General features: G+C 35.1%; 86 protein-coding genes, 7 long non-coding RNA genes, 11 other non-coding genes and 2 pseudogenes across 153 annotated transcripts; 40 read left to right on the top strand and 66 right to left on the bottom strand.

Moving 5' to 3' along the window:
* The first annotated feature begins 2,539 nt into the window (after positions 1 to 2,539).
* Positions 2,540 to 6,663, top strand: LOC8289643 (acid phosphatase 1). The gene is made up of 3 exons (XM_002510950.4): positions 2,540 to 3,534; positions 3,813 to 4,022; positions 6,270 to 6,663. Exons 1-3 carry the CDS (start codon positions 3,092 to 3,094, stop codon positions 6,445 to 6,447), a joined length of 831 nt encoding a protein of 276 aa, XP_002510996.3. The 5' UTR covers positions 2,540 to 3,091; the 3' UTR covers positions 6,448 to 6,663.
* Positions 6,664 to 8,912: 2,249 nt separating this feature from the next.
* Positions 8,913 to 12,947, top strand: LOC8289644 (putative kinase-like protein TMKL1). 3 transcript variants are annotated; one of them, XM_015725422.3, is made up of 3 exons: positions 8,913 to 10,370; positions 11,313 to 11,947; positions 12,026 to 12,947. In XM_015725422.3, the coding sequence occupies exons 1-2, from the start codon at positions 9,896 to 9,898 to the stop codon at positions 11,903 to 11,905; spliced, it is 1,068 nt and encodes a 355-aa protein (XP_015580908.2). In that variant the 5' UTR covers positions 8,913 to 9,895; the 3' UTR covers positions 11,906 to 11,947; positions 12,026 to 12,947. The 3 variants fall into 3 exon arrangements, with proteins under 3 accessions (XP_015580908.2, XP_015580903.2, XP_002510997.2); XM_015725417.3 differs by having other exon boundaries at positions 12,023 to 12,947; XM_002510951.4 differs by having other exon boundaries at positions 11,313 to 12,947.
* A 41-nt stretch (positions 12,948 to 12,988) lies between these two features.
* On the bottom strand, positions 12,989 to 14,128 carry LOC112536363 (annotated as a pseudogene).
* A 2,421-nt stretch (positions 14,129 to 16,549) lies between these two features.
* On the bottom strand, positions 16,550 to 17,858 carry LOC125369920 (F-box protein At5g07610-like). Its single transcript, XM_048373332.1, is given in 2 exon segments — positions 16,550 to 17,132; positions 17,135 to 17,858. Coding segments are annotated over 2 exon segments (1,197 nt in total). The 5' UTR covers positions 17,850 to 17,858; the 3' UTR covers positions 16,550 to 16,650.
* A 6,723-nt stretch (positions 17,859 to 24,581) lies between these two features.
* On the bottom strand, positions 24,582 to 26,895 carry LOC8289648 (ankyrin repeat-containing protein NPR4). The gene is made up of 3 exons (XM_048372583.1): positions 26,783 to 26,895; positions 25,699 to 26,199; positions 24,582 to 25,576 (listed from the first exon to the last, which is right to left on the bottom strand). The coding sequence occupies exons 2-3, from the start codon at positions 26,194 to 26,196 to the stop codon at positions 24,884 to 24,886; spliced, it is 1,191 nt and encodes a 396-aa protein (XP_048228540.1). The 5' UTR covers positions 26,197 to 26,199; positions 26,783 to 26,895; the 3' UTR covers positions 24,582 to 24,883.
* Positions 26,896 to 29,742: 2,847 nt separating this feature from the next.
* On the top strand, positions 29,743 to 31,648 carry LOC8289649 (ankyrin repeat-containing protein BDA1). Its single transcript, XM_002510956.4, has 2 exons — positions 29,743 to 30,396; positions 30,488 to 31,648. Exons 1-2 carry the CDS (start codon positions 29,803 to 29,805, stop codon positions 31,184 to 31,186), a joined length of 1,293 nt encoding a protein of 430 aa, XP_002511002.2. The 5' UTR covers positions 29,743 to 29,802; the 3' UTR covers positions 31,187 to 31,648.
* A 65-nt stretch (positions 31,649 to 31,713) lies between these two features.
* On the bottom strand, positions 31,714 to 33,535 carry LOC8289650. Of its 3 annotated transcripts, none has more exons than XM_015722358.3 (2): positions 33,306 to 33,535; positions 31,714 to 32,582 (listed from the first exon to the last, which is right to left on the bottom strand). In XM_015722358.3, exon 2 carries the CDS (start codon positions 32,523 to 32,525, stop codon positions 31,869 to 31,871), a length of 657 nt encoding a protein of 218 aa, XP_015577844.2. In that variant the 5' UTR covers positions 32,526 to 32,582; positions 33,306 to 33,535; the 3' UTR covers positions 31,714 to 31,868. The 3 variants fall into 3 exon arrangements, with proteins under 3 accessions (XP_015577844.2, XP_015577851.2, XP_048229038.1); XM_015722365.3 differs by having other exon boundaries at positions 31,714 to 32,539; positions 33,306 to 33,441; XM_048373081.1 differs by lacking the exon at positions 33,306 to 33,535 and adding an exon at positions 32,915 to 33,068.
* LOC125369816 lies at positions 33,533 to 36,687 on the bottom strand. Its single transcript, XR_007215561.1, has 4 exons — positions 36,336 to 36,687; positions 34,589 to 34,985; positions 34,398 to 34,479; positions 33,533 to 33,575 (listed from the first exon to the last, which is right to left on the bottom strand). It is a non-coding gene; the product is annotated as an uncharacterized LOC125369816 (long non-coding RNA).
* A 6,399-nt stretch (positions 36,688 to 43,086) lies between these two features.
* Positions 43,087 to 46,661, bottom strand: LOC8289652 (ubiquinol-cytochrome-c reductase complex assembly factor 1). 2 transcript variants are annotated; one of them, XM_002510959.4, is made up of 7 exons: positions 46,211 to 46,654; positions 45,859 to 46,072; positions 45,574 to 45,740; positions 45,053 to 45,177; positions 44,362 to 44,422; positions 43,932 to 43,980; positions 43,087 to 43,531 (listed from the first exon to the last, which is right to left on the bottom strand). In XM_002510959.4, exons 1-7 carry the CDS (start codon positions 46,394 to 46,396, stop codon positions 43,455 to 43,457), a joined length of 879 nt encoding a protein of 292 aa, XP_002511005.2. In that variant the 5' UTR covers positions 46,397 to 46,654; the 3' UTR covers positions 43,087 to 43,454. The 2 variants fall into 2 exon arrangements, 1 of the variants encoding a protein (XP_002511005.2); XR_007215637.1 differs by lacking the exon at positions 43,087 to 43,531 and having other exon boundaries at positions 44,230 to 44,422; positions 46,211 to 46,661.
* A 509-nt stretch (positions 46,662 to 47,170) lies between these two features.
* LOC8289653 (uncharacterized protein At3g06530) lies at positions 47,171 to 65,175 on the bottom strand. Its single transcript, XM_015724850.3, has 39 exons — positions 64,877 to 65,175; positions 64,570 to 64,783; positions 64,354 to 64,449; positions 64,155 to 64,272; positions 63,890 to 64,063; positions 63,625 to 63,795; positions 63,143 to 63,198; positions 62,955 to 63,044; positions 62,719 to 62,867; positions 62,321 to 62,403; positions 62,103 to 62,225; positions 61,931 to 62,005; positions 60,923 to 61,091; positions 60,559 to 60,698; positions 60,334 to 60,426; positions 59,515 to 59,695; positions 58,604 to 58,701; positions 58,343 to 58,495; positions 58,090 to 58,249; positions 57,418 to 57,551; positions 57,202 to 57,283; positions 56,943 to 57,105; positions 56,459 to 56,534; positions 56,109 to 56,282; positions 55,938 to 56,006; positions 55,731 to 55,835; positions 55,315 to 55,404; positions 54,123 to 54,334; positions 53,821 to 54,022; positions 53,509 to 53,691; positions 53,150 to 53,245; positions 52,995 to 53,062; positions 52,572 to 52,920; positions 51,758 to 51,973; positions 50,513 to 51,181; positions 50,028 to 50,437; positions 49,328 to 49,589; positions 48,341 to 48,511; positions 47,171 to 47,691 (listed from the first exon to the last, which is right to left on the bottom strand). Exons 1-39 carry the CDS (start codon positions 65,034 to 65,036, stop codon positions 47,458 to 47,460), a joined length of 6,468 nt encoding a protein of 2,155 aa, XP_015580336.2. The 5' UTR covers positions 65,037 to 65,175; the 3' UTR covers positions 47,171 to 47,457.
* Positions 65,176 to 66,139: 964 nt separating this feature from the next.
* LOC8289654 (WD repeat-containing protein WRAP73) lies at positions 66,140 to 68,891 on the top strand. Of its 4 annotated transcripts, none has more exons than XM_015722060.3 (6): positions 66,140 to 66,542; positions 66,758 to 67,246; positions 67,486 to 67,707; positions 67,781 to 67,883; positions 67,980 to 68,119; positions 68,300 to 68,604. In XM_015722060.3, the coding sequence occupies exons 1-6, from the start codon at positions 66,426 to 66,428 to the stop codon at positions 68,462 to 68,464; spliced, it is 1,236 nt and encodes a 411-aa protein (XP_015577546.1). In that variant the 5' UTR covers positions 66,140 to 66,425; the 3' UTR covers positions 68,465 to 68,604. The 4 variants fall into 4 exon arrangements, with proteins under 4 accessions (XP_015577546.1, XP_015577553.1, XP_015577534.1 ...); XM_015722067.3 differs by having other exon boundaries at positions 66,141 to 66,542; positions 67,811 to 67,883; XM_015722048.3 differs by having other exon boundaries at positions 66,142 to 66,542; positions 68,012 to 68,119; positions 68,300 to 68,891.
* Positions 68,892 to 70,147: 1,256 nt separating this feature from the next.
* On the top strand, positions 70,148 to 78,803 carry LOC8289655 (protein ARABIDILLO 1). 2 transcript variants are annotated; one of them, XM_002510962.4, is made up of 13 exons: positions 70,148 to 70,304; positions 70,906 to 72,302; positions 72,541 to 72,699; positions 72,775 to 72,855; positions 72,944 to 73,075; positions 74,049 to 74,176; positions 74,391 to 74,478; positions 74,992 to 75,086; positions 75,630 to 75,693; positions 77,139 to 77,314; positions 77,505 to 77,732; positions 77,930 to 78,014; positions 78,158 to 78,803. In XM_002510962.4, exons 2-13 carry the CDS (start codon positions 70,947 to 70,949, stop codon positions 78,320 to 78,322), a joined length of 2,757 nt encoding a protein of 918 aa, XP_002511008.2. In that variant the 5' UTR covers positions 70,148 to 70,304; positions 70,906 to 70,946; the 3' UTR covers positions 78,323 to 78,803. The 2 variants fall into 2 exon arrangements, with proteins under 2 accessions (XP_002511008.2, XP_015581457.2); XM_015725971.3 differs by lacking the exon at positions 70,148 to 70,304 and adding an exon at positions 70,329 to 70,482.
* Positions 78,804 to 82,605: 3,802 nt separating this feature from the next.
* On the top strand, positions 82,606 to 85,935 carry LOC8289656 (putative lipase ROG1). The gene is made up of 10 exons (XM_015726952.3): positions 82,606 to 83,025; positions 83,306 to 83,373; positions 83,518 to 83,588; positions 83,731 to 83,967; positions 84,297 to 84,460; positions 84,572 to 84,627; positions 84,729 to 84,781; positions 84,865 to 84,982; positions 85,158 to 85,255; positions 85,603 to 85,935. Exons 1-10 carry the CDS (start codon positions 82,859 to 82,861, stop codon positions 85,672 to 85,674), a joined length of 1,104 nt encoding a protein of 367 aa, XP_015582438.1. The 5' UTR covers positions 82,606 to 82,858; the 3' UTR covers positions 85,675 to 85,935.
* Positions 85,936 to 86,652: 717 nt separating this feature from the next.
* On the top strand, positions 86,653 to 93,239 carry LOC8289657 (ATP-dependent 6-phosphofructokinase 4, chloroplastic). Its single transcript, XM_002510964.4, has 14 exons — positions 86,653 to 87,200; positions 87,295 to 87,341; positions 87,411 to 87,450; positions 87,547 to 87,609; positions 87,705 to 87,842; positions 87,934 to 88,092; positions 88,217 to 88,270; positions 88,400 to 88,468; positions 89,271 to 89,400; positions 89,486 to 89,526; positions 90,186 to 90,410; positions 91,365 to 91,413; positions 92,331 to 92,485; positions 92,624 to 93,239. The coding sequence occupies exons 1-14, from the start codon at positions 86,973 to 86,975 to the stop codon at positions 92,792 to 92,794; spliced, it is 1,569 nt and encodes a 522-aa protein (XP_002511010.1). The 5' UTR covers positions 86,653 to 86,972; the 3' UTR covers positions 92,795 to 93,239.
* Positions 93,240 to 95,860: 2,621 nt separating this feature from the next.
* Positions 95,861 to 97,215, bottom strand: LOC8289658 (ethylene-responsive transcription factor ERF106). The gene has a single exon (XM_025158961.2). It carries the CDS (start codon positions 96,730 to 96,732, stop codon positions 96,034 to 96,036), a length of 699 nt encoding a protein of 232 aa, XP_025014729.1. The 5' UTR covers positions 96,733 to 97,215; the 3' UTR covers positions 95,861 to 96,033.
* A 2,178-nt stretch (positions 97,216 to 99,393) lies between these two features.
* On the bottom strand, positions 99,394 to 100,596 carry LOC125369918 (ethylene-responsive transcription factor ERF105-like). Its single transcript, XM_048373327.1, has one exon. The coding sequence runs from the start codon at positions 100,452 to 100,454 to the stop codon at positions 99,654 to 99,656; it is 801 nt and encodes a 266-aa protein (XP_048229284.1). The 5' UTR covers positions 100,455 to 100,596; the 3' UTR covers positions 99,394 to 99,653.
* Positions 100,597 to 129,610: 29,014 nt separating this feature from the next.
* On the top strand, positions 129,611 to 130,722 carry LOC8289660 (ethylene-responsive transcription factor 2). Its single transcript, XM_025158602.2, has one exon. It carries the CDS (start codon positions 129,802 to 129,804, stop codon positions 130,570 to 130,572), a length of 771 nt encoding a protein of 256 aa, XP_025014370.2. The 5' UTR covers positions 129,611 to 129,801; the 3' UTR covers positions 130,573 to 130,722.
* A 4,324-nt stretch (positions 130,723 to 135,046) lies between these two features.
* Positions 135,047 to 135,824, top strand: LOC8289663 (oleosin L). Its single transcript, XM_002510968.3, has 2 exons — positions 135,047 to 135,426; positions 135,505 to 135,824. Exons 1-2 carry the CDS (start codon positions 135,146 to 135,148, stop codon positions 135,638 to 135,640), a joined length of 417 nt encoding a protein of 138 aa, XP_002511014.1. The 5' UTR covers positions 135,047 to 135,145; the 3' UTR covers positions 135,641 to 135,824.
* A 2,808-nt stretch (positions 135,825 to 138,632) lies between these two features.
* LOC8289664 (zinc finger CCCH domain-containing protein 54) lies at positions 138,633 to 140,080 on the bottom strand. Of its 3 annotated transcripts, none has more exons than XM_015726905.2 (2): positions 139,756 to 140,080; positions 138,633 to 139,465 (listed from the first exon to the last, which is right to left on the bottom strand). In XM_015726905.2, exons 1-2 carry the CDS (start codon positions 139,835 to 139,837, stop codon positions 138,798 to 138,800), a joined length of 750 nt encoding a protein of 249 aa, XP_015582391.1. In that variant the 5' UTR covers positions 139,838 to 140,080; the 3' UTR covers positions 138,633 to 138,797. The 3 variants fall into 3 exon arrangements, with proteins under 3 accessions (XP_015582391.1, XP_015582396.1, XP_015582386.1); XM_015726910.3 differs by having other exon boundaries at positions 138,633 to 139,535; positions 139,756 to 140,063; XM_015726900.2 differs by having other exon boundaries at positions 138,633 to 139,535; positions 139,700 to 140,061.
* A 10,597-nt stretch (positions 140,081 to 150,677) lies between these two features.
* Positions 150,678 to 161,116, bottom strand: LOC8289665 (polycomb group protein EMBRYONIC FLOWER 2). Of its 2 annotated transcripts, none has more exons than XM_015726019.3 (22): positions 160,957 to 161,116; positions 160,696 to 160,822; positions 160,448 to 160,595; positions 160,288 to 160,343; positions 159,799 to 159,913; positions 159,429 to 159,588; positions 159,281 to 159,331; positions 158,303 to 158,442; positions 157,163 to 157,225; positions 156,916 to 157,037; positions 156,512 to 156,576; positions 156,339 to 156,391; positions 156,096 to 156,149; positions 155,953 to 156,012; positions 154,976 to 155,022; positions 154,744 to 154,865; positions 153,843 to 154,047; positions 153,570 to 153,618; positions 152,688 to 152,771; positions 152,491 to 152,570; positions 151,621 to 151,710; positions 150,678 to 151,093 (listed from the first exon to the last, which is right to left on the bottom strand). In XM_015726019.3, exons 2-22 carry the CDS (start codon positions 160,731 to 160,733, stop codon positions 150,970 to 150,972), a joined length of 1,926 nt encoding a protein of 641 aa, XP_015581505.1. In that variant the 5' UTR covers positions 160,734 to 160,822; positions 160,957 to 161,116; the 3' UTR covers positions 150,678 to 150,969. The 2 variants fall into 2 exon arrangements, with proteins under 2 accessions (XP_015581505.1, XP_002511018.2); XM_002510972.4 differs by having other exon boundaries at positions 160,696 to 160,775; positions 160,957 to 161,115.
* Positions 161,117 to 162,608: 1,492 nt separating this feature from the next.
* Positions 162,609 to 164,732, top strand: LOC8289666 (probable transcription factor At5g61620). Its single transcript, XM_015723301.3, has 6 exons — positions 162,609 to 163,017; positions 163,280 to 163,491; positions 163,601 to 163,657; positions 163,745 to 163,798; positions 163,884 to 164,006; positions 164,118 to 164,732. Exons 1-6 carry the CDS (start codon positions 162,738 to 162,740, stop codon positions 164,352 to 164,354), a joined length of 963 nt encoding a protein of 320 aa, XP_015578787.2. The 5' UTR covers positions 162,609 to 162,737; the 3' UTR covers positions 164,355 to 164,732.
* A 536-nt stretch (positions 164,733 to 165,268) lies between these two features.
* LOC8289667 (GTP-binding protein YPTM2) lies at positions 165,269 to 168,004 on the bottom strand. The gene is made up of 8 exons (XM_002510974.4): positions 167,820 to 168,004; positions 167,459 to 167,531; positions 166,876 to 166,923; positions 166,742 to 166,789; positions 166,301 to 166,372; positions 166,049 to 166,204; positions 165,841 to 165,944; positions 165,269 to 165,570 (listed from the first exon to the last, which is right to left on the bottom strand). Exons 1-8 carry the CDS (start codon positions 167,831 to 167,833, stop codon positions 165,474 to 165,476), a joined length of 612 nt encoding a protein of 203 aa, XP_002511020.1. The 5' UTR covers positions 167,834 to 168,004; the 3' UTR covers positions 165,269 to 165,473.
* A 1,700-nt stretch (positions 168,005 to 169,704) lies between these two features.
* LOC8289668 lies at positions 169,705 to 170,743 on the bottom strand. Its single transcript, XM_002510975.3, has 2 exons — positions 170,256 to 170,743; positions 169,705 to 170,051 (listed from the first exon to the last, which is right to left on the bottom strand). The coding sequence occupies exons 1-2, from the start codon at positions 170,494 to 170,496 to the stop codon at positions 169,861 to 169,863; spliced, it is 432 nt and encodes a 143-aa protein (XP_002511021.2). The 5' UTR covers positions 170,497 to 170,743; the 3' UTR covers positions 169,705 to 169,860.
* An 864-nt stretch (positions 170,744 to 171,607) lies between these two features.
* Positions 171,608 to 173,761, bottom strand: LOC8289669 (flavanone 3-dioxygenase 3). The gene is made up of 3 exons (XM_002510976.4): positions 173,522 to 173,761; positions 172,997 to 173,244; positions 171,608 to 172,477 (listed from the first exon to the last, which is right to left on the bottom strand). Exons 1-3 carry the CDS (start codon positions 173,759 to 173,761, stop codon positions 171,898 to 171,900), a joined length of 1,068 nt encoding a protein of 355 aa, XP_002511022.1. The 3' UTR covers positions 171,608 to 171,897.
* LOC125369950 lies at positions 172,115 to 173,361 on the top strand. Its single transcript, XR_007215667.1, has 2 exons — positions 172,115 to 172,247; positions 173,007 to 173,361. It is a non-coding gene; the product is annotated as an uncharacterized LOC125369950 (long non-coding RNA).
* A 3,283-nt stretch (positions 173,762 to 177,044) lies between the features above and the next one.
* On the top strand, positions 177,045 to 178,524 carry LOC8289670 (mavicyanin). The gene is made up of 2 exons (XM_002510977.4): positions 177,045 to 177,267; positions 178,004 to 178,524. The coding sequence occupies exons 1-2, from the start codon at positions 177,105 to 177,107 to the stop codon at positions 178,387 to 178,389; spliced, it is 549 nt and encodes a 182-aa protein (XP_002511023.1). The 5' UTR covers positions 177,045 to 177,104; the 3' UTR covers positions 178,390 to 178,524.
* A 579-nt stretch (positions 178,525 to 179,103) lies between these two features.
* LOC8289671 (peptide methionine sulfoxide reductase A1) lies at positions 179,104 to 181,700 on the top strand. Its single transcript, XM_002510978.3, has 2 exons — positions 179,104 to 179,722; positions 181,226 to 181,700. The coding sequence occupies exons 1-2, from the start codon at positions 179,183 to 179,185 to the stop codon at positions 181,475 to 181,477; spliced, it is 792 nt and encodes a 263-aa protein (XP_002511024.2). The 5' UTR covers positions 179,104 to 179,182; the 3' UTR covers positions 181,478 to 181,700.
* On the bottom strand, positions 181,424 to 183,440 carry LOC8289672. Its single transcript, XR_007215506.1, has 2 exons — positions 182,214 to 183,440; positions 181,424 to 181,942 (listed from the first exon to the last, which is right to left on the bottom strand). It is a non-coding gene; the product is annotated as an uncharacterized LOC8289672 (transcript).
* Positions 183,441 to 186,948: 3,508 nt separating this feature from the next.
* Positions 186,949 to 188,939, top strand: LOC8289673 (cyclin-U4-1). The gene is made up of 2 exons (XM_002510980.4): positions 186,949 to 187,472; positions 188,406 to 188,939. The coding sequence occupies exons 1-2, from the start codon at positions 187,135 to 187,137 to the stop codon at positions 188,677 to 188,679; spliced, it is 612 nt and encodes a 203-aa protein (XP_002511026.1). The 5' UTR covers positions 186,949 to 187,134; the 3' UTR covers positions 188,680 to 188,939.
* A 1,286-nt stretch (positions 188,940 to 190,225) lies between these two features.
* On the top strand, positions 190,226 to 192,970 carry LOC8289675 (histone-lysine N-methyltransferase, H3 lysine-9 specific SUVH5). 3 transcript variants are annotated; one of them, XM_048372558.1, is made up of 3 exons: positions 190,226 to 190,671; positions 190,994 to 191,099; positions 191,207 to 192,970. In XM_048372558.1, the coding sequence occupies exons 2-3, from the start codon at positions 191,068 to 191,070 to the stop codon at positions 192,888 to 192,890; spliced, it is 1,716 nt and encodes a 571-aa protein (XP_048228515.1). In that variant the 5' UTR covers positions 190,226 to 190,671; positions 190,994 to 191,067; the 3' UTR covers positions 192,891 to 192,970. The 3 variants fall into 3 exon arrangements, with proteins under 3 accessions (XP_048228515.1, XP_002511028.2, XP_048228514.1); XM_002510982.4 differs by having other exon boundaries at positions 190,994 to 192,970; XM_048372557.1 differs by having other exon boundaries at positions 190,899 to 192,970.
* Positions 192,971 to 195,397: 2,427 nt separating this feature from the next.
* On the top strand, positions 195,398 to 197,242 carry LOC8289676 (histone-lysine N-methyltransferase, H3 lysine-9 specific SUVH5). The gene has a single exon (XM_002510983.3). It carries the CDS (start codon positions 195,398 to 195,400, stop codon positions 197,240 to 197,242), a length of 1,845 nt encoding a protein of 614 aa, XP_002511029.2.
* Positions 197,243 to 201,931: 4,689 nt separating this feature from the next.
* On the bottom strand, positions 201,932 to 202,752 carry LOC8289677 (putative glycine-rich cell wall structural protein 1). The gene has a single exon (XM_002510984.4). The coding sequence runs from the start codon at positions 202,741 to 202,743 to the stop codon at positions 202,189 to 202,191; it is 555 nt and encodes a 184-aa protein (XP_002511030.3). The 5' UTR covers positions 202,744 to 202,752; the 3' UTR covers positions 201,932 to 202,188.
* A 3,656-nt stretch (positions 202,753 to 206,408) lies between these two features.
* On the bottom strand, positions 206,409 to 209,994 carry LOC125369719. Its single transcript, XR_007215405.1, has 2 exons — positions 207,745 to 209,994; positions 206,409 to 207,229 (listed from the first exon to the last, which is right to left on the bottom strand). It is a non-coding gene; the product is annotated as an uncharacterized LOC125369719 (long non-coding RNA).
* On the bottom strand, positions 207,929 to 208,027 carry LOC112536598. The gene has a single exon (XR_003080589.1). It is a non-coding gene; the product is annotated as a small nucleolar RNA Z107/R87 (small nucleolar RNA).
* Positions 208,136 to 208,230, bottom strand: LOC112536596. The gene has a single exon (XR_003080587.1). It is a non-coding gene; the product is annotated as a small nucleolar RNA snoR31/Z110/Z27 (small nucleolar RNA).
* LOC112536599 lies at positions 208,769 to 208,860 on the bottom strand. The gene has a single exon (XR_003080590.1). It is a non-coding gene; the product is annotated as a small nucleolar RNA snoR31 (small nucleolar RNA).
* Positions 208,928 to 209,027, bottom strand: LOC112536603. The gene has a single exon (XR_003080591.1). It is a non-coding gene; the product is annotated as a small nucleolar RNA R30/Z108 (small nucleolar RNA).
* On the bottom strand, positions 209,092 to 209,191 carry LOC112536591. Its single transcript, XR_003080582.1, has one exon. It is a non-coding gene; the product is annotated as a small nucleolar RNA R30/Z108 (small nucleolar RNA).
* LOC112536597 lies at positions 209,272 to 209,377 on the bottom strand. Its single transcript, XR_003080588.1, has one exon. It is a non-coding gene; the product is annotated as a small nucleolar RNA Z107/R87 (small nucleolar RNA).
* Positions 209,995 to 210,189: 195 nt separating the features above from the next.
* On the top strand, positions 210,190 to 213,331 carry LOC8289678 (protein ORANGE, chloroplastic). The gene is made up of 8 exons (XM_002510985.4): positions 210,190 to 210,560; positions 210,677 to 210,791; positions 210,903 to 211,019; positions 211,151 to 211,237; positions 211,420 to 211,496; positions 211,692 to 211,819; positions 212,090 to 212,226; positions 212,814 to 213,331. The coding sequence occupies exons 1-8, from the start codon at positions 210,358 to 210,360 to the stop codon at positions 212,889 to 212,891; spliced, it is 942 nt and encodes a 313-aa protein (XP_002511031.1). The 5' UTR covers positions 210,190 to 210,357; the 3' UTR covers positions 212,892 to 213,331.
* A 683-nt stretch (positions 213,332 to 214,014) lies between these two features.
* LOC8289679 (ATP-dependent DNA helicase SRS2-like protein At4g25120) lies at positions 214,015 to 224,794 on the bottom strand. 2 transcript variants are annotated; one of them, XM_015726345.3, is made up of 29 exons: positions 224,527 to 224,794; positions 223,801 to 224,389; positions 223,628 to 223,669; positions 223,225 to 223,388; positions 222,744 to 222,945; positions 222,484 to 222,540; positions 222,294 to 222,399; positions 222,074 to 222,207; positions 221,879 to 221,953; positions 221,613 to 221,738; positions 221,379 to 221,510; positions 221,208 to 221,291; positions 220,223 to 220,336; positions 220,021 to 220,121; positions 219,620 to 219,686; positions 219,281 to 219,331; positions 218,983 to 219,060; positions 218,498 to 218,704; positions 218,356 to 218,394; positions 218,038 to 218,109; positions 217,875 to 217,961; positions 217,747 to 217,803; positions 216,793 to 216,998; positions 216,346 to 216,439; positions 216,142 to 216,192; positions 215,122 to 215,184; positions 214,861 to 214,920; positions 214,340 to 214,402; positions 214,015 to 214,235 (listed from the first exon to the last, which is right to left on the bottom strand). In XM_015726345.3, exons 1-29 carry the CDS (start codon positions 224,652 to 224,654, stop codon positions 214,146 to 214,148), a joined length of 3,339 nt encoding a protein of 1,112 aa, XP_015581831.2. In that variant the 5' UTR covers positions 224,655 to 224,794; the 3' UTR covers positions 214,015 to 214,145. The 2 variants fall into 2 exon arrangements, with proteins under 2 accessions (XP_015581831.2, XP_015581838.2); XM_015726352.3 differs by lacking the exon at positions 216,142 to 216,192.
* Positions 224,795 to 224,895: 101 nt separating this feature from the next.
* Positions 224,896 to 226,419, top strand: LOC8289680 (U6 snRNA phosphodiesterase 1). The gene is made up of 6 exons (XM_002510987.4): positions 224,896 to 225,093; positions 225,203 to 225,286; positions 225,360 to 225,609; positions 225,695 to 225,791; positions 225,882 to 225,947; positions 226,054 to 226,419. Exons 1-6 carry the CDS (start codon positions 224,925 to 224,927, stop codon positions 226,252 to 226,254), a joined length of 867 nt encoding a protein of 288 aa, XP_002511033.1. The 5' UTR covers positions 224,896 to 224,924; the 3' UTR covers positions 226,255 to 226,419.
* A 724-nt stretch (positions 226,420 to 227,143) lies between these two features.
* On the bottom strand, positions 227,144 to 229,941 carry LOC8289681 (ankyrin repeat-containing protein BDA1-like). The gene is made up of 2 exons (XM_048372552.1): positions 228,820 to 229,941; positions 227,144 to 228,273 (listed from the first exon to the last, which is right to left on the bottom strand). The coding sequence occupies exons 1-2, from the start codon at positions 229,390 to 229,392 to the stop codon at positions 227,428 to 227,430; spliced, it is 1,419 nt and encodes a 472-aa protein (XP_048228509.1). The 5' UTR covers positions 229,393 to 229,941; the 3' UTR covers positions 227,144 to 227,427.
* Positions 229,942 to 230,086: 145 nt separating this feature from the next.
* On the bottom strand, positions 230,087 to 234,219 carry LOC8289682. The gene is made up of 8 exons (XM_002510989.4): positions 233,614 to 234,219; positions 233,387 to 233,526; positions 233,152 to 233,251; positions 232,963 to 233,061; positions 232,413 to 232,760; positions 231,549 to 231,641; positions 231,261 to 231,467; positions 230,087 to 230,824 (listed from the first exon to the last, which is right to left on the bottom strand). Exons 1-8 carry the CDS (start codon positions 233,938 to 233,940, stop codon positions 230,561 to 230,563), a joined length of 1,578 nt encoding a protein of 525 aa, XP_002511035.1. The 5' UTR covers positions 233,941 to 234,219; the 3' UTR covers positions 230,087 to 230,560.
* A 501-nt stretch (positions 234,220 to 234,720) lies between these two features.
* LOC8289683 (light-harvesting complex-like protein 3 isotype 1, chloroplastic) lies at positions 234,721 to 236,249 on the bottom strand. Its single transcript, XM_015725825.3, has 3 exons — positions 235,463 to 236,249; positions 235,201 to 235,338; positions 234,721 to 235,112 (listed from the first exon to the last, which is right to left on the bottom strand). Exons 1-3 carry the CDS (start codon positions 235,812 to 235,814, stop codon positions 234,847 to 234,849), a joined length of 756 nt encoding a protein of 251 aa, XP_015581311.1. The 5' UTR covers positions 235,815 to 236,249; the 3' UTR covers positions 234,721 to 234,846.
* Positions 236,250 to 236,424: 175 nt separating this feature from the next.
* LOC8289684 (glutamate dehydrogenase 2) lies at positions 236,425 to 240,285 on the bottom strand. Of its 3 annotated transcripts, none has more exons than XM_048372553.1 (9): positions 239,822 to 240,285; positions 239,516 to 239,647; positions 238,684 to 238,905; positions 238,515 to 238,589; positions 238,276 to 238,392; positions 237,925 to 238,175; positions 237,434 to 237,509; positions 237,260 to 237,346; positions 236,425 to 236,851 (listed from the first exon to the last, which is right to left on the bottom strand). In XM_048372553.1, exons 1-9 carry the CDS (start codon positions 239,927 to 239,929, stop codon positions 236,666 to 236,668), a joined length of 1,254 nt encoding a protein of 417 aa, XP_048228510.1. In that variant the 5' UTR covers positions 239,930 to 240,285; the 3' UTR covers positions 236,425 to 236,665. The 3 variants fall into 3 exon arrangements, with proteins under 3 accessions (XP_048228510.1, XP_002511037.1, XP_015581305.1); XM_002510991.4 differs by having other exon boundaries at positions 239,534 to 239,647; positions 239,822 to 240,281; XM_015725819.3 differs by lacking the exons at positions 239,516 to 239,647; positions 239,822 to 240,285 and adding an exon at positions 239,174 to 239,404.
* Positions 240,286 to 243,950: 3,665 nt separating this feature from the next.
* Positions 243,951 to 247,211, bottom strand: LOC8289685 (polyadenylate-binding protein 1). 2 transcript variants are annotated; one of them, XM_015726915.3, is made up of 6 exons: positions 246,866 to 247,211; positions 246,683 to 246,785; positions 246,294 to 246,364; positions 245,743 to 245,934; positions 245,540 to 245,661; positions 243,951 to 244,469 (listed from the first exon to the last, which is right to left on the bottom strand). In XM_015726915.3, exons 1-6 carry the CDS (start codon positions 247,022 to 247,024, stop codon positions 244,424 to 244,426), a joined length of 693 nt encoding a protein of 230 aa, XP_015582401.1. In that variant the 5' UTR covers positions 247,025 to 247,211; the 3' UTR covers positions 243,951 to 244,423. The 2 variants fall into 2 exon arrangements, with proteins under 2 accessions (XP_015582401.1, XP_015582403.1); XM_015726917.3 differs by lacking the exon at positions 243,951 to 244,469 and having other exon boundaries at positions 245,530 to 245,661.
* A 2,693-nt stretch (positions 247,212 to 249,904) lies between these two features.
* Positions 249,905 to 256,466, bottom strand: LOC8275441 (mediator of RNA polymerase II transcription subunit 31). 3 transcript variants are annotated; one of them, XM_048372766.1, is made up of 11 exons: positions 256,100 to 256,466; positions 255,918 to 256,020; positions 255,529 to 255,599; positions 254,979 to 255,170; positions 254,770 to 254,897; positions 251,885 to 251,982; positions 251,667 to 251,763; positions 251,420 to 251,498; positions 250,655 to 250,932; positions 250,502 to 250,561; positions 249,905 to 250,274 (listed from the first exon to the last, which is right to left on the bottom strand). In XM_048372766.1, exons 1-10 carry the CDS (start codon positions 256,256 to 256,258, stop codon positions 250,549 to 250,551), a joined length of 1,218 nt encoding a protein of 405 aa, XP_048228723.1. In that variant the 5' UTR covers positions 256,259 to 256,466; the 3' UTR covers positions 249,905 to 250,274; positions 250,502 to 250,548. The 3 variants fall into 3 exon arrangements, with proteins under 3 accessions (XP_048228723.1, XP_025014094.2, XP_002511040.2); XM_025158326.2 differs by having other exon boundaries at positions 254,776 to 254,897; positions 256,100 to 256,465; XM_002510994.4 differs by lacking the exons at positions 254,979 to 255,170; positions 255,529 to 255,599; positions 255,918 to 256,020; positions 256,100 to 256,466 and adding an exon at positions 253,707 to 253,770 and having other exon boundaries at positions 254,776 to 254,897.
* A 980-nt stretch (positions 256,467 to 257,446) lies between these two features.
* On the bottom strand, positions 257,447 to 259,167 carry LOC8275443 (pectinesterase PPME1). Its single transcript, XM_002510996.3, has 4 exons — positions 258,627 to 259,167; positions 258,312 to 258,518; positions 257,918 to 258,156; positions 257,447 to 257,816 (listed from the first exon to the last, which is right to left on the bottom strand). The coding sequence occupies exons 1-4, from the start codon at positions 259,119 to 259,121 to the stop codon at positions 257,663 to 257,665; spliced, it is 1,095 nt and encodes a 364-aa protein (XP_002511042.1). The 5' UTR covers positions 259,122 to 259,167; the 3' UTR covers positions 257,447 to 257,662.
* A 2,517-nt stretch (positions 259,168 to 261,684) lies between these two features.
* Positions 261,685 to 263,386, bottom strand: LOC8275444 (pectinesterase PPME1). The gene is made up of 4 exons (XM_002510997.4): positions 262,841 to 263,386; positions 262,532 to 262,738; positions 262,151 to 262,389; positions 261,685 to 262,049 (listed from the first exon to the last, which is right to left on the bottom strand). The coding sequence occupies exons 1-4, from the start codon at positions 263,333 to 263,335 to the stop codon at positions 261,896 to 261,898; spliced, it is 1,095 nt and encodes a 364-aa protein (XP_002511043.2). The 5' UTR covers positions 263,336 to 263,386; the 3' UTR covers positions 261,685 to 261,895.
* Positions 263,387 to 265,328: 1,942 nt separating this feature from the next.
* On the bottom strand, positions 265,329 to 267,000 carry LOC8275445 (pectinesterase PPME1). The gene is made up of 4 exons (XM_002510998.3): positions 266,493 to 267,000; positions 266,150 to 266,353; positions 265,812 to 266,053; positions 265,329 to 265,676 (listed from the first exon to the last, which is right to left on the bottom strand). The coding sequence occupies exons 1-4, from the start codon at positions 266,988 to 266,990 to the stop codon at positions 265,520 to 265,522; spliced, it is 1,101 nt and encodes a 366-aa protein (XP_002511044.2). The 5' UTR covers positions 266,991 to 267,000; the 3' UTR covers positions 265,329 to 265,519.
* Positions 267,001 to 275,947: 8,947 nt separating this feature from the next.
* On the bottom strand, positions 275,948 to 277,614 carry LOC8275446 (pectinesterase PPME1). Its single transcript, XM_002510999.3, has 4 exons — positions 277,089 to 277,614; positions 276,747 to 276,950; positions 276,413 to 276,654; positions 275,948 to 276,299 (listed from the first exon to the last, which is right to left on the bottom strand). The coding sequence occupies exons 1-4, from the start codon at positions 277,584 to 277,586 to the stop codon at positions 276,143 to 276,145; spliced, it is 1,101 nt and encodes a 366-aa protein (XP_002511045.2). The 5' UTR covers positions 277,587 to 277,614; the 3' UTR covers positions 275,948 to 276,142.
* A 607-nt stretch (positions 277,615 to 278,221) lies between these two features.
* LOC8275447 (uncharacterized protein At1g28695) lies at positions 278,222 to 280,067 on the bottom strand. Its single transcript, XM_002511000.4, has 3 exons — positions 279,648 to 280,067; positions 279,152 to 279,547; positions 278,222 to 278,863 (listed from the first exon to the last, which is right to left on the bottom strand). Exons 1-3 carry the CDS (start codon positions 279,831 to 279,833, stop codon positions 278,363 to 278,365), a joined length of 1,083 nt encoding a protein of 360 aa, XP_002511046.3. The 5' UTR covers positions 279,834 to 280,067; the 3' UTR covers positions 278,222 to 278,362.
* Positions 280,068 to 283,237: 3,170 nt separating this feature from the next.
* Positions 283,238 to 286,269, top strand: LOC8275448 (metacaspase-1). The gene is made up of 5 exons (XM_002511001.4): positions 283,238 to 283,827; positions 284,358 to 284,688; positions 285,113 to 285,233; positions 285,369 to 285,575; positions 286,041 to 286,269. Exons 1-5 carry the CDS (start codon positions 283,443 to 283,445, stop codon positions 286,098 to 286,100), a joined length of 1,104 nt encoding a protein of 367 aa, XP_002511047.2. The 5' UTR covers positions 283,238 to 283,442; the 3' UTR covers positions 286,101 to 286,269.
* A 447-nt stretch (positions 286,270 to 286,716) lies between these two features.
* LOC125369776 lies at positions 286,717 to 287,286 on the bottom strand. Its single transcript, XR_007215473.1, has 2 exons — positions 286,868 to 287,286; positions 286,717 to 286,787 (listed from the first exon to the last, which is right to left on the bottom strand). It is a non-coding gene; the product is annotated as an uncharacterized LOC125369776 (long non-coding RNA).
* A 325-nt stretch (positions 287,287 to 287,611) lies between these two features.
* On the top strand, positions 287,612 to 290,089 carry LOC8275450 (probable pterin-4-alpha-carbinolamine dehydratase, chloroplastic). Its single transcript, XM_002511003.4, has 3 exons — positions 287,612 to 288,096; positions 289,464 to 289,656; positions 289,771 to 290,089. Exons 1-3 carry the CDS (start codon positions 287,755 to 287,757, stop codon positions 289,860 to 289,862), a joined length of 627 nt encoding a protein of 208 aa, XP_002511049.1. The 5' UTR covers positions 287,612 to 287,754; the 3' UTR covers positions 289,863 to 290,089.
* A 171-nt stretch (positions 290,090 to 290,260) lies between these two features.
* Positions 290,261 to 292,698, top strand: LOC8275451 (superoxide dismutase [Fe], chloroplastic). The gene is made up of 9 exons (XM_002511004.4): positions 290,261 to 290,560; positions 290,646 to 290,689; positions 290,851 to 290,925; positions 291,017 to 291,205; positions 291,490 to 291,661; positions 291,791 to 291,909; positions 292,012 to 292,038; positions 292,158 to 292,181; positions 292,273 to 292,698. The coding sequence occupies exons 1-9, from the start codon at positions 290,503 to 290,505 to the stop codon at positions 292,480 to 292,482; spliced, it is 918 nt and encodes a 305-aa protein (XP_002511050.2). The 5' UTR covers positions 290,261 to 290,502; the 3' UTR covers positions 292,483 to 292,698.
* A 133-nt stretch (positions 292,699 to 292,831) lies between these two features.
* Positions 292,832 to 295,623, bottom strand: LOC8275452 (cell division cycle 20.2, cofactor of APC complex). The gene is made up of 8 exons (XM_002511005.3): positions 295,310 to 295,623; positions 295,079 to 295,177; positions 294,740 to 294,934; positions 294,117 to 294,386; positions 293,923 to 294,025; positions 293,502 to 293,815; positions 293,198 to 293,359; positions 292,832 to 293,100 (listed from the first exon to the last, which is right to left on the bottom strand). The coding sequence occupies exons 1-8, from the start codon at positions 295,400 to 295,402 to the stop codon at positions 292,957 to 292,959; spliced, it is 1,380 nt and encodes a 459-aa protein (XP_002511051.2). The 5' UTR covers positions 295,403 to 295,623; the 3' UTR covers positions 292,832 to 292,956.
* On the top strand, positions 295,623 to 295,695 carry TRNAK-UUU. The gene has a single exon. It is a non-coding gene; the product is annotated as a tRNA-Lys (tRNA).
* Positions 295,696 to 295,924: 229 nt separating this feature from the next.
* LOC8277427 lies at positions 295,925 to 296,697 on the top strand. Its single transcript, XM_002511006.4, has one exon. The coding sequence runs from the start codon at positions 296,030 to 296,032 to the stop codon at positions 296,420 to 296,422; it is 393 nt and encodes a 130-aa protein (XP_002511052.2). The 5' UTR covers positions 295,925 to 296,029; the 3' UTR covers positions 296,423 to 296,697.
* Position 296,698: 1 nt separating this feature from the next.
* Positions 296,699 to 298,568, bottom strand: LOC8275454 (peroxidase 60). Its single transcript, XM_002511007.3, has 4 exons — positions 298,146 to 298,568; positions 297,587 to 297,766; positions 297,316 to 297,475; positions 296,699 to 297,213 (listed from the first exon to the last, which is right to left on the bottom strand). Exons 1-4 carry the CDS (start codon positions 298,371 to 298,373, stop codon positions 296,795 to 296,797), a joined length of 987 nt encoding a protein of 328 aa, XP_002511053.1. The 5' UTR covers positions 298,374 to 298,568; the 3' UTR covers positions 296,699 to 296,794.
* A 479-nt stretch (positions 298,569 to 299,047) lies between these two features.
* Positions 299,048 to 303,211, bottom strand: LOC8275455 (protein FRIGIDA). The gene is made up of 3 exons (XM_002511008.4): positions 302,178 to 303,211; positions 300,259 to 300,434; positions 299,048 to 300,177 (listed from the first exon to the last, which is right to left on the bottom strand). The coding sequence occupies exons 1-3, from the start codon at positions 303,100 to 303,102 to the stop codon at positions 299,455 to 299,457; spliced, it is 1,824 nt and encodes a 607-aa protein (XP_002511054.2). The 5' UTR covers positions 303,103 to 303,211; the 3' UTR covers positions 299,048 to 299,454.
* A 336-nt stretch (positions 303,212 to 303,547) lies between these two features.
* LOC8275456 (chaperone protein ClpD, chloroplastic) lies at positions 303,548 to 308,702 on the bottom strand. Its single transcript, XM_002511009.3, has 11 exons — positions 307,723 to 308,702; positions 307,438 to 307,598; positions 307,118 to 307,347; positions 306,745 to 306,984; positions 306,288 to 306,389; positions 305,919 to 306,200; positions 305,735 to 305,835; positions 305,335 to 305,629; positions 304,612 to 304,845; positions 304,278 to 304,511; positions 303,548 to 303,997 (listed from the first exon to the last, which is right to left on the bottom strand). The coding sequence occupies exons 1-11, from the start codon at positions 308,370 to 308,372 to the stop codon at positions 303,686 to 303,688; spliced, it is 2,841 nt and encodes a 946-aa protein (XP_002511055.2). The 5' UTR covers positions 308,373 to 308,702; the 3' UTR covers positions 303,548 to 303,685.
* Positions 308,703 to 309,471: 769 nt separating this feature from the next.
* Positions 309,472 to 312,141, bottom strand: LOC8275458 (pentatricopeptide repeat-containing protein At2g01510, mitochondrial). Its single transcript, XM_015724178.3, has one exon. It carries the CDS (start codon positions 312,138 to 312,140, stop codon positions 309,993 to 309,995), a length of 2,148 nt encoding a protein of 715 aa, XP_015579664.2. The 5' UTR covers position 312,141; the 3' UTR covers positions 309,472 to 309,992.
* A 152-nt stretch (positions 312,142 to 312,293) lies between these two features.
* LOC8275459 lies at positions 312,294 to 319,818 on the bottom strand. 2 transcript variants are annotated; one of them, XM_015724170.3, is made up of 13 exons: positions 318,082 to 319,818; positions 317,725 to 317,859; positions 317,492 to 317,636; positions 316,689 to 316,964; positions 316,224 to 316,482; positions 315,640 to 315,806; positions 315,440 to 315,550; positions 314,694 to 314,745; positions 314,490 to 314,599; positions 314,276 to 314,404; positions 313,442 to 313,531; positions 313,073 to 313,229; positions 312,294 to 312,943 (listed from the first exon to the last, which is right to left on the bottom strand). In XM_015724170.3, exons 1-13 carry the CDS (start codon positions 319,494 to 319,496, stop codon positions 312,699 to 312,701), a joined length of 3,291 nt encoding a protein of 1,096 aa, XP_015579656.2. In that variant the 5' UTR covers positions 319,497 to 319,818; the 3' UTR covers positions 312,294 to 312,698. The 2 variants fall into 2 exon arrangements, with proteins under 2 accessions (XP_015579656.2, XP_015579653.2); XM_015724167.3 differs by having other exon boundaries at positions 312,294 to 313,229; positions 318,082 to 319,817.
* Positions 319,819 to 324,693: 4,875 nt separating this feature from the next.
* Positions 324,694 to 330,071, top strand: LOC8275460 (respiratory burst oxidase homolog protein C). Its single transcript, XM_002511013.4, has 12 exons — positions 324,694 to 325,503; positions 325,604 to 325,763; positions 325,900 to 325,948; positions 326,124 to 326,237; positions 326,343 to 326,768; positions 326,861 to 327,244; positions 327,321 to 327,416; positions 327,525 to 327,640; positions 327,732 to 327,834; positions 327,972 to 328,045; positions 328,656 to 329,197; positions 329,484 to 330,071. Exons 1-12 carry the CDS (start codon positions 324,936 to 324,938, stop codon positions 329,591 to 329,593), a joined length of 2,742 nt encoding a protein of 913 aa, XP_002511059.2. The 5' UTR covers positions 324,694 to 324,935; the 3' UTR covers positions 329,594 to 330,071.
* A 643-nt stretch (positions 330,072 to 330,714) lies between these two features.
* LOC8275461 lies at positions 330,715 to 335,794 on the bottom strand. Its single transcript, XM_015724183.3, has 12 exons — positions 335,641 to 335,794; positions 335,431 to 335,556; positions 335,214 to 335,337; positions 334,998 to 335,131; positions 334,750 to 334,894; positions 334,206 to 334,384; positions 333,842 to 334,082; positions 333,324 to 333,422; positions 333,010 to 333,155; positions 332,689 to 332,796; positions 332,103 to 332,191; positions 330,715 to 331,536 (listed from the first exon to the last, which is right to left on the bottom strand). The coding sequence occupies exons 1-12, from the start codon at positions 335,707 to 335,709 to the stop codon at positions 331,044 to 331,046; spliced, it is 1,953 nt and encodes a 650-aa protein (XP_015579669.1). The 5' UTR covers positions 335,710 to 335,794; the 3' UTR covers positions 330,715 to 331,043.
* Positions 335,795 to 335,961: 167 nt separating this feature from the next.
* LOC8275462 (germin-like protein subfamily 3 member 4) lies at positions 335,962 to 337,158 on the bottom strand. Its single transcript, XM_002511015.3, has one exon. It carries the CDS (start codon positions 336,828 to 336,830, stop codon positions 336,174 to 336,176), a length of 657 nt encoding a protein of 218 aa, XP_002511061.1. The 5' UTR covers positions 336,831 to 337,158; the 3' UTR covers positions 335,962 to 336,173.
* Positions 337,159 to 337,479: 321 nt separating this feature from the next.
* LOC8275463 (inositol polyphosphate multikinase alpha) lies at positions 337,480 to 339,667 on the bottom strand. 2 transcript variants are annotated; one of them, XM_025158331.2, is made up of 3 exons: positions 339,473 to 339,667; positions 338,531 to 338,735; positions 337,480 to 338,395 (listed from the first exon to the last, which is right to left on the bottom strand). In XM_025158331.2, exons 2-3 carry the CDS (start codon positions 338,654 to 338,656, stop codon positions 337,739 to 337,741), a joined length of 783 nt encoding a protein of 260 aa, XP_025014099.1. In that variant the 5' UTR covers positions 338,657 to 338,735; positions 339,473 to 339,667; the 3' UTR covers positions 337,480 to 337,738. The 2 variants fall into 2 exon arrangements, with proteins under 2 accessions (XP_025014099.1, XP_002511062.1); XM_002511016.4 differs by having other exon boundaries at positions 337,480 to 338,735; positions 339,473 to 339,661.
* Positions 339,668 to 339,826: 159 nt separating this feature from the next.
* LOC8275464 (glutamyl-tRNA(Gln) amidotransferase subunit A) lies at positions 339,827 to 344,054 on the top strand. 3 transcript variants are annotated; one of them, XM_048372933.1, is made up of 12 exons: positions 339,827 to 340,208; positions 340,470 to 340,559; positions 340,637 to 340,864; positions 340,948 to 341,030; positions 341,127 to 341,227; positions 341,555 to 341,678; positions 341,766 to 341,920; positions 342,132 to 342,268; positions 342,354 to 342,524; positions 342,702 to 342,926; positions 343,251 to 343,484; positions 343,594 to 344,054. In XM_048372933.1, the coding sequence occupies exons 1-12, from the start codon at positions 340,038 to 340,040 to the stop codon at positions 343,729 to 343,731; spliced, it is 1,857 nt and encodes a 618-aa protein (XP_048228890.1). In that variant the 5' UTR covers positions 339,827 to 340,037; the 3' UTR covers positions 343,732 to 344,054. The 3 variants fall into 3 exon arrangements, with proteins under 3 accessions (XP_048228890.1, XP_048228892.1, XP_048228891.1); XM_048372934.1 differs by having other exon boundaries at positions 340,178 to 340,385; XM_048372935.1 differs by lacking the exons at positions 343,251 to 343,484; positions 343,594 to 344,054 and adding an exon at positions 343,117 to 343,250.
* Positions 344,055 to 346,461: 2,407 nt separating this feature from the next.
* Positions 346,462 to 353,470, top strand: LOC8275465 (ribonuclease TUDOR 1). Its single transcript, XM_002511018.4, has 17 exons — positions 346,462 to 346,795; positions 347,207 to 347,388; positions 347,774 to 347,848; positions 347,962 to 348,075; positions 348,159 to 348,263; positions 348,811 to 349,017; positions 349,144 to 349,350; positions 349,419 to 349,526; positions 350,229 to 350,399; positions 350,477 to 350,674; positions 350,757 to 351,119; positions 351,204 to 351,434; positions 351,518 to 351,706; positions 351,804 to 351,881; positions 351,968 to 352,162; positions 352,405 to 352,782; positions 352,955 to 353,470. Exons 2-17 carry the CDS (start codon positions 347,230 to 347,232, stop codon positions 353,141 to 353,143), a joined length of 2,967 nt encoding a protein of 988 aa, XP_002511064.2. The 5' UTR covers positions 346,462 to 346,795; positions 347,207 to 347,229; the 3' UTR covers positions 353,144 to 353,470.
* A 3,197-nt stretch (positions 353,471 to 356,667) lies between these two features.
* LOC8275467 (calnexin homolog) lies at positions 356,668 to 359,846 on the bottom strand. Its single transcript, XM_002511020.4, has 6 exons — positions 359,574 to 359,846; positions 359,416 to 359,485; positions 357,602 to 358,728; positions 357,447 to 357,518; positions 357,247 to 357,360; positions 356,668 to 357,129 (listed from the first exon to the last, which is right to left on the bottom strand). The coding sequence occupies exons 1-6, from the start codon at positions 359,670 to 359,672 to the stop codon at positions 356,983 to 356,985; spliced, it is 1,629 nt and encodes a 542-aa protein (XP_002511066.1). The 5' UTR covers positions 359,673 to 359,846; the 3' UTR covers positions 356,668 to 356,982.
* A 4,269-nt stretch (positions 359,847 to 364,115) lies between these two features.
* On the top strand, positions 364,116 to 364,187 carry TRNAD-GUC. Its single transcript has one exon. It is a non-coding gene; the product is annotated as a tRNA-Asp (tRNA).
* A 5-nt stretch (positions 364,188 to 364,192) lies between these two features.
* LOC8277422 (pentatricopeptide repeat-containing protein At1g08070, chloroplastic) lies at positions 364,193 to 367,123 on the top strand. The gene has a single exon (XM_015723315.3). It carries the CDS (start codon positions 364,324 to 364,326, stop codon positions 366,229 to 366,231), a length of 1,908 nt encoding a protein of 635 aa, XP_015578801.2. The 5' UTR covers positions 364,193 to 364,323; the 3' UTR covers positions 366,232 to 367,123.
* A 127-nt stretch (positions 367,124 to 367,250) lies between these two features.
* TRNAG-CCC lies at positions 367,251 to 367,321 on the top strand. Its single transcript has one exon. It is a non-coding gene; the product is annotated as a tRNA-Gly (tRNA).
* A 126-nt stretch (positions 367,322 to 367,447) lies between these two features.
* Positions 367,448 to 368,490, bottom strand: LOC8277423. Its single transcript, XM_002511022.4, has one exon. The coding sequence runs from the start codon at positions 368,151 to 368,153 to the stop codon at positions 367,674 to 367,676; it is 480 nt and encodes a 159-aa protein (XP_002511068.2). The 5' UTR covers positions 368,154 to 368,490; the 3' UTR covers positions 367,448 to 367,673.
* Positions 368,491 to 368,640: 150 nt separating this feature from the next.
* On the bottom strand, positions 368,641 to 369,626 carry LOC8275470. Its single transcript, XM_002511023.3, has 2 exons — positions 369,414 to 369,626; positions 368,641 to 369,316 (listed from the first exon to the last, which is right to left on the bottom strand). The coding sequence occupies exons 1-2, from the start codon at positions 369,429 to 369,431 to the stop codon at positions 368,849 to 368,851; spliced, it is 486 nt and encodes a 161-aa protein (XP_002511069.1). The 5' UTR covers positions 369,432 to 369,626; the 3' UTR covers positions 368,641 to 368,848.
* Positions 369,438 to 371,817, bottom strand: LOC8275471 (pentatricopeptide repeat-containing protein At5g61800). Of its 2 annotated transcripts, XM_015726185.2 has the most exons (2): positions 371,122 to 371,301; positions 369,438 to 371,042 (listed from the first exon to the last, which is right to left on the bottom strand). In XM_015726185.2, exons 1-2 carry the CDS (start codon positions 371,149 to 371,151, stop codon positions 369,966 to 369,968), a joined length of 1,107 nt encoding a protein of 368 aa, XP_015581671.2. In that variant the 5' UTR covers positions 371,152 to 371,301; the 3' UTR covers positions 369,438 to 369,965. The 2 variants fall into 2 exon arrangements, with proteins under 2 accessions (XP_015581671.2, XP_002511070.3); XM_002511024.3 differs by having other exon boundaries at positions 369,438 to 371,817.
* On the bottom strand, positions 371,706 to 371,787 carry TRNAS-AGA. Its single transcript has one exon. It is a non-coding gene; the product is annotated as a tRNA-Ser (tRNA).
* A 257-nt stretch (positions 371,818 to 372,074) lies between the features above and the next one.
* On the top strand, positions 372,075 to 373,296 carry LOC125369782. The gene is made up of 2 exons (XR_007215504.1): positions 372,075 to 372,687; positions 372,779 to 373,296. It is a non-coding gene; the product is annotated as an uncharacterized LOC125369782 (long non-coding RNA).
* A 905-nt stretch (positions 373,297 to 374,201) lies between these two features.
* Positions 374,202 to 379,847, bottom strand: LOC8275473 (calcium-dependent mitochondrial ATP-magnesium/phosphate carrier protein 2). Its single transcript, XM_002511026.4, has 4 exons — positions 378,446 to 379,847; positions 375,440 to 376,228; positions 375,246 to 375,336; positions 374,202 to 375,050 (listed from the first exon to the last, which is right to left on the bottom strand). The coding sequence occupies exons 1-4, from the start codon at positions 378,906 to 378,908 to the stop codon at positions 374,861 to 374,863; spliced, it is 1,533 nt and encodes a 510-aa protein (XP_002511072.1). The 5' UTR covers positions 378,909 to 379,847; the 3' UTR covers positions 374,202 to 374,860.
* Positions 379,848 to 380,051: 204 nt separating this feature from the next.
* On the bottom strand, positions 380,052 to 384,341 carry LOC8275474. 5 transcript variants are annotated; one of them, XM_048372937.1, is made up of 6 exons: positions 384,171 to 384,341; positions 384,005 to 384,091; positions 382,616 to 383,460; positions 381,773 to 381,931; positions 380,633 to 380,887; positions 380,052 to 380,305 (listed from the first exon to the last, which is right to left on the bottom strand). In XM_048372937.1, exons 3-6 carry the CDS (start codon positions 383,453 to 383,455, stop codon positions 380,168 to 380,170), a joined length of 1,392 nt encoding a protein of 463 aa, XP_048228894.1. In that variant the 5' UTR covers positions 383,456 to 383,460; positions 384,005 to 384,091; positions 384,171 to 384,341; the 3' UTR covers positions 380,052 to 380,167. The 5 variants fall into 5 exon arrangements, with proteins under 5 accessions (XP_048228894.1, XP_015580256.2, XP_048228893.1 ...); XM_015724770.3 differs by lacking the exon at positions 384,005 to 384,091; XM_048372936.1 differs by lacking the exons at positions 384,005 to 384,091; positions 384,171 to 384,341 and having other exon boundaries at positions 382,616 to 383,764.
* Positions 384,342 to 384,485: 144 nt separating this feature from the next.
* LOC8275475 lies at positions 384,486 to 387,409 on the bottom strand. 3 transcript variants are annotated; one of them, XM_015724786.3, is made up of 5 exons: positions 387,254 to 387,409; positions 386,025 to 386,869; positions 385,677 to 385,835; positions 385,104 to 385,361; positions 384,486 to 384,848 (listed from the first exon to the last, which is right to left on the bottom strand). In XM_015724786.3, exons 2-5 carry the CDS (start codon positions 386,862 to 386,864, stop codon positions 384,702 to 384,704), a joined length of 1,404 nt encoding a protein of 467 aa, XP_015580272.1. In that variant the 5' UTR covers positions 386,865 to 386,869; positions 387,254 to 387,409; the 3' UTR covers positions 384,486 to 384,701. The 3 variants fall into 3 exon arrangements, with proteins under 3 accessions (XP_015580272.1, XP_015580266.1, XP_015580275.1); XM_015724780.3 differs by having other exon boundaries at positions 387,199 to 387,328; XM_015724789.3 differs by having other exon boundaries at positions 387,007 to 387,264.
* Positions 387,410 to 390,787: 3,378 nt separating this feature from the next.
* LOC8275476 (carbonyl reductase [NADPH] 1) lies at positions 390,788 to 392,967 on the top strand. The gene is made up of 4 exons (XM_002511029.4): positions 390,788 to 391,076; positions 391,154 to 391,412; positions 391,494 to 391,688; positions 392,077 to 392,967. The coding sequence occupies exons 1-4, from the start codon at positions 390,979 to 390,981 to the stop codon at positions 392,470 to 392,472; spliced, it is 948 nt and encodes a 315-aa protein (XP_002511075.2). The 5' UTR covers positions 390,788 to 390,978; the 3' UTR covers positions 392,473 to 392,967.
* A 467-nt stretch (positions 392,968 to 393,434) lies between these two features.
* LOC8275477 (succinate dehydrogenase assembly factor 2, mitochondrial) lies at positions 393,435 to 395,475 on the top strand. The gene is made up of 5 exons (XM_002511030.4): positions 393,435 to 393,718; positions 393,799 to 393,906; positions 393,994 to 394,120; positions 394,948 to 395,016; positions 395,103 to 395,475. Exons 1-5 carry the CDS (start codon positions 393,603 to 393,605, stop codon positions 395,247 to 395,249), a joined length of 567 nt encoding a protein of 188 aa, XP_002511076.2. The 5' UTR covers positions 393,435 to 393,602; the 3' UTR covers positions 395,250 to 395,475.
* Positions 395,476 to 395,854: 379 nt separating this feature from the next.
* Positions 395,855 to 398,999, top strand: LOC8275478 (chromophore lyase CRL, chloroplastic). Of its 2 annotated transcripts, XM_002511031.4 has the most exons (9): positions 395,856 to 396,393; positions 396,480 to 396,529; positions 396,634 to 396,694; positions 396,784 to 396,819; positions 397,105 to 397,155; positions 397,773 to 397,865; positions 398,262 to 398,366; positions 398,581 to 398,673; positions 398,782 to 398,999. In XM_002511031.4, the coding sequence occupies exons 1-9, from the start codon at positions 396,226 to 396,228 to the stop codon at positions 398,920 to 398,922; spliced, it is 798 nt and encodes a 265-aa protein (XP_002511077.1). In that variant the 5' UTR covers positions 395,856 to 396,225; the 3' UTR covers positions 398,923 to 398,999. The 2 variants fall into 2 exon arrangements, with proteins under 2 accessions (XP_015580796.1, XP_002511077.1); XM_015725310.3 differs by lacking the exon at positions 397,105 to 397,155 and having other exon boundaries at positions 395,855 to 396,393.
* A 302-nt stretch (positions 399,000 to 399,301) lies between these two features.
* Positions 399,302 to 400,686, bottom strand: LOC8275479. The gene is made up of 4 exons (XM_002511032.4): positions 400,270 to 400,686; positions 400,102 to 400,160; positions 399,668 to 399,785; positions 399,302 to 399,587 (listed from the first exon to the last, which is right to left on the bottom strand). The coding sequence occupies exons 1-4, from the start codon at positions 400,518 to 400,520 to the stop codon at positions 399,503 to 399,505; spliced, it is 513 nt and encodes a 170-aa protein (XP_002511078.1). The 5' UTR covers positions 400,521 to 400,686; the 3' UTR covers positions 399,302 to 399,502.
* A 2,230-nt stretch (positions 400,687 to 402,916) lies between these two features.
* LOC8275480 (probable beta-1,4-xylosyltransferase IRX10L) lies at positions 402,917 to 407,094 on the bottom strand. The gene is made up of 4 exons (XM_002511033.4): positions 406,594 to 407,094; positions 404,507 to 404,895; positions 404,025 to 404,266; positions 402,917 to 403,713 (listed from the first exon to the last, which is right to left on the bottom strand). The coding sequence occupies exons 1-4, from the start codon at positions 406,700 to 406,702 to the stop codon at positions 403,200 to 403,202; spliced, it is 1,254 nt and encodes a 417-aa protein (XP_002511079.2). The 5' UTR covers positions 406,703 to 407,094; the 3' UTR covers positions 402,917 to 403,199.
* A 3,665-nt stretch (positions 407,095 to 410,759) lies between these two features.
* LOC8275482 (phosphatidylinositol transfer protein 3) lies at positions 410,760 to 418,836 on the top strand. 2 transcript variants are annotated; one of them, XM_025159370.2, is made up of 7 exons: positions 410,760 to 410,863; positions 410,996 to 411,207; positions 417,428 to 417,686; positions 417,913 to 417,949; positions 418,041 to 418,146; positions 418,324 to 418,434; positions 418,550 to 418,836. In XM_025159370.2, exons 2-7 carry the CDS (start codon positions 411,049 to 411,051, stop codon positions 418,658 to 418,660), a joined length of 783 nt encoding a protein of 260 aa, XP_025015138.1. In that variant the 5' UTR covers positions 410,760 to 410,863; positions 410,996 to 411,048; the 3' UTR covers positions 418,661 to 418,836. The 2 variants fall into 2 exon arrangements, with proteins under 2 accessions (XP_025015138.1, XP_002511081.2); XM_002511035.4 differs by lacking the exon at positions 410,760 to 410,863 and having other exon boundaries at positions 410,870 to 411,207.
* A 151-nt stretch (positions 418,837 to 418,987) lies between these two features.
* LOC107261687 (pentatricopeptide repeat-containing protein At5g50990) lies at positions 418,988 to 421,439 on the bottom strand. Its single transcript, XM_048373432.1, has 2 exons — positions 421,184 to 421,439; positions 418,988 to 420,982 (listed from the first exon to the last, which is right to left on the bottom strand). The coding sequence occupies exons 1-2, from the start codon at positions 421,320 to 421,322 to the stop codon at positions 419,466 to 419,468; spliced, it is 1,656 nt and encodes a 551-aa protein (XP_048229389.1). The 5' UTR covers positions 421,323 to 421,439; the 3' UTR covers positions 418,988 to 419,465.
* Positions 421,440 to 427,886: 6,447 nt separating this feature from the next.
* LOC8275484 (floricaula/leafy homolog) lies at positions 427,887 to 430,655 on the top strand. Of its 2 annotated transcripts, XR_007215412.1 has the most exons (4): positions 427,887 to 428,360; positions 428,851 to 429,209; positions 429,899 to 430,362; positions 430,476 to 430,655. XR_007215412.1 is itself a non-coding variant. In XM_002511037.3 (3 exons), the coding sequence occupies exons 1-3, from the start codon at positions 427,928 to 427,930 to the stop codon at positions 430,262 to 430,264; spliced, it is 1,158 nt and encodes a 385-aa protein (XP_002511083.1). In that variant the 5' UTR covers positions 427,887 to 427,927; the 3' UTR covers positions 430,265 to 430,440. The 2 variants fall into 2 exon arrangements, 1 of the variants encoding a protein (XP_002511083.1); XM_002511037.3 differs by lacking the exon at positions 430,476 to 430,655 and having other exon boundaries at positions 429,899 to 430,440.
* A 1,592-nt stretch (positions 430,656 to 432,247) lies between these two features.
* On the top strand, positions 432,248 to 435,609 carry LOC8275485. Of its 2 annotated transcripts, XM_048372620.1 has the most exons (6): positions 432,248 to 432,480; positions 432,558 to 432,677; positions 432,751 to 432,834; positions 433,472 to 434,089; positions 434,552 to 434,876; positions 435,209 to 435,609. In XM_048372620.1, exons 1-5 carry the CDS (start codon positions 432,298 to 432,300, stop codon positions 434,849 to 434,851), a joined length of 1,305 nt encoding a protein of 434 aa, XP_048228577.1. In that variant the 5' UTR covers positions 432,248 to 432,297; the 3' UTR covers positions 434,852 to 434,876; positions 435,209 to 435,609. The 2 variants fall into 2 exon arrangements, with proteins under 2 accessions (XP_048228577.1, XP_048228576.1); XM_048372619.1 differs by having other exon boundaries at positions 434,552 to 435,609.
* A 3,978-nt stretch (positions 435,610 to 439,587) lies between these two features.
* LOC8275486 (ethylene-responsive transcription factor ERF113) lies at positions 439,588 to 440,924 on the bottom strand. The gene is made up of 2 exons (XM_002511039.4): positions 440,786 to 440,924; positions 439,588 to 440,342 (listed from the first exon to the last, which is right to left on the bottom strand). The coding sequence occupies exons 1-2, from the start codon at positions 440,922 to 440,924 to the stop codon at positions 439,789 to 439,791; spliced, it is 693 nt and encodes a 230-aa protein (XP_002511085.1). The 3' UTR covers positions 439,588 to 439,788.
* Positions 439,809 to 441,323, top strand: LOC125369718. Its single transcript, XR_007215399.1, has 2 exons — positions 439,809 to 439,947; positions 440,047 to 441,323. It is a non-coding gene; the product is annotated as an uncharacterized LOC125369718 (long non-coding RNA).
* A 4,428-nt stretch (positions 441,324 to 445,751) lies between these two features.
* On the bottom strand, positions 445,752 to 453,371 carry LOC8275487 (protein BONZAI 1). 3 transcript variants are annotated; one of them, XM_002511040.4, is made up of 16 exons: positions 453,026 to 453,369; positions 452,465 to 452,512; positions 450,876 to 451,024; positions 450,736 to 450,784; positions 450,152 to 450,208; positions 449,583 to 449,768; positions 449,357 to 449,491; positions 448,796 to 448,857; positions 448,585 to 448,687; positions 448,390 to 448,504; positions 447,572 to 447,648; positions 447,348 to 447,485; positions 447,096 to 447,260; positions 446,753 to 446,866; positions 446,533 to 446,629; positions 445,752 to 446,448 (listed from the first exon to the last, which is right to left on the bottom strand). In XM_002511040.4, exons 1-16 carry the CDS (start codon positions 453,167 to 453,169, stop codon positions 446,354 to 446,356), a joined length of 1,734 nt encoding a protein of 577 aa, XP_002511086.1. In that variant the 5' UTR covers positions 453,170 to 453,369; the 3' UTR covers positions 445,752 to 446,353. The 3 variants fall into 3 exon arrangements, with proteins under 3 accessions (XP_002511086.1, XP_025014113.1, XP_048228503.1); XM_025158345.2 differs by lacking the exon at positions 450,152 to 450,208 and having other exon boundaries at positions 453,026 to 453,371; XM_048372546.1 differs by lacking the exon at positions 453,026 to 453,369 and having other exon boundaries at positions 450,876 to 450,993; positions 452,465 to 452,499.
* Positions 453,372 to 459,068: 5,697 nt separating this feature from the next.
* LOC112535683 lies at positions 459,069 to 460,797 on the bottom strand (annotated as a pseudogene).
* Positions 460,798 to 461,679: 882 nt separating this feature from the next.
* Positions 461,680 to 467,803, bottom strand: LOC8275490. Of its 3 annotated transcripts, XM_048372547.1 has the most exons (8): positions 467,662 to 467,803; positions 467,392 to 467,592; positions 466,454 to 466,832; positions 466,180 to 466,336; positions 465,345 to 465,389; positions 463,508 to 463,673; positions 462,935 to 463,305; positions 461,680 to 462,564 (listed from the first exon to the last, which is right to left on the bottom strand). In XM_048372547.1, exons 2-8 carry the CDS (start codon positions 467,578 to 467,580, stop codon positions 462,237 to 462,239), a joined length of 1,635 nt encoding a protein of 544 aa, XP_048228504.1. In that variant the 5' UTR covers positions 467,581 to 467,592; positions 467,662 to 467,803; the 3' UTR covers positions 461,680 to 462,236. The 3 variants fall into 3 exon arrangements, with proteins under 3 accessions (XP_048228504.1, XP_048228505.1, XP_048228506.1); XM_048372548.1 differs by having other exon boundaries at positions 461,680 to 462,555; positions 467,392 to 467,718; XM_048372549.1 differs by lacking the exon at positions 461,680 to 462,564 and adding an exon at positions 462,599 to 462,722 and having other exon boundaries at positions 467,392 to 467,718.
* On the bottom strand, positions 467,662 to 470,471 carry LOC8275491 (APO protein 3, mitochondrial). The gene is made up of 2 exons (XM_002511044.4): positions 469,598 to 470,471; positions 467,662 to 469,465 (listed from the first exon to the last, which is right to left on the bottom strand). Exons 1-2 carry the CDS (start codon positions 469,981 to 469,983, stop codon positions 468,607 to 468,609), a joined length of 1,245 nt encoding a protein of 414 aa, XP_002511090.1. The 5' UTR covers positions 469,984 to 470,471; the 3' UTR covers positions 467,662 to 468,606.
* Positions 470,472 to 470,615: 144 nt separating this feature from the next.
* LOC8275492 (protein MEI2-like 4) lies at positions 470,616 to 479,604 on the bottom strand. Of its 3 annotated transcripts, none has more exons than XM_002511045.4 (14): positions 479,016 to 479,604; positions 477,944 to 478,118; positions 477,673 to 477,718; positions 476,865 to 477,203; positions 476,119 to 476,552; positions 475,875 to 476,033; positions 475,605 to 475,721; positions 475,371 to 475,519; positions 474,981 to 475,063; positions 474,462 to 474,878; positions 472,567 to 473,282; positions 472,380 to 472,448; positions 472,072 to 472,251; positions 470,616 to 471,389 (listed from the first exon to the last, which is right to left on the bottom strand). In XM_002511045.4, the coding sequence occupies exons 2-14, from the start codon at positions 478,019 to 478,021 to the stop codon at positions 471,243 to 471,245; spliced, it is 2,934 nt and encodes a 977-aa protein (XP_002511091.2). In that variant the 5' UTR covers positions 478,022 to 478,118; positions 479,016 to 479,604; the 3' UTR covers positions 470,616 to 471,242. The 3 variants fall into 3 exon arrangements, with proteins under 3 accessions (XP_002511091.2, XP_015580065.1, XP_048228501.1); XM_015724579.3 differs by having other exon boundaries at positions 476,865 to 477,200; XM_048372544.1 differs by lacking the exons at positions 477,673 to 477,718; positions 479,016 to 479,604 and having other exon boundaries at positions 477,944 to 478,082.
* A 12,007-nt stretch (positions 479,605 to 491,611) lies between these two features.
* Positions 491,612 to 493,069, bottom strand: LOC8275493 (protein MHF1 homolog). Of its 4 annotated transcripts, none has more exons than XM_002511046.4 (4): positions 492,856 to 493,069; positions 492,697 to 492,768; positions 492,313 to 492,393; positions 491,612 to 491,983 (listed from the first exon to the last, which is right to left on the bottom strand). In XM_002511046.4, the coding sequence occupies exons 1-4, from the start codon at positions 492,962 to 492,964 to the stop codon at positions 491,838 to 491,840; spliced, it is 408 nt and encodes a 135-aa protein (XP_002511092.1). In that variant the 5' UTR covers positions 492,965 to 493,069; the 3' UTR covers positions 491,612 to 491,837. The 4 variants fall into 4 exon arrangements, with proteins under 4 accessions (XP_002511092.1, XP_015582087.1, XP_048228688.1 ...); XM_015726601.3 differs by having other exon boundaries at positions 492,313 to 492,390; XM_048372731.1 differs by having other exon boundaries at positions 492,313 to 492,390; positions 492,697 to 492,763; positions 492,856 to 493,006.
* A 1,585-nt stretch (positions 493,070 to 494,654) lies between these two features.
* Positions 494,655 to 495,971, bottom strand: LOC8275494 (magnesium protoporphyrin IX methyltransferase, chloroplastic). The gene is made up of 2 exons (XM_002511047.4): positions 495,296 to 495,971; positions 494,655 to 495,214 (listed from the first exon to the last, which is right to left on the bottom strand). Exons 1-2 carry the CDS (start codon positions 495,857 to 495,859, stop codon positions 494,831 to 494,833), a joined length of 948 nt encoding a protein of 315 aa, XP_002511093.2. The 5' UTR covers positions 495,860 to 495,971; the 3' UTR covers positions 494,655 to 494,830.
* Positions 495,972 to 496,125: 154 nt separating this feature from the next.
* On the top strand, positions 496,126 to 509,861 carry LOC8275495 (probable alpha-mannosidase At5g13980). 2 transcript variants are annotated; one of them, XR_001536071.3, is made up of 30 exons: positions 496,126 to 496,874; positions 496,963 to 497,046; positions 497,166 to 497,254; positions 497,486 to 497,660; positions 497,857 to 497,976; positions 498,156 to 498,242; positions 498,331 to 498,402; positions 498,548 to 498,661; positions 499,310 to 499,410; positions 499,503 to 499,596; positions 499,668 to 499,835; positions 499,924 to 500,013; positions 500,182 to 500,247; positions 500,325 to 500,381; positions 500,681 to 500,912; positions 501,013 to 501,152; positions 501,267 to 501,332; positions 501,421 to 501,480; positions 501,570 to 501,641; positions 501,805 to 501,852; positions 501,948 to 502,067; positions 502,157 to 502,222; positions 502,584 to 502,696; positions 502,814 to 502,898; positions 502,986 to 503,096; positions 503,176 to 503,271; positions 508,904 to 508,951; positions 509,198 to 509,266; positions 509,352 to 509,663; positions 509,747 to 509,861. XR_001536071.3 is itself a non-coding variant. In XM_002511048.4 (29 exons), the coding sequence occupies exons 1-29, from the start codon at positions 496,674 to 496,676 to the stop codon at positions 509,544 to 509,546; spliced, it is 3,039 nt and encodes a 1,012-aa protein (XP_002511094.1). In that variant the 5' UTR covers positions 496,126 to 496,673; the 3' UTR covers positions 509,547 to 509,861. The 2 variants fall into 2 exon arrangements, 1 of the variants encoding a protein (XP_002511094.1); XM_002511048.4 differs by having other exon boundaries at positions 509,352 to 509,861.
* A 695-nt stretch (positions 509,862 to 510,556) lies between these two features.
* LOC8275496 (signal recognition particle subunit SRP68) lies at positions 510,557 to 518,406 on the top strand. 3 transcript variants are annotated; one of them, XM_002511049.4, is made up of 14 exons: positions 510,557 to 510,716; positions 510,923 to 511,025; positions 511,189 to 511,255; positions 511,356 to 511,466; positions 511,983 to 512,178; positions 512,949 to 513,034; positions 513,962 to 514,157; positions 514,618 to 514,729; positions 515,407 to 515,534; positions 515,703 to 515,909; positions 515,992 to 516,101; positions 516,778 to 516,907; positions 517,152 to 517,301; positions 517,895 to 518,406. In XM_002511049.4, exons 2-14 carry the CDS (start codon positions 510,935 to 510,937, stop codon positions 518,114 to 518,116), a joined length of 1,806 nt encoding a protein of 601 aa, XP_002511095.3. In that variant the 5' UTR covers positions 510,557 to 510,716; positions 510,923 to 510,934; the 3' UTR covers positions 518,117 to 518,406. The 3 variants fall into 3 exon arrangements, with proteins under 3 accessions (XP_002511095.3, XP_015581644.2, XP_048228902.1); XM_015726158.3 differs by having other exon boundaries at positions 510,581 to 510,761; XM_048372945.1 differs by lacking the exons at positions 510,557 to 510,716; positions 510,923 to 511,025; positions 511,189 to 511,255 and having other exon boundaries at positions 511,350 to 511,466; positions 511,975 to 512,178.
* A 1,007-nt stretch (positions 518,407 to 519,413) lies between these two features.
* LOC112536146 lies at positions 519,414 to 521,448 on the bottom strand. The gene is made up of 2 exons (XR_007215507.1): positions 521,228 to 521,448; positions 519,414 to 520,827 (listed from the first exon to the last, which is right to left on the bottom strand). It is a non-coding gene; the product is annotated as an uncharacterized LOC112536146 (long non-coding RNA).
* A 1,548-nt stretch (positions 521,449 to 522,996) lies between these two features.
* Positions 522,997 to 530,991, top strand: LOC8275499 (ADP-ribosylation factor GTPase-activating protein AGD1). The gene is made up of 20 exons (XM_015726536.3): positions 522,997 to 523,671; positions 523,802 to 523,878; positions 523,993 to 524,093; positions 524,200 to 524,270; positions 524,348 to 524,410; positions 524,846 to 524,890; positions 525,397 to 525,462; positions 525,593 to 525,640; positions 525,726 to 525,821; positions 525,907 to 525,948; positions 527,084 to 527,299; positions 527,428 to 527,559; positions 527,662 to 527,889; positions 528,021 to 528,107; positions 528,191 to 528,529; positions 528,759 to 528,904; positions 528,996 to 529,089; positions 529,199 to 529,364; positions 529,442 to 529,691; positions 530,558 to 530,991. Exons 1-20 carry the CDS (start codon positions 523,627 to 523,629, stop codon positions 530,661 to 530,663), a joined length of 2,418 nt encoding a protein of 805 aa, XP_015582022.2. The 5' UTR covers positions 522,997 to 523,626; the 3' UTR covers positions 530,664 to 530,991.
* Positions 530,992 to 531,101: 110 nt separating this feature from the next.
* On the bottom strand, positions 531,102 to 536,444 carry LOC8275500 (pentatricopeptide repeat-containing protein At5g61990, mitochondrial). Of its 3 annotated transcripts, none has more exons than XR_007215460.1 (3): positions 532,848 to 536,444; positions 532,530 to 532,752; positions 531,102 to 531,992 (listed from the first exon to the last, which is right to left on the bottom strand). XR_007215460.1 is itself a non-coding variant. In XM_048372761.1 (2 exons), exon 1 carries the CDS (start codon positions 536,004 to 536,006, stop codon positions 532,893 to 532,895), a length of 3,114 nt encoding a protein of 1,037 aa, XP_048228718.1. In that variant the 5' UTR covers positions 536,007 to 536,444; the 3' UTR covers positions 532,309 to 532,752; positions 532,848 to 532,892. The 3 variants fall into 3 exon arrangements, 1 of the variants encoding a protein (XP_048228718.1); XR_007215461.1 differs by having other exon boundaries at positions 532,586 to 532,752; XM_048372761.1 differs by lacking the exon at positions 531,102 to 531,992 and having other exon boundaries at positions 532,309 to 532,752.
* Positions 536,445 to 536,888: the final 444 nt, after the last annotated feature.

Raw genomic sequence — 536,888 nt, 5'->3', positions numbered from 1 at the left:
TCCGTTAAAACTTCTGTTAGAAAATCGTTAATTTGGTTTTATATTATTTGTCTCCTAATTTTTTTTGTGTAAGATACAAATTGCCTCTTATATTTTATTTATTGCATTAAAATCTCTTTGCATTTTGAAAATTAATGTAAATAAGGGTCTAAATTAATAAAAGGAATATAATTTGATCTTCAAACTTCTTATCAAAGTTACAGTCTTACTGTAATAAAATTAATAATAATAATACTATCCATTTTATTGTAACAATTTAAAGTTAATTTATATGAATTTTTAATACTTTAATTAATATAGGTACTTCTAAGATATTTAAATTTTATTAGAATTTGATTATGCTAAAGATCATAGTAATTAAAGAATATTAATTAATTATTTTTGTATAAATACTAAAATTGATTTTTGCATAAAATTAGACAATAGTGTTTTAGTATAATAAATAAACTATAAGGGGTAATATATACATTATATCAAAGATCAATGCACAAATAGTAGAAAATCAAAACTAATTAACTGTTATTTAATGAAAATTTTGATGAAAGGAATTTTTAATATAAAATTACAAAATAGAATGATGAAAAAATATAATTCTTAAATATCAAAAGATAACTAGACAGAAAATAAAAAATAATTCTTTCTTTTCTTTTTGTGGTCTTTAAGTTGAATATATTGCATGAGTTTTTAAGTTTGATGCCTTCTATCTCTTTTCCCTCTCTTTTTTCTCTATATCCAAAGTGCTTTAGAATTGAGGATGGTATTCTAAAAGAAATAGTTTTTAAAAATTTTAATTCACTTTTTAATTTTTAATTTAGTAAACAATTGTCAAAAAATAAATTTTATTTATTAATATAGATATTATTGCATGCAATCAATTTTCTTATTTTATCTTTTTTTTTTTGAAATTACAGCTTTATAGATAATTTATTAAAAATATTTTTAAAAACTAGTCATATAATCAAAAAAATTTATTATATATAAATTAAAAGGTGCTTTCTAGAGTAATTTTGTTTAAGACAAAGTAACTTTATTTTAAACTCTATTAATTCTTAATTAGATTAAATCTTATCCTTTAAATTTTATAAATAAAGATGATTGGCAACCTGTTGAACTCTCTACAATTTTATAATTATGAAAATAATTAATATTTTACAAAAATTAATAATATTTTTTATATTTTTTCGAAAATTATATTAATTTTTCTTAAGTGTTACTAGTTGCGAAAAAATGAATAATATTACAAAAAATGATTACTTTTGTGAAATTTAATGATTTATGAAAAAATTAATAAATTTATAAAAATACTAAATTTTTTGTAATCACAAAATATATTGCTAAACTATGTGAGAAAAAAATAAATAAAATTATAAAAAAATGATTATTTTGTGAAATTTAATAATTTATGAAAAAAATTTATAAATTTATGAAAATACTAAATTTTTTGTAATCATGAAATATATTGCTAAATTATGAAAAATGAATTTTTTTTATATTCTTTTGTAAATTATATTAATTTTTAATAAGTGTTTCTAGTTGCAAAAAAAAATTGATATTATGAAAAAATAATTTTTTTACGAAATTTAACGATTTACGAAAAAATTAACAAATTTGCAAAAAATACTAAATTTTTCGTAATCATGAAATATATTGCTAAATCACGAAAAATGATAATATTTTTTATATTTTTCATAAGTGTTTCTAGTTGCGAAAGAATGAATGATATTAGAAAAAAAATGATAACTTTTATAAAAATTTAGTAATTTACAAAAGGATTAACAAATTTATGAAAAATATTGAATTTTCGTAATCACAAAATATATTGCCAAATTAGAAAAAATGACAATCATCTTTATATTTTTTTATAATTAAATTAATTCTTTATAAATAAAATTAGTTGTGAGAAAATGAATGATATTATCAAATAATGATAATTTTTACGAAATTTAATAATTTATAAAAAATTAATAAATTTATGAAAAATTAATTTTTTTATAATTATAAAATTTATTGTTGAATTATAAAAATGATAATCATTTTCATAAATTTTCATAAGTTAATCGTATATTTTAAAAGTTTATAAATTTTTAAAATTAGTTTATGTTATTTTAGTAAATTTTTTTTTTTTTGATAATCTCTAATTACAGGTTATTTATTTATGTTTATCAATATATTATTCTATTGGTGAATTAAAATAAAGTATTAAAATTACACTATCTTGTCAGGATTTTTTATTTTTTTGGGCAGCCTGACATAAAATGAAAAAATATGACTTTTATATAAAAATCGTGTTTGTTTGTTTTTATTTTTCGAAAAATAAAAACTGAAAGAAGGCAAATTGAATAAAGGTGGTCGGTAATGACCAAAAAAAAAAATAAATAAATAAAGGTGGTCGGTGGACAAACGTCAGCAACTATCTCTGACATTTATTTTTAATGATGAAATTAATTTAAATTATGATCCGCAAAGAATATTTTATTATTCCTTTTATACGATTTCGTTCTTTACACACGTAACCAGCAGCCTATCAGACAGAGTCACGTAAGCAATTTCCCGTCATCTGCCATAACCCACCCGATTCATTTGAGACTCTGCGTTTCCCTCCCGCTGTATTTTTGGTACCAACAATTAAGAATTGTTTTCTCCTACTTGCTGCATCAAAAACTAAATCACAAGCTTCTGATCCCCCCTCTCCATATCCGAAAACCCAAAAACTTGGCAGCAACCGCAAAATTAAAGAAAGCAAAAAAAACCGAATATTTTTAAATTCCATTGTTTCATTACTTCTCCTTCGCTTAGCTCAGACGTCACTTCTCTTCTCAAATTATCTCTCTCTGCAAAAAACCAGCAAATGTGAGGGATTACTGTTTCAAAGGGTTTCCCACTTTTCCTATCCTTCACCCGCAAAAACAACTCAAATTCCTTATCTATTCCATTACACCTTTTGGCCTTTTTTTGGTTCCCAAGAAAAAAAGCGAAAGATAAAGAAAAAAGAGAATTCTTCAGATTCACTTTTTCCATAGATTCCCTTTCTATAAATAAAACCCAGTCAAAATCCGATAATCCCCACCTTTTTGAAAAAAAATAAATCCAAATGCCCAAAATCATGATTTGTTTTCCTAGACTCTTCCTTTTCTTTTCTTTGTTTTCGCTTGTTTTCTGTAATGAACAATTCAACTCTCACATTTTACCCAGGCCTTTGATTCTTGAATACCCAGATAACATTATTGAAACTGAAACAGCCACCCAGTTCAAGGAATTTGACAATGAGATTCAATTACAGTGTACTAGCTGGAGATTTGCAGTGGAGGCTAATAATTTGAATCCATGGAAAACAATTCCACAAGAATGTGCAGGGTATGTGAGAGATTATGTGATGGGGAGGGGTTATCAAGTTGACCTTGAACGGGTTTCTAATGAGGCTGGAGTTTATGCTAAGAGTGTTCAGTTGAGTGAGGATGGAAAGGATGCTTGGGTTTTTGATGTTGATGAAACTTTGCTCTCTAATCTTCCTTATTATGCTGATCATGGCTATGGGTAAGGACTTTGAGTTTTGTTGAATTTTGAAGGAAGAAAAAAATTGGAACTTTAATTCGAGCAATGCAAATTTGGGGTTGTTGAATTTCAAGTATTATCGTTAGAAAACTGAAAATTGCAGACTACAATGCATGAGGTTCTTAATAATTTTTTATTAGTTTATTGCCACCTCAGCAACCAATAGAGGGCAGAAATGGAGTATTTCTTTTGTTGATTTTGATTCATTGAAATGGGCATCTAATTAATTACAATGTACGCATGTTTGTGTTTTATGTTAGATTGGAGGTTTTTGATCCAATGAAGTTTGATAAGTGGGTTGAGGAGGCTACGGCACCAGCTATAGAGTCCAGTTTGAAACTCTATAAGGAGGTTCGAGGTTTGGGCTTTAAGGTTTTCTTGCTGACAGGACGCAGTGAATATCAAAGGGGTGTCACTGAGGAGAACTTGATCAAGGCTGGTTTTCAGAGTTGGGATAAGCTAATTTTGAGGTGAGTGCTGTAGCTTTTTCTGTTGAGAAAATATGGGAATGTAAATTTATTTTGTTCGTTAAGCTGGACAGAGATAAAATTTTGCTTATACATACCCTATAGCAGTCTTGAGTACTGCACGGATGCTCACATATGCATACATTAGAGAGTTCAGAATGATAGGAAAATGTGTTGATGATTGAGTTTCTCGGGTGCAACTTCTTAAGAGAGAATTATATACATCCTTTTCGTTTCAGCATTTTTGTGCGTGTAACTGAAACCTATTAGCATTATAGTAGTGATATTGTGTTGTGATTGTTATCTTTAGGAGTAGATGATCTGTTGTTCTTTTCTCAACTATCTTGGCTATATCTTAGATCCTTTCTAATTTTCAATTCCCAGAAACTAATAGCTCCTCCGTAGGTGAGAGAATAATCCTAGACAGTCGCGCTAGTGAATCTTCATTCTTTGAACATGCTTCAGATGAGGAGATCTGACAAGGTCATTTTGTCATGTGGTCATATACTTGGTAGTTAATCTGTATAGCAGGCATGAGCAGTGCCTGCTAATAGTCATTTCTTCATATCTTGTTGAATGTCTTCTCTTCTAGCGTGCACCTTCTAGGTGGTTATGAAGGATAGAGTTCTAGATTGCCAAGTTAGCAATTTGGTGTATGTTGGAAGGGGGAGAAGCAGGAACTAGGAAGCACCAAAACTTCTGAAAGGCAGACACTTCTCCAACACGAACACATGTCCAGTACGTGTTCAACACATACCCTACACCAGTCCGTACGTGTCGGAATATTATTGTTTTTCTTTTTTCTATTTTTATTGACACGGTGCAGATACAGCGAGGCAATTTTGAAATTTACAAAATTAAAGTTAAAAGCTATTTAACCCTTTAAATTTTTAGACAATTTCATCTTTAGCCAAAAATTTAACATTTTAATCTAATTAGTCCATAATATTTCGATTAATTTTTGATAAAATTAAAAAAATATAAGACACATCTAAATTTCTTTTAAATATATAACAAAGACATTCTTAAAAATAATTAAGCACTATTTATGTGAGACATATTAGTATTATATTTTAAATATAATAAATATATTTATATTTTATTTACCGTGTCCCTCTCATGTCTTGTCCAAGTTTTTAGAAATAACCATATCTACCTGTCCTTGTCCCGTGTCCGTACTTCTTAGAGTAGGAACATATCTAAATTTAGGATACAAATGCTTTCTCTTGAGAATAGGGGTTGACATTTCATTTATCACTAAAGATTGCTAACTTGTATAGTTTTTGTTTGTATTTGATACTTTAGGAAGCATATGTGAACTTGAGAAAAAACAAAAGTTTATATTTGATGGAGGAGTATGAGGGATACTGGAGAATTTGAATTGGTGGAATTACAAGGGACCATTCAGGATGCTGATTTTGTTCCAGGGGTGGAAACAGCTATGAAACTGAACTTTTCCACTTTCAGTTAGTTGTAGAGATCTCCATAATCCTGATGGTTTTGGCAGTCTTTATATGATTAATCCTTCAGAAATGTGTTTTCTTTCGGGATTAAAAAAGAAAAGAGAGAGAGAGAGAGAGAGAGAGAGAGAATATATACAAAGAAGTTGTCATTATTGTAACAGTAGAAGCTGTGAGTAGAACCTTGAAAAATGGTTTGATGATCCTTGGAAAAGATGCTCTTTCTGGGATGTGTTGCCCAAAGAAATTTTTTAAGGTTTATAGATTAGTGCAAATCCACGAATAAGAATCTTCTTTTGAAACATTGTTAACTATACTTGAACTTTTGAGGCATTAATGAAGGCTAACCTTTTTCTGTCATCTCTTGGGCTAGAAATGATTTATGGGTAAAGGTGCCAAAATGCCATTGCTTAATATTTGGGTAAACAAACAGTGATTTGATAGAGCCAAGGGTCCACATAAGACAGACTCTCATTACAGTTGGTTTTCCATGTTATTTTCATAAGTGCTCCTTTCATGTTAGGGACTTGATTCGATAATTGCGTTCATGAATTTCATGCCGAATAAGTGAGGACAAATGCAAAAATTGATTTAACTTCAATAATTCTTCTATGAACTTTCATGATGGTATTTCTACCACCCTCATTATTTTCCTTTTCTTATATCTTCAATCATGATGTATGTTGAAATTTCTAGGATGTTAATTTGTTTTAACTGTTGAACTTGCAACTGATAATTGGGAGTTACTCGGCCTTCTTCTGACTGCTTACTGGTCTCTCATTCTGTGCAGAGCCTCTGGAGACCATGGGAAACTGGCTTCAATATACAAGTCAGAGAAGAGGAGTGAGATGGTGAGCGAAGGATATCGGATTCTTGGAAACTCTGGTGACCAATGGAGCGACTTACTAGGTATTTCAATGTCTACTCGCTCATTCAAGCTTCCAAATCCTATGTATTACATTCCTTGAATAATCCAAAACATTTTGGATCATTTAAAATAAGTGACGTGCAGTATCCTCAAAAATTGCCAATTCTTGGAGGCATCTAAAGTCTCAAATATTATTCTACTCTGTAACTTATGATGCTTTAGTATAATGAACAACTAATTGGTTTCTGGTGTTAAGAGTTGTGATAACAAGTTAGAGACAACATTGTGTATGAAAGTAAAGGTGTTTTCCTGATGAGTCTTGTCCATGTATTTACCCATCAGACGTGATTCTTCTTCTTATCCTTGTGTGATATCATATGAACTGGGCAGGCTACTAGGTTGTCCTCTTTATTTCAAGTGCCCTCCCTAGAGGGGCGATTTTCTGCAGAATCAGACCTTTTGGAGTGCATTATTAAAGAGGACCACTCTGTATTTCCTATCCCCACTTATACACTAAGAGCAGCATTTCTTGGTATGCGCCTTTCTTGTCTACATTGGTCCCTTGCTTCCTTTTTCTTTAGGCAGCTCCAATGCAAACGGATATATTTGCTGTCACTCGAGCAATGAGGTATTTTAGCTAAAATGTTGGGTAGGCAGCCTAAACTTCAATCTTATTTCTCTTCCCCTTTCATTCAATTGCATATGCGAGACAAATGGCAAGTCGGTAATAAGTTTGTAACACTTCCTCTGCCATCACAAATACTTTTGGCCCTGAATAATAACAAAATGCGGCACCATCTAATCACCATTTTATATTGGCTAAGTGGAAAATCTAAGCTCAGTAAAGAGGCTTCAATTGCAAAGTTATTGTAATTTGATCAATTTTAAAATCACTGGATCATGATTAGAGTCAGGAAACTCTTTCTTACTAATACGAAAAAAAAGTAATGTCCAACATCAATCTCTGTAAGTTAAGAAGCCAAGTGCCCTTTTGGATTGTGGCCTTGATAATGAGATGCTCATTGTACAACAATTAAAGAACACAAATTAGATAGCACATCAAAAGTAGATTGGTGAGTTTTTAATTTTGCTCACTTGGGTATATTTCAAGGGATACTTGAATTGAGTTGGATGGTATGTCCCAATAATGGTGCATGTGCTATTGTTTATTTTAGTGTTATTATTCCCATATATTTAATGATACCTCGTCACAAAGTTTATTGAAAAAATAGTTTGAGGATTACTGAGAGAAATTTCTGAATAGACTCTGTTTGCTTGTAGACATGACTAATTATATGTATCAATATTATTAATTATTCATAATTAAAAATTAGTAAATATAAATGGCAATGATGTAATAAAGGGAGTGCCTTTGATAATTTCTCTATATTTGATATAAATAATAATAATGATAATAATAACATTCTAGATTTATTATTCTTTAAAGATTTTTTTTTTTATTTCATGCTCTCGAGTCTCGACTCTTTTTCTTTATTACATAATTACTTTTAAAAGTGTGATATTAAAAGTTAGTAAGATAATCCTTTAACAAAAAAAAGAAGCTAGACAGTACAATTCAATATATTAGGCATTGCATTAAATGGAAACCTGTTAATATATCATAAAAATGAGTAAAACAAATTTCTCCATCTAAATCAAAACTTGATTACCTTTTATAGCATTATTAACAAAGTTATTAATTACATCATATTATGGAATTTAAATTTAAATGATTTTAAATTTACATCGTTAAGTTTATTATATATTCATATTGATAAGAGCTTATCAGTATAAAACAATGAGCTATTGCTGCTATGCAGTTCATAACTTTTAATGAATAAAAAAAAATTATAAAATGTGGTTTTATTAAGTTTGGGATATTTTTTTTCTAAATTTAGAATCTAATAAAATCCATTTTTGAAAAAAAAGAAGGAAAGATAGATAGGCTGGTCAAAAAAGAAAAATTAAAAGGAAAGATTGGAGAAGGAAAAGAAAGTAAAATAAGGTGGGACATATTTGTAGTTGATTTTTGGGGTATTGACATCTGACATGGTGGCAAGGGTCCCTCACGGTTGGGAAAGATGAGTGCTTTGAGTAATATGGGGTCTACATAACTAATATCTCATCAATCTCCGCCGTTAATTTACATTCCTGTCTTGAGTCTCTCAAGTCTCAAGTCTCAACCACCCGACCTCAGTCCCTCTTCCCTTCTTCCAACGTTTATCTCAGATCAGACGATTGTCACAAGGGTTATTAATGTCCCAGCACATGTCATTGCTGCATTCCTACTTTCAAACGTGTGCACAGATCTTATGTCTTAAACTTTAGATTTTGGATGGAAAATGAAAAACAGGCCATGTAGACCAAGCATTCTCTTGATTGTCTCTGTTTGAACTGAGTTTAAAGTGATTAAAGAGAAAATAAAGTTTAGAATTTGGATTTGATTGTGTTGAGAAATTATCTCTTAAATATTCTAGATTGAAGTTTTAATTTTCACATAGATTGATTATTTTAGTACAAGTCTTTAAATGGTAATGTCAGTTTTTCTTCCTTTTTTTTTCTCAGAGAATAATGATTTCAAGTGTAGAAGACATTCTCTCAGATGGCCCCCATGTGGTATACTAATCATCCCAGGAATCATTTCTTTGATGCACAACAGAGATTGGCTTTTCTTTTATTCTGTTAATAATCCTTTGCAATTGAAAGTTAAATTAATAAAACGTTAATCAAAGAATATCAGATTGAGAATATGCAGCAAGATTAGGAAAGGAACAATTATCAGAAGAGGCAGACAGGTTCTCATTACCATTTCATTCTAATTCCAACCCCAACAAGGGGATATAGCCCACTTTGACTTGGTGATAATCACTTCAATTTAGTGACTTTAGATAATTAATTTTAATACTACATATACAAATCAAGAATAAAGTATAAAAAATATGGTTCACATCAAGCAGATATACAAGTAGTTGAATAATGCCTAAAGATATAAAAATTTTGTACATGGAATTGGCAATCCCTGTCATTGTCAAAAAAAAAAAAAATACCTGCAATAAATCTAATGGCATGGCAGAACTTTCACACCTGCAACCCAAATATAACAGTCAAAACTAAATAGAACATCACATGCCTAGATCTGTCTTACTACATTGCATCATTCCTTCTCTTCTTTCTCTTCTCATTCTGCAAAATCCATCAACCTCAAAGCACTGTTAATGATCTATCTCCCTTGATCCAAAGCCCATTTTCATTCTACTGTATAACCTTTATTATTTACCCTTTTATTTAAATCTTCGGTCTCACAATCCCTACAAAGTTCAATTCTATCTCCATCTGCTTGTCCTCCCTCCCTCACACTTTTCCATACAAATCTTTAAACTAAGCTTTCACTAAACCCAACACTTTCTCTCTCTCTCTCTCTCTGTCTTACTGTACCCAGATCTTAATTCTTAGTTCTTTGTCTTTCTTTTTACACTTTTTAAGCCAGTCTTCAGTATTTTGTATTTTCTCACTAGTCTAACCTAAAAAAGAATCATAACTCACAAGAAATGAACAACCCCCATATGCTAAAACTGATTCTTGGATTAACTTCAGCAATTGTTTTGATCAGTCTTATACTTGTCATCTTTCGTTACTTCAGAAAAAGCCAAAATGACGTAGAAAGCCCTGAGCTGAAGCATGGAGATGATGAGACAGAAACAGAGGACTTGGTGACATTTCAAGGAGGGCAAGACCTAACTATAGATGACATTCTTGATGCTCCAGGAGAGGTGATAGGGAAATCCAACTATGGTACCTTGTACAGGGCTTTGTTGCACAGGAGTAACTCTGTCAGGTTGCTTAGATTCTTGAGGCCAATTTGTATTGCTAGGTTTAAAGATTTTGATGAGGTGATACAGTTGCTAGGCTACGTTAGACATCCTAATTTGGTGCCTCTGTTGGGGTTTTATGCTGGGCCAAGAGGTGAAAAGCTTCTTATTCATCCGTTTCTTGGGCGTGGCAATCTGGCTCAGTTCATTAAAGGTAAGTCGTTGAGTTTATGATTATTTTGGTTTCCTGTTTGTTTGCCTGCTGAGAAAGTTTGAGGAAGCCTTTCCTGTGTATGTTTTCCGTATAATTTTCAAAATGTTAAGAGCATAAAGTTAACTACTTTACTAAGTTCACTTGAGGAGAAAAATGAAAACATGGCTTTTTCTCTTTTTCTTTTTGGAAAGAAACTTCTTTGTTCTTTCTCTGTTTTGTTGATTTTTCTTTTTCCGATTAGTTTTGAGATTAATGTGATTTTATTTATTTTCTAATTTAATTTCATGCATTTTCCACTGCGTTTATTTCTAGTTTTCGTTTAGAACATACATGGATTAATCGGTAGTTTGCTCAATTTGAATTCTGAAAAATATTGATTTTCATCTTTCAGATTTTTTGCTGATTTTTCACCATCAAAATTTCTATTTGACTATGATATCTAACCGATGAATTCAGTTGGTAGATCTTAAACAGTCAGATCAGCTATAGATTTCTGAGCATTAACATTTAAGAGGTGCTTTACATTTTTAGCTTTTTACTTTATCTTCAAATTTTGTTCATTAATTTCATCTATTCTTTTATTGGGGTTGAGTGGTTGGAATGTGACTGTCATGGATGATTACTTGCCTGGATTGAGACTCAAAATCTTGTTTTGCCTGCATTATTTTAGATATCTTATTGGGCACATAGTCAACCTTTTCTGGTTTCCTCACTGCTTAATTTAAATCTGTCGGTACCAACCTTTTGTCATTTTCCCTTCCCATATCTCTTTGTAGAAGAATGATAATGTTGGTTTAACCTCGCGAATGTTTGATGTTAATGATGTTCAGTATTTCAACTTGCACACTAAATTTCTTGCTGTTTTAAGTAAATTCCTATTCTAGAAGTACTCTTTGAAGTTGCAGCAAGTCTTTATGGACCAACTTTGTTCTTTTCTGGCAGATGGAAATGCGGAGTCTCACAAATGGACCACCATGTATAAAATATCTATTGGTATAGCCAAAGGACTGGATCATCTTCACACAGGATTGCAGAGGCCTATAGTTCATGGGAATCTCAAGTCAAAAAACATACTGTTGGATCGCAATTACCAATCATACATATCAGACTTTGGCCTGCATCTCCTCTTGAATCCTACTGCTGGCCAAGAAATGCTTGAAGCTTCTGCAGCTGAGGGATACAAAGCTCCTGAGCTAATCAAAATGAAAGATGCAAGTGAGCGTACTGATATTTACAGCCTTGGCATAATCTTGCTTGAACTAATTTCTGGTAAGGAACCAATCAATGAGAATCCAACTCCTGATGAAGATTTTCATCTGCCGACTTTCATGAGAAATGCAGTTCTTGATCGAAGAATAACAGATTTATACCATCCGGACATACTCCTTAGCAATCACAGTGATAATGAAACCCCAGTTACTGAAGAATGCATACTTAAATATTTTCAGCTTGCTATGTCTTGCTGTTCTCCTTCGCCTTCTCTTAGACCGAACATCAAACAAGTCCTTTTGAAGCTTGAAGAAATTGGCATATGACACCTTATCCATGCTTGTGGAAAATTGAGCTTGGTTTTGGTGGTAAGTCACTGTGCAGTTAATCGCGGCTAAATTTCTTCACTTTGATTTTTTTGTATTGGTGTTTGTTGATGGCAGCAGGGACAACAATGACAACGTTATCATATATGGAGTGGGCACAAGTGCTTATTCTGAATTAGCAGAAAAGGTATAGAGTTTTGTCTACTAATCAGGAATCGTGAAAGTGGGAATGTATATGTTTATGGAGAAGCTTCCAACCAAGCCAGCATTTTGATTTTAAAGCGAAAGTTGCACGCTTTAACCATCCAACAAGAATTGAGCCATTGTGATTGACATTGTCGGATTTTTGGACTTCTTTATTGCCAAAAGTATCAAAATTTGTTGATCCTATATGGTCCCATTCCCAGCTTTGTTTTGTGAAGGCATATAAGTTAATTAGAAAGAGCCAATTATCCACGGCAAAAGTGCCCATGTTCCCTTCAGCTGCCTGAGCAAAGATACCTCTAAATAACATACTGGGTCATTGCTTGAGAAGAAAACAGGATACTTCAGCCATTTGGACTATTGTTTGTTCTCTGCTAAATGTCCAAACAGGTATGTTAACATACTCAATAGGGCCGCAGCATGCACCTTTAATCTCGCAGACAAATAGGACAATCTATCATGTGAGAGTAATGGCACATGTACCAGTCCTATCTAGTAATTTGTCCGGCCCTATCAAACTTGCATTAGCAATGAGGTGCGTTTGCAGTTATGGCAATTGGTCGTTAATATATTATCGTGATGCTTTTGGCAATGGATACCAAGACATGTACCTCAAATTTTCAAATGTATATTGAATCAAAACAGAGATGGAAAATTGTACAGAGTATTAAATATTCTATCATTGTCCGTTCTCTTTTATTCTGGGTTCTTTATTGGCTGGCAAGTGGTTGATGGGGGGTGGTTATGGATTGGCCAAGTCCAACTATAAGAAATCAATCGCCACCTAGATGCAGCACAGTGGCCCTTTTTGCTTTATAATAATATCACTTTTGGTCAATTGTTCTCTCTGCTTTTCACATCATCTTCCATAGCTATGCCACTTTGAGCCACTGGACCCATTCACATAATTTTATCGGCAACGTGTGACGCATTCTGAGCACCAAGATGGGACCACAACACAACCCATCAAATTATCACCATCCATATATGCGACTTAACAATCTTTCTCATAACTTCATAAGCTTAATATGGTGATATCAATAACCAATTGAGCGTAGTTCAGCGTTACATTATGTAGCTGCGGAAATGTAAGATCATTCTGAGACAAGACTGAAAACACATATCACTTATAAAATATGTAAATAAAACATGGGAATACGCTCGATTTAATTATTACATGTGTAATCACCTCTCACGATAGCAAACAAGATTCAAGCTTCAGCCTAAGTAAACCACAAGAACAAGACATGTCATCCGAATATGCCATACAGCTATGTCACCAAACACAGGCAACACTCTTAATATACGCATAAGCTCCATGATATGTAAAATTCGCTGCAGTGTTACCTGGATCATTATCAGAGAGCTTCTTAAAACTTCTATCTTTCAAATTATACCGTATGATTGTGCCAGATAATTGCAGCACCAAGCAGGAGTCTTCATCACTTTCTCCCCTAACAATACACAGAATTTGAACAATATAGTAATTCAATGCTGATGTTTCAATGTAGGATCTAGTCATTTCAGAAAATGCACTTGCAACTCCATCAAGATCAATGCGGTACTTTTAACAGACCAGCCTGAGTAGTCTTTCTCCATCTCAAATACATTAAATTGCGTAAGGAATGATAGATAGATTTCAACAAGATATAAATGGCCTCTAGACTCGCCAAAATATCTTACCCTTACCAATCTTCTGGCATTGCAGGCATTGGCATTTCTCTGATTTGTTCTTGATCAACATCAAAACACAAAGAAGGACCTGAATCAGTATACCAATGAATAGCACCGTTACAGAAGATTCCGCCATGGACTCCAATGTCCAAGTCCAAATTAAAATTCCCTGAGACCTGCACGAGCCGGCGGTTTTTGAAGAGTAAATCTCTATCCTGCATTCAAGTTCTGCAACATCTTCAATGTTGTCGCAGTGGCATACACAAACAATTTTGTAGTGCGATGATTTGGAAGGATCAATAACAATCACCATGGCGGAGTGCCAGTGGGAGGAATTACAGTATACTGCTTAGTAGTAAGATTGTAAATGTAATATTTTGCTTCAAATGGATACTTCTGAGTATAGCACATAATAGCAATCCATTACAAGACTGAATAATATTGATACCAGAAGGGTTATTATCAAAAGTCAGAGTTCGAAAAGGAGCATCAGAGTTCATGGGCCCAAGCTTGATGAAGTCAAACTCAGGAACGTTTGAACGTCTCCGTTTATTATGCACTAAGAGGGCACAAGGGGGCCCGGAGAGGTTAAGGCGACGAGTGAAGTGAGGACTGGAAATGAGAGAGAGCCAGTGCTTGGATACACACTTGAATTTGAGGAGAGACTTGATTGGCAGACAAAGCAGAATTCGGGTTAAGAGATCATCGTTGTTGGCAATGTTCTCTGCGCATAATGATCGTGATGAGGAAAAGACTATTTGGATTCTTTTGGCTGAGACCACGATGATGGGATTATTAATGTGACAAAATCGGAATCAGTGGCCTTGTTCTTGAGAGATTTAAAAAGAAAAAAAGAAAAAAAGGAGCTGGCGTATTATATAGGTTCTCTGCTGCCCTTGAAGATCGTTCTGTAAGCCATATTTTAGTTAATTGACTTGGCGAGCTTACATGATTTTGCTGGGAAATTATTCCTCCACCAGAATATTCCTAAAAGAAAACTGAGGAATTTATTTGTTGCCAAAACTTGTATCTCTTGGTGATAGGATAAAGAACGAAACAAATTATATTCGCGACGAATGAGAATATCTGGGCAGTTGCAAAATGATTTTGCAACACGATCACAAGCTGGTGGCGATATTCACTTTAATTTAGGCGACGAATTATTTAGCAACTAAGAGAGGTGCACTTGGTTGTACTCCATTATTTCAGCAGATAAGGTAAAATCCAGTAGAATGTGGCCTAAGCTGACATAAGCCATTATGGAAATGACGATACTCTTCTTCATTAAAATCCTTATATAATAATAGTGCTTGGTCCTTCTAATGCAATTTTACAATTTTTGTTCATTCTGTCAAGTATTTAGTTTTTTTTTTTTAACCAAAGATAGAAGTTTCATAAAAGTGAAGCTTGTTATTCCATGAGGATTTCTCTAAGCCATCTCACTTGTTCTTGAACATTTGAACAAAAATTTTAATTGCTCAAATGAAATGATACTGTGCTAAATTATTCGCCAAATGAAATGAAAACTGTTGAATTCATGTCTGTTCTGAAAGGATTTCAAAGTGGCTACAATATCTGATAGGACTGGAATTGTCAAACTAACGTCAGTTAAGAAAGCATGATAGTACTGAAAGTTCAAGTCCTAGGATCATTTGCACATTTGCATGTGTAAACAAAGTTCAGAAATCCAAAAGCGGCTTTGCCAAGACTTCTTTGAACACGAACTTGAAAATCATATCCTCATATCAATGGAACCGTAAGCTATAATTACAAATGGACTAAAAGAGATTGCTTGTATTAAAAAGGCTAAAGGCCAAGAAAATAGTATAAAATGAGTCGACGGTATAAATATTGGGCCTAGGATAATCTGAAAACAAAGGGTCAAAGATCTAATAACTGGGTCTAGAAACAGGGTTATGAAGCCCAATGAACTCAACAAACTGGACTTAAGGCCCAGAAGAAACTCGGTCATGAGGCCTGCAACATATGAAAAATAGCTGAATCAGTCCTTGCTTAAATCCCTCACCACCAAACAGATCCTTCTTCTCAATATCTGAATCAGCACAAGAAGGAGCAGGGACCTAACAATCCAAACCATCAGAAGTACCCAAATACAATCCGACGGCCAGAGCTCAGACCACATCTGATAAGAACAATTGACCAGAAGGACATAGCAACATCAGCGATGGAAAAGAATGCGTTCATTTTGTTGCAATTTACCAAGTCACCTGGTCAAGGCATTCTCATGTCTGCTAAATCAGATTTACAGTTGAAAGTTTATGTGGATCGTGATGACCAGGTTGTGCCGAACGAGATTGGAACTCTTCGATTACCTGGAGATCAAATAAACAAAGTACAGTATCTTGAAGTTCTGCAGAAGCTAAATGCAAGGCAATGGCCTAGATTACATATAAAACAACTTGGATTCTTCCATTTTGTAACCGAAAAATCGAAAGTAACTTGTAATTCTTTTATCTGCCTGAAGATTTCAGGGTTGACCTTCAACAAGCAGGGAAAAATGTTTTATGACAACGTAACTGCAATAATATTAAAATAACCCGGTCTTCCATGAAAGAAAAATCTATATAGAGCTTGATTGACACTTTGTTAGGGAGAAGATTAAAATATTAATCATGCTTAGTCAAAGCATTGCATTATTTAGTTTTAAGCTGCACACTTGTATATAAATATTATTCAACTATTGATTGAATTGCAAAGAAAAAGAACATGCAATATTACAATATTACAATATTACACAATCTGATTATTACTTCTGTAGTCATCCATCCTGAGAACAAAGACTCTAACAAACCACAAGAACAAGAAGACCAATCACCCAGACTAGACACCACCAACAAAATATGCCATCAAACAGGCGCAAGGCTTCTAATGTACGTATAAGCATTACCCCACCTGAAGTTCATAGCATCCTCGTGAAAACCAGTTGCACCGCTGTCTGGAGGAAAATCACAAAGCTTCTTGAAACTTTTACCCTTCAAGTTATACCGTATAATTTTTGCAGGCATATGCAGCACCATGTAGGAGTTCTCATCGCTTTCTCCTCTAACAATACACCAAATTTCATATGCATAATAATTCAACACTGTTGGTTCAAATTGGGTTTTAATCATCTCAGGAAATGCAATTATAACTTCTTCAAGCTCAATGCGATATTTGACAAACCATCCTGAGTAGTCTTTCGCCAATTCACACACATTAAATTGTGTAGCGGCATGATGATAGATCTCAATAAGATTTAAATGTCCTCCAGACTCCCCAAAATATATAACCCTCCTCCGATACCAATCATCTGGAATTGGAGGCATTGGCATTTCTCGTATTTGTTCTGATCAACATCAAAACAAAAGGAAGGACCGGAATCAGTATACCAATGGATAGCCCCGTTCCAGAAGACCCCACCATAGAATCCAAAATCCATGTTGTCCAAAGTGAAACTTGCAGCTGTGACCCTCCATAGGCCAGTTTTCGACGAGTAAACTGCTATATGATAATCAGGTTCTGAAATCTCGTATTGACATGTACATATAACTTTGTAGTGACGTGATCTGGCAGGATCAAAATCTAAATAATGATCAAAACATTCATAATCAATTGGCTTTGGTGGAGTGATTATAGTATATTGCCTCGTAGTTGGATTGCATATGTAATAGTTACTCATCTCATTACAATAACAGAGGAGCAATCCGTTACAAGACTGAATGATTTTGATATCTGAAGGGTCATTAACAAAAGTAAGATTTTTAGAAGGAGCATCAGAGTGACCAGAATCAAGCTTGATGAAGTCATATTCAAGGATGTCTGAACGCGGCCATTTTTGGACGAAGAGGGCACAAGGAGAGTCAGAGAGGTTAAGGCGGCGGTAGAAGTGAGGATTGGAGATGAGAGATAGCCAATGCTTTGATACACAATTGAATTTGAGGAGAGATTTGATGGGCAGACAAAGCAGGATATGGGTTAAGAGATCATAGTTGTTGGCAATTGTCTCTGCGGATGATAATGATGGTGATGAAGGGAACATTCTTTTGGTTCTTCTGGAGCAAGCCATGATGTTTGGATTTTACGATGTGAAAATCCGGAATCTGTGGGAGAAAAAGAAGTGTATTATATAGGTTCTCTGCCGCCCTTGAAACTGACCCTGCGACGAAGATTGTGCTGCAAGTTAGCTGTAATTCATAATTATCATTTTCAAGTAAGTTCGAGCCATATGATATATAATTTTATTTCGCTATCATTGTTGATGTTATTATTTTGGAGTTGGGGCACCAGAATGCGCATTGAATATGAGGAGATAGATTAGATTACCAAGGAACCATGCATAGCACTGAATAGGAATACACCAGTACATTGAAGTCTTTCGTTCTCTTCTCAGTCAAATGTCAACAGAACCCCTAGCTTGCCAAGAAATCCTCCAAACTGTATTTCCAGATTTACAAAGCAAAATGTCATAGGCAACCCGAAACAGGAAAAACTATATTATGAACTGACTACTATATGTCACCATCATAGATGGAGTGGCAATGTAAAAAAATGCCATATAAGAAAAAGTATAGTGAGAAAGAATAATTCTTTTTTATTGACGTTGGCATACTTCACCTTCTTATTCGTTTCTTATTCCATATATATAAATTGCTGATATTGAATTATCCTTTCATTATATAAATGCATCTAAATTTTTGAAGTTTGTTTAGTTGCATGCATTTACATTTGAGAAATTATATAATAAAGTGGTATTCTATGTCAGCTTATGACATAAAATAATAAAATAATATAATATTAAAGTGAATTAAAAAATAAGAAAAAAAATCTGTCCACTGCGTAAGAAAAGAAAAAATTATTTCCCCTATTTCAGGTGCCAGATTCACATTAATTACGACTTCATATATTAATAAATATAATTCTGATATTTTTTTTTATTCTATCATCAGTTCAGTTAAATAAGAAATTTTTATTTATATTTAATATATACTATGAAAAATATAACAGTGAAGAATGTATATTTTGCATATATGAATTCTGAGTTCTTTACAGGAAGATGATTGATATATATACATGATTTGTTTGATTGAGAAATCTATTTTAACGGTTGCCTAACGATTCTTTCTGCTAAGGGTATGGGTTGAAAGGACCTTTGCAGGAAAGGTTGCTCCTTTTACCCTGAGGTCTGTGATAATAGGTCTACACAGGCAACCTAGCTTGTGCAACCTCTGAGACCTCTTTTGCTTCTGATTTTCTTCCTTTTCCAACACTCCCCCTCAAGGTGGGTTCGAATAAGTTTATTGAATTCATCTTGCTAAGGATTGAATGGTGATTCTGCCTGTCCAGGGCCTTTGTGAATATGTCTGCAAGTTGATCTTGACTTCTGACATAAGGAGTCTCAATTTCTCCTTTTTGAACCTTTTCCCTGACGAAGTGACAATCAACTTTAATATGTTTGGTACGTTCGTGGAATACCGGATTTGATGCTATGTGTCGAGCAGCTTGGTTATCGCAATGCATTTGCATTGGTTCTTTACTTTCAATTTTTATATCTCTGAGGACTTGTTTGATCCAAATAAGTTCGCTTGCAGTGGATGCTATTGCACGATATTCAGCTTTAGTGCTTGATCTGGCCACTACGCTTTGTTTTTTACTTTTCCAAGTCACCAACTTGCCTCCTATAAAGACACAGTAACCTGTTGTAGACTTCCTGTCACAGCTTCCAGCCCAATCTACATCAGAAAAACTAACTATATTAGAAGTATTGTTCTTCTTCATCCAGATTTCTTGTCCGGGAGTTCTTTTGAGTATCTGAGAATCCGGTCTATAGCTTCTAGGTGACTGGTGCGAGGAGCATGCATGAACTGGCTCACCATACTAACTGCAAATAAAATGTCAGGCCTAGTGATAGTAAGATAAATCAGTTTTCTTACTAAGCGCTGATAATGCCCTATGTTTGTTAAGGGTTCTCCATCTTCTAAGTTAAGTTTAATTTTGATTTCCATAGGAGTGATAGCAGGTTTAGCACCTATTTTTTCAGTTTCTTTTAAAAGATCAAGGGTATATTTCCTTTGAGATAGGAATAATCATTTGCTGGATTTTGCCATTTCTATGCCTAAGAAGTATGACAGCTGACCAAGATCTTTGACGTCGAACTCTCTTTTTAGACTTTGTTTGACATTCTCTATCCCTTGATTATCATTCCCTATTATTATGATATCATCAACATACACCAAAATAACAATAATGTGATTGTGAGTGTTTTTCACGAATATAAATGAATCAGATTCATACTTACTGAAATTACTGCTTAATAAAAAATGAGTGAGTTTGGCATACCATACTCTCGGGGACTGTTTTAGGCCATAGATATCCTTCTTTAGCTTACATACCCGGGAAGTGTCTGAGGTTGACTTGTGTCTAGGAGGAAGACTCATGTAAACTTCCTCGTCTAAATTGCCTTGTAGGAAGGTGTTCTTGACATCCATTTGGAATAAATTCCACCCATGATTGATTGCTATTGAGAGAAGAATTCTGACGGTATTTATTTTAGCCACTGGAGCAAATGTCTCTTGATAGTCAACTCCATAGGTTTGAGTGAAGTCCCGGGCTACAAGTCTAGCCTTGTATTTCTCAATGTTTTCATCACTATTGTATTTGATCTTGTATATCTATTTGCATCCCACGGGTTTTTTATTTTGAGGAAGAGGAACAATACTACATGTATCATTTTTCTCTAGGGCAAAAAGTTCTTCTTCCATAGCCTTACACCATTTAGGGTCGGTGTTGGCTTCATAGAAATCTCTGGGTTCAGTGTGATTTGAGATCTGACAAAGATAGTTGTGATATTGGTTAGATAAGACATTATAGGAAATGAACTTCTGAATTGGGTATGTTACCGTATGAAACACATAGTCTCTAAATTTTGCAGGTGGTATGGATTGACGAGTGGATCTTCTCGAGGCAATTTCTTCTTCTTCTTGAGGTTGAGTTTCTCCCCCTGAAGGAAGCGTCCATGAGACAGAGGGTGACTCCCCCTGACACTGATGATCCTGATCAGAACTGCTAAGAGGTAAATCAGAGTTAAGCAGAAATAATGACTGACATGGTTCGTAAGTGAAGTCAACACTGGTAGGACTGGTGAAGTAGGGATGAATCTCGACGAAAGTGACATCACGAGAGACATAGATTTTGTGAGTCAAGGGATCATTAACATTTGTACCCTTTTTGAGTGGAGGAATATCCTATGAAGAGAGTTTTGATAGAACTTTTATCGAGTTTATGTTGGCATTTGACATGTACATAGCAGGTACAGCCAAACACCCTAAGGTGGTCAATTTCTATTTTTCGACCTTTGAGGATCTCTAGGGGGCTCATATTTCTTAAAATGATAGAGGGTAAACGATTGATGAGATAGGCAGCGGTTAAAAGGGCATCCAACCAAAAAACAAAGGGAACATTATTTTGGAAAAGAAAAGTGCGAGTGACATTGAGAAGATGTCTATTTTTGCATTCAGAAACACCATTTTGCTCGGGAGTATTAACACATGTGGTTTGATGCAGAATTCCATGCTGTTTAAAAAATGTTTAGAAATTTTGATTTATGTATTCGTACCATTGTCGGAGCAAAAGATTTTTAATGTTGCATTATATTGAATTTTGATAAAATTAAAAAATTCTTAAAAATGTGAAAAAATTTCATTTTTTTCTTTTAATAAATAGATCCAGGTGGTGCAAGAGTAATCATCGATAAAAGTAACAAAGTATCTAAAATGATTGTATGCAGTAACGGGGGCAGGTCCCTAAACATCAGAATGTATTAGATCAAAAAGGTTTTCAGACATGCTAGATAATAATGAAAAGGGTAATCGAGAGTGTTTAGAAAATTTACATAAATCACAATTACCAGAGTTCAAATTGTAATAAAATAATTTATTTAAAATATTGTCGAAAGGATGACCAAATATTTGATGCATTAGCATGCCTTGGGTGGGAGTGGTTGAAACAAAACATTTCTTGGGAGGACTATGAAGATAATAAAGGCCATTTTCTAGGTGTCCTTCACCAATCGTCGTCCCGGAAACTCGATCCTGAAATATAACTGAAGATGGTAAGAAAATAACGTTACAGTTTAAATCATGAGTTATTTTGCCAACAGATAAAAGGTTAGATTTAAAATCAGGCAAAAATAAAATATTTGTAAGATTGGAATTAAATAGATTAGTGGTGCCATATCCTTGAATTTTGACTTTATTTCCATTGGCAACTGTCACATGTTAGGGATCCCTTATAGAATTAATTTTGTGTAATTTTGTGGGATCCCAAGTCATATGATCTGTTGTTCCAGAGTCAATAATCTAGGCTTGATGAAAAGATTTAATATTTTTCTGAACTGAATTTAAAATAGTTTGAACCAAACCTGTCCCATTAGGCTGAGAGGGCCCGAACCCATGGGGTTGTTGAACCAAGGCCTGAAGCTGGGCCAGAATTTCTATTATGTGGACCTGGTTGAGTTGTTGGGCCTGAGCTGTTGTGTGGACCTGACTGTGCTGTTGGGCCTGTCGGGCTGATGGAGTCGTATGGGCCTATTGGCCGGACCTAGTGGAGTAGGCTTGGAATCCAGTTGGGCCGGTCTCCATCTGGGTCGGGTCAACATGTCACCGGGTCATCAACTCGGGTTGGATGTCGAGTCGGGTCGAGAGCCATTCAGATCCAGTATAAGTTTCTCTTTTCCTTAACCCTAGCCCCTCATTTTCTACATGTAAGTTTTGGCTCCCTAACCCCTCATTTTTGACATGTAGGCTTCGGTTACCTTTCTTTTCTTCTCTTCCCCCTCGCCTCATGTTGCCAGTGCCGACGCCTTCTTCTCCCCCCCGAGACGGTCTCAAGTGCGGGTAGAGGAACTAGCATCCATCGCGGGAGTGACCCTGCCTTTGGCAGTGGTCACAGCGAGCGATGATGCCTGGTCCTCCTCGCTGTCGGGACATGTTTCTTCGGGAGATGTAGACGTGGTTGTTGTTGTGATTCGAAGGAGGGTTCATAGTGTTTCTCCGTGTTTCTTCGCGTTGAACACTAGCAATCACTTCGTCGATTTTTGGAAGGTCGGTTGCAAGGAGGATCTATGATCTCAAGCTTTCATAGCTTGAGTCCAGACCTCCAAGGTAAGTGTACACAAGATCCTGTTCTGATCTTTTTTGAATTTCATTTGGGTCGTTTGATGGCGGAAGATAATTCTGCAACTCTTCCCACCTTGTAAGTATCTCTGTTGCGTATTGAGATGAGCTTTTTGTTCCTTGATTGATTTGGGATAACTCTTGTTTTAATCTGAATATGTGCGCAAAATTGTGTTGATAACCATAAAGACTCTGCATTTTTTTCCAAATTAATTTTGATGATTCCATTAAGATGCAGAGACGAGAAATTTGAGGTTCCATAGTGTTTGTGAGCATTGACATGACCAAATGGTCAGTTGTCTGCTACTCCTCTAATTTTTCAATCTCTTCTTCTGTTGGTTCTTCTGATCTTTGAGGCTTCGGCTTTTGCTTTGTCCCTGTGATGTATCTCAGTTTTTTCCTACCACTGAGGGCAATAAACACTGTTTTTGGCCATTCGAAGTAATTTGAGTTTCCCTTGAGTGTGATGTTGGTTAATCTGTCATTTTGAGACATGGCTGAGTGAGTAGGGATTTTTAGATAAGTGATGAGCACAGGTTAAACCAGCTCTTATACCATATGAAAAATAGAACAGTAAAGAATGTGTATTTTGCATATATGAATTCTGAGTTCTTTACAGGAAGATGATTGATATATATACATGATTTGTTTGATTGAGAAATTTATTTTAACGGTTGTCTAACGACTCTTTCTGCTAAGGGTATGTGTTGAAGTGATCTTTCTTGCTTTGCAGGAAATGTTGCTCTTTTTACTTTGAGGTCTGTGATGATAGGTCTGCACATGCAACCTAGCTTGTGCAACTTTTGAGACCTCTTTTGCTTCTGATTTTCTTTCTTTTCCAATATATACATCACATTAAATAAAAAATATATATATGTAAAACGTCTTATATTTTAAAATATTATATATTAATTTATTATATATATATATATATATATATATAGATGTTGATAATTTATTCAGAGACATACACCGACCATAACTAAAATTTGCTTCAAACTAAATCAAATAAAAGAGTATATTTTTGTGATGATAAATCAAAGATTTCGCATCTTTTCCACGAAGAGGCACAAAGGAAGTCGGAGAGGTCAAGGTGACGACAAAGCGGGAGATTTGAATGGCAGATAAAGTATCGGGTTTAGAGATCATCGTTTTTCGCAAATTTCACCGCCAATAATGATGGTGATTAATAGAAAATTCTTTTGATTCTTTTTCTGACTGTAATGTGAAATTTGGAATCTGTGGCCTTATTCTTGACTACAAAAAAAAAAAAAAAAAGGAAAAGTTAAGGTGCATTTTATAGGTTCTCTGCTCCTGAAACCGATACCCGGCAAGAAGATTGTGCTGGAAGCTAGTTCTAGTTAATTTTAATTTCTCAAATAAGTTCAAGTTATACGAGTTTTTTTTTTTTTTTTTTCTTTTATGATATGATAATTTATATTATTTGTTGGAGGTTGTATCATTGAAGATACGGAGATGGCCAAACAACAGATGTAAGATCTATAAAAATGAAGTCTTTAATGGGTCAAATTCATAAAATAGACTTAGCTTGCCAGAAACAGAAAAAATTCCCAGATTCACAAAGCATAATGCCGCAGGCAGGCAGGAAGGAAAACACACAAAAAAGATTAAAAAAAAAAGAAGAGCGTGTATGTTATTTACTAAATTGGAGATATAATTGGCAGTGGCCAAACTTCCTCTGCAATTTCACCATATCGCTTAAAAGCTTCAAATAAAGCAATCCACAATACTAACAATTTATAGTTTGTTTACATCCATTTGGCTATGCCTTTGGGTAACAGGATTAACAATACTTAAATATGTTACAATATGATGAATTATTGAGTTCTGGCATTAGATAATATCAATTGAAAACTTTAACAAGCTAGCGCTCATTTTAAGTTGTAAGAAACAGCAGCAGAAGATGCTTTTATATAACTTGAATTCTACTGCAAATTAATTGCAGACAATCAAGCAGAATCTTGTCCAAAGCCAGACATCTGATGAAGGTTGCTAACAAGATGGAACTTCCTATGATGGACACACTGACAACTTCATGAGGTGATGTAGCCTTTATTAAACACATGTAAGCTCCAGTTGTTGAAAATAACAGAATTAGTAGCCATGGCTTGATAGGAAGTTCATGTGTGAGGATGGTAATTAATGCCAACGACGTAAAGAAGGCAATTGAATTAAACAAGATGAATAGATGGTTGGTTTCTGCATCTTGTTTTTCTATAGAGGTGGTGTTGCTGGGAGCTCTTAATGCAGCATGGAAGGTCATTGTTGCTAACAGAGTTGCTGTGAGCAATAGTTCGTGATACTTAGCGGTAAGAAATTCAGACCTGATAATTACCTGTTGATGTGGAGGTAATGGCTGATGGTGCCACTGGTTACCAAGATCAATATGAACCTCATGGTTGCTACTGTCAAGCTTCTGTTCGACCATGTCCCTGCCTCTTGAAGCTCCTGCTCTTCGAAGAATTTTTTCAATTTCAACGTCAACCTCCCTATCTTCTGGTAGGACATCTAATATGTCCAAAGCTGTAAAACCACCATGGTTTCTTGCATTTACCTCAACCATGCCAGTGTGAGTAGGGCTTTCCAGTAACAATTTTAAAGTCTGCATCATAAAAAACCAGAAGACAGATTCCATGGTCCATGATAATAAATTCTAAGAATTAAAATAAAGAGATAAAAGGAACTAAATTTTAAACAAAGTAGAACAAGATTATTGCGTGTTACTTGAAGTTGTTTGCTGGAGGTTGCAAGATGCAGAACTGTATCGCCACTGCAATCCTTCCCGTTAATGACATCTCCATAACAAGCAGTCCTTTTAAGTGTTTCGACCAACCACCTGACCACATCACAGTGACCATGCTTGACCGCAAGGTGAAGCAGTGTCTCTCTTGTTGTTGGTGTGATATCCATCGCTGTCTCAGGATAACGATCCAGAAGCTCCCTCATGCAGCTGATCCTCCCTTCCTTGACTGCCTTGCTCCATATCATACATGGTGGAGAAGTGTTTCTTGGCCAGTTATGCGACACATCCAAAACTTTTAAGGCTGGCTGGCGCAACTCCGGAACCTCATTCTCATTCCTATCATTTTCTGATCTTGCAAGTGGACAAGCAGGGCATTCACTGTCTTCTACCATCTCATGAAACTCTGTGGCACCACCATCTTCAACAGCCTTAGAATTGAGACTCCTTATGGCATCAAATAATGCTCTGCAAAAGGCCATTTTCTGTAGAAAGAATTTTTTTTTTTTTTTTTAAACTCCTGATCAAAGAAAAACTAATGAACGTAAATGAGATGACAAGGCAGTCTAAGTTTTCTTCGATACAGATGTTCAGAATCCACTTTCGCAGGAAAGTTCCCAGGTAAGTTATCTCCCTATTCCTAATTTCTTTCTTTAAGAAAAAAGATAAGGTTGTGTTTGGCTGTCAGATATATTGTTGCTCCTTAACGACAAAGGAAATTTAGTGATTCCTTTTTGCTTTTTCTTTAAAAGAAATAAAATGAATTAAACACATTTCTTTATGGTCAGCTGGAGAGAAACCAAGTCAAAGTGCCTTGTTTATTCCAAGTAAAATAAATTAAGCATATCCATGTCTAATACAAAGAGTATATGCAGACATCATTATAATTTAGCTGTATGAAAAGTGCAAGAAAGGGAGTTGCCTGGTCAAGCCATATGACCACGAACTTATGTCTGAACATGAAACTCCCAGGACATTGCCAGTAGCTATACGATTTTCTCAACGTTTACATGGAGATTTACTGTAAGTTTTTCTTGTCTACAAAGAGATAAGAGTTTAGACAGAAACCAGTATGGTGATTCCACGATCCTTCCTGTCTTCTAGAGCCTGCCATACATATTCCTTTTGATTTGCAATTCTATACGTTACGCGGTTACGCAGTGTCCTCCTCTCATTTTCTTCTTCTTTTTTTTTTTTTTTTTTTTTTTTTTTTTTTATCAAGGTTCCGATACAAGTTCGGAGCTCAGAGGTTTACAGTAAGAGAAATTACCACATGAAAAATAAATAATAAGAACAGAGAAATTTATTTTTTCCCCTGACTACAAATTAATTTTATAATTTTTAATAATTTTATCTGATAATTTTAAAATTTTAAAATAAATATTTATTTTTTTAATTTATTTTTAAGAATATTTTTCAATGATAACTTTTAAAATGTTAAAATAAAAAGGAATAATCATAAAAATAATTTTTAAATTTGTTAAGATTTGATAATTAAATGTTTAAGTTTTTTAAAAATTATAATTTAATGTATGAACCTATTAAAAATTTATGATTGAGTTTATATAGTAAATTATAGACAAACTACAAGTTATCCATATCAGCGTATTACAAAATAGTGTGTTAACTTGTTAAAATTTAATAATTAAGTATTTAAACTTTTAAAAATCACAATTTAGTGTATAAATTTAAAAATATTAATATTTGATTGTGTGAAATCAGCCATTAATATATATATATATATAATTAATGTAGACAAATGAAAACTCCATTATATTTTTATAATGAAAGATAATATTTGCATGAAAAATAGTAAATCTGTCATGTAACAATAAAAATATATAAAAATAAATACTATACATATGATAAAAAGATATATTAGTAATTAATATTATAGTTAAATTATCATCATCAATAATGATCGATTTTGTTTTAGATGTTTATAATGATGGGTTGAAAAAGATAAAGTGTCGCTCAAAATTGAATAAATATTTAATTAAAAAAATTAATGAAAATATAATGAGAATAGTGCAATGATGGTGGTAGTAAAAATAATATATTAGTCTATTAAAAGTAAATATTTTTTTAATATATTAAACAGATAATACGTGTTTTAAGATTACAAATATGTAATTATTATTGATTTGTTACGTACATTCAATTGTAAATATTTATTAAATTCACAGGCCAAGTTGTAACTTTTAAATTTTTAAATATTTAATTATCAAATTTTAACAAGTTTACATATTATTTTTATAATTATTTTTTTATATAGATTACTGGTTCTATATACTTAAATGTTAATAATTTTCGGTTTAATACATTAAATTATAATTTTTAAAAGTTTAAACACTAATTATCAGATCTTAATAAATTTACATACTATTTTTGCAATTATTCAAATAAAAAAGATGATATGAGAAATCGATTATACTTACTAAGAAATTAAGAAATAAGAATAAGTAAAAATAATTAATCGTAGATTTAATACTATGACTATTAGAAATGTCACATGTATATATTCTTTCATATATTTTATATCTAAATGTAATATATCTTTTATTGACTCACTAATTTTTATGTCAGTAAGCATAACTAACTTGTAACGTTATTTTTCTTATCATAAAATTTCAAATATTATTTATTGAAAAGAGTTTTTTAAAAATAAATTGAAAGCATAGATATTTATTTTATAATTTTGAAATAATTAAATAAAATTATTAAAAAATATTTCTTAGGTAATCGGATGTTTTATATAAGAAAAGTTGCTCTTTCTTTTAGAACTCATCCCAATCTAACAAAATCTAAAATTTCCTATCGAGAATTTCATGCTTGTATGTGCATTGTGCAAGCAGACTCTAATTCTTTTTTCCTGAGCGCCTATATTAACCAATTAAGATTTTTTAATAGTGCATCTTCTCATTTTTAAAATATTAACAGATTAAATATATATTTATATTTTTACTTTGTATTAATTAATCTATTTAATTTTTTATTTAATTTAATAAACACTTGAATTTTTATATTAAAACATCTTTAATTTTTAATTTAATATCCGTCTAAATATTATTTATCATTTTGAATAAAAGAATATGTTAACGATATTTTAGAATACGATAAAAAAATAAATTTAAATATCTATTAAATTATATTAAAAATTAAAATATTAAACTGATTAAATGACTAAAAATTAAAATATAAATATACATTTCACATGTGGAGGTGAAGTTTAGGCATTCATTCATATTTACATTCATTATTAACTTTTAGTAGAGTAAACAACTGAAGTTTTCCTGGTTTTTAAAATAGTTAACTTAATTTATTAATTGAAATACTGAAATAAATTTGATCAAATACTTATTTTCCTATTAACGACTGTAATAAAATAACAGAGAATAATACAAAAATTAAGTTTATAGGAAGGATTACAGTGCTTAAAGAAACAGATAATAAGTATAATATGTACTTTTTATTTTAATTTTTTTCTGTAATACTAATCATATATTTATGATTTCTGATACTGAGACTATCATATCTTTTATATATTTATATCCCTTATAGATTTCAACATTAATTTATTTTTCTTGCAATAACATTGTATTCCTTACACAGAATACCAATGTTACTACATGGGGATAATTGCTTCAAATTATCAGATAATAGTTAGAAATTATTTAGAACTCAGCTTGTATTTATGACTATAGTCGATACTTTTATATATAATATTTAATGAATTAATCATTCTATTAATTAATAAATTTATAAAAAAGATTAATTTCATTCCACATTTGATAATTAGTAGTTTTATTATTTAATAATTAATAAGTTATTTCAAGAAAGAAAATTATTGAACAATAATAATAATAATAATAATAACTATGAGGAGAAGAGCAGCAAGAGCAATATCTGCGCAAATTTGTTGAAATATCCATGAGGCTTTCGTATCTTTCTAGGAAACATGTGGGAAGTTTCTCAAAAAGAAAAATGCTGAAAGAAACAAATGATCAGCTAGGAACGCGTATAAAATGCTAGTCGATTGAATAAGAAGGAACCCAAAACAGAGGAACAAAAATCTATATGCAGCTCAAATGTCCGAGTCTAACTTGAATTCGTTGTTGGAAGCAGTTAGAAACGACGATGTTAATTTGGTCAGCATGTACCTGCCAACCTGTCAAGAATTTTTTGAAGCTACTGCAGCTCCTTCGACGTATAGAGATGAAAATCCTTTTCTAGTTGCCTGCAAGCATGGCAGCCTTCGTTCTGCCGAGCAAATTGCAAGAAATTATCGACAGTTTCTTAGGGTCAGATATCAGGAAGGGTATACTGCCTTGCACTTGGCTTGTTCAAGAGGTGATCTTCCACTTGTAGAGCTCTTGCTGAAGCTTGATTCTGAGCTTTGCTTTGAGAAGGACAAGTTCTCCATGATTCCTCTCCAAACAGCTATTTCGTTTGGTTATACAGAAGTGATAAGTACATTGATAGCTGCTCGTCCAGAATCTGTTCGGAAGTTGACGCCGCAGCGAGAGACATTGTTTCACCTGGCTGCAAAGCATCATCAGTCCAGTGCTTTCGAGGCCTTGCTTGAAGAGGTTAAGAAGCTGAAACAAGAGCATCTGCTCCACCGAAAAGACCGACAAGGAAATAACGTTTTGCATATTGCTGCCTCCAACAAACTTATTGGGGTAACCTTTCATTTCTGCAAGCAACAAATCGATTTATTTGCTTTCTGCATAACCTTATCTCAAGTAATTTTTCCTAGGGATATATCTACAGATTGTCAAGCTGTTACTCCCTGCCGATAGAGCTATGGTGCGAGTGAACACCTTGAACAAGAAGAGATTAACAGCCCTGGATGTTTACTACCAAAATTCTAAGGATATATCCACCCGGGACATCGGCCGCATCCTGTGTGAAGCAGGTGGCCTTGAAGGACGGTCATTGCCAATGAGAGCTTACATCAGGTGGACTTTAGAAACCAAGAATGTCATATTGGTAGTCCTGGGTATCATTACTGGGGCGGCATTCACCACGGTTTGCAATCTGCCCAAGTCTTTTGTGGAAGGCAGCAACAGCATAGAAGGTGCAGAATATCATGTTACAGATGTACTATTTGGTGGACTGCCGCACATTTTCTACCTTATGGTTTTCAATACGGCCATTCTTATAGTTTGTGTGGGGGCAATTGTAGTACTTTTGTGGTCTCTACCGTTTAGACCAGTTGTGCTGTTTGTGACCATCAGTGTTGGTATTGTTTATTGTCTGTTGGTGAATGATATTATGCCAAAATTCTCGTTCACAATTGGCAATCACAGAATTTTCAGTTTTCCTTTGGTGGCACTGTTTGCCGTGGCTTTCATTTGCTTTGGAGCCATAGCATACTATGCCTTTTCCTGTCTCTGCCGATTGACCAAGTGGGGGATCAGGAAAACAAGGGATGGAATGTACGCTGTCCCAGTTCCGATGATCCAATAAATCTTCTCTGGGACCTAAAGAATGTGCGAATGCTACGTTTAGTTACTTGTATATATATGTTAGTGGACGCCAGGGAAGTGCGAGTGAATGACGAACTGAATAGACCAAACATAGCCCAAAATAACACATACATAGACTGATGGACGGCGTCAAGTTGGTTGCTCCATGGCCTAGCGTTTCCGCAAGTTTAATAACACAGATGAGATTTTGTTAATACGGTGTAGACTAAAAATCAAAAAAGGATTAAAGAAATCCCCAGGTTTAAACTCCAATGATGCACCGAGACTTCAGCTAGGTTGATGCCCTGATTTGCTTTTGTTTAAGCAACATATAGAGTTCATATATATGTACATGTATATGGGTCTTTCATCTGCGTTGGTGCAATGATTTCTTGAGCAATTTGCGAAGTCCATATGTATATGTGTATATTTGATTTTGAACTATTAAGTTAGGCATTTGATAGACACTCTTTGAACCCAATTCCACATTAGAAAAAAATCAATAGATAACAGATTATTAGAGAGATGGCAGAAATGATGGCCGTACTATTAGCATATGCACTGAAAATGGATATGCTTACAGTGTAGACTACTTATAACCCATGAATAGTAGGTAATAGTTTATCCTAGTGTACAAGTTGCAAAAAGACAATCTGCGGCTTCAACATTCTAATTTACATGAGTTAAGCGGGGCATACCCGGTGCAAATACTTGAGCATCATCTGGTGCAAAGCAAGACGTTTCAAGGAAGCTGTTAACAGAAAGAGACTTCCTAGCATTAGCAGAGTCCTGTTCATGGCTCCATATGGCGATACAGCCATTAAGATGCACATATAAGAACCAATCATACAAGATAATAAAATGAAAAGCCAACGCTTCAGAGGGAAGTCCTGCGTGATGATTACAACGAGGGCTATCGATGTGAAAAAGGTGATTGAATTGAGCATTATGAACAAATGGCACAGATAGATATTTTCTTTTTCAATTTGCAGGATACTATTTATACTGGACTTGTATCTGCAGCCTTCTTCACCTCCAGGAGGGTTTAATGCTGCGTGGAAGTTAATTGTTGCTAACAGTGTAGCAACTAACAGCAACGCATGATACGCATCACTTGAACATCCATTCTTGATTTTCTTGTGTCTAGTGGCAAGTAGAGGAGATGATGGGCACCAATGGTTTCCAAGCTCAATGGGCAGTTCAAGATTGCTATTTTTAAGTACCTCTTTGGCTCTCAATGCTCCTGCTCTTCGTATAAGTTTTTCTATATCCATATCTATCTTTCCTTGTTCTGGTAAGACATCTAAGATATCCAAAGCTGTAAAACCACCACTGTTCATTGTATTTACCTCCCCTGTATTGTTACTAGGATTATTTCCCAACAAAATCCTTAAGGTCTGCAGCATCCAAAATTAAAAAAACAAATAACTGATGCTGCTATAAGCAAAAAGAAAATTACCACTCCTAGCAAAAGAAAAGTAAGATATATACCAAAAATATTTAAAAGAAAAGAAGAAGAAGAAGAAGAAGAAGAAGAAGAAAGAAAGAAAGAAAGAAAAAAAAATTTCCCAAAATTAGGCCAGCAGAGACTGCCTGGACTTCTCAATTTTTCTGATATTAGCAATTATTCTTCTTTGTGGTCAAGCACAACCTAGTTGATAGCCAATTAGCCACTTAAGTCCACTATAAGACAAAATATTGACTTTTGTTTTCAGTTCACATTTAATACCTTCTATATTATCATTCACGAGAAATAGAAAAAGAGCATCATGGCCTTCTCCCTAGAATTTCCTGCCTATAGTATACAAAGACACAGATAAGCCAACCCAAAGAAAACACAGGTCTGGAAGCCAGAGCACCAACAAATCTTTCAATCTTTCATCACCGGAAGCAAAAACCCACCAAAAGCACAAGAAAGAAGCTCAGTTTATTACTTCTGCAATCAAGCAATGATAACTTCTGATTTAGGCCATAGTTGTTTAGAGAAGTGTTCGATTGATTACTTACTTAAAAGCCACAAAGAACAAAAGATATAAAACTGAAAATTCAAAAAAAAAAAAAAAACATAAAAACGGACATAATTATGAATAACCAAACAAGAAGTTGAAGAGAGAGATTACTTGAATCTGTTTTCGTGAAGTAGTAAGGTGCAAGACAGTACTGCAACTGCAATCCTTTCTATTAACGAGATCCCTGTAATAACTTGTCCTTTCAGCCACTCCATCAAGCACCTTACAGCTTTAACCTGATCACGCCTCACTGCAACATGAAGTACAGTCTCGCTTGTTTCTGCAACCTCTTTCACACATTCAGGGCAAGCCGCCAGCAAATCCTTCATTATCCCAAGTCTCCCTCTCACAGCAGCCGTCTACAGAGCTGTTCTTCCATTCCTGTCTTTAACAAGCAACGATTTGGGTTGAATTGCACAATATGTGAAACACTTTGTTGGTGACCTGATCAACAAACCAAGTGCAGGGGACTAAACCCATCTTTGTTTAACTCTAAAGAAAATGCTGGATGATTGGTCAGTAGCTCTGTTACAATATGTTGGTGACCCAGTTTAGCTGCTATGTGAAGTGGATTCTCTGCTGGTTTTTAGAAATGGGATTGAAGGCTATTGTTAGCAACTGGAGGGAAAGGAGCATTTAGAACATCAACTGAAGAATTTGAAGGATACATATTTTGTGTAGAAAGAAAAATAAACTAAGAAACAAAACCAGGATCAAATCCCAAGCCATAGCAAGTAGCAATAATTGCTCAGTTTCTTCAAGTTCCCTCTTTCTGCTGCCTTTCAGGAAACTTCCTTTTTTCAGAAATTTCAAAAGATCCCTAATTTTTGTCTAATTTATATTTTGACCCTTGTTTTCTCTTTTAGAAATTCTGGTAGTAATAAGCAATTTCACAACTTTTACGAAATTAGTACGTCACAAATAACTTTTTTAAAATGAAAAAGAAAAAAACTAATTTTATTATATACTCCAAAAATTGATTAAAGCATTCCAAATCTTCATACCCACAATCTAATAGTATGAAACATCTATGAAAATGAAGTCATCAAGGACGAAAGCACATCAGCATTTCCCCTAAACTTAAACTGAGCTCTTTTTACTTTTGAGTTTTGACACTTTAAAAGTAAAATATGTAGCTTTCAACATGATCAAACCAGTTTTCTCCAGGATAAGCACTAAACTAGCAGAAGAGGTTCTACTGACCATTTGAAATTTGATAACTTGTAGTAAAGGGAAACAAGAGCATTAAAGAGTCCATGGAGCTAAGCTTTTCATGCTGTTCACACTTCACATCCAAAGACATTAAAATATTATCATCTAGACATATCAAATTAGAATAATTTTCTTTGGAGAAAATTAATTCAATGAAAATGAGAACAGCCAACAAGTCTCACCAGTGCAAATGATCCATTGCCCTAATGGCAAGACGCCCAAGGTCCCAGATTTAATTCCTACTATAAATAGGTGTGTTCCTATTATGATATTATTCCTTCCCTCTTTCACTGACACTAACAACTAACAGTGGCAGCTCTTCTGGGGGCAAGTTAACCCTGCGACGGAAAAGAAAGAACCAAGTGTCACCAGTCACCCCAAAACTCCATTTGCTATAATCCTCCTAGAGGCAGCTTATAGTAGATAGACACCCCTGTATATTGACTGTAATAGTAGGCAATTACAGTATGGAAACTGACTTGGTCTCAGTCTCTCTTCTTTCCGTGTCAAAGAATCCATCTTTGACATAGTCCTTTTGGGTCCCATCTAGAAAGTAACCAGATATGCAAAATCTCTTACCTGCTCAAGTATCATTAAAGGACTTGTTATTCATGTAGCTTGAAAACTAAATATAAAGATAAAACTAAAAGACTTCAAGGTCAACTCTGCATAATCCTCCACATTTCAAACCTTTAAACAAAGACTAAGAGATAAAATGGTCTGCCTTTCTTACACTCAGAGTCACAGCACACAGTCTTCTGCCCAAGAACTTTTCTAAGATGTTGGCTACCAATGATTTTTTCACTACGTTGGAGGATGCAATCAAAAGAAATAACATGGAAGAAGTGAAGCTGTCAGTAACAAACAATCCGGAATTACTGGACAGTGCTCTACAGTTTGCCTGGAAGCACAACTTTCAGGCGCAGCTGTGATAATGACAGTACAAAATCCTGAAATCGCTAGCCTAAAGTTTCAAAATGGTTATACAACCTTGCATGTTGCTTCCGTGAAGGGAGATGCTTCCTTGGTTAAGATGCTAGTTGTTGAAGACATGAGTCTGGAAAAAAATTATTAGACCAGAGGATAAAGAAGGTCTCAGATTAGTACAGCTAAAAGCATTACTGACTCCTCATTACAGACCTAAATTCAGGCCAAGAAAGCAACCTTTCTTCCCTAAGGAAGAAAGGTCACTTCTGCCTTACCCAAATCAAGAAAAGAACGTTGGGCATCAGATCAAGTGACCGTTATCTTTCTCATATATATATTAGCAACAAAGTGTAACAATAATCTCATAATATAAAAACTGTAATCTTCATCACAGATTAATAAACATAAATTCAATCTTTTTCACATGGTATCAGAGCAGAATTGATCTTGTCATCACCTACCCAACAAATCGGAAATTTCTTCTTCATCATGTCACACAGTGATCTCACCAAACTCACAAACATTGTGTTAAAGGGAAATCAGAACTATTTCGAATGGTCAAGAGCTATTTATATTGGCTTAAGTGGTAGAAAGAAGTTAGGGTTCATCACAGGAACTTTAACCAAGCCAACAGTAAAAAATCCTAACCAACCAACAAAAGAGGAAATCGAAACCATCGTAGAATGGCAGATAAATGACCATTTGGTCATGTCCCTCATTACCAATACGATGGAGCCTCAGATTGCCAGATTATGTATGCTTCTGGCATCATTACAGGCGGTGTGGGAGAAGATGAAAAACCTGTACGGACAAGAGCACAACTTCGCACACATTTTCAATTTGAAACAAGAGTTAGCACACATCAAGCAAGGGTCTAGGTCTAGCGCAAGTTACGCGACCGAAGTGCTAACCCGGTGGGAGGAACTTCAGAGTTACCTCCCACCCACAGTAGATCTAGATCAAGCAAGAAAGCGACAGGAACAAGATTTAGTCTATACCTACCTCAGCGGACTCGATGTGAGCTACGAAGCCCTTCGGTCCCAAATTCTTCTTTCTAGTAGCTTACCTCGGCTTGATGCTGTCATAGCTCTTCTTCAGCAAGAAGAAACTCGATGCATCACCATGGGAGCATCAAGCAATCACGAAAATGAAGGCAGAGCCTTTGCCACGCTCTCGGGAGAGCCAGCCCGAGGCAGGGGGGACGCCTGCCAACGTCGAGCGGTGTCACCACTGCAAAAAGCAGGGTCACACCCTCGAACGCTACTGGCATCCACACCCAAACCTCCGGCCAGCACAGCACAGAGGCGAGCGAGGGAGAGGGCGACAAAAAAGAGAAGAAAGAAGGGGAGAAAATGGAGTAGGCGGCGTCGGGATGAGTGTGTCTAACCCTAAAGGTTATGACACACTCGTCGGGTCCGTCGGGTCGGGGGCACCTAACGGGTCGGATTTCTTTAATTCAACCCAACCCGACATTCGGCCTAGTTACACAAGCTCATGGGCTGGGCCCAATCACACATTCAAAGAAGAATAGCTTTGGGCTAACTGACGACACATCACGGGCCAATCCTACCACACCGGCAGATCCATTGGGTTGACTCAAGAAAATTCCCAAATCTCACACATAATTTCTCAGCTTCAATCCATGTTATGATTTCTTTTACCTGCGTGTTCTGATTGGATTATTGATTCTGGTGCAACCGACCACATGACTTGGGATTCAACTAAGTTGCACAATTTTGCTCATGTCAATTCCCAACATGTGATCGTTGCCAATGGGGATCGAGCCGAAATTTCTGGTTTTGGCTCCTCCAACTTGTTTAATCACACCATACCAAATATCCTTCTCTTACCTAATTTTAAATCACATTTATTATTTGTTGGTAAAATAACTCAGACTTTAAATTGCAATGTTATTTGCTCACCATTTGCAGTGATTTTTTAGGATCGAATTACCGGGAAGACGATTGGTGAAGGATACCTCAAAAATGGCCTATATTACCTCACCCCCACTAGTCAGTGTCTCACCACCACTAGCACTTTTCACCATGGCCTGTTGATGCATAGGCAGTTTGGGCATTTGTCTGACAAAGTCTTAAATCAGCTTTTTTGTCCCAACATAAATTCAAGCAGTTGTGATATTTGCAAATTTTCAAAACATACTAGGTTACCCTTTCCTTTGTCTTCTACTAAATCCGAATCAATGTTTGACTTAATCCACTCTGATGTTTGGAGACCTGCCCCCGTCACCTTATATAGTCACTTCCGATATTTTGTAACTTTTATCGACGATTATTCTCGTCTTACCTGGATTTATTTACTCAAGGGCAAAAATGATGTTTTCATATGCTTGCGCAACTTTTTTAACTTTGTTCAAAATCAGTATAATGCCAAAATTAAAACCTTTCGCTCCGATAATGATACTGAATATGTTAACAAATATTTTTTTGAATTCTTTTCACAAGAAGGAATTTTATATCAAACTACTTGTATTTATACCCCTGAACAAAATGGGGTCTCCGAAAGGAAAAATAGACATTTTCTGGAAGTCACTCATACTCTCCTTTTTCAAAACAATGTTCCCTATATTTTTTGGTCGGATGCCCTCCTCACTGCAGCCTATCTCATCAACCGGCTCCCCAGTTCCATCCTTAACAACTTAAGCCCTCTAGAAATTCTCAAACAAAGAAAAATCGAACTAGGTCATATTAGAGTCTTTGGTTACACAGCCTTCGTCCATGTTCGTAGACTTCATAAACTTGACCCGAGTTCTGTCAAAATCATATTTCTAGGGTACTCCTCTGAAAAAAAGGGGTACAAATGCTATGACCCTATCACTTACAAAACCTATATTTCCCGGGATGTCACATTTGATGAATCTACTCCCTACTTTCCTGGTGATTCCACTCTTCCCAAGACACCGTCTGTCGAATTATTCCCTTCTAATTCTCTCTTTTTTTACAGCCTTTTTCCGGATAGCCTTTCTGATAGGGAGCCGAGTTCCGTGACAGTTTCTTCACCTCACTCTTCAGGGGAAGAATCTTTCCCTCCTGTGGCAACTTCTTCAGGGGGAGATGAGTCACAACCAGAAGTAATTCCAGAAGAAATTGCCCTACAGAGATCATCTAGATCAACCAGACCTCCTGCTAAGCTAAAGGACTATGTGTCACATTCGGTATCGTATCTCATCCATCATTTCATTGATTATAATACTGTGTCAAAATCATACAAGGCATATCTAGACACTCTTACTTCTCACATCGAGCCCACTTCTTTCTATGACACTGACACCCACCCTAATTAGTGTAAGGCTATGAAAGAAGAGCTCCAGGCCCTGGAAAAAAATGAAACTTGGGATCTCATCACCCTGCCACCGAGTAAAAAACCAGTTGGCTGTAAGTGGGTATATAAAATTAAATATAAGCATGATGGTACAATTGAAAGGTATAAGGCTAGGCTAGTAGCAAAAGGTTTCACCTAGACCTATAGTGTAGACTACCAGGAAACCTTTGCTCCGGTAACTAAAATGAGCACGGTTCGTATTTTACTGTATGTTGCTACTAACTCAGGATGGAGCTTGTTTCAGATGGATGTTAAGAATGTCTTTCTTCAGGGATCTCTGGTAGAAGAGGTGTATATGACTCTCCCTCCAGGTCACAAATCAGCCTCTGATCCTTCCCTAGTATGTAAGTGTCAAAAGGCAATCTATGGGCTTAAACAGTCATCCAGAGCATGGTATGCCAAGCTAAGCCTTTTTCTCTTAAATATTAAATTCAGCAAGTGTACTTCTGATTCCTCTATGTTCATTAAACACACTCTTACATGCACAATTATTATCCTAGTATATGTGGATGATATTATTATAATAGGCGATAATAATGAAGAAATTAAAAAAGTAAAATAAATACTAAAAGAGGAATTTGACATTAAGGATCTTGGTCAATTAACTTACTTCCTTGGAATAGAAATAGCCAAATCACGTAAAGGGCTATTTCTATCTCAAAGAAAGTACGTTCTTGACCTTCTAAAGGAAACAGAAAAAATAGGGGCCAAGCCCATAAATACCCCAATGGAGACCAAAATTCGGCTTAACCTAGAGGACGGCGACCCCTTAGATAACATAGGATACTATCAGCGTCTAGTAGGAAAATTAATTTACTTAACCGTCACTAGACCTGATATTAGCTATGCTGTGAGCATGATTAGCCAATTTATGCATGCTCCCCATACCTCTCGCTTAGATGCTATTGATAGGATCCTAAGATACCTCAAGGGTACCCCAGGCCAAGGCATTTGGATGAAGAACAATAATAATGCTAACATTATTACTAGCTTTTCTGATGCAGATTGGGCAGACAGTTGTGATAGAAAGTCTACTTCAGGGTTCTGCACCTTTGTAGGAGGAAACCTAGTTACTTGGAAAAGTAAAAAACAATCTGTAACTGCAAGATCCAGTGCCGAAGCTAAGTATCGAGCCATGGCATCAACAACTAGCGAGCTTATTTGGATTAAACAAGTGCTCACTGACATGGGAATAAAATGCAAAGGTCCGATGGAAATGTACTGTGATAACCAAGCAGCCAGACATATCGTCTCGAATCCCGTCTTCCACGAAAGGACAAAGCATATCGAGGTTGACTGTCACTTCATAAGAGAAAAGGTCCAATCATAGCAACTCCATTTGTCAGAAGCCACGATCAACTAGCAGATATATTTACAAAAGCTTTGGATAGAGCAAGTCACCAAAGGCTCCTTAGTAAGATGGGTTCCATTAACTTATTCGAACCCACCTTGAGGGGGAGTGTTGAAGACATGAGTCTGGAAAACAAATAATCAGACCAGAGGGTAAAGACCACTGGCCAAGGTCTCAGATCAATACAGCTAAAAGCTGTACTGACTGCTCATCACAGACCTAAATTCAGGCCAAGAGAGCAACCTTTCTTCCCTAAGGAAGAAAGGTCACTTCTACCTCACCCAAATCAAGAAAAGAACGTTGGGCATCGGATCGAGTGACCGTTATCTTTCTCATGTATATATTAGTAACAAAGTGTATCAATAATCTCAGAATACAAAAACTGTAATCTTCATTACAGATTAATAAACATAAATTCAATCTTTTTCACACTAGTCAAGGTTAATCCTCACCTTTGCCTTGTTGCGGATTTTTCTTTCAGGATTCCTCTCAACATAACTGCAGTGAATGGCAATGAGGATGTTGTCAGGATTTTAGTCTCTTCTTGTAAATAGTCTATTGCAAAGGAAAACTTGCAGAATGAGACAGCCCTACATGTTGCGTTGAAATCTCACCAATGCAGGGTTTTTGAAGTCTTGGTGGAAGAGATTAAGAAACTCAAGCAAGAGGAAATCCTTAACCGCAAGGACGATGAAGGCAACACGGTTTTGCACATTGCAGCCAAGTACAAACTAACTGAGGTTATTTCACTTTCTTCTCTCATTTTATTTTGGATCCACTCTGAATTATTAAAGGATGATAAATACTTAAGTTGTTGTGCAGATCGTGAAGTTGCTGCTGCCATCAGATTGCTCTACGTCAACCTTTACAAGCCGCGCAGTGATGAGAATAAACACACTGAACAGGAAAGGGGAAATAGCCTTGGATGTCTATCATCAGAATGGTCGCGACATAACTAGTCGTGGAATTGGCCTAATTCTTTATGAGGCTGGTGCTGTAGAGGGACGGTTGGTTAGACAGATAGAAACACAGGAGTCGCTGCAATCTCCTCTTCAGGATCGTGACGGGATAGGTCGTCCAGGATGGTCATTGGAAACCAGGAATGTCCTGTTAGTAGTCCTAGTAATGATTGCAGGAGCAGCTTTCGGCATGACTTGTAATATTCCTGCTGTCTTTCTGAAAGAGAAGCCTAGTGCTATATTTTCTGCGAGCGACGTAATTTCTGGTCGATTGCCTGGTGTCTTCTACTTGCTGGTGTTGAACACTGCAGGTTTTGTAATGAGCATGTTCACCATTATAGTTCTGGTATCGTCTCTTCCTTTCTGGACGGTTCTGCTGTTTTTGGTGATTACAGTATTCATTGTGTACTTTCTGGTTGTTGAGCAAAACTATGCCCAGAGTCTCAATTAGAATTGGATCAAGGAACATCCAGAGCTCCTATTTTGTGTGGTTATTCGCTATGGCATTTTATTTCGTTGGAGTTACTGTAACAGCTGTTCTAAAATTCCTCTTTCTGTTTCTTCACAGATTAATCCATTGGCCAAAACAGAAAATGATGTAATTACTTCTGCATAGGGAAGTATTGAGCAGTTGTATTTGTAATTTGTTACTTTGGAGAAGTTCTGATTCATACTTCACATATGTGTTTAGACATTCAAAGGTCAAAGGTTGACGCAAAATTAACTTTCTAAACCATTCATTATCAGCGAGCTAATAGCTGTTGGTTGTAGTATTAATAATATATTCAATGATTAAAATGTACATTAATTATATGGTTGAAATCAATGCATTTTTTTTTATTTTGGAAAATATCAATGCATTTATAATAATAATAATAATAATAATAATAATAGTAGCAACTCTTGTTTATATACAAATGTAAAAGAAGTAATATTAATTGTTTGTAATATAAAAAAAATAAAAATTGTAAGTGAAAAATTAGTTATATAAACCTTTTTTTTTTTAATATGTTAATGTTATACATTATATTACCGGTTATAAATGTTTGAAAAATAATTAATTCAATACATTTTTAAAATATAACCGGCTGACAGTAACTGTATAAGTTTGCCTAATGTAAAAAGTTAATAGAAATTCTTATTTTGATTTAAGCTATTTTTCTTTTCATGATTGCTAATGTACTAAAAGAATTGGGCAAGTTATGATACTATGGTATTTTTTATGGCTCCAAATTGTGTACCATTTTTTCTTTGTTAATTAAAACATTGTCTTTTTTATTCATTAATTAAATATGTATTCTTTATTCAGTTTTCATCTAGGATAAAAATCTATTTCTCTTTATTAAATATATAATATATGCTAATGACTTAAATATAAAAATTTTAAATGGTACATTTAAGATTTAAGAGCAGTTGCTTTGGAAATCTTGAGTTCAAGTCCCACATTCTCACTAGGTGAAATTTTACGTTTTATGGCGAATATAAAATGATGGTTATTCCTGTTGTTGTGTAGCTCATGTCTTATTAGACTTTTTATAGATTAAAAAAAAAAAATAATTCAAATGATGAGATCATCTCAACTTCTAAATATCAAAAAATGACTGGTTTTGTATACTTTCGTTGTCTGATAAACCATCTGATTACAGGAACAAAAACACTTCTAATGCTTGCTTTCATTAGCACACAAGCCGAAAGAGCCACTTTGTATTTTTGGATTTTGAGTATAATATTATAAAGTTATATTTAAAATTTATAAAATTCATTTTCATATTTAAAATTTATATGCTTTAAATAATTTAAAATTTTATCTAATTAAAATTAAATAAAATTAATTATAGCCAAATTAAATTCTATCATATAATAAATAAAATCTCCATTAATTTATCTTATATTATATCTCTTTTAAACTATATTATTTTTAATTTATTTTCTTTAACATATTTTATTTTCAAATAAAATAAAATTTTCAATAAATTTTAACATCCCGAAGAACTAAGACAAGGATGAGAAATATAATCAAGTCTTCACACTTTGATTATAGAGGTTTACAAATATAGTAATGAAAGGAGCCCAATTTACCAAAAAAGAAAAAAACAAGAGAAAGTTATTGTAACAGAATTAAAGGAAGATAGTTGCATCAAAGCAACAAACAAGTGAATAATGCTTCCAAACATTCCAGCTTGCAACCATTATATTACGCACATCTTGCTTCTGCACCTAAAGCCATTGCTAGAATCTTTTACCAAATAAAAAAAAAAAAAGAAAGGCATTATACAGCAGTATCTACTTGCTCGTCACTTTTATTTTAACAATCAAGGGTAAGAAAAAATAAAAAGAATTTAATAAGATTCTAATTTGGCTTATGCATCTTGTATAACACATGAGAAGAGCATTATTTTTCTCCACAGAATGTTCTTCTAATCTCAGAGTCTTTGATGGGACTCGACCAATACCTTCCTTAGTCTCTTCCATTTACCTCCTTGTTGCATCAGGTGTTGTGTTTTCCAAGGAGGTGAACGTGAAATTCCCTGATAATATGGCTTCTTTGTCTGCACATCCAAGTCCATAACTTTGTCAAATTTCTTCTAACCAGCAATCGACAGATATGAACAAAATAATTATTATCTGAAACTTTTCTTTTTAAATCTCCAAATATAACACTACGACTAAGGAACCAATGAATAATAGCTAAAAGTTGAAGATATCCAGAATCAAATGAGCTATTTAAGCCAGTGAAATGCATCATGGCGGATCCTCTCCAGAAGACATAAAACCATGCCAACTTGATGGTTCAACAGTGAATCTAGGAAAGATTCAAAGAACCTTAGATAACTCTCTCTCTCTCTCTCTCTCTCTCTCTCAGCAAAGAACCTTCAGTTAACTTGATGATAAAATTAGCAATCAAGAAAGCAACTTAAATTGCGCACTGTCATCTTGCAGCGAATATACCTGTTAGTGAAAAACAATGGACTTCCCGGCGTACATATCTCGCCATTGCCTGCAGAGATGAGTAGTCAATTAACATTCAGTTGTGTTATGCATTTGATATTGAAAGTTGAAACAAGTCACAGAAAAATTTGGAAATTTTGAAAAAGAAACAGATACATAAAGAATTTAATAAAAATTGTTTTCTTTCTTATGCTTCATGATACATACCATACTATATTTTACCAAGAAAGAAAGTAGCTATGGAGGACAAGAAAGCCTCCTTTATAACTTAACAAACCGCAAGGAACAAAAAGACAACCTAATAAGGTAAATTTCAGATAGGTGATCAATGACATGGCTCCTTAACTTCAATGTCACATGAAAAGTTCAATCTATTTCGGGCTGACAGCACCATATATCAATAGTGACGAAAGCAAAGATGAGAACATGCCTGGACAGCGTGTAATGCAGTAGCATCTGGCTCCGAACTACCATCATCAGAAAAGACATTCCTAAAAAGCACACAAAGTCAATGAGAATAAGAACAAATATGGACCAATTTAAATTCTTTTAATTACTCTTAGCAACTACTAGATAGGAAAAGATCTCTTTTTTTATCACACTAGCACCACGGTTAACCATTTATTTCTCTCAAATCCAACATAAGCTAGAACTATAAGCCTTGAAAGATCATCTAGTGGTATGCCAAGTTTTAAAGACAGTCCCAGAGAATAGCTTCCTTAGTGTTCTTAATCTCAAAATGATAAAAATATAACATGTGGTCATTCTTTAGAAGACACTTTAATCTGTTGAAGAATCCAAAACAAGACCAATAGAATAGTAATTATGAGATTGAAAATACTTAAAAAATCCAGATAAGAAGTGCCATCTCAAAATCTATAAGGGCTCGCTTTTGTAAGTTAAAACAAAATAATCCTGACCCATCCCTCCCCTTCCTTTAAACAGAGTATCAAAAATAAGGTGGACAGCATTGCAGGTCACACAAGATTTCAAAGTTGAAGGGATAAGACCAAATCAGTTAGTGACAATATGAGACTAATAAAATAACAATTCCATTCAACACTAAAATGCAGGAGTCATATCAAAGATATTCCTAAACACGATGTTGATGATCATCTTACCTCCAAATCACCTTCACTAGCTCATCAGATTTAGCCTCTGGAAGCAGGGCAGCATCATAAGCAACAATATTTCCATAAAATATTTTCTCCAATTCTTTCATCCATTTTGTCAACAGTAAGTTAACCTGCTATTGTAGAAGCACAGATAGCACAACAAGTTTAGATCATTCTTGCAATTACATGGACTGAATTGCTGTCTATAATCCAAAAAGCTCATATGAATATAGGGCATCTCATGCTATAGTAGCTTCAGCTATACTATCCATAAGGCTTTGAAGGAAGCAATAGAATTAATTAGTATATACTAACTGTAAACTTTGCAAATAAATATGTTAGACGGTCAAAAGAAGCTTCATGTTATGGTGGAAAAAATAGAAGTTGAAACTAAATGAGAAGGGCACTGTAACAGTTGTAGAGATTGTTCAAATAACACAATGACTATTAACAAAAGTATGGACCCAGAAACCTAGAAATGCAAATTCAATTTTCAATAAAACAGAAGAAAAAAGTAAACATATTACCCCTGCTTTAGAGACTCTGAGCTCAACGTCATGATTATAAATCTCATACAAATACTGCCCAAATTCAACCCCTTCCTGTCCCTCCTGCTTCAAACGGCGCAAGACAAGCCACATATGGAGTACAAGCAACGAGAATGTCATTTTAAACGTCTTCTCCAAATTGAATACTGCAATAAAAAGGAGAATAAGCTAACTAAAAAGATGTAAAGACCATACAACACAAAAAAAGCTAGTAGCTTGTTTTCAATAAAAACTTCCTTCTGTACGTAAGAAAGGACTAATCACCTTCATAAATTGTTGGCTTATTCACTCGTGAAATGATGCGGCGATATACCACATTTGCCCGTCTAATAGATTTGCTTTGTTTACTATAGAAAAGCATTAACTTTAGCATAAAACGCCTAATGCCTTGAAATTCTGGCTCATAAACCCTGATTGGAGAGTCTAAGGCTAAAGCCAAAGAGCAGGGCTTTGACCAAAACATTTTATCCAACTTTACCTGTTAAAAGAAAAATTAATAAAATTAATCAATTATTTGATTGATTGTTAGCAAATAATAATAAAAACAATAAAGACACATTTTTCAATTCCAAATTAATACAGATTCCGTTGGAATTGAAAAATAAGGGTTTGGTACCGGTGAGTTGGAAGGGAAAGTGTTGTGTGTAGAATCATTAGGAGCGGGTGATACAACTGCAGCAGAAGCCTTGGCATAGGTTAGGCGTGGAATAAAAAGATGATCTTTGCGGAGCTTGGTGGCGTTTGTTAGAGAGCGAAGGTTCGATACTTGAGAGGCAGCAGCTCTGCTCCATCTTGACAACATATTTTAGCACTGTGACACTAGCGGTCTTCTCTTTCTTTCTGACAATCCCAAACTCGATAAACCCTCAAGGGGGGATACAGAGGTTAGAGAAGAGAGGAGTTTTGACTGTTTTGTAGTAAGCAGATCTAACGGTAATTATGAGGTCTCGCCCTTGATGCGAGTAAGCGTAACCGTCTATCCATATAACAACTTTCTTTTTTTCACGTTGGTATTTTGTGGTTTAAGTTGGACGCTTCGATGGTGGTTTTTGTAAATGAATTCTGAAACATTAGTCTTTTGCGAATGATAATTGAACAATTCTAATGAAGAAAATCTAAATACTGATATTAAAAGAATGTTGATGATTTGAGATCATTTGACAATAATTATCTTTTTGAAATATTATCGTAATTAATTGAAAATTAGTAAAGTTCAACGGCGGTTTTGATGGAAATTTCATAATTTCAACAACTCTAGACCTTACGATCAATTATTTTTTAAAATCGACATGCAATGAATCTCAACATATTAAAAGTTAATTTAATTGAACATTATAATGGAAGCATTAAATTGACACAAAATAATGGTCTATCCATATTAACCAAAGAAAAATTGACACTATAAATAGCTAGATTAATTAAATTATAATTGACAAAGATCAAAATTGCCCACGCAAGAAATTAGATGGCCGGATTGAGCCGAATGGCCAAATTAAATTCAATAGGGCGCACATTTAATGGCACTTTTTAGATGATCGCAGCACATTTCAGTCCCGACTTTGCGGAAGCGAGAAAGGAAACAAAATTGATCTATTAGAAACTGCTGAATGTATTACAAAACTAAGAGAAGCTTGTAAGCCATTGCTTGATACAGAACATAGTTTTATCACATGCTTAAAGCCATAGCTTTTCCCCACATCCTAACCTTTCAAAAACCGACTAATAAGCTTCAGCTTGTTGGTTGTGACCTAACTCTAATAAATATAACATTACAATTACATACATTAGCTTGGCATTGACTATCTCTGTTTAACCCACACAAGTGCCCCAATCTAAAAAAATGGACACACCACGCATTCAGAATCACTGGAGGTATTGACGAAGACTTTCACCACTCATTGATTCCATCTCTTTGAGAATATCCTGTGCTAGAGATTTAACAGGCAGCTCCATGTCCTCGAGTAGTTCACCCAGGAAGGGGATGGTTTCAGGCAAAAATACTAGGTACTCTTCTTTCAGATTATCCAGAAGATATTTAACAATTCTCAATCCTAAAATCCGAGACCGCAACTTCTCGCTTCGAGTTTGCAATAATACCTGAAGAAGTTGAAAAAGAGATGGAATTATATAACTTGAGCAGACTATTAATCTTTGCTGACTGTGAGCCAAAAGCTCTATAACTTGAATGACCAAATGCATCTAGAATACAGTAGAAGCTTGGAGAAACAGAGTACCTAAGACATCTCAGGTGGGCCCAAGTACATCCATCTATTTGGGAACGTGAAGTAAGTTAAAAGTACCAAATTTAGGCATTGGTTTGGCAAGTCTTGAAACACAACAAGACAAAACAGGCACTAAATAACTGATATCCAGCCAGAGTTTCAAGGAAATAAAAGAATGCATAGAATTTTATCAAGTTAACCAACTAGTTGATCACCTGGTAAAAGACTCAAGATCCATAATTATTAAAGTTTGTAGCCATAATATTTTGTCAAGTTTGTTAAATGATTCAATACTCGAACAAGAAGGATATGATGTGACAATCAAGGTTAGAAAAGGTGTCATAGGTTTCTCAAAAAAAAAAAAAAAAAAGTGTCATAGGCAAACTTCTGGATAGTTATCTTCCCATTTTATTAGCAAGCAAGGTGCAAACTCAAGCACTCTTGAGAATCGTTCAAACTTAAAAGATCCAACCTTTACAATCAGAATGTGGAACAGGGAAGAAATAGAGATTCAAAAAGATCACCTCATGGTTCAGGGGCTTCCACAGAAGGTCAGTTCCTGCAGTAACAGCCATTTGACCAATACAAACAACCAATAAGTCATCAACTTCCTCAATAGATGGTCTGCCTGGATGCTCTCCTAGAGAAGTTGGTGGCTCCACAACTAGCTGTGAGACTATGGGTTTCAACAGAACCTGCAATCAGAATTCAAATGACAAACGATGTAAGAGAGGATAACAAAATAAAAGTTGGCTTGAAAAATAGAATTTCATGGATAGATGGAGGTATCATATCTCAGTCGGCGTTCAAATATTAACTTCCATAATTTTCAGTAGAATATTCAGCAAGCAACAATTCTGAGTTCACAAGAAGTACAAGATTTGAATGGTGAAGTCACAAACAAAGATTGTGTAATTGTTTAAGTAGCAATACCATCCTAATAAAACAAACCTGTTAATCAATTATAGAATCAAGAAATAAAGATGATATACAAGTCCAAACAGAGAGAGAGAGAGGTGGCCATACAGCAGTCTGTGTGCTAACTAATGCTGCTAGTACCCGGTGTAAGTTTTTCAATATTGTTGATAACATTAGTTCCACCAAGCATATAGATACTAAAATGAAGTGAAAAGCAGAACCATGTAGTTACTCAAACCCCACATGAGCAGTTATTGATTTCTAGATAGCAAAAATGGCTCTTATCCATGAAAGCCTGTCACTAGTAAATCCAACTAACAGATATATGTGTCATTAATAATAATTCTAGAATGCAAAGGGAGTACTAAAGTTGATATGCCCAATTGAAAAACAGTTCAATTATCATGATTTGTAAACTGCAATTTGTGACTATTTACAGCAAGAGCTAATGAAGTACTGACCTAAAACATAAATTACAACAATTATAAACTTATCATCAAGATTCTATTATTCCCGCTAAACAACTTCACCTGTAAACCTGTTGATAGCTACATATCACATAAAGTTGGAGTGTGGAGGTAGAGATTACTAGCCTGAAAATTTGACGAGTCCAGAAATTTCAGACTTCCAGTATCATACAGAAAACATTTATGTAAAGCTGATATAACTGACGCCCTTAGATGCCAAGTTTTAAGTGATAACAGACTGGTTTTTCCGTTTACATCCATTCCTGCTTCCTGAATTTTGGCTTTCTTTTTCTTTTGAGTTAAACCAGCATTTTTTGCATCGACAGCATCCAAGAGATGTTGTACACAACCCTCAAGCAAATACTTGAAGTAAGGGACAAAAAGGGACCTGCAGTAATCAATGATGAAATTTTAATGGCCAAGCTTCTTAGAGATAGAGCACATTAAATAAACAAAAATAAAAAATGAAAAGAATTTTAAAGCCCCTTTCAACGGCAGTGTCAATCAAATCCCCTAAAGACAGATGAACCGCTGCTATAAGGCAACTTGTGATCATAACTTAATAAGATCAATTATATTATGCCTATGGGTGTTTAATTAAAAGATATTCAACTACTGTTGTAACTAGATAGTTAAGTGCATAAATCAGGATAAGGCATCATACTACTTGCACTTGAATATTATCTTAACTAGAATCACAGCCTAATGAACAATTAGATAAATGACATGGATGGCCAAGAAACAGCTACCAAGAAGCAAAAAGTATGAAATTGTTGGCGAGGTTGTTTAAACAATGAAAAACTAAGTACCCATGACATTAACTCACCTATGATTCTCAGCAAGCTTGTTCACCAGACCATATAAGGCAATGGATCTATCCACAGATGCACCACCCTCATTATCAATTTCTTCAACATGCGACTCTGCCCAATCAACACTACTAATAAAAAGAGGCTTGAACATAGATTCGGTGAGTTTCATAGTCAATGAAATCATAGCATCAATGACACTTTTTTCAACAATATCAATGTTCTGAATTGAAACAGGATGTTGACGACGAAGATCAAGAGCACGCAAGCAGAGGTCAAAAATCTTTTCATGGTGACCACCAACAGATGATCTATCCATCTGACCAATTATGCCCACTAGCATTTTAAAAGTAATTGACACACTTGAATCCCCAGACTTCACTGCATCAGAATATATCGCCAGCAAAGGCGGCAGAGCAAGTCGAACCTGGACAAACAAAAATAAAGGTTGGCGATCTTCAAACCATGATAAATAAGAACAAGCAGATTAATAAGAACTTACAGGGATTTTCTCAGTAAGGAGCCTTCGTACTACATCAGCTTTCAGTTTTAGCTTTGGCTTGGATTCTGTTGTATACTCGACACCAAGCACTACTAGTCCTATAACCTCTTCAAGATATGGATGTAAGAAACCACCAAGCTTGTCCACAACCGCCTCCAGGGTGACAAGAACAGACTGCATAAATGATTCTTTTGAAGTTGATAGTGCAGGAGAGGTGTCATCATTGCCACTCCGAGAAGGGATTTCATGAGATATCTTAATCAAATTTTTCATAATTCTAGGAAGCTCGGATAATGCTCTTGGTCCAAGCACATTAACTAAAGCACCAGCAGTGCGAAGGCAGCTAGAAGAAATGGCCAAATTGGGCGAGCTAATGCCTCTTGTAATAGATGGAAAGCACATACTGAGGATAGAATAATCAGAAGAAAAGCTGTGCGCTAAAACTTCCAGGGTAGAAATTGCTGAAAGTTTCAACGAAGTATCTACTTCATTCTTCACATCATCAACTAACCCAACAATTTCCAAACACATCTTATGAAAAGACTCGAGTAAATTCTCATCCATATGGAGCCAACCAGTACTTGAATTTGCATTCAGTTCTTTTCTTCCCTTGTGCTTTGTTTTATTTGACTCATGATCCCTTAATGTCTCACAAAGAAGCCCAAGAGCCTAATAGCATGCAAAGCTACAAATCGTTAGAATTATTTTTTTTAGCACAGACAACATTAAGGATTTGAACCAACTGAAACCAAAAACCCCTTAGATGTATTAATAACGCACAACACATGTATTAAGAGTAATGATGCGCACAGCAAAACTTGGAAATTTGCACATGTGAATTTTGCTTCTGGCAACAATAAAGACATTTTTATGCAAATTACTGTCAAGAATTCATTTGTTTGGCTTCAGCTCTGTATATTTGCAATCATATAATAAGAAGTAGAAAAAGAGGGAGTCAAATAAAGAAGCCTAAATTTTTAATGAAAAATGGGAACTACATGAACTCAGTAATTTTTCATCCAAACCACATTTAGAATTAATTTTTACATGTATACTGATAAATCCTGAAAGAAATAAAAGAAAAAAAAGAAAGGCAATAACAAATAAAGATGCCATGGTTTCTAAAAGTTATGCTTTATGAAAACAATATCTTTACAGGACCTATTATCCCTAGCCATAAGAGTGTTAAGCCACAGGCTTTAAACCCTTGCTCCTAACAAGACATTGCATTACATAACCAGGTACCTTCTTTTGCACATCTCCATCTGAATGTCCAAGCAAACTGATTATCCCTCTGAAGTATGCTGCAGGGTTCATAACTGCTGTGACAGTTCTCAAGACAGCATGTATAGAGACTCTTAGTTCTTTTCTCATTATAACAGGAATACTTATTTGCTTTCTTCTCTTGTCGATAAGATGTAAAAGAGAAACAGCATGCTCCATGAGTTCTTGAAGAGCTGCCTGTAAAAACGAACGCTGGTCATTCCATAATCATGCAAGCCATTGCAGGAACATAATCAGAGAGAAAACATATGGCAGAACAAGTAGTGAGGTACTGCTATTTATTCTTCCCCTATCACTCAAAACATATTACCTATGTAATTGGAAACATAGCAGAATGACAATTAGTGCTACCAACAAAATTAAAACATGATCAGCACCATTTAGGAGGAAAAGGTACTGTAAACCAAACTCACAAAATGACTAAAACCAATTTACAGAGGCCCCTCAAAAGTTGCATACAATCCCCGTGAATGACACATAGAAGGTTCATGAACATGCTACAAATGATATGGTATTAGGAAATTTATATTTTCTTTAATTTGAAGGAAACAAAAATTGTGTCTAACTCTTCAGTTATGACATAATTTTTTTAAAATTTTTCTTTTTGAATTTTACAAGTCCAACATTTCCAAGACTCAAAAGATGAGGGAAGTTGCTGAATGATAATAACAATACAACGTAATTTATAAGTTCTTGAAAGTGCATTTTGAAAATCACAACAAACAATTGTTAGGGTACTATGATCGTCAAATTGTTAAGAGAAATGTATCAGAACCTGGATGCTATCAGAACTTTCGCCTGATTCAAGCTTGAACGTTAACTCTGGATCTTGCAATTTATGTAAAATGAAATCCAATGCAAATAGCAATTCCATAAACAGTTCTCGGCACACATGGCCATTTCCTATAAGTTGAAGCAGCAAAACAGCAGATGGAAGCCATATCATGCACGAGTATTGCTCGCATATCTGCACAGCAAAGGCATACTCCCACTCTCTCTTTACAGAAGACATAAGACTGTCTAAAATCTGTGTATCATCAAGGTAAGACGATCCTTTTCTTGAAATTAAGGACCGGAGAAGGAGGACAAGCAATGAAGCCAAGCTGTTACGTTCTCCCAATGTCCTGAAAAGAAGCGTGTGAATTAAGCAGAATATAAAAAAAAACTGCAGAAGTCATAAAAGTCCAGTAAATGATACCTTAACAGGTATACCATAATTGACAGCCTCCTATGTTCAGCAACGGCGGGCAATAAATTCACAAAAATCTGTAGATAGATCTGGCTTACTCAAAAAGGTAGTTTCAAAGCAAGCAAACCGAAATCAATTTTTTTCAGAGAAGACTAATCCGATACCTGGAGCAATTTCTCTGTGTTGTTCCTCTTAGCCAGCCAACAGGGAACAACTGTAGATATAAGCTCCTCAGACACATGCTGTGAGTAGCTGTCAATCTAAAGCATTAATAGAAAAAGAAGGAATGAGAGCTGTGATTGGCATGCTGCTAAATATTGAGTAAATATAGTCTCCAGTTTTAAATTATTATGTAAGGGTTTTTTAATCTTTCAATTGGTCTGAAAAATCTTCCAAAACCCATAATTTGAAAATTCTCTCTTCAAGCACAAAACCAATGCTTAAGGTTGCAAGTGTGTGCACACACTCCACATCAAAACTGGTGAATTACAGATCAAAACAAGGTAAATAGATTTGTCCAAACCTGAATGACAGTTGATTCTCCAATAACCATAAGTATATCCAATATATGCTCCATTATCTTGTCTGGAATGACCTTTGCAATTGAAGATAACAGTGAAAAAACATGGTTGCGTGTGACTCCATCCTTCGCAGAATGTGCACACTCCACCAACATTTTGATGTCAATTTTATTTGTTATCTCATCCTGCAATGAAAATGAGATACCTCAAAAGAGAAAAGGAAAGAGAAAAGAAAAGAAACCCAGACTGAGGAGGAAAAAGCCATGTAAGCATTACCCAGCTAAATTTTTCAACTTCAAAAAGGGTGGGTGTACCTTTAGCGGAACTGCATTTATAGATGAAGCAATAATATGTTCGAGTATTGATAAAATTTCCTGTTGAATATAAAACATTGTAGTAGAAATGCTCTCGGAAGTGCCAGATGAAGCTTGGATTCCCTTTTCATCTTGGGCAACTACCCACTCATTCTGAGATATTTTACCAAGAAGCTCAAACAAGGGCCCAATAAGAGATTCCCTACAACATCAAAGTCCATCCAATGAGAAGGTCAGCACACTAATGGTAGGGTCAAATTACAAACTAATCATCCAGAGTTGGAGACATCACTGAAACAAACCTGTTAGCCATATCTTTCTTCAGCATCAATATGTCAAGCAGGGAGCTCAGCATATGTACTGCAGTTTCTCCTTTACAAACAACATCAATATCCAATTTTGATGTTTGATAAGCTATTGATTTCTTTTTCTTCTTCCCGTATGCTGAACCATTTTTTAGACTATCCTGATTGAGTATAAATTCAAGTGCCTGAACTACTGTATAGCAAGTAATCTGCATCAGCCAAAGTTGCCAATCAAATCTACTGCTTTTCAGATGATCACACATCTTAGAGCTCAAGTCACAAAAACTGTATCACACTTATTGGAGCAGGAGAATGAAACAAGATATTGAGGTGAAGCAAACCCTTAAATAAGCCAAGAAGCACGAGGGCCAGCATATATTTACACCATCTCATTTTTACTTGTTTTTTCTGTTTTTCCATGTTTGGCTTATGGCCAAAGTCATTTCGATGTCTACTAATTGGAATATATGCAATCAAGTTATATAGAGCCCACCATAAATGTTCCTTAAAGAGTAGTATAAGGCGTCGCCATCGCCTTTTATAAGAAATGTCTACGTGTGATGCATCTTAAATGTCACACATCCTGCGGCACATGGTCTATGTAGTTATCACTCATCAACAAGTTCAGGTACTTAATAAACAACACTGGAGCTGAAACCTGTCCAACTTTTTTGAAATGCAAACACTTTTAGTGACTCAACTATTTGATATATTTGTAAAAGATACAGTCAATCAAATCAAAATAATTATACCACTTGCTTGCAGTTACAAACATATAGGCTAGTGACTATAATAGCGCTTCAAACACAACATCGCGTGCATGCAATCTTTTGCAATGTTATGTGAAGTACAAACACCTTTTTATCAAGTTATCAAAATATTGGCATGAGTGATCCATCTAGTCCACTCTCATAGAGCTCAAAAGATTTTGATATAAGAGAATAGGCCAAACTGCAATCAAGGAAGAAACAATTCAAAGAAAGATACAGTGTGGGTGGCCATAAAAGTATACAGCTTCCTTTTTCACACCATAAGGATCAAGATTAAATGTTGTCACACAATGTGGTCAACAAACTCCATAACCAGTCTAATCAAAGAAATTCCAAGGAAAGTGCTAATAAGCAATTGCATAAAAATATAAAAGAAAAAGAATTAAGGTGGAAACAAGCTGAAAAGAAAATCAACAAACATTAAAGCGCAGCAAGGCCTCTCTAGTTGCATTTTGTATATCACCATTAGCATTCCGGAATAAAACCACAAGCTCGCGAAAAAGAAGCCCCTGCTCAAAGCAAGAAAAGAACATACAATGAAAAATTTCTTGTCTATTAAGCAAGAAATATTAGGCAAGGGATACATATCAAAGCCAAATGAAAAGCGAAGCATATCAGCATTTATTGTTCTACTCAACTGAACATTTTTTTTAAGCAATATGCAGATGTATCTATAATTAATATATCTGTTATGTAACAAACATACATTCTATATTAAGAACCATTATTTCTGGACATCATAGTATGAGCTTTTGTTTTTTCATTCTACATGCCTATGTAAGAGAGTTAGACAAAAATTGCTGCATAAGACAATCAGTACAAAAATAAAGCTAACCTGTTTCTCAGTTGACAAACCACTATAAAATTGCCCACTTAACTTCTGCAGGACAGTTACACAAGGTTCTGCAACAGCAGATTCTTCGGAAGATAGCCCATCCAACTGGATAGAAAACAAAGCCAAAGCAAATAAATCAACAAACAGGGTACAAAGAACACCATAGACCATTAGAACCATTCAAACAAATTGCAATTAACTTCTTACTTGCAAAGCCCTTAATAAATAATCTTCAACAGCACGTCCATTAAATGATGAAGGAAGCATATCACAGAACTGACGCAAACCAGAGGATGCAGTTACAATTAAGCAAAAGAATGCCAAGAACAGTGCAGAAATGTAAGTTTAAGATATGTATATTTTTATATTTCTGTTTACCTCCAGTAAAAGACACAAGATCTTGACTTCAGTTTCAGACAGTTTCTGGAATGACTTATCTCCTTCAAAATAAAATTGTCCTCGTCTTTTCAAAAGTTGAGCCAAAAACGTTTCAACATCTTTAACACACATTATTGCATTCCCCAGTCCTTTGAGCAAAGACATAATCATTAGCTGCAATTGAAATCCATCAGTCAGTTTTCATCCTATAAAGAAAAATCCTATCCACGAGCATAGTAGAAAACAATTCAGAGAGAAGGCAGAAACATTCCTCTTCTGTATAGGCAGATAAATGTTCTGCTACTAAAAAAGAAAAGAAAAGAAAATAGATCAGATCAAAGAGAACAAACCTTCGCAAATGCAGAAAGTTGAAGAGCATGACCTAAGATGAAAGCAAGAGTCTTTTCCTTCGTAGATTGATCAAATCTGAAAAAGAAAAATTAGCATCTTACTTTCAAGACAAATTGTGATAATGGTCTTAGTGACAATTGACATAATACCAAATATAATCTAGAGAATCTTTTACTAGTTCATATTTATTACACAACTCAATTAATCTTTAACCCAAACGACTTAGGGTTGACTATAAGCATAATTTTCCTCCATTCCACCCAATTTAGGGCTAAAATCAAGTCCATAATTTAGTATTATCAATGACAATTCTAGGAAAAGGTAACATGATAATCAGATGGTAGTGAGACAAAACTAAGCATGAGTTATAAGCTTATATAGCTGGGTAAAGAGTCATTGAACCACTGAATCAACATAGATGCAGATTTAACATTTTCAAATTAAAACAAATAATAATAACAATAACTAATGCACAAAAAATACCTCTGTTCAACATTTCTTGGCACTAGAAGACTAACACAAGATGAACCAAGCAAGGAAGTCATTAATGAAGGTAGAAAGTTCTTGTCCGATAATATCACCCTCTTTTGTTGGACAATTAGGCCTAAAAGTTCATCGAGAAAATGACTCCAACTTGCATTGTTGCCTGTCAAATTTCCCATTCACATTATAGTTATGAAAAAGTTCAAACATAGAGAGAACCATAATTTTGGGACATCATGTTTAATGTAGAGTAATATACCATTCTTCTTGCTTAAGTAGTCAACGCGGCGCGATAGCGCATAGAGTCCTTCAATGCAGCCCATGGTAGCAATTCTTATATCCTGAAAAGAGTGCACAGACTTGAGGGAATCAGAGAAACTATATACTAAAACCATAAGCAAGACATTGAAGTAGTTGCAGATTAAAAGAAAAACAAGAGCATGCACAAAGTAATTGAAGTGTCCCACGGTTGAACCTGGCTATCACAGGCAAGTGGAACAAGAAGAGAAGGGAAATTGGCTAGAAGTTGAAACAGCAATCTATCATCAGGCTCCACACAAAGATACGCAAGACAGTGAAGACTTTCCACTTGGACAGCAACAGGAACACCTGCAGAATAATAGAGAATATAAACACATGAAACTATGATCTAAGCCTTCAGCTTATGGATGCAGATCAGATTAAAGTTTCTTGTACAGTAGTTCCAAAATTAACAAAGCCAGAAAAGTTAAATTATCAACAAGCATACTAGAAGAAAAAGATAAACCAGTGCAAAAATGAAACCTTGGACCATTAAGGATATGCACTGTACAGACTGGATACTTGTTATGCTAGACTTATAATGATTGTAGCAAACAGCCAACAAGAAAACATATCATCAGAGTACCAGATCAATCATAATTCTCAGTACTTTTGGTTTTCATAAGCCATTACTTAGATACCATTTAGAATGATACCATTAAAATGTATTTATATAGTACTTGTATGGTGTATATACTCATCATCTTAAGCGAAATGCTTTCCTAAAAGGAAAAAAATAAAATTATTTATATAATTATTTTATTTTAACATGTCTTTTAGAAAGGGAAAAGGTAAGAGGGTATAATAATCCACAAATACAATGTTAACAAGACAAGCAATTAATCACCTTCATTTGTGAAAAAACCAGATAGAAAATCAACAGGAGAGATGTTGCATTTTGTTACAAGGTAGTGAAGATGTTCCTTGAAAACATGTTTCAACTGTGAGGTTGCGAAGAAGGAAAATAAATCCCTAAGTCTGCAGGTTACCCACTGCCCATTATCATCCTGAAAGAGACACAAAAATCCAATTTCCAAAAGCTATGATCCCAGCGGGAGGAAGATCATGGAATCAAAAACTAGCCACACAACATCACAAACCAGCAAGATATCTGCAGCTGCTACTGAAACAACTGCCTCCAGTAACCTCCAAAAGGCGCAAATTAGAATGTCTCTGTTTAACGCATTGACATCATTATCAGCTAGCTGATCTAGGAATTTTCGACAATCCCAGTGTATCATCTCCTTATTGAACTGTTAACCATTAGCATAGGCATACATTCAAAAATTGAGAAAAGAAAGGGCAAAATCAACAGCATGAAAATAAAATTAGGAATGCAATAACAAACCAGGCCAACCAACCTCGTTCTCAGAAACATCAGCGGCAGACTCAAGAACTTGCCACTCAGCTTTTAAAACAGGGAAGCAAGCTTCAAAAAGTGCCAAAAATTGCCCACTGTCTGTCATGCAAGAAAATGCATAAGTCCCTTGTCACAGTTAGTTTGAAACATAGCAGCACAAGCTCTATAAAAGCAGTTACCCTAAAGTAAAATAAAACTTGCATAATATACAAATTTGATGGCTATAATAAAGAAACACAAACCCGTTATGCAATGAATAAATACAGCACCATAATAATAACAATTGAGAGACTGTCAAAACAAGCCATATGCAAAATACTGTGCATATGATTTCGTCCAGCTGATGTTGGCAGCTTATAAGGAGCACCTCGAGCCATGCACCACACAGCAGGTGCATGCCTAGGCAACAAAGCAAGCTCCTCGGGCTTTATCATAGTAGAGGCGTTGGGCTCTAGGAATGAGAGTTGCACCTCAGGTGCACATTAACTCTGTTTGGTCTGGAAAAATATGCAAGGGAGGAAAGAAAATGAAGAGGGAAAATAAAGGGAGATTTTACTGATTATCTCCTTTACTCTTGTTTGGATAAGAGGATAAGAGGAAAATATGAGGGGAAAGACTTCTAGTTTCTATCTTTCCTTTTTCTCCCCCTGTCTTCTCTTCATATTGGACCAATTGTTATTGGGGGAAAATAACCTTTACATTCCTTCCTTTATTTTTCTCCTTCCCAAAAGAGGGAATAACATTTCCCACTCCAATTTTCCTCTCCTATATCCCTTCTTCCCAAACAAAGTGTTACAATGGGCTTAACAACTCTCAACAATAACCTGCCCTAGAATGGGCTGCAAAGAACACTTTTCTACTATAACAATGCCAAGGACAAAACATAAACTTAATAAAGAGTAGAAAACATACCATTCTCCCGATTTAGAATTGACTGCATCACAACCAAGAAGAAAAGAGTCTTTGACAGACTAAAGTTATTGCAGCTCTTGGTAAACCAAGAAGTATATTCATCAGGGTGCACTGTGAATGTTTCTGCCAGGCTGCTAATAATTTTCATATTGACTGCAGATACTTCTTCACGTGGTAATTCCTGCATTATTTTCCAGATCATACTTTAAATTATTTACTGGTATAGAAGCAAATATCAAAAGCAGAACATTGTAGAAACAATAAACCGAAAAAAAACCGAGGAAAAAAGAATGGAAAAATGTAAAGTAGAACATCAGCTGAACCAAGTCAACAATTAATAAAATTTCCCCCAATGTATCAAGCTGGTAGACATCATGAAGATACATGCAGGGAATAAAAGATTCATCAAGTCAGATGAGGCTGTACCATAAAATGGTTAAACTTTCCATATCATTAAAGCCTGATGCGCATTCTTTTTACCAAAAACAAAAGTTTCTTAATTATGATTGGATATAAAAGGTTAAGCTAGTACATCAGATGGAAAATAACAAAGAATGAAAAACACTGTATATACATTTGAAACAATTTTGATCCCTGTATTTGAACTTGATACACGGTGAGAAATAATCTTATCAGCATAAAGACACTAAATAAAAAAATGTGGTTTCCATAAGTCTAGCCTTCTACAAAGTCCAACAGTAATATAGAGTCCAGAGTCCAAAACAGACTTATATGGTTCCAATATAAGGCTTCAAAAATATATATGCTACAGAAAATAAAAGTTTTGTTTGAAAATGAAATATAAGTGAAAGAATATACCATTTCTTCAGTGGAGATATAATTGAGATTGTGGTACAATGGCCAGTTCATTTTCTTTGCTAACTCCAAAACCTTCCAATTCAGCTTCCGTGTCTGCATGCAGCAAGACAGAACACTTGCAAATCAAGAGCAGGACAATACATCTGCCATTTTGCATTTTCTCCATTTACACCACAATGGTGTAACTTAGAGACCATAAACAAAATACAAGCATAAAAGCTAGACCTTATGCAACATGAGGAGTAAAGGAAACATCCTGGCAGCAAGTTCTTTTGAATAGTCAGCCTGGCCTTGGAAGCTTGAGATGGCAATCTTCAGGACTGAGACCGCCACATCACCAGCCAGAGTAGATTTTTCTGAAGAGTCTGCAAACAGAAAAGACAAATTACATATGAAATTGTAGCAAAATATAAACAGCACTGGACGCTCATACATAAAAGATTATTCAACGCTTGAGCTAAAATGAAGAGCCAATTTTTCAACCAATAAAGTGAAAACCCAATGTTACTAAGTGCAACAGCAGGGCTAGGAAGAAAGTCTACAATAAAAAGTGTACAAGGAAAAAGCATTTAAAACTAGTCATACTCACTTGATTTTTGGGTGGTAGCCCATCTATTAAGTAAATTATCCAACATTTCAAGAAGATCAGAAGCTCTTATTATTTCCGATAATCCCTCAAGAGCTAAAACTGCTTGAACAACCGTTAAATCATTATCATGAAGCTGGCACAAAATCGCATCTCGAATAGTTCCAAACCTCTGGATCACAGATCAATCGAAATACAGAGATTACAAAATTTTCATGGACGGATATAATTCTAAATGATGAGACACAAAAATCTAATTACTCCCGACAGTTTCATATTGAAAATTATTCACACTATTCAGACCCTTCACAGCACAAATTAAACACTAAACACACATTACAACAGCCAACCACTGAGATGAAGTTCTGACAACAGCTGGAGAATGTAACAGAAGGTGATTAGACCAAAAGGAGCAAACATACTTTATCCTAAGGCAAGCAATTTTGTTATAAATAAATAAAACAAGGACAAGAAGCCCTTCCGGGTAAGAGAACAAGGGAAAAATCAAAAAGGGAGCAAACAACACTTACAAACTTTTGGAATATAATCTAAAAATTGCTTCAACTCCATTAATATGAGTTATGTCACAACAAACCAAACTTCACTATACTCTTCCTCATCCTGATATAATTTTCAAGCAAAAACAATATCATGAACCTTAATGGCCACAAATTGCAGGATGTGATGCCAATCGAAAAACAAAACTAAATCATGGCATTGTGATGGGCAGGCTATCCTCAGATGTAGTAAGGATGCAACATGAAAAGGCAATAAAATGTCATATATAGTATAATACTTTAGCTTATAGTCTAATAAAAAGCAAAACGATTCAATACCATCTTAAATATAGAAATAAAATATCAAACCACAAATAAAAACCAATTACAAGAGCAGGAACCCAAAAATGTTGGTAGCTACATTAGTATATAGGAACACTTTAAACCATCCAATTCACCACATACCTAATAGCAGTAATGACAAAGAAATATAACAAAATGCACTAAATACTACCTCAGAAACAACATCCGAGGTAATCAGAAAGCCAGATGCCTTTAAACCAGACAGCGCAGCACGCCGAACTTCAGCCTATTTGACATTATAAAAGCATTAGATGACTTGACAAAATAGTAACTCAAACAGTTGACAATAACTCATTAGTCAAGGGAATGACAGTCGATGATACCCTTGGATGATGCAGAGAAAACCAAATTTTTGAATCTGATGTAGCCAAGTCCAAGTTCCCATCCAACATCTTATATAAAGTTTCAAATACAGCACCCTTTTTCTTGGATTGGGTTTCGGAGTCCTATCATAAAAAGAGGAAGGATCAACAAAACCAGAATGCTTGTGTGTGTGTGAGAGAGAGAGAGAGAGAGGGGAAAGAGCAGTCAGCTAACGGACCTCCAAGAACTTGCGAACTGCTTGATGAAGTTCAGAAGAATAATTCTTATTAATAACCATTAAAATCTTCTTTGCCCAGTTTCCTACAAAGTCCAACCGTAAGAAGCGTATAAAATACAAAACTCATAACCTCGGTAAAGAAGCCCTCAAATTATATAGCTCTATAATAAGGAAATTAGGGAATTTTATAGATGACAGCTACCTAGAAGCCCAAACTTGCAGTAATATGATGAACAGACAGTTTTAAAAGTTACCAGACAATATACATAAGCATACTAAATGGTAGGATAAATATACATAAGCATGTGAAATTACCAGACAATCATGCTATTTTCTTTTTTTTTTTTTTTGGAAAAAAAAGATGCGAATAGAAAGACAATGCCCGTTCTAAAAGTTACCTGATTCAGATGGTGTTGAGTGGTCATTTCTCTGTGTCAATTTTATGCAAGACAAGAGGACCCTCGAGACCACATGTTCAACATAATTCTTTATTGGAACAGTCTCGATTACGGATATCAAAGCACAACAACTTGCATCATCAGAACAACTGCCAACAAACAACAATCAGTCTAGAGCAATGCCTAAGGGAAGAAAGCGCCAACATGTTGATCAGAAACAATAATTTAATTCACACCTGTAGTCAACGAGAGATTCCAAAAGCACAGAAAGGAATTTGTCAATATTGAACTCCTTAGAGAGTTCTAAAAGAACCCCAGCAATATCCCTATAGGAGATAAAAAGATAATCACAAAATGATAGCCAGCATATACAATATTCATGATGCAGTAAATGTTCGATCATGTAAGCCAATTGAAGTCTTACCTAGTATCCTTCAAAAACTCCAAAGCTTTCTTTGGAAACGCATCAATGGATTGCAACTAACAAAATTTTTACAAAGTGAAGTGAGAGGTACATCATAAATGAAACTACAAATAATTCACATCTACATGATCTCAGTTCAAAAGTCAGAATAGGACTTTAACAGGGTACAAGGTCAGCCCAATTGTATGTAGGAGGTTCCTTGTTGATGCCAAGAGGTTTACGCTAAGATAAACTAATTGCAATTGGCAATCAGGATTTCACTTTACTTCACTACATTGTACTCTATGCATACAGACAGCAAATCAGAACAATGATAAAAAGAGAAAAGAGAATGCAATCAGACTTATTTCTCCATAAAGACAAACACAGCAATAAAATCAAATGACAATGGCAACAAAATTAAGGACGCATAATTCACATACGAATAAAAAAAATTGACCATAAATGATAAACCAAATGCATATAGATTTACAAAGTAGTACCTGAACAAGGTTAACTAAAGCCATGACTGATAAACGAAGCCATTGCAGATCAGTCAGCTCTTTTGCATCTTCTCGAGCCAACTCAGAAATTGACCGAATCAAACTTTTGACAAGCTTAGGAGCCAGTGAAACTTTATTTGCTAACAAAGCAACAATCATTAAAGCACCAGCCTACATAGAGAAATAAACATTTCCCACTTCAGAAATTGAAAAGCAAATAAACAAGTTAAGAAACAAAAGATAATGATTTCCCATCCAAGCTAACCTTGTGATCTAAGCCCCCTTTGGGGGTAGGCTGAAGTCCAGAAACTACAAACGGAAGGATTCTTTTTACAATATCACTATTAACAACAGGTATAGAACCCAAAATTTCAATAACAACTGCCGTGCAAAAGCTGATTACAGGTCTTGATGGTTGAAGCTTCTTTATCGGAGATGCCTGCGGTAAAAGACCTCGCTATTTTTGTATGCAATCACGATAGCAAAGTAACCCATAAAACAAAAAACTATGAAATAAAACGAACACTCACATAATTGCACAGAGCCTCCAAAACTCCCATATCACGAATACACTGCTGCACAACAACACTTCTGGGAGGTGGCGCACCAGAGTTTTTAACACCCTCCAAAAATGTCCATTTACTATTTCTACAAACCATAAGTAAATAAATATTAATTTAAACTTGTGAGAGAAAACAACATAGAATACCAAGAACCCGCATTCATTACCTTGTGTCAATTATTTGAACTATCCGAACAAAAGCATGTGTATCATGATAAGGCAAGGCACATAGAATCAAATCCTCAACATTGTAAACATGTATTCTGCATTAGTTTCAAAACCATCACCACATTATCACATTACACCGATAAGGAAATAAATAACAAGTTCCAAAAAATCTCCTAAAGATAAAACTAGTAGGGCCAGCTCAAGGTAGTGCTTACTTGTATCTGCGAATCAAATACTCAAGTGTTCTGTGAGCAGCAGGTAACTGAAGATGACCAGATAGTAACCTTAAGTAAGAACCAATGGTTGCATTGATACGGCTGTTCTCCTCTTGAGTCATTAATTCTCTATTCAATTCTTTACTTTTATCACTAAACAGATCGTTTCTATAGTTTCTAAAGCGTTCATCAAGAGCTATAAGAACTTCTATACCTGACAAAAAAAAAAATGCACATATTTTATAAAAACGTCTTTAAACTTTGCCTAATCACTGTAATTACATGTAAAGAAAAATTTAGAGCCAACCTGAAATGGCAATGTTGAAAATAGTATCAATATCAATATCGGCAGCTTCTTTAGGATCAAACAGAATGGAAGGACGAACGATAGGTCGTTTTTGGGACTCGGTATCGGTTTGTATTGCAGACCTAATTGCTGCTAACTGAGAAGCTAAATTTGTCGCCATGGTTTTTTGTGTAAAAGTACAGAAGCAAAAACAAGGTTTTATTAGAGAAAGAGAGAAGTCTATAAGGTGCAAAATTGAAAGAACAGGGCTTAAACCCTAATAAAAACTATTGGGTTGAGCATGCGTCAGGTTTCAAATAACCAACGTGTATGTTTAGGGTTTTGGAAATAAGAGATCAAATAGGGGTACTTTCGTCTTCTCGTTATCTTTCAGGGCTATTTATGAAAACACTCTCCAGGTTTACTCAATATACATATTAATCCCTAAAATTAAATGTTAGTAACCACTGCGCACTTTATTCCTCTGTCATCTTCATGGTATTAAATTCTTATACCATGTTCGGTTAAAATTTATAAAATTTATTTATAAATCTAAAATTTGTATTATTTGCATGAAGTAAAATCAGTTTATAATTTTATATAATCAATTTTTGTATAAAATTAATTATAATTAAATTATATTCTAATAAAATAGATAGAATTTTAAATAAATTAATAAATTAATATATTACATAATATTAAAATATCTCTTTCAAATTTATTATTTTAAATGTATTTTTTTATGCTCATTCTCGATAAAATAATATTTCAACCGATAATTAAATGGTTGAAATAAAAAGAAATTAAATCATGCCAGGTAAATTTTTCATTTTCTTTAACTAATAATATAGTTATATTAGCCTTCAATACTCATATATTAACTTCTCCCAAATCATCTAATTTCATCACAATTATATTATATGTTTTTTTATAAACTTTTCTATTATTTTTGCAAATAAAATAATTTTTTATTTTCATCTTTTAACACCTAACAATAATTCTAAATAAATATTAGATTTCTTTAAAAATATAATATTCTGTTATAAAAATAAAATAAATAAATAATTTAAACATTTGTGCTTCTCCTACATATTAGATTATACCAATGTGTTTATTCAGTTATTATTGTAAAATTATTATTTCATAATAATAGGGATTTAAGTGGATCAGACGACAAGCAGAAGGGACTATTCAAAACTATTTTGTATTTCAAACAGCAGGACGAAGTATATAATGGGGAAATCTAACGGGTGCTATTAATTTGCCATTTTTTGAAACTATCAATACGGCGGCGTTTCTTCACTGGCTCGCCATTTGAGGCAAAAGAAAGAAAAGAAAAATATACAACAGTAGCGGCAGTCAAAAATGGGTCTCGCTCCAAATCCACTTGAAAGAGAAAAATTTGAACTGCTCTCATTACTTACAGGCCCCTTCTCCTCTTTTATTAGATCCAAACCAACCGGTCATTATTAGATCTCTTTATCAACCATTTTTTTTTTAAAAAAAAAATGCAAAGCATTTTAAATCTATATATTGCTGCCTATGATTTCTTAGAATTCTGTTAAAGGAAATGGAGTTCACCGAAGCTTATAAACAGACCGGTCCCTGTTGTTTCTCTCCCAATGCCAGATATATCGCCGTCGCCGTCGATTACCGTTTAGTCATTCGTGATACGCTGTCGTTTAAGGTACTTTTCAATCTTGTTCATGTTCCATCTCCCAAATTTGGAAATATTCTTTTTTGGTTTTGCGTAATGCTGTGATTTATGTTCGTGATACTTTGTCGTTTAAAGAGATTTTTCAATTGAGTTTATGAAAGTTATAAGATTTAATAAAATGTGGGCAAAATTTTGATTCATTAGTTTAAAATGGTGATTTACGAGTGTTTGTTTTGTGTACGCAGGTTGTGCAGTTGTTTTCATGTTTGGATAAAATAAGCTATATAGAATGGGCAGTTGATTCTGAATACATTCTATGTGGACTTCATAAAAGACCAATGATACAAGCATGGTCCTTAACACAACCTGAATGGACTTGTAAAATAGATGAAGGTCCAGCCGGCATTGCTTATGCTAGATGGAGTCCAGATAGTCGTCATATACTTACTACCTCCGATTTTCAATTGCGTTTAACTGTTTGGTCACTTGTTAATACAGCTTGTGTTCATGTTCAATGGCCAAAACATGCTTCTAAAGGCCTTTCTTTTACTAAAGATGGGAAATTTGCTGCCATTTGTACTAGGCGTGATTGTAAGGATTATATTAATCTGCTTTCATGCTATACGTGGGAGATAATGGGTACTTTTGCTGTTGATACATTGGATTTAGCTGATATTGAATGGTCCCCGGATGATAGTGCTGTAGTCGTTTGGGATTCACCTCTTGAATATAAGGTACTTCTCATTGCCTTTATCTTACATACAGTGTTAAGGCCAGAAGTTAAATGCTCACTGTCCTAGTTATCTTGGAGGTCATTTGATGTTTTATGATGGTTATCGTGACAATGCCTTGTTTTATATGTAATAGTTAAGTTTTTAATAAGAATGTTAATTTTGCATGTCCTACGTTTTTATCTTTTACTATGTCCTTAGCAGGAAACTTAAGAGCTTATGGCTGGGGTAATTTGATTCAGGTTTTGATTTATTCACCAGATGGAAGGTGTCTGTTCAAGTACCAAGCATATGAAAGTGGACTTGGTGTAAAATGTGTTTCATGGTCTCCTTGTGGCCACTTTCTAGCTGTGGGTAGTTATGATCAGATGTTTCGGGTTCTCAACCACCTAACCTGGAAAACCTTTGCTGAATTTATGCACCTATCGACAGTTCGTGCTCCTTGTTGTGCTGCTGTCTTCAAGGTAAATTGTTTTCTCTGCTTTCTTTTTTATATTCTTGCATTTGTAATGATTTCATTAGTTATAAGCATTTCAGTGCTTTCCTTTTTCTCTCTCGAATTGCCAGGAGGTGGATGAGCCATTGCACCTTGATATGTCTGAACTTAGTTTAAGTGATGAACTTCTCCAAGGCAATTCTGGTAACTATTGTTTATTGTGTGGATCTATGATGTCGATTTGTAATTATTTTGACATATAAATTAGCTGCTTTCTTATTTTAAATTATTTTTTTACAGTAAGCTTTAACATTTTTTTTCTCCCAAAAAAGATGCTGCAGAAGGACACTTCAGAGTTAGGTATGACATCACAGAAGTGCCTATTGCGCTGCCTTTCCAGAAGCCTCCTGCTGACAAACCAAACCCTAAACAAGGAATTGGTTAGCCCATCTTTCTCATGTAGTACAATGTGGCATTGAGAAAACACATATATTCCCCAAAAATGCAGCATTATTAGTTTTTCTTCTTCTCAGAAGCATCAACCTGATTAATTTTGTCATGTCAATTCTCTCTTTCTATTCCTTGTTTTCATAATTGATGAGTTTAGCCTTTGTTGACAGGCCTCATGTCATGGAGCAGGGACAGCCAGTACATCTGTACTCGTAATGACAGCATGCCAACCGCTCTCTGGATATGGGACATGCATCACCTTGAGCTTGCTGCCATCTTGGTGCAGAAGGATCCTATCCGAGCAGCCACTTGGGATCCAACATGCACAAGACTAGTTCTGTGCACAGGCAGCTGCCACTTGTACATGTGGACTCCTTCAGGGGCTTACTGCGTTAGTAATCCGCTTCCACAGTTTTGCATAAATGATCTCAAGTGGAATTCAGACGGAAGCTGTCTTCTCCTCAAAGACAAGGAATTATTCTGCTGTGCTGCTGTGCCCCTATTGCCAGAATCTAGTGACTATAGCTCTGATGATTGAGACATATCTACTCTCCTAGGCGAGACGACAGTCAATTAGTAAAAAGATGTAAAAAGGCACCCACGGTCAACCAAGCAGTCGTGACTCTCTGTTTCTTGCTGTACTATGTTGTATCTGAGAGACCTCTGTTAGTTGTAGTTCAGAGTTCAGCCTGTAGTGACAGTTCTGCTGTGATGTACAATTACTTAATAGTGGCATATTTTATCTTTAGGTTTCCATCTGTATCCTACAATTACATTTAAATCAGTTCCCAACCAAGTAGATGGTAACTAGCATGCATGTTTGGCATGAATCTCAAAGGAATTAAAAGCTCTATGGAAATGCTAACTTCTCAAAAGTATGGACCAGTTAAGTTTTCCACAGGCGATGTGCTTGCCTTGTGGAGTTGAAAGGTGATGACAGTATTACTATAATGCATTTTGTCTGTTAAGTTCGGCTAAATTGTGAATGAAACAAAAACAAGAGTGGAAGTCAAAACCGAAAACCCATTAAAAAAAAAAAAAAACATACATTACATGGAAGCAATCCATTAAATGGGCTGTTGCTCTTCTTGTTTGTAACGATATTTGGGCATATATAGAGAGTGGAATGGAGATGCCATTGCAAATAAGCATGCAAGCAAAGATGAGCAGCTGACTTTACAAGCTCAAACAATAAGAGACATGGGGTCATATCATATGTTAGTTTGGTTATTTTACAAGTGCGACTAATCGGGAGTATAACTAAGGAGATGCTTTCGGCTCGATGCTAAGTATTTTCGATTAGTAATAAATTTATTAGAGGAATCCATTTGCCTCATGCAAACTGCTTAACATGAATGCTCCCATAGATTCTTCTTTTAACACAAAACAAAACAATGGGTTACAGAAAATGAATTAAATTTATTTTGTTGATGATACCATGTCAGTCAATTTCATTTTCTCATATCCAAATACAATCTGAGTCTCTGTTGTTATCTAAAGAACCGCATACTCAGCAAGGAAGACAGAAGCTTTCTGGTCAATGCACATTTTGTCTCTCAAGTCCGCCTATCTTAATCTTTTAGAAATCTATTTACTAAATGTGTAGGTAGCAAGTTGCTAAAGATTTTGAATTGACCGACTTGGTTTGAGTTTTCTACCATTAGCAATGATTAAAATACTAAAAGTTTAACTTATTTCTGCAGGCCAAATTTTAAAAGGAAAGTTTCTTATTATTAAACGATACTTGGTGACTGAATTATATGAAATTTAACAGAAAAATATCATTTGCGTTACACTATATATGCATGAAAAATAACTTACAATTATTGTTGTTCAAAATAAATTTTACAACATTAATTTTTAATTTTTCTAAAATGTTAATGCTAGGTAATAAGTTAGTTTAAGAAACAGAAAGGTAAATAAACTAAAGAGTAAATAAATAATAATCAGGTGGTAATTAATAGGTAAACATCCCATAAATATATATTAAACAAATGAGGAAGTGAATGACAACACTTATTATGAGATATCTAAAATAATATTTCAGCCTTACAAGTTACAAACACAACACAAGCAAATCCACCGCTCTTATTCTTCTTCTTCAACCTTTTTCTTTCATTGTCTGCTCAAACACCCTTTTGTTTCTATCTCTGTATATATGTAAACGATCCAAAGGTAAATAATTGGCTTCAAGTTCACGCCTCTGTTTTCTTATTTTTACACTTTAACCGCCATTGCACTCTAGCAAAACGCTCTTGTTGATATTCAACAGGATATGGAAATTTAGCAAACACTAATCTTGTATTGTAATGATCAACTCAGCAGACTCAAATAACTATTGGAGACTATATATGTAATACCCATTACTTTTTTTGGCTTAAGATTTTGGTCGTGGCCTGTGATGCTTGGTTTCTTTTATATACAATTTTTCCTTCTTTATGCTTTGAGCATTGGTGTTTGATTGAATTGTATAGTTTCGAGTTCTGGGTTTCTGTTGATTGTTTAATTGGAGCTTGTTGTTGGATATTTGCTTATTTTAACTTTAGATTCTGAACAATGTTAGGTATTTAGTATCTGAACATTTTCCTGCTTGTTGTTGCATGTTTGAATTCTATATCAATGGATTTAAGGGTGTTTATTAGAGGGTCTGAAAACGTTTGAATTCTTTGGTTGTGCTTGGTCTTTTCATGGACATGTTGTATGTTTGTTATTGGTCTGCATTGTTTGAAAAAATTGAGCTTGTTTGATTGATGAATTGTACACATCTTAATTGAAGGATTGTAGCGCTCACAAACTCAGACCTTGTTTGATTGAGATATGACTCGAAAGGTGAGGAGAAAGTTGTCACATTTGGAAAAAAATAAGGATATTGTGGACAGCAATTCAGAGACTTCAGATGGTGGATGTTTGAATTTGAAAACTATCAGTGACCTTGATTGGACAGCCTTGCCTGATGACACAGCTATTCAACTCTTTTCTTATTTGAATTATCGAGACCAAGCTAGCCTGTCATCAACATGTCGAACATTTAGATTAATAGGTTCCTCTCCTTGCTTATGGGAATCACTCGACTTGCGGTCCCACAAGTTTGATATTGAGGCAGCAGCGTCACTTTCTTCTCGATCCAAAAATCTCCGGAAGCTTAGGTTTCGTGGGGCAGAGTCTGCTGATGCAGTAATCCAACTTCAAGCAAGGGGGCTTCGTGAAATCAGTGGTGACTTCTGTAGGGATATCACAGATGCTACAGTTTCAGTCATAGCAGCACGGCATGAGATGCTTGAGAGTCTCCAACTCGGGCCAAATGCATGTGAACGAATCAGCAGTGATGCCATCAAAGCAGTAGCCCTCTGCTGCCCCAACTTGAAAAGGCTTCAGCTTTCAGGTGTTAGAGAAGTTAGAATAGATGCTATAAATGCTCTGGCTAGGCACTGTGGGCAGCTATTGGAGGTTGCATTCATGGAATCAGATTTTGTTGATGAAGTGGCATTGGGGAACCTGGCTTCTGTTCAATTTCTATCCATTGCTGGAACAAGAAATGTGAAATGGGGTTTGGCCTCGCAAGTTTGGAGTAACCTACCCAAGTTGGTGGGATTAGATGTGTCGAGAACAGATATAAGTTTGAGTTCTGTCAGGAAATTTTTGTCATTGTCCAAAAACTTAAAAGTTTTATTTGCCTTCAACTGCCCGGTTTTTGAAGCTGAAGTTGATAATGACATGGTATATGTTTGTAAGGGTAAAATATTACTGACTGTTTTTAATGATATTTTCAAGGCAGTAGCCTCGCTATTTGTCGATACTACTAAAAATGGGAGTAATGCGGTTGCTTGTTGGAGAAAATTAAAGATCAGGGGTAGGAGCTTGGATGAGAAGGTCGTATGGATTGAATGGGTACTCTCGCATTCACTTTTACGTATTGCAGAGAACAATCCAAAGGAGCTTGATGTTTTCTGGCTCAAGCAAGGGGCAAAATTATTGCTTCATTTATTGCAAAGTTCAGAAGAAGATGTGCAAGAAAGAGCAGCTACTGCAATTGCAACTTTTGTTGTCATTGATGATGAAAATGCCACCATTGATTCTCGAAGGGCCGAGGCAATTGTTCAGAATGGTGGCATACAGTTGCTTTTGGACCATGCAAGATCTTGTCAAGAGGGACTTCAGTCTGAAGCAGCAAAGGTGAGGATCATTTATTTGAGAATCGGTGTTTAATCATTCTGGCATTTTTATGCAATCTCTTACAATTCTTGATAATAATTTGAAAACAATGTTGGAAATGACTTGAAACCAAATGAGAAAGATGTTTTATGTTTTTACCATGTTGTTCTTGATTCTCATTTGGTCCTCACCATGTGAATTTGATTTCTTAGTGATTGGAAACGGACATCACCCTGTTTCTGTTCTGCTGAGCTTTCAGGCTATAGCAAATTTATCTGTTGATTCAAAAGTAGCAAAGGCTGTTGCCGAAATTGGAGGAATTAAGATCCTTGCCAATTTAGCCAGGTCAATGAACAGATTGGTTGCTGAAGAGGCTGCTGGGGGCTTATGGAATCTTTCTGTTGGAGAAGAGCACAAGGTAGTGGATGCTTGAGCAGTGTTTTATTTGTTGACCCCAAAGTCCCTGGCTGATTTAATTCATTATTGTTTTCAGGGTGCCATCGCTGAAGCTGGTGGTATAAAAGCTTTGGTTGACCTTATTTTCAAATGGCCGTCTAGCAGTGATGGAGTTGTTGTATGTATCTTGCATATTTAGATTATGCTTATGACTCCCTACATTCAGTATTTCAAGGGAAAATCGTGTATTGTATGATTCTTCTCAGGAGCGTGCAGCTGGGGCGCTGGCAAATTTGGCGGCTGATGACAAATGCAGCATGGAAGTCGCAGTGGCAGGTGGTGTCCATGCTCTGGTGATGCTTGCTAGATCCTGCAAGTTTGAAGGAGTTCAAGAGCAGGTGGTATTAGTTGAGCTTTTAATGTACATGTGCTGACAGTCATCCTTATTGGTTATACTTATTAGTTACCCATGTTTGTATGTCTTTTAAATGTTGTTCATTGAGATTTCTCATCGCTTTGCACTTGCAATAATGAAATAGGATTTTTAAAGTCTTGTTTGAGGGATTATGCATTCACATTATCTAAAAGCAAGGTTGGAAACTTGGAAGAGGACATGTGGGATCATGACATGAATGCAAACTTTGACATAAACCCTGGCCTTTAAAATAATGCTTATCCATTATGTGACTTGAAAACTCCAAGCCCACATGCATCTTACCAACTCTTCTCAACTCAAGGAAGCGAACATTTATGCCTTTCCACCTTGACTGTGCTGGTTCATTAGTGACATTGACAATCTTATTCATCATCATTGGCGATGCAAGAAAAGACATAGGAGCCTTGGAACCTTCGCTTTGCTTAGATGAAAAATGGAATGTATATTCTTACAGAGAACTCAAATCCTGTACCAAAAGAACACTCTGAAATCAATGGATAGGGTCAGAATCAAGCCCCTTTCTATTTTGAGATGCTTCTACAGTTAGACTGCACCTTTGAGGTTTAGATTACCTACTGGCTATATTCCCTGAATAGAATATGAACTTATCTTCTTCTAGAGGTTCTTGTCCTTCTAACTCTAGTAGAAGCAATAACCTTTATTGAGTTTATCGTTTGAGTCATGCCAATATTGCCCTAGAACATCCTTTCTGATATTCAATGGTTCTTTCGAGATCCATCATCCCCTCATTTCTCTCCCCCCGTCCCCTAAATCATGCTAAGATGGGAACTTCTTTAGGACTTGTAAAATTCTCACGCCCTAGAAATTTCAAGTGTGCATAAACAGTCTTTTCTTATCAATAGCATGCGATGTATGTACCAGATTGAAAGTGAATCCTAACTATATTATGTGATGCTGTTGCTCTTCTTCACTAGGCTGCCCGTGCATTGGCAAATTTGGCTGCTCATGGAGATAGCAATAGCAATAACGCTGCTGTTGGGCAAGAGGCTGGTGCACTAGAAGCATTGGTCCAACTTACTTGTTCTCAACATGAAGGTGTAAGGTAAGACATGTTCCTTTTTGTTACCAACAGTATGAATATATGCTAATCTTGTCTATTTGACAGTTATTTGGATAATATTCAAATTCATTTTCTTCTTTAGCTGTCTTGTTTCATTTATCTTTTTCTTTGTAAATTTTTCATTGAATTCAATACCATTTAATGTTAGTAGTTTTTGCTTACTGTTGCAATTATTCCTGGAATTTCATGTAATTAGGCATGAGGCTGCTGGTGCTCTGTGGAATTTATCATTTGATGACAAAAATCGGGAAGCAATAGCAGCAGCTGGTGGCATTGTGGCCTTGGTAGGCGTTGCTATGACATGGAAAACCTTATTCTAGCTGTTTAGTCATTTTTATTTTTCATTCTTCCCTTATATGCATCAAATCCTAACTATCGGCGTGTTATCCCTTTTTTGTTTGCATAATTGGCATCCAATGTTCACATTATTGCATAGGAGGATTCTCGAATATTATTTTGTAGGAATGGATATTAGTAACAGGAAAATTTGAGTCCTACAAGCTTTCTATCCTTAAAACATAGAGTTTTTCTTCTTTTTTCTTTTCCAATGATCCAAAGCTCATCTCTTTTCTTTTTTCTTTCCTGTTTTTCTTTTCAGTTGCATTAAAATGCTTTTGAATGCATGTGAAAAATGGGCATATTCTGGTCTCATTGAGGTTCTCAATATTGCACTTTGTTCTACCAGGACTTGACTTCCAAATTATAATGCATGCTTCTTTCAGAAGAATTTTAATAGTTTGGAGTGTTGTTTACGATCACAAGTAGCAGCTGATGTTCACTTTGATAATGCCATCTAGGTCTCTCTTGCGCAATCTTGCTCAAATTCCTCCCAAGGTCTTCAAGAAAGGGCTGCAGGTGCTCTCTGGGGACTGTCAGTGTCTGAGGCTAACAGGTAGCAACTTCTTGTTAATTATGCTGTTTCCATCTTATGCACTGGTATGCGCAAGGATGATTATCAGTTTTGTTTTCATTGCTTTGAACATAGAGATTCTCACCTTCAAATATTTTGCATTGAACATACAGATCCTCGCCTTCCAGTTTTTTCCGTTCTAATAAGTGTGCTGTCGGTTTCATCCTGGTATTAGGTTGAATTTGAAATGTTATGCCTCCTTTCTTGCAATTGTAAATATGTAGATTGTGCCTCTCTATTTTATAGACTCTATCAACTTCCCCATACCAGTAAATTTTGAGAGATTTCAGCACTGAAGATGATCAACTTCAAGACATCAAGACTCAAAAAGAAAAATTAAAAATGTCTGAATGTTGTAATACAAGAGCTGGCCTTATATGCCTTTTTTCTTTTTCTTTTGTTTCCTTTAGTATTTGTATAGTACATTTGATGATAATCCCTAGCGACAGTCCTGGTTGGCAAAAGTTGCATGTTGACAATTTGTTCTACTTTTACTGATGTGTTATCTGTTTCCTATTTGCTTAGTGTTGCTATTGGACAAGTAGGCGGTGTAGCTCCACTTATTGTATTAGCACGTTCAGATGTTACAGTAAGTATCTCTTCTTGTTGAACACAGATGAAACAGAATCATCATTTCCAATTCAGGAATTTTTACTTTAATGTTTATAATGTTTGTCAGAGTCATTAAAACTTGGAATTTACCTGTGTTAAAATGTTCATGAATAATATTTTAAGTTTTTTTGATACTATAATCCAAATAGTCATAACATGTATAAAAATGCGAAAAGGGGGGGAACAAATATATTTACTAAAAGGGCCTTATTGATTGTTCAATTAAATCGAGTTAAGTTGGTCATTTGAATTATTTTAATTTATCAATATATTATTAAATTGATAAATTTAATCCCCATTAGACTGCCTAATGTTTTAGAATTTCTATTTTACAGCTATTATATATTGAAGTGTATTAAAAATATAAGATAATATGATCGAATTAAAATAAAAGTCATCCAATTAAATAAAGTTAGACGTAATTATTAGTTTATGTTTAAATCAAGTAATGGTTTGCTTGCATTTTAAAATTAAGTAAACTTTGTCTTACGTATCAATTAGCATTTATTACTTCGTTTCTTTTGGTATTGTATTTGTTTGATATGGTCTTTTGCACGAGGTCTAACAAAGTAAAGCCAGCACAACAAATAAAGTTTAAAATAAAAAACGCTTAAAAAATAAGGATTCTAACTAGACTACATAAGAATACAAGAGTTGATTGATTATTTTTATATTTTAATCAACTAAAATATAATTTATTTTAAATATATTATTCCTAATATAACAATAATTAATTTGATTTTTATATGACTTTTTTATTAAGTTGATTGTGATAAATTAGAATAGTTGTTATTATGTGAAATTAGATTTAAATAAATACATTGTAGTAATTATAAAACAAACACAAGCATGTAGACATATTAACATGGAAAGTAACTTAGAATTTAATTTATTATAATAATATTTTTTTGCGATAAGGGATAGTTATATATAAAGAGAAAAGTAAGGTAAAACAAAATATAGATTAAAAATAAAATTTAGAATATTGAACAGTATAATTAAAATTTTTATTATAACATTCAAAATAATAAAAATATAATTTATTAAATTAAATAATCATATTAATTATTATTTTTAAATTATTTATTTTTTTATAATGTAAATAATAACAAGTGAAATTATTATAATTCACATACAACAAATGTGAATAAAAGAAAACTAGTTATTTTAAAAGAGGATGAGAAAAACCAAAAGGATCTTCAGTTTTAATTTTGAGTTTTAATTTTGGGTTTTAGAGACGACCAAACAAGTTATCAACTTTTAGTTGTCTTTTCTTTGTCCAATATTTGTTCTTACAATTTTATGAGTAAGTTTTAGGTGAACGTGTTCTCCACATTGGTAGGATTGTGGACTTTCCACTAATTTTCACAATTACTATGGAACTTGAACATGAATTAGATAAGGAAAATCTCAATTTTCCAGGATGTCCATGAGACTGCTGCTGGTGCTCTTTGGAATCTGGCTTTTAATCCTGGTAATGCACTTCGCATAGTGGAGGATGGAGGAGTTCCTGCCCTTGTATGTCTGTGTACTTCATCACTATCAAAAATGGCACGTTTTATGGCTGCATTGGCATTGGCATACGTGTTTGATGGAAGGTAAAGATGTACAATATGTTTTTTTTATTATGATCATCATACACTATCTGAAACATGCATGTTAGTTAATTAACATGACCTGGAGATCATCACTGGTAAACCTGCTGTTTCCTAGGGAATTGGCTTAGTTACACAAGTATGATGATCCATGTCTGCTTTTTCCAACGTTTTGAGAATTTGTTATATGCAGAATGGATGAAATTGCACCAGTGGGTCCTGGGCCTTCATTAGAGGGTGTTTTGAAGAGTGTGAACTTAGCTACAGTTAAAAGGATAGCCCTGAAGCATGTTGAAGCATTTGTGCGTTCGTTTTCTGCTTCACAAACTTTTGCCACGGTGCTAGCATCTTCATCCCCAACTACTATTACGCGAGTAGCAGAAGCAGCACGCATACCAGAAGCTGGCCTTCTGAGATGCAGGTTTACTTTTTGTTCCCGTTCCTCCATACATACAAATTTTGAAGTTTAACTTGCAATGAATGCACATGTATAAAATATGCTACACTTTAATTCATAGTCAATTTATATCACTGTCCTTCTTCGTAAGTTCTGTCTTTTAGGCTATTCACTGCTGGCCTCACCCTTATATCTTTGTTCCTTTTTCGGTATCTTTTCAGTGCGGCAGAAATCAAAAGATTTGTTGCCATGTTACGGAATCATTCTTCTATACTTAAGGCCTGTTCTGCTTTTGCTCTTCTCCAGGTAAACCTATCTTTAACTCTTATCCTTTTCTTTCCCCTTTTTCTTGTTGTGCATGTTACAATGGGCATCATAAAGTGATTTCTTTCTGGACTTGATGAAAAGGGCAACTATCACAGCAAATAACATATTTTTCATCAATGCAGTTTACCATGCCTGGAGGACGGCATGCAGTTCACCACACAAGTCTGTTGCAAGATGCAGGAGCCTCAAGGACCTTACGAGCTTTGGCAGCGGCGGCATCAGCCCCTATTGAAACTAAAGTTTTTGCAAAGATCGTGCTTCGGAACCTTGAACACAAGCATTTGTGACTAGCTCTGGAAATAGTTTTATGATTTCGAATCGCATCGCCACCACAGTTGATAGCATTTTCAAACTTTTGCTTGCATGTTATAGATTTCCATTGAGGTATTCTCGGATGTAGCACAAAATGAAATGAAAGTTTTGTGGAAAAGCACTTTGGTTGAATCTTGGGGAGTCGTGGAGGTGCAGATACAGAGCATTGCTCTAGCTGATTGAGTGTTGGAAGCACTCAGAGATTGGGAGACGGCTTGTGATCACTCCACAGCCTGCCTGCATTCAGCTCCATTCAGGGTTATCCTTACATCACATGTGGTCTATTTCGCTCGCATTGGATGTAAAGGTTCAGGGAAAGTCGAGAAAAACTCTGTACATGTTCAGTTTTGAGTTCCTCTTATTGTATTTCCAGTACCCTATCTTTAGCATCTACTTTTCTCTAACATTATTGACTCGCATAAATCAAAATTATATTTGAACATGCATTATAGAACATTTCATTTTCTTCTTGGTAGATTTTTTTTTATCCGCTTCCTGAATAATTTCAAGGTACCACCAGGCGAAGCGACTTTATTACTTTTGAAATCACTTACCAGTAAGGCACAAATTCTATATTGTGATATTCTAATTGTATTTGCTTATGTAACTTTTAATTTTTTTAGGCTATTATGTACATATTTGTTATGTCCCGAGACGAAAAAAAGAGATAAAAGATTAAAAGAGTTTGGGAGAGAACAGAAACCGCTATTGTATTATGATATTTGATAATTTTCTTTTACAGTCTGAAGTTGATTTATATGCAAGATTTCATTAACAAGTGATCTCAATTTACTAATTCTATTGGCTAATATATAAACCAATTCAGAACTAACATATTAATTTCAGCCCTTATCATTACAATATCTCACTATATTTAAATTATACATATTATAAGACAATAATTAAAAGATCAAATACAAATTTATGCTTTTGAACTTTGGTCATTTAGTCAATTTAACGCTCTAATTTTCGATCTAATCTAATAAACGCATGAACTTGCTTTTTTTTTTTGTTGATATTGTAACACTTTTTGACATGTGTCTTCATTCAATACATCCACATTGCACAAAATTATTTAAATACTAGTCGTTTATTCGTGCATTGCACGGCCGTTATTATTATTTTGATTATAAAATCCAGTTGATAAATATAATTTAATGAAATTTTAATATTTAATATTGCTTTGTAAAATTTTAAAAATTAACAACAAATTAACTATTTTTAAATGTCCTTAACCTTTTTAGAATTCTAAATCTTGTTAATCCAATAATATAAAAATTATTTATTAATAAATTTTAATATTATAAATGAACATATCAATATAATTGATATTACTGTTTTTTAGGATTAAAAATTTAAATTATTATTAAATATAATATAAAAATATAGTTTAAGATGTTAATATCTATATTAGAATTATTATCTAATTACAAAAGTAGTTTATTAATTAATATAATATTAAAATATAATTAATATGTTATTTCTTGAGAAATAATTAATATTATTATTTGATTAGGAAACTATTGATTAGTTAATATAATATTAAAATATAATTAATGTGCTGCTATTTTCTAGAATAAAATTAGTATTATTATCTAATTAAGAAATTATTTATTAGTTAATATAATACTAAAATATAATTAATATTCTATCTTTTAAGATTAGAATTGGTGTTTAATTAGAAATGTAATTTATTAGTCAATAAATTAATAAAAAAATTATAAAATTACACATAAGTTTGAATCGCATGTGTCAAAAGTAGTATATATATCAAACTAAAAATTATATGTATAAAAAATTAAGCTACATGTCAAAAAAATTTGAAGTCATAAATTAATATATATATATATATAGATTAGTAGAAAACTATGTTAGGTTATTATACAAATTAGGGGCATAAATATGTATTTAGCCAGTTCAAAATAATTTTATTGCATAAACAAAATTGATTATAGTAAATGTTAATTTTCTTAGGCTTAGTTGCTTATAGGAGTTAAGCTTACTGATATTTCAAAACAGCCAATCGCACGTTACTTCATCTTCAAAGCTAAAGAAACTATGGGGCCGGGGACAGAGGTGATGAGTTCTTCTCTCTTCAAGTTTTGTAGTTGGACCCTTGTGTGGATAATACCATATGCAAGTGACAACAAATTAGGTTAAAATAATTAAAGATTTATTTGTGCCTAGCCTAGTGGACCGTCTTTATTCCTTTGTATCAGGACATTTATCTGCATTGCAATTTTCAGATTGATGATATATGTATTATTGATCCCTCCCACATCGGCCCCCCCCAAAAAAGAAAAAAAAAGAAAAAAACATTGATGGACCTATTAATATTGATTTCATGACGTTGGAAAGCTTCGTAGATTTGAAACTTGGCATGTGCCTGCCAACTTGGCTCCCTTCTATTTGTTTATTATATAAGGGCAAACTGTTAGGCTGGGTCAAGCTTCTCATCTATCGGCTCGGATTCATTTCATAGTAGTAATTAAATCGTACGGTCCATTAACGATCATAAGATAGATGAAAAAATAAATAAATAAATAGGAGGGAGCATGTAGATTATATCTTAGCGTGAGTGAATCTTTTGCTTGTAGAAAAGCTAATTGCAACGAATGGATGGCATTGGCAAGCAAGTTACTATAGTTCTAATTTCCGTTGCTTAGAATTAATCATGTGATTACTTCTGAGGGACTTTTTCTTTCTCTTCCAAGTAATTCTTGCCGGTCTAAAAGAAGCAAATCTTCACCCAACTACTTCTTTAGTTAGTTATTTTACTACATAATCAAATCTTTCCACATTTAATGATCATATCCACATGTCACTGGCTGATATCGTGGGGTAGATTTTGTCACTTAAATTCTTGAATTGCTATACCCACTTGAATTTTAGGTTTTTTTTTTTTTTAAATATATTTGAGTTGAATCATATATCAATTATTTTATGATATACAAAAAAATCCTTTAGGAAAATATTAGTTTCGACCCAAATAAAAATGTATCAAGATATAAACACACACATTATTTATATGCCTTATATACTGACACATTTTTATCTATAAATATGAAAAATAAAAGATTTCTAATAACATGTAGAATTTTATAAGTCTAATTTTAAAGTTAGGCTCACATGACTGAAAAAGAGTGAAAAAACTAAAAAACCATTTCTAAGGAGTAAGATGCAATTTATTTGAATACTAGACATTCAGCTTTATTAAATATTATAATTCATCTGGCAGTTGACATAAATGGGATAATTACCTCATAAATAAATTTAAAATTAGTTTTATTTATTATAATTTTGAAGGTTTCATATTTTCTAATAGAAAAATGTAAAATCTAATAATGGAAAGCTCCACTAATAATAATATATCACATTTGGATTTCGTTAGAGTCATCAACATATTTATAAAATTAATCGCCATTAAATTGCATTATTAATAAAATAATATGTTTCAAAAATAAAATAAAAATGAAATTAATTTGTGAAAAACATGGACAGGGAGGTTACTGTCTAAGAGCTGACTAGTTACATGTCATAGTTCAAAACCAATAATTTGCCTCATATTTGATTTAAAAAAAAAAAATTAAAATAAGCTGAAAAAATTATGTCTGATTTTAAATTATTGATAGCAGTAATTTTCAGTTAGTTTGAGAAAAAAAGAAAAAAAGCAACGTGGACAGGTGAAGGTCAAAAAAGAGCGAATATTATAATATTTTTGTACAGATCAGCCAAACGCCATCATAATGCAACGCGCCATGACCGACGCGCTTGCTTTTTCTTTTTGCATTACTGGGTAACTCGAAATTGTCTATTTACTTACAAAATCATAATTGGCTGTTTATATAAGCAATTGAACTGCAGAGATTTCATATTTTAGATAATATGATATATCAATGTTATTATATTTATAATTGTTAAATTTTTAAATTTTCTTATTTAATAAATAACTAATTGTTATTTAAAATTAGATTTAATTATTTTGATAAAATTTCAACCATTTAATCAAAATAAATTATGATTTATTGAACATATTTATTTTGTTTGGAAAGATTATTGCACATATCTCATTCCTTGGTTTTAAATTTTAGGGACATTCTTTTAAAAGAAAATATAAATTTAGGGACATGATTCCTAAATGTTAACAAACAACAACTTGAAACGATTATCATCATATTTCCATTTTAAAAATATAATAAAATTTTGTTGTGTCTTGCTTACGTGGAGAAATGTAACCGCATTAAAAGCAGGAAATAATCTGCAGTTATTCAGTTCATAGGCCTTTCGCTCCGCTTTTAGCTTTCCTTCGCTCTCACATCTCTTCTTTTCTCCTCTATTTTCCCAACTAATCCGATTACCCCTCCCTTTCTCGGCTTCTCTCTTCGACTTTCCCGATAATTCACCGACAAAGCCAAACGGACCTCTTATAGTTCTCTCTCGAAACATCAATTCCTCAAATTCAAATGCATGTTATCTGACCCGTGAATAATTAAGTGGAAATCGAAGCAACTATGGAGAACGGAAACTTAGAAAATGGAAGTGTTAAGAAGGAAATTACCGATAACGGAATTTGCTCTTCGGAGTCGGTTAATGGAAGTTGCGATGTTTGGAGTTGTAAAGACTCTGACTCTTCTTCTGCCGATCATCTCGTTATCATGGTCCACGGTATTCTCGGAAGGTCAGATTTTAAGATTTGATTTAACAATTTGACTTTCAATTTTCTTTTAGGTCTTTTATTTTTGTTTTTTAATTTGCAAGAATTGCATCGCCTTAATTTTGTTATATTACGAAGGAGAATCTGAAGCCTCAAGATGTTATTTATTTTAATCTATTGAAAGTTCAACTTGTACACATCATGTAAAATTATGGAATTTCCAATAGGCTCTACCTTAGCGGCAAGCATGTCCGGTGTTTAGTTATGTTGTTTACTGATTATAATTGTTTGTAATTTTGCGCAGTGCATCCGATTGGAAGTTTGCAGCTGAGCAGTTTGTCAGAATGCTTCCAGATAAAGTATTTGTTCATTGTAAGGGGCATTTCCTTTTTTTGAATAATTATTAAAAAATCAATAACAAACTGAAGTCATTTAGTTGGCAATAATGCAAAAAAAAAAAAAAAACAAAGATTTTTCTTGGAATAGAATACTTATGCTGGTCTACATATCTTGTAGGTAGTGAGCGGAATATGTTTAGGCTGACTCTTGACGGTGTGGATGTGATGGGCGAGCGGTTGGCTGAGGAGGTTGGTATTTTTGCTAGTGTTAAGGGATGTGCTTTTAGCTTCATGCTTCTACCTGTTGCTATTTACCAAATTTGTCTGCTTTAAAAGCAAATTGCTTCATCTGCTGTTTTATCGTATTTCTAACTGAAGATATAATTTTCAGGTCCTTGAAGTGATTCAAAGAAAGCCCAATTTACGAAAGATTTCCTTCATTGCACATTCTGTGGGAGGATTGGTGGCAAGATATGCAATTGGGAGATTGTATAGACCGTCCCAAAATGTAGGGGATTCACCAAATAGTAAACGTGAAGAGGACTCAAGGGCTACAATTGGTGGGTTGGAAGCTATGAACTTCATCACTGTTGCTACGCCTCACCTTGGTTCAAGGGGAAATAAGCAGGTGTCATGTTTTATCTGTTTTTGTTCATTTAGTGTTTCAAACATTATCAAAATCCACTTTTAGTACTTTTGAAAACAACAAAATTCTTAACTATTTGAAAGGGAGGGAGAGATTTTAAGTTTGTTGCATGCAGGCATTGGGCATACAAAAAGAGATATCTGATAATTATAATTTCTAGAATTGGTTATCAAAGAGTGTATTGTGATCTCAGTTGTTTCACAGTATTGCCTTTGAGAGAATCAATTGCTATTGGTTTAGTGCTTGAATTCACGCCACAATTATACTGCAATTCTGTTATCTGATTCTTAAAAGTTTTTCTTCAATTGCAGGTACCTTTTCTTTTTGGTGTACCTGCTTTTGAGAAAGCTGCAGGCCTTGTTATACATTGGATATTTAAGAGAACAGGTCGGCATCTTTTTCTCACTGATGATGATGAGGGGACACCTCCATTGCTTCAACGTATGATAGAAGACTATGGTGATTGTTTTTTCATGTATATCTCTTGAATTCCAATCTTTACATGAATTGCTTTATTGATATTAAGGTGTCAGCTCTGTTATATCCAGATGTTTAATTTAACAGATGCATCCAACTTGTCATACAGGTCTGCTTTGCGCACATTCAGACGTCGTGTTGTCTATTCAAATGTGGGCTATGACCGTATCCTTGCAATGTTTTTCTTTAGGTGGACATCTTTCGTTCATGGATTTATATAATTCTTAGTCTTCATTTCTGTGTTTCCTTAATGACAAATCATATAGATATTGTGGGCTGGAGAACATCATGTATTAGGCGCAACAATGAATTGCCAAAAGTAGATCTGCTTGAGCCTTTCAATTTTTTCTTTTAATTTTTATGACCTACTGCTCGGACTTTAATGACTTTCTTGTACATCAGTGGGAGGATTATGTGAACGAAAAGTATCCTCATATAGTATATGAAGAACACTGCAAGGCCTATGATGCTGAAGAAAGCGTTCTCATCTCAACAGAAGATAATACTGATAAACTTGAAGGTATCTACCAATGACTTTTTAATAAACAGGTTCAGTAGTTACAATAATTTTTGGTTGATCCAATTTATTCTGGTTATTCTAGTTAAGATATTTTTTGTAAACATATATTGCCTTCGGTACTTTCCTAATGGCTTCCTCTTCTAAACATTTTTCTAATTGGAGATTATTGGTGCAGAGGAACTAGTGACAGGTCTATCCCGAGTGTCGTGGGAAAAAGTAGATGTTAGTTTTCATACCTGCAGACAGAGGTTTGCTGCTCACAGTGTCATTCAGGTTGTTCCCGTGTCATCTCTGTATCTCTTTCTTTGCCACGTCTACACACACAAACCTTTGGACATGCATACAGACGCAAGTGCAAATAAGCACATGCTTGAGCAGTGCTGCATGTTACACATGCCATCATGGACACATTTCTGCTGTTGGTTTTATCTGCATTGAGCCCGTGGTTTCTTTTGGTGACATGACTTTTGGTGACATGTCTTGACATGGAAATCTTTTTTTTTTTTTTGAATGATACTGGTTTCTCTAGTGCTTAGTTGCAAGAAAAACACCTGGGAATTGAACTACATAATGTGCTTGATAATTTCTGATGGAGCAAACTGATTCTGGGTACTTGGCAGGTTAAAGATCATACCATGCATAAAGAAGGTGCAGACGTCATACAACACATGATTGATCATTTTCTTCTTTAGAAGCCAATGACTTTTAGAAGTAAAACCTTCACCGCCAGATGCAAGATCTTATCCAGTAAAGCTACAATGGGTCCTGCGGTGAAATCCTTCGGTTCTGGATTACCAAGCTGTATCGAAAACCGTGTTTGTCGCAGGCTGAAGCTTGTCTACTCCAACAAAAACTGTGACTGTGCCCAGAATTAAGGGAAATTTTGTTTATTCATCACTTGTTGTAATTGACATTTACCCGATAACATCAATAAATAAGATTAAATGCTAGTATGTGTATTGCCTTAACGCTAGTATAGTCTCTGATATTTTTTCTGTTTTCAACATTCAAGCAAGGAATCTTGATGGACATTAATTTATATTCAGTTTGGTTTGTTGGTTCTATAGAAAGTAATAGATAAATAAATTTTAAAAAAATTGATGGTTTCATAAAAATGAACAAACATATAAATAACAAAATTTAAAATCTAAAATCTAAAATCGTAGGCAGTTAGATGCTTTGTAGTCTAAATGGAAGTATTAAAGTTATACTGAATATACAAAAAGATATCATAGTTTTATTATATTATTGAATTGGTTTTGATTTACAACCGAAACTGTGGTTGTTGGTGCAATTCGGTTTAAATTTCATGGAGCCCTAGGCAAAAGTGTGCCTTTTGGAAACTCATGTGGGCTAAATAGCCGGAGACAAGCTATGGCAATGTTTGTGCTTTTTCACCTTGGGCCTCTGGAAATTAAACTTTTTCTTAAGTGCTTCTTTACAATAATATCCTTTAACAAGGCACTCTGTTAAGGCAATTATTTAAATTAACACAATCATAATGTTGCGATTACGAGACGAAAATAGACACAAACAAAACTAAATTAAACTATTTTATTTGAATATAATACCAAAAAAATTATTATATAAAACGCTACAGAAATCAATACACATATATATAATAATTATTTCAAAAAAATGGAATGTCAATAATTGGCTACCAGCCCAATGCTGAAACCTGTTTGAGGAGAATTCCTTATATTGTTCTCACCGTAAAATCCGAGCAAATCTAATATAATTTTTTGTTGTTTGTAATTTGACTGTTGACTGAACACAACAGTTTAGTAGCAGTGCTCATTGTCGGTGTGTTTTGATCTGACTGGTGGAGAACTGATATCGTGATCTCCTCTAGCAAAGCTAAAACGATCACGCGCCCTGAATCAGTGAGAGTCATCTAATTCGTCTTACTTCCACTGTTGGAACACTCCCATTTCTCAACAGTGAGCGAGCGAGCGACTGATCTCTTTCGTTCACTGTAAAAGAAGGAAAAATGAAAATGGACATTTCAATCCCTTCCTCTTTCTCTCAGAAAACCTGCTTTCTGCCTGAACCTTGTTTCCGGTTTCCAGTAACTCGCTACTTCAATCTGAAATCCAGAAATCAATCCGTATTTTGGCGCCAAAATCGTCACTCCTTCTCTCTCAGAGCTCAAACTTCTAACGATGGCTTTATCCTCGAAGATGTCCCTCACTTGACAGATTTCCTCCCTGATTCACCTGTATTTATTTTCTTTCCTCCTTTTTCTTCTATATTAACTTATGATTATGAGTTTAATCTTATAATCTTACTTTCATTTCCTCCTCTATTTTCAGTCTTACCCTAACCCATTGCACAACAGCCAAGCATACGCTATTGTCAAGTATGTGTTGCTCCGTTTCGCTCAACTTTAATTTGCTGTTGTACACTCTTAATATTTTTGTTTGACCAGGCAAACTTTCGTGAAACCAGAAGATTCAGTCGCCGAAACAGTAAGTATATAAACTGCTTTTTCATCTGAATTGGACTGCTTACTTACTAATTAATTACTATTTTCTATCTGAACTCTGTGTATTATCTGCATTCAGATTGTTGTACGGAAAGATAGTCCTAGAGGGGTTCATTTTAGGCGTGCAGGACCCCGAGAAAAGGTAAATTGAACTACTTACTAATTCTTTTTCTTTATTAATGTTTTCCCGAAAGTCACAACAGTTAACCGGCGTGATTGTAATGGTATTATTAATAGGTCTATTTTACGTCTGAACAAGTGCGTGCTTGCATTGTGACTTGTGGAGGTTTATGTCCCGGGATCAATACAGTTATTCGAGAGATAGTTTGTGGATTGAACAATATGTACGGTGTCACTAATATTCTTGGCATTGAAGTGAGTTTTTCTTTGCCTATACTTGGCTATTTTGTTGAGGATTATTCTCTCTTGATTGTTTGATTTCTTTTTTATTTGGTGAAATTTCCAGGGAGGTTATAGAGGGTTCTACTCCAGAAACACCATGAACTTGACTCCTAAACTTGTGAATGATATCCATAAACGTGGTGGTACCTTTCTTCAAACCTCTCGAGGCGGTCATGATACTCAGAAGATAGTTGATAGTATCCAGGACAGGAGAATAAATCAGGTGGATTTTTGTTTTCTTTTGCATTTTGTTTTTGGGTATTTAAAGTATTTTACACGAAATAGCAAGAGAGAGAAGCAAAGAAATAAGAAATAAGAAAAGATGAACGGACTTTTATGGATTTCAGGTGTATATTATTGGAGGTGACGGCACCCAGAAAGGAGCAGCTCTAATCTACAAGGTGATTAAGTCCTCTTGCTCCTTTGGTTTCTTCAATTTATTAGTTATGCTGCATTTCTGTAGGATGCAGCATTATCATGCTTTTATTTGTTTCCCAAGATTTTGTTTTAATGATGCATTTTTCGTCAAGGAAGTTGAGAAACGTGGTCTTCCAGTGGCAGTTGCTGGAATCCCTAAGACGATTGATAATGATATTGCTGTAAGTTATATCAACTATGCTCTTATTTATAGTTAAAATGATGTACAACATTTGGTAAGTGCATGTAAGCTGTACGCCGTTATGTCTATCAATGATGAATGGTAAGTGCATGCAAGTAGAAGTTAGAAAAAGGCCTAAAGAGAGACTGTAGATATTATGGTTTCGAGTTACAAGAAGCGTCTTAATATCTGAACATTTCATAAAGAATAAGACTTAAAGGTAGGATGGAATAAAAGGGCTTGTGTAACTGATCCTTATTATGTGTAACAAAGGCTGGGTTGAGCTTTCCAGCAAGCAAAAATATGAGTTAATCATGTGAACTCCATTTATTCCACATTAATTCCATCCATTTTCAGTTTGATGTTGGACAGCTCTATAACATTAGCTTTTCATGTATAGAGTCAATCTCTAGAATCCCTTGTAGATGGGAAACATGCTGCTCATATGAGATAGGTAAAGCTATAAATAGTATGAAATTGAATCACTAAACCTAGGACTCTAATAGGATTGGTCTTGGATAAGATGAAGCAAGAGAGTTCGCTGCTACCTAGACTTTTGAATAATAGTTGATGTTTAGAAACCAACCAAGTTTAGTTGGTTGTTAAAGTGCTAACGTGCACTTCTAACTCTTACTTGTGTGTGAACTGTAAATTTTTTTCCATTTTGATCTGTAAAATAAAGTATGATATTGGTGAGTGAATTGCCAACAATTTATGTTTATTTAGCAAGCCTTGTTAATGCACGGTTGAGTTGGCTTATGTTTTATCTTGTATGTGATATATGTTCTATATATGTGTTTTAGGTGATAGACAAATCTTTTGGATTTGATACTGCTGTTGAGGAAGCTCAGAGAGCAATTAATGCTGCACATGTGGAGGTTGAAAGTGTGGAAAATGGAGTTGGAATAGTTAAACTGATGGGTAGATACAGTGGTAGGTTATTTGATGATAAGCTATTTTAAGTTCTCATAATACTATAGATATATGTTCACGTTGCCTTGCCTTATGATTTCTGCAGGTTTCATTGCTATGTTTGCAACTTTGGCAAGTAGAGATGTGGTAAGACCTTACTTCCTTGTGACAATTATCTGTTTATTATTTTACACTTTTGGGTGTCAATAAAGTGTCAAAGACTAATGCTTATAAAATGAAGGCACCAACTAGAAAAGATAAGAGCTTATATTTCGATAGTGGAGTTGGTGTTTAGACAAGTTTGAGACTGCAAGTTATGCTTATTAAAAATGTATAGGTTGATTCTTTCTTTATGACCATCAATATGGGTTTTCATAATGGTTTTAAAGATTTTGCAAACAAGTCTTTCATCATTTCCATCTCAAATTGCATGTCCAATTTGCTTGTAGTCCTTATAGATGATTAGTGTATGGAAATGGTGAAAAAGACTTGCTTAAAAAAAAAAAAAAACCATAGTGAATGTCTTGTTTTTTCGAATTTGATTTGCAGTCTTCAAGTGAGGATTAATATGAGAATCATAAATTTTGGTATGCCATTGTTTACTCTCTGCAGATGAGGTTGTGGGTCCCTTTTCCATTCAACCATCTTTCCGTGATATTTTCTGCTTTATTCCACTTGTTCATGTTTAATCTCCACTTTCTTCATTATAAGTAGGAAAAGGGACATGTCGCTTCGGAGTGTGTTTCCTTGATGTGATTTAAACACATGTATAAATCATAATGTTAACAGTATATGGGATGTGACAGGATTGTTGCTTGATTCCAGAATCTCCATTCTATCTGGAAGGCCCAGGCGGGCTCTTTGAATATATTGAACAGCGGCTTAAGGAAAATGGGCATTTGGTCATTGTGATAGCTGAAGGAGCAGGACAGGAATATGTTGCTCAGAGCACACAGGCAAGTGAGGAGAGAGATGCATCAGGAAACAGGCTTCTTCTTGATGTTGGCCTGTGGTTGTCTCAGAACATTAAGGTGGAAATCAAAAGTTTGCCTCTTTTTCTTGCCTCATTGTCTTCATTTTCTGCTGAATATACCTCCTGCCACAAGGTCATAAGGCTTCTGGGCTTTGAAACTAGACATCATTATACATTGTGGGTCATAGATATAGCTGAATGTCTTTCTTTCCACCTATTCCTCGACTTTAAGCACATTTGAAATTGATACCATAAAGGAAAGTCGAGCAAAATTGTCTTTATATCAAATTTAAATTGGCTAACTAAAATGCATGATTAGTTAATTCTTTCCCGCTGTCAGCTAAGCCTTTATCAAGAGTTCAGGCTGAGACTGTATTTAACTGGTAGGATAGTACACTTCTGATAATTATTTAAGCATCTGAATGTGAATTTTGGAGGTAAAAGAAATATTATGAAATTCATATGATTTTATCAAATTCTTAGTGGTTTCTATTGAAAGCATGAAATGGACCCAGTTATATACATTTACAATTGATCATGGTTAACTCTGTTAAAGTTGATTTGGCCCATATCTTGGCTGATTTCAACATAAATAGCTGAGAAAATATATAAAATATGACGTACCATTCATTGTGGAGATTACAATGTGATGTACATTCATTGTGGAGGTTATGATGTATCATAATGATCAACCCTCTAGCCATGCTCCTCATTTGAGGGTCTAGACGGATACTATTTTAAAATACAAATATATGCCCACATTATGCCCTGTGGCCCTGCCAGGTTCAGTCAAGTGAAAAGCAGGGGAGAACTCATGGATCAAACATGGTGCCACTATGCAGTGGGCTTGCTAGTGACTTGGCATTTTGAACGCACCTGAGAAAAAAATCTAATGCAATTTTAACTTGCTCCATCTTTCATTTTAACACTTCTGTCTGTGGATCGACGTTCCTTTTTCCCTTTCCATTAGCTATCGTCTCATTTGGTCATATTTGAATTTACAATATCACAGGAGCATTTTACAAACATTCAGAAGATGGCGGTAAATATGAAGTATATAGGTACCTTCTTTCATACTCACTGTTTTTTCTATTTCGCTTTCTGTAGTGCCTTTCATAAGTTCTACTTTAATAAAATTGCTCCCTATATTAAGGATGATCTTTTCCATACGAATTAGCTCCCAAATATTGTTTTAAGGATATGCTTTGAAGAAAAAGTAATGATGCAATCAAGAAATGGCTTAAGAAAACAAAGTTCAAAGGATTTAGAAATTTACAATTTTCGTCTAGTGTTTACCCTTTTAATACGCATGGGTATTTTAGTGTTTTTGTCTTTGCTGGACAGCAGTTTAGATTTCTTTAGGAGAGTTTATTTTATTTTAAAGTCTTATTTATGAGTTCTTGTTAGGATAGTTTACTTTCTTCTAGTTTTGATAGGCATCTAAAGAGCATTATGTTTTGAAGTCTGGAATGGTTTAGGTTAGTTTAGCTATAGAAATATCCATGTTTGTTATGTACTCATGTTCTTACTCCAGTTTGTGTTGAATAAAATGCCTTAGGGACTTAGATCCTTAGGTGGATCTCCTAAGCACTTTTAAGTGCGACCCTCAAGCTTTTAACCTTTTTCTTGTTTCCTACATATTCAGATCTGAAAATCTGCAATTAATTTCAGATTTTATCATTTATTTTCTGCAAAATTAAGTGTAGAACAGTTTAACCAAAGCTGTCCTGCATCAGGTATATATAATTTGGACAAGCATAATTTTGCAGCTAGCAAAAAGTTCTGCCAGCAATTTTCTTACTGCAAAAAGCCTATACTCGTAAAATCACTGATTATTTTTAGGCCATATCATGAAAGACAAATAGATGAAAAATAAGCTGCACTCAGTGGGATGTTCTATGAACAAGTATCAAGAATTTATGTACTCAAGAATTAGAATGACTAGAATGGTTTAATTTATTAATTTTTTTCTTTGCAGATCCAACATACATGATACGAGCTGTTCCTAGTAATGCATCGGACAACATATATTGCACTCTTCTTGCACAAAGTGCTGTTCATGGAGCCATGGCTGGATACACAGGCTTCACGGTTGGACCAGTGAACAGCCGGCATGCTTATATTCCCATTGCAGTAAGCACTTCTCCTCAGTTTGTCTCATGGTTGTTAAGTATCAAGGACTAAATAACTCAAGTTTTGCCAAGTGCAAAGGAGCTTTTGTAATTTACTCTTTGCTTTGATATTACATAATAGCATGATGCTGTATTGCAGCGTGTGACAGAGGCAACAAACACAGTGAAGGTGACAGATAGGATGTGGGCTAGACTACTTGCATCTACCAATCAGCCTAGTTTCTTGATTTCAAAGGAAGTGTTACAAGGAAGAATTGATGGAAATAAAGTTGAAGTGCCAAATGACAACATCGAGATGACTTCTAATTAAATTTTGTGGATCTGAATTGAAAGCCAAACAGGACAGGTCAGCACCATCATGGTGAAATTCTCTGTTCTTAATTTGGTATTCAGAGTAGCACATACAAATTTTCACGCATACAAGTCAAGAAACATCATTAGGTGGCTGAGTTCTATAATGCTTTGTGCTTTTGCTGCTTTAGGACACACGGTAATAAGTTAGTCAATGGCTTCTGCAACATTACTGAATCAAAATATATAGCATGTGTAGAAAGTTAAAAGTTATTTTATGCTTTACCTAATTGAATTTGCTCGAGTTTATGAAACTTGCATATGCTTTCTAAACTAAGGTGTCTAGTGTTTGAGCTCAGAGTTTCATCCTGTAATCGACTGAACAGGTTCTCTTTACCTTAGTTTAAGCACCTACTCGGTCGACATTTTGACTAGGTGAAACTTCTAAGAAGAGAGTTCCTATATGTTTGAATTTATTCCCACTAGGCAAAATCATATATGTTAATGTGATGTGATAAACAAAGCTGGACAGTACCATGTGACGTCCTCCTAATGTTTGTTTGTATATTGGTCGAAAAGAGATAATGCCGTGATGTGGTGCGCATTACAGAGATGATACAAAGACCAGGTTGTCGGTGGTGAGAAAAGGTCTGCTTTGTCTTTTCGCAAGTAAATGTATAGCTGCATTATTACATAATGATAAAAACCGGAATAGGAGCATTCTTGGCGTACGTTAGATAATATTCAGAAATATTGTTTCCTAAATATCAAAAACAGAGTCCGTGGGTAGTCCTCGTGAAGTTGGTTTTGACCAGGAATTTCCCATTTTCCTGGAGATCTGCCGTTTGTTTTGCCTGAATCAGAGTCTGTAATCTGTATGCTTGAAATGCGCATAATGTGATAAAAAGGAAATTTTATAAGAAATTACCCTTATTGTGGTTTAACCATCAACTGGTCGGGAGAGCAGATTTATCGCTAATCTAAATTGCATGGAAATGGAAAACGCAATATGACACACGATATGAGAATACGAAAATTTTTTAAAATAAAAAATAAAACATTGGAGAAATATTTACATATACATATATCATTTGTAAATCAAATGCTTATAAGAAAAGTTAATATTCTATTTATGAAAATTAAAATATAAAAATAATAAATGACTATTTTTTAATTTTCTACTGCATTATCAAAGAATCAATTAATATAATTAATTATGTCGGTATAATAATAAAATATTATATTGCGTGATTTGTCCATTAAAATACTAGATATTTTCTAAATTTTAAAAAATAGCTATTTATTATAGACTAAGAGAAGAATAATGAATAAAAAAACCATATGTATATATAGAGATTTTAAATGTAAAATAATTAAAATTTAAGAATATTATATAATAAGAAAAAAAATGAAAATTAAATAAATTAAAAATCTTTTTCGAAGTAGAAAATTCAATTAAATGGAAAAAAATTCTTTAAAAAGTTATTTAAGTTTTTAAAAATAAATAAATAAATGAGAAATAGCAAAAAGACATTTTCTAAAGTTTTTAAAAAAGTGTGAAGATTTCTGGAAAATGTAATCCATTTTAGATTGCATATCAGTGGCTAACACAGCTCAAAAACTGAAACTAAATCTTTAATGTCAGGATATCATAGATTTGTCCTTAGCTTAATGCTGTTATAAAAAAAAATAAAAAATAAACACATTAGAAACGTTAATTTAATAACTATGAGATAATATGGATGAAAGTATTCTTTTATCGCAATCATATAGATAAAGATCCCGTCATTCTCCTAATAGTTGCAAGTTGTTTCCCATGCCTATCGTTTGCGATTGGTTTTTGGCCGTACCAGTTTCACAGCACATCGTATATGGACATACTTGTACGAAATTGGGAGACAAAGCTTCTGCAACTGGATCAATTAGGGGACCCCCTTTTGCAATGCAACTTGTTCATTCCTTCTATCACAGTCCTCATTATTTTCGTCAAGTGGATGGCTAAAATACAATCTTGTTGTGATGGCTAACTTCCCAAGATTTGGCTACAGGCTATGCATCTATATATTATTTTGCCCCACCTTTCTCGTTGCATGAACCTGCGTGCATAACTTCTGGCCCTAGACTTCCAACATCAAATTGGTGGAACTTGTTAGAATTAGCTGAGCTTAATAGCTACTTGCAGTTTATTAGGAATGAGATCTTAAAGTTCAAGAAGGCAATTCAAGGGTTGTAACCCTAGGATGACGTGTCATGGGTTCTTTCTACAATATTCTTACTTTTCACCATCTTTCTGATGAGACTGCACAATAAATGCCTTCAATTATTAGAAGTCAAATCCTCCGTCCCTCATCCTTGCGGAAGTTGAGACTTCAATGTTGAATAGAACATAATGGGTCCATGAAGTCAGCTGTTTCAGTTTCTAAAATTGCCCTGCCCATAACATCTTTTTTCTGCTCATGCAAGTGAGAATTAATCTCCCTTTCATTATTATAGCAAAAAGAGATTTGGAATGATTAGACTTTGATCAATTATGTTGTTGGGAGTACTATGTCTAATTGTTTCATTGAAATCAATATTAAAGAGAAGATTGACTGTATTAAAACATATTAAAAATTAATCAATACTACTAATTTAGATGTAGACGTTTCTTCATTATAAAAAATATCCAAACCTCAATTATGATTCTATAGGAGTAGATACAAAAGCTTTTTTCTTTTCTTTTTTTCTCTCTGTCTCCAAGCATAGAGAGACATGTTCAAGTCAACGGAGCATCAAGCACTGTAGTTTCTCTTTCCATGTTCACCTCTTGACTTTTCCAGGCAGCGCCGTTCCTCTCTTCTATTTTGCTTTCACAGCGGACTTCGTCATTAATTCTTTTGCTAAAATCAGTTTAAACATTACAGTTTGATCGGCTTATCAATTATTATGATATACTTTAATTAAATTAAAAAAAGATTCTTACTGTCTCCTTGTTTAATTTCAATAAAGTTTTAGCTCTAATAAATTCTACCCTGTTTTATATTTAAATAATAAAATATATTATGATTAGTCTGTATGTATAATTCATTCGACCAACCAAAAAATCTAAACATTAAACTCTTCTTTGATCCATAAATGGAGTATTACTGTACATTAGACACAGAATTTTTCTTTTCTAGAATTTATTATGGACACAAGTTTTCTTGGCACTAAAACACATAGAAGGTGGTAATGTCGTTTGATTGTGGGGCCATTACTAAATTCTCAAGCAATCATCTACTAGCAAGTAAGCAAAGCTGGTTTTGTGGATAAATGACATAGTTCATCCCCATAAGAAACTCCCTCCTCTCCCGGACTCCATATCTCCGGCGATTCCTCACCAGATTCCGGCATCTCTTCCACGTCCGCTCTCTTCACTCTCCTCCTCTTACGGCCGGTGTTCTTGGGCGGATCAGCCAGTCCAGCCTCCAAAGGAAAATTCAAGATAGCCTTCCTACCCCTCATTCTGAATGCAGCACAATCATAAGCTTTAGCAGCATCAACATCTCTATCGAAAGTTCCTAACCAAACCCTACTTCCCTTTCGGTTTGGATCGCGAATCTCAGCCGCGAACTTTCCCCACGGTCTTCTTCTCACCCCTCGGTAATGCCTCTTCTCTTCTTCATCATCCCTCGCGTTGGAGTCTGGCGGTGGAGACTGCCGATTAATCGGCCGCGAAGCCAAACCTAAAGGTTGTGGAGGTGTTGGCTCGACGACTTCAGGTTTCGCGTCATGTGCATACTGAATCAAGTCAGATACAGGGGATTTTGGTTCGGGGCTTGATGCTGGACAGTTGTCACTTTCGAGCTTGACAGGTCGGAGATTAGGATGAGCAAGAGTGGAATCAAGATTGCAAAAGAAGATATCAGCAGAAGGGAAGTCTCCAAGAAGATACTGGCTAATAAGTTCAAGAACTGAAGATTCTTGAGATGTTGCCATTATAGGTTGAAGGAGAAAACTTTCGAGGGAAAAGAAAGGTTATAGAAAAGAACAATCTGATACTTTGTAATTTATTTGGGAATACAGCTCATGCAAAATCTAAATAAATATCGACATAGCAACAACTGGAGTGTACTGTTTTAGTGGGGGGGTGGGACAAGTGAATAGACCTGATCGAAATTGTTTGCCAGATTACAGTGTTTCTCGGACACGGATTTAACCATGAGTATTGCAGCTGGGATTTGGATGATCTTATCCAATCTCTAATAAATACAGTAAGAGAGAGATGCATGTCAAATTTGAGACGTACCGTTACCAAGTTGTTATATATACAAACACTGAAATGACCATCGACCATTATTATGCCACGATCGATGTGTTAACGAGCCAAGGTTCCTTGTAGTTTTAGCTGTTTCTATGGAGAGGGCTCCACTTGCAAGTTGCACCTGCCTCATAAAAGTTTATGTATGTGTTCTTTTCTTTTTTCTTATCTCATCATAATGACGATTCCATCGATGTTCATGCACCTGTCTTACAAATCCAAGTAAGTAAACCTTTACTGTATAAGATACATCATTCATTTAGATTTTAGAGCACTTTTAGAGTACTTAATAAGGACAGTAAAACAGGATGATGATTTTTCAATGTCCATGATTCTTCTTCTGCCTGCCTGCCTGCCTGATCCCACTTTACAAGCATTTTAGATATTCTTTGTTACAGTGTGAAAGGACCCTGATGCCTGAATGTTGCCCAGTTTCGTGCTTTATTTTTTTGCCCACTCTCTGAAATGATCTTTGGTGTTCCAAAAAGATAATACATTCTCATTTTATACACAAATTTAAACTCCAAGGTCTTTCTACTTAATATCATTATTTTTATTATCTTTTTAAAATAAATTATAATTGTAAAGTATAAAATATTAATATCATAATTATCTATTGCAATATCTATATTAATTAATAAAGGTTATTTCCCTCAAAATGGTTAATCAAAAGGACTTTTGATGAGTACTAATTAAATTAATAATTAAAAATAAGAAAAGGTCTATAACTTGAGACAGATGGAAAAGACAACTGTTTTCTTAAGGAGGAAATAATTCTTTTTTTTCCTTTATTAGAAAAGGCAAATCTCAAAGTTGGCTATTTAACGAATAAAGGGTTAAATATCCTTTTAAATTTGTAGCTCAGACTAAATAAATTTAAAATTTGAATAAATATTAATTTTTAATATTAAAAATAAATTTTTTAATTATTATATATTAAAAATCATTTTATACTTTATTGAAAGAATCAAAACTAAAAATTATTACTACTGTTTTATTACGATTGCCGACTTTATTAAACCATCAACAACACTGTTGTTATTAATTTTATCAAATTTAATAAAATTTAAAATTCATTTAGTCTTTAAAAAAGAATTATAGTAAAATAATTGATATTGGATTTATTTATTGTGGAGGTATAAATTTAAGTACCGTTATTTAACCCAAGCAAAATTATAACATGTGTTGTATAAATAGATTAATTAAAAGGGATTTTGTTTAAGAAAAAAAGAAAAGAGGTCAATTGAAGTGAGAAAACAACAAAGTTAATACATTATTTTCTTACCACGTCAATCCATCTATTAATTAATAATGGCACATCGATGCATAGATTTAGTCCCGATTGCCGCATAAATCAGTCCAAATAATATTTGTATTGTTTCAAAGAAAAACTATATTTTTAAAAGAGGATCTTCATACATTCAAATTTGTTTTAAAATTTAACTTTTAAAAATAAAAGTTTATTTTTTTTAATCTTATATTGAAATGGTCGAATTTTAGTGAAAATTTATATATAAATCTCTTCAGTTATTTTTCAAAATAAATGATTAGGTGAACCATATTCATCATCTAAAATTATACATAATGGGACATATAATATAGTTAATAATAAATTGTTTTAAATGATTAGTCTTAATGACGTTGAATTGATATTAAAAATATATAAATCAATATAAAAGCAACACAACCATTAATTACATTTCAAAATTATGATACGAAATTTTATATGATGAATAAAGCTTACCTAACTATAAGTTTTTATTTGAATTATACTGCCGCCCTCTCTGGCAATTTGTGAATATATAATTAATTGTCGGCTGCTAACTTCTGTTTTCTTTTTTCTTATATAAATAAACCTACCCTGTTCGAGAGAGAGAGCTGTTAGCTACGGCTTTAACAATTTCTATATTCGCGTTTTCTACGTTATCTTTTCATTTCCTTTGTCGTTTTAAGTGTTAGTAAAAGATGTTCTTCCCTTATCTACTCTTCTTTTCTAACTGATCTTATAATAATAAGAACAAATGTTATAATTAATTAGTTTATGTAATTTGAATTTATATATGTTAAATTCTTAAGTTTTTAAATTACTAAATAAAAAAAATATTAATACTGCTTTTCTATAAACCATCCACAATTCAAACCCTCTCTAATTCTTCCCTAATTGTTGAAACGACAGCATATAATATATAGTTTTCTTGAATATTTCACTTTTTTCTTCTTAATAATCTTTTTTATTATTATTTTTAAACAAGTTCAAATTAAATAATGATTTATTCCATGAGAATGACCAATTAAATATGTTTTCTTCCTTTACTGAACTAAATGATCATTCAGAAGCATACGATTGAATAGAGAAATTTTCATATAATAACATGAATGAAATCAAAGAACAAATCCAATCTTAATTTTCAACCAAAAAGCAATCGACGTTGCTGGTTGCCCCTACTTCCCTTATTTATGCGCACATGTCAAAAAAAGAAACACGTCACTTCTCTAACTTGTTTTAATGTCTATTTTATCTGAGACTTCTTTTTGCCATCAGATTTGCCCATTCCTAATTCAGTAATTAACTTTATCCAAACAAACCCTTAACATGATCTCACACGACCATCAGCTGAGAATATCCCATCGAAGGATAGGGGGATAACGGCGGCACATTAAATATCCCCATAACTTCACCGTCCCAAAACCCCTTCCAACTCGACGGCGTTAATGGATCCGTCGCCGATGGTACTGCCTTCTCCTCGCTTTCCGGCGAAAGTTTCTCTGTCTTTACAAGCTTATTATTCTTATAATCGTTACTCTCAATCTCCTCGAGTTTTCTTTTGTTGGGAGGTTTGTAATTGTTATTATTATCATTATTATTATGATGATTGTTCTCAGAAATTGATGAATTACCAATTTCAAGAGGGAAATTGAGTATAGCTTTACTACCGCGTAATCTAAAAGCAGCGTTATCATAAGCTTTAGCAGCTTCGATAGCAGTATCAAATGTTCCAAGCCATACACGAGCACCTTTCTTATTAGGATCGCGAATCTCCGCTGCGTATTTTCCCCATGGCCTACGCCTGACTCCTCTGTAATGCTTATTATTTTCAGCAGCAACCTCAGCTTGCTGAACCGGCGGTTGGATCACCGCCGCCTTCAAAGTTGCCGGAGGCGGTATAGCTATGTTACTCATAGCTGGCTTTCGCTGACTGAGAGTGGAAGATCTTGGAGACGGCTTGGTTTCCATCTTGAATTCTTGATGCTGCTGCGGTTGCAAGAAATCAAAGTCTTCTTGTCTTTCGGGTTTAATGAAATTATCGAGATCGGAGATGAAGCTATCCATGGAAGCGAAGTCAGTAAGGAGATGCTGTCTAATTGACTCTAGGGTTGAGCGTTCATCCTGAAACGCCATTAATGCTTTCGATACTTTCTCGAAAGGAAATCAAGAAATACAAGGCAAAGGCTGGCAGGCTGGTGTGCCAAGAAAGTGAAGAGAAATGAAGGTTTTTGGTTTGAGTGGAATGGAAGAGTGAGGCGTGCGTATATATATAAGGAAGAAAAAAAGAAAAAAGATAGGTGGTGTTTCGTGGGAGGTTCTTGGGTGGTGATGGGGAAGCATCGCAGTGGAAATTCTTCAGTAGAGGTTCGCTTTTCTTGTATTCTAGTGGGTTTGCATTGCTTACTTTTTAAAAAAAAATTTTAATTTCCTGGAGGGTCCATTTTCCACACTTTTTTTTAACTTATACCATGCTTCCAGGGCACTTCCAGCTAAATTGACAATTTAACAATGACTGACAATAATTTTGCTCTTATCATAAAAGTGAACAATTAAGAATGCTAACAAATAGTTAGCATGATTGATTGTGGTAATCTCTTAAGTTATTTGCAAAGTTTTTAAGTACAATTTTTTATTTAAAATAAAGAAAGAAAGAAAAATTGATGGTGGTAAATCAATATCTTTTATATATATATATATATATAGATTAAGGGTTGAAAATTGTCTTGCATTAGTTATTTTCAATTAAGTGTTGAAAATTTAAGTTGGACTATGAATAAGGGCTACTGTTAATTAATATATAATGATTAAAAAAAGGGATAAAAATCGCACGTGAGAAAAATTGCAGCATGTCAATTGGTACCCAAATTAAATATATTTATATATATAAAAAAAAAAGATAATAAGAAAGAAAACTTTTTTAGCTACCCTAAAGTTTGAATAGAATAATTTGCACGAAATGCTGGTTCAAAACTACGAAAGAATTGGGGTTATAATAGTCAATATCAGATAATTTGTCATTTGACTAAAAATTATAAATAAATAAAAAAAAAGTGATCATTGAATTGTATGAACGATGGTGACTTCAAAAAATGTGTACTTGACGCAACAAATATAAATTTGATAATATATTTATTTATATATTCACTGAATTTCAAAGGGTAAAGTCATCTCTCAGCCGTAAAATTAGCACATTTTCGCCTTCCTGAAATGCATCTAATTGCATATTCGGTTTTTGTTAGTACAATTTTCCAGGCTATACCAAGTTCCACATATTGACTCTTTGACCACATTGTTTCTCTCTTCCATTTCCCTTTCTTTTTTGTTCTGATTGAGGCTATTTATTTAGTCATCAACACAATCCACCTAAAAATGTCTACTTAGTGCAGAGTTAAACGGAAAGATAGATGGCCTTCTATCATTTTCATATGGGTCATGCAATGGATGGTTAATGACATGGCCAAACTTAAAGATGGACTCGATGGAGAAGACAACAAGAAAATCAAAGATAAAGCTACGGATCTATTGAGCATGCTACAAGGCCCAATTACAAGGTAAAGGTCCAAAAAGCTACAAGAAGCCTTAATTGGCTATATGCAAGATCGGACTAGCCCAAGTAAAGACACATCCGAATGGGCTTTATTCAATGTTTGCAAGTCCAAATACATGAAGACTAATGTGGCTAATATTTGGTCAAATCTCTTATTTAAGTTCGAACAATGTTATTGCCTATTTTTCTTATGTGGCAGCTAGGGTTAATAGTTTTACTAGGGTTTCTTATGTTAGGTGGCTATAAAACGCCCTTAAGTTGTGTTTTGAGGCATTCGAATTTTGATAAAATTATAGTAGTTGTTTCCTTTGCATATTTGCTTGAATTCTTGAATTCTTGTTGAATGCATAAACTACTTATCAAGGAATTGATCTATCATTGTGGCGTGTTAAGGGTTAGAATTTAAAGAACTTAGTTTTCTTTAGGTTCTGATCTTGATCAACCATACCTTGCAATCTGTTTTAAGCGGTTCTTGGGTTTTGAAACTCAATTTGTTCTTGGGTTTCTAAGATAGTAATTCACGGGTTCATAATCATTAGGGTTCGTGGTTCTAATCCTTGGAGGTTCTTAACAAAGGGAGCCGAGAGCTGTTCATGGCATAATCCTCATGCTGTAAACTCAAAGCATGGACAGATCCTCAAGTTAAGACACAAGCGGCCTCTTGCCATGGGGGTCTTTCTACTCTTTTGGATCTTTAAATTAGCTGAGTTAGCTCTTTTGGATTACACCAGAAACAGATCGTAGCAACTATTAGAACATTGCCATTGGATCAAGAGAAGAGAAATGAGGAAGTTAGAAAGCCATAAGAGAGTGTAGAGAGAGAGTTTTCTTAGAGAAACTTGCTTAGAGGAAAAACTTGCTTCTCTTATTATCAAAGACTTCTCCTTATATAGAGTGGAGAGTCGGAAGAAAACATCCCAAGGTTAGTGGGTATCCCACTAAGACTAATAATACAGCACTAAAGGTTAGTGGATATCCCACTAAGACTAATAATACAGCACTATCAAACAAAAGTTAGTGGATATCCCACTAAGACTAATAATACAACACTATTAAACAAAAGTTTAGTGGATATCCCACTAAGCCTAATAATACACTCCACTTACATAATAAGGACAAACAATAAGAGTGGCCGACAGTTGTATGTGGTCAGAAGACGTCATCATATGAGTCATCATCCATTGGCTGGGAGTCTTGCATGAGGGCTTCTTACTATGCCCTAGTTAAGGTAGGGTCATCCAGAGGAGTTGGAAGATCAGAGAAACAGAAATGTTCAAGGGATTGTTCAGTTGATTGATGTCCATTGAAGGTGCAGACTAATGGTGCAGACACATTAGCTGTCCTTAATTCATTCCCTGCATCGCAGGGCCCGCTTTTAGTTCTTCCGTGATCACGGAGGAGCAAGATGTAAAGGACTATCAAGTGTTCTCCAATAGTGACAGATATTTTGAGTTGCATAGGTGTCTTCTGATAGTCGGAGATAGGGCCTGTGTAATATGAAAATAGCATGGTATTCCGAGGCTCTGGAATTATTGTCTGAGAATAACTGGTGCCCATGAATAAGTTTAAGGAGATCTCCTGTCCATTGGTATGGAGTTTTGAACCAGGTAAGGAATCTCCATGGATAAGACCCCGAGTTAGCTTCATTATTGAAGAAGTGTAAGAGATTCATAATAGGCACTTCTATAGCATGATGACAGACTGTAGATAGGCACCATAGAAACCATAACTCACTTTCATGCTTTGGATGTTCAGGGGATAAGTGGTAAATCAAACACCAAGGGTAGTCTGGAAAGAAGAAGTTGGGTTGGATTGGGAGTGAGAAGATTTGTTGAAAAGTTGCCAAATAATGGAACATCATGTTTCGCAAAGTCCGTGACTTGTTTGGTTGTAAGGTTGTTGGGAAGGTCCGGTGGTGAAGGAGGTTGCAGGTTGGATCTGGAGGATGAGGAGGCCATAAAGATTATGGGAAGATTTATTGTAGAGGTGAGAAGAACTATAGGCTGATTCTGAGGCTTGGAAAGTCCGGATAAGAAATCCGGGATTAGGTTTCTTATCCCTTTTATTTGCTCAACCTTAAAGTCATACACCACGAACCATGATTTTAATCGCAATAGTTGGGGCTCGTGCAAGGTCTTCCGGTTGGATTCAAGAATCTTGGGAAGGAAGAGTTGTCCATCCGAACCAGGGAAGTGTCATTCAATCGGGAAGAATTCAAACTTTTTATCCCGCATTGACCGCCAGGGATTTCCCTTGTATGTCGCGTGATAATGTTTTTCTGAAGAGGAAAACTGACCCGATGCATATCCACACAGTTGTTCTTTGTCGTGGAGCTTTTCTAGGAGGATGGCCCCCCATGCATAGTCAGATGCATCTGTTTGGAGAATAAGTTCTCCTGCTGACGGGATTGTAAGAGGTGGCGGATTGTGGGCCAGCTCTTTTAATTTTTTGACAGCTGTTGTTTGTTCCGCTCCCCATGGAGAAGGGTTCTTCTTGAGCATCTTTGAGAGGTGGCACGTGTAACTAGACAGGTGTGGAATGGCCTCTCGAACATAATTCAGGATTCCAAGGAACTGTTGAATTTGTTTTGTTGATAAATTTTCTTCCGGAAAATTATCAAGTTCCTTTGTCAGGTGGGGACCATATGTGTATTGGCCATTCTTGAAATGCATTCCGAGAAATTCAATTTCTCGTTGGCCAATAAAGCTCTTCTTTTCAGATAGCATAATGCCATATTTTTGGATGATGGCAAGGAACTGTTGTAACAGTAGGTGATGGTTCTCCGCTGTTTCTGAGAATAGAAGGATGTCGTCGATATAGATCAAAGAAGAGTAAAGGATAGGCCCAAAAATCTCAATCATTGTCTTCTGGAATTGAGATGGGGCCGTCTTGAGCCCAAAAGGCATAACAGTCCACTGGTATTGGGCATTAGGGATACAAAATGCAGTTTTGTATCTCTCTGTGGGCTGGATACCGAGTTGCCAAAAGCCCGTTTTTAAGTCAAATTTGGAATAGTACTGGGCCTTTTGGATGTGGACCTTGAGATTTGAGATTCGAGGGAGAGGGAATTTGTTGTCTTCAAGGAAATGGTTTAAGGGTTTGTAGTCTATGACAAGCCTCTTCTTTCCTCGGATTCTTTCGGACCTTTCTCCACATAAAAGGCTTGGCAAGCCCATTGTGAAGTAGTGGGCTCAATTAGACCTCACTGTAATAAAGGTCGCATTCCGACGGCAAGGGCTAGGTCATGGGAGACATTCCCATGTGTGTGGCTTTAGTAGGGTTAATGTCTTCATTAAGTTCAAGGGGAGACTGATATAGAATTGTGGATTTTTCCACAGGAGGAAGAGGATGTTGGAAATGTGAATGGGATTCTGGACAGAATCAAGGAATTTTTCCCGTATGAAAGGAATGGAGGAATAGTATTCGTCACGTAAAATGATTTGAAGTTTCAAAGTATGACCTAAACTGTCTCTTGAACTTTATACCAGTTTGGAAGGATTTGGAGCTTTTGAGCTTGGTGATAAATATCAAATCCTATCGAATATCCTTGCTTGGAAGATCTGAACCAATAATGTGCGTCCACACAACGCAATCGGGGAAAGAACCGAATTCCGATCTTCCGGCTCTTGTGATCGAGTGGTTTTGAAGGTTGACCGCTGGTTGCCTGAAGAACTGATCATGGGGCTTCCAATACTCGATGGGAGAACCATTGGGTTCATCATGCTTCTTTCGAGCTCCGGTGTCAAAGAAAGCTATAACTCGACAGGCTTGGAGTATTTTGAGATGATCTCGTATGGGAATATATGGACCTGAGGAGGTTTTGTAGTAAATTGAAAAATTTCGGAGGTGGAGGAGAAACAAAGAAGGAAGATAATAGGGTTGGAGAGAGGATATTGTATTGCATCTTCCGAATATCCTTCCGACTTTCTTCATGCACCAATCATCAAGATTGGTATTTCACTATCATCCGAATCAAGAAGATTCTTGTGAAGACTCATGGAGTCCGAGAACTCCATTCTAACCCAAATAAGCTTTCCGGGGTTAGATCTTCTTGCCTCCGAAAGTAGGGATTCTATTTCCTCTTCAAAAGAGTCCTGCAAGAGATAAGGACATGCTAACTTGTTGTATCATCTTTCTACGACTTTTCGGATTTCTGGACAATTTTTGCATAATGTCCTTTCTTTCGCAGATGAAACATCCGCCGGACTTGTACCGGGTTCCGCTTTTTTACGGAAGTATTTGAATTTCTTTGGGTTCTTTTCCTCGAACTTTTGTTGCTTGCGTGTATTTCGGAAATGATGTCCAGATTTCTTCGCGGATTTGTATGCAGATTAGCGTACTTTGCACTTGATTTTTAGGTGGTTTTGTTACAAGCCTTTTGGACAATCAAGTCCCTTTCGAGACAACCTTTTGAATAATTCCCGCTGATCACACAGTCTCTTAATGGAAGAGTGTGAATTGCCGATTTCTCCAAGTGTAATAGAGGTGTTGGTCTCTTTGTAGCCGCGAATCATATTGTTAACCTCAGGTTGTATCTCATCCCGGCAGAGAGGTGATGAAGGTATACTTTAGTGTATCATCACCATCATGTCCTCCAATGACATAGTAGAGCTTGGACATAGCCGAATAGTGCTTTTCCGGATCCTTCATCTTGAATGAACAGCATTTCGATCAAAGAACTCTTATTTCACAATGCCTTATGACAAGGTCATAACTTCCAAGGAAACTGGTTATGGAGGATCGTTATCACTGCTGGGATGGAGTCGGCAGCAGTGACAAATTGAAGCCTAGTGTATTCAGGCTGAGACTGAAACCAATCTCTTAAGCTTCCGGTAAACCTTGTGACAAATTTGGCAAGGACTTTTTTGAGTGTGGCCCCTTCAAGGGTCATCTGAAGATCAATCCATGCCAAGAATTCAGAAAGCTTATCCTTCCATTTTGATGGTGGCAAGTCATCAAAAGTGAACCAAGGTCCCGCGTTGGTTTTGACCTTGGGTTTGGAGCTCGGGGAGCAAAGAATGACCGAGCATCTTCATCTTCAGGTTCTACTACTCGGACCGGGATCGTGAGCGAAGTGTTCATGAGAATTTCGTTGATGTCCGCCATCTCCGAATTATCCAAGAAGATTCCGAATCATACGGACTGATGAGAGATTGCTCCGGAAATTTGTCTTGTACAGAGGAGGAGAGGTTTTCTTTTACTGGGTTTCCGAGTTTTTTGGGTAAAGGTGAGAGAATGTGCCAAAGGGGTCGATAAAGGGTTTCTTGTGGTTGTTCGGTTATGAAAGAAAAGGGAAAGAAGAAAAGTATGAAGGAGTAATAGCCGACGAGGTTGAAGTCTGATATGAATGTTGGAATTGCAGTGACCGGTCTTCCGGAGATCATTTTCAATTTGATCTATTTGCTTCTTCAAATGGGAAAATCTCCTTTGCTTTTGCATGAAAGAGGGGGTAATCGAGGTATCCGGAGTTCTTTGTCCAGAGCTTGATACTTTGTTGTCAGGGATGAGTACAGTTGTAGGACTTCTTGTGAAAAAGTATCCAAACAGGATCTATGTTTTGAACCAAGTGCGGTGCTTGATCCAGTTTGCCATCTATCTTCTTCAAGTAAGTGTTTTGGACAATAGAATTAGATGTCCCCGATTGAGAACTTCTTCGAGGGGTGTCCGGTTCTAAGTTTCCAAGGTGAAATCCGGTAGAAGGATTTGATCTTTGTTCTCTGTTTTTCCCAAGGGAGGGAAATCCTCCGGTTGTAACATGAAACATTCTTGAACCAAGGGTTGTATCATTGACATCTGACAGGAGATGAAGTAGGTCCAAAAGTTCATGGCGTTGTTATACTGGCCCAACGCTTTGTACCTCTATAAAATCGGACGGTGCCAGTTTCCACCTATAAACCTTCGGATCCGACTCAATCTCCATTCGCAAGTTGCGGAAGGGGTTTGCCATATTCAATGTTGAGTTGTGCCATAATTTCTTTGAACTCATCATAAGAAACGTCAATGACCGTTTTTCCTTCTTTGGCAAGAAACTCAATTGCCTCGTCGAACATTGGCAGTGGCTTTTTATTCTTTTTCTGGGAACCATCTGGATCCCGATCATCTGGCTTAGGATGAATCTCTGAACAAGAAGTATCCAGAGACATCTTCCTTGGATTCTTCTGTTGATGCTGAAAACAGGGTTCAGCATAATCTATATCATCATGACATAGGCATTCTGGCATGCACATTTCTGGGGCTACATCCCAGACAAAGTGTCCTCTGACTTGTGCAGCATAAATCTGGTTGCCAGATGCTTGAAAGGAGTGAATAGGGACCTTCTCCCTAGGTTGTGATACTGGTTGTATCATTGATGCTTGGAAAATTGATGGTGCCGAGGAAGATTCCTCAGTTCTTGTAAAGATCGTCTTAACAGTCCCATCCTTTTGTTGAATAAAGAGGGGATCTGTGGCTTGAACTGGTTTTGATTGAGATGCCTGGAGCTTCTCATAATTTGTTACCCACTCAATAGGAATTAGTTTCTGTAGATCTTCTTTTTCAAGCTGTCGATGAGCTTGAACTATTGTAGGGGTTTGACCAGAATCAGCCATGATGTACAAAGCATCCGATGAGGCTTGGAAGCCTGGGATCTGCAAGTTAAGTGCATGATCCTGCAATCGATAAACGATCTGATGGTGAAGAGTCGCTGAGAGAGCATTTTCAACTTGACTAGCTCCCGTGATTTGGACTTGTACTTTCAAGGCAGTGGATAGATAAGGATCACTTAGAGAGAGGTTAAAGTTTGGGAAGAAAGTCAAAACAATACTACCAGTGTTGAGTGTTGTGACTATTGTTCCAATCACTGCATGCTCGTACTTGAGGTAACGAGTGTCCAAAAGCGACATCCGTCTTTGTAGCAATCCCATCCTTCCATGATAGGAAAGGACAAGTCTCATACCCGAGATGGAGATGAGAATAGCCTTGTTTCCGCCATTGTTCTATGAAAGAGGTGGGAATTTCTAAAGTAACATACTGCTCTTGAGAAGTAGCAGTAAGTGAACACTGAGAAAGTGAGGAGGATTGAAATCAGGTTATTTATCCCTTTTCTTTAAGTTATTGTTTGTTTTCCTTGAGTTCTTGATATTGTTCTTGAAGTATTCTTGGTATTCTTGAGATCTACATAGTTTAGTTCTTGATTCTTGTAGTTTTTGATTCTGATTCAAAAAAAAGAAAACGAAACAAGAAAAGAAAAATATCAGATCCGAATTAGCAAAAAAAAAAAGGAATAGGTCTGATTGGTTTGATTGTCTTTGTTAGTGGAAAAAAAAACATATTTGGTGTTGAAATCATTGTTCTTGGGGTGATTACATAGATATTAGGGTTGTTAAAAGGTTTAGGGAGATTTTCATAATCCTACATAAATAAGGATTTGGTGGCTGTTTGGGAAGATTCAAAGGGACATTAAATTCCAATGACCTGAGCCCTATACATACCATCTTATTTGAATTGATTCAGCTCTAAATTCGTTTTTGTCCTTCATTTATTCTCCTCTTTGTGTGTCTTTTGAGTTTGGGCAGATTTGACACATTTAAAGCATAAAGAGGTAACCTTCTTTCTTGATCAACCTTCTTTGTGATTTTTGCTTCCTAAACTGCTCCTTCTTTCCTATTTCCGTCGAACTGCATCTTTCTTGTTTCTTACATCTAGATTGTTTCTTCATATGTCATTTGCATCCGTTTGAAGTTTTCGCTTGTTTGTAGTCCTAATTTTTATTGAAAGCGTGACTAATTGTTTAATTTTCTTGACTTTTGCGTTTTGCCTCAACTAAGCTTTTTAGATCATAATTCTTGGTGCATTGCAAGCATAGTGAAATAACTTGATGTGTGGTTATTGATTCACATAAGAATCTTTGAAAACAAGCTGAGTGGTGTGAGTTTTCAGCCTTGTGTGATCATTCTTGATTGTGCGAAACACGAGTGACCATCCCCATTAATTGAGAGTAAACACGTGAGGGAGTGTTGGTGAGGTCCTTAATTTCCTTCGATTTTTTTTTATTGCACACTAACTCTTATTGCAGCATGTCAAGTGGTTCTAGTGGAGGTAATAATGTGCCAACTACCGGCATACCCACAGCACAAATGCATGAAAATGAGAGGGTGCAACGAAGCATAAGAAATATGAATGAGCAAATGGAGAGGTTGCAACTTGACATGGCAGCCCAACGAAGGGAAATGGCAACCAATCAACAAGCCATTATGGACCATATTAATGCACTTGCCCGAGGTCTGGGAAATAGGCTTGATGAAGGGGGGAATGTGCAAGGTAATCATGGGCAGCCAATTGAGGTGAATGAGGATGACTTTGATGAGGGTTTTGAAGAGTATGATAATGCAGCCTATGGTGGGGTTGGTAGAGGCCTGGGTAGAGGAGCTAGGAGATACCAAAATCTTGGTAGAGGTAGAGGACACTTTGGTGGTGAGTTTGGTGGTTATGGGAACTATGATGATGTTGATAGAAACTTAGGTAGTATCAAACTTAGTATTCCTACCTTCTTGGGAAAAACTGATCCGGAGGCATATTTGGAGTGGAAAAAGCGAGTTGACCTTATCTTTGATTGCCATAACTTTTCAGAGGAGAAAAAGGTGAAATTGGTGGTTACCCAATTTAGTGACTATGCTATAGTTTGGTGGGATCAGTTGGTGGTTAGTAGGAGGAGGAACATGGAAGAGCCTATTGGTAGTTGGATTGCACTCAAAACTATCATGAGAAGGCGTTTTGTACCCAGACATTACCATATGGAGTTACATCAAAGACTCCAATCTTTGAGGCAAGGTACAAGGAGTGTTGAGGATTTTTATAAGGAGATGGAAATGCTCATGACTAGGGCTGATTTGGATGAGGATAGAGAAGCTACCATGGCACGATTCATTGGTGGGCTTAATAAGGAGATTGCTGATAGGGTAGAGTTGCAACATTATGTGGAGCTTGAGGAGTTAGTTCACCTTGCAATTAAGGTGGAAAAGCAACTAAAACCTAGAGGGACAGCAAGGTTTGAATATAAGGGCACTTCGAGTGGGAGGCCACATTGGTCTAATTCTTGGAAAGGAGGTAAGAAAGGTGATGATAAGGTTATTCCCAATGACAACAAAGGAAAAAATATTTCAGGCAACAAAGACACATCTAAACCCGAAATTAACAAAGAAAAGAATAGAGACATCAAGTGTTTCAAATGCTTGGGGCGTGGCCATATTGCTTCACAATGTCCAAACAAGCGAGCAATGATGGCTAGAGACCATGGGGAGATTGAAACAGCAAGTGAAGAGAGTGATAATGATGATGAGATACCACAATTGGAAGACGGCAGCGATGATTGCATTGAGGGTCCTATGGGAGGTGAGCTCTTGGTGGCTAAAGCATACTAAGTGTTCAAATGAAAGAAGATGATACCTTGGAGCAGCAAAGAGACAACATTTTCCACACAAGATGCCATGTACAAGGTAAGACTTGTCTTGTTATTATTGATGGTGGTAGTTGTACAAATGTTGCTAGCACTTTAATGGTTGAAAAATTGGGCTTAAATCTAATTCCATATTCTAGACCTTATAAATTGTTATGGTTAAATAATTGTGGTGAGATCAAAGTGAATAAGCAAGTTGTTGTACCTTTCACAATTGGTAGATATTCAGATGAGGCGCTATGTGATGTAGTGCCAATGCATGCTGGCCATATCTTGTTAGGTAGGCCATGGGAATTTGATACGAGGGCCTTCCATAATGGCTTTCTAAATAGGTACTCATTTGTGAAGAATGGGAGAAAAGTTACTTTGACACCTCTTTCTCCTAAGGAAGTGTATGATGACCAATGTAAGTTGGAAAGAGAGAGGCGTGAGGCTGAAAATAACAAAAAGGAGCATGAAAACCCAAAGGGTAGGATTCGACCCTAAAGAGAAAACAAAGGCAAAGGGTAGTTTTTTGGCTAGGGAAAGTGAAGTTAGGCATGCATTTCATTCAAGTCGGATGTTATTTGTTGTTACTTATAAAGATGTATATTTGAACACTCTGAACTTGATCTTTCATTCGCCGAGTGTGTTTGCTAATCTTTTGCGAGGAATTTGTTGATGTCTTTCCAGGAAATGCCAAGTGGATTACCTCCTCAAAGAGGGATAGAACATCAAATAGACTTCATACCCGGGGCTTCCATACCAAATAGACCAGCCTATGAAGTAATCCGGAGGAGACAAAGGAGCTTCAAAGGCAAGTGGAAGAACTGATGTCAAAGGGGTATGTGCGTGAGAGCTTAAGTCCTTGTGCGGTTCTAGTGATTTTGGTTCCAAAGAAGGATGGCACATGGAGAATGTGTGTGGATCACGTGCAATCAATAAAATAACGATTGTTAGTGTTGAAGGTTCTTCAAGGCGGATTTGGTTAAAAAGCTACACAAACAAGTTAAAGAGAGAATTGAGAAGCAAAATGCAAAAGTGGCCGAGAGGGTTAATAAAGGACGAATTCCAATGATATTCCAACCTGGAGATTGGGTTTGGGTGCATTTTCGCAAAGAAAGGTTCCCAAATCAAAGAAAGTCTAAACTAAGTCCGAGGGGTGATGGTCCATTTCAAGTCCTTGAGAGGATCAATGACAATACCTACAAGATTGATTTGAAAGGTGAGTATAATGTGAGTGGTACATTTAATGTAGCTGATTTGAGTCCTTTTAATGTAGGTGATGAACTTGATTCGAGGACGAATCATCCTAAAGAATGAGGGAATGATATGGACATGGCCAAGCTTAAAGATGGACTCGATGGAGAAGACAACAAGAAAACCAAAGATAAAGCTAAGGATTTATTGAGCATGCTACAAGGCCCAATTACAAGGTCAAGGTCCAAGAAGCTACAAGAAGCCTTAATTGGCTATATGCAAGATTGGGCTAGTCAAGGAAGCTCAATTGGTCATGCTAGGATAGGCCCAAGTAAAGACACATCTGAATGGGCTTTATTCAATGTTTTGCAAGTCCAAATACATGAAGACCAATGTGGGCTAATATTTGGGCTGAAATCTCTTATTTAAGTTCAGAACAATGTTATTGCCTATTTTTCTTATGTGGCAGCTAGGGTTAATAGTTTTACTAGGGTTTCTTATGTTAGGTGGCTATAAAACGCCCCTTAAGTTGTGTTTTGAGGCATTCGAATTTTGATAAAATTATAGTAGTTGTTTCCTTTGCATATTTGCTTGAATTCTTGAATTCTTGTTGAATGCATAAACTACTTATCAAGGAATTGATCTATCCTTGTGGTGTGTTAAGGGTTAGAATTTAAAGAACTTAGTTTTCTTTAGGTTCTGATCTTGATCAACCATACCTTGCAATCTGTTTTAAGCGGTTCTTGGGTTTTGAAACTCAATTTGTTCTTGGGTTTCTAAGATAGTAATTTACGGGTTCATAATCATTAGGGTTCGTGGTTCTAATCCTTGGAGGTTCTTAACATAGACAAAATAGTAAAGCTATCTACACTTTAATCACATCATAATGAACATTATCTTTCATTTTATATATAATTTATTATATTATTATACCTATAAAAATTTATAAATTTTATTTAAATCCATAAATTCTAAAATGTTTAATCGATACCTAAGAGTAAAAGTAACAAACTAGCACAGGATTTACTACCAAGAGTTCTTTGCAGGTCAGTATTTCCTAACAAGACATTGGGATTCTAGGACATTAGTAACTCCCTAATAAGTCTAGCCTTACCATACTAATTTATGGGTTTAATTGATATTAATACTTTAATTTTTTATTTGTATACTAAATTTTAATTTTCATTATAAATTATTGAAAAATTATTTTATTTAATTTTTAGTTATATGGAGAGTGGAGATCCATTTCAACACCTCACTCATCCTTCCCTTCACATTTTGGTAAATTATTTTGTTGAAATCAAAATTTTACCATTTATATCTAAATGGTACCAAATCTTCAATTTATTTCATTTTACTACCACATTCATTATTTCTATTTCAATTGACGGTATTTTTTCGGATTATAGTAATTTTTTGTTGATGTGTTAATTAGTGTCAAACTTAGGTTAATTTTCGGCTACCACATCAGTAAATAATTACTGAAATTTCAATAAATACTAATATCACAAAAAATGTAAGGTAGCAACAATTTGATTCGTTTTAAATAGGAATTTAAAAAATAGTGATTAAGGTTATTTAATATTATTTTATTGGTGTTTTAGATGGATATTTATAGAAAAAGTGATAGTTAAATTTACATTTAGCATGGTCTTAAAGATCAAGAGGATCATGAATTTTGATTTTTCAAAAATAGTGCTTTGTGGTTGTATATAATAGTTGTTCGCCAAGCGAGTATGTCAGTGGTCTAAACGTATTATCGAATAGTGACGAGTTCTTAATACGCTTTTAAGCGAGTTTCCATCGGATACTATCAATTAAAATAAAAAATAATAAAAGTACTAACAGAATAATTTACTTAAAAGTCAAGTATGACATAAACAATGAGTGAAATGTTGATGTGAAGCTTCAACCATCACGTCATAAAAAATTAGACAAATTTATAATATATAATTGTCGCTTGTAATATAAATTAATTAATATTAATTAAAAATAGTATTAGTTAAAATTATAAATTAACATTATGATACCAATAGAAATATTAAGTCGCTGGCTATATTAAATATAAATTAGCATTAAAGATATAATAAATGTGTCAAAAATTAGAATAAAGCATATATTGTTTAATTAAGAAATAAGTCATTTACTATTTTAAGTGTGAATGTATAATAAATTAATAATAATTGAAATATGTAATTCTTTTAGAATAAAAAGTAATATATAGAATTCATATCTAATTACAATGTATAATTTGAATGGAATACGGAAGGATAAAGTATAAATCTTAATATTTTAAATAATAAGAAATATATTAAGTATTGTGAAATGAAAACATATACTTTGTTAATTGATAGGGTTTGAAAAGTTGCCGTGAATTGCGACTGCCCACGCATACCGTTGGTTGAACTATATTAGCATATGATAATGAAAGGTTAAAAAGGGAAAAAGAAAATTGATAATGCAGGGGATAATATATAGATGTGATTATTCATGCATTTTATTTGTCGTGTTGGAACAACCTTCTTTTTAGTACCAACAATAAACAATTAAATTAAATCATGCTTAAGTCTATGAGTGAATATTTAACGAGATAATATAAAAAATAAAATAGATGAGTCATGTATAAAGTTTAATAAATACAATTAGTATTAAAATAATTAAAATTAATTACTTGGTTGGTTAAAAATCTTTAATTTTTATAAATTATTTATATTGTTTATCTTTTAGTGAGTAAAATCTCTAACGCTCGTCCTATTAAAATTGTAACATTGGAAAAAAGAGCTGCAGTAAAATTTTACAACTATTCAATATTAAATAGTATATATTTATGTCAACTTTCTATTAATTATATTATATATATTTTTTTTCAATTTAATAAAGAAAATCCCCATGTGAAGTCTTTACTATTTTTTATTTTTATGGCCAATTTGAAGATGATAACATATTTGTTGTTAATATTGTTTAAAAGAAATGAAACAAATATATTAATATTTTATAATGATTTGGGTGCATTATACTAAAAATGGCGAAGTATTGTTCCTAAATTTATCCATAAAACCATGCATCCGGTCTTTTTAGAATAAATTAAATATTTATCTTTTATAAGTAAGTTTAATATTTTAATTTTATTTTATTTAAATATTTAAATATTTTTAATTTTTAATTTTAACTCAACGTACATTTAAAATTAATTTTAATAATATTTAAATAATTTTATATAATATACGTAAATATATTGAATGAAATATATATTAAAAATTTAAAATATTACAAAATAAAATAAAAAATTATGAGTCTATTAAATTATATAAAAAATTAAAATATTAAACCGACTAAAATACTAAAATTCAAAAGATATAAATATACACTTGACATGTAAGACGTGTGCGGGTGTTTGATGTAGAAGTGGCAGTAGAGTTGTAGCCTAAGTAATATTGTAGCTATAGGATATGACCTCAACTTCAACACACTGCCTGCAATAAGTCGTTGTCCTCGCCGATCTAATATCATCTCAATAATACGTTACTACACTTGCATGTCTAAAAGTTTGAAAACCATGTCTGAGATATTTTTAAATGAAAAATCGATCACGCTTCTAATAATGCACTCATTTGGTGCCACCTGCTGCTGCTCTGTTGAAAAATCAATCATTATATGTTAAATATATATTTTCTTTTTTTAATTTTTAAACACAGTTAATGAATCGACTTATTAATTTTATTTTTTATTTATTAAAAAATTATACTAAACTAAAGATATTAATATTCATTCGACACTCACACTGAACCTTATAAAAACTATCAACTTGTATTTATAAATATAAATCAAAATTTTTATAGAACTATTTAAGAGGAAGTAATATGCTTAATGGAATAGACATGAAATACACATTTTTAATTAAAGGAACCTTAAAAGTAAAACTCAAAAATCACTAATTTTATATGTACAAATACATTTAAATGAGATTTTAATTACTAGTCAGTCGAATCTTCATCGAGGGAGGTCTCATTCATTTGCAGGCCTAAAGTAATCCCTGAAAAATAAACATCCATAATGATAGCCACAATATTTAAACTAGAAACAGAGAGCTGAAGTAGATTGGGTGTGAAGGAAACAAGAGTTGGAAACAGCGATCAGATCAAAATCTGTGACTGTAAAGACCATGTGGGTTTGAATCTTGACCTTTTGCCGACCATTTCAAAAGAGAGAAAAATACTTTTCAAACAAGAGTACCTATTAATATTACAAGTATAAAAAGTTTGCTTTTATAGATTGTTATAAAACGTAAAAAAATATCGATTTATAAATTCATTCATTTTTATTTCAATCAATTTTATTAACATGTTGTCTAAAAATAATAATATAAATTTAGAACTTAATAATTTAAAAATATCGTTATTTATCTGTTAAATTAATTTTATAATATTAATAATTTTTAAATCGTTATCAAATTAAAATTATTAAATTTTAAATTTATATTATTATATACGGATAAAATTATTACAGTGACCGATCAAAATAACAATGATGACTAAATTCATATAAATTAAATATTTGAACTGCTAAATATTTTTTTATTACTATTTAATACTACAAATTTTTTAGTTGGAAAAAATAAATATTAAAAATAGTAAAATCAAACTTGTAAAGAATACAGGGGTGATGGAGGTGCATTAATTAATTAACCCACTTGCCAGTACGAGAAGAAACGAAACGACCCCCCCTGTGAAGTGTGATTGATCAAGTTGGCCAAGAGGTCGCAAGCCTCCAAAGTCAGCTATGAACGGATTGGAGGGTGTGAGTTAGAGGGAATGAATGTGGTCCCTTCCTGGTTATGGTGTTTTAATTGTATGTTGCTTTCATTGCCTTTGATTCGTCATCATTCAGGTCTCTTTTTCCCCTTCTTTTATTCGTCGACAGTGACTGCTTTTATTATTATTAAATTATTTTCATTAATAAACTAATTCTCATTTGCTTAACCAAATTATTAAAGTAAACTAATTTGACAAGGATGGCGTCAACTAAAATAGTTATTTCTTATTTTGTTTTTTTAAAAGAAAAGAAGAAGGAAGGAAGCAAGTAGCTTCTTCCACATATATCTTTATCAAGATACGCACGTACACACGTGCAAAAGACTTCCGAATCACTACAAGTCTTTCTTTCTTTTCTCAAAACAAAATTTCCAAACTCTTTATCCTAAAATACAAAATAGATATTTTAGGTTTACTTTTTCAGTTTCCAATTCTCAGTTATCTCCCAAAGATATGTACGCAAAACATATTATTAGAGATTTGATAGTAGTGTAAGTGTAGAACATTAAGGATTTCAATCCAAGTTTTCTTGGTGCTAATCTTAAGACGAAATTGTATAAAATGGCTGTTGAATCTACAACTTTCACTTTGCTCTTGATTAACAACTATAAGCTTACCGTAGTTGGTAGAAAACTAATCATGCCATAATTAATTACTTGTTCACATATTATTGTATGACTATTATTATTTTTAATTGATTCTGTAATTATCCTTAATCTAAATACTTAACTTAAGATTTTATTAAAAAAATTTATATATAACAATGTTAACTGATATTAAATTGGATATACAAGAATATTATCGATGATAAATTGATTATATGACATGCAAGATAAAATGCTTTTATTAGCTTATTAATTATATTTATATAACTTAATACTATAAATACAATTACAAATTTTTTAGAATTATAAATCATTGTTTATTTAGAATAATAATGCACTAGCTAATATATAAATAATATGGTATTCTTAAGAATTAAAAGCACTATTTAATTAAAAAAAAGTAGCATTTTAATTTTTCTTATGAAAAAAGAGTAGCATTCTAAATTAACATCTTAATTATAGAATAATATTATTAATATAATAAACATAAAAAAAAAAAAAGTATACATCGTTATCATGTGTCAAACATTGAGTTTATGTGCCAAATATTCTTTTAATATCTTTGGCTATTATATATACAAGTGATGTCTAAAATTAAAATTAATTAGATAATCAAATAAAGTCAATTAGTTATTTAAAGTAAAAATCACAAACTCTCTTGTTTTATTTTATTTATGGAGATATGGTCGCTATGTAACTAGAGAAGAAAAAGAAATCCAAAAGGGTACATAGTTGTATAAAGATTTCAAAGACATGTTTTGAACTTAAGGCAAATTAGGTAAGACCTTATTTATTATCTTTTAAAACAAGACAGTAGTAATAATAATAATAATATTATTATTATAATTCAACTTTTAACTTTAATTTTGGTTTGGGTCGAAGGACAAGCTTAAAGGAAAACCCAACACTAGAAAGAGGAGGCCCGACGATGCACTCATTTCATGCCTAAGAGTGAGCCCACTTATCTAGCTACACTAATGGAGGATGGACGTCCAATTTTTAATTTATTATTTTTTAAATTTTCTAATTCTATGTATTAATAGGAGCATAGTGATTGGCCATTCCTTAGCTGTTATAGTCCGAAACGAAACGGAGAAAAAAGTGAGAAGTAGTTAGTCAAAGTTGAAACTTTTGCTCTTCCTTCCAGTCCAACTTCAACCTTTTGAAATTTTGACCATTCTTTTTGGGTTAAATTTGTATCATTGAGCTCGTGACAAGTCAATGGGTCAATACCTCACGTCAATACGGTTGCGCAGCTTATAGGGAGAGTTTCACCATATAATTTTGCTAAAACTCTAAATTAATATTTATTTAAAGATTAAATACTATTTATCTCTTACAATTTAGTTTAATTCTATATTTTCCTAATATATTAAAATTTATTTAAATTTTCTTTCGTGTTAGTCAAAGAATTAAAATAGTAGTCTAATATTATAATTTAATACTTAAACTTATTATCAAATATTAAACTCATCTAAAATTAATTTCATTATCAAATTAGAGTAAAATTTTATTTTTAACACAAATTAGTTGTAGTGTCTGACTAAAATAATAAATTTAACTCTTTGTCTTGCTTTAATCTTTTTATTTTTAATATAATTTAATTTAAACATTTTAAAACTACTTATATTTACAATAATATTATTATATTACTATATAACTTAATTTTAGTTATTAATATAAGATAAATATTTTTAGTTAAATTATTATATATTATAGTCAAATTATATAAAAAGAAAAATTAAATTAAATAATCATGTCTTAATTTAGTGAAACAACCTAGCCACAAAGTTGACAAATTCACTATCAATGAAGAGATCATGTTAATCTTGTTTGTTACAAATGAAATTTTTTATCAACTATTCAAATGAGATTAATACAAGAAATTTTTTTATTTTTAATATAGTTTAATTTTGGTGTCTAGTAAAAATAATATTTGTAACTATTTATTTTATTTAAAATTCTAAAAGTAAAAAATATAATAATTTAATAGTATTAAACGAAAATAAATATTTTTAATACATTTAAATTTTCTTATAATTAGATTATACTAAAATAAATAAGAGATATAAACAAGTAAAACTTATTATTTTGATTAGACATTAAAGTCAACTTATGCTAAAAATAAGACTTTATTCTAATTTGATAATAAAATTAATTTTGAACGAATTTGATACTTGATAATAAGTTTAAAAATCAAATTGTAATCTTAAATTACCAGTTTAGTCATTTAACCGACACAAAATGTGATAATAGTCAATGTTATTAGAATTTAAAGAAATTTTAATGTAATAGAAAAAATATAAAAACTGAATTATATAATAAACCAAATCACAGAAAGTAAATATTATTTAATCTTTTATTTAATTTCACGAGATTGTTAGTTTTTCTCTCCTCTCATTCTTTTATGTTTGGTTCTTCAGTTCTCCTTTTGTTTTAATTAATTTATTGTTTCTTTTCTTGCACGATGAGTGTAATAAGTGATGCATAGTTGCTATCCATTTAAGAAACTCACTATACGCTAACTAATAATTCGATAATAGAGTTTTGACTTAACAATTTTTACTTGACTCAATAATAATCCATAAGCTATCTCTATAAATATATTTCAATTACTTCTCTTGAACATTTTATTGACTCAAACATTATAGCAGTCACATAGAACTTGAATTTTTATTTTAATTATTTTCTAATTCTTTTATGTATTAGTCGTAATTCATTTAAAATTTAATTCAAATTAAAAAATATATATATATAGAGTCGAATTAAAACTCGATATTTTACAAAATATCAAATATAATATTGGAAGGAACGAAGCTATATTTTCTGCATTTGGAGAGGCACTGTATTATTTTTCATGTGCGTTTACCTTATAAAAAACATTTTTCAGGAGAAAGAAATTATGGGCATGCATTTATTTTGTATTTAAATTGTTTATGGTGGATGCCTTAAAAAGAAGGTTGTTAAGGCATTTCTTCTAGAAACATTTACTAGGCATTCATGTGGAAGATTTTGTTTGTTACTTCCATTGTCTATTCACATTTCACAAACAAAAAAGTTTTTAAATAATAACGAATTCTCCTTTCTTCCATTCATATATATTACTTGTTTAACTTGAAAAAGGTAAAAGAAGTACATTTTGAACTCAATGTAAAGATCTCCCAATCCCAATCCCAATCCCAATCCCAATCCTTCTAAACACCAAAACTGAAAAATAATTAAATTTGATTTGAGAATGTTTAACAAGTTTGCTTATTTTCAGATTAAGTATCATCTCCCAAAATGATTCTACTTTATCATTATATCAAGGTATCAATTGAATTTTACCTTATTTTAGTCTAACATTTAATTTAAAATAAAATTTTGTTAAAAATATCTAAATAAAATACAGTAATTGACTCATTGGTCGCCCTCAAATCTGAAAGCGAATTTTCATTTTATTTCAATTAAAATATGTAATCGACTTTCTATCTTCTTTAGATGATTCAAAAAAAATATCAACATATATGCGGTGAACTAGAATTAATGCTGACATTAATTATATAATAAGAAATATATAAATTTATTAATTATAATTAATTAAATACGTATCAATTATTTAATATATTTATATTAAATATCATATTAAAATGTATATAGGTAATGTAAGTAGGAATTTATTTGAATAAATGGATGGGTTAATTTGACATCTACTATGAAAGAAAGTGAGGGCAACTGGCGAGGGTCAATGTATTCATGAAATGTCCCTATAAATGCATCTATTGCTTTCTATAAGGCGCACGCTCTTTAATAAAGTTACATTTAAATGAATGAAAGGCAATATGAAAGAGACTGTAATATAATCAAGTTGTGTATTATTAACCTCTCTTCCTTTATTATAAGGATTAGACTTCTGGTTCTATTTATTTTATGGTATTAACGATATTTAAATTTTGGACTGACAGAAACTAATTATAAAACATTATCTAGCCTAATAATAAAAAACAATGCCATTTTAAAATGGAAAAATAACAAATATATCTATTTTTTTTATCAACTTTTGTAATATTTTTTTTTTATTTTTATTTTTACTGTTTTAAAGTATTTAAATATGGTTTTTTTTTTTTTTTCAAAATTATTGAAGTACTAAAGCAAATCATGTTGCTCACTCTCTGGCAAAGTTTGAATTCTCTTTAGAGTCGGCTGCAGATTTCAATAAGGATGAAGTCATCAGTTCGCTTCATTACATTGTTTTATTCAATTGACAAACTAAGAATCTGACTAAAAAAAGCTCTGGTTTACTATTGCTTTCATTCATTAATTTGTTGGGTTTTCTCTCTAAGGGTATTTCTAATTTATAGAGCTCCAAAAATTGGGTGTTCAAATTTTCATTGTACTTCACCACATTTTTTGTTTCAACTTTTGTCTATTTTTTTATTCAACCAACTAAACATTTTCAACAATCTCCCAACTCCTTTTCACTTATAGTTATTACAAATCAAATTTTACAATACATTTTAATAATAAATTGAGGATTCGGATCATCGAGTAAGATTCACACCACAACCAATGTTCAAATAATGGCTTGAGGACTCAAATATTAAACTTTTGCAAATTTTATATAAAAATTATTATGCTTAAGTAAAAGTTAAATTTGAATGTGTTTTATGTATTTCTTTACCTTGCACTCTATTTTTTAGTTAAAGTTTTGTCCTATTAAGTTGAAATTTTTTTAATTGAAGAAATCTTTAGTTTAAGCCTTCTCTTGTTTTCATTTCCTTTTCTAATGAAGTGGTTTGGGTTAATTATATTTATAATCACTAAACTTTATATTTTATAATAACAAGATACTAAATTTTTAATTTATAACTAAAAAATTACTGAATTTTATTTTTAATAACATCAGTAAATTTTTCGGTAATTATAAAAAAAATACATAGTTAGTGACTAAATTTTATATTTTATAATAAAAAAGTATTAAATGATGATACCCACATTTTATATTTGAAAAATTTGCTAAGTGATAAATGGGCGTATGGCTCGACTGAAATGTTAATATAATTACTTAACAAAATGTAGCTTTCCAAAAGTTGATTTTAATTAAAAATTATTTAAGTTAATTTCTAAACAAATATGTAATTTTCTTTTTTGAAATATTCTTTTTTGAAGGAAATCAAATCACTGAAACGTGCTTGAACTTAAATTAAACGGAAAAGCGGAATCAAGCTTAGCAAATAATGGAATTCGTGATGTACCAACCAAATTAGTTGTTAGCCAATTATCACAATTAATTCAAGAACAAATTCCAAAAATCATTTTTTCTGTGTTACTTATTCATAATCTCTTATTGAATTAATTTGCCCATGGAACTATGCAAATAAGTATATCATAATATGAGTAAAATAGAGCCTTTAACAATCTATTGAAATCATAAATATAAAAATAATAATTAATTAAATTATCAATTTTATTTATGAGTTAAGATTTTTCATATTTCAAATTGAAGATAATAAAAAAATAGCTAAACGTGATCAAAACTAGTTTTTGTTGATATTTGATGAGCATTTTCTCCCACATTGCTAAGTTAATAATATGGAGGTACTTTCCAAGCCTATATAATAGAGGCTTCACCTTGTTATTAAAGCATCCCAAAATAAGAGAAAAATATTAGAGAGTTAAGCAATTATTTTTCTTCTATTATAAAGAGAGAATTTTAATATTTTCTCCTTTATAAATAGAGAGTTTGTAACTCCTATTATTTTTTCTTATAGTAAAATTCTTCTATCATTGCCCGTGGTTTTTACCCTAATTTGTTTAGGGGTTTTCCACATATATCTGTGTGTTCTATTGTATATTTTGTCTTTTTTTATCTTTATTTTCTCAAATTATTAGCTGTGATTTTGATCTATCAGGTTCATATTTTTCTACAATTGGTATCAGAGCCTGGTTGGTAAGAAATTCCTTAAAATTCTGTGATTGCAGCTCAGCCTGATCTTTCACAAGAGTTTGAGGTTTTCTTTGGTGCAAAAGAGCTTGTGTGGAGTAGTAAGAATACTTACAATCTAGGGAAGGTTCTGTCTAAGGAGATTGGTATTTAAGAGGTCCGCTTGTGACCCTCCAGTCTTTCCTGGGAACTTACCTAGTGAATTGTGTTCATTACTGCGGTTCATTTTACAAGCTAAAACGCACCGTTTGTGATAGAAGTAATGGCGGCAAAATTTGATATTGAAAAGTTCAACGGAAGTAATTTCTCACTGTGGAAATTAAAGATAAATGCTGTATTGAGAAAAGACAATTGTCTTGCGGCTATCAGTGAACGACCGACAACACTCACAGATGATAATAAGTGGAACGAGATGGATGGGAATGCTATTGCAAACCTTCATCTAGCACTTGCAGATGGGATCTTGTCCAACATAGAAGAAAAGAAAACGGCAAAGGAGATTTAGGACCACCTCACTAGACTGTACGAGGCCAAGTCATTACACAACAAAATTTTCCTTAAGAGGAAACTTTACACCTTAAGAATGTCAGAATCTACTTCAGTGATGGAGCATCTTAATGTCTTGAATACTCTATTTTCTCAACTCACATCGTTGGGCTATAAAATAGAGTCACGAGAACGTGCAGAACTTCTACTCCAAAGTCTACCTGATTCGTATAATCAACTCATCATCAGTTTGACAAATAATGCTGTTACCGAAATTCTAGTCTTTAATGATATAGCAGCCGCTATTCTTGAAGAAGAAAATCGGCGAAGAAACAAGGAAGACAAGCAGGCAAGTTCACAACAAGTGGAAGCCTTGATGGTGATGAGAGGGAGATCAACAGAACGTGGGAGTCACAATCATGGTAGATCAAAATCAAAGAGTAAGAAGAATTATAAATGCTACAATTGTGGTAAGAAAGGTCACCTGAAGAAGGATTGTTGGAGTTTAAAGAATTCCAATCCTCAAGGGAATGTGGCATGCACTTCGGATGATGGAAATGTATTATGCTGTGAAGCAGCAATATCAACTGAAAGCAGGAAGAGATTTGCTGATGTATGGCTTCTTGACTCAAGAGCAACTTATCACATGACCTCTCGAAGAGAGTGGTTCCATCATTATGAACCTATCTTAGGAGGATCTGTGTATAGTTGTGAAGATAATGCCTTAAAGATTATAGGCATTGGAACTATCAGTTGAAGATGCATAGTGCGATTCGCACTATTCAAGGAGTACGACATGTGGAAGGTCTGAAGAAGAATTTGTTATCTTTGGGACAGTTGGATGATCTTAATTGCATTATCAAAGTTCAGAAAGGAATAATGAAGATTAGCCGAGGAGCGCTTGTAATTATGAAAGGAGAAAAAATCACGCTAATTTGTATATGTTTTTGGGAGAGACTATGCATGAAGCGGGAAGCATCTGTTGCTTCAAGTAGTTCAAGCAGAGATCTGCAATGGTGTGGCATCGGAAGCTTGGACATATGTCCGAACAAGGCATGAAGATTCTTACTGAGAAAAATCTACTTCCCCGGTCTCACAAAGGTGTCATTACCCTTTTGTGAGCATTGCATAACAAGCAAGCAGCATCGACTACAGTTCAATACATCCAATTCTAGAAGCAAGGACGTTCTAGAATTAGTTCACTCTGATGTATGGCAAGCACCGATTTTATCACTAGGAGGAGCTAAGTACTTTGTGTCCTTCATCGATGATTACTCAAGGAGATGTTGGGTGTATCCAATCAAGAGCAAGGGAGATGTATTTGTAATTTTCAAAACTTAAAAGCGCGGGTTGAACTTGATTCAGGCAATAAGATCAAGTGTTTAAGGATAGATAATGGAGGAGAATACACAAGTCATGAATTTAATAGCTTTTGCAAGCAAGAAGGCATCAAGAGATAGTTCACTACGGCATACACTCCTCAACAAAATGGAGTGGCAGAGCGGATGAACAGAACTCTGTTAGAAAGAACTAGAGCATTGTTGGGAGCTGCAGGCCTAAATAAGGCATTTCAATGAGGCGATTAACACACTTTGTTATGTGATTATGGTCTCCATCTACAGCAATTGATCAAAAGACACCGATGGAGATGTGGACTGGGAAGCCAGTTGATTATTCAAACCTCCATATATTTGGAAGTCCTGTGTATGTGATGTATAATATCCAAGAAACTACAAAGCTGGATCCAAAATCCAGAAAGTGTTTGTTCTTGGGATATGCTGATGGTGTGAAGGGGTATTGCCTGTGGGATCCCACTGCCCACAAGGTTATAATCAGCAGGGATGTAATCTTCCTAGAAGATAAATTGAAGGGAGAAGATGATAGCACTTCAAAAGAAAATTCAGAGACTACAACTATAGAGGTGGAAAGAAAGTCTACAGGAAGAAGATTCTTCCCAAGTAGCACCGAGCACGAAGAGGAAGAACCAAATTGAGTTTGAAGAGTCGGTACCAAGTTGAAGAGTCGAACTTGGAAAGGAAAAACGTATAAAATTTACACCAACTGGCATAAAGATTATGATATAGGCAGAATGTCGCATACATCGCCTTCTAATCGAGGGAAGGAGAGCCATCAACTCTCCAAGAAGCAATGAGCAGTTCAGATGCATCTCAGTGGATGACAGCAATGCAAGAAGAGATGGAAGCTCTACATAAGAACAAGACTTGGGAGCTTGTGCCACTACCACAAGGAAGAAAGGCCATTGGCAACAAATGGGTCTTTAAGATCAAAAGAAATAGTGATGATCAAGTGGAGCATTTTCGTGCAAGAATGGTGGTGAAAGGATATGCTCAGAAGGAGGGGATTGACTTCAACGAAATATTTTCCCCTGTGGTTCGATTAACAACTGTTCGAGTAGTCTTGGCGAAGTGTGCTACATTTGACTTACATCTAGAGCAGCTAGATGTGAAAACAGCTTTTCTCCATGGAGATCTTAAGGAAGAAATTTATATGCTCAAACCAGAAGGTTTTGAAGAAAAAGGAAAGCGGAACTTGGTTTGTAGGTTGAACAAATCTCTATACGGTTTAAAGCAGGTGCCGAGGTGTTGGTATAAGAGATTTGATTCCATCATCACGAGCCTTGGATACAACAGACTTAATGCAGACCCTTGTGCATATTTCAAGAGGTTTGGTAAAAGTGATTTTGTTATCTTACTGTTGTATGTAGATGACATGTTGGTAGCAGGCCCCAACAAAGATCATATTGAAGAAATAAAGGCACAGTTGGCTAGGGAATTTGAAATGAAGGATTTGGGACCAGCAAACAAGATTCTAGGGATGCAAATTCACCGAGACAGAAACAATAGGAAGATTTGGCTTTCTCAGAAAAATTATTTGAAGAAGGTCTTCATGACGCTTCAATATGCAAGATTGTAAGTCAATTTCTACCCCACTTCCTGTTAGTTTCAAATTATCCTCCAAAGTATGAGTCCTAGCGTTGAAAAGGAAGGATGGAAATGTCTCGAGTACCGTATGCATCGATAGTGGGGATTTTAATGTTCGCGATGATTTGTACACGACCGGACATTGCACATGCGATGGGAGTAGTAAGTCGGTACATGGCGAATCCCGGTAGAGAGCATTGGAATGTCATAAAGAGGATCCTAAGATATGTTAAGGGAACCTCGGATGTTGCATTGTGTTATGGAGGATCGGACTTTATTATCGGGAGGATATGTTGACTCGGATTATGCAGGTGATCTTGATAAAAGCAAATCTACTACAGGGTATGTGTTCACACTTCTTGAGTCGTATCAAAACTACACAACAGGGCGACATCAACAATGTATGAATATGTAGCAGCCTACACAAGCTAGTAAGGAAGCGGTATGGTTGAAAATGATGATGGGGAACTCGGGCACGAACAAGAGCATATTCCTCCTGCCCATGGATGATCGGTGAAGTGCCTTGCATCTCGCGAAGGAATCCAAACTTTTCATTCAAAGTCAAAGCACATATGAGTCCAATATCACTTCGTTCGTGAAAAAGTGGAAGAGGGCACTGTGGATATGTAGAAAATTCATACTAAAGACAACCTAGCAGATTTTTTGACGAAGGCAGTTAACACTGACAAATTTATTTGGTGTCAATCCTCTAGTGGCCTGATAAAAATATAAGCAGCATGGAAAGGCAATGAAGAAAGAACGGTGTGAAGATCTGATTGATCCTCAATCAAATCTTCAAGTGGGAGATTGTTGATATTTGAGGAGCATTTTCTCCCACATTGCTAAGTTAACAATGTGGAGGTACTTTCCAAGCCTATATAATAGAGGCCTCACCTTGTTATTAAAGCATCCCAAAATAAGAGAAAAATATTAGAGAGTTAAACAATTATTTTTCTCCTATTATAAAGAGAGAATTTTAATGTTTTCTCCTTTATAAATAGAGAGTTTGTAACTCCTATTATTTTTTCTTATAGTAAAATTCTTCTATCATTGCCCGTGGTTTTTACCCTAATTTGTTTAGGGGTTTTCCACATATATATGTGTGTTCTATTGTGTATTTTGTCTTTCTTTATCTTTATTTTCTCAAATTATTAGCTGTGATTTTGATCTATCAGGTTCATATTTTTCTACAGTTTTGACACAGCGTTAAGCACACAAAGGGGAAGTTATAATTAAAACACTAACCTAACTAATAAAACAAAGAAAATGAAATACCAAGAAGGTGGACATATATATATATATATATATATATATATATATAGAGAGAGAGAGAGAGATTATGGGGCATATGGATTTAAGAATAAATGGATTGAGAGCTTATTTAGTTGAGATGATCGGTGTGAACTCATAATCGGTAGTTGATGGTTGATAAATTAAACCGTTTGATATAATTTTATTAACGGTTGTTGTTAGTATGTCAAATGACCATTGAATGTATAATTTATCGTTAAATATATTTATTTTATTTTTATTATATTATTTAATGATACAAATTAATAAAAATAACTTAGAATAATTAAAAATATTATAGTTAATCTTTTATAGTTCAGTTATATTTATTATTAAAAATTTATAAACATTATTTTAAAAATAAAAATTTAAATTTAACCTCTACTAATAAAAATTTCTAATTTCAAATATTATAAATTTAAATATTATAATTATATAACTATTAAAAATAATAAAAATTTAATTATATGAGATCAATTTAAAGTAAGTTACTATTAATAAGTTTTAATAAGAATAATAGTATCTAAATAAATAAAAAAATTAAATCAGCTATCAGTTGATAAGAAAAAACTCTAAAATAGAGCCGATATAGGAGATTAAGATTAAATCAGCTATCAGCAGCGACTGTTTCTTAAATATTGGTAACTTTTAAATATTTATCAAATATTTTAATATAATTATTCAGTAACAAACAGCTACCGGCTGGATTAAATCTCCAAACCAAACACCTCCTAAAAGTCATTTTGTTTGATCAAGTGAGGGATAAAACCTAATTAAATAATCCTTTAAAGGACCTCCTAAATATATTGTATGTACCCGTTCTCACAAGATCATGGCGCTCGGCTTACACAAGCTGATAACGTCACCCATTTCTTGAGCAAATTAATATCTGTCCATACCATGTACCAATTAGCACTATGCCACAGGCCCCAGGCCAAGTTGACAGCCCCGTCTTCAATTCGCCCCACTTGCGGTTTGAAGTTGCACACGCTAAACTCCTATTCCATTCCCATTAAAATCCATATAATATTACCACCACCACCACATATTACTTCATTTTCACCTCTTTTCCTCTCTATGCCATCTCTCTCTCTTTCTCTCTCTCTCTCTCTCTCTATATATATATATATATAAGCCCACCACCCTTCATCTCGTTCTCCTCTAGTTTCGATCATATCTATTCTCTTCCAATATCTGTCCCTCTATCTTTTAAACGCACTTGCTACTTCATTCTCTTGCAACAATAATTTAATTCAATTCAAATATGAAAGAAGCAACCTTGTATCAGGACCCGAATTTTTGTCATCATCAATATCCTCGAACTTCAAGCTATACAAGTCTCTTCCCTTGCTTAACAGAAAACTGGGGTGACCTACCTTTAAAGGTAGACGATTCTGAAGATATGGTCATCTACAACTTCCTCCGCGACGCCGTTTCTTCTGGCTGGTCACCGTTAGATTTCATCACCACCACCACAACAGCAGCAGCCGTCAAAGCTGAGCCAACGGAGGACCTGGAACTGCCTACTACTCCGGCTAGGTTCTTGACACAAGAAACTACTGCATCGAATATATTACTTCTTCAAACTACGTCTCCTGAAAATAAAGAAACTGTAAGCATCGATTTGGTACAAAAACAAAACAACAAAGTAGCAAAAGGAAGGCATTATAGGGGAGTGAGGCAACGGCCGTGGGGAAAGTTCGCGGCTGAGATTCGTGATCCGGCTAAAAATGGCGCCAGGGTATGGCTTGGCACCTACGAGACAGCCGAGGAAGCTGCTTTAGCTTATGATATAGCGGCCTTTAGGATGCGTGGCTCGAGAGCTCTGCTGAATTTTCCACATAGGGTTGGGTCGCCTGAGCCAGTTAGAGTCACCGCTAAGCGTCGCGAGTCGGAAATGGCTCCAGGTAGTGGCTCGGCGAAAAGAAGGAAAAGCTTGGCGGCTAATGAAGGATACGAGACGGGTACTGTTGCGCTTCAGGTCGGGCACAAGATAGAGATGATGCCAGTTGGCGAGCAATTATTGGTTAGTTAGATTTTAGTTTTGGGCGTTGACTTGTGCCAATGACGGGAGTGTTCGGTTGTTATTGTGTATGAATTAATACAGTGAGATTTTAGTAATCTTTCAATGGACAAGTTTATCTTAAAAGTTTTTACTGACATCATCAGTAATTATTTCTACTAATATCTGATCATATAGCACGTAATGAGTTCATTAGTTTGAGATAATTTATTTCTTCAGTCGAGAATGAAAAATTATATATATACTGGATGTTTTATTTAATTTAAATAAATGTTTCGATTTATATATCAAATTAATAAATAATTAATTAATTTTTATTAATTTTAAATAATTATCAACGTCTTACTGTGATAAGCATGAAAAATGAGAATGGAGGTTTGAGGTTTGAGTGATGAAAAGTGTCAGTTATAATGTTGTTATATTATACTAATCGAATCAAATATGAGGGAATAAATTGGTGATGGGTTCTTTTATGTAGAAATATGCAAACAAAAAATGAGTAGTGTATAGCTGGAGGCTCTTGAGGGCTTACTCTCCGAATCTGCTTAACAGCAGTGAAAATGGTAAAGATAAATGATGAATGAAGCTTGGATCAGAAGGTGCTAGTTTACCTATACTCACTCCCACTTTTTCTTTACCTATCGGAACCCAAACATCTCTAATGTTGTTATGTCTCCTGTCTTGTCTTCCCTTTTTTCTTTTTTAACTATTACAATGGAGGGAGATGTGGGTTTCTGATCCGAGACTCACCCGGGTGGGGTATGTTGTCTCTTGTCTTGATGGACCATTAATTGCATGTTTCACATTTAAATATAATTTATCACATGGATATGATATGCCTTCCCTTTCAAACCAATTCACCCACCTTAATTAACATAAGTCCTCCACTCCAACAATAATAACAATAGTAATAATCAAATTATCCAATTACCCTTCTCCCTCTCTTTCTCTCAGTTGTAATACATTTGAAATACATGTGCCTACCTTTTTGAAAATCAAAGATTTGTGTGCATGTTATTCCAACCACAAAGTCGTTATAAAATCTTGACTTGGTTTTTCTTTTTTCTTAAATAAACTCAGCTCATGAAAGAAAAGAATGAAGATGAATCCATATGAAAGGAATAATAATAATAATTAATCCATATAGTCTTCGTCCCTCAATTTAATCAAGTAAACTCAATGTTGTAACTTATAAGGTTTGAACAAAACTTTGAAATGAATTTGGTATATTGTGGACAAAAGGGCACTACCTTCAAAGACAAAACTTATGCAATTAACCTTTTTTCTTTTCTTTTCTCTTTTCAGTGACACTAACGTATGAAGATCACTAACATTTTTAAAAGAAATTTAAGCATCAAGCATCAAATTGGATGTGCTGAAATCCAAATGGCAATGTCAAACAAAAGGAATTCTTGTTTCTGGTGATCTATGCATGATCATAATATATAAAATCGACAAGGAAAGAATTATTAACTGAGTAATAATATAATACCTACCACATGATCTACCTTTGTCCCTTGGTTCGACCTCCTATATTCATTTGATTATAAAGGAACTTTCTTTATATTCCCTCTAACCCTTGAGCTACCTTATAGTTGTATATAATGCAAGATAAATTGTTTATTCACTTAATCTATATGGAAATCCAATCATATTTCAATTGGCCTTTTATGGATTTTGTTTTTAAAGATTTCCTCTACTAGATAGTGGGTTACACATTGCGGCTTCTTCTATTTAAAATTAACTCATTTTTTTTATTAATAATTACACAAGTTTCGCACTAGATTGCTCCCACAATTATCCCCACCAATTATTATTTTTTTTATTGGTTTTGCTTATTTTATGAAATTATTAAAGTTGTTAAGTTGATCATTTAATTGTTTAATTCATGAGCTTAGCAGAGAACTAATTCCTATTTGCCTAATCTTAGGCAATGCTATTTTAGTAATCATATGACAGACGTTTATGATTATTGTCCTAATAATAATGCACATTTTGTCTCCACTTTACATGTGTCTCATTGTGCATAATCTTACGGACTATTCACAGTAAATTTTATATATATACATATATATATTAGAGTGTACTCTATATTATAATGAATTTGTGCATTGGAAAGATTGATAGGATGCAATGAATTCCTTGAAATAAGTTTTGATTTTCAAAGTTTCAATTCGTGGTTCTCCTTTTTACTATTTCAAAGGCAAGGAATATAAGGAATGAATCTGACAAAATATGAAAAGAATAAGATTTTGAGATGTGTTTCGCACATTCATGGAATATGTAACCAAAAACTTTTGATGGAGTCTAATTTACTTTATACAAATTTGGTTGACTTCTGCAAGTAAGCAAAAAATAATTAAAATAAAATCCTCAAGTCTTTTCAATCTCCAATGACCAATAATGCATTCTATACTATAAAATCGGGACTGAAATTTATTACAAGGAGAATCATTACAATGTACATAATTAGGTAATTAATTAAGTACGCGCATTAATCCTAATAATCGTATTAGTTAGTTAAATATTCAAGCCTTATAATCTCCAACATTGCTACCTAATTAATTTGCACTTCTTTCCATTGTCATGGACAGATAAAATTTTCTTGGAAATTTTATATTACTAAGAAAATAAAATGATTTATAAAAATTAAGATTCAACTAATCAAATAGTTAGTTCTAATTTTTGGTACGGATTTAAGTTTGATTCTATTAATGGGCTCTAAATTAACTCAAACTTTAATCAATTAATTTAATTTCTAATATGGTATTAGATTACGTCGACTCAGATTTTTCTTTTGAATCTCTAGTCCCAACAGCCCAATCCGGATACTGTTGTATTTCTAATTTCAGAGGGAGCTTGATAAATTATATTTCTTTTGAGTGTTTTACATTGCATAATTAAAAATTGACAAATACTCTATATAATAGAGGTACTCTACTCTCAATCTGTCATACGAAAAAATTGGATGCCGTACCCTCTGAAGTAGACAAAAGGATCACATGTGGCCCAAAGGATAGAAAATGTTTAAGGCCATAATCCAGAGTCCACGCCTAACCTTTTGATGCCCAACATTTTCAACTCTTTTCTTCCTTTTGGGCTTAGTGCAACATGGCTAGTTAAATAATTCTCCTTTCAGAAAAATTGAAAAGGGCACCTGAAAATTAATGAATTTTGATGTTCCTGTATCAGCTTGCCAGCATTTTAATTGCTCACCATCAGAGGATGTTCTGCCGATCACTCGATAACTTTCATCCTTTTATTAACAATCAGACAAAGACGTCATTTTCATCATTACAAAGAAAAATAATAATAGAGATGCTACTTTGCTGGCCTTAGTTTCTTCGTTAACTGCCTTTATCCCACCTCACATGCTTATTGCCAATCACCTGAGCGATTTTCTTTCCATTTTCGAAGTAGTGTAATATGATTATCAAATTGAGAACAGGTGTTGGATTATTCACAGAACATGATTGAATTTTTGAAAGCCGAAATAATTAATTTTTATATAACTCTATGAACTTTGAAAGTGTTGGGTTAAATTATATGAGTGACTATATAAGTGGGATTGGAAAAGCTCAATTTTCTCTACTGAAATGATTCCAAGTACTGGACCAGATTATATCAATGATCCTTTAAGTGGGATTGAAACCTCATCTTATACTAATTAGTTTATGTTAAGACTCAATTTTATTTGTATATCGCTCAAATTCTTTTAATATTTATTTGATGTGAAATTCTATCCATATCTTTAACATTTTTCACTTAATTTTAACTCAAAAAAGAAGCGCAGTTTAGAGAAAGAAAGTTACTCAATTGAAAGGGTTTTGGGGCTGGTGGAGATGATACCGAGAGTTGATTGAATATTTAGGGACTCTGTCTATTTTGAATAGCTATCAAGATTACAGCAAGTTCTTATTGAAATTGATTTTGATTGTTTCATATGGGGTAGACGATATATTAAGTCCCTCAAACAATGACACACAAAAATGAAAACAATTGATCCTCCAGCTGTCCAACGAAAAAAAAAAAAAGAAAAAAGAGAAGAAAGAGTTTGACTTGGACCCTTGATGCCGCATTAATTTATTACATTAGTGAGGAGAAGTTTTAAACGTGGAGATCATATGTTTGATACTACTGTTTTTGCCAAAAGTTCTTTTATTGTATAAAGAGAATTGGTGATATAGTGTGGTAATGAATTTGATGAATCAACACATAGTTGTAGCCAGAAAGAACCCTCGAATCGACGCCAACTTTGCTTGTCGTTGTGCAGTTTCTTGGAGTTCATTTTATCACAATTCACAGCTCCTTTTTGAACAAACTCGAAATCAAACAAAAACAAACGTGTCCTAAAATGGAACCACCTCGTTTGCATGCAACCCTTGCATGGCAACCTCCTCAACACGTGCCTCTTCTCTCTTCAACACGTGCCAATCCTCTTGCGACCTATCTTCCACTCTCTCCCTATAAATCACACCGTCCCGTCCCCCAAAATCTTGCATCGCTCCCTTACTCCGCAAAAAAGCAATCATCTCCATATATTTTATTATATATTAACCAGAAGCTCTGATTCTGCAAGCCTATTATGGCTGAGCATCAACAATCACCGGTTGTTAGTCACCGCCCACGGGTCAACCAACTGGTGAAGGCTGGAACCGCCGCCACAGCTGGTAGCAGTCTCCTATTTCTTTCTGGTTTGACCCTCACTGGTACGGTTATTGCACTCGCACTGGCCACTCCGTTGATGGTCCTTTTCAGCCCAGTGCTTCTTCCTGCTGTGATCATAATTAGTCTTATTGGCGCTGGGTTCTTGACTTCTGGCGGTTTCGGCTTCGGAGCAATTCTCGTCCTGTCATGGATCTATAGGTATGCACGCGCATATAATTCTTTTCTTGAATTCTTGTTGGAGCGGCTGTTTTTAAGTAAAATGTGCGATAATTGCAGGTATGTTACAGGAAAGCAGCCACCAGGAGCGGAGAGCTTGGACCAGGCTCGCTTGAAGCTAGCTGGGAAGGCAAGGGAGATGAAGGACAGGGCTGAGCAGTTTGGACAGCATGTAACCGGTCAGCAGACTTCCTAGACAGTGCTTCCATTTCATGCTTGATGGATATAAAATGGCTTTGATATAGATTTGTCTTGGTTCAAAAGGCCATCGCTTGTCTAGTGTTTCTATTTTCGGTTCTTTGTTGGTTGATCTTCTTGTTAATGAGTCTTTTGTGAGTGCTTTATAGTAATAATAATAATAATAATTTCTTTTTTCTGAATTTCTGTATCGAGTCTTCTTTGGGTAATGAAGTCGTCTTGTTCTTTCTTCCCCCTTTGTTCCTTCCGATACTCTTAAAGATTCTAAGTTTCTTCCTGAGATTAGCAGTTGTTCTTACCGACATTTGTTATGTTTACTTAAAATTCGTTAGATTACTATTTTTTGCAATCAAACTTAAAAGAGTTACTTACAGCAGTCGACATTGGGAAAGTTATTTCGAGTTTCAGGATCGACGAGAAATGTAGTCGTAACAAAATTCATTGCCACTTTGGCTTAGGTCGGAGGGGCATTGCATTAATTCGTGAATTTTATTAGGCACGTGTCGCTCTACGTGGCAATCATAAGCGACGCTTGTCATGCAATTGGAGTTCTTCTACTGCAAGGAAATCAACGATAAATAGGAAACTTCTTACGTCAGTAGTGACAACTCGATGAGGGGCTGGTATTGATATTAAGTGACAACTCAATGTGCGTTTTAGCCCTTAACGTTTAGTATGAGGCACAGATTAAGCCCTTAAATTTTGATGTGCATAACGAGATGAATGTAAGCCTAAAGCCATATTTCTCGTTAACAGAAATTGCTTTAGAAGGAAGCCATTAGAACTTCAATTTGGCGGGGGGGATTCGGACACTGGGACGATGTGTTGTGGTGATGATGTTAAGCCAAAGTCTGTCATCATTGCAGAATTTGTAGACAAATCGTCACCAAAATGTGTTTTAGAAGTAGCGATGGATGTCTCGATAGTCATGTCTAATTGACGTTTCTTTATGTCGTTGATTCTAAAATTGGAGCTACATTTCCGCACATCGTGCGCTATGATTCTAATTACAATTACAATTACAATCGGCGGACCATATGTATAAAGAAGGAAATTGTAAAAATTTTATAAAGAAAGAAATTTGGGAGAATTGGGAAATTTTTTATTTAGATTTAATATAAAATTACTTTTTTCATATCATTAAGTGGAATACACGTTGTTTCACTTATTCTCTTTTCATCTCTCTTTATCCTTACAGTCGTATTTTTTATATTTATTTTATAAAAATATTTTCTCTTTTAAAACGTTGCACCACCAACATCACACCGCCAACGTCGCATCACCACCACGCCAGCACCATCACGGAATGTCACACCACCATTGCACCATCTCATTACTTTTCCAAATCTATATCCGTTTCTCTGACCCAATAAACGCATATTTCTCTTTACCATTTTCAATCTTAAGCACCAAATAAAGTCACGTAAAAGCGTAATCAAATTCTTAGGAATGTGGGAAGGGAAGTTGCAGTAGGATTTGAGAGAGAGAGAGAGAGAGAGAGAGAGAGAGAGAGAGAGAGAGAGAGGAGGGTATTAGTCCTTTCAATTAGCTTCTTTTTTGTTTTTGTTTTTGAGGAATTTATGATGTCTATACAAATCTAACACTTTTAGATAGATGGGTTATATTTATATTGTTTCTTGATGGTTGATTTTTAATATTTTGAAAAAAAAAGTTTTAACTTTTTGTTTGCTTTTCTATTTTCTTTTAGATTTTCTTCATGTAGACAAATAAGTTAGTTAGTCTTATTCTTTGAATACTAAGCAAAATGCTAGCTAAGATAGCAAGAAAAACAATAGATAATTTAAAATAGTTTGGAGAGCTTTTAGAGAGAAAAGTTTCTTGCTTTTTTATTGAATTTTTACTTGTTTAAGTTTGATGATTACAAATGAAATCTCTAAGCTATATATAAGTATATATCTCCTCAATGGATGGTGAGGATTGATCTGATCTAGTGGCTAAGATTAAGTATTTAGAATGTTCTATATAATTTCATATTTATCTACATATTCTACATACTTTCAGAGGATTTTAGATGATTCTAGAATCCTCTATTACTTTCTAGAGAATTTTGGAGGTTTTTTAGGCCTTTGAAACTTCGTGGGAGAAGGAAAAATTTGCGGGCTGTGATAGTGAGTATTGAAATTGGATAATCTGTTAGTGTAACTGAAAGAGATCGCAGGTGCTTGAGCCCCACAGCAGTCTTTGTGTTACTCCCGTCCCTTTAGGAGGCAAATTATAGTGGCGCTAAATGAGAAATTCGAGTTGCCAAAATCTGGATTTTCCTGCACAGAAATATGTGTCCAGCGTATGTATAATCAAATATCAGCATATGTTATTGCCATGCTCAATATTATATTCTTCTCTTTAACTCTTCACCATTCTTAAATCAAATACTCTGAATCTTAAGGGAACATTTGTTTGAGGAGCAGCATCATACGTTTTGCTTTTAAATTAAAAACATGAATGGATTGATGATATATATAATTAATATAATACAACAGATCTATCAACTCGTTGAGGAATTTAAGTTTTAAGGTATTATCTTCTAATAAGATATTGTGTAACAATAAAAACGAGATTATGATCCTTTCTTTTCAAACAAATAGCCAGATTATGTCTTGTTTTTTTTTTTTTTATATTTCTTTTTAAAAAAATAATATGAATGTAATCTTCAGTAATTACTCAAGTGAACCAAACTCTTGTCGTTGTAACCTGCCTTCTCTCTTAGACTTAGTAGATTTGTCCTTTTTGTAAACTATCAGCTTCTTTTTCTTTTTAATAATTTTGTGATTAGGTAACATTGTAGGATAACTTTCTTGCCCATCAAATAAGTTATTAATTTTCTTAGTGGTTTCTAAAGTAAACGGCACATCGGGAGCAGACTTGGGCAAATTTGCAAAATTATAAAGTAAAAAAAAAAAAAAAATCAATTCCTAAATAGTATCTGATGACCTCAAAAGGAAATCAAGGAAGGATTATAAGATAATTAATTAAGAAAAAACAAAAAATTAACAACTTCATTGCAAAGTAAGCAATCTTTACTCACAAAACATACATATATAATTACCGTAAACATATTCATAACCCGCGAATTGTCTAATAAAAATTGTACAAAAATAACTCTTTTCTCTTATTCAAGGAATCACATAATTAATTCACTTAACCAGCTCCGATATCCAATCAAGATGAGGCAAAACATCTTCAGATCCATCAATGCCACCACTAATCTTCCCATCTTCTTCATCCTCATCATCAAAATCAACCCTAACCTTCAAATTCCTCAAACTACTAATCAACAGCTCTGAGACCCCTTCATAACAGCTCCTACCATCCATCCTGACAGGCGCCGGTGTGGACGTGGCACCCTGATCACCGCCCGATCCAAACCCCGACATCCCATCTCTACCGTCCATCCGTGCCCTGTACACAAAAGGACAGGGATATTTCTTCTCGGACCTGAGCTGGTCAGGAGTGTGAGCAAAGAAACAAACCTTACGTTGGCAAAAACGCCCCGCATTGCATGCACGTGTACGGTATCGTGCAGGATGCAACCAGTACTCAAAAACACCGTGCGCGAACTCGCATGTGTCTCCTCTATGGCATTTGCCGTTACGGAATGCAGGGCAGGCGATTGCCGCGTAGTATACCTTTCGAGGGTCACGTCGGGTAGCTTTCTCGCCACGGTGGGCATAGGGGCACTCCGTCCAGTCATGGCTGCGGGTTCTTGTGCAGCGTCTGATCTTGTAGGCGTACATACGGAATTCGTCTGAGCCGTAGATGGCGTTGTGGATGTTATCGTATTGTGCTGGGGTTATGTTTAGCCCTGAAAATGCATAGTCCCCGAAATCATAGAATCTATTGTGATTAGCTGGATTGACTCCTGTCAACATGATCTGAGAAATCTTGAAATTATTGAATTGTTTGTAAATTGCATGCACGTGTAAGGATTCGTAAAGTTGTATGAACAATAGAAAGAAATAGCTAAAATTCTATGGGAAAGTAGCCACAGAGGAATAAATACAGTTCAAGAATGGTAGACCGGGATTGTTATACTTACACTACCATGTATACAAGATACTAGAGTAGAAAACTGATCAAAAAATGAGATCGTACTTCTTGGAGAAAAAGAATTGATCGATGTGTTTGGCTTGAATTTCTCCATAAGAAGTCTAAGAATTGGCAACTTGACAGTCATAAAATCTGATGACCAACAAAGAGAACATGAAGATAAACAGTAAAGACGAGGGAGAAAATGGAGCAATGTATATAAGAGAGAGTAAGAAAGGTGAGGAGGTTTCAAGTATATAATAGTGAGAACAAGAGAGAGAGAGAGAGAGTGAGAGAAGGTGCATTTATAGAGCAATGAAGTGAAGTGGAGTTGAGTTAAAAGCTAACCCATTATGAGTCACATTGGAACTCAATATCCTGACTATTCATCTGACGGTAACAGACGTCCAAAGGGATCACCTGAACTCTGTTAAGAGTAAGCAGGCCTCTTTCTGTTCTCTTCTCTTCTCCGCCATTGGAAAAAAAAAAACCACCTAATTAGTTACCCTCTGTCAGACAGTTGTTAGCCCAAAGAGAAAGCCATTCTGCTCCACTCAACAACTATTTGCCCTTTTGTCGTTTGCCCAGCTTTTGTAAGATAGTAAGCAAGCACCTTAATCTCATTTTTGTCTATATGTTAATTATCGTGGAATGAAATTAAAAATTGGAGATCATGCAGGAAATTAAGCAGCTATATATAGAGATGAATTTGGTATCAATTGAGGAAGTATGCTGCACCAATAGGTTATATTTCAATTTGTTTTAAGACAATAAATGGAAGAAACAGTGTAGCTTCATATAATTAATTATCTTTTATATCTTAAAGAAATTAGAAGTATTTCCTTTCATTAATTGTAATCATGAGTAGAATTTTAGGACTGCCATAAGATAAGCAAATTTAAGGTGGCACGACTAACAATGGTAAGAAGTTAGAGTGCACGTGTTGACTTATATTATGACAAAAAACAGAAATTGGATTCTGCGGTACGCGTGTTAAGGTGCTATGTAAAGAGTTGCATGTCTTAACATATTTGGCAATTACTCGAGCGTTGCTTAATGTCGTCTGGTAACTGATGAGCCATCCACTCCAATCTGCAGATTCCGAACATTTCACGAGCATTTGATGACAAAGTTATTCACATTTCTCAATTCGCCCTAAAGAAATAGTTATGTGTTATCTTGAATCAAATCATTAGTGTAACTTAAATTAAGTTAATAAATTTAGTTTTCTAGTATAAATCTGATATAGAATTTTGATTTCAAACTCTTTAATAGTATTATTTTTAAATAAAAATTATTATATTATTTATAAAATTTATTATATAATATTATTTATAATGATTTTAGACGTGTTCTCAACTATGTGCTGGTTGTATGAATAACTTATGAAACCTCTATAAAAATTGGCTAGCAGAAAAAAGTATTTTATTTTGCATTTTATTGCACACGTGCATAAAAATTTGTATTGAAGTGTTCTATTTTGTGCTTATTAAGTACTTGTGTTAGAGGTTGTGTTATTATTCTTCTTTTCTTATTAATTTAATTATCAATTTCATTGTGGTTTTTCAAATTAACTATTCAATGTGATTTGTGTTGATATTTAGGGATTTGTATCTCTCCCACATCGTTAAGTTATTAATTTTTGAGGAGTATTTCTCCCACATTGCTAAGTTAACAATATTAAGGTACCTTCCAAGCCTATATAATAGAGGCCTCATCTTGTTATTCTATCATCCAAAAATAAGAAAAAAATATTAGAGAGTTAAGTAATTATTTTATTATAAAGAGAGAATTTTAATGTTTTCTCCTTTATAAATAGAGAGTTTGTAACTCCTATTATTTTCTTATAGTAAAATAATTATATCCTTGCCCGTGGTTTTTACCCTAATTTGTTTAGGGGTTTTCCACGTAAATCTGTGTGTTCTATTGTGTATTTTGTCTTATTTTATCTTTATTTTCTTAAATTATTAGCTGTGTTTTGCTCTATCAGGTTCATATTTTTCTACAATTAGTATCAGAGCTTGGTTGACAAGAAATTTTTTAAAATTCGGTGGTTGCAGCTCAGTCTGATCTCTCACATCAGAAGAGGGTTTTTTTGAGGTTTCTTTGGTGCAAAAGAGCTTGTGTGGAGTAGTAAGAATACTTACAATTTAGGGAAGGTTCTGTCTAAGGAGATTGGTATTTAAGAGGTCCGCTTGTGACCCTCCAGTCTTTCCTGAGAACTTACCTAGTGAGTTGTGTTCATTACTGCAGTTCCTTTTACAAGCTAAAAGGCACCGTTTGTGATAGAAGCAATGGCGGCAAAATTTGAGATTGAAAAGTTCAACAGAGTAATTTCTCACTATGGAAATTAAAGATAAAGACTGTATTGAGAAAAGACAATGTCTTACGGCTATCAGTGAACGACCGACAACACTCACAGATAATAATAAGTGGAACGAGATGGATGGGAATGTTATTGCAAACCTTCATCTGGCACTTGCAGATGGGATCTTGTCCAGTATAGAAGAAAAGAAAACGGCAAAGGAGATTTGACCACCTCACTAGATTGTACGAAGCCAAGTCATTACACAACAAAATTTTCCTTAAGAGGAAACTTTACACATTAAGAATGTCAGAATCTACTTCAATGACAGAGCACCTTAATGTCTTGAATACTCTATTTTCTCAACTCACATCTTTGGGCTATAAAATAGAGTCACAAGAACGTGCAGAACTTCTACTCCAAAGTCTACCTGATTCGTATGATCAACTCATCATCAGTTTGACAAATAATGTTGTTACCGAAATTCTAGTCTTTGATGATATAGCAGCCGCTATTCTTGAAGAAGAAAATCGGCGAAGGAACAAGAAAGACAAGCGGTGTTCACAGCGGTGGAAGCCTTGATGGTGATGAGAGGGAGATCAACAGAATGTGGTCCAAATGGGAGTCACAATCATGGTAGATCAAAATCAAAAAGTAAGAAGAATTATAAATGCTACCATTGTGGTAAGAAAGGTCACTTGAAGAGGGATTGTTGGAGTCTGAAGAATTTCAATCCTCAAGGAAATGTGGCATGCACTTCGAATGATGGAAATGTATTGTGCTGTGAAGCAGCAATATCAACTGAGAGCAGGAAGAGATTTGCTAATGTCTGGCTTCTTGACTCAGGAGCAACTTATCACATGACCTCTCGAAGAGAATGGTTCCATCATTATGAACATATCTTAGGAGGATCTGTGTATAGTTGTGAAGATAATGTCTTAAAAATCATAGGCATTGGAACTATCAGGTTAAAGATGCATGACGGTGCAGTCCGCACTATTCAAGGAGTACGACATGTGGAAGGCCTGAAGAAAAATTTGTTATCTCTGGGACAACTGGATGATCTTAATTGCATTATCAAAGTTCAGAAAGGAATCATGAAGATTAGCCAAGGAGCGCTTGTAATTATGAAAGGAGAAAAAATCGCTGCTAATTTGTATATGTTTTTGGGAGAGACTGTGCATGAAGCAGAAGCATCTGTTGCTTCAAGTAGTTCAAGCGAGAAATCTGCAATGGTGTGGCATCAGAAGCTTGGACATATGTCTGAACAAGTCATGAAGGTTCTTGCTGAGAAAAATCTACTTCCTGATCTCACAAAAGTGTCATTACCCTTTTATGAGCATTGCATAACAAGCAAGCAGCATCGACTATAGTTCAATACATCCAATTCTAGAAGCAATGATGTTCTAGAATTAGTTCATTCTGATGTATGGCAAGCACCAGTTTCATCACTAGGAGGAGCTAAGTACTTTTTGTCCTTCATCGATGATTACTCCAGGAGATGTTGGGTGTATCCTATCAAGAGCAAGGGAGATGTATTTGCAGTTTTCAAAACTTACAAAGCGCGGGTTGAACTTGATTTAGGCAATAAGATCAAGTGTTTGAGGAAAGATAATGAAGGAGAATACACAGGTAATGAATTTGATAGCTTTTGCAAGCAAGAAGGCATCAAGAGGCAGTTCACTACGGCATACACTCCTCAACAAAATGGAGTGGCAGAGCGGATGAACAGAACTCTGTTAGAAAGAACTAGAGCATTGTTGGGAGCTGCAGGCCTAAATAAGGCATTATGGGGCCGAGGCGATTAACACACTTTGTTATGTGATTAATCGGTCTCCATCTACAGCAATTGATCAAAAGACACCGATGGAGATGTGGACTGGGAAGCCAGTTGATTATTCAAACCTCCATATATTTGAAAGTCCTGTGTATGTGATGTATAATACCCAAGAAACTACAAAGCTGGATCCAAAATCCAGGAAGTGTTTGTTCTTGGGATATGCTGATGGTGTGAAGGGGTATCGCCTGTGGGATCCCACTGCCCACAAGGTTATAATCAGCAGGGATGCAATCTTCTTAGAAAATAAATTGAAGGGAGAAGATGATAACACTTCAAAAGAAAATTCAGAGACTACAACTATACAGGTGGAAAGAAAGTCTACAGAAGAAGATTCTTCTGAAGCAGCACCAGAGCACGAAGAGGAAGAACCAGTCGAGTTTGAAGAGCCAGCCGAGTTTGAAGAGTCAGAACTTGGAAAGGGAAAACGTATAAAATTTACACTAACCTGGCAGAAAGATTATGATATAGGCGAATGTCGCATCGCCTTCTAACCGAGGAAGGGGAGCCATCAACTCTCCAAGAAGCAATGAGCAGTTCAGATGCATCTCAGTGGATGACAGCAATGCAAGAAGAGATGGAATCTCTACATAAGAACAAGACTTGGGAGCTTGTGCCACTACCACAAGGAAGAAAGGCCATTGGCAACAAATGGGTCTTTAAGATCAAAAGAAATAGTGATGATCAAGTGGAGCATTTCGTGCAAGAATGGTGGTGAAAGGATATGCTCGGAAGGAGGGATTGACTTCAACGAAATATTTTCCCTGTGGTTCGATTAACAACCGCTTATTCTCGAGTAGTCTTGGCGATGTGTGCTACATTTGACTTACATCTAGAGCAGCTAGATGTGAAAACAGCTTTTCTTCATGGAGATCTTAAGGAAGAAATTTATATGCTCCAGCCAGAAGGTTTTGAAGAAAAAGGAAAGCGGAACTTGGTTTGTAGGTTGAACAAATCTTTATACGGTTTAAAGCGGTAGAGGTGTTGGTATAAGAGATTTGATTCCTTCATCATGAGCCTTGGATACAATGAGGACTTAATCTGAGACCCTTGTGCATATTTCTAAAACGCACCGTTTGTGATAGAAGTAATGGCGGCAAAATTTGATATTGAAAAGTTCAACGGAAGTAATTTCTCACTGTGGAAATTAAAGATAAATCTTGTATTGAGAAAAGACAATTGTCTTGCGGCTATCAGTGAACGACCGACAACACTCACAGATGATAATAAGTGGAACGAGATGGATGGGAATGCTATTGCAAACCTTCATCTAGCACTTGCAGATGGGATCTTGTCCAACATAGAAGAAAAGAAAACGGCAAAGGAGATTTAGGACCACCTCACTAGACTGTACGAGGCCAAGTCATTACACAACAAAATTTTCCTTAAGAGGAAACTTTACACCTTAAGAATGTCAGAATCTACTTCAGTGATGGAGCATCTTAATGTCTTGAATACTCTATTTTCTCAACTCACATCGTTGGGCTATAAAATAGAGTCACGAAACGTCGAACTTCTACTCAAAGTCTACCCGATTCGTATAATCAACTCATCATCGGTTTGACAAATAATGTTTATACCGAAAATTCTAGTCTTTAATGATATAGCAGCCGCTATTCTTGAAGAAGAAAATCGGCGAAGAAACAAGGAAGACAAGCAGGCAAGTTCACAACAAGTGGAAGCCTTGATGGTGATGAGAGGGAGATCAACAGAACGTGGGAGTCACAATCATGGTAGATCAAAATCAAAGAGTAAGAAGAATTATAAATGCTACAATTGTGGTAAGAAAGGTCACCTGAAGAAGGATTGTTGGAGTTTAAAGAATTCCAATCCTCAAGGGAATGTGGCATGCACTTCGGATGATGGAAATGTATTATGCTGTGAAGCAGCAATATCAACTGAAAGCAGGAAGAGATTTGCTGATGTATGGCTTCTTGACTCAAGAGCAACTTATCACATGACCTCTCGAAGAGAGTGGTTCCATCATTATGAACCTATCTTAGGAGGATCTGTGTATAGTTGTGAAGATAATGCCTTAAAGATTATAGGCATTGGAACTATCAGGTTGAAGATGCATAACGGTACAGTCCGCACTATTCAAGGAGTACGACATGTGGAAGGTCTGAAGAAGAATTTGTTATCTTTGGGACAGTTGGATGATCTTAATTGCATTATCAAAGTTCAGAAAGGAATAATGAAGATTAGCCGAGGAGCGCTTGTAATTATGAAAGGAGAAAAAATCGCTGCTAATTTGTATATGTTTTTTGGGAGAGACTATGCATGAAGCAGAAGCATCTGTTGCTTCAAGTAGTTCAAGCGAGAGATCTGCAATGGTGTGGCATCAGAAGCTTGGACATATGTCTGAACAAGGCATGAAGATTCTTGCTGAGAAAAATCTACTTCCTGGTCTCACAAAGGTGTCATTACCCTTTTGTGAGCATTGCATAACAAGCAAGCAGCATCGACTACAGTTCAATACATCCAATTCTAGAAGCAAGGACGTTCTAGAATTAGTTCACTCTGATGTATGGCAAGCACCGATTTTATCACTAGGAGGAGCTAAGTACTTTGTGTCCTTCATCGATGATTACTCAAGGAGATGTTGGGTGTATCCAATCAAGAGCAAGGGAGATGTATTTGTAATTTTCAAAACTTAAAAGCGCGGGTTGAACTTGATTCAGGCAATAAGATCAAGTGTTTAAGGATAGATAATGGAGGAGAATACACAAGTCATGAATTTAATAGCTTTTGCAAGCAAGAAGGCATCAAGAGACAGTTCACTACGGCATACACTCCTCAACAAAATGGAGTGGCGGGCGGATGAGCGAACTCTGTTAGAAAGAACTAGAGCATTGTTGGGAGGCTGCAGGGCCTAAATAAGGCATTGATTAACACACTTTGTTATGTGATTAATCGGTCTCCATCTACGTGAATTGATCAAAAGACACCGATGGAGATGTGGGTACCGGGAAGCCGATTGATTATTCAAACCTCCATATATTTGGAAGTCCTGTGTATGTGATGTATAATATCCAAGAAACTACAAAGCTGGATCCAAAATCCAGAAAGTGTTTGTTCTTGGGATATGCTGATGGTGTGAAGGGGTATTGCCTGTGGGATCCCACGCCCACGAGTTATAATCGGCAGGATGTAATCTTCCTAGAAGATAAATTGAAGGGAGAAGATGATAGCACTTCAAAAGAAAATTCAGAGACTACAACTATAGAGGTGGAAAGAAAGTCTACAGAAGAAGATTCTTCTGAAGTAGCACCAGAGCACGAAGAGGAAGAACCAGTCGAGTTTGAAGAGTCAGCCGAAGTTGAAGAGTCAGAACTTGGAAAGGAAAAACGTATAAAATTTACACCAACTGGCATAAAGATTATGATATAAGCGTGATATGTCGCATCTTGTCTTAGCGAGGAAGGAGAGCCATCAACTCTCCAAGAAGCAATGAGCGATTCGGATGCATCTCGGTGGATGGCAATGCAAGAAGAGATGGAAGCTCTACATAAGAACAAGACTTGGGAGCTTGTGCCACTACCACAAGGAAGAAAGGCCATTGGCAACAAATGGGTCTTTAAGATCAAAAGAAATAGTGATGATCAAGTGGAGCATTTTCGTGCAAGAATGGTGGTGAAAGGATATGCTCGGAAGGAGGGATTGACTTCAACGAAATATTTTCCCCTGTGGTTCGATTAACAACTGTTCGAGTAGTCTTGGCGAAGTGTGCTACATTTGACTTACATCTGAAGCGTACTAGATGTGAAAACTTTTCTCCATGGAGATCTTAAGGAAGAAATTTATATGCTCAAACCGGAAGGTTTTGAAGAAAAGGAAAGCGGAACTTGGTTTGTAGGTTGAACAAATCTCTATCACGGTTTAAAGCGGTGCCGAGGTGTTGGTATAAGAGATTTGATTCCATCATCACGAGCCTTGGATACAACAGGACTTAATCTGAGACCCTTGTGCATATTTCAAGAGGTTTGGTAAAAGTGATTTTGTTATCTTACTTGTTGTATGTAGATGACATGTTGGTAGCGAGGCCCCAACAAAGATCATATTGAAGAAATAAAAGGCCATGATTGGCTAGGGAATTTGAAATGAAGGATTTGGGACCAGTGAAACAAGATTCTAGGGATGCAAATTCACCGAGACAGAAACAATAGGAAGATTTGGCTTTCTCGGAAAAATTATTTGAAGAAGGTCTTGCAGCTTCAATATGCAAGATTGTAAGTCAATTTCTACCCCACTTCCTGTTAGTTTCAAATTATCCTCCGAGTATGAGTCCTAGCGTTGAAAAGGAAGGATGGAAATGTCTCGGTACCGTATGCATCGATGGTGGGGATTTTAATGTTCGCGATGATTTGTACACGACCAGACATTGCACATGCAGTGGGAGTAGTAAGTCGGTACATGGCGAATCCTGGTAGAGAGCATTGGAATGCTGTAAAGAGGATCCTAAGATATGTTAAGGGAACCTCAGATGTTGCATTGTGTTATGGAGGATCAGACTTTATTATCAGAGGATATGTTGACTCAGATTATGCAGGTGATCTTGATAAAAGCAAATCTACTACAGGGTATGTGTTCACACTTACTGGCGGAGCTGTGAGCTGGGTATCAAAACTGCAGTCAGTTGTGGCGACATCAACACAAGCTAGTAAGGAAGTAGTATGGTTGAAAATGATGATGGAGGAACTCGGGTACGAACAAGAGCATATTCCTTTATTCTGTGACAGTTAGAGTGCCTTGCATCTCGCAAGAAATCCAGCTTTTCATTCAAAGTCAAAGCACATACGAGTCCAGTATCACTTCGTTCGAGAAAAAGTGGAAGAGGACACTGTGAATATGAAAAAAAATTCATACTAAAGACAACCTAGCAGATTTTTTGACAAAGGCAGTTAACACTGATAAATTTATTTGGTGTCAATCCTCTAATGGCCTGATAAAAGTATAAGCAGCATAGAAAGGCAAGGAAGAAAGAACGGTGTGAAGATCTGACTGATCCTCAATCAAATCTTCAAGTGGGAGATTGTTGATATTTAGGGATTTGTATCTCTCCCACATTGTTAAGTTATTAATTTTTGAGGAGTATTTCCCCACATTGCTGAGTTAACAATGTTGAGGTACCTCCAAGCTTATATAATAGAGGCCTCACCTTATTATTCTATCATCCCAAAAATAAGAGAAAAATATTAGAGAGTTAAGCAATTATTTTATTATAAAGAGAGAATTTTAATGTTTTCTCCTTTATAAATAGAGAGTTTGTAACTCCTATTATTTTCTTATAGTAAAATTCTTTTATCCTTGCCCGTGGTTTTTACCCTAATTTGTTTAGGGGTTTTCAACTTAAATCTGTGTGTTCTATTGTATATTTTGTCTTACTTTATCTTTATTTTCTCAAATTATTAGCTGTGATTTTGCTTTATCATGTTCATATGTTTCTACAATTTGTTTGTGCAGTGATGTTTATCATTCTAAGTGTTGGGTGAGTACCACAATGACAAACTTCGTTATCTTGTTTCACTTTCACAGTTTCACTTATGAGTATGACTAGCTGGATTTCGTTTCTCTTATTTCGAACTCGGTAACTAACTGGTGGGTCACGTATAACAGATCACTTTTATGGATTAAAATTGAAGAAAAGCTGGGGTTCAAAAGCTCACTATAAATAACTGTCATTGTGCCATGTTACTTCACAGAATAAACAAATATCACGGGAATTAGGCAAAAGCACGTCTTAATATTTGGTCTTATGTCATATAATATTGCCCTAGCTAGCTTAATGCATAGTTAATAAATGTCTCATTATTCTAAAATAAGGTAACTTTTCATGAGTCACGACATTGGTTGCAATGCAATGTAAGTACCTAAGCTAACTGATCACATAAATGAGAACAACACAGGTTTTGCTGTTATTAGGAAAAATAAAATATAAAAACAAACAAAATAAGCGAATCCTTACAGAGGGTATGCATACTGAATAATTCAAGTCATACTATTCTTGCATGCGATTCTAGCTTTTAATAATAATAAAAAGATAAAATCATTTATTATTATTTTATTTTGTTATTTAATAAAATTTACTTAATTATGGTAATAATCATTTGATCATATATAGGAGATGAAAGAGTGGTGTTGGTATCACTAAAAGAATAAAGTGGATCGATCCTAGTCCTAGACACGTGATATTGAATTGCATGGTGAGGCGGTTGACTTTTACGTGAAGGACAACGATGCGTAGTTTTGCTTTTATGGCATTGGCATGCAGAAAAACACGTGTCCCTACATAAGTGTAAAAGATTTGTAAGGATGCAAAACCAACTCAAAATTGAGACCTTTCCGTCGCGCCCGCAAGACCTGTTTTCTTAATGGTAAAACGACAATACGACTAAACTAACTCCTCTACTCTCGCCTTACTCTTATCGTTCACTAGGTGCCCGGAGCCACCTTGATCTCTGTAGCCTCCCACTTCACCTTACTGATTCCTTTATGAAAACCTCGCTTAAGAGTTATGAAGGTTAATATATAATTGAATATTTTTTAATGATAATTGAAATATCGATCTAAATAAAAATAAATAAATAGATAAAGAATAAAAGAAAAAGAAATAAAAAAAATGATATACTTTTTCTATATATCTTCTCCCATCATAGATGTAACAGATAAGGTTATGTTCTGGTTGATGCTCCCTTTTATGGGATAATTTTTGCTACATCCTATGGTGGCTTGATGCTATGGGTTTGAATTGAGAGATAAAAAAAGTGTTGACATCTAATTCATGAATTCAAAACATAAGCAATAAGAAAACTACAATAAACCAAGAACCAAAAGAAGCTTAAAATCTCAAGCACAAGAAATGCAATAATAGAAGTAATTCATTGTCTTGATTTTTTTGGTGCGAATGTTTATAAAAAAAAAAAAAAAAGGCTTTGAATTTATTTAGTCACCAAAAAAGGTACAACAATGGAACAAGATAAAAGGCAAAGTAGGCTATCAAACCCCCATGAAGAGAAGTAGGAAAGGCCTCTAGGATTTGACCATCCAAATGAAGAGAACAGCCTTCCTCTTTACTTTTCATTCATTCTTTGACTGCCAACCAAAAAAAAAAAGAAAAAAGAAAAAAGAGGTAATATCTCTAGCTTTTGAGAGGATCTAGATCCTGCTTTTGGTGTTGCTCAAGAGTAATATTACAACTGTTCATGGTACGTGCATCCAGAAGACCATGATTCCATAACTTGATCATAAATAATCTCCAACACCTGTCCACCCCAAAGTAAATTCATATATACAAATGGCAACCCCCATTTGAAAGTTAAAAAAGAAAAGAAAAGCTTAGTCAGGTAAGTATAATAAAGTTGAACATTGATTCATTTATTAAAAAATAAGGCACTATCTTTGCGTGCTTTTATATTTATCCAATTTTGTCTAACCTTTATAATTTTGTCAGACATGAATTTCCTATGTATTAAGAATATAATAATGCTGTAACAAAGAAAATTTAGATTTCTAGTTTTGTGTCAGCAAGGGAGAAGGAATAATCATGGAAGCCACATGCCAATCTTTGCAATTCTTAATTTGTTTCCTTTTCCAACAAGTTGATAATTCAAGCACCAATCATTGGAAAAATTGGATTATATAGTAATTTAAACATTATTTTCTATCTATTACCAAGCAGAGAAATCAAAGCTAAATACATTGTTTTTGGACGATTGAACTGGCAAAGTAAATCGGATGTGTCTAATCTTTTTGGCAATTATCAAATAATATTCAGAAAGAAATAAATTACCAAAGCAGGGCTGGAGCTCGGACAAGATCATGCCCATGTAATCTTGAGAATGCGTCGCATGCCCAAGGGATATGCCCATCTGCCAGCACCCTGCCAGCAAGCAAATCGAACAAGTTCAAGATGAAAACTAGAAATGGACAATTTAAACAGGCATTTCAAAAATTATCAATGAATTATATGAGAAAAACGGCAGGCACAAATTCTTCGTGTTTCAACTTGCTAATAAATGCAAAATAAAGAAACTTCCCAAAGATAACATCACATCCAACATTATTTGGTCAATAAATATATACTTGACTCAAATATGATTAATGGCGACGTAAACAATTATTCGAAAGAAAATTATCTAAGCCATACTCAGGGAAGTAGTAACTGTCCTAGACAAAATTGATTCAAATTATTTTGCAAGACCAAGAAACCAAAGTCGGCCACAACAGGCGAACATTATAGCCAAGGTTATGACTGTAATTAGAGCTAAATGTCAAAATGTACAACATCTCTCCCGGTTGTAGCAAGAAGGAGTTGGTAAAAAGATGTCCCAAACACAGAGCATTTAAATATTGCAGGCTCTAGGAAGGATCCCTTGCATCGCAAGGAAGCTGTTTCCACAGTTGAAGTCCATGAACTTCACATCAATATAAACAATACTGCCATTGTGCAACACTTACGCCTCCAAGGACTGGGGCTTTGTTCATTTTATTAATAGATCGCATGTGACCAACTAAGCATATACCCATACACCACCTTTCCCACCCATTTCCTAGCACCCCAAAGAGAAAAGGCCCATCCAGCTGTATTTTAAAGCTACCAACAAAAATATACCACCATTAGTAAACAAAATAATAATAATAATAGCAAAAAAGACTTTACCGCTGCTTCCTGACAAAGGAGTTCCACAAGTGCATCATTTGTTTCTCATCTTTAGTAACATCCACAAAATCATCAAGCATCTGCAGCATCATATAGCTCATTAATATGTCACCAAACTAATGGAGATATCCCACACAAATATTTTTCAATAAGCAGTACATTGCAGAATGAAAAGGTCGTGCAACTACAAAGCATACCCTTCTATCTTCAAAATCTGCAACGTCATCATCAACTTCATCCTCGCTATCCCGATCTGACAATACTTGCTCAATTTCCATTGGCTTCAAATCCCAAAATAGGAAAAGGAAAAGAAAACGAAAATTTATTTCAAACATCAAGTTGCATATTATCAAAGTAATTATTAGACACTACCATCCTAAATAAGAGGAAGCAAAGCTGAATTATAAGAAACAGTAAACTGCTATTGGATCCAATTAGCATTCTGGCATAAGAAATGTATGAGCTATAAACAGAGACTAAGAAACACTAAAAATTCTCATAACAAGGCACCAAGTCAAAAGAACATGAAAAACAACAGCAATCAGACAGGCATAACCATGACTCTTATTGACATAAAAAAAGATTTTTTAAAAAAAGAAATCCAATTTAAAATGAGTGAAATCATTAACCGCCATTTTCATCCCAATACCCCATACTCATCATCAAAGCCCTGAATAAATAATTGTAGAAAGATTCTCCAGAAGCCACTTCTATTCTCCAATACCGTATATGACCTGCTGCAAACTTTCCAAGAAATTTTCTGAGACAAGAAGCAGAATTTGCACTGTGTAACCTATTTAACACAGGCTGTGCAACTCTACACCGAAAATGTAAGAGAAATGATAGTGTCCCCACAACTTTCAGATCCACTATTTAACTAGAGTGATTTTTCGAAGCTCTTAAACAAGTGCTACTGTCTCTGAAACAAAACCTCACAAAATTTAGGGCTGATCTATTTCAAGAAATAATAAAAAGCAAACAACTGCCCAGTCTGCAAGATAAGCCCAACAATTTAGGACCAGATCAACAAGCAAAACAAATGAAAAAGGGACAGTAATTAAATGCAAGTAATTAATCACCTGAGCTCTATGTGAGTGAAAAAACTGTCGTTTGTGAAGGAGTGTACGGCTGAAAAAGGAAAAAAATAGTAGATTACTAAACCCATATGGTTTTGAAGCTATTCGCAAACAGGTAGCAGGCTATTTCATGGATATATAATCACTAGCCAATACTTTTATTTTAACCAGATGCATAAGGCATACCAACCATCCAATAAATGTTTTACCTTCGCCGAACATGCCTAACAAATGCCAATACTATGCTAAGAGAATAAGAGAAGACTTGACACATACTTCCTCAGATCAGACCGTTCTATAGATAATTTTCTTGTCTTGGCAAATTGCAGCATGGCAGGAGGTGCAAAATTATTTCCAGATCCTGATTGAACAGAGTCAGGATCCGGATATGCACCTGAAACCCCAACAACATCAAAGCTGGAAGGAACATGTTCGGCACATGCTGCAGCACTAATGCTGCCACTAGGCAAATCCTTCCCACCTGAGATACAAGCATCCAAAATAGTCTTCAAAAGTACACACCACAATAAAAACATGTAATAAAACTACATATACCTAGAAAATAATCGCAGGTTAATACGTTAAGCATCTGTTGCAAACAGTTAGCAAGTAGGCACAAAAGTAAACATTATGTATATATGCAAAGGACCACGTATTCAACATTTCCTGCTAAACACCGACCCTTGCACAGAAAAAGGATAAACAATGCAGAAATAAAATTCATTAGGTTTGATTTTTTGGTTTTTTGTTAATAACGATTTATTGTTCTCAACTTTGATTTTGACCCCTAATGAAAATTGCTTGAATATTTGTGGATTTTCCAAGCATGTCCCCATCATGGAAGAAAGAGAAGCAACAGTTCTTTAGGTTGCAAATAACAGAAAACTCCATCTGCCCCCCTGGTTATTGGTAGTTTGCTTTCACAATTATGGTACATGATCATGCATGGAGTCAGATTCTCTTTTTAATTTAATATTCTTGCCCCACATTACCAATGTCTAAGACTTTACTGTAGTCATTCATCACAATTTAAACATCACTAGATCACTTGAAGAAGGATATATGAAAGATCATAGTAGTTATGCATCAAATTATTCTTCAAATTCTATTAATATTCCATTAGAAGGATACCATCCATCAGAATGTATATAATCGGCATAAGTAAAAAACTGCATACCATCAGCCTTATCCAGAATACCAGAGGCACCAATGCGGGAGATCGACTCATGAATGAATGGATGTACATGCTTTGCATTATGAACAAGTTTCTTGCGTCTTTTGTGCCTTGGTTTCTTTGAGCTGCAAATACATGCACACAGCCATTGGATCCAGTATATTCTCAACTATAGACACAAATTTAAAGCACAGGCAACTTATGAGTTCACGAAATAAAGTAATCTGACACACACCAAAAGAAGAACGTTTGCTGCTTTGGATCAACGCCATCAGCAACAATCTGCACAAAGAACAATAAGATTTATTTTTAAGAGCAAATACACAAAATATAAATTCCTACTTAGCAGTCAGCATGTCCACCAACATATCCATCAATTTCACATTTAGCAGTTAACATGTACTCCTTGATTCCCGGAAGTCACTAATTCACCATGTATACATTAATATATGGTAGAAATTAAGAGATGGCATGGTTTCAGTCATGATGGAAATTGATAAAGTCGCAGACCATTGACAGCATCCTACAGAGCATCACGAGAATCTCCCTCCAGAAAATGACAACCTCCCTTTTGATACAAATCCTAATGGACCTAAGAAGGAATTTTTGACACAAGGAATCCAAGTTTTTGAGGTTTATATCACCTTTGTAAATCTCCCCATTGATGCAAGGAGAGCAATATAACTCTGGTGTATGAAACACCAGAATTACAGTAACTGTACACATAGTACAGTTAATTTGTTGCATGATAAAGATATTACTATTCATCCAATGCCAAACAATGTTTCTAGTCATGATGGGAGACTTAATTTTACAAATAGGCAACTCATCCACCTACTTATGAATGAGTAACTGAATAGTAACATGGGTATACACATTGCAAATCAATTCCTTAATGAGATATTGTCAGTCAGTATGGTTAGTTAAAGAACCAATGAAGTTTCAAAAGAAGACAATTGGTAACAGTTCAAACTTCAGAAGGCAATGATTGTATAAGGTGGCGCTGTTAAAGATCGTTATGCAATCGTAAGCAATCCGGCAAAATATTTGAAACAAACAAAGGCATTTAAGATCTGGAAAAGGTTTTCCACTTCTGGTAGATTAGAAAGTTCCTCCCAACATTCCTATCAATATTGTTAGAAGTCAACACTAACAAAGTACCACAAGCATCATTCAGAAAATAACAATATCATAGAGAAAAAATATTCTGACCTCAGATCTCCAGATATCAGTCTTCACTGATATATTTACAGCTTGAAATTCTTCGGTAACCTACGACATCCCAGGTATAAGTAATCAAGGTTTATAAAGACATAAAAAATCAGAACTCATCGAGATTCCTGAAGATTACCAACCCAAAATTCAAAGTTGAAGAGATCGTGTGATGAAGGCAAATGATATCTGAGACCCTATGGAGAAATTCAAGGGGAGGAAAGGTGAATATCCAATGTAAAAGTTCAGCCAAAGAAAAAAAAGGAGTAAAAGAAAGAAAGAAAAGCAAAGATGAATAAACATCAAAAGATAAAAAATGGAAGTCTATTTCAGTTTAATCCAAAGAAATCAACAACAGTACATTCAAATGCCAAAATTGTTCCAACCTTAAAGCTCACACATTTTACCAAGCAGAATGGGCAAGAAAAATCTTCAGTTACTGCAAGATAAATATCCAAAGCATTATGGTCATATACATACATATAAAAAGTTAGGGAAGAATAGTTAAAAGAACTTGAAAACAGGAAAAAAAGAAAAAGAGAAAGAAAATCAACAGTACCTTCAGTCTTTTGCAACTTATTATTGTAATACCTATAGTTGAAAATTACATTTCCAGCCCTCAGCCTAAACAATACAAGTAATGAGAACATTCATGATATGCATAACTGAGCAAAGAAATAATTTCAAGACAGGAGTAACCAAAATAAACAACAGTATAAATGCACAAGCTTTTCATAGCACAGAATTTACAGTGAGACAAATACAGCGAATGAAAATCGAAAACATTCTAAGACTAAAGAGGACCTAGTCAGACATTTGAGAAATGGCAAACAAATTACCCTTCTTACAATACCCTTCCCAAACTAGAGTCCAAACTCAAAAGGATTGTGATTGCATTAAGAAATTAATATTAGTTGGCCTCCCATATCAAGTAGGCATATATTAAGAGATACCAAGGATTACCTAATAATATGAGATAGAGATGAAGAAGACATGTCACTGCATGTGTATGATTGATATGGAGATTTTTCTTTAGCCCCAACCTCTTCTGCAGAAATGTTGACTTGAAGGTGTTGTGATGTATTCTTTGGACACCCAATCAAGCAAAAGTGGCATGCATCTGTCAGCAACTTCATCTAGCAATATATACAAGAGAAGAAAGAAAAAGCAAATCCGAACTCAAACTGCAGGCATTGAGGACAGAACATACCACAGTTTCCACACTACATGGAATTTGAACTGAAAGACATTTGTCCTCATTCAAACAGATTAGCTGCAAGAGAAAACACAAAATGGTACTCAAAAAGTTCAGAATATAATCAAACCCCCAGAAAAACTTCTAAAAACATAAAAAAAATGCATAAAATGAACAACCAGCATTAATCCCAGTTCAACTACTTCAGGTTAAATCTACTTCTTAAACAAGTCAACATCAAAGGGCGAGAAAGTGGTGCAAGCTTGCTAGCAGTTAGCCATTTTACACAGGCCATATTGGGCTAGCTTCCATAGTTTAAAAGGTAATAAGGCGAGCAGAGGCCAGCTTGGCTAGTCAGATTAATGAACTGCTCACAAGTCAATGGCTAGTTCAATTCTTTGAATAATTGGCCATGTCCAAAAAACTGGCCTGAAACCAGTTTTACTTTGAAAAATAAGCAAAGCCAGCAACTTAGAAACCTAGCACCTTTTCTCCATTGTTAGTGTGAAAATGTTGGGAAGAGTGTCAATATATGAACACTTGCTCTTTTTGTTGCAATAAAGGTGGTGACTGATAATACATGTGGGAGCATGACATGGGGATGGTGACCACCCATATGCATAATAGAATAATGAGATAATATCACAGGCACTTTATTTCAGATATATAGCATTATTTAGGATCTCAAGCTAGTTGTTCAACCTTGCCACTCTTAGTCTATGCTGTTAAAGAAATATGATGGCATAGAACTGGGAAACATCAGCTGAAGCTTGTTCTCCTGCCATTCCCACTTCATCCATCAAGTCTCTCAATGAGTTAAATCTCTTAGAAGTCATTATTTTTTCTTGGTTCATCTACGATTTCCCATTGTAGCTTGGTTGCCTCAGCCTTAATCAACCAAGACCATAGGCATTCAATCTAGCATGCTATCATTGCTAAGAATGCAAATTCGTCATAAATCACTCGAGCATCAAAAGTATTCTGCACAAACATGTTTTGGCCTTTCATTCAAGAACCCAAAGTAAGTGTTGCATGGTGTTGCCTCCAGCTGGTATGCAATCACATACCAGGTCTTTGATATAAAATAAAAGGCCACAAACAAAAAGTAAGAAAAATATTTAACTAAATAACTGAAAGAAATAACTAGTGCCATACCTTCAAGAAGCATGATTTCATGTCAACCTGTGATGTCACCTCCACTCTTTGTCCCAAACTCAAGTTTGGCGACTTCTCCCATGACATACAAAGTGATTCCAGCGGCAAAGTGCCCAATAGGCAGCATCCTCCAACATTTTCTATCATGAAATGCTTAAATTAAAATGGGAAATTGTTTTGGAGACTTCCAAGGGGGAAAAAAAAAAAAGAAGACTTGCTTCAAGAATAGAGAGGTGTTACAAAATCTAACTTATTTCCATGATGCTTTTATTTACCACATATCACATTATCAGCTGCATGTACGCTAATCCAAACAAGTCTAAAATGCATAATGTCATGCTAAGGCATGTTTTGTTATTCAAAGGAACATTTACGCACCAGTCAAAAGGAAGAGCATCCATCAAAACAAGAAAAATGCTATGTTGTCTAAAAGGATACAAGATATGCCCTTGTAAACCATAGTATGGATTGTATATAAAATTATTAAAGCAACTCAGGTAAGATAAAACAGAAAGATTTAGCAGACTCTGCTTGGAGATAAACGGTTGTGAAATGGTACAAAAACAACCAGTAGTTTAGCTGCTCCTCACAATTACTCTAAGGTCCTAATGTGTTATACTTCTGTATCTTTCCAGAGACTCCATTTTAGTAACTAACCATGTGATGGATTAACAAACAAAGATTTCCTATTTACCTAACATGTCTACCGAAGATCTCATTCCCATCTACTGCAGCTTATTTACATCAAATTCAAAATTTAGTCTTTTCCTTATAGCCATCCCATATGATGTAACTTCTTCACAAATTTATCATTTACTTTCCATTTGTACATTGTAGATGTCTTCAACTTAAACCAAACCACACATAGATGTTTCTAAAGGGTTCCTATATTAGGCATGCATCATAAATTTTCACCATTAAATGATCAAGAAACAGTTAAGGAACAAAAGTATATCTCACATGCAAACAGTTCCATACCCAAATGACCCTTGGTTAAATCAACATCATGCATAGAACTTTGGGCTCCAGCTGCAAGAATAAAAAGCAGAAAGATACAAAAGGTTAGATGGAGCTTTCCAGTGAAAATCATCATCAAGTTTTAAATATAACTCATATGAATGCCTACCAAAGCTAACAAACACGATAGCAAGTGAGCCAGATTTGGCCTCCAAATCTAACTTATTAATCTCAGGTAGAACAAAATTTGCTTGAGCTTGAGCACTCCCCTCAACTCCAGCGAAGTTTGTCAAAACACACGCTCGGTGAAAGCGATATACTGCAGAATACTTCATTTTGGGATAAAAAGGAAAAAAATCATAAAAAACAGGAGCAATAATGACAATAGAGAATGCGGAATTACCAAAAATAAAAATAAAATAACAATAATTAAGAAAAACAGTTCCAATGCTGATCCATTTGGCTTGGACAATAAGCAAAAATTTAAACAGAAATTTTGAAAGAAATTAAGAAAAAGGAAGAAGAAGTTCCATTCATACCTCTGAAACCCCAAAGTCAGAAACTGCTCTTGCCAATAAAATGTACAAAGGAAACAGACTATGAGAAAGTACACCTCCATTCAGAGCCCCAAAGAGAGAAATCGTTACTTGTATTCTATATCATTCAAAGAAAAGAAAATATAGTTAGTACTTAAAATCTCAATTGTGCTTAAACTTCAACTGAAAAGGCACTTAAAGCAACTAAAATCAGCTGATATCATCAAATTCGTAGGCAATAGAATGATCATAATCAAATAGACCAAAAGCATAGTAATTCAATAACAAAGAAACAGTGAGTAGGCCTTGTTATGAAGCACCAATGTCCCATTGAAACTTAACAAATCAATTTTCCTTGGTATTTTAAGCTCAAAGTACTTCTAATGCAAAGCAAACCAAAAACAAATAAATAAATAAATAAAGTCTCCTTTACATTATTAAATAACTTCCTAAATATAAATAAATAAAAGTTGTAGCGAAACAAAATTTTACCTCCTTTTGTGCTTTGCCTGTATTTTGTAGTTCAAACATCTTTGGAGAAATGATGGCTAAAACATCAAAAATACAAACACAAAATTATTTTTAAAAAATAAAATAAAATAAAAAAACAAATTACAGAACACCACAAAAACGCTTAAAATGATTTAATTACATTTCGAATGGCGCGACGCTGGAGGATGTTGTAGAGTTCAACAGGTTTGCAATAAGCAGAAAGACTCTCTTCAGCTGCCATTTCTTCTTCTTCGGATAAATGCAATCTACCATCTTCGCGGCACATTTGATCCGTGTTTCTTGTATATCTTCAATTTCACCAACATAACATAAATTAAATTCAAAAGTAATACTTAAACAACTTTTCTAGTAGAGTTGTTACTATTCAGGGGAAGAAAAAAAACATACGATGAAGTTTCGCGAGCCACTAAAGGGATGCCCGGCATTCTTCGTTACACTATGTCAAGTAGTGTATATGGTTCCCATAGCTACAAAAGATAATTTTGTTTGAATTACAGCTTCTCTTAATCAATACCTGCAATAAAAATTAATTCCTGATGTGGAAGTCGATTCTGAGGTTTCTTTTTTTTTTTTTTTCGGTTCTTAAATTTGGGCAGAATCTATAAAGCGATAAAGAAAACCCTAAAGACAAACGCGAAATGCGCGCACCTGAAACTTGTGTTCAAATTTTTCTGTTGATTGAGACGCGGAGAATTTATCGGTTTAGCTATCGACGAAACCATACGACACTAAACAGACTCTGATATTAACAAAACCATAGAAGAAATGAGGGAGAGCAGGAGACGCCAATTTGATTTTTGTAGAAGGCATCCAAAAAAACAATTGAAATAACATTTAATTACAGAAAACTCCTTACTGACTTGCCTGTTTTTAGTCGGTACCCAACTATTTTAAGTCTGGCAAAATAAACCCTTGTAGCATCAAGGATTGCTTATTTGGTCCCTGATGTTACTGTTTTCTTCTATGGTCATCCTACTGATTTGCTGGATCCTTGAGAAATACTTATTCAAACCAAAAGAGCTTATCTACTTAAGAAATTATACAGTTGAATCCTTATTGCCATAGAAGATTATAAAGTATTTTATGGAGTAAAAAAAGCCCTTTTTCTTTTTAGTTCTATGTCTATTCGCATCATTAATCTTATAATATTGTAAAAGAAATTAATTATATCATTTAAAATAATGTAATTTAAGCTCTCATGGACCTGATAAAATTAGTTAATTCACATCAATTATTTCTTTTAGGTTCTTCTCAAATTTTAATTTATTATTATTACCACTGTCAAGGCTTGTTACGTAGATTGCATCAATCAAAACTATTGATATCCTTCTGATACAGCAGCTTTTTCATGAGTCCACTTACATTTATGATAATATCACTAGTATGGATTTTGTTAAGATTATTAGTATCCCTCTTGTGAGTGAAATAATCATGTTGAAGAAATTCATTGATTCCTTTAGTAAATGAGAGAGCTTTTCCAATTAAAGAATGATTCTTATTCTTAATGAAATATTAGTTTATATAAATATAATAAATAAATAAAGTATTTGTAATTTTCACATGACGTAGGTTATTATTTGATGTTAAAATTGTATAGATATAATTAAGATAATGACGAGAATGACATAATAGAGGGGGGGAAATGACTACTTATTAGTCGTCTCCTAAATATAGAAACATGATAAGGAAAAACAATACAAAACCTTTCAAAGATGATTTCTTCACAGCCAAGTAACCTGTAGTTGGCCAAATTAAAACCGCGCAACATTAGCTACCGCAAACACAAGTGTTACCTAAATTTGGTAAAAACAGCGGATACAATTTAATTTCTTATTTAATTAACCATATTATTACTAATATATATTATTATTAATATTTAGCGATTTTAGCTAATTACTAATATAACAAGCTAGAATAAACATCTAACAAATTAAGTACGAGTAAAAAATCCCTTTTTTAAAAAAAAAAAAAAGTACAAGTAAAAATATGTTACTAATAAAAACAAAAAACAAAAAAAAGATAAATCGGTTGTGTGATGAATTAGATTAGATTTAATAAATATCTGTCAAATTAATCAATAAGAGAATTGTTGGATTATTTAATGACCAAAACGAATTTTCCAAAATGAATGGCTACAATAATAGAAAAATAATATATTACCAAAACTCTATAAGGTAAGAGATCCAATGGCTAATATAACATTGTATAGCAAACCTATAGAATCAGAACCGTGAAAACAAAATCATAACGGATTGTGTTATGTTGACTTTGATAGATTAAAAAGTAAGGCCAGATATGTAACTTCGTGAAAGAGACCAGATCTTTCAATTCCAATTGGCAAAATCTGGGAAACATACGTGTTTAATAGTGAAACAAACCAAGGTGCTATAAATACCAATGCCCTGAACCTTCAATTTTCGAGAAGAGAGATGGTGAAGGAACTTGCAGCTAGAAAGTGTTCTCATTGTGGGCACAATGGCCATAATTCTAGGACTTGCAGTGGAAAGGGTGGAGGCTGTTTAAAGTTGTTCGGGGTAAAAATAATTGAGAAACAAGAAAAACCCATTAAAAGAAGTGTTAGTTTGGGCAATCTAGATTCTTTACCAGACACAGGCGATGCTGATCACCATGATCATGCTGATGATGGGTACATGTCGGATGGGTATATCGATTCCAAGAGATGCAAGGCAGCACATAAAAGGAAAAAGGGTATTCAATATGCAAGAAAAATCTCATTTTTCTTTCTGTTTTTTGTGTGTTTTTCTTTGTAATGATTTAATGGAACGGGATGGCAATATGTTTGCTGTTTTTCATTTTTGTCTTTGCAATCACCTGGAAAATCTAAATTGGCTTTAAGCAGCTCATAAATAACAGATGGTGCTTGTTCTTCTATTATTTTATGATCCCCGTGTTTGGTTGTTAAAAAAAATAAATCATCAATCTCAATCTTCTTTTCCTTTTTCTTCCTCAGGGAAGCCCTGGACTGAAGAGGAGCATAGAATCTTTTTGGAAGGATTAGACAAGCTTGGGAAAGGTGACTGGAGAGGAATTTCTAAGAATTTTGTGACCACCAGGACCCCAACCCAGGTCGCTAGTCATGCACAAAAGTATTTCCTGAGACAATCTGCAGCTGATAAGAAGAAACGTAGATCAAGTCTCTTTGATATGACCCTGAGAGAATCTGTATGTTTTTCTTATCTAGCTAAAACAGGCATTTATAAAAAAATTTGAAGTCTTTCTAAGCTTAGTTACATTCCTGATTTGTGACTAGAGTTGATTATTAATCTTGCAGGTATTAGCATCACAGCCACAGGAACTTTCTATTTTCCCTGCTAGCACTTCATCACAGGTTAATACATTTTAAGTTTCTTTCGAAGTTTTTCTATGTACAGTACATGTGAGAATGTAGTTGTGATGGCAACTTGCATTAACACAGGCTACCACCTCTTCAGCTTTGCCATTGAAGAAGACTACTGAAGTCCAATCAAATGTAAAATCCTTATCTGTCAGCAATCCATCCGCTAATCTATAATTATATAATTTATTAGTCATTCTATCTTTTCTTGATATTGCAGGTTATTACCCGAGCTCAGGTTATTAACAAATTCCCTCATCTTTTCTTGGATAATCCCGTTCCCATGGCTAATCCTTCAGTTGTACCTATTGCTGTTTCAAGTTATGCTGGGATTCCATATATGGTACGCTTCAGTTTCAATCCTGACACTTCAACATATTCTGATCAATTTGGATTTGAGGATTTTCAACATGATATAATTCCTTGAATTTTCTCCTTTTACATGTTTTTACAGCTAGGATTCCCTAGCAACAGGCAGAGCTATCTGGCTGGTAAAAACATACAAGCTGCACCATTCCTTCATATGGTGAACTACAATTGTTCGGGGCTAGGCTATCCTTTTACATCCAAGAGCCCTGGAAGTTTTACTACTTGTGCACCTATTCCTACTCACCCTTCTGGTATTCCTACACCAAGATCATTTCCCGTAAACTATTTGCAAGAGGGTCCATCAAATTCATCATCAAGTTAATCATTTCCCTTAAAGTGGACCACCTCTTCTCATAAACTGTTTGCAGGAAGGTCCGTCAAGTAAAATTGGATCACCTCCTCAATCCCCTCAAGGAGCATTTCAGGCTTCAGAGCCCATTAGTGCGATCTGAAAAATTTTTGGTTTAGAATTATGAGCGTAAGTCAGTTGGTTTCCATGAATAAAGTTTTGGTTTATTATATTTTTTCGGCTTCAGTTTTAGTTTATATTTCTCTGGGTGATAATGATTAACTTTCGTGTGTTTAGTTTTAGAGTCATAGGATAAATTGGAAATCGTAGTTTGCTTTTTGGCCAGGTCTGCTATCTTGTGCAATTGTTGAAAGAAATTCATTTTATATAATACAATTTGATGTCTCTACACTTCTTTTTATGTCATATAGCTATAGACTTATTTTTTCAATAAATAATTAATATACGTTTAATATTAAGTGGTAGATGATTGTCATCATCAATATCAGTTTTTTCTTCTAACGGGGTTGATTGAAAATTTTGTTATGGAGCTGCACTTTTAAGGTCCAAATAAACAATATAGTATTCTGTCCAAATTACATTTTTAAAAACAAGTCGCGAATTTAAAAACTCATAGATCCCATGGTTCTCTAGCCAGTATGCACATTAATCCAATGATTATCTAATTTTGAAGTAGAAGATGTATTCGAGCAAGGGAAATGTTTTTGTTTGGCAAGGTCTAGGCAAACAATCATTATTGTCACGCAACACTACAAGGAGCACCAACTTGGATTCAGAATTTGCTTTCAAATTCATTCACATTTCTTGTAAGCAATCCTCTTGGAGGCGTTTTAAGCTAACTATCAAAATATAAAGGCAAACAAAAGAAATGCGTGCTTTGCAACTCTTAATTGTGGGCGACATACCCACCAGAGGAGAAAAAAAAATAATGACAATTAACATTTACTAATATCAAGCAAGACACAATTTGTACAGGATATTAAACAACAAGATAAACTGAAAACATCAATCTCCTTTTAATTGCATACAGAACAACTGAAAAAGAAAATGATTTTATAGTTTAATGTGGGAATAGTCTATTCCAGGACAATTCAGAAGCCACTTGTGGTCGCGAGGTCAATCAAGAGCCAGCTAAGAAGAGCAGCAGCCAGACTTCTGGTTAACAGGTTGTCCACGTATCTGCACAGTTGGTGGCCTTGCATTGTTTGCTGCTGGTTGGCTTGCCATCCTGCAGGGAAATGAAAAAAAATTAATGATTCCGCAAATCAGAAGTACACTAAACCAAATAGGAAAGAGCAAAATCCAAAATATAAGGAAAAAAAAATGCGATAGCCCATTCCATTAACAATTCCTTGTGTTATGTAGCCTAATCAAATATAATGTGATATAGCAAGCTTGTATTGTCCTTGAAACAACTTACATTACAACTAAGCCTCATCTCTTCACAACAATCAAAGGAACAAGGAAGTAAAATTAAAATGATAATCAATAAACATACCTGTTCTTGATGTCAGCAGCCATGGCCATAAAAGCTTGTTCCACGTTAGTAGCGTTTTTGGCACTTGTCTCCATGAATGGAATGCCAATTTCATCCGCAAATGCCTTTAAAACAGCATATGAATGGTGGAAGATCATGGTGAGTTAGTACTTAGTGGTTGAGTTTGAGCAAATATGATACCAGGTAATAATTGGAGAGATTTATTTACCTTTGCTGTTTCATAAGAAACAACTTTGTTAGCAGTGAGGTCAGACTTGTTCCCAACCAAAAGCTTGTTTACATTTTCGCTCGCATAACGATCAATTTCATTCAACCATTGCTTAACATTGTTAAAACTCTCTTGGTCTGTCACATCATAAACTATCTGCAGAAAAAAAAAAAAAAAAAAAAGACAGCATTGCCACAATATTCACAGACACCAAAAGGACAATACATAAATGTATGTTATTGAGAAACTCACTATAATGCCATGTGCCCCACGGTAGTAGCTACTAGTGATTGTCCTAAACCGTTCTTGTCCTGCAGTATCCCACTGAAACAGGAGACATCAAACAAAAGAAAATTAGAGATTGACACCATGTGCCTATTCACATTTGCAAATAACAAATAAATCAATCAACAAATGAAAATCAAAGACCTCATCATCCCCGGGTAATATCAAGTAAGATTGATGAGCCCAACACAAACATGTTTAATATGATTGCAGATATAACAGTTGGCTGAAGAATAAAAGAAACACTCCAAAGAAAAAGTGATGAAGAATAAAAACAGAGGTCAAACATAAAAAATAGGGGAAATAAGGTTTGACAAAATAAGGTTTCCATTCAACACTGGTATAATCCCACAAATAAGAAATAGGGGAAATAATCCAACACTAACAGTGAGGGAAAATGAAACTCACAATTTGAAGTTTAATGGTCTTTCCATCTTGCTCCACAGTCCGAATTTTCTATGGAATAAAATCCACATTAAAATATTAGTCACGAGTTAATATTTAGGAAACATTCATATGAATCCACAACCCCAGATGCTTACAAAGTCAACTCCAATTGTGCTAATGTAACTGTCAAGATATGAATCATCCTGTTCAAAAAAGATGGAAAATTAGCAAGTAATCAGAAATATTATTTTGATATTAATAAATATCAAGATATGTTAAAAACAAAAGGCTATATTTCAACCAAGACCAGAGTATAATTTCTCCCAGAATTTATAATGCACCTAGAACCACTAGTTCCAGCAATCTTTTCAACAAACATAATCTGGTTATCTCCAGTTTACAACAATAAGTAACAAAAAGTAGAATAACGTTATATACCTTATTCATAGTTTTAGCTCAAGGTTTATATTTTGTTGCTTCCCTCAATGTTATCAGACAGAGCATTTACATATCAAATATTATACACAAAAACTGCTAGGACCTTGATTTCAAGGTTAACTATGTTTAACAAATGTTTCAATAAATATAGAATCATTTTCCACAGTTGATACCATGTGATATCAAAGAACGTTAATCTAAACTCGTTCCTGGTGAAAAATTACTATTGAAGAGACGAGAAAGGATTTTTTTTTTTGAAAAAATAAAAAAAAGGGAATACGATTATTTAATTTAGCTTACCGCAAACCTCAGAAGAAGACATGATTTGCCAACTCCAGAATCCCCAATCAGCAAAAGCTTAAACAGATAGTCGCTGCACCACATGAAAAATAATAATAATTATTATTATACAATATTGATAACCTGTTACTAAAACTAAGTTAAAAAGCTCTTATCTAGGTTTAATTAAAACTAAATTAAGAAAAATCAAAATTCACAAATCATTAGAAGTGAATTAAACACAGAGGATTCACATATCTATCCAAACCACGAAATAGAGAGCCTAATCAAATCAAAATATCATTTAAAACGCAAAACGCAGCAGATCTCGAGAAATGGAAATTGGAAATTGATGGAGAAGGTAAGATCTCGAGGGACTTACTACTCAGGATTCATGACGGCGAATTAGACCGGGATCGGACCGGTCCGGCGAGTATTGAACTGGAATTTACAAGTAGAAGCAGGGAGAGAGAGAGAGAGAGAGAGAGAGAGAGAGAGAGAAATTGAGAGAAGAAAATGTTTTTAATGTATTTGTAAGGAAGTCCAGCTAAAACCGACAACCACGGAGAGCTATGTGTTATTTTATTTCTAAATCTGGACCGTCCATATCCCGCCTCATTTTTACACGTTCACTACAACGAAGTACTTGAATTTACATAACTGGCCTCTCTCTTTTATTTACGGGAAAAGGTTCAATTCTGCCCTCAATATTTATCACGAATCTCATATTAAAGCTTCATATTTCTTGTGGTCCTATTGTGTCCTTGTTTGCTCTAAAACGCTACAATTAAACCCTTCTCTTAATTGAAGGCGAGACAAACATTTAATATATTTATATATGCTAATGTCTATTAATTAAATGAGAGACCATAGTTTACATACTCTGCTAGGTCAATGAGCCGGAGAATGCACAAAGTCATGTCAGTCAGAGATCCAACACTTGAGTAATAATAATGATAAAACTCAGTATAATGTTATAAATAACTATTTCTTTTATGGTTGAGTTTTATTATCATTATTACTTTTATCTTTTAGTGCAAATAGAACAATAGGAGGAAAACTATATCGTTTTAATTAAATAAATTAGAAAAGAAATCAAAATTATTAATTTTATATGATTCGTAGCTAAAATTATAAAATCACTAGTTGGTCTAAATTTTATATATAAGAGATTTTAAGAAATTTTTAATTTTGATATCGATTCTCAAATTAACTAATTCAAAACAGTAAGACTGAATTGAATTTAAGAAATATGCGAGTAACTAACTCTTTTTTATTCTTTTTTATGATCTTTTTTGCCTCATCCCGTACATTGACTTTGACTTCAAAGATGGAGCTTTTTTAAATAATAATAATAAAAAAAAAAAACAATTTGAAATTTTGTTGAGGCTAACCATTGATATAGCAAAGGGTCCATATTAGAGTTCAAAGCTCGCATCAATTCTTTTAATTTTAGACTCTGTCCTTTTTCTTTTTTCCCACACCGATCTCTATTTTCATTCACTTTCTCTGGATATTCATATCAAATTCCTTAATTAGGATCTCTTATTCTCTTAAATTCAACAAACATTTCTTCACTTTTATAAATAAAAATAACCAAATCAAAAAATAATGTGATTGGTAGGGGATGTAATGGAAAAAAAAAAGTAAGAATGTATTGAAAAACCATATATAAAAAAGTTTGAAGTTGAAACGAATCAAAATTAATTTTTTAAATAAATTGGAATAACCGAATTATATAAAAATATTAACCGAACCGAACAATTCAAACCAAACTTAAAATCACTTTAAAAATTAAATTTCATATTAAAATAAAAATAAAATTTACTAAATAATTAAAAAATCAATTATTTCAGTTTTTTAGCATAAAACGAACTAAACCGATATCATTTCAGTTTTTAAAAAATTCTAAACCAAATAAATTAGATTTTAAAAAAAATAACCGAACAAGAATCGGTTCGATTTTCTCGGAATTTTGCTCACCCCCATCCTCAACCCTCTCACCTTCCCTCGTCGTATCCCCTCAATTCTCTCAGCCTTTTATTTGTGTTCACGTAGTGGGATGGTAAAAGTAATGGTGAAAAAAGGTTGCTGAAAGTGGTAGTTTTCAAGAGCTTCATTTTCTATAGGCAATCACTGCATAATGGCTAATTCTACCATTTCCATTAAGAACTTCAAAGATAATCAAGAAAACAAAAACAAACAGAAAATATTGAAAACAAAAGGTTGAGACAAAATTTATACAAGTACTGCATAAAGTTTTAAAATGAGAAAATTACTAGTTAAACAGTTTAAGCATTCAGATCTTTTTTGGGGTTACATTAAGCATTCAGAATTTGTTAATAAATAAATGCGATCCGGAATTTGCACAAAAAATGAATAAATTATCAGCAATTGACACCATATGAAAAGTATCAGCATCATTAAAATCTGTTGGCAAATTTCTTGGTACTTTCGTGATGATTTCTTATTTGTTTAGGAGCTTCCATGTCACCAGAATCAATTGGTAAAAATCCTGTTTGAGTGCCATCACTGTCCGTATCAATATCTCCTTCGATTGTCAATCCTTCAATACTTGAAGCTATGGAATCAGGTTTATTTCCTACATTTACATCTGCAAAGATACAACACCATTTAAAAAAGAGAAACAAGCCGAAGAAAAAAGTCCCAATTTTCCATTGTACAGCTTACTTAATGCACTAAACATAATAGGCCAAGGCATTATACAGTAATTGTTCAGGTTGTTTTATTTACATTGTTATTTAGAACCCAAATCACTAGATCGTAAAGGAACCATGACCATATGGGATTAAAATACCTGGATTGGAAAAGAACCATAAAATAAAGCCACAGAGAAGCAGCACAAAGGGAATAATATGAATAGCGTTCTCAGAAAACTTAATATGCGATTTCTCCTTCTTTGCCATTCCCAAAATTGGGTCATACTCGGGTAGCTCATTCGCTTCGTTTGAAGATGATATTCTAAGCCCTGGAGGCGCCTTTGGCGATGAGTGCATGAAGTAGTCATCAGTCCTGGTCCAGCTTGCCGATCGATGCATATTCTTTTCTTTACTTTGTTAACTTTCCAACGATAAAGGGATGAGAAGAAGAGAGTTTTGTTTGTTTTTTCTTGTAGGTGTCAGTGTTAGTTTGTTGTGTACATCAAGGAAAACGGCTTGGATTTGGGAAAATCTGTTGCCTTGGCCGTTCCTTTTTTTTCCAGGAATAAAATTTAATTTGACCACTAATTTTATTGTTTGAATTTAATTCAGTTCTTTTTAAAATTTATGAATATTTTAATTTCAATTTTTATATATTTAACTCAAACTAATTTTACATTTTATATAAAAAAATTATATACTTCTTAAAAAGAATATGGATATAGTAAAAAAATAAAAGAATAAATATTTTATATTAAATTATTTAAATTAAAAATATTTATTAATATTTAAATAAAATATAATAAAAATAAATATTACTACAATATTTTTACTGTCTTCATCTTAATAATAACAATAAAAAAGACAACTATAATGATAGTGGTGCTAAAAACAATAAAAATAAAAACAGTTTTAGTAAAAATAATAATGGCCATAGCTACTTATTACTTAATTATATTAATTATAATAAAATTATAAAATAATTTTCAAATAATATTATTAATTTTTTAATTATTTTTTATTTATAAAAGAATATTTTTTAAAAAAATAAAATTAATTTAAATCAAATATATAAAAAAACCGGTGGCGGAATCGAACTTTAGTCCCTTTTTGTATGCAAGCGACGGAGTTGTCAGATTGTTTATAGATCTCACACTTCAAATAAACAAATAAATAAAAGAAATTGCATATATTTAAAGTAGAACTTATCTATTTCAATTTTGAGTATATCTCCCAAAAGAATAAAAAGAGCTTGCGTAATTTATCCTTTTCCGAAAAGTATAACTTTGAAAAGGGAAATGGAAAATTGTGATTAGAATTGATACCTTCTTTGATTATGTTGTATCTAGAGAGACGGATGCTGATATTATTATTCTTTTTCTGTGGTCAAATTAAGGATTAATTTGATCAAAAGACAATATCTTTTGTGAAGCATACAAATAAGATGAGTGGGTGGATTGGCTTAGGCTACCCAAGCAAAAGTTAAGTAAGACTCTCTTTTCAAGCAGGATTTTGCTAACCGTATAGCTAGTTTATTTCTGGCCTTACAATCGTAATTATTTTGAGCATTAGACGGGAGAAGAAAATCAGAGGCCTAAGCCTCAGCATTGTTGCCTTGTTAGGCTACAAATAAACACACTTGGAAACAGAAGCACAAAATCCAACCCTAACACCAAAGCCTAAACGAAAACAAAAGCATAGATAGTATCATAAGTTCATAACCCTCATCGTCACCACAAGCTTACCATGAATTAGGTAGAGCGAGAGAGAGAGAGAGAGAGAGAGAGAGAGCAAGAACATCTAAGTCTTAACGTCCTTCAATGTGCTCAAGAAGCTTTTCCCTCCTGCAAAGTCGTTGTTGGAAAGAAAATTCAAGAAATCTCTAAAGCTGCTTTCTTTATATCTCTTAGGATGTTGATCATCCACAAGCTCCTCGGCAGTTTCCATTTTATCATCCATACCAAGACTGTGCAGGCTAGCAATGGAAATTCTTGTCCTCTCAGAGTTAAGTGTTGCTTTATGCACCACACTTTTGAATAGGCCATTGCTCAGTACCTCGAGATGATCACCAACATGGACCTGAAGACCACCTTGGATTTGCGGGACTAACCGCCACTTGCCATCTCTTGTGTCCATGACTTCCAGGCCAGGTGAGTTTTGGAGAACAATGGTTAGACACGTGTAATCTGAATGAGGCGGTAATCCTAGCGCCTTCTCTGGGTCTGGGCACGGGGGGTAGCAATTTACTGCCACGACTTGCATTCCCTCCTCAATTTTGTGGCCCAAGTACGTTGGACCTAGCCCAAGGTTCTTCGTCATGGCTTCTATTAGTTCCAGGGCTAGTCTCCTCGCTTCCATACAGTATTTCCCCATCTTTTCTCTGGAACAAAAAATTAGAAGAAATATTATCGTTTTATTAAAAATCACTTTTGTTTTTTTTTTTTTTTTCCCAAGTGGGTGTCGGACATGGGCCTACATCTGAGACCCAGGTGTTTGGAACAGAAAGAAATCTCGTGTTCTTTTTAAGGGTCCAAAGTCGTTGCATACAGCTTCCCTGTGTCGGAAAGCTATAGTCTGGCAATAAGTCGGCTATCTGAACTATAAAGTACTTCAGGTGATAAATTTTGTGGAATTATTAGGTCATATATGCATGTGTCACACCAAATGCATCATCTTTGCAGGATTTGCTATCAAAGAGAGGCACAAGTCGCAGCACCTTAATTATAAAAATTATAATTAATCTATTCCATGCATTTATTGCACCAGTGACGTGACCCATAAATTTCATGACACCGGACAGCAAACACTTTTTCATATCTAGCCACCGGAAGACCCTTTTATCCTGGTTTGGTGCTTTACTATTTTTTTCTATTTCATGTCAACGAGAATTAATAGTTACCTATAATCAGGTGGATTTTCGGGCCATAAGTCAATCCAACGAGAGAGAGGATATGCATAATGCTTGAGGAAGACCCTCCAAAACTGGTACTTGTCAACCCCATCCTTGATGCTAGTCCCGTACCTTACCGGCTGATACACATCATTGGACATCAACTTCAGTTTCTCCTCCCTTGGTAAGCTGAAAAAATCAGATGCTGCAGATAGAGCTCCATCCAGCACCGATTGACAAATTCCATGATTTACTATCTGAATCACAAAAGGAAGAAACAAGGTCATATATTTATATTCAAGCAACAATGATATGGTTATTTTTCTAGACATGGAATTGTTTGATTTTGAAAGTTTAATGCTTGCTTAAATTAATCTGTGCTTCATTAGTTAATGCTAATAAATACATTCCACATATTTGATCATTTAGTGTATAAATTGAAATATATTTCTAGGGTAAGTAATTTTTTTAAATTGTTTTTGTAAATAATTAAATAAAAAACCTCGTGCACCAAGTGTACATAATAGAACGTACCTGAAAGAAGCCTATATCGCGACAAGCATCACCAATTTGTTTGATGACCTGAGCCCTTCGGACGGCATCCTGTCTTAATCCAGCTAAATCAATAACAGGCACATCAGCAGTCTCAGGAGCCAAACTCGGACGATTAGAAGGTGGTATGACATAACAATCAGGCACGTAAGACAGGCTCCTCTCTTGGGCAGTATTGCCTATTGTAAATGAGCTCGAGTCCTTCTCATCAACCTCCACCATTATGTATCAGAAGATCCTAACACAAAGCAAGGGTGTAGATGAGAAAGGACCAGAGTAGAAATTTTACAGAAACTATAATTGACAGAGTAGAGAAGCTGTCGCAGGGTTTTATATAGTAGTTTCTGAGACTGAAGGTCAGAGACTTGCATCTTAAGTTTGTCAACACTCTGCACGCAGACTACTCGCTTGACCAAGGGCACTAAATTCCAAAAATCAATCTCTTAACAGCAAAGCGACATAAACTATGAAGCTTGTTCTCTGTAGTTGGCTAACATGTCAGAATAATAACTTTTGGATGATGTACATATGTAGTAAATACATTATTGGAAGATATGCACTAAAATAATTAACGGCTGGTGCCAAAACAGCATATAAGAAATAATTATATATATAGAAACTATATCGGGTATCACCCACGATAAACTGTGGGTATAAATATCTAGTGCAAGTAGTTGTTTGTCTGCTGGTGCTTGAATTTGTAAATTGCTATGAAATCGCTCTCCCAGTTCTTGTGCTTGGAGATGACAAAATGGCGGGAGTCAGATTCGAATGAGATGGTTTTGGGTCTCCGATCATTCCAAGATTAATTCTAGTGTTTGTTATAAATTCAATTAGTGTTGGATTTGAGGTTGTGTAGCTTGATTTTAAATGATTAATTTAAAAAATAATTATCTTTTATATATTTTCTTAAAAGAATTCAGGTTCATACGAAGAAGGTCAAATTTGTGTTGGAATTTACCATCTCCACTTGTGATAGATTAGAGGGTTCTGTGATGAGTTTAAAATACATGAACATCTCTGGTGATCAGCTCATAGTCATATGTATATGTAACTTTTGATGAATGGATGCGTGCCGCCAAAAGATAGTGCAGCCGACAAAAAAGTCTGTGTTGGGAATGAGGGTCCTGCGATTTCTAATCCAATTTCAAGATCAGGTGAGTAATGATGCATTGAGGAGAACGCACTTCCATACAGTGTTCCTTGAATTTGGGGGATGTCTGTCTTATATTTCAGTGGTTGGTCTACTCCAGACACCTTTGATCTTATCAATTCATATGTATATATATTTTTAACAAAGATGTTAAAAACCTTAAATTATACCGCACCATCTGTATCTTTTAATATAATCATCATACATAAAAAGAAAAACTCTTCACATGTATTTTTAACTCATACGTAACATTTTGAGATTTAATGTTTCTATTTTCCAAATTATTGTTATTATTATCCTTTCAATAAAGAAATTATTATTATTAATAATATTAAATAATGTATTACTTTTTTAATTAAATAACTTTTGTTTCTATAAAAAATTATATTTAATAATAATTTATATATTAATGAACTAACAAAACTTTCTCTTATTAATACATTCTAAGATTTTTTTCAATATCAATCTCAATAGACTATCATATTAAATTTCATTAATTGAATTACTTTTCAAAATGTCTAAATTATATAAATAAAGAGATTTATTCATTGTAATTATATATAATCAATTTAATATTTAAATTTTATGAATTGTAAGTATCTATAATTAAAATAATAATAAGAATTACACAACATGCAATCATGTGACTAGTTTATTCTAATTTTCCATGGAATAGCAGAAACAATAATTCATCAAATTTTAGTGTTTAATTGCAGTAAAATTTCTCTATATTTGTACTTTATATGATAATAACTTTAACATAGTTACAAAAGCATTTGGTCTTTACTCTCTTATTATTTGATACTATGGCTGTATGTCTTTTCTCATCTCAATCTAATAATTTTTTTTTTAATTATTTTTTCTCAACATATATACTTAGTATCAATATACTCTCTTTATTAATTAAACTAAAATATGCATACTTTATCTTTATACTATTTTACAACAAGAATTATTAAATAAAAATAAAAAAAAATATGTGACTGCATCTGTATTAAATCATAATTTCACAGGAGAAAAATTAGTAATATTTAAAAGGGTTATGCTTAGATTTATCAAGTTTAGAAAACATAATTATTATTTTATAAAAATACAATTCTAAAAAGTTGATAAAATGTTAGAATTAAAAACGAATTTTTTTGAAAGAGACTCTGTAAGGAGGCTTTGCCACTATCAATTAGCTTCTTGTTAGTATTGATTTTAGAAAGTAAAAGAAAAGAATTTTGCCTATTTTGTTCAGTTAGGTAGACAAAAAAACAACTAAGCAACTGATAATATTTTTCTCGCAATTAATCACAGCTTAACATGTTCTCTTCGAATTTAGAGGAAGCAATTATAGGTTTAAGGTGAATACTGTTCATTATATTTTATATGTTTAGAAATTTTTTAATTTTTTTAAATATTTTAATATATAATTTTTATATAAAATTACATACTAAAATATTTTTATATATAATGTTTAAATTTTTTTAATGTAAATTAATTTAAATTTTTATAATTTTTGTTCAATGAATATATAAAAGTATTGAAAAGTAATTATAAACTAAACAATTTATTTAGATATCTCGCCGTGTACATAATTGGAAAAATGATTTTTCAGATTGTCCATACATGAGTTTTTATTTTAATATAAATAATTAGAATAATGATATATTACTCACTTTTTTTTTTATTTCACATCTTGCACACTTTATGTGATATCTAATATTTTTATAAAATTGTTATTTAATATTTTAAAATCAATAGATAATTTTATAAAAATAGTAGATACCATATTAAATGGGTAAGAAGTGAGATAAAAAATAGTGGGATATTTAGTATCACTTGATGTGCCGTCTACTATTTTTATGAAATTATTTTTACTATTTTAAAATTAATAAATATTTTTATAAAAATAATGGATGGTAAGCAAAATGTGAGAAAAAAATATAAAAATAGTAAGATATTTAGCATATTTTTTCAAATGATTAATAGATGAATTAGATATGGGAGGGACATGGTAAATTGGTGGAAGTCCAAATGATAGAATTTGGAGTTGGAAGGGGGGGGTTTAACTCCTCATACCAACAAGCCTTTTGTTCTCTCGCCCACCTTACCAACTCATCAATATAGAGAGAGAGAGAGAGAGAGAGAGAGAGAGAGAGAGAGAGTGTGTGAATACTTGTGAATGGGTGGGTGGAGCCAGTAGTTATTGTGAGTAAGGTCAAAATTAAAATAAAAAATTATAGTTTCTTTTGGCTAACAACGTAGAAGAAAAAAAGAAAAAGAAGACAACAAACAGAAGAAGTCTGGGCAAATATTTGAAGTTAGGTAATCTAATATTAATCAAGTTTCACATATAAATAGAAGCTGCTGTGCCCATCATTTCACTCTCGTGTTTGACATATAATCCTCACAGTCGGATTGATCAACATGGCTAAGCTACCTTTGATTTCTTTCCTTGCATTTCTAGGATTATTGGCACTAACTTGTGCAGCCACAACATACATGGTGGGCGATACTTCTGGTTGGGATATTAGCACTGATCTTCCTACCTGGGCTCACGACAAGCAATTCCTTGTTGGCGACGTTTTATGTGAGTATTTAGAGTCAATTTCACATTACCTTATTTTTTTCTACAATTTTTGAATTCTTTGATTTTAGAAGTACTAAATCATATATTTTTTTTCAATAAAATAAATATCGATGTCATCTCAATTGCGAGATAACAACTTTTTTCAAATTATCCTTATCCATCTCGTATTTATAGTTGATGTTTTGATTTTAAGTGCAAAAAAATATAATTTTGAATTTTAATATTAAATTTTTTAAAAATTTATATCACGAGTGAACAAAATGGTAGTTTATCTTCTATTAATAATTGACATATCAAATTGTGAGTTAAAAAATATAAAAAAGCTAAAATAAATATTGATGTCACCTCAAATGTGAGGTAACACAGATATATTTTGATTTGCTAGCATACGTGGGTCATACTTGCATTAACTTTTTCTAAATTATCTTTTTCGTATTTATAGGCGATGTCTTAATTTTAACCTCAAAAAAGATTGTTTTGAATTTTAGTGTTGAATTTCTAGAAATTTTATATTACGAGCGAATAAAATAATAAATTATTTTTTTATTAATAATTGTTATTATCAAATTGTAAGTTAAAAAATATAAAAAAATTAAATGAAATATCACTTTTTAAGCAAGTCTTTATCATATTATAAAAAATATAAAAATAAAAATAAAATTCTTTAAAAATAAATATGAAATATAATAAATATGGAATTAAGAGTTTATTCTCTTTTCTTCCTTCCGCCCTGTAGTGTTCCAATATACATCGTCGGAAGTGGTGAATGAGGTGACAAAAGAAGCATTCGATGGCTGCAACACGACCAATGTCATAAGAACATATACAAATGGGAACACGACAGTTACATTGACAAGACCCGGTGCTTGGTATTTCATTTCTGGCAACAAGTTATATTGTCTTGGAGGAATGAAACTTCAGGTTAATGTACAAGGCACACAAGCAAGTTCTCCGGTGGGTGCACCTCAAGCGCAGCCAGGGGCTACTCTTCCTCAGCCTTCCTCCAAGAACAACAATCCTATTCCAACTTCTGCTGGGTTTATTATGCGTAGCGGAAGGGATTCTCTTCTTCAAACCTCTTTGGGTCTTTCCGTTGCCGTATTATTGTTCGTGGGCTTATAATTTAATTTTATGATTATAATGTCTGCAATCATGAGGTCAATTTCTTTTCTTTTTTTCTAAAAAGAATAAGTATACATATATGTTTGTGATTATTTTTCAATTGATATAAATAATCACAAGGCTGACTGTGGAGTAGATCTTTCTTGATTGGAAAGCCCAAATGAGCAGTTTTGTTGGCTTCAGAGCTAAAGAAAAAAAGAATTACTGTGACCTGTGGCAAGGCTTCCAGCCACATTCCATATTCTGAGCCACACGATTGCATGAATGCTCTTCTCCGAGTTCCTTAGAAGTTTAGAACTAATATCCTTTCACTTTCACCAACTTCTGCAATGAATAAGTCAAAACATCAAACAAAATAAAAGAAAAAGCTCTGCCCAATCACTTCTTTTCAACCTCTAATAGAAATGATTAATGATTTTGAAAACACACATTACCTGAAACATTATTTATGCAGCAGTCAAATTCCACTAAAGCTAAGGTTTATTCTTTATTCTTTTTTTTTCTTTTCCTTCCTGAATAAAACCTTTTATGCAAACCTTGCTCTCATTGATTTATTAATATGAAAAATAATACAGTCAAGATAATCTTAACTCGTTAAATTAATTTTATTAGCCACAAATATTAAAAATTTTATGGCATCAATTTCAATCACTAATTAGATCAAACCTAAAATTGGCAGATATTGAATTTGAATAACAAATAAAGAAAAATGGAAATGCAAAATCTAAACAGCTTCCCTGACAAACACACGTAGCACATTAAGTCATCAACACGCGCAAACTTGAAAAACCAAATGAAAATGCTCCAAACTCTAGCGGCCTCCAGCACCACCACCGCAAACACAGGGCTCATCCTAATCTCCTCCTCATCTCTGACCAAACCCTTCGTTTCTCTCTCTAAGAATTTCCAATCTTCTCTCTCTAAACCCTTCACATATCCCCAAAATTCAAAACCCATTTCCTATTATCGCCCCCCAATGAATATCCTCAACAAACTAGGTTTCGGAACAAAGCCTGACCCGTCAACCATGGATCCGACCATCCCACAAGGCCCAGACGACGACGTGCCAGCACCAGGCCAGCAGTTCTCTCAGTTTGGTGCAGGGTGTTTTTGGGGCGTTGAATTGGCTTTCCAGAGAGTTCCTGGTGTTACGAAGACTGAGGTCGGGTATACACAAGGACTTATGCATAACCCTAGTTACGAAGATGTGTGTACCGGGACTACTAAACATAATGAGGTTGTTAGAGTTCAGTATGACCCTAAAGAGTGCAGTTACGACGCTCTCCTTGATATCTTTTGGGCTAGACATGACCCTACTACCTTAAATCGACAGGTTTGTTTCTTGGAATTTATCGTTCCTTCTTCTTTTGGTGAATCTCCTGTTATGTTTATTTGGTTTTCGGTATACGTATTGTAATGGGTTTATTGGTACTTATGGTTAATTTTCTTTTTCTGGTTTAATTTTGTTGCGCTGGTTGATAATTCTGGAGCTTTTGGTGGCTCGTTGTTGGTGGTTTGTTTTAGGTACTTAAAGTGGATGTTTCTTTGTTTTGTTGATCACATGGAAATAGTGAGTTTTTTTATTTTTTAGTTTTCTCGTTGAAGCTGTATCTTGGAATTTCTCTTGGCCAGAGTGCTTGGATTTTCTGTAAACTTTTTAGTGCCTTTTATTTATTTTTGTTTGTCAATGTCAAAGTAGTTCATAACCTTGAATAGCATGAAGTTTGGCTATTCGCTGTTCGCTGCTTGTGAGTTAGCCTATGAATCTACGGGTCAATTGAATTGGGTTATCATAGATGCATATTTTAAAGACTATGGACTATACGAGTCCTGAGAAACAGTGTCCTCAATGGCGAATACCTGCTGGCATATCCCTTGAGCTACTGCATTTTTTTAGGATAATCGTCAAATATACTAGACCTCCTCCCATATTCACCTCATGACCTTTTAGTCAATTGCAACATTTTGACTGCACATGGTATTATAATGTTCCTTGATAGTTCATTGAAGTGAAGTTATTTTGCTTTACCTGAAGTCAATTCGAGAGTTATATCCCCAATGAATGAACGTCCATAATGGATTAAATTTTAAAGCTTAAGCTTATTAGCAGAAGGAGAATAGAGAGATGAGCAAAGAGAATGGATACTGCAATATTATTTAGTGAGGATTCCTGTCACCATGTTGCTTCATTTCCCTGAGTTTTCCTATTTCCTGAAGCTGTTATATTTGGTAGTTTAATCAGTTCTATGCAGACGTTTATTTGAATTATGATGATATCTTGAATCTAGATAGAAAGAAACAATAATATATAGCTCTTTTTCTCTTTTTCATTACTTTGGAACAATTGGCCTTGTGACATTTTGGCAGGTTTGTTTTGTTACAATTCATGAACAATGGTTGGAAGACTGCTAATAAGTTAATCTCTTTTGACTTCTGAGGATTTTTTTGGTACTAATTTTCGTCATGTTGGGTCGCATTAAATGATCCCGGTCGTTTGCTGTCTGTCCATATGATCATACAGCTTCAGTTGCTGGTTGGGCCAGTTCGATGGCTCTTTATGAATTAGCAGTTTTTGATCCCTTTGACCCCGTTCTCGATCCAATGTTGGTCAAGAGTTTTCAGTTATGTAAGGATCAGCAAAAATAATTCTCAGTAGGATTTTAAGTCCAATATCTTATATATCTATCTGAAATCTGCAAGCTTGGAATTATCTGCTCTGTCGAGATAGGTTATGTACCATGTATGTTACCAATTCTTATTTACTTTATATGTGCCCAATCAAGCTGCTGTTGTCTATTGGCTTATTGCATTCTAACATCTTTATCTTGGTTGCTAGGGAAATGATGTGGGAACACAATACCGATCTGGAATATACTACTACACCCCAGAGCAGGAAAAGGCAGCTCAGGAGTCGATGGAACGGCATCAGGACCTCGTGGGCAGGAAGATAGTTACTGAGATTTTACCTGCCAAGAAGTTCTACCGAGCTGAAGAGTACCACCAGCAATACCTTGCAAAAGGGGGCCGTTTTGGGTTTAGGCAATCCACTGAGAAAGGCTGCAATGATCCCATCAGATGTTATGGCTAAGTAGCCTGTCACTAAGACTGGCAAATTGGCATTCTTGTTTAGGGACTATAGTTATGTATATCCACATGCATAAGTTTTTATATATTATGCCAGAGTAAACATGTCAGTTTACAGGACATGTAATATTCTATTATTTGTAAGGTGTGTGCGTTTTGCTATCTGGTTAAAGGATATTACTTGGGCAGATCAGTTGGTATATATGAAATAAGGTTTTATATGTAAATTAGGCTCCTTGGATGTGATATGAACATTGTTAAAGGGCGGGTGTTGACATCCTTTATCTTTTCTTAGACAGAGGATCAGTATATTATGGTGGCTCTTCACTGCGACATGCAACAGCAATCCACGGCTCACTCATATATCCAGGAACGGAGGCTGCTCTGCCAGTTCACAGTACCAGCAGGAAACCACAATGCTTTCCCTTTCCTAGCATTCTCAACCGAATCACTTCCATGAGTGATACTCCTGCAAAATTATAAAGTAAAATAGCATATATGTTCAGTTACATAGCAATTGAATGTTACCATAAGTATCAATCAGCAAGAAGACTATTAAAGAAAAAAGGAATACTTCAGTTTTTCTACAGGAAGAGGAACAACTAAGAAAATTGTACATACCAAACATCATCTGGAGTCGTAAATTAGATTCTTTATAAGAACAGTCAGATTAAACACGACATATGCGAAAGAAACCAATCCACTGAGCCAAAAAATACAAAGTGCATTGAGTAGAGTACCTTTCAACGTCAACTGCAAAATCACCAGGGATGGTGCCAGGAGCTGACTCAGAGGGTTTAGTAGCACCGACAATCTTTTCGCTATCATTCAAAATTGAATTACCTTTCAAAGAGAAACCCTTTCTCTCGATCTGCTAATGATCTCCCCTACCCTAAATAAAACCAAAGAAAAATAAATCAACATTCATCGGTTACCAAGTTACCAACCCAAAACTGCATATGCCATAAAAATCACATCTTGAGTGCATATTTCCACTACAGTTCGTAATGTCTTCCATTCTTTCTTCATATGGTTTATCAGCATATACGGAATAGTGATGAAATTTCACTAATTGTCCTTGATGAAATAGACTAATTCAGCTATATATGTAATAGTGAGTAGAGCGAGTGAAGAGAGGAAGCCTCTCTGGACGCCATGAGGTTTGATCATGATGAAGCTCTGCTCCATCTTTCTTCTCTTCCGTTCGATCTTACGATTTCAGTCGACCGAACACTGCTGCTATTGATACTGCTACACACTACGCTACTCACAAATCTCCTTTACGTCTGTAATTTTTTTTATGCAAGTGCCGTAATCTTGAGTCCAAAACACAAAGAATTTTTCCCGTCTTGAATGGTGTTATTGTTTCATAGAAGCGATAAATATTAAAGAGACGATGTCGGCCCTTGAGCAAAATCAGCATTTTGGATGTCGTCTTTGAATTTGTACTTTTACAGTTAATTCGCTCTTCTTATTCAAGATGTCTGTCGTTTCGCTTAAACAAAAGGCGTCGTAGACAACACCGGACATGGACTAATAATCATTTGGGTGCTCTAAAAGCGCAAAATTGTTACCTAAGAATGATGATCCATACCATAACAAAATATAAAAGCAGACAGTGGGACTTAAAACGAAGTGTCGTTCAGGCATAAGTCCTCATTTTGTGGAATGAGAGCTGCTAAGCCAACCACAAGTACTAAATTCTTCACGAGATATTTAGAAAGCAGAGTCAATTAAGATATGGATTGGGAAAATGAAGGATCAAAATGCCTTCAATTAATTCATAAAATGGTAACTCAAACTTGCTTCATTTCCTACAACTTCAAAAATATGTAAGGTAATTATAACATAAAAGTCAAGAAAATGTTGCTTAGATCTGGCATGAGAACCACACATCACCAGTGTCATAAATGTGCCCTTTTCCATTCATTTTAGCTCCGTGGGGAGATGATTTTCGTACATGTCTGAACTCTTTTCCTTCGATTATTAACGCAATTTCTTTTGCAACACATAATTGATATATATATATATATATATATATATATATATATATATATATATATATATATATATATATGTTACACCTATGATCCACAAAAATCCATTGAACACGACATAGTACGCAACATGCATTGCACACCTTTACAAACGTGCATGTCACGAGTCAAGTCAAAAGTACAGGCCATAAGTTTTGTGTAATAACAACGCATGATAATTAAACAATATAATAAATCTGTCTTCAAATCTGCTTGCCGCGATTCTCCAATGCAATAGGAGCATAAATATAATTAGCAGGCTACAGCAGCAATTATATATAGATAAAATAATTTTTAGGTAATTAATCTCTGCCGGCACCGACAAGGCGCAGCATGAGCTGTGGCTTGCCAGCATGTTTGCACCTTACTTTTTTAGTGCCTTCATCAGCCGATTGACTTTTCTAATTAACTTGCTCCCTTTCTATTTACTTAATATGTACTATTTGCTCTTGATTAATTATGTGCTTTCTTGTTTCTCTTCCAAAAATATATGTATTGCAAGTCGCAGCTGTTAGCTGTGGTTTCTTGCCTGGTCTAACAAGAAACCGAGAAATGCAGCAATTATTGGCTTGGCGGTTAACCTGTTTAATCCTAACATAAACCAAATAAAGCATTTTAAAACATTAATCTTGCAATGCTGATAACGATTTTACTTTCTTTTTTCTAATCTTAGGACAATTAATTAAATCAAAGCAGTATAGATTGCAAGTTGAGAATGTTAATCATAAAGTTGCTAATTAAATTATTGGGTTGTTAATGGAAGTTGTAGTAATCAGTTGACTGATTATCAGTTTGAGTGCATGGAAACAATTATGTATGAGTTGGTAAATGTCCCTTTGTCCATCTTATCCTCTAAATAATTGGAGCAAAAACGAGAAGCAGACTTAGATTAACTGACTAGTTAGACTGGATTTTTGTACAGAAATTGAAACTGGGAAGAACAATTGGACATCTCAACCACTAGCTCCATTTCAAATTAATGTCCAGCACTTGTATACAAAATTTATACCTCTTATTCATTGCAACAATGTAATGATCAATTCTCTATGGCCAGAGAGGAGAGGGAGTTCGGCGGAAAGAGGATAGTACCATGAAAAAAAGGAAGGAAATCAATTCCTTGAAAATATATAACAACGTAATGTAGTTGGATTTCTAATGTAGATCCGAATAGATCATCTTTTGCCTGCTAGACAAGAGGAGAACAAGTTATAAATTTTATCTTGGTAGGAAATCTATGTATTTTGCTTCTAATTGAACTACGAAAGTAGTTAATAATTGAAACAGTAAATGGTAGGGTTACTTTTGAAGATCTACAACCTAGTCCGTGCTTAGAGGTATATGTATCCCAATAAAAGACAAACAAAGGGACCTTACATACAGCTGGTTTTTTAAGGTACAGAATAAAAATGGTTGTGTTTATTTTTTTTATTTTTGGTGTGAAAGGGTAACTTGGATTGCAAATTCTGCAAGGAATACAAGCTGTCAACAAGAAAGCCATACTCATATACAACCCAAGAAAAACAAAAGTACAAACAATGACTTAAGAGTCATATATACACCATAAAAGAAAATTATGAATAAGCACACGAATGTCGAGTGGTAATGAATAGGGGTATGGTCGGATTTATTAGTCATGAAAAGCTGGCATTCTGGTGATGGTTGCACTCTTTATATTCAATTCAATGCAATGCAAGCCAACTCATTTCGAATCCAAAATAAAAGGGCCACTGTAGTCTTGCTTCAGACTATACCAATGGGTTCCCAAAAGAAATGAAATAATTACAGCATGAATATATATAGGAAATGGATCTAGCTAGGTCAGATCTCAACGTTTGTTTGTTGGGTACATTTCCATTTTTATTATTAACGTTGTCATTATTTGCATAATCACAGCTCAAATCCTCAATGCACAGTCCATTAATGCATGTGATTTTCGCTTGCGTATAGGACAAGAACCAATTCTCATACAGAAATTAACATTCATGTTCTCGAATTATTTCCAGGATTATTCTTTTTCTTTTTGGAATTTAAGTAATAAATGGTTTACTTGGCCAATATGTTTAATAGAAATTCTGGGAATGGATAGATAATAAAGTTTACAAATGGATCTATTTCTGATACATGCAAAATTAACTTTTATATGATCATTTCTTTTTTTTTTTTTTCTTTTGGAAAAGAGAATCTCAAAATTATTGATCATAGAAGATGTATTACTAAGTTAGCCATGACACTTTGTCTTAGAGTGACAGACAGGTAATGATGAGAGTCCTAAAGTGGGTAAGATCTGTACTAGAAGATGCATGTCTATTTAATTCCATGTTTTATATATACAGAAACACTAATTAACCTATGATGTTCTTACTTTGTGACAGAATGTTACCAATACAGATCGAGTCACTTAATAAGATCATAGCCATGGTGGTCACGTAACATCTGTTGCTTTATATCAGACAATTTTTCATTCCCAGAGACTACTAACTTTTCTTCTTTTAGAAGATAAGTCACCCATCTTATTCACACCAACTTCCACTTTTGGGTAATTAGTAATAAACCCTATCTCACGGTGGCGGTGATAATTCTCTGATCACAGTTAATTGGCAATCGATCATTATTCTGGTTAATCTTTTCCCTCTCCCATTATCCGACCCATTTGATGAAACATGCAAAAACCCATTAACGTATCTTGCATAAATATGGCTACAAGAGTTAGATTTTCAGTCTGCCCACCATTAAAAGATTAAAAAAAAAAACACTGTGGGGGCATAAGTGTCGTGATATTCCTATTCCTGCCAACTCTGCCCACCATTAAAAGATAAAAAAAGAAAAAACAGAGTTTTTAAACAATATTATAAGACATGATATTAGCAGGTTAGACACACTCGTTAATACCCAAAATTTCCCTGATTACTATAAAACTTAAAGTCCCAGCTTTCATGTCATCAGTTGTTGAATCCAATCTGTTGCAACAATTTCTTATCATGATTTATTGATTTTGACGCCAAAAGAGAAGGTGTAACCGTAAAGTACTGCATTATTTTTTTTACCTTTTCTAAAAATATAATAATAATAATAACAAAACAACAGTTCCTCCAAATAATAGGTGACTGTTCTTCATTTTTATCCTTCATGGGGTAGTTTTCAACTTGATTTTTGTTATTCATGAGGTGATTTTTTTAGCTTATAAATATTTATTGTAATGGGTCAGGATAGAATTTTTACAGTTGATAAGATACTATTTTTAAATTTTTAATACAGTTATGTATTGAAATTTTTGAGATAATTTTTTTTAATATAAAAATTTAAATGCGTTCAAAACAGTGATTTACATGTGATCCGGAAGCCACCTAATAATTATTAAATTTTGTAAAGAGCAGAAAATAACAATTAAATAAAGAAGAAAATTTCCAACTTCAACTATAAAAATATATCTGGCTTTATGATGTTTAAGAAGCTGGGAAGGTAACTGTAAATGAGATCCCTTTATTAACGGCCAACTTTCCTTAACAAAGCCATTCTTATTCATATAAACAGAACACAATAGAAAAAGCAAAGCCTATCTCACACGCTATACAAACACAGAAACATCTTTAAACCCAAGAAAATCAAAACTCAAATCTAAACTATAATGGCAGATTTAGAGGCTACAGTAGTAGTGATGCCTAAGGTCGTAACCTTTCTCTCTTCTCTTCTCCAAAGAGTAGCAGAATCGAACGATCTTAGCCATCAGCTACACCCTCAAAGGATCTCTGTCTTTCATGGCCTAACAAGGCCTAGCATATCGGTACAGAGTTATCTTGAAAGAATCTTCAAGTATGCCAATTGCAGTCCTTCTTGCTTTGTCATTGCCTATGTTTACCTTGATCGGTTTGCCCAGAGACAACCTTCTTTTCCTATCAATTCTTTCAATGTTCATAGGCTGCTCATTACCAGTGTCTTGGTTTCAGCAAAGTTCATGGATGACATGTAAGTTAATTACCTTCAAAACTCACCTTTTTTCTTTCTTCTTGTTTTTAAGTTCTTTCGTCACTTTCCTTTATGGGATCTTCTGGGTCTCAAAATTCGATAATCTCCGTTTCTTTCTGCTCAACATATAAATTGGGGTTGTTTCTTGATAACATGCAGTATGCACCAATCTTTCTTAATCACTGACTCCATGATAAGCTCTGCACGTTCTTAATCACTGATGTCTTATCTACGATTAAAAATGAGGTTTAACGAATTCCCTAGTCATCGTAAGTTTCTATTTTATGTTTATTTTGTAAGGAAGCAATTTGTTATGATCTGACTTCTGTCCCCAGAATTTAATTCAGAAATTGTAGTAAAAGAAGAAAAGAGGCAATTCGGCTAAATGATCTTAGTAATTAACTAAATTAGAAAAGCATAAGCTGAAGCGTAGCAGCGGTTTAAAACAGCTAGGGCCAACTAAAAGAAGACAACCATGTGAAAAACCCCCGTCTTTTATTGGACAGCAACGCCAAAGTTTGTGGTGTCATTGTATGCGTGTATCTAGACAGTGCCTGTAAATTCTATCAATTTAGATCAAATTGCAAGAATGTGTCGTTATCATTATAGAGAGAGTCAATAGGGTGACAGCTCAATCAATTTTCTTAAAAAAATTTCACCACCTTCTCTTTTTGGTCATTGAAAACATCCTACCCTACTTGGATGGCTCTGCATATTGATTGCCACAGGGTACACACAGAGGCCAACTTTGCAATCCTGTACAATCATGGTAGTGGGTTTTCGTCTGTCAATCTTTTCAGTGGCAACTGATTAGACTTCATATGCTAACTTGCTTAACCATAAATTAACATCATCTAGGGTCTAATGATTTTGAATTTAGCTGGTAATTGTGTTTTCTGGTTTTGGTTTTTTTTTTTTCTTCTTGTTTTCCAGATATTACAACAATGCCTACTATGCAAAAGTCGGTGGGATCAGCACATCAGAGATGAATATTCTTGAAGTGGATTTCTTGTTTGGTTTAGGCTTCCAATTAAATGTGACACCAAACACCTTCCACACTTACTGCTCTTACCTCCAAAGAGAAATGTTGGTGCAATCTTCTCAACATCAATTAGTAGAACCTCCTCTAAATATGGCAAGGGCATTAAAAATCCATTGCTGTTTCAGTGAAGATGAGTCCACCCATCAAAAGCAACTTGCTGTGTAGATAACTAGGAAGTTGAAGTTGGATTAGTGATTTTTTTTCTTTTGTGTATTAAAAGAAAACTTAGTAGGTTTATAGCAAATAGTATTGTAGGGGATCTTTCTCATGTGGGATATAGGATTTTTCCACATGCATTCTGCTTTGACATCCAGTCCAAACCCTCATTTGGCTTTCCATGATTTAAACCAGTGTGCTTTTTTAACACATGTTCACCCTCATCATGCTTCAATTTCTTTAGTTAACTGAATTCTTCTCCTTCCTTACTTTTAATCTTCTTTCTTTTTTGGGTCTATTGCGTGATTAAAGCCTTAATTTTTGCAACTTAAAAAAGTTTTAAAAATTGAAGGATCTGTCGATATTCAATCTCTAATTTTATGCATCAGAGAGACACTCCATTATTGGGTTACTTATGTAAGTGCATTTTGTACTCTTTTTTAGCATCCTGCTATACTAACATGACATGTAAATGGGGTTTTTTCTCTTGTTAATAACATGATCAAAGCTTATAAACCGATTGTTTCCCTGGGAGTTGGTCACCGGCAGCAGCAGTTAAGCAGGAATTATAAAATTATTAATGTAGAAACATAATCAATAGAAAATAGGAACCCTGCTTGACCTGATGAAAAACATGGCATGAACAAACAGAACAGAATGTCCATGCATTGCGCTCTTGACACAGTTGTAATAGCGGCAATGATTCATGTGCGGAGTTGACTTTCACTAAAATCTCAACCAAAAATAAAATTATTAAATAAATAAATAAAAATTTGTTTGAATATATACAGTATTAGTGGTGGCATGTCTGCACTGCACTGCTCATGGGCCGTCCATGTGATTTATTACATACTGTCCCACCAATTATTTTTGTAATTTATTTGTATTACTAGATGCAATTTTCATGCATTAAAAAAAAACTTTTAAGTTTGCATAATCCATGTGATCATAATCATAAAATTTGAGGAAATGCATTTTATATATCCTACGGAGCAGTTATCATTCATTATGAAGTGTGTTTACAGTACCAGAATGCAATTTAACCGTTGATCGAAAGAATGAGGAAGAGGCATTGCTGTTCTGAAATGTTACCATTAGCGGCTAACTGATAATACCAATTTTAAAAATTAAAAGTTAAAAGCAAAAACATATTAAACTCAAATTATCAAACGTAGAGAGAGAGAGATATAGAAATCTAATGATGATATAGACATTGATGGTCAACCAAATCCAAACAATAGATAGAATATCCCTTTGTTTATTCGAATATGAATAGACTATATCACTCAATGAGACTCTCAGATTTGAGTTGGATTCATTAGAAATAAAGTAAAAGAAGATAGAACCCACCAGAGAATATATATATATATATATATAAAAGTATACTTATTCTGTGTGTTGAGCAGGGAAGATTAATTATTTTGGAAGTTGTAATTTTATTTTCTTAGAAATAATATTATAAAGAAAAAGGAAAAAAAGTGGGATTGTATTCAAGTATGGAAAGATTAAAAAGTAGAGAGTGAAGGAAGTGAATGGACGATGATAAAAAGGAAGTTGTTCAGAGCTAAATTGGGCCAGTTACTCTTGACCCAATATCAGCATACCATTCTGCTCTTTATTGGTTTTAAACTTTAGCCCAACGTAAGTAACCGTTAATTTTAAATTAATCGTGGTAATGGCCCCACAATCTCTGCCACTTGGAAAGTTGGGGTTATCCACGCAGACTGGGGATGAAAAATGGTTCCTGACACACGGCAAGTCTACACTGATAACCCCATAGGCTTCTAGACAAGCTCACCGTCGCCTTTCTCTTGCCCTTGCTGCTGCCGCTGCCGCTGCCGGTTTTCTCTGGCAGTATTCTCTTTCTTTTAAACCCATTATGCTCTTCTTTGCTACTCTAACTAATACCTAAAAAAGCAGACTTTTTTTTTTTCTTTATACCTCCAGCCGGAAAGAAGACAAAACGAACCTTGAAGAATCAACAGTTACTTCTCGCTTCAGGTACTCTTTTCCCATTTCAAGTTTGTTTCTTTGTAAGATTTTCTTCTGCTTTTATAATGCCTAAGAACGATTATTTTTGTTTCTTTCTTTTTCTTTTTCTTCAAAAAAAATAAAAAAATATAGATTCTTGGCAGTGCATGTCTGTTTGCTTTTTTCTCTTGATGTTTTACAATATTATGGTGATCTGATCTTCGTTTTCTTTGTCTTTTTTACGGCATTTCTTACAGACATTTTCTCTACTTTTGCATTATTAAAACAAGAACTTCTCTTTTCTTTTTTCTTTTTTTCTAAATTCGTGAGTCTTCCTTCTACTTGTTGGAAGGATGCATTCCTCGTCCAAGTTTGAGCGAGCAAGAACAGCCGCTACTCTCCAATTTCCTAGAGGGTGTGGAAGCCATGATGAGATTGAGGTGGACCCAGATGAAAATGTAAATAGTTTTCAAAATCTTGTCCCTGTAAAACCTCCTAGAAAGTACGTCCGCAAAAGGAGTGTTGAAGAATTTTCACCCAAGCAAGATTTTAACCCTTATTGCAGGAACACAGATTCTGGTGTTGATTCCAAGAACAAGATTTTCGCTGAAAGGAAGTTTTTTGAGTACAAGAAACAGCCATTGGCTGACAATGGTAGACCTTTAACGAACTGGAGTGACGAGGGTCCAAGCACTAGTAGGAAGAAAGTGAAGGAGGTTTTGAAATTGTTCAATGAGACACTGAAGACACTGGAAAATGAAGTAAAGTCAAAAGGGAAAAAGTCTAACATTTGCCTTCACAGGAAGGCAGCTATGGTTCTTGGAAAGAATAAATGGGTTAACACAGCTAAACGGTTAGGGCCAGTTCCTGGCATTGAGATTGGTGATAGGTTTCATTATAGGGCTGAACTATATTTAACTGGGCTTCACCTTCAGTTTCTGAAAGGAATTGATTACATGAAGAAGGATGGGATTTTGCTGGCCACTAGCATTGTTGCAACTGATAAATATTCTAATCTCATGAAATCATCTGATGTTTTGATTTATTCGGGTGAAGGTGGGAATCCTAAGGTTCAAAATCCTAAGATTCAACCACTAAGAGACCAGAAGCTTGAAAATGGAAATCTTGCATTAAGCAATAGTATGGATCAGAAAAGACCTGTAAGAGTTGTTCTTACAGAAAGTAAGAGGTCTAAGGCATCTATTCATACAGGTAGCGCTCGAGAAAAGCAGAACTTAGGCACCGGCTATTTTTATGATGGCTTGTACTTTGTTGAGAATGTATCACAAGAAAGAGGGGAATTTGGCAAGCTTGTCTTCAAATTTAAGCTGAGAAGAATTCCATTGCAACCAGAACGAACTCCAGGATTCGTAATCAAATCAGAAAAATGCAAATCCATTAAAGACTGTCGAATAGTGAATGATATTTCTGAAGGCAAAGAGAAGATGCCAATTTCTGTAGTGAACACAGTTGATGATGAGAGACCCTCACAATTCACTTATATTGCCTGCCTTGGGGAGCAAATTAAATCTTTATCAAGTGGGTGTGATTGTACTGATCGATGCTCAAGTTTTGACAATTGTTCTTGCATATCAAAGAATGGACAAGAAATTCCATATAATGATTGCAAGCGTCTTGTTAGGAAAAGGCCATGCATATATGAATGTGGTCATTTCTGCAAGTGTTCTGATTCCTGCCCTAATAGGGTGTGCCAACTTGGCATCCAGCTTCAACTTGAAGTGTTCAAGACTGAATCAAAAGGATGGGGGGTGAGATCAAGATCATATATTCGAGCTGGAAGTTTTATATGCGAGTACGTAGGAAAAATTGTTCAAGCCGAGGAAGCATGCAGAAGGTTTGGCAGGGAGGACTACTTGTTTGATATAGGAGACAACTATGACGATCGCATCATTCGAGCTAATCATGTACCCCGACTTCGCAATTATGAGCATTTGAGTTTATGTAAGAAAGATTGGGGATTTATGATTGATGCAGGGCAGCGTGGTAATGTCGGAAGATTCATTAATCATAGTTGTTCTCCAAATCTCTATGTTCAGAATGTCCTTTGGGATCATCATGACAGAGGAATACCTCATGTAATGCTGTTTGCCAAGAAGGACATTCCTCCTTGGACAGAGTTGACGTATGACTACAATTGTAGGTTGGGAGATTTTCGATGTATGAATGGAAATGTGAAGGCAAAGAATTGTATGTGTAAATCTCCACACTGTGTTGGAAAGTTCCTCTGACATACAATTGTATAGTTCTGCTGACATAGAATGCAGTTTTTGAACTTTAACGAAATGACTACTGTGTTCCTCTTTAGGCCTCTGTATCTCATCACTTCGCTGTGTCTTTATTTTCAATTATGTAAACTGCTAATGCAAATATACAGCGATGCTGCTTTCCCATATATGCTAAGCATGCAAAATGATTTGTGCTTGAACTGCATTACCAGAATTTTCTATTTTACTCTGATTGTGGCTGTGATGAACATATTAAACACGAGATCACTACGATTCACTTGTCTTGCCAACATAAACTTTCGGTAATGCACCCGTAAGATCGTCCTGGTTAAGCGGTCATGAATTGCTGAAGTTCTACTCTGGTTCTTGGAAGGTGCTTAAATCTTGTGAAGTTTCAAACAGTTTGTTTGTTGTCTCTTTTGTGTAAATCTTTTAAAGGTTTTAGCACACGAGTATATTCCCATTGCTTTTATATATATTAGAACGAAGCTTGCTTCAGTGATGATGCTTTTTGGTTCACCGGTGCCTGGTTTAAAAGGAAGATTGTTAGAGAGATAATGAAGAAGACGCTTTCCACGAAATACCGGGGCTTAGAATTTGACTGTTTCTGTTGTCAAGCAAGCAGTAATGGAGATCGTGTTCAGGATTTAGTGGAGAAATAAGAGGAGTGGTGATAATGGTGGAGAGAGCGTAGATAAATTAATAAAGTATTTAAGAGATTTATAAAGAAACTAAACACTAATAGAAAATGGGCATAGAAGCCTTTTAGGTCATTTTTTATTAAAGCATAATAATTAGTTATTGGAATATGAATACGATAAAGGTATTATATAAATAAAATTACATTTAATAATAGATTATTGTTTAGAGTTACAAATGAGTAATGAGAAACTCTTAATTTTAGATTGAGTTTGTAAATATGAATATTGTTTTGTATAGATTCAGTTTGGAAATTTTTCTATTTGAAGTCCAAGTGAAGTTGCAATCAGAATGTCAAAAGGGACTCTTTTACTTGTCAAATAAGAAAGTCAATTATTTGTCAATGAAGAAGGAAAGAAAAAACAAAAGAGATATCTTTTAAGAAAAAAGGTTGCCACTTTATAGTGAATGCAATGCAAAGTACAAAGACCTTTTGTATTTCCTAAATAGGTAGTAATTAAGTTGGTGTGAAAAATTCAGAATTCTAGTTTCAAACTGGAAAGTTTTTCTGCCATTAGATATCTTACTCTGACAATTGGTCCACCATTAGATTTGTTTTACTAACCTTTTTTGCAACAAAGGATTCTCGCTTGTCGCAATCCGTTGAGAATTTAAAATTCGAAAGATTTTAATTTTTGGGTTACAATTCTAAAGAATTACTAACATCCCTTCTATTTCCTTTCCTGCTCCGGAAGCATATCCTCTGCCTATAAAAGAGATTGCTTAGGTTTTCATTGTCACAGTTGGGCTGAACGGCGGAGTAGGGTAGTTGGGGATTGCTTTACTTAGGTGCGTTGCTTTACCCTTCTTTACCTCCTCCTCTGCATGCCTGTTTTTGCTTTTATAGATAACAAATCGCTTGTTGATTTATTTTGTGTTTCGTAGCAATTTATTCTAGTATGATCTTTGCTTTGCTTTTTAAAAAAAGAAATCAAATCAATATTAGGTTTGTTTTACACTGCATAAATAAAAAACAAGATTACTTTTCTATAAGAAATTGTAAGAATTTCGAGCAAAAGGTTAGTCGTATTTGTTTTGTTTGATTGATTTTACGTCTGTATATTGTCCAATTCATATATTATTACTATCTATTGCAATAATTTATTGAACATAATTAGTGTTTATGTAACAAATTTACTCCAAATCTTGCTTTTCTCTATTTCTAATAGGAAAAGTTAAGGCTCTCATCTTGATGTACGAGCACTATTATTTACGTGAATCCTTGTTCCATAACGTTACTCTAAGTAAAATAAAGTGAATTTTAGGATTTTTTTGGGTACAAAGATAAGAGATCACATGACCATTGATTTTAATTGATAGAGCCTTTTTTTTTTTTTTTTTTTTTTTTTGCATAATCTTAATCCTTAGATTAGAGGGTTTGTGCGTGACTAGTTGCTTTAGACATTTGTTTTAAGGCATGACATTAAGAACTTGCAAACCCTATGGAACCATTTTCTAAAGAAATTGAATATAATTTGATTAATTTTTTCAGTTCGTAAGGAGTATAAATAATTTAAAACTTTTTTTCCCTTTCGGGTGTCAATTGTAGTTTTTAAGTGCCATAGATGTTCTTGTTTACTTTTATAGTAGGAAGTTATCTTCATTACTAGCGTAGTGAATTTGATTGTCTTCTCTTAAATCTTGGTATGAATCTTTACAATAATGTTTTTGATAACATCATTTTATGTTTTATAACTACAACTAGATTATATAGTTATGAAAATTGGTGTATATGAATTTTTACTTACACTTAATTATACCAATAAACAGAAACTAGTCGTCAGTTTGCGAGTGGATGTAAATCTATACCAATGAAAAGAAAAGTTTCTCGTGAATTTCCTAGCGAACGTGGAATGCCCGCAAATGATCTGGGCTCACAGGAATCCAAAGGAAAAGCTCTTCGTGATTCTTTGAATGGATGTGGTAAGCTAACAAATACTAGATATATAGGTGGTTCTTTAGATGATTTGACAAATCGTCAAAACTCTAAAGAATATATTGTCAAAGGAGGTTTTCCTTTACTTTACAAGAAACAAGATTCTCACCCCACACATAAGGATATTGGCCTTACGAATGGTTGTGAGAAGCTTAAGTTTGGTGCATCTAGTAAGACATATCCATCCATTATAATAGGGGGAAATGTCAACTGCATCAATAATGAATTGAAATTGGAAAGGGTGGATGAGGATTGTCTTGCTCGCAAGCAAGTGAAAAACACTTTGAAATTGTATCGTGAAATACTTGATAAGCTCTTACGAGAAGTTAAGAAGTCAAGGATGTGGAAGCCTAGCATTTATCAAAAAGCAGTTACTATTCTTGAAAGTAGTTGCAACTGGCACATTAGGGAAAAACAAGTAGGATCTATTGATGGAGTTAAGATTGGAGATGAGTTTCATTTTAGAGCCGAACTTCGCATAGTTGGCATTCATCATCAATTTCAGAAAGGTATAGATTTTGTTAAGAAAAATGGGACTACATTGGCCACAAGCATTGTTGTAACTAATCGATATGCGAATACTTTCGACTCTAATGTATTGACTTATTTAGGTGAAGGCGGGAACCCTAAGGTGTTAAATTGTCGTCCATTGAAAGATCAAGTATTGAAAGGAGGGAACCTTGCATTAAAGAATAGCATGGAGCAAAATTCTCCCGTAAGAGTTGTTTATCAAAATAGTTTTGAGTTCTTTAAGTCGTCGGGTCGTTATGTTTATGATGGTTTGTACTTGGTGGAGAAGTATTGGCAAACTAGAGGGGAGTTTGGCAAACTTGTCTTTAAATTCAGATTAAGAAGAATTTCAAGACAAATGAAACTAACTCAAGGATTTGCTACCAAGGGAAATGATGAATTACTTTGCAATAAGGGTTTGTTTATGAAAGATATTTCTAAAGATAGAGAGAATTTGCCAATTGCTATGGTGAACACACTTGATGATGAAAGACCTTTTCCTTTCACATATATCGTTAGTAGAACATATCCAATAGTTCCTTACCAGTGCATATCAAGTAGTTGTGATGGTTGTGATTGTACTGATGGATGCTCAGACTCTGAAGATTGTTCATGCAAAATCAAGAATGGAAAAGCATTTGCCTATGATTACAATGAACATATTGTTGGAATGAAAAATTTTATTTACGAGTGTGGAGTCTCTTGCAAGTGTTTTGAGTCTTGCATTAATAGAGTAAGTCAACGCAAAATTAGGCTTCCACTTGAGGTGTTCAGAAGTGAATATGGAGAATGGGGTGTTAGATCAAAAGTGCTAATTTCTTCTGGTAGTTTTATATGCGAGTATGTTGGAGAGGTGATTAATGCGAAGGAATTAATACAAAAGACTAGTATGAGTGATTATTTGTTCGATATAGGTTGCAATGAAGAAGGCGAGGCTTATACTATAGATGCTACTCGGCGTGGTAATGTGGGAAGATTCATCAATCATAGTTGTTCTCCTAATCTATATGTCCGAAGTGTCTTTTACGGTGAATTTAATAGTAATTTGCCGCACATAATGCTATTTGCCGCAAGAGATATACCATGTTTGCAAGAGTTGACCTATGACTATAAGTATAAATTAGGAGAATTTCGTTTGAATAACAATGCTTTTAAGGTAAAGAAGTGTAATTGTCAATCTACTAATTGCACCGGGGAGTTCTATGATTAGGGAAAGTTAGTTAAATACTTATGTGTCTGATAATGGATGTTGAAGTTTTTGAGTTTTATGAGTTGTCATTTGGTGTATTCATTTGATGTCAATGGAGATCATTTTACTTAATTATTGTTCTAAATGCCTAAACGTTTAGCATTATATGGTGTTTTACTTACTTTTAAGATTATCATAATTAATTAGGCTTAAGTTATCAATTTTATCGAAGGGTGATATAATCCATTATTTTGTTAAATATAAAGAGCTATTGGCAATTTTTTTTAATTTGGAGGTCATATGATCTAATGTTGTTTAATGTTCATAGTTAAATCTAACAAATTAGGAAATAAGAAAAATGAGGGATTAGAGCCTATTATGCGTAAATTTTGTTGAATTAACGATTGAAGATTAATCCATCATTATTTATCAATAGATTAGCGCCTATTATGCATCAATTTTAACTTTGAAAGTTATTTATCGCTAATTTTTCTTGCTATCCCGTGATTCAAATTAATGTCAAAAATTGGATCTACATTTTATGATGAAATTTATCTGTTGTTAAATTTTCATTGTAAATTCGTTGTTAAATGGCAATAATTTTCATCATCCTAATTCTGTTGTCATTCCATCGCAATTCTATAATTAACTAATTAGTGATGGAAGATGTCGTTAGAGTCTATTAATATTTTACTGAGTTTTTTTTTTTTTTTTGAGATTTTTTTATAGTAAGTTATCAGCTTAGGTATAAAAAAATCTAAAAATTACATAGCACGAGGAATATGTTGCCTCATGTACATTTTTTTGACATTAATCTCTTGCCCTTATATTTATGAAGATTACATAAATTCTTATGTTTTTTTTTTAAAAAGAAAATCTTTTGATCCTTTTCTAGTATAAAGTATACTAATTGTTGTAGCATTAACACTAAAATAAATTGTTTGATAAAAAAAATGAAATACCTAATGCAACATTATTGATTATCTTGCTTTTTATTTCAACGTACTAGAACAAATAAAAAAGAAGGAAAAACTGATAGGATTTAATATATTATTACAAACTAAGAAAAAACTAGCATAATATTGAAAAGTGAAGGACTCAATAATTTAATTTGGAAAATTTCATGGGTGAATAGTCATTTATTACCCAATAGACTGAAATTATACTTGGATTGCTATGCCTTTAACTCGTTTTATCGTAGCTAATTAAAGTAGCCCATAGTTCACAATTGGGCTTGCTATACATTCAAACGACGGATTAGGTAGTTACTATCGAACTCCCTTTGGATGTCATGGGTTGCTTGCTACCCCTTCCATGCGGCTTCTAGCTCTCTTTAGGGAGGATTTTCTATTAAATACAATAGAACTTCTATAAAATAATAATCTTAGGATTAGAAAAAAATTATTATCTTATAAAAGTTATTAATTTATCAATAAATTAATATTTTATACATCATTTTCTATTAAATTTATATAAAATTAATGAAGGAATTAAAGAATTTAGAAATTATCTTTGATATTCTAGACGCATGATGGATGATGATGCATTGTATCAGAGCTAATTTTGGGAATGATGTGGTTTAAAATGCAATCACATATACATACATTAGAATATGAAGTGTTTCAAGTGCACAATAAAATATTTATAAATAGAAATATACACTTTAATTTCATATATCAAAATATAAAAATTTATATTTATCTTCTCCTCCATGGTTTCTCATTTGAAAAGTGTAAAAAAATCTACACTAACATATGAGATGCGAAAAGCATTATGTAAGTACAAAAATGAGCATTCCTCTTCAAGTAAAAAAGATTTGCAACAATGGATTCAACAAAAATTTAGTCTCTTCTTTAGCCAAGGAACAATATTAAATACTTTAAAAAGGTCAGCATAATATTTGTCAGAAAAAATAACAAATAGTAATGTTAAAAGGCACAAATCAGCCAAGTATCCCGAATTAGAAAATGTATTGTATGAGTGGTTTCTCCAATATCAAGAGAAAGTAAACATGACCGGAGAAATTATTCAAACTAAAGCAAAAGAGTTTCTACAAAAAAATGTATGGTGATGCAGATTTAGACTTTAACTTCTTAAGTAGTTGGCTAGAGTTGTTCAAGGCAAGACATATGATTAAGTCTTATAGGAAGTTCGGTGAAAATGATTCAGTTGTCATGGAGAATATTGAAGATGCTTTACGTGAAATTCAAGCTAAATTGGAAAAGTTTCATTGGAAGGATATTTATATTACTTTATTGTTTGCAAGCTGATTATTCACTAGCAACGAAGCAATTAGAAAGACGGAAAAAGGACAAGGAAAGACTTACTATTGTTGTTTGTTGCAATGGGGATGGTTCAGATAAAGTATCTGTGTGGATTATTGGTAAGTTTGCTAATCCCAAATGCTTTAAAAATGTGAATATTGGCAATCTTAATTGTCATTATCGAGCCAACAAGAAAGCATGGATGACTGGATTACTTTTTCAAGAATTTATTCGTTGGTTTGACAATAAAATGACCGGTAAAAATGTGCTGCTTATCATAGACAATTTTTCAGCCCATCCCAAGGTTATTGAAGGCTTGAGAAATATTGAATTATTCTTTTTGCCTCTAAATACAACATCAAAAATTCAACTGTATGATGCTGGAATTATTTGAACACTTAAGGTTTATTTTCGGCATCGTTTTTATTCTAGCATTTTGGAAGGCTACGAGATGTGAGCAATAAATCCTGAAAAAATTAACGTGCTAGATGCTATCAATTTTATTAATGCTGATTGAAATATTGATGTAAAGACAACAACTATTGCAAAATTCGATCCGAGAAAGGTATGCATCTAGAATAAAAAATTAGTGACGTTAAAGGGATTCATGGACTTGAAGAAGTTATTTCTAATACGCACTATAAAAATGCCATGAACATTGAATAGATTTTAAATTATCTTAGTATAAATAAAGCTTTAATGGAATCACCAAGAGATGAAGAAATTATTGAAGAAGTAATAGGTTTGTCAGCTAATGACGATCAAGATCCAAATGATAGTAATGTTTTACCACATATTTCTCCAAAAGAGGCTTTTCTTGCGGTGGAGATCTTGAACAATTACTTGCTTCAACATGAGAAAAATATACCAAATGTGGTTTACAAAAAGTTAAAGATGAAATTGAATTTAGTTCACTTGCAAAGAAGAAATAATTGACTATAGATATATATTTTAGGAAATAATAAAATTTTAAAATAGAAATTATCTAAAAAGTGTCTTATTTTATAAATTTATACAATAAATGTAATTTTTATATTATTTAATAAATTATTATTTTATATTTTCAATGAACCTTAAGAAATTTTTTAAAAATTATTATCTTATAAATTTAGCGAAATTATTATTTTATCTTATTGGTCCAAGTCGGGACCGAAAGAAATTGTTATTTAGTCAAAATTATTAATTTATCAAATATTAATTTATAGAGGTTCGACTTTATGATATTTTTATTGTCAAAGAACGAGAAAACAAAGAAAAGATATATGTGTACCGTTAGTTGCTCAATATCACTTTTGGAGTGATTAAATCTCTTATTTAATGTATATAACGCCTGCCAGTTACCCCAAGACTGTTTGGTGATGCATTGGCAACTATTTATAGCATCATAACATCACTACTCTTGATCTTTGCCCCCAATTCACGCAACCTAACCCAAGCAACAAAGTACATGACTGTCCAAACGAGGAGGACTGAATATGGACAGGGTCATGCACCGTCTTACTCGTCCATCGGTGTAGGGATGCGGTTAATCTGTCTACCCCGCCTGAATATCTTCGGTTTGGACACTCCGTTTCCTTTTTAGGTCCAGCATAAAAAGCCTGAATCTATTCTTTAATGAGTTTGAAAAAACTACTTTCTTGAGGACCTGTATCCAGGTATAGACAAATTATATAGGATTATGAGAACTCGAGCCGTATCTCGCCGACGAACTCGCGAGAGGCAGTACTACCACCACCACGCTACTGGAAGTGGGCAATCTATTAAACTTCGGATGGAACAATTTCGTGCCCAGCCTGACCTAGAATGACTTTGGCTCTAATATTACTATTATCTTGGGATGCATCTACTTTGTGATCACTGAAGGCTATAGCTCTTAAAAGTCTCAACACCTCCCTCCCCACATTTAATGATTATTATTAACTGTAACATAATTTTAGTTAATTCTGATTTTCATCCTCTTCACTCTTAACAAATATACTTCGACCCGCTTCATTTAATTCTCCACTCCCTCTGAAATAAATAGTACTAGTTTCATCCTCCTCAAAAATAATATATTTTTAATTTACAATTCAATTAAGAAATCTAATTTCTTTTTAGTTAGTTTTAATACTATTTGTCTAAGATATATATTTTTTAATTTTATTATAAATTATAATTTCAAAGCATAAAATGTACAAATTATAATATTTATGTTATAATTTACTTAAATAGGCTAAAAAATAGAACAAGATAAAGTTGAATGTCTCTAGCCACTAAATATAGGCTTGGGGTTTGAAGAGGTGTGACTATTACCTTTTTCCTTTCTTTTTTCTTTTTTTCCTTTTGTGTAGAGATAGTTAACAATATTTGTTCTCGAAATTTGCTGAAGAAAAACTGAAGCAACAGAAGTAAGATCCCATCTCCTACTTCAGTTTTCTATTATTCTCATATGCCCTCTAAGATTCACTAATTGAGAATTTTTCAGAGTTTCGTTCGATATTGATATTTGAGCTTTGATTATACATATCATGGCAGTAATGCAAGTAACAGAGAGGCAAAGCTTTTGTTAAAAAGAAAAAGGAAAAGAAAAGAAACAGTAATAAAACTGCATATATATGCCAAACTCAAACTATATAACAAATATAGCTAGCCAGCTTACACACCTTGGACCCTATTTAAAACATAAACCTCAAACTTTGATCCATTAAAACACCGCATATCTCATCAGCCATGGTTTCTTTTCCCTTTAGAATCAGCTGGCGAGTGACTGCCACCGCCACTTTCTCCACCAGCCCTGCCACCAGACCCACTTCCAGCCCCATATCCACCGCCATGTGCACCACCACTGCCTGACCCATAACCATATCCAGAACCTGACCCACTTCCAGACCCAAACCCATATCCAAAACCTCTACCGAACCCATTTGGCGACCGACCTGAACCCGAACCATAACCCCATCCACTACCCGGACTAGACCCCCAGCCCCAACTGTAGTCATAGTTTGGGCCATGACCAGAGCCAGTAGCCCCAGTGGAGCCGTCGCCTTGCTCATTATTAGGCCCTGTAGACATTTCAGGAGAAGCCACTAGCTTGTCAACAGCAGCGCCACCAACAGTAACTCCAGTGATGAAGAAAAGAAAGAAGAGAGTGAAACAAAAGAAACTGGGCTGCATTATTTTATTGAAATTCTTGGGTTTTGAATTATGCCTGTGAGAGAGTAGAGGATTATGATGGAAACCTAAAGTTGTGTTAGTGCACGTTATGATTTTGAGGTGCATGAAAGTGGTGGGTATTTATAGTGGATTCTGATGTTGACAAGAGGCCACTCGTGATTGTTTTAAACTCTCCTTTTCCGATAGTGCACATGTGGAGACAGTAGACACAAGAATTTAACTCAGCAATCACTGCTGCTGCCATTTTGCCACATTTGCACCACCGCCTCACAACTAAAATATTTCCTGATCAGTAAATTGCTTCGTGACCACATCACTTGCACTTATCATGATTTAACTTTATAAATAATAGTAAAAAAAATGTAATTAATTAGCTAGCTTGGTTAAATCTGGAAAGCATCATCAAGACAAGAACAGCATATGAAGAAAGAAAGAAGGGTCTTCTAGGACTTTAAGCTGATCGATCTCAATCCTCAAGGTTATCAGTATCATTTGTGAATATCCACTATGTATTCGGGGTGCAATCATTCGGCAGTGGAAGTACTTTTAATTATATATTGGTTTTGTGAAAAGTTGCTTTCATTCCTTATCCAAAATTAAAGGTTTTGCCTCTTAGTTAAATGTTAAAGAATATGAATAACAGTTTTGCAGCACAACTTTCCATTTTTCGTATTCTTGATCTGTGTTAGATACGGCTTCCAGTATCATCAAAACTTCTATAAAATTACTTCTAATTCTTTAGTAATTGATATATTTAAAGATCAAACACTATAAATATAAGGGAGTTGATTGTATTTGGAAGATAAAAGAATTATTTAAATTTGTAAGGAAACAAAAACTAAACTCCTTATTAAAAAAATTGATTTCAAAATTAAGTTTGAATAAATGAATTTTTCTTTTCTAATAGATCATAATAAATTAAGCAATGATATCCTTATATTTAAGGTAGATAATTTAGTAACATTTGATGATGTATAGTTTCAACCGAGGATAAATGGTACTTGCTCTTCTCTGAAAAAAGTATAAATACGACTTGAATAACTTGGTCAAGATGGTGGAAACACTTGGGACTTTATTTTTTCGTGAAATTGCCCTCGAAATCTAAAGATTGATCCTGAAGCAGGATGAATCAGGAAAACTACACTGGAGGAACAGAAAATTCGAAAAGAATTAGAAAGTAGGTCCAAAACCCATGAACCATTTAGTGGCAGTAGCTTTTATAACCGGCCGGCCATGCCACCAGAGGCAAGTGGCAACAGAAGCATGGACACAAAAATATAGTGAAAGCCTAACCTCAGCAGGTAATAATGGATTTATTTGTTGGGCAGTTGCAAAAAGAACCTTTTTTTACTTGCTTTCGTGATATAGTGGCAAATATGATTTTTTGACATCTGCATTCTTGTACTGGAGTAATCTAAATTTAATTCTTTCATGAATACGACGTGAAACCAGACACGTGTACATGCTTTCCAATTTTAGCGGGGGGGTATTTTGTACCTGTTTTAAGTCTCTATTTGTCTAATGTGATATCTGTTTTGCACTTGCGATGATATCTTAGCTCAAACACATATTCATTTAGGACCACAAATTAAAATTATAAAAATATCTGACAGGATTAACTTAGTTTGGCAGAGAGTGTTTCCTTTACTTTATCAATTAGGGATCTATTAACTTAAAAATTTAGTTTTGAATTTTGAATGGAATAGATGGATGTGGAGGTCCAAAAAAGATGGAGGGCATGCTCTAATTTACATCCCTCAAAACTTGTGATTTTGTGAAAATGTAAATATTGACTTAAGTTTGGACATGTCCAGAATCTAGGGGGCACACAGTTTAGGTACACCACCTGTAACTGGGATCGCATGCACACTATTGCAACGTTATAGGGGCCGTCGAGGATACGACGAAATGGATATTTCAATAGCCCAAAACCGTGTGGGGGCAGTGAGCATGCATCCAGCTTTGGCAAGTGTCAAATTAGACCCCCTCTCAGTCTCAAGTTGGACCATAACTCACTAACTTCAACGGGTCACTCTAGTGTATTAGCCCAATACATGTGCAATTGCAATTTATAAAATTATTATTTTTGTTCTTCTCTTTCTCTTTCTTGATTGGCGCGATTGACGGAACAAGTGGTGCAATTTGCATTTCCTTACCTAATCATTCTTAAGCCTAATGTACTCTGACAAGATCTTGCCTGCTTATGTAATATTGTTATGTTTATTCACAAAAAAAAATTAATTTTTAAAAATAAATATTTTTACCATTTCAATTAAATTTCAAATATATTTATATTATATGATTAATTTTTAAATTGTTTCTTTAAAAGAGAATTTTAGTCTTTAGGATTACCTTTACTATATCTATATGTTGAGGTAAAAAAATGTAATAAAGTTTAGGTAAGCATGAGGCAGTCTGCCTCCCAATAGGTCTAAGAATTTTATATCACACGTATTGTAGATTGAGAAAAAGAGTAAAAGCATGCTCCTTGCAATCATCCGTGTGCCTCGTATCAAAGGGAATATGAAATATGCACGAATATTCTGATTATAGAGTGGGAGCTGCCACTTGCTATAATCAATTTATCATCTTGTGCAAATGCAATTGTGTTGGTTTCCTTTATCATAACTAGTCCCCATTTTGCATAATCCAATTGTGGGTTCAGATATTTTTTGATGATCAAATTTGTAGACATGTCTAAAATTAGCAGCTAAATACATACCATTAAGAGTTCCCTAGACAAAGTGGCAAGCAAGATTTTAAGTGGAGTACTGATAGTGCTAAGGTCCGTCCAACAATTTTTCTTTTTTTTTTTGTTTTTCAGATATTTTTCTTTTTGATTTTAGCCTCAAGTGAAAAACTTCCATTTAAAAAAAATCAACACAATGATGCCCTTCTTGTGTTGAACCTTTTTTTAACTATCTTTTGAGGGCAATGCCTTGAAGTCTATCTAAATACAGAGAAGATAAACTTTTTCTTACAGTTCTGTTTGTTTCATCTCCGTCTTGATCTGCATGTGTTAGTCTTTTTTGATACAACTGCAAATACTACACCTTCTCCTTCTCAGCACACTGATTTGATGGGTTGAGATTTGAAGAATATTAGAGGTGTTTAAAAAGTTTCAAAACATTACCTCATGAATATACTACTTTTTCTCCAAACAAGGTTCTAAAACTTTGAAAAATCTCCATCTAAAGAGGCTGCAACTAAATGTTTCTCGATTGCTAATTTAATGACATAGTGCGATCGATAATACCATCTGCCTAAGAGTTTATTGGCGATGTCCAATCACTTACAGCTGCACAATTAGCCACTATTTACGAACAAAAGAAAATGTTTTGGGACTATTATAAAGGTGTCTAATCTCATCAACTACCGGAGTAGTCTTCCATTGAAAACTCTGATCTTACCAATCTGGCCACCAACAATCAATGTAAAATTTATTTTATTTCTGAAGAACTAGAGCAATTCGAGATACAATGTGGTTTTATTAACATTTAAAGGTCATAAAAGAAAAACCAAACCTGTAACATGGCCTAATTACCTAGAATAAAAATTTAATAATTTTAATTAATTTTTATAACTTTTTTCACAGAGAAGCACTAAATTTCTAATTTTCTTTTTCAAAAATAGCGAATAAATAAGCCAAAACGTACAAAGTTGTTGAAACTCCATAGTTGCCCATCTATCCAATATCCCCCGTTGCCTAAAAGGTTCCAGAATTCTTAAAACGACGGCCCAATAATCATTGGAAAAACCGCAACAGAAAGTTAATGATATAACTCATTTTTTTCAAACTCGGAATTGAAGTAGTAGACAATCTTCACAAGTTTGCCATCGAGAGCTGTGATTCTTTTTCTCTATTGTCAAGAATGATAAACTCATTGAATTGAATCAGGTTAACATCCATTAGGAGGGGCTTTTCCTGTTAATCTCGAAACTAATACATATCCAACAAGGACTAATATGAAAGAATCATGCTTAGAAAGCAAATTTGCTAACCTACACAGTCTAAGTAGAAACACAAAAGAGCAGTAATTGAAATTGATCACCACCAAGGAATCAAATCTCACAAGCTATCTTAGGAAATTAGAGATAGCTTGCCCAACTGAATGCATCACCGAGAGCAACAGTCTCTGCTACAAGAGGGGAAGAACAAATAGCGTTCCTAGTTCCTGCATCAACCACAATAACAGCACTGTTTTTGCTCACAGAAGATAACTTTGCTTTTCCGAAACTGCTGAAAATGCTGCATCTGAATTAACTATGCCACCTAACTGAATCTAAATCTATTATTGACTGAGTTGATCTCGGGACCTCATTTCGGAGCACTAAAGAATAACTGATAGTACATTCCAGCTTCTTTAATAGTTTTGGACATTTCAACTTCTCCACAAGAAAGTTATAAGCTTTGGGGGGGTATCCATCTTCCAGAATGCCTTTCCAAAACTAGGAATCTCGCCCATCCAGCATCCCGTGCTATCCAAACTGACTGCTCTTAACCTTCAATCACAGAAAAGACTCACGCTTGCTATGATGCCAAACCAAACTACCACCGCACTCTTCACCTCCAGCACTTATGTTGAGATTCCTATTATGGTAAAAAGGATAAAATACAACTCACTCCATTAGGATGTTTACTTGGAGAGAATTTTTTTTACATTTTTTTTTATTTTTAAATAAAATAAAAACTTCTCATTTTAATTAAAAATTTGTAAAATATGTTTACTTTAATTTTTTTTTATTTAAGTAAAATTTTAAATATAAAAAATAAACTTGAAATAAATAAAATAAAAATTCTTTATTTTCAAATGGCTTTTTATAAAACAATTTTTTTTTAAAAAAATTAAGTTATAATTTTAAAAATATAAAAAAAAAATATTTTCTATTTTGATTCTAAAAGAAAAAACAAAAATAAACACAATTCTATTTTTTTTATTTAAAATTTTTCCGGAAAACTGACATTCCCAACATTTAAAAATTCTGTCAATGAGATCAGCAACTAGCAACGCCTAAGGTTTGCCAGTGACCACTTTAAAATTTTCAGATCCAGGAAAACATTTATCATCCTGTTTTTAAAACTGCAGGAATACCACATTTACGAACCAAATTGAATTATTTTGTTGCTCCATTATGCCTGATCCCAAGGAATTGCAGAGAGCAATAACGCCGTTATAGGAAGAACTAATTACCCACTAAACAGTCCACTTAACGGTATAAAATAATAGGCAAGATCTAATATATATTGACGACCAGAATCGAAAATAATATGCATGTTGGCCGGCTAATAGATCGCTCAGTGCTGGTTATCGACATACAAACTTCCCAAAGAGAGTAAGCTTGTAATCCGGTCTGTTGAGCTTGAATTTTAAAAATCATCATTGCGAACTATTGTGCATACAACCAACAGCAACAAGCCCACAATTACAAGAGGAGCCAAGCAAAAAAAAATCATTTTCCACAGAAACACAAAACAGACAACTAGAAAGTTGTTATCATCATCATCAGAACGGAAACGCTATTCTCATCCATAGCTATTAAAGCTATGTAGGAAGGTGTCCTAAGATATTCCAAGTTTCATCATTTGATGATTCGGACACCAGAGGAGAAAGAACAACACTTATTGGGGATTTAAGAACCCACATGAATGGACATTCTAAGATCACAACAATCAAATAAACGGATAGCCAAAACAAATTTGTGAATCTTTCAGTTAGAATCAATAGTTTTACACTGAATCATTTATAACATAAAACTTCAATGATGTCTAGAACTAGATCCCGATATGTACCATCAAACTTGGATCTAGTAGGATTCCCAAGAAATTCTTTGATTTCTTCCGGATTAGAGACTTCTTTAATATCCAGGAAGGCATTTAGGGAATCGGTCTGATTAGAGACTTTTCAGATTCAGATTAAAAGGATTCTATCAAAGCAATTACATTTATTTTGTATCGTACATACAAATAAATAAAAATTTCCATTGGTGTAAACTTAATGATATGATATGCATGGCATTAGGAAATGCACAGCTTGTAGAACCAGGAAACTGGTGATTTCAAAATAAGGCTTGTAATGAACTACTCGATTTCAAATCTTGGCTTAAATTTATTTTTAAAGAAAAACCATTAGCGGATTCAGAAGTGATAATGTTAACATCACTTGACTATTAAAGTCTCAGATCAAGTGTTGGATTATTTAAATATTGCTTCATCCCCATCCGCAAAATGCACCTCTAATTCAACACATACAACAAATCGACCAAATAGATAGAATGATGGGAAATGAGTTTACTCAGTAGCGGCAAAAGCAAAGTTATAGGTTCGATTCTGCCAGCTAATCTCTTCATTAACTCAGAAGAGGGAGCTGTGAATCCTCATAGCAAACCCTAAATTCCCAAAATAATTGACTCAGATTACTCATAATTTTAAGAAATTGAAAATGGAGATAGAGATTACTCAGTAGTGGCTAAAAAATTATAGGTTCGATTCTGCCAGCTAATTTCCTCAACCTTAAATCAGAAGAGGGAGCTGAAAATCCTCATTGTAATCTCAACCGCCAAAAATTTCAAGACAAAAATATCAAAATCAATAGAACGATTAGATGTAACGAAACTGATATATGAGATAGAGAAGAACGCTCAGGTCAGCGGGAAGGTCGACACGCAAAATTCTCTATAAAGAAGAGAAGCCTGCATTCCGGTCTGTTGAGCTTGAAATTCCTGAGTCATCACTGCGATCCTCTCTTCTCTCGGAATAAAATCAGTTTGGCTTTTCAAACTTAACTTAAAAAAGAAATGACAGAAAATAATTTTTCTCAAACAGAAGAAGAAAGAGATGCATGCGAAGGGAACGAAGCGACTATAGTGGCTAATGATGGAGAGACTGAGGATGTGATTGATTTATAGGAGCATGAAGCGGGTAACTAGGGTTTTCTTGGTGGGCTTCTCTTAAACTTTCCCCTATTTAAAGGGCTTTAACTATAGCAGCTCTCTACTGTCACTATTGCTGTTCAAGCCCATTTAGACAAGTCTTTGTATTTATTTGCTTTTGCTTTTGCCCTTTTTTTTTTTTTTTCTTTTGCATTTAATAACCTTAATTCTAGAACATGATATTCTTATATTTTTATTTATTTATTTTTCTCACTTTAGACTTTTTTTAATTGTTAAATATTTGTTCCTTATCATTTAAAATGTCTATAGAATCAATATAAAAGGCGGATAATTCAATATTTCTTCTAATACATTAATAATATTTGAATCAATAGAGTCATCAAATTGAGATGCTTAATAAAATAAATAAAAAACAAATAAGAAAAATAGGAGGAGTATTTATTTTAATCAATAAATAGAAAGAGTGTATTTTATCCATGCAAAACGTCCCTGTCGGACAAAGTGGAAAAATAGCCTCCACCCAAAATTAATGTTTAAACAAAATAGGAGGAAAAAAAAAACAGAATGACCAACGTGGTTCTTACACGTGGCAGACCAACTCACTTCCCACCAAGAAAGCTAATGAAGAAGAAGATCCTTTGGTAACGGCGAAATGCACCCAACTTCAATGCTCGTCTTGTCTCTACTCTCCCACTCCCTCAATAAAAAATTTCCACCTTTTGAATTTCAATAGCGCTACCAGAATCTTCAACTTTCATTCTATGCGTACATAGAGAGAGATAAATTATTCGCACCAGGAAGAAACAGAGATTGCGAGGGGACTGAAAGATGGGTACTTTAGGCAGAGCTCTAGCGGTTTCTTACCCTGTAAAACCGCTATGCTTGCATGTTCTTCACAATCCACATCACTCCACTGGTAGATTTATAGATGTTAACCGCAAATTGATTTCCAAGTGGCGATCTATGGCTTCTGAGCTTGATGCTTCTTCTCCTTCGTCTTCTTCTTTCGACTCTGACAAAAACGCTGCTGGGTATCACTTTTTTCTTAATGGCTCTATTTTTTAGTTTGATGAATTTACAATTAACTGATGATCACCAATTTAATGTTTCAGCATAATAACATGCTAATTAGTGATTTTGAGTGTAGATTTTGTATAATAGAAGGGCCTGAAACAGTTCAAGACTTTGCTAAAATGGAACTGCAAGAAATTCAAGATAATATTCGAAGTCGGCGTAATAAAATTTTCTTACATATGGAGGAGGTAAGTAACTCTCTTTTCTCTTTCTTATTATACAGGTTTTTTTTTTTAAATTCTTTGAATTTAAATTGATCATGTTGTAGAAAAACGTTACTAATTATTGAAAATTTGTAGGTTCGTAGGCTAAGGATACAGCAGAGAATAAAGAATGCTGAACTTGGGATATTACAGGAAGAGCAAGAGAATGAGCTTCCTAATTTTCCATCATTCATCCCCTTCTTGCCTCCTTTGGTATTATACCAGTGCCCTTATAGTCATTTCTTGCCATTCTTTAACTTCACCTCAACCTGATTTTACTTGTCATTTTCTCTCTAATTATGTTATCTATTTTAAGATGTTGATTAGTTTCTATTTGGTTTCAGAGTGCAGCTAATCTTAGGCTGTATTATGCTACTTGTTTTTCTCTTATTGCTGGGATTATCATTTTTGGCGGCCTTTTGGCACCCGCTGTAAGTTATTCTATGCTTCTTACTTTTGTATATTGTATTTGTTCCATGAGTCACTGTATTGTAAGACAGCATTACAACTTTACCAAAAATGCACACCCCGCCCATAATCAAGGCAGAGCTTTACGACTAAGCTGAGGTGCAACATTATTTCTTCTTTAATTTTATGTTATTTAACATTTCAGTTGGAGCTCAAGCTGGGACTAGGGGGAACATCATATGAAGATTTTATCCGCAATGTGCATCTCCCCATGCAATTGAGGTATGGTAGATGTGCTGTTCCACTTATATGTTTTAATTCTGATCATTTTCAGATTGATTTGCTTCTAGCTAAAGTTCCTATGGGCTTCTAGTTCATGATTTGATATATTTGCTATAGTCTCTGTGAAATTATGTTGAAAAACAGAATTGTTGTTATGATCAACTTGCTTATTAATGTAACTATTGTAATCTACAGTCAGGTTGATCCTATAGTGGCATCATTCTCCGGAGGAGCAGTTGGGGTGATCTCAGCCTTGATGGTAGTTGAGATAAACAACGTAAAACAACAGGAACATAAAAGATGCAAATATTGTCTTGGAACTGGTGTGTTCTGGATCCTCTCTATCCCCCTCTCTATTTCACTTGTTTAAATTTTGAGCCTCTATACAGCAAACTGAAGTACTTGCACCTTCTTGCATATGCGGTAATGATCATTAGTACATTATTCAATCTGTATTGACCTGTTTAATTCCCCTTGGGGTAGAGATGGAACTTGCAAAAAATGATCATAAGCATGCACATATGGTTTTTATCATGCATTAGAGGGGAATTTGCTAACGGTACTTATTTCCATTCCAATACTGATGAATGCAGGGTATCTTGCTTGTGCTCGTTGCTCAAGCACTGGAGCACTTGTTCTCGTTGAACCTGTTTCAACAGTCAGTAGTGGAGACCAGCCACTTCCAGTACCCAAAACAGAAAGATGTTCAAATTGCTCAGGAGCCGGAAAGGTATGATTAGATAGTTACCAGCTGATTTTCTGCATCAGGTTAGGTGGGATGATTAGATTCATGATTATGCATTAGGAGATAACTATAGAGTACACATGGCAAAATGTTTACCAAAGGAATTGGTAAGATGAGGCTAGGAAGCCTAAAATAAAAATTCATAAATGCCAAGGGTAGCCTGGCTTGGATGTTTGGTTGTTGGTGTGGGATTTTGGGTAGAGGTCATAGATTCACGTTTGGTGCTCGATATAGTCCAATGCAATTGTCTTGCTCAATGCTTTAGTCCAAGAATCCATGTATAGATGGGGCAGAATCTACAACACCAATTATGTTGATACTATGAGATTCCAAGCCTAATACTTTTTCTTCTCGGAAATGGTAAAGATTCAAACAAATAGTTTTTCATTGCATAGCAGTTCTTTTGGTTGCCTTACCATGGACTACTCTAGGAAGTTAAACTAAAACGACCAAGCATTTTTCTGACACGTGCAAAGTTTCTAATATGTTTGAACAGAAGTTTGAACAGGTGGAATAGGTGCAACTTTCATATTGTGAATTATGCTCTCCTTTTGTATCCAAATCATTGGCAGGTCATGTGCCCTACATGCCTTTGCACTGGAATGGCTATGGCAAGCGAACACGACCCGCGGATTGATCCATTTGACTAGACGCATATTCTCAACTCCCTCGTTTGGAGTGGCATAGCAGGTTAGCTTGGCCAATGGATTGACCCGTTGACAGATGTGTATGATTCCTTTTACTCTGTGTCAGATTCCTACTGGATAAAAACTGAACTCCTTGTGCACCAATGGCTGAAGAATTTTGTGTGCATCCGATGCCAAGAAACTATATTGTACAAATTATAGGATGTTTGTTGTTTTTATTGTCATGTTATAAAAACTCAAGAGGATATCATTCACATTCAGTCCTCACGTACTTACCATGCACGCAAGCAAGTGTGCAGCCATTTGGATGTGGTGATAGAAACTAATACAAAGGAGTGTAGGCGGGCGTGCACTGAAATATTATCAAAACTAAGTCTCTCCTTGTTATGCTATTGATTATAAATTTGGAACAGCGCAAGACTTGTTTTCTTTTCTTTTTTTAATTTATTCTTTTCTTCTATATATCTACTTGTAACAATGAAGATAAAGCGTCCTTTTCCATTTGTGTAATTATGACGGTGACATAATGTCCTAAGGGTTTTAATGGGTGGGGTTTCAACGGGGTGACTCTGTAATAACAACAGAGATGTCAATGTCTGCACTTACTTGGATAAGCAAGATGGCTTAACCATTATCCTCGAGTATCTTGGCATCGCAAAATGGGTTTATGGACTAGCAGCATTCCACGTATACTTTGAATTAAAAGCTTGTGATATTTTTTATGTACGGCTTTCAAGTCGCAGTATGTTGAAAAGACGTGCTGAAAATTTTACTGAATTGAAGGCCTGATTTATGAAAGCATAAATTAGGTTCCAGTTAAAAAAAGGAAAAAAAAGAAATTAGGTTCCTGTCATAGTATGATAGTACTATGATTAGGGATTTCAATTTGTTTGAATTGAGTACGTAATTAGATTCTCTTTGTGAAAGAATTAAGAGCAAGCCTAAGATTCTCCAACTATGCTTTTGGTATTGCTTGTGTTATTCTGATAGAAGACGCCTTGTTTTACTAGGTGTCTGCAAATTCCACGGAAAGGAAAGACCTGAACTTTCTAGGCATCCACAATTAAATTTCATAAGCAGTCATTCCGCTAGCATATTGAATTAAATTTTACAGAAACACAGCGACTTGCAAATGATCACGACAACTCATTGAATAACTTCTTTGTTAAATTATCATATCAATATTTATGTGTATTGCAATGTACATTTACCATCATATACGGGCAGCTGCCAACAATGAGCAATTGATAACCGGAGTCACAGAGATTTATATTGCTCAATCAAACGGGAGGCATGGAGACGTGATGTGGGAACAACAGTGCATCCCAAATTTTGCAAGTAGCCAATCTGTGTCATTTTTATTTTGAATAGTTAGCTAAGAAAGTAACATAAACACAAAGATGAGTCCTCATACATTCAACTAATTTGTTCATGCAATTAATTGTAAATACCTGTTTTGGTGTTGGCGCAGATGTGCTCATTGAATTCTCGATCCTTACTTTCTGGAAGTACTCCTGGATAAGAAAGATAATACCTCAATTTTCTATCAACGATAAGCACAGTAAATTCGCACTTGAATTGACAAGGCAGTCTATACAAGATGAGGCATGACGGATCAAATTGAATTAACTCTATTGAAGACAGAAAAATTGGTTACTGACAGAGAAACTGGCAAGAGATTATTTATTTCAGCAAAAATGGCTACATGGCAGAATTTGGTTTATCTGGCAAAGTTACTTTTATCGGTTTATTCCAAAGCTCCAAAATAAGATGGCAATCCACCCTGGATAAAATTTTCAAATCCTTAATTTACTACTGTTCTGCTTTCCAAAGTATTACTCAGCCTTCAGTTAGCCTCAGTATCTTAGAGGTGCATTGACTTTCTCACCGGCATATTATGGTTTTTTAGAATTTTGGCACCTCATACAGATTGCTTTAATTGATTTAAGGCAGACATAAGCTGAAAACAGACCTGTTTCTCCCGCATCATATGGGCGCGTTCATCAGCAGGAATTTGCTCCCATCTCAGTGCCTATCAGACAGAAATAACAAAGTGAACAAAACTTGTGCAAACATATTATTGGAATGGAAGATCTAACAGCATGGAAATCAAACTATTCTTTATCAGAACAAAAGGGGTTTCTTTTCCGAAAATCAACCATAAAGTATGTTGATTTTGTCAGTCATATGCACTAGTTGCCATTAGTGATTTCGAAAATGGCAATATGCTTACATATTCTGCATATTGAAATGCTTCATCACAGCTTAAGCAGGCCTTCAATGCACGCAAAACATCCTGAGAAATTTATGTTGGATCAGTTAGTATTACTAGATATATCATGCAGCTATGCACAAAAATGTATGCAAGTGCATTTACATGTAAACATTTCTGCAGGTTTTAGAAGTTCTGTTAATGGAGAGAATCTGATGGGTATTTTCTATTCAACTTCAAGAACACACGAATATTGAAAGCAGAGTCCAACTTAATTTCATAAATTGTCTCCATAACAATTTTTTGTCGCCACAACTCTTAACATCAAAATAAAGGTTTCACTGGAAGAAACATAGAATGGTGAAAAAGAGTTTATGACTACTGGAGAAAAACATATATAGAACTAAAAGTTGCCAATGGCAAAATCTGAAATAAAGTTTCTGTCATCACAACTTGGTGTCGTTTGCAGAACCTCATTGTATTTCGTTCTCTTCTAAGAAGTCAGAACCCCTCAATTACTTGAAATGCTACGCTGGACCAAAAGAATAGCATAGAACAAGTTTCCTAAATTGCACGCCTTAGTTTCTAGCAATGGACTGAGTTTCCTTAGTTTCTTCGACTCCTTTCCCTTTCCTTTCTCCATATATTACATACATTTATGACCAAAAACTGGACAAATTATAGATAGAAACTTCAGAAAGACAGAAAAATGCGGTTGTGAAAAGCCCCAAAGTTGGCTGTGGGGTAGGTGGTCTAAGAATCCTAGGCACCTTTGTTAAATGCAGCAATAGCTACCAATTAATCATTTTAAACTGCAAGTACAAGGAGTAAGAACCCATACAGTTTCCTGTTAACTCAACAACTAAGTTCTCAATCTGGTAGTGACTCATTGCTTTTGCATGTACAAGTGAATTTATGAAGAGATGCCTTTTTTTGCTAAAATTTTTTAAGATATTGAAACAAAACTACAGCCAATATTTCAAATTTTAAAAGAATATGGATAAGAAACTAAATTAGAATATGAATGGGTAGGTTTATGACCTTGTGTTTGTTTTTCTTAATTCTCAGACGTTCATCAATAACAAAGCCAACCTGTACATTAGAATAGGATAAGAGATGGAATGCTGATAAAAACTACAACGCATAAAATGGACGTACATGTACAGGAAGTCATGTACATAAACACAAAGCAGGAAATACTATCTAGAGCTGGCAAAGCATTACTGAAGAGGACCAATATGTCACCTTGTCAAGCAATCTCTTAGGATTCTGGAATGCTTGCTTCTTAGCCCATTGATGGAATAAGTGGGAAACAACTGATCTGTCCACCACAGCAAATCTGCAAAACAGTGATATAGGAAACAGACAAAGGTTAGGCGGCGAGGACCCTAACCTAAATTACAAATTAAAAATATCGTAAAGTTCGAGTGGCAACTAGACTTGCATACTCTGACTTCTGCTATAAGCTATAAAAGAAAGAGGGAACCACATTTCTTTTGCATGCGGATTTAGTTAAGTGTCTGGCTCTATTGGTTGGCTGGAAAGGGGGAAAGGGGAGATAGCGAAAGGGAGATTAAGGATGGCAATTGGAAAACCAAAAATCACAAGCTCATTCCATGCCATCAGTATCTTCCAGCTACTGCTACTACAAGAATATGACAGCTTCAAAGACCATCATGATTAGGAAAAAACCTTTTCAAGAAACTATTTCCATTGCATACATCTACTGGGTCTTTTGATTCCTTTAAGTCATTATTGTTTTGAATTTCAAGAAAATCGATAGGATCCCTATGCACTTCAGAAGGTTGCTTTTCTCCAGGCAGACTAGTGGTAGAGTTGACAGTTCCTTTTGAGATATCTTGAGGTTCTGTTTGTAAATCTCGTAGACATACTTCAGCCTGTCATCCATAGACCCAGATATCGGAGAAGTGAGAAGCATGACAAACAATATACAAACATTTAGGAGTACGAACCTAAAAAAATGAGTACGAAACTTAAATTTCTTATGTGAGCTCATGGAGGCACTTTTTCTTGAATTATTTATCATTATGGTCTCAGATCCTTACAAATCAACAGTCATCAAATACTTAACAGTAGCAATTGAACCAATGCTATTTGAAAGGACTCTCTCTCCCCTCCTAATTTATAAAAGCATTATTTTAACAAGATATATGAGCAGCCTTTTCAATTCAAGGGTGAGGGGGAATATGGAGAATCATATTTTAATCTGCATCATGAGGCATGTATCTGAAATTCTATATTTTAGACATTCTCACAGAGAAATACTGAAGGTGCTTGAGCCTCTGCTAATTGCTACTCATGTTAAGTGATTGAATATAGAATTCACAATAAATGCTGATTTGAAATGGCATTGAATCCAGTTGGTTATTCTATACACTCAGTTACGTCCATAAATTACAGGTACTAAAATTACCAATTCATTTGTTTGAACATTTTTTTAAATTTCTTTTAGCATTTAATGAATCTAAAGTGAATCAATAATGCCTTTTGTTTTCCAAAAAATTAGGTGGCAAACAACATTGTATTTTCCTATATGAAGATTGGACAAAAGCTGCAAGTTTCTATAAACAATAAACTGGATAATCATTCAGCCAAGTCGCGACTTTATACAAGCAGAACGTGCACCTGAATCTCTCGAAGATGATCTGGAATCTCCTTGAGAAATCGTGATGGTTGAAGCATCTGAACAGACTTTCTTTGTTAATTAAAAGTGACAACAGAACATGTAGTACACATAGTTTAAAGATCAAAACCTGCCAATTTGAATCCAATGTGTAATATAGAATGAATAGTTTCTTTCGAGCACGAGTCATTGCCACATATAAAAGACGTCTTTCCTCCTAAAATTTCAGAAGGAAGATGGTTAGTTGAGCACCAAAATGCACCTAAAAGATTTCTCAGTGCACAAAAGCTTACTTCAATTGAGGTCCCATTTTCTTTTGTAATACCATTGAACTCATGCAACAAAGGAATCTCGGATTCATTTGCCTGCATTTAGTCCAAACATGAATGTGCTGTATTATGAATATGGAGGGAAAAACCACTTGCTTGAGATAAGAAATTTATAATGATTAACTTTACATGGCATCATCGGAATACAATTGTATATTCACCTTTGTTATCTACGATAACAGGCCAATGCTAGAGAATAGATCATACTATAGGAGAAAAAACAATGTCAATTTTTTCGATAAATAGGTCATTCAGAAATAGTGAGTGAATGCAGCTGAGTACCTTTATTATGAAAACAATGTCCCACTCCAAGCCTTTTGACTGTATGAGGAAATAGAACAAGATAAAGGAAACTTGAGGTGACAAAATTAGAGAACTCGATGTAGACATTAATATGATTGAGACAAATTGAATGGGGACAAACCTGATGAATGGTAGTCAAGGTAACAGAATTTTCATTTTCATGTCTCCAAGAACGGAAATTTTCTTTCTCACGTTCTGTTATGTAGTCAATAAAATCTTTTAGTGTGGTAATGCAGCCTCTCTCTTCCTCTCTAACAGCTCCAACATCCTTTATAGCACATTGCATCGACAAAAAATCAGAGACATCATCCAGTAAGTATTGAAGCACCTGCAAGGCAATTAAACAAGTGCCAACTGCATGTCAAAACACACAATAGACTTTCATTTGCTAAGACTACAAATTTACTCGGAGAACTGAAAAATTTAAATTTCACATATTTTCTAAATCGCATTAACAAGTTTTCATGTGAATGGTTCTTTAAAACAATTTATATTTCAGCAGTAAATTGTTTGGTTAGAATCCTTAAATTAACTCTTTAATTGTATGTAATAACATACAAGACATACTTTTGTAGTTGGCTAACTGCATGAGCACAAAAGACTTACAGATCTGAGGTCATTGTCTTCATTCAACAATTTCCCACCATCAACATCAACCACTGCCCGCTGCTCAAGAAGGTATTGCTGAAAATAAAGTTATAAGATATTAGCAATAAATCTACATATCAATGTACATGACGAACAAGAAAACCAGAGAGATGTCACATGCTTGTTACAGTTTTCTGGCATAAACCAAGTTAGTTCCTATAGCAGCACTGACATTCAATTAACTCCATCAAAAACTACTTGTGAAGCTATAGACTCGCAAAGAAACTGACATAGGAAACAAGTGGAATGAACAAACCTGAGGTACCATATTTGCCACTGACGTAATGACAGCTGAAATTGATTGTTCCTGAAAACATTGATCAATTAGAGGAACTCATCTACATTATTTTGATGAAATCAATTCCAGTAAAAATGACAGTCAAACCCACACATGTAGAAATTTCTTTATACTAATAGTTCGAGTCTAGCAACAAAATAATATCAAACAGCTTGATAAAATGAGGGCAAAACAATAATTAGTTCACTTTCTTAGTGCAGCATTTTATGAAAACACTAGTGATTTGTAGTAATATATAGTCAAATGCTTCAAATCACAAAAGAGGATCAATAATTTTACAAGTACTTATAAGTTTACCCTGTGAACAAGTTTCAATATCATCTCAAGTGTCAACAGTACCTTGCGTCCCTGGTTGAGTTGACTCCTATGTATGAACAAGAGGTAAGAGTAAAGGAAAACCATCAGGAGAGAGATTTCTCATGCTCAACTTGCAATAGCATATAATGTTAATGTAACATTACCGTCACGATGTTTCACACATACAATGACAATATCATAGTAATGCACTCCGAAAATGTTACAGCTAAAAGATTATAATCAATATCATACTTCTTAGTAGTAAACAACCTGATGTAAAAGAAGTGGCAAATACTCTCTGTTGTTGCACCAAAGACATAAAGCATAATGGTAAAATTATAAAGGGCAACTTAATTTGTTCGCTATACTCTCTGTTCTTCCAAAAAATTCGGTAAAAAGACCTTTTAAAGGTGCCAGAAATCTTTGCACTAAAGATGTCTTTTGCAGCAGATATGAAGCTGCACTTTCTAATGGTTAAGATTTTCTCAACATGGTCAACAACCTGCAAAGACAGAAGCAGAGGGATTGTAGTAAAATAGCCTTATATAAACTAACATGTCAGGCCACAGAAACATCAGAGAAGAAAAAGAGAATGAAACATACTCTCTTCTTTTCATCCTTCTCAAATGGAAGCAACGCTTTGAAAGCTTGACGATATGGACCATCATCGCATTTAGGCAACGCTGTTCTAAGCATGGCAATAATGGCTTTAACCACCTGTAACAAAGAAATGCACAGTAAATGGCTGATAACTTAAATAATCTTCTTGACATGCATGTTAAAACTACCATATACACATAGAATTATGTGTTGGATGCATTATTACAAGTGTTTTTGCACTGTGGAATAAATAAGAATTAATTTGCATTCTCCCTATCCATGTCTTCTAGGCCATTAGTCATCCTCACTATACTTGCAAATGTTCTTAAATAAATTATAGAAAAACAGCAAATTGTATCAGAATTGGCCAATGAATGGTGCTAAGATTCATGGAACTGTTGCAAAGCTGTGCAAGTTTAGTCATAAGAAATTAAATTAATTACTGGAACTTTTAACCTGCTGCTTTATGCCCTAGGAATGATAGGTAAAGTGAATCATTGCAGCAGCTCAGGGAGTGAGTTCGCAAGGGAAACTACCTTAACACCGCAATATAAAGCTACCTCTTTCTAGCAGTCATGCAAGTTTGATGAACTGCTCCATTTGTAAACTTTAAACAATATACAAAAGTAATTGAAACTAACAAAACATAATACTCTTCTTGTTCTCCAAGCCCAGCAATAACTGAGATTCTTAATTGCAAAAAGAATCACACTTACAATCTAAATCAGCTCAGTATTTTATCCGAACATGTTGATGACAATTTCCTTTACATTTAGGAAGGTGAATAAAGTTTCAACTCATTTAGTAACATTGATGAGATGACAATTAGTGTCAATATTAGAGGAAAAAGTAAGTTCAAAACTTACCCTTCTTTCACAAGAAAATCAAACTGAATACTTTTTGCAGTTTGGAGAAACAACATAAGCAAACATTCATAACTAGTGCAGAAGGTGATAAAAAATCGAGCAATTTAATAGGTGCAAGCAACCTTTTTCCTGTAGAAGGCCACACCATGAACATTAAATGGCATCTTTCTGTCACGAAATGCTACTTGGAAGAGCTTTCCTGACACCTATTGTATAAAGAACATAATAGTGATGGCTTTGCAGATGACCAATAAGTTTCTGGTGCACTTAAAAATTTGGATAGTGAACTCAACCTGCCTCCGGTAAAGTATGGCAATATTGCCATAATTCTGTTTTGCAGGTGATCCATCAGATGCCATTTCCAAAATCTTGTCAAGAACAAAAGAGCATTGTGCATGCTCAGTCTGGCATTCCTTGATGGTTATCTGGAAATTTTGGGCCACATGCAGAAGTTTGAATCATTAAAAGCAGTAAAAAGAAAAGAGGGAAAAAACAGATTAAAAATTACTTGGGTGGCATGAAAATACCTTAGATCCAGAAGAATTATCAGTAACAACATCCTTAAACCGGCATCTTTTCATATTATTTTGGATAAGAGAAGATGCAGCCTCAACAATATGACGCGTGGATCGATAGTTTTTGTTGAGTCTAATCTAAAGCATGGTATAGAAACCTCCAATATTATACACAATTCATAAGAATAATGGTGAAATAGCGGATGTACTGCTTTGTTACATCATTAAGGAAACAGCCAAAGAAAGTATAACTGTAATAGCCAGAGGACAGGGCATACCTCTCTGTAATTTGGAAAGTCTAGACGAAATGAATCAAACCCCGATATGTCAGCTCCATTGAAACTGAAAATGGACTGCAAAACAATGTGCATGTGACCTTAAACTAATAAATAACAAAGTCAATAAGTATGAACCTAGACCAGCAAAGGAACCTAATAGAAGTGAACTTTCTGCATTTTAGGGCTCAAGTAGACCTGATCATCATCACCAACAATAGTTATGTGATTATGAGATGCAAGAAGTCTTAGAAGACGGTATTGCATGCCGCTTGTGTCCTGAAACTCATCTACCACAATTGCCTTCCATGAATCCTGACACTCCTTGAATACTGAATTCGATAACATGACAGTTGTTAACTATTTATAAACATGAGAAGTGGCATGAATTGATTAAAGATACTTGGATAATATTGACCATCAGGATAATCAGTAAGCAACTTCACAGAACAGCTGATTAAATCGTGGTAGTCCAGCGCATTACAAGATTTCAATATGTCGTTGTAGTTCCTAAGTATTGAAGCCTGATTAGGTGCCCAGTAGAAGAATCAAATTTAGTGAAGCAAGACCACCAAAATGTCATCAGAACCAAAAAATTATCAGCTTACTCCTATCTCATCACCCATTTTCTGGTAATCCGCAGGTGTCTTTCCTGAAGCTTTAGCCTGAAATAGAGCACACCAGTAAATGAGGCTCCAGATATTATGTGCTCATGCAACAAGAAAAACAACACTCTTATCCACCATATTGGTTGTAAAATAAAAATCATGAACTACGTCGTATCAGAAACGGGACGGCATCAACACATCTACAAGATATGAAACCACACCAATAGTAATATATCTCGATCGAATTATGGCATACTCACCTGAGTCACAAACTTTTGCCATTTCTTTGACTTTTCTTTGAAATATTCTGGAGACATTATCCCATTCAAAGCTTCAGCAGGTTTGCAGGCATGAAGACTTTGTACATCAGTCTTTTCCTTTTCTAATAGGCGCACAGCCTCAATAATTGCTCTTCTCTGGTGCCCATGCCCATATATCAAGAACTCTGATGTGCGCTCTAACCTGTAACATGAGCCACAGATTTTCATGGTTTTAGAAGAATTCTAGGGAGCTGAAACCACAATGCACAAAACAGCCAAAAACCCCCAATTGCAATACAGAAAAATGATAAGTTCCTGACATGTTAAAAACTATTAAGTGATCGGTTATTTTTGCAAGTGTTAAGATGAACCCTACAGCTTGTGAAAGTGGCAAAACCAACTGATTTTCACTCCATTGGCAAAGGAATAGAATGGGCAATAAACATTTAAGTATTTACAGACAGCCCAATAATTTGCATACTTCTCTGCATGTGAACGACAAAGTTGCAAAGAAAATGAATGGAACGTGCTGATTGTAAGTTCTTTAGCTATTGCCTTCCCAGCCACGCCTCCAATGCGATCTCGCATCTCAGAAGCTGCTGAAGTGGTGAAAGTCATTGCAAGAATGTTTGTTGGACCGATACCCTGATTATGATTCAATATATATAGAAGAAAAGAACAATAAGTAAGCAGAATAATAAAGAAGCAAATAAAAGTATTAACATCTAGCAAACACAATGAACCCATATATAGACAAGGTACCGGCATACAGGGAAAGAAGGAAAAGAGGGATTATTATTGAAAGAACAGATTGGAAAAAGAAAAGCAAGGATATCAGGATATGAATGATGGGAAGATGATATGAAGCTAAAAATGGGCAATACCTCACTAAGCAGCTTCAGAACTCGCCCAACAATAGTGGACGTCTAGCATCAGAAACAGAAAATTCAGCTCATTAAATGGAGAACCAATTGGATTTGCTAAGAGATAAGAATTTGTAATTCCATGTGCTTGTGGGTGAAAGTGCATGTTGGAGATGGATAGGGGGAGTTAAGACCTTGCCACTTCCTGGACCAGCAACTATCATCAAAGGGATGGAAATATGAGTACAAGCTGCTTCCCGTTGCCTATTATTTAAAGACTGCAAGTATTTGGAGTATTCTTCAGGCATATTTCCATGCTTTACTGTCTGGGAAGTATCTTTATCCTCCAATCTAGGTTCCAAAGTACCTTGCGTTCTTATATCCTCACTTGCAGCAATAGAAAGTAAAGTAGTAAAATCACTAGTATTTTCCTCACTTTTATCCACAGAAAAGCTGCTGCTATTAAACCTCTGAGTTTCAACTTTTGCAGCAGAACTCTGATCACATATAGCATCAATCTCTTTCAGAATAGATTCATCAAAGTCATCATCTAGAAGAGTAGGTGTAGATAAGTTATCACTTAAACCCCAACACTCTGGGTGCTGTTTTATAGGAGTGATAACAGAATCTAAACAACATTCATTTCCCAAAGAAACACTAGTTAGCCTTGAACAAGAAATATCATTTGATTTGATTCCATTTGCACGAAACGACGATGGCGTATTCGTTTGCATTTCCATGAGAGGAACTCTTTTAACATTAGTAAATGGCGATTCGGCATCCCTAGAAATGAAATCAAAATGCAAATATTTCTTAGAAATGCAAAATACATCGTTTGCCTTTATTTTAGGCAATTAGGTTCACCAATTAATTTCAAGAAGTAGGAAAATAAAGCAAAAAAAAGAAAGGAAAAGCCTTACTTGGAGGAGGAGGAGGAGGAGGAATCAAGAGGCCGTTTGCGAGAAAGAAGTGCCTTGGCGGCTTTGAAGTTCTGTGAGATGCGAGCCCTTTGCTCCGGCGTCATGATTTTGCTATTCTCCTTTGACATCTATAAGTTTGTTTTAGCTACCAATGGAGAGAACTCTACAAGGCGCAAAACTATAGGCGAAGACAGCAGAGTGTGTTTTTTCGTTCCTCTGTTTCCCTCTCAAGAACTCGCACCACTTTAAACTTTGAAATAAATGGGCCGTCCCGTTATAAGATTGTGGACTTGAGCCAGATCCCAAACGGCGTCGTTTGGTACTAACGCCTTAAATTAATTAAGTCGACATGCCCTTCCACTCTTCCTTGCTCGCCATAAGCGCGCAGGAGAGGAAGAATGGAAGCTCTGATAGCTTCATATGGAGATGCATCGTCAGATTCGGACTCAGATACTGCTCTTCCAACAGCAACAGCAGCATCAATAACTACAATTTCAAATACGAAACCGGAGATCACACCTTTGCCACCTCCTCCTGTATCACTTCTCATCCCTCCTAATTCTATAGGTATCAACAAACTCAGTTAAATCTTATTCGTCATGCTTTTTTAATTTATATATGCATACGTTGTGCTCACCAAATGATCAACGATTTTTCAAACTGAATGGTGCTATAGATTACTTTCAAGCCGGACAGCCAAGTCGAATGAGAAGCTTCGCTCATGTTGAAGGCAACTATGCTTTACACGTGTACATTCCAGGTTCTTCTTCTACTGGTTATGATGTATGTTCAAAAAACTTAAGAGCAGTGTTTAACTATTATATGCTTTCCAGTTTATATACCGCCAGCGTCAAAGAAAGAAATTCTCTCCTTTCTGAAGAAGATATCATCTCTTGTACCTGGTCTTCATGTTGTTGACGTGGACATTCCACTTGACATCTTATGTAAAGATGATCAAAAGCTTGAACATGTTGCATTAGGAAGAGAGTTTCACATTAGCTTGGGTAGAACTGTCCCCATACGAGTTCATCAGATTGATTCTGTTGTTTCAATGCTTCGCCAACGCCTTCAATTTAAAAATCGGTTAGTTTTATAATTCCTGTGTGAGTTTAGTTAATTTCTTGAAAACAATGACATCAATCTGACACATAATTGTTTTCCAAAGCAGATATTGGATTGACTTTAGCAAGTGGGAGGTTTTTGTTAATGATGATAAGACTCGCTCTTTTCTATCGTTGGAAGTTGTGAACGGAGGATTAGCTGAGGTATGCTGGATAAATTTTTATGTTAGCTTGCATTGCTCAAGTTGTTTTCTCTGTATGAGCGATTGTTTATTCTGATCTCAATTGCTTCAGATCACTAAACAAATTGAATCAGTCAATCAGGTGTATAAGCTTCATAATCTTCCTGAATTTTATAAGGTGAGGATATCAGTACTTGCGGTCTCCTGCCAATTCTTTTCATTTAAGGGTAGCAATTTCGTGGGCATGTGTTTATATTAACTCTCAAATTACACTACTGTCATAGGATCCACGCCCTCATATATCCTTGGCTTGGGCCCTGGGTGACATCAGCGATTCCTTAAAGAGAGTCGTTGAAGAAGAAATAAAGAAATCAAGCATTGCGGGTTTAGTACAGAAACGTATATTTACTTGTAAATGTAGGGGCATTGAGTGTAAGATTGGTAATAAAACATACAATTTTTGTAAATTTCTGGATGAACCGTAAATCCTCTGAGAAATTCGGATCTTTAATTGCAACTTCAGTGAAGGATTTTGCATTGTCTGATGATTTTCTAGTTTAATCTTTTTACTGAGTGTATCAAGATTTGTATATTAGTTGTTTGTCCTTGTATTTTATGATGAATGAGGAAAGCATTTAATTAATTTGCTCCATGCTGTATCATTTGATGGGGATTTCCTGCGGTATGATTCGTAACATGATCTTCATTTGTTCTCTCCCCTTCTTTCATGTAGTATAAGTCATCATCTGTCCTTGAAGTGCAGCAACCTTTCCGCATTTGAACAGTAAACATTAACTGCCAAATTTTGTCCTTTCACTTGCACAAGGAACTTATAAAACATACGAGCGTTACAAATTATGCATTCACCCTCTGCTGTACTTGAGTTTTATACAGTGAAAAGCTATTTAGTGAACGACTAGCTTGAACCTGGTGCTTCATCTGTTCCCTCTTAATACGCAAGTCTCCCACAGCACTCGTGTCAAGTTCCAATAGTTAATTTTCAACACGGTAAGCAATTCCATGACCATCATTCATTTTGTGTTGATTGTATCGATTTTCTGCAGCAAAGATAAAAAAATCTTGCTAAGGCTAGGGCAATAGGTGTTAGAGAGAGGAGCGGGGAGGGTCGAAGACTCTACTTATTCAAACAAAATTTGTGAAAGATTTAGACATGTTCTGCCAGCGTCATTTTTATAATCTGTCAGTTGATCTGCTTAGCACCACTTCATAAAGAACATACGCATAAGATTCTCAACCACATACCATCCTGATACGCGATCACACACATTACGTCATTGTGTCATAACCCAAGAGGTTTAGGTCATAATTAGTGTTTGGGAGGCAAGAAAATAGAAAGAAAGATGAGAGAGAAAATTTCTGAAATATGATTAGAGCTCCATTATTCACTAGTGTTTACAACACATGACAGCTCTTATATATCAAATCATTCCTAACAAACTACTATATAGCACAATTGTCTTATTACTAATCCATTTGCCTCTAATTGCTCAGCCAACAGCCCATTAACCTTGACTATTAACGCATTATAGCTAGGATCTTGAATGCTTCAAGCTCATGTTGCTATCTAGTCCTCTTCTTGTGCAGTGATTAGCCAGAAAATAATTAGACTCCAGAACTCCAACTTCTGCGTGCTATTTTTAACCCAGTAAACCCATTATTGCTTGAACGACGAGGCATACGGTCTCTATTACAGATCTTGTGACCCTTTTTGCGTGTAATCTTATCAGTTTGGCTATAATTGGTGCAATTGAAGACAGTAATACTGTTGTCAAAATAACGTAAAGCTTGATTTCATCTGGTGACATGTTTACCAACGCAGTGTTGTAAGTAGAATACATTGCAACCATGCATATTTGTAGCTCAAATTGCAAGGGGAACCTACTTGTCAGGATGTTGATCATAAAAAGAGACACTGCTAATCCTATTGTGTTGAAAAGCACAATGATTGCAAATGCAATTGGATCAGATGTAGCAACAACTGATTCCCCTGCATAATGTGCTTTTTTAATGATGGATCTTGTGCTGTTGCTTCCATCTGGAATATAACTGTCTTGCCAAACTCCTCCTGGAGGGCTAATTCCAACTTGGAAAGTTGCAGTTGAGACTAGAACTGCAATAACTAGTAATGCACTCCGAGCCTCACTGGGAGAGTCTCGACCCTTCTTGAACTTAAAGTAATTGACTAAGTTATTTGGATGTGGTGTTTGACATGTCTCAGATGCAGTAGAAGTGCTTGGGGTGATCTGAGTAGAAGTACTTGCGGTGATCTGATTGACATACTGAAATGAAGAAATGGGAGAATGGCTGATGTCTTTCGCTTGCAATGCTCCAGCACCTCGAAGGATTTCGATTACCTCTGCATCACCTGCCTCACTTGGGAAAATCAATAGCAAATCAAGGCAAGTGAGGCCGCTGTTGTTCTTGGCATTCACTTCCAAAATGCCTGAGCGAATAGTAGCAGCACCAAGTAACAACTCTATTACCTGCAAGAAACTCTAATTATATATCCTTATTTTTATTTCTTTTTCTTAAAAGAAAAAAAAAAAAGAAGAATATGTTCAAGTGTTTCTTGAATTTTGACTAGAATTGCTGCTCTCTCTAATTTTCCCACATCAGCAAAGACCAAAGTGATATTCTGACGCAATAATGGCGTACTCGGCAATAGCTAGCGTTCCCAGAATGGTCAACAGGACAGAGTCAAATCAATGAAAATCTACTGTACAGATTATTATATCTTATCTTCATAATGTCTGCAATTTGACCAGAATTAAGCTAAGAAATTAATACTAATTGACAAAAGAAATTAATGAACGAATAACACCAAAGCCAATATCTGTTTGGTTGTGTTGACAAAACAAAACACAAGATAAATACGCTTTTACTTTTGATGATGAACATGGTTAAGTGTGAACGTACTTCATAGGGAGAGGAGAAGAAGGATTTGTAAATTTATATGAAATATGAAGTCAGACTGGTTAAAACTAAGAGGGGAAAAAGAAGAAGAAGAAGAATCGAGTCTAACAACTTGCCTGACGCTGTTTTTTCCAGGCTGCAAGGTGCAGAACTGTGTTGCCTAATTCATCCTTCACGTTCAACATTTCTTCCCTGTTCGTTCCCCTGATCCAGTCCACCAATACATTTACTGCATGAAATTGGTTGTTCTTAACAGCCTGGTGCACAGCAGTCTCTCCTCGAACAGTTACATCTTCAATACAATCAGGACAAGACATAAGCATTACACTTGTTACCTCAGCCCTTCCTTTGATAGCTGCTAAGTGAAGAGGAGTCTTCTTCTGTTTTCCCCGTACACGGCATAGTCTGCTGTCAACTTTTGCCAGCTCTCTTACAATCTCCACATGCCCGATGGTTGCTGCCATGTGCATGGGACTATAGCCATCTTGGTTTAATTCTTGAGCAAATTCTGGTTTCAGCCTTAACAGGTCTTTGACAAAGTCAACATGCCCGGCAATGGAAGCAATGTGAAGAGGATTTTCTGATGAAAACAGTGCAGTACTGAGGAGGATGAGTGGATTTTCTGCTAGTAATTGGTGCAAGTAAACTATGTTTCCACTTTGAGCTGCCTCCAGCAACCTGGCATCCATATTTTGATTTACAATGGAATTTGTCCTTTCTTTCTTTCCTTCTCAATCTTTTGGCAGCAAAGAGTTATGTGTTGAGGTGATTGACTTCTTGCCAACAGATTAAAGAACAAGTTAAGGAAGGAACTGAAAGAAATAATTTTATAATTCCTTTTCATCTTAGACCATGGGATGCTAAAGACAAGCCACCACCCCTCCTTATAATTTATAATGCTTATTTAGTTGACCAAACTGAATTAAAATAAAAATTTACGAGCCTCAAGAAGTAGTCGAGTATAATAAAACGAATCTCCGGACCAGGCTCTCTGTTCTTTCACTTCCTAGACTTACCCTTTGAGATTTGAGATTATGCGGTAATATATTTATTTGATAATGACACTTCAGTTAGTTTCTTTAGACCGTACCTACAATATTTCATGGTAATGCTGTTACCTAGTGCTCATATTTTGTTTGTTTGTTTGTTCTTGATTGGTGTTTACGGGGATGGGAGGCCAATCTGAACCCTAATTTAGAAGCATAGTCAGACGCAGCGCAACGTCTTTCATCCCAAACAATATAATGCATGATCCGTCTCCATAAAACAAGCACCAAACAGACTGAAATAGACCTGTGTTGGCAAGAACTGACCCAGCACTTGAAACAAAATGTTTAAAGATTTTACTCTCAGTAGGATTCATATAACAGGAAATGACTAGTATGTCGAACATGCCTGTGTAATTTCTGGATTTATAGTCAAAAACTTTAACTTAATAAGTTCTATGGTCAATCAAATGGAATGACCAAATCATTTTTCAGTAGTAAATTACAAAAGTAAACTGAAAAGCATAAGAAAAAAATATTCAAAAGGCAACATCATTTACAAGAGAAATCCCCTACCAGAATTTCAAATAGCATCAACTATCATTATTACTCCCAGAGCGGTCAGTTGTCCTCCTTAGAAAACCTATTCTGGCGGGGAACAGAATCATAGTTGATGAAATGAAACCTAATCTCAACACATTTGCACGGCCAAAATCTAACGCATGAGATATTATTGATCTCCTACTACTCGACTGTAATGTATTAAGCAGAACTCATCTGCCTTCTAAAAAGTGATATTTTAAATTGATGTAAAAGAATGACTCAGGGTGCAGTTTCTGGTGGCAGTAACATATGATCCACCAAAATATACTTACAGCCCCGGAATGGATTCGAGATTGTATTTCTGAGACGATGAAGCTTCAGCCTCTCTGCTCTCCTGTAACTTTGGAGGCTTCATGGCATCAAGAGCCTGCAAGTATGTGTATGAAGCTGTTCGATTAGATGGAGGGTTTGGGTTGCTTATTCTGCTGGCAAGGAAACGGCGGATCAGACCCCTGAGGAATGGAGCCATAGTGTCTGGCTCATGTTCCAAGTAGTACATTATTCCTCCTATGCACATGCAAAATAAGGCCACCTGTAACATTTACCCAACCAGCTATTCATTATGTGTAAATAGAGAGAACCACTTGGGCAATTCATGCATTATCCCACACACAAAAAAGAATCATTAACCTCATGTGCACATGATATGCACACCTTAAGCTGAACCCTTGACCACTAAAACTATGTTTATGTCACTCAGGTCTGCTATGTGTTTTAATTAACAGTCTCGTTACAGCAGCCACATGGCCACTTAGACAATTCAAGCCCAACATATTTGTTTACTGTCCTCCTTCCAGTGATGGGTGATTCAAACTTAAAAATAGAAAATTCACAAGAAGTGCCAAAAGAAGAAGCAAACAATATCTAAAAAGCAAGTAGTCTAGCTTTAAACAAAATGTGGATCGAGGGCAATCTTAAGCCAGATGCAAGACTGTATGCAGAACATAGTAGTTACACGAAAACAATACCTCTGCATTCTTGATATTTGGAAGAAGGTGACGGTTTACTGAAATATACCACAATGAATCTCCAGCTCGTGGTAGAACATATAAGGCAAGTTCAGCACGTCTAGATTTTTTCTCCAGTAATACAGAAAGTGCAGATATTCCTCCTGCAATCCAATATACAAGCTTGTGGTCCACAGTTGCAACTTTCCGATGCAGACATATAACCCCCTTGCATCACCCATAAATTACTAAGAACATGTGCACCAGCTTAAGAAAAGAAAGTGTAAATACAACTGAGTAAACATTTACCTGAAAAATTCCAACAAATGCAGATAAGAATGTGGTTGAGCGAACAGCATCTCTAACAGCAAGCCAACATGTATGAGCAGGTGACTCCATGAACTTTAAGTGCATGGGAATATTTAAACAAAGACAAATTAGCTCCAGATGTGAGATATTACTGTCATTCTTGACTAGATAAAAAACATAACCCCCTCCTCAACCCCACCTCATGCCAGTCAAATTAAAAGAATATCCAACTCAATGATAGAAAAAGACATACATGTATAAATTCAACAAGCATCTATCTGAACTAAGAAGTATCACAAGCTATTGATTAAGTGATTCATATGTAGACTTTGCATAAAAGTAGAGGAGATTCATAACTTCAAGAATGTTTTAACAACCAGAGAGAAAAATTCATGAAATGATAATAAATTCTTTAGTGAAATTGAAGCAAAACAAAAACTGCAGCCAAGATGTAAACCGTTCCAGTGAAGTACAATAATAAAAAGAAAAAAGTATTTATTGGAATTTTGCAGTCTGAATGTGAGAATAATGCACCATTGATTCTATTAGAAGTTGCAGATTTTGAATTAGATGTGGCCCAAAAATTTAACAATCTAACTCAATTTTCCATTTTAAAGAGCAACAATTATGTCTCCTAAGTCTATCTACCATGAACCTGCATAAGCAGGACAGAAACTAGTCAATCACCTTTGATGGTTTTACTTCAGTGGAGAACAATATAGAATGTGCTCTCTATATTAACACCAGAACGTGATATGACTGCGTATCTATTGTAACCACAGTACTCTTATCTATCCTCTCTCAAAAGAGAAGTGTAAAAGTTTAAACTAAGCAGTAATAGACCAGCTAGAGTCAAAGATTTACCCTCTGAAGGTGTAAAACGACGTATGGTACAAAAGTCAAAGAGAAGTAAAGTGGAAAAGTTTTCCTGAATGTAGCTGATGCGGCATTAGCATTATGAGTTAAACACGAATCTGTGTCTGGATGAATAACTGAACAAGGAATAATAGAGGGGAACTTTTCAAGCTTCACCGAATTGAGCTTCCTTCTGCTACATAAATAAGCTGATAGTGAGGCAACATCAACTGGGGCACCTCTGCAGCTATCTCTGACAGCCTTGTATACAGGTTGAGCAACTGGCCCGGTCTTCTGAATAAAGTCATGATATGCTTTTGGCAAGCTCTCAGGACGCATAACAAAGGAATACATAACCTGGAAAATGATAAACTCAATTAGACAATTCTAAGCCAAGAACAATAATCGGATACAACGGACTAGATTAAGTCAATTGCTACCTAATCTCATGTTTTCATCACGATAAAACATGCCCAAATCGATGAGCCAAACTGATAAGTATGGCATCTGATCTTAAAAACAGATTACATCCAATAAACCAACATGAACACTCATTTACCTGGGCACATGCAAAAGCAAAAAGCAAAGCATCACCATGTCTCCAATGACTTCCCCAAAGGTGAAACTTATTCTTAGATTTGGCAGAATTATACGCACACTGATTAAAAATAAAAAGAATGTTAATTTAACAAAAAATTAAACCTTATCAATTGAATTTTGATATAAAAATATGTATAATAGCATACACCTGAGCTACCCTAGCCAGGAGATAAAGAGCAAGAGTTCGCCTCCGGTTAGAATCATCTAATGCTAAAACAGATAACCCTGCAACCGAACCTGCTAAAAATCTGCTCCATCATATCCCTTAAATAATGTTATTATAAATAAGCAATATGATCTATGTATTATCATTTCACAAACCAAAAACAATTAAAAGATTAAAAAGAAAAATTAAGTAAAACAAGAAAATAAATAGAACTTACGCATTAAAAGGCGTTTCTTTCCTTCTAAGTTTTCTCAGTAAACATCTGATAGCATGATAAGACCCTGTAAATCCCCCAAATAATAAACCAACACGACATGCTTCTTCTCTCACTATTAAATCTTTCTCCGACACAAGTTGCTGCCAAACAAACACAACTTTAAGAACTCAATTTTTAAACCCAATTCCAATCAATCCCACCAAGCTAAAAATCGAAGAGTGAAAAACCTTGAGATCGAGAAGTGAAGAGTAAGATTGTCCTTTAGCAAGCTTAAAAGCTCGAAGTAGAATACCAACACCAACTCTAACACCATAAGAAAGAAGAAAGCTCTGGCAAAGATTCCCAATTGCGTGTGCAACGCACGATTCATCAGCCGGATGATCACATGGTGGATAGTGTCCGCCACGCGCCGCCCTGCGTTGCCTCCGTTGGAGCTCCTCTATTGCCTCACGCAAACGCTCCTCCGCGTCACGGAGGCGGCGCTCGGCTTCGGAGTTGTCGACAATAGAGGGAGGTGATGATGGAGGAATTGAGGAGTCAGAGAAAGATGGCATTTTCTTTCCTGTTGATGGAGAAGCAAAGGATTGCTTAGCATTTGTTATATATATAATATATAATATAACCTTTTCTGAGAGAGTTGTTACTGTTTTTTTTTTGGGTTTTGTTGTTGAATTAATTTATATATTTATATAATTTTGTTTCTGTTGTTTTGGGATTGGAGGATAGCGGAGGTTGGGATTATGGTTTTAAAGGGATGGGTTGGTTGGGCCACTTTAAGCTCAGTTTTGATTTTGAAGCTACATTTCATAGGTCTCTTTTCAGCTTTATCAACTATTTTCCTTTTTTTTTATGTGTGTTTTTTTTGGCCTAAAGCATTTATGATGATTTTGTGCATTTATGTTTATCAGCAGCAACAGCAAAAGCAAGACCCATTATAAATCACATCAAAATTCACTTAACAATTCAATGCTACTTTTAAGAAAAAGAAGTGATGTAAGGTCAAGGTAACTAGTCTTTACAACAGCAGTAGCAGTAATGTAAATATTACTTGAATAAATATTCATCTACCCAATTTCATATACTCCGTTTTGGAGATATTCCTGTTTATGTCAAGGGTTTCCTGTCATGGGTGTAATTGTTTTCTCTCATTGTAGCTCAAGTAGGTTAGAGAATGATCTATTGTACTGTGTCCCATTGTCTGACTACTTTTATCAGTCCTGTACTGTACTTCCAATTTGTTCTGTCCAAAACAAAAATAGTCCAACATATTTGATCATTGAAATTGTGTAATAGTAATTCTTGCAAAATATAACTGCTCATTTGCACACAAAAAATAATCACACACTCGAATAAGAAATTGAATAGAAATAGCTTAAAATTGATATCCATGATACTTGCAGTGCGTTTACTCTTTCTTTGGGAAAATAATACATAATATGCAAACAGTGTAACTTAAATTTTCAGTTTCCAGTTTTCTCTGAGCCACTAGTGCTCGCTGCATTTTGATCTTTCCATGATGATTGCCATTGCTTGTCATACAATGTTGCTTCATCAGCCAAGTTCCTCAGGTTCTTAAAATCTTCAGTTCGCCTGAGAAGAATTATGCTAATGACCGTCACAAGAAGTCCTGCTTTGCATACCAGGTTTCCAGCTTGGCCAACCATGTCAAGCCCTGTCAATGCATCCACAACATATGACATGAAGAATCCCACCATTGCAGCTCTACCTATGGGACAAATGCAAGCGTTAGATAGACATAACAGTTATGAGAATATATGGAGTGGCAAAGTGATGTGAGACAGCAAAATTCAAACCATTTATTAGCTCTGCCTCTGGCAGATATGACCTTTTGAGCCACACCCACCAAGGTATAATGGAACTCCTAAACAGCACTGGTTCTTCATTAGTAGATGCTTCTGGATACAATTCAAGAAACTTTCTCCTCTTTGCTTCTGCAAAAACCAACGGATAGTACAGAAACATATAATGCAAAAGATTGATTAATGCAATTATCATCCTTGCCTGCTAGAGAAACCATAAGTTTTGCAGTATGGACAAGAGCAGTAATTCACTCGCCTGCTTCAATAAGACCATCCCAATCAATTTTACCATCCTTGACGAACATATTCAGATCCCAATTTCCCATCTGCCAGCGCTCGTCAATAAATGTCGGAGTAGAGGATTCTGCTTCAGGACCATGATCTGATTTATCATCAGCTCTCTTTGAACCATTAGCGTCTAAAGGAGGCTTCTCTTGTTGTTCAGATATGCTTAAACCTTTTTGGCCTTCAACATTTAGAGTAACGACATGGGTTACCTGCTTTGTCCCGAGAGGGCGTGCAGGTCTTGCTTGAGGCTGTTGTTTCTTGGTGACATGATTTGAACTGCAAGCTCTTTGCAATGAGGCAGAAATGGCAACGGAAGCCATGGAAGGTGAAGGAGGCTTATTTCTCTATTCCTTTGGTCTTTCTTTCGGTCAGTGATAATGGTAGGATAGGAGCAGGAAATATGCCCATACTTCATAATAAATAATGTTATCCTGACTGGCCCCTTTTTGCCTCTGAGATTATGGGCAAATTATTTTATCTGGATTAATTTTTGAATACTTTCTTGTGATTCAATGAAAGGGAAAAAGTATTGCTGCAGAACATGCCATTGCTACCAAGGGAAGTAAAGAACACTTTTTGAAGTAAACATTTCCATTTTGCATGGTAATTTTAGTATAATAAACAGTAAAGGCTAGTTAATAGTTTCATCATATCCCTCTATAGAACTCGAAAATATCAATAGAATCAAAGTTAATTCCTCTTCACCAATAAAAAGAAATTCCTGTCTTTTCTTATGCTCGATGAAGCAAAGTGTATATATTTATTAATTTATTCTCTCACTATTGTATTTGTTTTTGCAACAAATCATAATTTTTATAAATATTTTCAGGAAAACAGAACACAACTTAAGATCAAACTGTCAAACAGTTTCAGCACGTCAATAATAGTAATCAGCAATATGCATTTTAGTATCAAAATGAACAACATCAATAACCACAATAACATTCTTGATGCTGTTGCCAAGAATTTTTCCTTTTCATTAAAAAAAATTATAGTATCCCCCCAATACTTGAGTCCAAATATAATTTTGGGATTCTGGAAAAATAGTTTAACAGAAAATTTGAAGTATAGCAAATAATAGCTTCCCAAGTTTTCTACTCAGCTGACAAAAGGAATATCTCTGAGGATGAAGGGGGTAAATAGAGGAATTGAAGACTAAAAAGAAGCTTATTTATGCTTCCCATCCCCTTAAGAGAGTAGCCCGTGCAACCCGGTTTACCCCAAGGGTAAAGGCACCCATCCGAAGATTGCAATCGTGTGTCTTGCACATGTTCTTGATGTTCTGAAAGGCTCGAGTCATGTACCTCTGAAGCTCCTTATTCACCTGTTCTTCTTCCCACATAAAACCTTGAATATTCTGCAAAATTGTACAAATCAAAACTTGTTCAACCATTTTCTCATAAACTTATTGATGTAGGTCAACATCTTATGCAAGTCTTCTAAATCATTTGTGTCACAATTAAGACAGATTTCATTCATAACCATCTAGGAAGAATAAAGTTGATCAAGTAGAAATTTGGTGCACTGCACTAGAAGTAACATACAACATGATTTCATTCACTGGGATCAATCATTAGAAAGCAATTACCTTTAATTACATAGCAGGCCTCTTGGATAGTAATTTGGATGATCAGCATAGATTACAGGATTTTATGAAATAAATAATGGATTTATTCTGCAGGGATCTTTTCCCGAATTTTGTGCTACTATATCAAAAAATTTAAAGGAGAACAATACTGTTGCTTTAATGTTTTTAATGTGTTACCTGAACCCACTCAAAGTAGCTGACAGTCACACCTCCAGCATTTGCATATATGTCAGGAAGTATTACAACTCCTTTCTTAGACAGAATCTGGAAAATCAAAATGTCACAAATCATAGCCATATATATTTTCTCCCATCTTTTTTAGAACACAGCAAAAGAAAAGTGAAATGGCACCTCATCTGCTTCTGGATCAGTAGGATGGTTTGCTGCCTCTACAATAAACTTAGCCTTCACGTCTGCAGCATTTTCCCTTCAAAAGGAGATCCACAGGAATTTGGGCAAAGTTAGTTGAGCTTCAACAAATTAGAAAATACAAGCATCTTCATTTTTCTTTTCTCACATTCAGACTGCAAAAGCTCAAGTAATGTGTAACCAGCAGTATCATCTGACATACTTAACATTCAAAAGGACTATTTCCCAAAAGAAGCACTTGCCCTCTATGCAGGTTTTCATGTTTTTTAGTAATTGAAAAGTGAATATGCAAGAACTGCAATAATGCTTTTTTACTTTCACATCATAACCAAATTCCAATTGAAATGAAATCTTTGGGATAAACCAATGCAATTTAGGAGGGAAGCAATGAGTGAGAGTAAGAAATCAAAAAAAGACATACCACTTCACTAAAACTGAAAAGCAAGGAACAAGTTGATAGTCCAGACACAAACCTGTTCAAAACTCCACCTAAAGCGCATGGGATGAGGACATCACATTCATGCACCAGCAATTCATTGGGATCCATAGGGTCTCCACCATGGAAATTTGTCAAACTATTAGTGGAATCTTTATGCCTAAGCAATTCTGGTATATCAATTCCTTTTGGGTTCTTGACTGCACCGGTGACATCACTCACTGCTATAACCTTCCCGCCTCTCTCATGTATAAGCCTTGCTGCCCAGGACCCCACATTCCCAAAGCCCTGAAAGAAACATTAATTTTTAAATGAAAACAAAACAATCTCAGAATTTAATGATGTAAATGACAATCAAATTCACAATTCAAATCTAATTACGAGTTACCTGAATAACAAATGTCAAACCTTCAATGAATTTCCCATATTCAGCAAGTAGAGCTTCAGTAGCAAAAACAACTCCACGACCAGTTGCAGCCTCTCTACCGAGTGATCCACCAAGATCCTAACATAACAAATATGGACATGAGAGGAAGGAGAAGATAAGTACCATTGTATTCAGCTTCTAAGATGATTATTTAAAATTTTAGAAGCATAAATTTGGGAAGGCAGATATTTAAAACTCACTAAGGGCTTTCCTGTCACAACAGCTGGAGAGTGACCGTGAAATTTTGAGTACTCATCCAGTATCCATGCCATGGTCTGTTTACAGATTTTAGCCCATATCAAAATTAGACCCAAAACAAAACTGAGCATGTGAGAAATGTAGAAAAAATATCAGTGGAGAAGATATGACCTGCGCATTAGTGCCCATATCTGGAGCTGGAACATCTGTATGAATGCCAATGAGATCATGGATTTTCTGAGTGAAGACACGTGTGAGTCGTTCTAACTCACTCCTACTTAAGTCCCTTGGATTGCATCCAATCCCTCCTTTTGCCCCACCATAAGGTATGTCTGCTACAGCAGTCTTCCATGTCATTAGTTGAGCAAGGGCATTTACTTCATCAGGGTCAACCTGTCAGAAAAAGAAAAAAGTTAAGAAATTCTTAAAAATCAATTTCAAATCATAGAATCATCTAAGATAAATTAAGAAGAAAAAGGATCAGCCTTTGTCCAAGTGCACGTTTGTTCCAACAATGGAGAAAGGAATGGTGAATCATGAATGTGGAATGTGGACTTTAGTAAAAAGATGGAATGAACTTTGGAAAAAAGTTTACATTACTTTCTACCAAATTTACCATACGATAATGAATTAAGCTTATTTCAGATGTTTGAGAAAATACCATGTTCTCACTTAAAATCAATTTCACACATAATGGTGAAAACTATTGTAATAGGCATCGATCATTATTCCTCAGAAGTTTATTCCAATTGCACCCAAGTAAAGAAAGATGCCATTCTCTAGATAAGAGTAGAAAACAGAAGCAGATTTGCTTCATTCAAAAGCATAGAACTTCACTGTAGTGCTGTGAAAAGCATAGCATAAAGCCCAATTCGGAAAAAAGAAAAACTCAGAACAAAAAGAAAAATTAAGTTCTAATCCCATCTAGCATCAAAACACGCCCTAAATAAAGTCACACAAGAAAGACAAACAAATTCCAAGGACAAGACAAAGAAAAACTGACTGATAACTGATAGCACACCTCAGGATGGAATCTGATTCCTCCTTTCATGGGCCCACGAGCATTATCATGTTGCACTCTAAATCCAACGTATGAAACTAGAGTTCCATCATCTTTAGGAATTGTGCATTCCACCTGACCAAATACACAACAACAAGAAGATGATCAATAAAACAACAGGCTCTCAATCTTAACATAATTAATAATAACACAAGAAAAAACAGTCTTTTTGTTCTAACATAACAATTAATAACACAAGAAAGAGCCAAATGCAAGACTCAGTTTTTCTTTATTCATTTATTTAAATACCTTGATCTCTCTAAAAGGGATCATAAGACTCCTTTCAACTTTAGAGTCCAACCCAAGAATCCGTGCAGCGTGGCGAAAATTACGATTTGTTGCTGCAAGAGCGTTCATGGCGTACCCTCTATTTAAAATCTTGAAACAAAGAGAACACAGAAGAGAAAAAAGAATAAATCTTGAAGGGAGAAGAAGAACCTATAAAAATTAAACTAGTACAATAACAGAAACTTGATGAATGAGAAAATAACGAGAAGAGAGGGTATGTAGAGAAGGTTAGGCGAGTGGTTATTTATATAGGGGAGGTAGATTAGAGGATGAATGATATGGATAATCACGGAATTAATAAAGAGAGAAAGGGTGTGACAGAGAAAGAGCAAACCAGAGAAGAATAATGGGACAGCTATGGAAGTTATAATTTTTTTAATTATTAGATAGTTAATGATGTGGAGAGAAAGAAGCAGATGGAGAGAGCTTTTTTGGAGTAATTCCCACCTATGACACTTGTTTGAGTATATTTTCATTTTAATATTTAATAATTATCACATATTTAACTATTTAAATTAATAAATATGTTTTGATAAAGTTTAGTGAATGTTAAGGACATGCATTTGTTTCACCAAAGAAGATATGCATTTGGACAATCTTTTTAAGTATTGAAAAGTCCATTAACTTTTACTTTTACTTTACTATTCTATTATTTTTATTCAAATCTAATTTGTCATGTTTTGACCTTTTATTATTAAAATATACATAATATCTAAATTTTTTGGTGATTAAAGTTCAACAAAAATTGAAGCCGAGAGCTGTTCACTCTAATAATTCTTATACTCTAGACTCAAGGTAAGATAAATCTTCAAGTTAAGACCTTGGATTCTTATAGCCGAGTTAGTACTTTTCAATCACAGAAGAACATATCGTGCAAGCTAATAGCTCATAGCCAAAGGATCGAGAGGAAGAGATGAAGAGTTTAGAAAGCCATAAGTTAATCTCAATAATTGGGGTTTTGGTAAGGTCTTTTGGTTGGATTCAAGAATCTTCCTTATCCATTCGGACCAAGAAGTGTTGACCAATCAGGAAAAATTTAAACTTTTTTATCATATATTTGACTACTAGAATCTCTTTATATGTTAAATGGTAATGTCTTTCTGATGGAAAAAATTATCCTGATGTATATCCACACAATTGTTCCTTGTTATTGAGATTTTCAAGAATAATTGTCTTACCTGCGCACTTTCAATGTTATTCTTTGAGGAGGAAAACTATTATCTTTGCAGTTCTTATAATGTGTTAAAAGACTAAAAGGTCCTCTCAGAAAAAGAAATTAAAATTTTACTAGCTAATGATTTCTATTTATAATTCAATTATAAAAGTAAAATATTAACATTAAAATCTGCGTCTTATTTACTAAAACTATCACTATGTAATAGATTAAACTTCATCATTTAATGATGGTTATTAGTAAAATAATTATAAAGAAAATAAATAAAGTACCGTAGAATTTTATCTTACCAAATTACAAAAACATAATACCATTAGATGGTAACTAAGAACATTTAAATTTATTGTATTGGGGAGTAGAAATTTTGACGTGTTATGAAGAGTCCTAATCCTAGTTTCATCTTTACAATTAAATCAAGATACCACTTAATTAGTTATATTATGAGATTAAATACATAAGAATGTGATAATCGGAAATCTATAACTAATTTATTTTTTTTCAATATCAGCAACATATTAAATGTTGTATTCAATTCTAACAACCCATGTTGATAAAGGGCTCTCGTAACAAGATATACAGACTATATTTTATGGGCAAATCAGTCATTGCGCACTCCATGGATTAAAAAAAATAATAATCTATTAGTCAATATTGACCGTTGGATCAAGAAAACAGGGCAGAGATTAGGAAGACAGATTTCCACGTGAAAAAACCTTAACACAAGTCATGGCTTGACTACGCAAGCACCATTGATTGTTGACCGTTGGATCTTCATACCTTCACCACTTAACCTGCCTCTATTACGTTTAAGACACGGGATTACACGACGACAGTTAGTCAATATTGACTTGCAACTGTTTCAATCCACGTGGCAATATGTCATTATTGGTTGGCGATGGCGTTGGCGCTGATGAGGGGGCTACCAGTACCGGGAGAAAGCGGTAAGCTTCAAGCGTTTGTTCGCAGCATCCAATTGATGACGTGTGCTGTATTTCGAAAGGATAAGAGCTTTATGTTGCACATGAATTCGCACTTGGGTGGGTCTTGAAATGAAATATAATTTAAGATTGAATTAAAATTATTATTTGATTTAAACATAATTTATTATTTAATATAAAATTAAAATACAATTAGTAGCTATTTTTAAAATAAAATTAACATTATTATCTAAATAAAAATTATTTATTAGAAAATATATATTAAAATGTAATTAGTTTATTATCTTTTATAATTAAAATTAATATTTAGTTAAGGATATAATTTATTGATTAATAATAATATAAAATAATATTTAAATTTAAATTATGGTGCGAACAAGGATTAAGGAATGAGAAAGAGAGATGAATAGTTGTGACTAGAACCAACTTATTGACCCTGAGGGTGAAACATGATAGGCACTAGCTGGCTTTCCAGCGACGAACGATCAAGAGAGAAAGCGCGAGTGGATTAGTCAATGACCGCAATAACCTCACAAATTTCTTATATGCTTTGTTATTATTTGCATCTCATACTCGCATAAAAAATGTATCCTAAAAGTTGAATACACTATACCTTAAAAAATATTAAATTAATAAAAAAAAATAAAAGAAAATATTAGATTCATAAATTACATCGGAAAATATAATAGCTTTTTAATTTAATACATGATAAATCAATTATAATCAGTGATAAACAATATTATTTATTAGATCATGAGTTGCGCAGTGCTAAATTTTATAAATTTGGAAAGTAAAATAAAAATGATTAAACTAATTAATAAGTTTCACTAACACATAAGTTAATAGTCTCTTGAGCAAGTCATAAAAAATGTCTTAAAATATGAGTGAAGTTTCTTTTCTTTTTTTCATTGGCATGAATTTTATTTTTTTTCGGAATTTATTATCTTTTTCAATTGCAGCCTCTTGATCAGTAATAGCTAATCTTATACATAAAATATCAAAGATATATATATTTCGACAAATTATCGGTTAATTAAAACTAACTTGATTAATAAAATTCTTATATTCCAAAATAGTTGATGAAGATAAAAATTCTTACTAAATATAAGAACTATATTTTGTTACCGATGATCTTATACTACACTTTAAAAAATTTAAGCCTTTCAACCCATTGTAATTTATTGTTTGAAACTTAACTAATTAAAAAAAATTCTTAACCCATATTTAAATTATATTTTCATTTCAAATAAAATTCTATCCTTTTATTGGAATGATACCACTTAATTTTCATTCATTTAAATAAATTAATCACATTAATTAATAAGACATGAATTACTAAAAAAAGAAGACAAGCGATTAATAAATAAAATAATAACAGATACTTATAATTTTAAGAAATAAAAGAAAATCTAAAGCATAAAATATTTTTAAAGAAACTTGCAGTAATTATAAAATTCAATCAGTATTTTGAATTAGTCAAATTATACATTTATCGATTATATGTTTAAATAATAATGGGCATTATATATGCAGTATTATAAAATTTTCCGTATGATTTGTCATTCATAATAATGAGCATATCTATATTATAAAAGAAAAACCTATTAAAATTAATCAAAAGACGACTTAAATTATTGAACCACTATTTTCTTTTTAGAAAAATTTAGATTCAGTGCCTCCACTAGAAATTCTAAAAAAACAATTACAAGCTCAATTAGTTCAGAATCTAATATATAGGATAAACAAAATACAGAAATACAAGAACAAATAATATATTCCACTTGTATCTTCAGCTTTCCGCTAGAAAAAGATTCAAATTTCACAAAAGTAAAAGCGCAAGAGCTTAATAAGATAAAAATAAAGTGCAAAAGGTGCACTTTTCCTGAGAAATCATCTTGTTAGCATTTTCAAGTTAAGATATATATATATATATATATATATATATATATATATATATATATATATAGTTGAAAACTCATGATGTCAATTAGCCATTAATTAATATCAAATTTGAAAGACAGATTCCCACAAGCCCCTTCTAAAACTGTAGAACAACAATCCCCTATGATTTCTGAATTAAAGAAGGCATTGCATAGGCAAAGCCGAGTATGAATTACTCAAAGTTTCATCTTAACCTCAACGAGAAACTTAAAATCTTAGACCGTGAATTCATAAATAACTACAGAAAAAACAGAAAAGGAAAAAAAAAAAAAAAAACACAACATTTGCACATCTAGCGCCCCTTAAAGCTTTGTGCTCTTTAATGCGAGTAAATGCAAGATTTGTTTGATGTCCAGGAACCTATAGCTCCCGCAAGCTATCAATTGGATAAATCAGACCGGCCTTGGCCGTGCAAATGATGATACAGGTCTTCCTATCCCTTCATACAACCACAATAGTAATACTGAACATCAGAATCCATGAAGGCCCTCCGGAAATGGCCGCTGATCACTAGTATGGCCTGTAACGCATGGGTCTCCTGAACCTTGGAACCCTCCTGAATATGAGATAAATTAACAACGTGAACAATGATGCAGAACTCTTCACTGCTTCATTAAACCTATTACATAGTCAAACAAATAAAAGGTATGCTAGATATGACAATGAATAATATGTGAAAAGAAATAATCAAATAGCATGAGATGGCCTCCGAAAGAATTCCACATCTGATGGGGAAAAGGCAGCATAGCTGACATAACACACAAGGTCTGGAAACATTTCCATGCATGAATGTTAACAGCACACCAATTTGAATGACCTGGGTAACTCTAACTAGATCTCCAATGAATAAAACGAGAATGATCTTTATGGTTGAGGTAGCCACTTGCAAAAGATAATAGCCTGATGGAACTCCTTAGTTCTAATGCTAGTCTGCTGTAGCCACTTCATAAGTGGAACTGAAACTTTCTTCTAATTTAACCATACCCAGGAATCCTCGCAAGTCATGAGCAATCGAGGTCATATCAGATTCAAATAAATCAAAATGGACCTCAAATACATGAATCACAAAAAGGCACCAAACAATTTGCTGTTTCCAATCATAATGCCCAGAAATAACTAAAGGGCATGCGGCCTAAAGTCAGATTCAATTGATAGCTTGATCATTCCCGAGTTTAAAATTAGACACCCTTGAATAGAATATGGCAGAATGACACAGCGTATTGAACAACATTCAACAAGGACTTTGCTTGAATCAGAAGAGCAAAAGCATACTGTCTAAGACCTTATTTCTTTTAAATAGGAAGAAGGCAAGAAGCTCTCTTCTTATAGATAGGAAAGGTTTTCATGCATCAACCTTTTATAATCATATTTTTGAGATGTTAATATGTTTTCTTCTAGGACTGTAAGTTAAAATCAAATCCTTCTCAAAAACTGATAACTCTAAATAAATATATCGACTATCAAAGATATGTACATCTTGTACACACTCATTCATGAGTATGAAAGGAGACAAGCATGAACGGAAGTCAACTAAATCACAAGGAAAAGTAACATGCTAAGTTCTTATATTCCCTTCATCGTACAAGACATCAAATGAAATAAAGATATTTAAATGCTTACCCATACCCATATGGGGGAAAGAAAGGAGCAGGCATAAATGGCCTTCGGGATCTGAACCCAGAATAAGGGTTGGGACGCCTTCCTCGATACTGCTTCATTCCAGGAATATTGGTACGCTTAGCAGAGACCTAAAGATAAAAGAACCATCAAAATAGTCATACAAGCAAATCTACAGAGCAAATAACAGCAAAGCAAATAAGTTAACATACCTTTAACTGACGGCCATGCAATTCCGATTCATTCAACAAAAGAGCATTTTGAACAGCATCAACCTCTACAAATTCAACATATGCAAAACCCTTTGGTTGACCAAACTTGTCAGTCAAAATTGTCACTCTGTTTACAGTTCCACATGATTGAAAATGCTGCTGAACTTCTTCAGGAGTACAGGCATAGTCTACCTGAAGTCAAAAACATAAATGAAGAGCAACGATTCTTCCTTTCAGATCAGCTTATTTAAAGTAGCAGAATCATTGAAACATCAGAACATAAAAACCAGGTATGGAACCAATCCAGACGCAGAGCAACCAACACCAGATTATATAAACCTAGGTTACAGTATTCAAATGCACGAGGATGAACTCATCATGATATATCAAATCATCATTTAAATGGTTCTTGCAAATACACTAGTAAAACCCCCATTTAAACCATCACAAAGAACAAGCATTACCATATACTTGCAGAACTAATCATTTTTACAAAGAAATAACTCAAAAATAAAAATAAAAAAGGTGAGAAAAGGATAGTTAACCCTCACATTACCAACGTATATAGATCGCGAATCCACCTCCTCCTTCTCAGCTTGCGTTGCTGAACCACTTGAGGAATCTGTAGACATGTATGACAGGGGACTGTTAACTAAAAACATCGTTTCATCCTGTAGAAATAAAATATAGAGAAAATACGCACAGAATGTATTTGAATCACATAAATAACTTAACATAGTAGCTGATCATATACATTTAATAGCTAGTATTTTATCTATCAGAAAATTATCGACAACAATTAGGTGTCACTAAAGGTACCAATTTATTTCGAGGAAGACAAAACTATCCAAACGTATACAAAAAGAAACAAGCTGCTAAATTCTACTCTTACAAGACTACAGCACAATATATATAGATAGAGGGAGAGAGTGAGAGATGCCTTGAACAGCTCCCATCTCCTTCTCAACTTTAGCCTGCATTTCACGGAGTGCGCCGGCTTCTTCTTCAATCTCTTTAAGTCTCTTCTTCATGTCCTCCAAATCCTAATCCATCAAGATCACTATAAGAACAAAAAAACAGAAACAAGATATAGTTAACAGAAAAGAGAAACAAAAAGAGAGACCTTAGAGTTAGGGTTTTGTTCGTCATATTCTTCTTCTACTTCTTCTTCTTCTTCCTCAGGTCTAGAAGACATGTCGATATCAGCATCCATCTCTCCCTCATCGGGAATCTCACTGCCATACACCTCATGCTCTTGCTCTTCATGCTCGTGCTGATCCATATTATTTCCTTTTTCTATATCTCCACCCGCACTAAAATTTTTGAGGTTTTGGGGTTTTTGATTTGATTTGAATTGATTAAAAAAGAAAGAACCTAAAACTAAGCTAGGGATTGGGAGGTCATGTTTGTGAATTTGTGAATTGTGGTATCCCGTGCCCGAATCGATTCGGTGGATCGGGAGAGAAAAGGTTACTTTGTAATTTTATGACTTTAGGCAGGCAACTCTGGGTTTCTCTTAATTTAGGCCCAATATAGTCATCGCCTAATCACAGTTAGGCCTTATCCGTATACGACGGGTCTAAACTTAGTCATTGAATTGGGCCCGTGACACAAAATATTCTGCGCTTGTTTACTTTAAAATTTATTATTCCAATTTTTTAAAAATATTTTCATATACTTTATATTTATCTGCAGTATTTTTTAAAAATAAAAATAGAAAATAATTTTTTATATTTTTAACTAATTTTTGAAAAATTTTGAAAATATTTTTAAAAAATTTTAAAAACAAACTAGACATATTTTCTATACTTTTTTTTGTATAAGAAATTTTTGTTTTCAAACGAAAACAAGGAGTTTCCACTTTATTTATTTTAAGTCTACTCTTTATATTTAAAATATTATCTAAATATAAAATAAAAGGTTTTCTATAAAGTAAATATGGAAACAAAGACACCAGTGTTGGTGGTTATCATCTCCTCGAAGGATGACAGGTATGAAAAAAATAATTAATTATAGATACTAGGCTATGAGATTGCAGGTCGAAACTCTGGGTTTAATTATCAAAGATGCAACATTTTACTTTCATTCTCAAGAAAACAAATATCAGCACCAAATCTTGATATAGTATTCTGGTTTATACTTATAACTTACAAAGAAACGAAAAGAGATAAAATTTCGCATGAGACGAGCATACACCATAGATATGAATATACATAAATGTTTCTATGTTCTATAAATACACTCTTCACATCTATAGAGGAGGAAGCAGCCATTTGGAACCCTCGATAAAGCCAAGAGAAAGGAAGGGTGCAACTTCTGCATCAGTTAGTTGTTTGTTGTATTTAACACGTCCATCTGGAGCAGCACTTGGTCCTGTGTTTTTATATTCTCCAAACACAACCTTGTTGCAAATTTGATGAAATTAAAAAATATATATAACTAGATAAAAAATACTCACGCTTCTCGCTCAGATGGTTATTACTAGACCATCCTTCGGGATTGACAACCCCGCTCATAGAAGTATAGGCAAACACTACCCTTGGGGCTTCCGTCCATCCCTTTCCTCCCACACTGCAATGTACAAATGAAAAGCCAGTATCTTCTGAAACTTGCCTTGCTTGTGCTGTTATTACTGTCGGTGCTGCATCTGTTAACACATTTATCTCCATTTTCTGCATATATATGTGCAAATTTATATTAAGGACTATTGCAAAATAAATACTAATATCGGGTTTAATGCCCCGCTGGTACCGAATCTTGGTCACTTATATCCAATCGGTACCAAACTTTCAATTTGTTTCTTTTTGGTACCACTTTTATTATTTCTATATCTTCCGCCAGTACCAATAAGGAATCCGACACTTATTTGCTATTGTGGCTGCCGGATTTATGAAGGATAACACACCACATGCCATATCTGTTGCTGACTCAACAAATAGTTATCAAAGTCAGCAATTAACAACATCTCAACCCCAAATAAATAACTCTAAATCAGAAAAATTTCAATTTATGAAACCTAGTTTTAATTATTTCGATCGATTTACTTTCTCTAATAATCGATTATGTAACTTCATTGTTCTTTATCTTGTCGAATAAATGGAGCAAGAAACAACTGAAAGTGTGTTTAGTGTTGGAGTTGAGCTAGTGATCTATATGTGCATGTGGAATGGCAAGTGAAGCTTTACCAAAAACAATTGAAAGTAAAGCTTCGTTTCTCAAAATGGAAAGAAACTCGGACGCAAGTTTTAGGAATGCTCTTTTTGGAAATGCTCTCTTAGTTTACGTTGATATGTTTTTAGTTGTAATGAAGATTTCTTCTTGTACAGGTTCTTCATCTGTCAAAGTTAAGAATGGACATTGGCGAATTTGACCTTACAACTGAGCTGCTGAATGAGTATAAAAATATATTAGTTTGCTAAATTCAAAGCTGCAGAAAATGATAACATCTACTGTATTTCAAAAAAATAAAAACTCTATGTCGCACATAGGTTGGCACTTGATTAAGTCTTGAAATAAAATATAATTTAAAAATTAAATTAAAATTATTATGTAATTTGAAAATAATTTATTAATTAATATAAAATTAAAATATAATTAGTAGCTATTTTCAAAATAAAATTAACATTATTATCTAAATAAAAATTATTTATTAGAGAACATATATTAAAATATAATTAGTCTATTATTTTTTATAACTAAAATTAATATTTAATTAAAAATATAATTTTATTAATTGATAAATTATTGCAATGGACAATAGAAGATTTATTTATTATTTATTAAGTAGCATATATCAATATGATCAACCGTGACAAAGAAAAATATTTAATATAAATAGAATTCGTTATAAAATACATGTAACATTTAATCGTGGGAAAAATTGACCCAACTCCTTTATTCGGCCACAAATACGGGAATTATCTTTTTATTTAGGCTACCCGACATCGTTTAAACTAAATCTTTTTAGGTATTTATAATTGACAACATCCGAATTATTCCTTAATTTTCAATTTTGATCCCAAGAATAAACAAGACCTAACCCCTTCCATAAACAGGCTTCCTTGGAACTAGCAAGTAATACAAGTTGATAGGCTGCAAACTTTGGCAATTGGCATGCAGTGCAATACAAATAATAAAAGATTCCAAATGACAATATTATCAGTAGAAAACAGATTCCTTCAGACACTCGGAACAGAACTTGTAATAGAAAGATTATTAAAATCTGTTGCCACATGAGAGCTTTGCCAACAACACGCATATAAACTAGCAAATGAATTCTAGAAAGTCTCTCATTTCCTTACAAGTAGTCTACCTGTTGGCATATGAGCTGATCATTTTCAGCTTTAACTATAAATTATGAAGTTCTAAAACACAAATCAGGCTCATTACACTAGAGAGACAAAGATGCTATACCAGAATTACATTCGGTGCATCGAGAAACAGGCAACAGGGAAGGTAGGTCTTGTAGGTTGGTCTGCAAATCCATCAAAAGAACCTTGGGGCTGCTGATTACGGTGCATGGATTTCATAACCTAAGAGTAGATGAGTGTTTCAGAGAAACTTCTGAGTATAAGCTGATTTTTATAGCTCAACATGAAAAGAGCTCTCAACACATAGATTTTGTGATATAAATAATTGTTGCAAACAAAAATAAAAAATATTAGAAATAATTGAAGTGTAATATGGATAATCATGGATTCATGATTTAGAATTTTCACACGTCTACAGCTCGTGAAACAAATGGATGTGCATAAGCTACCTCAGCAGATATATTCACCCCAGTGCTTTCAACTAAGATGATTCAGGTTAAACTTCTTTCCTGCAAAAATAATGCAACATATGTATGAGGATGCTGGTTGTGGTAGTTAATGGTCTTGTATCATGAAGCAATAATAGCAGATATGTTACATACTTTCTTTTTCTTCGATCAATTCCAGTGTTCCGCATATCATTTTTTGCAAGAGTAGATCCAGGGGGCATGCCATATGGCATGGGAGAGAGGGCTGAGGCAGAAGCAGCTGGCATAGCAACGGTTGTAGGAGGCACAGGTGATGATTGCAAAGGTGGTAGAGGTAGAGCAGAAGTAGGGGGTGTAGGAACAGGTTCAGGAAGCGGTCTAGGTAAAATGTGCTTCAGCCGGTTGTTTCTATAGTTCTTCCAGAAAAAGAATTGCTGCCTATGTGTCAATTCCTAAGAGATCCATGTATCAGCAAGTTATATGAAAATAACTAAAAACATACAAAATTAACTTTTGTTTTAATTTATTCAAGAGCATGCAAAATTTTGTCTGGATCACAGAGAAATTAGACTTTACTCTTCAAGCCATGCAATCTAACAAGGATAAACTAATGCAAAATAGCCTAACAGAGAACAATTATCTGCATTAGGAACAGATTTCATGCAGCATATAATAGCAACACCAACGGAGATACCTGATGAGGAGCATTAGACCATAATAAAGATACAACTATGTCTACGATGATAGGGTATCACTCTTGAAGGAAGGTAAGATGGATCAAGTTTGCAATTACTCATAACGCTAATCAATTAAGTGAATAAGCCGAGAAATTCTGAGCCAAATGCTACGATCATTCACAAACTGAAATCCTATAGCACCAATGATGACACAGATTTAATCTTTGCTTTAAGGGTTACTAAAGGGCCACGAGAATGAAACCTTGTTGCCAGGATGTGCCATTGCATTGCGGAAGCTTGCATTTTGAAGCAATTCAAGAAAAAAAAGGCAATGAGGGTACCTGGGATTATACCAGATTATAAGTGCAAGAATTAAAAATAAAATAAAATTGAACAAGAATGTTATAAACAAAATTACAGAATCATTTCATTTCATATAACAACTTGAAAGTCAAACTTCGTTTAAAATATCCACAAGAGGGCATAATTGTAAGAGATTATTAACTCACATAATAAATTTTATATACTCAGGTTGTTGCCAGTACTGAAGGTATTTCAAGTAGCCAATAAATGCTTCATCTTCAAAATAGCGATTCTGAGCCAAATCTATATTGGCAAGGGAAAGAAAAGAATCAAGAACTCAGCATAAGGGTCAAATGCACAAAAATTAGAGCACTAATAAGCAAAAAATTTAAGGGTTTTATGGAAAATCAAATACATGACTTACAGTGGATATAAGTGGGATTAGCTAGACATTGGACAAATTCTAACTCAAGTAAAAACCGCTGCTTCCCATCATCAGGATCCTTGTATATGCTCTTTGGCCTGAAAATTTAGTTTAAAAACTGAGTCATATAACCCAAATTGTATTATCTAACACAAAAAGAAAAAGAAAAACAAATATACCGGCTAGTAAGTTCGTGAATAATTGGTTTTAGTGAAAGTGGAGAAAAGATAAAAGGAAAGCGAGGTAGAGGACGGAGTATCTATCGGTTTCTTTGGAAGAAGCCATATAATCATTTGTTATGGAAAACTTATAATTTCAAAGCATAAAATGCCAGGATTTTCTTTTAAAAAAAAATTAAAAATCTTGGATATTATTTACCAAAAACAATCAATAGTGTTCTATGATGGTGCGAACAAGGATCAAGGAATAGTTGTGACTAGAACCAACTTATCGACACTGAAGGTGAAAAATGATAGTCGCTAGCTGGCTTCCCGGCGACAAACGATCGAGAACGAGTGGGTTAGTCAATGACCGAAATAACCTCACGGGTTTTTATATGCTTTGTTATCATTTGCATCTTATACTCGCATGAAAAATGCATCCTAAAAATTGAATATACTGTCCCTTAAAAAATATTAAATTAGTGAAAAAAAAAATATTAGATTCATAAATTGCATCGAAAAATATAAGAACTCTATACATTAAAACATGATAAATCAATAATAATTGATGATAAATGAGATTATTTATTAGATCATGAGTTTCGCAGTGCTAAATTTTATAAATTTGAAAAATAATATATAAACAATTAGACTAATTAATAAGTTTCACTTAACACATAAATTAATAGTCTCTTGAGCAAGTCATAAAAAATGTCTTAAAATATGAGTGAAGTTTCTTTTCTTTTTCTTATCGGCCTGAATTTTTTCTTTTTTCAGAATATGTTATCTTTTTCAATTGCAGCCGCTTGATCAATAATGGCTAATCTTATACATAAAATATTAATGATACATATATATATATCGACAAATTATCAGTTAATTAAAACTAACTTGACTAATAAAATTCTTATATTCCAAAATAGTTGATGAAGATAAGAGTTCTTGCTAAATATAAGAACTCTTTTTTGCTACCAATGATCTTATACCACACTTTAAAAACTTAAGCCTTTCGACCCATTGTAATTTATTAACAACATGAGCAATGACGAATTGGTAGCAAAAAATAAATTAGTTAATATAAATCTAATATTTTCTTTTATTTTCATTAATTTAATATTTTTTAAGGGACAATATATTCAATTTTTGGAATGCATTTTTCATGCGAGTATGAGATGCAAATGATAACAAAGCATAAAATAACCCGTGAGGTTATTTCGGTCATTGACTAACCCACTCGCTCTCTCTCTCTCGATCGTTCGTTGCCGGGAAGATAGCTAGCGGCTATAATGTTTCACCGTCAGTGTCGATAAGTTGGTTCTAGTCACCCAATTGATTGTTTTTTATAAAGAATATCCAAGATTTTTAAGTTTTTTTTAAAAGAAAATCATAGCATTTTATGCTTTGAAATTATAAGTTTTCCATAATATAGGATCGTATGGCTTCTTCTAAAGAAACCGATAGCACGGTTGATACTCCGTTCTCCTAAGTCTTCTACCTCGCTTTCCTTTTATCTTTTCTCCACTTTCACTAAAACCAATTATTCATTGACTCACTAGCCACAGTATATTTGTTTATTTTTTTCTTTTTAATGTTAGATAGTACAATTTCTGTTATATGATTCAGTTTTTAAACTGAAAAGAAATTTATTGTTTGAAACTTACCTCCTGAATATGAGATAAATTAACAGCGTGAACAATGATGCAGAACTCCACTGCTTTACTAAACCTAATACATAGTCAAACAAATAAAAGGTATGCTAGATATGACAATGAATAATATGTGAAAAGAAATAATCAAATAGAATGAGATGGCCTCCGAAACAATTCCACATCTGATGGGGAAAAGGCAGCATAGCTGATATAATACACAAGGTCCAGAAACATTTCCATGCATGAGTGTCAACAGCACACCAATTTGAATGACCTAGGTAACTCTAACTAAATCTCCAATGAATAAGACGAGAATGATCTTTATGGTTGAGGTAGCCACTTGCAAAAGATATTATCCTGATGGAACTCCTTAGTTCTAATGCTGGTCTGCTGTAGCCACTTCATAAGTGGAACTGAAATTTTCTTCTAATTTAACCATACCCAAAAATCCTCACAAGTCATGAGCAATCAAGGTCATATCAGATTCAAATAAATCAAAATGGACCTCAAACACATGAATCACAAAAAGGCACCAAACAATTTGCTGTTTCTAATCATAATGCCCACAAATAACTATAGGGCATGCAGCCTAAATTCAAATTCAATTGATAGCTTGATCATTCCCGTGTTTCAAATTAGACACCCTTGATTAGAATATGACAGAATGACACAGCGCACTGAACAACATTCAACAAGGACTTTGCTTGAATCAGAAGAGCAAAAGCATAGACTGTCCAAAAATTTTTTTCTTTTCAATAGGAAGAAGGCAAGAAGCTATCTTCTTATAGATAGGAAAGATTTTCATGCATCCACCTTTTATAATCATATTTTTGAGATGTTAATTTGTTTTCTTCTAGGACTGTAAGTTAAAATCAAATCCTTCTCAAAAACTAATAACTCTAAATAAATATATCGATCAAATATATATATATCTTGTACACACTCATTCATGAGTATGAAAGGAGACAAGCATCAACTGAAGTAAACTAAATCACAAGGAAAAGTAACATCCTAAGTTCTTATATTCCCTTGTCGTCCAAGACATCAAATGAAATAAAGATATTTAAATGCTTACCCATACCCATATGGGGGAGAGAAAGGAGCAGGCATGAATGGCCTTCGGGATCTGAACCCAGAATAAGGGTTGGGACGCCTTCCTCGATACTGCTTCATTCCAGGAATATTGGTACGCTTAGCAGAGACCTAAAGATAAAAGAACCATCAAAATAGTCATACAAGCAAATCTACAGAGCAATTAACAGCAAAGCAAATAAGTTAACATACCTTTAACTGACGGCCATGCAATTCCGATTCATTCAACAAAAGAGCATTTTGAACAGCATCAACCTCTACAAATTCAACATATGCAAAACCCTTTGGTTGACCAAACTTGTCAGTCAAAATTGTCACTCTGTTTACAGTTCCACATGATTGAAAATGCTGCTGAACTTCTTCAGGAGTACAGGCATAGTCTACCTGAAGTCAAAAACATAAATGAAGAGCAACGATTCTTCCTTTCAGATCAGCTTATTTAAAGTAGCAGAATCATTGAAACATAAGAACATAAAAACAGGTGTGCAACCAATCCAGACGCAGAGCAACCAACACCACATTATATAAACCTAGGATACAGTATTCAAATGCACGAGGATAAATTCATCATGATACATAGAATCATCATTTAAATGGTTCTTGCAAATACACTAGTAAAACCCCCATTTAAACCATCACAAAGAACAAGCATTACCATATACTTGCAGAACTAATCATTATTACAAAGAAATAACTCAAAAATAAAAATAAAAAAGGGGAGAAAAAGATAGTTAACCCTCACATTACCAACGTATACAGATCGCGAATCCACCTCCTCCTTCTCAGCTTGCGTTGCAGAACCACTTGAGGAATCTGTAGACATGTATGACAGGGAACTGTTAACTAAAAACATCGTTTCATCCTGTAGAAATAAAAAATAGAGAACATACGCACAGAATGTATTTGAATCACATAAATAACTTAACATAGCAGCTGATCATATACATTTAATAGCCAGTATTTTATCTATCAGAAAATTATCGACAACAATTAGGTGTCACTAAAGGTACCAATTTATTTCGAGGAAGACAAAACTATCCAAACGTATACAAAAAGAAAAAAGCTACTAAATTCTACTCTTACAAGACTAAAGCACAATATATATAGATAGAGGGAGAGAGTGAGAGATGCCTTGAACAGCTCCCATCTCCTTCTCAACTTTAGCCTGCATTTCACGGAGTGCGCCGGCTTCTTCTTCAATCTCTTTAAGTCTCTTCTTCATGTCCTCCAAATCCTAATCCATCAAAATCACTATAAGACAAAAAAACAGAAACAAGATATAGTTAACAGAAAAGAGAAACAAAAAGAGAGACCTTAGAGTTAGGGTTTTGTTCGTCATATTCTTCTTCTACTTCTTCTTCTTCTTCCTCAGGTCTAGAAGACATGTCGATATCAGCATCCATCTCTCTCTCATCGGGAATCTCACTGCCATACACCTCATGCTCTTGCTCTTCATGCTCGTGCTGATCCATATTATTTCCTTTTTCTATATCTCCACCCGCACTAAAATTTTTGAGGTTTTGGGGTTTTTGATTTGATTTGAATTGATTAAAAAAGAAAGAACCTAAAACTAAGCTAGGGATTGGGAGGTCATGTTTGTGAATTTGTGAATTGTGGTATCCCGTGCCCGAATCGATTCGGTGGATCGGGAGAGAAAAGGTTACTTTGTAATTTTATGACTTTAGGCAGGCAACTCTGGGTTTCTATTAATTTAGGCCCAATATAGTCATCGCCTAATCACAGTTAGGCCTTATCCGTATACGACGGGTCTAAACTTAGTCAGTAAATTGGGCCCGTGACAAAAAATATTCAGGGCTTGTTTACTTAAAAAAAAAATTATTCCAATTTTTTAAAAATATTTTCATTTACTTTATATTTATTTGCATTTTTTTTTTAAAGTAAAAATAGAAAATAATTTTTTATATTTTTAAATAATTTTTGAAAAATTATAAAAATATTTTTAAAATTTTTTAAAAATAAACTAAACATATTTTCTAAATTTTTGTTTGTATAAGAAATTATTTATTTTCAAATGAAAATTATTTACTTTATTTATTTTAAGTTTACTCTTTATATTTAAAATATTATTTAAATAGAAAATAAAAAAATTTCTATAAAGTAAATATATTTTCTAAATTGTATAAATTTTCTATAAAAATAAGAAGTTTGTTTACTTTAAAAACTAAAAAAAAAAAAATATTCTTTACAAGTAAACATGTCATTATAGTCTGTTGTAAATAAAATTATCCGGTAATTTCATATCATAAATAAAAAATTAATTATGAGCTTACTACAAATTTATGATTTAAATTTAATTTTTCTTTAAAAGAATAAACGCTAAACAAAAATAAAATTTAGACAAACTAATTGCAACAAGGTACTGGATAGTAATTGAAAGCATCTCTATTTCTTATTCAGAACTTTACGTATGATTGTTCTAATACGAAATTCTTGGAATTTGAAGAGAGCATAATGAAGTTTTTAAATCTAAAGAAGCAAAGGGTGGAATTCTAAATTGGAGAGAAATGCCGAAAAGAAAATGTACACACAGAATGTTACTCAAGATTCGAAGAGAATAATCCCTCCAGTATTTGTAGAGACACCAGTGTTGGTGGTTATCATCTCCTCGAAGGATGACAGGTATGAAAAGAAACTCTGGGTTTAATTATCAAAAATGCAACATTTTACTTTCACTTTCACGAAATCAAATATCAGTACCAGATCTTGATATAGTATTCTGGTTTATACTTATGGCTTACAAAGGAACGAAAAGAGGCAAAATTTCGCATGAGACGAGCATAGACAACTGCATGTCCCATTCCCCTCACATAAATACATATAAATATTTCTATGTTCTATGAATAAACTCTTTACATCTATGGAGGAGGAAGCAGCCATTTGGAACCCTCAATAAAGCCAAGAGAAAGGAAGGGTGCAACTTCTGCCTCAGTTAGTTGTTTGCTGAATTTAACACGCCCAGCTGGAGCAGCACCTGGTCCTGTGTTTTTATATTCTCCAAACACAACCTTGCTGCAAATTGGATTCAATAACATAATCTTAAAGTTTAGACATTATTTAACTCTACTTTGATGAAATTAAAAAATATATATAACTAGATAAAAAGTACTCACGCTTCTCTCTCGGGATGGTTATTACTAGACCATCCTTCAGGATTGACAACCCCGGTCATGGCAGTATAGGCAAACACTACCCTTGGGGCTTCCATCCACGCTCGGCCTAAGAGGGCTCCAGTTCCTGTTCCTCCTACACTGCAATGTACAAATGAAAAGCCAGTATCTTCTGAACCTTGCCTTGCTTGTGCTGTTATTACTGTTGGTTCTGCATCCGTTAACACATTTATCTCCGTGTTCTGCATATATATATACAAATTTATATTAAGGACTATTACAAAATAAATACTAATCTCACTTGAAGTAAAAAAAGTTAGGATTTTTTGTATAAATGAATCTTGATTTTTATTGTTAATGAGAAAGAAAAAAGAGTTTGGAGGAAAGGTTTTATTACTAGATAAATGGACTTTCCACTCCCGAAAATGAAATCAACAGTGCCCTCAATATAGCAATCTTTGAAGAAATGGAATCCCTTATCATCACATAATGTGTCTTGAAATCCCAACATTTTGACTTTGTAGAAAGCTGCTTTACTGCCGCCGATTCTTACGGCAAGCGCTTGGGCCCCGGGTCTTTTTCCATCAGGTCTGGGTGCAGTGTTCTACACAATAAAGAAACATCCATTATGATAATAAATGAGAACCAAAAGTACAATTGTTTAATCTTCAAGGATAAATAGATAATGATAAAGAAAGGAAAAAAAAAAAACCTGAATAATGAGATTAGCTGCAATAAAGTATTCAGATTCCACTTGTAATGTAGCACTATAAACAGTTCCGAATTCTTGAGCAGTGCCCCCAAATGCTATGGTAGCCATGTTGGGTGGTCCAAGAAATGTAACAAAAGGTTTATCCCTTTCAATGGTGATTTTCTCCTTATAAGTTCCAGGTCCAATATCCACAATCACACGTTGTGTGTTTCCCGATGGGATACTTTTAACAGCATCGGTTATCGTTTTAAATTCTCCACTTCCATCTAGTCTAACCTTAATGGTTTTAGGGTTAGCCTCAGCAGCTTCTAGGGCAGGGTCTAAGGTGCCCTTACGATCTGCCAATGGCTTGACATTAGCAGAAAACCAACCTGCAATTCCAGATGCAGCGTCTGGCATTGGCGTGGTGTCAGCAGAGCTAACAATAGTGGCTGTTAGAACAATGGCAACTATGGCATATTGCACAAAGCCAATGATAGAAAGGTGTCTAAACATGATGTATGAGTATTTTCTTTTTCTTTTCAGTTTGTTGATGTGTTGCTTGTTTGTTGTCTTGAAGTATTTATAAGTGAGCTGCATAAAGAAAAGTCTAAAAATATTTAAGATTCTGAGTGTTCCTCGCATACTCTTATTTGTTATTTTGTCAAATTGGAGCGCTTCTCGCAATTTCATGCTTCTCAATTTTTGTAGGACATGAATGGACTCCCTGCATTTGGTTTTTTTCTTCCCTTGATTTGTGGTTCAAAATGTTTTGATAAATTTTATACTAATCCATTATTAGTATTTGGCATGGCCTGTACCTTTATTATAAAGTTTTTGCTATTTATTATATATTTTTTCTTTTCGGACAAGTAATTTGTTTAAAAAAATGTGTCCAACTGTTTTACTCAAGAATATAAATTCCAGTTGCATCTAGAATATAAAACATGATAATCTAACAAAAATTCCATTCAAGCGTGTTTCAGAATATAGACTTAAAGGCTGGCAACAGCCAGATTTAGGAGAATTATGGTTTGATGTATTTTGAGCATGAACTTCTTAGAATCATTTAGGAGGAACTACCCATTCAGAACCAACAACAATCAATCTTGTACTTGTTCGTCTGTTAGTTGATCTCTATACTTGACATGTACGTTGAGACTCGTTCTGCAATTCGAGAGGGCTAATGTTAATTATTTCGTAATGTGAGATGACGAGTTAAAATCTAATTAAATCCAATTAGTTAATGAAAAAATGATTAGAGAATGATGTCGCAGCCTTCTCATTCAGGATGGAGGATTAACAATATTTCCCTAGTTAATATAAGAAAACACCACCTCTCCCTAATAATGCTGCTGTCCCTTTTCCAATCATATTGCAATATACAAATACAAAATCTACTGTCCTCTTCAAGATTATTCCTTACTTGTGTCGTTATCACTGTCAACCCCATTTCATGCAACTCCGTGTCCTACTTTTAATTCTAATAATTAGTTGTTAATTTAATTTCTTGATTACTTTGTGTCCAACAGGTATTAAAAGATATATACAGTGCCATGCCTTTTAATTGCCAAATACAGGGACTTCCCACTTTCAAAAATATAATTAATTTGAATCGAGTACAGGCTTGTGAGGTTTAATAATTACTATTCAGAATTTTAATGTAATAAACGAAATAATGGAATCAACTTGTGTGAGCCAAAAAAAGATTTTTTTCGTGGTTAAATACAAGTTAATTTTTTTCTCTTGATAAATTTGAAAGCTGATGGTTGTCAAATCTTTGATTACGTGACATTTTTGCCGGAGCAATAGCTGCCGGACTCTTCAGGCTGTATCATTCATGAAAAAAATTATTCTCAAGTTTACTTGCGGTCTGCTATTTGGATCACCAGGAGGCAACGAGAAAGATGCATTTCTTTAGGACTTCAAACTAGCTGTTAGAGGAACTTGGTCAGTTCCTTGTATTTTCCAGGGACGATATTTCATAATGCGTTGCAGGCACGAATCTACAGGATATGCAAGCTACTTTCTCAACTGATCAAAAAAAGAAAGAGAGAACTGGAAAGTGGTAACTTGGGTTCTCATGATAACATTATCTCATGCTTGCTAATTACATTGAGAGACGAAAATGGAAAACTTCTTTCCCAGAAGAGGATATTTGTAACAATCTTATAGCTTTAATGATTGCTAGTCACGATACCGTTACAGTTCTTCATGTCTTCATTACACAGCCAGCCAGAGATGCAGATGTTTATAATGAGGTGCTCGAAGTTAATTGAAAGCATCTGTTTTGTTTCCTGAAGTACTTCATCAGATATGATCGCATGATTGTTCTGATCTTGATCTGATCTGGGAATTCTTGGAATTCGAAGAGAGTGAATGAAGTTGTTATAGCTAAAAAGCAAATGGTGGAATGCTTAGTTGGACAAAAATCAAAAAAATGAAATACACAGGAATGTAGCTCTGGAGTTCATCAGAATAACCCCTCCAAATTTTGAAATGTTCAGGCACATGCTAGTAGAAACACTAGCTTTGGTAATTATGATCCCCAAAGGATGGCAGGAATGAAAAAAAAAATTTAATTGTATATGTAAGGCTATGAGATTAGGAGTTGATACTCTGGCTCCAATTAGCAAAAAAGGAAAAAAGTAAATAGATCAAAATGCATTAGAAACTGCATATATATATCAATGACATTAGATCTGAAGTTAATTAAACGCCGAAGCAACGATTTTATCCAGGTACTTTGGGTAGCTGGTTTTACACATTTGAACAAGAAAATTTTTCAGGATCCAGAAAAGTTTGATCAATCAAGGTTTGGGACATCCTCGAACTCAATTCCTCCATTTATTTATGTTGCTTTTGGGGCAGGCCAGAGAATTTTCCCTAGAGCAGAATTCACTCCAATTGAAGTGCTATTTGATAATTCATCGTTTGATTATTACATATCTATGGACAGAAGTTTTCCCAGAAGAACGGGATTTACTTGATCCCACGCCTTACCGGACAAATCTTTCCTCATTGACAAAAAAGAAGCAATACTTATGGGATACTCCAATTAAAGAAAAGAGAAATGTAATTACCAATACCAAAAATGCATTACTTTACTTTCATTCTCAAGAAAATAAATATCAGCACCAGATCTTGATATAATATTCTGGTTTATAGCTTACAAAGGAACGAAAAGAGGCAAAATTTCGCATGAGACGAGCATAGACAACTGCATGTCCCATTCCCCTCACATAAATATATATAAATATTTCTATGTTCTATGAATAAACTCTTTACATCTATGGAGGAGGAAGCAGCCATTTGGAACCCTCGATAAAGCCAAGAGAAAGGAATGGTGCAATTTCTGCATCAGTTAGTTGTTTGCTGTATTTAACACGTCCATCTGGAGCAGCACCTGGTCCTGTGTTTTTGTATTCTCCAAACACAACCTTGCTGCAAATTGGATTCAATAACATGATCTTAAAGTTTAGACATTATTTAACTCTACTTTGATGAAATTAAAAAATATATATAACTAGATAAAAAGTACTCACGCTTCTCTCTCGGGATGGTTATTACTAGACCATCCTTCAGGATTGACAACCCCGGTCATAGCAGTATAGGCAAACACTACCCTTGGGGCTTCCATCCACGCTCGGCCTAAGTGGGCTCCAGTTCCTGTTCCTCCTATACTACAATGTACAAATGAAAAGCCAGTATCTTCTGAACCTTGCCTTGCTTGTGCTGTTATTACTGTTGGTTCTGCATCTGTTAATACATTTATCTCTGTATTCTGCATGTATATGTACAAATTTATATGAAGAATTATACTAATATCACTTAAAAAACAAAAGTTATGAATATTTTAATAAATGAACCTTGAATCTTATTGGTAATGAAAAAGAAAAAAGAGTTTGGAGGAAAGGTTTTATTACTAGATAAATGGACTTTCCACTCCCGAAAATGAAATCAACAGTGCCCTCAATATAGCAATCTTTGAAGAAATGAAATCCTTTATCATCACATAAGGTGTCTTGAAATCCCAACATTTTGACTTTGTAGAAAGCCGCTTTACTGCCACCGGTTCTTACAGCAAGTGCTTGGGCTCCAGGTGTTTTTCCATCAGGTCTGGGTGCAGTGTTCTATACAGTAAAAAAAAAAAATTATGATAATAAATGAGAACCAAAAGTACAATTGTGTAATCTCTAAGGAAATAGATAATGATAAGGAAAGAAAAGAAAAACCTGAATAATGAGATTAGCTGCAATAAAGTATTCAGATTCCACTTGTAATGTAGCACTATAAACAGTTCCGTATTCATGAGCAGTACCCCCAAATGCTATCGTAGCCATGTTGGATGGTCCAAGAAATGTAACAAAAGGTTTATCTCTTTCTATGGTGATTTTCTCGTTATAAGTTCCAGGTCCAATATCCACAATCACACGTTGAGTGTTTCCTGATGGGATACTCTTAACAGCATCGGCAATAGTTTTAAATTCTCCACTTCCATCTAGTCTAACCTTAATAGTTTTAGGGTTAGCTTCAGCAGCTTCAAGGGCAGGGTCTAAGGTACCCTTACGGTCTGCAAGGGGCTTAACATTAGCAGAGAACCAACCTGCGATTCCAGATGCAGCCTCTGGGATTGGCGTGGTATCATCGGAGCTGACAGTATTAGCTGCTAGAACAATGGCAAGGATGGCAAATTGCACAAAGCCAATGAAACAAAGGTGTCTAGACATGATGACTGAGTATTATTTTTTTTTTCGTTTGTTGATGTTGCTTTTTGTTTGAAGCTTTATATTGCAATTTATAGGCGAGTTGCGTGTAGGAAAGCCTAAAAATATTTAAGATACAGAGTGTTCTTCGCTTTCTCTTGCTTGTTATTTCGTCAACTTGGAGAGCATCTCGCGTTTCCTTGCTTTTTTTTTTTTTTTTCTAAAAAAAAATTTTGGAAGGACGTGTATGGCTATTGCATTCTTTTCCTTTCTCTATTTTTTGTCCTTGATTAGTGGTTCAGAATATTTAAATAAATCTTTACTGAACCATCGCATAGGCTATAAAACTTTTAATACAAAAGCAAGAGAGTATGCATTGTGCTGAACCAACAAATGAAAAAGAAATGGGAAAATAAAACAACAAAATAATTAAATGCTATGTATTATGTACCTGAATATAATGAGATTAGCACCTACGACGAAATCAGACTAGACGGTTATAGTGGCACTAAATACAGTTGTATATATTCAGCAGCATTACCATCAGATGACATGGTTGGCATGCCGTTAGAAGATCCATAAAACCTGACAAATGGCTTGTTTCTTTCAATTGTTCTATTGAATAATTAGAATTGCTTCTGGAATTCTTAATGGCACCAGACATTTGAAAGCTCTAGTTCCATCATTGCTAGCCTTAATTAATGATTTGAGGATTAGGGTATCACTGCGACTTCTACAGGGTTTAACATTAGCTTGAAACCAGTTGTTTATGTTGGATTTAGAAGCTGGTCTTGATTTTGTAGATGGCAGCAGGAATTACTTGTACAATGGAAATTATATTTAGCACATTGAATAGCAGCAAGGCAGTCATTCCTCTTGCTATTTTGTCCAATCTAATTTGGAAGATCTCGCCAAGATGTTTTATGTTTTAATTTTTACTTAAGTTATAAGCCAATTCGTTATAGAAATTCTTAAAATTTGTGGGAATAGGGAACAACTCTCACTATCTTTGTTTATAATTTTTGAAGTAAGTCTTAGATATTAATCAACTCTTTGATATTCAGATGAGGAAAAAACGAAGATTTTTCTTTAATCATTTTATTATGATTAGATTCAAGTTTAACAAGACTTAATCTTAATTATCTCTTCTTATTAGTGAGCTCTAAATCAATCACGTTTCATCCGCTATCTTATCAATTATCACTTCTGTGTAATCAACTCAGATTCCAATAGATACATAATTCAATTTGTGATGGGTACTGACATGCTGCTTTTGTATATGATAAATCTTGTTATAGACACCTGCATCAGAGTAAAGGCTAGTAAAGAAATCTACCACCTTCTGACTAATTGTATCATAGTCTGAGAATTCCAGATGCCATTTGATTCTTCGAGGGAAGTCACTGGATTTCTCCGTCTACTAATAACTGTGGATGACGGTTCGCGAGATTTTTGAAACCAAATGATTTCCTCTTGAAGCGAAGGTTTCTTTGAATTCTCTTTCCAAGCAATTTCAAAGCATTTTTGCTTAATCAATATACCCGTAAGCCTTGCAATCAGTTAACTTTTTCTGGTAGAGATGTTCCCAAAAGTTTTTTTAATCAAAATCTAAACTTTATCAATAAAACTTTCACTTGTCATACATAAACTGAGATCTTCTTTCTAATTCTATTGGATAAAACTCTAGAAATCTCTATGAGTGAGCCAAGCTGCCTGGAACCAAAATGGTATCTTGTGTTTGATTGGACTGAGATTATGGGCAAGTTGATTAGAAAACCGACAGAAACCAAATAAATTAAGAAATCAGTTAACTAAAAAATGGTCATTGAAGTTGTAATAATTTTAAAGGTTTCAATTTAAACTTTTAAAAGACTATCAGTTTGATTAATCAATGGAGTAAACTATTTTTTTTTTTAGATTTTTTACTTTAACTAATTTATAATCAATTAACTGACAAGTTCTTATCGAATTTTTTTCTCTGATATGTTTGTTTTTTTTTTTTTTTCAGTCAACGTAATTGTTAAATTGATCAATATTTTTATTAAAAAAATCTAAAATCTTTCTACAAGCAAAATATTTATAGCATACGTATATTAATTTAAAAATGTTAAAAATACAATTAAGAAGTCGAAATCCGAAATCACAGTGATACCCTCAACTAGATATTACACATTTCCCAGCATGCGCTTGTATTTGTTATATTGCAGCTTAGCTTGGAGGTGGAAGCAACCATTTAGAACCCTGGATGTATCCAAGAGAGATGAAACGCTTGGCTGCCGAATCGCTCAGCTGCTTGCTGAATTTAACACGTCCACTGGGATTTGCTCCTGGTCCTGAACACTTGTATTCTGCGAATAAAATGTTCCTGCAAGTTCACATAGATTTATACTCATGAGTACTTTAGTTTCCCAATCACTAATTTTATTTCTTTTCAATTTTTAGCTGGAGATGAAGTTGATGGAACTGGGTGCAGAGACTAAATGGTAAAAATTTTACTTACTTTTCTCGTTCAGGGTGATTGTAGTTGGACCAGCCAGCAGGAATGACAACTTTACTCATTTTAGAATAAGAAAATACCACCTCAGGCATTTCCATCCATGCTCTTCCCAAGTATGCATCAGTTGCATCTCCAGTTATGCTGCTGTGTACAAATGAGAATCCTGAATCTTCCGAACTGGTATGCTTTGCTTGTGCTGTTATCACCGTCATAAACTTTTCCTTAATTACATTGAGATGTGTTTTCTGCATTTTAGACAATATTTGGATTACTTAAGAAAGTCTTTGTATATTAATAAAGAAAGGAGAAGAAGTTGCAGATAATATATATATATCTGTTACCAGATAAAGAGACTTTCCACTCCCGAAAATAAAGTCAACAGTGCCTTCAATGTAACAGTCCTTAAAGAAATGACGGCCCTTGTCATCGCATACTGTATCTTGGAATCCAAGAATTCGGCAGTTATAAAAAGCTGCCTTATCACCAGCAACTCTCAAAGCCACTGCCTGAGCTCCTGCCCTCCCATCTGGCCTTGGTGCAGTATTCTAACCCAAAATATCAGGAAAAGAAAAACTTGAGAAAAAAGTCAAGCTAAGGAAACTTAAAAGAATTCTGTAAGGTCATGGCCCAAGTAACCCGAATAATAATAAACAAATAAATAAATAAAATGATACAAATATATACCTTAATGATGATATTGGCAGCAACGAAGTAATCAGCTTCCACTGTCAAAGTGGCACTATAGACAGTTCCATACTTCTTGGCCGTACCAGCGAATTGCAAAGTTGGCATATGCTTGGAAGATCCAAGTAATGTGACAAAAGGTTTGATCCTATCAATTGTTACTTTCTCTGTATACACTCCAGAGCCAATATCCACAATCACACGATGTTCATTTCCTGATGGAATACTTTTAAGAGCATCTGTCACGCTCTTGAAATCTCCACTCCCATCTAATCTCACCTTAATTCTTTTGGGTGCAGCCTCTGCAGCTAAAAGTGCTGGGTCTAAGGTGCCTTTACGACTTGAAAAGTGCTTAACGTTAGCTTGGAACCAGCTATTTACTTGGTTTTCAGCTGCTGGAATTGGTGTTGCATCATCAGAGATAACGGTTGTAGCAGCAAGAAGAATGGCAGCGATGACATAATGAATAATGGCTATGTAAGTTATTTGTTTAGCCATTTTGTAATTGTTTTCTTCTGCTGTTTTTTCCGTTGAAGTTGGATTGCAATATTTAAAGCCATTTGGAACTCTAAAAAAAGTGGGACTGAGAGGATTTTGCGCGTTTTCTTGTCATTTTTTTTAAGGATTTGCGGTTTGTTGCTTATAGTATTTGACTTTAATTATGTCGTCCTATTTGGTCTTTATTTAATTTTGATGCTGTTATTTTTAGTTGGTCTTTGACAAAGTTTTCTAAGCAAAGGCTTCTTTTAATTCTTTTCCAAGCTATTTTATCGTTAATCTATGGGAGTCACAATGGGAAAGGGCTTGATCAATATCCATAATCCTTGCAATCAGCATACATTTTCTGGCATAGATGTTCCCAAAAGTCTCTTTATTCAAAATCTAACAACTTCGTAAATAGAACTTTTATATGCTTTCTCTCTCTCTCTCTCTCTCTATATATATATATATATATATATATATATATATATATATATATATAGCTCTCCCAATTCTAGAAAGTTCTACTCAAGCAGCTTGGCTCACTCAAAAATTTTATCAACAGAAATGAATATATATATATAGCCAAGCTGCTTGAGTAGAACTTTCTAGAATTGGGAGAGCTCAATATAGTCTGATTTGATTCTCAGGAAAGTGGAGAACTATTGCTGAAGTACAAAGCCAGGAACAAGAATACAAAGACCAATAGTTAAGGACCCCAGGTCAAGACCTCAGGTCATATCATCACAGGCCTAAAAGCTAAGAAAATGAGCAACCTTTATTCCCTAAGGAAGAAAGGTCGCTTCTACCTTTCTCAGAACGGAAAGGAACGTTGATATAGAGCTCAGGAGATCAACAGGGTAGCAATAAGACCGTTACCCTTCATTTGTATATAAAAGAACACTCTCATACATGTAAATCTAAGAATTTAACTTGTAAACTCATCACAGATCAATAAGACTTCTAATTACATTTTCATCGTGGTACCAGAGCAGGCTTGATCCTGTCATCACTTACCAATCCAAACCAAACCACAAACAAAACAATCTTTCTCATTATGTCTCACAGTGATATTACAAAACTAACCAACACTGTGTTAAGAGGCAATCAAAATTATTTTGAATAGTCGAGGTCAGTTTACATCGGCCTAAGTGGCAGAAAAAAAAATAGGGTTCATCACAGAAACTAGAAGCAAGCCACAATCAATCAATCCGAACCAACCAACGAAAGAAGAAATGGAAGCAATAGAGGAGTGGCAGACGACAGACCATATGGTAATGTCACTACTCACAAATACTATGAAGCCTCAGATAGCCAAATTCTGCATGCTACTGGAATCCTCACAGGCAATTTGGATCAAGATGAAAGGCCTATATGGCCATGAGGAAAATTATGCTCACATCTTCAATTTAAAGCAAGAACTAGCACAAATAAAATAAGGGACTCGGACAAGCACGAGTTATGCGACTGAGGTACTGACCAGATGGGAAGAACTACAGAGTTACCTCCCACCGACAACGGACCCATAAAAGGCAAGAAGAAAAGTAGAGCAAGATTTGGTGTATACTTAACTGGGGGGGCTGGATTCGAGCTACGAGGCTCTGAGGTCGCTGATTCTATTGTCAAGCAAGCTTCCTAAAATCGACGCCGTCATAGCCATCATCCAGCAGGAAGAGACTAGACGCGCGACTATGAGCACAGCTAATAGCTTCGACAACACAGAGAATAAGGCCTATATTTCCCACCTCTCACACCCTCGCGAGACGGCTCAAATGAGAGGAGTGCCTGCCAGCGTCGAGAGGTGCGACCATTGCAAGAAGCAGAGGCACTCTCAAGATTGTTGTTAGCATCTCCATCCCCATCTGCGGCCCAGTCTCAGCAGGGTTAAGAGAGAAAGAAGTAGGAGACGAGAGAAAGAAGAGAGAAGGAGATTTGGTGGCTTAAGCGTCGCAAACTCGTCTAAAGGTTATGACGAGGCGTCTGGATCGGGTCGAGAGTTAAGCAGCGGGTCAGATTTTTTTAATTCAATCCGACCTAGCTCCAGCGACCCGACCCGACTCCAACATCTAGGCTGACCCAGATCTGACCCGTTTTGTTCAGCCGACTCGACCCGGATCCAATCCAACAGAAAATTCTCAACTTTCCCAATTGATTTCTCAGCTCCAGTCCATTATTGAGCTCTAGTAACCCCGTGGGTCAGGTTTGGTGTCTAAAAATTACGTGAATTCTTTAAAAGCTTCTCACAATTAGATCATCGACTTCGGTGCAACAAATCACATGACATGGGATGCAACAAAATTATAAAATTTTGTACCCATTGATTCCCAACATATAACAGAGATCGAGCTAAAATCTCTGGTTTTGGCTCCTCAAATTTATTGCATAATAACATACATGATATTCTTTTCTTACCAGATTTTGAATCTAATTTATTATATTTCGGTAAGATAACTAGAACCTTAAATTGTAATGTTATATTCTCACATACTACAGTGTTGTTTCAGGATCGAATCACAGGGAAGACGATTGGTGAGGGTCGTTTTGAAAATGAATGAGTTATTTTCTATACCCAATTAAACCCGTAGTAAGCCTGACACTCACTGATTTAAATAAATCTCATCTCAAATTAATATTATTAAAGCCACAATTTATCTTAACAGCTACATTCTACATAAATACTTCGGTCTCCCAGAAAAATTAGGTGAGACCCAAAACTCATAAAATTTACAACTGATACATCTACTATTACTACTGCGGAGAATCTAAGATTTACCAATTTACATACCAAATCAAATACATCACCCGATGATGAAGGAGTCGGGTTACTGAATAAGAGTCGCGAGAGGACTAACAGTCACGAATCAAAAATAAGAAATGAGATCCGGTCTAGAGTGAGTTAAAATCAAATAATCTGGGAACTATTGCATTCTTCTCAGAAAACATAGATTGTTCGAATCAGGATATCAAACCATGCACATAAATACCAATCATACTATAATCATACCCTATTACTTTCTTCATGGGAAAATATTGATCATTCGAATCAATATATCAACCATGCACGTAAATACAATCCATATTATAATCATACCATAATAAATAAATAAATGAATAAATAAAAATATATTTTTACTTTTACGGGACGAGTGGCTCAAGAGAACCCTAACCCCAAATTCTAACAACCATTTTTGCTCTCTTAATCCAATAAGACTGGCGCCCCGAGAGCAATGCTCGACCAGGGACCTTACTTCCAGTCTGGTCACTTAAGTATCCAAATAAGAAAATCTAGTAGCCATTCGGCTCTCTTAATCCAATAAGATCGGCCGAGAGCAATGCTCGACCAGGGACCTTACCTCCTAATTTACACAAATCAGCCCTAGAGAGCCATGCTCGACCGTGGCAAACCCATAAAAATCCGATTACATGTCCATAATCATTAGGCGCATGCGGTCATGTAACCCATCCATGTTCTACGAAAGCCACATCCCCAAATCGAAATCATCACATATAATAAATATCATTGTATAATGAAATCATTTAATCATATCAAAATAACAATTAACAATTAAGAGTAAGACATCGGGCAACTCATATGGAAAACTGATTATATATGGTATTATCATAACATTACTATAATAATACTTATATTACCTTTAATAATGAATAATTCGGTGAAGTTATTTACGCTGCGATACTAATAACCATATTAAGCATGAACTTTCAAAATAGCATATTAAAATCAAACTTAGCACAAGTAATGATTAAATGACTTTAACTCACAGAATTGGGCAACCTCCTAGCTCGCTCGGTTGGGCGAGCCGAACAGATCATCTAATCACGGAAAACAATTTATCAAAACGTCAAACAATCGATCATTAATCCTAGGTCTAGACTCCTAAGAATCTCGACCGGAGAATTCTAACCTCCCTACAACACGAACATTACCCCCCGTGAAAACGGGTCCAGGACTGCCAAGAACACTTCAAATATCCAACAATTTAAACAACGGAGTCGGGTCCCCAAACTTCACTATTTCTCGACCTCACACAAAGACAAAATACGAGGCACACAACCGACAGACAATTATTTATGACTCACAAATATCATCAAATACTCAATATAACCCAATAAACACAAATTTAAAATCAAAGGATTTCTAAGATTAACGGCAGAAAATTACCGAGACGCCGGTCGACTCGCCTCCCGGCCACGGGTCCGATCGACGATCCGGACACACCATCGGACTACAACGACGCTACCGACGACGATCCCCGCCCGATTTTTTGATCCGACACCCGATCATCCGGAGAAATTTACGGACGATCTCGGCCGTCGATTTGCAACAGAGCCCGATCGCCACCGGGGAGAGTCGGGATACGTTCTCCGATCGTCCATCCTCCACCCGGATCACGGAAAAATCTAAAAACGGCCGCCACCATTTTCTCTCTCCACTGGATCTTCCGTCTCCCGGCCACCACAGGCATCGCTACCGCCAAAAGAAAGCTCTCGCCAGAGAGCCGATCGCCACCACTCGTCCGGCCAACAACGCCGAAAAACACGCTGGAAGCCGCCGGCTCTTCCGCCGCCTCCGCCGCTTAGCCATTGCCGCTGGCCAGCCCTGCAGATCCCTTTCTCTCTCTTCCGACGCGCCACTCTCTCTCTCTCTCTCTTCCTCTCTTCTTCCCCGATTTTCTTTCCTTTCAATATCGACATTAGGCCCCCGAACTTTTCCTTATTACAATTTAGTCCCTCAACTTTCTTAATTACTTACAATTTCATCCTGCAGAATTCCAATTTAACTCCCAAACTTCTTTTTAGCCTTTCAATTAAGCCCTTAACTAATTAATTTGGGCCAAATCCGAATTATTGAAAATACACAATTACAAAAATACCCCTGACCGACATATTTATTTACAAAAATACCAAGCTCACAAATTTCCATTAAAACCCCATAAAAATAACATTATACTTTCAATCCTTATTCCAAAATATAATTTTACTTATATAAATATGCATTTGGGAAAATTTTGAATAACCAAAATATAATCATTTCTCAAATAATTTACTTGAATAATTTCTTAAAATTTCAAACTAATTGGGTATAGAAAATAACTCATTTATTAAATATATAAAAATTCGGGGTATTACAGAGCAGGCCATATTAAGTTCAACATATCTCACGTTATACTTAACCAAAAATTATGAAATTTTGCATACATATACTAGATATATAAATGAACAACTTTTATGTTTAACTCTCTGCTTGGTCCAGCCTCTAAATGTCTCAAAATGTCAGCACAAAAACCAGGTCACCTGCTGAATCATAAACAGAGCAGCAGTAAATCGAACCTCGTAAGTTCCTACTCACTCAACGATCTGCAAAACCATTTTACAGAGATATTCTTAAAACATATACCTACAACTTTCATGTTTGGAAATTTTCGAGATAATGCCTCTAAGGTCACGAAATCAGAGGTGAAAAATCTGCCCAGAAATTTCAGCTTCAAGATCACAAGTAATAGCATGTTCACTCTTGATTAAACAATTTCAAAACATATAATCATCAACAATTTCATATCATTAATCCTAATTTACAGCAAAATCAAGCAATTAAAATTACTCACCTTTGTTTCCCTTTATTAAGAAAACCCAAATCTTTCAAACTTAAAAGAAGAATTAAATTTTCACTTACTAAAAGTTTGTAGAGTTTGATTTGGAAAATCAAGGTTGAAGAAGAAAAGGAGAAGAATGAGAGAGACAAAGAAGAAGAGGAAATAGGAAAGCATGCGTAGAAATGAACAAATGAAAGAGGTGGTATATTGGTGTAAAAATAAGTAATTTTACAATTTAATCCTCTTTCTTTCTAACTTTCCAATTTAGTCCAAAATTATTACTTTTCAATTAAATCAGTATGTAACTAAATAATTTATTTATCTACCACATAATATAATAAAATAGATCATACATAATCATGATGCAAATGACATGTTTAATGACATGCTAATGAATATTAATTATTAATAAAAAAGAAATAAATAAATTTGGTTGTGACATTACATACCAGGGAGTGATCAGCGGTAGCCTTGTAACCGGGAGGAGGAGTCATGTAGACTTTTTCTTCTAGAGAACCCTGAAGAAATCTATTTTTGACGTCCATTTGGAATAGGCTCCATCCTGAATTAGTGGCAATAGATAATAAAATACGGACTGTACTCATTTTTGCTACAAGAGCAAAGGTTTCCTGGTAGTCGACCCCATAGGTTTGGGTGAAACCTTTTGCCACTAACCTAGCCTTAAATCTCCCTATGGTTCCATCATGCTTATATTTTACTTTATACACCTACTTACATCCTACGGGTTTTTTATTAGGTGGCAAGACAGTAAGATCCCAGGTGTCATTTCATTCTAAGGCTTGAAGTTCCTCCTCCATAGCCTTACACCAATGGGAGTTGGTGTTAACTTCATTAAAGGAGGTAGGTTCGATATGCTTAATGATACTTCCTAGATGAGCTTTATACTGATTTGATATGGTCTTATAAGTAATAAAATTTTGGATAGGATATGATACCTCATGGGACACATAGTCCCTTAACCTGATAGTAGGTCTGATAGGTCGAGCCGGGTCGAATCAAACCTGGTCGGGTTGAGTCAAGGTGGGCTGGGCTAAATTGCTCAGTATGGGCCAACTGGCTGGGCTGAAGTCCGTGGGCTCGGGTTGCTTAAGCTTACCCGCTCCAAGCCATGGACCCGATCTGCCCGGTTGGCTTCCCACATCACCCCGAACCCTTTCTTCATATTTTTCATCATTTCTAGGGTTTGTCTGGAAGATGCCCCCAAATCGCTTTTCTCCTCTTTCTCTTCTTCCTCCGCCCTCGTTTCGATTGTTCACGTAACTCCCTCGATCTCCTCGGCCATGAGACGGGCGTAGGTTTGGGTGAAGGTGCCTTGTCGTGGTGTGACCCCGCTGGCGCCCATTTGGTTCGAGTGTCGAGTAAGAAAGGCCCGATTTTCTGATCCTTCGGTAAAGTTGTTGTTCATGGTAGCGCGTCGGGTCTCTTCCTGCTGGATAAAGGCCATGACCGCGTCGATTTTTGGTAGGTTGTTTGACAGAAGGATTTGTGATCGCAAACCTTCGTAGCTGGAATCTAAACCCCCCAGGTACGTATAAACAAGGTCTTGTTCTTCCCTTTGCTGTAATTCTTCGGGGTTGTTTGTTTGGGGTAAGTAACTCTGCAATTCTTCCCATCTTGTTAAGACTTCTATTGCATATTCTAATGAATTTTTGGTTCCTTGTGTGATTTGAGAGAGCTCTTGTTTGAGCCTGAAAATATGGGCAAAATTATTTTGGTGCCCGTAGAGACCCTTCATCTTTTCCCAAATTGCTTGTGATGAATCCATTAAAATACAGAGTCGGAAAATTTGTGTTTCCATGGTGTTGGTGATCATTGACATGACCAGATGGTCAGTCGTTTGCCACTCCTCCATTTTTTCCGATTCTTCCTCTGTTGGATCCTCTGGATTTACTGGTCTTGGTTTCTTTTTACTTACAGTGATGAAACCCAATTTCTTTCTGCCGCTGAGACCGATGTAAATAGACTTTGACCACTCAAAATAATTTTGGCTACCTCTCAACACAATATTGGTGATTTTTGTGGTGTCATTATGAGTCATTTTGAATGCTTGATTCTGTGTTTAAGAGGGGGTAGATGATGATAGGTTAAACCTGCTCTGATACCATGTGAAATATATTTGTACAATGATGATCTCTTTACAGTATATGAATTCTGAGTATTATAATGTGAGTATGCTCTGTTATATACATGGTTGAGTTTTGTAACGGTCCTTAAGCTACTAGTTTAGCTCCTATGTCTATGTCAACGTTCATTTTTCTGATCTTGGATGGGTTGCTTTTTTTTTCCTTTCTGCCAGGCCTGTGATGAGTTGTCTGTACAGCTGAGAGCTGTACAGACCTGAGGCCATGTTGCTAGTCTCTTTATCCTTTAGTTCTTGTTTATTTGACTGGGTAACTCTTTCTTTTGTTGGTCTTTAACAACGGCAATTGTTAAGATAGACATTAAAAAACGTAATTGACAAATTAAAATAAAATCATCAAGAAATACATTCATGAGCAACACAGGCGTTGTCCTGCAACTGCAAGCTCCACTAATGATTCTCAGTCACTGTAATTGTATGAGGTATGCGATTAGGCAATCCAACGTCATCATTAGTTTTCATTTTTCTACTTCGCTCTTTTACCAGGATTAGGGGATTCTTTGGCATTGAAGAGCAACAGTGGATCATTAGAGGGATTGAATTGGGTTGAAAGAAAATCAGGTGTCATGGGGAATGGATTATGTGTAAGTGTAAGAATGGCCAAGAAATAAATATACGAAAACCGGTTGAAATAAATTGATTGAAAAACCGACAGGAACTAAACCAAACCAGACCACAAAATCAACTAACCAAACTAGTAATTTCAGTTCCAGCTGTCTTACAAAAAGTTCTCGGATTTTGGTCTGGTTTCAGCTTTTGATTTGAAAAACCTGTCTGTTCAGTTAACAAATAGAATTAATCTTTTATTTTTAGCTTATCTTAAAAACAAAAAAAAGAACAACTTATTATTTAGATTGTTCACCTCAACCAATTCACAGTTGGTTGATAATTTTTATCTAATTTCTTTATTTTTATTTTCAGTTAAAAAAAATGATGGCTAATTAACTAATTTTTTATTAATTAAGTCGACAGTATTTTAGTTTTTGGTTTTTAAACCAAATCTGACCATCGATTTCTTTGGCTACCACGATTTGGTTAATTAAGGGATAGTCAACAATTTATTTTTTTTAAATGACGGAATTATACATTTTAAAATTAGGTATACATAAAGAAACAAATATGGCAAAAGTTGTGAATAAATGGATCTTTAGTCTATTTTTTTAGTATTAATTTGCTGCCTGCTTTTGATTTCATAAGAGATATAAAAAGAAAAAATAATTTCAGATGCATTGATTTGCCTACAAGCAAAATATTTGTAGCATAAATATAATTAAAAATGGATAAAAAAGAATTAACAAGTCAAATCTTAAATTACAGTGATATCGTCCACTAGATATTACAGGTTTCCCCGACTATTACACCCAGCATGCATTTGTATTTGTTACTTATATTGCAGCTTAGCTTGGAGGTGGAAGCAACCATTTAGAACCCTGGATGTATCCAAGAGATATGAAACTTTTGGCTTCCGAATCGCTCAGCTGCTTGCTGAATTTTGCACGTCCACTGGGATTTGCTCCGGGTCCTGAACACTTGTATTCTGCGAAGAAAATGTTCCTGCAATTTCACATAAATTTATACTCATGAGTACTTTAGTTTCCCTATCACTAAATTTACTTCTTTCCAATTTTTTAGCTGGAGATGAACTAAATGATAAAACTTGTACTTACTTTTCTCGTTCAGGGTGGTTATAGTTGGACCAGCCAGCAGGAATGACAACGTTACTCATTTTAGAATAAGAAAATACCACTTCAGGCATTTCCATCCATGCTCTTCCCAAGTATGCATCAGTTGCATCTCCAGCTATATTGCTGTGTACAAATGAGAATCCTGAATCTTCCGAACTGGTATGCTTTGCTTGTGCTGTTATCACCGTCATAAACTTTTCTTTAATTACATTGAGATTTGTTTTCTGCATTTCAGGAAATATTGGAATTATTTAAAAAGTCTTTGTATATTAATAGAGAAAGGAGAAGAAGTTGCAGACTGTATATATCTGTTTACCAGATAAAGGGATTTTCCACTTCCGAAAATAAAGTCAACAGTTCCTTCAATGTAACAGTCCTTAAAGAAATGACGGCCCTTGTCATCACATACTGTATCTTGGAATCCAAGAATTCTGCAGTTATAGAAAGCTGTCTTGTCACCAGCGACTCTCAAAGCCACTGCCTGAGCTCCTGCTCTCCCATCTGGCCTTGGTGCAGTGTTCTAACCCAAAATATCAGGAAAAGGAAAGCTTGAGAAAATGTCAAGCTAAGGAAACTTAAAAGAATTCTGTAAGGTCATGGCCCAAGTAACCCGAATAATAATAAACAAATAAATAAATAAAATGATACAAATATATACCTTAATGATGATATTGGCAGCAACGAAGTAATCAGCTTCCACTGTCAAAGTGGCACTATAGACAGTTCCATACTTCTTGGCCGTACCATCGAATTGCAAAGTTGGCATAGGATTGGAAGATCCAAGTAATGTGACAAAAGGTTTGATCCTATCAATTATTACTTTCTCTGTGTACACTCCAGCGCCAATATCCACAATCACACGATGTTCATTTCCTGATGGAATACTTTTAAGAGCATCTGTCACGCTCTTGAAATCTCCACTCCCATCTAATCTCACCTTAATTCTTTTAGGTGCAGTCTCTGCAGCTTCAAGTGCTGGGTCTAAGGTGCCTTTACGACTTGAAAAGGGCTTAACATTAGCTTGGAACCAGCTATTTATTTGGTCTTCAGCTGCTGGAATTGGTGTTGCATCATCAGAGATAACGGTTGTAGCAGCAAGAAGAGTGGCAGCGATGACATAATGAATAGCGCCTATGTAAGTTATTTGTTTAGTCATTTTGTAATTGTTTTTCTTCTGTTTCTTTCTTTGAAATTGGATTGCAATATTTAAAGCCATTTGGAACTCTAAAAAAAGTGGGACTGAGAGGATTTTGCGCGTTTTCTTGTCTTTCTCTAATGATATGTGGTTTGTTGCTTATATTATTTGACTTAAAGTTTTGTTGTTCTATATGTGGATGTGGGCTTCAATCAATTTTGATGTTGTTATTTTTAGGTTGTTCTTCGATGATCTCCAATCGTTAACGAAAAACTCTGGAAATTGACGTACTAAATTGACCAAAGAAGTATAATTTTAGCCATGCACATACGAGATCATTTTCTGAGTACAGAAATGTAGATATCATTTCTTTCAAGATAATAGCAGTAATTATTCAAGTACTTAATTGTTCATTTATTAAGTTGTCGTATCTAGTATCGCTACATATCAGTTTCTCAACACCAAACCAAAATAATAAATTATGAACCCTATTCACAAGATAGGATTATAATAATATTTTCGTATACCAATTCACATGACATGAATATGGTTTTTCGTAAAAGATCAGTTCAAATATCCAACTTCTGCTGTCATCTACATGCAGATTTTGCACACTTAGTGCATGGTGCACAACAAATAGCATTAATAGAAAAAGAGAAGGATGCGTATAGTAGGAAATTGCATAATTTAATTAATATATTCCCAGTGTAGTTAAATACATACAAATTCCTTCCTTTCTATGCTATTTGTGTACATTTTAAATATCCATTATATTATAATCTCACCAACAATCATATTTATCTCCACGAATCCCTACATGCTACATGATTGTTCAACATTCCATATGTTGTCTCATTGGCAGGAGGTGAGTTCTTGAAACTCTTCCATTGACGAAGAACGGCAGTTAGATCAGCAATCTTGGCACTTATAGTCCGGCAACAATTGGCATGAACAGTAGTAACAGCTCTAATGTCCCCGCTATCTTGGCAAAAACCGCTAAAATAGAGGGTGTCCAAGAACCTCACTCTAAGTCCTAGATTTCTAAACACACCTTGACGCATCATGCTATCTAAAACATCTTGCTCTTTCTGCCCAACTGACCTGTCTTTCCTTGCATACCATGAGTCAAATAATTCAATTGTCTTGTTGTTTGACCTTATCATGTAAAATCCTGTGTTTATTGGGTTGGCTTCAGACCACTCATCGCGGTTGAACTTATCGGTACTGATCTGAAAATCTACGCTTCCATCTAGGACTAGCTTTGGAAACGGGTTCCTTAGCCACATTACATCTGTGTCCTGCCATTTGAATGAATAACCCACGTTACATCAGGATCCTGATATTTAGTTGAATTATAAAATGATGTTTCCAAGCATAAGAAGTTTATATAGTGCATCTACTAACGGGTAAATTACACTCGTGCTCACTTAGAATTGGGTAATTAAGTTTCAAGTTATCTAACTATAATTTTAATTTAGTCAAGTTTAATGATCCTAAACAAAATTGTCTATCATATCATGTGTGGCCTGATTGGCCTCCGGAAACGAGATATCAAACGACTCAAACATCTAGAAAGAAAAACGTACCGTGAAGATAAAATTATAGCCTCGCTTAAGTATATCTCCAAGCAACAGGGTTCTCCTCCACATCATCTTGATAAAATCATCAGACATGTAAACTTTCTCACCATCAAAAGCCACACCATCAGTTTCGAGTTTGTAACAATGAAGCCGGAGAAACTTGCACCGTTCGTAAGCCGTTTGGTCAACAGCAACTAGCAGGAGGTGATTGATCAAATCTCTCGTATCTTCTCCGAGCCAGAAGCTGTCCAAGAACATATCTAACATTGGCTTATCACCCTCTACATAGGCCTTATTCACCATTGCAATTATCAGAGTCTTGTTCGCTGTTGATGCCTCGGCCAAACCTGATTCAAGGGCATCTCTGTGGCTAGTAACAGGGCTAGTGGTAGTCATATTGCTCTATAATTTAGATTGCAATATATTAATAGGCAAGAAAATACATAAAAATACTATAATCAAGGAAAAGAGAAAAAAAAAAAAGCAAAGAAAATATGCTTACAATGGTTGAGGATTGGCAATTACAGCGAGAACCTTGGAAGGAAAAGAATGGCTTGGATCTGGCACCTACGGGGTTGGAGACGAGCAGTACATAGGCTGAACCAATGAATAAAAAACCCAAGATACCAGCAATGTATTTGCTGCTATAATCTTTTTGGATTTGCATGTCCTTAACAGGCATATCCATGTTTCTGATCAGGAAGAAGGAGAACTGAATGGATGAGATAGATGAGCAGTAATGCAGAAGTATGAGAGGATTTTATTAGCAGCGGTGATTAATTAATAATGCACTAGGAGACTGGATGTTTGTATTGATTTGCAAGTGTAATCGGTTTAGGATACTTCAGAGTTCAGATAACACGCATACATTCTGAATTAACCTAGCCAACCACAGTAAAATTAACAATGTTATTATGTAATTCTAGTGGCTGCCCCACTACATGCCTAATACTTTTTTCTTATTACAATTACAGTTAAAAGATACATTTATAAAACAATTACAATACGAGTACGTATACACTTGAGTAACAGGTGTACAGTTGACTAACTGAAGCAATAATTAGCTAATTAAAGACCAAATAAATGAGCTATAACTAGTCAACTATGTAACATCCCCTCCAGCTCGTGAGAAATCCAACAGAACTAACTTGGAATCGAGCAAGTCTGGACTCCTGACTATATGATAATCAATTCTCGTTATTATATGAAATGTGAAATGTGAAATGCAGCTTCATTGTCACAGTAAAAGCAAGAGGGGTACGAAAATTTGCAAAGCATTGAAGCTTATACACAGTAGATGTTATACTCAAGCAGAACACCCTGATCACAGTAAAAAAAGAAAAGGTTAAGCATGAAAAGAAGAGTATTTATACATGGCCTTCTACACATGAATGAGAGCTGTACAGTTGACTTTTTAAAGCCATGTTGGGTAAGTAAAAACTAAGCAAAGACCCCAACTTGAGTGGCGGGAGGGTATTGCCCTTCACTTCTTGGGGTATAGGGTTTGAAATTGATAATTTATAACTTCCTCGTGAACGAAGATCATAAATTTCTTAGGTTTAATTTTAGTATTTTTTATTTGATAATTTATAAATATAAGTTAATATAAAACTTACACCAAATCTTTTTGGATGTAAATTACAAATTTATTCTAAAATAATGAAATTATACGCAAATAACGTTGATAGCCAGTTTATAATTATAAAGCTGGTTACATTGTTAATAGTTGTATTATTTACATAGATAGTTAGCTGGCTCATTTATTTAGTCTTGACTTAGATCTTTTTTAAACCGTTGATATAATCATATTAGTTTCAGCGTTAGATTTAAGAAAAAGATGAAGGTGCGATTCAATTTCAAACCCTATACCCCAAGAAGTGAAGGGCAATACCCTCCCGCCACTCAAGTTGGGGTCTTTGCTTAGTTTTTAATTTAGCCGAGTGAATTCCTCTAAAATTCACATGAATATAGAAATTCTTTTTCATAGTCATGCATTTAGGATCAAATTTTATAGAGATTATAGCTTAATTTAAGTTCGATTACTAAAATCTTTCTTTACACTTAATACTTAATGTTAGTGAGATGATAAAAACTATAAATAAGATACGTTAATGTTTTGTTATATTATATAAATAAAATTGATGAAACAAAACAGTACTATAATAAGATAAAACATAATGTAATATACATTCTTAAAAATTATATATACAAATATTATTGTATATAAAAATATTTGGAGTTAAGAAAACGTATAACTTATCATAAGTATTTTTATTTATAACTAACTTAATATAAATTTTTTTATCATTGTATAAAAGTCATTTCAATATAAAATATTATTATAGAAAAGTTTTTACTGTATTATACTATACATAGTTATAGATCTTCACATACAAGTGACATTTGATTTAATTAGTTAAATGTAAATGTTTTAATTATAAGAAAAGGAAAGTAATTGGGCCCTTGATACTGGAGCTGAGGTGGAGTGGGAAAAAAGACTGATTAAAATACAGAACACGATAATGAATTCTCGATATGCTGTCGGCCCCTAATTGCGAAAGATAACACTTTGGTACATTATAATAACATTAACTTTTTAAGTTTTTATTAATTTTTTTTGATACAAGATCTAATAATGCCTTATACAATAGTACATTTATTATTTTTAAATAGTTAAATTTAAATTTTAAACTTTATTAAATACATTATCAGTAAATTAATAAAATAAATATTTTTTAAATTTTTATAATTTAATTGAAGTTTAAAAATGTAATATTATTTTATTTTTAAAAATTTAAATTAGATGTATATAACCATTGGATATAAATTTAAAAAATTATTTACTAAAAGATTAAGAATAGATATATTTAATAGTTAAATATAAATTTAAAAGATTATTTATTAAAAAAAATTAAAATTAAATACATTGATCCATTTAATATAAATTAATGGTACAAATCGACCCCTTGTCCGTTAAAAATCGTATTTGATATGGTGCCATTGCCTGCCCAGTACCAAAATCTCTCTCTCTTGGCATGAGAAAAAAAGTTGCAGGAAATGACGAGGAATAAAAGCCATAAATATTACAGCAAAAGTTCAGTTCACATGCAATTATGCATAACAAAAATAATTGAAGAGATATTAACAATTTAAACAATATTTTTATTTAGAAAGAGAAACAGGTGGTAGGGATGCCAATAAGTCAAGTCGTGTCTTAAAAGGACGGAGCTACTTTCTCTTCTCTCATTGGTCACTTCTCCTAATCCTCTCTCAAAGTCGATGATTACATAACCACTGTTTCTCTCAAAAGCTTTACCTTCTTTTTTACTTTTTCTTTCCCACTAAATATCTACTTTCTTTTTTTATTTTTTTTTATCTCGTTTCTAATTGTTAGTTCGATAACTAATAGTAAATATATTAACATATAAAAAAATTTAAAATTTATAAATTTTTATTATATTTTAAATTTTAATAAATATTTAATATTATATATAAATATTTAAAATTAATTTAGAATGTGCCAAATACTACTTTAACAGATGTTAAAATAATAATATTTCTTAAGAGTTTTAACACACTTGCATATTTAAAATTTAAATTAAATTTATAATCTCATTTTTATACTATTAAATATATATTAAATTTTTTTATATAAAAGTCAACAACATAAAATTATTTAATAATAAATAAGTTAATAAATTCAATAAAAATTAGTATGAATATAACAATAAATAAACATATACAAATAGAAATATGATATTATTTTTTATGATGAAGAGCATTATTTAATTTTTTTTTTTATATCCCATTGGTCAGGAATCATATTTTTCCTCAAAATTTGATTGATCAAAACGCTGATACGAACTAAGATAACACAAAAGCTAGATTATGAAATAAAAACTAGAAATTGAATTGAAATTAACTTATCTTTTATTAATGCCATAACTCTCTGATAGACTCGTAAACGGCAGTTTACAGTTTTCACAGGGGACAAAACATATCCTTACAAATAAAAGGATGATAGCGATTAGTGGATAATAGATAAATCACATTATAAATATAAAATTAATTAATAAAAACAATCGAAAGTCAAAGTCCGTCGTCTCGTCTTTCTTTCCCCTCCTCTCTTCTCTTCTTCTTCCTCGACATTTCTCTTTCTTTTCCTTTCTCACCTAACCATAACTTTAAACCAATTCTCCTTAGCTAAGCTTTTGCACCTTGATCCCATTAATACCATTTATCTATTTTCTTTTTCTTCAACGCTAATTGCGTTTTATTCTCTCTTTCCATCGCTGCCATGTATATGCTTGTGGACTGTTCAAACTGCCGGACACCCTTACAGCTTCCACCGGGAGCCAAGTCCATCCGCTGTGCAATCTGTCACGCGATCACTCTCGTCGCCGACCCACGCTCTGGCCCACCACCACCGCATCACTCTTCGTCCGGTCAACACCACTACCCACCCCCGCTTCGCTCCCCAGCTATTTCTCCTTCTCCTTACAATCACGCGCCTTCCCCCCCACCGCCTGCTTCACATGGCGCCAAGCGTGCCGTTATATGCGGCATCTCTTATAAGAACACCAGGAATGAGCTTAAGGGATGTATCAATGATGCTAAGTGCATGAAGTACTTGTTGGTTAATAAGTTCAAGTTCCCTGAATCTTCTATTCTCATGCTCACTGGTAATTTCTTCTTTTTTCTTTTTTAATTTTCATTCAATTCTTTAGTTCTTATGTTCAGGTTATATCGAAGGTTTGTTTGTTATCATCTAATGCAGTTCTTTTCCATAAAATATTGTTGATACCATTGCCAACTACGGTTTTTGTATTAATTATCAATTCTTTAGTTATTGAATTGCTATTCCATTCAATTTATGCGTACTCTTTTAAGGAATGTTTGGATTACTTAAATCGTGTGCAAGAATTTAATTAAATTGGCTTGAATTCTTGCAACATTTCTGGCATGATCTCATTCGTTCCCAAATGCCAACTATTACCTTTTCAAACGTGAAAACAGACATTGAACTGAATTCTTGCATTTTGGTTAAATGAATGTTAAGATGTAATTTGCAGTTCAAGAATTAGATTAAGCAAAATCTGATATCAGATTAAGGATTGAGAGAAATGAGCTGTGTGTTATTACATCTACTTCTGTTAGGATTTTTCCTTATTGGCCGACCATATTCTTCATACTGAGCACTTATTATTTGCAGAAGAAGAAACCGATCCATATAGGCGGCCAACGAAGAATAATATGAGAATGGCATTGTACTGGCTAGTGCAGGGTTGTCGGCCTGGAGATTCATTGGTGTTTCACTTTTCTGGCCATGGTTCACAGCAAAGGAATTACTCAGGAGATGAGGTGGATGGATATGATGAAACACTTTGTCCAACGGATTTTGAAACTCAGGGAATGATTGTGGATGATGAGATCAATGCAACCATTGTCAGGCCTCTTCCTCGCGGGGTTAAGCTTCATGCAATTATAGATGCTTGCCATAGTGGTACTGTCTTGGATTTACCTTATCTCTGCAGAATGGACAGGTTAGTCCTCTCTATATGGTGGAAGAGGTTGGTAATTGATACGAAGAACTATAAGCAGAAAATCTATATTTTATTATCTGTAAAAAAAAAGTCCCTCTCTTCTCTCGAGCTAATGCCTATCTAGCTAAGCACAAGATATCAATTCTTTTCCAATATCAGAACCCTTAGATGATGCGTGGAATTAAAATGGTTATTGCAACACAATAGGGCATGCTAGTAATCATAAGGTTAATATGTGATATATGTAGGATAAAATAATGCAATGGACTTAGGATAGATCTATGTTTATAGCCTTTGCAAACCGATACTAACTTTGACTATGGACTTTACATGATCTTCTTGCCTGCTGTCAATTCGATGTTTTCCTAGCTTATACCATTTGGATGTTTTCCCTAGCTTATACACTCTTACTTTTTTACTATAGGAATGGGAGGTATGGTTGGGAGGATCATCGCCCTCGAACAGGAGTATCGAAAGGAACAAATGGTGGGGAAGCAATCTCCTTTAGTGGCTGTGACGATAATCAGACCTCTGCTGATACTTCGGTAAAGTCATTGGCAGATATACATAAAAAACATTGTATTTCAACTAGGAGATTACAGAAATATAAAACCATACCTTGTTTTTTATTTTGTCTACTTCTAATGGGCTAAAATATAGTTGCATTGCTAAATGGTCAGGCTCTCTCCAGAGTTACTTCAACAGGGGCAATGACTTATTCTTTCATTCAAGCCATTGAGCGAGGACATGCAACTACATATGGGAACATGTTAAACGCAATGCGCTCCACCATTAAAAATGTAGACCCTGCAGTTGATGGTGGCATTGTAACTTCTCTTCTCACCATGCTCTTGACTGGAAGGAGCCTTAGTGGGGGGTTAAGACAGGTATGCTTGTCAATACTATCTTGTTTTTCCTGCATGCTGATCACCACTGAAAGCCGTGGAGACAATAATCCTTGATTGGAGAAACAAAATGTTAAAACCAATGAAATTCAGTCACTTCATAGAGACACTATCGTTTCATGCACTCTGGTTTTGTGTGGTGACAAGAGGTTCCATTTTCTGGGTTTTTTAGTTATGCATCACATATAATATGCTTTCCTGGTTGTGCTCGATGTCCCTTCTGTTTGTAAAAACTAAAATTTTCCTTTCTAGAGTCTATACAATATAATGTGAATAAAAATGGTAAAGCCGCCCAGCGTCTTTTTTTAGATCACTAAACTGTTTGGCATGGTGTTCGGGCACATCTGTAGAATTAGTTTATTGATGATGCATAAATTTGATAATTAAGATAACCTGAGTTCACATATATTGGGGAGTACTAAGTTTGAAATTTGAACTTTCCTGCAGGAACCACAATTGACTGCCAATGAACCATTCGATGTGTATTCAAAACCATTTTCTTTGTGACAGGCAAAGATATTGTTCAATCATTTAGTTTCTTATTAAATTGAGGGTGCCATGTACAGCTGTTGAACAAAACCTATTTCAATATTTAAAGTTTTTCTTCATTGAATTGCAAATGCACAAGTTCCTCCAGTTGGACATATACCAAGTACAGCATCTCATCGATTATGCACTTGTCAAACTGCTTCTTGATCTTATTTGTGATGATTGTTATCTCTATAGTATTTTTCTTATCTTCCTTCGATGCAGGGTAATTTTAGTTGTTACTGCTTTATAAAAAGTCACGACTCTTGCTATTGTTCTTATTGTTACTTTGACTTTACATAATGCCTCAGTTAATGCACATGAAGTATTCATTAACTCAGAACATTGACTTCCCAGTTTCATTATGTGGATCATAGACGCTTCCCCAACCCCAAATAAACATACAAACGAAATTTCAAATCAAAATGCTAATAAAAATTCAGACTTGCTGATTAATGGTTCTGTGTGTGATACACCCGCTAAATTTAATGGCAAAACAATTTGCATAAACTAATTTCACATTCCGACAAGCCACGAATTCACCTTCTTTATTGCTGTCCTCCGGTATTACTTGTTCTCTACCTTGTCTTTTTTCTGATACCTTGCAGCAGCGTACGTTGCCTTTTATACCTTGCACTGTCCTTCAAGGCCATGTCCAATGAAGACCTACATCATAATATAGCAATCAAAAACAGTATTTCAAAAGGATAAAACGCAATGAAGTATATCTGTTAGTGCATGTTCACCTTCTTCTCTTGGAGGGAGAGTTGGCCCCATATACGACCGAGAGACTTGCTTGCTTCCCCGAACGAAGAATTCTTAACAGAAACCCAATTTGACATTACAAACAAAGCATAGGAACTACATGGTCTTGCAGGCAGACTATGTCTTCTAAGTACAGTTTCTAATAAATTCCTGTTCCTTCCACAATTCAATTTTCTCTTTGAACTCTAACAAGACATGGCAGAAATGCGAGGAAAATACTTCACTGGAGAAATAGCCCCGCTTCTCAGCCTTGTCAAGATATCAACTCTTTTCGTTGTGTAAGATTCACCATTCTCCAGTCTCATTATTCTCAATGGCTAATTGGCCTGCTTCTGCTAGTGCATTTTGATCTTCCGCTTCCACTTCATGAGTATTATTAGGAGTTAAATAGAAAGAAGACGGATTTGTACTCTCTAAAGTGAGATTGTTTTCGAAAGAATCCGCCCTCATAAGGTTAAAGTGATTACCAGGAACATGCGTATGATTATTCTTATTGTGGATATTGAATTGCACAGAGAATTGTAAAGTGCCAGTGTCACCCTCTACTTGGATAGCCATTGAAGGAAATGAGTAAAAACTTTGAACAAAGACGATGGATAATATAAATGACAGAGAAAACGGCTTCGTGGGTTATAAGTAATAATCCAAGAGAATTGCATCTTTTGGAAAAATGAACACCAACAACTTCCGAACGGCATGTCGTTCCATGGCCAACATGCAACAGCACATCCTGTCTTGTTGCTCTTTTAAACTGGGCTCCACACTCTGCTACTCCTAACCACAAGATAAGGCCTCACTCGACAAGACAAAACCCCATTGTTTAAAGCTCTCATCACCAACAAAGGTCTCACTTTTACACTTTCTGTTCATGGCTACCACACACCTTTCTTTCACTATTCCTACACTTCCTAAACCATGTCTTCCACGTTACCACCGCTACGGTTTCTCCGTTTTGACTGGGAATAGAATGGTTACCGTGAAAACTCGGGCTATGGGAGGAGACTTGCTGGGTGATTTTGGAGCTAGAGACCCATTCCCTGCAGAAATCGAAAGTAGGTTTGCAGAGAAAGTGTTAGGGAATGTTGATACTGAGCATAAGATTCTTATACCTAAAGTCTCTGCTCTATCTCTTGCTCAACAAGAGTGTACTCCTGTCTCTCCTCTCCAGGCTCCCATGTCTAAAGATGATGCTCAGATGCTTCTGAGAAAGGTTAGTTCTTAATACTCTTGTGCAATTCTTTTTCCCAGTACTTTTCTTTTGCTTCTAGTTTCATGCTTGTTGAGGAACTGTATAATTGTATTGGATTTTATTATATGTTGAAGTGAGGTCGGAGACCATGTATTTTCCATGTTAAATTATGCTACTTTTACAAAAAAAATTTGCACCATGGTTCACAACATCAAAGAATTACTACCACATTAGGTGAATTATACAATCCATTGAGCGTTACTCTGCTTATGTGGTTTGAGCTTTTCAAAACTCAAATCACATTCCCCATTACTTTGGTTGTGAAGAAAGAAAACCATAGGAGCCATATGCCTTCGTTGCTTATCCGGCATCAGCATGCACACCCAAAAACTATAGATAAATGCAATCAGTCCTTTAACAGAAAATGGTTAGACAATTGGCAGAAGCTTCTTCTAGTCTTAATCGGCTAATCTTGATATGGTTCTTCATTTATGGTATCAAAGCATTTCCTGCATTATGTTCGTTCTTCATGTTCGGAGTTTTAGATATAGACATCTTCAAACACCTCTGCTACTTATTATGTTTTAGAAACCAAATTATGGATTCTTTGTTTCTGTAATACATATAGATTTAGAAGATGGGAATTGAAGAGGTTTAGTTTGCTCTTAAAAGCTGTAACATTTTCTTCGAGAAGTTTAAATCTGCAATTTTAGAGTAGCCAATCAAAATGCTGCATTTTTCCATTCTTTAACAGAATTACATATTATCCGTACTTCTTAGAATTAGTGCTGTGGAAAAGGCATATTTTCAGTATCAACTTATGTTTGCATTTTGGAATGACAAATTTCAAGGTTTCTTGGTTGAGATGAAGTGCCTAATTTCAACAATTTGCATATTTTGATGATCTGATTTTCTCTCCTGTAGATTATATAAAACACTTGTTCTTCACTACTAATTTGTAACCTTGTGATACTTGTGATGTGAAAAGGTATACTGCAATTCACTATTGCCGGAAACGTTCTCAACTCTAGGCAATGATAAGCTGTTGTGTCTACATGAGAATATATTGACATAACTGATGTTTTGCATCATATTAGCAGTAGTTTGTGGACTTTCTTACATAGTCAAATTGCTGAGTCCTTTTCCTCTGCCATCCTAATGAACTAAAGAAAGCAGATTCCTAGTCTCTTTTTTTCCCTTCTCTGGATCTCTTTCATGCTCCAATGCTATTTGTTTGTTTCAGTTTTATTTGAATGTGAAACAAGTGTTGAGTTATCCTTTGTATATATATGAATAAAATTCTTATCTTAAGGTCTTATCTGACTCTTGATTTTGAAAGAATCAACATACCAGAATTAATGCTAAAAAGAATTTTATTTGGTCTGCAGGTAGTTGGCTGGAGACTCCTGGATGAAGAAGATGGACTGAAGCTACAATGCTTGTGGAAGTTGAGAGATTTTAAATGTGGGGTTGAACTTATCAATAGAATTTACAAGGTTGCAGAGGCTTCTGGGAATTTTCCAGATCTGCACTTGGAACAGCGCATTCAAGTTAGAGCAGAACTTTGGACTGAATCCATAGGTGAGTCTTCACTTCCGGTGCCTGCATTCTGGCTCAATTAACCAACCGTTTGTTTTCTTCTTTTTGCACTCCACGTGCTGTCAGTATTCCTCAAAGATTTTATTTGAAATGCAGGAGGGCTGAGCATGAATGATTTCATTGTAGCAGCCAAGATAGATGAGATTAAGACATCAGATCTTGTCCCTAGAAAAAGGGTATGGGCATAGTTCAGACATTGTTTTTTCTTCCTGAAGGAAACCGGGTTTTACAGCAGCCAATGACAAGGAAAGCAATAATTTTGTTACAGTTCATAAAACTCCCATGTATTCATTCTTCTTTCAAGCCATGTGCATATGTATCTTAATTTTGTATGATTGTTTTTGGAAAGAATGTAAACTGAATTCAATACCTTCTGATGTTATTATTAATTCAAGCACTCCAGTTAGGAACATAACATCCATGCAAGGTCTTGATATCAAATTAACGAACGCAACTCTAGACCAGATAGATGATTCTAACTAATAATGCCTTTGGGTCCCAGCACCACTCCTTAAATCCCAAGTGTCAAATAAATCTGCCACTTTATCTTGAAGTACTGCAATTTGTTGTTGTTGTACTGCAAACCTATTCAGCAATTAGTACATTAGTAGTACGCCATTGTTCCCATCTTTATGCAGCTGAAATCAAGCGCTGAAATGTAACAAACAAACTACCTGCGTGGCAAAATCAACGGCCTAAAAGTCCTAGTATTTTTTTTTCTCTATATTTTAGTTAACGAAAATTATATAATAAACTACCAGCCATTACAGGCTCAACAGGGTCAGTACTATTTTCTCATCTGCATAATTGTTTCAATTTCAAGAGAGAATGGTTGCAGTAGCTGCTGCGTCCACCTCGCTCACATGCGCACTGTTTCCAAGCCAAGGTCCACCATTTGCTCGCTTTTTCTTCTCTTTTCTCTCCTTATGCATTTCTTTTAATCTAATAGCAAGTATTTTGTTGGATGGCAGGTGGGTTTAGTGTAGCAACTCGTCGATCACAATGGACAGAGAAGGTTTGCTTAACCGACTATGCTCTGCACTGATTATGTTTGATAAAGTGCTTGTTCCAAAAATTGGCAAATATTTTTGCATAGGAAGGATAATTAATTAAGACAACTATTTTTAGTGCAGTATGACATTTTCTTTTTCCATGATGTTTGTATGTATGCTTCAGAGGAAATGCACAAGAAAAACTACTCCTGCTAGAATTACAGCGATATTTGAGCTTAAGCCTCCTCCATATCCCTTGGTAATATTTGTATGAAATATGTAATAAAGTTAGTTATAAAAGGTCAATAATCACCATAACGTTGTACTTGCTTTTGATGTTTATGTGGCAGGATGCTTTGGAGCCACTAATGAGCAAGGATACACTGGAGTATCATTGGGGAAAGCATCACAGGGCTTATGTGGATAACTTGAACAAACAAATTGTTGGAACAGAACTAGATGGAATGTCATTAGAAGATGTTGTACTTGTTACTTACAACAAGGGTGATATGCTTCCAGCTTTTAACAATGCTGCACAGGTATGCCATATGTGCAAGATTGCATTTTTATTGTGCTCTTGACATTGTTTCTGTTTTGTAATTTGATTAGATACAAATATGTAACTTACATTTTAAAGTTTCAATAAATTGTGATGGCATTTTGGAAAGCATCTAAAATTATTAGGTACAATTATCACTATACTGTTCAAATAAGCATCTGTCTCTTACCAGCGTAGCTTTTCTTTACTTCATTTTCCAAGTTTTCTATTCATTCATTCATTCTTTTTCTTTCTTCTTTTGAAATTTTGTGAACCTAATTTCAGGCCTGGAACCATGAATTCTTCTGGGGATGCATGAAACCAGGGGGTGGAGGAAAGCCGTCAGGAGAACTCCTGCAATTGATTGAAAGAGACTTTGGTTCCTTTGAAAGATTTGTGGAAGAGTTTAAGGCAGCTGCAGCTACCCAGTTTGGTTCTGGATGGGCTTGGCTTGCATGTAAGTGGTCTTTCCCCTAAAAATAGCCGTTGCTTACTTTTTTTGTAAAAGTCACTAACTCGATGACATATATCATTGAATCTGATAGGAGCGATGCATCTTTTTTTTTTTTTTTAAAAATTAATGTAGACAAAGCTAACAGGCTTGATGTTGAGAATGCATTAAATCCTTGTCCATCAGAGGAGGACAAAAAGCTAGTAGTGGTGAAGAGTCCCAATGCTGTAAATCCCCTTGTTTGGGATTACTATGTAAGTATTTATGGCTCACTACAATTACATGCTTCAGGTTTCTTGTTCCATTCACTTACATGTTGGCTACATGTATCTGACCTTGTTGATGATTTCTTGCAGCCACTTCTTACTATTGATGTTTGGGAGGTATTCCACAATTTTTCTCTTTCTTTTTTGAGTACATATAATTATATACTGCTAAGTGTAAAAGAATCTGAATAGATTGATCGCTCACTTGGTTTTGGAATTTTTTTGTGTCTCAACAGCATGCTTACTACCTTGACTTTCAGGTGAGACCCGTATGAAATTCAAATTTCAGTTTGCATTCTTAGTCTCTTTTGTCTACTGGTCTAAGAACCGACTTGTTCACCCTTCTTGCAGAATCGGCGGCCTGATTACATATCCACTTTTCTAGAAAAGCTTGTATCATGGGAAGCAGTCAGCGCAAGACTTGAAGCTGCTAAAGCTCAAGTTTCAGAGAGAGAACAAGAAGAAAGGAGGAAAAGCGAGGAAGATGAGGACGTTACACCAAGCAGTGATGCTGTAGAGATGTATCTGGATAGTGAAAATGATGAATCTGAGGCTGACTAACTTGGAAACTAATTTAGGTTACAATAATGTGACAAAAGATTTTGTGGCCTTTTTTCACATCCAGCACTTTGTATCTCTATAGTAAGAGTATCATAGAGGTCAGTTGAACCAGCAGAGACTTGAAATGTTGATATCATTTCAAGATTCTGTATTCTGGATATCCTTTTGTGAACTGTAAAATCTGATGCTGTATCAATGAAATAAAAATATTTTCTATGCTGTTTGTATCCAAAGTGTGAAGAGATCTGAGAACCTGAGATATAACCAAAAGTGATACATCTATACAAGTCCCATGACCAAAAAGTTAGAACCTAAAGTTAACTGTCAACCTGAGAACAATCTCGGTCCATGTATCATCAATATTTTCTGGGTAATGTAGTAATAACACAGTTCGTGTTACCCGGAAGAGAGAAAATTCTTTCGTGCTCTTGTATAGAATAAATTACAAGCAGAGTACAATTGCCCCAGCAGCCATCATCTTATGGGGGACGTCTTGAGAGACAAGAGGCTTTCAAGACCTGAGAGCTTAGAGTTTTCAGCACAAGGTGGTCCAAATATGTCCCAAAAGCGAAGTGTTTGATCTGCTCCAGCAGATACAACAGTTAATCCATCAGGACTCTGTAACAAGGCAATGAAAAGGAAACGAGGCTCATAAATTATTAGCTGTAAGTAGAAATGCCCGCTACTTTAACTTAAAGCCCTCCAGTTGTCAAACCTGAGAAAGACCAAGGATTCTGTTGCTATGACGTTGTATCTCTCCTACTTTAATCAGGGAAGGGTATTTCCACAAGCATAGGTGGTTTTGGAGCGGACCCAAACTATAGCCATGCCCGCTTAATATCTCCTTGTGATGTCTGTTCCATTCCAGAGCACAAATCTGAACAATTCAGCACAAATTAGAGCAAAACAAAATGCATACAGATACAAGGGTGTATTCTCATAAAAAAATTTACTCTTGCTGCACGACAAGTTTACTGATAACTCCTACAAAGTAACATTTCAAGAAGGAACATGCTTGCCTGTGAATTGGTGTGTATGCTATGAATACATGATCCCTTCCGTACATTCCATATCTTAATACATCCATCTTTTGTGCCACCTCCTGAAGCAAGTACATTAAATTGATAGGGGCACCAAGCAAGTGCCTTGACTGCAGAGCGATGGCCCTTAAATTGGTGCAAGAAATTAGATGAGCTCATTTTGGAAGCTTCCCATATGTGTATAAGATTTTCGTTTCCACCACTCGCCAATAAGTTGCCTTCAGTTGACCATTTCAAGCCACAGACTTCTTCTGTATGAGCTAGAATCCTGGAAGTACTGTTTCTCACTCTAACTGTCAATGGAGGTAAACCAGCAAGAAAACAGATTCAAAACAATCTCTTTCTCTCAACATGTAATGAGAATTAGCAAAATAAAAGCATATTAGTATAATTTAATTACCGTCACGATTCAGGATAGTTTTGTCTCGGCTTCCTGATGTTAGAGTATGACCATTCCATGCAAGGGTTGCTACCCTGTTCTTGTGACCATCCATTTGTCGAACCTGTGAGTTAAAAATGGATTTAAAATGTCCCTCCAACTAATTCAAAGCCTTCAGCAAGTTTTTGAATTGAAAAGGCTCACATATAGCTTACACATCTCAAAGCCTCAGTATCCCAGAGCTGAAGTTTAGACTGCATATATCCAACTGCTAAACTTCTGTTATCCTCAGACCAGGATATGCTTGTTGGGTAGTCACTGTCGCTTTCAACTTCCAACAACTTTAAAGTGCTTTTGTTCTCCGCATTCCATAGGTATATTGCTTGGCCCAATGCAACAGCAATGACATTATTCTTACCCCAATCTATGATGTTCACATAGTAATCATCTATTATATTTGGTGCATCCAGAACCCTAGTTTCCCTCTGCGGACCCCTCAAAAACAGACACAAACATTAAATTGAATATGAAATTTGAATGACAAAACAGCATGATGAAAAAGGCGCCTACTCCATATGTAATTATTATCATTTACAGATACAAGATCAACAAGCTGATACAAATGAATCCAACTATCGTAGTGTTACTCTTAGTACCTTAATTATCAGTGTCAAAAACTACGCGGTAAAGTAGACTAAAATCATGAAGCTGATTGTTCCTAACTGTTACACTATTGTCGTCTCTATAATATACCAAGAAGAAGAAATTCAAGCCTAGAGATATATAATACAAGTATTCAAACAAATGACGCCTAGAAGCAAAAGATAGAGTGGAGTACCTTAGGCAAGCGGCGGAGACATTGATATTGCTTGGGACTATTTCTCAGTGCTTCTGCATCATCTGTTCGCATCTGATCAATAAGATGAGTCCACTTCCTACTCAATTTTGGACTTCCTCTAAAAACTAACATCTTCAACGGTCTCCCTTCTGTGTCCAAAGTCAGATTCTCCATCAACAACTGTTGGTATACTTCCTGCCCAAGAAGATTTGAAATATGAACCAAACTACCCAATACTAAGGCCCAGAACCCTAATAATTTAGCCAATCCAAGAATGAATTTAACTATATAACAAAATCCAAATCTCGAAAACAATATCTCAGTATAAAAGATACGTACATTGAAAATAAGATCGGGAACTTGTTTGCTTCTATTTGTCAACAAACTGTGTGCTTGATCAAGATTCATCAAACTCCTGTTTGGAATAAACCTATCACCCTTTGGCACACCCAAAAGCAGGAGAACAAGAAAACAACTACCGAATCAGGAAACTTGATAACAAGAAATAATAAACAAAAAACCAAGAAGAAAAATGGGTTACTTTGATTGAAAAGAAAGAAAGAAGTGTACTGGGAAATCGTATTTGGTGGGGCTATCATGAAGTCGCCTTGGAGAGTACCAATCTGATTGGAGTTGTTGTATCTTCTTCTGGTTTTGCTCCATTCTTTTCTATTTTTCCTAGAAGTTAAAGACCGAAAACTACCATCAACTTTTTTTCTTGAGTTTGCCTTCTCCTTTGCTTGGAGAAGGTTCTTGGTCTTTAACGTTAACAGAATTCGTTATACAAATTGGATTTTCTGAGTTCCTCCCGCCAAAAAGTCTAACCGTTGTCTTGTCGCTGCAAAATTTATATAATTGATATCTAGTGATATTATCATAAGTAGCCGTCTTAGCTCAGCTGGTAGAGCGCATGGCTTTTAACCATGTGGTCGTGGGTTCGATTCCCACAGACGGCGGCATCAAATTGGCCTTTTAAATTTCCTTAAATAATTTTTTTGGTCAAAATAATGCCTAAAATATAGTATATATTAATTTTCGATTACGTTAGACTTAACTTTTAAATTGTAAAATATGTATTAACTTTTAAATCGTAAAATATGTAAATATTTGATTTATAACAAAAAAAAAAAATCCCATAATATATTCTTTGATAGACATTTTTAAAAGAACTAAATATAATAATTTTGAAATTACACCGACTCAGGAGTTATAGTAGACCCCATTTTAGTTAGATTTTGAAAATCTCTCTAAACTCTGAATTTAGGTTTTTGGATTAGGGGTTTTGTAAGAATGTCGGTTCTGTGGGAGAAGAGCGAAACATGGAGGTGGATAGTGAGGAAAACAAGAGATTCAAAGCCTTTCTTCATTACCTTCGCTACAATATGCGGCGTAGTCCCTGGTGTTATCGGCTATTGCGTGATGCAGCTCACTAACTCCAGCAATCCAGAACTTGAGACCCGCCTCCGCCAAAACGCACGCCACGAATCCTTGGTGATGGCTAAAGTTAATCAAGAACGCCTCGCAGAATACCTTGGTGAATTGAAGCGAAAGGAAGATACCAATGACCGCTATATTGCTGCTTTGAAAGGCCAGACATTAACTAGAAACCCATATGTCAGAATTCAACCAATACCGAACCAGGCCGATAAGGAACTGAAGATTGATGTAAAGGAAAAAAAGTAGATGGGTCTTACTGGTATGCTACTAATAATTATGCTCTGGGTATTATTAAAGTTCTTGTCTTTTCTTGGTTTTATGTTACAGAGGTTCGTTTTTGCTTATCAACAGATGTAGGTATCGGTCTACATATTGTGCTGCTCCCTAATTATGCTTTTGTTTATGTTTAATACTCTCATGCTTTCCATAATGTGCCATATATTGGTAGCTGATGGATGATTGCATCGATAAGGAACAATTTGGTACTAGAATAATATACTGAATACTGGTTTGGATCCTCATTTTGAATACAATGTTGAACATTTGTATTTGTTTTAACAATTTCTTACAATTTGATTATTCCTTATACAAGAAGCAAACTGCTAAAATGGAAAGAGTTCAGGTTTCATTATTAGTAGCTCTACACGATCTCCTAATCTCTCCTTGTTTATCAGTAAGAACTCCAATAGTACCCAATTTAACCATGGCAGCACCAAACCTTGTCGGGAAATCAAATTCACCAGCTAAATTTCTGACAATGGGCATAGTCAATGGATCCATTCCAAGCTCTTGATCTATTTGGAGAATGCCTCTGTGCATCATTATATTCTGATAGTATGACACATCCATAAAGAATGGACTGAATGGATTCTGATCAAGGTTGACTGTGTTGTCTATTGCAGGAAACTGAGGACATCTAAATCTCAATAGATTAACTAGGAAAGGATCCATGAGTGGATCAGGATTTCCACTGCCTTCAAAATCGTAGAGACGGTCTTTGATTAGGGAACAATGAGTAACTCCAACTGAATGAGCACCTATACCACAAATTGCAAAAAGGGTTCTTTCTAGAGTTAGTAATTTGTCAAGTTCTGAACCAAAATTAAATTAGTATGAACAGGGAAGTTCTTTTTGAGTACCTAGAAGAAGTACCATGTCTGTGGTATTGAGTCCTATTTCAGCAAAAGCTGCAACAGCTTCAGGCACTGAAGCCTTAGGTCCTAGGATACTCACATTTTGACCTGCAGAAATTAAACCATCCCTTCTTCCTGTTTGAACATTATACCTTCCTCCACCACTCTGTATTTTTATGCGTATTCATTAGTCTTACAGTTGCAGTGTGAAGGTATGTGACAGAGTTTTGGTTATCTAGCAGCTATTGCAATGAGAGGGAAAGAAAGAGATAGATACCAAGAAAACAACATCTCTTGTAGCAATTGCAATGAGATCAGCACAAGAGACGACACCAGGGCAAGCTCTCTCCACCGCAGTTTTTGCTTGATCTATGATATCATATCCCCTAACGCTCAGATTTGGTGGGGCTGTTTTTTCGCTACTACGTCCATCTAAAAGTAGTGATGCATCACATCCCTATTCCATCATTATTGCCACAAACAATTAGTTGGTCAGTTCAATAAAATTCCACCAAGCATCGCAGAATTAATAGTAAACTCATGGGAAATGAGAATACAACTCTTATTTAGTTATTGTAAGTAATGCCATAGAATGAGGTCATGCGTATTAACAACTGCTACCAACCTCTTAAAAATTTAATCAGATTAGACAAAATGCATAAGCTTAAGACTTTGGGAAAAGTGCACACGAAGCTTGCTTACTACCAAATCTTCCATGCTTCTTGCTGCACAAATCTTGAACGGATTATTCCATGTTTAGTTAATGGTTTACCTCTGATTAATTACCACTAACCTTGTATGTTCTTAATAAAAAGCAGACAGAAATGCAAGCTTACATTAACAAAGCAATCATGAAACTGCAAACGTAGGAGTGCAGCCACAATAGTAGGATCTTTAAAGAATTGTGGAGTGACAACACCAGCAACTATAGCCTCCACATCCGCAAACCCACATTTGCCACTATAAAATCCTACTTGCAGGGCACCATTGCACAAGCCTGCCAAGTTTCCTAGAAAGAGCCCAAGAGCTAATATGAGAAGTGCTGCCTTGACTATCATTATCATCCTTAGGGTAAAGATAAAATGTTGGCATCTCCTTCTCTCATTTCAAAAGGATCCAGAAGAAGTAAAAAAGAAATTAGGAACGACCTTAGATTCTCTCTGCCACCAAGAAGCTTGGACCAAAACTTGAAAACAAATAAAATAAATTAAAAAAAACCGAGGAAAGACCTTAAATTTTCTGTGCCAACAGTAAGGTTGTAAGAAAGCTCGACCATGTACTTTTTGTTTGTGTTTCTTGACATTGTCAGTTTATATATAACATGTTAAGATACACATTTCTTTGTATTATGCTATATTATATATTGGTTTTACAGTGTGGTGCTCTTTGTACTCTACCAAATTACCTCTTGCATCTGCTCTAAGAGCTTAATGGATTCATTTCACTTATAATTGAATTTTTAATACAATTTATTTATTCAAATAATTAAAATAGGAAAGAGAGAAAGGGAACAAAATATTTGAATCAAAAGCATTTTTCTCATAAGAAAGAAAAAACTCATAATTACAAAATTTATTTAAAATTTAATCCAACTAGCTCCCTCAGTATAATGAGATAAGGTTTTGTAAATTTTCGCCGCTGGCAAAATTGAAAACACCACTTCCAAAACAAAGTCAAGTCTACAACAACTCGTACTTGTTTGCAACTTTTGCAGTCATTACTTGCATGCATGATGTTGTTTACTTGGGCACGAATTATTATTTTACTTGGTTAACTGTGGCCACATAATGTAACAATCAAGAGAACTCCAACTAAGTGCGCATTGCCTAGAACACTATAATACATACAATTTGCCTTCAGAAGGTGAAATCTAGTCTACATGAACTGGAGCAACCCAACACTTGCATCAATTCCCACTGCACAAAATAAAAACGTAATGCTTGTATGATCCTGATGGATTGGCAGGGAGGTTGAACATGATGAGCAGCAGCCTTGTCATGACTAAAACGTAATGCTTCAGCCATTTTCTCTGGCCAACAAAATCATTTACTATTCAATTTACATATCAGAACCAGGCAATGCGACCTGTCTAGTGCGTCATATTCCTCAAACAGGCATTGAGAAGCCATACTTGCTGTGTTCTATTCACTTAACAGCATCAGCAAACCGGTATAGATCAGAAGCTGAGCTCTGATTAGCAGCACCAGGAGGCGAAGAATTTGGAAGACCCGCAAAGCCTTCTATTGATGGGCCAAACAACCCAGATCCAGATTGATGAACCAAACTCTGTCCCCTCGTTCCATCAATGATGGAGGCATCCCCAACACCATGCCATCCAAATGCAGAAACATTGCTTCCTGTTATGTTCCCAGTTCTATCAGCAAGCGTCTCCCTGTAAACTCCAGCAAATGAACTGGTGGATGGGACACCATATGCAGCTGAGTAGGAACCAGATCCATAAAGCATAGACCCAGCGACAGGAGGATTGCTGATAAGACAAGAGAAACCACCATCCACCATGTTTATTCTTGTTGAAGCATTGTATGAGCCATTGCCATCCAAATGACTAGGAACCCTTTGTTCATGCAACCCAAAGCTTGGAGAAGATATCAGGGGTGAACCTGTAAATCGAAGACGTTTCACTTCTTGACTCTTCAAGTTAATTGAGAACTCATTCTCATCTGCTTTTCTTTTTGGTGCTACCTTGTCATCTATCTTTCTATTAAGGTCGGCAATTTCTTTCTCTAACTTGTCTATCTTCTCTGTAACTTGCCATCCAGGAAGAAGTTTCTTAGGATCAAGCTTGCGACCTTCAAGAAATTTCATAGCAGATTTCAAAGTGGACAGATGCTTCTGACTTGCTTCTTTCTGTGAGAAGACGCAGAAAATTGTGTATTAATCAACAAAGGAGAAGAATGTATACTTGATGAAAGTGGAAAGCAGCCATACCAGCAAGACAGGTGAATTATTTGCTTCTCTTCTTCTCCTCTTCAATGCTTCTTTAGAATCTCGCAGGAATGAGGTCAAAAGTTTCTGGGGAGGAAATTTGTCCTCAATCCCAAAAGTATAAGCTACATCAATTGCTTCAATTTTCATTCCATTGTTCATCATCCTCTCCAGGATATCTGGAACAGTCAAAGAAGTTATACATAGGGTCAAGCAAGGCACTGGCTGACGATTATAGATGGAATATAGTGCCAGTAACATGACTACTAGACTGAGAAGTAAATATTCACATTGCACCTTAATCTATATATTTCATAGATACTGCCCTAGCCATTTAGATCTGCTTATCTATGCATGATCCCAAACGAAACACCTACTAGAATGTTGACCCCTATCTTGACTGAAACAATCCTATTCTTGCAGACAACTCTCCAAAAACTGTGTAAAACAACCACACTCAATCCCTAGTTGATTTCTAGTTTTGAACTTCTAGAATAGAACGTATAAAGCAAGTTAAATTGTTGATACCTATGTAAATTTCCATCAAACAAGGAAATTCAGCAAACAATGGCACACTTGTAGAAAAAATAATTAAGAAAAGGTGATGGGATTGAACCACATCAGAGGTCTAGAAAGATTGACTTTAGAAAAGGTTCAGGATAGAAAGCAATGAGCTTGAATGCCAAAAGTACTTGGTACAAAAAAGAGTAAAATGAAGACAAAGGATGTGTAAGTAAGGTTCAAAACTGCATATATATATGCCTAACAAACACTTCCATAGCATTAAATTCAGATAGTCAACAGGCACATTGCTTTTTACATGCGTGCTTGTGAAGCTTTACACAGGAAATACTTACCAAGTCCTCTAACAGTCCAGACAGCATTAAGATGCAAATACAACATGATGCTAATCGTGTGTTGAATTTGTTGTGGGTGTAAAACTATTTCCATAGACACTTTTTTAACATTTAAACTAAAAAGCAGGCATTAAGAGTGTTAGGAAATACACTCAAGAGTTGGTGAAAGCAACCAGCAACATAAGTTAAATGTTTGACCCGTATCTGTCCACACAATAGAGATCTATTACTGTGTAGTCATCAGAAGCCATTATATTACTTTAGGAGCACAATATGTGGAGTATGGATACAACAAAACTAATAAGTATCCACCAAAAATGCTCCATGCTAAATTTTGAGTATGCATGCTTAACCAGAAAAAATGCATATAATCACAGAAGAAAAATGAAAATGAGGTGAAACAGAAAATGTGCATAGTAGAAGTGTTTGCATAGTAGAAGTGTTGGACATGCGTTTACGACTTCTTATCTAACTTGGAAAGTTATTGGTCTTCCCTGGCATCAATTCCAGTCATATATGCAATATGTACTCTCAACTTCTTGCCTCTTTTTATATGCATCATATGCTTGTTTTCTCTTCCTCCCTTAAAATGGTATTGGTCCTCATTTCACATTCTCAGGCAATGTTTTTTTGCTCAGGATATCCAAAATCAATAAATTATCAAAGCCCATATTTTGGTAAAAGAAAAAAAATAAAGAAAGAAAGAAAGGAGATAAATCCCTAGATTTTGTAAAATTCTTCGTTCACCGGAAACGCTTAAAAGGAGGGATTTTATTTTAATGAAGGAAGAACTGTTTCAATTTTGTATTTATTCCAATATTGTTGAAATCCATTGATTTGACGTACATCCCGAACAAGAGAGAATGACAAATCCATGAAATTAAAAACTCATAATAACCTAGCTTTTACAATACATTGATTTTGAAAAATTCATAACATTCTAAATAACTCATTATAGGAATGAGTTTATACATGTAGCGTAGCCATATTCTATAATAGCATTAAGTTCCGCAATGCAGCAATGCAATGGCAACAATGTGCTTAAATGACATGCATGAAACATACCTGAAACTTTAGTAACAAGAACGTGAGATCTTTTTAGCGCATCTGAAATCTGCTGCAAATTACTCGAGCGAATCAAATCCCAAATATCCCCACTAGTGAAAACTTTAGGAATCCCAAAACAACCAACAAACAGCAGCAAACCCCTAGCATCAATTTCACAAGCCTTACTAACACCACCCTCAGCTATAAGCCTCTTTCTCCAAGCAGCAGCAGCCTGTTGAGCCTCCTGCCTTAAATCAGAATCAAACTGAATGCCATCATCAAGAATTAACAAAAACAACTCCAAAACCAAAATGCTAGCTTTTCTCCCAGGAACCATAGGAGAATCCTTAGTGTAGGCCCTACTCCCCTGCAAATAAAACCCACCAAAACAATCAAAGACTAACTTAGCCGGCTTGGGAGCGTATTTTAATGCGGTAGGAACTTCGTTGCGAAGTTTCGGAATGTTTGTAAGATTGGAGGTGAGATATTTACGGAGGCCTCTTCCGCACATCATTTCACATAGACTTATAAGCTCCGATGATGATGATGATTTTGCTGGTGGTGGTGCTGAATTAATAACAGTTTCTTTTTTAGCATCTGTTATTGTTGTTTGATTATCAGTGACAATTGTTGGTGTTGTTATTGTAGGTGTAGGTGCGTCCTGAATTTGCTGTTGTTCTTCATGTTGTTTAATGGAAGTGTGGATAAAATCGAGGTGGTTTTGTAATTCACTAAATCGACGATAAAATTCGTTAATAGCAGAAGAGAGGGTGTTGAGTTCTTCAATTGATTGCAAAAACTGAGGTTCTTGTTGTTGGATAGTGACGATTGGGAGTTCTTCTACTGGTTCGCCTTTGACGTAAGGTTGTGGTAGTGGTATCAATGGTAGAGGTGATTGGTGATCTGGCTCCTGTTTAACGGAGAATAAGGGAGGTGTTGCCATGAGAATGTGAGAGAGAGGAGAACAGGGTTAATTTTGTGACCTAATTTAATAATTCAGATATTTATTATTGAAACCGGAAAAGCCCTAAAAGACTCTTTATAGTACGACGCGTGTGTACTTTTAGTTTTGCAGGGCAATCGTAGTTTGAAGGTGGCACACTTCCAATTTGATCCCTGCAGTGTAGTGTCGTTTGGGATTGTTTTTCTTCTTTTTTCTTTAGAAACAAATAATAAAAGACTATTTTCACTTTCGTCCCAAAAAGAAAAACAATAAAATAAAACAATTATCACTATGTGCTAAAACATTTTTCAAAGCAGAGTTTGGTTGAATCTCCCGATCTTTTTTCTGGATTGAAAATCTGAAACTGACTATGAGCAAATCGTCTGCTAGGGTTAGAGAGAGCGAAAGGGGGGTTTTGCCTGTTAAGATAATCACAACATAGAAATTACATCAAGAAACAATAATATGCTTTACTCTTATTTACATTTGAATCAATCAATTGCCTGCACTCGGCACATTTACAATTACAAAAACTTATACATTTATGTACAAGTAGTATAAGATTATATCATACACCAATTAACTACAAGACTCTTGTTGTATCAGACAACTGGATACTCTCATCTGAACCATTTATGACCACTGGGTTTCCTGAAGCATCAAGATCAACCCTTGCAGTATCACCGGGCTTAAACTCTCCAGCTAGTAATGCTTCGCTCACAGGATTTTCAATTATTTCAGTCACTGCTCTCCTAAGTGGCCTGGCACCATACACTGGGTCGTAACCTTGTTTGCATACAAGCTCCTTGATGGTTTCAGACACCTCCAAGCCAATCCCAAGTGATATTAGCCTTTCTTTCACCTCTCGCAGCATCAGACTTAAGATCTTGAGCATCTGAAAATATAAATATTAACTCAGCTAAACTCCAATCATATTAATCCATAATACTTGTCCTCCTTTTCTTTTTCTCTTTTTGATACTAATCCATTATCCTTGTCTATAAATGACAGATCACAAGCAACTCGCATTTATCAGAAAATTAAGTTTTTTTCACACAGGGGATGAGAAAAATAATTCTAGTGCGACCCCAAAGCCATAATGGATCAAGGATGCAGGCTTCGGAATTTCAGATGATAAAAGTAAGTAGTAGAGTCAACATGGAATTGTCACAAACCTGAATCTTCTCCAGGGGATGAAATACTACTACTTCATCAATCCTATTGAGCAACTCTGGACGAAAATATGTTTTGAGTTCTTCCATTACTAATGCTTTTATTCCAGCATATGAAGTTGACTCATTATCTGCAATCATGAAACCAATAGAGGTACGTCCACCTTTTGCAATGGCAGTAGAGCCTACATTTGAGGTCATTACTACCAACGCATTTTTAAATGATACTTTCCGTCCCTGTCAAAGCAAGTCTCCCCAGGATGAGAAACTACATAAAACTTCCTGCCTATTATAGTCAAAGTTATTACTTGCCCAATGTGGTTCAACTGTTACAAACCTGAGAATCTGTGAGGTGACCATCTTCAAACAACTGGAGGAGGATATTAAATACATCTGGATGAGCTTTCTCAATTTCATCAAGTAAAACCAATGTGAATGGACGTCTTCTAATGGCTTCTGTCAGAGTGCCTCCCTCACCATAACCAACATAACCTGGGGGTGCTCCTATTAATTTGCTCACAGTGTGTCGCTCCATATATTCACTCATGTCCAATCTCAGCATGGCCGACTCCTGCAACATGCATGCAAGGCAGAAGCAGAAGAGAATCAGAAGGTTGACCCAAACAATTAAGGATCATAACCTACTTTGACTGGGTGCTGCTAATCCCATTGCATGGTGATAATGTCAGAATGCTGATCTTTTAACATGTTACCTTCTGATTCCCAAAAAGCATTCAGATTTGCAAATGTACATTAAAATTGTATTCATTATTATGATATGGATAGTTTTTTTCTCCCCCCGGTTTTAAAGGATAATTTTCTCCCCCTTATTTAAGGATCTGATGTTTCTGAGACTTTAGTATTCTTCTTGCATAGAAGTATACAACTTTCTAACAACAATAGAACAACTGCAAAGTGGGATTCCTGTCAATAAACTATGGAAATAACTAAATGTATATAGCAGGAAAACTGTTTAATACATAATTTTGAGGAAAAGAGAAGCATCTTTCAGTTGGATTTTCAAGTGAAAATGCTGCATGAATTGTGCAAAAAGCCTCACCGATCCAAAGTAGCATGCTGCCAAAGCTTTTGCTAGTTCAGTCTTGCCAACACCAGTTGGGCCACAAAACATCATTGCTGCTATGGGCCTATCAGGATCTTTCAAGCCAACCCGAGACCTTTTAACTGCACGAGATATTGCAGAAACAGCCTCATCTTGACCAATGACTCGTTTTCTGAGCTCATCATCTAGACCCACCAGAAACATTCTTTCATCAGCAGTGAGCTGCTGAACAGGGATTCCTGACCAGAGAGAGGCCACTGCTGCTATATCATCAGGCCCCACCACTGTTGGCCTGAAAGGAATCACAACCAGAATTTTAATTAAAAATAGAAGAGTCCTAGATAAGCACAAAATTTCTTTAAAATCTTAAAACATAATCAGTGTCCAAAATTCATACTCGTCATCCAACATGACATGTTCAGTGGACTTCAAAATTATTTCACCCGAGTCATCAGTGCTGGAAGCACTGCCATCATGTGTCATCCTACTTGCCAGAACCTGCTTGTATTAAGAATTAGAAATCAATAATGTAATCAGGGATGACAAAAATGTGCAATTGCCTGTAGAGAAAAGAATATTACCACTTCATGCATGGCCTGAACAGTTCTAATTTCTTGCCAATAGTCATCCGGTGACTTCGAAAGTATGCAGGTTTGCTGTTCTTTCTTCTTCTTATGGGACTCAATTCGAGCTCTACTTCCTGCCTCATCAATTAGATCAATGGCTTTATCTGGAAGATATCTATCAGCAACATATCTTGCTGACAGATAGACTGCAGCATTTATTGCTTCCAGTGTGAATCTACAGTTATGATGGGCCTCATATTTCTGACGTAGACCCAACAGTATTTTAACTGCATCCTCCTAAACAGTTTCACAGACTTTGAGTAGAAGAATTAAGACTGTTTTATTATAGTTGTAAACTAGAAGAAAATGTAAGTTTGGAATCACCTGGCTTGGCTCATCAATTGTCACAGGCTGGAACCTCCGTGCTAATGCTTTATCAATTTCAAAATGTGCCCTGTATTCATCTATTGTAGTGGATGCGATGCACTGCAAGAGGAGCCCATATTGTAAACCGTCCATGTAAACTCCATATGATAATAGGTATCATAAAGAAGTCAAGTTCATTTTACAGAAATCCCTTTATATTCTTTATTGGCACAGGTCAAGCAATTAATTCAATCACTGACATACTTTGATGACAAAAAAACTATTTTTGGACCAACAACTAACAGAAGATGGAGAAAAAGAGATTCAAAATCCGTAAGTTATTCAGTAGAGGACAGGAATTGGTTAGGTTATCCTATAAGAGGTGGATTAATATATCTACATAGGAATTAGTCCTTCATAAACATGGTGTTCTATATATATAAGAGCATAGCATGATCGGACCAAGACACGGTACCTGCAGTTCACCCCTTCCAAGAGGTGGCTTCAGTAAATTAGCAATATCGAGACCCGATCCCTTGTTTCCCCGTCCAACTGTCCCTGTCCCAACAATTGTATGGACTTCATCAATAAAAAGAATGATATTACCTTCTTTCAGTATCTCCTTTATTAACGCAGTAACACGTGCCTCCAGTTCTCCCCTTTCCTTTGCACCAGCAATTAGTAGTCCCATATCCAAGGACATTACACGTTTTGCCTGTGGATGGAACAAGCTAATTTACTATTCTACAGTACAAGTTCATTAATGTGACCACCAACAAACACATATGGTTGATTAAGATATAAATAACATAAAAATACAGACAGCAATTAGTTGCAAAGAAACATACAATGAGGAAAAGAGGTACATCTGTCTGCGCAATACGAGTTGCTAGTCCTTCGGCAATGGCAGTTTTTCCAACCCCACTTTCACCAAGAAGAATAGGGTTATTTTTGGTTCGGCGACAAAGTATCTGAACAATTCTTTCAATTTCAGTTTCTCGGCCGATGACAGGGTCAATGAGTCCTTCACTAGCATGAGCAGTAAGATCCACACAGAATTGAGCAAGAGCACTTTCTTCTGCCAAACACAAATGAATTGCAAAGAATTCCTCTTTAATCTCACAATTTCAGGAAATTAAGGGAAGAGAGAGTTAAAAACTACTTTTACCTCTTGTTTGCTCAGAGGATCTTAGTGCACCAGCTTTCTTCAAAAAGGACTTTTCACGTGCCCCTTTGGCTTCTACAGATGGTTCTCTTCCTTCTTTGGCAAGCTCGCCTTGAAGTCTGGCGACTGCTGCGGTTGCCAAGTCATCTAGATTTGCTCCCAGTCTGAAATCATTATTCATCCCATGAGTAGAAAGTTATCTCTATATTCACCATCATAGAAAAGCATACTTGACAGCTATTAAAAAAGAAATCCCATGCATATTAACATATATTCCAATAAAATTACCTCTTAAGTACACGACTGGCACTCCCATCATCAACAGTTAATAACCCAATTGCTATATGCTCAGGTGCAATGAAATTATAACCCATAGTTCTTGAATATTCAACTGCAGCCTCAAATACCCTCTTTGTTGAAATGGCAAACGGCACATCAGTAGCACTGCCTCCTCCTCCACTTTTCCCTGTACTAGAACCAGAAGCATTAGTGCCATCACCATCGCTACTCCAAATGTTTTGAACAATTTCACGAGCCTTATCAATTTTAATCCCAGAACCAAGAAAGCCATCAGGGTCACGATCCTCTCCGATTAAACCCAGTAAAAGATGCTGGGTAAACACCATATCTTTACCCAAAGCTCTAGCCTCTCTTTGAGAGAAGATCACAACTTTAATAGCTCGCTCTGTAAATCTTTCAAAAACTGAAGAAATTGGAAGAATTCTACGCTTTCTGCGCGATTTAGAGCATTTAAAAGAAAGCGAATTAAGTGGATTACGTCTATATGAGATAGAAATGCCAAAACAAGAAGAATAAGCGGAAGCAACCGTGTTGTTACAATGAAATGTTAAGAGAGGATGGAGTTTGCATTTATGAGGACCCAAACCCCATCTAGAGTGAACCGATAAAGGTGACGACGAAGAAGATAAAACTTCCATTTTCTTTTTTCAATGATTGAATTGCAGGCCTGTTGGATATATATATCTGATACTAAAAAAGATGGGAACTATATCTCTGATTCGGGTATCTAACAGGGAAAAAATCTCAAGGGAAGAGTAAAGTCGAGGAAGAAGGAAGGAATTGAGTAGAAGAAGAGGTGGAAAAGGAAGGAAGGGTTGGTTAACACGTCAAGCTACCACAACCCATATTTTTATTTTGGGGTTGAACACAGTACTGTACCTATTCGAAAAAAGTCTTCTCTTTCTATTGCCATATATCTGAATTTATGAAAACTGAAAAGTAGGCTTTGGCTCGAAAGAATCCTGGTCGCCTACGGAAGGCGAAGATGTATGTATGTATGTATGTATGTCCATGGGCTGTGGGCTGTAGGCGTGTGAAACTAACGAGCCAGCCACCTCTGGTGTCAACTTCATGTGGATTGCTATGCCTTGTTGGCTCTGTCTTGTCCGGCTTTCGAGTTTTGACCCAACTTCACCATCACTTTCCAACATTGTATAATGAACATGTTTTGGTAAAGTAAAATGTGCCCGTTAACTTTTCTTCCCAGGTTGTGGGATATAATTCCATCATTTTTACTAGGAATTCGAGCGGTTAAAAAGGACACACACATACAACATAGAGAGGTTGGTTGGCTCATTTAGGTTTGGCAGCTATGGATTTTAGTGCTCGATTTCAGTGCCAAGTGGTTGTATTGTTAATATGAATACTTTTCCAATTTCTTCTTCTTCTTTCTGGCAATACTTTTCTAATCTCTTTGTCAGTAATAAACAGATGCAATTATATAATTTCGAAGATCAAAATCATTCTGAATGTCTCCATTTAAGTTCCCACTATGATAACTTGTTGCGGAGCTAACACAACTGCAGGCTCCCACTTCTTTTTTCTTTTCCTTATACATATGGCATAAACTAACAAGAAAAGGTTTCAATTGTCAAATTATAAATTCAATGCCAAGTTAAAAAATGGAGAATATGCTGTAGGTATTCCTAACAACAAACTAGCTTTTAATCTAAACTATTGAAGTGCCAGCAAATAATGTGCCTAAGCATGTGCATAAAGCTTCCATGGAGGATCAAATGGTAATTAACACTAGGGGGAAATAAAATTTCTTTTTAGAAAAAATGAAATAAAGAGAAATGATTCAGCCTAGTAAATCAACTCATTTCTTTGATTACAAACAGGACAGCACATGCCTCAGACCTAACATACCTGAGTCATTTCTTTATATGGAAAACATGACTGTCAAAAGAATCTGTAATTTACAAAATAAATGTTGAATCTGCGTGTGTTGAATTGCCATAGTTAATCATCCGTATAACAGATTCAGAGATTGATGACTCCTATCTAGAGGATATTGCTTCCTATACGTCAAATTAGATTCAGTTATTATCAACTGAATTGGTACAAACAAGGCATTAACAACAGGTGGCTGGCTATGCATCTCTGAAGTGAATCTGCAACTCGTGTTGGGAATTTGAATCTGCAGTAGATTGCCTCCACTCTCAAGGACTTGAGAAAATTCATAACAACCTTCCTTAAGACTTCAGAGTCAACAGCTGATCCTCAGATCTGGGTACCAAGGTTTAGCATGGGCTGTTTCACCAATAATCCTTGCAGGAGCAAGTGCCACCTTGGAAGTGATGAAATCGATTTGTGTCCCTTACAATAATATTCCGTCCATATATTTGTGAAATAAACTTGAATGCTGAGTGACAATCACTGCAAACACGGAGATTCTTTGTTACTCGAATTGCCATTCCCCAATCAATCTTCAATATACCAAAAGCTACAGCTAACTTCTCACTGTGATAATTTAGGATGTGTTCCTTATCTTCCTCTTCCACATCATGCAGAGCACATGATAAATCTGGTATATGCCCGGCAATCTTCATTTCAATGGCCAAGCTCTCCACTTTTCTGTAAACCTCTTGCCAGTACGGGCTTTCATGGTCAGCTGTGTGGAATCCATGAACTTCCTTGCCATACTCTATCACACTAAATGCTGCAGGTTTCTTCAATCCTTTGTTCTTCATATCTTCTCTCAACTTTCCAACTTCTTGCCATTTGTTTGATGCTGCATATATATTTGACATCAACACGTAGTATCCTGTATGGTCTGGCTCAAGCTGGAACAGATTGTTAGCTGCAATTTCCCCTAATTCCATGTTCCCATGGATTTTGCAAGCTAAAAGCAGAGCCCCCCATACAGCATCATTTGGAGGCAATGGCATCTCTTTAATCAGATCAAGTGCTTCCTGTAAAAGCCCTGCTCGCCCAAGCATATCAACCATGCAAGCATAGTGTTTAAGCTCCAATGTCACGGATAGCTTTGGCATATCTGCAAAACACTTTCTCCCTTCATCAATAAGGCCTGCATGACTACAAGCAGAAAGAATGGATGTAAAAGTGATGTGATTTGGTTCAACACTTTCTTCTTGCATTCTTGAATAGAGTCTCAACGCTTCTTTCCCATGTCCATGCATGCCATACCCTGAAATTAGCACATTCCAAGAACTAACATTCCGTTCACTTGGGTGAACATCATTGAACATTTCCACGGCGGTTTTAAGATCTCCACATTTAGCATACATATTTATCAGTGCATTCCGAAGATTCATGTCAATTTTCATTTTACTATCAAGAATAAAATCATGGAATTTCCCTCCAAGATGGCGGGAACCCAAATAAGCACATGCTGCAACCATGATTAGTGCTGTTACTGAATTAGGTTCACATCCAGAATCACGCATCTTATCAAAAAGAAACAAAGCTTCACTAGCCTGTCCATTTTGTGTGTAGCCCGAAAGCATGGAGTTCCATGAGATAACATTTCTTTCATCCATCATATCAAAAATTAAGCAAGACTTTTCCATATTCCCACATTTTGTATGCATAGCCAAAATTGAGTTAGCAACAAATATTTCCTTAAGAAACGAGCGACGAATGGCATAGGCATGAACTGATTGAGCCCATTTGGCATCCCATAATTGACCAATCGCAGAGGCAACACTTACCATAGTAACTTCATCCGGAAACAGACCATGTTGCTGCATTTTCCGAAGCAAAATGAGAGCCTCATCAGGCTTCTCACCCTGCTCATAAGCTGTGATCATAGCTGTCCAGCAAACTAAATCCTTCACAGGCATTTCGTCAAATATCTTGCGACCATCACAAAATTGACCGCATTTTGCATACATATCGACCAAAGCAGCCTTAACATATACATCTGAATCAAAATCAGCTTTAACAGCATCTCCATGAGCTACCTTCCCTTGAAGAAGCAAAGAATTCGAAGCGCATGCCTTAAATATGAAAGGGAAAGTGTAGTTGTTCGAAGAAACGCCAGCTCTGCGCATGAGCATGTACAACTCCAGAGTTTCAAAACAGAGGCCAGCATTAGCATAAGCCCGAATCATCGTATTCCAAAGGAAAGAACTGCGATTATCGCCACGTATATTGATACCATCGAACAGTGATCTAGCACAATTGAGGTATCCAAATTTGGCATATTTGATAATAATTTGGGCAGCCAAGTGAGGACTTTTGGTGATGAGACTGTTGGTGGTCAGAGCTGAGTGTATCTGTTTGAGAACAGCCAAGCCATCACAAAATTTCACAAGATTGTCGTAAACGATTTCTGTTGAATCAGGAGTGTAGCTGAAGGCGCAGGAAGAATTAGAAGAATGTAAAGCGCAAGGGAAGATTGATATGGAATGGCGGCGGCACAATGACCCAAGACGGTGCATTCCTTTTGGTCTGTGTCGCGAGAAGGAAACATTTCAGGCTCTCTCCTTCATCAAAACGAAGAAACAGAAATTCTTGAAATTTAAAACAAGGAGTGCATTTTACATTACAGCTGAGAACAGATCCAAAAACAGATACGAATCTTGAAAGCAAAGTATACAAGTGGAACAATGCCACTTGAGTAAATATGGTCTCCATAATTTGCAATCTTCCTTCTTTGGAAAAATATTCAAATAATGAACAGGATAATAACGGATTACAAAAGGAATGATATCTGAATTTCTGAACGACATTCCCTACAGAACAAGGGCATGTTACTATACACTCGGGATTCTCTGTATGCAAATTGAATAGCAGTATCTGCAGTCCACTAATCTCTCAATGTACAGGTGTAATTTCTACAATAATGAATTGAAATTTCCGACGGCCTTTCCCCCCATTTCCAAAGAATATCAGATTTCTACAGTGAATCTACTGTGTATCTTAGGCATTTGTCATTCGAAATAACATTTATTAGTCACTCCTGGAGATCCTTTTTTAACCCTGTTCCTCACAGGAAATCAACAGCTCTGAGACGAGGCGACTTGGCTCCATAGCATCTCAGCATAAGCTTTCTCCTCTTCCTTCTCCTCTACAACATAATGAGTTGCTTCGACAACTTCCTCTTCATCAGGAATTTCTTCAGTTGTCTCTTCAAAATTTGCTAATTCTACAAGTTTTTCTCTCTCTTGATCATTGAGTTCAATCAAAGCCTCTCTCATAGCTTTCTTTGTTGCTGGCCAATCTGTTGGTCCATATTTTGGAGCTGGCACAACAAAAGGCAAAACAACATCATCCAAGGTAGCAGCATCTTTGTTGTCAATGCCCTTTGTCCTTGACGGAGGAAAGACAAAAATGATTCCTAGCTCATAGTTACAAACATGAAGCCTCAAACCTGAAGAAAGGTTAGTTTTCCCAGGTTCATTCGACTTTAGGCCAAATGGATGGCATATAGGCCTTCCCCAGGCAGCAGCACTAAAATTATGTGACCCACAATAGACCCAACCAGAAGAAGATACGTCTGTCTTGGACTGAAAGCATCTCCGAGCCACCTGCTTACAATTTTCTCTATCAGTTTCTCTAGTATACAATATATTCAGTGGCCACTGTAAAATGTGCATAATGAACAATGAGTTGGCCAAAATAATTATGCAGGTAGGTCATTGATGATACAATCCTAACGTTCACATAAAAGGGAAAAAAACAGAAGGAAAGCATGGATAAGTCAAATGAGAGAAATTTGATGGGCGGATAGAATCCCAACCTTGACATGCATTGGGTGCCCAACTCTATCATAAGGATGAGGAACTGCATCGTGAAGTATTTCTGCGGATCTCAACCTTTGCCATGTATTCTGTATTGCAGAAAGAAAAAGACGAAAAAAGAAAGAGCAGCATACTTATAAATACAAGAGTCTCAGATAACATAATTTGAAAAAGAGAAATCATAAATTCAAACTCACACCTTACAGTGAATGAAAACAAAAGGATGTAAGAAAAAGTTATAATTGGCCCTAGTCATATCCACTGTCAAAGTGTCAAGAGAAACAGGAACAGCAGAGCTACTCTTTTTCCCTTTTCCCTAATCGAACGCATTTTTAAGGAGAAAATTTCCAAAATTCTACCTGCCCCATTTCCACCTCAAAACTGAGAAAGATACCAACATATGCATGTAACTAATGCATTTTCACATAGATGTCAAAGATGTGAGTCAAAAACTTCAAATTAATTTAAATCATACAGGTGTCACAAATTGCAAATTATGAAGAATATCCTCAGCAAAGAAGCAATTAGCTAATACATCCAGCAAAATTTGGGTACAAATATGCAAAACCATGATTAGGAAGGTGCTCTGGCATTGCAACCAGGCTCAGGGTTATATCATGCATTCAACATCTAAATGATGGTGTTAGGGATTACAATAGAAAGTTACATCCCAAATATGCTGCTCCATAAATTTTCCACTGGACCATTTCCAACTTGGCAGCCCTATACTCCAACAATTGGTTAAGCCCATGTGGTAACTTCCAAATGAGACACGGCATATAGAGAATCAAAGAAACTGCAACATTTTTATCTTATCAGAAGGCCATCAGTACCTCTGAGAAGCAAAGAATGCGCCTTGAAGACAAGATCCCATTGCATGCATTTTTCACCCTCTCAATTGTAGGGAAAATGATTCTAATGGACGGATTTCTCAATTCTTGACTCTTAGTCCAGCAGCCCCACTGTCCAGATCATCAATAAAATAGTGAATCAAAACAGGCATGATCTCAACATTTTATCCAAATTTACAACAAAAGATCATGTTACCTCTGGATCTGATTCTTCTGAATCAAAGAGTTGCAATGATCTCTTTCCAGCGGCTGCCGAAAAAGCCGACAGGAATTGAGCATTGATGGATGACCCTATTGAGGATGAGCCTTCAAAACAAAATTTGCATCATGTGATAAGAAAATACGAAACCTAATCTTCAGAATGATTGAAAAGAATTAAGTTTCTGCAGTCAGAACTCACCATAAATAAAATCAGATTGCTCCACTTCAGGCCATTTGTACTGATCTAGAACCTAGTGAAAAGCCAAAGAAATCAAAATGTCAGATATACTCACAAATGATCAAGCACATCCTACTCACAATTACTTAAGCCAATTACTTGGGTGCTTTGCCTAAAACCACCATATCCAGTAACTATGATTATCTTAATCATCCCATTAAAGATTGCAGAATCTTACAACCCTAAATGAGGTTTTCGAATGTATAAGTAACATTCATTTCAATGTGTTCCAGTGCTAAATATACAACACTCATGTCATTGAGATCTCTTGAAAAGGCACATTAAAGGGGGGGAAAAATGATGACCATGACTACTTCAAAAGGTTAAAAGTCAAAGAAAAACACAAGTTCCTTCACTAGAACCAAATACCCCTCCATGCTCCAACCTACCCACTCACTCCTTGACCCCACCAGAGAGAGAGAGAGAGAGTATCCAGTCAAACCTCAGGGACATCTTAAAATGAAAAAATACTAACTCCAATCTCTGATGGTTAGTGAGAAACCAAAAATTAACTTAAGCCTCAATGATACACTGAAAACCATTAAAAAAGCAATCCCCAAAACTACATTAGAAAAAATTATCTCACCAAATTTGGGTTTATCATTAAACCCACATTTTCCAAGGGTGCAGTCAAAGTGCACAGTCAATAGGATAGAGCAACCAGACGTTTTATAGCTGAAATTCCAACTTTTGTTTTTTATTTTTACCTCTTGCAGTCGCCAAAGGCCTGTACATCTCTGAATTGAAGCAACGAGAGAACAAACTGCAATAACATGTTGAGGTAGCATCATTTTCATTATGTCTGGAAAGCAAGGCCCCTATACAAATCAGCATCATATGATTTCATATCCCTTACCAAGTTCCAAATATGCTTTAAAGACAACAGAAAATGACAGAAATACCATGCCTGTGCCACATGTAATATCAACTGGACTCGCATGTCGTTTCCTCCTGAAGCAGCTTCAAGTGCTTCTTTAGGATGAATGTATCCAGAGAATTTGAAAAATCCACTATCCCATAATGGAGAAACCCACTTCGCAACATATCTAGGGAGAAAACCCAGTTGAACACAATCTAGTGCAAATATAAGCGACATGAGTCAGTCTAGCATCCTATTGTTCAAAAGTCATAGCATGTCCATTGTCCAAACCCCACAACTGTCCAGGAAGCTAATAGCATGAAATCACATGCGTCCCAGAGGCATGGACAAACCAAAAGAAAATATGAAGAAACAACCCAACCTAAGAGAAGACCATCAAATACTTGCAAAAAACAAATATAGAATCATAACACAAAAAATATCATCACACACCAAAACTGGAGGCCCCTAAAATCATGAAACATGCTAAGCTCTAATTTGTCAGTCATGTTGCTAGAATCATAGCATATACAGCCAGAGTATAAGAAAACATCAGAAAACAAAAAAGTTAGGTGGTGTGATCATTGTCTAGTAACTTGCAGAGGATCAAATAAAGCAAAAGGGAGTTTCACCTCCAGAAAATTTATCAGGATTGGGAATAAGAATGCTCACAGCATTCACATCTGCTGGCACATTGGTATTTCTTCTTAAAATAATCTCTGACATTCCATATGCATTTTCAGGAAATCTCCCAAGGAAAGCAGCCAATTTTTTAAGCAGTGCACCATTTGTATCAGTTGAAGTGTGAAAAAGGTGGCTTAAACCAACAACAGATGCTTCAACCGAGCCCAAGAACTTCACATCAATAGACTTCATTGCATATTGACAAGCCTGGAATATAAGTTAATTATGCAATATAAGAATTCAACTTATCAGGCCCCCTTGTCCTGAAGGTCGTGAAGGGAAAAAATTTGGCTTATTCTGTGCACTGTTTAAGAATCAGATTTCAAATAAAAAACAACAGCATAACTCTGCATCCCAGGAAAACATATGTACATGGAAGCATCCATGTGTACATCAGTAATGAAGACACTTACATAAGGAGTTCCACGAGAATGAATTCCAGGTATGGAAGCAACTAGATAACCCAATGCCCCATCAAAGTTGTATTTTGTCAACTCAACAACCCAATGGGCCTGACTAGGCACATCAATCACAAGAGATGCGATGAAGCCAGCAAGCTGAGCAGCAAAGTCAGATCTTGAATCTTGACTTATTTCTCCATCAGAAACGCGAGTAAAGAGAGATGACAGGTCAGGTGTACTTCTACGAGGAAAATCTTGCCACCAAATTGTATTTGTCACATTATGCCACTGTAAGTTTCACGAAAGTTGATGAGACATCATATCAAAACTGAGCGTACTTTTACCAGCTAGTATTTGGCATAATAATTAAAGTACAAGCAATAACCTAAGAAATCAAAGAACAATGCAAATTAACAAAATCCAGTCAGCATCATCGAGACTATCCTCCAGATTAGGATAAAGTCACCAGTATACAGAGTATTCCAGAACTCTGAAACTGGTCACATCTTAATGCCTGTTCAATTAGGATCTTAGATTTTGCATGAAAAAGAACACACAACCCTGCACATTCCATCAGCTGAAAGGGAACCAAAAAAATACCAAGATATCTCCAAAAGTCTCTGAGTTTATAAATTTGAACTGCAAAAATAATTTCACCAAAACTAAGGAAAAGGAATTCACCCTTTAGTTAAACTGTTTAAATTCCAAATCTTATAAGCTAAGCATCGCAAATCATTAAGTACAAGGTACAACATTTAATGCTGTGTTGATGACCACCCTATAAAGTGTAAAAGGGATGACTCTGAAGTAATCACCTGATTTGGCACTAAATTTGCAGAAGTGATGATAACACGAATGCTATTTTCTCTTTGTAAAACAAGCAACTTTGGATGATGACAAGCAATTCCTTGTCTCCTACGGTCATTGCCAAATGCTATCGCCTCAGGGAAGGGGGGAAACCTATTAATTATAGCAAATATCAAATTTCAACATACTGTAAAGCATATGAGGCCTAAATCAAAATAAGTAAAATGAAACAACTACTTACACAACAGATAAGTTTGGAAAATTTGAATACGGCATGGAGATTCGCTTATCAGGGTTGGAACTCCAACATCTCTCAGTGTTATGACATGCAATTGTCACAGGCAGGTGGGATGGGATCTCACAGTATGACAAAAACCTATCAAATAGCGTGCCTTAGATTTGAAGAAAACAAAAATTTATATATACATACATGTGGATGTGTGTGTGTGAGAGAGAGAGAGAGATAACATGCAGAGAAGAAATAGATAAGTGACAAATCCACTAATTAAATTGCAAAGATTAAGAGTTCATATGGCCAAAATAAAATGAAGGATAGTAAAGGAAATGTGAACAACGGGAGCAAAATATATAGCTTTACCATAAAATATCACTTGTAAAAGTAGCAATAAATATTCGCATAATGTTTTCAATGGGATGAAGAAGTTCTGGTAAGGAGACGACATTCTGATGACTGAATGAACCATGTTCCATGAAATGAAGGCGATTCAGGTAAAATTTCTTTCCAGGTAGTTGACAATAATTTTCCTGAGTTTTCATCTGGCTATCAGCTAGATGAGGCGCATCCTTCTTGTGACTATAATCAAAATCAATCTCAAAATGGACCTCAGAAATGTCTTTTTGACACATACTGTTACCTCCAAAGGATACAAACTCCATGTCACCAATTTCCTTGTTATTTTCTATATTAAGATTAATGTGCGAGTTCTCACAGCACTTTGCTGCTTGCCTGAAAACAAGAGCAGCATTATTTACCTCCGACCCATCGACCACAGGAATTCTACTATTATCACACACGCGCCCACATGCACCGCAATCTAATTTGCTGTTTAAAACATCTCTTGTCTCCATTCTAAAATCTGATAAAGAACATTGCTGAAAATAAGATATGGGGTCACCACTATGCAAAATTTGTCTGCACTGGCTCACCAAAAACCTTGCTCTCTTCACAATGCCTCCAAGTTTCAGTTCTAAAAAATCATATTCATTGGCCATAACTTCATTTGCACGCACAGCAAAAACCCTTTTGGTTCTACTCCCACTAGACACTGATCCTTGAGAATGTCCCACTGACATTGATGATGTCCCCAATAGACAAGGTCTGCCCAATTGAATCTCATTCGATCCTATAACAACCTCCTCCTTAAAAACAACCCCTTGAATCAAAAACCCAATTCGAACTCCTAAATTACACAAACCTTCATTTCCACAAACAAACAAAACCTCGTCTCCAGTACACAACTCCCTCACTATTCCTCTTTTAACCCTAATTCCATTAATAAACACTCCATTCATAGAAAACCTAATCCTTAAACACTCGAAACCCTCCTTCTCCTCACCTTCCAATTGATCATAATTACGTAACCTTTTTCGAAATTCACTAACAACGCGAATACTACTAATACTGTGCAATAATAATATTCCATCGAGAATGTAAACTTTACGGTTTACACTATCAAATAAAATCTGACAATGTTGCTTGCTAACACGGCGATCGCTGAACACAAAATCACAGTCCGGGTCAGTTGAACTTCGACCGATTGTATACGGCCGGTCCGGTTCGAGGCAGATTGAGTCGAGAGGCGAACCGGTGGCCGGTGAAATTAAAGGGACGTCGAGACTTTGGAGATGAATGAAGGCTGATTTATTAATTTGTTTAGGCTTCTTGCAAGTCGATGTTGGTAATAAAGGATTATTATCTTTCTTGTCACGTAATTCAGTGCTCTTGTGATGGGTTTTAGCAATTGAAGGAAGAAGAAAGATAGAATCTTTCATGTCACACAAAAGAATTTTAAAAATAAAGGGGGAAAAAAAGAAGAATTTGTGAAGGGAGTCGAATTGGAGGGAAAATGCAAAACCCTGTGCTGGAAAAAATGTTGAAACTACCAGGCAGGGGTTAAGTTGGCCTTTTTTGGTTTTGTAATTTTTCCCTCCTCATGATGTCTAACGGATCTGGGCTTTGGACTGATCCAGTGAGATCTTTTGGATCCAATGTCAGGATGAGCCCAGCTCATCCACCACAGCTCTCCGTAGAGCTGTCTCACTGGACTAAAGAGTTGGTGACTCCTTTTTCCTTTTCTAATGTGCAGGGGTTAAAGGATTTTGGTCGGACAAATACGTAAAAGCTTGAAACAAAATTATAAATGCTTAATGTTTTCTGGAAATAATTATAATTCAACTCCAATAAGTGAAAAGTTATCTTCTTTTCTTTTTCCAATAGTTTTTGGCCAAAATGTAGTACACTTTAAAAAAAATAAATATATATTTTTCGCGAGTTACACAATAAAAGCATAGTCTGGTTGGGTTGTTTAGGAAAAGAGTCAGTTGTGTCTGCTAAAGAGCACCTGAAAAAGAAGTATACAAATTTTCATGCATGTTTGAATGCGAGTCATATAGGAGTATTTCTCTACCGTTGTCCCCATTTGAACAGGAGACGGCAGCGTGGAGTTGGTGAGGCTTTGAAATGACTCCTCTCGTATTTAACACCACCACTATACAGAAGAAGTTTCCTTCTTCTTCTCTTTCTGTAATTCTTAGGAAAAGGTGAGCAATTACAATACATTAGACAACCGTTGAACTGAGATTCTGGGACTATATGTATGCAGTGGTCCAAAATGACGTGTAATAATGATATATAAAAAACTAATGGAAAAGTGAAGTCCACTCTTTTGCAAAGTTGAACGATTGCGAGCTGAGCCACAGCCAGTTCCAGGGAATAACTTAATCCGCACTGTTTGAAAAGGGCAAATCTTAAGGCAGTTTCCGATTCAACCCATCAACACAGCCAAACCAGGCGGCACATTAATTATTGATTCATGTACCAATTTATTAGCCAGTAAAACCGGCATTGAGTGAAAATATATATGTGGTCTGATTTTGTTTAGTTTACTTTATCTGTAGTATGTGAAATTTAAAACTAAGAGTAATTGGAGAAACAATTAATACATATATATATATATATATGAAATCTATTTAAAAATTTATACATTTTTAAATAAAACGAAAGTTAATAAATTAATATATTTAATAATATAAAGATATTTTTTTAATTTTATCATTTTTATTTTACTTTCTCTTTCATATTTTTTTAAACGAAATGAATTACTTTATGAATTTCAATTGAACATGACATATATATATTTTATATGTCATTTTTTCTCTTAACAATATTTGGAAAACAAGAATAATTATTAATCAAAATATATATCTTAAAGATACTATTTATCTACATAGTCTATTGCATACATTATTATTTTGTTATTAGTTATAATAATATAAAATAATCTTTGAAACTAAAACCATAAATGTTTTGAAATGAAATTTTGGTAAAAGAATATGTAAATACTTACATCACAATATTTATCATCATGAAGCTGTGAAAAAAAAAAGTGATTAAGATCTGAAATCAGCAATTAATGCGGACTTAATCCATTGTATAATCATGCCGGTCGATAGTATCTATCATCTATCATTATGAGTATACTGTAATTAATCAACAATATATACAAACCTATTATTTATACTATATAATAAAAATTACAGTTGAAAAATAACAATTAGTCATAATTGTTTTTTTTATAATATTATTTCGGTTGTAGATCTATTGAAATTTTTTAATAGCACTTAATTCTATATTAAAAGTAGGAAGTTGATCTGATACCAATATTTAAATGTTAGCAGTAACTCATTTAGACTTTTATAAGCGTATTAAATCAATAATTATTTTCTAATATGGGACGAGGTGGTGCATCAAAATTGAACAATTCTGGCTTCAGGACTTGAGATTCAACAGCTGGAAGTGATCATTATTGTAACATATTTTGCTGTGTGAAAATATTAGAGTTCAAAGCTTATAGTTTTAAAATATGGAAGGAGAGCTGAGCTTTTTTTATTTGAATGGGCAAATTTTCAGGCACAAGGCAGGGCAGACTCCAATTTAACTCATCAACATGCTTACCATTATTAAAGCAGTGGCTTAATGTCATTTTACCCCCTAAACTTAGAGGGAATAGATAAATCACTCAAAAATTAACTTCTTGACCCATATACACCATATAACTTGTCCATTTTAGCCAACTAACTCCAATATCCTAGTAAAAATAAGATTGTGAATTATACACTCAAAGAAAGAAATATGACAAGCCTAAACAATTAGAATATCATTTTTAATATTAATATTTTTATATATATTTTATCTTTTTATTTTTCTCTCCTCTCATTTTTTATTTTCTATTTCTTTTGTATTGGAAATATTTCTAGTGAAATTGATGATCAAAACATTATCAATTCGTAGATCTCTTTATTTTTATTTTCTTATTTCGGCACTTTATTTCTGCATTACTAAAATAAAAACCAAAGACGGAGAAATAAATTAAGAAATAAAAAATATGCTAATATTTTCTTCTCCAGTGAATCTTTATTTTGAATTTTGTTTAATTAGTAATGTAAAACAAACTAAATTATAATATGACCTATACAATTGTTATACTTATCTCGTCATTTAGCAAGATAATGCCTTTCTTACAAACTAGCATCTCTTTGAATTTAAAAAATAAGAAAGAAAGATACAAGAATAAGCAATGTGACTTGACTTGATTTTTAAGGATCTTATTTCTTTGATTATATTTTTCCTAACACAACAATATATCTTCTCTTACACAACCAATTGCAAAACATTACAAGAACCAAATATCCATCCACGTAAAAAATCAAATTCATATTAGAAAACATAGCCAAGATAATTAAAGTAAAGTTCAAACCCTGAAGCCAAATCAAATGAAAGAAGATTATATAAAGAGTTGCAACAAAATGAAATTAGAATTGTATTGTAAACTTTGTCGTGGAAAAAATATAGCAATGAAACTAATAAAGGCTACTAGAGAAAGAAGGACCGAAGAAATGTGATAATATGGTAAAATAGATTTGTCTAATAATGGTAGAGACGAATATTATAGTTGTTTATATTATTATAAAAATGGTGATTAATAATGATAGTAATGAATATAATAAAAGTATATGCGGGGATGGTGTATAGAAAAAGAAAAGTAAAATGAACTATTTATTTTAATTTATTGTTTAAACTTCTTTCGGTGGATTTGTTTCTCATGCGATGCGTTTTAGAAGAAATATGGGCTAGTTAAGCGGATGGGACAAGTTATGGTTGTAAATAGAATAAAAGATTTAATTTATGAGTAAATTGTACAGTGAAACAAGTTGAGGGGGCAAATTGACCCATTGGCAGGGAATAGCACAGCTAGTCATATACCCCTTTTGATTACAACCATAAACGAAACAAGTCAAGGTTGGTTCCTTTACCAAATCCAAGACACTTTTTATTGTTGGTCAACCGTGTGTCGGCGTTTTGCCTAGTTAACTTGTGTTTGTTTCTTTACGATGGTCCTGGATTTTCACCTACTTGCACTTCTTTTACTAATTATAGCTTTTTTACGATATATTATTAATATATAATTATTCATTTTTAAAGCAATTTTAGAAGTGCATTCTGTTTTATTTGTATTATTATTATTATTAAAAAAACTTAAAATAAAAGTCTCAAATGATAGGTGAGGCATATTCACAGATAAAAATTTGCAATGACTGAAAATAAAAATAAAAAAAGAAAAAAACAAGGAAGCCACGTAAGTTTGGGCTAAAGTATTTGGGTGTGTTCCATGTGTAAATTGTACTTTTATACTTGTAGCTTAGCTTAATTTTATCACGTGAAGAAATTAAGTTTAATAATTATAAGCATAAGAGAAGCCGGATCCATCTTGCATTTCAGGATTTAACGAAACCCAACTCGACAATTAAACAAATCGAACAAAATAACAATAATGTTTGTCAGTTAGAGAAATACTAATCAACAGAAGGCCGATATCAGAATTGGCTGTTTGTATCCTGTAAGGTTGAGAGCTTCATGATATTTAAAAGGGGGAAATTGGCAGAGATCAAATTAGACAAAATGGATAACTGGGTACGCAATGTTTGACTTGACCAGTACATCACACGGCTAGGAAGTCGTGATACCATGATCAAGTTTCTGTATACTTGTGTTTCAGACATGTTGCTTTCATCATGAACTGACACCAACTAGCTACAACTTAATTTGTGCTTTCCATTTTAGGGAACTGGATGTGAATTTCTTTTTTCTTTTCTTTTCTTTTCCAAACGAGAATATGTGAAGTAATAAATTAGTAGGTCAGTTGCCTCTTGCTAATTGCTACACAAACTTTCCGACAATGACAAAATTGTAAGGTAAGAATGCACATTAAATAATGTCTCAACTAAGGCAGAATTCAGACTCCCACATCTCTTGTAGCAAATCCAATTGGAAATTAAGTTAGGTATAATTTTCATTTTGTTTACACATTACAAGCACCGCATGTTTCATAACAATTAAGACAGTTAATTATAGGAAAAGTATCTTAATCATATTATGGTCTGCTTTCTATTAAGTAAAAAGTCCTTTATTAATAATTGTTTATGGACTTAATAGAATATAAATATAGATTAAGAATCCAATGTAACATAACAAAAAGTAAGTTGCATTACTCGAACTAAACAAAACTAACTAATAGTTTCTGTAAAAGCAAGGGAAGGGTTAAAAGGTAAAACTCAATGTGAAGACTGAACCGGTGAGGAAAGAAGAAAGAAACTAAGTTGTAAATTTTGCACGTGTTGTTAAAACGCAGGAAACTTCTAATATGCTTTCCAATATGTCAGCCCAATTAATAAAAATTAGCTAAAAAAAAAATAACAATAAATTATGTTTAAATTCTTTTTCTGTTCATTTAAATGTATATACTAATTCTTTTTCAATAGTCGTTATTGATCTGTACCGAACTTTTGAAATTTATTAATAAAATTGCAATATGATGATTAGATTAGATATTAAATGACATAATGATTACCTGTTCATACCACACACTCATCTCTCTCTCTCTCTCTCTATATATATATTTTTTCAGCTTTTAGAAGATAAGAAAGAAACTCCCAAAAACCATATCTCAGGAACAAGAATAGATAAAAATCTTTCTGTCTCTAAATTATAGTTTTGCCTTTTTTCTTTCTTTACTTCAATCTGCCACAGTTCACCTTTTAATCTCCGTCTTCTTGTTCTGAGAATCATAATCTCGAGTGGTCAGATTCATTATTCCATCTTCAAGATTCAAGCTTTTCTGTTTTAACTTCCAAGAATTTTGAATCAAAACCCAGATGCAAAAGATGGGTAGAGAAGATAATAGCCATCACCAGCACCATCATTCTGATTCGGAGCTGATAGAAGGTGATCAAAGGGTACCTTATAGTGGTCCTCTAAGTGGACCTCTAAACAAGAGGACGACAAGAAAGAGTGCCAGGTTCAACATTCCTGACTCTACTTCATCCCAAGATGAACAATACTTGGAAGTAACCCTTGATGTTCGAGATGATTCTGTTGCTGTACACAGTGTCAAAACAGCAAATGGTGCTGAAGAAGATCCAGAATTAACACTGCTTGCTAAAGGACTAGAAAAGAAATCTAACTCTAACATTGTCAGGAACGCCTCTAATAGGTTTAGACAGGTTTCTCAGGAAATTAAGCGGTTAGCTTCGTTTTCGAAAAGACCTCCTCCTGGTCGTCTTGACAGGACTAAATCTGCAGCTGCTCATGCTTTGAAAGGACTCAAGTTTATTAGCAAGACCGATGGAGGAGCTGGATGGGCTGCTGTGGAGAAACGATTCGATGACATTACTGCTTCTACTGATGGATTGCTTCCTCGTTCAAGATTCTGCGAATGCATAGGTAGTTCCCCGTGCAAGATCAACTTCCCTTGTATGAGTTATTTAATTTTTTGGTTAGGACTAACTGATGCTATCTGTTTGTGAACTTGTGAAAATAACAGGTATGAAGGAGTCAAAAGATTTTGCAGGGGAGCTGTTTAATGCACTTGCTAGGAAGAGGCACATAGAAAGGGATTCAATCGGTAAAGACGAGCTCAAGGAATTCTGGGAACAGATTTCTAACCAGGGCTTTGATTCCAGGCTTCAGACTTTCTTTGACATGTAATGTTATATTAGAAAGTGTGAATCATTTATTATTATGATTTTTATTTTTGTGTGTAACAACAAAAAAACGTGTATTCTGATTTGCATTACCAAGCGTTTAAGATGTAACGTAAATGATGAAAATTAATTGCAGGGTTGATAAAGATGCAGATGGAAGAATTACAGAAGAGGAAGTAAAGGAGGTATAGACTTTATTTAATATTAAATCAAACAAATGTATATGATGCACATGATATATTCCAGAAGTTGACTCATATCTTTCTGTAGTATCAATAATTTCAATGCATCAGAGCATGTGCTTCATATCCGAAGAAGTTTTGGACTAATTGAGACAAATTTTACCATTCCGATTTGCAGATTATTACCCTTAGTGCTTCTGCGAATAAACTATCAAATATTCAAAAACAAGCAGAGGAATATGCAGCCTTGATCATGGAAGAGCTGGATCCAGAGAATCATGGATATATCATGGTAAATAAATGAGAAATGCTCTTCGTGTGACCATTCTTTCGCTTTTTTTTGGTACAATTTATTGCGATAGGCCATTGATTGTGTGAATATTGTTTCCAAATACAGATAGAGAACTTGGAAATGCTTCTATTGCAAGGACCAAACCAATCTGTAAGAGTAGGAGAGAGCAAAAACCTGAGCCAAATGCTTAGTCAAAAGCTTAAGCCTAGTTTGGATGACAACCCAATAAGGAGATGGGGTAGAAGCACCAAATACTTCCTTTTTGATAACTGGAAGAGAGTGTGGGTGATAGCTCTGTGGATTGGTGTTATGGCTGGCCTGTTTGCCTACAAATATGTGCAATATAAACGGAGAGCTGCATATGAAGTAATGGGCGCATGCGTGTGTATTGCAAAGGGAGGTGCTGAGACACTCAAATTGAATATGGCTTTAATTTTACTACCAGTCTGCAGAAACACCCTCACTTGGCTTAGGAATAAGACCAAGTTAGGTGTTGTGGTTCCTTTTGATGACAATCTTAATTTCCACAAGGTATTAGCTTAGTTAATTGCCTTCACTTATTCACGCCCTTTCTACTGAAAGAAAACAGAAAGGTAAATAAATGGGCTGCGTTCTTTTTCCAGGTGATAGCAGTGGGAATTACAATTGGAGTTGGTCTGCATGCAATTTCTCATTTGGCTTGTGACTTCCCTCGCCTTCTTAGTGCAAGTGAAGAGAAGTGGGAACTTATGGAGCCATTCTTTGGGGATCAACCTTCAAGTTACTGGCATTTTGTTAAGTCAGTGGAAGGAGTGACTGGGATCATAATGGTGGTGTTAATGGCAATAGCCTTTACACTGGCTGCCCCTTGGTTTAGGCGTAACAAGCTGAATTTGCCTTCCTTTCTTAAGAAGCTCACTGGTTTCAATGCCTTTTGGTACTCTCATCATCTCTTCATCATTGTCTACACTCTGCTCATTGTTCATGGTCAATACCTGTACCTGACTCATGATTGGTACAAGAAAACGGTAAGACACTTCTTAAATTGAAATCAACACTATTTATTATAAATATTTTTGAACTGATCCTTCTCTGTATTGGCAGACATGGATGTATTTGGCTGTTCCCATTATCATTTATGCTAGTGAAAGATTGACAAGGGCACTAAGGTCCAGTATCAAGCCTGTTACCATTAAGAAGGTGAGCAGAACACAATTAGATGTTCATTTATAGTTTGTCTGTATTACATTAAGAAGTTATGGAAATTAGAAAAGTGGTGCCTAAATAATCTTGTTTTTGATATTGAAGGTGGCTATTTATCCTGGAAATGTTCTGGCACTTCACATGTCAAAGCCTCAAGGATTCAGATATAAGAGTGGACAATACATGTTTGTCAATTGTGCTGCTGTGTCTCCATTTGAGTGGTAGGTGAATTTTTAGTTTAGTACTAAATGTTGCAGGTAATATTAATACTTTGCTATTACTTAAAAAAGTTAAAATTTCACATGTCAACAGGCACCCATTTTCCATCACTTCAGCTCCTGGAGATGACTATCTAAGCGTTCACATCAGAACTTTGGGCGATTGGACAAGGCAACTTAAAACAGTATTCTCACAGGCATGTGTTTTTTTATTTGGAAATGAGTGGATTTATAATGCGTAATCTGTTTCCAAGATTCTTATATACTGCCCCTCTGTTGGCGACTCGACTACTGTGGCTAATTCAATTTCCCTCATGTTCCTTCGATTTCACAGGTGTGTCAACCACCAGATACGGGGAAAAGTGGACTTCTCAGAGCGGATGGCTTTCAAGGAAATAATTGCCCAAGGTAAGTTCTTTCAACTTGGGGAAAATGCTTACTCTATTCACATGTATTTTCATGAAATAAGTAATACAATAACCATTTTCAAAAGGAGTGCATATGTAAAGAGGGGTACATTCTGTTGTGCATACGTGACAAGCATTATATCAGGTCAACTTGTAAATTATGCGTGAATCTGGGGGTGGTTGGCCACAGCAATCTCATATAAGGAAAATTCTTGCATGCGCAACTTAGCTACTTGCCCTTAGGGTCTCATCCTCACTGTCATTTCTTTGGGCGGGTTAGTTGGGTGGGTGGGGGAGGCGGATTAAAATACCACACCAGAAGACAAAATAAGAGGATTAGAATCTTTGACAGAATTGTATATTATTTCTATTTTAACTACGGTAATATATGTTCGGACACCTATCTATAGTGCCCACGCAATCATTGTCATTCCATGCCCCACCATAGACAGGGACATCTAACAAACACATGCACATGGCGCTTTGTATGGAAGTGGCCCTTGTTCTTCCCTTTGTTTTGAAATTCTGATCCATTGTTTTGGTTGTATAAGGTAACGCTAGTGAATTTCTTGAACTGATTACTTAATTGTGGTATTGACGATGATGAACAGTTTTCCAAGAGTACTGATTGATGGTCCATATGGAGCACCAGCACAAGACTACAAGAAATATGAGGTGGTTCTGCTTGTGGGTTTAGGAATTGGAGCAACCCCCATGATCAGTATAGTTAAGGACATAGTTAACAATATCAGAGCCAGGGAAGATGAAGAAGAAGAGAATGCATTAGAAAACGGTACATTGCCAAAAACACCTAGTCCTGATGCACAAAAAAGAAGAGAGAACTTTAAAACAAGAAGGGCGTACTTCTATTGGGTGACAAGGGAGCAAGGATCTTTTGACTGGTTTAAAGGGGTGATGAATGAGGTAGCTGAACTGGACCATAACCATGTAATAGAGCTACACAACTACTGCACTAGTGTATATGAAGAAGGGGATGCAAGGTCTGCTCTAATTACCATGCTTCAGTCTCTGCATCATGCCAAGAATGGTGTTGACATTGTCTCAGGCACTCGTGTTAAGTCTCACTTTGCTAAGCCCAACTGGAGAAGTGTCTACAAGCGCACCGCCCTAAATCACCCTAATTCTCGAGTTGGTAAGTCCCCATTCATTTTTCCTTTTAACAAAACATAGTATTCTTATCTTTTTTCACCTTTCTTTAGAAAAAAGCATCTTCTGCATTATTGTGCTCTTTCTGTCAGTTAGTAGGAAAAGTGGTTAAAAAGAACACAAAGATAAGTATATATATTAGTGGTCGCTGGGCAGTAGAGGTAGTGCTTTCTCTGATAATATGGATGCTTACTGGTTTATCTAAAAAATTAATCACCATTTTCTGCTAGGGAAAGCTTTCTAGTTAACAATTGTCTCTTCCCTGACTGCAGGGGTGTTTTACTGTGGGGCACCAGCGCTAACGAAAGAGCTACGCCATCTAGCTTCGGATTTCTCGCATAAGACAAACACCAAATTTGATTTTCATAAAGAGAACTTCTAAAACTTTCAATCGGTGATTAAGGAAGACAGAAGAAAGAAAGAAAGAGAGGTCTTGAATTGAGTTCCATCAACATCCCACTCGTTACTGAATATTCTTTATTGGCCCCCTTTTGTTGACATTTCTATTAGCCTCCTTTCAATAATGGCATAGTCTTATTGATAAATTAATCAGCGAGCAGAAGATAGTGCGTTGGTTGATTGCAGGGGCAACCCACTTAAGACAGCAAATGTTAGTGCTCGTCTCTGTCAATCAGGACATATCTACAATAGGATTTGTAAAGCATTTCCTTTTGTTCATTTTTCTTTATTTTTTTTTCTCTGCTAAGAAATATCTTGTATGATAGAATAGTGAATGTCTTTCAGTTCTTTTGATTGATTGAAATTGGACGGATAAAATATAAGTATTGAGTATTAATTAAGTGTATGTATAAACTACAAGTCTTTTTCTAAATCTAATTATGTAGTGAATCATCAGCTAAGCCGTGTCTCATTCTGATATGATTTTTTTTCTTCTCTGTCTTGAATTTCTAAATAAGATATTCTTTCTTACTATAACAATCACCAAAGATGTGCACCTTTTTCATTCATCATGGTTATTCCTTGATAAAGTCTGAATAGAGAACATATATTTGAGGATAAACACTTAAAATAAAAGAAAATGATTCACATAATTTTCCTTAAAAAAAAAAAAAATCTTATTTTAGATTTTCTTTTTCAGGATAAAAAACAATAAACGTGGATAGTATTCATCTTGGTACATATTTAAAGGCCGGCTTGATTGGGCAGGGCCCAATTTAATCCCGGGATCTTTCGCATTTTCCTCCTGTTGTTTGTAAAGGACGGAAAACAAACGACAGGAACTTTTATCCCCGCCCCCCAAATGGAGAATTCCACCGCCACCGCTTGAATCAAACATCCACGATCATAGCATATTTTTCTTGAATCGGGTGGTTATGAACACAGATCGGACGAAAAGAGAGTTTGCTTCTCAATGCATAATCGCAGTATGTGCATTATGGAATAATGCTGATCCATCAATTAACATTATATGGGCACATTCAGTATTACATGGTCATGTCAATCGGCTTTTTAAATTGATTTATTATGCTGTTCCTTCCACCATTTCCTAATGTAAATTTCAATTCAAACTCGCTAAGTATCAGTTTCAAAGCAACATATATACGAAGCTTAAATTCTCTGCTAAAGCTTAGGTGTTCCAGTAGTTTGTACCAGGTAGAGCTTGGGAGTGTAAAATGTTCTGATCGCCGACTAAATAAGCAGGCAACTTGAAAATCTAACCCATAACATGCAAAAAGAAAAAAAAGAAAACCATAAGCTGCTCCCGGTCTCAACAACAGAATTTCACAGGCACTCATTTTCTATACAACATAAAGTTCTCATAGTTACCCTCCAGTTAGAAGTAGGCCTTCTCCAACCCCAGGCAGCCATTGTCATTTGTGTTTCCTTTTTAGTCTCTGGAAATTGGGTTTCATTAATTGACTTGACGTTAAGCTCTGATCTGTTGCATTGCTAGGCTGGAAAGGAACTGGAGGCTTTTTTATTGGCGCACCTGTTTCTGAGAAGCTGCTGCTTGTGAAAATTGGAGAAGTTACCTTTGTTTTCAACTGTTTTGGCACCTCTAGTCTCTCTAATATTCTTGAAGTTTTCACATCCAACTGCTTATTAGTGTCCGGTGAGGACAGAACTAACATATCCACCTTAGCTTTGGAAACAGGAGTGGGAGAATATAGATTCGGGACTTCACTGACAACTAGCTGCTCCCATTCTTCTGCAATAGAATATGATGTTTTGTCTTCTCCAACTTTCATTTTCAACTGCGGGGCTTCATCTTTGACGACTGTTATACAATTCGATTGTTCCAAAGAATTTAGTTGGTTTGAGTTCAGTCCAGATGTTGCCTCATTCAGTTTTGGAGTAACTGTCCTGAAAAATCCAATTAATCAAGGCAAATATCAGGATTACTACTCCCAGAGTTCAAACACTGATGATGCTGATCATGAAGAGAACATATGCCCAGTTAAGCTCACTCTCAAACTTTAGTTCCACCAATTAATCTAGAAATAAAGTCAAATAAACCCAATTTGGATGCTACGATACGAAAAGCAGCTGTGGAAGAGGAAACAGTGGATGAATTATAACAATCACTGAATGCACCTCTTTCTAGTTTTAAGGAAATGAAATTGTTTATAGGGATGCCTATGACTTTGGTAACCACCATCTTCTTCCACGAAGAAGTACTAGGAGAAGAATTGTATTCACTGTTCAGATTGTTATTTGATAAGCAAAACTGAAAGAGAAAATATTTTGGGAAATTATGCAAAAATATATGGGGCAACTTCACTTAAGTTCTCTGATTCACTCTGGAGCTCTATTATTATTAACTTAGGGATACACTTCAGTTAGAATTTGAAAAAGAAAAGTACTGCATATGCATGAATGTTTCATATTGTTGGCTGGCAAGATACAGCATGGATGAATAAAATACTTACACAAATTGGAAGCTCTCTTTTATAAGCAAGTTCAGCTTTCGATGTAAGCCTCTTTCATGCAGAACTGGATTATAGTCTCTCAAATCAATCTGTGGGAATTCAGACAGAGAAGAACTTTTTAAAATGAGAAAAAGAGTGTAAGGATTCCGTTATACTGAGGGAAAAATGGTTTATTTAAGAGGAATATGCTCCTCCAGCGCATAATGAAATATGATGCAGTTTATGCTGTGCTTATCAAAGCCAAGGCTACTAATAGTTCAAGTTGATGCACTGGTAGCAAGAAATGAATATCTAGAACTGATCTCAGAGTCTCAAAAGATTATCGATGTATAGCCTCAAAATTTTCTTTAGACAACGCTCTCCTAATTTTAAGTTGCTTGTCGATCATATTTAAAGCAGCGTGTCAGATACCATACAGTTGTATCTAGCTGAAAAGTTTGACAAACTTCTTCAGCAGTCAAGATCTTTTAAGGTAATGGTATATTATGACATGAATTAACATTATGCAAAACAAAGCAACAAAAATGAAAGAAAAAAGAAAAAGCCACAGCAAGAAGGCAACTTATGGAAATTGGTTAGGTTCAACCTTTAATAGAGAGGTCTGAATGGTATTTTGAATATCCTTGGACATCGAAGAATCAATGAATTGATTGACTTCAAGCATAGGCAATACTTCCTCTAAACTTGCAAGACGCTGTGAAGTTGTAGAATAATTGGTTAAAAACAGCACAAAGAAAGAGAGACAGTCATGGGAAGAACAGCTGAACCAAGATCTTCCATGCATCGGCATACTAGCAAAGGGAAAGAGAAAAAGATAGCTTATGTCAAATAAAAAGACCATAACAGTTGATGCTTAGCAAAAAATGATATTTTCTTTAACCAATGAGTGAGGAAGATCCGCATTCACCCGGAGAAGCATTGGTCCATTGTCTGATGGTAGAAGAATATAATAGCAGGGGAATGCTGTCCCTTTCATGGTATCCACATTGCAGTATGAAGAACATACCAGCCCCTCATCCATTGAATGTAGATAATTGCAAATTCCTTGAAAAACTGCCAAATAATATCCCAAAGTAGAAAGATGAAAGCAATATGATAAATTGTGCTTAAGACTCAAAATACATTTGGAAATATTGGTATCAGAGGAATAGGAAGACTCCTATTCTCTTAGGTATGAAATTGGGGGGAGAGAGAGAAGAGAGAGAGAGGCATTCCACATACGCTGAGAATTCAATTCAGGCTGGGACATCTCATCTGAAGAAGTTTCTACCTCATTGCAAGCTGATGGAGCTACAAAATATGGAGTTCCAAATATAACACCTATGCTAAGATACCAAGAAGAACATGTTAGTACAAAAGCATGTTTTGGCAGGAAATTTGTAATTCCAACTCCGGAAAAGTAAGTTATGCATGCATCATGGAGTTTTGATAAAATTCACAACTTGTAAAACATGGAAGTAGATTCAATTGTTGATGTTTTCACACTACAAACACAAGGCAGTATTTGTGAGATTTGCAGCTCATGCAGACTTCATTGTTTTTGCTAATATGCCAATACACATCACTCTGTAATGAGTTTAAAATGGAAGAATGAACGTCAGAATACCAGCAGCTCTACGACATCAAGCAGAATTCCTCTCTTCCTAAGGAAAATTCTGAATTACTTGACTATTGAGATGGCAATAAAATGAAATGGACAAGAAACACAGACCAGACGAGATCTTTATATATGACAGTACCTTCATTTAAAGATTTCAGATTAGTCCTCTCAATAATGTTGAATTCAATGGGGGAAGAAAGTTGATGGACCTTCATTGAGCTCTGGAAAGAGGGCATGAACAAGATCGTTTTATCTCCAACTTTCACAGAATTATCAACCACATCAGCTGTTCCCAGATCATGGCCCGTAACTGGACAAGAGAGCCTCTCAAGTTTATCTTTTGCAGCATGATCTAACAGGACGCCATGACATCTGCACGTCTATAGGCAGAGAAACATAATATTATTTGGAAGCAAGAGCAGATAATAAAAGGACAATGAGCAGGGAAGAAATAAACCATGTTATCATACATTCAAAAGCACAAAATGAGTCAGAATCAATACCTGACAAGCACTGAACTCATCAATAATTTGACGAACAGATATTGACAAGCTGCAGCTTATGTGATTCAAAGAGCCTACAAGGTTGGTCTGGAAAATAAAACAAGCTTGCAATGGTTCATCTATGTCATCCTCTAAATCCTGTAGCCATCGTTTCGTTAGACTATGAAATAGTCTGCTATCTGCAAAATCTGTTTATTGTTAATACTAATACAAATAAAATAGGCGTTGTTTAGACTAAAGCAAGAACTAATGTCATTTTTGGCGTGATTTCATTTCTTTCAAAATGCCTTGTTATTTTTATTCTGACAGAATCAAATTTTAGCAATTGTGAACTTTTCAAACATGAAACTAAATATTGCATTTTTAGACTTTCAAAATACTAGATACAGAATTTCATTGGCTGGCTTCTCCCCAGTTTCCTAGCATATATAATTAAGTCAATTAACATCCAAGGAAAACTCAGCTCATTTACCAAGAGAAAAAAACGAAAAACAAAACTTGACTTCAATGAAAAATGAAAGTAGAAATTATTGGAGGACTTAACCTGGGATATAAGTCTGAAATGAGCAATTATCCAGATCAGATAAACTTGTTAGAAAGCAGTTGATATTCTCCTGCATATTGCTGAAATAGCTTGAACTTAGTTCAAACAACAGAAACTCCACTGAAACACACTTATCTGCTGCATCCTGTCAAAAAAGGGACAAAAAGAAAAGGAAACCTGTAGCTTTTGAAAAGATAGAAAGAAAGTAAAGAGCATCAAATGCAATATTATATAAAAGGCTTAATCACCATAAGAGTAATTTTCAAGGCTGAGTCTATATTCTCAGGTAAACAGGAGCTCAAAACAATCACTTTCCGCATAAAATCTTTAATCTCCCATGAATATACAACTTGATCACTCAAAACGCTTGATAATTTTGCATCTAATATCAATAGATAAATAATTAGCATAACAAGCATGCTCAACAAAAAATGAAAAGATGCAAAGAGAAAGAGAGCTAACACCTGACCGACGGAGAGCTCCAGAATCATCGATTTCAGGCAAAAAGGCATCTGTAGGCAAGTTGTTAACGGCGTCATGGAAATCCCGGAGATGAAAATTTCCTCTAGGGTGATATGCAATTTTAAGCTGTTTTATTAAAAAAATAAAAACTAAAATCGTTAGTTACATCTTGTATCTGTTAATCGTGGACTAAAGAGTCAGCAAATCAATGAATTATACCTCTCGAGAGGAGGAAATGCGATTTTTGAAGATATAACACAAGCCGATCCTGTCTCCGAGAGAGTCAAATCGATGCCGCGACGAAGGAGGTGAAATCGCGTACGAATTACCGAGCTGTAATAAGCACTGAGAACCAAAAACCACAAAATCCTTGATTTCTTCAGTTATAGAGCACGATTTTATTCGATTACTTCATTAACTAAGTAGTACCTGTTTTAGGTCTCGAAGTAATGAAGGTGATAGGCTGCATAAATCCAACACGAAGCACAATGCAACCATTTCTTCTTCTGCGTCTTCTTCAACGGTTTAAATTTGGCGCGGAATGAGTAGTGAAATGTGGATATGAATCATGAAATCAAAATAAATAAATACCCGTAACAAAGTCGTTACTAGGAGGGAACGAGGAATTTTCAGTTTTAACACACAATATTTTGTGATTATACAATTTTACCCCTATTTAATGAAAATAACAACGATGTATCCTTGATTTTTCAAAATTGAGAGAAATAAGGTTTAAAAAGAAAATTCCACTCGTCTTAAGTTTGTGCAAGGTTGCAGCTTTACATTATGAAATATATTTAGCAGTACATTAAGGAGAAAATTATTGACTGCGCAAGAAGGCAGAACATAGCATATAATTAAATAGCAATTTGAATTTTCTATAATGCTGTGCATTAAAACAAGCACATAAAAAAGAAAATGAATTAGTGTTATGGGCTTAATATTCTCGAGTGTAAAGAGTTTTAAAACTCATATGCAGTCACATTTTCCATGGCCTTGATTGCTGATGCAGAAAGAGATTTTATTCTCTCGACTAGCTTATTTATGATATCAGGTTCAGTCTCAAACATTGCACCAGCAACATTCACCACTCCTGGATTTTGGCTATTCAGTACTGAGTATACAGTAGCAGCATCATTGCCAGCATTCAAGCAGAAGTGGAGCAGACCACGAGGAACCACGAACACATCTCCTTCCTTGAGAAAACTCTGGAATAGCTGGTTATTAGTATCAACAAATCCAGCAATCACCACGCCTGTGCCGACGAAAAATATTTCACTGGCTCTTGGGTGTGATCGTGGCAACACTAAACCATCCACATCAAGATCTATCCTGGAAATTGAGAGGCCGAGGGTGTTCAGGCCAGGGAAATCAATAGCAGTGACGATAGTTGTGGATGAGCGAAGGAAGTTGTCTGTGTCACCAGGCTGGCTCAGTTTAGATGACTTGAAATCTGAAGGAGCAATGCTTTCTGGCCTCTTGCAAGGCAAGCCATTGATGAAGATATTCTGCTTGCTCGTAGGAGCTGCTGGACAAATGTCCTGAACATTGTCACAGTCTGCAAAGCACATTTGAATTGCAGAGCACAAGACTATGCAAAAGAGGAGGACGGAATTCATCTTTGTTAATTTGTTGTTATGAACTGAAATGAGTGTCTTTCTTTGTTATATATATATTTAGGGGTTGCAAGAAATGAAAGTCATATTTTTGAGGCTTGGAGTTCACTGCTAGATTTCAAATGGATTATCTTTTAAGCAGATTTCAAGAGCATTTGCTTAAAAGAAAGATTATCAAAAGTCGGCTTGATGTGCCCTAAATACTTGGTTATATGCTGAGACTGTTCCAGCTGATATTGCCATTTAGTCTTGCAGTCATTGACATAAATTCTCTGATTTCCTGAACCTGCAAGCTTCCTTGCCATAACAGGAAAGCATGGCTCCACTGAATAGAACATATGACCTTAGGATTTTAAGAGTAACTGGAAAGCAACATGTCAGAACCAATTGAATTAACATTAGTGTTAATTTATTTAATCTGAAAAAGATGTGCAATCAATTACCAGCAACTTTCAATATGCTGCTTGATGGTACCTTTTTATTTTTGCTTGTTAAACCTCTAAAACAAAGCTGCAGTTTTAGGACCTGCTGGAGTTGCAGAGTAAGAAATTAAATATTGTAAGAAGAACAGTGGCCAGATTTTCTCATCTCTCACCTCAAAGCAACACCAGAATATAGCCTTTTTTCTTTCAACAATGACAAAACCACCAGATAAACTGTAAATCAGAATGGGAATGGGACTTCTAATAAAATAATGGAAAATTTCATTGGGGTTTACAATCCATGACCTTTTATTTTAGGCTAAAAATAAGAACATTAGCATAGGTTAATTTCGCCAATAAGACGCAACAAAATAGCCATCAACAGATTAGCTCAGTAGGAAAGTTTCAACAACCTGAATGTAATTTTAAGACCCCACCTAGCAAAAAGTAATATAATCCCAAACCCTTCTGCACTGTGAAAAGTTCGTTTCACTCTTTGTTGCTGTCACCATTAAAAACACTGCTCTTCTCAGAATCCGGTGAACAAATTTTTGTTGAGCACTCATCTGGACTGGTTAGAATCTCTGAGACAAACTTAATCAAAGAGCAAAGAGCACCCAAGGAGTTATGGTCAATCACACCATTGCCTTCCATGACATGAGCAAAGTCGATAAGTTTCACTTCCGCACCTGAATTCTCGTCTTTTAGCAGTGATTCCTTCTCATACACCATAAGAACAGAACAAGAGTTGAAATGGTAGATAGTTTGATCTTCAAACCATGCTTTCAGCTCCAATAACTGAGCCAAAATCCCAGTAGAACCACCATAAACACTCGAGGCAAAAAAACTATCTGGTATCAAATTTGGATCAGCAGATGCATTGGAAGAAACAAACTTCCTCAGAACCAATCTAACCTCATCTGCAGTAAGATTCCGGACACGCTTCTTCTCAGGCTCCCAAAATCCTGATTCTTTATTGCCATATATCCTCAAGCCAGATATCCTAAAACCCAATGACAAGCTGCTGGTTTCTTTATCTTTCTTAAAGCACCGCTGGATATAGTCTTCTGGTGCCTGTGGATACCATGTTCTGGAACCAAGCTTAATATCCATGATGGATGGATGCACACGACGAGCGACAACATCCTGCAAGACGAGGTGGGGGCACAACCCAGATCCATCAGATGCCTCTAAAAGTTGAGTGCCATAGAAGACAGGAAAGTATTTGCGGATGTGATCTGGAATCCTTGTATTAGAAGAGAAGGAGGTGTAGAAGGCCACCTCTCTAGAGCCACGCTCGCCATCCTGAAGAGGCTTGTAGAAGCGCCCCGAATCATCTATGAGAGGGCCAAGCAGTCCGTCACGGGCCCTGTGACCTGCAACCTGATGTTCTGGGATCTTAAGCATCGTGTGCAACAGTATGAAGAATGTAATTCAAACGAGATTTCCTCACTTGATCTTTATATGTTTTGGAGGGATACTCGATCTGTGACAATCAGAAAAAAGAAAGGGACAAATATTAAATCTTCTATGCTTATTCAATCATGAAATTTAGAAACAAAAAAAAATTACAAAATGTTCAATGTTGAAAAAGAGGTATTCTGAAAATGAAATAGAACATTTGCCACCAATCACTACGCAACAACAGATTTAATAGATAAAAAGAACATAACGATCTTCAAAGGGCATGTTACTGAGTTACTCTTCCCTGCCGTCCACCTTGACCAATTAATTTGAGTCAAATCCACAAAGCAAGGTTATTATAAATTCAAAACTTAGTTTTCCAGAAATCCGAGGAAGTTTTTCATGTCCAGTCCCCAAAAAAGCCGAAGTATGTTATTTCCTAGTTCAGCTCATTGTATAATATATCATTCCTGATTTTGATGCACGATTAGCATTATACGTTTCATCTAATATTTGCTCAAAAACTTGAAAATCAAGACTCCAGATAAAAGCACTGGAGTCAGAGGAACTTAACAAGCAAAAATAATAAAATCAAAGTACATTTTTCTATTCTCATGGACATAAAATAACAATAATCTTTCAATTTTTTTTTTTTTTATTCCTTTGAAAGAGACTAATAAATATGGGAGAAAGCCACATACTGCATCGAGAAGATAAAACTGGATAAAGAAAACAAAAGAAAACGGATAAAAACTGGCAGCTATACTAAATCGATAAAATGCAGACACCCAAAATCAAAGGATTTTAAGTATAACCTACCAGCTTATCGGAAAATCTTCAGTTCAATGAGAGATCGATTATTGTACGGCGAAAACGCAGGCGCATGTACAGATATGAAGATATATTTGGGCTGGAGAAGTACACAAGCAGTGGATGGGTCACAAATCCCAAAAAGAAAAAAAGAAAAGAAAAAGCACCAAAAAGCAAAAGGACTTTCCGCTAGATGCTAGCAATGTGTATGTCTATTAATTTAATAAAGTCGAGATTCGGGCTAGTGGAAAGAGGATCTAGTGCATCCAATTTCAGGGATGAACCACATGCAGTTTAGTCAAAGTCAAAGTAATACTAACTAGCATTAAGTTATGATTACAAGTTTGGTTAAATTTCAATCTAATTTCTTTTGAGAAAAAACAAACTGAACAATACGGCCTGCCGGCCGGCCAAGAGCCACGCGAGAGTCAACTAGTGGAGAAAAGACCGGCGGTGCTGCTCAGTCATCATCAATAATAAGAAAAAGGGCAGTAAGTTAACTCATTAGTTTTCCATGCGAAGAAACATCTGAAACCAGCAGCCACTAATTAAGGAGTGGTGAAACGTGGCAGCTATGGCGTTTGATTTCTGTCCTTGTGCTTTTCAAGTTAAATTGACACGACTCACTCTCTGCCTCCATCTTTTACTCCTCTCTTCACTTTATGTAGTCGGGTCCGCTCCATTCTGTGCTTCGCCCGTCGGCACTCTACCCGACCGCTTTCTTGCTGACTCTAATGCATCTATGGTACACTCTTTCTCTTTCTCTGCATTAATTAGCAGACAATGGTTTATGATATTAACATTTTTCTAATCTGGCTATCGTACCTTAATAATTCTAAAGAAAAAAAAAATGAGACCTTTTAAGAAATTATGGGAAACATTTCGGGATAAACTTGTGCTTCATTCAAAATTCTTTGTACAGGTATATCTTCTTTGTATTTTTTGTGTGTACACTAAATGGCTTTGCTAAAGGCATTTTAACTTAATTTTTTTGGTATATGAGCAGGACAGAGAGAGGAATAACAAATGTTCAGATGCCTCGCAGTTTAAATGCGCATTTAAGTTGCTAGACGCTGACTTCTTCAATGATACTAAGGTGATTGACTAGAAATTTTTTACATTAATGTGGATCTTGTTGGGTGCTTGGTAGTTACTAAATTCTTGTCAATTTAGGTGCTGGAGATCGCAAAGGGTGCAAAGGAGTTTAATTTGCCTATTACCAAAGCTAATAGGAGATTAGTTGCTTCTGAGAATGGAGGGTTACATAATCCATCTTGTTTAGTCTTTAATCCAGAGTGGACTCATGAGCATGCGGGAAAAATTGCAAGTAAGAGATTCAGTTATCCTGCTCTACCAGGAATACAGAGGCCAAAGAGTGAAGAGGATATTGCATTTATGAGTGTAAGCCACTAACACTCATTTTTGGCTTATCGCATATCTTTTTTTTTTTAGTCTATTAATCAATTTGGATTGGTCTCCTGTAGGTGCTTGAATTAGGAGAACTTATTAGGACGAAGCAAATTACATCTGAGGAGCTTGTGCAAATTTTCCTGAAGAGATTAAAGAGGTAATGATGAAAGAAATTAAAGTGGTGGTTATCCAATTTCTAATTTTGAAGTTCTTTTGTTAATGATAATGATGCATTTTGCTTGAACAATAACAGATACAATCGTGCTCTTGAAGCCGTGGTAACTTATACTGATGAATTAGCTTATAAGCAAGCAAAAGAAGCTGATGAATTGCTGGCTAAAGGAGTATATCTGGGTATTTTATCTATTCACTTGCATCATGATATGAGAATTACTGTCACTTATTATATCAAAGTAGATTTAACATTTTTGCCATATTGGTAAACCATTAACTTGATGGGGTTGACCTAAAAAATGAAAGTTTAATGACTTTGGACACCATGTACACTTCAATATGTTTTCTTAACAGGTTGATGTGCCTAGGATTACTTTGAGGGTAATAGATTAGCTTGTCTAACTAATGCTGATTTAGTTCATGCTGCTCTTTATCTTTCTAACTCGCTTTGTCATAACTATTGTGTTTCTTGTATTCCCCGGAGTTATTAGAGGTTTTGTCTTACAGGACCTCTCCATGGGATTCCATATGGACTGAAGGATATCATTGCAGTAAGTGGATACAAGACAACATGGGGTTCCAGAAGTTTCAAAGATCAAGTTCTAAACATTGATGCTTGGGTTTACAAGAGGTAATAAATATATAATGAAAGTATCTTGGCTGCAGTTAGAATGTGAATTGTGTACAATGTTTATTGCTTTATCTATATCCAATACAGATTGAGGTCCGTAGGTGCTGTTCTTGTTGCAAAGCTTGTTTCTGGATCATTGGCATATGATGACATCTGGTTTGGGGGCAGAACGAGAAACCCATGGAATATTGAGGAATTTTCAACAGGTTCATCAGCTGGGCCTGCTGCCAGTACCTCATCTGGTATTCTTCTGGTCTTATGAGTTATTTGTGCATTTTTCAACTTTTGTGGTGATTTTGAATGTTTGTTCAGTTATATCATGAACAATTCATGTTGACAGTGAAATCTAAAAGATTAGCATGCTGAAATATACCATTTCCACTAGAATAATAAGAAAAAGTACTCTTTCATGAACTTATTTGGTGATAAAGAAATTACATCATTTATGAGCAGGTATGGTTCCATTTGCTATTGGCTCAGAAACAGCCGGCTCCATCACATATCCTGCATCACGTTGTGGCGTGACAGCACTACGTCCAACTCTTGGTACTGTTGGTCGAACTGGTGTGATGAGCATATCAGAAAGCCTGGTGATGTCCTATGTTATTCCTTTCTTCTGGCTTCTCTTTTGTGGGCAGTGCACTGACTGTAGATCTAAATCACATTGTCTACTAGGATAAGCTTGGCCCTTTCTGTAGAAGTGCTGCAGATTGTTCGATTGTTCTGGATGCTCTTCGAGGGAAGGATCCAGATGATCTGTCATCAAGAGAAATTCCTCTTAATGATCCATTTTCTGTTGACATTACGCGTCTTACTGTTGGATATTTGGATGATGCTGAAATGGAGGTTAGTAGGTGTTTTTGTTTAGATGCAACATGTTTACTGAATTCAGGAGGTTGTTCAGTAAAATATTTATGAACACCATCCTGTATCAGCTTGTGAACTTTGATTAAATGGTATTTTCTGTAGAACTTTTGTACGAGTAACATATTTGTGAGAATTTTCTTGGAATGGCGATGCTAGGTTGTACATGTGCTCAAGGAGAAAGGTGTTAATATGGTTCCTTTCAAACTGAATTACACTGTTGATTCTGTCCAAGGCATATTAAATTTCACAATGGATGTTGATATGTTAGCTCACTTTGATGAGTGGCAACGCAATGGTCTGGATGATGCATATGAAGCTCAAGATCAATGGCCCATTGAGTTGCGTCGTGCACGTGTAATTTCGGCGGTTGATTATGTGCAGGTATTTTTCTATTATCAATTCAAATTGAGAGCCTTAAATTTGATGTTTCCTGACAACATTGCACTTTCCTTTTCTTAATTATCTTTTTCTGTTGAACCAGCGAGGAGAAGTTTTTACTTTTCTATCCTTGCTTTTCTTTCATGTTATGATCATGTGTTTTTGTTGTGATTAAATTGCGAGAGCACAACAGGCAATCCATTGAGAGTTTTGGTGCAGGCAATAATAGCCAGACCTGATGTCATATGGAGAAAACTGTTTTCAATCTTATTATACATGGTCAGCAAGAAGTGAATTCTTTTCATCTCGAGATGATTTTTTCCACAGGCACAAAGGGCGCGGGGAAAATTAATTCAGGAAGTTAGAAAAGGTTTCACAGTTGACGCATTTATTGGCAATGCAACTGACTGGGAAAAAGTCTGCTTGGGAAATCTAGTAGGTCTGCCTGTAATTGTGGTTCCTACTGGGTTTAAAAATATATCAAATCCACCTTCTGAGGGAAGTCGAAGGAGAACCACTATCACCACTGGCATTTATGCTCGTCCTAGCCAGGATCACATTGTAAGCTCTTTGATTATATATTGGTGATTACCAATGAAAGAGTAGAGTTAACTAGCAGAATTTATGCCTAATACTGAGCCGATTAATTCTTTGTTCCTCTTATTGGCAGGCTCTGGCATTAGCAATGGCTTACCAATCAGTTACTGACCACCATAAGCAGCGCCCACCAATCGACAATCTTGGTCCAAACGACAAGATACCCGATCCACCTATAGTCGTTATACCTCCCAGAAGGTTGCATCTATAATGATGTCGAGACATAAATTTTTGGCTTTGTATGGTCGTATATTTCTATATCTTTTTAAGTTTTTATCTGAAACTTAAAGATGGAGCACTCGATTCCTTCCTTTGAATGTCCTCTACATAGTAGTGGATAGGGAAAAAAGAAGAAAAAACTGTTGCAACTTTTTAAGCTCTTTAGGTAAGTATATCAAGATGTCTGAATAAAAGAAGAAGAAGAAGATGTGCATGCTTCAAGATTCCTCTAATGGAATGGACAACTCGATGTAAATATATTCGCCCTTGGTCTGCTATCTACAAAAGGAAGTTAACTGTGGAATTTTATCTTTATCTTTCTTTTTCCTTTTCTGGGAAACGACGTGGGTCAGGAACCCATCTCCTGCAAATACACAAGAATTGGCTGAGCAAGTTGGATTTTCTCATCTGACCCGACTTGCCCCTTGAGGTCTATTATTTTGTTCAGACGTCTACTACTCCAAACATCAAAGTTAAATTGCACGTGTAGTTTTATAATTCGAATTATCCATTGCCCCATCCACCAAAAGATATGTGCCTTTTTCAGCTTGGACCCAAATGAAAATAGTTGGGCAAGTTAGGTCAAGTTGATGTGGCCAGCTAGGTGTATGGATAATTTTAATTGCTGCTATCAGCTATCCACTAATACGGCCTTTAAGTCAGTATGTTTTTATGTATGTTTATTAACCAGTGAACTTATATTTCTATGGACAATTCTAGATATGACTAACAAATATATTGTTTTAACTTGTGAGTTTATATACTTTTATACAAAAATAAATAATGAAATAGTACTATAGTTCACATATCATTGATTAAAAGCATTCATTTTAACCCAATACATCAATCTTATCATTTATAAGAACTTAAACAGATTTTAAAGTAATAAAAAGTATACATGTCCTAATTGGTTATAATTGGTCGAAACTGATGTAATTAACCCCTTTCTTTTATGTAACCTGTTTTTTTCTTTTTCCGTATGTGTGTGTGTGTGTGTGTTTCATTAGTTTCAAGTAAAAAGCAGAAACGTTAAAGTCACTAACGTTGTCACATACTTTGTTTTTGTTTTAGTACTGCCGACTTGTGTCAACGGATCCGACCTAAAAAATGACTGCCTAGTATGGATGGGTTTAATTCGGATATTTTATAAATTTTTAATTTTTTTAAAATTTAAAATATTAATATCATACTAAATATATAAGAACTAATTTTTTTGGTTCAATATATAATTCGTTCGATGCTATTTTCGATTCTAACATTCAAAGAAAATACAATTTTAAATTTTATCCTTAATTAAATATATTAAAAAAATATAATTGACATCCAATTGAAACTAGTATGAGAATTGTAATTACATTATCGAACAACTTGCTTTACAATTTAATTTACTTGCAAATATAATAATTTGATGTTCAAATATAAATTATTAAAATATTTTTTATCGCTAGTAAAATAATATTTTGCAGATGGCTAATATTAAAATAAAAAATTATAAACTTTATATAACACTAAAATATAAGTCCAGATTTAAGTATGAGAGATGCAACTAGCTTAAGTTATGTAAATTGAGAGTTTAAGTGTAATATAATAAACCTATGAATTGAGATTCAAGACATGTGGTTGGCTGTTGTACTAGATAGTATTAGCGAAAAATAAATTAGAGTTTAAGTATATAGTAATATAGTGTACACTATCCAATAAATATTAATTATATAATATACACACACAACTATATATCATATATTTTTTATAGAATATAAAGTATATTATAATATAGTTAATTTTTTATAAATATTATTTATATAATATATATAGTTATTAATAAATATATATATAAAATTTATTTTTATAATTTAATCCAAATCAATACAAAACATAAAAAATTCCAATTATTTAGATTATAATATTTTTAGTGCGATTATTCAGTACAGCATGGTCAGCCGTAGTCAAAACTTATCCACGCCTTCTTCTTCTTCTTCTTACTCTTAAATACGTCCTTTTGGTCGTACTGTTGTTAAGCATCATGCAACTGTAATTGACCATAAAAAAAGTAGTATAAAAAAAGAAGAAGAACATTTTGTTTGTAAAACTCGAAGCTTTTCTGCTTTTTTATTTTTCTTTCTAATAAATAATATAATTTAATTAAATTTAAAAGAATAATAAAAATATTTTAAAAATTTAACATAATCAATAATGGTTTAATTTTTATAAATCAGATTTAATCTTTGTAATTATATATATATCTCTACCTTTTAAATTTAACTTAATCAGTTAACATATTGCGATAAGCTAGATTTAATTCCTATAATTATCTTTTTAAGGATCACGTAAACATTTGAAACACATTTAATAACTTTTAGCAAAATAAAGCACGCGTGATTAAGGAGAAGGAAATTATTAATTTTCCAAGGAAAATTTTCAGGACTCTCAATTTCACCGTCCATTAATGGTGTCTTTATTTTATTTATTCTTTTTATTACTGACTATCGAACAGCCATGTCACAGTAACCAAAGACAAAAGCAAAATCCAACCAAACACAAAATAAGATAAAATTTACAGAGGGAGAATTTTAGTTTTCAGAAGTGTATATATATAAAAAAAAAAAAAAAAAAAAGGAAAACACAAGTGTCGTGTCGTTAAAATAGATAGGTAACGACGTAAGGTTTTCCATATCTAAATCAAAAAACGACAGATTAAACAAATCAAGGATATACATGCGGAATTAATTTTGCAAATCCGGAAAAAAGAGGATATTATACAGATGCAGGGACTTATGTGAAAGTAGGAGTAGTTGGACATATCTCAACAAACCTTACTTCCAATGGTATTCCTGTAATTTTAATTTAGAAACAAGGGCATATTCACTGCTACCTCCCTCTACCTTTCGTTTATATCTCTCTCTTCTCTCTACTCTTCTCGTAGAGCCTCTCTCTCTCTCTTTATATATATCTATCTCTCTTCCCGATCCGCCGTCTCTCTCTATCAGTCTCTTTTACTAGATATTTATCTTTATTTCTCTCTCTCTCTCTCTTGACAATTCAATTGAGAGATCCAGGTAATCACCATTCTCGTGCTTCATAGATCTCTCTCTGTTTTCATGATTTTTCAAATTTTACGATTTTCATTGCGATTATTAGTTTTAAAAATCGTTGACCTGATCGAGCATTAGATCGAGCTTTTTGATTTGTTTTAATATGCATTGTGTTGTGTTTCGATGAATTCGATGCCTCCGATCTAAAGCTTTTGTTTTTGTTTTTTTTTTTTTTGTTTTGCAGTTCTGAATTTTCAATGTTATGTCTGTTTTCATGCATTGCTGTGTTTGATCATTGAATCTATTGATTGTTAGTGCGTAATGCTTTTGGATCGACAAAAAAGATTTACACTTTGTGTTCAATTTAAGGTGTTTTATGTTTGTTTTCTTATTTCTTAAGGACTTGAATTGGTTTCTTCTGTTATATCTGGATAGATCGTTAAAGGTGTTGGAGAAAAATGGCAGCATCCAAAGGCGGGGCCACTGGATGGTACAGTGCAATAGTGAAAGCTGTTCCTTCAGGGGATAGTTTGGTGTTAGCTGCAAAGTCCAGCAACAAGCCTGGTCCTCCACCGGAGAGGACCGTTACTCTGGCTTCTATTATGGCTCCAAAACTGGTAAACTCAGGCATAATATGTTGGCTTTAGGGCTTTCTAATTTGGTTGACGATATATTGCCTGTTTAAAGCTTTTATTATTGCATGTCTTACAATACTTTTGAAGTGGATAGCTGAATGACTATCTCGTAATTGGACAATTTATATTAAGATTATGAATGCTAGTATCTCAGGATTATTTATAGGTCTTAAATATTTTTGTTTAATAGTTGTAGTGTCAAAGGTTCTAGCTCCGCTCATGACGGATTAGTGGACAGAAAGCCATAAGTGGAAATAGCTTTATACTGTTTTAAATTTATTTTTATTGCGGGAATTTTAGCTTTTTAAAGCTATATTGGACTTCTCACTAACAGTGGATCTTCTCCAATCTTAATTCTTATTCTTAGGCCCGCAGAGGTGGCATCGATGAGTCTTTTGCTTGGGAGAGCAGGGAGTATTTGAGGAAGCTCTGCATAGGAAAGGTCATTATTTTATACCATATGTATAAATATTGGGTGCAGAAAAAGAGGTTAGGGGGTGGGGGCATGGTGGGGCTTGGATTACATGTGATAACATCTAGCTTTTTGTACAACAGGAAGTTATTTTCAAGATAGAGTATACTGTACCTTCTATTGGCCGAGAGTTTGGCAGTGTGTTCCTTGGTGACCACAATGTTGCAAAGCTAATTCTTTCAGAAGGCTGGGCAAAGGTCGTATCCATTTGTTTTGACTGGCTGCTGAGGTTTGTTCTAATTTCTATTCAAGCGGGTATTAATTGATTCTGTATCTGCAGGTGAGGGAGCAGGGTCAGCAGAAAGGAGAGGCTAGTCCATTTCTAGCTGAATATCAAGTCCTTGAAGAACAAGCTAAGCAAAAGGGTGTGGGTATGTGGAGTAAGGTTTGTTGCTGGTTTGCTGCGGCTTCTTCTCTTCTTCCTCTGTCAATCCTTTCTTCCTTCCAATTGTAAATTTGAATATCTGCCTCACAGGATGTCAAAATTCATATATTTAATGGCAGAATGATGTTTGAAATGCTTTAAAGTGCTTTCATTTGGTTGAATAAACTCCTCATCATCTTTATAACTTGAACTATTTAGAACTAACTTGAACTATTTAGGAACGTTAGCAAATAGATAGCAGTAATTAAGATTCTGCACACACATCTAATTTTAATGCTACACTTTCTACTATGCTGAACAATCGTATCCGTTTGTGGCTCATGGTTGCTCTCTGTGTTTGTGTAATACCTTCGTCCCTGCTTGCTTGTAATGTTGTTCTGTTTATGCGGAATGTAAATTTAAATGCAATAACAAGTTGCCAACAATCAAATGGTGTAAAGTTTTTCAGTTATTATCTGACAAGCCTTATGTAAAGTATTCAATAATATCTTTGAATTTCCTGTTAGGAATTGATTGAAACACTGCATGTTCAACTATTGGATTGCAGGCACCAGGTGCTGCTGATGCAGCCATCAGAAATCTACCTCCTTCTGCCATCGGTAATCCTAGTAACTTGGATGCCATGAGTCTGCTATCTGCAAACAAGGGCAGGCCTATGCAAGGTATTGTTGAGCAGGTTCGTGATGGCAGTACTGTCCGTGTATATTTGCTTCCAGATTTCCAGTTCGTCCAGGTGTTTGTTGCTGGAATCCAGGTATGTGTTTGTTATGTTGTGATCAGCAATTTTCCTTCATCATGTCTTGTTATTTCAGCAATCTTTCCACTTGCTGGCATCATTGTGCGCTCTCCCTAAACATCTGATTTCTTCCATTTAATTTAGTCCCCGTCAATGGGTAGAAGAGCTGCATTGGAACCTGCTGCAGAAAAAGCAATTAACTCTGATGAGCAGAATGGAGATTCTTCGGAACCTCGAGCTCCTCTAACTTCTGCACAGAGACTTGCAGTCTCAGCATCTACTGAAGTTGCTCCTGATCCATTTGCTGTGGATGCCAAATATTTCACTGAGCAACGTGTTTTAAACAGAGATGTGAGTACTCGAGTCCCATCCTTCCTTTTCTTTTCCTTTTCTTTTCTGAATTTCATTTGGTTTTGTAGGTCCGTATTGTTCTGGAAGGAGTTGACAAATTCAGCAACTTGATTGGATCAGTATATTATTCAGACGGAGAATCGGCGAAGGACCTGGCTCTGGAGCTTGTAGAAAATGTATGTGCTTTAATTTCATGCATTACATTGGTTATGGATGGTAATTTATTGCCTGAACTACTAGTGAGAAAAGTCTGTTTTCGCTGCTTCTTGATCTTAGCCTTTACATGCTTTTCTATCTCCTAAAAGGAATATTCTTTCTTATTTTTTCTTGAAGGGAAGAAAGGGTTTTTTATCCCTAAGCCAGGAAAAAGAAGAAGGAATAGAGTAGAAAATAGTTGTTCAAGATAGTTTTTTGGATTGAAGTGTATGCTCATGTCTGTTGTTCATGGCAATACAGATTTTGAAATTGAAATCATACAGCAGCATCAGTTTCTTTACAGTTTTTGTCTATTTACAAAGTGTTGCACTCTGTCTACAGCATGGTTATGCTTTATCCCTCTGAAAACGGGGAGTATGTTGAAGACTTGCGAGAAGTTGGTTTGGCTATAGTGGTTTTTGCTACATGAAGTAAAGACTGTTTTTATAGCTTGTTTCACATCTGCATAGTTACACTATGTTTTAATAGCTTTTTTCATTTATTCATATAATTGAATGTAATCAAAAGGTCTATCAGATGCTATACATTTGAGCATCCTTTTGTATGATAATCATTTAATCTCTTGCTCCTCTGTGTTAGACTAGATTGATCTCGGTAATTGTTTCTGTATTTGTTTCTTCCATATGTAGAGTGATTCTAATTAACTCTATTCTGAAATGCAGGGTCTAGCTAAATATGTGGAATGGAGTGCCAACATGATGGAAGATGATGCTAAACGGCGGCTGAAGAATGCAGAACTTCAAGCTAAAAAAACCCGCTTGAGGATATGGACAACCTATGTCCCCCCTCCCACAAATTCAAAAGCAATCCACGACCAGAACTTCACTGGAAAGGTAGAATTTGGATTTAAACTATTTTATCCCTTATTGAGTTGAGATTTCTTACCAACTAGATTTCATTTTTTCTTCAGGTTGTGGAGGTTGTAAGTGGCGATTGCATCATTGTGGCTGATGATTCTGTCCCATTTGGAAATCCATTGGCAGAACGACGAGTCAATCTTTCAAGTATTAGGTGTCCAAAGATGGGCAATCCTCGTAGGGATGAGAAGCCAGAGAGCTACGCACGGGAGGCTAAGGAGCTCCTGAGAACGCGTCTTATTGGACAACAAGTATGAAGCCTAGTCTAGTCTTTCCTCATGATTCATCTATTTATTCATTTATTAGTTTAATTATGTAATTATATGTTTTCAGGTGAATGTGCAAATGGAATATTCTAGGAAGGTTACCATGGGAGATGGACCTATGTCAGCTACTGGATCTGGGGATTCAAGGGTGATGGATTTTGGATCAGTTTTTTTGCCCTCTTCCATAAAGGGTGATGGTGATGAACCAACACCTGCTTCATCAACTGCCGGTAGCCAGCCAGCTGGGATCAATGTTGCTGAATTGGTGGTTTCCCGTGGTTTTGGAACTGTGATCCGTCATAGGGACTTTGAGGAAAGATCAAACTATTATGATGCCCTTCTTGCTGCTGAATCCCGCGCTGCTGCTGCTAGAAAAGGAATTCATTCTGCAAGGGAACCTGCTGTCATGCATATAAAAGATCTTACCACGGTTAGAAATATAAAAAAACTGTTGCTTGCAATTCTGTCTACTCGCCATGGTATCCATCTTACGAACTTAATATGCTCGTCTCAGGTAGCAGCCAAAAAAGCAAGAGATTTCCTGCCATTCCTGCACCGAAGTAGGAAAGTTTCTGCTGTTGTGGAATATGTGCTTAGCGGCCACCGTTTTAAGGTGTTGATTCCCAAGGAAACATGCAGCATTGCCTTTTCTTTTTCTGGTGTTAGGTGCCCTGGTCGTGATGGACCATATTCAGATGAAGCAATTGCACTAATGAGACGAAGGATAATGCAGAGAGATGTTGAGGTATTGCTCTTCCTGTTTTGAGCGTGTTTCTTTAGTGCTTGATTTAAATCCCTCTCTTGATGAGTTTATTTATGTTTGTACAGATTGAAGTTGAAACTGTTGATAGAACTGGGACTTTCTTGGGATCCTTGTGGGAGTCAAGGACTAATATGGCGGTGGTTCTTCTTGAAGCTGGCCTCGCAAAGTTACAAACTTCCTTTGGCACTGACAGGATCCCTGATGCTCATCTTCTTGAACAGGCAGAGCAGTCTGCCAAAAAGAAGAAATTGAAAGTGAGAATTCAAGCATTTGCCATTATATACAGTTGTTCTATTAGTATTTTTGCAATTCTGCATATAATTTTAGACAATGAAACTGAACTGGTTGCAGATTTGGGAGAATTATGTTGAAGGAGAGGAAGTCTCTAATGGTCCAGCTGCTGAAACCAAACAGAAGGAAGTGCTTAAGGTACTTGTTACCAAATGGTTGGACAAAGTGGCACTTTCTTATGTCATTAAATGGTTCATATGTTTACTCAATAATTTTACTTTCAGGTGGTGGTTACAGAGGTCTTGGGTGGTGGTAGGTTTTATGTCCAAACAGTCGGAGATCAAAAAGTTGCCTCTATTCAGCAACAACTTGCATCACTTAATCTCCAAGAAGCTCCTGTTATTGGTGCTTTTAATCCTAAGAAGGGTGACATTGTACTTGCTCAGTTCAGTGCTGATAATTCATGGAACCGAGCTATGGTGAGAGTCAGATATGTCACATAGTTTAGTTTGCATTATTTTTTAATCTGTTCAGTTTTTATTCTAGCTCCTACTGAATAATAATTTGCCTTTCACTAAGAAATATTTTGGTAGATGGGGCAGTTGTGTTTTCGCTGTTTGCGCAATTAGAATTACCTAGTCCTTTTCCACTCTTTTCCTCTTAAGTATATAGTTAGCTCAATGTGCTCCTGTACTGAAATTCTAACATTTTGCCTGTAAAGATTGTGAATGCACCTCGCAGAGCTGTGGAATCCATGAAAGACAAGTTTGAGGTGTTCTATATTGATTACGGAAATCAGGAAGAGGTTATGTACAGTCAGTTACGGCCTCTTGATCCTTCAGTTTCCTCGGCACCTGGTCTTGCTCAGCTGTGCAGCCTTGCGTATGTTAAGGTTCCAAGCTTGGAAGAGGACTGCGGCCCTGAAGCAGCTGAATTTTTAAGTGCTCAGACATTAAGCACTTCAAAAGAGTTTAGGGCAAAGGTGGAGGAGAGGGATACTTCTGGAGGAAAAGTTAAAGGACAGGGGACTGGACCAATTATTATTGTAACTTTGGTTGCTGTGGATTCTGAGATTAGCATAAATGCAGCCTTGGTGCAGGTAATTTCTTTTTTTTTTTTTTTTTGTGAAAATTTTTGAATAGCTTTACTCTGGTATTGATTGTCTTAGTTAAGCAAAGATATTGTATTATGCGAATAGCGACGTCTGGTATTGAGCTTTTGCCAATTTCTTTCTGTTTGTTGTCTAATATTTGCTCATTCAACTTTTTCAGGAAGGACTTGCAAGGATAGAAAAGAGGAAGAAGTGGGACCCCAAGGATAGACAGGTAGCCCTTGATAATTTGGAGAAGTTCCAGGATGAAGCACGCTCTGCCCGACGTGGGATATGGGTTTATGGAGATATCCAATCAGATGATGAAGATGTAGCTCCTCCTGTTAGGAAGTCTGGTGGTCGCCGATGAACATGTGGCTTATTTACCTGAAGTGCACTGGAGAAAAGAGAAAAGAGAAAAGAGAGAAGAGAAAAAGAAAAGGTGGTCTAAAATGAGTATAGGCAATATGATTCCATTTTAGGTTGAGAGAGGACAGAAATGTTGCAGCGTAAAACTGCATTTTTGTTTTTTTTTTTTTCCTTTTTTCTTTACGTTCTTTTTTGCTATGAAATTTTCCTTCTTAGGTGAGTGAACATTTTTTTTTTAATTTTTTGTATCGTAATAAGGTAAAACTAAATCCAGGTTGTCCAGATGCAAGGGGTAACATTATAAGAAAAATTTTGCTGTTAGTTGGAATTTGACAGTGTGTTGGTAGTCATTTGTCTTAGTTCCTACATTTTGTTTACGTTAGGTTTTCTGTAAATTTGCATATCCTATTCCTGCATTTTGATGCCACCAAAATTCTATTTTTGCTACATTCAGTCGTCACACTTGCAGTTGTTGGCTCAGCTGCTTGCTGTAGTTTCAGTTTTTGCCACATATTTAAGTATCAAATTGTATTTATGACCGAGTCGTCGATTAGTGTTAATAAAAAACGTTAATCATGATTAAGCCTGGACCTTAGGAATTTCATAGTTTCTTTGTTCCTTTTATTTATGTCATCTCCTCTGTCCATATTCTTTGATGAAAAACTCTCCTTAAAATCGCACCAAATTCAAACTCAATAATTTCAGTTCCGTCTCTCCTCTCTTTGTGTGGTTCCTTATGTTTTTTTTTTTCTTTTTGGTTTTTCCTTAATTAAACCTAACCACCAGCACAACGGTGATGTCTACTTCTTCATCAGTTTCTTTCCCTCTTCTTTTTTAAGACTATAATACAGTAACATCACCACAAGCATGCCAATCGCCACACCATAAATGTATTATCATCAAAGGTTTTTGCAGATTGTACTTACAACGAAGCAATATCGTTTCCAGTCTTCCAATCCTATGCTCATCACTCATCACTAGCCTTTAATAAATGAAATTTATTGGTGGATTGAGTTTTGATCGAATTGTTTGATTTATTTAATTACACATTCTCCCTCAGCTTTCTTTTTCTTTTCTTTTTTTCTTTTTGGTTCAATAACCCTTCTTTTTCAAATCTGGAAAAGATGAAATGAAATAATCAAAAACGGATTTTGCTGGTGGTGGCAATGAGAGCCACTCGACTTCTTACATAAACGGTCGTCAATTCGCTTCTGCTCAAACACCCAAGCATTACGAGCCTTCCAAACAGCCTAAAGCAACAATAGATAAAGATCTCATTTTTGTCCAGTCAGAGAACGCAGTTGTAATTTCCTAAAGCTTTGACCAACAATTAGCAGAGTTTAAGCCTAAGAGGAGGCTTGATTTTAGGTTCAACGGAGAAGGTGCTCATACCCTTCGCGCAATATGGCACTGGAAAAAAAACACGAGGGATGGACTCAGATTGACCGCACCTGGAACATGAGCTAGCTACTTGAGAAAGCCTCTTACCTAATACTTCCTCAACTACCAAGCCTTCATTGACTAATTTCCAAACAAAAACTTGAATTTTGTTCGGCACCGGAAGTTTACAAATGGTCTTTCAAGCCATCGATTGCTGGACATTCGAAGAAAAGCCCTCCGCTGTAGTGTTATTGGCTATTACCAAGGATCTGGCCACATGATAGCCAGATTTGACATCGTAGGATCGATTTAGTATATTGCTAGATTTGACGATCCTTAGAATTGGTCACATTAATAGGGAGACCCAGGATACTTGAGGCGTCCAATGGAACAAACACTCTACCAACTAAGTCAGCTCGCCATTGGTGGTTTTGATCATCAATAAATTGAGAGACCCATCGAATCTCTTGCGGGGCCGAGGGCAAGCAAGAAGCCTTAAACGGACATACAGGAGGTAACCATGCGTCAACAGAGCAGTGGACAGCTGTTCTATGCCTAATTTGCCACCTAATTCCATGCTTGTGTACTGTTCTTCCTTTGAGTATGCTCCTCCAAGCCCAAGAGGAGTTCGAACCTGGCTTAGCTTCCAAAAAGTTCCCATTCAGGAAGTATTTTCCTGTGAATACCTTAGTAAGCAAAGCATTTGGCCAGGATAGAAACCTTTACCCTTGCACAAGATTGAAGCAAGCTAGATCACGAAAGCCCGTGCCGACATCTTTTTTTTTGAGGAGAACATTCTTTTCCGTGAAACCCAGTGCATCCGTCTCTCATCTGATTGTTGCCCCCATCAAAAGTTACTAACCATTCTGTTAATGTCTTTGCACTGAGATTCCGACAACGCAAAGCAAGACATATAGTGTAAGGCCGTGGCAACTGCTTTGATCAATACTTCCTTCCCTCCTGGAGATAACAGGTTCCTTTTCCAACTAGCAAGAGTCTTCGACACCTTTTCGTTCAGCAGAGCAAAAGTTTGACGCTTGGATCTTGAGACGACAAGTGGAAGGCCAAGGTATTTGTCCTGGCAGCCTATACTAGTTATACCCAAGGTTTTAGCAACAGAGAACCGCTCGTCGTTCGGTGTATTCCGTTTGAAGAAAAAAACTGATTTCCCCTTGTTAATTACCTAACTACTGGCCTCACTGTAAGACTGAAGAATCTGAACTATTGGAGAAGCCTTCTCTACTAGAAGAAAAGCGTCAACCGCAAAGAGAAGGCGGGAGACTCTGGGACTCTGTCGAGCAATTTAAAGACCTGAGATGCTTCTGTCTAATTCGACTCTTTGGAGAAGTTGGGAAAAGCCGTCGGAACGGATGATAAAGAGGTAGGGGAATAGGAGATCCCCCTGCTTGATGCCTCTCGAGGAACAAACAAAGCAACGAGACAGTAGAGACATATTCCTTCACCCAATTAATCCAAAGAACATGAAAGCCCAAGTTATGCGTCATTTTGTTTAAGAAGTCCCACCGGACCAGCTCATACGCTTTACTCGGGCCAAACTTGATCGCCATCTCCTTAAAAGTTATCAGTTGTAGTAAAAAATTTCCAATTCTAGTTTTCAGGTTATGCATCAGCTAATGAGCTAATAGGATGTTATTAGAAATAAGCCTCTTAATAAATGCGCGCTTATTTGAGATTCACTAGTGATGTCAGGGATGAATTTTTGCAATAATTTTGTAAAATATAAGAGATAGAGCCCGCTCGAGTAGAGCTTAATCAAAAATTCACTCTTCGGTACGAGAGAATTAAAATTAAATCATATTCGTTCTAAATATTTTGGTCATCCGGTTCAAAATTAGACAAAATAAATAAATAATTGTATGTTTTTATTGATCCTGAGGATACTTCGTTTAAACTTGAACAATATATGATGCAAATGAACAGCAAGCAAACATATATCTCCCTGTGCCCGAGTCGGGAAAAGGTAAAATAAGAACTAACAATTAGCAGGAAGGCAATAGCCAAATTTCCTGTTAATAGTAATTAGAACTTGAATAATGATAAGTATTGAATTAATAAATAAATAAATAAAAAAAAAGCTAAAGAGTAAGATAATAATAATAAAAATAAAATCATAAAATCATAAAATAAATAAAAATGCTACTTTCACATTAGTTGCATGTGTTTTCTTTAATAGTCAAATCAACAATAATATCCTTAAGTTGGCAGGCTAATTTTACTTCCGAGGCGGGAAATGAAGTATCAAAACCTCACAGATCATCATGTCATTTACACTCTTCATCCATTTTATGCTCCAAAACAGAGCCACAAAACCCGAACAAGAAAAGAAAGAAAAAAAGAGAGAATAAGCAAGAATCCAGCCAGCAAGAGTGTAAAGACGCCTAAACTGAAGATCTACCAAAAGTGAAAGTTGAAGCGGACCACTCTCCTTTCATTGTCCTTTTAGTTCTCGCGCCTGGCTTGCCTTCTGCGAGGGGGAGCAGCAGCAGCTGCAGCATCTTCCTTCTCGTTCTCTTCCGCTTTCTCTCCACTGCTTTCTTCCTTTTTCGAAGTCTCAGCAGCTGGTGCAGGTTTCTCTTCTACTTTTGCCTACATATATTGTTAGCAAAACACAATGAGAAAAATCATTGCCTGCTAAACTCCCACATAAGCAGCAAACATAAGAATGGATAAATACTAGCGCAGTGAGAGTTTTTTGGAACTTACAGGCTTCTTCCCACCAAAGAGGATCTTAAAAAGCACAGTAAAGATCACCACCACAATGGAGACGAGTATACCAATTGTGAGGTTGGGCTGTTTCTCTCCCTTTTCAATAATATCCTACAGAAACATGCACACAAACTCAGCCCACATCCACCACAATGCCTACCAAAATTTTGACAGCATATATAATTTTTAAAACTTACAATAATTTTGTCCTTGTGCTCGCTTAAGAAAGGAATATCTGCAACCTGGTACAGCAGATCAAACACCTTCTTCTGCAGAATTAAATAGAATGCTCAGGTCAAGAAGCTACAAAAGGCAAAAGATCTATGAAAAACAAAGACTGCTATCAATTTACCTGGAAGCCAGCAAGACCATCTGAACCAGCAGCTGCATCCTCAGCCTTCTGTTTCTCTTTCTCAGCATCAAACTTTGGCTTCCATGCTGTCTGCCTGAGTGACTCTGCAACCTTCTCATCATCTGCTATCAAGATATGTCCAAACAAAATACCGTCCTGCATTGTCCAGATCTCAATGCCAACAGCAGCAATGGGCTCAAAGTCAGGCTTTTCAAGCTCAAAGTAGTTGGGGTTTGGAATCTCCTGAGGCTTCCAGATACCCTTATAGTTGGGGTTGTCAATAAGTGGAGCATGCCATTTTCCTTTGTAAGCTGGATTTCTTTTCATTGGCCTCTTCCATTCACCACAACCAGGTGCTGTCTCACACTTTGGGTTATCAATCTTTGGTGCCTCCCATTCACCATCCTCCTCATCATCCCAATCTTCAGGTTTTGCAGCATCAGGATCATCAATTTCCTCAGGCTCATCATCTAACCATCCTTCAGGTTTCTCAGCATCCTCATCTACAATTTCCATAGGTGCATCCTCGTCCCAATCATCTGGCTTCACTGCATTAGGATCAGGAATTTTGGCTCGCTCATCCCAGTCTTCAGGCTTCTTATCATCCGGATCAGGAATTGTCTTGGCAGGAACTAAAGGAGGCTCGAAATCATCAGATGAGAGAAAATTTGCCTTCTTCTTCTCTTCTCCATCAACCAAAATTCGCAGCTCATTGTCAGGTTTCAGAATGGCAGTATAGACATGGGTGAGTTTGTCAGATGGAACAGATGGTGGATATTTGAGATGGTGTTCAATGTACTCGCCACTCTTTGGGTTCTTGTGCTTAAGAATGAAGTGCACCTTGTTTGTGGCCCCACATTTGTCAGGTCCAAACATTATAGAATAAGGAGAGTCATTGTCAAAATCCTTAGGAGTCCACCCAGCTTCCTGGGGACGCAAATATTTAAGATATGCGCCACCGCATTCAAGCCCATTCTGAAAACGAGTCTCGAATTGGAGAACAATGGTTCCATCCTTGAGAGTTGCCGGTTCGTCGAGCTCTTTCACAATGGCATACTTCCTAGCTTTTTCACTCACAAGAAGGCCATACTCATCATGACCTTCACTCTTCGCGTGCTTCCACTCACCTATAAACAATATAAAAACATCAATATCTGCTTCTACCTCAAGAAAACAGCCGACAATAAATTGACAGAGACAACCAACTAAACTCAGCTTATAAAAGAATATAAATATAGACAAACAACAGTTCCTTCTTTTCATTTAAAACAGACATGTAGCAAGATTACAATGCAGTCAGTCATGGTTATTAGAACTATAACAAATTATAGTATCTTCTTTAAACTCCAGATTCCAAGTCAAGAAAAAGACAGAACCACTTACCCTAATTATTACAACTTATTCAATTTTCACAATTGCAACCGAAAATCAACCACTCACCCTAATTATCTTTTTCATAATTATCTCTCTCTACATATACATTTCAACTAACAAGTAACATCGCCTACTATCCAGGAAAAGTTAATTGAAAATATAATTTCTTTGATCTACTGGAATTCAAGTATCAAAATGATATCAAAACAATTTCATTTCTACATCAGACAATCAGTTGCACGAGGAAAAAAAACAACCTAGAAATAAACCATATCCAAATCACTTCCAGAAGTACAGCAGCAGTACCACCAAATAAGCAAGTAAAAACAAAACTCCAAAGGAAAGCACAAACAATACAACAGTAAAAACAATAAAATTAACAAATAAAAAATAGACAGCAAAAATTTAGATCCAAAAGAATACACAATATAACTATATACCTTTGTAGTCATCTTTAGCAGACAGAGTCCATCGTCCTTCAAATGAGTCCTCAAATGACTCGTAGAAGATCTATATCAAACAAAAATCACTCTTTTATTATCACATAAAACTCAAAAATAGAAATGTCAATTAACCAATTAAGTAATTGATTAATTACCTTATTATCGTCAGAGTCTGCTCGTAGCTGAACGAAGGAAACAAAAGCTACTAAAAATACAAGAGCTAATCGTAGAGAGATGCGTTTTGCTTCTCCCATCTCTTGGTATCCCAAAAACTCTCAAAACCCTAGCTACTCCTCCTAGGTTTAGCTAAGTATAATTATTGATCTGATCTGAATCTAAAATCTAATCTAACACAAGGCAAGGAAAGGAAAGGAAAGAAAAGGAAAAACAACTTCTAGATTAACAGATTTGGTTTTGCTACATTTTGCGATGCGTGTATACTTAAAGATCTTGGAAATCACTGCCTTCGTGTTGTTTCCGCCAATCAATTTACGTGCCACGTGAATCCAACCAATCGGAGTTCGACAAGTAAGCAACTCCAGCAATTCTCATATGTTACTTCGGTGGAATATTTGTTTTTACACTTGCGGGCTTGACCCGGTCCCAAGTCTCAACTGTTATGTTGCTTTCGTTTTATTGGCCAAGCCCATGGTTTTTGGGTCTGATATTCGTTTATTGGTGCACTATCGGATCGCCCACTAATGAGAAAAGACTTCAAATTCCATATCTCTATATAGTCGAAATCTTTTATGAGTAATATATATGGTAGAATAAAAAAATTATTAACTACTAAGGGATTAACTTATTGAATTTATAAATAATAAAATTGTAATATAAAATAAAGTATTTTAATTAGAACTGTAAGTAATTATTTAAATTTTAATTTCATAAAAAAATTATATTTTAAAAAAAATCAAGTATTATAAATATTTATACATACGTATATATATATTTGGTTTGGTGTATACAAGAATTTTCCGAATAAATTTTTTGATTGCATAAATAAATCAGATTAGACATGTACATTGTATCATAATAGTGGTTGCTTAAGAACTAATTAAAAGAGAATATAGAATAACGCGAAATGAAAATTAATCAAAATGATTAGCTTCCTTGGTGTTTCAAGGACATAAGCAAACTCCACTGTGCCAACAGTACATGCAATGGTTGAGATTTGCGAATCTATCTCATGGTTCTGTTCTCAAGCCTCATATCGGATGCACTTCATCTAGCTTTCATGCCATGGATGGTGCAATATACATTTATCTATATAATGTAAAAGTGGCTCAAGTGTGGCGACTCGGGTACTTGCGCTGGATGTTTTGGCAGTGGCAGTGGTGGGAGGTGAATTCCACATATGAACATCATCTGCAAGGGAGATGAAGCAGTCGAGCTTCTCGCAAATTTGGCTAGCTAGCTCGGGGAGTGAATTTTCTTCCAACGATCGTTGTGGTGCTTGTTAACCTGCGATTGTTTCTAGTTAGTGGAATGCTTAGTTCTTAACCCCAATCACACTTTAATTTCACAGAATCACTATTATGGTTTACCTGATTAATTTCAAGGAGAATAAAGTTGGCAGGAGTTGAACTCTTGCCAGCATGCACTCTCTGATAGGCACTCAACTGCAAGGCCACAACCTTACCTGATGAAAATTGGCGGGAGGAGCTCAAGAAAGCGGAGAGCCAACTTTTGCTGACCTCCCCACCTCAACAACTGCTATGCTGAATAACTTCAGACAAGGCTGAAGTAGCCGTTGAGGGGGAGAGTTCAGAGAAAGTTAGATCCCCAGAAGTCCTGATATAGGTGAGAGAGAATTTCTGATAGTATTTATACACACTCTGAGGGGAGGCAATGCCCCGCTTTTCCATCTCTTTTTCAATCCCTTTAGTTTCTGTCCAAACTTCTAAATTGTGACAAAGACTTTCTCTGGACATTGGTGCTCAAACAAAGGAGAACTAACAGGGAACTTCGTCCTAATTTTCCAACATGTATATTCGAAAAAGTCTTCGAGGCTGAAAACGAAAGAAATGATTAGTTTAAAGCAGCTTCTCAGGAGTCATTCGGTGAAGTTGGAAACACAGAGAGACCATCATTTTCCCTGAACCTTACTGTAGGCTTAAATGCCTAAGGTGGTTTTAGTCTGAAAAAGTTAAAGAAAAACAGACAACAAACACATCATTAATTTCGATAAGCCTAAATAGCAGAAACCTTGCTCCTTGCTCCAGGGCCTGTTTCCCAATGTAACAAATTGAAAGAGAGTTATCGATATTTAGCCATCCAAGAAATGCACAACATGCCCCGTACAGAGTGCTTATGACCTTTAATCATTTCAAGGGTTATAAGATCTGTATAATTCTGTTACTTAATTGGGGGTATCAAGAACAATTCTCTATTCGATAACACATATTCCACTTCATAGCATTCGACGCCCACCACATGTTACTTTCCATTGACGGCTACCTCAATGTTGGCTACACCACGATCACATTCTCGGGACCACTTGATTCTGGAAAACCCTTCTTGTCTTTATGAATGTAGATATTAGTGTGACAAATTGGTCGTCTTACCAGGGAATCTTCACAGGGATTCCATATTTGTCTATTTCAGGATTCGCAATTATAGGAAGGCTGGTGGGTGATCATGGATAGGCCCTGTTACACTTCAACCTTTCTACCTGAATATTCCAACTAAGGTGATCAATTTAATTAAATTAGGCTGCTTATAAAACTGTTAGGTAATACCTGAAAGAGATTGCTATAACATTTCCTGGAATTGCTTTCTTAAGAACGAATCTTTTATGGAGGAGATAGGATACGTTAAAAGGACCCAGTATGCATGCAGTAAAAAATTACTTACGGGGGAGTTAAGCCTTCAATCCCCCCAAAGGCATCCACCATTCCCATAGCGGTCATGGATGTATGTTGGAAGCCTTTGAGGGAGATTGGAAGCTTCTCCATCGATTGTAGCAAATTCTGCTAATGCTTCTCAATATCACTGTTTCTCTATACTAAAATGCGTATCTATCATTGTGTTTATATAGGCTGAACTGCCAGGCTCCTGTCAAATTCAGGTCGAATCCTCCGTACAACAACAACAACCACTTGTTTTATGTTATTGCATTATTATCTCAGTTGCAAACAATCAAAACTTGATTTAATTACAAGGAGTTTATGCAGTTTATTGTTCTATATTCTTCACTATATATAACTTCTTTGTACAGTGTACTTGTTGGAGAATTGATGATAAAGAATCCCTACTAATTGACTCATTCTCCACTAGAAGAAAGGTCAAAAGAATGGTTTACGGGAATTCAACTCTTCAGAAGCTCATTGTTTAACAAAACCACAGAATCCCGAAACAAAAGAAAAACAAACAAACAATCAACAGACAAAGGTAGCTACAGTTATTTGTCTTCTATCTATGCTCATCAGCATAGGCTTAGAATCCATGGCTTTATATGCACATAATTGTTTGTTTCTTTTTCTTTTAAGGTTCATGCCTTCATCTGCAAGAAAAATATTTAGTGATTTGCTGATGTACATTATAGCAATATTAATGGCGCAAGCTGCAGGAAGAGATGGTGCCCGTCCGCGATCAATGCTTCTTGCTGCATCATCTAGATGGGGAAGTACGTACCTAATAAATTAGCTAGTGCACTTGCTTTGCTAAAAGCAAATAAATTTTCAAATTTAAAATTAATTGCCGCTTTTACTGGCCATGTAAAACCACTATAGCAAGATCCACCCCACAACAGAAAAAACTTTTCTTTCCCAATCATATCTTCTGTAGAATATTGAGTGCACCATATCTTCTCAAAGTGTAAATGAAAAAGATGGTCTAGCTGGGACGTAGCTTAAATATGGCATTACTTTGTACAACTAAAACTATATATCAACTGTACTTAGGATATTAATCAAGGATATGACATGTTGTTATTGTGTAATTAGAAACCTAAAACGACTTGGAATCTGATTAGCCAAGAATCATTTTGTTAATTGTATTGCCTGCCTCTCATAATCGTGGCTAACTTTAAATTGGTGCAGCATACTGTGCAAAAGATCATTGGCATAAATTCATAACTATCCAAAGATTTGATTTGATTCTTAAGAGATTAGCAGAATTCCACTTCTCCTATCAATTCGTTTTTTGTCAATGTATATTCTTTCTCTTTAATGATTGAGATACAATAATTTTTGAACAAGTAATTATTAGTATGTAACTTAATTTTACATATTGTAATGATTGATTATTTGAAAAATAAAAATAGAGTGGCCCAAGTAATAGCATGCCTCATAAAAATAATTATTTAATTAGTATTCAAACTACTCATTTAATGAGTTATTACATGCATCATACTTGTACTGTGTCTAATATCACCAATCCACCTATGTAGGACTCATTAAGGGCTAAAGTTTGAGGGACCCTTTAAGTTTTCTTTCACCTAGTTTTCATTCATTTTTTCATATAATATAGAAGCTGCTAACCCTTTATTACAACAGAAAGCATGATAATATGTCCTTGTGATGCCACCTCATCCATGAAGATTTTGTTCTTCAGATAACAATAGTTTAGAACATGGCATTTTTCAAAAGCAGACAGCAAAGGCATAAATTTATATTTAGTCTTCAAGCCGTTTCTCGTGTGCGCTTTAATTTGATTTCAGCTAGTGTGCTTCTAATAAATAGCGAAACAAGCAAGTCGTTGTAGTATAGTGGTGAGTATTCCCGCCTGTCACGCGGGTGACCCGGGTTCGATCCCCGGCAACGGCGAAACATTTTACCTTTTTCACATCCAACTATTTGCTTCCTTTTTTTTTTATTGGTTACAACTATTTGCTTCCTTTGGTTGAGCCACACACATTTGAGTAGCAGTTGACAGTTAGGCAGCATTGCCATACTCGAGTTGATGCTTGATGCTAATCTAATTCCTTTGCATCCTCAATCCATGAGCTTCCTTCCGTCCACTCTTAATACTTGTAAACTCAAACCTCCAAAATTACTTCTCCTCTCCATCATCTCAAACCCTCAAAGATGCATCTTATTAAAAAATATCAAACACCCAAATCATTTCAATCAAATTCTTTCTCATGCCATTGCGTCTGGTCTCTTTACAGACCCATTCATTTCAAGCAAACTCCTTTTGTACTCCCTCTCCAACTCTAATAATCTTTCCTTCTCTCAGTCCCTCTTTTTCCAAATCAAAAATCCCAATGTCTTTGCCTATAATTTCTTGTTTAAAGCCCGTTCTAACTGCTCAACTCCTATAGAATCAATCTCTCTCTATAATTTAATGATCAAGAATGCAACTTTACCTGATAACTATAGTTTCCCATTTATATTTAAAGCTTGTGGACGTTTATTGCTTCTCAATAAAGGTCAAGAATTGCATGCTTTAAGCCTTAAACTAGGATTTGAATGTGATGTCTTTATCCAAAATGCTTTAGTTTCTATGTATTCTTTTTGTGGACAAGTTGAAATTGCAAGAGACGTTTTTGATATGGTTCCTGTTTTGATCAGAGATGTTGTTTCTTGGAATAGTATGATCTCTGGGTATTTACAATGTGAACGTAACGGGGATGCATTGAAGGTATTTGGGGAATTGCTGAATGATAATTTTGTGAGGTTTGATGAGGTGACATTGGTTAATGCACTAACTGCTTGTGGAAGGACGGGATTTGTTAATTTAGGGAAAAAGATTCATGCTTTGATTGTAGTAAATGGGTTTGTCTTAGATGTGATTTTGGGTTCTTGTTTGATTGACATGTATGCAAAATGTGCGCAAATGGATAATGCCAGGGAGGTTTTTGATAAAATTCCTGTCAGGAATCTAGTGTGTTGGACTTCTCTGATAGTAGGGTATGCGAGGTTGAATATGTACAAGGAAGGACTAGAGTTGTTTAGGGAGCTGCAAATTGCTGGTGTTATTGCCGATGCCGCTTTGGTTGCTTGTGTTGTTTCAGCATGTGGACATATGGGAGCTCTGGCTCAGGGAAGATGGGTGCATACGTATTGTGAAAGGAATGGCATTGACATGAACCTCTCTGTGAGAAATGCTTTGATTGACATGTATTCAAAATGCGGAGACATTGAAAAGGCTCACCAGATTTTCAATGGAATGGTTAAGAAAGATTTGTTTTCATGGACTGCAATGATTTCTGGATTTGCCATGAATGGGTATTCCGACGAAGCACTGGACTTGTTTGCGCAGGTGGAAACTTGTAATGATGTTAAGCCTAATGAGGTTACATTCCTCGGTGTCTTGTCTGCTTGCAGTCATGGTGGTTTTGTGGATAAGGGGTTTCAGTATTTCAAAGCCATGAGTCAAATTTATCATATTACTCCACGTATTGAACATTATGGGTGTATGGTTGATCTTCTTGGCCGTTCTAACTTATTGAATGAGGCTGAAAAGTTTATCAGGGCAATGCCCATTCAACCTGATGTGGTAATATGGCGCTCCTTACTATTTGCCTGTAGGTGTCATGATAATATAGAATTAGCTGAGCTTGCAAGCAATGAAATTGAGGAATTGGAGCCAAGAAGGTTGGAGGCACGTGTTCTTTTGTCCCAAGTTTATGCTTCAGCTTCAAGGTGGAGTGATGCAAAAAAAGTAAGGAAGTTTATGCCTCGGCAGAAATTACAGAAGCAACCCGGTTGCTCATTTGTTGAAGTCAATGGAAATGTTCAAGAATTCTTTTCTGAAGAAAAATCATATGGTCAAATGGACATTGTATATGAGACAAATGTGCAAATTCACAAGGTTTTCCGGTCAGAAGGCTTTGACTATGACCTCCTGGATCCTGACCAACTGTGAAACCGGAAGCATTTTGATTTTGAAATTCTGGTAGCTCGAGCTCTGAACTGTTATAGCATTAATTATGGCGCTTTAGACTGAGACTTTAGTTACTTGAGGAAGTTGACCAGGTGAAAACTTTCATTAGGCTGAAGATATCTTTTTCTGAGTACAAGTCTTGAGACAAGTTGGAGTGAAGATTTCCCTGGTACATTTGTTTTGTGTTAATGGCGGTGAAAGCACACAAAGCAAAAGCAATCAAGGATAAATGGTACTTGATGTATTACTTCAACAATAAAACAAGTGGCAGCGGCATGAGTTGGGATAGAAGTACGAGCTTCCTAATTGGGAATGCAACATGATCATACGAAAATTTGCAAAAATTGTTCAATTCTGAGCAAAGCGATCCTGAGATCTACAAGGGATATGTAAATGCGAGGTGAGCAAACGATCAAAGATGTTGAAGAGGGCGGCTCATCAAGATTCTTGAAGCTTGGAGCCATTTGAAACGTTCATTATAAGGCAAGAAAGGCCTTGTCCACAACCGATGATCCCATAATGAGTGGAAGCTTCGTGAATTTTCTCATCCTACTTTGCTCTGCAGCCGGTAAGACACAACTATTGAGCATTCCAGTCATCTTGTGGTACTCGACCCCATTTGATGGCCTTGGTTGAGTTTATATGGAGCATTCTTTAACCTAACAATACTTCAATTGTGCATGACATCAAGTTGTTCGCCACTATGATTTTAACATGTCTTCATTTCAGTGCAGCAGTCTTGGGCCCAAGGACACTACATAAATACTTATTAAGTAAATTCCTTTTTAACAATTTTATCGTAACTGGGATCTTTACATGATAAAAGTCGTTACCATCAAAAAAGAGTTCTAAGATGCCAATTATTTTACTGAAATGATAAATGTTTTGAGTGATACAATTTAAAGTAATATTCATAGACCCAGCACGAGGGAATTTATTGAAAACCAATCATCCCTCTATTATCGGTTACCAAAGAAAAGCCTTACATTTTTTATAAGATGGCGCATCTGGTGTAGTGGTATCATAGTACCCTCCCACGGTACTGACCGGGGTTCGATTCCCCGGATGCGCACCTAAATTAATTCTGTACTTTCTTTTTTTAATTTTTTTTGCACCGGTTTCCCAATCAAAATGTTGGCTCTACATCAGGTCTTCGGAATTCAAAGGTGAAATTGAAATGAAAAGGACAAATGGCTGCTGATTCAAACCAATATATTAGCTTTATTTACGTAATATTATCTCAACCACCTTACAAACCCATTTAAGGAGGTTTAGATCATCGATCCTCCTCATCTTTATGTTAGACGAAAAGGGTCAACACTTAAACCCCAACTTCCAAAAGTAGCAAACGAAACAAACAAGACGCTGAAGAAAACAAAAAAAAAGAAATAAAGTTGGACAAGATGGAAATTAAAAAAGAGAAATCAGTGCAGCTTGGGATCGATCCCAACGGACTTCAGACTCTCAACGCGGGGATTGTCATGAGCGAAAGCATCTCTTTGAATATGATCAGGGAAAGATTGAAGACCGCTATCAAACTCCTGAATATGAGCAACTTTCCTAAAGAAAGATTTCTTGATAAATTTATCAGCTTCATTTACTACTTGATCAGGGTCCTCCACTTCTGCTACACCCTCCCCCTTCTTCTTCACTCGCACATTAGGACAGTGCATTATCTGTTGTTTTGCAGTGAATAGACCCAGTGATAAAGATAAAGCTATCATCCCCACAGCTACGTAAACTGGCACATAATCGCCTTTCACTGTCTTCTTTGTACGCTTTTCTTGGGGATGATCATGATAACCAAAATCGGCTGTTGGAGCATAAGCCTTCAGTTTTGGAGAGCTCGAAGTTGCAAATGTTGCTGTTCCTCTTAACCGACTCACTATTGATCTTAAAGCCATGATTCACGACAAATTATATCAACTATCGCAGGTGCACTGACGAAATATATAGATTCTTGATTCCTTTTGTTTTCTCGACAAGAGCCTCAAGATTGGAATGTTATATATACAGGAGCAAGAAATGGGTAGAAGAGGATTCTCGAGACACGTAGCTGTGTGTAATATAAAGGACACTTGTCAGTATGAACTGTGTACAGCTTTAACCTAGAAGCCTCATGAAGCGGCACGTCTTGTCCTACTACAGTTCCTTGCTTCTGTTTAGGATAGGGATATCTAATCTCGTTAATTGCTGAAAAAGCTAAGGATTCCTTGTTGCCAGATTAATGTCGTCAATTGCTGCGGACATGGACGTTGACTCCTGTGGACAGTTCCAACCACTCGCCATTCAGAAACTAGCTACGCAACATAGTGATATCCAAACCTTGAATTTATCTGCAGAATGCTAGAGTTTTTTCCCATTATAATTGGCTTAAATAATCACCAAAAGAAAATACTAATACGGTCCTTCTTTACTAATATCTGTGCTTACTGCATTTCACAACCATAATACTCTACACAATCGTCCAGTTTCAATCTAGCTACAAAAGGCTGACTACGTTTGTATAAAACAACATTATTTTATTAAAAGGAACCGGTCAAACTATTATGTACAAGAGGAGTCCAAAATAGGGGAGAAAAGGGTCTAACAATCCATTTTAGTCCAACTTGGGATCTATTCCAATGGACTTCAGAGTCTCTGCTCTAGGTGGGTTAGCATAAATATCAGGCAGGGACTGAAGTGCACTGTCAAACTCTTGAATATGGGCTGCTTTCCTCAAGAAAGATTTCGCAACAAATTTATGAGCCTCATCCACCACTTTCTCTGGACAGACAACTTCAGGAATTGTTTCTCTCAACTTTTTCTTGACTCGCACAGATGGTGAGTACAGCAGCTGCTGTTTTGCAGTGTGTAGTCCTAACATGGTAGATAAAGCTATCAAGCCAAGTGCTACATATACTGGCACATAATCACCCTTCTGTCCCATCTTGCTCTTACTCCGCTCTTCGCGAAGAACATTCCCGAAATCATCAGCTGCGGGGGCATATGCTTTCATTTTTGGTGAGGTTGATGTCCCATATGTTGCGTTTCCTCTTAAGCGATTTACCATCTGCTTCCAATAACCCTGCAATTTATAGTAGCCAGAATCAGGAACTAATTATGGTGCAAACACACTAACAATTGACCAGAAACTAAATAAGCAATCATTATCAGGGACTTACAGTTGACCTGAAGGCCATGTTGGGTATAGAGGAGGAATAATGCGTTGACAAAGGTTTGCAACTTATATTAAGAGTAACTTGAAAAGAGATACTCTTGGCTTTGCTTGCTCGAAGTTGTTTTCCAAGTTCTTGGAATTTATAGAGAGACGGTGAGGAAGAGGTTCTGGAATCAAGTAGTGATATGTAGAAACTGCACGAATTCTTATCCCTAGTGGTGTGCACAGGATCAAAAAATATCCAGGATCAGAAATCGAAGCCTCGTGAAGTGGCACGTATGTCATATCGGTCTTTTGTTTTGTATAGAAAAAGATAATAATTTCTTGTCCAATAGAACATCTCCAGTATGATATTTGATATTTGAATACTGCACCTCATATATAGATGTGTTTTAGAACTCCTTATGCACAAAGTCGTACAATAATTTGTTGAGATATACCGCCTAGCAGCACACCATGCTAGATAAGCTTCTTCTGTTAAGACACGTACCACATGCACTCATTCTTACTCAGGATTGAGGCAAACTAGAAACAATAAGCAGAAAGTTCACCCATATTAATACGACCCCTCAGATTGATGTTCTCTGATTCCATCCAAAACCATATATATCTCACTACTTTGTGCATGCAAGCTCTCTCCTGCAAGAAATTCATGCGTAAGACCACCCAATTGAATCGAGCTACGACCAGCATTCTTCTTCACCGCCCTATTGCTACTCATTGATCTCCTAATCTTTACTACATCTTCCCATCGATCTGCATTGGCATAAACATTAGCCAGGATTGAATAAACCCCACCGTCTTCAGGTTTCAACTCCATCACCTGCTTTGCTGCCTGCTCTGCGATTTCAATATTCCCATGTATCCTACACCCTCCTAGCAAACCACTCCATACAAATATATCACCACCCATAGGCAAGCCCTTTGTCAACTCTACTGCTTCTTTAATCAATCCTGCTCGTGCTAGTAAGTCAGCCATGCACCCATAGTGTTTGAGCTCTCGACAAACGCCATAAATAGATTCCATCTCATCAAAAAGCTTCTTTGCTTCATCTACAAGACCCCCATGGCTACATCCTACTAAAACTCCTAAAAAACTAATCCCATCAGGTTTAATCCCGGCCTCCATCATTCTTGAGAAGTAATTTAATAATAAATGACTATTACCGTGCATTGCAATGCCAATAAGCATGGCATTCCATGTAATCAAACTCTTATCAGGGCTTAATTCAAAAACTTTTATAGCCGTGTCAATGCACCCAGACTTTGCATAAAAATCAACCAGCCCAGTTGACAGAAAGGAATCAGCTTGAATCCTGTTCTTTTTAATATAATCATGAATTTGCTTCCCCTTTTCCAATTCACCCAATTGTGCACAAGCAGAAAGAGCAGACACTAATGCAATATTATCAGGTTCAAGTTTTAAACCCATCATAAGATCAAACAGTCCAATTGCTTCATTGCAATAGCTTCCCTGTGCGTACCCAGCGATAAGACTACCCCAAGACACAGAATCTCTCATAGGCATCAGATCGAAAATCTCCCTTGCCTTTACAAACTCACCAGCTTTAACAAACCCATCGACCAAAGCATTATAAGAAACCACATCTCTGTCAGAACTTTCATCAAACACCTGACAAGCATGATTTAAGCAATCAAATAAAGAGTACACATGAATGAGGGAATTGATTACGTACAAATCAGACACAAACCCAAATTTGAAAACTTGAGAATGAAGACATTGAGCCAATGAAAGAACGCGAAGATGCGCACAAGCTTTTAGCGCAAATGGGTAAGAGTGGAAGTCAGGTGGGACAGAGAAGCGGCGCATTTGGAGGAAGAAATGGAGGGCAGAGAGCGCAGAGGAATGGAGAGTGTGGAGTCTAATGATAACATTGTAGCAAAAGGTCGATGGGTTTTGGATATTATCGAATGTAGAGACCGCATAGTGCAGTAGAGAGAAGGATGACTTTGGGGTGGGTATGGTGGTGAGAGCGTAGAGGATTTTGGTTAAAATTTGAGGAGAAGAACAAGCGGTAAGAGAGAGACCTTTTGTGAAAGCCTGGGCATGGACTTGGTAGAGTTGGTTGATCGTTTTGCATTGCCTGATGAGAGTGTAAATTGAATGTGAAAGATTATATATTTGTGAGTGACTGGTGATTATCATTAGAGTGTTATCTCTGCCCGACTGTCCACCTTCCAGTCTCATTCTTTACATGCAATGCAAAGTAGAATGTCGGCGCCCAAATCCCGCTGAATCGAAAAACAGATGATAAAGGAAAAAAAAATCAAAAAACGTGAACGGCAGGATTCGAACCTGCGCGGGCAGAGCCCACATGATTTCTAGTCATGCCCGATAACCACTCCGGCACATCCACGCTGATTATTGTCTAACCGCGTGAGTACATATAGGTAGAATTTCTGAAATATGAAGAGAATGAGGCGAATATGGGTTGGTAAAATAACTCCATTGGATGAATAAAGGAAACAGCTAATTTTTTATAATTATATAATATACGTAACACAAAGTTAATTACTTGAAAAGAAAAAAATTAATAAATAATCTAAGCCATCCTCTGTACTTAAAAGGCGTGCAAGTATTAAAAAAAACCATTATAACTATGTCCATATGCATGTGAGATTCACGAATCATATCAAGTTTCAAATGATCAAAGATGATATATATGACCACAAACAAATAAATTGTTCTTGAGGGTCATTAATTTAAGAAAGAAAAAGAAGAAGAAGAAGAAGAGTAAAGATGATTAATGTCGACTGATTCACCATCTTTTATTTCCACATTTAGCAGGTAAAGTGCTTCCCACGTACGATGGAGCAGTGCTATTGACACATGGGTTGTATGCAAAAGGGGCAAGAAGAGAGAGAGAGAGAGAGTTGGACGGTTGAAAACAATTGTACCCATAAAAAAGAGGGAGTCCAATAATATTTTAACTTCCATATTCTCCCTGTACAAATAATATTTATTTGCTCTACTGTGAACTACTTTTTCATATTGTTTTATCATTTGCTTCCCTCTTTTAAGCAGGAGATCTAACCTTCTTTTTCCTTTTTCTTTTTTTACTTCTTGTGTTGATTATATCTAATTTTCTTTCTTTAGCTTTTCCCCACATGGAGATTGGAGAATGACTAGGCTATTCTAATTTAGATGCAAGTAGAGTAATTTATGTGAAGTAGAAGAATAATAAATATTCTTAGTGGGGGGATAAGCTAGAAGCATGACCCAATGAGGAGAATAATGCCTTTGTGGACCACTTCAAGTATGATGTTCTTTCTCTTTACTGATCTGTTCTCTTTGTTCTTATGTCCAACTCTATAAAAGTAAAATTTGTAAACTGTCATTTTTATTAGGTCACTTGGCTCGAAGGCTATTATATATATATATGTATATATACATGGAATATTGGAAAGAGAAGAAGCCATGCAGTAGCTGCTTAAAGTTGTTCTTTTCCTTCGCCCTCTGAAGGTTCTTGAAGCCAAGAAAAATGTGGAGGAAAAGAAGAAAGAAGAAGAAGAAGAAGAAGAAAATGGTAAAGAGAGTACCGTCCGTTGGATAATCATATATTTATATGTTTCCCCTCTTCTTCTTCCTCTGCATGGAACTGAAGGGGTCAAAAGGCAAGTCAAAGAGGCAAAGGGAAGGTCATGCCTTTCTTCCGGGTTTTTCTGTTGTTGTTGTTGTTTTTATTTCGTTCCTGTATATCCCTGGAACATGTGTGGTGTTGACAGGGAGTGGTAGCTATATATATATACATATATGTATATGCCAAGGTGTTTTTCTCTTTTCTGTGTTAGTTCAAGAGCTAAAATGGTTTGCTACTTCGCTTCCTTATCGTCTGTTATTTAATGCATGCTATCTTTTCTGCTTTTGTTTTTGTTGTTTCAACGGTGCAGAATCCTTTTCTCTACCATTGCAATTGTAAAGAAAAGAAATTTGATTGAGATTTAACCAGTAGTCATGCATATATAGCAAGCAGGCATGATGTGTGCATGTGTCTAAGAGGATAGATTCCGGTATCAATGAATCTACAAGTACATTTATGGGGGCTTGCTTTCAAAATAAATGAGGGAACCTGTTATGTTCATTAATAAAATCATCTAGTAACCTGCTTTTGAATGAGATGACGAAGTTATTCAACAAATTATGTGGTTTAGGTGCTAATATAGTCAGATTAGAAGAATTAGGCTTCAAGAAGCCAGTGATTCCTATGGCGGAAGTAGTGTATTATACATGTCAGTCTCATTGTGGTATGGGCTGCATCTACAAAGCCTAAATAGAAGAATAAATTTATAAAGAACGTTCCCACTCAAACGATAAGGTTGTAGGTACAGCCACTGCAGTATAAAATGGTTATTTTCTAAGCCAAATGTAGCAGCAGCAGGAACCAAGCAACTTTGCCCTACACATGGGGAAAGTCCCGACTTTTTTTCTTTTTCTTGTGCCATTTTCCTGGAAAGAAGGTCTGATTATTGATGTTACTAAACAAAATATATCACATCAATGCGCGCATACAAGAGGGACCACAAATCCAACACGCTTCATGAAGCTTTATAACAGCAACACAGGAAAAAGACCTTTCTTCATACTTATAAGAAAAGAGAAACTCCTAAAATCATCCATCTTTACACATGGGGAAACTAATACCCAAAGAATCCCACTCAATTGCCTTCTATATTTATCCCAACAGCTAAGCAATCATGAACACAATAATAATCAGCCTACATATGCATGCTCATCACTTTTTTCTATGTTAAACAAAATTCTGCATATAAATGACTGAACATACAAAAAAAGATCATGCAATGATATTGTAGCTTACAGGTAGAAGTAGTTGATGATCACAACAGAGAAAATACAGTAGAAATGCAAACTCATGTTGATGATACAGACTCTACCTCCCCTCTGTGGAAGGCTTTGACATGCGCCATATGTCCCGTTCGGATATTTCACCATATCCAATTTACTGCTGTCTGTGCATAAAAACTCATCTAATTCACATAGTACAAAGATGATTATAGCTGACCGTCTTTCCCTACACGCTAAACAGACTGTATTGGGAAATAAAGAGTTCTCATAAAACAAAATATAGTTCCTTTTCTGTCATCTTAGATATGACGTTATCAAAAGTATGAAACAAAGTGGGGATGGCAAGGAAAAGGAAAAGACCATCACCTTGCAGTCAGATATAATGATGTTATATAATTCCTGTTTCTCAACACTAACTCCAAATAAGCTTCCGGAAAAACCTCTTCAACTAACAAAACTATGTGCCCCATTTCTTGAAGGGGGGTTACGGCTATAGTATAACTCAAAACAATTTGTATTACCTACTAGACTAGTAAATCCTATTATTCTTTTCGTCATCAACAGCATCACTGTTTCCATATCTGAGATCCATTTACTGGCCATAGGGAACAATTTAATGCTCTCAATCATAGATCTAGACTCTTTTTCATGGCTTCATAAACCAAATATGTTATGCTTGCAGCTGGCACAACCTTGAGAAGGTTTGGAAATAATCCTTTGTAGAAACCCTTATAACCTTCATTCTGGAGTGTTCTCCAAAATACATCAGACATCCCCTTATAAGCAGCAGCAGAATTATAATGTTGAGCTTGCATTCTGAAAAGAAAGAGCAAAAGGTATGAGATTAGGTTTGCTTTTTAAAGAAAGAATAAAGCAATGTTATTTTGAAGGATAAAGGTCATGAAAAACCTATCGACTTTTGAAAAAACACAAACCTCAACCTTCCCACCCTGCAAAAATAAAAAAATAAAATAAAATCTTAAGAAGTGTTTAAAGATAAAAGTAAGTTACCTGGTTCTGATAACCTGCAAAGGGTAAACACATGTTGCTCCGAGGGCTCCTGAGAACATCCCGCAACCCAATTGCACAAGAGGACCCGGTTCTATAGAAAATGTAAAGCTTTCAGAATAATAACACCCCAAAAAATCATAATACTTCGTGAAGTAGAAGAAACGAAGATAAAAAACAGACACAAGGAAGTATACCAGTATCTCGCAGAAAATATGTCTTTGACATATCTTTCAGCGTCTCATAGGCAGCAAGATCAATGCCAGCATAAGGTATAATCCCAAGAAGAGATGGCACAAGACCTTTATAAAATGCCCGAGGTCCTTCCTGAACCAATATATCCCTTGTTAGTGCTCCCACTTTTGGAACCTTTCCACCTTCACAAGGGTGAGTTTGCAATCGAGTTTTCACGAGATCTAAAGGGTAAATGGCAGTTTGTGCCACTGCACCAGCCATACCACCAGCCAAAAGTCTCTCACCAGGACCTATAACATCTTTGTCTCCCCCATTAATATCTACAATGACATTCTTTAACAGTTCATAAGCATAAAACTTAATAGCACTTTCAGGTGCTACCTTCACGACATTTAACCCATTACCACGGAAGAAGCCCAAGAAACCACCATCTTTTTTCCATATCTTCTTTATAGCAGGAACAAGACGCGCGTCTTCTGTCTGAACTTGCAAAACCACCTTTAGGCGGTCAAGAGGAGCAGTTGCAGTGCGAGAAGCAGCTCCTGCTATTCCCCCTGCGATAAAATATTTACTCCTATGAACATGCTTACTGATGCCTTCTGGAATGACAGCTTGTTCTCCAATATCTACAAGGCATACCCTTTCCCAATGATGGTATATATTCTCAATTGTAGCTTCATGTGGATAGAGCAAAAGAAAATCTCTCCATTCTTCAAAAGTTATAATTCCATTATTATCCTTATCAACATGCTCTACAAAGCGTGCAAGCTCCTCATCGTCAATTTCAATCCCTGTTGAACATGAACTGCCAGGGCTTATAAGATGAAAACAACAAGTATATTGAAACAGTGGCAAGCAAGTGCTTGCCTAGAGTACGTACAAATTATAAATGATACAATACTCAAAAGTAACTTTTTTCACAATTATCCAAATTTCCAGCATAGGACAAAAATTGACAAGGACACACTTATAGGGAACTAACTACTAGTTATGTCACATAGTCAAGGACAGAAGAAGACCTTTCCACATTCTGTCACTATCACCTGTGGACATTAGGGGAATAAAGCAAGAGAAAAGAAAAGAAAACAGAGCAACTTTAGAGAGGTGAAGAAGAGAAGGAAGAAGTCGAAGGATAATTACTATATAAAGATACAAATTACAGCCTCTCGAAGTTAAAATAAATTTCAATTTTTAACAATAAAACCTACACCATCAAAATTTCCACTAAACGAAAAGAGAATAATCTCAAATTATCCATTTTCCAAACCATTCTCACGCCAATACTAAAATCTTCCGAAATCCAAAAGTTCAATACTTCTACAAACTTATAACAATAGAAGACTTGAAATCTTGAATGTCCAATCACATAGAAGTGACATAATCCTTCTTTATGATGAATTATGGATACAACAACCTGATAATTGATATGACGGAAAATTAAAAACACTTCACAACAGAAAGAGGACCTGAAATGATTAGCATTCAGCATAAACATGCTAGCATAAGAACTGGTAAAAGCATTGACAAAATGTACATGTGAACACCCTTTCCTAAATTCATAGAACTCCATTAAAAGTGCTAAATTGTCTCTTATATCCCATCTAAAACTGAGGTCTGATTATGTTTATTTTGAGTGAATCTACTTACATAACAAAAAAGAACTAAAGAAAGGGATGAGCGAATTTGGATCATAAGCATATCCCATCCCAACTAATGCCTTCAACTAATGCCTTCAACTAAGGCCAATATACTGATACTTGATTGCCCACTTATATTGCCAAATATCTTGTTCAGTGTGATACTATTCAACACGGAGAGAAAAAGAAAAAGAAAAAAAAAAAAAAGCTATTATAAAAATGAATCAACTTAGACCAAACTCAAGATTATTAAAAAATAAAAGGGAAAGAAGAAAGTGATACTAATAGACAACTTCACAATGAAGGAACTAGGACCACCATTATTACACAAGATCGTCTTCAACATTTCAACCCTTTACAATTCATATTCAAAAACTGCGGTGCAGGTCTCCAAAATAAAAGAAAGAGAAATGGAAAGAAAACTCCTCCCTTTAAGGAAGAACAGGGATTATATAACTTGCCAAATAACCTATGTGCAGAATTCTAAACTTCATGGTTGCGGAATTGTAATGTATCTCATATCAATTGCACCAAGGAAAAAAATAATTCAACTTTAAACCACTAATATGACTTGCATAAGATGCAGAATAATAAGAAAGCACATAGCAATTGTACATTGGTAATCGAAAGAAAAATTCTTCACCATACGGGACAAGACTACAAATGTGACAGCGACAAGCAGCTCTCAGAAGTCAAAACCCAATAATTACAGAAGATGAACTCTCTTTCATACATATATACAAGGAATCATGTAATCCAAAACTAACACAAAGCAAACCAGCTCAAATGCCACAAATTCAATGGGGATCATGCGAGAAAATTACTAGTAAGAACCCCCACAAAGCCATGCAATAGCACACCAACAACCTTCCATAAAAATTAGAAAAAAGAAAAATTTAAGCATTGAATCCAAATGAACGGAAGATTCAAGAGACCATTATCTTATAAGAGAACTAAAGCTTCACTCTTTGTAAAACAGCTATCAATTTACGGTTTTTTCCAATGCAGAAAATACATATGCATGATTGATTATACGAGAACTTCAAGCCATCGCTATTCCTACATCTGCACCAAACATACTAGAATTTATATTTCCATAAAATATGCCCAATCAAGCAACATACAGATAACCATAGCTACCACAAACTAAGTGTCCATATTATAAAATGCATGCATGTGGCTCCTACCAACCAAACAACTACTGTTTATAATCATAATACTTAAATAAAAAAAAATAACCTCTCCTCTAATTAATAAAAGTTGTAGAATCAGAAACTACATAGATTAATAGCATAACTTCAGTATTGATCAATGCAGACATTATAAGAAAACAAATCAAAAGCTAAAAAAACAGTGAACTTTATGTTATACCAGCCTTAACAAGAGCATCCCACAACTCTTCAGGCAAAATGCATCCATTATGTTCAACATCAATAGCCTGAAATATCCTGTACAACTCGAGCTCTTTATCATCCATATACCTCCTGAACTCCTGATAATCAACCCTTCCATCTCTATTAGCATCACAAACCTTCAATAAGTCCTTGGCATACTTATACTCCCCAGGAATCTGCAACGCCGATAAACCCACCTCGATCTGCGCATAGTCCAAATAACCAATATTTTTGGCATCAAAAAAATTAAACAAACTCCTTAACCTCAAATCTCTCTCTTCTTTTGTCTCTCGCAATGCTAATAACACATGATCCATTGTTATCGGACCGGGTTTCTTAACCGGGTTGCAACAGCCGGAGCGGTTCGGATTCGGATTCTGGTTCTTCTCCATTTCCGGCAAACCTACACGGTGGTCCACGGCGTGACCCGCTCCGGACATGATTAAAACAAGGTTCCCAAGAATTTGCTAAAAAGCGTAGCACTAATTTTGGGTTCGAGCATGAGTTTAATGAAATGGGCTATTAGATCTCTGTGTGTTGACCCCGTAATGAGAAAGAAGAAGAAATTATAAATAGAAACGGTTTCCAATAGAGGGAAAGCCAATTTGACTTGAATTAGTGAAAGAGGAGACAGAAGGAGTAAGTGTCAAAAACTGAAAAAAAAGGAAATGTGAAAGATTTAAAAGAAGGCAAGGGTGTCTTCTAAATGCAAAAGACTAAAGAAATTGATGATTTAAGGCAACAAAATGGCGGGGAGGAATACTGGTGCTAAAGGAAATTTAACCCAGATATTATTATTGGCTATTAATTGGCACGTGTAATTAATGTGGTTTTATTGAAATCGGTGAGATGATGGAGCTATGGGCATGTAAAACTGGAAAGATGGTAACACAACGTGCCCTTTCGAGCTTATAGATTTAACGTCCTCCATATGTTTGTGAAAATGTGCGAGAGAGAGAGAGAGGGAGCCAGACAGGAAACAGGAAACTGCCGTGTTGGCAAGTTCTGCAATCTCTATAAAATAGTTTTTTTCTTTTTCTTTTTTTTTTTCTTCCTTGATATAATAAAAGAAGAACAGAGGGGACCAGAAGTGGGATATTCCTTTGTGGCTGGGGTCGCCCTCGCCCAATAATTTTTCTTTTTATTATCAATAGTTAATTCATAAATATTCTGCCTAGCCACTTGGACATAATAGATGAGTGCATGAAAAAAAAAATCTCTTAAAAGTAAAATTGATGAGCCATCTATCAGTATCAAACACTTGTCCTAAAATACTTGATTCATGTTAATTAATTGTGGATTATATCAAAATCTTACGCTAATTTTCGATGCGATGATTGAAAATAATTATGTTGTGAGGCATGTAAGAACCTAGTTTCTGAAACTGGCTACTGAATAGTATATCCCTGTTCTAAGTGCTACATTTGGTAACTGCTTTACAAGCCAATAAAGAGGAGCTTCTTTTCCAACAGAAATTTATTTCACCACATCACCTCCTGCATTTGATATTACTGCACTTCCCAGTTTGCTATGAGAATCCGATATTATTTCATACACAGTTCGAGTAAAGAGGAGAAGAAGAGTTGTTCAGAAGGTTGGAGCCAGCTACATTTACATGATGTAACTTATATCAATATGTTAATTAACAGTTAGCAAGTCGAGTAAAGAAATAATACAGATAATGCATAATACAGTGACTTTACGCCAGAATTGGTTGATAGCCATCATCTTTTCCCTTCTTAAGCCAGGAACCGACAGCGACAGCAAGAGTCGTTGCCAATCCCAACAAAACTACTATCGCCCAACGATATGCTGATGGCTCCATGTTTTCATGTACCTGCAAGAAGTGAGACATATTGCAGATTCGAGATTATTTATAAATCCAAAAGTTTTATGTCACTCGATCTCTATTCAAACATTTTATTAATCCCTTCTTCATAGTACAACTTCGCCTGTAATTTGTTATTTAACAACAAGAGAAGAGCCGTACCACATCACAGCACTTGGGAAAAAAGTTAAATTACTTACTCTTGGTTGATCATCCATAACCTCTTGCCAAATGCAGCAAAAGTTTCTCAAAAATGATTACAAGCTAACTCGCACAAACTTGCAAATGTTTCGTAAAATACAAAAGTTCAGCATAAGGAAATTGAACAGAACTTACATAAACAAGAGACTCTAAGAAAGGCATTCGCTCTGGTACTCGGTCTGCAACCAAAATGTAGAAAAGACCCATAACTCCTGTGTGCTCCTGAGCTCTGCTGTATCTAGATTCCAGAATTAGATTCTCCCCGTCTGCTATCTTTATAGAGCCTGGTTTAGGATAACAGGTAGACATTCCTACAATATAACCTGCCTCATTCCCTGCTTCCATTCCTTCCCCATAAATTGGTACTGAGGTGCATATGACAAGCCCATCCTGAATTCACAATATAAGACACTAGCAGTTTGGCATGAAAGGTTACTCTTACCCCACCCCCACCCTGCCAAACCTCATTGAGTGTAACGATACAAGATGTGCAGTTATGAACAGAAAGTATCCTAGAAATCTTGAGGAACATCAGAATAAAATCTTGACAATAATTTTGGACCAAACAGGTCATAAATATCTTGTGGAATCAACTCTGAAGACATAAAGACAGTGAGGTGCAATAAATTGTAGGCCAGGAACAAAAATTATAATTGATAGGAAATGTATGATTACATAGCATTAAGAAGTGAACCAATCTGTTCCACAGAAATAAAACCATGTCTCGAAGGAGAAGCAGACAAAGCACTTAGAATCTGTTGGTCAAAAAGGGGAATGCGTGATAGGAAATGTATGGTTGCATAGCATTACTAAGTGAACCAATCTATGACATGGACATAAGGCGATGTCTCGAAGGAGAAGCAGACAGAGAACTTAGAATATGTTGGTCAAAAGGGGGAATGCTAGTATATTACAATCTTCTCTATTAGAATTATGTATGAATCAAATTCATCCTATGGCAATCAATCAAATAGCTCTACAATCTATGCACTTGGAAACATAGAGCCAGAGGTGATCAGAGTCATTGGAAAATCCACTCGGCAATGCAATCAGTCTGTGAATCTGGAAGGGCTCTGTCTCCAATTTATACAAAACAATCAGCATAAGATGTCATCATGCCAATGTCTCATGATTCTAGAACTACATATCCTGAAATTTCCACAATTCACATTCAGTGCAATAAGCAATGCATTCATGACCTAAAAAGAATTGCCTAAAATGCTATAGACATCAAGATGAAAGCACTACGAACCAGTAATTTAAGATTGAAATCACCTTTCCATAAAGAGTTGAGCCAACCCCGCCAGTGTGCTGATGTGCAACACCATAGATGACATAACCACCAGTTGGGATGATTAGGCTTGTCCTTTTTATGTCGATGCAGTCATCACTGGTTAAAGCAGTTGTGCTGCACGCCTCAACTTCATACTCAATCTGCTCCATGTTCATATATTTAACATAATTAATCCGCCATAAAACAGAGATTGATGACATTCTTGTGGAAAAATAAATACTTCTCAACCAATTCTTTTCTGAAAATTATGAATAAATGTAACAATAGACATATCCACCACCACGCTTGAAGGGCAAGACCTTACAAATGCTACAACCCTTATTACATAGTGCATGTTTATGGACCATAAGATATGGCATCGAATTCAAATAATCTTCAGACCTTTACAATAAGACTAAGATGATTCACTGAGATTTTCGAAAGCCATGGCTGGTTCCACATATGGTATAACAGCTTAAGTTGGTGCTTTTGCATTAGAGTTACGGAGGAGAACTGTTTTTGAGAAAATTTCTTCTACTTTGCATGATGCATCTATCATGGCTTTCACTACTGTGCAATTAATTTTGTGATATTAGGGGGGAAAATGCATATTGTTTGATACATGGGAACCATAAAAATACGGCGGGTCCACCATTGTCTGCATAGGTTTTAAGGGGCAGTCAAAACATTGCTAAGTTTGTTTTTCTAGTACTTTTTTCAACTAAGTGCAACAGATTATTAAGTGTATAATCTCATTAGTACAATCACGGTTTTCCAGGTCCTTATAACATAATGCCTAATTCATTTTCATACAAAATCCTGACACTATCAAATGAAGGCATTACCTGGCAACCACTCTCTGGACTTAATATTGTTGAATCATTAAGCCGTTTCCCAGTATCAGTGACATCAAGTATAAAGATCTTCACAGGGATGACGCTACTATCCCAATCAACCCACTTCACTGTATACCGCAAGTAGAGGCTCCTCCGCACATCCTCATAACCAGGTCTTACTTTGCATTGTGTATGGTCATAGCAACAAAATAAACCTCCTTTATAATCTGGTCTGATAGGACGACCAAATTCATCTACTGTGATGTTATATATATCACACTTGCATTCAGTGCAACCCAACCTATCTTCAACACCTCTTGTATCGATAGCATGCACATTAAGAAGCCATCTCTCTTCATATCCTGCAGGAATTTCATCAGGATTGCCAATTTCTATACCATAAGGATCCGAAACATGTGTAGCTGTTCCTCGTGTTTCAGATCCAAGGCCAAAATGTTGTCTAAGAATACCACCCTGACATATTCCACTGTTTTTTGCTAGCATAACATCTGAGTTGCCATTGTTCTCACTATTTGCCACATCTAGACGATGATAGTATTTTTCAACAAGCCAGTGGTGAAGATAAGTTTCATGAAGGGGTACAGAATTTCCTGCCTCATCAATTACTTCAGCATTAAAGCTCTTGACAGCAATATGACCTCTTGGGAAATCAATATTGAAGTACCACCTATTCTCCACTGATCCTGGTGCCAATACGAACTTAGGGGATAGGAAAGTTGCAGATTTCATGTTACTTCCATGTTCCAGTAAGGCTTGTGAATATGATATGTCAAATTCTAGGAACAATTTTGATAGCAAAAGCAAGCTTCCCAAAGAATAGTATGACATAACACCTGCCGATTCCAATATCTTAGGTTGAAAACCGTGAAATATTACTTGCATAGAATAAATTCCACATTATCAATAAACAGATAGCCATCGCAAAGATAAGCAAGCAAAAAAATATTGATATCCGATACACAGGACAATCACTTTCAAGAATTCCTTTGTCTTTAGAATGTAATCTTTCCTGGATTTTGTTTCCAACCATAGGAGAGCTTTCAATAAATTGCTTATTTCCTCTTTTAAATCCTACCAATAAATTGCTTTTGATATTCTTTTCAAGTGTAAGGAAAAAGAAAAACATTTTTGATGTACCTGAAATCAACAATTTACAAGGAGATGAATGTTTAAGACTTGAGCAATTCAAGAAATTGTATAATAAAAAGGGTCAGATAGAATTGATGGTGAATTTTAATTTTACATCTAGAAGAACAGGAGCAGGGACAAAGACGATAAGCCTATCAAGAACAAACAATTGCTTTACCGTTTCGACTTCAATAAAGAAAACTGAAATTGACAATGGAAGAGACCAAGGTTCATAAATTAAAAGCATACCCAGAAATTATTGAAATTCCCGAATTTCAGAGGACCCAATTTCAAATGAAAAAAGGAGAGCTTTTATGTGTTGCTTTTTTCTTCCAACTGGATAAGGGAGAAGGGGAAAGTTATATGCACATAAGAGTACACGAGATGTCGCTTAGTGATTGCTTTGGCAAATTACCTGTAGAAGGCTTGAACTTGGCGTCCAGGTCAGGCCAATCTTGTTTCTTGGTTACTAACGAAACTGACCGAAGTGAGGCTTCTGAGCTCGTTAGGTGTAAGATTTTTCCACTGTAAAAGGAAGGACTCGCAGAATGCCACGTAGAGTATTTTGATCTGTTAGGACATTATTTCATAGAAAATTTTGCCTTTGTTAGAGTGACAGTTGAATTTGCTCTTCAGTATATATCATATCGTCCAATTTTGACTGCTAATCTCATTACTTCGGTTCGAGAAGAAGTAATACAACTGATCCACATGTGGAATATAAGGAATATGAACATAAACTCAATAGAAACATGTAAATTAATCCAAGCACCTACAAAACTCATTTGGATATCACTCTAGAGTTTATTTTACACAAAGAAAGAAACAAGAAGTCTAAATGCATTTTTGTGCAAACAAATATGGTATATGACAGTAATCAGAGCCAAGTAAAACCAAGAACTAAGACAGACATTCATTGCGCAGAGACTTCATGGAAACTGAATTTTCATGGCAGAATTGATTCGTATCCATTCTCTATCCTCTTTCTTAGCTGAGATCGTTTGGTTATAGCTACGGTTAAGGCTAGTCCCAACAACGCTACAGCTGCTACTCCCCAGGAATAATGAATCGGTGATTTCTTGTATTCCTGCATCTGCAAACAGCCAATCACATATGAACTCAGACTAAATCTGAAAGACTTTTAAGCCATTGGTAATGCAAAACTTTCTTGTTTCTTTCCCTTTTTGCAAATAAACTAATCCCGATGAACAATAAAAATTTCATTACTGAAGTTCTAAATACACTATAACACAACTATTTGTTTGGCAAAAAAGCATATTGCAGTGACTAATTATCTTCCTTAGCTTTGACTAGATCTTGGGGGTTTTCCCTTCTTTTTCCAACTCACATGAGCATGATTAGTTTGCAAAGGCGTCACGGGATTTGGTGTTTGATCTGCAACCAGTATGTAGAAGAGCCCCATAACTCCAGTGTGCGTTTGTGTACTGCTATAATTTGATTCCAAAGTTAAATTCTCCCCATCTGCAATCTTGACAGAACCTGGTTTAGGATAACAGGTGGACATTCCTACTATATAACCAGCTTCATTTCCTGCTTCTTTTCCTTCTCCATAAATGGGAAGTGAAGTGCATATAACACGTCCATCCTGAATTCAACAACAAATAAATAATCGATTTCAGATACTAAATTGTTGAAATTCTTGCAAGAGATGCATATTAAATGTCTGACAATCCAAAAGATTTGCATGCGGTGCGGATTCAGTTAAAGGCTTGTGAGAGGTTCTCATACACATTGTGAAGGCTTCTAAGTTCGGAAAGAACATCAATGAAAGAGTATAGTAAAAGTATTTAGTCCAGCATTATCCCATGAAATCTAGCAGAAAGTGGAAAATAAGCACCAAGCTCCAAAGATGAGCACAATATTACAGACTAGAAACTTCTAGGGCTGAAGTATAAACAACCTGTCCATAGAGAGTGGAACTAGTGCCTCCAGTATGCTGATGGGCAACGCCATAGATGACATAACCACCAGTTGGCATGGTGAGGCTTGTCCTTTTGACATCCGTGCACCCGTCAACAGCTACACCAGCGGCATTGCAAGACTTGACTTCATACTCAATCTGCACCCAAAAATTAACAATAAATAGAAGTCAACCAAAAGAGACAGAATTGCTGTCAGAAGAAAAGATCAAACTCTGTTACTACCTGTTCTTGTCCATTGTTTCACTGCTCCAGTATCAACTAAACTTTTAATGAGATTAATCTAACACTATATGAATGCTGAACTAGTTTTAATTTTAATTTTCTACCTGGCAGCCATTCTGTGGAGAAATTCCTGATGAACCATTAAGCCTTTTCCCAGTATCAGTAACATCAAATATAAAGATTTTAACAGGGATAATGGTACTATCCCAATCAACCCACTTCACAGTGTATCTCAGGTATAGGCTTCTCCTGGCACCCTGAAAACCCTGTTTAACCTTGCACTGTGTACGGTCATAGCAACACAGCAAACCACCTTTGTATTCAGGCCTCAAAGGATCACCATATTCATCAACTGTCACATTGTATAGATCACACTTGCATTCAGTGCATCCCAACCTATCTTGAACACCCCTTGTATCGATGGCGTGGATATTAAGCACCCATCTCTCCTCATACCCTTGAGGAATTTCGGCAGGATTCCCAATTTCTATCCCGTAAGGATCCGGCACATGTGTATCTGTTTTTCTTGTTTCTGATCCAAGACCAAAATACTGTCCCAGAACATGAGCTTGGCAAATTCCACTGTTTCCTGCAGGAATACGATCTGGTCGGCGGCTGTTCTCAGCAACTGAAGCATTCGTTCTCTGATAGTATCTCGAAACAACCCAGTGGTGAATGTAAGTTTCATAGAGTGGTATTGGATTCCCAGCCTCATCAATTATTTCAGCATTAAAACTTTTGATAAAAATATGACCTCTTGGAAAATCAATATTGTAGTACCACCTATTCTCTACCGACCCTGGTCCTAATACAAAATTAGGGGACAGGAAAGTAGCAGTTTTGATCTTACTTCCATTTTCAAGATGACACAGTGAAGAAGGTAGGGTAAACGAAAGTAGCAGTATTGGTAATGAAAGCAACCAGCCTTGAGAAGAATGAGCCATATTGCCTGTCAATTTCTTTATATCAGATCAAAGTCAAATCCTTTAGAGAAGGTAAAGGATATCAAACCATCAGTAACATGCAAATTATAGTAGCTGATAAACAATACAATTCACATTTCAATATCAGTAGAGATATATGTACCTACATATCAGCAATTTCTAGATAAGCATATAACAAAATCCAAAGTTCAACCAGGATCAAGGTGAAAACCAATAGTAGTAGTAGAAGTAGATTTCCCACAGACCACTAACAGGTTAACAGCATAAAACTTTGAAGTATCCACATAAGTACATGCATAACAGAGCTGAACTATTCGTTCTTCTGCCTACTTACATGAAAGAGAAAACAAAAGGCAAGTGGAAACCATCAACTGTAGCTAAAACCATACCTAGAGCCCGTGGTTTCTGCTGGCAAGCAAAGATGCAAGACGCTTGCTTGGAGAGACCATTATTCCCCGTTAAGTATTGGAAGTAGGTTACTGGGTTCGTGACGCGTTCCCATGATGAGGCCACTGCTTACGTCATCGCGTAAAACTTTAGACCATGCTCGAAAATGTCAAATTGGCCCCATAAAGTTACGTACGGCTCTTGTTCATACAGCTTTGGGAGCTGCGAGCTTTAAATTATTAAGCATGCATGGACCCATAAAATCCATCGCAGAACCCTTAAATTAATACTCAAAACCTTATTTGTTTAAATAATTAGTCCGCCTAATTCATATAATAAATCAAGGAAATATTTTTCAGAAGTGCCAATTTGATGAAATTTAAAACTTTGGCTGGAGGATCAGCCACGGAATTTCTTTTTAATTATTCTTCTTGTTGGGCATACATGTCAGATGAAATAAACTATTTCATGAAAGGAAGAGTGAAATGTTAAATATTCGAGTTGAATAGCAACAAATAAAACAATTACTTTATTTCAAATTTAATATCGAAACTTTCAATCAATATGATTCGGTACATTTTAATTAATTATAATTTTATGTAATTTATCCACATAATTGAAATACAATCTCGTCTTTTTTTTTTTTTTCTAACATAGCATCATAGCCAAATTATGCTTTTAATTTCTAATTATTTGTCTATATTTTCGGTTTTCTATATCTATTATCACCTGTCATCGGTCAATTTATACACTTTAGTTTTTATGAATTTGCATTGCGGTGAACAGAACTGTAGACTGGTGGCACTCAACTATTGTATGATTATATATATACTGATTAATGAAACCAAAATAGACCTAAATATATGGACCTAATACAAAATACAAAAACGTTACCATCCACTGCAGCAATGAATGAGAAGCCAATTTCTAGAATAAAGTATTATGGATGCAGACGTGTAAAAGGAGATAGATAGATAAGACTTCGTCGTGTTGTACATTAAATCACGTGATTCATAAATTTGGGGACGGCATTACACCAACAGCAATCGACCGATTGGCCCGTCGTGAATGGGGAAAGATTTAGGACCCAATTTGGAAAGTTATGGATGGATGTGGCCAAGTATATATCCACAAAGTAGAAAAGGGGAAAAGAAGTATGAGTGAACCACAGCAATTTGTTTGCGTTTACTAGGCAAAGAAACAGATAAAAGAATGAGAGAGGACAGCTAGCTTAAGCTAGCAATGCATCTAAAGATGACTATATATATATATATATATATAATTTCTAGATATATAAATTTTCTAATATTAATTATATTAATTGATAAATAATTTTATAATATTAATTCTATTTTAAAAATAACATTATATTTTAATATTATATCACTAATAAGATTAGATAATAATTTTAATTTTTAAAAATATATCTTAAATTATATTTTTAATATTTTATTCAATAATAAATTAATTATTTAATTATATAATAAAATTTTAATTTTATCAATTATATTTATATTTAAAGTAGTTAGTTTATTATTATTTTTAAAATTTTATAAATTAATATCAAATATTAAAAATATATCTTTCAACTTAATTGTATAATCAAAATAATATATAAGTCGCACAATACATAGAAGTATATATTATTTTTTAAAATTTAAGATTATTTTATAAGTATGTTTATTTTTGACACATATAATTTTTAATTTACATGTGTACTTATTTGTTTTGACATGTATACTTAATTTTCACCACGTAAAGTTTAAATTTATGTATAATTTTATAATTTTTTATTAATTTATTAATTAATAAGTTACTTGTCTAAATAAATACCGACTCTAATTCTAAAAAATAATATATTAATTTATATTTTAATATTATATTAATTAGTAAATAGTTTCTAATCAGATAATAATATAAATTTTATTCTAAAAAAATAATGTATTAATTATAAATTAATATTTTCTTAACTAATAAATTATTTCTCTAATTAGATAGTACTTTTAATTTTAAAAAATAACATCTTAAATTATATTTTTAATATTATATTAATAATTAAATTAACTTTTTAATTATATAATAATTTTTAATTTTAAAAAATAATGTTATAATTGATAGATTAATTTATATAATACTAAAATTAATTAATAAATATTTTTAAAATAATATTTATATTAGTACATTAATATATTTTAAAAAAGATTAAGAATGATGTATAAAAATAGTTAGTTTACTATTATTCTTTAAAATCTTATAAATACTAAAAATTAAAAGTTTTAGTAAATTATATATATGGACTTTATCTTATAATCGAAATAACAAGGACGGTCGTGCAATATATAAATAAATGACTAGTATAAGTATAAATATTTTTATACGAAAATATTTATAGAACTGTGACTAGTTTAAATCGGGTCAAGTATATTATAACAATACTGATTTCAAAATAAATAAATAAAAATTAATCGATATAAAATTTTAAACGCTGTTAAAAAAATACCTTAAAAAACTATTCTCCTAAAATCAATTCATAAAGTTTGAAATCGTTGGATAAGATATCATCTTGGTAGACTACCATCTTAATTGGTCACAACAATTTGTCTATAAGAGATTTTAAAATTAATATTTATCTCATTTATTACTTTTCTAGTTTAAGACTAATGTAGAGTTTTAATAATTTTACATTTATACTTTTCAACTTTCTCCTTTTTAACAAAAAAGAAATTTAAATGTCACAATTTTATCATTCATTTTAAGAAATGATCACTTTTAGTGAACACATGACTCGATATTAATTATTATATTTTTATTTTAACCTTAAAAAATAAAAATCTTAAAATTGATTGAGTTTTATAAATCTCTTCTCAATCAAATGGTCCCATGGCATTTTGTTTACCTTTATACATACTTTTATTAATTAATATTCGAAGCAGAGTTCTTAAGATAAACTGTCGTATCCGTTTTATAATATCTAAAACTTACTTGTTGAGTAATAATTGTAGATAATGAAGTCATGAGAAAGAGACCGAGGAGAGGGCCGCTAACGATGGCAACGATATCGGACGAGAATAAGGAGCCATTCTCCATCCTTGTTTCCATCTCTACCAATTTCATAAAAACAAAATAATTTTCATCTCTTTTTCTGTATGGGTATCTGTTGTACAATTTCTAATAATATCTAATTTTTCATTTTATTAATTTTTAATATAATATTCTATCAATATAAGTTTATTTTTAATTATAGATTATTAATTAATATTATTTAAATATTTTTTTATTTTATATATATTTCTATTAATATTAATTATTAATAAATTTATATATAATCTTAATTATTTATATAAATTATAATTTTATAATTTTTAAATATCAGTAGTTAAATTTTAAAAATAAAAAAATATAATTTATTTAATTAATAATAATAAATTATTAAAATTAATCACTCTTTGTCATGCACATGTATAGGCCGGTTTGATGTTTTTCTTTTTGGACGAAAAGCCGGTTCGATTTTAAGAAATCAGGTAAACGCATGTCAGATTATCATTCCTAAGAATGTGGCCCCCAGCCAAAAATCACAGATTTGACCTAAAAATTAGCTTACAAAAAATTTGACCAAAATTAGCGTAACCAGTTGCCGGTTGGCCGCTACACGGTCGGCAAGTTCTTGTCGCAAATTTAATCAATCAAATTATCATCCACGAAAGAAAAAGAAGAAAAGAGAGGGGACATGGGAGGAGGAAGCAAAGAGCGAGCAAAGGAAAGAAGAGAGAAAAGGCAACAAGAAATTTCACTTCTTCGAACCATTCCTTACTCTGATCACCAAAGGTAACCTATTTGCTTTATAATATATGTAACATTTTCCATTGCTGGTTTTAGATCTAAACTTCAATGATTTAATTTAGGTGGTGGTCCCAAGAAACAATTGCAGTAGTGACAGGTGGTAACAGAGGAATAGGGTTTGAAATAGTGAGACAACTGGCAAACCATGGTTTAACAGTTGTATTAACGTCAAGAGCAAGTGGGGCTGGCCTTGAAGCTGTTCATGTATTGCAAGAATCAGGTCTTAGCGTTGTCTTTCATCAACTCGATATCTCTGATTCTTCTTCTATCAAACACTTTGCTGACTGGATACAGCAAACTTATGGTGGTCTTGATATTCTGGTAAACTAAATTCATTCTATTGGAATTTTGGTTCGTTTAATTTGTTTATGCAATTTATTTTTATTTTTTTTGGCTTTGCAGGTGAATAATGCAGGTGTTAATTACAATGTTGGGTCTGAAAATTCTGTTGAATTTGCACGTAATGTTATTGATACTAATTATTACGGGACTAAGAATTTGATTAAAGCTATGATTCCTTTGATGAGGCATTCTGCTGCAGGCGGTCGCATTGTTAGTGTAAGCTCAAGGCTTGGTAGATTAAATGGCAGACGAAATGTAAGTAGTGGTCTTACCCTACGTATTCCTCTCTTTGAACATGCATGTCATACAGGCTTATACTGTTTTATTTCCTGATAGCCGGCTAATGCAATATGCGTCTAAGAAGGCCTTGGTGAAAAATCTTGTGTGCTTAATGTATAATTTATAGGGAATTAGTTGAAACATATTCTGATAATTGGTCTTGAATTCCGTTGAATGTGCTATTTACTATGTCTCTGCATTTATTTTATTTATCACTTTGGCACGATTTTGTCCACCCTTTTATGAAGGGAAAGAATAAGGAAAACGAAAGTAGTATGTGATAGAGTTCATATGTGATGCTTATATGGCTAACATCATTCTTTGGTCTTACTAAGCTAATTGTAGTTTATTTGTCCTCTAACAGAGAATTGGGGTTGCGACTTTGAGAGAACAATTAAGTAACCTGGAAACGCTATCAGAGGAGCTCATTGATAGGACTCTATCTACTTTCCTACAGCAAGTAGAAGATGGAACTTGGTCGTCAGGTGGGTGGCCTCAGACTTTCACTGACTACTCGATGTCAAAACTTGCAGTTAATGTTTTCACTAGGTTAATGGCAAAGGAGCTGTCAGACCGACCTGAAGGTGAGAGGATCTATATCAACTGCTTCTGTCCAGGTTGGGTGAAGACTGCCATGACAGGTTGGGCTGGTAATGTATCAACTGCAGATGGGGCTGATACTGCAGTGTGGCTTGCCCTGCTTTCAGAACATTCAATATCAGGAAAGTTCTTTGCAGAGAGACGTGAAATAAGCTTCTGAGGCAATTGTGCTGAGGCCTATTACAGGATGTGTGAGCAAGTTCCCATCTCCTGAATTTGAGAACAGATCAAATGGGGAAAGATTAATGCCAGTGGAGGAGTCATTCATACATTCTCCATTTAAAGGAGTTTGCCTTGCAGATTTTACTCATAAGGAGTTGAAAGAAGATTTCTTTCCTTGTTGGAATGAAGACACATACATGGGTAGCCAGTCTGCTTGATCTCCAGAAGGGTACAGCAAGCAATATAAACTGTCAACTTTCCCTTGAAAATCATGCTAGGTTTTTCTTTGAGCACAGGATTGCCGTCAAACATCCAATTAGCTGAGATTCCTAAACTGGATTGAGTTGATAAGTGTGTTCCCTTTTAAGGTTTTAATTATACTTTTAGTTGTTTCCTGCCTTCAATATTCTCAATCAAGCTGTATAGAATACAAGTTATAAACTCTCCATTTTTTTTCTTCTAAAATTTAAAGAAATCGTGGCAGCTTCTTATATGTTGATATTATTTATTGTTCATTAGGTTGAGACTTGAGACAGAAGAGAAAAGATAATCATGCTAAGTCGGTAGAGGCACAGAGTTAAATAAATCCCAACTTGCAAGGCTTACAATGTGCAAAATCTGCATTACTTGGCCTTGTTGGTTTGGTTTTGTACATAAAACCAAATACATTACTCTTTCTAGTGGCCTTTTTCATTTCAATGTAATTCACTTGCAATTAAATGTTTCGACATTTTAAAGTTTTTTTAATATAAAAGGAAAATATTCACAGTATAACCAAGTGTTGGTGGGTTTGTTCACATATTTATCTTGTAGCAAAATAAAAAATATGAAATTACCTTTCAGAAAATTACACTAAAAAAAATTGAAAAATGATTTTTTTTCTTATCCACCTCAAATGCCTTTTTCTAAAATATACATAATTATATATGTATTAATTTATTTAAAGAAAACACCTTGTGTTTTGGTGCACCGGCCAGCAGCAGATAATGTCTAAACTGGAAAATTCCTGTGAATCAAAAAGGGCCACGGTGCACCGTGCACCTACCCAGTAATAGAAAAGCCCACGGCACCTTTCCTGCTTAAGGTTTCGTTCTCGATGCACTAATAAAACATCCAATCAAAGAAAAAATGGCAAGCTTCAGAAGGGCTGTGGTTAATGCCCGCCGTGTCCTCAATTCATCCGCCACACCTAATGGGAGCTCGATTGTTTCACTCTCCTCTACTCGCATTAAATCCCCTTTCAGGTATCCAATCGTTATTTGATTCGGTCGTAATAATAAAACGGAAACATATAATTGAATTTTACATGGTTTGTTTCTCCCAGGTCTCGATATGGTTGGTTTGCGCGATATTCAACTGTTAATGATAATGATGCACGAGCTTTAGATATTGACCTCTCAAACGATGAAAGCAAAAGGCGTTTATTTAACAGGTTATTATTTGTTTATTTTGCTCCTTTTGAGATTATTCTTTATTTACGCATAACTTTTACAAATTTCAATTTTTTCCGTGAGAATAGATTATTGTATAGAAGCAGACAGAGAGGGTTCTTGGAGCTGGATTTGGTTCTCGGGAAATGGGTAGAAGAGCATATTCATTCCATGGACGAGAATGGAATTAAAGCACTTGTTCATGTCCTCGACTTGGTAATTACATGTTTCTTTTATCTACTTGTTCAGAATATCACATTTGCCTTTTGTTGTTAGCTTTGTGATCAAAGACAGCTTTGCTATTCATTTGGTTCTTGTGCGTATAGTACTACCTCATTTAATACGACATATTACCTGATTCAAAGTTCTCTGAATTAGGTTCTTATGCTAAGCTTTTGACTAACCAGCTTTAAGATGGTTTTGTTGTGCAATGATTATATCGTTTTTCACATTAGGAATTGGGAATCTAAATTGATGTACAGCATTCACTATTCCTGTGTTCCACATCCCGTTCATTTTTCTACGGGTTAATCAATGGAGTTTGATAGATTGGTTAATCGGGGATTTTCCCCCTTCTCTCATTAATGAATAGGTGTATAAAAAGTTAACCCTTGAACTAAGCTGCACATCTCTCTTCACATCTGACATTTTAAATTATTATTTTATATTGGCTGGTCGTAGATCTTTTAATTCCTTAGAAAGACTATATACACATTACTTGCTTGTGCCCTTAAGTGATTCCTGTTATCTAATAATGTGAGAGCATTTTAGCCCTTAGGTTGTGCCTTACTCACACTGCTAGGTGTTTTCAGATTCTTGTCTAGGTCTCATACAAAATAACGGGTTGTTATCAATAACAGTTAGTATTCTATAAGAATTTGATGAATTATACTTCTATCAGTTAAATGCTAGCTTTATTTCCTTCCCCAGATTCTTTGAATCACATATGAAATCATTCTAAGTGGGAAAAATACAGAGGTTTTGCTTAATCACTTGAGGCGTGTGTCATTGTTATTTTGTTTTAATATGTTTTTATTATGCAGGAAAATCCAGATCTTTGGAAGTGGTTAACTGGTCAGGAGCAACCTCCTGAGGCAGTCAACATAAATCCTGTAAGATGACTTTGCAACTTGGTCTTCATCTTGTCTTCCACTTTCCCTTAAATGTTGCAACTTATATGATTTATCTATAATTGTAGGTATTTTCTGCAGTTCGAGATAAGATAATGAACAACCTAGACAGCCATGCTTCTCCTGAGACGCGTGCAATACCTGGACAGCCATGGGTAAGAGGGTGGGATGATATCAAGAAAAACCCTGGAAGTCCCGTGGGCGGGAATCAGTAGCTGTCCTAGTTTAATCTGGAATGTATGGTATGAGGAAGAATAAGAAATAATTTGTCATAAGATATTGTCATGTTTTTTTTTTCATAAAGTATGGCTGTAATAGGGAACGGAGAGCTGCCGGCTATAGAGAAGCGAAGATATTTATTTAATAGCCTTGCACCATTTGCTAGAGGAATCTTGTATTCAGAAATTGGTGTGGAATATATGCTCTAGTACTGAATTTGCATGTTTTGGCTTACGCCTTCTATCTTTCTCTCTGATGGTAATGGTGAATGGTGTTGCATTTATTTTTGACAATGACAGTTCGAGGGGGCACAAATGAGAAAATAAGTATAGCCACAAGGTGACAGTAGAAATTTCATTACTGTTTTCACGATCATGGCCGCAGCAATCAAACACATGTCATTCGCTCTCTTATCTTCGCATTCCCTTAATCTCTCCTCTCCTCTCCGCTCCTCTCATCAGTAGAAACAACAAAATGAAAAGACCCAAAACCACCTCCATGGCCTCGCCAATTTCATTCAGGGTTGGTACTGCATTTCTCTGTTGGTATTTTTCTCAGGACCTAACTGGCTGGGGAGGGGGGGGGGGGGGGGGGGGTATAAGAGTCATTATGCGACCTCGAGGGAAAAGATAAGATGAGAGGGCCAGGTAATCCGCGAACTGGCGTCCCCTAAAGAGAAAGCAAATGCATAATGAAAAAATAAAAAAGAAGAAAAGCCCAAACACACTTTCCACTACAGTAGTAGCCAACGCCCAAAATTCCAATCCACAACTTGATGAGTCTCTCATTAATCCAAGTTCCAACAACTGAGTCCTGACAATTTTTCCCTTACTCATCAACCTCATTTCAAACCAGTTCTTCCTTTATTGTCATCATCACCATCCGTTGTTGAACTTTTATTTTTGCTTGAAGAGAAGGAAAAGATGGTGGCGGGCGTTTGGAAGCGGGTGATAATATAAAACGAAGCTAACAATGGTAACGGGCTCTGAGTCTGAGTCTAATGGATGGAGCAGAGCTCGAGGCATAGTAATAAAGACGCTAGTATTGATAGGAGGTGCAGTTCTTGTCAAGCGCCTCACCAAGTCCACTACCCGTTGGGACCATGCTCGATTTGTTTCTCAATCCCTCAGCGGCGAAAAAGTACTATTTTCTTTATGAAAAGGTCCTTTTTTTTCTCTTTTTTTAATTTGCTAGTCCCTCTAATTGTAGTTTCAATTTGGGTTTAGTTCTCGAGAGAACAAGCTGCCAGGGATCCTGATAATTACTTCAACATTAGGTAACTCTTATTTACTTTGATGAATTTGAATTTTAAAAAAAAGTTGGTGTTGCGAATGCTTTCAATATCTTTAGTTTTTTTGTTTAGTGATTTTCTATGTGCAGAATGCTTACATGCCCAGCTGCAGAGATGGTGGATGGTTCTAAAGTTTTATATTTTGAGCAAGTTCGTTTCACTCACCACTGCTTCTGTATTCTTGTACTGAATTCAGTTGATAGATTTCATATATTTGAGATTGTTTTTCTCTTTTTTAGGCATTCTGGAGGACTCCACAAAAGCCCTTCCGCCAGGTATTACTCATGCCTTCACTTTAAGGTTTAATCTTTATTTAAGTTGTCATTATCTGTTTGTTTTTGTAGCTGCGGGTTTAAGTTATCTCCTTGCTTCAATTTTGGATTTCCTTCTTATATGTTAATTGTCTCTGGATGAGTTTTCATTCAAGGTTTTGCTATACTGAGTAGAAAAAAATTTGTTTTCTTTCTTTTTCTTTTTGACTGATTTATCATATTTTAGCTCTTAGACTTTGTCTTAATAACGCTTTTGCAAAAAAAAAAAAAACAATTATGTTGTTGCAGAGGTTTTATATGGTGAAGCCCTGTCCAAAGGAGTTGAAATGCGATGTGGAGGTGAGCTTTTATTGTAATTGGTGATGCTGACCTACGAGCCATTACTTTTATGTTTAATTACTTCGAAATATCTATTTCTGTCAATAGTTTGGTGCAAGCCTAAAGAACTAACAGTGGCTCTAATATCATCACTGCGATTAGTCTGATTTCTGTGCTTAACTTTGTCACCAAGTATATAAGTACTTTTATGAAATTCTCTTTATGTCGGTCAATCTTCCTCAGATTATTTGCTTGAAACCCTTTAAACTATTATGATAACTTGAATTTTGTCGAGTAGAACTGGGAGTAACCTCTTTAAAGATGAAGCTCCTTTTGCTTTGTCAATGTTGTCAACACAAGTTCTTGTTTATGTTGGAAACATGATTTCTAGACTACTTGTGAAAATTTCCACTGGCTTCTTCCAATTGATCCTGCCATTAGTTTTCTGGTCGCATAAACTTTTTCCTCCATTTTTACTGCATCAGCTCTTAGTTAAATCAATTTTATGAGTTCCTCTTCCCCCTATGTCTTTTATGATTAATCAATGTTTAGTCCCCATTCATTTTGAAGTGTTCTAGAGAATTTTCTTTAAACACGTTAAATACCAAGCCTCATTTCTTTCTGCAATGAGTCGACAGGTGAGTTCATATGCCATTAGAGATGCTGAGGAGTACAAAAATTTCTGTGATCGCCCCAAGGATCAGCGTCCACTTCCTGAAGAAGTTATTGGTGTAAGCCTTCTAGATGCATTTAGATCTTGACTTTAATTCATTTTCTTGAGGTATTGGAATTTGTTCAAGTTTACTTTTGGCCTTGAGAACATCAACTAATCTATTAGAATACTTCATTTGAGTTTGAGAGGGAAACTTTGACCTGCAAGTTGCAACTTAATCGCCCTGAAGGTTTTTATCAGGGAAGGACACATAAACTACAGATTGTGATTCTTTGATGTCAATTGATATAGACTACTAATGCTTAGAAGCATCTGCAATGTCCTTGCAACCTCTCTTATTTTTTTTCCACCCATGGTTTTTTATTCTTTACTGTTCCTATTTTTGTATTCAATGGAAATGGTGACGGAGTATCTTACTTTAAAATGTTTTCTTCACATTGCCATATATGACTAGGACATTGCAGAACATCTGACAACAATATATCTTAATCGCTGTGACCGTGGGAAACGCTGCTTATATGAAGGTTCTACTCCCCCTGGCGGATTTCCAAATTCATGGGTATTTGCTTCTTGCCTTCATTATGTTACTCAGATCAGAATTTTCCTAATGCTTTATGCGTCTCTTTTTTCTTCTTTTCTTTCTTCTTTTCTTTCTTCTTGAACCTGGAGTTGCGTGTCCAAGTTATTTGGTTTTACAGAGATGGGCAACAAGTGTAACTGTAGTTTTTATGAAATTACAATGAGTAAGTTGCGCTAATCTGCTATTTTGACAGAATGGAGCAACCTTCTGCACTTCTGAACTCGCAATTTTGAAAAACAATGAATTACATACTTGGGATAGGGGCTACGATGATGATGGAAATCAGGTTGGTGTTGCTGTCTTGCTTAGTTTGACTTAAACCAATTTGGAAGTTGTTTGAAATAGGGGCTACAATCTGTCGGTTTGAAAATTGTTCTTTCTTTGCTGGTTGCAGGTTTGGGGAGTGAAAGAAGGTCCTTATGAATTCAAGCCTGCGCCAGGCTCTAGTGTTAATGACATGTTTTCTCCCTTGAATTTCCCTCCTCCGCTATCAATGGAGAAAAGAATAGAGGGTTCTTTTGTATTGCAAGAATGATCACTTGCGACATCCACAGCAACCATGTGTAAAATTTCAAACATAAATTATTTTATCAAATTTCTATTTTCCTGCCACTTTAACCTTGTAATCCATCCATCGTTTTTTAGTTTCTTGGTCAGTTAACAATATAACATTACACCTGATGAATGTGGAATGCTAGATATTAGAGTTCTCCGGAGGCTTCTTGTATAGTGCAAAGACACTAGTGGGTTTATTTGAGCTCATTATGATTAGTCCTTCACCATTTTGCTCTTCCAATAGGGAAAACATAAAGAGGATTGAACGAGATTATAATGTTTCACCCTGGAGATTTCTTGGAATTTGGAGTTTCTCTAACTTCGCCCACGTTTGCAACACGCTTGTTCAGCTTCTTTAGTTGATGATACGAAAGTTGAGCATATTTTTATTATCACAAAATTTTATAAGAAAATTGGATATCTTAATCTTGAAACAAAGACCAAAAAAAAAAAAAAAAGGTGTTTCCCACCCAAATATAATAAAATTACAAGAATTGCTCTGTTGTATGAACTGAAGCATTCACAAGATAGCATCTCTTTTAAGTGGATTTTGCTCCCTGTCAACCTTGGAAGCTGCTACTGAGGTAGAAATATAAACCAGCAAGAGCCACGACTCCAACTACAATTGCAATTGGCAAAGCTCGCCTGCAAAGTACATATTTACCCTATAAACAGGCTGTATTTTTAGCACGGAAAAGTAAGTAAGAAACACTAAATATACTCACCCAATTGCCTCATCTCTCTGAATTTGTGCCTTGCGTGCTTTTCTAGTATCTGTTTGATTATCATTTTTGTTCACAGTTGGCGTATATTGCCTGAATCTCCTTTTAGGAGCTCCACAGACTGCAAAACAAAATTCAAGTATATATTTATTTAACCCTTTAAGCAAATCTAAACAATCATCTCCCTTTGTCTATGATCAGATGCCTGACTTAATCGACCAATCAAATCATCATCGTATGGATAAGGCAGGCCATCTATGCCAATCACGATCGTCAATTCTTGAATAACATCCATAAAGGCAGATTGCAACTCATTTGTGGAGAGATAATGTGATATAATCAATTAAAACATAAGCAGGATCACTCCATTTCACAGTCCATGTAATTGTGGATAATTTCTCTCTTTGGAAATAAAGATAATAAGAAGAAGCAAGTACCAGGGCAGAAATACTTGTCAGGCAGCTTCTCAAAGGGAGTCCTTTCATTGTAGATATACCTGAAACCACCAGAATTATACCAATCACAAAATTTCTTTCCTTCATGCAACTTTTAGGAAAAAATAAAGAGCAATTCAAATCAGGAAACTCAAAAGTATTTAAAGTTACCCGCAATCTCTACAAATATAAGCTTGCTTGGATGCAACACGCATGGAGAATCTCGGAGCAGCAGCAGCAAGAGGGCGGTGCTGATTAGAAGGAAGCAAGAGATGAAGTGATGGAGAAAAGAAAGAGGATTTCAAAGCAAAACGATCAGGTGGTGGTCTCAGGCCAGCATTGCTGCTAATGGGAGCCAGAAGAGAAGGTAGCGGTGTTGACATGGAGGCCTGAAGCCTCGAGGGTGCATGCAGGGCGGCCATTGTTTCTTTAACCACCTAATCTTCTATTTTCTTTCCCAGTGCTCTTTCTCTCTTCCAACAGTAGCAGAGAGAAGAGAAATAAGAGATGAGGAGATAAGAGAGTGGTGAATATTATAGAAGGTAAAATCAAGAAGAGTTATTGGGTGTTAGTTTCTAGAACAAAAAGAAAGATGTGGGAGCGTGGCTTCCATGTCCCCCACACAAAACACCAGGTCCCTTGTACTCACTTGTCACTCGTTTATCTTTGTCGCACAATTTTCTTGAAATTTTTATTTGGCTGTTACTGTTTAAAGAAAAAGAAAAAAATAATAATAATAAAGTATGAGATGCAAATTTGGAGCACTTTTATAAAATTTTGTTGCATGAAATATTATTTAACCAAACTTTTTAATACGTAAGCATATTCATTATAACTTTATAACCACAGTAAGCGTCGTTAAAAGAAATGAATTTGTTAGGTATGACTCATATACCAATTTAAAAAACAGATGCTGGAGCGGAGCGAGCGAATAAAGCGCAATGCAATGAGCAAACAGAGCGGAGTATTTTTTTAATTGTGCCAAGGGTTATATATATTTTTTGTATTCATAACCTAGTTAGTATATCAATGATATAATACAGCCGCTCATCGCTCCCGAGGACGTAGGCATATTAAATCCTTATGTTCTTATTTTTCTTGCTTATTTATTCATATTTATGTGATTATTAGTCTTATTTCTCAATATGATTAATCGTAACACCCTCACTTCCTAAAGGATCCTAAGAAAACTCGATTTCACGCTTTGAAAATGTTGAGTTAGTTTAAAAAACAAAGAAAGTCTCTCTCTCCGCTTCCCTACTAGTGCTTGCTGCCCTTCCTTAAGCCATAGAAAATAGGTTCAGAAATTCTCCTAGAGCTAGCTTTGGAATCACTGAACGAGTCTTCGTGTGACGAAGTCGGATCGAAAGTGACATAATATACCTCCTCCGAACCCTCAACAATAGAACGTGTGTGTTCCCAGTAGGGATTATAACGGTGGAGTTTGAACGGGCTTTTGGAAGAGCGCTCCGCGTGGTTTTTTTCCTATTTAGTCTAGAACCCCCTAGTCGTGAGAAAGAGCCACTTCCCCCCCATTCATGATTCATGTGAGGAAAGAAGGATGAAATAAATAGGCGATCTCGCCAGCATGAACCGTCCAATTTTCACCTCCCCTGGACGAACAATCGACAAGCCAGACATTATTTTCAATACAAAAAAAATTTTTTACGATTAGATTCCGGAGGAGAATACATGTCCACAGAATTCTCTCAATATCTTCTTTCCAGAGGCACTGAGATCTTGTGCGTATACTTCTGGAAATAGCTGAGAGGAAAAATAGATACTTATTAGAAACGATTATAGCTATGATGTTTGGGATGAATCTACCCATTATTGGGGTCTAGCTTGAAGGCAAGTATTGAGACGCACATAACTACCTTTTTCAGCTTACACGGAATAGCTATGGCTTTGGAATGTCTTTTTCTCAAACAAATAGAGTAATATAAATAGCCCCCGCGCTAACATACAAAACTGGTCATAAAAAAGGCAAAAGAGACGAAGGCCAAAGCATTGACTGAAGAGGGGGGCAAAGATATATTCGCCTTTTACTTCTTCTCCGCCTATTGACTGCTACTCGGCCAGATGCTTCCTATTTCTTATTCGTAGATTGGAGATTAAGATGTTATTAGGTAACTAGTAGGTGTCAACGGAAAGTAAGTCCTTGAAAGTTGGCGGATCGGCATGGGCGGTATGGTTTAACTATTAGCCCCTCCGGTCACTCTTACAGAGCCTTATCCTTCATGTCTATCTTCCATGACAAGATGAATCTATTGCCTCCTCGCCCTACTTCCACTAGAAGTTATTCTGTATAGGACAAACGCCAGTCACGATCGTCATTGTCCACCGTACCACTTCCGTCCGCAATCTGCGATGTTTTTATGCATGCGGAGGAGATGAATATCGGAGAGTGAGGGGTCTGAAAGAGCGTATTATTGGCGAATGGGAGGGCACTAAATATCATGCACCCGTTATCTCCTCATCTTTGTCGATTCCGAAAATTTCTCTATTCGTTCCTAATTTATTTTACCTTGGTCGCTGTCTTCTACTGTGTTTGTCCGATACTGGGGTCGACTGACCTTTTTCATGCACTATTGTACAAGGTCACTTTATCTTTAGGGGCGCAAGCCCTCTCCTTTGGATTATGTAAGTTGGGCTTCTCCGGGACTGGCTCTTGTTTCTTGCGTAACCCATTTAGTTTGTGCAAATCAGAAAGACAATGACGAGTCTGACAGGCATCGCCAATCTCAGAGAGACATTCTTCACTACCTCGGATAACTTTACTGATACGTTAAAACATGCATAATAGAAAGTTGGTCAATAGTCACAAAATAATTTATAGAAGGAAGAAACGGTAACGCCAGAATAAGAATAAAACAAGCTGCCGGACTTCATGGAGTACATGATTTTTATACACTATAAAATGAGGCGACTAACTGAAAGTAATAAGCTCATAGCAACGCCCCTAAACCTGCAAAAAAACAATGCACAATCCAACACATTGTGGCAAGTTTGAGATTTACATTTCTTACAACTCTGTCGATCAGTGGGGCGAGGAGAACGAATCCTAAGAATCTACTTTAAGTAACGAGATGCCATGGCTGCTACCAAGGTTTCAGGTCACCAACAGGACCTGCAGTCCAGTTCAAGATTTTCTCCCCTGGCTTCAAGTAAACACTTCTGTCATGTGGTAATTTCCGTGCTAGTCCATTCAGAACTTGATGGAAGGCATCTCCTGCTTGAGCAGGTTGTGGAAATAGCATTGCCTGCTTCATTGAAGGGTTCGCAAGCAATCTCTGCTTCCTCAGTATTACTTCTGGTGGAATGGAAGTGAGAATGGTGTCCAAATTGGGAACATCTTTCTCATCTACGAACACACCAATTTCTTCCCATGGGATAGCATCAGCAAAGGGTAAAACAATGTCGTCTGCTATAATAACAGGAATGCAACCAAATATCACTGCTTCAACTAATCTTGGACTCCATGGGGCCCAACCAAGTGGACATAAACAAAACACAGCTCTTTGCATGTCTTCATAGTATGTAGTTGGGTGTTCTGTGGAAATGTCAAAAAGCGGATTGTCCTTAAAGTTCTCCCACACTGCTGCTCGTGCACCTCTGTAAAAGTTTAAAGTGGAGAGGGATTCAGTTAACACCTTGCTTAAACTTACATCACATTGTGACACTTTATATTCCCCTCCACTTGCATATAGCAGTTTACCAACACACTAAATATTTATTTGAATATTTCTTTTACTTCTCAAGAATACTAGAAGGTACATGCCATAACTAAGAAGTGATGTTTCTTATTTGCAAGTTTCGACAATGTGGTAGAAAATGGATTTCAGCCTTCAGTGCTAGTGGAGCAGAAAGAAAAAACTCGAGAACTAAAATGTTTCCTGTTAATGTGAAAACAATATGAAAAATACCTTGCATAGTAGCCACCTTCTGGGTCATTTCCCACATCATAAAACAATCCTCGGAAGTAGACAAAGATAGATCTAGGAGTTTTCTCGGGAATCAGGTGGGCTTGCATTTTCTGTGGCGGGGCATATGGAGGAATTGTGATTGAGCCCTCTTTTAAACAAACATGATTCCGTTGTCCAAAAGTTTGCACCAAGGTAGCACGCTGAAGCATAGGAAGAATTCCTCTTTCAATGGCCTTCTCTTCCTGCAAAAGCACGTGTGAAAGACTTAGAAAAATAAAGAAATAGAATTTCTGGAAAATAACTACCTGATAGAGAAAAGATTATTACTACACATTGACAATTTGATACAGAACAAGAAAGAAACGTTCTCGGGACTTTGGGAACCATAATATGAAGTCAACTGGCTCAAATTGCATAAAACAGCAAGTCGACAGTCTGGAGATACCAGGAAGGACAAACATGAAAGAAATAGATTTACTCACTTGATAATGGAAGCATGCTCCAAAGTCATGGGGCACTACAAAAAAGTGATCAGCTCCCTCCGTCCGATTCCAATAAGGCCAGTTTGAAGAAATAAGCTGGATTGCACTTCTCATCATTCTTGGCGATTTAAAAGGCAAAGGGAGGCCATTCGGTGTCAAGTCGCAAGTGGTGTATACAGGGGTATAAAACCAATCAGCTTCCTCAGGGTTTAGGGTTCGAACAGGGCTAGATAACAGAAACCGATGCATAAAGATCTCAGCAGCAAACATGTGGGTGAGGCATCTTGGATCCTTTTGCAGAATCTTCTTATTGTATTTGCTTGGAAGTTCATAAACAAAAACTTTTAGTCTTCCCACAGGATCGTCTTCCAAAACATCACCAGCACTACCTACAGATTATACAATCCAATCACCTGTAAAGATCTTATATAAAACTTTATACAGGGTTTAATAGCTTCAAAATAATTAAAAATTATTGACATTATTATCCCAATGTACTGATATAAGCATAAAAAAGGCATGTTACTCCTCATAGTTAGCAAGAAGAAACCATCATTTCCCCCTCTTCATACTTCGGCCTTTAACATATTGCATGGTCTTTCAATAGTCGAGGTAGGATTAGTCCAAGTCAGACATGTCTACTACCATACAGCTTGTGTTTGATAATCTCTAACCAAATACAGTGTAATATGGCTTTCCGAAGCATGGCATTTCCTCTTCTTGGTTCAAGTAGTGTTGGAGGATATGAAGCAGGTAGAACAAAGAGCAACTACTAAACTAAGAAAGAAACTTCTTCAGTTACTTTATGCCTTCCTAACAAAAACGTACCCATCAGTATATTAAATATATTCCATGCCACTAAGTTATTTCTAACCTGGAAATTTCAGACATTCAACTTGGATCAATCAAGTCTAAAATAGCTGGGGTCGATTACAAAGAACACTTTCACCATTCTGTTTTGTTCAGATCAAACTTGAAATATATAAACCTAAAACATTAGCTCCAAAAGCATCACCTTGTAGCTTTACTTAGCATCTTCTGCCTTTTCACAAGCTTTCTTATTGGAATTGGAAACAGACAACACAATCTACAGCTATGAGCAACAAACAATAATTACAGTCAAAAGTTAACTTTTTCCACACCTAGGTTCATTCTAATAAACTCCTTCTATGTTTTTTCTTTCGCTTTTAATTATTAGCATGTAATCAAGCAAATGCAAGCTAGTACTATCCCAGCAAATACATCTAATTCCAGTTCAAGTTACATCCTATACGAGTCAAATGATGACAAAATACGCAACTATTATTGAGGATGACATGGGAAAAAGCAGTAAAGAAAGGTTTTGCAGCAATCGAGCATTCTATAAATGTACCCTGAAACTGAGGAGAATGGAGGATAAGTTTCCATTTAGTGATCCGTACTAGATTGATATATGGCTTAATTGATTTGAGAGGAAAAAAACTTCAACCATTTCCACCTATTCAATTTTAAATACATTACTATAATGATGGATTGAGTCCTGTCCTCAACTTATGTCATGCTTGATAACTGATATTTTTTCAGGCTATTTCAGTTAGTCAAGAAACAACATGCAGTACTTTCAAGCTCCAAGACGATTCTCTTTGCTACAAGGAGAGGAAGATACAGCTTACCCGAACACAAAGACTTCAGAACAGTGTTCCAAACTTGGGAAATTCTTAAACTATAGCGATAGAGCATACATAGATCTTAGAACTGATTGACTAGAAAATATAAAGTAATTTGTTAACTTCAACCAATGCCAATTAGACACAATTACAGTTGACTAGCGTTAGAACTTAGAAAATAAAATAAAGCTTAAATCTTCAATTTAGCTCGTACTCGAGCAGATCCGAAAAATATATCGTATCCAACAAATTTACCAGAACTAAGAGACCTAAAACCCTAAAATTCAGTTACTAAACCTACATCACAGTTAAAATCCAGAAAATTGCAAAAACCAACTGAATTAAACAACTGAAGAAACCTCACAAAGCTGGAAAAGGTAATTAAGAAAAATATATAAAGCAGTCACAAAAATTAAGGGAGATGGATTAAAGAAATCTCACCTGAAATCCTCTCAGTACGTTGACTGCTACCCAGCTTGAAAGCACTGCTACTTGATAAGAAGAAAGCATACAATAGAATTCCAAGAAAAGCCCACTTCCAAATCTCCATTCTTTTAGCTTTTTACTCTTTTTTTAAAGCACAAAAATGCAAAGCGAAAGGAAAAGATCACAAGAAATCTAACAAAGAACTAGCTCAATCAAGAATTCAGCTGAGGAAGTACCCAAACTTGCCAGTTAAAATGTCACAAGAAACAGCAGTTACAAAGGTTTTCTTGGAACTACAAGAAATGAGCTTTTTCTTCTTTTTTTCATGAATAGAGAAACAACGAGCAGAAGATTGATAGAGAAGGCTAAGCAAATTTTGCTTGAACAAGATTCTTCAACCTATTTTTAATTTTCTTTATTATTATAATTAATATAACAAATTACTATATTTTAATAGGAGGCCGCATTCCTTTGCTTCCTCTAATCTGATGGAAAGTCCACCTCATTTACCAGACCCAACCTTCAACCTGCTGCCTTTATATATATATATATATATATTTATATCTATTTTCAAAAAGACATAATATGTGAATTGATACATACATAAACTTAGTTTATGATCTTATTTGTATTATGAGAGGTTAGATTAAAACTGGTCGTTTTGGTTTGACTCATTTAGAATTAATTAAGTTCGGGTTTAAATGGAAATGGGCTTTGAATCTACGGACTTGATTGGGTTTGAGTTGCCTCTACTCATCTCGTTGTCTAACTGAGGCCCTTCGCCCATAAGGAAAACCATCTCCAGCTTCTTTTTTTTCTTTTAACAAACAGTAATATTTCATCAACACAAATATCTGAACAATATTACAATTGATATTTCTTAATCTCTCTTAAGTCTTTTTCTCTCTCTTATTTATCTCCTCGTTTTGCAACTCTTCTATCTCCTTTTTTTCTGTTTCCTCTTCTATTTTCTCATTATCCAAACATTAGCTGTGATCCAACACCTTGGATATAACATAAACCTTGAGAGCAAACCAACATGTATAAAAATTCAACCAAAAAAATTATCTTCAAAAATAATTTAGAAATACTTTTACATTTGAATATGGAAGTGAAATAACTGAATCTTCGAGCAAATCGTAAAATTTTCTCCGACATTTGTGTACTGATCTTTAAATTATTAATTAAATGAATCCTTTCTTCTTCTATAGATTTTTAATAAAATTAAAATTAAAATTTTAAAGAACTTAATAAAAATAAAATTAAAAAATTTAAAGGTAATACATTTTACCCTATTATTAATATACTCTTTTTAAAATTAGATACATAATGTAGAAAAAAATATAATTATGCTTATTATCATTGAATTTGTTGTAATTGCGGAATTGGACAAAATATTCGTTTATTAGGCTTTTCCTTGAACAATTTAGTATTTCGTTTATTTCAATTATAATATTACCTCTTTAAATATACTATGTATTATGCTAGCTATAATTATAATAATAATTATGTATTTAAATTATAAACTATGAAGGTGTTTGAAAAATATTTTAATACTTTTTTGAACTATAAAATACTCCCGGGTTAAGATTTCAAATTCCAAATTTATCTGTGATTAAAAAAAAAAAAAAAAGAAGAAAAAAGACAAGTTTAATATCCCTCTTACCTAAACCGATGAAGACATAAATCAATGGATCCCTTACCATTTGCCATCCAACCATAAAGTGCTATAAATTTCCGTACCTAATTAGCATTGTTTTTCAATCATGTAATGTATGCCTTTTGATAGTGATAATGAACACATGGTCGGCCGGTCATCTATACGATAAAGAAATAACTATCCTTATAAATGCGAAATCTTATATTGTGCGAACTCCAGAATTCTATATTCTAAAAGCAATTACTTTTGCTATTTAAACTAAACATTAAATATCTGTGTAGTTGATATTTTGACTATTCAATTTGTAAATTGAATTTTCATCACCTTAAATTTATTAAATAATTATAAAATTTACGTCTATCCTAATTAATTTTTTTATACATCAAATAATATTGGCTTAATTTTTTAAAAAAATTTAAACTTTATTCTTGATATCAAATTTAGCATATAATTTTTAAATTTCAATTTTAACATTATATTTTAATATTGATTTCATTTTTAGTATTTAATAGAATTATTTGTCAAATCTACTAGCTTGACATAAACTCTGGCAATAACAAAAAAGAACCGAATTAATATTAAAATTGTTAATTCGTTATATTATTAAAATATTATTATTTAAGTACATAAATTATTATTTTTTATTTTTTTATTTTAGAATTTTATTAATCTTATGTACTTAAACGATAATATTTTAATAGTCGAAGTGCTGAATCAATTTTTTCTTTTTATTATTGTTGCCGAAATTTACACCACGTCAATAAATTTTGTTGATAATTTTATTGAAAGTTAAAATTGAAATTAATGTTAAAATTAAAAATTTAAATAATGTATATTAAATTTGATAATAAATGCAAAATATACTGTTCTTTTAGCAATTAAACGAATAGTATTATTATAAGCCGATTTTTTTCCAATCTGAATTAAGCTTCTCAATATATATGATTAGTAGAGAGGAATCATTAGTTTTGACGTATAACTTGAAATTTTAAAGGCTAAAAATTGAAAAGAAAATGCAAAAAGGTACAGCAAGAAACGTTTCGTTTCGTTTCGTGTAGGCCATACAGGAGTTAGAGATAGAAACTAATGAACTAACAATTGCATGGTACAGTTGATCGCCGATTTTATATTTGATGTAGAAAACAGTAGTTTAATTAAATTCAAACCTCATCTTTATGAAACTGCGTCTCCATCATGTAGTTGCATAGATATAAAAGAACTTCTAGCAATCTCTTTGAACATTAAATTGACACTCATATGAAGGCAATTTTGCTGTAACAAGTTGAGTTAATATTTAATTTTAGAAGTAAAATATATATAAAATAATATAATAAATTATTAATTATTAATTATTTTCATATAGTAAATCATCACATCACAAGTTAAAATAAATAAATAAATAAATATATGATAATTATTTATTTATATTAGTAAAGAATTTTTCCATACATTAATAACGTGCAATAATGTAGCTGAAATATCATCAACTTCCCACTTCACATCAGTTTAAGTACGTCAGATAAATACATACAGCAAACTAATTTATGGCAGTTTATTTTTCAACCACTTACTTGTTTTAAAAAATAAATGACTTTATTCATACTCCTTTTTCTTTTTCTTTTCTTTTTTCCTAATTAGAAAAAAAAAAAAAACAATAAAAGTTAAACAAGGTCAGTTTTGAATTTATGTATATATTTTCAATATTTTTCTAAAAAGAAATACTCAATTTTCCTGAAATAGAGTGGCATCAATTATAGAAGTATTTCTTTTTAGAAAAATATTGAAAATACATATATATATATATATATATATATATATATATATATATATATAATACTTATTAATTTATAGTCTTAATTAATTTTATCATGTTAAAATATCAAAAATACATTTTTTAGTTTTTTTAAAATTTCTGTTATTAATTAATTTTAGTTTTCTTTTAGTTATTTTTGGATAAAACAACCGAAAAATAACTATACCGTGAATTTGAAAATAAATTAAAAATAATATTTTTGAAAGAAAAAAATTATGCAATAAAAATAATATTTTTTATTTATTTTAAAATATTGCCTTACTAAATTTTTCAAGTTTGAATTGCTCATCCTTCTTTATATCTAAGTAATTGTAATATAAATGTATTACAGCGCATTAGATATTCTAAGTATGCCCATAATTATTATCTAATCATTTTTTTCTCTCTTTTCCTGATAAAGAAAGATATAATGATACTATTTAAATTGAATAATTATTTTCATTCTAATCTTTAAAAAAAAACTAATTTGACTACTAATAGTTGTAGCTCCTATGACTTAAAACAGAGATTTTTTTTTTTGTTTTATTATCTTTTAACTTATAAACTCATTTCATTATAGTAATTATACTCTCATTCTTTAATCACAAGGCGTTTAAAAAAAAGGTTTTGTACAGTGATAATATTCTTGATTATATGTAAGTTTGTTTTTAATATAATCAAATGGTAGTTTCGTTTTGGCTGTTTTTTAAAATTCATTACTGAATGCAATAAATAAATAACAATAACAATAAATATGTTGGGATCATCTCATGACATTGACTTGGGTTACTTAAATAAGTCTATAGGTTGAGATCAGTGCTGTGCTGTATGATGTAAGTGTATAATTGTAGATGGTGTACCATTTGCATTTGGATATGTTGCTCTCCTCCACAAATATATACTAATATTTCATATTTTAACATTCGTATTAATTATCGATTTGGTATATAAAACCATTTCCATAGTTAAGCAGCTGGAAGCATAAATATCGGGAGACAGAGAAAAGGGGTTATCAAGCATGATGAACTGTGATGAGATCCTGAAGATTAATGGAGAAACAACTGAAGGAATGGAACAAAAGGATGACCGGCTGGCTAAATGTAAAAGCAATGAAATGGAGCGAAACAAAATACGCCTTATGAGAGCCTATGTTGAGAAAATGGATCCCTCTTCCAAGGTGCTAGGTTTTCTTCTTCTTTCTTTTCTCATTTTGTTTATATATTGTATCTTTTCTTGCTCTTTCTTTCTGCTTTTCTTGATGCCATGTTCTGAAATGCTTCCTTTTCTTTTTGTTTAAATCTTTTCTCCCCCCTTGTGCGTGGAAAGAGTCTTGTCTACGCTCTGAACCTTGAACAACGTCTGCGATATAACCTCCAAAAAATAATACTGAGTCAATCCGAGTTTGTTATCGATCAAAATTATTGCAGCTGCTGCTGTGGTTTTCATCTCCTTTTTTCTCTCAAGGATTCCTTTAGAAGTGGCAGTTCACTAGCTTGAAGCAAAATTCCTGAACCTAAACCACTAGCTCAGATCCAACCTGGCAATAGTAGGTTTCTTTGTACTTGTTTTAGGGATATGGTATAACATATAGTTCTGGAAATAAAACGAGCTTAGTCGAATTTTAACCACATTGAGCTCCGTTTAGTTTAATCTAATAAAGAGCTCAAGCTCGATTTAAACTCGAGCTATGCTTGTTTTAAAATTATTTAACTTACAAATAACTTAAACTCGGTTCATAAATAACTCGTTTATTATGTTAAACGAGCTAAGTTTAAATTCGGCTTATTAAATAGTAATATAATAAAAAGATTCGAGTTCGAGCTTATTAAGTATTTTTTAATTTATTATGAATATAAAATAATAATTATAGTTATTATTATATATAAATTATGTATATTAAATATGTAACATAAATAATATACATTATAAATATATACATAATTTTAAATTTAAAAATAAAATAAATTTAAATTTTAACTCGAGTCATTAGATTTAATCTTGTTCATAAATCAAATTATGCGAGCCTATTTACGAATTTTTTAAACAAATCGAGTTCGAGCTCACAAACCAATAAACAAATAAACTCGCGAATTAACGAGTCAAACTCTATCAAGTTCGATAAAATTATCAAATTTAAAACTAAGTCGATTAATTTAACAAACAAGGTTGAACTAACTTTTTATTGAGCGGAGCTCTACGACCCATATGACATAGAATGAGTATGTGTTAAGGCCATAAACGAAAGTATTAAGGCCGGAGAACATTATAGTTTTCATCTAGCACCTGTACTTTTAAAAGGTTACGTTTTAGACCTTTAACCCTTGATTGTTGTTTATATATATATATATATATATATATATATATATATATATATAATATTTTGGTAAATTGTGAATTAAGTTCTTCAAGAAAGTGATTAAAAAAGAATAAATAACTATTTTTGATTATGGACACAAAAATAATTTTTTTTACTTTAATTTAATCTTTTGAATATTTTTTTTAAATAACAACATTTAATTAATTTTTAATATCTTTTAGTTAACAACATCTTTGGTTATAGATATTAAAGCACGCATCTTGTTGCCGTGGAATCAGATTCCCCTCAGTTGTGTTATATATATTAGTTTGGAGAAATGAGTACATTGTTAATTTGGAAACAAGTAAAATCCTTTTATCTATTTAGACAAATTCATTTAGCACATAAAAACTAAAAGCTATACTTAAAAAAAAGAAAGAAATTAATTAAAAAAATCTAAAGAATATATATATATATATGTACGCGTGACACCTACTTTCTCATCTGTACGCCCCTCTAGGTCCCAAATAGAATGAAATTAGTGCTATGAATTCAGCCTCTGTAGTCGATAGAGTGACCACTGGCTATTTCTTAGATGACCAGGAAATGGCACCCCCAGCAAGAAAGAACACATATCCGCTGGTGCTCCTTCTATCATTTAAATCCCCTGCATAGTCACTGTCTGTGTACGCAATCAAGACAGGATTCTCCTCCTTTCTCTTGTACAAAATTCCAAACTCCAAAGTACCCTTTAGATACCTCAAGACCCTCTTTGCAGTATGCATATGTAGCCTAGTTAGCTTAGCCATGTATCTGCTAAGCAAACATACCACAAACATTACATCAGGCCTTGTTGCAGTCAGATATAACAAGCTCCTAATCAGCTGCTTGTACAGAGGTCCATCAACCATAATCCCATCTCCTTCAAGTGTCAACTTGTCACCAGGAACTGTGGGTTTCCTTACTGGATTGCAATCTATAAGCGCAAACCTGTTTAACAGATCTTTGGTATACTTCTTCTGGCATATGAATACACCATCATCAAACTGAGACACCTCTACTCCAAGGAAGTACCTCATCTTCCCAAGATCTGTCATTTCAAACCTGGACATCATGTTGGTCTTAAACTCAGATACTAACTGTTCACTGCTGCTTATATATATTAGGTCATCCATATACACACTGACCATCAACACATCTGAATCTTTCTTTAGAATGAACAAAGTATGTTCATAAGGGCACCTCTGAAACCATGCTTCTAAGAAATACCTTTCAATCTTGGAATACCATGCTCGTGGAGCTTATTTTAATCCATATAAAAGCTTTCTTCAACCGATACACCTTGCTTTCCTCCCCTGAGCTTACAAATCCTGGCGACTGTATCACAAAAACTTCTTCAGTAAGCTCACCATGTAGAAAAGTACTTTTCACATCAAGTTGATACACATGCCATCCATGATGTGCAGAAAGTGCAAGCATGGATCGAATAATATCCCATCTAGCTACTGGTGTGAAAACTTCATTGTAGTCTATGCCATATTGTTGAGCATAACCCTTGACTACAAGTCTGGCTTTGAACTTGTCAACCTCCCCATGCTCATTAAGCTTGGTCTTGTAAACCCATTTTACTCCAATGGGAGTGATTTCAGGTGGTAGAGAGGTAAGTTCCCATGTGTCATTCTTCTGAATGGCTTGTATTTCTGATTTCATAGCTATTCTCCACTTCTTTGACTTCACAGCTTCCTCAAAAGTCATAGGATCAGAGCTATCAGTCTGCAAAGCATAGTAATCACTAGGAGAGAACAAATCATTATCCATTTCATAATCATTATGCCATACAGGTCTTGTTCTAATCCTTGCACCCAAGTTGTCACTAGGCTCATCAGTTTCTAGAGAAGAGTCTACTTCTGCAACTAGAGAACTCGTTTCCTGCACATCAGCAGAGTCTTCTTGATCAGCTTGTTCATTTAGCTGATTCAGAGATGAGATTACTTCTTCACTGTCATTATCCTCTATCTCTGAATCCTCTATTTCCTCGTCAAATCCATCCCAAGAGAGTTCAACATTCTCTTGTGTAAAATTGTTAGAGTCCTAATCCCACCCTTTAGATTCATCAAATGCCACATCCCTACTAACAATAATCTTCTTTGTGACGGGATTGTAGACCTTATAGGCCTTAGATTCTGTAGCCACTCCAAGAAAGATGCATTTCACACTCCTATCATCCAGCTTCTTTCTCTGTTGCTCAGGAATATGAACAAAGCACAAACTGCCAAACACGTTTAGATGATCCATTGATGGTGGTGATCCACTCCACAACTCCTACAAAGTCTTCTCCTTATTGATAGCAGCAGGGCTTCTATTCAATACATATGTGGACCAAGCAACTACTTCACACCAAAATTTGCTAGGAACATTAGTATCTGATAGCATACACCTAACCATATTGAGAATGATCCTATTTTTCCTCTCAGCAACTCCATTTTACTGAGGAGTAAGAGCTGTTGTCAATTGTCGCCTTATCCCAACCTCATCACACCATTGTTTAAACTCAGTAGACAGAAACTCTCCTCCCCTATCAGTTCTAAAGCTTACAAGTTGAGATCCTAACTCTTTCTCAACTCTGCATTTATAAGACTTAAACACTCCAAAAGCCTCTAACTTGGCAGCAAGGAAATAAGCCCAAAGCTTTCGACTATGATCATCTATTAAGGTAAACACATACCTTTTGCCACTAGAGAAAGGTGATATAGGCCCACATAGATCGCCATGAACAAGCTGAAGTTTTACAGAGGCTCGCCACAAGCTCTTCTTTGGAAAGGGCTTTCTATGCTGTTTTCCTACTAAGCATACAGTACACACACTTTCTTTATCATTCTTCATAGAAGGCAGCCCTTTAACCATGTTGGACTTCTCAAGTTTCAGCAGTCCTTGAAGATTAAGGTGGCCGAACCTCCTATGCCACAAATCTAATTCTTCTTTCTTAGACTGAGTTGTGTTAAGACACAAACCATCAGTACTCTTCTCTCCAGAGTTATATGCAACATGTAACACAAACATACGATTACTCTTCATCATTGTGGAGAAGAGAAATTCTATTTTATTACTGAATATCTTGCACAATCCATTCTTAATAAGAAAAGCCAAACCTTTTTCTTGCATTTGACCAATACCGAGAAAATTATTAGTCAACCCTGGAACATAGAAAACTTCTTGCACAACCAGTGAAGCTTGATCAATTCTCATCCTAACATTCCCCTTTCCGCAGACTTGAAGCTTCATTCTATTGCCCAGTTTCACATTGCAGGTGAAGGAGCTATCAAGACTGTTGAACCACTTCTTGTCGCCACTCATATGGTTGTTGCAACCACTATCTAAAAACCACAAATTGTTACTATTCTCTTCTGAATTCTCATGAGCCATCAACCTGTGCCTGTCAGCTCTAACACCAGCCATTAAGAGCATCTCATCCTGTCTAGAGACATGTTCATCAGCATAGTGTGCCTAAGGTGTCCACTCCGGACACTCATTTTTGAAGTGACCAAGCTTATGACAGTTATAACACTCAACTGTTTCTTTGTTCCAAGCCTGGCCTCTTCCTCTTCCCTTGCTTGGAGAGGGACCTCGTCCCCTTCCTCTGTCACCATCATAACCCACATTGAGTGCTTGATCTTTAGTGACAGTTTTCTTGAATTTCTGCTCATGGACCAATAAAGAACTTTGCAATTGATCCACGGACAGATCATCAATGTCCTTTGACTCCTCAATAGAACACACAATATAATTGAACTTTTCAGTGAGAGTTCTTAGAATTTTCTCAACAATCTTCACATCTGTGATTAGTTCACCACAATTGCGCATTGCATTGGAGACGATAATCACCCTGCCAAAATAATCATTGACAGTTTCTCCTTCCTTCATCTCCAAGACTTCAAACTCTCTCCTCAAAGCTTGAAGTTAAGCCCTCTTGACTCGAGCACTTCTTTGAAACTTGTTCTTCATAGAGTCCCACAACTCCTTAGCCGTAGACTTCTAAGAAATAGTCTTTAGGATTGTCTTATATATGCTGCTGAATAGATAATTCATTGCCTTGAAATCTTTTAACTTCATTTCCTCAAGATTCTTTGCTTGTTCAGCAGTTAACATCTCTCCAAAATTCACTTCCTTGAATCCATTGCTAACCACTTGCCAATACTCCTTCGATCTCAGAAGGTTCTCCATGAGGAGACTCTAATGGTCATAGTCCCCATCGAAGGTAGGAATACAAGCCTTCGTGAAACTCGATTCTGCCATGAACACTCTCCTGTGTTTTTCTCTCTTAGACAAGAAGGTCTCGTCTTTTCTCTCGTGTGTTTCCCAAACCCGTTACCCACACGAATTGATCAGATGTTTTGCTTTTCGCTCTGATACCAAATATTAAACAGAGATTGTAAACTGCAAAACGTGATACAATTGATTATGCCAAAAATTATAATTTAAACTACAATCCAGCACTGCTTAACAGCATGCTAAACACTAGCTAACTGACTCCTAAAAACAAGCTTGACTCACCTGCTAACTTAAGACTAGAATTCACTAACAAACCCACAAGTCTAGCTAACAGCTACTGAACATAACTAACTAAATGACCAACAAACATGCTCGTTGGTTATACTAGATACAAAAGTAAAAACTTAATAAATAAACTATTGATAAAACAATTTATTAATCCAATATATATATATATATATATCATGATTTGACATTATTCCTTAACCAATGCCTTTTAATGAAGTCAATTAATAATTTATCAAAACAAAAAAGAAACAAATTAAGGATTAAAAGATCAAATGTAAAATTTTATAAGTAGACGTACTAAACTTGGTAAATATTAACGATTTCTACCGTGGCATTAACTCATTAACATATTACCCCATAAATTGAGATCATATAGCAAAATTAGTTAGTGAATATCCAAAAGAAATAATTAAAATGGTTACAACTTACACACTACATGACAAATTTTACTATCACTTTCTTGGGAAAATAGATGAACAAATCAGTTGCTCTAACACATACATTGATAATGTTGAAACATGGTATTAAATCTTTTGGTATGCAGGGAGTTGATGACTCTACACTCATAAGATTTCTGCGAGCTCGTGATTTAGATGTCAAGAGAGCGTCTGTCATGTTCCTCAATTACCTGAAATGGAGGAAGGAATTTGTTCCAAATGGCTTAATTTCCCCATCACAAGTTCCAAATGAAATTGCACAAAACAAGATGTTTATGCAAGGATCGGATAAGAAAGGACGTCCCATTACAGTTGTTCTTGGAGCTAGACATTTTCAATACAAAGATAGTCTGGATGAATTTAAACGTATGAATTTACCTGCTACTTCTCTATTATTTTTGCTTATATACCCACTTCTTTTTATGCATCTTACGACTTAAATCAGCCATCTTGTAGGCCGACTGATGCTATATTGTTTTTTCTTTTAAAAAAAAAAATCCATTTTAACTAAGCATTGAATAATCGAGAAGTACGGAACAATTATCTGTTAGCTTTGACAGGTTATAATTGCTGTCTATGTATATATGTACAGGTTTTCTCGTTTGCGCCCTGGATAAATTATGCGCCAGGTAAATTATTTCTTCATCACTCTACTGGTTTAAGGAAGTGGTAGAACACATTGTTACATTAGACCGCTGATAGGGTGCTTTGATGCATCAGGATGCCACCAGGAGAGGAGAAATTTATTGTCATTGGAGATCTTCAAGGTTGGGGTTATGCAAACTGTGATATCCGAGGATGCCTTGCAGCTATATCTTTCATGCAGGTATATATCTGTTTGGAGCTGCACCAAATTTGTTTTTATTCATATTGCTCAATTTGAATCTGCCATTCTTGAAAGCAAAAGAGCTCGCATAGAGCCATATTAATTGCAATGTGATCCACCTGCCCTCGATTCCTGAATCTTGATTCATGGAAACCTTTTCTTTTTTGGGTTCTGCAGGACTACTACCCAGAAAGACTAGGGAAGGTGCTCGTTGTGCATGCACCTTACATTTTCATGGCAGTGTGGAAAACCCTTTACCCTTTTATAGACCAAAACACCCGGGAAAAGGTACGTGCTGCTTAATTCTTCTCTTCGAGTTCCGTCTTGATTTTCCAATTTATGTATATAAACAATTGTCAAAGTTATGATTTTAGTAGATTATGTTTCTGCATGTGCCTTGCAGATTCTATTTGTAGAGAACAAGAAGTTGAAATCTACTCTCTTAGAAGACATTGACGAGAGCCAAATACCAGAGATATATGGAGGGAAACTTCCATTAGTTCCAATCCTGTAGAGCTGATTAACAAACCATCCCAAACAGCAAGAGATTTTGGGCCTTGTAGACTAGCAAAGCCTATCTCTATGTTCTTGTCCAAATCAAAGTCTTCTAAGCTAAACCTTCTGTTATATATTACAAAAATATCGTTTATTTTGCGTGGTTATATATTAATAGCTACATTAAATTCTATATTCCTCCCAATCAACTTGATGATCCCTCGCTTGAACCTGATACGTATGACTTCTCTCAACGTGGTAGCCACAGGTGTTCCTGAAGAAGTTAATGTAGCCAAGGTTAGGATAAAGCATTTTCCATGATGGAGTTGCTCAGAACATGCAGTTTCAGGACAACGGAGCTGAACTGCACATGCCCGAATAAATAGTTGAACGCTTAAAAATTAAGGATCTTGCCATAAAACCTGCATCCCAGATCTAATGCGAGCTTAACAGCCTCAAAGTTCACGATAAACCTATCGTCAGCTTTACCAAGGACGTCCGATAAAATTTAATCCATCTGGGAACTTGGTATCTTAGTTGATATTGATATGAAAGTCAGACGCATATCGACCTGCTTTCCAAAAGAAATGGAGACAGACTCAACTTGTGTGCTGCTATTTCCTTTTCCCATGTGAAGCGCAGTTCATTTCTGACAGCATTGTCATTTCAACGTGCATCCCCCAACATGAAATTCGTTAATAAATGGCCAAGTGATATATGGAATAGCATCATCTTATATTTGCGCCAACTCTGCTTATGGATTCCTTGAATTTCTACATCCACCCATAATAAAGGAACATATTTACTAAGTATTCTGGAACTGACTACCAATAATCTCCACAAGAACATGATCCACTTTCAAACCGGTGAAAACGTATTCGGTCCCTAACAATAATCACTCTGCTTAACAGCCCTGAAACTATCTTTATCCAATTGTGACAGTCATAGCATATTCGAAGGTTCTTTGAAATGTTAATTTCTGTCCCAGGGCTAGTTCTAAAAATCCCAAAGGCCAGTGCCAACTTCTCACTATGATAATTCAAGTTTACCTCCTTTTCCTCTTCAGAGACATCCATATTGACCAACTCTGTTGTGGGCACAAATCCCTCCAACTTTGTCCGTCGGATCAATGCTTCTAGAATTTTGTATATTGATTCTGTTTCAGGATGAGATCTATCGCCAGCTTTAAATTGGTGAATCACACCTTTCCACTCAAACCAACTCTTTCCCCGAATTTTACGAATTCCATTCTTTTTCATCATTTCTCTAATGCCTTGTGCGCTGTCCCATCTCTCCTGAGAGCAGTAGATGCTAGACAGCAAGACGTAATCTCCACTCTTAAGGTGTGATATATTTGCAATGGCTACTTCACCCAGCTCAGGCTTTTTATATGTTCTACACGCACTAAGGAGTGCCCTCCATATAACAACATCTGGCTCCATTGGCATTCCTTTAATCATGGCGTAAGCCTCTGCTAGAAGACCGGCACGACCTAAGAGATCAACCATTGCTCCATAGTGCTCAAGTTGAGGCTGAATTGAGTAACGCCTTTTCATTAAATCAAAGTACTCCTGGCCCTCCTTGACCAGACCGCTATGGCCACATGCTGTTAAAATCCCAATAAAAGTTATAGAATCAGGTAAAACATTCTCCACCTCCATCTTCAGGAATACTGATATTGCATCCAAAGCAAGCCCATGAACTGCTAATCCATTAATCATTGAGTTCCAAACTGAAACATCGGAGCGCTGGACGCTCTCAAAAGTTTCCTTTGCAGTTCGAATTCTACCACATTTTGAGAACATGTCAATTAAAGCAGAACTCAAAATACAGTTCAATTCAACTCTTTTCTGAATCATCAAGTCATGCACCCATTGAGCATTATCAAGAGCTCCAAGCCTAGCACACGCAGTTATAACAGATGCAAATGTAAACTTATCTGGCTCAATGTCGGAACCGAGCATAACCCGGAAGAATCTCAAAGCCTCCTCAAAGCGTGCATTTTTAACATAACCTCCAATCAGTGAGTTCCACGTAACCACGTCTCTTGCAGGCATTTTATAGAATACCTTCTTGGCAATCTCACATTCTCCAACCCTCATTATATTATCAATAACCAGATTTAAAGCTACCAAATTGACAGTCCAAGAAAAAACTTGATTGATGACTTCACAAGCAAGATTGAAGTGATCACACTTAACATAAGTTGAAACAAGAGAAGCTGCAAGAGATGGGTAGGTTCCATACCCAAATCTAATGATTCTTGCATGGGTTTCAATTGCAGTTTTTAAATCCAGTGATAGCTTGCAGGCTTCAAGAAGATGGATGAATAGCTGATAATCTGAAACAATATCAGAAAGGGTCATCAAAATTTGATACCAAAAGAGACAAAGATGGAAACTTTGGGTATTCGAGCAGGTTGCTCACTTATTATGAGTAAATGTTAGCTTTCTTATATAATAAATTCAAAAACAGCTAAAGGAAGGGTATAACAATTAAAATGATCAATTATTGAGCCAAAAGAGGGAGAGAGAGGGGGCACCTGCATTGTTGTGATGGTGAAATTGAGGAGGGGAGGAGAGTGAATTGTTAGAGGCTGTCCTTTTGGTGACGGCCATAATAGAACTTTTACTAGTAAACCTCCTTGCCGCATGCCTCTGCATGCTTCTACTTTTCAGCATTCTAAACTTGCATCATATCGTATATATCTGCACTTCTGTTGTTCAAATTAAAACCACAAGAAGTCCATAACCATTACCCAGCTGTTGACCAAACGACATGTCTCCTAATCCATCTGATAAAACCACTAGTGCATTCGATCTTTAAAGTTTCATTTTCTAATTATTCTAATTCGAAAATATATATTAATTTAATTTTATTGATAATTTATAGTTATAATTAATTAATTAATAGTATTAACATGAAAAAGAAAGAATCGTAAGATTTTAAAGATTTCATTAGAAAATAATTTTAAGATTTTGGATCGGATCTAATATTATCAATTATTTTGTTTGTTAATCTTTTCTTAGTCAATTTTTATACATGTAGTTTTTTGGTGGGTGGTAAAAATGATTTCAAGGAAATAAGGGAGAAAGAGAGAGAATTATTAAGAAAAAATGAGTAGCTTAATGATTCATTCACCAGTAATTCCAATACATGACATATTAATGAGTGTTGCCAGTATTAATGGAGAGAATGACAGCTAAGCTTAGGAAATAAAATAACCAGCTAATACAAAACGACAAAAGAATACAACATAAATGTGCAGATAGTGTGCAGGTATTGCACCAACGAAATATAGCTAACTTCTCTAATAGAATCTGGCCACCTCCTCTAAGGAATATAACTAATTTGAGCTCATGATAAGCTAAAAAGGGGATCCTTGAGCTGATAGTCTCTTCCACAATTCGATACTCCCCCCTTATGCAACCTTGTCCACAAGGTTGAGATTAGGGAATCTCTGCTCCAAATCATACAGAAATTCCCAAGTAGCTTCTTCAGGTAACAGACCTGTTCCCCCTCTTAACCATCTTCCTATCTAGAATAGCAATTGGAACTACAGGCGGAGAATCAATTGTCGGAATATCTGTAGTTGCCTGTGTTGCAGCTGGAAGGAATCTTTTAAGTTGGGAGACGTGAAAAACAAGATGCACAAAAGATCCTGAAGGCAATTGCAGTTTGTAAGCTACTGCTCCAACCTTGTCAAGTATTAAATATGGCCCATGGAACAAAGCTGATAACTTATGAATCTTCCTATAATCACACTATGTTGGCTATAGGCCTGTAGTTTGAGATAAACCCAGTCCCCAATTTGAAACCCTCTCTCAGACCTATGCTTATCTGCCAATTGTTTCATTCTATGCTGAGCTCGTTACGAATACTACTTAACTACTTGCAAACCCAATTCCCTATCCTGCAAGACTTGATCTACAGCTGCAATAGGGGAATCTCCAGGAAAATAAGGAATATGTAAAGGTGGAGGTATACCGAAGGCAATTTCAAAAGGAGTAGTATGAGTAGAGGTATGGTAGTTGGTGTTATACCACCATTTTGCCAGAGTTAACCACCTGAACCAGTTAGAGGGGTTAGAACCATACATACATCTCAGGTCAGTTTCTAGGCATCTATTGACTACCTCCGTCTGCCCATCTGTTTGAGGGTGGTAGGAAGTAGATCTGCATAAAGAAACTCCTTGTAGCTTGAAGAGCTCATCCTAAAAAGAACTCATGAAAATGGGGTCCCTGTCGCTGACTATAGATCCAGGTAATCCATGTAATCTGAAGATATTATTAAAAAATAGTTGAGCTACCACCAATGCAGAATAAGGGTGCTTGAATCCTATGAACTGAGCGTACTTGCTGAAACGATCAACTACTACTAGGATTACATCCTTACCATTGGATTTAGGAAGTCCCTCAATGAAATCTAAGCTGACATCTGTCCAAATTCCTTCAGGTGTGGGTAAGGGCTGCAATTTTCTAGGGGTATTAACATTTTCAAGTTTGTATTGCTGGCAGACACTACAAGACCTTATGTAGTTCCTAATATCCTTCTCAAGCCCCTTCCAATAAAATAACAGTTGGACCTTTTTAGTAGTTGCTTGTACTTCAGAATGACCCCCAATAAGGAGTCGTGCATTAGTTAATAAGTTTACGCTTAAGACTAGGGTCATTACCTACAACTATTCTTCCCTTCCTTCTAAGGAGACCCCTGTCCATGTATAAGGTCTATCGGTGCTTCTGTTCTGTTGTAGGACCGTGATGATGGCTTGGATATGCTGATCCGTTTGCCAACTAGCTTCAATCTCGGGTAACAAGCTCGAGTGGGCTGTAGAAACTTTTGGTGCTGCTAACTCAGAATGATGTAGCTTGGAAAGGGAATCAGCAGCTGTATTTTCTTTGCCCCTCTTACTAAGAGATTTCAAAATCGTATGCGAACAATTTTTACCAATGTACTTTTGTTGATGTGCAGTAGTAATTCTCTGTTTTCCAGCAAGAATTTTAAACTCCGATGGTCAATTTTGATAAGAAAATGTTGAGAGCTGAGGTAATGATCCCACTTTCTAACAGCATACACTACTGCTAGTAGCTCTTTGTCATAAACCGATAGTGAGAGACAGCTAGGAGCCAATGCCTTGCTGATAAATGCTATAGGCTGTGGCTCCTTCATGAGAACTGCCCCAATGCCCACATCACAAGCATCTGTTTCTACTACAAATTGCTTGTGCCCTTTTAAGATGATAGAAAGCCTCCTGAGCCTTAGGGGACCAAGAAAATGCATCTTTCTTCAGCAATTCAGTCAAAGGTTTGTTGATGAATCCATATCTCCTAATGAACCTTTGATAGTATAAAGAGCTATTCAATAAAATAAAACTCCAAAACACTCTCTATTTTTAAAATATAAAATAGAGAATGGATTTGACTCTCTGAATTTGGAGAGCCAAATTCACTCTTTATTTTTATTGTAATTAATACATTACAAGTTGTTATATATTTTATTAATTGATATTTACTATTTTTTAGCTTTTTTCTTTAAGAATAATTTTAAAAAAATAATTTAAAATATTAATATTTATTGAATAAAGTAAAATAAAAATAAAAATAAAGAGAGTATTGAACTCAAAAGAATTTATACTCTTTATTTAAAATAAAAAGCACAGTTAGAAATACCTTAAATCTTAATTTAAATATCAACTCAATATATATTTTACTTTCTTAAATTTTAAATTTAAGTATAAACTCAATATTTACTTTGCTTTCTTTAAGTCTTAGACTTAAGTATCAAATCCACACATATTTTACTTTCTTTTAAGTCTTAAATTTAAATTTAAGTGTCAATTCAACATATAATTTGCATTTCTTTAATTTAACTTTATACTTATATATTATTATTTGTAATCTAAATATTATTGAAATATATGAATAATATAAATAAAATAAGAAATTTTCAATTATTTAATAAAACCAATAATACGTCTTAACTCATTATTAAATAATTTAAAAGAAAATCGCAATTGATGAAGCATTTAGAATTTTCAACGGGACGAAATTACATGGGCTATGAGCGAGACTGAAGGTCATATTTTAAAGCTTAATCAAACTATTTTGAAGACGTTTAGAATTTAATTTCACTGAAAATTATTAATGATTGAAGATTAGATTATATTTTAGAATAATTTGCTATAAATAAACAAAGTAATATAATTTATTTTTTCTTTTTATTCTAAATGAGTGAATTAATAATCAAGTACTTATTCTGACGACTTAACCGACTTTTTTAAAATTTAAATACATTTAAAAGAGTGAAAATTGTAATAAAATCAAATATAAAATGGAGAAAAAGAAAAAGGAGAGGAAAAGAAAGGAGTACTATTTATTTAAGCCAGGTTACGTAACTGACGCACTGTTACCATATACCAGAGATTTGACGTGTCATTATCCCATTGGCAGTTCAGAAGCAGTGTGTGGTTGACCCATAATTTTTATGATTTATTTATATATTTTCTTATCGAAGAAAAAGTTTTTGTTACTCTGGAAAGAAGATAAAGATTGATTTTTTATCTCTTTTTTTTTTTTCAGTGGAAAATCTTTCAATACTTTTAAGCGTGCTTTTGATACATCCCAATTGATTAGCTGACACGTACTAAATATTGTACATGTTTTTAGATAATCTGCCGCAGAGGTGAATCTAAGACAAAAGCGCAAGTAGATACGGGAGCATGCGATCACGATAGGGAAATCAATGAAACAATTATGTTTTCTTTAAAAAAAAAAAAAGAGAAATTAAAAGTACAAAAACAGACTTTTTCAGAGCTTCGACAGCTGACTTAGCTGAAACACCTGACAGTTTCTGTACTTTCTCTGCCTGCAAAAAAAAAAAATATATATATATATATATATATATATTTTCTCCAAGAAAGTATTAATATATTTATAAATGATGGGTCAATTACAGATTTATCCCTTTGCAAACTTTGCCTAGTAAACAAAGTCTGCAGAAGATATATATGCTATAGCAGAGTTCCAGTCGCAGTTGCTTTTTCAGAGGCTCATTTTTTCTTTATCTCTACTCCACCAAGACGGAAGATGGTTGTGCTGCATCACCAAATAAATAACTCCTCACTTGTGCAATATTAATGCAAAGACATAAAATTAGTACTCGGTAACTGAAATAAATTGATTAACAACCTGAAGAAGGATTTGCCCTTGAAGGCTTACAATTTTGTTTGTCAAGCAAACCATTAGAAAAGGAAGAAGAAAACTTGCAATTAATAACCACAGGCTTCATGATCATTACAGCAACTTTCATATGATTTTGAATCCTTGCCTCAGCTGGGAGACCATTTTAAAAGATGACCCGGTTATGCTCCGTCTAAATGAAATACATAACATAAAACATCAATATTTCTCATTTTAATTTACATAAGTTGCCGCTTCCTTTTTTTTTTTTTTTCTTTTTATCAGTTGATATAATTCTCGTGTTAGTATGATAAAGAGCTGCGAAAAATCATTCTCTAGTCCTTATGTATGTCTTTATCTAAACATTAAATCCATAAATAATTGTTCTATATTTATTTAATTATAAATATATATGTCAATTATCTAATACTAAAATATAAATTGATATATAAATCTCATTTTCCTATTCATTGGTGTAATCTACATCAGGTTTAAGTAATAATTTTTTTAATTTTATATATAAATAAGGATTTAAAGAGAGTTACATTTGATACTCAATTTCCAATATTAAGGAATTGTTTGATTTGTAAAAAAATAAGATAGAAATAGGAATGAGAATGAGCAATTTTCATCATTAGTGTTTGATTCATAAGAAAATCATCTAGAAAACAGATTATCCCATTAACAGGTATCACCAATTCCTCCATTTTCTTTAGGAAGTAAAAAGCTATAGAAATCAAATCAAATCAATTATAATAGATCAAGTTTGACATCGTATAAATATTATTTAATATAAATATAAAATAAATAAATTTGATTACATTCCATAATCAACCAAAGAATATAGAGAATATAATCATTCACAGCCTTAATTGACTGGACATTCAAAGAATAAATGATTAACTTTTTCCTCACAGCATTCTGCATATATACGCGAACAGAATCTTGAACAACAACCCACCAATGCAGGCCAAGTAATAAAACTGTTCCTTGGAACACAGTAGTAATATTTAATTAGGATGAGGATAATATATTCTAAAAAAAATATTTGTTATTTATAATAATTACAAATAACAAATGATCAAGTATGTTATGCTGTAGCTCTTTACTCGTTTAGTAACAACGTCTTCGTAAATTAATTGGGAAAATGTACACGGAAGTTTAAAGGAAAAAGAAAAAGAAAAGCAATTGCGCTGTTAGTGTTTTGCCTTTCATTTGGAATTGGGGAAAACAAAAAACTGAATTTTAGCTTTGTTTATGGTTGAAGATGAGTAAAAAATGAAAGGAAAAATAAAAGATAATATATTCAGTATTTCCTCCCAAAATAGAAAGAAAGTAAAGGAAAAATTACAGTAATTCATTTATCCAAACTTTAGAATGAAAATTTTTAAATAAAAAGAAAATAAGTTCTGAATTTTGATTCCAGAAACAAAGGGCTAAAGGTAGAAGAGGGTTTGTTGGTACTTCAACATTGGAATGTTTGATAAGGTTAACGAGGAAGTCGAAAACAGATCAGGCGATCGAGAAGAGTATTCGTAACGAGAAAGTCAAGGAGACAATGATCTGCCACATTCAGATTCATCATACTTGCAATAACCTATAACCTACGATTGCTAAACTGTTCAGTCCAATCATCAATCAGACGGCTAAAAAAGCTGTTCTCGCACTAAGACAACTTAAAACCCAGTTTCTTATACAGTAATCAACAAGAATCTCTCTAGTGCATGCAATGCAAGCTTGCTGTTTGCGTCGTACTTCTAAGGAAAAATCTGATACGTCGTCGTGCCCAAGGATGGGTGCTTGCGTGTCAAAATATGATTGGAAACAGGAAATTCAATGTAAAGAATGTTAGCAACGGAACCAAATGACACAACAATCTGACTAGTTTGATCTCAACTGTCAACTCCTAACTAAACATCACCAAACCTCCAATTCTGTTAGCTTCTCTTTCTCCATTTTTTTATAAAAAAGGAAAAGAAAAGAAAGAAGCCCCATGCAAGGGTAGTTTCGGAATATTCAAATAAACAAACACTTGTCTTTATATCAATGTACACACCTCGCCACCCTTCGCAGTCATAATCATAACAAAAATATTTTATTAAAAGAAAATGGATCCAGAGGCGTTCACAGCGAGTTTGTTCAAATGGGACCCGAGGACAGTGGTGGCGCCACCGAACCGTCTGCTTGAGGCGGTGGCTCCACCTCCGCAACCTGCAGCTGCTGGGTACTCAGTGAGGCCAAGGGAGCTATGTGGGCTGGAAGAGTTGTTTCAGGCTTATGGGATAAGGTACTACACGGCAGCGAAGATAGCTGAGCTTGGGTTCACTGTGAACACACTTTTAAACATGAAAGATGAGGAGCTTGACGAGATGATGAACAGCTTGTCTCAGATATTTAGGTGGGATCTTCTTGTTGGGGAGAGATATGGTATTAAAGCTGCTGTTAGAGCTGAAAGAAGAAGACTTGAGGAGGAGGAGGATTCTCGAAGAAGGCTTCTTATATCAGGAGATACTAACACTCTTGATGCTCTCTCTCAAGAAGGTCTGTTACCACTTTAATCATGCCTTTTTGTTTTAGTATGTTCACAGCCAGAACAAGTAGGAGAATGTGCTCAAGGGTTTTAGCTCATTTTACTAATCATGTTTCACTTCTTTAGCAGTTCTCCTGTCTGTTTTGGCTGCTTCTTGTTACATCACTCATGTTTTTGAGTTATTCTTTTCTTTCTTTCTTTCTTTGAGTATTTTCCTTTTCTCTTTGACTGTACTTCATTTGGTCTATGTTTGTCTACTTCTACTAGCTTGCTTTGTGCTTATGTTAACCACTAAAGAGGAAATAGAATAAAGAAATTTTGAATGGTATCTTCGTATTTGGAATTGGAACTGTGAACTGTTACATCATCATAACATATTTTTAAAAAAGAAATTATATATATCATGTTCTAAAAAGCGACACGAGTAAGTTCATGTATAATTTTATTTCTTTTCTGTTCCTTTTTAATTTCGAGTTCTTTTCGATGTGATATGCGGGTTAGGCCTATCAGAGGAGCCAGTGCAGCAAGAGAAGGAAGCGGCAGGGAGCGGTGGAGGAGGAACGTGGGAGGTGGTGGCAGGAGGAGGAGAGAGGACGAAGCAGCAACAACAGCGGCGGAGGAAAGGGCAAAGAAAGGCGGTGGATATTGATAACGATGAAGAAAATGAGAACGATGAAAATGGTGGTGGTGGTTACGAGAGGCAGCGAGAGCACCCATTTATCGTTACAGAGCCTGGGGAAGTGGCACGTGGAAAAAAGAACGGCCTTGATTATCTCTTCCATCTCTACGAACAGTGTCGCGATTTCTTGATACAAGTCCAAAACATTGCCAAAGAGCGAGGAGAAAAATGCCCTACTAAGGTACACGACAACAAAAACAAAAACGCATCTCGACCGTTAATTTTATACCCATCTGAACCCCACAAAAATAAACTCTTTAGATTTGTCTTATCATATGGACCCACAGCAACTCTTGTCTTTTTCCCCTCTTCCCTTCGATATGTTGAACGTACACGACAGCTGTTCCAAGCAGAACGTGACATGTCATGTACTATCTTTCTGATTGGTCTGTCATTTTAGGCCTAAATTGCAGAAAGGAGAGTACTTAAGAGAAATTCTTAGATTAACATGTGAATTTCCTCAGTCTGTGCCATGACTTGGCACGTTCAGGATTTAACAGCTGTTTCTTTTCTTAAAGAAAAAGGATGTGAAAATTGGAATTGGACCCAAAGTCCATTACACTATGGGTCTTGAAATGCATCCCATGGGAGACCATATAAAAGCCCGCATTCATTGTTTATATGTTCGTGATTGATTTCTACGACCAGAAGAATTGGAAAAAAAATCATTGAACTCTTCAGCTCAGATCTGATCAGAGCAGCAGAATCATCTTAGTTTTATCTTTATCTTTTCTTTTACCTTTTACTGTTACATTAACATAGTGCCTCGTACATTAACATGATAGGTGTGTCAGCAAGACATATATAATTTTGACTCTCTTTCTTATTTATTGTTTTTAAGGTTAAGGTTAAAGAGTTTGTTGGATGTAGGTGACAAATCAGGTGTTTAGGTATGCTAAGAAGGCAGGAGCTAGCTACATCAACAAGCCCAAAATGCGACACTATGTGCACTGTTATGCTCTTCATTGCCTCGATGAGGAAGCTTCAAATGCACTGAGGAGAGCTTTCAAGGAGAGAGGGGAAAATGTTGGAGCATGGAGACAGGCATGCTACAAGCCACTTGTTGCCATAGCAGCACGGCAAGGATGGGATATCGACGCTATTTTCAATGCACATCCCCGTCTCGCCATTTGGTATGTGCCCACCAAGCTTCGCCAACTTTGTCATGCAGAGCGAAACAGTGCTACAGCTTCCAGCTCAGTCTCTGGTGGTGGGGGTGATCACTTGCCTTTCTAAGGTTTTACTTATGGCCGGAGAGACTTTCTTTCTCTGAAAAGCCTAGTAATAGCTAGTTTGTGTTGCTGTAGCTCAGGACAAGTGCCACGTGATGAAAGGTTGCACTTCAAATCCATAACTATTTGTAATGTACTTCTCCTTTAAAGGATAAGCTATTATATTGGATTACTTTCTGAGATTGCTTTTTAAATTTGCTAATTAATTACTGTAGGACCTACTATCGGGAGTTGGCTCTCTCATGCACAGAATAAAATAGAGAAGCTCGAGCCTGTATTTTGTGTCAAAATAACTGTTGAACAACAAGAGTTGCCCGGTGATTCCTAGTCCTAGACATTAGATAATAAACTGAAAGACTAGATTCGTCGATAACATCGCTGGAGGATACTACTAATTCTATGTTCTTTTATAAGTGCATTAACCATTTTTCATTCTATCCAGTTCACACAATTATATACAAAGGCTGATAATCTTGTGTGCTATAAGCGCATGCTGAACCCTTCCGTTTTAAGTTATGTTTACTTCAGTAACATATAACAAAGGGGCAATAATATACAGCTTGAAGAAGACCATATAACAAAGTCAAGTGGATCAGAAACTTTAATGCTTCTTCCTACACCACAGCGCGAACCTGTACTCCTACTGTTCCTATCTCTCATTGTAACTGAGGATATCTAATTCACATTGATGGCAAAGCGTCCGCCACGTTCATCTGTTCTGGCATAGCCTTTCCCTATTGATGCACCTGAAGGAAACACAACAAACATGAAGATAACTTTCTTCCAGATAAACCTCATGGGCTTCTTAAATAACTTATTTACACAGGATAAAAACGAATTCTATAGTATTTTATATGCAAGAAATAGATATAGCACTCATCAGGACACAGGATAAACAAGTTGAAATGTGAAAGTTTTGAACATTATTTCAAAATATCCACTAGTCTTTTGATGGTTGTTATTCGTTCCTATTTTTCTTATTTAGTGTACTATTTGATTCTTTCTTTTCTTTTTTGTATTTATTAGTTGAATCAAAGCATAGTTATGCCGAATAATCCCCCTTTTTATTAGTCAAATTTTGTTTTAAACTTGAATTATTGTTTTTCTTTTTATCATAGATAAATTTCATTCATCATTGAAGTTAACAAGCAGGAAAATATGAGGTATATGACCCAAGAGATGAAAAGCAAACTTGACTAAATGCATTTAAGCCTAAAATCGAAGAAGAAGTGCCTTACTTTATTCTTACAGAAATTGCCTTCATATTATCAGTGTTAATGAATTTAGAGTGTAAATTTCAGAGCAATAAGTGTCACAAACAAAAAGAAAAGAAAAGAAACTAGACTTGTTGTATCAAAAAGGTTGAATTACAGCCACAAAATTAAATTTTATACTTTTTGCTTTCTCTTTTTCATGATACATTTTTTCATCCTCAACTCTTCATTTGTCAAATTTGAAATTTATCTTTAAAAAGTATTTTGATCCGTGCTATGAAGATCAACCATAAAGAGATTTACTTCTAAATAAGAAAAATATTCAATTATTCTCTTTAAATTTTATAAAAATTAATTTTTAATAAAAGTTAAGTTAATAAGACGTGAAATTACGGTGGAATCACAAGCAATTGATATCCAATGAATGAGTTATAATTATTAAATTAACAGCATTAGTGAATTTAGATACAAATTATTACAGGATTAACTTTCACATGACTAAAATAGATAGAGAAAACCGCAGTACTCTTTATTTCAAAAATGTTAAATCACATTTTGTACTTTTCCCTAAATGAAATGGATGAGGAGCAGAGAGGGGGTCCTTAGTCTAATAAATCATATTCTTTAATTTCCATACGTATACGTAGTGTTGATATTAATGGGCTTCGTATGGGCTTTTTAAATTGAGATAATAACACAAAGCCCATTATTAACATTATAAACACAGAAAAAATCAAATAAACTCGCTCGCTCTGATATATTAAGAATTCAATTCAAAAATTTCCTGTTACATCCATAAAAAGAAAAACAGTCACTAGTTCAGATGAAGAGCACTTTCCCGCCAATAATGATGAATCGGCGTCAGAGGTCGCAGATCACGCCGCTGTCTCAGTCTCCGTCGACCGATATGTTTTTCTTCAAGCTTAAAGATCTCGCCTCTCGCCACGAGAAAATGAAAATCGCATATCATGAGCTCAAGTCTCATGTCAACGCCGGTTTGCTTGAAGTACTTTCTCCGTGTCTCTTATGGATTGTTCTATTCTCAATTCGAATTTAGTTGATATTACTTTTCTAATAGTGCAGGCGGAGGAGGTTTTTGCGTCTCTGGCAATTCCGTTGATGAAGCTGGTTGGTTTGAAAACTAAGGAAATGGCAGAAGAAGGACGATCCGCTACCATTATCAGCGATATCGGTTTCTCTCATGTAAATACTTTACTAACACATATTAGTTGATTGTCTTGGAATCTATTTCAGATCCATCTTAATTTTTTGGCAGGAGAACCGGAAAAATGGATTGGAAAACGCAGCACCAGATGCTGCTACCGAAGGAGAGCGAGAATATCATATTAGTGGACCTGAGGTACATATTTTATATGTGCGCGTTTGATTCCTCAGTTTGGTGGATTTGTTAAATAATCATTCATTTGCAAGATTTCAGTTGAATCAATTAAATTGAGTTTTTGCAAAATCATGTCACTCTTGGCAAGATTTTATTTCTTTCAGAATGCGTCGTTTTTTCCTTGTTTTTTTTTTTTTTTTGAAAAAAAAAATCGAAACAATTGAATTTTAGCAGTCATGATCTTCCAAACATGAGAACTCATATATAGTATTCGATTCAATTGAATACTTTCGGAGCAATTCGAGGATGACTAGACTTACAAATTTTCAAGTGGCTTTTGACTCTCATCTTATTGTCTTCCTAGAGGTTTGCAAATGAAGCCTCTGTAATGCCATTGAAGCTCTTAATTGTTAACTTTCAATTAGGGAATTAGCAGAAAATGAATGTCTGGATTGGCTTAGCTTGCACGTTGGGGAAATTCTTGCATTCTAGGGTATGTTCTCACCTATATAACAATTTGATAGATAATTAACATATATTTATTAATTTTAAATAATTAAGCATGTGTTAATCATTCAATACAAAATTGTAATTCGTTGTGTAAGATTTACTCTTTTGCACATTGTATGCTCATTTAACCCAATTTTCACATATCCAGGGAGAAAGTTATGTCACTAAAGCTACCATGGCAGGAAAAGAACTCATGGTGAAGCAACATACAAACTTATTACAACTAGTGCAGTTGCTTAGACAAACTGAAATTCGAGTCAATCATCGCCAGAATGACATCCTTGAAACCCTTGGCAGCCATCGTGCCTCCTTGCACAAGTTTTTCCAGAAAGCCTTTTATCATATATCTACCCTTCACAGTCAAAACCATGACATCATTCTCGTAACAGTGAAGCTCCTTCAACATGTATTCAACAATGTGAATGCAGTCCTTAGTTCAGTGGAAGGTGGTGTGGAGGATCTAGTTCAGGATCTGGCATCAAAGATGTGTAATCCAATGGTGGAGTATGTTAAGGGGCTCAAGGATGATATGAAGAATGGGACGTGCGTGCGTTTATTGACTATTGTGGAGGAAATGGAAATAGTAATGAGAGATGGTAAGCGCGAGTTAGAAGATGCAAGGAAGAAAGTTAGAGTGGCAGAAAAGGGGAAAACCGAGGCGCTAAGCAAGTTGAAGCTGATAGAAGATAGAGTGAGGAGAATGAAGGAGCATCTTTCCCTTCCTCAAGCTGAAAGAGGGCTTATAGAACCTTTAACTCCACACAAGGTACAGAATGCTGGGATGATTTGTGTGGTGTTGATTTTCCGTTTATTTTGAAATCTTTCTTAAGAGTTTTAAGCATTACTCTGCATTTTGTTTTTGTCACTGCCAACTACAATCAACAAGCACTCTAACATTCTTTATCCCTTGAAAGAAGGGAAAAGTTGTACTATTGCCTGTATGATATTCTTGTTGCTTGCATGGTGGAGTAATTTGAAGAGTTTGGATGCACTATAACATTAATAAAAAACATGAAAGTAGTTCATTCTAGTCGCTGTAAGCTGTCTGTTTATATAAAAAGCAATCAGTTTTCTATGAACTATTTGATTTAAACATCTGAAAACATGAAATCCCATCTAAGTTGGTTGAACTGAAATGAAACGTGTGCTTGTGAGTATTTCAATGCTAGCGAAACATGTTGGAAACATTTTTAACCTCCTCTCCTATTGTTGCTTTTGTTAATTGAAGTTGTTAGGCATGGAGGAAGAGCAAGTAAAAGATGAGAAGCTACTATGGAAACTATTGAAGAAGAAAAGAAAATATCAAGCAAGCCCCATGGGACCTGAAGGACTTCTATGCTTTGATAGCTATGATAGGCACGGTAAGTCAGCAGGCGCGAAGCCACCCTTGGATCACAGGCGGGCTAAAAGGAATTGCCCGAGGGAGCTGGTTCCACAAACTCCATGTTTGAATACTTGGATTGCCTTGGGCTCATCGCCTTCATTGGCAATTCAACCAGCTAATTCGCGCAAGCGAGTCACTCCTTGAATGGCAGAATCCACTCGCTTAAGCTGTAAGATCTGGTAGATTGGTGTCAATAAGTAAACACTTCCCTTTTCTCCCCGTTGTTGCAAATACTTATTACATCTGGAATAGTAGAAATAGAATGTTAGTCCTTGTGTGAATTTGGATTGCTTTGCCCTAGAGTCTGGACTTTACCATATTGGAGCAGGACTGAAGATTAATCTGAGTCTATAAATCACTATTTTTATACAAATACAAACATTGCTATGATGTTTCATTTTACTAAATAACAACCGAAATTTAAACATGCCTAATTCTGTGAGTTTGTTATTATACTGATAACTCGCAAGTTTAATCAATATGAAGTTTAAGTTTCTGCAGGCAGTTTGTGTTCCAAGATGGGGTGAATATGATTGTTGCTATGATGCTGAAATTCTCTCGTTACCATCTGGGGTCGAAGGATTCGAAATATGCATCAGATTGGGCTATTGTTCTTCATGGATCACAAGTTCAAGCTCAGCCCTGAAGTATTACAACCAAATTGGCTTTTCAAAGGCTGCAGTGCACATCTAGCTCCAGTCTAGTCGGTTACTGGACGACCAAGCTCCTATTATTTTGTCAGGGGGCCGATTTACTCCATTGCTGCTGTGCTCCTGGTCCTTTCATTCTATTTTGTACACAATTTTTCTTTCTTTCTCTAAACTGCGATTCTCTCTTAACAGTGCAGAAAAACATAAAAATTACAAGATAATATTTCTCGTAGTGTGATTAGCCTGCTATTCTAATTCACCAGATAGACATTGAAATCAAGGTTGCGTAAAATAGTTTCTTTATTCACCAAAAAAGAAAATCTCCAGAAACACGAATTGTATCTTAATTTTTGGGCCGGATTGTCTTTTATTAGGTTGGGCTTTTACATTGATTATTTTAACTGACGATGCTAAAGTTGGGTTAACTCAGTTGAGTGCACGTGAAGTTGTCTCTAAGCATAAACTGAATTCTTAAACGTTACTCGACAAAAAGAAAGAAAGAAGCAGAGGATTGCAGTGCAGGTTAAGACTTAAGAACTTGGAGCTTTCTAAAAGTTTGAAAATAAGAATAACTTAAATTACACTACAAGAATATGGCCCGGAACAACATTAGTCAGCAAAAAGGGTCAAAGCAGCCGAAAATTTTGAAACAAGAAAAGCCGACACCATCACCGTCACCCTCCAACATCCATCACTTAAAAAACCGGCAGTAAGAGGCGCCGCCGCATTACTCTAAAGTCATAATTGTTTCCACATTTCACTCCGTCCGTCCGTCCTCTTCTTTCCTTATTATGTGAGGCGTGGGAACGGGACTCAATTGATCACTAGTTCTTTACCTCTTTGAGTACTTTCCACTGAAATAGGATAATAATTATTTACTTATAAAATAAAATCATAATGTGTATGAGTATATATATTGTTTTGACCTCACATTTTTGATAAAAATCTCATTACCATTAATATCCTCATGTTCATTGTTAGAGTTCTTCCAACCCTACCGCTAATTTTCCAAAGACATATATAACATGTCATGTGACTTGGACACAATTCTTATACACTGGTAAAGAATGTACCAATAAGTTTCTCAACTTTTGGTTAAAGAGCGATTAAACCTCTGAAAATAGTTATATTACACTATTAAAACTTAACAAATAAAATAATTATATATTTAAATTTAATTTCGTCTATTTCGCTCTCCTCTACTTTTTAACTATTGACGGCGTTGATTTTATATACCGTAATAAAGAAAGAATTATCATTTTATGATTTCGATCTATTAAAGGCAAAGCTAGCTAGTATTTCTGTCTACGATAAAAAGTAGTAAAATAGATAGAATTAACTCTAAGGATATAATTATTATATTTTTCAAACTTTAAAAAAATATAGTTCAACTTTTTGAAACTTAAGAATTTAATTACACTTTTAACCAAAAAAATAAAAAACTTATTATATCTTTTACCTATACATATAATTTAGTCATACTTTTCCACAATTCAATATACAGTATAATTCATTCTTATATTCGCATATTTTAAGCTATTCATTATCTAGACATCTTATTCTTATTTTAATATTTGTTTTCTGTCTTTATGAGACCATTTATCTAAAGCCAATTAGTGTTTGTTGACAATATTGGTGGGAGTCTAAATGTATAAACTATAGTTTCATTACAATGCATAGAATCAACTTATATGACATTTTTAATTTCCACAAAAAATTGTATAACGGTATTCTTTCAGCTATATTATAACCCGAGAACTCAAAGCATAACCTAACAACCAAATAAATAAAAAGAAAGACATGAATATAAATAAAATTATTAAAGTGGTAATATAGGTACTTGCGCAGGGAGAATGGATAAGAACGTAGTAATCTACAACGAATAATAAAGTGTGATCTTTTGTGAAAGCAAGCCTGGATAGATATGTTGTTTAATCCAGAAAAAGTGTCTTACATATAAAAAGATTCATGCATTATTTTAACCTTTCAGACTATCAAAATCATTAACATTTTCCAAAGTTCTTCCTACTTATAATCAAGAAAAGAAAAAAGCAGATATATCCATGACCGCATGATTTTTATTTTTGTTCTCTTTGAAGGCATATATGAAAGCAAGAGCCTGGATAGATATGCTTTATAGTTTTATTGGATGACAATGTATGAACGGAAAGGAATGTGTTTTTGGTCCCATATAAACTTAAAAATTCAAACCCACAACACAAATAGTGCAGGCCATGCATTTACAACCCCCAAAAATTAGATCCTTGTCATGCACGATTTATAAATTTCAAGGAAAAGGCACTTGACTGGGGCAACATGATGGGGACTGATGATAAATGTAACAACAGATTAATGCCTCTCTCTGTTATGGTTTGGATGGGTTGATGAGATGTGGAAATAATAATTCGAAGCAAGAATTTTCGGATAATATTGGGAAGGTAGGTTCTTGTCTATTTATCCATGGGATCTCTTCAAACCCATTTCCACTTTTCCTGGGTACTATTAGTTTAAAAGAATGCCATGTTTACCATTTTGTAATAGATTTCACATATGTATATATTCTTTCTTCATCTCAAAGTGAACGGTGCATAAAAGTAACTTACTTGAGAATAAATAAATATTAACAACCCTTCAACAAATCTTAATTTGACTGCTGACTAGGGATCAAAATGAAAAGGCATACAGCTTACTCCTGTGATTTGATTGTTAATTTGACAGTGTATTTTCATTAACATGACACAACTGTGTTTTCTTTATTAATTTAGCCTCGTGTAGATACTATTTCAAACTATGTAATTCTCTAGATCTTTTACTATAAATAAAATCTACTGTAGAAGAACCCACTTTAATTATTCAAACTGTGCACTGATAAAATAATTGAAATGCTTCTTCATTTGTTCTTTTCTTGAGTTGGGACCGGATGGAGTTGTTTGGTCTAGCCATGTTCCATCATGCACCCATGCATTGATTACTTAATCTATATTGTAGATTGAAATTCAATATTATTTATAAGGTATAGCATTTACATTACTAAAATTATTTATTAATATAATACAAATATTACATTTAATAACATTCATGTTGCACAGCTTTGACCAATGAACTTATCACAGGTGTATGTGTGTAGAAATTTCACATTCTTGCATAACATATTGCGATTATGCAAGCACATGGTAAACTAATCTTATATTCCTAACTTCATCAGTGTGCAACACATGAACAAGTTTATCTTCAACAAAAGGATAAGAAAATGAAACGAATTGTCGTATCCAATTATTTTCTTACTTTTTAGCTGGACTAAGCCGAAGAAAAAAAGCAATGGATGCTGAATTATTAGTATTATCATGAAATTATAGACATAGAATATAATAATATTGCCAGATTAGCATGAAACTAGAACACGTATAGATCACGTCCAAGAAGGAAAAAAGGTTATGTTATCTCAACAAACAAACTGTAGTCAAAAGCCCAATCCAAAAATGTAGATAGGCAGTGGGTCGATATTCTTGGTAAAAGGGCTGACTTTATATAACGCGTGAATACCATTTGCCTGCAAAACTCAGTTTGTCCTTTTTAGATGTTTTCGGCTTTGGCAATGCAGCCGATTTCAGTGACAATTGGATATTCAGATTTTCACACCGTATCTTCTATCAGTTGAAACCTCTAGAATGCAGACAGTATACTGGGGAATTTAACACATTGAGATACTGCCTTTATATATATACTGACTTATAATTTAGAAACTATTATTATTAGCTATCTTCATAAAACCGTGTCTTCTTATGTATTTGTATGTATATTTACTGTTCCATTGCTATTTTCCCTACCAATGTGCAAATATGCATGTCGACAAGAATACAATACCATTCTTTGATGTAAAGATGGCCTCTAAAGTCCATTAAAAGAAGGTAGCATCGCATGCAGCCATTTCGCGTGTTTGTTTGATTAATTTCGGGCTTCTTTTTTAGCATTCCTTTCATACTTGCCGGTGGAGGAACACGAAGGAAAATATTAAGAAATTAACAAGCCATGAAGGATATCATGAAGTTATATGTTCAAATGGGAGGATCAGCAGCTGGTTTCTCTTATCATCATCATCATCTAGAATGTAGATAAGTAACTTTTTATGTTTTCTATTTCCATGACTTTTAGAAAGAATAACTATTAACTCTTTAAGTGATGCAAACTAAACCCCTTCATTTTTTTTCTCTTTCTTTGATAGGAATTAAATATCATCAAACAACACTTCTTGATTACCCAGATGAGAAAGTGGCTCGACAATAACGTATTTAATCCAAAAAGTTACTGGAAATTGGAAAGAAAAAACAAACAAGTGAAAAAGAAACGCCGATCATAACCAGAAGCTAGCAAGCTTTGCCGATCTCTCCATCTAGCTGTTGAGGTAAAACGTTCAAGCTAAACTTACTTATACTAGTCTCTTGCGTCACTAGAATCGAAGTCCCTTCTATTTGAAGGATGAGCAAAACGAGAATAAGGACTTCCAAACTGCATTGGATCGCTCATTACAAGCTCTTCCTGTGGCTGTTGTTGAGAAGATACGGATGATGATGATGAAGATGAGTCTCTACCGTAAGTACCCGGAGCCATAGCATAGTTTAAGCCATAACTCGAACCTCCTAAAAGATACTCTGGGTATTGGAAGTAACCTTGTTGGTATTGTTGTTGTAGTAATTGTGGAGGGCGAGGAGGAGGAGGAGGAGCAGCAGCAACTCGGTTAGAAACCTGTTCGCGATTAGTCAAGTAACCTAATTCACTTCTGCCTTGAACTCTTTCCGGGAAGTTAAGTTTAGCTTTGCTTCCTTTAAACCTAAGAGCTGCTTCGTCATAGGCAAGTGCTGCTGCTTCAGCTGTATCAAAAGTACCAAGCCATACCCTAGCTGCCTTGTTTGGGTCCCTGATCTCAGCTGCCCACTTTCCCCATGGTCTTTGCCTCACTCCTCTATAGTGTCTTCTCCTAACATTCCCTACACAAGCATTAAACAAGTATGTGCTAGCTTCTTAGAGTTAGTATGCATGATATTCACTACAAACCGCACTTGGTAATAACTTAGATACTGAGATTAGGGCCAAAAAATATTCTAATAAGTAAATTGAATTTTAATTATAAAAAAGACAAGATCCAAGTAGAAGAAAAGAGTTGAGGTTAATTAGGTATAATTCATGGAAAAGTGAGAATTAAGCACATCAATCAAATATCACTCGCATCATATCCCCAAGTCTTTATTAGATATTAAGAGAAGAAAGAGCAAGTAATTAAAACCAATAGATATGAAATAAAAACTGAAGGTATAAAAAAAACATAACAGCAACTCAAATATATAGTTTGAGACCATTCATGCAAATGTAAAATGTTAGATAAGAAAATAATAAATTGTTTCTGAGTATGAGCATATATGTGATGAATCACCTTGATCTTGAATCGGTTGTGGTTGATCATTGTGTTGTGCGTTTGATTGTGCTAATGATACTGGGTTTGCATGCACTTGAACTGGATTACTTTGGCTACTCCCGATGACTTGAGCTAGGGCTGAAATCATTGCATCCATATCTTGTTGAGATCGAGCTGAGTAGACAGGAAAGACATGATCTTCCTCTTTCTCTTCCGATTCATTGAATGAAAGGGGCCTCTTCCCATGATTTCGATCCACTTTTGTGAATCGGGTGTTAAGTTGTTCGATAAACTTTGATGGATAGCTAGAGCATGCAAGCAGTAAATGAGATTTAATTTGTAGCTAAAGTGGCGTCAGAGTTACATATCAATAAGATGAAGATAAGAAGCAGCTGAAACAAGAGGACAAGCAAGCAACACTGAGAAGATGACAGCATATATAGGGTTTGAAATAACCGATCGAGGCCTTTATTTATATTTCTATCAATTATAATCAGGATTGGTGTGAACAGAAGTCCCAAGCAACAGTGCCCACTGATTAGTTTTAAGTACTACACATCCCTCTCTTTCGCTTCTCATTCTTGTTTCTGGTTTTTTTCATGATAGGTTTTTTTAGAAATTATTTCTTTTTCGAAAATATTTTTTAGGAATTATTAATTTAACATTTTTGGTCTAATGAAATTCAAAGTTGTAAACATATGATGCATTTCACACTTTGTTTAAAAAAATCTTTACTTCTCTTGACAGACATTAATACATATTCATTGATATTAAATAATTTTATTATTTTATATATATTAATTATTTATGATTGTATTTGTTCTTTATTAATATTAAATAACTGAAATATATATTAAATTAATCATTTAATGTCAAATGTCAAATATTCAAAAATATTGTAAATTAACACTTATAAATCATGATATCAGATTTTTTCTTAGAACTGATTTGATTAACTTCTACAAGCACTTTGAGAATGCTAATAATCTCCTTGGAATAAAAAAAGAAAAAAGAAAAAGATGTATTATCTATACATTACTAGTTTAATTTTAATTACACAACGTAATTACTTCTGGAAATATAAGTTTTATGGACAGTGAAGTGAAAAAATTATGCAAAATTAATTGGAAAGAGACTAATATGAAGACAGTATTTAAATAAATTGTAGGTTATTTGACTCTCCAAAATTCAAATACCGACTTTGGAGTTCTTCCAACTATTAATTTAAATTATTGAAAGACATGTTTTATATGATTGATTTTATCTCTTTATAAGTATATTATCAGTTATTCGCTGTCTCATTTCAATGTATAATTTAATTCACTTATGCACCCCTTATTCTATTAGAAATCGGTCTTTATTTAGATATTTTGCATTTGTCTCAAGTCCACTTTTCATCTTAAGAAGGTGAAATAAACATAACCAATATGAAAATAATAGCTGGTAGAACGAATATAACCAATTTCTTATAAAATAAAAAATAATAATAATAATATATTTATTTATATAATAAATTATTACGGCGTATTTTTTATATAATATATATAAAAATAAAATTATATAATATTTTCCTTTATTAACTAATAAAAATAATAATGAAATATGAATTACGGAAAATATATATTAATATGTAAAAATAAATATATCTCTAATATTAAAAGTGTGAGTGAAATTAAAGCTCGGGCAACACTAGCTAATAGCTAGTAAAAAATATCAAATATTTTTTTTTTTGAGACAAACTTTGAATTTTATTTGACGAGAGTGGGGTGGTGGTGGGTAGTGTAAACGCCTTGGGTGGGCGGTGGCGGCTTGTTATAAGAGGAGCGGATCTTCCCATCTACCTAGCTTTCCGTCTATCCATATCCATCTCAAGACAATGCCCTCAGACTTGGCCGCTCATGTTCAACCACCAGAATAAATTATATAAATATATATATTCTTTTTTTGGTCTTAAGAAGTAGATTTTCAGAAATTATATACAAAGTTTCCAAGTCGATTGCCAATATCTATCCTACAACCTAACGTCATTTAGCAATATATATATATTCTATTTTTATTGTTATAATATTTAAAAGTCACTATAAACTACAACATTTTAAAATCTACCATAAATATATTATTTAAAATTATGTATAGATTTAGTTTGACATGCATATAGCAAGTTTAAATTTTCATTTATAATAAAAATGTTAAATATTTCTATATATATATATATATATACACGTAACTCTGTCGTTTCATTAACATTTTAAGGTGAAGTTTTCTTAATAAAATATAAAATTATATTTTGCCTGAATCATACCTGGCAAATTTTGTGCAAAAAATGCATTTACTATGGGTATTTTTTATTGTTATATATTCTTAAAAATACTTTTTTATTTAGTGATTGATTAGTAAGACAGTAAAATATCAAAAGCAATAATTCGAACATGGTGATTAAAAATCTTACTAGCTATAACATGTACGTTGACATCATAATTAAAATTTCCCATTACTTAGAGACACTTTGGGATTCATAAATTTAAATTATTAGAGTGTGAAATGGAAAGTTTTAGCTGCCATTGAAAAGCCAGCCATAAAGGGTCACTGCAACCATCTCTTTTCCTCATCGTCTCTAACCTCCCTTTTTCTTTTTTTTTTCTTCCGTCAGTGATCTTCCCTGGATTAGCCAATAGCACTCGCATTCAAATTGTTTTCTCCTTCTCGCACCTACCGCTGCATTGAATCAGTATAACCGTGACCTTTAAGTGGATTTGGAGCTAATTTCCAGCTCCCATCTTGTCATTTACAGACAGTAACAAACTTGTGTTAATCTTTATTATTAAATGCAATCTCGATCTGTGAATTATTAATTGTGATTTGATAGTCACTGAATTAGTAGTTTTGTGATGAAGCGATTGCTTCCTTCTATACCCCTTTTCTCCTTTAATGCATCTTAACCCTATGAAAGTTTGGAAGTTTTCATAGGAAAGAAAGAAAAAAAAGAATTATTTTCCTTCTTCTTGTTTGGATGGATGAAAAATAAAAGAAGGAATTCATCCTTTATTTTTCACTCTTTTTATTTTATTTTTCTTTTTGAAAAAGAGAGAATATAGGGTGGAAAATAAGAGTTATTTTTCTTTCTCTCTTTTCTAAACATAAAAAAATTGTTTTATTCTCTTATTTTCTTTCCTCTTTTACTTTTTCTCCAATTCAAACAAAGGGTAGAAGTCTAAAACACAAAGGAAGTAAAAAAGATAAATAAGATTAAAACATGGAAGATGCAGTACTGATTAAGCAACCATGACTTGAAAGGTTTTTTCAAAAGACTGGGAAAAGGAAACTTCTAGATGTATTTGATTTTGATGACTTTCAAGTTTGAACCGTGCATCTGAGTTTAGAAAGATGGCGACTCGTTGAAATGGTCCGCTTATATTGAGTATTCTGCGTGCACCTTTTTATTTATTTATTAATCAATGATTAGACACCTTTTTAATTACTTGAAAAGAAAAATTAACTTTCAACATTCCTTAATTGATTGTTATATTCTATTTTATTTTCGGGATTTGCAAATTGGAACTTTGAATTTGACTAAATACTTTTATTATTCTTTTTCTCTAAATGCTTTTTTGTCAAATTTTTTATATGCAATCCAACCTCTAAAGATATCTTATTTAAAAAGGGAAAAAAAGAAAAAGAAAAAAAAAACATATGAATGAGTTTCTTTTATTAATTTATTCCACTAGCAAACTTAAATATATAATAATATGTGGTCAACTTTTAGTTGATATGGTGCTGAAATGCAACACATTATGTTGACATGGCACATTTATTTGCTCACAGGATAATATTTTTTGCAAATATATATATATTTTATTTTATCTTTTTTACTATCTTTTTCAAACAAAAAAAATGGGGCATGTCGAGCAAGTGTATGAATAAAACTTGAATGCATGAAAGTATCTTGAGCCCCAAATTGGATCGTATTTAGCATTTAGTTGGACGTTGGGTGATGGTGGAGGAATGATTGATAGCAAGTAAGCGTAATCGTTAATATAATTAATTAGTGGGCGAGAAAAGGAATTCATAGCTGCAATAGGTCTAAATTTCTTTTTTAATTTATGTTCAAATTTGACTTTAGCCTTCCCGTTGAAGCTTGACTTGAGACCAATTAAAATTGTTCAAAGTCTTCGCAATCGACAAACTTCATGTCTTTGGACAACTACTACACATAAAGCTCTTATGTATTTGCTTTAGGGATGAAAACCCCATCCTGCATTTTTGAATCTCATTCTCCTACTCCTAACTAACCTACTGCTACTCAAGTCTCCTGCATCCAGCCCCCTGCCACATAGAAACCATTCTTTCTTTAACTATACGTATACTCAATTATCACGTGCACTTCATCATCTAATAATCGTTACTATGAGTTTAGTTTGTAAGCAACAAATTTACTGTAGAATTCCCCTATATCACAGGCGTTAAACCTGTTAACCTTTGAAGAAGATTCAAATTTGCTTATGTTTCAAGTTGCCCACTTTACAACTAGTATTGAGAGTTTGTGTTTTTGACTTGCAACTCAAAAGATGACGTTTCCTCTCTAGCTGTTACCATGTCTACTTTTGCCTCGTGAAAATATTGGAAATAAGAGATTTAGAAAAATACCATGGAGTAAGGGCGGACATTGAAATTGACTTCGGCGCATTCATTCATTTCAAAATTGGAGTAACAGTTTTCATTTTTCTTCTACTCTTTCAAGGCAATCCTGACAAACAAAGGGAAAAATCCTCTCCCCTGACCCTTTTTCTGCCTTCCACCTCCGCCGAACACAGAGAATATATATGACGGCAACTTGAAACAATTTACATAAAAGTTTACATTAAGTCCTAGGTTGGACTTCAAGAATGGGTTAGGCTACCTATCATTTTCGAATTTGGACCATAAATGACTTAACAAGGACGTCCGACAGACTGAAGGGGGAAAAGAAGCTGTTGAGAGATGAGTATTAAATCATTTTCAAACAGAACAACGAATTTCAAATTAGATCCTAAAACATCATGAAACATTTGGATGATAAATTGCCAAAAAGGCATCAATACAAACAAGTAAAACAACAAGATATGGTGATCACAGATCTTACTTTGTTCTTCACATTTTTCTTCTGCTTTGCAATATACGCATGGCCCTTAATCCTACCTTCTACAATCCTTCTTTAGCCGGCCCCAATGCACCCGTCCAGTAATTCTTCTATAGTTGAATCCTACGGCCGAAAGAATTCATTGATATGAGCAAGCTTTGTCAGGCATCAAGAAGAGCCACCATTTCAAGCTTGCAACAGCACAAAAATCATCCACCCCTTGCAAACATGACAAAGGACGGCACAGATAACAGTAGCCATTTTGTTACGAGGTTTGGTTGATTCCATAAATTTTTGATTGTGACTGCATATATTACCTCAAGTAATATGAATGAAGCCTCATATACCTACAAACACCATGATTGCATTTGGCACCATGGCCTTCACAAAGGATAACTCATTGCATGAAATCCAGAAAAAAAAAAAAAAATTAAAACTAAAATTCCCATATGTACAACATCTTTACAAAATCAAACATTCGGTTGAATATCTCTGGATCGCATGTAGGTTAAAAATTGAGTAGGTAGTTCAGCTAGAAGTGCTTGAACAACAGAAGCTTGGCCACCTGCAAACATTATGGGCGTTACCAATGAAGCGAGTGATAGTAGATATTAAACCTCTAGTTTATCAAAATAACAGATTTTCTTACTCTGTACATTCCGGAATGGTATAAACTGAACTATATCACGTGAAGCAACACGTCCAGCAGAACTTTCAAGTCTCTCTCCTTTATCAGCATCTAAAATCTGAGGATCAACAGTCAAACTTCACATATTTGGAGATATTATAAATGAGGGATTTGCACTAGTAGCTGGGGTGTAAAGGAAATATTAACACATCATCACATATTCTAGTATGGAATGCTGTACCTCCATTTCTTTGAAGTCAGCTCCTCCAACTCCAACAATTAAAATTGATAGTGGTAGGTCAGATGCCTTCACAATGGCATCTTTGGTTTCTTGGAGATCAGTTACAACTCCATCCTAAGATATTCAACCAATTCGAGAGCAAACTATCATCACATAGGTAATCAATAAATTGGACATTTTGTTCTTCAACAATTCATACTTGGGAAAAATGCAGGATGCTGTCAAATCCCATTCTATTCAGAAATAAAATTCCGCTAAACGATGTCACAGATACTATGCTAGTTAAGGAGATGAATATTAACAGCACAAGTGAAAATCATCCAATTACCAGTCTAGTACTTACCGTAATAATTAACAAAACAAAATATTTCTTCCCTCCATTTGCAAGTGACTGGCTAGCAATTAGAGCAGCAGTGTTTATCACAGGTCCAAAAAGCGTGGGACCCGCTAAAGATACATTGAAAAGAGCACTGGTGTATGCCATCATAATTCCTTGAATTCCTTCTACCTGAGAGATAAAAATGCTCAAATAATACGTGTGTTGAGTACGAGTAGCGACATTAGGCACTAACAAAATAAGCTTTAGGCATTTCACCTCACAATGATTATTGCTTCCGTTCAAGTTAAAACAATGCGAGACTGGACCATCAATTGGCCGTGCTCCAAATCCCCAGGCAGGAAAGCGCTTGTCTGAATCGTAGAATTGCAACACTTCTCCAACTTCCATGATTGCCTGAACGCAAATTGGTGGGGTCATAATGTGCACCCATCAATCATAACAATTAAAAGAGTTAAATATGACAGACAAGAATTTCTAACTTGCTGGTATGCATTCGGCCGCGCTGACGGATCAAGATAGTGCAAGGAATCAGGGAGGCGGGGATTTCCATTTGAAGCTGAAAAATGAAAATAAAGACATGATAATATATTGAATCTCCGAAAATCCATGAATATCCACCAACAGTAATAAAATGCTAAAGGCGGGGGGAGGGAAATGGACAGTGCTACAGGAACATGATGCCTGCAGTGCATGATAAGGATGTTAAACATTTATGTAAATTGTAATACCCACATTGGAAAGTGATTGTGGATTTGATGTGCTTATAAGAGTCTAAATGAATTACTACTAACACCTAGAGGTTGCCTTTTGGGCCATGTGGGCAGGCCTCCTACTAAAAGGCTTTAGACTTCTTTTTGGTGTTACAAAACCGAAATAGCAGATATTTTCAGGTTGCAAAGAAACAATTTTTTTCATCTGCAAACAGCTTTATACTTCCCTAGTAAGACACTAGTAGCAAGACATGCCAAGACGATGGTATCAATGAAGTGCTATAGTTCAATAACAAGTTCCTACAAGTCATGATAAGCCATATAGATGATTAGCGACACGGTCATGGCATTTTGTATTTGAAGTGTTGAGAATCATGAGAGAGAAGTGAAGAAACTAGCAGATCTGAGATGAAGATGTTAGTGAGTGTAAAAAGGAAAAACAAAGAAAAATATTTTGTATTGTTGATTCTAAAATCAAACAACAAATAATGATTAATATTGCAGTCCAAAAATTGATTGGAGAAAGTAGTTCTATTTGTACAGAAAAAATTTCAGGTATGGCTAAAGTTAAAATGAAAGACAAGTACCAGTGAAATCAATAGCAACCATGAAGTTCAGTTCGCATCCTCCTTTCAGATAATCCAAAAAGGTATATTTAATGCTCTCGGAAAACCTCTCCACATATAGCTGACTCTTTAAAGCCTGCATAATTAGATGTTAGAGTGTTTAATGGAAGGCAGAAAGGTTCAGGACTGAAATTAATTTGGTTTACACTATCAAACCTTGTTGTGATGATCATGTCCAACAGCATTGGGTAAAAATAAATTTTCGCTTCCCCCACTAGAACGAAGCTTTTCTAATTCTGCTAGGGATTTTCGAAGTTCTCTGCAATTAAACCAAAAAAAAAAAAAGGAAGCACCATCAACATTCAGGTATAAGGATTTAAGGATAAGAAAAATTAAAAGGAAAAAAAAAAAGGAGCTCTCTATATACCCAATCAGATCATGCTTTCCATTACTATTGAAGTTATAACATTCTATCACCAGAGGACTATCCTGCAAAATTAGAAAAGAAAATGGAGAGTATTAGCACAAAATGATGGGAAGCATCCTAACCAACAAAATCATCAAATCAAAGCTGCACATTAGAAATAGATGCTTGCCAAATTGAAGATCTAAAAACCATTTTATTTCAAAAATAACACCCTTTCTATTTCATTGATTTTAATAAGGAAAAGGAGATTGTTAACATAAAGGGAATGACTGAACTATTGTTTATTTATAATGCAACAATTGATTTGTTTTACAAATAAAAGAAAGAAAAAAAGGAAAAATTATCATTCACAAGAAAGTTCAAGTTGGCCTGGCAGCCATAGTACCATTAGAGTCGCAGAACCAATTGAAACTTTGAAGGCCACATAAAGCATGATTAAAAATTTAACTTTCTATTTTTTTCCTTTTGTTTTCATGTTTCCTAACAAAAAGATATGACAACAGCATGCTATATTCCTACATGGTCATGCAGATTCAGTACCAAATGCAACATGGCTTTTACCTTGCTTCCAACTTGTTGAATATTCAGAAAGATTGGTTTCCATATTGGGTTGTGATCATTCTTTAGGACTTCAGTTCTACACACAGGAATGGGGTTCCCATTCTCAACTGTTTTTGAAATAACCAGAAAAGGGTTCTGCAGAAAAGAAAATGCACAAAACAATCAAATTTAAGTTACAAATAAAGTAAATACCAGAAGAAAAGAAATAATAACTTTGTAACCATACAATTCTTGAGAAGAGATCCTTATGTTCCAAATCCGAACACCTTAATATCATCTCTGTTGTAGTCTTTGAGCTAATGCATTCCTCAGCATGCACAACAAGCTGCCCACCTCGGGGATGACTTGATAATGTAGAATCTTCTTTATGTACAAGATCTAAGGTCAGTGATCTAAGTGGTTTGGTCACGATCTGCAAGGACAGATGCGAAATGTAGGTTGTTAAGCAATTCAATTTTAATTTCAGCACTGGATAATTAAATTTCAATAAATATATTTGAATGATAGTTACTGAGAGAAACCTGTCAATGGGACATAATATGTTTGGCAACGTGAATGAAATAATGGGATGAATTTCTTTTCTATTATAGTAATTTGCTCTTTTACCATTTATGTTCCATTATGGTCCACCAAACACAACATTAGATGCCAGCTTTCATCATTTAATGTAAGGATCTCTCTCACTCGATTAAATTACAGGGATTTCCACATTTAAGCAAATCTACATTAGAGATCTTATTACTTAGCAATTCTACAGAAAGTGCGACCTAAGTTAGAACGGTCTCCAAGTCATACCTCTGACAAAACGCAAGATGCCTCACCGAGAAATTGTTGCTCATCTAGCTTGAGCATCTGCATATTAAATCATTTGATTATTTACAATTCCATTTGCTCAAACAAGGGTGATAAAGAAATCTTTTCCTACAGTTATTTGAAAACATTTTTCTTGTTAAATTATTTTATGCTACCCAAGTGGTGTATAAACATAAACACACACTGTAAAACTATCAGTAAACCCCAACGGAAAACTAAAGCCAATAACAAGAAAAATCAAAAAGAAATTCTGATCTTGTGAAGCTTGACAATTGCAACAACATAATGAATTCTGGTCTTGCAATCACCACTTTTGAAAGATTTGCAATTATGTTATAATAGTTCAGCATGTTGTTCAATACGAAAAGAAGTGTCAAATAAAAAGAAAATAACAGAACCTTTGAGCAAACTATTGACACAATAACAAATCTTAGAAATGGGATTAACATTATTTAACAAAGATTGGCAGTCAAACAATTTCTTCCTCTAAAATGATGAGCATTATAAAAGAAAATAAAATAAAATAAAAAGAGAAAGAAAGAGAAGACATTACTAGAAAAGAATACCTTTACTTCTACATTGTGAAATTGAGAGTCAATGTCATATACACGAAACCTGTAATAAATTGTACATATTACATCACAGTATAGCCAATATAGTTGCATATTTAATTGAGAAAGATCTATAGTTCCAAAACTAAACTTACAGCAAATTCTGTACAACTTCAAACTGGAAAGTGATGGAATATTTCATTATCCACGTAGGGTTCAGTGAATTGAGAACCACCTCTGTGCGGAAAACTTCAATGGGCGGTCCATCTCTTCCTTTTGTATAAACAACCACCATAGGATCACTCTAAAGCAAATAAAATTTCTATAATAAGAAGTAGAAGGTATGTTTTAAGAATAGTGAGAAGTTTGGCATCATCCCACACAAGATTTGAGTTAATAAATTTATCTTTATAATATCTTTTGAAAGCATGAAAAGTTGCACGACAAATTTAGATTCACTTTATTTAGGAATAATTACAAATATAGTGTTTGAACTTGTTAAGATTTGACAATTAAGTGTTTAAACTTGTAAATGTTACAATTTAGTATATGAACCTAGTAAATATTTACGATTGAGCCTATATAGCACGTAAACAATAGGTTACAGGTTATCCATATCAGCTTATTACAAAATGGTGCATTAACTTGTTAAAAATTAATAATCAAGTGTTTAAGCTTTTAAAAGTTACAATTTAGTGTGTAAAATTAAAAATTATTAATATTTGAGTGTGTGAAACCAGTCATTATATATATATATATATATATAATCTAATATAGATAAATGAAACTCTATTATATTTTTATAGTGAAAGATAATATTTACATAAAAGATGATAAATCTTTCATGTAAACAATAAAAATTACAAAAGATAGATAAAAATATATAAATAAATACTATACATGTCATAAGAAGATGTATTAGTAATTAATATTATAGTTAAGATTGTCATCTTCAATAATGATCGATTTTGTTTTAGATATTTATAGTGATAGATTGAAGAAGCTAAAGTGTTGCTCAAAGTTAGATAGAGAATTTTTTGAAAGAATTTATAAAAATATAGTGAGAACAATGTAATGATGGTAGTAGTAAGATCAGTGTATAAATTTATTAAAAGTATATACTTTTTAAAGATTTTTTTAACATTTTTTTTTTTAATCTACTATGCGATTGATGTGTTTTAAGATTACAAGTATGTTATTGTAATTAACCTGTTATATACACTCAATTGTAAGTATTTACTAAATTCACACATCAAATTGTAAATTTAAAAACTTTAAATACTTGATTGTCAAATTTTAAGAAGTTCACATACCATTTTCGTAATTATCCAGCTTTTTTTATATAAGTTATAGATTTCATACACTTAAATGTTAATACTTTCCGGTTTCACACACTAAATTGCAATTTTTAAAAGTTTAAACACTTTGATTGTCAAATTATAATAGCTTTACACTATTTTTGTAATTATTCTTTTTATTTATAATAACAAAATATCACATACTCTTACACATGGCAATGCAAAAGAAGACATCAGAAGAAGAATCTTCCACTAAGAAAAAATCTGGATTCAGTTCTTGAGTAATAAAATCAATAGAAAGCAAATTTAACGGATATCACATCACTGCATTTTAAATATTATACAACAAAGGCAAATTTTTTTAACAAGAACTCTGATGTTATTAGTAACGGCAAAGAAATAGAACATATATCAATCAAAAAGCACTAAGAAGTTAGGCAACAGACCTTGGAAAGTACATCCCGGTCACGCAAGTTTGTTGCAGAAAATGATAACTGCAGATACACAGCAAGGAGTAAACACTAAAAATAATATCAAGATGATAAAAGCAACAGCGAAGCTAGAAATGAAAATTTTGATATGTATATTTTAAACAGAACATAAGTTATCAATTGCATTCAATTGGCAATAACTCTTTCATGGAAATTAAGAAACCATGCTGAATTATAAGACTTGTATTCCGAATTGATTGCGCTACATTTAAGGAAGCCACAGTGATTCTAATCCCTAAATGTAAAGCTAAAATTTTCAAAAATTTCTGAAAAGCAAAACAATATAATAATCTACTTGAAAAATGCAATTCAAACAATGCCGACTTCTAGAGTAATAGGTTATCAACTTCGAAGCCTCAGCTTCAAAATGTACTCCAAAAACCTTATAATATCTAAAATTTAGCAATTCATAGCTAAGAATAAAATTACATCTGAGGCAATCCTCATTTAAAGCTTAATAAAAAAAACTATATTAAATAACACATATATAATAGAGAGAAGTAAGCTACTAAGTACCTCGATCTGAGAGAAGATACCGTGAAAACCGCGAGACCTCAGGAAGAAATCAACGGCATCATTAGAAGTGCCACCAGTGGAAGCAGCGAGGGTGCCACCAACGGCCGCCCTGCCGCCGGCTTCATCCGAGCAGCAATTTCCCATACCGCAGCACAAAAACAGCAACTGAGCTCTCAAAATGGGAAAATATATATATATATATATATATATGCAAGTATTTAGATCAACAACAAGAAAAAGGAAAAAAAGAAAAAATATATCTAAAGTTAAAGTATCGTAGAAAACAAGAATTAAGAAGGAAACGAATAGAAGTGAAGAGAGAGAAGTATCCAATCTATGAACGTGGAGTTAGTGAAGTTTGATATTTTCTTTCTAATAAAAAAAGAAAAAAAGTGGGGCCAATCCCGAGTCTTTGTCTAGGGCTATCCGTTTGACAAAAAAAAAAAAAAAAAAAAAACAGAAAACGCGTTTGGTTTATGTTCGTGAAAGGCTATTTCGCGGAAGGAGAACTAGATGGGTAAGACTTGCGACATACGATTGTCCAAGTATTTTCACATTTTGATACTTTCTGTATATTTAATTATTTCAATATTAAAAAGTATTATCATTTATTCATTTATATAAAGTAGATAATTATTTTCTTTTTGACAAAATTATTATTGAAATTCACAATTTGTTAAATGGAAACAAATTGTGAAAATTTAAAATATTTTTTATGGGTTTTATTTTAAATTATATAAACGTTTTTGCCAGAAACCAATTAGAATAGTTAATCCGAATAGATTTTTATAGTGGGATTTTCAAAAGACTGCTGAGGAGTGAATTGGCAGGGAGAGAGTAGTTTTGACAAAATATAGTAGTATGCGATTGGGGAAGAAAGGGATGTCCTTAAAAAAAGTGACGGTTTAACGCGCTCCGATGGCTTCAAGTTTGAACAACAGGGAAAAAGGAAAACTACTACTCTTTTCGCTCTTCTGTGGGCCGATGATTTGCTAAGAAATTACACGACGGCGTGAAATGGCCCAATTCTCCAAATGCCACTCGCCACCTTCAACTTCCATTTAAATTCGACCCACTTTTTTTTTCTTTTTTTATTTCTCTGTGATTAATTCTCCATTCGACCTCTTTTGAGAATGGAAAATTATTTATCAGATGAATTTAAAAATTATATATATATACATATATATATATATATATATATATATATATATATATATATATATCAGGTTTTGATAAAATTAGAGTAAGACAATCTTTAAAATTTATAGAAAGAATAGAATAATAAAAATAATAAAAATATAAAATGCGACACTCTAACTTGCATACTGTCTTAAAATTTAAGTTGAATCTATTAAGCACTTCAACTTACATAATTAAATATTAATGGACATTTGTGTGCTTATATGATATAAGGTGTAAAATAAAATATTCATAACATAACGAGAGTGGACTGAAATAAAATAAAATAAAAAATTATATACACTATTAACAATTTTATTCTCTCTCTATTCTTAAACCTTCTTTTTTTTCGATTTCTTCCTCCTTCCTTCTTTTTTAGTCAGAATTGAAGCAAAATTGGCATAATAATATATGAACAGATTTGGAAGAATTTAGTATCTTATTTTTGGTAATAACAGTCTACCATATACAACTGTTGCACTATTTCAAATACAAACTACTATAAATGAACCTTTACTACATTAACTTCCATCTTTTATATATATTTTGAGAAAACATCATCTTTCATCTTCATATAGATAATATAAATTATGGGTTTGAATTAATTATATTGATAAAGAGAGTAGAAAACTAACAAAAGGACTAATTAATAACACCATGCAACAATTGATCAGAAAAGTGTTGTTGCTATTATGAGACTGAAATTCACGAAGAAGAAGTTGATGCAGTTGGTATTGCAAGGTGGTGCCATGGAGGGCAGCGAATCTACCTTGAGGATTTGTGACCATTTGGTAACAGATGTTGACGCTTGTCAGTGGTGGTGGTTATGCCAATTTGATTTTATTATTTTAAAGAAGCAAAGATGGAAGAGGAGAAGGAATATCATTTTATTTTGCATATTCTCAGGAAAGAAAATGATAAAAACCAAAGAGTAAAGTTGTGCCACTTCATTATTTTCTTGCTGATAAGAGGAGAGTTATCAATAGGTTAAACCACGTGTTATACAGACGCATGATTTTATCACCTACAAGGGGTTTAATTGTATTCAGTTCTGTAAGTTAAGGTGCCTAATAGGTTTAACTTAAAGTTTGGGGTGGCAATGGCTAGAAAAATTATAAGACTGGGAGTAGGGAGTCCAACTCCATCACATGTCATGCTGTCAAATTGTAATACTAAAATGATATGATAATAAAATATTAATTCAAATCACAGGTCTTGGTTCATAATCAGCATAATTAGTGGGTCCATGGCCTGAAAGTTTTACAAAACTCTAATATCTTATTCGCCTCAGGACATGATCCACAGAGTTAGTGTCTCACCATTTCTCATTCTATATAAAAATAAGACAGAAATTCAAATAGAGCTCTTGAAGTTTATGGGTTTTTTAAAATTAAATTCCTCAAATTCATTTTAGTACAATAGGGTTCCATTCTATTATAAATAAATCCTCTAGTAACAACCACTAGGCACATAAAGCGTTATAAGTCTTGTGAGAAAAAAATAAAATAAAAAACGATGTAACAAAAATAGATGTCTAAGGATCCAGTTTTACAAAAATGAAGTTGAAGGACTTAATGCAAAGTTCAGGAGCTCATAATATGCATTTTTCCGTGATAATAATCATAATAATAATAACTGCAATCCGGTATATACTAGGCTTATTGAAGTAGCAGCTTGTTGAAAAACAATTATAAAAGAAGAAGAAGAAGACAACTAGCTGCTATCAGTAGCTTTTTCACTGGATGACAATAATTAAAAGCGACCATCTTAACCATGGCGTAACTAATTTGATACCAAATAGAGGCATGGAATGCATGCTGCTGTTATATTTTAATAAATCTATACACAAACTATGGTAATATCTCCAAAATATAGAAATGAAGTTCATAATTCGTATTTTTAAAAGATCTTTCGTCGACCCTACCCGCACCCCAACCATTGGTGATGGGCGCTGCGGGCTTGCTACCTTAAAGAAGAGACAACTGCTATGGTAATGGTATGCACTGTTTCCATTTGCAAGCTCATCATAAGTTGTAAAGAGCAGACAACCATAATGGTGTTGGGAGGACAAGTAAACCATCCACACAGTGCAATTAGAGTTAACAGACAGTAGCCTTGCTAGGACAAGTTGAATCTTTTAGGTCAAAATAAGGGGAAAGAAAGATCAATCGAAACTGAAATTGACAATTTCTGGCTGGTTTGGAAGAAACAGGCAAGAATCATCATGACAGGATGGTGCACTTTATGACTCTGTGTATTGTTGATATGCGGTTTATCTTCAAGTAAAACCTGTTTTGATAAGTGGTCATGGTAAATAAGAATGTTTTAACATGCCAAACTAAAGCAAGTATTTGGCGCTGTAATTCAGTGAGGTTATGCAAGCAGGCAAGCATTAGGGAAGGACAAGAAATTGAGGCCGCAGGCTTATACAATAATGAAGCTCCTACTTTACTTGTTCCTCCATATCTAAAATTCTTCCGAAAAGGCAGAGACACCAGAAATCGCAAACAAAAAAAGTACAGCTAAAGCATTGGACTACTAAGTGGGAGGAAGAAAACAAGACCCCATCATCCGAAAAGCATAGACCCCATCTCTCTCCATTTAACAAAAATATTGCAATTGCACGCATGGAGGCATAATTGAGGGTATTAATTCTTCAATCAGAAGCATCGCCCATCTTCTTTCTCCGGCCCACTTACCATATAATTATAATTTCAACTCCTTACTTTTGGAGCGAGGCATCACCATTCGGGTAAAGTTCCAGTACTAGGAATCACACACTAGCCCAACAAATCAAGACACCAGGCTCAGGCTAATGGAAGCAACTGCAATTGTTGAGAATTCCTCCGGGACAAGAAAGATTTGATGTTACCAAAAATGTCATGGACTCAACGGGCATAAAAGTCAGGAAGTCAACCACTAGATATCAGATGATGGAGGGAGGTGAACCAGGACTAGGGTCACGGTCTGTCTACTAGTGGCCAATCTTGTCTTCGAATCCGAATTTATCTCATATCTCACCTTTATCACTTGGACAATCCACTTCAATTTAGGGCTTAAAGCAGTAGGACCGAGACCAAAGAAAATCTTAAAGCACTGCCGTCTTCATCTTTGGACGAGAAAATAGATCGAGTCCAGCTTAGTGGATCTCTGGGTCAATGTCTATTTCTGGACTCTTCTCAATTTCATTCCTATCATAGACAAAACAGGCAAATGATGGAAGGAAATAACAACTCCGTTACTCTAACACGAGCTACACTTGCTAGTGAAGCTATAAATCTAATGTTGGGTACACTGACAGGAATCCATCATTCTACAGTTTAGAATATTGTTCCGGAGTTTCAGAGCATAGATTTATTATGAAGCATTAAAATTAACCTAACGTTAAGGTTCTTATCAAGGTTTGCCAGGAGTTGTTAAATCAGTGTGTGTGAGAACAATAAAAGCTAATAATGTATTCAACAAATCATATCAGAATCCCGGCAAATCCAATGACTCCTCTCATCTCAAATTGTCAGACAAAAGCGTTGAGGTGCCTCTAGGTATATGGAGGAACAGGTAAGTCCCAAAGTGCCTGTCCAGATGTTCTCTGGGGATCCAATTGCATCTGTCGTACAGTTTGTGGGGTTGCAGGCCAGCACAGACTAGTTATGAAGAGCCTTTTCCTGATGCTGAACAATTTCTTGCTCTCTTTGAGAAGACAACTGATAATTCTCATATACTCAACGACTGGGTTGATCATTAACAAACATCTACCCTCCAGGCCAATAACTGTGATACCATCAATCAACACAGTGATAAGTATATTACTTGTATACTTACAAGTTTTTGAAAACGAAGAATAATAAACTTGAAGGAAAAGAAAAAAGAGGAAAGAAAGAACAGCAATTTAAACCACATCCGGATTTTCTGAAAATTTATGTAAGCAGGTGAAAATTCAAAAATATTTCCTTCCATGTCAATTAGAATGAAGGCATTAGAAGATTGCCTCACACCGTAAAACATCTTTTCATAAACAAGGTCGTCTGTAATGCAGTCACTCCCTAACTTCTCTTCTCATATATCTTATAGGCCAAGCTATTATGATTTGGCGTACTTCGAAGGTAGCAACCAAATGAAGCCTGCATAAATATGATCAATTCTCAGCATAAATTATCAACCAAAAATTCATATTCTACAATCCATCATGTGAAGACTGATTTGACCCTCAAGTTAAGTACCTATTGTATGAGTTCCCTTGTAAGTACGCCTGTTGAACATCTGTGGAATGGTAAGAAGCAGTTGGAACTGGTAGGTTTTGTGATGCCATCGGTTGATAGCCATAGTCTACCATCGCTCCATCAGAAACATGTTCCGATGGTAAGAGACTCTGTTGGATCTGCGAGTCTTCAATGTTGGGGCATGAGCATACTGCATCCAAGAATCATATTGATACTCCAAATTAGGCGGTCTTGGAGCTGTCAGAAGTTGTGGATCAAGTGATCCACGGTTACATATTAAGGATCTAAAGTACACATATTGCAGGCCTTCTACCTCTTGCAAAGCATGTTGAGGTTTCAAGATTGATGGATTATGACCAAGTTGCATTCCAGCTACATAAGGATCCTTTTTGATAAAAGAGTTTCTTGGGACTGGAAATGATTCTCTCTGGCCAAAAATGATATTGCCAATGGCATGGCTGTGCAAGGCACTGAAGGAGAGTCGGGTACGGATGCCTGCTTAGTAAGTGGACGAAACAATGACGAGACTCCTCACCTGCACCATACCAGGAAATGCCATTTGACAACAAGTATTATAACTATGAACAAATAACAGAACACAAAACAACCAATGAGAATGAAATTCAATTAGATGGGAACACACTTCAAGATACAACTTGCTGGTCATTTAGTTCTGGTTTAAATTCCCCTTCTCATAGTAGTTATCTTGGATAATTTGTTTAAAGTAGCTCTCTGGCAAAGGGAATCAATCCTTGCAAATCTGGAAGCTGACCTGAGCAAACAGAGGAAAGGAAAATGGTCAAAGTCTATCCAAGTAGATTTGAAAAGGGGATGTCCTCCCAACCTAATTCAAAACTAAATACATAAACATCAAGCAGGAAGGGATTAGACTTGTGCAACCAACTCAATTAACAAAATATATGAATCATTCAAATTTTGGCACACGAGTACCAAAATATGGAATGGCAATGACCTCTGAACAGCATTACTGGAATACTTGCATCCATCTCCAAAAGATGCGAAGCCATTCTAGCCATCATCATTACAACTGATAGTTCATCAGGGCAATTGCCCAACCACATTGATCCAGGAAGTCTGAGATTTCAGTCCCAACAGGATACTCCAACCCACATGATGAAGTGCAACACTAACCAACTTTATGGTTGTAGGACCATCTTTGCATCTTCAATGGGCCCACAACTGAATAAATCCTTTCATATCTAATTCGAATTGCTTCCATGTAATAATTAAGATAGGATTTGGACACTACAGGTGTATGGTTGTGCTGAATCTGCATGATGCCAGCAGCGCTATCATGAATCATGGAAGTTCATAGACAATGAGGGACACTGACAAGGCTGCCTTTCATAAGGCTTATATTTTGAATAACTACACATCTTACAGGTTTTCATGTGAACCAAAATAAATTACCTGTGCAGGAAACTTCCCACCAAAAGCAGCAGGCTCCAAGTTTAACTTTCCAACAGAAGTTGCGTTATATGGACCATAAAGAAGTTTCAGTTCAATGTCAAACAGAAAAAGGTCCATCCCTGGTCTGATCTTCTCTATAATTTCCCTTTTTCCCTTTGGAAGAACAAAAACACGGTACATGAAGCACTCAGGCTTTGTTTTCCCATTACACAAAAATACAAAACCAGAAAGTTTATCCATATCATTCTTGTACTCCTGCTGCGTGTTCATTCTCCTGGCAGTGGTATGAAAAGCAGAAGCAGAGGCATGCCCAGGATCTGAAGAAGGAGAAAGAATCGCCTTTATGATCTTCTTCTCTACCTTCTCAGGATCAGTATGAAATAATGTCAGGCAAAACACCACAGAAGAAAGATATAACCAAAAAAGAAAAAAAGAAAACTTAAGAATTAAATTTTAAGACTAAGGGCATATATAATTAGTTCCAATTTTCAATGCAAGCAAACTACTACACTGGTACAACCCAAAACCCAAAATTCATAGCATCACAAGTTGACAACGTCAAAAATTTGTAAGTTATTAGTGTTAATAAGATTAAAGTCTATCTTTTGAAATAAACTACACAACCTAGCCACCGAACAGTAGCCTGGTGGCCAGGGTTCTCATTCGAGACCCACCTTCCCCCCTCCCCTGTTGTAATAGTTTAAGAAAAATTAAAATGTACAACCTGGATCACAAATTGCAAGGCGTCGAATGATTTATGGTAACATAGCCGCCCGACGTTATAAAAAATAAATGCTCTCAAATTCTTGCATATAAAAATTAGGTCAACCTTAACAAAGAAACCGCCAAGGTAGTGAGCAGAGTTCAAAAAGAAAATTTACTAAATGACACAAAAGAGCATCTAAACTTTTGAAAAATATGAGAGCCAAAATAGATATAGTGTCACCACCGTCGCAAGGAAAAGGAACAGGAATCGCTAAATTCTTGCAGAAAATGTTGAAAAGGAGAAATTATATACGGATTATGTTAACATATTAGACTAGGGAGATTCGAACCCCAAACCTTAAACTTTCATCCACATTTTAAAAATATAGAAAGGGAAAAAGTATTTACCTAAAGGACCGCAGAGTGAAGGTTTAAGCATGATGGTAATCTGCAAAAACCGCAGGGCAACCAGTGAGAAAGTAGTTTTAGGTATGGTAACCGACCGGATGGATTGCCCCACCTCTACCGCGCCTAATAAGACGGATTTGACTCTACCCATTTTAATAGGACAGATTTCAGATTTGAGTTAATTTACGATATCGGTGACGAATCTAGATAAGATTCTTGAGCAGAGGATGCTCATTTGATATTAATATTTTTTATTTGATTTAATTAAATGAAATTTTATCTTCTTAAGATTTCTTATTATAATAATTTATTTTATTAATTTAATATTTATCTTTTAGTTTTGGTGATATTTAACATCAAAGGAACAAATGCCTGTTTATTATCTAAATTGATATCTATATCTCACTTTTATCAGTTGGACAATCCACTTCAAATAATACTAACCGGATTAATAGATACTGTAATTATATTCTAAACAAATTCGTATTGGAGGCCTCAAGAGGTAATAGAAAAGTCGTAAACCATTAACATATTATGGTTCCGTTTTGACAATAAACTCAATTATCTCCTCCTAGTAAAGGTGTGAAGAGAAAGCGCGGGGGTAATACGGAGTCCCTAAGCTAGGGGGAACTCTAACTCTAATATCATCATCCAACAGAAATTTAGATTGTTTTTACCCGCATGTTGATGCCTTCACCACCAAAACCAAAATGGAAACCAAGGTACTGGAATACTCATGTATTGTATCCCAAGCTCCATATCCAATAAATTTTGTTTTTGCATCTACAGAATTCAACGGAATCCCAAGGGGAAGAAAAAGAAGAAGAAGAAGAAACACTTGATCAGCCTGACATTATATTCTATCCAAAAAGAAAAATAATAAATAAACAATGAACCCAAAAAAAAGAAAAAATATTAGAAACAGGGTACAAAACATTGACTGCTACTATAATCTAAAGCTCAATTGCCGGGTTGGTCGAATGACTCGGAACCATGAGTGGCAAACTACAACATACATGAAGGGCCACAGCTACCACCCTTGTTCATCTGCAACAATTTGCTCATTCTCCAAAATTGCTATATCTTTTGCCTACATTGCAATGGCAAAATTTGCAAGACCAACCCAAAATCACTCGCACCTTAGATGTTCTTCTTAAACAGGCTCAAGTATAGAGGTCTCACCTCAAATCAAAACGAGCACCAAAATGAAAATGAGCATGAGCAATGTAAAGAAATTGCCTTAATGTCCCAACAAGCTGAAAACATTGTTACGTGATCTTGTGCAACCCAATGAGCAGATCAGAAGATATAGAAATCAAGAGGGGGAGAGAAGAATGCCAGACTGCTTTAAAGACACGTTTGTTATGAGCTCTTACAGATTGGGATGGCTTGTGAGAATTGTACCTGATATCAAAGACGTGGATCATAGGGTCTACTGAACCAGATGTGAGATACAAGCCATCCGGTGACCAAGCCTGATTGATCAAAGCTGACTGAGAGTCGCTGCTTTCTTGCTTAAACCCAAAAGAATGAAGCTCTGTCTGCCTAAGTCTAATATCAAACAGTCGCAGCTGCTTCTCAGGAATCCTGCACATGATATATCTTCAGTGAGAATTTTCAGGCAGCATATTAAAATTAGAAAAACTATAGCAGAAAAAGGCTCTCGCTTGGAAAGACAAACAAAAATCCATATTATATCAGAATTTTTTTCCACCTGAAGCTATGATCCCCAATTTGATGTAAATCCAGCTTTGCTGTACTTGGACAACATATTTGACATTTTACAATATTAGATTGGCATATATACATCTAAACATTAGGTTAACATGGCGTATCAAGATACCAGATGCAAGAGTAACCAGTGTGTGAATTACATAAATTTCTGGAAGCAAATAACAAAGCAGAAGATCAATCAGCAAAATGAGTTGAAGAAAGCATGGGCCAAAGGACAACAAAGAAGACTTACCCAGTCTGAACCATGAATAGATTGAAATCACATGGATTTGGCACAACGCTCATGCACTTGTTGTCTAACTGATGCTTGAAGTCTGCTCTCCCTGATTGAACATCAAACCCTATAATTCTCCTGTCTGCACCAGCTGATAATACAATATGCTTTTGCTGCAACCCAGCAACTCCCATAACAGCAGAAGAATGCAGATTCCTGTGCAATGTCTTTGGCTTCCACAAGTACTCATTATCTTTCTCATTCCAAAATACAACTGCATGATCACTACCACCAGTTGCAAAACAGGCATTTTCCCAAGGCATGAACGATATGCTATTAATAATGCCCTTGACATGTGGCTTATCCTCTAAGTAAGTAATACGAGCTCTCTGCCAAAGCAAATACATAGAAAACAATCATTTTATTTAAAAATAGAGCATAGCATGCTAATCTAATTAATTGCAGGCTTGCAGAACATGCCAACTCCACCAACCATTGTACAGAGTGTATTTATTTATACAGACAATTTACATGGGAGTAGCATATTTGTTCAGAAAAATGAACATCTCAATTCTCAACCAAGAAACTTACCCCTTGTATTTTATTCAGATTTAGGATTGATATCTGAGAATCCCCACCATCAGCACTGTAAGTACAAAATAAGCTGTTTCCCAGTGGGTGCCAAGCTAAATCTTCTGGCCATCGCCTATCCTTTGGAGATAAGCAATCGGTACCGCTAAGAAGAGAGGCACTTGATCTGTAATTTAAGGAGAAAAGAACAAAGAAATGAGATACAAGAAGCTACACAGCAGAGATCTGAAATGAAATTGAATGAATTCATTGCAAGCTGATTATTCATAAAACCTCATTCTACTGTTTTCATCTCTTTGCCTAGCAGAGTCTAATCCTAGAAACAATGAGTATTTTGTGAGATGCTGGGGTAAGTCAAAGCTTCTGTTACTTGCCCAGGTAAACATGCATGTAATGTTCTTTTCTTTGACTTCTACTGTAGCAACACTTAGTAGTGCCATTTCTTTTGCAATTTCTTGCACCCACAATATACTGCAATTTAGTCGCTAGCCCAAGTGTGCCTCAGCAAGATGCTGTACCTAGTGCTTAAATTGTAAATATGCTTTTTTAGTCGGATAGGATTAACAATGCGCTGTCAGTTCCTCTCTACAAACGGTCACAAACAATAAAATAAACGATCCTTGTTAAACGTCAGAAAGAATGAAGAGACTGAAGATATTTGAAATTCGAAAATCTATTCCTTATGTTTTATCTAAACAGGATAATTTACTATTTGGAACGTGCAGATAGGTACTATCTTAGAGAAGAGATAGCTGATCCTACCATTACAGTTAGCTAAGCCAGCTATTCCGCTCAGGTTACTATTGGTACAGGCTTGTCAAATTATGAATTTTAAGTATTAGGTGGTACTTTACTTGTAGAAGTGGGCGCTTGGAAAGGGGCATAGTGCTCTCTTACAGAAGTAATTTCACTTAAAAGTAAAAACAATGATCGACATACCAACAGATAAAAGATCACTGCCAAACAACCAAACTCTGAATGAAGCACTTTAACTAGAAATCACAAAAGAAGCATTCAGGCAGACTGGTGGAGAACGATGAAATCATAGTCCTTCGTCCAACCTCCACCCATGTATATCATATAACTAGCAAGTTGTCAGCCTACTTCACTCTCAATTACCAACGTTATAGCCTAAGCAGAATCCAAAACATGAATACTTACATATCCAGTGTGTATCACAGAACTGCCCATTCAAATTGACAGTCTGAGGATAAATTAAGAGATGTTCCTAAGAGTTTGTCCATGACGAAATCTAGTAAATCCCTTTCTATGGCAGACCTTTGTCTCACTATGAACTCCAAATACTATAGGTTCAGTATAGAAGTTCTCATCAGGCAAAATAGGAAAGGAGTGACGACCTGCTTGATTGGTTGAAAACTGAGGACAAAATAGCATCCTCAGTTACAAAAGGATGATAAATTATCACCAAATGATAATTAAGAAATGCCTGCATAACACCTGTAGAAAGAATCAAGAATGCTATGGAACACATACTAACATTCGATGAAGTGCATATCCCATTGTCAAACGTACAGAATTGTGCAGTGAGTTAAACTACCATCCCCGCATGCGCCCTTTACTACTTTGCAGATCTATTATTCAACTATTTAAGTCATTTAATGCAGAGAACTGGAAATCAATTCTATGTTGCTTGAACTCATACCACCATCAGAACTGGTACCTCTCCAGCAGTCAGGGTCCCCAAATTTACAATTCATATATTCCGTACAAATTTGCAGCGTCCAAGCATCATAACCATGTTTGGGCGTACTTCCCCAAAATGATAATCTAGGATATATGAAACTATGCATAAAGTGGGGCCAAATACAAGACTTACCCCCGCGACTGGATTTGCCACAAGTTCACCACTCCATCCAGAGCACTATACATGTTCCAAAACAATAAACGAGTCAGACACATAAGATTTAATGAGAGTGAAAAAGAATAAACTAATGCCAGTGAAGTTAATTTGGTATTCATGTGCTAAACATAAAAAACTAAACCACATAAGCAACAAGAGAACACTCAATAACCTGTACTACTTTTCTCATCCTTAAACCTCAAGCATTACATTTCTTCCTCATAACTAAAGAGCTTGTAAGCAAAAAGAAAACTCATGTCCATGTTTGAATCAAAATGCGCATGCACTTTACATAGTGAGTTGTCTACCTTTTCAGTTACTTGAAGATTAGCCAAAATTGATTTTCCAAAATAAATATTCTGTTAGCCTATCTACAATGACATGTATTTCCTGTTGCATAAATGTCACTTCAACATTTCAGAATTTGGAAAATTCATGATGATGTTTGCTCTAAAGGCACATGCACTTATGGAGTTATGAGTAGTCTATCTTTTGAGTGATTGATGGATTAGCCAAAATTGATTTTGCACATATATATTCCATTAGTCTGTTTAGAATGACATAAATTTCTCTTACAAAACATGTACCTTCAATATTGCAGAATTATACTCATGTTACAGGCAGTGAAAGTAAGAGAGATATGAACATGAAATCATACATTTTCCTTTTATTTACTGTTAGTTATATTACTAAACAGGCAGGAACAACAAACTCGTGATGTCTTTGATATTATCAGAACAATATAACTTCCAAATCATTTATAGGGACTTTTTCTCTCTTGCAGGTTAGTCAGTTTCAAATGATCAATCACCTGGTTGCAAAAAGCTGATCATTTACTGGACATAAAATAAGACTTCTCAACTTTCTCTTGTGCTGACTAGAGATGTTATTGCTTGCATAGCAGTCAATAGTGGAAGGAGAAGAGCTACTGCGAATCAAGGGAATCAATTCCTTGTGTTCTTTCTGTTCTGAAAATATAAAGAAAAATTTTGGTTGACCTTCAAAGATAACTAATTTCAAGACTTTGAAAGCAAGTAACAAAGTATCAAGGAATGCAAAATCCAATTCCATACATGCACCCTTACCAAGCTTCCTTTTTGTTCCCCTAGCTTCAACTTCAGCTTCAGGGGAACTTCTGCAATTTTTTTCCCCTTTTAATTTTGGAACAGTGTTAGTATGCCTGGAAGGACTTGATTGAGTAGTGGAAACAGCAGAAGCTTTTGTACCAAACCCTCCTGATATTCTAGGTTGAAATGTTTTTGGATTTATTGCAGGAATTAGAAGTTCAGTTTTGGCCTGTGGTTGGCTCCTAGAAGAACCTTCATTGATATTGATAGGGGCAATCACCTTCACACTTTTAGTCCCACTTCCCGGTGAAGCTTTAGCTGATGGTGCAATCCTCTGCGCACGCAAGCGAGCCAATCTAGACTCTGAATCATGCAACTTATTTTCTGTTTCCTGGAGCTGCAAACAGTTTGAAAGAAATAATTAGCTCATACTTCCCTAAAAGAAAAATGTAGATTCGCTATGTTAATATATTAAACCAAACCAATCACATCATAGTACTTTTGGTACAAACTGTGATTGAATGATATATCATCTGTACTATCATCTTCAATTTTAACTTTAGGTTTTGCAAGCAGACAATTTTCAATTTACATAAAATTCGTGTTACTTCATCATAATGGAAATTTACTAAAGAAATGCACACATTCAAACAGTCCTAAAACAACACCAACTTCTTAAAAGAATTAAGTCACTAATTACCATTTAATCATGAAATTGAGACTGGGAATGTTAAGAAATTTAAAGATAGTTCACCTTAAAACAAAGTTACTACTAACTTAGCAACACAGAAATGTAACAATTAAATAAACAGGAGAAGAAAGAAAGAAACCCTCAAATGTAATTGTAGAACCAGAAAATGACGAAACTGGAAGAACGTTTTATTAAGGAATAAATGTGTTAAGAAAATAAAAATTAAAAAAAAAAAAAAGAAGAAGAAGAAGAAGAAAAGAAGAACCTGAGATTGATAATAGGAGATACGTCTTTTGAGATGATCAACTTCGCGAGCGCGGTGCTCGATCAAGGCAACCAAAGCCTCCTCTTGTTCCTGTAAGCTCGTACCTACCTCTCGCTCTCCTCCGTTCTCCTCTTCTCCGCTGTGTTGCTCTAGTTTTGGTTTTTTGAGAATCGAAGTACTCGCGCTCATAATTCTTTGTTTCTATATATAACGAGAAACTGTTAGGGACGATAGTGTCTGTGTTTCCTTAATATACAGACACAGCAGTACCTTCGTTCGTGTCGCGTCCCTCGGCGAGCGCCAGAAGAATGAGACGCCCTTCGAAACTTATGTGTTAGGGGGGCACTCCGCACGTACGCACTTCGCGACTAGCGTGCGAAGCCCAATCGTGGTTTTGTCTTACCTTTTCCGCGCGTGTATATTTTTTTTTGGGGTACTTTCCTTATTTTATTCTCTGATGAATTTAACAGAATTTAGATTTTAGTTCCTTTTCTTATAGTTAGGTTTTGAAATTCCTAAACTTGAATCTTCTATGAGATCAAGTGACAGTGTTACAAAGGAAGACCGATTGAACTAGTAGTCTAGTGCCAGTGTAATTAGGAGTGTACGAGTACTCCATTTATTTCGCCAAGTGAAACCAAACTGCAGCACTAACTAAACTAACCCCCTCCATAAGTAAACAACCGAAGGAGATTCCTTAGTTACTCGATCGAGCAACTGACAAATGGAATGTTGAATGTTTTGGCTATGGTTTGAATTTGGACTTAAAATCTCTCGAGTAACTTTCAGTCTGATCAGGCATTTGGAGATGAAATTGAAATCTCCTCTGCCACAATTTGCAAAGATGAATAAACTACACTTGGGGAAACTTGTATTATTGTACCAACTTAGCTGACACTTCCCCACTCATCCTCTACTTCATTTCCCCTTCACTTTGAAATGGTGTAAATTATTAATCATACTCCTATCCATATTCATTGGCTGCTTGCAAACTACAGGCATGATATCATCATCAAATTTTCGAGGACTTCGGGAAAATTGTTGGGCCAATTCATATGAAAACAACCTAGAGGCATGCCAAGGACCGGTAGAGCAAACACTGTCCACATTCTTGCCTGAAATCACATGGCAAGACCATATATACAGTATTTGTTCATCATCCACAGCTTATCTAAGTGATACCAATACACATTTATAGTATTGTGAAACACCAATTCAGGCAACGAGATCAACTTCATCACGGTTAGGAGGAACAACATCTAATCTCATCATACTCCGGTACTGATCTGGAACAGGCGCACCAGCATGCACACATAGCTCCACCACAGCTGGAGCCTTGCCATAATACCTCTTTAAATTGTTATCTAGAGGAGGACCATTCACATCTTGAACATGCCAGACATAATTTGGACCTACAAGATCCTCTATAGTTGCTTCTTGCCATGCATGTTGACCATCCCTAGCCTGATGCTTGGTTCCCTTGCACATCCTCACTTTATGTCCCTTGGGACCTACCTGAACCTCCGGACAATATCCACAAGTTAACACACTATACTTTTCCATGATATTCTTTGCACCTGAAATCATTTCAAACCAGGATTCCATTGTCCCAATACTTACATCCCCCAACTCATTTGAGACTTCCAACTTAAGATGTGTTGTTACTTTATCATCTCTAGTCCCAGAACTATAATCTACAAGAGGATCAATATTCTCCGAGTGAAATTTTTCGCTCATGTCATACTTGTTGGCAACTTGCTCAAAATCTACTATTCTTCCTTCAATAGAATAAACAGGTTTAGTCCTCCTCCTGGTAGGGAACTTATCTAGGTTTACACCAGCTTGTATACAGAGCTCCAAAATAGCGGGAATTCTAGGGACACTATGCCTCTCATCATGTCCAACTCTTGGCTTTCCAACGCGGTCGTAGAGATGGAAGCATTTGGGGAAAAATACCACATCATGAACTCCTCCCTCCCTCCAAACATGAGTAGCAGTCCGCTTACCACTTCCTGGACCAGTGCAGGTTCTGATCTCATGACCCACATGGCCAATATGAACCTCAGAACAGAACCTAAGCATTAAGAGGCTATTTAGAATAAGCAAAACCAATGAACTCAAAGCACATGGTTACCTTAAAAAAGTATAGGGTACTATTAAACATCGATAATTGAAAAATTACGAATTGATAAGAGCAGTTAATTACCTGCAGCGTTGAACCGGAACGACTTTAACGAGCTTAGATAGGCCAAAAAGGAGGGATTGTCGAGCTCGATAAACTCGGTGAGCGACCTCAACGAGTTCAGGGACCAATAATCCATTATCAGGAGGATGTTCAAGAACTCTACAAGGCTGGACCTTTCTAGCTTCTCTTTCTTGCTTCGCTCTTTGAATCAATACTTTGATTGGCGTCGGATAGGGTTTTCTCTCTGACGTGTCTCTACGGGGCTTGGGTATGTCTGCGTACAGAGGATTGTCTGCTTGGGCGCCTATTAGGGTTAGGGATCTTCCCGAAGAGAAACATAAGCTTTGATTTAAACAGGAATGTAGTCTCTTCAATAGCATGCGATCACATATTAGTCTTTTCTGCATTTGTTAGTGGAAGAAGAGCTCTGAATTCGCGGGAATATGCTGATTTTGAAGGAATTAAATTTTAAATCACTTTTCAATTATGTCGCTGAACTGATACGTGTAGGATTTTGGTGTTAGCACCGTTCGATTGGAATGGCATAAAAACCAAATACGAATGGTTTAGATTAGTTGTTAGCTCAGCAGAGTCGGGGGATAAAAGTAAACGAGATCCATCAGAGTCTTTCTTTGTTCAGTATTTGCATTTTTCTATTTTTTATTTTGTAATGTAAGATTTCAAATAATGACCTAGATTTAACTTAACCCTTTTTCTTTTCTCTGTTTATTTCTTGTATTTTTCAATAGTAATACCGCAAAAAGAAAAGCTACTTGGCTGTTTAGGTGCCATGATTTGTGCCCTTTTGGAACCTGATGTTAAAAAATGATAAAGTAAAAAGGCTGACTGTGTTAATTTAGGATATCGCAGAGATTAAATAAAGAAAATAAAAACTTTGATGTGTTATAAAGCAACCTCTAAGATTCCCAACCAAGTTTGGCATATTCAACATGTGTTCAAGATGTACAGAAAAGAAAAAAAAAAAAAAAAAAGGAAAGTTTCAAGCTTTGCGTCTCACTCGTGGAATCAAACACAGATGTTAAAAGGGAAATATAAGTAAGCACAAACACTACCTCAAGAAAACTAGTTAGCTAATTCTGTTACAAAGCAGGACAGGACAGAACAGAACATGCCATGACCGAATAAAACATTAAATAGTATATTGGTTATAGTAGACAATAAGAACTTCAAAAATTTCTACAACCAGGATACGTTTAATGCGTTGCAACTGCCCTTGAGCAGTCGCCCCGGCCCTTAAACAAAAACTGAACCATCAATGACTCCGAACACCTCAGGGAAAATTGAAAATTTCAGAGATAATACAAAACTGAAAACGATAACACAGAAGATCCCTCTTAAACCTGTGCACAAGTGGGCGACTTCCGCGAGTATCCTAATATTGTTTTAGTCACGACTACCCAAAATTTTGAGCCTTTGTTAGGCCATTCTCTATACTCATATTTGGCCTAGATAAGAAAATTTTGCTGTAGCCCACTTGGCTCTGAATGTGCACTTCCGCATCCAGAACTTTGTAAACGAGTTTCTCTATAGCCAAAAAGAGACTTGTCTTGTCAGGCCACCCCTAATGTACAGAACTGGGGCAGATATGGTTTTCTGTACTCTTATACAGGATTTTAGAGTTAGTGCCTTGGAGTAAGCATAATGCTCAATCAGAACCCGATGAGTCCGTTCCAACAGAAGAATCCTCTCCATTTGCTGAAGTTGAAGGATTCCCATGGTGATTTTCCTCACTACCACTAGTCCGCAGTTTGCCCAATCTTGACCGAACATTGGTTCCCATGGGGAAGGGCTCCTGCATAGTCAAGAAAAAGTATTTGTTATGACACCAAATGTTAGATGGTAGCAAACCAACAAATCTTGAACAGAGGATTCTCTTTCATAATCCATATGCAATACATATCCAGCCTAGACCATCATCCTCAAGTTATAATTCAGATAATGAACATTTTAAGATAATGAACCATCATCTTCTAATTAACAACCACAGTTTAAGATAACTCGTTAAATGCAGACAGTTATAGATTTGTAGCCTTCCTTATTTTGTGCTGATTTTCTTCATGACAGAATAGGATTAATCACCAAAGGAAGCTTTCAGTGGATATCTACTTTGACAAATCCCACATATTATGATCTAACTTTGACACTGACATGATCTTAGCACACAAACTCTATTGGTTACCATCAGATCCAACTTATGTTAACAATACACTCAGATTTTGAACTTAGTTATCAGTGCTTATTAAGCCTAGAGATGAGAACAATATCCAATCAGAGAACTGCATCAAGTTCAACCAAACCTACACGAAATTTTTTATTAGACTTTTATACCAGCTAAGAAAAAATAGAATACAAGATAATACTATCAGAAAGATGCAAACGCCAAAAATGATTATATAATATCTATAGACAGTCATTAAATATTATCAGGAGAAATATTTCAATGGAAAGGATAAATGAAAGCCTTATTTATATACCGGATCACCAGCATTTGGACCATCAGTATGGAAGAGTATGGGCCGACAGCGCTTATCCTCATTCATCAAACTTGAGTTCTGGAAATGGGCAATAAGAGCAGATTTTCCCTGAATCCGAGCATATGCAAGAGATGCGACTTTTTCACTGTTGAACTTCTCCCATTTTTTTCCATTGAATGCCTGCAAAAAATATGTGTGCACTGTATAGTTAGCTTTTTAGTTCTTATTCAGGGTTGAGAAATTTGGCGGTCCCCTTTCCAGAGAGAATGCATAAAACTATTATCACTTGGCTAAAGCCAGCATCAGACCTTGTGGAATGGAATAATCTGCTGAGGATCAATCATGTTGATGAATGCATAGCCCACATTGCATTTGTTCTGTTAAATAATCATCATAAATTTGAATCAGTGCTACAAATATGAAATAGGTAAATTACGTGAATGTGTGTGCACAGACTTAGAATGATAGGATTTTTCCACTTGAAAGTTTACTTGCCTTGAAATCAATTGGCAAGTATATAAAGTCGTAAGTTCCTCGACAGTACTCATCAATTGCGGCCAGCAACATCTTAGAAGTATACTTGTTTGGTATGTTCTTTATCATCAATGTGGTTCGACTGTCTTCACCACGCATTATGCGGTCAAGATCAAGTTCATACTGTTTTTTGTCTGAATGATTCGGATTCGAGTCAATTCTACGGTGTGAGAGATTTCTCACACGTTCATTAGGAGAATCAAAAGAGGCTGGCATTGAGATCATTGGGTTCCTCCCAGGGAAAATGTGGCACATTGGCTGAGCAGTGCGTAGTCCAGCATTTTTGGTCATGTCCATACAATTTCCACCAACATGAGAGAAAATGTTGTGGGAAGCAATTTCCATAGGATGTGGTGAGCCCACACTCCCAAGAGAACCCAAATGGAAACTAGAAGCTTCTGGAGATTCCCCCGCATAGGCATGTCGTCTTTCCCACACGGAGGGATTTACAGATGGTGCAGATCCAACATGATGGTGTGCAGGTACTGTGTTGAGCATAACTGGAGGTGCTCTAGGAAAACCAGGCATATGCGGAAGGTGATGAGCATGAACACCATTGGTAAATGATGATGAATTTGGCCAAATCATACGACTTGAATGATGTTGCTGATTTGTATTGGAATTGTTCCACATGTAATGATGTCCAGGAAGACTTCCATTTCCAGAGGATCCAAAAACTGGGGAAAGATTTTATTTAAGAAGAAATGAAAAAAAAAAAATCAATAAATTAGAAGATGATGCTATCAACTAAAACTTCATTAGTAATGGCTAACTAGATTAAATTTTAGTGTAGAAAGAAATTTATGGGTTTCAGTTCAACCATTGTGTATCTCCCAACTAAGCAAAATAATATCCAAGATAAACTGAGAATTTCTGAAGCATTCCATATGACAGCATACAAGTTAGAGGAATACAAATGGACCATCGATAATAAATCAGGTGGTGAGACTAGGGTTTTCTTTCAGGAAACATGATAAGTTTAAGAGTTTGGTAGGTATCCTATAAAACTTGTTTACTGTTATATTGGATTCTCAATCACTGAAGGATAAAATAAATTTCCCATTTACTGCATAGCTCCATTTCAATTTAGAAAGCACTAGTACTTTCAGAAAATAAAAGTTAACTAGAGAGAGCAATGAAGTTTTGAATAATAAAAAGCCCTCAAACACATCGCAGAAGAGGAGTTTTAACCATCCATACTTCTTTAGAAAACATATTCTAATCTTGCAAAAGCAACCTGTTCCACTATTAAAACATTTTAAGGTGAGTTGCATATTAAGTATGTACATGCCACACACACTTACACTTGGGTTATAGCCAGCTATCTTGTAATAACTCCCCTAAAATGCACCTAAACCAATTACTCTCCATCTTATAGGCTATTAGTATGGAAAAATAATTTGGAACACATTTTTAGCTCAACATTGCAATTCAATTGTTAAACATGAATTGCAGATCACAAGAGCATATCCATCTTATGGTAAGCCACTGTCATCAGACAATTAACTACTATGAAGATTCACATTCATTCAGCAAGCTTAGTCTGAGCTGTTCAGAAAGCAGTTTTTTGTCCAGATATTTATTAAAGATTTGGCCCACTTAAAACAATCTGATTGTGAAACCTGAAGCATAATTATAATCATTATTTTTGTACATCTCTATGCATTAAAAGAATCTTTCCATGATATGAAGCCTATTGTCATAGTTTCTGAATTATCAGTAGCTAACTTCAACAGTAAGACCTGAAATTCTATTCTCCTAATTTTTAGTTAGCGGCCTTTGTCTCTCCTCATTGAAATGTAAGACAAGAAGTAAAATGAAATGGAACCTAGCACATAATAATCATCTGAACCTACCGCCTCCATTTAGTTCCATCAGGTGCCCATTCGAGCTTACTGCTTGAATATGCCTGCTGCTAATTCCTTCTGTCACTTTGGAACCAACACTATGAGCCATGCCTCCAATAGAGCTTGAGGAATTAAACGGAACACCATTGGCTAAACCATCAGGATACTCCGGCAAAGAATGAGGGTGGAAACTCGGAATACGTTGGTTACCAAACATCATTTCATCCATGGAACGGTTAGGTTCATGAAGACCAAACTGTTTGCTAATAGATGTCACCGACACTGGGGAGGGCAAGTTATTTGGAACACTAGAACTCCGATGAGATTCAATAAATGAACCCACAGGCGACTGGATAGCAGAATGTATAACTTGGGTCGATCCATTTTCCATGCAGCTAGATGCAATAACTCCAGGAGAAAATGTTGCTGCTTAAGACATAGTATAATGATTAGAAAAACGTATGCTTGAAGAAAAGAAATTCCACCCTTATTGAACATGAACAGATTTCTAAAAGCAAAAAATCCTACCTAATCGACCAGATGATAAGTCCTCAAATGGGCTTTGACAAAGACCGGATTCATCTTGCTCCTGCTCAGGCTTTGTCATCAAACTGTAATAGAAATTTTTTATCAAATAACAGTATAGACAGGAATTCAACAAGAAGAAATTGCGTGGGGTAAGGAACTAATTAAGATGTGCTAGCGGCATCTTAAACTAGTCCAGAAACAAGTAGCAATTTCACTCACGAGTTAGAAATCATAGCATAAAAGAAGAAGAAATGAAGTTAAGGAAATAGAATTCAAGTGATCCACTCTTCTCCTTTAAGTTCGAATACAAAATATGAGAGCCATGATTTCCAATTAGAAGAAATATTAACTAGGTAATCTAAACTAATTATCAGCAGAAAATGACAATACCGTCTTGTGCCCCCAGGACGGCTTGGTTCAAGCTTGATCTGCTTCCCTGCAATGTCGCTCCTGTTTAATGCAGAAAGGGCTGCTTCTGCAGATCTAATATCATAATACTCTATGAATTTATGGTGTCGCTTGTGTGGAGTTTCACGGATCTGCAAACCACAAATAACAACTATGTAAATTGGATATACTTCATCCATTAGCAGGATGCAATATGATATTGAGATCCTATATTACTTCTTTAATTTCACCATAAACTCCAAATATTTTGTGAAGCTCCTCAGTTGAAACAGAAGAATCAAGGTTGAAGATCACCAGAGTGCCCTGGTTAATGTCTTTCTCAGATGGATTATCCTGAGACAGCGGAATGCCAAAAACACCAAGTAAGCAAGAGATATATGAAATATGTAAAAGCAAAACTCCATTTTTTTAAGATCAGTCACACAAATGACATGAAGTGCAACAATTAGAAAGATGTTTTTAAGATAAGGCACAGAGGCCATGCACCTTTGGAATTGAGTAATGTATGTCAAGTTTCCTACGCCTCAGAGGCTTATTCTGAAGGGATCTCATTGCATTTCGGGCTGCTCTTATGTCATAATAAGAGATCATAACAAAGCCACGATGTTTGCAGGCTGTATAAAGAGTTCGGATATCTCCATATTGCTGTCAGAATAAAACGCAAATGTCAATTTAACATGTAAGTAGGCTGAATTAACTAAGTCACACAAAAAGATCGAATGACATGCACCTCAAAAAGAGCCTTTAGCTCAGAATCTTCAACATTGCTATTGATGTTTCTGACAAAAAGTGTTCTAGAAGGGTGTTCACCATACGGATGTTCACCCACAACTGAACCATTAGAACCCCCTTGGAGATTGCTAAGTGCCCCAACAAAATCAGAATTCCTTTGCCCCACACACAGACGATCATCCCCTTCCAGTTCCATGCCTCCACCAGTGATAAACAGATCAAAGTCTTCCAAGTCATCACCGCCATTGGTATGAGCATTATGTCCCAGCTCATCAGTCACTCCAGAAAACAGATCATCTTCAGCAGGAAGAAGATTCCCGATAGTCTGAGCCTCAAGTTCTTCAAGTGATTCAAAAGGCTCATCCTCCTCGTTTGGTAAAGCAATAGGTTTAGCAGGTTGACGTGATTGAATATCGTTTTCCAATAATCTCACTGCAGATATGCATGGAATAGTGGTCAAACATGTGGCAATAAACAATGGCAATTTGCAAAAGTAAAATTTGATAGGACAGCATGCGGGTAAAAGATGAGATTTAACAGAAATGAAAACAAGAAAGGAAAGAGTCCAAGAATAACTTTAGGGGTACAACTTCTTGTAATGCACATCTTGACCATGATAAGATGAATTTTCATGTGTCGTGTATGTTTAGCATGCCATTGAGATAAACCAGCACAACCATATAAGGCAAGGTGTAAGAGCACGTTGCATATAATCAGTCTAGCATATGAGAAGGAAAGTCTTACACTTTCCATTAAATACTTCAGACAATGAGCTTGAGAATAGGCTGCTTTCCCACTGAGTGGCACCAATACCAGCTCTATTTCCACCCAAACTATAAGATGTAGGCTGCATAGATAAACTTGACCATGATTTTGCATTCTGATCCACAGAATTCCATGAATTCTTTAACATGTTGGTACTTCCTTCACCAATGGATAGCTTTTCCTTTTGATCCATTGCTAAAACTGAGTCAGGCAGTTGCATGTAATCCACTGACAATGCACCACCTGGTGAAAATTTCTCCAAAGGTGATGGAGCAACCAATTTGCTGCTAGGAAATGGCACCATTCCACCTGTTCCTACTGAAAGACAATATAGGTACAATGATTAGAATTGCCAAAATTTTGTAGGAATGCCATTTAAATATTAAGCGCAGTCTACAAACACTCTTCAGAATGCAGAAACAGGGGCAGGAAGAAAACCTAGAAGATTAATCTAAAAGCTTTAGACCTAAATGTCATTAAGATGTTAACTGAGAAACAGAAAGATTTAACTAAATGCCCTCACAGCTTGTGGAATCATTACATCAGACGCTGTAATCATCATTTTTAAAGGTTGAAATGATTTACAAAACCATTATGAATGATCATGATACAGATGATAAGATCCCCACAATTAGGACATTTGTTACTTTCACATGTAAAGGTCCAAAAACCAAGTAGCCAGAACCCACTCTCAAGGAGCAATTCTAATAATGGAGAAAGTATTCAGAACAAGACAAAGTGGCAGATTGAATTACTTCAGTAAAGCAAATAACTGAATGGAACTCACTTTGGTGATCGGGCATTGAATGCGGCTTCCAAAACCCAATTTGCCTCTGCCCAATAGAAGTTGCTAAGAAATTACTTAAACCCAAAAATAAAGATGATAAAACGCTTCTTTCAGGTGTAATAACAGTTATAAATAAATAAATAAAATACAATGTTACCATAGAGAACTTATGCAACCTCAAGAATGGATCAAAAATATTTTCTTAAAAAAAAAAAAAAAAAAAGAGCTACGACTGCAAATTTCAAAAGCAAATTTGTGTTGGTTTGAGTACCTCAGCAGGTAACAGCATGTCCTCAAAATAGTGGGACGAAGCAGTTCCACCCCTTTGATCCATAACTTCAAAAGGCATGGCGTGGCTTTAGACACCCAAAAATCTCAAAACTCTAACAGAACGTTCGTTATTATCAAACTTGCTGGCACCGCACAGTGTTCATTGCCCCTTTTCTCTGCAGAGAACCAAAGATTAACATCTTCGACATATGATAGATTGTGGAGCTGAGTAGAGCAAAGATTTTGACATACAAAAGACTAGAATGCTGGAGTAATTTTTTCTTCAAAAAAAAGACCTTAGTTCAGCAACCCAATACAATAAAATGCAATCTAGAGGAAACAGGACAACAGTCATCTAAATGAAGAAAGCATAAATCCGAAAAGTGTGATTCTTCTTTGCAACAAAATTCGGACTCACCATTCTTCGTTGCAACTACGATGGGAACTTTCCAGTTCAATCGGAAAACTAAAAGGGAATTTGCTTGCCAAAATCAAACTTGTTTCTTTAACAACTTTTAAAGAAACTTTACAAAAAAATATAGATCAAGATACTGTTATGAAAACGAGAGCCACTAGCTTATCTACCTACCAACGACCAAACACAAAGAACTATTTGGTTGCTGAGGAAAAAAAATGGAGAAGGAAATGAAAAAGAACAAGTAAATTACTTATTAGTTGTGGAAATAAAAATTAAAAAAAATAATAAAAATAAACATCCGCCGTACCCCCTTTAAAGCTCACTTGAAGTAAATTTTCCATTTCCAGAAAATTAAGACATAAAGCAAAGACAACAGTTTTTTCAAAGAAAAGTTCAAAGTAGAAATCTTTTTTTAAAACTTAACAAAAAGGAGCTCCAAGTTATCAATTTGAGAACATAATTCAGCAACAACAGATAGTAGAGAGGAAAAATCACCTAATTGCCAATCCGATCGCAAATTATTAAGAATCAATCACAATTATGCAGGACTAATCTCAAAAATAAGCTGAAATTTCTCGATTTATCACACAGTAACAATTGGCGAAAAGAAAAAAGTTCAAATTTTCAGACCAAAACTTGACCTAGTGAAACGCACCTCAACAAAAATTAAATATCACCGAAGTTCGCTGTATCTCTCCAGAGTTGAGCAAAATTTCGAAATGATGTAGAGCGATCGAGCAGAAGGAACGATTAAGAGAAATGAATTATTTTAAGAAATCATAAAGAGAGAAGGAGGAGGAGGAGATAAAAGAAAGGATCTTTGCATATAATACCCTAACAAAACACCTTTTGCTTCTTCTGCATTGCAAGCTATATTGCTCACCACACGAAATAAGAGAATATTTTCTTTCTTTTTTTTTTTTCTTTCTTTGCCTTTTTGTTTTCTTCTATCTAAGCATCACAATTATTAAAATTCACTTTAGATTCTCCAAATTCAGCGGGCAAGAAACGCAGCCGGCGATTCATCAGAGCGGCAGCCAGCAATGAAAGAATCCGGTGCAGATTTCCGGCAAGACTGAGGTCTCTCTCACTCTCGCCGGGAACTCGCTGAGTTGTAGAGAGAGAGAGAGAAAGGTGTAAGAGAGAGAGGAGTTATGTTAAATGTTGAAGTTAGTTGGGTTTGAAAAAGAAAAGAAAGACAAAACAGAAAAGAAACAGGCGGGGCTGTTTGGGTGTGTGGAGTGTTGTAATTAAAGAGATGAGATTAGATTATAATATATAATATTATATTTGGATAAATAAATTAAAAGAAATAAATTATCGGACCCGTTCCCTTGAAAGTCGAGGATAAAAGGGAACATTCGGCTCCGTTTATTATGACGCCGTTATTAGCACCGCTTTTCTTTTTCTGTTTGTTTGGCTGGCCAGCTAAGCTAATTAAATGAAGAGAAATGGCTTGTTGGCTCGATCTAGCTCTTCTTTTTATTATTTTTATATTTTTAATTGATGCTTTGGCATCACGGAATATGAGTTGGTTTTGCCGCTATTCCTTGACAATATGTAAATATGAAATACAAATGGGTAATCGGTTTTAGTCAAACCAACATAAATCTTGAATCTGAGCAAATACCTAAATTTGTGGGCTTGCGACTCCTCTCTGCAGTAGGAATTCTATCTTTCCATTGCTCTTGAAAAATATCTACGGTGCCATTAGGAAATTGGGTGAGTTTCGGTATGAGCAGTTATTTATCAATTGACTAGGTTTTTTATTTTTATTACATTATCTACGGCGCATACAAAGTTTGAAGCTTTATCCATCTAATGAATTGTAAAGTCAAAACTGAGTGTTGTTCAAATTACAACAGTAACCTTGCCACGCTGTCCTATTTAATACAACATAATCTATTGATTCTCCCTATCTCTACTTCTACAAACAATAACCTTCCAATCAATTTAAATGGTAAAAACATTTTCACATCCGTTGTGTTATTTTATTTTACTATAAATAAAATATGTGTCTCAAATTTATAATTTCTACCGGTAATTATCTGTGACGGTATATATCACTTTTATAATGAATATAAATATATAATATTTTTTATATTGTATTAATCTCGATCTATTAGTTTTTCATAAATAAAAATATAATTAATTTCTCACTTTGAATGGACATAAAACTGATAATAGTTGGCATCTTTTTTGACATTTACCAACCAGCCAAGATGCTCTCAATCAAATTGTTTCCTCTTACAAAAATAATAACAAAATCTGTTGATGCCAAATTGCCCAATCATTTCGTGTTGACTCGTGGATGATTCCTTTATTTATTTTAATAACATGCACATAAAATAATTTACAAGATACTAATTTGATTGCATTTTCTTAAAAGGTGCAATCAAAAGAACAAACACAACAGATATTTGTATATATTTAATTATACTTTTCATTTTTATCAAAAATTGGTCAATTATAATAATATATATTTCACTGCACTACATTGTAATAGAGATTGCGAACTATAAATTGTTTTATTAAAAGTAAATCATATTGAGGGCAGGAGATTTGTAATTTTCATTTAAATGTTGGTCCAATTATTTTATTTGGCAGTTTCAACATCAAAGGAGCAGTAATCACTATCTGATATGTCCTTGTAAGTGTTAGCAATTTGTCCCCAGAGCCATTAAAATTAGAAAAGAAAACAGGAGGGTCCATCATTTGATCTCTTACTTTCTCAAATTTATATTTTTTGGTAGAGTGTCAATTCTTATATGATCATATTCCGAATAGTGCATGAACTTCAATATGTACATGTATGAGTTCAAACCCACTTTTCTTTTATTTCTGTACAAATACAAATACAAATACAAGTATTCATTTTCTTTTGAAATGCAATTACTAAAACAGATAGAAAAAAGTAAATAATAATTTAATAAGTAAGCTCATATCATAGTAATAAAAACAATTAATGAAATAAAAATACAAATAAATGGCCAAACACTGTATATATATATATATATATATAAGACAAAGGGTTAATAATGGAAGGGTTTGAAGAATAAAATAATATTGGCATTTAGCCAAAGGGGCGAAAAAGAAAAAGAAAAAAGAAAGAAAGGAAAAGGGGGAAAGCAATCAATCAAAGGGTATGCAGTGTATAAATAATAGTATTGTGTGTAACGTGTTAGTGTAACCAATCGCCAACTAATAAGCAACTCATATGACGCTGTCCTTTGCTCAAAAAGAAAGGAAGCCGTTAGACGTTAAAGCCGTTAAGGCCGAAGGAAACGGAGTCGCTGTCAGAAATTTGAATTGCAGTGCTGGTCGCTGCGTAAAGGATTAGAAAAGCATTTATTCCGATATACCGCTGTACTCCAGGCATCCACGTGTTTTTCCCTCATTGGCTTTTTCCTTTTTTTTTTTTGCTCATTTCAGCAATAAAAATAGAAAGAACAAAAAAGCTGTTTAAGAAACTTCAAAGAGGCTATGATATTAAATAGATATCAGATATTTATTTGCTATGCTCTTTCCTTTTGTTTTCAAGGAAAATAATCATTTTCACTTTACCTTTTTTTTTTCTCTTACTCTTCTTCTTTCCTATGAGGTTTAATTGCAAAAGAATTCTTGACTTTTGGCATTTTTCTCAAATTAATCACGTATTTTTAATTATAATAATATTATGCGTGACATTATCAATTTTGTCAAATCGATACATAAATGAAATTTTTGATGAAGTTTATTTCACATGGCTACCGGCGTTCTGGTAACTTAAACACGTAGAAACGATGCGTTTTAAAGCAAAAGCAGAAATACTGCGTTTTGCCTTATAGAAACAATGTGTTTTGCCCTATAGAAACGATGCATTTTTCACATATTAAATAGGAACAAAAAAAAGAACGAAACGACGGCGTATATAGTGTAAGAAAACCCTAAATCCCCAAAATTGAAACAGCCGTTATTTCTTACCGTTTGTGATTACTGACACCATTTGAAGAATAGAGTGAAACTAAAAGAGAGTGAAAGTGAAGCCGCTTTGAGAATCAAACACGTTGTGGTCCCTTCAATCAGCAAAGACAGCAACAACCATCGAACATTGTGGTCCCTTGAAGTATCGACCACTGAAAAAGGACAAGTAAGTTATTACATTGTTAATGGCTTTTCTAAGAAACTTTTACATTAACGAGATGAGTGCGATATGTGTGGAGTAGGGCATCAATCAATTTTTTATTACTGCACTTTCGGGTTTCTCAAAATGTATTTAAGTTTACTGTGATTTTCGTATTTATTTATTTGAGTTTGTCATAGTTTGTAGGATCTTATTCATGTAAGTATTGTGTTTGTCTTGTTGAAATATTAACTCATGCACTCTTTCAACAGAATGTCTGACAGCTTTTCTGTATATATAAACTATGGTAGGCGTTTTGCATCTGTTTGTGGGAATATAGTTTATGTAGGTGGAGATATTTTGCCTAAACATGGATTAGACCCAGATAGGATATGATATTTGGACATACTTGATGAAGCAGAAAAACTAGGGTATTATGGGGCAAAGATTTCTTATAAGATTTCAGGAATGAGTTTGAATGATAGGTTAAGGGAAATGGTGGATGATAGAGAGTTAATGGATATGATTAAGTATATAGATGAAGGCAATGGAGTATTACAAGTCTATGTCGAAGGAGAGAAAGGACAAGTAGCATTGCCTGGTGGCACAAGTCAATCTAATCATGGAAAAGATGGTGGTGTTAACTATATTAGTGAAGATCCAGAAGGTGTACATGAAACTAAGGAACATAGTGAGCAATTGCAGTAGGAAGTAGAAACAGAAGAGGATCCTGACTACTTACCAGTTGATGAGAATGAGAGTAAGACTGATGATTTAGATGAAACTGAGGATGAGAGTGACAATTTAGATGATTTAGATGAAACTGTATTTGATATCAGTGTTGAATATAGTGAGCAATTGCAACAGCAAGTAGAATCAGAAGAGGATCCTGAGTACTTACCAGTTGATGAGAGTGACACAGATGATGGACTAAATGATAATGAACTGTTAGATGATGATGAGTATGTGGAAGCAAGGAAAAGGGCAGCAAAGTATAAGAATTATGTGCCTGTTGATGAGCTTGCTGACAGATTACATGGCAACACTGGTTTGCAGTTCAAAAGATCATCTACTGATGGCACTACTGAGGCAGAAAATGCTAAACATGAAGCATATGACTTTGTAAGTGAATACGAAGACTCTGATGGGGATGTGAATTCAGACAGTACTGATGAGGATGACATTGAAGAGGCTTCAAGAAAGAGGAGAATGAGGGTTGTATATGATCCCAAATGTGATCATAAGTATTTACAGCTGGTTCTTGGAATGCGATTTGAAGATGCATATCAGTGCAAAGCTATAGTTTGTAATTGGGCAATTATTAATGGTCGCAATGTGCAGGTGATGAGAAGCAGCAAGTACCAACTTCAAATGAGATGTGACAAGGAATGCCCATGGAGATTGTATGGAAGCATGATTAAAAGAGAGCATACCTTTGCTATTAAGACATATGTTGGTGAGCATAGGTGCCCTAGGGAGATGAAAAATAGGCAAGCTACCTCTGAATGGATAACTAAAGAATATATACATAGATTCAGAAGAAATGGCAATTGGAGTGTGAATGACTTGGAGGATGACTTACTTGATAAGTTATATGTTCAAGTGTTAAGAACAAAGTGCTATAGGGCAAAATGGAAAGCACTTAATATGCTAAAAGGGTCTGTATAGGAACATTATACTAAGTTAAGACGCTATAAAGCTGAATTGCTTAGGGTGGATAAGGAAGACAGATTTGATTTACTCCTTGATGAAGACTGCACTTTTAAATGGTTCTTCATAGGCTTTAGTTCCTTGAGGAAAGGGTTTTTAAAGGGTTGCAGGCCCATTATTGGATTTAATGAGTGTTTTTTGAAAACTTTTTTAGGAGGGACACTATTATGTGCAGTTGCTAAAGATGGGAACAATCAAATGTTCCCCATCTTTTGGGCTATAGTTGAATGTGAAAATGAGTACTTTTGAACTTGGTTTTTAACCATTATTTTAGAGGAGCTGCAAATTACAGATGGTTTAGGGTGGACTTTTATATCAAACCAACAAAAGGTGATTTTTCTTGACTGTTTTAATTATTGTTTACTTTATATTTGTATTTGCTTAATAATTATATTTGCTTTATTGCACAGGATCTTACTAATGCTATAAAGAACTTAGCACCTTTTGCTGAACATAGGAATTGTGCTAGCCATGTTTATTGTAATTGAAAGAAGGAGTTTAAGGGGCAAGTTTTAAAAAATATGTTTTGGAGTGCAACTAAAAGTACTTATGAAGCTGCTTATAAGGAAGCCATTGATCAAATTAAAGTAGAGAATGAAGCTACTTATAACAATTTTTTACAAAGGGATCCATCCAAATTTTGTAAGTCACTTATTTTTGAGCTTCCTAAATGTGATATGATTGATAACAATGTCAGTGAAACCTTCAATTGTTACATTGTAAAATTTAGGAGTATGACCATTATAGACATGCTAGAAGAGATTAGATGTGAATTAATGGAGATAATGCACAGTAAGTTGATGCATGCTAGTGGTTTAATTTACTCAATCACACCTAGAATTAGAACTAAGCTTGAAGAAATCAAGTACAATAGCAGATTATGTACTTGCAAACCTGCTGTTGGTGGCAAGTTCCAAGTGAACATAGAAGAAGATTAGTTTGTGGTTGATATCAATATGCACACTTGTACTTGTAGAGCATAGCAGATAACAATCATTCCTTGTATCCATGCATGTTCTAGCATTCATTGGATGAATCGGGATAGTGCAATCTTTGTGGACAAGTACTATAGTGTAGAAACTTATATTGAAACCTACAAAAATGCTCTTGAGCCACTGAATGGCAGAAAAATATGGCCACAAGCTGATGGGCTTCCAATCAAGGCACCCAAATTTAAAAAAATGCCTAGCAGACCTAAGAAGAACAGGAAGAGAGATATCACTGAAGATCCAAAGAATCCTAATAAGCTATCTAGACAAGGAATTCAAATGACTTATGTAGTTGTGGAAGAGTTGGGCACAAAAAGAAGAGTTGTAAGATGAAAAATGATCCATCTTTCAAGAGGCCTCCTAAACTGCCAGTCAAGCGTGGCAGGCCACGAAAAAGCAACTTCTGCACTTGGATCTACTGCAAGTTCCCCAACAACTCAGTCTGATGTCCCTAGTTCAAGTGGACCAAGTCAATTTGCTGGCACACCTTCAAGTGGACCTTAAAGGAGGAAAAAAGAAACTGCATTAGTAAGTTATTTGAACACTTGTATTTGGTTTACATTTGAATACTTGAATTTGGTTTACATTTGAGCAGTGGGAAGCAATTTGTATTCATTATGGTTGTACAAACAGGTTAACCAAGGTTATGGAGCTAGAATCTTTGAAGATTTTGGCAACATGTATTTGAGGGTAAATTCAATACAACATTTTATTTCTTATTATTTTATGCCTAGTCTAATGGAACAATTGTGTTTGGTTTCTAGATGCCTGAATCAAGGAGAGTGAAATTCATTTCTGGTACAAAGGCAGCATCAGCAAAGGTAGCAACAAGTAAGGGCAAATCAGTTCCCTCTTATGCCAAACCAACAATTGCAAGTTCAACAAACAATAAAGCTGGCAGAGGTCGTGGCAGAGGAGTTAAAAATGATGGGAGAGGTGATGCACCTGTTAGAACCCAAGAGAGTCAAACAAATTGAGTAGTACAATGCAATTGTGATTAAATGTAGAGCATGACATTTCCTTTTTTAGGCAAATATTGTGTCCGTTATCTTGTTTGCAGACTTGTGCCTTTCTTTGTAGCAGCCTTTGCACTAATTTTTTGTAGGCAAATACTGCCTTTGTACCCACACATATTAACAGAATGTTTTGAAGGCAGATAATGCCTTTATTTTCATCAATTCATACTCTTCTTAAACACTTGTATTCTCCATTTATGATTTATACTAGTACCATATATGCAAAAGGCATCCAACTTCAAGTTATATGGCCTATGTCAAAATGCTCAATAATCATAAATTAACATTGTCATTTATTCAATATTTCTGTTCAAGTTACAAAATAAACATTTATCCAATAGTTAAGCTAAACTCATAGGCATTACAATACCAATACCAATGAGCAGTACAATACAAAACTTTCTCAAACCACATCAGGACACTCTCTTTGTAGCATTTTCTTCTCAGAATTAAGCTTTCTGCAGTCATCAAGTTTTCTGCAATCATCAAGTTATTTGCAGTCATCAAGCTTTCTGTAGTCATCAAGTTTTCTGCAATAGTTGACTCCATTACCATCTTCACTTTCATTACCTCTTCTAATGCGTCCTTTCAGCCTTCAAATGATTTATCACCTCTTTCGTATAAGGAAGACATTCATATGTCAGGGTGAAGCCATCGAACTACTGATCCAGCTCGCAATTGAAGCATTACAGGATCAGAAGTTCCAAATGAATCTTTCAATCAACCTAATACAACACCATTACCTTTTCCATGCGCGACCTTCAAACTAGCAGACAAATGTCAATTTGGGGGCATATGAACTACGAGAATAAGGAAAACTAGGGTTACAGATTGCAAATGAATTTGGGAATTAGAGATTTGGGGCATATGAAGCACGATGCATATGGAAACAAGAATCTTCAATTTAAGATGTGAAAAATGCACCGTTTCTATAGGGCAAAACGCAGCATTTCTGCTTTTGCTTTAAAATGCACCGTTTCTACGTTTTTAAGTTACCAAAACGCTGGCAGCCATGTGGAATAAACTTTACCGGAAATTTCATTTATGTATCGATTTGACAAAATTGATAATATCGTGCATGACATTGTTACAATTAAAAACACGTGATTAAATTGAAAAAAAGCCAAAGATGGAGAATTCTTTTGCAATTAAGCCTTCCTGTGATCTCTTTTCTGTTTCTTTTTTTTTCTTTAAATTTGAAAATAAAAATTTTATGGTGCGACATCAAATATTTCCTTCAACTTTATTATTTTTATTTTACTTTATCTTTTATGTATTTTCTTTAAATAAAATAATTTTTTAATAGATTTCAACTAAATATAATATTAAAAAAAATTTATTTGAGTTTTAACTCTTTTTTTTTTTTAAAAAGAATCAAACTTGATATTGCTCGAGTTTTAAAATTTTTAAGAATCAAAATTCACTTCATAAATATAAGAAATAAGAAAGATTAGCTCCAAAATTTTACTTTATTCTTTTTCCCTTATTCTTATTTTTAAATAAATCTTATGAATCATAATTTTATTTAAAAAGAATCAAATAAATTGAGTGTTAGAATATGCATAATTTTTAAATAAATTAAAATTATCTATAATAGAAAGTGAAAAAAGAAAAGTTATTGTTATTATTGCCAAAGGCTCTTAATGATTCGAGAATTAGTTTATAAATTCTATTGCATAGTTTAGTAATAAAATACATAGATGCATTAGGATACATACACATTAAAAAGAAAAGTAAACATATTTTGCTAAATATAGTTTAGAATGGCGGTGATAATAACAGAGTGTTTGTTAATGCATCAACGTTGCCTCTTTTTTGAAGTATTTGATTTCCCAAGTGACAATGAAATCTTTTTAATTCCTTATTTCTTTTTTAAGACAAAGAAGAAATCATCAATCATTTGATAACCAATTAAACTTTACATTGAACAGTAAATTTTTGAAGCTCTTACTTCACAGAAGAGCCTCCTCATACTTTTAAAGAAAAGGAAAAAGGACATTTATTTTCTTAGATACTAACTGCTAAAAGCTTATTACCCTATAAACAGTATTGGAGCAAGTGGATTTAGAGCTTTCTAAAAAACCAAAACAAAACAAAAGTGGGCAGAGCCCCAAATGGCTTTTCATGTTTTCTTGTATGTATGTATGAAATCAAAAAGGTAAAATACTGTAACTAAAATAACTCTTGATACATGCCTGGTTTGTTTTTATGTGCGTTCATTATTATGTAAAAAACAAATAAATAGTAGTGAAGTGAATGTGGAGATCAAAATAGTTCAATGCAATCCAAACGAATCTCCCCAGTATTTAATTAAGTAAGTAAATGAAATCTTAAATAATAAAAAATGAAAAAAATTAGAACTTTTTACTGGTAGTGAGTGTCATCAGTTTGCTAAAATAAATATTTTATTTATTTTGATTTTGATTCTTGATAATATCAAAAAAGTCCCACTAAGAAAGGATAATACTAATAAAATGATTTCATTGGATAAAAATCGGATTATGTATCTTCCAGGTGTCTTGAATTGACACCCGAATACTTTAAAATATATATATATATATATATATATATATAAATGGAAGTGGACTGGTCCTACTCCTCCTGCGCGTTGGGCGTATGCCTAATAATTTACCAAACCCATCAGTATATTTAATCAACAATAATTCTCACTAAAATCCCAAATCAGAAATTTGAAACCAACGCCAGGCATTAAATTTTATTTAAATATTTGAAATTATATGTTAAGAGAGTATTGTGTCTGAGAGTGGAAAAGGAAACAATCGTAGATTGTTTGTATTCTCCGACAAGAGGCGAGCAAGGAGTTTGGAATGCAGCTTCTAACAAATTTCCGGCAAATCGGACGGTTGTTATGATAGCGAAAGAAAGACGGTTAAAGGTAGAAAGAAAGGTTCACATGGTAATGGTGAAGGGACAAACGGTTGGATCTACACTACAGCCTGTTGTATTGCATGAAAATGACATGCAGATGGGAACTATTTATGGAGCGGAGCGGAGTGTGAGAATAATTCTCTCTCTTTCTCTCTCTATCTTTTTAAATTTTATTTTATTAAAGAAAAGAAAGGATTTTAGCCATGTGTCTCTTTGTAGTACGAGACCTTTATCCTTTAGGGCATGGGTTATCATTTATGGTCAAAAGAACAGCAAGATATTAGACACTACAAATTGGATAGTTAAAGTTAAATAAATGTATGAACTAACAAAACTGAAACATATAGGAAGAAGGAACTAATCTAATTATTTGTAATGTATGGAAATTAAGAAAATTGTAAATTATATACCATTAATTAATATTTATGAGAGAATGCTGGATCAAAATTCAATATGTAACCAATATAATCTGGAAAAAGGAAGAATTTAGCATAAGATAAGTATAATGGAACTGAATTCCAATGTTGTCCCATTGGAAAGGAAGCCAAATTTGATGTAATGTCTAAATCCGAGTTTGCAAAGAGTGAGGGACAACGCGAAGCAAGCAAAAGAGAACACGTTACAAAAGCCACGCCATCAAATCAAATATTTGGCGCATCTGCATCTGCTTTACCGCACATGCAATCCTATGCTAAACACATTTAACCTGTGCCAATCAATATATATAATAACTACTGCTTTTGAATTACAGAAATCAAAATACCGTCTTCATCTTTATCTTGTGTTGTTTCTAAACGAACAAAAATCATTTTAGTTATTTATGTCAAACACAAATTTAAATCCGTTTTATTTTTTTTGAAAAAAAATGGATCGGATCCAAAACTGATGACATCGAAAATTGTCTACCCACCAACAAAAGTAAAGTGTTTAAGAAAAATTAAAAAAAAGGTTTTCAGGGCCTACAAATAAAATAATGTACAGCCTAAAATGAGTTCAGTCTGTCTAAATGGGCCAGTATTACTATTGGCTTTGCTCTTATCTAAGAAAACAGGTAATTTGCAACCCCAAGCTTCCACGTCCGTTAGCAGAGTGTACGACCCACACCAGGCCATGTGATCGTAGATCATTGAAGAAGCTCCTCTTTAGATCGGGGTCCACTTTGAGAACAAGACAATAACTCAACTGTTCCTCTGATTACTTATGAAGTAATTTTGCAGGGACTAAACCACTAACCCAAATAGAATTGAATAAATAAATAAAAAGATGCTGTCATAAATGGGTAAAGTGGCAAAGAAAGAAGTTACATGTATCTAACAACCCCGCACCATCTGATGCGCGAGTGCTATGCTGCAGCTCATTTGTTTCTAATTGCAAAATGCTTTTGCGTTCTCACATCAGAATTACCGTACTACTACTGACTGTAAAAGTAGAGCAAGAGGAGGTTATCATTCACACCATCAATAGTTCTTTTTCTTTAGGCGCGTTTGTAGCAGTTGAATCTTGAAAGATAGTAATAATGTAACTAAGGAATGGGAAAAAAGAAAGTGACTTTATTTTTTTGTTCACCACTTTGTTTTCTCTGACCTTTAACTCTGCTTGTTTTTGGCCTTTAAGATCCTGCCAGAAGCAAACCCAGATTCTTCTTCACTCTTCCTACTACTCCTAACCTACTTCGTCCCCTCTCTCTCTCTCTCTCTCTCTCTCTCTCTCTCTCTAGTTTCAAGAGCTTTTGTTTTGGACTGAGGTGCGCATCGCAATGCAGCTTCAAATAAGTTGGAAATTGATTCCCCAGTCTTGTCATTTGATTTGAATCCGTGAAAAGTAAAAACTTGTGAAACAGTTTCTCAGATTAAACCACGTGGTAACTCTTGATTTTCATATCCACAAACTCAAAAAGATGTCTAAATTTCAGTCACAAAAAAAATAATGCATCGAGTTGGTGATCTGGTCAAGGAGGCAGTTATACTGACAAATAATCACAGAAATTTGTGGTAAAGAAAATAAAAAATCACTGATAATGAATATGCTGTTTTGTTTCATTTGGATAGGAATAAATCTAATGTTCTAAGAAAAAGAACAGAACCTACTTAATTTTCTTTTAAAAATGAAACAAAGAGAAAATAGAAAAACTATTCCCAATTTATCATTTTTTTCATGCTGGGTATCCACAATAGCCCAAAGCAAGTACTGGGTCATGGTCGGGAATAAAATATGAAATGGCCAAAATGACAAAATGGACTTAGGGTGCATTTCCTTGCATCAATTTTGACCCAAGAGTTCACAATTCAAGTTAGCCTACACTTTGCAGGATCCATCAAAGCGCTAAGCATACACATTTTCCCCTCGAGTATCAAGAGATGTTCAAAATGAATATCAAGAAGCATTCAGAATGCCTCTATTCCAGACACTCATTCACCTACCCTCAGGAAAAAGAAATCCAGCACCATAGTAGGTCCACAGGAAAGAAGATTGATGAATAATGCAGCTGAACTCGAGTCTGTAAAATTAACACGAACTGGAAAAGCAAAAATGACTTTAGCTCCTATTGCAGGAAGAAATATCTGTAGTCTTTTGCTAGCTGATATTCAAAAGCGTAGATCCAATATATTCATACAAATCCCTTGACCAGTGACAGACAGAGAAGACTAACGGAAACTGTTAACTAACTGCTTCAAGTTTAACAGCATCATGGCTTTTATATAGTACTGGGCCTTTTCATTTGACAATTTAGCATGTGATAATACACAATTTCCTGAGATGTCGTACTTTTGTTAAAGATCATGAATATGTGCAGAACTAGCAGTCGTGTCTACTTTTTTTGACATTCTTTTCTTTTTTCTCTCAGATTGGGGTTCTTTTGCTTTCAGACCATTGGAGAAGGACCTCAACGAGGCAGCTACATATTCATTTCTATGAGCTGAAAACAAAGAAGAAGCGTCAGCACATGCAAGGAAATCAAAGTTCTCTGCATTTACAAATGTTATAGAAGTAAGAAGGAAATGTTTTTGTCTCTTTCTACACCTGTTCAAAATGTGAAAACAAAAAGAAAAATACAAAAGGAAAAGAAAGAATAATGTCTTTCAGTCATTCTTCATCATATTTTCATATTATAATTGCACAAGAACTTAGACCTATGAACCCTTTATAATGGCGTGGTTAATTAAATAAGAAAGGCAACAGTACCATGCAGGGTTACTTATTCAGAATGATGACTCGGTGCAAGCTGAATGATTCGAGGAAATTTACCTGAAAGTATGACATCATCCATGGTGACAGTTTTACGACCAGCATGCTGAGCAAACAGCTCAAGGTCCTTTGCCAGCTCTTCTGATTTTCAGAAGAAAAAAAATCCCTTAGTTGGCTTAATCAAAGCTTAATAATGGTGCAGCTACATCAAATACCTTTCCTCACTTTAGAATTTTAAACAATGAGATCTTAGAAGGAATTATACCTCATAAAGAGCATAATTAATTGCAAGGTCTGTTGTGCAATAGTTTATTGTCTTAGGAATTATGCTTCATACGTTCCACATGAAATACTACTCTATGAATTTGTTAAAAACATGAAGAACTAATTTCTTTGGAAAAGTATTAACAAAAACAATAGCGAGATTTAGCTGGAAAAATTCACCTGTGTATTTAAAAGCTAAATCGGAAATGCAAGCAATTATTGGTCCAGATAGGTCCATTCCAACATTCTTTGCTGTTCAAAAGAAATCAATCAGAATTTGACAGAAAAGAAAAGAAAAGAAAAATTAAAGGAAAAGAGTGTGGTGTAAAGAAATTAAACCTTCAGATTCGGCGATCGAGATGGTGCAGAGTCTGAATCGGTCTCGAAGCAGCTCGCTAAGCGAATCGTCATCTTCTCTTTCAACATCACTTCCATGCCGTCCTTCCATTTGGAGCTAGGGTTCCACCCTACCATCCTCCATATAATGTTAACAAGTAGAGCGCGGGAAGCAACTGTACGCACCGTTTAGCTGGCAGGTCAAAAAAAAAAAACGCATGAATTATAATGTGAAGTTCCAGCTTGGGCTGATTCTCATCTTCTTTTCTTCCTGAATTGGTTTTGGCCCATATCCAATAAGCTACGTGTGTGCTAATAATTATGTTTCGCTAGCCTTGTTTTTAATGGCTGTATTTCCATTACTCTATTTTGATTTTAACAAACTATTAGTGAAATGTTTAATATTATTATTATTATTATTATTTTTAAACCAATTAAGTTCAGATGTTCAAACATTTAAGAGGCTACTAAGTATTCTAAATCAAATTACACTGCTCGGGAAAAGCTTTCTGTAGAAATTGAGAAAGTTGGCGAGGTGCTGAGGTTTATGTTACTCATCCGAACGACTGGCCAATATGACTATGGATTTTGTGGAGATGGTAAAGAAACAACAGCATATCTGGTTAGCCATATCAAACACTTGTACGCGACAGGGGCAGCAGAATTTTGAGTATGTTAATGTCGGGCCTTGCCGTAGTTTAGCATCTTAATTTGTGATTGAATTATGAAGTACGTTCTCGTATTTTGATTAAATTACTATGGAAATCAGAAACAACCTTTATTTTTTAGCTTTTACTTTCTTTAATTTTATTTCCTGCAGCTTGATACAGATATTGTTGAAAACTTATGGCCGTTAGGAATTTTTTGCCCATTGATACCTATAGAGGCTAATGATATTTGGATACAATATGATCAAGCTTGTTGAATTTGTAGGCTGCAAATGAGTCAAGCAGGTTTCAATACTTTGTGCATTCAATAAATATAGCAGTACCTCTAATACGTGCTAAATCCAATGCTGGTATTTGCTTCAGAATAATATATCTATAATGTTGTTGAGCTCATATCGACAGCTAAACCATGTGATAAAATGCAAATCTCTGTTGAATCTACAGTCTCTTGCATGCACAACCAAAACACAAAACTTGAGGTTCCAGCAAGCGGATGGGATTTCCATCCCAAAAGGAATGGAAGAGGAGGGAATTACCATCAAATGGATGTGAGGAGACCAACCTTGCGGTTTCATTGATCGAAGTTGCAGAAGATAAAAAAACATGCTAACTGCTGAACTAGAAGCTCATAACATAATTTATGAAGTGGATAGGTGCAAAGGAAGGAACATAGTGAATGATATAGCTTAGTTAGTGTTCTCCAAAAACTCAAAGATGCCCCAGCAATAATTAAAGAGAAGTTATAGGCAACTCAACAAAGCCAGAGATTGTTTTTGAAGCTTCCAGCTTGGTAGTTGAGCATTATGAACCTATTGAAACAGATCGATTTTAGCTTTTGGTTTCAGCTCCATTACAATAAGCAATATGACATGTATCAGACATTGTTTGGTAATCGGTCACCGTTCTACTAAATACAACTGATCTTCTGGCATTGAACAGTCAGCCAGAGTCGATCCAATCAGAATTACGATTAACAGGTCATATTACTTTTCTCAAATATCCTAGTAAACAGATACTTTGAACCCCAAATGGCAAGCATAAAAGTTGACAATACAAAAAAAGGGATCAAATGACTTTTAAAGTAGCAACTTCATGTCCTGAATTGATAACAGGGACAATAATTGAAGCTGAAGATGACCCACAAAACTTTCCCAAGGTGCATTAGATGTTAAAGGTACATGGATTCAGGAAATACAAGCATACAATGGGTAAATATAGTTAAATTTCGTAGCTTTACAAAAATATTAACCAACTAGCTAGGAATTTTGAAGAACAGCAAAAAAAATTCAGATCTAACCTCTCCTCCATTTTTATGCTGGAACAGCTTCAACAAGCCTAGCAAAGTAGAATTGCGTAGTAATGAGCCCTCTGTTTCTGATCCTCCAACCAACCTTCTTCAAAGCTCTCTCCACATCAGCCTCTGCATGTAGGTATGCTCTAGTCGCCTTGGAAGGCCCTGGAAACAACTCTCCTACTCTCTTTAACAGATTATAATAAAATGTCTTGGGCGCAAAACTTAATATCAGTCTGTTCTCCGCCAATGATGCAAGATGAGCAATCATCCCATCCGCTTTAGTCTGTGGATAATGTATCAAAACATCTAGACACACTACTGTGTCATACTTCCCATCTAAACTCTCTAGATCCTTCACTTCAAATTTTGGCAACACATTTTCACCAAGCTGCTCTTTTGCCTGCATAAACATTATAATCATTAGAATCAAAACAAATTTCAAATAATTGAGTTTAGGAATAAAAACAAACAGTTTGCTTACGTTCTTCTCAGCCTCGGAGACCATAGCAGCAGAGATATCACTAGCCAAAACAATCGCTCCTTCTTTGGCCAGCGGAATCGAGAGACTTCCGGTCCCACAACCAGCGTCACAAACGGTTACTCCTTTAAGCGAGCCTTCATCTTTCAACATCTTCAACACGTTCTCTACTGTCTTTGAATGACCTAACCTAATATCACGCTGAACTTTATTCACATCATCTGTTTCACCATATATCTTCTTCCACCTCTGAAATCCCGTGCTATTGAAGTACTCTCTCACCACCTCCTTGTCGCCGCCTCCGACTTCCTCCGCTTGCATCCGCCGCCGACGCTCGGGATCGGTCAGTGATAGCGCGGCGGCTAATGCAGCGACGGAGCCTCCGCCAATGACGGCGAGGGCTGTGCCGTCGAATGAGGACAAGTCGGCGGCGGACGCGGTGGTAAAAGGTGGAATGGCGGATACTGTTACGGTTTTGCTGGTTTTTATTTTGGGAGAAAACGGAGAGAACCTCCGGTTGTTTGTGTTGAATGTAGTGGGAGTTAAAAACGACGACGAGAACGCCATTTTCAATTTTATTTTTTTAAAATATCTATCCGGCCGGCGAGGAGAGTGTGGGATACGTGGAGATTGAAGAGGCAATCGATTAGTAATTTTTCTGATATATTTTCAGCGTTCAGTGGATACTGGATAAGATAGGCTATCACTCTCTCGATTCTCTCGTGGGTCCCACCTTAATTATACTTTTTAAGTTAACGCAAAAATTGCTATTTTGATACTGCAATTTGTGCGGTAAAGTGTGATTTAATGTTATGTTAAGGCAATTAAAATCTTAAAGAACTGCTAAAATAGTTAACTGTTACCTTCCACTTTGGCGCGCAGTGGAGCGGTGGCGCGCTTTAACTGAAACTTAATTTTAACAGATACGTAGTTACTGTGCAGTGAGCACGGGGATGACCGATTCTTGAGTAGAATAGACGTAGCTAAGCTCAGAGTAGTCAAGATTCATGCTTCGGGTCAACATTTGACGACAAAGCTTGGCCATTTTGAATTAGTATTTAAAAATAGACTGCAAATTTCAGCAGCAGCACAGATGAATCCAAAACGTCCTCTCTCTTTTATAGACTGCATTGTCATTATAATAATCTAAACATTCCTCCATAAAACCCTAGCTGCTGGCTTAACTTAAATTATTTATATATAGCTTCGATTATTTCCTTGTGAAAGGGATACTTTGTTCTTTATTACCTGCTAAATTCCTCTTGTTGTCATCAAACAATAAGCAGCAGACAGAAAAAGGAATCCAGATGCTATCACTCTTCTGATTCTTCTTTTCTTAATTTAAAGAACTCCGTCTGATCACTGTTAACCAACATTCGCAATGGTGATTCAAGCATGTTTCTTGATTGTATTGTCGAGCATTTTCTGCTTGAGCGTGGAATCCAAGTATATGGTTTATAATACTACAGCAAGCATTGTCCCTGGGAAGATCAATGTTCACTTGGTGCCTCACACGCATGATGATGTTGGATGGTTAAAGACTATGGATCAGTATTATGTTGGATCTAACAATTCCATTCAGGTCTTTCTTTTTTCTTTGAAATTTGGGTTTTGATTTTTGTGTTAATTAACTTGTTTATGTTCTCATTTATTTGATGAATGTTTTACAGGGAGCATGTGTGCAGAATATATTGGATTCTTTAGTGCCTGCATTGCTGGCAGACAAGAATCGCAAGTTCATATATGTTGAACAGGTTTTATATATATTATTATTGTGAACCTGGATGGATATTAGAGAGTTAAAAAGAAAAAAAATGTTTCCGATTTTCTTAAAATAGCAACTAAAAAATCCACAAAAATGCTTTCTGCCCAGGCATTTTTCCAGCGTTGGTGGAACGAGCAGAGTGAGGAGGTTCAAAAAATAGTCAAGAAGCTTGTCAGTTCGGGTCAACTTGAGTTAATGTAGTGTTGCACCACCTTTTATTCTCCTTTTCTCTTCTTCTCTCTGTGAATCAATTGAATGCAGGATAAAGCTTGTATCTTATTTAATATCTTATAGCATGCGTGACCTTAATGGCAGATTAGTTAGTGAAAATGGAAACTGAGATCAATCTGTTTTGTTATGCATGATGTTGGGTGTTGGAAATCTCTTTCGTTCTGTTACTTAAGCTGTGGATCCTATTTGGTTTGCAGAAATGGAGGCATGTGTATGCATGATGAGGCAGCTACACATTACATTGACATGATTGATCAAACAACTTTAGGACATAAGTTTATAAAACAAGAGTTTAATTTGACACCGAGAATTGGCTGGCAGATTGATCCATTTGGACATTCTGCAGTTCAGGGTTATCTGTTGGGAGCAGAGGTATGGTATCTGTATAAGCACGTTGCGTCAGTCTGGCTGATAGTTGAACAGTATATATACATTTGGGATCCTTGACCAGCCGCTGATGCTAGTATGAGATATCAGACCATACAATTTTGAAGTTAATTCATAAACAGAAGCCTCCTTGATGTTTCGTAGGCATCACATCCTAATAGATAGTCTATTATTGGCACAGGTTGGGTTTGACTCTATCTTTTTTGCACGAATCGACTATCAAGACAGGTCTAAACGGAAGGATGAGAAGAGTCTTGAGGTTGTCTGGCGTGGCTCTAAAAGTCTAGGTTCATCTGCACAGGCGAGTATTTCTAAGTGTTTTTATAATTATTTCTAGTGCAACAAAGCTGATTCAGATGCTAAAGAAAAAAGGTGAAGCGATGGTTTTGTTTATTTATAATTTGATTGAAATTTCACTTCATAATCCAATTTTTGGTCTTCACTACAACATGTGTTCTTAAATCCGGTTACTTTGTTTAGATATTTGCAGGTGCATTTCCTAAGAATTATGAACCTCCAAGTGACAACTTCTACTTTGAAGTTAATGATGAGTCCCCCATTGTCCAGGTAAATAAGTTGTGTAGCAAGCATTTCTGTCATTTCAGTTGATGCTTATTTGTGTACTATGTGAATAAATGTTTCTATTGACCTGAAGGATGACATCAATTTGTTCGACTATAATGTACCTGATCGTGTGAATGACTTTGTATCGGCTGCAATGTCTCAAGTAAGATTGTAATGATCATTTACCCGCTTCCCTTCTGAATTTCTCTTGCCATTTTTTTATATTATTTTGAGGTTAGGAAATTTAAAGGAAAGAGGTCCAGTCTGTCGGGGCATATCACAGCTGCACCTTATCTTCCCTTTTGCAGGCTAACATAACTCGAACAAATCATATTATGTGGACTATGGGGACAGATTTCAAGTACCAGTATGCTCACTCGTGGTTTAAGCAGATGGACAAGTTTATACATTATGTGAATCAAGTTAGTGTTTCATGAGATATGCTTATAAATTAAATGGCTTTAGAGGTGCTAAATATTTAGATGTTGCATTTGATTGAAAGCTTGATTAAGTTCTATTAGTACTTCAACTAGAAAAAACACATGATCTTTCTGACAGTCTCTGTTGGACCACTTTTGTTGGAGAGGAGAAGGAAAAGGAGATAAACACAATAACCATAACACAAGGATAAATTCTTAAAGAGAGGGAGATATATCACAAATATATATTCTATAATCAAAGCACACAAGACATTACAAGAGATAGCTTCTCACCTCTACCAAACTACTAATATTATAAGCTATTTATAATAGCACCTATATGATTCTTCACTTACAAACTTAAGACAGTTAATAATTTAACCTTTCATATACTTAGACCTTTAACATAACCATAGACTCTCCACATACATGTAACCATTATTGACTCTTGAAGTGACAATAGTAAGTACTTAATAATTTAAGTTTACTATTTTCAAGAGTCTAGTCCATTGCCTGCTACCTTCATTAACTTGAGTTTACTTACATTGATTTCAATTGGTCAATTGCATTTACTTAGATGAATCTTTAGATATTTTTTACTTCCTGCAACTTTGCAATGTTAATGGAAGTACTGAACTGGAGTATTTTCAGGATGGGCGTGTGAATGCCTTCTACTCAACGCCATCAATATATACCGATGCAAAATATGCAGCAAATGAATCCTGGCCTCTCAAAACTGATGACTATTTTCCGTAAGTGCAAAAATTAGAAAATTATTTTTTCTTTTTTAATTAACAGTTAGCTGCTCCTCTTCTTCTGAAACTGTTACAATTGAAAATTTCAGATATGCAGATGATGTTAATGCTTACTGGACTGGATATTTTACGAGTAGACCTGCCATCAAAGGCTATGTTAGAACAATAAGTGGCTACTATTTGGTAAGACTTGTGTGGTTAAATCTTGGCGGAATTTCAAATAATGATGCTTATGTGCATCTGAACAAAAACAGGCAGCAAGACAACTGGAGTTCCTTAAAGGAAGGAGTAAAGCAGGATCAAACACAGATTCTCTTGCTAATGCGTTAGCAGTTGCTCAACACCATGATGCAGTTACTGGCACGGAGAAGCAGCATGTGGCTGATGATTATGCAAAACGGCTGTCAATAGGATACAAGGAGGTTAACTTTTATTTTGTCCAGTATTCTCTTAGGTAGTTTTGTCATTATGCTTTAGCTCAATTGCTTAATCAGTTTATGTATCGTGCAGGCTGAGAAGGTTGTTGGAGAATCATTGTCCTGCATAGCAGAGTCAAAACTAGAAACTGATTGCACAAACACAACAAACAAGTTTCAACAGGCGAATACTTTACCACTGAACTTTATATTTCACTGTAGGCAGTTTAAATTTGCATCAGGACTAGACACAATTTGTGGTCAAAGCCTGATTTTCTTTTCAATCTGAGAAAATTGGTGTGTTAATTTCTAAATTTTTGTGCTCTTCCATCCTAACATATCACTCTTCTAGTGTCCCCTGCTGAATATAAGTTACTGTCCGGCATCAGAAGTTGATCTGTCAAATGGGAAAAGTCTGGTAACGAGAGTATAAATGATTTCTTTGCTCACTTCTTTCATAGTAGATTGTTCTTGACTGGTCATTCTCTTCTGTAGGTGGTGGTTGTCTACAATTCTCTGGGATGGAAAAGAGAGAATGTTATAAGAGTTCCTGTGAGTTATTTTGCTTTTCTGAATTTAATGGTTTTCAGCTAGTAACTAACAATTTGAAAATGCCATGGAAACTTCGTACTTTCAGTTTTCCCTTATTACATCGTTTTTTATAAACAAAAATTAAATAGTCACAAGTAAATGAACACACATGTACGAATGTTTATAAGGGCATTCTGTTAAGCTGCATATCCATATCGAAGGTGATATGTTTTCGACAGTTTTTGTGTTAAAACGACCACTTCATTTGGCTACTCATAAACACTTTATGTTTGTTGCCTAACCTACCTAACTTGATACAGGTGATTAATGAAAATGTCAATGTCAAGGATTCTGAAGGAAATGAAATTGAATCACAGCTTTTGCCTCTGCTGGATGCCTCTATAAGCGTAAGAAACTACCACTCTATGGCATATTTGGGTAGCTCTCCAAATGTGACCCCCAAGTACTGGCTAGCATTTTCAGTATCTGTACCACCTCTTGGTTTCAGCACCTACATAATCGCTAGTGCCCCCCCAACTGCCAAAAGGACAGGTAAGCTTGGCAATTCCGGTGTTTGAAATCCCTTCTAGAGTAGATGAATATGAAGCCAAGTTTTCAGTATATTCATTTTTTTCTTATTTTATGTATACAGCTGCTTTTTCAGAAGCACAAACAGTACACAAGACAAGAGCGACTCAATATGGGACAATTGAAATAGGGCCTGGGAACTTAAAACTAATATACTCGGGGAAAGATGGAAAAATTGCTCAGTATATAAATAGGAGAACCTCGGTATGCAGGATTAGTGAACATTTCTAAGTAGCAGATTAGCTTGGACGATTTACTATATTGTAATGGATTATGGTACTTTTGCTTTACTTATGGATATGTTTAATGTACAAAAAGGTCAAAAAATCAGTGGAGCAATCATACAGCTATTATGCTGGAGATGATGGAAGCAAGGATCTTCAGGTATTGTGTTTCTCCCACTATAGCATGTTCTGGCCATTATTGTTGCGTGATTAAGACATGTTGGGTTTATTGGTTTTACTTGGTTAAGGCCTCTGGAGCATACATCTTCCGGCCAAATGGTACATATCCCATCAACTCAAAAGGGCAGGTAAAATATGGTCCTCTCTCAAGTGCTTGACCAAACATTAGACTTATTTTCACTGCCAAAATAGCAGCTGAAAGATTGGGAAATTCCAGGTTGCTTTTACTGTTTTACGAGGACCTTTACTGGATGAAATTCATCACAGGATCAACTCATGGATATATCAAGTATGCTATCTCATAGAATCACATTGATAAACTTTTACTTGTTTATGCTACGAGACCTCAACTTCGTGCATTGCATATGAATAGAGTTATGAACTCATGAGCTTGTCCTTGAGATTTCTCTTAATTCTAATGTGAGAACTGATGCTGATAATATGTATAACAGATAACCCGAGTTTACAAGGGAAAAGAACATGCCGAAGTTGAGTTTACTGTAAGTGGTGAAGTTGTTCCACATGAAATAGTTTCTTTCAGAACCCATTGGTTCGCATAGGAAAATGTTCTTACTAACAATATTCTAAATTTTAGGTTGGGCCAATACCAATTGATGACGGGATTGGCAAGGAGGTAGTAACTAAGATCACAACAACTCTAAAGAACAACAAAACATTCTATACAGATTCAAGCGGGCGCGATTTCCTAGAAAGGGTACTTTCCTAACTTATCCTGGCACATTTTTGCTATGAATACGTAATTGTGTGGTTCTATGTGTTTTAACAGTATTCAATCCTTTGCAGATTCGAGACTACAGGAAAGACTGGGACCTCCAAGTGAATCAACCTGTTGCAGGAAATTATTATCCAGTATGTTTTGCTCTTCAGTTACAATAGTTGAAATAATTCCTGCAAAATATAAAATGTATTTATTTTTCATGGTGTAAATGCCTGGAAGAACCAATTTTCGAAATTTCAATATAAATGGCTTTTGTCACTTGAAGAGTCAATAAAGAAGTAACAGATGAAGAAGAAAGATAAAAACTTAAACGTCTTACCCTAGCAGGGACAAAATCATGGTTTATGCAGTAAAGCAAGAAGTTAGCCTCCTCTTCATACTTGACTGTGTTTTGACTTACCAATTTGAAGTTGCATGTATCTGCATAATATACACATATTGTTGAATAGTCTCTAAAGTGCCAAATTACAAAGTATTTTTATTCTCATTCAGATTAACCTTGGAATTTATATGAAAGATAATAGTTCAGAGCTCTCCATCTTAGTTGACCGATCTGTTGGGGGATCAAGTATTGTGGATGGGCAATTGGAACTGATGCTCCACAGGTTTATTCTTACGCTGCTTGTGCTTTTCTCTTTCTTTCCATAAAGTCAATTACTTTTTATATTTCCATAAATGATATCCTGGCAGTATTTAACTATGTGGCTTTTTTCTTTCTGCAGAAGATTAGTTATAGATGACTCCAGAGGAGTTGGAGAGGCACTGAATGAAACAGTTTGTGTTCTTGACAAATGCACAGGATTGACTGTAAGCACCTACTAAATCAAATAGTTTTAAGATTTTGCTGATACTACTATTTTGACATATAGCTTACTTGATGAAATACATTTACAGATTGTAGGGAAGTACTACTTAAGAATAGATCCTTTAAGTGAGGGTGCTAAGTGGCGTCGATCATATGGTCAGGAGATATATTCTCCCTTCCTCCTAGCTTTTGCAGAGCAGGTTAAAGAAAGACATTGAAGCATTCTCGTTGCTTTTGTGGTCTATATGAAACTTATACATGCACGTCTTCCTTCTGCAGGATAGAGAGAGTTGGACAAAGTCTCATGTAACAACCTTTTCTGCTATGGGTTCCTCCTATGTTTTACCAGATAACGTTGCAATATTAACCCTCCAGGTTTGTATCTCTCATTATCTGTTGCCCTTGTTACATAATTTGCTTTTATTGCCTTTGAGTAATTCTACTAGATGGAAAAGAGGCGAAAAAGTCAAAGCAACTGGGGCTGCTTGGTTATTGGATTAACATCTTCTACTAACAAAGGATTTATTTTTCGTGTTCTAAGAAACTGTTTAATATAAGAATTGTTTAACTAATCAAAGATGAAGAACAGATAAGAGAATCAATATTGTGGAACACCAAATCTCACCTCAAGGACCAACAATGGCTAACTTGAGAGCTTTTCTAAGAAAAAAATTACAACTCTTTTTCCGAAAATGATAAGAAAAAATGCTACAGCCTAACAACTCCACTTACTTAATGTCCACTCACTTTATAACACGTGTCCCCCTCCAGCTCATTACTCACAATTGCTATAACAAATCTCCCTCCCTTCAAGGACCTTGACCTCAAGGTTCAAATGCAGGTTCTTGCACATATCAAAATAGAATTCCCATGTTGCTTCTTCACTAGGTTGGTTCTTCCATTTCACTATAACCTTAGTAGCCGCTTGACCTTGACGATAGACCATTTTCCTCTCGAGGATAACCTTCGGCTCCTTAACAAAGACGTCAGAAATTACAGATGGTAGGGTTGAAGAAGCCACAATAGAACCTACATGCTTCTTCAATTGGGAGACATGGAACACAGGGTGGATACGAGAAGTTGCAGGCAACTTGAGCTTATAGGCCACAGTTCCACATTTGTCAAGGACTTCATATGGCCTAAAGTATTTGGGTGCTAACTTTTGATTACTCCTATGCACCACACTCTGCTGTCTATAAGATTGGAGTTTAACATAAACAAAATCCCCAGTCTCAAAATGCCTCGCTCCTGTGTTGATTTGCATATTGCTCCATCCTATGTTGTGTCCTCAGGAGATGAAACTTTAAAATTTGAATCATGTTTTCCCTTTTTTGCAAACTTCTGGCCACCATATCTACCTTGGTTTCTCCTGGTAAGTAAGGAAGATGAGCAAGAGGTGCTTGTCCATAAATCGCCTCATAAGGAGTGAGTTGAGTTGCAGTGTGGAATGTGGTATTATACCACCATTTAGCCAATGGGATCCATCTGCTCCAAAGATGTGGTGTATCACCACACATACACCTTAAGTAGGTCTCCAAACATCTGTTCACCATTTCAATTTGCCCATCCGATTGAGGATGATATGCAGTAGACAAATTCAAAGATACCCCTCGTACAGTGAAGAGCTCCTGCCAAAAGTCACTCAAAAAAACAGCATCTCTATCATTTGTAATAGACTTAGGAAAACCATGCAATTTGAACACATGATCCAAAAAACATTGTGCTACTGAAACTGCAGAATATGGGTGTGATAATGACATAAAATGAGCTGATTTGCTCAACCTATCCACTACCACAAAAATCACAGATTTACCAAAAGATAGTGGCAATCCCTCTATAAAATCTATAAAGATATCACTCCAAATTTGCTCGGAAATTGGTAAAGGTTGTAAAAGACCCGGATAGGCAAATCTGTCATATTTGCTTCTTTGACATACCACACAACTTCTGATGAACTGTTGAATATCACTAGTCATACCCTTCCAATAAAATAAAGCCTTCACCCTTTGCAATGTAGCATCCCTCCCATAATGCCCACTTGTACCAGCACAATGTAGCCACAGCAAAATCTAATTTTTGATCCCAGCATCATTACCAATAACAAGTTTGCCCTTCCTCCTCAAATGCCCATGAAGCCAGGTTTAATGTTTTTTGAATTTAGGATCCTTCTGTAACCCCTCTATTATTGATTTGAGGTTGATATCTGTAGTGTAGCAATTCCGAATAAGCTGCAATAAATTAGACTCAACCACAGATATAGCCATACTTGTAACTTCAGAACTCTGTACCCTGAAAAGTGCATCTGCTACCAAGTTCTCTTTTCCTTGTTTATACTGGATCTCATAGTCAAATTCCAATAACTTGGGAAGCCATTGCTACTGGATAGAAGTATTCAACCACTGCTCCAACAAATACTTCAAACTTTTTTTATCTGTCTTAATAGTGAAGTGATTGGTAAGAAGGTAATGTCTCCACTTTTGCAATGCAAAGACCACTGCTAGAAGCTCCTTCTCATATATAGAATAGTGCAACTGCCTACCCTTCAAATGCTTGCTAATGTATGCTAAGGGATGACCCTCTTGCATTAGAACAGCTCCCATGCCATAGCCACAAGCATCAGTTTCAACCACAAACTTCTTGTCAAAATCTGGTAATGCCAATACAGGAGCTTGACATAATGCAGTTTTCAAAGCCTCAAATGCTATAGTAGTATCTTCACTCCACTCAAAACTATCCTTCTTAAGTAACAAGGATAGTGGTCGAGCAATAACTCCATATCCTTGTACAAACCTTCTGTAGTAACCAGCCAACCCCAAAAATGCTCTTAATTGCTTCAAATTCTTAGGTATCGGCCAACTGGAGACAACCTCAATCTTTTTAGGATCAGTAGCTACACCAGCAGCAGATATAAAATGCCCTAAGTACTCTACACTAGCAACTGCAATTGCACACTTACTTCTCTTGGCAAATAGCTGGCTAGACCTCATAGCTTCAAAAACCATTTGTAAATGCTGCACATGATCCTCGAAGGTTGCACTATATATGAGGATATCATCAAAAAATATTAGAACAAACTTCCTCAAGAATGGCCTGAACACAGAGTTCATCAAGTATTGGAATGTTGCCGGCGCATTGGTTAAGCCAAAGGGCATAACCAAGTACTCATAGTGTCCATTATGCGTCTTGAATGTTGTTTTGTGGATATCTTCCTTACTCATCCTGACCTGGTGATATCCTGCCCTCAGATTTATCTTAGAAAAAGTTCGAGAGCCACCCAACTCATCCATAAGATCCTCTATCAACAGAATGGGAAATCTGTCTTTGACAGTGGTGGCATTCAACCCTCTATAATCCACACACATACGCCAAGTTCCATCTTTTTTCTTCACCAATACCACAGGAGAAGTATATGAACTTGAACTTGGTTGAATGATCCCGACAGCTAACATCTCTATGACCATTTTGTCAATCTCATTTTTCTGGTAGATAGCATACCTATAAGGCCTCTGATTAACTGGATCAACTCCTTGCACAACTGGAATCTTATGGTCATGTCCTTCTCTGAAAGGAGGTAGTTCTTTAGGTTCTTGAAACAAGTCATCAAACCTAAGCAAGAGCTGCTCAATCCCTTTTGGTAACTCCTTGGAAGCCTCCATACTAGACAGAAAGCAATCAAAATTGCTATCCACCACTTCTCTGACGTACAACATAGCTCATTGTCCCTCTTGACCCAATAATTTGTTGAAGCTTTGAGCTTTCAGCTCCCTCACAGACCCTGTACTAATCCCTTGCAAAGCTAGTTTCTTATTGGCTACCTTAAACTCCATTGTCAATTGTTTAAAGCCCTTTCCCCTTTTGACGACTTCCTACTTGTGTTGTGAACTTGCCTTTACTGATGGATTGCCCTAGCCCTATTACTGTGATATTTGATAGTCCCATAAGATCTTCCCTAAGGTTTCCAACCATTGCACCCCCAACACCATATCGTAACAACCTAATAGAATAACCATCAGATCTGCTTGAAATGGAACATGCTGAAACTGCCACTGGAATCCCTCAATCTTGGCCGACACATTCAAGGTACTTCCATCAGCCACAGAAACCTTTGACAATCCCGAGTTCATTAATTTGCAACCCAATTTCTCAGCTACTTTTGCATCTATAAAATTGTGTGTACTCCCCGAATCAATCAAGATAAAGAGTGCTCGTTTACCGTGTATTTCCTTGACTCTCATAGTACTGTAATTGGACACACCCGCTACTGCATGAAAAAAAATTTGCACATCAATCTCTTCATTCTGCACAACCTCCTCCATTGGATCTTTCTCCCAGTTATCATCCAATTCAATCACATAGAGTTGGCTCTTTTTATGCTTTAGGTAATGAGTTGGTGTATAAGGTTCATCACAAAGATAGCACAACCCTTTAGCCCTCCTTTCACCATCTCAGCAGCACTCCAAGAACTTCCTTCCACCAGAATTTCTCTCCACTGGTTTGGTAGTCTCGCTTGTGGATCGTGGTGTGATATTACCTTCCTTCTTCCCACTGTCAACAACCTTGCTAAACCCTCCTTTCTGAGCAAAAGAATACCAAGATTGGCCAACCATTCTTGGATGAGCCAATTCATAAAGTTTCCCTAAAGTGAAACATTGTCTCACAGTCTGAGGTTGAAACATTCGAATGTGCATCTGAGTGTTATTGCACAACCCTGCCAAGTATGCACTCACCAGGTAATCTTCATACATCCTTACCATATTCCTTTTCATCTCAAATTTATCGTGCTACGCCACAATACCCTCAGTTTCCCTCAATTTTATAAGATCCGCAATAGGATCATCAACAATTTCCCTAAACCGTTCCAAAAGCAAGATTTTGTACCTAGACCAATTAAGAATCATACCTCTGGATTCCTGGGTTTGAACCACTGATTGATGCCAACAAGCTGCCTTCTCTTCAAGATTAATCGAGGCCAGATTCACTTTAATCTCCTCTGGAGTCCAATCGATCAAGAAGAATTGTTCACATTTGAACAACCAATCCCGCACCAGAGATCCATTGAATCTTGAAAAGTCCAATCTTGATAGCCTGGTTAACCCCGAATAACCATTGTTGCCGGCCATCATCCCTCCTTGCCTTGGTCTTACCCCTTCCATATTCTGAGAGCTCGGCTGAAACCTCTGACTTTGAGCTTGAAAATTCTGCTGTAAAGATTGTCCCGTATCCCCTGGTTGAGGAGGACTCGTCCTTCTTCCATTAGCTGTCGAAGCTCCATTAGTGAACAATTCGAAAGCTTCAAATATCTCCACCATTCTAGATTTCAAACATTCATCAATCTCTGACAGCTTGGAATCGATTTTCTCTTCCAACTTGCCTTCCATAGCTGCGATCTTAGAGTTGAACGTCTCCTCCATCTCACGCATCGCCCCCTCCCGCAGCAAAGCTTGCGAACGTATTTCTGCCATTGAAATTTCTTTTCGAGAATTGACAGTTCTACCACCAATTTAATACAGGAATTGTTTAACTAATCAAAGATGAAGAACATATAAGAGAATCAATGTTGTGGAACACCAAATCTCACCTCAAGGACCAACAATGACCGATTTGAGAGCTTAAACAGATTACAACTCTTTTTCCGAAAAATGATAAGAGAAAATGCTACAGCCTAACAACTCCACTTACTTAATTTCCACTCACTTTATGACACGTGTCCCCCTCCAGCTCATTACTCACAATTGCTATAACACTGTTTCCGAATACTATTTCAAGAAATAAGTTCTCAATTAAACAAAAGATCGGGAAGCTGAACAATTAGCAAATTGGCCTTCAGTGTTCTAGTGATGCGTCAGCACGCTAATTGCCTCTGCACTCTCTGCTCTCTGAATGAACTTAGAATGAAAAAGTTACTTTGATATTTGGCTACAAGAATGTTTTGAAGACGAACATGACAAAGAAACACATGCAGTGCTTGAATTTCAGCTGAATACTCACTTTTTTTATAACTTCGCAGGAACTGGACAATGGGAAAACTCTAATTCGATTCGCACACTTATATGAGGTTTGCTGTTTTCTTTTACACTTGACTGAAATCTAGGATCTTGACCTATTAGCTGTAAAATGTTTATGGAACTGTCTTATTCAGTTTGTCTTTTCTTTTCTAAGACAAAAAGCCCAGTTTGCTTATAATGTTAAAATATTTATTAACTCTTGATTCTTGTTGGCCGACTTCACAATTCTGTTCCTTGCTGATTCATCACATATGCTAAAATCTGTTTTTTTTTTTTTTGTGCTCTTTAATTGAAAGATTGGAGAGGATGAGGATATGTCAATCATGGCCAGTGTAGAACTGAAAAAGGTGTTTCCAAGCAAGAAGGTAGAAGAATGACTTCCTGATAATAACTTCATTTGCTTGTAGCTAAAGATAAAATGATTAGCTTATGTAATTCTTCAACTACCAGATAAACAAAGTAACAGAGACAAGCTTGACTGCTAATCAAGAAAGGGCAGAAATGGACAGGAAGAGGCTAGTTTGGAACGCAGAAGGCTTTTCTGGAGACGAAAACAAGGTGGCGCGGGGAGCACCTATAGATCCAGTGAAACTAGTTGTTGAACTTGCTCCAATGGAGATCCGCACTTTCCTCGTAGACTTTTGATTAAAAATGATCAATTGAAGGTCGAAAAGCAATCCATTTTAGTTCAGAGCATCGACCAATTTCCTGTCAGCATGTCGTAGTGCAACTTTGCATGTAAACCACTTGGAAGTTGGTTGTGTAGGTGTCTTATAAAATTTCAGCTTGCTGTCATTGCAATTTTCCTTTTGTTAATTAGCTAAACGCATGTCATTTTATTGTAGCATATGAACACTGTTGGGAGTGAAGTACAGAGGCAGGCAGAAACGACATGTTTATTTTTCCCGTATAAATAATGTATTCATTGTTGGAATGAATCTACTAGCACTTGTGACCTAATCTAGTTAGCATATAAAAACCTGCCAGCGAATCTCTCCTATCTCATGATCTTCCATTTGGTTCTTTCTGCTGAAATATGCACCTATTGTTCCAAGATTATGCGTCTCAAATCTGAGAAAACCTGCCAGCAAACCTCCCCTATCTCAGGTGTTTGTTTGCATCCTGGAACTAACGGACAAATCTATAATAGTTCTTATATTTTTCCAATTAATGCATTATTTGACGCCTAAACATTTTATATATGTATATTATATATGTTTATTTATTTAAGGGTGGATATTTCACACGATTAGAATTTTACTTAAAAAATTGTTTCAAAAAAAAATTTCTTTAAAAAAGTTATGAATTATTTATTAAATGATAATATGACTATATGTTAAATTCATTTGAAATGAATATAATTTTAGTTGACGGATAAACTAATTTGAAAAAAATATATATAAATTCATATTCGAAATCTAATTCAATTAGCGAAATTGATGGCTCATTCAAACTTTCATCTCTGTATTATGTGATATTCGGTTATTGAGCTTTTTATGAATAAAATATATATATATATAAATTCTCAATCGATTAATTGTAAACATTTTATTGTATTATTATTAATAGTTTTATTATTACTTAAAATGAAGTCTTCTGTCGCATCTTTCTGTGCGTCACGTCGTTGGTTCAAGCCTCGTCGTTCGCTAGAGTTGGAAGGTAGCGTTTGTATTTTATCACGGCACGAGGAACCAAAGAAACCCAAAGCAGGAACAAAACTTAAAAACCAAGAACAGTTCCGGAGGCACACAAGCCGCCTAAGAACGCATCGGAGCATTCATCCGTCTCGAGCAGCTCCATTCACCGTCTGAAAGGGTATTTCGTACAATTCGCTGGCAAAGCTTTTTTAAAATATATTTGGTATAATATTAATCGTCAATTTCCAGATCTAAAAAGTGCTGTTAAAATTAAACCTTCATTTTCTTTTTCATTTTGGAAGTTAATTTTATAGTTGGATTTTATCGAACAAAAAAAAAACAGCATGATCATTGTTAATGTCATTTTATATGACCACTGTTCAGATTGAAGGATTGATGGGGAAAGAAAGTGAAACAATGGCAATGGATATTGACGGTCCAAAATCGAACAATTCCGAGCAGATCAGCCCTAGATATTCAATTAACGGTTATTTGCTCTTTAATCTATATATACAAAATCCAATTTTCTCTATTCATTTATAAACATACATATAAAAATTATTTGAATATTGCAAAATTAACAAACAGTACTGAGCTTATGTGAATTGACTGGAGTATTGATATGATTTTCTCTTTTAATTATTAATCAGTGTTGCAGCTCTTGAAGTCTGCACAGATGCAACATGGTTTGCGCCATGGGGACTACACGCGATATCGGTACAAACTTTTATTTATAGCTGTCTAGTAGTGTTAGGAACTTCTTTTTTTTCATAATGCTAATGTTGCGATTGACTCGACTAATTTTAATTAAGCTCAGGAGGTATTGTACTGCTCGGTTGAGGAGGTTATATAAATCATTGAAGTTTACTCATGGCCGTGGTAAATATACTCGCAGAGCCATTACTGAATCCACTGTTACTGAAGTGAGGTATGTCTTGTTGATTTTAACTTATCTTTACTCTTTTTCATAGTTTAGATAATCTCACTTCAGGTATTTTTCTTGTTATGTTGGCTGATTATCCATTGCATCGAGGAAAAGAGGCATATTATGTTTTTATTTTTTGTGTCTATATGTTAAAAATTAAAGTAAGGTACTTGAGATTTATAAATTAATCATTTTCTTTGTTCATATGTTTTCTAGAAATGAGATGCTTTTTTTAATTTATTTATTGTACTTTGTACCTTTCTTATAGGTCATGAGGCATTTTACTCTAGAAGTAAGAGTCGAAATTGATGAAATAATTGATAAGTCTTTATTCATCTCAAGATTATATCCTCGTATTCGTGCTGCTTGAAAAATCCATTTTGGAGAGAGTGGCGGTTGCTTTGTTTACTAAGTTTGAAACAACTATTTGAGTAAATACTGGCGTTGATATTGATAGGATGGTGCAATTGTTTCATAGTTTTTCAAGTTTGTAATTTGTTTCATTTGAAAGAGAAATAGATTTCTGCATCTGGTTCTTTATTCGGCGGAGAGAGCTTGGAGCCATGCTATGGAGAAACGACAGCTTCCAGATGGTCCAAATGCGCGGCAGCGCATTTATTTGATCGGGAGACTAAGGAAGGCAGTACAATGGGCTAACCTTTTCTCACAGTTGTGTGCCGCCAAGGGAGATTCCAGGACATCTTTAGAAGCTGAGGTGTGCCTCTGTTTTGGTTATTTCTATTCATGTGCAGCGTTTGGTCTCTCGTAGGCCCATTTTATTATAATGCAATTTAGTTCTAATCATGTACATGAGTTTGGAGGGTATGGTGATTGCTCAGTTTGGGATTCTTTAATTAGATTGCTTTCCATTATAAATAAACATTAGTGTTGAAGTAAAATATGTCGTAATGGTCGTGGACTTGGCTAAGCACTCATGGTTGAGGGAGCTACTTAGTGTCTGTTGACTATTCTACTTCTGCTTTTAAACTAGTTCTCCAGTGCATTTTTTTGAAGCTTTTGAGGCTACCATTATTATGAATAGTTATTGTATTGTATTTCTTTTGGAAAAATATCTAAGGATTATGTTTGATTTGCTGGAGTTTTCTGTTGTGCAACTTTGAACTACCGGTTATTTATTCACAAGAAACTGAAAGCGTTGGCTTCAATGATGCATGAGAGTCTTAAGACATTCCCAATGCATCTGAGGCATGCATTTGAATTTTTAAGTTTCATCCTCTTCCTACTTGAGGAACTTGAGGGTTCCCAGGCATCTGTAAATTAAACAGCAGAATCCTGTTAGATATACAGTCATCTGCTTATTATATTTTAGTGGGCATGTTTTCGTCATTTTCTTGGTTGACTTCTTTTTCATTATTACTCTTACTTCTGCTGAATTTATACTGCCTGTTTGGACCCTTCCTATGTTTAATCAAGTGTGATATTGTTCTCCAATCTAAATCAAATATTTATGTACCAAATTTGTAGGCTTATGCAGCCTATATGAATGGCAACTTGTTGTTTGAACAAGACCGGAATTGGGACACCGCATTGAAGAATTTCATAAGTGCCAGGTCTATCCTTCTATCCATCATTTGTATCTATCTTTTAGCATTTTAGAATATATAAGATCTCTATTCTGTAAGCTTTAAAGATTTTTGCTTTTCTGGTGAGAGCAAAGAGAGGGAAGGGGCAGAAGGGGGATTGGCATGCACGAGTTTCAGGAAAAATGATATTTTAGACATAGTAGCATACTCTAACGAGTCAATCTCATGCTTTCTTTTCCCACTAGTTGACCAATTTGTTTGGGAACCTCTAATAATTATGATGGAATTTGATTTTAATTTCAATTTCATCTATTTGCCCCAATCCTTAGGTTCAGTATCCTTATATAATTCAATGTTTGTGGTAGAAAGTGTGATTTCAAGAACTGCAAAACAGGCCTGAAATGATCTTAATGGAGAAGTTGGATTATTGGGGTTGAGAAGTAATTAGTCGTACATATACATTATCATTTAAACACCTTTTTCTTCCTTATGAGTAGAAGTAATAAAAGAGATAGACTTAATATAATCAGTTCGCTTTCATTTATTCAAAAAATAAAGCTTGCTATTAGTTTACCATGCTGGAATTTGATTTAAGTGTGTGACTTTCTTATAGTGTTTGTCATCCTTTGTGTTTTCTTTTCTCCCATTCCGATTGTCCTTTTCAAATAGTGAACAGTGAATCAGTTTCGCAGACAGAGATACTCTATTCAAAATAAGTTAGAATAATATGAAGAAGAGATGATGCTGCACTTGATTTAGAAGTTAAATATTTGTCTTGATGAATTATTAATTAATGTTGTTATATCCTTTTTCGCTATTGCTTTTGTTGGGCTCCACATTTAAAAATTCTTATAATCTATCGGATAAGGCTGTTACATCTCAGTTAGCAAGCTACAGTTGCTATTTTCTCTTTTTGTTAATTAAATATTGTTCTTGATGAAATTGTTTATCCAGAGCTGTTTATGAGGAACTTGGGAAATATGGAGACCTGGAAAATCAAGTTTTATGCCGTGAGCGTGTTGAAGAGCTTGAACCCAGTATTCGATACTGCCGGCACAAAATTGGCCAGTCTAATCTACAAACCTCTGACCTCCTACAAATTGGTGAGATGGAAGGTCCTGCACTAGACCTCTTCAAAACTAAAATGGAGGTGAGTCTAGTTATTTAAGTCGGAATGCAGGTGCAATGGCCAGTGTTTTTTTGGATCTAGGACGCAATCTCATTGATTTTTCTGGTCCTGCTTTTGCTGTCGTGAAACCAGTGTCTGCTTATCTTGTGTTGTCCAGCAGCTTCTTTGAAAAGCTATTTATTTTAGAAAGGACAATGGTTGATCCCATTTTAGATCCAATTGTATAGCAGATCTTGCATGCTTCAGCAGTGTAAGCCAAATCTCATGTTAGATGTTAGACTTCTCCATTTCAAGCCTTGTTATGCCGTCTAATGCATACAAGATGAGTTAATGATCGTCTATCTAGATAAGATATTTTTGATGATTTTGAACTTTCTGACTTTAGTATCTTTCCTTCCTGCAAAATGTGAATCATTATTTTTTGAACATACATTTTTCATTTATCTTGCTTTGATTTTCTTATATTACCTTTTCTTTGCAGGCTGTTATGGCTGAGGCAAGGTCTCAACAGGCAGCTTCCCTGACTGAGTTTCATTGGCTTGGTCATAAATTTCCAATATCCAATGCAAAAACTAGGGTTGCCATATTAAAAGGTTACAATTTGATACTAATATATGATTCAAGGGTTACACTTAGTCTCAGAAATGTTATCTATTATTTCATGTGCAATTATCTTGGATTTTAATAAGTGAATACTAGAACACTATCATTGAATATCCCAAAAGTTGCCAATCCCTGTGGAATAAATATCAGTTATGGGACACCTAAAAGGATCGAGGATAATCCTGTATGTATAAATTGTTGACCATTAAACCAAAAGTTTAACATTTATAACCTTGTTCATGTGCACTTATGAACTTGTATTTCTAGGTATATTGTCTTAGAAGCCAATCTTATATGGTATTTTCTATCCTTGTTCTTTTCAGCTGACCAATCAAGCTTATGCAATATGAGGTTTGGTTGATAATCGGCTGTCATCAGGACTTATAGGCAAATGTTGGTATTTGGCATAAGTCTAGCGTACTTGTGAAGTTGTGCATTTCCATATTAGGAAGCCTTGTTGTCATTTTTAAGCTGTAATAGTATTTCTCTTTTTTTCCCAATCTGTTAGTTAGAAATGAGTATCTTTGTCTTTATGTTGCCATAACAAATGAAGTTTCATCTGAGGCAGTTGCTTGCACATTATCTGCATGTCTATGTTTCCCCGCAATTTATTTTTATCGTTCCCACAGATCCTGAAGTTCTGTTTGTTGTCTGATGATTTCCTCAGCTCAAGAATTAGAGAAGGATTTGCATGGTTCTGCAGCAGATTCACTCCCAGCGGAGAAAAAATTAGTCGTCTTTGACAAAATTTTTGCTGCATATCATGAAGCTCGAAGCTGTATTCGCAGTGATTTGGTATGGAATTTAACCAGTGGTGCTAAATTTTTCTCAAAACTATAGGTTTTGCTTTTTAATTGTAACATGAACTGGATATTTTTCGTTTTCATTGGTCATTTAGTTGTGTGATGTGTTCTTTGTCCCAACCTTTGGGACTTGTATTCCTGACCATATTGCATTCTCTAGGTGAGTGCAGGCAATGCTGATAGTGTCAAAGACGACTTAAGTGGCCTTGACAAAGCTGTTAGTGCTGTGCTAGGACAACGAACAATTGAGCGTAACCAGCTGTTGGTTAGCATTGCAAAGAGTAAATTTATTAAACGCCGTGATGACAAAAATGAGAAACTGACCAGGCCTGAGGAACTTGTTCGCTTGTATGATCTTTTATTACAGGTTACAATTCCATCCATGCTATGTGTTTTCAGCATGCTTTTTCTCTAAGTAGCTAACCCTTTAATCTTGTAACATATGACAGAATACATCTGATCTTTCTGACTTGGTTAGTTCCGGAAGAGACACAAAGCCTGAGGAAGTTGCATTCTCTGAAGATTGTGCACTTAGGAGTTTGGCTTTCCGAGCACAAAGGTAATGAGAATCCCTTCTAATTTGATTGAACTTGTACTGCATTTCCAATTTTCCTATAGAACCTGATTTGCAAATTATAATCGCTCTCATCTATTTGGGGTCAGCTATAATTATTTTATTGCAGGATTTTACACAAAGACATGCATATCTTGGCTTCATGAAATGATATCTACCATCATTCATTTTCTTTTAGTTTCTCCTTTATATTGCTCAGTTTCTTAATCTCTTGCCTTTTGTTTTCCTGCAAGTCTTTGCCATATATGACTATTATTGTGCCTGTTACTTCTCAATGAGTTCTTGTTGCATATTACTTGGTAGTATTGTTTCATATTCTGCTGTGGCCATTGTCATTGCTCATTTGTTTGAACATCATCATTTGGTCTGTGCTCATCTCCTTGTCAGTTTGTCTCTTGCCAAATCTGTTCGAGGTGGAAAAATGTTGGTCGTTTAGGTACACTACCTCCACAAGAAGTTTGTTCTACATCTAATTGGTAGTGCTAGGGCCTTATTCTGGTTGCCATGTTTTCAGATTGTCATCCTTTAATGCTAAGGCATGTAGTGTTGGTGCAATTTGCTTTCGGGAAAAGCTTAGCAGCTGTGATTTTTTAAGTGTGTTATTAATATCAAGGTTCTCTTTTGGTGTCTAACCTTTTTATGCTTCCTCACCTCTCTGCAGGTGCTTTTACCTAGCAAAATCTTATAGTTTAGCTGGGAAGAGAACAGAAGCGTACTCATTATATTGCCGTGCTCGTTCCCTTTCTGAGAATGCCCTACAGAAGTTTCAATCTCTTAATAACACTGATGAGGTGATTTAGCTAAAACATTTTGTTTTGGCAGTTAATATGGCATTGCATTAATTAAAATCACTTACCAATCTTTAGTGAATAGATTCCTTACTTGCATGGTAAATAATTCTTAGAAATTGCTATTATTGCCTCTAATTTGAGAGTAGCAGGTGGCATTGCATTAATTGAAGTTATGGGTTTTTGTTGACGTATTAACTTGTTCTATGTGAAATTACTTTATTGTTTGATTGTTTTGCATAAACAGATAATGGTGAAAGAGCTGAAGACTTTGTACAACGAGTGCAGATCTAATAGTTGTATAGAGCATGCATCAGGAATTATGGAGGATGAGAAGGCTCCAGAAAACCTCTCGAAAAAAGTTTCTGCAATATCATTAAGTGGAGGTGACAAGAAGGTATATTCTGAGTGTTTCTTTTTTTCTGTTTTTCTATAAAATTAACCGGGCATAATTTGATCTTGACTATACAATTGGGGAATAACAATAAAATAATCCAGGCATGCAATGGTTTATATAGGCTTGTCAGCTGGCTTCTATCTTATGTCCACACACTTAGCAGTGCATATCAGACTGCTGGCATAAAAAATTGCCAGTGTGATGTTTAAGCAAAGCAATTGTGTAGTCTCCTGTGGATCAATGGGGTTAATGTTTGGTTCTGAGGAGTATTCTATGGTCCTTGATGTGGTTCAGATTAATGCTTTTGACCCACAACATAGTTATGTCACTGTTAGAGTAGCAGGTGGACAAATTTTTATTATTTTGTATTATTTGAACTTCACTGCTACTTAAATGGGGCCAGGGTAATTCTGAAGCATAACTTGTCATGTATATATAAGTAGGACTGCAATGTATTGAATGTTATGTTTCTACTATTCTACAAGATGGAAGAATACTGCCTCGATCCATATATTTGTCATACTTGCATTTGAGTAAATAATGTTGCTCTGCTGTGCGTAAGCCTTACCTTGGTTGCTGTTTGAATGTTTCAGGTAGAGAAATTCCTTCTTGAGAAACTTGATGTCTATGAATCAGCAGTTGGTGATCCACATGTGAAAGCTCCTCCTCGGATTGAAGTCTTCCCTCCAGCCTTCCAAACAATACCTCGAAACCCCATCATTCTAGACCTTGCCTATAATTATATTGATTTCCCGTCTTTAGAAAACAGGATGAAGAAGGATAAGAAAGGCTTCATTAGTAGGCTCTGGCGTTGAGTTGCGTAGAATGAGGATTTGATTAACTCAATAAACCAGGAAAGAAAAGAAGCAAAATGAGCTATTTAGTGAGGTATGGGAGGCATTTGCTGTGTAGTCAGAAGCTGGGGGTTTGAATTTTATTCATTTAATTTCCATGACGGTTTTTCCTTTTGACTTTTAGGTTAATTGATAATCTTGGCCTAGGCCCTATTAGTTTTAGTGACGAGTTGAAAGTAGAAATGTGAATGTTATTCATCTTTTATATTTTGGTCGAAATGAGATACAAGAGAGCAAACCTAATTATGCAATGATTTGGTAAAATTTGAATGGAGATGGATGCCTAATAAAACCTTGGAATTTGCAGGGTTTTGCTTGGCTTTTAGCCGCTGGTATTGAGCCGGAAATAAAGTCCTGATATGCAAACTGTTATGTTTTTGATACATTATTTTTGGCGGAATCCATAGTATTAAATCTGTGTAGAATGAGGCTCTTTATATATTATCACCAGTTTCCAGGCTTGGAAGGCCAAAAACAAGAGGTTCCAAATGCCAAGCATCTTCTGGTATCCCATACTCGCCAATTCCAGGCACTTAGAAAGCAGGGGTTCTATCGGAAAAGTTATAACCATCTGCTCTAGAAACCCTACGAGTCAGATTAAATCTGGAAAGTCAGTTAGACTTGCACTTCTTCAAGTTTCAATATTGTTTACCCATCTCCTTCTGAAGAGCCCAACAAAATTTGGACAATTTGGCACTAATAACTTTTGTATTCCGCCATCTTCACGTGGTATCGAGCTTGATTGTTTATTCTATAGTTAATCACTATGTGCCCCAGGTTTGACCTCGTAGTTAAAGGATTTAGGAAAAGTTCAATTTGACAATAAAATACTAATAATTCTTACTTGCTCTAATTTTTTTATTGTAATTTAATCCTAGTGTTTAAGAATAAATGTAAGAGCTGGAAAAAAGGGTCATTAATGGAGGAAAAACATATCTCAAATCTATTACGAAGCTCTACATATCTCTCTCTTCTATTCTATACATCTCTCTCCCAACTTAGATTAAGTAACCAAATTAGCATCAGGTAAGACACCTTCGTTTGCGTCGTGTGTCCCTTGTGGGTGCTGGTGTCTTGAATCATGTAATCTGGCAAAGCCTGCTGATCAAGCTCAAGCATCCCTTCAACGATTTTATCAAGCTCTTCGCCTTTGAATCTATATGCTAGAACAATATGAGAGAAGATGTACAGGTTGCTTGGTGGTATATGAAAAGTGACAGGATTCCCTCCAATTGTTTGTCTCTCAAAGATGCTTGTGAAACCATCAACCTTTACCAGACATGCTCCATAAGAACCTAAACATTTTGAAAAATCTGAGATGATTTCAACTAACTCAAAAATTGCATCTTTTCACAGAATCAGGATTACAGGACCAATCATCAAGAATCCAGTCCTTGTAAACTGCCCAAATCTCAACCCTTTTCGGGTAAACTTCAAATTGCTTCTCTGTTACACCATGAACCCAAGAGCATTTGTAGTATGCAATTGAGGGCCATCTGACCTCAATACTCATCTGCATCTCTGAATTTACTTTCAACGAGCCACAAACGACGGGCAAACCTGCACCACACCACCTTCTCTCGCTAGAAGTAACAGGGATTGGTTTCAACCATGTAACACAAGTTGCTGCTTTTGTTGTTCAATCAATGCGAGCATACCGGAAATTATGATGCTGATTACCTCTATGAGTAACGACCCAAATTTGCCCTGCCTCGAAATGCCGAAATTTCCTATCATCCTCAAAGTTGTATAAATCCTGGAGAAGTCTTTTCTGCCATGTAGCTTCTAAAGAAGAATATAAATTCTCCTCTAAGCTTGTAGGCTGCAATGCAGTCAGCAAATTTACATTGTCCGCATATTTGTTTACCTCTGCCTGAATATTCCATTCAGACTTCAGATTAGACAAATTCAGCTCTTCAACAATCACTTCCACTTTTTGTTTATGCATGTATTCCAAATTCACTTTATCTGTTGCAGAAGTTGCATCAATTTTTGGAAGCATTTCGGCAGGTTTACATCTCCCCTCACATGTTAAGCTACGCTGAAGAGCTCTGTGAAGAACTTGCACTTTCTTTATTTAGGCTACTCTGGCAGCTTGATGGTTGCAAATCAAAAGATTTATATTTCTCCCAGCTTGTAATCCTCTTCAAGTCGAACTCAACACCCTTCCTTTGGTCTCTAAGGACTTCAAATGCATCCTGTAGGAGATGCATTGCCAATTTGCAAGGAAACTGTGTCCTGATAGGCTGCAACAAATCAACGAATTTATGGTATTGGCTTTGAATATCAGCAAATGTAGGAGAGGGCATAACCTGAAGGACCCAATAATGATCAATTCTGCCACCTGGAATCTCAATCCTAGCAGCAGTTAGTATGTCACATAGCGTTAACATAGAAATAATGTTATCAAATGCAGGATTAAGCTTTTTTTCCTTAAGCAAGTGATCTCTGGCACTAGCAAAGTCATTGCAAACATCATCTTTTCAGCCACTTCTTTTTCTCTAAAAGCCTGCAACATCACTTGATTCATCGTTTATTATACTGGATTTCAAATGCTAGTTCTCAAAAACTACCAGAATTACACATGAGCTAGGTGCCAACCTATATTTATCCTCCCTCTTTTACTCTTCAAGTTGAGAGCATCAAAACCATTAACTCCGGTTACAGCACACCTGAAATTAAGGGGAAAAAGGATTCAGACATAGAAAAATTCAAATATGAATTTCATATTCAACTAAATACAACCCATAATCAAAGAAGTGTTTCCATTATTGTCTTTCCCAAAACAGCCCTTTGATTGGCAAATGCGAACTCTTCATATATAAATGATCAACTAATTTATAACGGCTCAAATTAAGGAGCTTTATACCTTACACAACTAACAGTATAATCAAATGAATACAGATATCCGCACAAAATTATAAAGGAAAAACAAAAAAGAGCAGAACTTTAATTAGGAAGCAAAGTATTGCCATAAAATGCATTTAAAGGAGAAAAAGAAAAAACTAAGGAGTCCAAAGTCCAGACAGTGAAAAGGAAAAAGAATCCATATGAATGGAAAGCAAAACAAACCTCTTTTCTCATGATTCATTATCTGATTCAAAAGAGATATAAAAGAGAAAATGTGTGTTTGTTGGCTGAATGAATTGTCAGAGTGGCAACGCTCATTGAAGTAGGAGAAGAATGCAGTGCAGCAGATAACCCATGCCAAAGTTGGCAAACCTGAAAAGGACGATAGAAAAGAAAGAGTACCCGCGCCCTCTGGGCCTCGACCCTTCGAGAGATGAGATATTGCAAAAGAATCCGGGTCCGGATCCTTGCATGAGAAAATTTAAAAAGAAAACTTAAAATTAAAAATTTATGTTATTTGCAAATAAATTCTTATATATAAAATTACAATGAATTATAAATACTAAATATATAATTTATTTCAAATAAATTAATATTATATTTAAAATAAATTATAATTAATGAAATAAAATTATAAAAATATAAGTAAATAAGTTAAATTAAATGATGTAATTAAATATATTTATCTATTATCATTGCATTATTTATTTAAAAATTTTTTTATTTGATTAAAATTAATTTAATTATGATTTATATTTTAGATTTAATTTTATAATTATAATCAATTTTCATTTTAATCAATACATAAAATTTAGTTATACAATTGTTTTCAACAAAGTAATGTAAAAAATTATTTTAAAACTTTTACGATAAATTTTCTAATTTTGTACATTGTAATTCGTTTTTCTGTATACAAGATAACTTCCATTTGTAATTGGTGACTTTTTTTGTCTTTATCAATGAATTTTATATATTATAAATCTTATTTATAAATTTAAGATTTATATATTATGATAAAATAAGAATTTTTTTAAATTTTTTTTATAGTTAAAACCAAAACTAACTAATGAAATAAATATACTCTTTAAATGAATTTATGGTCAATTAATATATTTTAAAATATTAGTATACCCCTTTGATTTTATAATTTCATTCTTTTTTATGTTATCTTTTTACTGCTATTTTTTTTCATACACAGCATAAATTATATTTAAGGTCATTACTTAATGCTATTTTAATCAAATTAAGCTTTAAAGCATTATAAATTTAAGGATAAAATTTTAAAAAATTATTCTCACTTAAGGCCAAAGATATTTTTTGTATCAAAAGAGTATCACATACTTTTTTTTATATTTTTAAATATATATTTATTATTTTATTAATTTATACATAATTTTATTTATAATAACTCGAATCATTACTAAATCGTAACATCCAATAATGGATTATAAAATTTATATCACAAATTTATATAAAAATTATTTTTTAATTTAAATAAAATTAAAAATATAATTTTAATAATTTATTATGATTATAAAATATATAGTTGACTGTTAAATTACTTAAAAATATTTATTTTACTAAAAATTTATATTTTTATTAATATTTATAATTTAAAAAATAAAAAATATATTTAATATATTTAAAAATATTAAAATATAAAATATGTGTTATTTTTTTTATACAAAAAATACATACATTCAATAACTACAAAAGGATCCAACCACAAAATAGTTTTTTATCCTAAAGTTAAAAACGGTTTAGATTAAGTGCAAATGTAATTTGAAATTATAAGATTGATTTAGAAAAATGTATACATATTTAAAACATTGTAATAAAGCCACTTTAGCTATGCACGCCTGAGGTCCATGTTTGGCGCTATAGGCAAAGTGGCATATACAACTGGCAGCATGCCTCCACGTGGAATTCACTGCTTGGCACTTTATGTCCACATGGCATGCTCTGATGGTATGTTTATACATACAAAAGATCGAACCTAGCTGCCAGAACCATGTGTCAAATGACAGCTCTCAGCATATAGATGTCCACATGTAATATGGCTCTTGGTTGGAGGTCTTATATCTACGTGGCATCTTGCTGTTAGTCTTTTACTATCCATGTGGCCGTTGTACTTGGGGTACTGAGGACCACATTCCATGTTTAGCTGGCTTTTTGTTGCAGCGTGGTACCCAGCGACCTGGCGGGGTTGTACACGTGGAAATTGATCTTCTAAAAAAATAAAAATAAAAAGAAAAAAGAAAGGGGCGTGGAGAGAGAAACTTTTTGTAAGAAAGCGAAAAAGAAAAAGGGAAAAGAAAAGGGCGGGGAAATATTTTCAGCGACAGCCATGAAAATGCGCAAAACAGAAAAAGCTCTAATATAAGCAAATTCTCTTAAAACAAACCTTCCTTCTCTTCCTTAGATTGCGGCCATTTTATCCAAAAAAGAAAAAAGAAGAAAGAAGAGCACACAGGACAAACACCATAACACATTCTAAAATCTCGAAAAACTCACAAAAGAACTCTTCTTCTTTTTCTTTTTTTTCTTTTTTCTCTTTCCCCTGTTATTCCATCTCTCTCAGGAAAAAGAAGGAGCTTAAGGAATTCCGAGAAATTTTCAAAATGCATTTCGCGAGACTAGATGACTCGCCGATGTTTCGCCAACAGGTTCTCTCTTTTTGTAATTGATCTTTAGCTGATTCGCTCATGAACGTCCTCGTTGTTTATACATATAGTTACAGACAGACAATAAGCATGTGTTGTAAGTCTTAAGCTTATTGATGGATTGACTAAACAGATGCAATGTTTAGAAGAAAGTGCTGAGCTATTGAGAGGGAGATGCTTAAAATTCATCAAAGGCAGCCGAAAGTACACGTAAGAAGAGAATGTGTCTTTTCGTTACCTAAAATCTGAGGAGAATACAGGATGATAGTTAATGATTAGGATCTTTATATGCTTTAATTTGGTTTCTCTTGAAAAAAATTTCAGAGAAGGACTTGGAGAGGGGTATGATGGGGATGTTGCTTTTGCTAGTGCTCTTGAAGCTTTTGGAGGAGGCCATAATGATCCTATTTGCGTTGCTTTTGGAGGTACCTATATTTCTACAGTTTGCTTCTTTCGAAATTATGGTTATTGTAAAGTTTCTTTTACCATATGTGCTAATTCTTTTAGATTTTTCTTTTCTATCTTACTCAGGTCCTGTTATGAACAAATTTACAATTGCTTTGAGAGAAATTGGGACATACAAGGAAGTCCTTAGGTCACAGGTAGCAACTATTTCATAAGAGTCAAATTTATAGCAACTATTGAAACTGATTTTGCTTTACATACATGACTTTCTCAGGTAGAGCATATTCTAAATGATAGGTTGCTGCAGTTTGTAAATGTTGACCTGCAAGATATTAAGGTACCATGCTTCTTATTATACCTCTGTAAAGTTATTAACTGTCATTGTAGTAGCTGATCTTTGTGTTGAATTATAATCAATTCATATTTATCTCACCAGAAAATAAATAGATTCTTTTGGGCACTGTCTCGTATAGTATGCAGTCAATCTTTTAATTTGCAATGTTTTGGATATAATCCCCAGTTGAATTGCAACTGAATTGAGATAATCAAGTGGTTGGCGCAAAAAAAAGTTGCTCAAGGGGGTTCCATATTGGCCATCTAATTGTATCTTTTTAGGTCAATTTTCATGGATTTGTTAATGATGCTTGTCTATGATCATTATTGAGCTAGTTAATCATTTAATATTTTGTTTGGTTCATTCATATAACTGTTTCTCTACGTTGCATCTCTAAACAAATCTCACTCTAAGCTAGAAGAAAATGCATTGGTGCAGGAAGCGCGGAAACGTTTTGACAAAGCTGCCCTCATTTATGATCAGGTTGGAATCGCATCTCAAGGTTCTGTTTGTTTTTGGTTGATAATCTCTTTTGCAACTTTTCCACGATATTCATTCTCTGAGTTCAATGTATTTAAGCTGGGAGTTTTCTTTTACTGCGTTCATGATTGCATAGCATTCAATACATTGTTTGCCACTGAATTGCAATACTTATATTTAAGATGGTGCCTAGCATCCAGAATGAGAAGGAAAGAAAATCTTAGAATTTGGACCTTAAATGATTGATTTATATTCAACTCGTATCTTTTAACGATTGACATCCTTCTGGAGGTGGAATAACTTGATTTAAATTTGATTGGCACAAATATTTGCTAAAATATCTCTATATCGTTCTGATTAAGTGATGATCTGACTTTTCCATTCATAAATTTTGCTTCTATTTCTAATCATTTGATGGTTGTTAGATATAGTAATTATATCTCGTTGATGCAACTCAAAATTTATGGTATCGTTTTCAAATTTAATACCAATTTTAAGTTGTGCTGCAGGCACGTGATAAGTTTCTGTCATTGAGGAAAAGCACAAGGATGGATGTAGCTGCTACTGTAGAAGAGGTATATTCAACAGCAGCCTATGTATAACTGTATAACTTCAAAGTGCTACTCGTTTTGGTGTATAAACTATCAAGTAGTTTATTGCAGTAAACCATCAATTCAAATCTAATTAACTAGAAAAACATTGCAGGAATTATACAATGCAAAATCCTCTTTTGAGCTAGCACGCTTTAACTTGGTAAGTTTATTCCTCCGAGTATACGGTGGTCAAATAAATCTAAGCAGTCTGGTGTTAAATGGATAGCATGTTTTTCTGTTTCCAGGTTAGTGCTCTTTCTGTTGTTGAGGCCAAGAAAAGATTTGAGTTTCTAGAGGCTGTTAGTGGAACAATGGACGCGCATCTTCGATATTTCAAGCAGGTAGCTTTTATGATAGTTTAATGATCATTGAGTGGCTCATCCTAAGGTGTAATAACGCATAACTCAAAGTTCTTGATTCTGTCAGGGTTACGAGCTTTTGCATCAGCTGGAACCTTTCATTAACCAGGTACTTTTATTCTACTTGTATCCTGAAAAACTTAGAAAAATAAAGCTCAATCTCTGATTGTAAAGAAAAGAAAAAAAAAAACTTCTCAGGAGCATTTAAACCCCCCATTGCGTGAGACTTTAATAGTACTTCTAATATTTTTGATATATCTCTCCTACAAGTGCACGGCAGTAGTTTTTATATCTCAAACGCACCTCTATGAATGACCATTGGGCTTAAAGTATGAACAAACACGGGCTAATTTTATCTTGTATTGAAATATTTAATTAATAATATGGGATGGAATTGTGGATACATGTCAAAGAATAATTTCACCTAAAAAGTTAACAGTAAAGTGAAACTCAAGAATAGTTTCCAAATAGATATAATAAACAGCCTAAACTTTCGCGGTTTGAAAAAAGTCACCAAGTATAATGCTGGGAATAATATTGATTTATACATCGTTGTACTGGTCATTCTCTTTCTACTAATTACACCCTCTTTTTCATAAATCCTCTCGAACAATGATGCAATCTTCCCAGACTGACCTGGTAAGGACACATGGAAGAAGTTTAAGCTACTATTTACCTTTACTCGCAGCAAATAGTACTTTAAATAACCAGCACAATTTTGTCGTAAAATTAGGAAACGACTGGGATTATTTTCTTATTAGTTATGCGAAGCTGGTAATGATTTTCTCATTGCCATCCACCTGATAGCATAGCTGAGGAACTTGAGTCGATGTCCTTAACAGCATTTTTTACACGCTTCATTGGAATAATCAGACAATACCCCTAGGCCATAGCCTCATAGAATCTATCTTCTCTCTTTGAAAGATAGCATTTTAACCATCCACCTTGATCCCTCAGCCCCCTCATCACAAAAAGAATTTGTTTCTCAGGTACAACAACCATAAAATTCATTTGACCATCCTTTTTCTGGCCTCGTCTCTTAATGCCCAAGATGTGTGTTTGTCTTCATCCAAGAGTATGATTCAATATATAACTTCTTGTCCAATCAGCTCGTGTACTTGCATGATACCGTCTAGAGTTGGCTACTACCAATCAGTTCCGTCTAAAACATGTATGTTTTTAGTCTGGCCTGTTAGTTTATCTCAGCTGGAAGAATATCAAAGCTCAGGGATGTTGTTCTATAGGTCTTGGCTTATGCACAGCAGTCTAGAGAATGCTCCAACTATGAGCAAGCATCTCTTAGTGAAAGGGTACAAGAGCACATGAGGCAAATTGATCGTGAAAGCAAGCACTCCTTAAATGGAGGTCTTGGTTCTCCTAGTGGAGAGGGCATGCGAATTTTTGCTAGGAATTCACATAAAGTGATAGAAGCAGTTATGCAATCTGCATCAAGGGGGAAGGTACTTACCAAAAACTATATCTCTTTAGGCTGGTTTACCTTATAAATCGAATCTATAGATTTCCAAGGAATTGGTTCTATTTTCAAAGTAGTTTGCTTATTGACTAGCTAAGACTACATTTTCTACAGGTTCAAACCATTCGACAAGGATATTTATCAAAGCGTTCCTCAAATTTGAGAGGCGACTGGAAAAGAAGATTTTTTGTTCTTGATAGTCGAGGGATGCTGTATTATTATCGCAAACCTTTCAGCTGGACATCAGTAAGTTGCTAGATGAAAGATGGCTTGTAATGTTATGAATTGTCCCTTCTTCTCAGTTCTGGCCTCATAAGCTGTTCACTGAATACTGCGGTCCTATATTAGGCAGCTGGAAGTCAATCTTCTGTGCAGAGGAATGTTGCTGCTGATAATGGCCCTGGGTTGCTCAGTCGGTGGCTTTCTTCTCATTATCATGGTGGAGTGCATGATGAAAAAACTGTTGCACGTCATACTGTAAACCTATTAACATCAACAATAAAGGTTGACGCAGATCAATCGGATTTAAGATTCTGTTTCAGAATTATCTCACCAGTAAAAGTTTATACCTTGCAGGTGTGTTTTCAAAGTTCAGCATGAGCATATAAGTCCATTTTTCATTAGCAGATTTTAGCAGCACTTGGAAAAACCTTTATTCTTGCATATATATGTTGTCACGTTCTCACTTATATGTATTTGCAATGCAGGCAGAGAATGCATTGGACCAGATGGACTGGATTGAAAAGATTACTGGAGTAATAACTTCATTATTAAGTTTCCAGACACCTGAAAGAGTAATTATTGCTGATTATTTTTGTCACGGTTTAACATTTGATTTTATGTAGTAATTGATGAGTACAGCTCCATCGTTTTTCAGCGTCTTTCTACTGGCCACAGGGGAAGTGGTGATCATCCCACTATCAGTGAAGGCAGCTCATTAGTAGATTCTCCTGACAATGATCAGACGGACATCGAGGACTTCACATCTAATATTATTCCCCCAAGAAGTCATTTACATTCATCTAAACTTTCACAACAGCAAGAATATTGTATGAGAAGTGAAAAGCCAATTGATGTGTTGAGAAGTGTACCTGGGAATGACAAATGTGCTGATTGTGGTGCGCCTGAACCAGACTGGGCATCCTTAAACCTTGGTGTTCTCATATGTATTGAATGTTCTGGTGTTCATCGTAATCTTGGTGTACATATATCAAAGGTAAGTCTTGCATATATAAGTCCACTACTTTTTCCATAGTCAGATAAATTCCTGTTCATCCCACTTGGTGAACCTTGAGGACAGGCACCGGGACTTTGGTTTTCTGAAACGCAAATCCTGTTGCAGTCTTGTTCTAAATTTAAATGATGTTAGTATCTTTAGTGGTTATAATTTTTTTCTGGTAAATGCTGTCTTCTGCGCACATTCACTTAGAAAACTTTCAATGCAGGTAAGATCACTGACACTTGATGTCAAAGTGTGGGAGCCATCTGTCTTAAATTTGTTTCAGTCACTGGGAAATATTTATGCAAACTCAGTTTGGGAGGAGTTGCTGCAGTCAAGAACTTCCTTTACTGCTGATGATATGGCTAAGGGGTAATTGATGCACAATTTTTTATATGACTCAAACAGTTCTACAACCTTCTTTCTTCCTTAATGCTAAGGGCCAGTGCCTTTTGTGATGTAGTTTTTCAAAGTCGGACAGACAGAAGCTTTTCCATATAAGAAAACCAAGTCATGATGATCCTATTGCTGTTAAGGAGCAGTTCATTCATGCTAAGGTATTCTCTCAATATTTCAGGTTTACATGTTAAGTTTTATTTTGAAACGTTTTATTACTGGGAAGGCACTCATTTGTGGTCCAAAGTTGAAGATTTCTTTGCAATGCAGTATGCAGAAAAGATTTTTATTCACAAGATAAAGGATGATCAGCATCTCCTTCCAGTTGCAGAACAAGTGTGGGAAAGTGTCTACGCCAATGACAAGAAAGCAGTGTACCGCCACATTGTCTGCTCTGGAGCAGATGTCAATGCCATCCATGGGCAAGCATCATTTAGTACATCCTCGTCTCTGACCTCTGTAATTCAGTATAAACAGCAGGAAAACCTTGATCTCAACTTTGATTGCCTGCAGGTGACTCTTTGGACAAGCCCTTGGCAAGCTACGTGAAGTCATTAAATAAAAATGAAGATCAGCTTATAACAGATTTTGCTGATGGCTGTTCACTGCTTCATCTTGCCTGTCTAACTGCTGACATTGGCATGGTAGAGCTACTCTTACAATATGGTGCAAATATAAATGCTTCCAATTCAAAAGGTCAGACTCCACTACATCAATGCATCATTAACAAGAGATCTGCAATGGCAAAGTTGCTCCTTATGAGGTGATTCTTTGTTTTTCAAGCCTTTGTTTCTAGCATTTTAATAATTAATCTGTGCCATCTCTCAATGTGAGGATCGTATTCTTCTTGAGATCTATTTCATCATCCCTGTACTTTCTATATAATTTGGTATATATTATACTACTGTATTTCCTAAAATCTCTTTAACCTCTGTCAACATGGAACTTCTTTTCAACCAAAACTAGGTAGCCATTGTTTACATGTTGCTGTGGTAATCATCTTCAAATTTGTGGATAAGAGCGCCTCTAATTAAGAGCTCAAAGGGTATTCCCTCTGTTAGCTGTAGATAGTGAGACTTCTAAAGTGAAAAAGAATAGATTGTACGCTTTGTAGCTTCAAGAAGGATTTCTTTCTTCCCCACTGTTTTTCCTAGAGAAACTACATGAGAAAATTCGAGAACAACACAATAGATAGTCGTTTGATTCTAAAGAATTTTGTTGAACCATCGCCAGAACTCCAAAGAAAACCAGAGTTCATTCTGTAGCCTCTGTACTGCTAACGTTAGGCGTTAGCAATCGACTATGTTGGCTCAGTTGATAGATCAAGATGTCATAGTAGGTGAAGGTTATGGGATGCCTAGTGCTTTCCCCCAAGTAAAATATATGAATCAGATAAAATAAAATACCTCGGCGAGTTGTTTTGGTGGAATTGTTGGTCATCAATATTTGAGGCATCAGCTCTTATCCAGCGTTTATTCTTGTAATCGTCATAGCTTTCATTTGATAGCATCATCTTTCAGGCTTTTAGAGTTTTCCCCATTTTCTCATTTCACATTTTAGTTTTACATAATTATATCTTTATCAATTGTTGCAATCGGTTGCTCAGACTTTACCCATACGATAATGCAGGGGAGCAGATCCACAAGCTGTTGACAGGATAGGAAATACGGCTCTTCAGCTTTTATCAGAATCAGCCCTTAATGACAGTGAGCTCGTCATTCTCTTAGCAAAGTAAAACGATATTCTCTCAAAACCACAGAATGTAGGAGCTCTACAGTGGAATGACGGAATAGATTTTGTATCATATGCTAGAAAACTGTATGTAAACCCAATTCCTTGTCAAAAAAATGGACCACAGCAGTTGGCAGGTCGGCTAGCCAGATCATGTATAATCTTTCCATAACCATGAGTGCATACGAGTTCAGTCTATGTAAATAGTTGCCTTCCTTTTCATGTTGCCTCTTTTATCCCTTCTAGAGCTCTGCTAGGTTGTAAAGTTATCACAAAGTTTTTGTACATATCCTGCTCCAATTATTTATACTAAGATTGTCATTTTCAGTGAACTTGCCTATAATGATTAATATATTTAGCGAATTAAAAAGTAGTAAATATTAAAAAAATTATTAACATGCTGAATTTATAGTGATTGAAAATTTAAAATAGCAAATTGCACTGATCTAAAATTAATGAAATTTATTATATAAGAAAACTATAATCTATCAACTGGTGTTAGACTTCAAGAGACTATCAACTTGTGTAAACCTCAAGATGGAAAGAGGCCATTAAATTAGACGAAAAACTATGATCAAGATCCCAGCCTTTGCATGAGCTCCCTATCTGCAAATCTTTATATTGCTGCCTACACCAACAAATTATAGTAAACGCAGCTGTCCGATCCTATCTTTCAGACAACTGACAACATAATCAAATCAGCTTCGCCCTATCTTTATCCCCTCTTCGCACTTTTCCCCTCTAATCTGTTCCAAAGCCAAATAGCAGTTAGAACAAATTCTATGATGTCAAAATGTGTTAGTATTCCTTATGATGGGAACGAGGAGCGGCAGAATCCCAAGGAGCTATAGGATATGTAAGCATTCTCGTTCACATAACTTCCAAACCCATGGGATTAAAGCATTAAGCCTAAGTGCCAGTATCAGGTTGCTCACAGCAGCACCTTGATTATCCCCACAGAACTCTAAGCATCAGACAGTTCAAAGAAGCATAGTTCCAAGCTTCCAAATTTTCTGTCTACTTTCCCTCCAAAATGCACAACAATGCAGCTCTAGTCTTATAAAGATTTCAGATTTCCATGTTACATTTGAGTTGAATCAGGTCGTTGGTTAAATATTGAAGCTTAACCTGAATTCTTCTTGAGTTTGCATGCCTCAGTTTCCCGAGGTTTGTTTAGATGTTTGCACGGCCACATGATAGCATTCTTGAAAGAAATTGCCCAAAAACAACCTTCAGCTTTCGTTGAAATAATTTGTTTCACCTGCTTATAAAGTTAGTCATTCCAAGACCACCAACAATTTGAGGAAAATGGAAGTTGGTCATTTGCGATATCCTGAGCGATAAAATAGACATTCAGTCGTTAGATTATTAATTCAATGTCAAAACTCAATAGTAAAAATAAATTTTCTATTTCCAATTAGAATCTAATTTTAAAAATAAGAAATAAATAACAAAATTACGAGATTAATGTCAGAATTACTTGTGCAATTCATTTAGTATTCTACCGTAAATAAAAGACTATAATTTAATTGTGACAAACTATATGTCTTCCCCTTTTAGCCCATCAGTGATCGCCCTTAGACCAAAAATAATAGATTAGGTTTCCAAATTGCGGATAAGTCTCCTCTTATCCCGCAGAGAGAAAAAAATACTCTTAATAGTCATTAAACTTTTATATATTCCCATTTACAAGAGATTTGCCACGTGATGGGTTACACAATCCTTTGAATGACAGGTAGGTACACTAATCAGGCTGATAATGATTAGAACACATAATAACTAAGATGACTGCACAAGATTGGTATATAAAAGGTAAAAGAAAAGGTATCTCTTAGTTGAGAAATTCTAGCTGCAGAAGAGCTGGACCAACCTTATTACGTTTAGCAGATGAACCAAGTTTCGGTGCCATAGCAGAAGCATTTTTACCTTGATTTGAAGTGCTTGAAGACAACTCCTTGAATAAATCAACATCAAGTGTTTGGATATCACCAGATAATGACTTTCTACCTTCAAGTATAATTGATAACATCTCCCCATTAGACTTTCCACGATTCCCATTGCGCACTGAGAACTCTAATAGATTCAAAAAAGACCTAGCAAAATAGAAAAACTACCCTTTCTTTATAACATGACAACAAAAAGAAAAGCATTAATAGGAAAAAAAAAAAAAAAAGAATTAGTAAAGAACCATCTTCAGTAAAGAAAGCTCTGTCTCATGCTAAACTTTCAGCAATCAGGCTTGAGCCTGACAAGCAGCTCCCGTTGTTGTTCGCTTTAAGAAATCATCAGCAATCTCAGAGTTGGCAATATCTTGGTTTTCATTGATTAAATCACTTAAGACAGTAGAGTTGGGAACCCATGTAAACCTGACCATGCTTTCTAGAACTCTCAGAGCTTCGTCTGTCCTTCCTGCTCTGTGAAAACAACAAACTAGCGTTCCACAAGTAGCAAGACTGAGCTTGGAACCTTGCTTTTCAACTTCATCAAGCACTTTCAACACCTCCGAAAGATTATTATGCTTGCAAAGAGCGTCAATTAGTATGGTATACAAATTTTTGCACACATTCACACCCTCCGATAACATGTCATCAACCAACTTTAAGGCTTTAATCCAGTTACCTTCTTTCAGGTGAGCATCAACCATCACACTCCAGGCCAAATCATCAGGTTTGATACCCCTCGCAACCATCTCATCAAAGAGGGAAAACATTTCAGATCTTCTCCCTATACGATTATATCCATGTAGTAGTGATGTGTAAGTTAAAACATTTGGCATTACATTCCTTTTCTGCATCTCCATAAAGAGCTGCTCTGCTTCCTTTATGTTTCCTACCGTGCAATGATATTCAATCAGAATTGTATATGTCACATGATTTGGTGTAATATGGTTATCGACCATGTCTTCCACTAACTGGTAAGCTTCAATCAGCTTCCCCAACTTGAAGAAGCCATCAATCAAAGCATTGAAAGCAGGAGTAGAAGCAATGCCCTCCTCCACCATTCCCAAGAACAAGGAAAGAGCCTTCTCTGTATTTCCTGCTTTGCAACATCCATCAATTAAGGCACAATAGACAAAACTATCCGGTGGAACCCCCACCAACTTCATGCCATGAAACAATTGAAATGCCTCGGTTAAATTTGCAGATTTGCAATATCCAGCTATAATTGTAGAATAGGTCACACTATTACGAGCCAAACCCTTTTCTGGAATTCCATCAAACAGTTCCCGGGCTTTTGCAATTTCACCTAACTTGCAGAGTCCATTGATCAGAGCATTGTAAGTGACAATATTTGGGTTGATGCCTTTTTTACACATATCATCATGAAGTTCAAAGGCCGCCTTTAAATCACCTTCCTTGCACAAGTTAGAAATGAGAGAAGTATAAGTAAAGACATCAGGTACCAAACCCTTGTCAAGTAGTTCAGAGAACACTCCCATTGCTTCCTGAAGTTTCCCATTCTTTGAAAGACCGTGGATGAGGACACTATGGGTCTGCACGTCTGGAAGAACTCCTTGATCAAGCATGCATCTAAACTTTGCAAAGGCTTTGGTGGTGTTGCCGTCCTTGCAGTACCCATCAATCAAATCTGTACAAATAACGTCATTAGGTGCTATACCACTATCTAGCATCTCTATAAAGGACCTCTCTGCTGCTTGCATTTCCCCAGCCCTGCAGTATCCATGAATAAAAGCCCCGTACGTATAAACATTTGGCTTTAAGCCCTTTGCGATCATTTCAACCAAATAGCTCTTCCCTTCTTCCATTTTACCAGCCTTGCAGAAGCCAATTATAACAGTGTTATAGCAGAAAACATCAGGTGATAGACCTTGGTCCTTCATAACTCCTAAAATTTTTATGGCCTCTTCAAATCTACCTTCCTTGACGAGACCTTTTACTATAGTCGTGTAGATGACAATATTTGGTTTCAAACCCCAGGAAATCATCTCCTGAAACAATTCATTTGCCCGTGTAAGATCTCCACAATGGCAAAGGCCATTGACTATCGCACCACACATGTAAGCATTGGCTGTCAAGTTCTCTTTCTTAATCTCAATTAGTAACTCATATGCCTTTTCCATATTTTGCACCTTATAGTATCCCTCAATCAAACAATTATATGTCTGAATATCAGGTTTTATGCCCATCATGGTCATTTCGCTAAAAAGATCTTCTGCCTTCTCCAAATCACCAATCTTACACAACCCATGAATAAGTGCATAATATGTGAAAGTATTTAATTTAATCTTACGAGCAAACATTTCCTCTTTCACCTGAAAAGCTCCTCCAATATCACTCTGCTTCACAAATCCATTAATCAAAGCAGTATAAGCAACATGATCAGGTTTCAAACCCATAGTATACATCTCGTCCAACATTGATTTCCCCTCCGTAGATCTCTTCTGCCTACAGAAACCGTCAATAAGCGTAGCATAAATGTAATTATCTGGAAGCAAACCCTTATTAGCCATGGACCTCTTAAGCTCAAGAGCTTCATCAACATCCCCAGCTCTACACAACCCAGCAATCACCACGCTATAAGTAACTAAATTAGGAATACATCCCTTCTCTTCCATATCAAAAAGCACGTGTTTCCCCTCCTCAACTTTCCCTACTCTACAATATGCATTTATCAAATTTGTATAAGTGTAGACATCAGGTACAATAGCCCCTAACATCCCCTTATAAACTTTCCAAAACAACTCCACTCTATTACCCTTCAACAAATCCTTCGACAAAGAATTACAACACGCTAAACCAACGATGAACTCATTAGTTTTAGCTCCTAAAAAAACACTAACAGCCTCATTTAAAAACCCTTTCTTTCTATAAATATCAATCAAGATTTCAAAAACCACCACACTACTACTACTACTACTCCCATTAATCTCTTTATAACACTTAATAATTGAATCCAAAATCTTCACATGAGGGTTACGAGTATCGATCATTCTTTCCAGAACATTAGCGGCATTGCCAAAAAGCCCAGAATTGCATAAAATCAAAGAAAGAATAGAAAAAGTAGAAAGATTTTGAGAAAAAACGGTTCTCGAGTTAACCCAATTAAAGAACCCATGGAGGCGTTTAGGGTCAATTACCTGGTTTTGTTTGATAACTAAGAAAACAACATCTGGGTTTAGTTTATTTGGTAAGGGTGATGATTCTATTAGGAATTGCCAGTTCTTTTGCTTCAATAATGACGTGATCTCTTTCACTGTGTTGTCGCTTTGGTTAGTGTCAGCGTTGGTGCTAAATGAGTTTGATTTGATACTGTGGGTTCTTAATGTTGAAATTAGGGTTCGACTTTTTCCATTTTGGTTCTTGAAAAAATGAGTTATTGTGCCCATTTGTTTTCAAGAGAGATCTCTGATTCTGGGGAGATGAATTGGACGCTGAATTGCAGAGAGTAGAGGAACTATGTTATCCTTGCTCTCTGATCCTCATTGACATAATACGCTACCGTTTTCGTTCGAGATTTCTTAGTCATAACTGGAAAAATTTGAAACCGCGTGATGGGCTGAAACTAAGGGCTTTTAGGCTTGAGACAACCAGCTATTTCAAACTTAGGCTTTAGCCCACTCAAATATATCATTTGCTTTTTCCTACGGAACTGAACAAAGAAAAAAAAAAAAAGAACTCAAATATACGCAGTAGTGCTTGATGCAAGCTCAATGGGACAACCCTGCAAGGTGAACAATCGGTCAAAAAGGGTACTAACTAGCTGGTCCTTTCGATTTTCAGAGTGGCATGTGCATTTGAATGTGTCTTAATCCTGAGTTCATTGCCTGAATAAAGTCCTCAACCGTGCCCGGTTCTTTTACTGATTTAAGAAAAAATAAATAAAACAAAAGTGGAGATTAATTTGATAAGGATGAAAGCTGTGAAGCAAGCTCAATGGGGCCATGGGGAGAGGTCTGAATGCATGTCGAAACCAATTTAATCACATATATTACTCCAAAACCGACTGATAATCAGAATTCTATAATTATTCCTTAAATAATATTCAAACCTCATGGATCTTTGGTTATGAATCCTGAGAGAAAATTATTTAGTTTCGTGAATATTAAGAAGAAATTATTGACGAAATATGGATGAATGACAAACTGACAAAAATGTGGGTTCGACTTGTCTTGCTTTGAAAGGGTAATTAGAGTGGTGTTTTTGCTTCCTTCACACTTTTCAGCAATATAACAAAACACATGCACCACACGTGCGCTTTTCATCTTACA

The sequence above is a fragment of the Ricinus communis genome, chromosome 4 (assembly GCF_019578655.1).
Source record: "Ricinus communis isolate WT05 ecotype wild-type chromosome 4, ASM1957865v1, whole genome shotgun sequence".
Classification (NCBI taxonomy): Eukaryota; Viridiplantae; Streptophyta; class Magnoliopsida; order Malpighiales; family Euphorbiaceae; genus Ricinus; species Ricinus communis.
This window is presented reverse-complemented; position numbering and strand designations above follow the sequence as displayed.

What these genes read in the sequence shown, in the direction of transcription:
- LOC8275473 (XM_002511026.4), bottom strand. Translation starts at nt 378,908, where the DNA reads ATGTCCGGAGCGGGTCACGCCGTGGACCACCGTGTAGGTTTGCCGGAA. An exon ending in GGATGCTCTTGTTAAGGCTG is followed by an intron (nt 376,229 to 378,445) that starts GTATAACATAAA and finishes CATGTTCAACAG; the next exon opens with GGATTGAAATTGACGATGAG. An exon ending in TTGCAGGTTATCAGAACCAG is followed by an intron (nt 375,051 to 375,245) that starts GTAACTTACTTT and finishes CTTTCTTTTCAG; the next exon opens with AATGCAAGCTCAACATTATA.
- LOC8289658 (XM_025158961.2), bottom strand. Translation starts at nt 96,732, where the DNA reads ATGGCAACATCTCAAGAATCTTCAGTTCTTGAACTTATTAGCCAGTAT.
- LOC8289655 (XM_002510962.4), top strand. Translation starts at nt 70,947, where the DNA reads ATGACTCGAAAGGTGAGGAGAAAGTTGTCACATTTGGAAAAAAATAAG. An exon ending in CTAGCAGTGATGGAGTTGTT is followed by an intron (nt 72,856 to 72,943) that starts GTATGTATCTTG and finishes GATTCTTCTCAG; the next exon opens with GAGCGTGCAGCTGGGGCGCT. An exon ending in TAGCACGTTCAGATGTTACA is followed by an intron (nt 75,694 to 77,138) that starts GTAAGTATCTCT and finishes TCAATTTTCCAG; the next exon opens with GATGTCCATGAGACTGCTGC.
- LOC8275446 (XM_002510999.3), bottom strand. Translation starts at nt 277,586, where the DNA reads ATGACTAAACAAATAACTTACATAGGCGCTATTCATTATGTCATCGCT. An exon ending in CTGCCAATATCATCATTAAG is followed by an intron (nt 276,951 to 277,088) that starts GTATATATTTGT and finishes ATTTTGGGTTAG; the next exon opens with AACACTGCACCAAGGCCAGA. An exon ending in GTGGAAAATCCCTTTATCTG is followed by an intron (nt 276,655 to 276,746) that starts GTAAACAGATAT and finishes CCTGAAATGCAG; the next exon opens with AAAACAAATCTCAATGTAAT.
- LOC8275462 (XM_002511015.3), bottom strand. Translation starts at nt 336,830, where the DNA reads ATGAATTCCGTCCTCCTCTTTTGCATAGTCTTGTGCTCTGCAATTCAA.
- LOC8275452 (XM_002511005.3), bottom strand. Translation starts at nt 295,402, where the DNA reads ATGGAGCAAAACCAGAAGAAGATACAACAACTCCAATCAGATTGGTAC. An exon ending in GTCTCCGCCGCTTGCCTAAG is followed by an intron (nt 294,387 to 294,739) that starts GTACTCCACTCT and finishes AGGGGTCCGCAG; the next exon opens with AGGGAAACTAGGGTTCTGGA. An exon ending in AACTATCCTGAATCGTGACG is followed by an intron (nt 293,816 to 293,922) that starts GTAATTAAATTA and finishes CTCCATTGACAG; the next exon opens with TTAGAGTGAGAAACAGTACT.
- LOC8277423 (XM_002511022.4), bottom strand. Translation starts at nt 368,153, where the DNA reads ATGGCTTTAAGATCAATAGTGAGTCGGTTAAGAGGAACAGCAACATTT.
- LOC8275475 (XM_015724780.3), bottom strand. Translation starts at nt 387,232, where the DNA reads ATGGTTTCCACTTGCCTTTTGTTTTCTCTTTCAT. An exon ending in CCTTTTGTTTTCTCTTTCAT is followed by an intron (nt 386,870 to 387,198) that starts GTAAGTAGGCAG and finishes AGAAATTGACAG; the next exon opens with GCAATATGGCTCATTCTTCT. An exon ending in TGCAAACTAATCATGCTCAT is followed by an intron (nt 384,849 to 385,103) that starts GTGAGTTGGAAA and finishes GGCTGTTTGCAG; the next exon opens with ATGCAGGAATACAAGAAATC.
- LOC8275496 (XM_002511049.4), top strand. Translation starts at nt 510,935, where the DNA reads ATGGGGAAAGAAAGTGAAACAATGGCAATGGATATTGACGGTCCAAAA. An exon ending in TCCACTGTTACTGAAGTGAG is followed by an intron (nt 511,467 to 511,982) that starts GTATGTCTTGTT and finishes AAAGAGAAATAG; the next exon opens with ATTTCTGCATCTGGTTCTTT. An exon ending in AAGAATTTCATAAGTGCCAG is followed by an intron (nt 513,035 to 513,961) that starts GTCTATCCTTCT and finishes TTGTTTATCCAG; the next exon opens with AGCTGTTTATGAGGAACTTG.
- LOC8277422 (XM_015723315.3), top strand. Translation starts at nt 364,324, where the DNA reads ATGCTTGATGCTAATCTAATTCCTTTGCATCCTCAATCCATGAGCTTC.
- LOC8289681 (XM_048372552.1), bottom strand. Translation starts at nt 229,392, where the DNA reads ATGGATGCCAGGTTGCTGGAGGCAGCTCAAAGTGGAAACATAGTTTAC. An exon ending in CCTGGAAAAAACAGCGTCAG is followed by an intron (nt 228,274 to 228,819) that starts GCAAGTTGTTAG and finishes AGTTTCTTGCAG; the next exon opens with GTAATAGAGTTGTTACTTGG.
- LOC8289679 (XM_015726345.3), bottom strand. Translation starts at nt 224,654, where the DNA reads ATGTCAAAGGAGAATAGCAAAATCATGACGCCGGAGCAAAGGGCTCGC. An exon ending in GGCAAAAGTTTGTGACTCAG is followed by an intron (nt 222,541 to 222,743) that starts GTGAGTATGCCA and finishes GCTCTATTTCAG; the next exon opens with GCTAAAGCTTCAGGAAAGAC. An exon ending in CTAAGAGATTGCTTGACAAG is followed by an intron (nt 216,193 to 216,345) that starts GTGACATATTGG and finishes TCTAATGTACAG; the next exon opens with GTTGGCTTTGTTATTGATGA.
- LOC8277427 (XM_002511006.4), top strand. Translation starts at nt 296,030, where the DNA reads ATGTCGGTTCTGTGGGAGAAGAGCGAAACATGGAGGTGGATAGTGAGG.
- LOC8275491 (XM_002511044.4), bottom strand. Translation starts at nt 469,983, where the DNA reads ATGCAGAAAAGACTAATATGTGATCGCATGCTATTGAAGAGACTACAT. An exon ending in GTTCCGGTTCAACGCTGCAG is followed by an intron (nt 469,466 to 469,597) that starts GTAATTAACTGC and finishes CTTAATGCTTAG; the next exon opens with GTTCTGTTCTGAGGTTCATA.
- LOC8289680 (XM_002510987.4), top strand. Translation starts at nt 224,925, where the DNA reads ATGGAAGCTCTGATAGCTTCATATGGAGATGCATCGTCAGATTCGGAC. An exon ending in CATCCCTCCTAATTCTATAG is followed by an intron (nt 225,094 to 225,202) that starts GTATCAACAAAC and finishes ATGGTGCTATAG; the next exon opens with ATTACTTTCAAGCCGGACAG. An exon ending in TGAACGGAGGATTAGCTGAG is followed by an intron (nt 225,792 to 225,881) that starts GTATGCTGGATA and finishes CAATTGCTTCAG; the next exon opens with ATCACTAAACAAATTGAATC.
- LOC8275480 (XM_002511033.4), bottom strand. Translation starts at nt 406,702, where the DNA reads ATGGAGATTTGGAAGTGGGCTTTTCTTGGAATTCTATTGTATGCTTTC. An exon ending in ACGTACTGAGAGGATTTCAG is followed by an intron (nt 404,896 to 406,593) that starts GTGAGATTTCTT and finishes TATAATCTGTAG; the next exon opens with GTAGTGCTGGTGATGTTTTG. An exon ending in GAAGGTGGCTACTATGCAAG is followed by an intron (nt 403,714 to 404,024) that starts GTATTTTTCATA and finishes AAACTTTTACAG; the next exon opens with AGGTGCACGAGCAGCAGTGT.
- LOC8275499 (XM_015726536.3), top strand. Translation starts at nt 523,627, where the DNA reads ATGCATTTCGCGAGACTAGATGACTCGCCGATGTTTCGCCAACAG. An exon ending in CCATGGGCAAGCATCATTTA is followed by an intron (nt 529,365 to 529,441) that starts GTACATCCTCGT and finishes GATTGCCTGCAG; the next exon opens with GTGACTCTTTGGACAAGCCC. An exon ending in GCAAAGTTGCTCCTTATGAG is followed by an intron (nt 529,692 to 530,557) that starts GTGATTCTTTGT and finishes ACGATAATGCAG; the next exon opens with GGGAGCAGATCCACAAGCTG.
- LOC8275460 (XM_002511013.4), top strand. Translation starts at nt 324,936, where the DNA reads ATGCAAAAGATGGGTAGAGAAGATAATAGCCATCACCAGCACCATCAT. An exon ending in AGCCTGTTACCATTAAGAAG is followed by an intron (nt 327,417 to 327,524) that starts GTGAGCAGAACA and finishes TTGATATTGAAG; the next exon opens with GTGGCTATTTATCCTGGAAA. An exon ending in TTAAAACAGTATTCTCACAG is followed by an intron (nt 327,835 to 327,971) that starts GCATGTGTTTTT and finishes TCGATTTCACAG; the next exon opens with GTGTGTCAACCACCAGATAC.
- LOC8275444 (XM_002510997.4), bottom strand. Translation starts at nt 263,335, where the DNA reads ATGTCTAGACACCTTTGTTTCATTGGCTTTGTGCAATTTGCCATCCTT. An exon ending in GTGGAAAGTCCATTTATCTA is followed by an intron (nt 262,390 to 262,531) that starts GTAATAAAACCT and finishes ATATACATGCAG; the next exon opens with AATACAGAGATAAATGTATT. An exon ending in AACCATCCCGAGAGAGAAGC is followed by an intron (nt 262,050 to 262,150) that starts GTGAGTACTTTT and finishes TCCAATTTGCAG; the next exon opens with CAAGGTTGTGTTTGGAGAAT.
- LOC8289671 (XM_002510978.3), top strand. Translation starts at nt 179,183, where the DNA reads ATGAAAATGCTCCAAACTCTAGCGGCCTCCAGCACCACCACCGCAAAC. An exon ending in CTACTACCTTAAATCGACAG is followed by an intron (nt 179,723 to 181,225) that starts GTTTGTTTCTTG and finishes CTTGGTTGCTAG; the next exon opens with GGAAATGATGTGGGAACACA.
- LOC8289682 (XM_002510989.4), bottom strand. Translation starts at nt 233,940, where the DNA reads ATGCCATCTTTCTCTGACTCCTCAATTCCTCCATCATCACCTCCCTCT. An exon ending in TCCTGGCTAGGGTAGCTCAG is followed by an intron (nt 233,062 to 233,151) that starts GTGTATGCTATT and finishes ATTTTTAATCAG; the next exon opens with TGTGCGTATAATTCTGCCAA. An exon ending in CAAATATCAAGAATGCAGAG is followed by an intron (nt 230,825 to 231,260) that starts GTATTGTTTTCG and finishes TAAATGTTACAG; the next exon opens with GTGGCCTTATTTTGCATGTG.
- LOC8289668 (XM_002510975.3), bottom strand. Translation starts at nt 170,496, where the DNA reads ATGCATCGATCGGCAAGCTGGACCAGGACTGATGACTACTTCATGCAC. An exon ending in ATGGTTCTTTTCCAATCCAG is followed by an intron (nt 170,052 to 170,255) that starts GTATTTTAATCC and finishes GTATCTTTGCAG; the next exon opens with ATGTAAATGTAGGAAATAAA.
- LOC8289684 (XM_048372553.1), bottom strand. Translation starts at nt 239,929, where the DNA reads ATGAACGCTCTTGCAGCAACAAATCGTAATTTTCGCCACGCTGCACGG. An exon ending in GTTTGACATTTGTTATTCAG is followed by an intron (nt 238,176 to 238,275) that starts GTAACTCGTAAT and finishes TGTTTCTTTCAG; the next exon opens with GGCTTTGGGAATGTGGGGTC. An exon ending in GCTACTTTGAGTGGGTTCAG is followed by an intron (nt 236,852 to 237,259) that starts GTAACACATTAA and finishes ACAATTTTGCAG; the next exon opens with AATATTCAAGGTTTTATGTG.
- LOC8275477 (XM_002511030.4), top strand. Translation starts at nt 393,603, where the DNA reads ATGGCAAGCTTCAGAAGGGCTGTGGTTAATGCCCGCCGTGTCCTCAAT. An exon ending in AAAAGGCGTTTATTTAACAG is followed by an intron (nt 393,907 to 393,993) that starts GTTATTATTTGT and finishes CCGTGAGAATAG; the next exon opens with ATTATTGTATAGAAGCAGAC. An exon ending in AGGCAGTCAACATAAATCCT is followed by an intron (nt 395,017 to 395,102) that starts GTAAGATGACTT and finishes CTATAATTGTAG; the next exon opens with GTATTTTCTGCAGTTCGAGA.
- LOC8275487 (XM_002511040.4), bottom strand. Translation starts at nt 453,169, where the DNA reads ATGGGAAATTGCTGCTCGGATGAAGCCGGCGGCAGGGCGGCCGTTGGT. An exon ending in AGGATCTCTTCTCAAGAATT is followed by an intron (nt 449,492 to 449,582) that starts GTATGGTTACAA and finishes TCTTTTCTGCAG; the next exon opens with AACCCTTTTCTGGTTATTTC. An exon ending in GACATGATCATCACAACAAG is followed by an intron (nt 448,505 to 448,584) that starts GTTTGATAGTGT and finishes CTAATTATGCAG; the next exon opens with GCTTTAAAGAGTCAGCTATA.
- LOC8275476 (XM_002511029.4), top strand. Translation starts at nt 390,979, where the DNA reads ATGGGAGGAGGAAGCAAAGAGCGAGCAAAGGAAAGAAGAGAGAAAAGG. An exon ending in CCTTACTCTGATCACCAAAG is followed by an intron (nt 391,077 to 391,153) that starts GTAACCTATTTG and finishes GATTTAATTTAG; the next exon opens with GTGGTGGTCCCAAGAAACAA. An exon ending in ATGGTGGTCTTGATATTCTG is followed by an intron (nt 391,413 to 391,493) that starts GTAAACTAAATT and finishes TTGGCTTTGCAG; the next exon opens with GTGAATAATGCAGGTGTTAA.
- LOC8275445 (XM_002510998.3), bottom strand. Translation starts at nt 266,990, where the DNA reads ATGGCTAAACAAATAACTTACATAGCCATTATTCATTATGTCATCGCT. An exon ending in GTGGAAAGTCTCTTTATCTG is followed by an intron (nt 266,054 to 266,149) that starts GTAACAGATATA and finishes TCTAAAATGCAG; the next exon opens with AAAACACATCTCAATGTAAT. An exon ending in AATCACCCTGAACGAGAAAA is followed by an intron (nt 265,677 to 265,811) that starts GTAAGTAAAATT and finishes GTGAACTTGCAG; the next exon opens with GAACATTTTATTCGCAGAAT.
- LOC8289648 (XM_048372583.1), bottom strand. Translation starts at nt 26,196, where the DNA reads ATGGCCTTTTGCAGAGCATTATTTGATGCCATAAGGAGTCTCAATTCT. An exon ending in CCTCCAGCAAACAACTTCAA is followed by an intron (nt 25,577 to 25,698) that starts GTAACACGCAAT and finishes TTTATGATGCAG; the next exon opens with ACTTTAAAATTGTTACTGGA.
- LOC8275467 (XM_002511020.4), bottom strand. Translation starts at nt 359,672, where the DNA reads ATGGGAGAAGCAAAACGCATCTCTCTACGATTAGCTCTTGTATTTTTA. An exon ending in CAGACTCTGACGATAATAAG is followed by an intron (nt 359,486 to 359,573) that starts GTAATTAATCAA and finishes TGTTTGATATAG; the next exon opens with ATCTTCTACGAGTCATTTGA. An exon ending in TCTTTGGTGGGAAGAAGCCT is followed by an intron (nt 357,130 to 357,246) that starts GTAAGTTCCAAA and finishes CAATATATGTAG; the next exon opens with GCAAAAGTAGAAGAGAAACC.
- LOC8275500 (XM_048372761.1), bottom strand. Translation starts at nt 536,006, where the DNA reads ATGGGCACAATAACTCATTTTTTCAAGAACCAAAATGGAAAAAGTCGA.
- LOC8275451 (XM_002511004.4), top strand. Translation starts at nt 290,503, where the DNA reads ATGGTTGCAGTAGCTGCTGCGTCCACCTCGCTCACATGCGCACTGTTT. An exon ending in AGCCTCCTCCATATCCCTTG is followed by an intron (nt 290,926 to 291,016) that starts GTAATATTTGTA and finishes TTTATGTGGCAG; the next exon opens with GATGCTTTGGAGCCACTAAT. An exon ending in TTACTATTGATGTTTGGGAG is followed by an intron (nt 292,039 to 292,157) that starts GTATTCCACAAT and finishes GTGTCTCAACAG; the next exon opens with CATGCTTACTACCTTGACTT.
- LOC8289676 (XM_002510983.3), top strand. Translation starts at nt 195,398, where the DNA reads ATGAAAAGAAAAGTTTCTCGTGAATTTCCTAGCGAACGTGGAATGCCC.
- LOC8289650 (XM_015722358.3), bottom strand. Translation starts at nt 32,525, where the DNA reads ATGAACAGTGGTGGTTTTACAGCTTTGGATATCTTAGATGTCTTACCA.
- LOC8289664 (XM_015726900.2), bottom strand. Translation starts at nt 139,837, where the DNA reads ATGACTGTCAAGTTGCCAATTCTTAGACTTCTTATGGAGAAATTCAAG. An exon ending in TATCTTGTATACATGGTAGT is followed by an intron (nt 139,536 to 139,699) that starts GTAAGTATAACA and finishes AAGATTTCTCAG; the next exon opens with ATCATGTTGACAGGAGTCAA.
- LOC8275485 (XM_048372620.1), top strand. Translation starts at nt 432,298, where the DNA reads ATGAAGAGCACTTTCCCGCCAATAATGATGAATCGGCGTCAGAGGTCG. An exon ending in TCAACGCCGGTTTGCTTGAA is followed by an intron (nt 432,481 to 432,557) that starts GTACTTTCTCCG and finishes CTAATAGTGCAG; the next exon opens with GCGGAGGAGGTTTTTGCGTC. An exon ending in AACCTTTAACTCCACACAAG is followed by an intron (nt 434,090 to 434,551) that starts GTACAGAATGCT and finishes TGTTAATTGAAG; the next exon opens with TTGTTAGGCATGGAGGAAGA.
- LOC8289666 (XM_015723301.3), top strand. Translation starts at nt 162,738, where the DNA reads ATGGTGAAGGAACTTGCAGCTAGAAAGTGTTCTCATTGTGGGCACAAT. An exon ending in AGCACATAAAAGGAAAAAGG is followed by an intron (nt 163,018 to 163,279) that starts GTATTCAATATG and finishes TTTCTTCCTCAG; the next exon opens with GGAAGCCCTGGACTGAAGAG. An exon ending in CTACTGAAGTCCAATCAAAT is followed by an intron (nt 163,799 to 163,883) that starts GTAAAATCCTTA and finishes TTGATATTGCAG; the next exon opens with GTTATTACCCGAGCTCAGGT.
- LOC8275447 (XM_002511000.4), bottom strand. Translation starts at nt 279,833, where the DNA reads ATGGATATGCCTGTTAAGGACATGCAAATCCAAAAAGATTATAGCAGC. An exon ending in ATTGCCAATCCTCAACCATT is followed by an intron (nt 279,548 to 279,647) that starts GTAAGCATATTT and finishes TCTAAATTATAG; the next exon opens with AGCAATATGACTACCACTAG. An exon ending in GCTATAATTTTATCTTCACG is followed by an intron (nt 278,864 to 279,151) that starts GTACGTTTTTCT and finishes TTCAAATGGCAG; the next exon opens with GACACAGATGTAATGTGGCT.
- LOC8275459 (XM_015724167.3), bottom strand. Translation starts at nt 319,496, where the DNA reads ATGAAAGATTCTATCTTTCTTCTTCCTTCAATTGCTAAAACCCATCAC. An exon ending in TTTACAAGTGATATTTTATG is followed by an intron (nt 317,860 to 318,081) that starts GTAAAGCTATAT and finishes GCTATTTGATAG; the next exon opens with GTTTTTGTCATACTGTGAGA. An exon ending in GGCACCCAATGCATGTCAAG is followed by an intron (nt 313,230 to 313,441) that starts GTTGGGATTCTA and finishes AATTGTAAGCAG; the next exon opens with GTGGCTCGGAGATGCTTTCA.
- LOC8275484 (XM_002511037.3), top strand. Translation starts at nt 427,928, where the DNA reads ATGGATCCAGAGGCGTTCACAGCGAGTTTGTTCAAATGGGACCCGAGG. An exon ending in TGATGCTCTCTCTCAAGAAG is followed by an intron (nt 428,361 to 428,850) that starts GTCTGTTACCAC and finishes TATGCGGGTTAG; the next exon opens with GCCTATCAGAGGAGCCAGTG. An exon ending in GAGAAAAATGCCCTACTAAG is followed by an intron (nt 429,210 to 429,898) that starts GTACACGACAAC and finishes TGTTGGATGTAG; the next exon opens with GTGACAAATCAGGTGTTTAG.
- LOC8289675 (XM_002510982.4), top strand. Translation starts at nt 190,995, where the DNA reads ATGCATTCCTCGTCCAAGTTTGAGCGAGCAAGAACAGCCGCTACTCTC.
- LOC107261687 (XM_048373432.1), bottom strand. Translation starts at nt 421,322, where the DNA reads ATGCTGAAAAGTAGAAGCATGCAGAGGCATGCGGCAAGGAGGTTTACT. An exon ending in TCACCATCACAACAATGCAG is followed by an intron (nt 420,983 to 421,183) that starts GTGCCCCCTCTC and finishes ATATTGTTTCAG; the next exon opens with ATTATCAGCTATTCATCCAT.
- LOC8289653 (XM_015724850.3), bottom strand. Translation starts at nt 65,036, where the DNA reads ATGGCGACAAATTTAGCTTCTCAGTTAGCAGCAATTAGGTCTGCAATA. An exon ending in TAAATGCAGTTCCGCTAAAG is followed by an intron (nt 53,692 to 53,820) that starts GTACACCCACCC and finishes TTTTCATTGCAG; the next exon opens with GATGAGATAACAAATAAAAT. An exon ending in TCCTTACTGAGAAAATCCCT is followed by an intron (nt 50,438 to 50,512) that starts GTAAGTTCTTAT and finishes TTGTTTGTCCAG; the next exon opens with GTTCGACTTGCTCTGCCGCC.
- LOC8275479 (XM_002511032.4), bottom strand. Translation starts at nt 400,520, where the DNA reads ATGGCCGCCCTGCATGCACCCTCGAGGCTTCAGGCCTCCATGTCAACA. An exon ending in TATATTTGTAGAGATTGCGG is followed by an intron (nt 400,161 to 400,269) that starts GTAACTTTAAAT and finishes TGGTGGTTTCAG; the next exon opens with GTATATCTACAATGAAAGGA. An exon ending in TGACAAGTATTTCTGCCCTG is followed by an intron (nt 399,786 to 400,101) that starts GTACTTGCTTCT and finishes TTTGTTTTGCAG; the next exon opens with TCTGTGGAGCTCCTAAAAGG.
- LOC8289649 (XM_002510956.4), top strand. Translation starts at nt 29,803, where the DNA reads ATGTCCGAGTCTAACTTGAATTCGTTGTTGGAAGCAGTTAGAAACGAC. An exon ending in CCTCCAACAAACTTATTGGG is followed by an intron (nt 30,397 to 30,487) that starts GTAACCTTTCAT and finishes ATATATCTACAG; the next exon opens with ATTGTCAAGCTGTTACTCCC.
- LOC8275450 (XM_002511003.4), top strand. Translation starts at nt 287,755, where the DNA reads ATGGCTACCACACACCTTTCTTTCACTATTCCTACACTTCCTAAACCA. An exon ending in CTCAGATGCTTCTGAGAAAG is followed by an intron (nt 288,097 to 289,463) that starts GTTAGTTCTTAA and finishes TTTGGTCTGCAG; the next exon opens with GTAGTTGGCTGGAGACTCCT. An exon ending in ACTTTGGACTGAATCCATAG is followed by an intron (nt 289,657 to 289,770) that starts GTGAGTCTTCAC and finishes TTTGAAATGCAG; the next exon opens with GAGGGCTGAGCATGAATGAT.
- LOC8275495 (XM_002511048.4), top strand. Translation starts at nt 496,674, where the DNA reads ATGGTGATTCAAGCATGTTTCTTGATTGTATTGTCGAGCATTTTCTGC. An exon ending in ATATAAATAGGAGAACCTCG is followed by an intron (nt 501,153 to 501,266) that starts GTATGCAGGATT and finishes ATGTACAAAAAG; the next exon opens with GTCAAAAAATCAGTGGAGCA. An exon ending in GGCGCGATTTCCTAGAAAGG is followed by an intron (nt 502,068 to 502,156) that starts GTACTTTCCTAA and finishes AATCCTTTGCAG; the next exon opens with ATTCGAGACTACAGGAAAGA.
- LOC8289665 (XM_015726019.3), bottom strand. Translation starts at nt 160,733, where the DNA reads ATGCCGGGCATCCCTTTAGTGGCTCGCGAAACTTCATC. An exon ending in CTGACTTTGGGGTTTCAGAG is followed by an intron (nt 159,589 to 159,798) that starts GTATGAATGGAA and finishes CCCAAAATGAAG; the next exon opens with TATTCTGCAGTATATCGCTT. An exon ending in TTTAACCAAGGGTCATTTGG is followed by an intron (nt 158,443 to 159,280) that starts GTATGGAACTGT and finishes ATTTCATGATAG; the next exon opens with AAAATGTTGGAGGATGCTGC.
- LOC8275490 (XM_048372547.1), bottom strand. Translation starts at nt 467,580, where the DNA reads ATGAGCGCGAGTACTTCGATTCTCAAAAAACCAAAACTAGAGCAACAC. An exon ending in TCTCCTATTATCAATCTCAG is followed by an intron (nt 466,833 to 467,391) that starts GTTCTTCTTTTC and finishes AACTGTTTGCAG; the next exon opens with CTCCAGGAAACAGAAAATAA. An exon ending in CTATTCATGGTTCAGACTGG is followed by an intron (nt 462,565 to 462,934) that starts GTAAGTCTTCTT and finishes CTGAAGATATAT; the next exon opens with CATGTGCAGGATTCCTGAGA.
- LOC8275448 (XM_002511001.4), top strand. Translation starts at nt 283,443, where the DNA reads ATGTATATGCTTGTGGACTGTTCAAACTGCCGGACACCCTTACAGCTT. An exon ending in TATCTCTGCAGAATGGACAG is followed by an intron (nt 284,689 to 285,112) that starts GTTAGTCCTCTC and finishes TTTTTACTATAG; the next exon opens with GAATGGGAGGTATGGTTGGG. An exon ending in TTAGTGGGGGGTTAAGACAG is followed by an intron (nt 285,576 to 286,040) that starts GTATGCTTGTCA and finishes ACTTTCCTGCAG; the next exon opens with GAACCACAATTGACTGCCAA.
- LOC8289657 (XM_002510964.4), top strand. Translation starts at nt 86,973, where the DNA reads ATGAAAATGGACATTTCAATCCCTTCCTCTTTCTCTCAGAAAACCTGC. An exon ending in CAAGCATACGCTATTGTCAA is followed by an intron (nt 87,342 to 87,410) that starts GTATGTGTTGCT and finishes TTGTTTGACCAG; the next exon opens with GCAAACTTTCGTGAAACCAG. An exon ending in GTGCAGGACCCCGAGAAAAG is followed by an intron (nt 87,610 to 87,704) that starts GTAAATTGAACT and finishes TATTATTAATAG; the next exon opens with GTCTATTTTACGTCTGAACA.
- LOC8289660 (XM_025158602.2), top strand. Translation starts at nt 129,802, where the DNA reads ATGAAAGAAGCAACCTTGTATCAGGACCCGAATTTTTGTCATCATCAA.
- LOC8275455 (XM_002511008.4), bottom strand. Translation starts at nt 303,102, where the DNA reads ATGGCAACACCTCCCTTATTCTCCGTTAAACAGGAGCCAGATCACCAA. An exon ending in TCTTGTTACTAAAGTTTCAG is followed by an intron (nt 300,435 to 302,177) that starts GTATGTTTCATG and finishes TGACTGTTCCAG; the next exon opens with ATATCCTGGAGAGGATGATG. An exon ending in ATAATTCACCTGTCTTGCTG is followed by an intron (nt 300,178 to 300,258) that starts GTATGGCTGCTT and finishes GTCTTCTCACAG; the next exon opens with AAAGAAGCAAGTCAGAAGCA.
- LOC8289644 (XM_015725422.3), top strand. Translation starts at nt 9,896, where the DNA reads ATGAACAACCCCCATATGCTAAAACTGATTCTTGGATTAACTTCAGCA. An exon ending in TCTGGCTCAGTTCATTAAAG is followed by an intron (nt 10,371 to 11,312) that starts GTAAGTCGTTGA and finishes CTTTTCTGGCAG; the next exon opens with ATGGAAATGCGGAGTCTCAC.
- LOC125369918 (XM_048373327.1), bottom strand. Translation starts at nt 100,454, where the DNA reads ATGGCGTTTCAGGATGAACGCTCAACCCTAGAGTCAATTAGACAGCAT.
- LOC8275464 (XM_048372933.1), top strand. Translation starts at nt 340,038, where the DNA reads ATGGCGTTTGATTTCTGTCCTTGTGCTTTTCAAGTTAAATTGACACGA. An exon ending in CTGACTCTAATGCATCTATG is followed by an intron (nt 340,209 to 340,469) that starts GTACACTCTTTC and finishes GTATATGAGCAG; the next exon opens with GACAGAGAGAGGAATAACAA. An exon ending in GTCCTAGCCAGGATCACATT is followed by an intron (nt 343,485 to 343,593) that starts GTAAGCTCTTTG and finishes TCTTATTGGCAG; the next exon opens with GCTCTGGCATTAGCAATGGC.
- LOC8275463 (XM_002511016.4), bottom strand. Translation starts at nt 338,656, where the DNA reads ATGCTTAAGATCCCAGAACATCAGGTTGCAGGTCACAGGGCCCGTGAC.
- LOC8289677 (XM_002510984.4), bottom strand. Translation starts at nt 202,743, where the DNA reads ATGCACCTCAAAATCATAACGTGCACTAACACAACTTTAGGTTTCCAT.
- LOC8275478 (XM_002511031.4), top strand. Translation starts at nt 396,226, where the DNA reads ATGGTAACGGGCTCTGAGTCTGAGTCTAATGGATGGAGCAGAGCTCGA. An exon ending in TTCCTGAAGAAGTTATTGGT is followed by an intron (nt 397,866 to 398,261) that starts GTAAGCCTTCTA and finishes ATATATGACTAG; the next exon opens with GACATTGCAGAACATCTGAC. An exon ending in GCGGATTTCCAAATTCATGG is followed by an intron (nt 398,367 to 398,580) that starts GTATTTGCTTCT and finishes CTATTTTGACAG; the next exon opens with AATGGAGCAACCTTCTGCAC.
- LOC8275474 (XM_048372936.1), bottom strand. Translation starts at nt 383,509, where the DNA reads ATGCAAGTAATATTTCACGGTTTTCAACCTAAGATATTGGAATCGGCA. An exon ending in GCTCAACTCTTTATGGAAAG is followed by an intron (nt 380,888 to 381,772) that starts GTGATTTCAATC and finishes TTGTGAATTCAG; the next exon opens with GATGGGCTTGTCATATGCAC. An exon ending in TCTTAGAGTCTCTTGTTTAT is followed by an intron (nt 380,306 to 380,632) that starts GTAAGTTCTGTT and finishes CACTTCTTGCAG; the next exon opens with GTACATGAAAACATGGAGCC.
- LOC8275443 (XM_002510996.3), bottom strand. Translation starts at nt 259,121, where the DNA reads ATGTTTAGACACCTTTCTATCATTGGCTTTGTGCAATATGCCATAGTT. An exon ending in CAGCTAATCTCATTATTCAG is followed by an intron (nt 258,519 to 258,626) that starts GTTTTTTTTTTT and finishes TTTATTGTGTAG; the next exon opens with AACACTGCACCCAGACCTGA. An exon ending in GTGGAAAGTCCATTTATCTA is followed by an intron (nt 258,157 to 258,311) that starts GTAATAAAACCT and finishes ATATATATGCAG; the next exon opens with AACACGGAGATAAATGTGTT.
- LOC8289669 (XM_002510976.4), bottom strand. Translation starts at nt 173,761, where the DNA reads ATGGTGGAGGTTGATGAGAAGGACTCGAGCTCATTTACAATAGGCAAT. An exon ending in GCGATATAGGCTTCTTTCAG is followed by an intron (nt 173,245 to 173,521) that starts GTACGTTCTATT and finishes TTTGTGATTCAG; the next exon opens with ATAGTAAATCATGGAATTTG. An exon ending in GAAAATCCACCTGATTATAG is followed by an intron (nt 172,478 to 172,996) that starts GTAACTATTAAT and finishes TTTTTGTTCCAG; the next exon opens with AGAAAAGATGGGGAAATACT.
- LOC8275454 (XM_002511007.3), bottom strand. Translation starts at nt 298,373, where the DNA reads ATGATAATGATAGTCAAGGCAGCACTTCTCATATTAGCTCTTGGGCTC. An exon ending in CAAGAGATGTTGTTTTCTTG is followed by an intron (nt 297,476 to 297,586) that starts GTATCTATCTCT and finishes ATAAAAATACAG; the next exon opens with AGTGGTGGAGGAAGGTATAA. An exon ending in AGACATGGTACTTCTTCTAG is followed by an intron (nt 297,214 to 297,315) that starts GTACTCAAAAAG and finishes TTTGTGGTATAG; the next exon opens with GTGCTCATTCAGTTGGAGTT.
- LOC8275494 (XM_002511047.4), bottom strand. Translation starts at nt 495,859, where the DNA reads ATGGCGTTCTCGTCGTCGTTTTTAACTCCCACTACATTCAACACAAAC. An exon ending in TCTCCGAGGCTGAGAAGAAC is followed by an intron (nt 495,215 to 495,295) that starts GTAAGCAAACTG and finishes ATGTTTATGCAG; the next exon opens with GCAAAAGAGCAGCTTGGTGA.
- LOC8275465 (XM_002511018.4), top strand. Translation starts at nt 347,230, where the DNA reads ATGGCAGCATCCAAAGGCGGGGCCACTGGATGGTACAGTGCAATAGTG. An exon ending in ACCAGAACTTCACTGGAAAG is followed by an intron (nt 350,400 to 350,476) that starts GTAGAATTTGGA and finishes TTTTTTCTTCAG; the next exon opens with GTTGTGGAGGTTGTAAGTGG. An exon ending in CCAAAAAGAAGAAATTGAAA is followed by an intron (nt 351,707 to 351,803) that starts GTGAGAATTCAA and finishes AACTGGTTGCAG; the next exon opens with ATTTGGGAGAATTATGTTGA.
- LOC8275492 (XM_002511045.4), bottom strand. Translation starts at nt 478,021, where the DNA reads ATGCCTTTTGAAGTTATGGATCAAAGGGGTGGAACTGCTTCGTCCCAC. An exon ending in TGAAGTATTTAATGGAAAGT is followed by an intron (nt 476,553 to 476,864) that starts GTAAGACTTTCC and finishes GCATATCTGCAG; the next exon opens with TGAGATTATTGGAAAACGAT. An exon ending in GATGGAACTAAATGGAGGCG is followed by an intron (nt 473,283 to 474,461) that starts GTAGGTTCAGAT and finishes ATCTTTCCCCAG; the next exon opens with TTTTTGGATCCTCTGGAAAT.
- LOC8289683 (XM_015725825.3), bottom strand. Translation starts at nt 235,814, where the DNA reads ATGGCTTCCGTTGCCATTTCTGCCTCATTGCAAAGAGCTTGCAGTTCA. An exon ending in GGATGGTCTTATTGAAGCAG is followed by an intron (nt 235,339 to 235,462) that starts GCGAGTGAATTA and finishes TGGTTTTTGCAG; the next exon opens with AAGCAAAGAGGAGAAAGTTT. An exon ending in AGAGGCAGAGCTAATAAATG is followed by an intron (nt 235,113 to 235,200) that starts GTTTGAATTTTG and finishes TTTGTCCCATAG; the next exon opens with GTAGAGCTGCAATGGTGGGA.
- LOC8289678 (XM_002510985.4), top strand. Translation starts at nt 210,358, where the DNA reads ATGGGTACTTTAGGCAGAGCTCTAGCGGTTTCTTACCCTGTAAAACCG. An exon ending in GCGGCCTTTTGGCACCCGCT is followed by an intron (nt 211,238 to 211,419) that starts GTAAGTTATTCT and finishes TTAACATTTCAG; the next exon opens with TTGGAGCTCAAGCTGGGACT. An exon ending in ATTGCTCAGGAGCCGGAAAG is followed by an intron (nt 212,227 to 212,813) that starts GTATGATTAGAT and finishes AATCATTGGCAG; the next exon opens with GTCATGTGCCCTACATGCCT.
- LOC8289673 (XM_002510980.4), top strand. Translation starts at nt 187,135, where the DNA reads ATGGCAGATTTAGAGGCTACAGTAGTAGTGATGCCTAAGGTCGTAACC. An exon ending in GCAAAGTTCATGGATGACAT is followed by an intron (nt 187,473 to 188,405) that starts GTAAGTTAATTA and finishes CTTGTTTTCCAG; the next exon opens with ATATTACAACAATGCCTACT.
- LOC8275441 (XM_048372766.1), bottom strand. Translation starts at nt 256,258, where the DNA reads ATGGATCAGCACGAGCATGAAGAGCAAGAGCATGAGGTGTATGGCAGT. An exon ending in AACAAAACCCTAACTCTAAG is followed by an intron (nt 256,021 to 256,099) that starts GTCTCTCTTTTT and finishes TTGATGGATTAG; the next exon opens with GATTTGGAGGACATGAAGAA. An exon ending in GATCTGTATACGTTGGTAAT is followed by an intron (nt 255,171 to 255,528) that starts GTGAGGGTTAAC and finishes TTTTGACTTCAG; the next exon opens with GTAGACTATGCCTGTACTCC.
- LOC8275493 (XM_048372730.1), bottom strand. Translation starts at nt 492,990, where the DNA reads ATGGTAGGGTGGAACCCTAGCTCCAAATGGAAGGACGGCATGGAAGTG. An exon ending in TTTAGCTTTTAAATACACAG is followed by an intron (nt 492,394 to 492,696) that starts GTGAATTTTTCC and finishes TCTGAAAATCAG; the next exon opens with AAGAGCTGGCAAAGGACCTT. An exon ending in GGATGATGTCATACTTTCAG is followed by an intron (nt 491,984 to 492,312) that starts GTAAATTTCCTC and finishes CTTTGTTTTCAG; the next exon opens with CTCATAGAAATGAATATGTA.
- LOC8275482 (XM_025159370.2), top strand. Translation starts at nt 411,049, where the DNA reads ATGATGAACTGTGATGAGATCCTGAAGATTAATGGAGAAACAACTGAA. An exon ending in AAATGGATCCCTCTTCCAAG is followed by an intron (nt 411,208 to 417,427) that starts GTGCTAGGTTTT and finishes TTTGGTATGCAG; the next exon opens with GGAGTTGATGACTCTACACT. An exon ending in TAGTCTGGATGAATTTAAAC is followed by an intron (nt 417,687 to 417,912) that starts GTATGAATTTAC and finishes ATATATGTACAG; the next exon opens with GTTTTCTCGTTTGCGCCCTG.
- LOC8275456 (XM_002511009.3), bottom strand. Translation starts at nt 308,372, where the DNA reads ATGGAAGTTTTATCTTCTTCGTCGTCACCTTTATCGGTTCACTCTAGA. An exon ending in GCCAGTCGTGTACTTAAGAG is followed by an intron (nt 307,599 to 307,722) that starts GTAATTTTATTG and finishes TAATGATTTCAG; the next exon opens with ACTGGGAGCAAATCTAGATG. An exon ending in TTCAGGCCATGCATGAAGTG is followed by an intron (nt 305,836 to 305,918) that starts GTAATATTCTTT and finishes TAATACAAGCAG; the next exon opens with GTTCTGGCAAGTAGGATGAC.
- LOC8275471 (XM_002511024.3), bottom strand. Translation starts at nt 371,618, where the DNA reads ATGAGACTGGAAGGTGGACAGTCGGGCAGAGATAACACTCTAATGATA.
- LOC8289654 (XM_015722048.3), top strand. Translation starts at nt 66,426, where the DNA reads ATGGAGTTCACCGAAGCTTATAAACAGACCGGTCCCTGTTGTTTCTCT. An exon ending in GTGATACGCTGTCGTTTAAG is followed by an intron (nt 66,543 to 66,757) that starts GTACTTTTCAAT and finishes TTGTGTACGCAG; the next exon opens with GTTGTGCAGTTGTTTTCATG. An exon ending in ACTTCTCCAAGGCAATTCTG is followed by an intron (nt 67,884 to 68,011) that starts GTAACTATTGTT and finishes CTCCCAAAAAAG; the next exon opens with ATGCTGCAGAAGGACACTTC.
- LOC8289670 (XM_002510977.4), top strand. Translation starts at nt 177,105, where the DNA reads ATGGCTAAGCTACCTTTGATTTCTTTCCTTGCATTTCTAGGATTATTG. An exon ending in CCTTGTTGGCGACGTTTTAT is followed by an intron (nt 177,268 to 178,003) that starts GTGAGTATTTAG and finishes TCCGCCCTGTAG; the next exon opens with TGTTCCAATATACATCGTCG.
- LOC8275458 (XM_015724178.3), bottom strand. Translation starts at nt 312,140, where the DNA reads ATGCACCGTCTTGGGTCATTGTGCCGCCGCCATTCCATATCAATCTTC.
- LOC8289643 (XM_002510950.4), top strand. Translation starts at nt 3,092, where the DNA reads ATGCCCAAAATCATGATTTGTTTTCCTAGACTCTTCCTTTTCTTTTCT. An exon ending in TATGCTGATCATGGCTATGG is followed by an intron (nt 3,535 to 3,812) that starts GTAAGGACTTTG and finishes GTTTTATGTTAG; the next exon opens with ATTGGAGGTTTTTGATCCAA. An exon ending in TGGGATAAGCTAATTTTGAG is followed by an intron (nt 4,023 to 6,269) that starts GTGAGTGCTGTA and finishes CATTCTGTGCAG; the next exon opens with AGCCTCTGGAGACCATGGGA.
- LOC8289656 (XM_015726952.3), top strand. Translation starts at nt 82,859, where the DNA reads ATGGAGAACGGAAACTTAGAAAATGGAAGTGTTAAGAAGGAAATTACC. An exon ending in AGATAAAGTATTTGTTCATT is followed by an intron (nt 83,374 to 83,517) that starts GTAAGGGGCATT and finishes CATATCTTGTAG; the next exon opens with GTAGTGAGCGGAATATGTTT. An exon ending in GCGAGCGGTTGGCTGAGGAG is followed by an intron (nt 83,589 to 83,730) that starts GTTGGTATTTTT and finishes TATAATTTTCAG; the next exon opens with GTCCTTGAAGTGATTCAAAG.
- LOC8275486 (XM_002511039.4), bottom strand. Translation starts at nt 440,924, where the DNA reads ATGGATGCAATGATTTCAGCCCTAGCTCAAGTCATCGGGAGTAGCCAA. An exon ending in ACAACCGATTCAAGATCAAG is followed by an intron (nt 440,343 to 440,785) that starts GTGATTCATCAC and finishes ATGCTTGTGTAG; the next exon opens with GGAATGTTAGGAGAAGACAC.
- LOC8289652 (XM_002510959.4), bottom strand. Translation starts at nt 46,396, where the DNA reads ATGTTGTCAAGATGGAGCAGAGCTGCTGCCTCTCAAGTATCGAACCTT. An exon ending in CTTTCCCTTCCAACTCACCG is followed by an intron (nt 46,073 to 46,210) that starts GTACCAAACCCT and finishes TTCTTTTAACAG; the next exon opens with GTAAAGTTGGATAAAATGTT. An exon ending in TAAGCCAACAATTTATGAAG is followed by an intron (nt 45,741 to 45,858) that starts GTGATTAGTCCT and finishes TTTTTATTGCAG; the next exon opens with TATTCAATTTGGAGAAGACG.
- LOC8289663 (XM_002510968.3), top strand. Translation starts at nt 135,146, where the DNA reads ATGGCTGAGCATCAACAATCACCGGTTGTTAGTCACCGCCCACGGGTC. An exon ending in GTCCTGTCATGGATCTATAG is followed by an intron (nt 135,427 to 135,504) that starts GTATGCACGCGC and finishes CGATAATTGCAG; the next exon opens with GTATGTTACAGGAAAGCAGC.
- LOC8289667 (XM_002510974.4), bottom strand. An exon ending in TTTCTTATGAAACAGCAAAG is followed by an intron (nt 165,945 to 166,048) that starts GTAAATAAATCT and finishes GCTGTTTTAAAG; the next exon opens with GCATTTGCGGATGAAATTGG. An exon ending in GCTGCTGACATCAAGAACAG is followed by an intron (nt 165,571 to 165,840) that starts GTATGTTTATTG and finishes ATTTCCCTGCAG; the next exon opens with GATGGCAAGCCAACCAGCAG.
- LOC8289685 (XM_015726915.3), bottom strand. Translation starts at nt 247,024, where the DNA reads ATGGATCAGCACGAGCATGAAGAGCAAGAGCATGAGGTGTATGGCAGT. An exon ending in TGCATGGCCGTCAGTTAAAG is followed by an intron (nt 245,662 to 245,742) that starts GTATGTTAACTT and finishes TTTTATCTTTAG; the next exon opens with GTCTCTGCTAAGCGTACCAA. An exon ending in CCTTTCTTTCCCCCATATGG is followed by an intron (nt 244,470 to 245,539) that starts GTATGGGTAAGC and finishes TCTCATATTCAG; the next exon opens with GAGGGTTCCAAGGTTCAGGA.
- LOC8275461 (XM_015724183.3), bottom strand. Translation starts at nt 335,709, where the DNA reads ATGGTTGCATTGTGCTTCGTGTTGGATTTATGCAGCCTATCACCTTCA. An exon ending in TGGAGCTCTCCGTCGGTCAG is followed by an intron (nt 335,132 to 335,213) that starts GTGTTAGCTCTC and finishes TATTGATATTAG; the next exon opens with ATGCAAAATTATCAAGCGTT. An exon ending in TCTGAAATCTTTAAATGAAG is followed by an intron (nt 333,423 to 333,841) that starts GTACTGTCATAT and finishes ATCTTAGCATAG; the next exon opens with GTGTTATATTTGGAACTCCA.